This window comes from Brachionichthys hirsutus, chromosome 12 (genome assembly GCF_040956055.1).
Source record: "Brachionichthys hirsutus isolate HB-005 chromosome 12, CSIRO-AGI_Bhir_v1, whole genome shotgun sequence".
In the NCBI taxonomy this organism is placed as follows: domain Eukaryota; kingdom Metazoa; phylum Chordata; class Actinopteri; order Lophiiformes; family Brachionichthyidae; genus Brachionichthys; species Brachionichthys hirsutus.
The window spans coordinates 9,440,788-9,947,707 of record NC_090908.1 but is presented as its reverse complement, the minus strand read 5'-3'; the positions used below and the strand labels follow the sequence as shown (position 1 = coordinate 9,947,707).

The following is a 506,920-nucleotide window of genomic DNA, read 5'->3' as shown; positions in this document are numbered from 1 at the left end:
ATCAAGACAATCATAGAAAACAAAACGCCGGGTCTTGACAAGCGTATAATCTACTACTGGAGGAAGGAGGGTGACGGTTTGAAACACAGAAGAGGAAAAGATGGGCAAGCAAAACCGTAATGACCGAGGGGGGGGGGGGGCGCTCTACAGCAGCTACAAGCGCCATTTGCCATTGATGTCCTGCAACCATCGTCCCCGTGTTCCCCAGCTGGGGAGTCGATCCACAGGAATGAACCTTCAATTGGAATTAGCATCCAACAATGCGATGCGCCTCAAGTGTGAACGCAAACCCGATTAATTAAATCAATTCATGTGCATTGGTTAGAAATGTGCCGGACACCCTCGGCTGGGAGGCGGCCACGTCGCAGGCTGACGTTTCTGCTCTGAGCTCAGGTTGAGCGTGTCCATTAGGAAACAACAGATATGATATTATAGAGATACCATGAGTCTGCCTGAGCTGCACTTGTTTGCCTGCTTGTTGTCGTCTGCATGGGATAGATAAAGTTAGTGAGAAATAAGTTACTCATTTTACATTCGAAGTTTTAAGAAAGAAAAGAAGCAAAGAATGGTTGTTGTGGGTCTTTTAAATTGAAAGGGGGTTGATCAGTTAGAGAAACAATGTAAAAATGGTAATGCTAACATTAACATTAATGCTAACATACTGTGGGTGGCTCCTTTGCAACATGAGGGGGAATGCGTGACAAAAAAAAATGCCCACGTTTGGCCACCCGATCTAATTTATTTCCCCCCGTGACAAGAAAACTGCACGAGACGCAACAACTCTGAATGCCTCGCCGAACAGAAGACGAGGCTGCACAACATACGTTGCAGCCCTGGCACTGATTTCAAGTCGTGCTTTCTGTGAAGTACAGAATGACTAAGACCAAGCCCAACCTAATGCAGGAAACACACAGGTTCATGATGCTGGTTTTATTTAAAAAAAAAAAAAAACAATGCAAAGTGATTGTAGCTGCAACAAAAGCTGTTTCTTCCCACAAAAAAAAAACTGCATATTTAAAGGCCTTTTTTATTAATGCTACTCAAAGGACACAACACTCAATACCGGAGTTGCTCTGGTGTAAAAGTAATCAATCATCAGGCAACAGCCACTCCACTGATGACAGAGGACATATGACTGTCAGAGCATCATCAATCAAACCCCCTTTTGTCTTTTTGCGTTTTTGATGGTTGTCCTGAAAAGGTCATGGCTGAAGGGAAAGCGATGCACACACCAACACACACACTCACACACACACACACACAACAATTCCATTCATCTTTGCCACCATGCGCTCAAAACACTGGCCTCGTAATTCATGAAAGCTCTTATTACTGTCTGCGCTACTGTTCGCTGCCCACAGAATACAAATGAGTGGAAGGAAAATTATTATAAGAGCCACCGAGCAGCAGTCAGTGTCGCCAAATTAAGCATGTTACCCTCTGTGGTCTGTTTCTCTGTGCAAACAGAGCGTTCCTCCTCGTCGATATGAGGCGTGCAAAAGAGGAGTGAGCATTCATCATGAGAGCAAGTAGAAAATGAAGGCCATGTCTGAATATACTGCGTGCGTAGATCCAAGTAGCAGAAGTAGAAGCAAAGACATATTTACTGATCAGAAACTTTTGAACATTTCATAACATTTGTACACATTTTCTCTGCAGGGTTTCTCTTGGAGTCTCTCTCCTTTGTTTGCACTAAAAAGATGTGCTGCATCCAATGCTAGTCAGCTTGTCCTGAGGGGGGATCTCTGTGACCCGAGTGGCATAATCATAATCCCTCCTCCATAATGGGAGTTCATTTTATTTTTTTATTTTTTTTGGTAGCTATAATCCAAATCTTCCTTCAAGTAGATGTTTTACACACAGATTAAGGACGGGGGCTGGGTTTACTGATTACCGGTAAATTCATATTTTCTGAAGCGCTCTAATTCTACTAACAGAAGGACCATCTTCATTCACAAAATGTGAATTTGTCAGATTTGACTCACGTCAAAGCATTGTTGAATGACTTTTATCCTCCTCTCCTCATCGGCAGACTATTCAACTATTCAGGCATTCACCCCCCCCCCCCCCCCCCCCCCTCAGACAGGTAAAAGCTTCAACCGGATCACCTGCAGCCAGCGTCTCCCCAGAATTCCCTCCAGCATTTTATGTCATCAGATTCACTGTTTGAGAACCACACTGTCAATCATCCAGAAGAAAAGGGATCACAATCTAGTCTGGAATAAAGTGACAAAGCCCTGCTATGATGCTGCAGCAATAGACCATTCCAACGTGGATTTGAGCAGGCAATCCGTTTCTTAGCAGACAAGCGATCGCCGTGTGTCATTGTACCAAAAGCCAGCTCTTATTTAATAGAAGGCAGAGCAATAATTTGTGGTCCTTACAGTCAGTACAAAGCAACAACTGACACTGAACGTAGCTTAGCATAATGACAATAAAGAATCTTGAATCTTGAAAAGGAAGTCTCCTGAAAATGCCCCCCCCCCCCCCCCCCCCGCATTTCAAGACAAGCGGCGTTCAGTAATTGACGTGCTGCTGCTCCCTTTAACTTTGTGAAACCTGTTCGACAGGATGTCGTAAATTAGAATACAAGACATTGATATTGGTACACCTCGCTGATGTTTGCTGATTGGACATTTCATGTGTCTCTCACAGATCTACGCCTTTCCTTTATTTGGTCTCTTTCACTTGACAGTCTTTGTGATCGCCTGCTTTGTGGCCCTGTTTTCCAGAATTAGGGAATGGATTCTTGACTTTAAATGAAACAGTCTCTGGTACTAAGCATGTATGCCTCGGCAAAGCGGGCGACATGACGGGGTTCACATTCACAAGGTCATACTAGAGGACGGCGAGACGGACCGGGGAGCGTCACAAATGGAGCAGCACCAGAACAACTGACTGCAAAAGATGAGGAGCGAGTTTGAGAAGGGCAGTGAACCAACAAACTGTGCCGTCAGCGTCCCCGGGGCCAGCAGGGAGCAGTACGGGAGTTGACGTGGACCGCTGAGTCTCCGCCTTTTTTCTCCTTCCTCCTCTCCTCCCTTCTTTTTCACCCCTTTGTCTTTCTCTTCCATCCAGCCCCCCTGCTACACTCCACTGTTGAAATGGCTCCTCTCCTAAAGACAAACCCACGCAATGCTTGCACAAAAATCCTGCGTCCCCTGAGCTATGCCTTATTTACGGTTCGATTACGCCCGACCGCCCTCCAGGACAAAAGTCCTGCTCCGCCTCCTTTCCGCCTTGTGCCCAGATGTTGTGCAAATAATTAAGGGGGGCTGTTTTGCCCACTGGAGTCAGGACAACATCTGTGGCAAATGCTGCAAGAAAGCTGCAGCAGCATCTTCTCCGACGCCCGCGCGTCCTAATGCGGATGAGAGCTAACATGCATCAAGGACACAGAGATATTTAAACAAAACACGCACGAGCATTTTCCAAGAATGATTCACGTGAAAAAATACGACCCCCCCCCCTCCAGCGTGACTGTAAGTACATCCCTGTGCGACGCACAATTTAGGATCTGACGCCTCTGCATCCACTGTGCACACACCTCCACACAACAAGGTAATAAAGTGCGTGCCAATGATTGAATGGAACCCCTGGGAGGCACAACGCAGCGCTCCCACTTCCACAGAGGTGAGTAACAGGACTGCTTCATCTTCCAAAAAAAAAAAACCAGGACCCCGGCTGACGCATTCCGCTGGAGTCTGCAGCACTCTGCAGCCTGTGGAGAACTGCGAGGAGGCAACGCTCCTCTGTGGGATACGGCGCCTCCTTCGTACGGGCAGGTCAACGGAGCGATCGGAATTCAATTCTCATTCGGTGCAGGCAGAATGAGAGCGTCCCAGCAGGTCCGGGGATTTCGTGTACTGACTCATCTTTTTAAAGCCAGTGGGATAAAAATATGATTGCTGATATATAAAGGAGGTAGAGATGCAAGTTGGTGAATATCTGTCTTGAAAACAACTTAAATATAGACTGAATGTAGAGTCTTTGCCGCTGTAGCTGAGCTTCTGAGCGACTCACTGTGATTTATCATCTGCGGCATTTTCCACTCTCACTGCACAAACGGGCCATCAGTTTGGCGCCGAGACAGCGATATGGATGTGAACCTCGAAACAGCTAGTTATATAAATGTAACATTAATGATGATTTCTTCCCTCAAAGTGGCATGAGAACATTTTCGAAGTAACAGACCTTCACTGCAAATACTAATATCTTGCATCTGCAGAAACCATGAAAGAATCCTGTTGTCTTTAAATCTGATAATGAAAGTGGGACAAGCCACAGACTGGAATGAGCTTTGTGTTCAACAGGAAAAGAGAACAAGTTGCAACAACAGCCGCTCGCTGCACAAACACAACAAACACAACTGCATAAATTCCAAGAGGTGCACATTCCTGAACCTGAGGATGTCTTCTGCTGCGGCCCATGAGAGACGTAGACGCATAATCATCGTCATGTTTGAAGCCGCTTGAATTTTCCATAACTCTTATTTGTTCAAGCAACAGGAGAATATAACAAACACCTTCCAAAGAACACCTTCAATTCAGACGAGTGGATTAACAAATCTGTTTTTTTATGCTTTTCAGATGTCAGCGTATGGACGCATCCAAACAAACTAGAGCGCTAGTTCATTTTCTTTTGCACTGAAATGTATTTTCATTACTCAGGAAACTGATATCTGATTTCAAACTACGTATAAATAATTAACACAACTGGCCACCTTTCAGGCTTTAGTTTCATACTGCATTTCAAGGTGTTGAAGAAGATGTAAGCCTCACAACAACAAAAAAAACAACTGCTAATCAAAAGTTCAGCATCAAGCAGCGCGTATTTGAAAAGGATTCAGTTGAGATGCAAAGGCACATCCCGGCAGGCTGTTGTTTAATCAGTAATCACCACTGAGCGTTGCCTGGGGAGGGAAATTCGCAAGGTCTTGTTCATGTAGAAAAAGTCTTCACGGTTTACAAACACCTGACAAACTGGCAGACGGTTGTCTGTGATGACAACTGAATGGAAATAGGCGGGAAGAACTGTGTGCCAAATATGCTTTAGAGTCTATCGTAACATCATGAGTTGTCGATGTGATTAGTAAAATACAGACTGTCGTATTTTGTTGGGTAATTTGCATTTGAAGCGTGAATGACCTGAGACTTTAGGCATGGATTTGCAAAATGAAAACGTTTGAGTTGAGGACCACACCAGGGGGACGAAACATGTCTAATCTCACACACAGCGCCTTATTGAAGCATATCCAGAACCCCCCCTGTGTGTGTGTTTTGACAACTGTTTCTTAAGACACGTTAAGTGCCCCTGAGTCACTGCCACATTTTCTGTACAGCTCTTGATGAATTTCCCGGCGGTAGAACAAATCCTGACCTCGTTTACGCTGAACAAAAGGATCAAATTAAAATGTTCCCACTGAGTGAGCAGAGAACACCAATACCCCCCCCCCCCCATTGCGGGCCGGCGCCACCTGCTAGGCCCTGGACCATGTTCGGACCCACAGCATCTATACCGGGCTCTAAAGATCCATGGCCACCCTGTTCACTTGAGAACTAGTGTACATTAGCGCAGAGCTAAGGGGCAGTTATTAGCCTCAAACTAATTAATTTCTTTATTTTCTATATTAGCAGAGACTGTTACGTCCCGGAGGAAAACCTTTGATGATCGGGGTAACACTTGTCTGCAACCCTTCCACTGTGTCACAAATATCTAGTGTGAAGATCAATCCGGCGCAATTTACACCCCTCCAACTACCGTTACCCAAGAGACGGAGGGGATTACGTTGGCCTTCTTTTTAAAAGCCTTTTTTCCAATAATGCTTTTAGACTGGCAGCTCGGTGACTGTGCCCAAAGAGTTCACGGTTGTCCCAAGTAAAAAAGCCAGCCGTATCACCCAGGGCTCTGTGCAAAACCTCCAAAGGATCCGGAGGACGGGGGGAAGTAACGGAGGTTAATGAAATATGAATAGGACACGAGAGTGTTCCATTCGTTCATCCACGACCATCGCTTGTTCTTGGGCAGAAGCTTTCTAACTGCACCTCCTGTCGCGTGTCCTAGAGGCATAAGGAGACGCTTATGAAACAAGAGCAGTGATTTCACCGTTATTTTCCACGTGGGCTGCATCCGCTGTGAACGCACGCATCATGAGGCAAACCCGCGTTTGTCCTGGCGATACGTACGGTGAGCCGCCGATACGTACGGTGAGCCGCCGTGACGTGAACGCCCCCCCCCCCCCCCCATTTGTTTGGAGTATCTGTCCGTGTGCAGATGTTCACAAAGCCTGGCTTCTAGAGTGTCGGCGCTTAAAAGGGCAAACTGACAGTCCACTATAGCCACGCCCCCCCCCCCCCCCCAGGCGCTGCTGTGGCCTTTTCTCCAGGATGCTGCAGATCTACTGCAAAGTCATGTGACGAAAATGACAGGTACACAGATGATGTGGATGGGGGGGGCAGAAAGACCCTTTAAAATAGATACACTGCTCAGTTTTCTTTTCGAGGGCAGCCCGAACGCAACATCCGGTACTTCTCGGCTGGAACTTTACACGGTTGCGTTGTGTGATTATTTAACGTATACCTCTGCAAAGGTAGAAAAAAAAAAGAGCACGTTGATTTATCTTTCTTGTCACATGTCCCAGACGTTAACAGAATTTTTTTTTGGCAGAGTAGTTTTTGCTCAATTACGTAAAATGTGATTTAAAAAAAATGTCCTGAGTTTCAAATAAAAAAAAGCAAGTGGAGAAAGGTTTCCAAGATAAGTTCCACATAAATTCATCCATGAATTATAGCATAGCCCGCTGACAGACAAACCGACAAAACACAATGTATTTAAGGAGTTTTAGAACGGCCATCTCTGATTAAACATATCATTATTCATGACAGGCCTATCAGACATTTAGCCAATATGCTCCGCGGCGGATTCATGATTCATTCCAGGCGGCTCACGTTTTTAGATTTGTTTATTTCCATTTCCATTTTTGCATTTAACTATGCCTGGAAAGCTTATTATGCCCTGAGCTCAGAACAGAGGATGTTGTGTTAATAAAAAAAAAAAAAAAAGATATAAAAAGTTGTTTAAACATTCCAACAGTAATCAGAGATCGCTGCAGGACTGTTTTATCCATATTAGTTTTTTCCATGTCCACAATGCAACCACTAACAAGTCTGGGTTTCATCCTGCTGGCAGCCCTGTGGTCAAATATCAGCTTATTAGTTCAGGCTTCAAACCAGGAAAATAAAATAGCGATGCGGAAACCAAGGCTGCGCCTGTTCCCTTTTTAACGAACCATAGCCGAACCAACGTTTGTAAAGTAATTCAAACTTAAAAACACTCAGGGGGCACGTTCAAAAGTAAAAAATAAATACTACAAAAGGCCTTGAATAATTATTGTTTGACAGTCAATCACATTTTTCAGCGCTGCACCAGGTGAAGCAGTGACCCAATCTACAACGTAATCTTTAAATGTCATTTTACACACAATCTGTAGCCCGTGTGGCGTTTCTACCGATGAGCAGCTCCGGCTGTGAGCGCCGTCCTCGCCCTGCCCTTTGCGGCGGCGGCGACACACGCCTCTGTGGCGTGGAACCGCTATCGCATTCGTGCGCTGATGTTAACTCCATCTGACGTGTGCATTAGCCCTTCCTTCTGTTTTCAGTTCCAGTAGAGGTGAAAAGAGGCTGCTCAATTCCATGATCGCCTGATGGATGGTAGTCGCCGTCCTGACGTTCGTACCGCGGCCCCCCCTCCCCCACGATGGCACGGTGCGATGTGAAAGGTGGATAGACTATGCATTCGAAAGTGTTTCGCAATCTTAACATATACAGCATGAATAACAACCTGCAGCGCTACTGCTCCTGCTGCAATTTGGGTGACAGGCCTGATGGTGCGGAATTGATGCGGCTCTCCCCTCGGGGGAAGTGCAAATTATCTCAGTCATGCAAGCCGAGGTCACGCTGCTTTATTTACACAAAGCCCCCCCCCCCCCTGAAAACCCACGGCCTGTTGTCCTGCAGTAAATCTGTTCATCACAATTTGCTGCCCCCCCAAAAAAAAAAAATCATTCATTTGGGATTTTTAATGCCCAAGTTGTGAAAAGTCTAGAATGCTGGAAACCTCTTCTGTCTACTTTTGTATTTTCATGGCATATAATGGAGTGCAGACTGAATAGGAGGTCCGACCCAAATGACCCGCAAGGGCTTTTATTTTTTTTGACCGAAATGCAAAGCACGCTTGATCAAAACGAGGGCCACCCGACATCAGTTCTATTCTTTTACATCCTTCACCTTGACATTTTTCTCACCCTAATTCAGAATAAAAAAATGTGGAATAAAAAAAAAAGGCCAAAACGTAAGTGTCTTTTATACATTGTGTTCAGAGTATCACCCGCTTGGCGTCTTTGACACCGAACTGAGGCTCATAACTAGCAACAGCAGCCTTCAGCACACGCCGTCCGTTACAGTACGTTTCACACAGACCGATTGATTAAAGCCAGCCGCCCATGCAAAATGAAGTCAAAATCAATCTCACTTCTAATTTGAAAAAGGGTGGTGGGTTAGGGTCAGCGCCACGCTTTGCAGCTGCAGTGAAGCAGCAAGGTCATCGGTAGTCTCGTTGTTTTGGTGGCAAAGGTATGGAAGTGCACGGTGCACGGATTGCATTCACAACTCACACAAAAAGAAATAACAATCAAAGTGCAATGAAAGGAAAATTAATTTTCCTTCTTTTGTTATAGAAATATTAGGATACTTAACTAGTGGCTGAGAGACCAAATAATGGCCACTTTATCGACCGCCTACATCATGAATTCATGATGACAGAAGTATTTTCTCATCAACACCCAAGTGTGGCTCAATAAACAACTCATTAGATTTCGGTGGTTAAATTCACAGTTAATTTCAAGTCGAGGAAACAGACTTGCAACATAGATCGATGGCACCGATGTGATTCCAGATTCTAGGGCCTCGTTTTGGGGGGGAAGGCTTTGCGCTCTTTGCCGTCTCCCGTTTACAATTCATTCCAAAATTAGAAGAAAAAAGAAAAAGATTTTTTTGTGAGCTAAAAATACCTCAACCCTCAACGTGTGGTTTCAAATAAAGCGGAATCTTGCGAGTCCGGTGCCAACGCAGACCCTTTGGGACTCATCTGCTAAATGAAATGTTTCCATAGCGAGTCTGGAAGCTCGCTCGTTTCCAGAAGTCTGCTGATTGACACTCACCGCTCTCAGGAGTCGATGTTATTTTTCGGTGTCGACCGCATTCTTTCCCTTAATGATGATCCCAATGATAAACAACGTGTGTGTGTGTGTGTGTGTCCCAAAGACACACACACTTCAACAAAAGAATGTGTCCCGCCCTCAAAGCAACAATTTTGACATGAGAATCCATTAATAGCTAACGGCTGAAAATCAGACAGCGCTTGCTTCGCCTTCGCTTGTCTCACGCACCCGACACACGTTTTAGTTCTTATTGTTGCCTATGTGTGGGTGAAACATGTGAAACTGCAGCGTGGGGGGGGGGGGGCATCTTGCCGGAGGAAACGCTGGTACCACACAGTCTCTTTTACAAAGGCCCTCCAGCGACTGTCTAGCAGGCTCGGTGTGACAGCTGCTGCTCATCTCTGGCCGGCTCTGACCGCCAGCTGGCTGCTGCCGCTACACACCAACACGGTGGTCAGTCTGTCACGCTGTCAGAGCGTCGCTGCCGCCTTCACACACACACACACACACACGCACGTTGCTAACGCGTCCCTCGCAGTGGTCGTCCACAGGATGCCTTTCTTTATTTTCCATTTCTAACCAATAACGTTTCATATTTAATCCCAGTTTAGCGTTTTTGGGAAAACTTGGTACATTTGGACACCTGCTGCTGGTCTGATTATTAATCCCACCGATCAATGACTAATCACACTGTCAGGTTATCCAGGTTGCAGCTTCCGTCTCGGACACAGCGGCGACTCGTCTCCAGATTCTCCCAACCTGTTGCCCTCGCTGGTAGCTGATCTGACTTACAAGTCTGTATGCAACAAGCTTCTTCCTTTTTTTTTACAGGTTCAACAATCACCAAGTCTGGTCTGAATAAAGCCTGGGTTGAAAGATTCGGACGTGAAAGTGCTCTCTGGATCGTGCCTTTATCTGCCACGGCTGGCCTCTTTGTGCTCCAGGGTTAGCAGCAGCTATAAATCATTCTTTGGAGACAGACCGGGAAAAAAAACTACAATACCCTAATCCAAAAAAAGCCAAACATTAGCCAATAGCCTGCAAAGCACAAGTAAACTCACACAAACTCACCTTTGGGTCCCGGCTGATTCTCGTGCCTGACATTTAGCGATTATAATCTGGTAACTACTTTCCTATAAAAACTGTTTTCCAAGAGGAACCCCTCGTAGTTGTTTGTTAAAAAGAAAAAAGGGAGATCGGAAGACGAGCGTCACGCAGGACAGAATGCGTGACGCAACGCCAGGAAACGCAAGCTGCCGTTTGCTTCGATCGATACCTCAGTCAGAGAGAAGAAAACAGGATGCGGTTTGGGAAAAGCAGGAAAAAGGATGAATGGAGTAAGCAAAAAGCAGCGCACTGATAAGAGAGTCAAGAGAGGCCCTTCTTTTAGGCTCTCATTTGCCTGCAGCATCATTTTATCCACATTGCTGTTTCGTGAATTCTTCAAGATGACGCCTATAAATCGGGACGTTATACCGAACTAGCACCAAGATTTAGCCTGACCCATGTGTGTTTGTTTTTTCTGCAGCATTAAGACTCTCCTGCTCGGAGGGGGGGGGGGAGGAAACACGGCCACTCCAGACAAGTAGAGCAATTTCAATCGAACCCAACAAAGATACACAAATATTGTGCTTTTAAAAATGACTTGGCCGATCCGGCGGGCGCTCGGCTCTCGCCAAGGAAACCGTTCTGCCCTTATTTGGTACTCGGCAGGTTTTCGTTTTTGCCCTGAATGCACCGGGGGGGGAGGGGGGGGGGGGTTCTGACAGCACGGGTCCAAACACCAAATTAGATGCTGTAGCCACTAACCTACATGTTTCATCAACCATGTATTATGGGATATATTTATATCCAATGAAGATAAATACTTATAAGAGCATAAACGAGCTGCTCAGTCCACATGGAGTTGCCGTATTTGTGGCCTTATAGGAGCATTAAAGGAGAGCTCTGGGGGTGCGTCTCCTCTGCTCTGACCCCCCCCCCCCCCCCCCTCAGCAACGATTTAAAAGCATCAGGAAGCAGAGACGCTGGACGCTGCATGGTTCAGCATAGCCTGCGCCTCAATTCTGCTGCATGCTGCTTTCCTGAGATGGCAAAATGCAGCAATCGCACAGTGTCAGTTCGGCGTCCCCCCCCCCCCCCCCCGGAGTCTGGCCTAAGATGTTTTCTCCTCTTTAAAGTTGAAACCTCAGCAAGCGGCGCAGTGCTTCAGCAGTTTTATAAGGGTACGGTGGAGAGTAGTCAGCCCCCCACCTTATGTTCGATCAAATGCGAGTCCCATTGTTTTCATCGAGCACATCAAATGTTGTGCGCAAAAACGCAATTAGTCCACTTAAAGTCACAAGTGGATCCGTTTTTAATTCGCTCAATGCTTTTCATTTCCATTTTGTTTCATGGTTTTAATTACTTTCCAGATTTCTCTCAGAAATTATGAGCTTTTGTTTTTTCAAGTTGTTGACAGAAAAATCGTGAACTGCACACATTTGGTGATTTCCTGTCCCTGTGATGTAAATGTTTCTACGTGAAGCTCTAGAGACACTCTAGAAACGTGGACTCGCATTTCTTTCTTTGCTGCTAACGAGTCAAATACCGACGTCCCAGGAAAGGTTTACCGTTCCCTTTGTGCACGACTTCCTCCTGAAGACATTTATCCATTCAAGAAAAAACCCATCAAGTCTTTTTGTGCGATACCAGAAGGCCTCTCTCCTACGACGAGATTACCAGCTACATTTTAATATCTTAAAACATTTTTAATAGCAAATTCAGAACTAAACCGCCATCTTCGACAATCTCAGGCTGTAGCATTCCAGTGTCACAGCAGCTGCGGAGCCATCAAAGGGACTGACTTGATCTTTACATGTTGCAGCTTTTGCTGTCACCACGAGAACGCCGACACGTCGCTCGATTACTAAACTCATCACAGATCATATTTGGTGTGAGGCAAGAGCTGCACGGCGGGGGCCGAGGACAGTCACTTATCAAAATGCCTGTTCAACAAGCATTAACTTGCTTGTGAGGCTTCACTCTGTTAAGTGTTCCAAGTGTGTTTTTGTAGCTCCTGCTCAACAGGGTGAAAAATGTCATCTCAAACCTGCCGTCGTGTTTTCTTCAGAATCCCAAAAATAAAATGAATGATCAATAAAAGATCTGAAAGACCACTATAATAAAATCAACCATTTGTCTAATCAAACCAGCTGATTCACAGACAGTCTTCGTTTGGCGTTTAGTGGTTAACAAGGTCTCAAAAGAAGATTTTAAAGGAAAAGGAATCACGTGATAATAAATCATTCATTATCTCTCTGGCTTAATTCAATTGCAGTAAAGAGACAACGAGGAGTCTGAGCTGTTCAGGGGGGGGGGGGGTCCATCTGGGGGTGAAGCAATGTGCTGATTGTGAATAGTAATAAATCAGTTGTAACACTTCCAGGCTGGAATATAGTCCTGACTGCTGCAGCCCGACAACAAGTAGCAGCACTTCTTGCAGTGTGTTGATTGTAGCTTAGCCTTGGGTCCTGGGTCTGATCTGGGGGGGGGGGGGGCATGACAGCGCCGCATCGCATACCGGCGTAACGCTTCCGACGCGTTGCAGCGGCCGGCGGATGCGTCGACGTGACTGCCCCCCCCCCCCCCCCCGGTGTTGACTAAACACGATCCCGTCACATGCGCCGCTGACGGGGGGTAAAGCGGAGCAGGATGACAGCCATAAATCCCGCTGTCGTGCTTGCACACACACACAAGGGGGGGGGGGTGCACGTTCGGATTGACCAGATGATGGGATTCTGACCCGGTTCGTGCTCGGGAGGATTACCAGCCTGACATTACATAAACAACCAGCGAACCCAAAATCACGTTAGCTAACCGCCCCCCGGTTTGTTTCATCCTCCGGAGCCCCCCCCCCCCCCCCCCCCATCAGCGCCCACTCACGGTCCGTGTTGTTGAGGGGAAGTCGGGATGTCCAGATACGTTGAAATCTTCGCTTCCAACCGGAATTGTCTCGATTGTCCTCCGTTCCGTCGCCGTCGCTGGAGTCGGGCTGAGCGGCAGCTGGTTCTGCGCTGCGTGGACCGCAATGCACACAAGTCTCCCGTCGGCCCTCTTCCTCTCCTCGCATTGTGTCAGGCTCGGCAAGGATATGGTGCAGTATCGCCACCCAGCGGTAAGGTGGAGTCACAGCAGGGCCGTGTAATCAAATGAAAGAGGCTGAAATGTCATCTCCTCCATTGTGAGACTAGATTTAAAGTTTCATTATTCAACTAATGTCATAAAATTGAGCAGGGATGAGAACATGATGCTAGGAAGGTAAAATGTTTTTTTACTCAGAATATTCATATATGCCACGTCAGCTCTTCATCCTGTCTCTCTCTAATATCTGCTTGCAGCTGGAGTTCACACACCTAATCTCTATCAGCCCTTTTCACTCAGATTATCACTTAAATAAACCATTTTCAGAATCATGAAGTTGTCTCGTTGACACCTATATGACAAAACCAAACGAAATTCCAGGGAGATGAGGAAGAAGGTGATTGCAGTACATCAGTCTGGGAAGATTACGCAGCTATTTCTGGAGAAAAAATAAAAATAAAAGCAAGAGCGAGCCTTGCCAGACGTATTCGACATACTTCCAAAGATCTTCATGCCTCTCTTGTCTTGGTTAAGATCAGTGTTCTTGGCTCCACTGGTCAAAAGTGACGAGGAACAAACCACTGCTAAAGACAGATGACCACTAAGGCTTGTCTGAATTTTACCACAACACACCTGGGGGCACGGTTGGAGCCATAGTGACTTGTCCACTTTTCCGATATCTAAATTCAATGATAATTTAGCTATCGGATAACCTTTTTGCCTCCTTCCATAAATTGTAATTTAATATTTTATTTATTCTACTCTTGCTTTTATATTATTAAGTGAGATACACCCAAAATTAAAAAGAGGATACACAACATTTTCATTCCAGTGTGTAATTGATTTGATCTCATTTTCACATGTTTGAAAATCAGATTGATGTCATTCTAACCACTCCAGAAACACACTGTTAGCTGAATCTTACATCCCGTCCTGCACTGGTGTGCAGCAGGGTTCTGTGTGTGTGCCATTGTAAAGTAAATCAATGCTACAACTAGATAATAAAAAACAGTACCATAGGGAAAGGCTTTGCGTCACTTTTTGAGGCAACAATGTGTTATACCAGACACAAATACAAATCATGTTTGCTTTATATCATTGTATTTATTACTTACTAACCACACAGTTAAAGTAATAATATATATTGTACAAATGTGTTACCAAATTATTCAGGGGTGAAAAATTACAGATTATTTTGTGGCAATAAAAGTCAATCAATATAATTATCAACGAGATATCGACTGCAATAATACCAAAAATGTCAAACTGATCCAGAATCCAGGATCTCTTCTGAATCATCACCAACATTTTAATAATCTGTTCCTGGTAACATTCCCAACATTTTCAGAAAATGTCATCAAAATCTATCCAGAATGTTTTGAGTTATAATCTTGTTAACAGACCTCCGTCTCGGTGGAGGTTCCGATTGGTCAGATTGATGTACTTTCATTTGGCCAGCAGGGGCTGCTATTGGTCTGTTACTGAGCACAAATATGATGCAGAGGATAAACATCCTGATCCTCCTCTCCAGATTTAGATTTAGATTTTGTTTTAGTTTCCCAACAATTTCCTCTTTTAGACTCTTTCCAGTTAGTCTTGGAATGGCATTCTTAAACATAGCTGTAAAAATGCAGCCCTGTGATAAACTGAATGGATGATTTGGTTCATTCAGAATACAAACGGAACATGTACAACATTAAACATGCTAACATAGTTCATGCAGCAAATGATGCTATTGATGCATATTGATAAAAGGCATAAAATAGTCATCAACCTGTGAGATTATCTGAAACATTTTATAACATTTCTAGAAACTCTGATTTAGATGAGAGAAAATCCACCCCAAACATTCCTGAAAAAGGATGCTCCTTATTGTCAAACATTATTTCATCCTTCCATCCTCCGCTTTTGAGCAGGACAACAATCTCAAGATAGCTTTTCTTATGTCTGGCAACTTCAGGCCGTACACAAGAGGATTCAGAATGGGAGGAATCACCACAAATTCAAGTGAAAAAATGATAGCTAGAATTGGATTAAGCTGTTCTAGATCGATTCTGCTGAGAGCAACATCAAGAAAACCAGTGATGGAGTAAATGACAAAAGTAATAATGTGTGGCAGACAGCTTTGGATGACTTTGCCCTTAAACTCAGAGGAGCTTTTCCTACAAACTAAAATAATTTGTACATATGTATACAGGACATAAACCAGGGGCATAAAGACTGTGGTTATGGATACAAGCATACCAATAAGGTTATTAATGAAAGTGGAGATGCAAGACAATTTTACAACAGACCAGTTTGCACAGAACACCCTCGGTATTGCATTACCACACAATGGAAGAGTGGAGGCCAAATAAACAAGAATCCCAATAGTAAAAGCTGGATAGATAACGGCGAAGGTGACCAGCTGAGAGATTAGCTTGGATGTTATTTGGTTATAGTAATGCAAAGGCTTACATATAGCAACATACCGATCATAGGCCATAATTCCTAACAGGCTGAGCTCGTAGGATGCATAGGTGTAAATGACATAGATCTGAACAAAGCAAGCTGGTCGCGAGATCAAGTGAGTGTTGAACAGGAGATCCCTGAGGAACCTGAAGAAGAAGCCGCTGGAGCCGTACAGAGAGTTCACAGACAGACACAGGATGAAAATATACATCGGCTCATGTAAAGCTTTCTCTCGTGATATCACCACGATTATGACAAGATTAGCTGAGATAATAAAGGCAAACAGCAAAAGGGACAATAGAAACATCAGGTAACGATAGTGGCCTATGTTCACAAACATGGTGAGGTTAAAATAAGGATAAAAACTACCGTTTTCCATTACCACACACACCAGCAAAGCTACAGTCGATCAAATCCTACAGTCGCAATGCAGCTGCAACACCTCATCTGTTTGCATGAAACTGAGCAGCAGGAACTTTAAGAGCACTGAATCAGACAGAGAGCAACATTTTCCAAAGCAATAAATCATGCAAGAGATTTGAGAAAGACGCCTGCGTTCACAACAACCAATCAACAATCAGCAGCATCACCCTGTCAGTGTCAGTCACATCTACTGTGTGTCATCCCTCCACAGTGTTCCTCATGTTGTCGGTGAAGCCTCTTTAAGTTATCGAAAAAACAACTTCAGCGTCCCACCAGTGGGAATACATGATGAAACCAGACGCTTGGTGTCCAAGGACCCTGAAGACCCGACCGCGAGAAAAAAAGAGTTTGTGCTGAACATAATATTTATTGTTAACGTGCATTCTGCATTTGAGCACCCATTTCTGAAAGTGAAAAATGACCAAATACATTATACAAATCTAAATATGATGTAGATTTCCAAATCACGGAGGAACACAAAATCCAGCATCAGGGACAGAATAATGAGAGAATCGCTATTATATGATCAGAGAATGTTCATGGTGTCACGTGGCTCACTCCAGACGGGTTCCAGCTTGTCCACAGAACTGCCCCATGCTGTCTGTGGGGTAGATGCCTTTCCTGGGGTCACCCTGAGACCAGGCTGCGAGGGGAAGGAGAACATTTCATTTTTAAGCCTAAAAATGTCTTATATGTAGTCCGAGTGAAATGTGCTCCGACCCGTCAACTGGAAAGTTGACAACAAAGCCGTCGCTTCCAGGAAAGGTGGAATGTTTTTCACTGATAGCTGAAAGAGCAGCCTGATTTGCCATGACAATGTTTCCTTGTTAATACTTGTAAGTGCTAATACACATGACAAGGTATTCAGGAGCGGCCATGCCAAAAAAACAAGGAACAGAGGAAGACGCTAACCATCGCACAAAAAGTTGTACTTCTGGACATGCTAAAGGAAGGTGAAAGTTACGCGGCTGTAGGGCGCCATTACGAAATCAACGAGTCTTCGGTTCGTTACATAAAAAAGGAGGAAAATAACATAAGGACGACAGCAGCAATATGTTTTAACAAGGAAGCAAAAAGGGTTGTAACTGCCCGCAACAAGAACATCGTAAGGATGGAGTCTGCTTTAGCTTTGTGGATCAGTGACTGCAGGAAAAAGAACATTACGCTGGATACCAACATCATCCGCACAAAAGCTTTAAAGCGGTACAGCGGAGCGGCGCAAGGACGAAGAGGCGCGGTCGGAGGAACTGTGAAAAACGCGCGAGTCGCTATTAATCATTTCTCATGTGTTCAACCTCGTAGGTTGATCATTAAAATTATTTTTTTTATTTTTAAAAGCTATCATATTTACTGTACTGTATACTGTATTTTTATTTCTCCAACAAATGTTTAGTTCTGAAAACAGGTTTTGATCTTTGGTTTCATTCTATAATACTGAAACAATCTATTTAGATTAATGCCTGACTGTTAAACGTGTATAAAGTGTGTGGTGAGGGGTTTTACAGCCTTAAAACATATATGTACATGTATAATAATTGAAAAAAAAATAAAGATGACTACATTGCGGATTTCGCCTATTGCGGGCTATTTTTAGAACGTAACCCCCTCGGAAAATGAGGGACTACTGTAATAATAATGCGTTGGTTTTATATAGTGCTTTTCTGGACACTTTGCATTTAGTAGTAGCATACAATAGTTATTGTACATGACCAGTGTTATAATACACATTATAATATAGTCCTCAACATGCTTTTTCTCCCAGTGAAATTCTAGACTTCCCAATTGAGCTATTTAATGTCTAAATGTGCATAAATACAATATAATGACATCATATTTAACTTTAACTGAGCTTAATTTTCTCATTTTACAGTAACACAATGATTCTTAATGCTCCTTTACAGAATAGCTGCCCCGCTGACTAAATTGCTTCAGAGCAACATGTTCCAAAACTGGACCCATCTTGAAGCCCCAGTTTGAGAACATCAGAATCAGAATCAGAATCAGAATCAGAAGTAGTTTATTGCCATTGTCAATGAAGGTTCACAGACTAGGAATGTTTCTCGGTGAAGTCGTGCTACATGTAACAGTAATGACTAAGATACAAAAAATATACAAGTACAGACACATCACAAAATAGCAGCATCAGGAGTGGATACACAAATGTATATTAGCAGCAGTAAACTAGCGTAATCACGCAGTGCAAAGAGAACAGTGCACGTTATCAGTTATGAATGTTCAAGAGTCCGGGACAGAATTTTTAAGTGTTCATGAGTCTTACAGCCGAGGGTAAGAAGCTGGTCTTGTGTTGGGAGGTTCTGGTTCGGATGGATCGTAGCCTCCTGACCGAGGGGAGAGGGTCAAAGAGTCTGTGACCAGGGTGAGAAAGGTCGGCTGTGATCCGACCTGCACGCCTCCAAGTCCTGGAGACATCTGTCCAGACTCCTGTCATGACAGGAGTCTGTGTATGACAGAGGAAAGTGTGTGGCATCAGCAGCAGGTCAATGATTCTAGAAAGGTTTGGCGAGAGACGGATGCATAAATGTTTCTGCACATTATTTAACTCTGCCAAATCTGGAATTTTGCAACTATTTCCATAGTTACAGAAAACTACCGTAAACGTTCCAAACATTCCTGAAAAAGGATGCTCCTTATTGTCAAACATTATTTCATCCTTTCATCCTCCCTTTTTGAGCAGGACAACAATCTCAAGATAGCTTTTCTTATGTCTGGCAACTTCAGGCCGTACACAAGAGGATTCAGAATGGGAGGAATCACCACAAATTCAAGTGAAAAAATTATACTTACAATTGGGTTAAGCTGCTCCAGCTCGATTCTGCTTAGAGCAATATCAAGAAACACAGTGATGGAGTAAATGACAAAAGTAATAATGTGTGGCAGACAGCTTTGGATGACTTTGCCCTTGAACTCAGAGGAGCTTTTCCTACACACTAAAAAAATTTGTACATATGTATACAGGACATAAACCAGCGGTATAAAGACTGTGGTTATAGTTACAAGCATACCAATTAAGTTATTAATGAAAGTGGAGATGCAAGACAATTTTACAACAGACCAGTTAGCACAGAACACCCTCGGTATTGCATTACCACACAATGGAAGAGTGGAGGCCAAATAAACACAGATCGCAGCATTAAACGCTGGATAGATAACGGCGAAGGTGACCAGCTGAGAGATTAGCTTGGATGTTATTTGTTTATAGTAATATAAAGGCTTACATATAGCGACATACCGATCATAGGCCATAATTCCTAACAGGCTGAGCTCGTAGGATCCATAGGTGTAAATGACATAGATCTGAACAAAGCAAGCTGGTCGCGAGATCAAGTGAGTGTCAAACAGAAGATCCCTGAGGAACCTGAAGAAGAAGCCGCTGGAGCCGTACAGAGAGTTCACAGACAGACACAGGATGAAAATATACATCGGCTCATGTAAAGCTTTCTCTCGTGATATCACCACGATTATGACAAGATTAGCTGAGATAATAAAGGCAAACAGCAGAAGGGACAATAGAAACACTGGGTAGCGATAGTGGCCTATGTTCACAAACATGGTGAGGTTAAAATAAGGAGGATAAAAACTACCGTTTTCCATTTCCACACACACACCAGCAAAGATACAGTCGATCAAATCCTACAGTCGCAATGCAGCTGCAACACCTCATCTGTTTGCATGAAACTGAGCAGCAGGAACTTTAAGAGCACTGAATCAGACAGAGAGCAACATTTTCCAAAGCAATGAATCATGCAAGAGATTTGAGAAAGATGCCTGCGTTCACAACAACCAATCAACAATCAGCAGCATCACCCTGTTAGTGTCAGTCACATCTACTGTGTGTCATCCCTCCACAGTGTTCCTCATGTTGTCGGTGAAGCCTCTTTAAGTTATCGAAAAAACAACTTCAGCGTCCCACCAGTGGGAATACATGATGAAACCAGACGCTTGGCGCTGAGGACCCAACCGCGAGAAAAAAAGAGTTTGTGCTGAACATAATATTTATTGTTAACGTGCATTCTGCATTTGAGCACCCATTTCTGAAAGTGAAAAATGACCAAATACATTATACAAATCTAAATATGATGTAGATTTCCAAAAATTCCTCTTCTTTACATGTCCGCCAGCGCAAACACTGGCATGTCTTAATTTATAAGGGTATTCTTGAGATGAGCCCATCTTATTTATCTTCTCTTTTAATCAGGAATAATCGGGCCTACAGTCTCTGCTCGCAGGACTTTCTGTATTTTACTGTTTCCAGGGTCAGAACAGAAATGGGGGGAAATGCTTTTAGATTTGCTGCTCCAACTATATGGAACATTTTGCAGTCAGAGCTCAAACCCCAAATTTGGTATCTCTGAATGTGTTTAAGGCCATGATCAGTCCCATTGTATCCAGGTTTCAGGAGTGTAAATGTTCTATTTTAACTAATATTGTTAATTATTTTACATTTTATGTTTGTTTAATGTTGCTGTGTGTAAAAAAAACCACTGTTTTTTAATTTTGTATTTTATTTTGTGTACTGTCATCCTTGGCCAGGTCTCTGTTGTAAAAGAGATCTTGGATCTCAATGGGACAAACCTGATTAAATAAATAAAATAAAAATGTCTGATATGGCCATGAGGTTAACTGAATTTTTTCTCTGCATTTCATCATATTTAACTAGATATTTGGTCAGCTACAATAGCAAATCAGTGATTCTGTTGCAATGAAGAATTAACAGACGAGAAATAGAATAAAAATGGAAAGCCTTTATTTTCATTGTATTGTGGATATACAACGAGATGAGGAGTGCTGCTCCGTTTGGTGCTTAGGTACAGCATAAAATACAAATAATAGAAGAAGAAAACAACACAAATTGAAAGTGATAAACAGTGCATGCAGATAGATTGTCCAGTACTTTGCATTTAGTAGTAGCATACAATAGTTATTGTACATGACCAGTGTTATAATATACATAATAATATCGTCCTCAACATGCTTTTTCTCCCAGTGAAATTCTAAACTTCCCAAATGAGCTATTTAATGTCTAAATGTGCATAAATACAATATAATGACATCATATTTAACTTTAACTGAGTTTAATGTTCTTATTTTACAGTAACACAATGATTCTTTATGCTCCTTTCCAGAACAGCTGCCCTGCTGAATGAATTGCTTGAGAACATCTGTCCAGACTCCTGTCAAACCCGGGATGACAGGAGTCTGTGTATGACAGAGGAAAGTGTGTGGCATCAGCAGCAGGTCAATGATTCAGAGAAAGGTTTGGTGAGAGACGGATGCATAAATGTTTCTCCACATTCTTTAACTCCGCCGAATCTGGAATTTTGCAACTATTTCCATAGTTACAGAAAACTACCGTAAATGTTCCAAACATTCCTGAAAAAGGATGCTCCTTATTGTCAAACATTATTTTATCCTTTTATCCTCCCTTTTTGAGCAGGACAACAATCTCAAGATAGCTTTCCTTATGTCTGGCAACTTCAGGCCGTACACAAGAGGATTCAGAATGGGAGGAATCACCACAAATTCAAGTGAAAAAATAATAGCTAGAATTGGATTAAGCTGTTCCAGATCGATTCTGCTGAGAGCAACATCAAGAAACACAGTGATGGAGTAAATGACAAAAGTAATAATGTGTGGCAGACAGCTTTGGATGACTTTGCCCTTGAACTCAGAGGAGCTTTTCCTACAAACAAGAAAAATTTGTACATATGTATACAGGACATAAACCAGCGGTATAAAGATTGTGATTATAGTTGCAAGCATACCAATTAAGTTATTAATGAAAGTGGAGATGCAAGACAATTTTACAATAGACCAGTTTGCACAGAACACCCTCGGTATTGCATTACCACACAATGGAAGAGTGGAGGCCAAATAAACAAGAATCCCAATAGTAAAAACTGGAAAGATAACGGCGAAGGTGACCAGCTGAGAGATTAGCTTGGATGTTATTTGGTTATAGTAATATAAAGGCTTACATATGGCGACATACCGATCATAGGCCATAATTCCTAACAGGATTAGCTCGTAGGATGCATAGGTGTAAATGACATAGATCTGAACAAAGCAAGGTGCTCGCGAGATCAAGTGAGTGTTGAACAGGAGATCCCTGAGGAACCTGAAGAAGAAGCCGCTGGAGCCGTACAGGGAGTTCACAGACAGACACAGGATGAAAATATACATCGGCTCATGTAAAGCTTTCTCTCGTGATATCACCACGATTATGACAAGATTAGCTGAGATAATAAAGGCAAACAGCAAAAGGGACAATAGAAACATCAGGTAACGATAGTGGCCTATGTTCACAAACATGGTGAGGTTAAAATAAGGAGGATAAAAAGTACCGTTTTCCATTACCACACACACACCAGCAAAGCTACAGTTGATCAAATCCTACAGTCGCAATGCAGCTGCAACACCTCATCTGTTTGCATGAAACTGAGCAGCAGGAACTTTAAGAGCACTGAATCAGACGGAGAGCAACATTTTCCAAAGCAATAAATCATGTAAGAGATTTGAGAAAGACGCCTGCGTTCACAACAACCAATCAACAATCAGCAGCATCACCCTGTTAGTGTCAGTCACATCTACTGTGTGTCATCCCTCCACAGTGTTCCTCATGTTGTCGGTGAAGCCTCTTTAAGTTGTCGAAAAAACAGCTTCAGCGTCCCACCACTGGGAATACATGATGAAACCAGACGCTTGGCGCTGAGGACCCAACCGCGAGAAAAAAAGAGTTTGTGCTGAACATAATATTTATTAACGTGAATTCTGCATTTGAGCACCCATTTCTGAAAGTGAAAAATGACCAAATACATTATACACATCTAAATATGATGTGGATTTCCATAAATTCCTCTTCTTTACATGTGCGCCAGCTCAAACACTGCTATGTCTTAATTTATAAGGGTATTCTTGAGATGAGCCCATCTTTTTTTTTTTTTTTTTTTTCATTGTTCATTTTCTAACCGCTTATTCCGCTATCGGGTCGCGGGCCAAGCTGGAGCCAATCCCAGCAGTCAATGGGCGAGAGGCAGGGGACACCCTGGACAAGCCGCCAGTTCATCGCAGGGCAACACAGAGACAGACAACCAGCCACACACACACTCACACCTACGGGCAATTTAGTGCCACCAATCAGCCTAGGCTGCATGTTTTTGGTGTTGGGAGGAAGCCGGAGAACCCGGAGAGAACCCACGCAGACACAGGGAGAACATGCAAACTCCTCACAGAATGGCCACAAGCCGGAGACGAACCTGTGACCATCTCGCTGTGAGGCAACAGTGCTTACCACTGCGCCACCGAGCCGCCCCCATCTTATTTATCTTCTCTTTTAATCAGGAATAATCGGGCCTACAGTCTCTGCTCGCAGGACTTTCTGTATTTTACTGTTTCCAGGGTCAGAACAGAAATGGGGGAAAATGTCACGGCCTAGGGCAGGGTAGGACCCAAATGCGAGCCAGACAGAGCCGAGGGGGGGGGGGGGGCAGGGGCAGGGAAGGTCCAGGAGACAGGCGGGGTCGGTACACTGGGTGGTCAGGCAGGTCAGGCAGACAGATGCGGGGGGCAGGCGCAGAGACAGGTCCAAGGGGCAGGCGAGGGTCAGACACAGGGTGGTCAGGCAGGTCAGGCAGATGGAACACAAGGGTCAGGCAAAGAGGCAGGGTCCGGGAAACAGGCAGGGTCGGTGCACGGGAGGTCTGGAACAAGTGCTGGAGAGTAGGAAACATCACCGACAATCTGGCAGGGAGCAGGGGACTGAGCTGGGTTTCAGTAGTGTCCGGGCTGATTGCTGACGGGTTGCAGGTGCTGACAGAAACACAGGTGATGGGAGTGAAGTGATTGCAGGAGGACTGTGAGGTGAAGACGGGGAGAGATAGTGAGGGAATGGAACAGGCCCGCCTAGGGGCGTGACAGAAAATGCTTTTAGATTTGCTGCTCCAACAATATGGAACATTTTGCAGTCAGAGCTCAAACCCCCAAAGTTTGGTATTTCTGAATGTGTTTAAGGCCATGATCAGTCCCATTGTATCCAGGTTTCAGGAGTGTAAATGTTCTATTTTAACTAATATTGTTAATTATTTTACATTTTATGTTTGTTTAAAGTTGCTGTGTGTAAAAAAAACAACTGTTTTTTAATTTTGTATTTTATTTTGTGTACTGCCATCCTTGGCCAGGTCTCTGTTGTAAAAGAGATCTTGGATCTCAATGGGCCAAACCTGATTAAATAAATAAAATAAAAATGTCTGATATGGCCATGAGGTTAACTGAATTGTTCTCTGCATTTCATCATATTTAACTAGATATTTGGTCAGCTACAATAGCAAATCAGTGATTCTGTTGCAATGGAAAATTAACAGACTAGAAATAAAATAAAAATAGAAAGCCTTAATTTTCATTGTATTGTGGATATACAACGAGATGAGGAGTGCTGCTCCGTTTGGTGCTTAGGTACAGCATAAAATACAAATAATAGAAGAAAACAACACGAATTGAAAGTGATAAACAGTGCATGCAGATAGATTGTCCAGTACTTTGCATTTAGTAGTAGCATACAATAGTTATTGTACATGACCATTGTTATAATACACATTATAATATAGTCCTCAACATGCTTTTTCTCCCAGTGAAATTGTAGACTTCCCAATTGAGCTATTTAATGTCTAAATGTGCATAAATACAATATAATGACATCATATTTAACTTTAACTGAGCTTAATTTTCTCATTTTACAGTAACACAATGATTCTTAATGCTCCTTTACAGAACAGCTTCCCCGCTGAATGAATTGCTTGAGAACATCTGTCCAGACTCCTGTCAAACCCGGGATGACAGGAGTCTGTGTATGACAGAGGAAAGTGTGTGGCATCAGCAGCAGGTCAATGATTCAGAGAAAGGTTTGGTGAGAGACGGATGCATAAATGTTTCTCCACATTCTTTAACTCCGCCGAATCTGGAATTTTGCAACTATTTCCATAGTTACAGAAAACTACCGTAAATGTTCCAAACATTCCTGAAAAAGGATGCTCCTTATTGTCAAACATTATTTCATCCTTTTATCCTCCCTTTTTGAGCAGGACAACAATCTCAAGATAGCTTTCCTTATGTCTGGCAACTTCAGGCCGTACACAAGAGGATTCAGAATGGAAGGAATCACCACAAATTCAAGTGAAAAAATAATAGCTAGAATTGGATTAAGCTGTTCCAGATCGATTCTGCTGAGAGCAACATCAAGAAACACAGTGATGGAGTAAATGACAAAAGTAATAATGTGTGGCAGACAGCTTTGGATGACTTTGCCCTTGAACTCAGAGGAGCTTTTCCTACAAACAAGAAAAATTTGTACATATGTATACAGGACATAAACCAGCGGTATAAAGATTGTGATTATAGTTGCAAGCATACCAATTAAGTTATTAATGAAAGTGGAGATGCAAGACAATTTTACAATAGACCAGTTTGCACAGAACACCCTCGGTATTGCATTACCACACAATGGAAGAGTGGAGGCCAAATAAACAAGAATCCCAATAGTAAAAACTGGAAAGATAACGGCGAAGGTGACCAGCTGAGAGATTAGCTTGGATGTTATTTGGTTATAGTAATATAAAGGCTTACATATGGCGACATACCGATCATAGGCCATAATTCCTAACAGGATTAGCTCGTAGGATGCATAGGTGTAAATGACATAGATCTGAACAAAGCAAGGTGCTCGCGAGATCAAGTGAGTGTTGAACAGGAGATCCCTGAGGAACCTGAAGAAGAAGCCGCTGGAGCCGTACAGGGAGTTCACAGACAGACACAGGATGAAAATATACATCGGCTCATGTAAAGCTTTCTCTCGTGATATCACCACGATTATGACAAGATTAGCTGAGATAATAAAGGCAAACAGCAAAAGGGACAATAGAAACATCAGGTAACGATAGTGGCCTATGTTCACAAACATGGTGAGGTTAAAATAAGGAGGATAAAAAGTACCGTTTTCCATTACCACACACACACCAGCAAAGCTACAGTTGATCAAATCCTACAGTCGCAATGCAGCTGCAACACCTCATCTGTTTGCATGAAACTGAGCAGCAGGAACTTTAAGAGCACTGAATCAGACGGAGAGCAACATTTTCCAAAGCAATAAATCATGTAAGAGATTTGAGAAAGACGCCTGCGTTCACAACAACCAATCAACAATCAGCAGCATCACCCTGTTAGTGTCAGTCACATCTACTGTGTGTCATCCCTCCACAGTGTTCCTCATGTTGTCGGTGAAGCCTCTTTAAGTTGTCGAAAAAACAGCTTCAGCGTCCCACCACTGGGAATACATGATGAAACCAGACGCTTGGCGCTGAGGACCCAACCGCGAGAAAAAAAGAGTTTGTGCTGAACATAATATTTATTAACGTGAATTCTGCATTTGAGCACCCATTTCTGAAAGTGAAAAATGACCAAATACATTATACACATCTAAATATGATGTGGATTTCCATAAATTCCTCTTCTTTACATGTGCGCCAGCTCAAACACTGCTATGTCTTAATTTATAAGGGTATTCTTGAGATGAGCCCATCTTTTTTTTTTTTTTTTTTTTTCATTGTTCATTTTCTAACCGCTTATTCCGCTATCGGGTCGCGGGCCAAGCTGGAGCCAATCCCAGCAGTCAATGGGCGAGAGGCAGGGGACACCCTGGACAAGCCGCCAGTTCATCGCAGGGCAACACAGAGACAGACAACCAGCCACACACACACTCACACCTACGGGCAATTTAGTGCCACCAATCAGCCTAGGCTGCATGTTTTTGGTGTTGGGAGGAAGCCGGAGAACCCGGAGAGAACCCACGCAGACACAGGGAGAACATGCAAACTCCTCACAGAATGGCCACAAGCCGGAGACGAACCTGTGACCATCTCGCTGTGAGGCAACAGTGCTTACCACTGCGCCACCGAGCCGCCCCCATCTTATTTATCTTCTCTTTTAATCAGGAATAATCGGGCCTACAGTCTCTGCTCGCAGGACTTTCTGTATTTTACTGTTTCCAGGGTCAGAACAGAAATGGGGGAAAATGTCACGGCCTAGGGCAGGGTAGGACCCAAATGCGAGCCAGACAGAGCCGAGGGGGGGGGGGGGGGGCAGGGGCAGGGAAGGTCCAGGAGACAGGCGGGGTCGGTACACTGGGTGGTCAGGCAGGTCAGGCAGACAGATGCGGGGGGCAGGCGCAGAGACAGGTCCAAGGGGCAGGCGAGGGTCAGACACAGGGTGGTCAGGCAGGTCAGGCAGATGGAACACAAGGGTCAGGCAAAGAGGCAGGGTCCGGGAAACAGGCAGGGTCGGTGCACGGGAGGTCTGGAACAAGTGCTGGAGAGTAGGAAACATCACCGACAATCTGGCAGGGAGCAGGGGACTGAGCTGGGTTTCAGTAGTGTCCGGGCTGATTGCTGACGGGTTGCAGGTGCTGACAGAAACACAGGTGATGGGAGTGAAGTGATTGCAGGAGGACTGTGAGGTGAAGACGGGGAGAGATAGTGAGGGAATGGAACAGGCCCGCCTAGGGGCGTGACAGAAAATGCTTTTAGATTTGCTGCTCCAACAATATGGAACATTTTGCAGTCAGAGCTCAAACCCCCAAAGTTTGGTATTTCTGAATGTGTTTAAGGCCATGATCAGTCCCATTGTATCCAGGTTTCAGGAGTGTAAATGTTCTATTTTAACTAATATTGTTAATTATTTTACATTTTATGTTTGTTTAAAGTTGCTGTGTGTAAAAAAAACAACTGTTTTTTAATTTTGTATTTTATTTTGTGTACTGCCATCCTTGGCCAGGTCTCTGTTGTAAAAGAGATCTTGGATCTCAATGGGCCAAACCTGATTAAATAAATAAAATAAAAATGTCTGATATGGCCATGAGGTTAACTGAATTGTTCTCTGCATTTCATCATATTTAACTAGATATTTGGTCAGCTACAATAGCAAATCAGTGATTCTGTTGCAATGGAAAATTAACAGACTAGAAATAAAATAAAAATAGAAAGCCTTAATTTTCATTGTATTGTGGATATACAACGAGATGAGGAGTGCTGCTCCGTTTGGTGCTTAGGTACAGCATAAAATACAAATAATAGAAGAAAACAACACGAATTGAAAGTGATAAACAGTGCATGCAGATAGATTGTCCAGTACTTTGCATTTAGTAGTAGCATACAATAGTTATTGTACATGACCATTGTTATAATACACATTATAATATAGTCCTCAACATGCTTTTTCTCCCAGTGAAATTGTAGACTTCCCAATTGAGCTATTTAATGTCTAAATGTGCATAAATACAATATAATGACATCATATTTAACTTTAACTGAGCTTAATTTTCTCATTTTACAGTAACACAATGATTCTTAATGCTCCTTTACAGAACAGCTTCCCCGCTGAATGAATTGCTTGAGAACATCTGTCCAGACTCCTGTCAAACCCGGGATGACAGGAGTCTGTGTATGACAGAGGAAAGTGTGTGGCATCAGCAGCAGGTCAATGATTCAGAGAAAGGTTTGGTGAGAGACGGATGCATAAATGTTTCTCCACATTCTTTAACTCCGCCGAATCTGGAATTTTGCAACTATTTCCATAGATACAGAAAACTACTGTAAACGTTCCAAACATTCCTGAAAAAGGATGCTCCTTATTGTCAAACATTATTTCATCCTTTCATCCTCCCTTTTTGAGCAGGACAACAATCTCAAGATAGCTTTTCTTATGTCTGGCAACTTCAGGCCGTACACAAGAGGATTCAGAATGGGAGGAATCACCACAAATTCAAGTGAAAAAATGATACTTAGAATTGGGTTAAGCTGCTCCAGATCGATTCTGCTGAGAGCAACATCAAGAAACACAGTGATGGAGTAAACGACAAAAGTAATAATGTGTGGCAGACAGCTTTGGATGACTTTGCCCTTGAACTCAGAGGAGCTTTTCCTACAGATGAAAATAATTTGTACATATGTATACAGGACATAAACCAGGGGCATAAAGACTGTGGTTATGGATACAAGCATACCAATAAGGTTATTAATGAAAGTGGAGATGCAAGACAATTTTACAATAGACCAGTTAGCACAGAACACCCTCGGTATTGCATTACCACACAATGGAAGAGTGGAGGCCCAATAAACACAGATCCCGAGAGTAAAAACTGGAAAAACAACCGCGAAGGTGACCAGCTGAGAGATTAGCTTGGATGTTATTTGTTTATAGTAATGCAAAGGCTTACATATAGCGACATACCGATCATAGGCCATAATTCCTAACAGGATCAGCTCGTAGGATGCATAGGTGTAAATGACATAGGTCTGAACAAAACAAGCTGGTCGCGAGATCAAGTGAGTGTCGAACAGAAGATCCCTGAGGAACCTGAAGAAGAAGCCGCTGGAGCCGTACAGAGAGTTCACAGACAGACACAGGATGAAAATATACATCGGCTCATGTAAAGCTTTCTCTTGTGATATCACCACGATTATGACAAGATTAGCTGAGATAATAAAGGCAAACAGCAAAAGGGACAATAGAAACACTGGGTAGCCATAGTGGCCTATGTTCACAAACATGGTGAGGTTAAAATAAGGAGGATAAAAACTACCGTTTTCCATTACCACACACACACCAGCAAAGATACAGTCGATCAAATCCTACAGTCGCAATGCAGCTGCAACACCTCATCTGTTTGCATGAAACTGAGCAGCAGGAACTTTAAGAGCACTGAATCAGACGGAGAGCAACATTTTCCAAAGCAATGACTCATGCAAGAGATTTGAGAAAGACGCCTGCGTTCACAACAACCAATCAACAATCAGCAGCATCACCCTGTTAGTGTCAGTCACATCTACTGTGTGTCATCCCTCCACAGTGTTCCTCATGTTGTCGGTGAAGCCTCTTTAAGTTATCGAAAAAACAACTTTAGCGTCCCACCAGTGGGAATACATGATGAAACCAGACGCTTGGCGCTGAGGACCCAACCGCGAGAAAAAAAGAGTTTGTGCTGAACATAATATTTATTAACGTGAATTCTGCATTTGAGCACCCATTTCTGAAAGTGAAAAATGACCAAATACATTATACACATCTAAATATGATGTAGATTTCCATAAATTCCTCTTCTTTACATGTCCGCCAGCTCAAACACTGGTATGTCTTAATTTATAAGGGTATTCTTGAGATGAGCCCATCTTATTTATCTTCTCTTTTAATCAGGAATAATCGGGCCTACAGTCTCTGCTCGCAGGACTTTCTGTATTTTACTGTTTCCAGGGTCAGAACAGAAATGGGGGAAATGCTTTTAGATTTGCTGCTCCAACTATATGGAACATTTTGCAGTCAGAGCTCAAACCCCAAACTTTTGTATGTCTGAATGTGTTTAAGGCCATGATCAGTCCCATTGTATCCAGGTTTCAGGAGTGTAAATGTTCTATTTTAACTAATATTGTTAATTATTTTACATTTTATGTTTGTTTAATGTTGCTGTGTGTAAAAAAAACCACTGTTTTTTAATTTTGTATTTTATTTTGTGTACTGCCATCCTTGGCCAGGTCTCTGTTGTAAAAGAGATCTTGGATCTCAATGGGACAAACCTGATTAAATAAATAAAATAAAAATGTCTGATATGGCCATGAGGTTAACTGAATTTGTTCTCTGCATTTCATCATATTTAACTAGATATTTGGTCAGCTACAATAGCAAATCAGTGATTCTGTTGCAATGAAGAATTAACAGACGAGAAATAGAATAAAAATGGAAAGCCTTTATTTTCATTGTATTGTGGATATACAACGAGATGAGGAGTGCTGCTCCGTTTGGTGCTTAGGTACAGCATAAAATACAAATAATAGAAGAAGAAAACAACACAAATTGAAAGTGATAAACAGTGCATGCAGATAGATTGTCCAGTACTTTGCATTTAGTAGTAGCATACAATAGTTATTGTACATGACCAGTGTTATAATATACATAATAATATAGTCCTCAACATGCTTTTTCTCCAAGTGAAATTCTAGACTTCCCAATTGAGCTATTTAATGTCTAAATGTATATAAATACAATATAATGACATCATATTTAACTTTAACTGAGTTTAATGTTCTCATTTTACAGTAACACAATGATTCTTTATGCTCCTTTCCAGAACAGCTGCCCCGCTGAATGAATTGCTTGAGAACATCTGTCCAGACTCCTGTCAAACCCGGGATGACAGGAGTCTGTGTATGACAGAGGAAAGTGTGTGGCATCAGCAGCAGGTCAATGATTCTAGAAAGGTTTGGTGAGAGACGGATGCATAAATGTTTCTCCACATTCTTTAACTCTGACGAATCTGGAATTTTGCAACTATTTCCATAGTTACAGGAAACTACCGTAAACGTTCCAAACATTCCTGAAAAAGGATGCTCCTTATTGTCAAACATTATTTCATCCTTTCATCCTCCCTTTTTGAGCAGGACAACAATCTCAAGATAGCTTTCCTTATGTCTGGCAACTTCAGGCCGTACACAAGAGGATTCAGAATGGGAGGAATCACCACAAATTCAAGCGAAAAAATTATACTTAGAATTGGGTTAAGCTGTTCTAGATCGATTCTGCTTAGAGCAACATCAAGAAAACCAGTGATGCAGCAAACGACAAAAGTAATAATGTGTGGCAGACAGCTTTGGATGACTTTGCCCTTGAACTCAGAGGAGCTTTTCCTACAAATGAGAAAAATTTGTACATATGTATACAGGACATAAACCAGCGGCATAAAGACTGTGATTGTACATAAAAGCAAACCAATAAGATTATTAATGAAAGTGGAGATGCAAGACAATTTTACAATAGACCAGTTTGCACAGAACACCCTCGGTATTGCATTACCACACAATGGAAGAGTGGAGGCCAAATAAACAAGAATCCCGAGGATTAAAACTGGAAAAACAACCGCGAAGGTGACCAGCTGAGAGATTAGCTTGGATGTTATTTGTTTATAGTAATGCAAAGGCTTACATATAGCGACATACCGATCATAGGCCATAATTGCTAACAGGCTGAGCTCGTAGGATCCATAGGTGTAAATGACATAGATCTGAACAAAGCAAGCTGGTCGCGAGATCAAGTGAGTGTCGAACAGAAGATCCCTGAGAAACCTGAAGAAGAAGCCGCTGGAGCCGTACAGAGAGTTCACAGACAGACACAGGATGAAGATATACATCGGCTCATGTAAAGCTTTCTCTCGTGATATCACCACGATTATGACAAGATTAGCTGAGATAATAAAGGCAAAGAGCAAAAGGGACAATAGAAACACTGGGTAGCCATAGTGGCCTATGTTCACAAACATGGTGAGGTTAAAATAAGGAGGATAAAAACTACCGTTTTCCATTACCACACACACACACCAGCAAAGATACAGTCGATCAAATCCTACAGTCGCAATGCAGCTGCAACACCTCATCTGTTTGCATGAAACTGAGCAGCAGGAACTTTAAGAGCACTGAATCAGACGGAGAGCAACATTTTCCAAAGCAATAAATCATGCAAGAGATTTGAGAAAGACGCCTGCGTTCACAACAACCAATCAACAATCAGCAGCATCACCCTGTTAGTGTCAGTCACATCTACTGTGTGTCATCCCTCCACAGTGTTCCTCATGTTGTCGGTGAAGCCTCTTTAAGTTATCGAAAAAACAACTTCAGCGTCCCACCAGTGGGAATACATGATGAAACCAGACGCTTGGCGCTGAGGACCCAACCGCGAGAAAAAAAGAGTTTGTGCTGAACATAATATTTATTAACGTGAATTCTGCATTTGAGCACCCATTTCTGAAAGTGAAAAATGACCAAATACATTATACAAATCTAAATATGATGTAGATTTCCAAAAATTCCTCTTCTTTACATGTCCGCCAGCGCAAACACTGGCATGTCTTAATTTATAAGGGTATTCTTGAGATGAACCCATCTTATTTATCTTCTCTTTTAATCAGGAATAATCGGGCCTACAGTCTCTGCTCGCAGGACTTTCTGTATTTTACTGTTTCCAGGGTCAGAACAGAAATGGGGGAAATGCTTTTAGATTTGCTGCTCCAACTATATGGAACATTTTGCAGTCAGAGCTCAAACCCCAAACTTTTGTATGTCTGAATGTGTTTAAGGCCATGATCAGTCCCATTGTATCCAGGTTTCAGGAGTGTAAATGTTCTATTTTAACTAATATTGTTAATTATTTTACATTTTATGTTTGTTTAATGTTGCTGTGTGTAAAAAAAACCACTGTTTTTTAATTTTGTATTTTATTTTGTGTACTGCCATCCTTGGCCAGGTCTCTGTTGTAAAAGAGATCTTGGATCTCAATGGGACAAACCTGATTAAATAAATAAAATAAAAATGTCTGATATGGCCATGAGGTTAACTGAATTTGTTCTCTGCATTTCATCATATTTAACTAGATATTTGGTCAGCTACAATAGCAAATCAGTGATTCTGTTGCAATGAAGAATTAACAGACGAGAAATAGAATAAAAATGGAAAGCCTTTATTTTCATTGTATTGTGGATATACAACGAGATGAGGAGTGCTGCTCCGTTTGGTGCTTAGGTACAGCATAAAATACAAATAATAGAAGAAGAAAACAACACAAATTGAAAGTGATAAACAGTGCATGCAGATAGATTGTCCAGTACTTTGCATTTAGTAGTAGCATACAATAGTTATTGTACATGACCAGTGTTATAATATACATAATAATATAGTCCTCAACATGCTTTTTCTCCAAGTGAAATTCTAGACTTCCCAATTGAGCTATTTAATGTCTAAATGTATATAAATACAATATAATGACATCATATTTAACTTTAACTGAGTTTAATGTTCTCATTTTACAGTAACACAATGATTCTTTATGCTCCTTTCCAGAACAGCTGCCCCGCTGAATGAATTGCTTGAGAACATCTGTCCAGACTCCTGTCAAACCCGGGATGACAGGAGTCTGTGTATGACAGAGGAAAGTGTGTGGCATCAGCAGCAGGTCAATGATTCTAGAAAGGTTTGGTGAGAGACGGATGCATAAATGTTTCTCCACATTCTTTAACTCTGACGAATCTGGAATTTTGCAACTATTTCCATAGTTACAGGAAACTACCGTAAACGTTCCAAACATTCCTGAAAAAGGATGCTCCTTATTGTCAAACATTATTTCATCCTTTCATCCTCCCTTTTTGAGCAGGACAACAATCTCAAGATAGCTTTCCTTATGTCTGGCAACTTCAGGCCGTACACAAGAGGATTCAGAATGGGAGGAATCACCACAAATTCAAGCGAAAAAATTATACTTAGAATTGGGTTAAGCTGTTCTAGATCGATTCTGCTTAGAGCAACATCAAGAAAACCAGTGATGCAGCAAACGACAAAAGTAATAATGTGTGGCAGACAGCTTTGGATGACTTTGCCCTTGAACTCAGAGGAGCTTTTCCTACAAATGAGAAAAATTTGTACATATGTATACAGGACATAAACCAGCGGCATAAAGACTGTGATTGTACATAAAAGCAAACCAATAAGATTATTAATGAAAGTGGAGATGCAAGACAATTTTACAATAGACCAGTTTGCACAGAACACCCTCGGTATTGCATTACCACACAATGGAAGAGTGGAGGCCAAATAAACAAGAATCCCGAGGATTAAAACTGGAAAAACAACCGCGAAGGTGACCAGCTGAGAGATTAGCTTGGATGTTATTTGTTTATAGTAATGCAAAGGCTTACATATAGCGACATACCGATCATAGGCCATAATTGCTAACAGGCTGAGCTCGTAGGATCCATAGGTGTAAATGACATAGATCTGAACAAAGCAAGCTGGTCGCGAGATCAAGTGAGTGTCGAACAGAAGATCCCTGAGAAACCTGAAGAAGAAGCCGCTGGAGCCGTACAGAGAGTTCACAGACAGACACAGGATGAAGATATACATCGGCTCATGTAAAGCTTTCTCTCGTGATATCACCACGATTATGACAAGATTAGCTGAGATAATAAAGGCAAAGAGCAAAAGGGACAATAGAAACACTGGGTAGCCATAGTGGCCTATGTTCACAAACATGGTGAGGTTAAAATAAGGAGGATAAAAACTACCGTTTTCCATTACCACACACACACACCAGCAAAGATACAGTCGATCAAATCCTACAGTCGCAATGCAGCTGCAACACCTCATCTGTTTGCATGAAACTGAGCAGCAGGAACTTTAAGAGCACTGAATCAGACGGAGAGCAACATTTTCCAAAGCAATAAATCATGCAAGAGATTTGAGAAAGACGCCTGCGTTCACAACAACCAATCAACAATCAGCAGCATCACCCTGTTAGTGTCAGTCACATCTACTGTGTGTCATCCCTCCACAGTGTTCCTCATGTTGTCGGTGAAGCCTCTTTAAGTTATCGAAAAAACAACTTCAGCGTCCCACCAGTGGGAATACATGATGAAACCAGACGCTTGGCGCTGAGGACCCAACCGCGAGAAAAAAAGAGTTTGTGCTGAACATAATATTTATTAACGTGAATTCTGCATTTGAGCACCCATTTCTGAAAGTGAAAAATGACCAAATACATTATACAAATCTAAATATGATGTAGATTTCCAAAAATTCCTCTTCTTTACATGTCCGCCAGCGCAAACACTGGCATGTCTTAATTTATAAGGGTATTCTTGAGATGAACCCATCTTATTTATCTTCTCTTTTAATCAGGAATAATCGGGCCTACAGTCTCTGCTCGCAGGACTTTCTGTATTTTACTGTTTCCAGGGTCAGAACAGAATTGGGGGGAAATGCTTTTAGATTTTCTGCTCCAACTATATGGAACATTTTGCAGTCAGAGCTCAAACCCCAAAGTTTGGTATGTCTGAATGTGTTTAAGGCCATGATCAGTCCCATTGTATCCAGGTTTCAGGAGTGTAAATGTTCTATTTTAACTAATATTGTTAATTATTTTACATTTTATGTTTGTTTAATGTTGCTGTGTGTAAAAAAAACCACTGTTTTTTAATTTTGTATTTTATTTTGTGTACTGCCATCCTTGGCCAGGTCTCTGTTGTAAAAGAGATCTTGGATCTCAATGGGACAAACCTGATTAAATAAATAAAATAAAAATGTCTGATATGGCCATGAGGTTAACTGAATTTGTTCTCTGCATTTCATCATATTTAACTAGATATTTGGTCAGCTACAATAGCAAATCAGTGATTCTGTTGCAATGAAGAATTAACAGACGAGAAATAGAATAAAAATGGAAAGCCTTTATTTTCATTGTATTGTGGATATACAACGAGATGAGGAGTGCTGCTCCGTTTGGTGCTTAGGTACAGCATAAAATACAAATAATAGAAGAAGAAAACAACACAAATTGAAAGTGATAAACAGTGCATGCAGATATATTGTCCAGTACTTTGCATTTAGTAGTAGCATACAATAGTTATTGTACATGACCAGTGTTATAATATACATAATAATATAGTCCTCAACATGCTTTTTCTCCCAGTAAAATTCTAGACTTCCCAATTGAGCTATTTAATGTCTAAATGTGCATAAATACAATATAATGACACCATATTTAACTTTAACTGAGTTTAATGTTCTTATTTTACAGTAACACAATGATTCTTTATGCTCCTTTCCAGAACAGCTGCCCCGCTGAATGAATTGCTTGAGAACATCTGTCCAGACTCCTGTCAAACCCGGGATGACAGGAGTCTGTGTATGACAGAGGAAAGTGTGTGGCATCAGCAGCAGGTCAATGATTCAGAGAAAGGTTTGGTGAGAGACGGATGCATAAATGTTTCTCCACATTCTTTAACTCCGCCGAATCTGGAATTTTGCAACTATTTCCATAGTTACAGAAAACTACTGTAAACGTTCCAAACATTCCTGAAAAAGGATGCTCCTTATTGTCAAACATTATTTCATCCTTTCATCCTCCCTTTTTGAGCAGGACAACAATCTCAAGATAGCTTTTCTTATGTCTGGCAACTTCAGGCCGTACACAAGAGGATTCAGAATGGGAGGAATCACCACAAATTCAAGCGAAAAAATGATAGCGAGAATTGGGTTAAGCTGCTCCAGATTGATTCTGCTTAGAGCAATATCAAGAAACACAGTGATGGAGTAAATGACAAAAGTAATAATGTGTGGCAGACAGCTTTGGATGACTTTGCCCTTGAACTCAGAGGAGCTTTTCCTACAAACGAGAAAAATTTGTACATATGTATACAGGACATAAACCAGCGGTATAAAGACTGTGATTATAGTTGCAAGCATACCAATTAAGTTATTAATGAAAGTGGAGATGCAAGACAATTTTACAATAGACCAGTTAGCACAGAACACCCTCGGTATTGCATTACCACACAATGGAAGAGTGGAGGCCAAATAAACAAGAATCCCAACAGTAAAAGCTGGATAGATAACGGCGAAGGTGACCAGCTGAGAGATTAGCTTGGATGTTATTTGGTTATAGTAATATAAAGGCTTACATATAGCGACATACCGATCATAGGCCATAATTCCTAACAGGCTGAGCTCGTAGGATCCATAGGTGTAAATGACATAGATCTGAACAAAGCAAGCTGCTCGCGAGATCAAGTGAGTGTTGAACAGGAGATCCCTGAGGAACCTGAAGAAGAAGCCGCTGGAGCCGTACAGAGAGTTCACAGACAGACACAGGATGAAAATATACATCGGCTCATGTAAAGCTTTCTCTCGTGATATCACCACGATTATGACAAGATTAGCTGAGATAATAAAGGCAAAGAGCAAAAGGGACAATAGAAACACTGGGTAGCCATAGTGGCCTATGTTCACAAACATGGTGAGGTTAAAATAAGGAGGATAAAAACTACCGTTTTCCATTACCACACACACACCAGCAAAGATACAGTCGATCAAATCCTACAGTCGCAATGCAGCTGCAACACCTCATCTGTTTGCATGAAACTGAGCAGCAGGAACTTTAAGAGCACTGAATCAGACGGAGAGCAACATTTTCCAAAGCAATAAATCATGTAAGAGATTTGAGAAAGACGCCTGCGTTCACAACAACCAATCAACAATCAGCAGCATCACCCTGTTAGTGTCAGTCACATCTACTGTGTGTCATCCCTCCACAGTGTTCCTCATGTTGTCAGTTAAGCCTCTTTAAGTTATCGAAAAAACAGCTTCAGTGTCCCACCAGTGAGAATACATGATGAAACCAGACGCTTGGTGTCCAAGGACCCCGAAGACCCGACCGCGAGAAAAAAAGAGTTTGTGCTGAACATAATATTTATTGTTAACGTGCATTCTGCATTTGAACACCCATTTCTGAAAGTGAAAAATGACCAAATACATTATACACATCTAAATATGATGTGGATTTCCATAAATTCCTCTTCTTTACATGTGCGCCAGCTCAAACACTGCTATGTCTTAATTTATAAGGGTATTCTTGAGATGAGCCCATCTTATTTTTTTTATTTTTTTTTCATTGTTCATTTTCTAACCGCTTATTCCGCTATCGGGTCGCGGGCCAAGCTGGAGCCAATCCCAGCAGTCAATGGGCGAGAGGCAGGGGACACCCTGGACAAGCCGCCAGTTCATCGCAGGGCAACACAGAGACAGACAACCAGCCACACACACACTCACACCTACGGGCAATTTAGTGTCACCAATCGGCCTAGGCTGCATGTTTTTGGTGGTGGGAGGAAGCCGGAGAACCCGGAGAGAACCCACGCAGACACAGGGAGAACATGCAAACTCCTCACAGAATGGCCACAAGCCAGAGACGAACCTGTGACCATCTCGCTGTGAGGCAACAGTGCTTACCACTGCGCCACCGAGCCGCCCCCATCTTATTTATCTTCTCTTTTAATCAGGAATAATCGGGCCTACAGTCTCTGCTCGCAGGACTTTCTGTATTTTACTGTTTCCAGGGTCAGAACAGAAATGGGGGAAAATGTCACGGCCTAGGGCAGGGTAGGACCCAAATGCGAGCCAGACAGAGCCGAGGGGGGGGGGGCAGGGGCAGGGAAGGTCCAGGAGACAGGCGGGGTCGGTACACTGGATGGTCAGGCAGGTCAGGCAGACAGATGTGGGGGGCAGGCGCAGAGACAGGTCCAAGGGGCAGGCGAGGGTCAGACACAGGGTGGTCAGGCAGGTCAGGCAGATGGAACACAAGGGTCAGGCGAAGAGGCAGGGTCCGGGAAACAGGCAGGCTCGGTGCACGGGAGGTCTGGAACAAGTGCTGGAGAGTAGGAAACATCACCGACAATCTGGCAGGGAGCAGGGGACTGAGCTGGGTTTAAGTAGTGTCCGGGCTGATTGCTGACGGGTTGCAGGTGCTGACAGAAACACAGGTGATGGGAGTGAAGTGATTGCAGGAGGACTGTGAGGTGAAGACGGGGAGAGATAGTGAGGGAATGGAACAGGCCCGCCTAGGGGCGTGACAGAAAATGCTTTTAGATTTGCTGCTCCAACAATATGGAACATTTTGCAGTCAGAGCTCAAACCCCCAAAGTTTGGTATGTCTGAATGTGTTTAAGGCCATGATCAGTCCCATTGTATCCAGGTTTCAGGAGTGTAAATGTTCTATTTTAACTAATATTGTTAATTATTTTACATTTTATGTTTGTTTAAAGTTGCTGTGTGTAAAAAAAAAAACTGTTTTTTAATTTTGTATTTTATTTTGTGTACTGCCATCCTTGGCCAGGTCTCTGTTGTAAAAGAGATCTTGGATCTCAATGGGCCAAACCTGATTAAATAAATAAAATAAAAATGTCTGATATGGCCATGAGGTTAACTGAATTGTTCTCTGCATTTCATCATATTTAACTAGATATTTGGTCAGCTACAATAGCAAATCAGTGATTCTGTTGCAATGGAAAATTAACAGACTAGAAATAAAATAAAAATAGAAAGCCTTCATTTTCATTGTATTGTGGATATACAACGAGATGAGGAGTGCTGCTCCGTTTGGTGCTTAGGTACAGCATAAAATACAAATAATAGAAGAAAACAACACGAATTGAAAGTGATAAACAGTGCATGCAGATAGATTGTCCAGTACTTTGCATTTAGTAGTAGCATACAATAGTTATTGTACATGACCAGTGTTATAATATACATAATAATATCGTCCTCAACATGCTTTTTCTCCCAGTGAAATTCTAGACTTCCCAATTGAGCTATTTAATGTCTAAATGTGCATAAATACAATATAATGACATCATATTTAACTTTAACTGAGCTTAATTTTCTCATTTTACAGTAACACAATGATTCTTAATGCTCCTTTACAGAATAGCTGCCCCGCTGAATAAATTGCTTCAGAGCAACATGTTCCAAAACTGGACCCATCTTGAAGCCCCAGTTTGAGAACATCAGAATCAGAATCAGAATCAGAATCAGAAGTAGTTTATTGCCATTGTCAATGAGGGTTCACAGACTAGGAATGTTTCTCGGTGAAGTCGCGCTACATGTAACAGTAATGACTAAGATACATAAAATATACAAGTACAGACACATCACAAAATAGCAGCATCAGGAGTGGATACACAAATGTATATTAGCAGCAGTAAACTAGCGTAATCACGCAGTGCAAAGAGAACAGTGCACGTTATCAGTTATGAATGTTCAAGAGTCCGGGACAGAATTTTTAAGTGTTCATGAGTCTTACAGCCGAGGGGAAGAAGCTGGTCTTGTGGTGGGAGGTTCTGGTTCGGATGGACCGTAGCCTCCTGGCCGAGGGGAGAGGGTCAAAGAGTCTGTGACCAGGGTGAGAAAGGTCGGCTGTGATCCGACCTGCACGCCTCCGAGTCCTGGAGACATCTGTCCAGACTCCTGTCATGACAGGAGTCTGTGTATGACAGAGGAAAGTGTGTGGCATCAGCAACAGGTCAATGATTCTAGAAAGGTTTGGTGAGAGACGGATGCATAAATGTTTCTCCACATTCTTTAACTCTGACGAATCTGGAATTTTGCAACTATTTCCATAGTTACAGAAAACTACCGTAAACGTTCCAAACATTCCTGAAAAAGGATGCTCCTTATTGTCAAACATTATTTCATCCTTTCATCCTCCCTTTTTGAGCAGGACAACAATCTCAAGATAGCTTTTCTTATGTCTGGCAACTTCAGGCCGTACACAAGAGGATTCAGAATGGGAGGAATCACCACAAATTCAAGTGAAAAAATTATACTTAGAATTGGGTTAAGCTGTTCTAAATCGATTCTGCTGAGAGCAACATCAAGAAAACCAGTGATGGATTAAACAACAAAAGTAATAATGTGTGGCAGACAGCTTTGGATGACTTTGCCCTTGAACTCAGAGGAGCTTTTCCTACACACTAAAAAAATTTGTACATATGTATACAGGACATAAACCAGCGGTATAAAGACTGTGGTTATAGTTACAAGCATACCAATTAATTTATTAATGAAAGTGGAGATGCAAGACAATTTTACAACAGACCAGTTAGCACAGAACACCCTCGGTATTGCATTACCACACAATGGAAGAGTGGAGGCCAAATAAACACAGATCGCAGCATTAAACGCTGGATAGATAACGGCGAAGGTGACCAGCTGAGAGATTAGCTTGGATGTTATTTGGTTATAGTAATATAAAGGCTTACATATAGCGACATACCGATCATAGGCCATAATTCCTAACAGGCTGAGCTCGTAGGATCCATAGGTGTAAATGACATAGATCTGAACAAAGCAAGCTGGTCGCGAGATCAAGTGAGTGTCGAACAGGAGATCCCTGAGGAACCTGAAGAAGAAGCCGCTGGAGCCGTACAGAGAGTTCACAGACAGACACAGGATGAAAATATACATCGGCTCATGTAAAGCTTTCTCTCGTGATATCACCACGATTATGACAAGATTAGCTGAGATAATAAAGGCAAAGAGCAAAAGGGACAATAGAAACACTGGGTAGCCATAGTGGCCTATGTTCACAAACATGGTGAGGTTAAAATAAGGAGGATAAAAACTACCGTTTTCCATTACCACACACACACCAGCAAAGATACAGTCGATCAAATCCTACAGTCGCAATGCAGCTGCAACACCTCGTCTGTTTGCATGAAACTGAGCAGCAGGAACCTTAAGAGCACTGAATCAGACGGAGAGCAACATTTTCCAAAGCAATAAATCATGTAAGAGATTTGAGAAAGACGCCTGCGTTCACAACAACCAATCAACAATCAGCAGCATCACCCTGTTAGTGTCAGTCACATCTACTGTGTGTCATCCCTCCACAGTGTTCCTCATGTTGTCAGTTAAGCCTCTTTAAGTTATCGAAAAAACAGCTTCAGTGTCCCACCAGTGAGAATACATGATGAAACCAGACGCTTGGTGTCCAAGGACCCCGAAGACCCGACCGCGAGAAAAAAAGAGTTTGTGCTGAACATAATATTTATTGTTAACGTGCATTCTGCATTTGAACACCCATTTCTGAAAGTGAAAAATGACCAAATACATTATACACATCTAAATATGATGTGGATTTCCATAAATTCCTCTTCTTTACATGTGCGCCAGCTCAAACACTGCTATGTCTTAATTTATAAGGGTATTCTTGAGATGAGCCCATCTTATTTTTTTTATTTTTTTTTCATTGTTCATTTTCTAACCGCTTATTCCGCTATCGGGTCGCGGGCCAAGCTGGAGCCAATCCCAGCAGTCAATGGGCGAGAGGCAGGGGACACCCTGGACAAGCCGCCAGTTCATCGCAGGGCAACACAGAGACAGACAACCAGCCACACACACACTCACACCTACGGGCAATTTAGTGTCACCAATCGGCCTAGGCTGCATGTTTTTGGTGGTGGGAGGAAGCCGGAGAACCCGGAGAGAACCCACGCAGACACAGGGAGAACATGCAAACTCCTCACAGAATGGCCACAAGCCGGAGACGAACCTGTGACCATCTCGCTGTGAGGCAACAGTGCTTACCACTGCGCCACCGAGCCGCCCCCATCTTATTTATCTTCTCTTTTAATCAGGAATAATCGGGCCTACAGTCTCTGCTCGCAGGACTTTCTGTATTTTACTGTTTCCAGGGTCAGAACAGAAATGGGGGAAAATGTCACGGCCTAGGGCAGGGTAGGACCCAAATGCGAGCCAGACAGAGCCGAGGGGGGGGGGGCAGGGGCAGGGAAGGTCCAGGAGACAGGCGGGGTCGGTACACTGGATGGTCAGGCAGGTCAGGCAGACAGATGTGGGGGGCAGGCGCAGAGACAGGTCCAAGGGGCAGGCGAGGGTCAGACACAGGGTGGTCAGGCAGGTCAGGCAGATGGAACACAAGGGTCAGGCGAAGAGGCAGGGTCCGGGAAACAGGCAGGCTCGGTGCACGGGAGGTCTGGAACAAGTGCTGGAGAGTAGGAAACATCACCGACAATCTGGCAGGGAGCAGGGGACTGAGCTGGGTTTAAGTAGTGTCCGGGCTGATTGCTGACGGGTTGCAGGTGCTGACAGAAACACAGGTGATGGGAGTGAAGTGATTGCAGGAGGACTGTGAGGTGAAGACGGGGAGAGATAGTGAGGGAATGGAACAGGCCCGCCTAGGGGCGTGACAGAAAATGCTTTTAGATTTGCTGCTCCAACAATATGGAACATTTTGCAGTCAGAGCTCAAACCCCCAAAGTTTGGTATGTCTGAATGTGTTTAAGGCCATGATCAGTCCCATTGTATCCAGGTTTCAGGAGTGTAAATGTTCTATTTTAACTAATATTGTTAATTATTTTACATTTTATGTTTGTTTAAAGTTGCTGTGTGTAAAAAAAAAAACTGTTTTTTAATTTTGTATTTTATTTTGTGTACTGCCATCCTTGGCCAGGTCTCTGTTGTAAAAGAGATCTTGGATCTCAATGGGCCAAACCTGATTAAATAAATAAAATAAAAATGTCTGATATGGCCATGAGGTTAACTGAATTGTTCTCTGCATTTCATCATATTTAACTAGATATTTGGTCAGCTACAATAGCAAATCAGTGATTCTGTTGCAATGGAAAATTAACAGACTAGAAATAAAATAAAAATAGAAAGCCTTCATTTTCATTGTATTGTGGATATACAACGAGATGAGGAGTGCTGCTCCGTTTGGTGCTTAGGTACAGCATAAAATACAAATAATAGAAGAAAACAACACGAATTGAAAGTGATAAACAGTGCATGCAGATAGATTGTCCAGTACTTTGCATTTAGTAGTAGCATACAATAGTTATTGTACATGACCAGTGTTATAATATACATAATAATATCGTCCTCAACATGCTTTTTCTCCCAGTGAAATTCTAGACTTCCCAATTGAGCTATTTAATGTCTAAATGTGCATAAATACAATATAATGACATCATATTTAACTTTAACTGAGCTTAATTTTCTCATTTTACAGTAACACAATGATTCTTAATGCTCCTTTACAGAATAGCTGCCCCGCTGAATAAATTGCTTCAGAGCAACATGTTCCAAAACTGGACCCATCTTGAAGCCCCAGTTTGAGAACATCAGAATCAGAATCAGAATCAGAATCAGAAGTAGTTTATTGCCATTGTCAATGAGGGTTCACAGACTAGGAATGTTTCTCGGTGAAGTCGCGCTACATGTAACAGTAATGACTAAGATACAAAAAATATACAAGTACAGACACATCACAAAATAGCAGCATCAGGAGTGGATACACAAATGTATATTAGCAGCAGTAAACTAGCGTAATCACGCAGTGCAAAGAGAACAGTGCACGTTATCAGTTATGAATGTTCAAGAGTCCGGGACAGAATTTTTAAGTGTTCATGAGTCTTACAGCCGAGGGGAAGAAGCTGGTCTTGTGGTGGGAGGTTCTGGTTCGGATGGACCGTAGCCTCCTGGCCGAGGGGAGAGGGTCAAAGAGTCTGTGACCAGGGTGAGAAAGGTCGGCTGTGATCCGACCTGCACGCCTCCGAGTCCTGGAGACATCTGTCCAGACTCCTGTCATGACAGGAGTCTGTGTATGACAGAGGAAAGTGTGTGGCATCAGCAACAGGTCAATGATTCTAGAAAGGTTTGGTGAGAGACGGATGCATAAATGTTTCTCCACATTCTTTAACTCTGACGAATCTGGAATTTTGCAACTATTTCCATAGTTACAGAAAACTACCGTAAACGTTCCAAACATTCCTGAAAAAGGATGCTCCTTATTGTCAAACATTATTTCATCCTTTCATCCTCCCTTTTTGAGCAGGACAACAATCTCAAGATAGCTTTTCTTATGTCTGGCAACTTCAGGCCGTACACAAGAGGATTCAGAATGGGAGGAATCACCACAAATTCAAGTGAAAAAATTATACTTAGAATTGGGTTAAGCTGTTCTAAATCGATTCTGCTGAGAGCAACATCAAGAAAACCAGTGATGGATTAAACAACAAAAGTAATAATGTGTGGCAGACAGCTTTGGATGACTTTGCCCTTGAACTCAGAGGAGCTTTTCCTACACACTAAAAAAATTTGTACATATGTATACAGGACATAAACCAGCGGTATAAAGACTGTGGTTATAGTTACAAGCATACCAATTAATTTATTAATGAAAGTGGAGATGCAAGACAATTTTACAACAGACCAGTTAGCACAGAACACCCTCGGTATTGCATTACCACACAATGGAAGAGTGGAGGCCAAATAAACACAGATCGCAGCATTAAACGCTGGATAGATAACGGCGAAGGTGACCAGCTGAGAGATTAGCTTGGATGTTATTTGGTTATAGTAATATAAAGGCTTACATATAGCGACATACCGATCATAGGCCATAATTCCTAACAGGCTGAGCTCGTAGGATCCATAGGTGTAAATGACATAGATCTGAACAAAGCAAGCTGGTCGCGAGATCAAGTGAGTGTCGAACAGGAGATCCCTGAGGAACCTGAAGAAGAAGCCGCTGGAGCCGTACAGAGAGTTCACAGACAGACACAGGATGAAAATATACATCGGCTCATGTAAAGCTTTCTCTCGTGATATCACCACGATTATGACAAGATTAGCTGAGATAATAAAGGCAAACAGCAAAAGGGACAATAGAAACACTGGGTAGCCATAGTGGCCTATGTTCACAAACATGGTGAGGTTAAAATAAGGAGGATAAAAACTACCGTTTTCCATTACCACACACACACCAGCAAAGATACAGTCGATCAAATCCTACAGTCGCAATGCAGCTGCAACACCTCGTCTGTTTGCATGAAACTGAGCAGCAGGAACTTTAAGAGCACTGAATCAGACGGAGAGCAACATTTTCCAAAGCAATAAATCATGCAAGAGATTTGAGAAAGACGCCTGCGTTCACAACAACCAATCAACAATCAGCAGCATCACCCTGTTAGTGTCAGTCACATCTACTGTGTGTCATCCCTCCACAGTGTTCCTCATGTTGTCGGTTAAGCCTCTTTAAGTTATCGAAAAAATAGCTTCAGTGTCCCACCAGTGAGAATACATGATGAAACCAGACGCTTGGTGTCCAAGGACCCCGAAGACCCGACCGCGAGAAAAAAAGAGTTTGTGCTGAACATAATATTTATTGTTAACGTGCATTCTGCATTTGAACACACATTTCTGAAAGTGAAAAATGACCAAATACATTATACAAATCTAAACATGATGTAGATTTCCATAAATTCCTCTTCTTTACATGTCCGCCAGCTCAAACGCTGGTATGTCTTTGAACTATATGAATATTTTTTGTGCTGTTGTTCATTAAATTGATGGTGATTTATAGCGGGCAAGGGAGCTGTTCTTCTTTGTCCGGTAATCAGGTAGCATAGTTTGTGCACTCATACATAGCGGGCAAGGGAGTTGTTTCTTTCTGTCCGGTAATTGGGCAGCATAGTTTGTGCTCTCATATCGGGCAGGGGAGTTGTGTCTCTTTGTCTGGTTTCGGTGCCAGGCACCGAAACTGCTTATATGCCGAAACTGCTTAGATAAGTGAATATTGCAAGGCCGTGCGAAGCCTCTTGATAAACAACTTGTCCGTGGGGACGGGAGGGGCTGAGAAGGCCACTCAGTCCCCCCCTCACACCCGGCTTAAACAGAATAAAAGGAGGGGGGCGAGACACGTTTGGTAGAGTCTGCTGTGGGTCGCGTACGGACGCCCGGCTGGTATTGAAAGCTCGCTCTACCAAGGGTGTGGGCTCTCCATCCTATTGGCAAACGGTAAGAGTTGATTTAATTCTAGGAGCTCAATACACTGCTTAAGATTGCTGAACATTTTTGTTGGTTTAATAAAGAGTGCCATCTTGTTAACAACAGATCTGTCTTTGTGTGATTCATTTCTGAGTGCCCATCTCCAACGATCCTTATAAAAACTCGACGCCGGAGTTCGGTGTCGGAAATGTTTCAAAACAGTCTTAATTTATAAGGGTATTCTTGAGATGAGCCCATCTTATTTATCTTCTCTTTTAATCAGGAATAATCGGGCCTACAGTCTCTGCTCGCAGGACTTTCTGTATTTTACTGTTTCCAGGGTCAGAACAGAAATGGGGGGAAATGCTTTTAGATTTGCTGCTCCAACTATATGGAACATTTTGCAGTCAGAGCTCAAACCCCAAAGTTTGGTATTTCTGAATGTGTTTAAGGCCATGATCAGTCCCATTGTATCCAGGTTTCAGGAGTGTAAATGTTCTATTTTAACTAATATTGTTAATTATTTTACATTTTATGTTTGTTGAATGTTGCTGTGTGTAAAAAAAACCACTGTTTTTTAATTTTGTATTTTATTTTGTGTAAGTACTGCCATCCATCACCAGGTCTCTGTTGTAAAAGAGATCTTGGATCTCAATGGGACAAACCTGATTAAATAAATAAAATAAAAATGTCTGATATGGCCATGAGGTTAACTGAATTTGTTCTCTGCATTTCATCATATTTAACTAGATATTTGGTCAGCTACAATAGCAAATCAGTGATTCTGTTGCAATGAAGAATTAACAGACGAGAAATAGAATAAAAATGGAAAGCCTTTATTTTCATTGTATTGTGGATATACAACGAGATGAGGAGTGCTGCTCCGTTTGGTGCTTAGGTACAGCATAAAATACAAATAATAGAAGAAGAAAATAACACAAATTGAAAGTGATAAACAGTGCATGCAGATAGATTGTCCAGTACTTTGCATTTAGTAGTAGCATACAATAGTTATTGTACATGACCAGTGTTATAATATACATAATAATATCGTCCTCAACATGCTTTTTCTCCCAGTAAAATTCTAGACTTCCCAATTGAGCTATTTAATGTCTAAATGTGCATAAATACAATATAATGACATCATATTTAACTTTAACTGAGTTTAATGTTCTTATTTTACAGTAACACAATGATTCTTTATGCTCCTTTCCAGAACAGCTGCCCTGCTGAATGAATTGCTTGAGAACATCTGTCCAGACTCCTGTCAAACCCGGGATGACAGGAGTCTGTGTATGACAGAGGAAAGTGTGTGACATCAGCAGCAGGTCAATAATTCAGAGAAAGGTTTGGTGAGAGACGGATGCATAAATGTTTCTCCACATTCTTTAACTCCGCCGAATCTGGAATTTTGCAACTATTTCCATAGATACAGAAAACTACTGTAAACGTTCCAAACATTCCTGAAAAAGGATGCTCCTTATTGTCAAACATTATTTCATCCTTTCATCCTCCCTTTTTGAGCAGGACAACAATCTCAAGATAGCTTTTCTTATGTCTGGCAACTTCAGGCCGTACACAAGAGGATTCAGAATGGGAGGAATCACCACAAATTCAAGTGAAAAAATGATACTTAGAATTGGATTAAGCTGCTCCAGATTGATTCTGCTGAGAGCAACATCAAGAAACACAGTGATGGAGTAAACGACAAAAGTAATAATGTGTGGCAGACAGCTTTGGATGACTTTGCCCTTGAACTCAGAGGAGCTTTTCCTACAAACGAGAAATATTTGCACATATGTATACAGGACATAAACCAGCGGCATAAAGACTGTGATTATACATAAAAGCAAACCAATAAGATTATTAATGAAAGTGGAGATGCAAGACAATTTTACAATAGACCAGTTTGCACAGAACACCCTCGGTATTGCATTACCACACAATGGAAGAGTGGAGGCCAAATAAACACAGATCCCAATAGTAAAAACTGGAAAGATAACCGCGAAGGTGACCAGCTGAGAGATTAGCTTGGATGTTATTTGTTTATAGTAATGCAAAGGTTTACATATAGCGACATACCGATCATAGGCCATAATTGCTAACAGGCTGAGCTCGTAGGATCCATAGGTGTAAATGACATAGGTCTGAACAAAGCAAGCTGGTCGCGAGATCAAGTGAGTGTCAAACAGGAGATCCCTGAGGAACCTGAAGAAGAAGCCGCTGGAGCCGTACAGAGAGTTCACAGACAGACACAGGATGAAAATATACATCGGCTCATGTAAAGCTTTCTCTCGTGATATCACCACGATTATGACAAGATTAGCTGAGATAATAAAGGCAAACAGCAAAAGGGACAATAGAAACATCAGGTAACGATAGTGGCCTATGTTCACAAACATGGTGAGGTTAAAATAAGGAGGATAAAAACTACCGTTTTCCATTACCACACACACACCAGCAAAGCTACAGTCGATCAAATCCTACAGTCGCAATGCAGCTGCAACACCTCATCTGTTTGCATGAAACTGAGCAGCAGGAACTTTAAGAGCGCTGAATCAGACGGAGAGCAACATTTTCCAAAGCAATAAATCATGCAAGAGATTTGAGAAAGACGCCTGCGTTCACAACAACCAATCAACAATCAGCAGCATCACCCTGTTAGTGTCAGTCACATCTACTGTGTGTCATCCCTCCACAGTGTTCCTCATGTTGTCGGTGAAGCCTCTTTAAGTTATCGAAAAAACAACTTCAGCGTCCCACCAGTGGGAATACATGATGAAACCAGGCGCTTGGTGTCCAAGGACCCTGAAGACCCGACCGCAAGAAAAAAAGAGTTTGTGCTGAACATAATATTTATTGTTAACGTGCATTCTGCATTTGAGCACCCATTTCTGAAAGTGAAAAATGACCAAATACATTATACAAATCTAAATATGATGTAGATTTCCATAAATTCCTCTTCTTTATATGTCCGCCGGCTCAAACACTGCTATGTCTTAATTTATAAGGGTATTCTTGAGATGATCCCATCTTATTTATCTTCTCTTTTAATCAGGAATAATCGGGCCTACAGTCTCTGCTCGCAGGACTTTCTGCATTTTACTGTTTCCAGCGTCAGAACAGAAATGGGGGAAAATGTCACGGCCCTGGGCAGGGTAGGACCCAAATGCGAGGCAGACAGAGGGGGGGAGCAGGGGCAGGGAAGGTCCAGGAGACAGGCGGGGTCGGTACACTGGGTGGTCAGGCAGATCAGGCAGACAGATGCGGGGGGCAGGCGCAGAGACAGGTCCAAGGGGCAGGCGAGGGTCAGACACAGGGTGGTCAGGCAGGTAAGGCAGACGGAACACAAGGGTCAGGCGAAGAGGCAGGGTCCGGGAAACAGGCAGGGTCGGTGCACGGGAGGTCTGGAACAAGTGCTGGAGAGTAGGACGCATCACTGACAATCTGGCAGGGAGCAGGGGACTGAGCTGGGTTTCAGTAGTGTCCGGGCTGATTGCTGACGGGTTGCAGGTGCTGACAGAAACACAGGTGATGGGAGTGAAGTGATTGCAGGAGGACTGTGAGGTGAAGACAGGGAGAGATAGTGAGGGAATGGAACAGGCCCGCCTCGGGCGTGACAGAAAATGCTTTTAGATTAGCTGCTCCAACGATATGGAACATTTTGCAGTCAGAGCTCAAACCCCCAAAGTTTGGTATTTCTGAATGTGTTTAAGGCCATGATCAGTCCCATTGTATCCAGGTTTCAGGAGTGTAAATGTTCTATTTTAACTAATATTGTTAATTATTTTACATTTTATGTTTGTTTAAGGTTGCTGTGTGTAAAAAAAAAAACTGTTTTTTTATTTTGTATTTTATTTTGTGTACTGCCATCCTTGGCCAGGTCTCTGTTGTAAAAGAGATCTTGGATCTCAATGGGACAAACCTGATTAAATAAATAAAATAAAAATGTCTGATATGGCCATGAGGTTAACTGAATTTGTTCTCTGCATTTCATCATATTTAACAAGATATTTGGTCAGCTACAATAGCAAATCAGTGATTCTGTTGCAATGGAGAATTAACAGACGAGATATAGAAAATATAATAGAAATAGAAAGCCTTCATTTTCATTGTATTGTGGATATACAACGAGATGAGGAGTGCTGCTCCGTTTGGTGCTTGGGTACAGCACAAAATACAAATAATAGAAGAAAACAACACGAATTGAAAGTGATAAACAGTGCATGCAGATATATTGTCCAGAACTTTGCATTTAGTAGTAGCATACAATAGTTATTGTACATGACCAGTGTTATAATATATAATATAATATATAATATAATATCGTCCTCAACATGCTTTTTCTCCCAGTAAAATTCTAGACTTCCCAATTGAGCTATTTAATGTCTAAATGTATATAAATACAATATAATGACATCATATTTAACTTTAACTGAGTTTAATGTTCTTATTTTACAGTAACACAATGGTTCTTTATGCTCCTTTCCAGAACAGCTGCCCTGCTGAATGAATTGCTTGAGAACATCTGTCCAGACTCCTGTCAAACCTGTGATGACAGGAGTCTGTGTATGACAGAGGAAAGTGTGTGGCATCAGCAGCAGGTCAATGATTCTAGAAAGGTTTGGTGAGAGACGGATGCATAAATGTTTCTCCACATTCTTTGACTCTGACGAATCTGGAATTTTGCAACTATTTCCATAGTTACAGAAAACTACTGTAAACGTTCCAAACATTCCTGAAAAAGGATGCTCCTTATTGTCAAACATTATTTCATCCTTTCATCCTCCCTTTTTGAGCAGGACAACAATCTCAAGATAGCTTTTCTTATGTCTGGCAACTTCAGGCCGTACACAAGAGGATTCAAAATGGGAGGAATCACCACAAATTCAAGCGAAAAAATTATACTTAGAATTGGGTTAAGCTGCTCCAGATTGATTCTGCTTAGAGCAACATCAAGAAAACCAGTGATGCAGTAAACGACAAAAGTAATAATGTGTGGCAGACAGCTTTGGATGACTTTGCCCTTGAACTCAGAGGAGCTTTTCCTACAAACGAGAAAAATTTGTACATATGTATACAGGACATAAACCAGCGGCATAAAGACTGTGATTATAGTTGCAAGCATACCAATTAAGTTATTAATGAAAGTGGAGATGCAAGACAATTTTACAATAGACCAGTTTGCACAGAACACCCTCGGTATTGCATTACCACACAATGGAAGAGTGGAGGCCAAATAAACAAGAATCCCGAGAGTTAAAACTGGAAAAACAACCGCGAAGGTGACCAGCTGAGAGATTAGCTTGGATGTTATTTGGTTATAGTAATATAAAGGCTTACATATAGCGACATACCGATCATAGGCCATAATTGCTAACAGGCTGAGCTCGTAGGATCCATAGGTGTAAATGACATAGATCTGAACAAAGCAAGCTGGTCGCGAGATCAAGTGAGTGTCGAACAGGAGATCCCTGAGGAACCTGAAGAAGAAGCCGCTGGAGCCGTACAGAGAGTTCACAGACAGACACAGGATGAAAATATACATCGGCTCATGTAAAGCTTTCTCTCGTGATATCACCACGATTATGACAAGATTAGCTGAGATAATAAAGGCAAACAGCAAAAGGGACAATAGAAACACTGGGTAGCCATAGTGGCCTATGTTCACAAACATGGTGAGGTTAAAATAAGGAGGATAAAAAGTACCGTTTTCCATTACCACACACACACCAGCAAAGATACAGTCGATCAAATCCTACAGTCGCAATGCAGCTGCAACACCTCATCTGTTTGCATGAAACTGAGCAGCAGGAACTTTAAGAGCACTGAATCAGACGGAGAGCAACATTTTCCAAAGCAATAAATCATGCAAGAGATTTGAGAAAGACGCCTGCGTTCACAACAACCAATCAACAATCAGCAGCATCACCCTGTTAGTGTCAGTCACATCTACTGTGTGTCATCCCTCCACAGTGTTCCTCATGTTGTCGGTTAAGCCTCTTTAAGTTATCGAAAAAACAGCTTCAGTGTCCCACCAGTGAGAATACATGATGAAACCAGACGCTTGGTGTCCAAGGACCCCGAAGACCCGACCGCGAGAAAAAAAGAGTTTGTGCTGAACATAATATTTATTGTTAACGTGCATTCTGCATTTGAACACCCATTTCTGAAAGTGAAAAATGACCAAATACATTATACAAATCTAAACATGATGTAGATTTCCATAAATTCCTCTTCTTTACATGTCCGCCAGCTCAAACGCTGGTATGTCTTAATTTATAAGGGTATTCTTGAGATGAGCCCATCTTATTTATCTTCTCTTTTAATCAGGAATAATCGGGCCTACAGTCTCTGCTCGCAGGACTTTCTGTATTTTACTGTTTCCAGGGTCAGAACAGAAATGGGGGGAAATGCTTTTAGATTTGCTGCTCCAACTATATGGAACATTTTGCAGTCAGAGCTCAAACCCCAAAGTTTGGTATTTCTGAATGTGTTTAAGGCCATGATCAGTCCCATTGTATCCAGGTTTCAGGAGTGTAAATGTTCTATTTTAACTAATATTGTTAATTATTTTACATTTTATGTTTGTTTAATGTTGCTGTGTGTAAAAAAAACCCTGTTTTTTTAATTTTGTATTTTATTTTGTGTACTGCCATCCATCACCAGATCTCTGTTGTAAAAGAGATCTTGGATCTCAATGGGACAAACCTGATTAAATAAATAAAATAAAAATGTCTGATATGGCCATGAGGTTAACTGAATTTGTTCTCTGCATTTCATCATATTTAACTAGATATTTGGTCAGCTAAAATAGCAAATCAGTGATTCTGTTGCAATGGAAAATTAACAGACTAGAAATATAATAGAAATAGAAAGCCTTTATTTTAATTGTATTGTGGATATACAACGAGATGAGGAGTGCTGCTCCGTTTGGTGCTTAGGTACAGCATAAAATACAAATAATAGAAGAAAACAACATGAATTGAAAGTGATAAACAGTGCATGCAGATAGATTGTCCAGTACTTTGCATTTAGTAGTAGCATACAATAGTTATTGTACATGACCAGTGTTATAATATACATTATAATATCGTCCTCAACATGCTTTTTCTCCCAGTGAAATTGTAGACTTCCCAATTGAGCTATTTAATGTCTAAATGTGCATAAATACAATATAATGACATCATATTTAACTTTAACTGAGTTTAATGTTCTCATTTTACAGTAACACAATGGTTCTTTATGCTCCTTTCCAGAACAGCTGCCCTGCTGAATAAATTGCTTGAGAACATCTGTCCAGACTCCTGTCAAACCCGGGATGACGGGAGTCTGTGTATGACAGAGGAAAGTGTGTGGCAGCAGCAGCAGGTCAATGATTCTAGAAAGGTTTGGTGAGAGACGGATGCATAAATGTTTCTCCACATTCTTTAACTCCGCCGAATCTGGAATTTTGCAACTATTTCCATAGTTACAGAAAACTACCGTAAATGTTCCAAACATTCCTGAAAAAGGATGCTCCTTATTGTCAAACATTATTTCATCCTTTCATCCTCCCTTTTTGAGCAGGACAACAATCTCAAGATAGCTTTTCTTATGTCTGGCAACTTCAGGCCGTACACAAGAGGATTCAGAATGGGAGGAATCACCACAAATTCAAGCGAAAAAATTATACTTAGAATTGGGTTAAGCTGTTCTAGATCGATTCTGCTGAGAGCAACATCAAGAAAACAAGTGATGCAGTAAACGACAAAAGTAATAATGTGTGGCAGACAGCTTTGGATGACTTTGCCCTTGAACTCAGAGGAGCTTTTCCTACAAACGAGAAAAATTTGTACATATGTATACAGGACATAAACCAGGGGCATAAAGACTGTGATTATACATAAAAGCAAACCAATAAGATTATTAATGAAAGTGGAGATGCAAGACAATTTTACAATAGACCAGTTAGCACAGAACAGCCTCGGTATTGCATTACCACACAATGGAAGAGTGGAGGCCAAATAAACAAGAATCCCGAGAGTTAAAACTGGAAAAACAACCGCGAAGGTGACCAGCTGAGAGATTATCTTGGATGTTATTTGGTTATAGTAATATAAAGGCTTACATATAGCGACATACCGATCATAGGCCATAATTGCTAACAGGCTGAGCTCGTAGGATCCATAGGTGTAAATGACATAGATCTGAACAAAACAAGCTGCTCGCGAGATCAAGTGAGTGTCGAACAGGAGATCCCTGAGGAACCTGAAGAAGAAGCCGCTGGAGCCGTACAGAGAGTTCACAGACAGACACAGGATGAAAATATACATCGGCTCATGTAAAGCTTTCTCTCGTGATATCACCACGATTATGACAAGATTAGCTGAGATAATAAAGGCAAAGAGCAAAAGGGACAATAGAAACACTGGGTAGCCATAGTGGCCTATGTTCACAAACATGGTGAGGTTAAAATAAGGAGGATAAAAACTACCGTTTTCCATTACCACACACACACACCAGCAAAGCTACAGTCAATCAAATCCTACAGTCGCAATGCAGCTGCAACACCTCATCTGTTTGCATGAAACTGAGCAGCAGGAACTTTAAGAGCACTGAATCAGACGGAGAGAGCAACATTTTCCAAAGCAATAAATCATGCAAGAGATTTGCGAAAGACGCCTGCGTTCACAACAACCAATCAACAATCAGCAGCATCACCCTGTTAGTGTCAGTCACATCTACTGTGTGTCATCCCTCCACAGTGTTCCTCATGTTGTCGGTGAAGCCTCTTTAAGTTATCGAAAAAACAGCTTCAGTGTCCCACCAGTGAGAATACATGATGAAACCAGACGCTTGGTGTCCAAGGACCCCGAAGACCCGACCGCGAGAAAAAAAGAGTTTGTGCTGAACATAATATTTATTGTTAACGTGAATTCTGCATTTGAGCACCCATTTCTGAAAGTGAAAAATGACCAAATACATTATACAAATCTAAATATGATGTAGATTTCCATGAATTCCTCTTCTTTACATGTCCGCCAGCTCAAACACTGGTATGTCTTAATTTATAAGGGTATTCTTGAGATGAGCCCATCTTATTTATCTTCTCTTTTAATCAGGAATAATCGGGCCTACAGTCTCTGCTCGCAGGACTTTCTGTATTTTACTGTTTCCAGGGTCAGAACAGAAATGGGGGAAAAATGCTTTTAGATTAGCTGCTCCAACTATATGGAACATTTTGCAGTCAGAGCTCAAACCCCCAAAGTTTGGTATCTCTGAATGTGTTTAAGGCCATGATCAGTCCCATTGTATCCAGGTTTCAGGAGTGTAAATGTTCTATTTTAACTAATATTGTTAATTATTTTACATTTTATGTTTGTTTAATGTTGCTGTGTGTAAAAAAAAACCCTGTTTTTTTAATTTTGTATTTTATTTTGTGTACTGCCAACCATCACCAGATCTCTGTTGTAAAAGAGATCTTGGATCTCAATGGGACAAACCTGATTAAATAAATAAAATAAAAATGTCTGATATGGCCATGAGGTTAACTGAATTTGTTCTCTGCATTTCATCATATTTAACTAGATATTTGGTCAGCTACAATAGCAAATCAGTGATTCTGTTGCAATGGAGAATTAACAGACAAGATATAGAAAATATAATAGAAATAGAAAGCCTTTATTTTCATTGCAAAGTGGATATACAACGAGATTAGGAGTGCTGCTCCGTTTGGTGCTTAGGTACAGCATAAAATACAAATAATAGAAGAAAACAACACAAATTGAAAGTGATAAACAGTGCATGCAGATATATTGTCCAGTACTTTGCATTTAGTAGTAGCATACAATAGTTATTGTACATGACCAGTGTTATAATATACATAATAATATCGTCCTCAACATGCTTTTTCTCCAAGTGAAATTCTAGACTTCCCAATTGAGCTATTTAATGTCTAAATGTATATAAATACAATATAATGACATCATATTTAACTTTAACTGAGTTTAATGTTCTTATTTTACAGTAACACAATGATTCTTTATGCTCCTTTCCAGAACAGCTGCCCTGCTGAATGAATTGCTTGAGAACATCTGTCCAGACTCCTGTCAAACCCGGGATGACAGGAGTCTGTGTATGACAGAGGAAAGTGTGTGGCATCAGCAGCAGGTCAATGATTCAGAGAAAGGTTTGGTGAGAGACGGATGCATAAATGTTTCTCCACATTCTTTAACTCCGCCGAATCTGGAATTTTGCAACTATTTCCATAGTTACAGAAAACTACCGTAAATGTTCCAAACATTCCTGAAAAAGGATGCTCCTTATTGTCAAACATTATTTCATCCTTTCATCCTCCCTTTTTGAGCAGGACAACAATCTCAAGATAGCTTTTCTTATGTCTGGCAACTTCAGGCCGTACACAAGAGGATTCAGAATGGGAGGAATCACCACAAATTCAAGTGAAAAAATGATACTTAGAATTGGGTTAAGCTGCTCCAGATCGATTCTGCTTAGAGCAATATCAAGAAACACAGTGATGGAGTAAATGACAAAAGTAATAATGTGTGGCAGACAGCTTTGGATGACTTTGCCCTTGAACTCAGAGGAGCTTTTCCTACAGACGAAAATAATTTTTACATATGTATACAGGACATAAACCAGCGGCATAAAGACTGTGGTTGTAGTTACAAGCATACCAATTAAGTTATTAATGAAAGTGGAGATGCAAGACAATTTTACAATAGACCAGTTTGCACAGAACACCCTCGGTATTGCATTACCACACAATGGAAGAGTGGAGGCCAAATAAATACAGATCCCGAGAGTAAAAACTGGAAAGATAACCGCGAAGGTGACCAGCTGAGAGATTAGCTTGGATGTTATTTGGTTATAGTAATATAAAGGCTTACATATAGCGACATACCGATCATAGGCCATAATTCCTAACAGGCTGAGCTCGTAGGATGCATAGGTGTAAATGACATAGATCTGAACAAAGCAAGCTGGTCGCGAGATCAAGTGAGTGTCGAACAGGAGATCCCTGAGGAACCTGAAGAAGAAGCCGCTGGAGCCGTACAGAGAGTTCACAGACAGACACAGAATGAAAATATACATCGGCTCATGTAAAGCTTTCTCTCGTGATATCACCACGATTATGACAAGATTAGCTGAGATAATAAAGGCAAAGAGCAAAAGGGACAATAGAAACACTGGGTAGCCATAGTGGCCTATGTTCACAAACATGGTGAGGTTAAAATAAGGAGGATAAAAACTACCGTTTTCCATTACCACACACACACACCAGCAAAGATACAGTCGATCAAATCCTACAGTCGCAATGCAGCTGCAACACCTCATCTGTTTGCATGAAACTGAGCAGCAGGAACTTTAAGAGCACTGAATCAGACGGAGAGCAACATTTTCCAAAGCAATAAATAATGTAAGAGATTTGAGAAAGACGCCTGCGTTCACAACAACCAATCAACAATCAGCAGCATCACCCTGTTAGTGTCAGTCACATCTACTGTGTGTCATCCCTCCACAGTGTTCCTCATGTTGTCGGTGAAGCCTCTTTAAGTTATCGAAAAAACAACTTCAGCGTCCCACCAGTGGGAATACATGATGAAACCAGACGCTTGGTGTCCAAGGACCCTGAAGACCCGACCGCGAGAAAAAAAGAGTTTGTTCTGAGAATAATATTTATTGTTAACTTGCATTCTGCATTTGAGCACCCATTTCTGAAAGTGAAAAATGACCAAATACAGAATACATATCTGCTAAATATTATGTCTGATATGGCCATGAGGTTAACTGAATTTGTTCTCTTCATTTCATCATATTTAACTAGATATTTGGTCAGCTACAATAGCAAATCAGTGATTCTGCTGCAATGAAGAATATTACCTTTACCTTTGTTGTTGTAATTATAATATAGTCCTCAACATGCTTTTTCTCTCAGTGAAGTTCTAGACTCCCCAGTTGAGCTATTTTATGTGAACAAAAAACTACTGTAAATGTTCCAAACATTATGGAGTTGTGGGTGCGGGTCTGACTAGCCGGGCAGATAAGTGGGATTATTCAGCCTTGATTTAGAGCTATGCTCTGCAGAATGCAGAATTCAGATTATTTACCGTATTAAACACTTGAAGAACGTGTGAAACAAACTGGGATATGTGTACAATCCCACTCTGGGACTATTGCCTTCCGTACACTATGCAACAAACACACCTAAAACTAAATTCCTCTTCTATCATTGAGCTTAGGGCAGGGGTCGGGAACCTTTTTGGCTGTGAGAGCCATGAACACCACATATTTTTAAATGTAATTCGGTGAGAGCTATACAATTTGTTTAAAACATGTTTATGTAATAACACTTTTAAAGTACAATAAGTCTCTGAATTCTTTTTAATAACATTGTTTTGTTGTTGCTAACCAATGATGGACATTTCTTAACATTAATGTGACTTCTGGTGTTGCGTGGTTTTGCTGATGTCTTTGTGACTGTATACAAAGTGAAAAGTACAATACTCCTCGTTTTTCTTTTTTTTCTTTTTTCTTTCATTTATTTTCTCAAAGGGGTTTCTAAAATTAGCTAGCTGACAATGCGATTAAAAAGAAGGAAGTTTATTTCCTGATCTCACCACAGGCCGTCGTGCGGACCCTTTTGCACGTGCGCGCATCGACCGCTATTTTTGACAGCAAGATACAGCAACCACACTTGAACAGTGTCTCTGCCTCATCTGCGTTGCCTATAGGCGATTGATAGATAGATAGCTAGATAGACACAACGACATTTGCCACTTTCCCACTTAAATTACTGGTTTGACACTGGTTTTTCAACGCAGATCGACCCGCTATCAATCGCCATTTGTCCCCTTTCCCAGTGAGCAGAACGGCGTATAAGCCGGACTTCCTCTGATCGCTGCCTCATAGCAAACCGGCTTTCTAGTCACCGGTTCGCCTCCGCATGCGCAAAGGTGTGTAACAAAACAGGTTTTTTGTCTGTACATGTCTGTACGTGGGGTTAAACTTTGGAACAGTCTGGATACACACCACAAGCAATGTCAAGGTATTCATCAATTTAAGCTAGTATATAGACAGCTGGTTTACTCGCAATATTCAAACAGAGGGTCTTGAAAGTATTTATTGTTTCCATTACCATTGTTGGTATATGTTTGTTACCATTGCTGGTATTGTTTATTATTAATGTTGGCATGACTGTCTAAACTGTCATGTTACCTGTGGTAACACCATAATGAAAAAATAAAATAAAAATAATAATGAATAAAAAAAATATAATATATATATATATATATAATTTTGTAATTTTGCTAGTTTCATCCAATATTTTTTTGTATTTTTTGAAATCATACAGTGTATATAGTTGTTGTTAATATGATTTGGAGCTTGAAATTGAGGAGCTTACTACGTTTATGAGAAATGGGGGTGGGATTAAATAAGTTTTCTTCTTCCCACTCCCTTTCAGGCTGAATTGGCTTATTACTTATTGTTTAAATGTGGCTCGTGCGATGTGGCACGGGTTGTTTTGTTTTGTGTGCTTTTGTCATTGCCTGAAATAAATACATACCATACCATACCATACCATAATTAAAGATTTGTCTGCGAGCCAGATGCAACCATCAAAAGAGCCACATCTGGCTCCCAAGCCAGGTTCCTGACCCCTGGCGTAGGAGGTCCTTGATGTGAAAATTGTTTGGGTTAGGGTTAGTTGGACCTTGGTGATATAATACCTGAGCATCAGGCCATCCATTTTCAGTATTTGCTGACAGACAAAATAAAAAACTTCAACAGTTTTATTCCTCAAAAGAGTGTCAGAAGTAAATTTGCTGAGGCAAATTAAAGTCCAGTAGGTGCAGACACATTGATGTTTTAGGTTTGTAGTATTCAGGATAACTTTAACACAAGACAACAGTTGAAAGGTCTAGAATGTGGGTGCTTTTTATTTTTTGTAATTAATTCTAGTGTTGGACAAGGATAATTCATCAAATGACAGAAACGTGCTTAATCCAACTCCGGTTTTGGTTCAAATCGTGCGGCAGAGGAAAACAGAGTAACAGAGTGACATATAATTACATCATATAAATGATCTAACATATGATAACTTCGATGATGCGTTGAACATCACAACAAATTCACACTGATGATAAGATGTCTAATGAGATCCTATGGGATCACACTTATTGTTCAAAGGTTACTAATGCAGGATAATTAAGTTGAAAGTGGTCAACAGGTCATTAACTCCATTATCCCTAGAGGGCAATTAAACATGTGTTTGCTACTGTGGAGGGTTGTCCTTGGTGATCAAACCAATCAAAGATGTTTTTCACTTCAGTGAATGGTCAAGAGAATAAACAACACTTTGGCAGTCATGCAAGTGTAAGCAACAAAAGGGTTAGTTTGAATGGAAATTGATTACCTTTGATAATCATTCTTTATTCATGACTGGTTGCTGCACAGTTGTCAACTCAGCAGAGATTGTAGCTCCACCAACGGTATCGTAATAAAACCTGAACAACGTCTCAAAACAACAATGTTGTTGTGTGTAGCTCTCATTTTAAAGTTATAAATCTTCCTAATATCCAAACTGCTTTGTTACACGTAGATTATTTCCCTGTGTGTCCAGATATAAACCGATAAGCATCCTGACAGGGAGTGGGTAAAGGACAGCAAGCCGATGAGACTGCAGAGGGCTGCCATCAGCGTAGCAGGGATTCATCGAGAGTGCAGGAAGACAACAAAATATATAGAAGGTAAAATAAACGAGGAAAACAAAGGTCAACAACACCGGAAAGTAAAACGACGCACGAAGCGTTCAACGGAACATAAAGAGAAGACTGAAGGAACTAAATCATGACACATCGGTTGTTTGAGGGAAAAAAATCACGCCTCTCTCTACCAAAATTATCCTCCAGAACTCTATTCTCCAGTACCTGGATAAAAAGGTGTGCCTTATCCAAATACATGGAATGAACAGAATAATCTCTTAGAATATATGTGACCCATTCTTGTTTTTGGTGAACAAAATGACACTCACCGGCTGCCAGCTAGTTTCAGAACATTTTGACCAATATTTCAAGGCCCACAGAACGCTGTGGTGACTGTGTAACCAGCAAAACAAACAAAAGCCAGACGAGGCTCTCTTCTTCCATCAGAAAAAGAAGTTTGTTTCTACCTTCTTTCTGTCCTTTAGTTATCGGCAGTCAAGGTTCAAGGTTCAAGGTTACTTTATTTGTACCCGAAGGTAGATTTCTTTTGCTGTGAGGTAAAGTTAAAACATCCAATATCCATTTAAGACCAGCAAACATACATATACAATTTAAACAAACCGTTAAAAGTGCTCAAATAATATTTCATCAGCGCTAGTAAACCAAGATGTCATAATAAAATTAATTAGAAAAAAATGTTTGCAAACCACAATAAAAGAAGTTACAAACCAAGATTTAAGACTATGATTAAAATAAAACCCGATAAAAAGATGAAGGATTAAAATACAGACTAATGCTTATTCAGCAAACCCACCGCAGAAGAATCAATAAGTAAAGCCTCGATGCAGCTTACAAAGACGATTTAGCCTCGTATTTTCAGTCTGTTTTGAACTTTGCCATTTGGCATGTGTGACGTCTCTAAGGTTTCCTGAGTGAGTAAATAAGTGGGGACTAAGGCCAGCACACCTCCCTGTAGATGTGACTGAGGCTGTCTCCACTGTTCTGGTAATGAAATCTGGATTTAACAAAGTTTCAGCAGAGCCAAACTCGAATTGCCTCAACCAGGAACCTTGAGGAATCAAACCAGTGAGGTGCTGTCGCCGGCGTCACTAAGTCGACTTGAGCCATCTGGAAAAGACAGATCGTCAGCTCTTCCCTTTCTGCAGGCATCAAAAAGGCACAAAAAGGAAGAGCTGAAGGTATTTTGAATCTCCAGGCCTTTAGTTTAATCCACAGATTCAGGGCAACACACATTCTCCTACCTGTAGGTAATGTTTCGGGCCTCCTCCAGCTGACACTCGCTGATTCCCACTACTTCTCGGAAGTATGGTGGTGCCAGTAGACGGGCACAGCCAGTAGTCCCACATCCCACATCCACTACCAGTAGGTGTGGGTGTCCTTTCTGAGAATGTTATCACAAATGTAAAACTTGATTAGGTTAGGTTAAAATGTGCAGGGTGATCCATTATTATCAGCGGTTGAGGTTCTTCTGAATCTGCTATTGTTATTATAGCTGTTTGTTTGCATCACATTCAGGAATTAACAGACAGAAGATGTTTCTGTAAAGCCGGCATGAATTTAGTGCTGTATTATACAGTATTTATCAATGTGTAATTCATCCCTTTTAAAGCAAGTGCTTTTATAAGTTACCACTAGAGGGAAGCATTTGATCAATTAACGATGAACAAATAGAAGAGCTGGGATCATCAACAGGGACTGCCGGTCTTTAGATTTACTGATCCATGCTGTGAAATCATCATATTTCTACAACACTGACACTTTCTGAAATTATCCTGCAGAATATGAGAAACAAAAGCTTCAAATTATCAATACTATTTTTGACGTTTGGAGAATAGTTACACCTCCTGGAAGGTTTATTTCCACCCATACATGCAGCACAAAGCTGATCTGAACTAGGAAAAGAGTGTTACACATCCGCCAAGGCATGCATGCCACCTGAACTGCTTTGTTGATGAATCCTGTATTAATTCATCTGTTCATATGGATCTTCTCCAAAATCCCTGGCTCCTTCTTTGTGATCATGTTCCTAAGAATTCAAAGCCTAACCCTAACCCATTGATAAAAAAAGGGTCCAAATAGATAGAATATTGAAGAAAATTCCAGAATCCATCCTTCACTGAAAACTACTCATGTCATAGTAGAAAGTAAAGAGCAAATCATGGATCCCCCTCAGAATGTAATGCGTTCTTCCCTCCTACATAACCAACCCTTTGGAGGTTTCATGAGAATCTTTCTGGTAAATTCACCTGTGCCATTCTCCCAACAATTTTATGCAGGGATGAACAAAAACCTAATGATGATGGTCATTGTAATTATAACGAGTGAATTCTAGATGAAACTCTAAGAACAAAACCACTCATCTCAAAAGGAAATTGATGTATCTGCCATGAAGACACCAGATGTTTAGTAACTGCATGTGAACATTTTGCAAGTCACCAAAGGGCTGCAGACTTCAAAGTTGACAGCTAATTTAAGATTTCACGTTTCATGAGCAGTTTGCAAAGATAAACAGAATTCTGAAATACCTTAAGGTGCATCTCAGCTCTGCATTCCAGAATCGTTTGTTTTGCTTCCATCTCGGTTAAAGTGTTCCTGTTCCTGCAACTGTGGCAATCTAGACTTCAAAACATTCACAGGACACACTGTTAATACTGATAATAATGCAAATGATTCACATGATGCCCCATAAGGCAAACAAGCCACTTGAGGCTCTTTAACAAATGTAATCACCCATAATAAGAATCTGGAAAAGCCTGTCAGCTAAATTGACCAGGCAGTTAGTAGATACGTTTAGATAAGAGGAGACACGTCTTTAACTCTGAAACAGCTTCTGGATTCTTCAAGGATTGCCCTGACCTGACCTGGGTGAACCAGAATCTACAGAATCAACACAGTCGCTGGAATTTTACACATTTAAAAGAACTGAGCTTTTTATTTTTTTTTATTTTTTGGAGCTTGTTCATTAAGATTTTTTTCGGAGTACCACGGTACAAATTATTTTATTTTTTTTCACGAAATCAAATCTACTGTTCTGCGGAACTGTATGTCTGTCGGAATTTCTACTCGGACAACATTAACAGACGGCATTACCTGCGCTTCCGCTATACATGACACCGGAACGAAGTTCTGACAGCTGTTTCGCCGATCACTTCCTATGTGCAGATTTCCTCCGAGTCCCCGATAATAATTATTGTAGTTATTTCCAGTCCGACCGGTCTCCTGTGGTCTCTAGGTGGAGTCCCACGTGTCTTTGCAGGGAACAGAGGAGGGGGGGGGACACACCTGATTATGCTGTAGCACGGAGCGCTAGCTGTGATACAACAGGTAAAACAAACAAGCTAACACCGGTTAGCATAGATACTTTTGGCAGAGCTGGACAAAACTCATTAAGACTCGTAGCATGATGTCAGTCTAATTAAAAGCTTGCGCACTGTCTCGCTAGCAGTGATTAGCACTAATAGCGTGAAGTGTATTGTCTTAAAGTAAACCTATGAGGTGATAACTTATAACTGAAGACATTAGCAGTAATCCGTTTCACGTACTTTTAATAAAGCCCACGTTGGTTTTTGGGTGTCAACAATGTCCGTTTTTTGTCGAGTTACTCTACATATTGTTTGGCTAACACGGTGCAACTGTCATATCTTTTTTTTTTTTCTTTATTGCTAGTTGTAATACAGAGTATGTGCATATTTCCCTGGCTTCTGCTAATACTGCTTATGCTACATGGCCCTGTTCCCTTGACTAACATCCGTGTAGTTTTTGTCAGTGACTGACAGCTGAGGCAGGTGGGTGTTGAGTCAGGCTCATGGGCTCACTGATACCGGACACCTTCACCGTCTTCTCCACTGTCGGTGCTCAGATTGGACCCATAGAGAACTTCTCTTTTATCATGGGTAAAAGAGCTCAGCATACTAGTCAGAAATGAGTGCTGGGCTTTAGCAGACAAATATAAACAAACATATGTCTAAGAAGAGGCCGGGAATATCACCAGATTGGGTTGAACCAATACCAGTTTTTATTTGAACCTGTTGAAATCTTCTTATGACATTTCTGAGTATTTCTCTCAATCTAAATTCTGAAAAGACAACTTTTAAGACTCCTCATTTGGTCTCTTTGGCTCATGTGATCGTCAGGTGTTTGGGCAGCAGAGCAGCAGCACAAGACATGCTTACATTGACCAGTAAGCTGAAGAGAGGCGACGGTGGAAAGACGGGACGTGCCTCTGGAGCATCCGACTCCGCCCACAGGGTCTCGATCAGGGACCGCCTCCTAACCAAAGGTACGTGGGTCATGGTCCACTTTGTCTATTGGGTATTTGTACAGAAACAAAACAAACGAGGCAGCTAAATATTTGAAGACCGACTCTAGGCTAAGGAAAGTTGTTCGTCAACCACGCTTCTTTGCTTTCATATCCATACAGTTTTTGTATTTTTTTAGGATCGCCAAAGAAGTGATTCAATTCCAATTCACTTTATGACAGAAGTGAAGAGGAAAGACAACGCACATTCCTTCCAGCTAGTACGACAGAACTCCCATAAAACTGCTGCTCCGTGACCAATAAAGGAGAAACGCATCTACTGGATTACCCCTCCTCCTGACTCACCGACTCCAGAAACAACACTTCCCTTATGTCTCTCCACAAACAGGCGACACAGATATTGAGCGTATCGCTTGCTTCTCACGCCATGTGAGATCAGACGGCCTTCACTTGAGGATTAGACAGGAAAAATGACAAAAATGGAAATATATTGTGTACCAGCAGTAAAAAAAAAAATATGCTAGCCTGTCATGTTTGATTTGATTAGCTTTGTTTGATGTTGCACCTCCAGTAGCAGTCGTGATCTACGAGGTTTGTAGCTTTGGGCTGTTTGATGCTCTGGGCCATATTTAAGATGTTTGCGTGTGTTATTGTCGGCTCTGTGTGTATTTGTATGTGTGTTTGCCTGAAGCATCTATCTCTCTCTTCCCCGAGTTGTTATTCTTTTTTTTTTCTCCTTTCATAGAAGTTGCCGAACTTGAAGCCAATCTCCCTAGTAAGTATTCTTTACACATGCACAGATCTCAGTCACCGGTCAGTCACACGTTACACTGTTACTCTGTGGTAAAATTTGACTTTGTTTCGCCCACGCCTTTCTTCTGATCAAGATATCTGAAAGTGTAGCAAAAGTGAATTCAGTGCATTGCAAATGAACAAACTGCAAGTACTTGCAATTCATCTGATGTCTTCCTGAATCTTTAGTCTGAGCAGGAATTTATACCTTAAAATAAGTGTACCTTTAACTGCTGTCTGAAGGCCGGATTATAAGCTTATGAATGGGAGTGCAGTAGGGCCACAGTCCATCAGGACAATGGTGACACACCAGGTTTTTATCTCTGACAACCCATTCAAGTTGACTTCTCTTCTCCCAAAATAATGAACAAAATGAACCATTAGTGGAGCGCAAAGACAAGAAGGCAGTAGATTGCACTTTCGACTAGTAGTTTATGTGGGGTTGGTCATTTTCATGGAAGGAAAACACTACAGATATACTGTATAATACAGATGATGCATACTCTAGAACATGAACATATTCTTTAGGATGAAATAAATCATTCAGTTAGCCAGGCAGTTCATAAAATGAGAGATGATGTGGGCAATTTAGACATCCAAATGATTTCTTTTAGACTGATAAAGAATGTAGCTTCACTGTCCCGGTGAAAAACGGCTGCTATAACCAAGGTGGTGGGTGAGTTTACGGAAAGTCTAATGCCCCCCCCCCTCAAGTAATAATTTCTGGACTGACAAAAACAGGACAAAACAATATTGTTTCAGCGATGCTGGCCACGTCGGAATAAATGATCGAAGGGCTTGAGGGTGAAAAGTTTCAGAAGACAAATTATCCTTCAGATCGTAAAGCCCTTTACTTTACATGCAGCCCATGATGGAGTAGCTGCTCTGCTTGATTTTAAAACCAGACAAAGTGTTGCATTTGCTCTAGAGCTTCTTTTAAACACAGATATATTCAGTGAAGATTTATTGCGATGTCAGAGGTCTTGCACGCAGTACATGTCTTTGAACAATAGGGGGGGATCTGGTGCAACAAAGAGTCCCCGGGCATAAGTCCTGCTGTCAGTCAGATAGGCATGAATGTACCGCAGCCAGTTTTAGGAAACATTATACGTTAACTCAGTATAAAGCCAAGTAATAAAACCTCGTAAACGTTCATGCAGCTGTTTCTAATAACACTTCTCCATTTTGTTTGTTCTCAGGTACATGTAAAGCCAGTTTCGCAGATGAGGACAAGCTGCATCATTTTCAGCTGGCAGTGTCCCCCGGTAAGACAGAAAAAAGTCCCTCCCCATGTCGGTTTAATTATTCATTCACTGCTCTGATAATGGGATGCTGATAGAGATCGTCTTTGAAGCGCTTGCATGCTATGCACTTATTAAATCATTTTTCTTTCTCTTCTTTTGTTGCTTATCATTGTGGGTGGGGTCCACCAGTAATGTTCAGTTAAAGATGATAATTCAAATTTCAGGTATGATCAGTGTAAAGCCTGAATTGATTTCTTTCTTTTTGTGCTGCCATCCAATATGGAAGTAATCGATCATTGTGAGGAAGGAGCAGGTTGTGTTTCAATGGAATGTCATTGCCTTAAAGTGTTTCCTTTAAAAATATCTTGTTGGGTTTTCTCTTTATATGGATGCTATTTCAGTGCAGTTATTACCCCCCCCCCCCCCCCCCCAGGCATCACCTGCTTCCTCAGGACTGTTTCAAATTAAACGAAACGAAAGCAAACACACCAGTGTGGGATTACTTAAGTCTCTGGAGGCTCTCCTGTTACACACTTTCTCTTTGTTCTCAAGCTCAATGTCACCTTTATCATTCCGCTCATTTATAAAGTGTGGACGTCTGCGTTTAGCTGCTGCTTTAAGGTACGTGACACAGAACTGAGACACTGTCAGAAAGTGAAAACACGGCTTTGTGTTGTCGTTTGTGTGCGCAAAAGAAAGAGCGCGTTGAGGATAGTGACGCATGGTCACAGTATTTTCAAGCACTGTTTAGACACAAGTGGGGCTGCACAATATGAACACACTGTCAGCACACATAAAAACATTGGCATTGCAAATAATTTCCCAAAGACTTGCAGCTTTTTATTTATTCATCGTTCATTTTATGGTTTTCGGTTTCTTGCTTTATAATGGAATCCAGTTTGGCGGAAGGAAGTGTTGAAAGCTGCATGGGAACGTTGTCTTTTGCGTATTGCATTTGGAATGTAGGTAAATGCAGCCGAGGGAAGACGCTGCATCACTTTTCTTGTGCCACCTGTTTGCTCTCGTGCCTCCAGTTTACTGAAAAAACTTTGTTAGCAAAATCTGCAGAGAAAAGCAAAAGATCAGCGATTAGAGAAAAGGGTTGGTGTCATATTCTTATACGGCGATGAGGCGTAGAAGGTCAGCGTTAATTATTTAAACCCCTCTCTCCTGATGCACAGATCCCATTTCACTTCCTTTCACTTGCTCTTCTCTTCTAAACCTTTCTATCTGTATCGGTTTATTTCTCTGTTTTGCTCTCCCTTTGATCTGCTTGCTGTGCCCGATCCTCCTTTACTCTTAAGGCTATTTCAGCCCTTGTATTTTCAAGATACAGACCTAGAACTAATTGTTGTATTAATGACCAAATGAAAAAGTGATCTCGTAAAAGGCTGTGCGTTAATTTTTTTGTGTGTGTCTGTAGTCGTTTTGCACAATCATTGCCACGATTCAAAGTATGGTTTTATTTCTCTCTGAAACACGTGAGATCATATGAAGTTGGTATCTTATTTTTTTTTGTGTCCTCATCTTGAGGTGTCAAACTTCCTCTGAGAAATGTTAGATATTATCGACACAGAAGCTTTAATATGCGCTGCAGGGAAGGCAGTTGTGGTCTGGCAGGAAAATGAAAGTTGCAAAGAGAACTGGCCTCAGGATGCAGGTTGACCAGCGTCTCCTCTGTCCAAGCTGGTGTGCGGTATCATGATGACTTAGCATCTGGAGAATGTATAGCTCCAGGCTGCAGACCATCTCAGCTGGAGCTCAGAGTGATCAAGTCTTTTAGTTCTATTCATTTTAGACAACTTTGTGCTGTGACCCCAAATCCACGCCCCCCCCCCCAAGTCTTTGAGGAATGTGGAATGCAACAAGTCTGAATATATTCTCACATCATTGTTTGGATTATTATATGAAAAAAGTAAAAAATAATGATGTATTGTCTCTGGATCCACTGTGTACTTTTCGGTTGCCCTCATTTGCATACAGATAATTATTCTATTGTTGTTCGCATGTCGCTGCAGAAGCCTGCGATCGTTTAGTTTATTGAGCTGAACTCATTAAGTGTTTCATATTTTAGGGCTACCAAAGATTGTGTGTGTTTTTTATTTATTCATTTATTTTATTAGCTCTATGTCAGACAGGCAGTGATCTATTATTGATTAAGGGTGCTTTCACACCCACCTCGCTGGTCCAGACTTGTGGAGTTTTCATTTCCATCCAGACCAAAATGACAGGTGTGAAACCTCTCCTGATCAAATGCCAGGTTTTGTTAGGATGTCTTGGTTCAGATTAAATTTTACCATGGTTTGAATTGTTGTCTTTTTTGTGTACCGGTAATTCAAATTGCGGGACTTCCTGCACTTAAAACCATGTGGGGCACCGACTTACTGTAGGAACACCTGCTGTGACAGTACATGAAAGTTAGAGGTATGAGTGGGGTGCCAAAAAAAAACCCCACAAGGAAAGCATGCCCCACACTTTATCGGTAACGGCTGATTAAAATCTCAGACATAATTTAATCCAATCATTGACATTAGCTCGAGCACTTCCTGTTTAAATCTGTCTCTCAAAACGCACATCAGCCTGTCAGCCTCAGAAAGTTCAATCACCTCCTGGGATTCTGCTTCATCTGTCACAGAAGGGGGGAGGGGGGGGAGGGTTCAAACGGCTTTATCCAGGAGTGAGTGCTGATGAGGAAGTTTAAGGTTGTTGAATCCGTGTTTAAAACTTTCCAGCAGTTTTTCCAACCAGTTTTGCTTCGCATGCAATTCTCCCTTTTGGGATCCCGGCTGCTTCTCAAATTGCCTTCAGCAAGGAAAATGTGTGGGGCTCACCCCTTTGAAGATGGGCCTTGAGATTCTGAGGAGAGAATTTGGTTGGACAAGGTTGAGGCCAAGCTCCTCTATCGAAAACTAGGAGACAACAGGTAACGGGAAAGGTAAGAGAGCTCCTCTTAGGACCCCCATATTCCTTTTGTAACATTGAAAAGCTTTGTCCTCTGGTTCGGTATTAATAAGACGACTGTCTTTTTCCTTTGTGCCAGGCAGTAATTATCTGTAAATTCCATTTCTGCTCTGTACCTGCAGCTTATTCTTCCTTCCCACAGGGGAAATTACAATTAACATCATCAGCAGTCATCAAATTGTTGATCCAAAGACTCCAGTTATTTTAGTCAATGTGCTTTTGGATGACTTCTAATCAGTGATGTGTGTTGAGGTTTATGACTGTCGCTGGCATTACAGTCAGATTTGCAAATTTATGAGCCAAAGAGTGGCGTATTTGCCATTAAATTAGCAGCCTGACATTCAGAAGTGGTATGAAGAATTATATCGCCATTCTTTTGGCCACAAGGAGCGTTGCATTTCTAGTGATTTTGAGAGAGAGAGAGAGAGAGAGCATTAGCTATTGCATTCCTAGCTTAATCAATTGGCTGCTAAATAAATTACCAATTGTTGTGGAAAAAAAAAGTTATTTTCTGACTTGATGTTTGAAACGGCTCTTTAAGCTCCGTTGTTGGTGTTCCTTTATTACCGTAATTCTTAAGGTTAGATTCACTATCTTCCATGTTTGACTGCCATTTGGAGCAAAATTTGAGTCAACGAACTGCAGCTGCACACTTGATTTTGAAATTGATGAAATGAGCAACCACATGGGATGCGTGCCCTGCATCTGTAGCATACATGTAAGGATGTAGTAGTAGTTTTCCTAACACGTCAACAAACAACCGTGAATCTGAAACTGCTGTGTGCCGCTACGATCCTCCTACCTGTGCATTTTAGTTGTTTCTCGTTTAGGAAAATGAAACGGCGTATATTCAATTTCTAAATCTTAGTCTTTCTGTTTTTGTCAGCGTCCTTCATGCAAAGTAAAAACAAATTATTTTTGTGTGTGCGTGTTCCGTGACGGTAAAGATCCAGCGCACTGATGACGCTCTTCAATCACTTCTGACCTCTGACTGCAGTTGTTTGTCTCTCGATGTCGTCTTTCCGTCTATCAGTTTGTTGCCTTTTCTCTCTTTTGTCCGTCTCTCTTTTCTCTTTTGTGGTTCCTGATGCTGTAGCTCTTCCTTTGTTCCCTCCTCTTTCCTACTTGACATGTGTTCATGCTGTATCTCCACTTCACACATTGTCATTTATAATACTGGGGGGGCAGTTGGTGCATTCTAATTATATTGTATTGCTGACTTTGTTGCAGTGAATAGAATTTGGGTGGGATTTGGATAACCCTGTTTATGAATGCTATCTCAAATTGCTCAGTGTTTTGAGTACACAAAGAGGGAGTGTTAGAGAACTGCTGATTCATGCACAATTTGAATGGGTTTAAAAAAACAACAACCTTGAATTTCAAGTGCTCGTGACCCTGTGACAGAGAAGGATGGAAATTAATTAATTAATTTGTATTGCATTTTAATGTGAAGTCAGAATAATGTTTTTGCATGCACAGGTATTTGAATAGGATGCATTAAAATATACTACAGAAGTGCATTTATATCTACTGAGTTAGGTTGGGTACCAAACCATGAGGGACCCCCAACTGAATGGCCTTAGCATTTTGTGCCTGTGTACATTGGTTGCAGAGGTATTGTATTTTCAGGCCCCACAAAACGCCGCTGTTAGATGAATAACCGGCCATAGTACGAGTTTACAGTTTTAGGGTAACGCCACCGTTGTTTTAATCATCCTTTAGAGACCGACTCTCTTGAACCTGAACTTCCTGCATTTGACAGACAGCTCCTGCAGATTATTTCTTTTAGTCAGTTTTGACTAAGGTGGACTATTTCATTATATTTAACCAGTCTTCATTTCAATTAAACCATTGTGTTGGCATGGGTCCAACCAGCAGACGACTCTGACTGCAGGAAAAAAAACAAAAACAGAATTGCCTCTAAAATTCCACGTTGGAGTATTTTTGTTTCCATGGTAATGGAAATAGAAGTTTTTATGCTTCTCTCTGTGTTTTCTGGGCTGTCCTAAGGTGTTGTTGATGAAATGTTTCAGACATTATCTGCAAAAAGAAACAGATGCATCATTGAGGATCTTTATGTTCACATCATTTGCTTCTTTTAAAGGGTCGTTGAAACCGTCAAAGACATTTGGTGGTGAAGATCTGCTTATCTATTAACTGATCTATTTTGATCACTACTCTAAGTATCATACCTAAAGCATTGATACACAACAATGTTATGGCAGTGATAAATTATTTTTTATTTTTTTGCATATACCCCACTGCTAAAACCCTGTCGTCTGTTTTTCTTCTTCTGTTCACTTCCAGATGAGGGTTACTACCAAAGTGGAAGGTTTCAGTTTGAAATCGATGTCCCTGAAGCCTACAACATGGTGGTGAGTGGAGTGAATCTACAAGTGTGTGTGCACGTGTGTGTTGTTGACCATTAGTTAAAACAACAGCAGCAAACCCCTCCATGATGGATGATGATCCGTGCCTTAGTGTATGAAGCGGCCGGGCACCAGTTCATTTATTCAATTAACATGTATCTTCCGGTAGGTAATATCAAGGTGCCGCCCTCGAGTTTGGCAATAGATTCCTTATTTTCCTCCTGGCCTTTATGATTTGTTTGCTGCTTTGCGTGTTTTAGTTTTTCTTTTGTCTGAATTTAAACACACACACTGTTTCCTGCACGTCTGAGGCTGATTTATGATCCCTCGTACAGATTGATTCCTAACAAACATGCAACACTTCAAAGGTGATTGATTGATTGATTAAGATAATTGGATGTGGTGGCATTCGAGCAGAAAATTGCTCCTGCTATGGATGTAGAGGCAGAGCAGCATGACGAGACGCGAAGGGAAGTCCTATTAAATCACGATGGGCTGAAAACGCAGGTGCCAAAGCGAGCCAGGGGAGCGCTGCGCCTATAGCTAACTCTCATAGCAAGCATTTGTAAAATGCAGCACAGCATTAGCGTCTTCACATCAATTCATTTCACAAACATGCGAACAACCTGGTTTGAAGACTTTCCTGTGGTTTAAATGGGTTTCTATCCATCAGGGTCACAAAAATAGATTTAGTGCTTGCAGTCACACAGCAGTGCTCGGATCAGACGAGACCCAATAATGGTCCCATCTATAACACAATGGGTGGTTTGCAGCAGTGGGCTCTTTGCCATCAGCGCTGTGTTGGCGTGGGTTCTGCTCGGTGATCGCATCGGTCGTGACGCCCGCTCGATTTCCTTTTAGCCCACATAATGAAGGTGTCTTCAGTTTCTACAGAACAGGCGTTTTGTCACATCGCCCGTCTCAAGCAGACTGAAACATGAGGGCGAGCGGTTCAACACAATGCCCCCTGGGATAGCTTCGTATTGGCTCCCTCTCCTTGACCTCATTCCCTGAAACACAGCAGCACTCGCTCTCTCTTGCTCTCTCTCTCTCTCTCTCTCTCTCTCCCCTGTCACTGAACTCCAACCGAATCCCTATTGCCACTCTGCATTTAACCCTTCCCAGTGGGAGCACCGTGTGGTGTCCAGGGACCCACTCCAGATCTAAGCTATTGCCTTTGTCAAGGACCGGCGATTTAAGTTAGCATGTTTGGGGATAGTGGCGGAAACCGGAGCACCCAGAGGGAACCTAAGAACAGGGAAAGCGGTGAGATCAGTGTCTGCGGCGGTGCTCTTGGCTCACAGCTCGCCCTGTGTGACAGTAAAAACCTCATCAGTGACAAGCTGTATATACGGCTCTAAAGATTTGGTGTCATTGTTTATATGCATTTCTTCTCGCTGAAATAATTCATTCAGTCATTCAGGAAAAGTGTTTACATCTCATGCACAATCTGCCCTTATGGGGTAGAACCAAGTCTGGCTCATTATCAGGTTGATTTTGAACTTGATTGCGTCCAGGATCGCGTTGAGAAAGACGGTACGGTAGGACTGGGATGTGTTGAAGGGGAAAGCCTTGATTAGAGCAAGCAAGTGTGAGTATTAAAGCAGCAAGGCTCTGTGGAAGCTCAAATGAAGTGGGAATGTAGAAATGGAACCAAAGGAAGAGACATTTGTAGTGAATAGATATGTGTGTGGTTTACTTAGCGGCTCTTTGCCTCTCTGTCTTATTGCCACAGCTTCGGTGTAACTACTGTCAACAAATGACATAACTAAAGCTATTTCGGAGCGTGCGACCTTTCCCAGTCAAGAGGGAATATTCAGAACCCTGTCAAACCAGACACGTTTAAAGGGCTCAAAACGTGTGCAGACACAGGAATGGCTGTCGTTTTGATGTCTACTAACAACCCTAAATATACCATCTGGGAGCGCCGACCTTTATTGAAGGCTTGCGCTGTTTGTAAATGTAGTTTTTATGCTTCTCTCTGTGTTTTCTGGGCTGTCTGAAGGTGTTGTTGATGAAATGTTTCAGACATTATCTGCAAAAAGAAACAGATGCATCATTGAGGATCTTTATGTTCACATCATTTGCTTCTTTTAAAGGGTCGTTGAAACCGTCAAAGACATTTGGTCCTTGGTTTGTAGTGAAAAAGTAGTAATGATGCATTGTAATAAAAGCAGATTGTTTTTATACATTAATATATCATGCTGACATCAAACATTTGTTAAACGTTGGTCAAGGATGTTGCTTTCTACAGCAGCAAAATGCATATATTTTTATCCTATAAGAATCTCATACGAGTAAAGGTTGATTGGAACTTTTATATTGTACAATAATAAAATAATAATGTCTCTCCTTGTCTGCTCTTTATTGTTGTCTTATTGTTGTCTTATTGTTGTCTTCATGTTCAGCCTCCAAAGGTGAGATGTCTGACCAGAATATGGCATCCGAACATCACAGAAAACGGGGAGATCTGTTTGAGGTAATTCTATTTCCTTCATGTCTCATCATCCTTTATACAATCTGTTTCTGTCTTAAACTCAAATAGTCACATTCGATTCATTTTACCTTTTAGTTTTTCCTTCTATGAAATTGATGGAATAGAAAATGAAATTTATTTTATAAAATATGTTTCACAGCACGATGTCTTCGATAACATGAAAGTATTTGAGAATGACTACTTATTCCTTTTTTTTTTTAATGCAGTTTATTGCGGGAACACTCGATTGATGGTACAGGCTGGGCCCCCACCAGAACATTAAAGGTAAATCAATTCAATTTATTGAAGAGGATGTGGCTTTGTTCAGGAAGATTTGGCACTATTTTAAATGTTTCAGGCCCAGTTTTGGTTTTATTTTTTATTAAAGAGATAATTGCAGTATACCTTCATCTTTTTTAAGGGCTACATGGCATCTAGTTCTAGACATCTAGTGATCGTTTCACTGTGGGAGTAATAATTGCTTCGACAGTTCATAGCCTTAAACGCACAACATCAAGAAAAAAAACCTTGCAATACAGCACGGTCAAAAGTTAAGGACAAATTATGTGAAATATTGTATTCAGATGAGCTCAGAAAGGGGGAGAGAATATGTATGTATGTATCCATATGCATTCTGGCTGTTATTATTTTATTCTTATTATTCTCTCTGGTGAGTCTCTTGCCCCCCCCCCCCCCCCCCCCTTTGCATCACTGATCTTCCTCTGCTCGCCATCCAGAGTCACTGAAGTCACTGGTTTCCCACAGCATTGAGATTATAAATACATAATAGAACAGACCCATTAATACGTATATATCACCGTAAATATAGAGACGTCTGGTGAGGGATTAAGACATCAAGACTAGACTGCATGTTTTGATCTATAGCTAAACACGTAAAGTTTATAGTTCACTAATCCTTTTAATTTGTTTCTGTTTCTAGGATGTCGTCTGGGGATTGAACTCCTTGTTTACTGTAAGTTTATACTTGCTTTTACTATATTAACATACACACATGTTGTTAGAAACGATTCGATCCACCCTTGTGATGTTTTACTTTACTCTAAATAGTTTACACAAATGGCAGCAGGCCAGACTCGGGAACAGATCAACCGGGGCCATGATTGATCTCTTTACAGCATAATAAAATGATCGTTTTCATTTAGTGGATCACATTTCTCATTATGAGGAACACTGAGACATTGGGGTGACTAAAACTAAGAGCATTTTCTTACACGTTATGCTTGTGGAAATGCGTCCCAGCTGACCCTGCATGTGCCAATGATACCTGGTCTTCTACTGTGCAGTAATTTCATAACAGATTTGATTCGATAATTATGTTGGTTTGCGATCATTTAGAAAAAGTTAGACTCTGTATAGATTCATGCAAAGATTCATACAAACAATATTCACGTTTCCCGAGGTCCGCACTGCGTCTGTGACGATACTGGTGACGGTAATCTAGACGGATGCCCCGAATCTTACCTCTTAATCATGCATGGAACAACTTCTCAGGCCGTATCTTCATTATCTTTCTAATAACACTCATATCCTTGCATCCTATATTGTGCTCCTAATCTCTAAGGCAGCTGCATAATTAGGATGTTTTGTTGGTCGCAGTCGCACAATCCAGGGTGACACTTCAGACAGCAGATACTGCTGAAGTAGGAAATACTCCCCTCAGCTAGGACACAGAATTTGTCGGATAGTATTGAACCCTGAAACGTCGATGGAGATGACCCAGCATTCTGGATCCTCTAGCCCCACCATCAGTCACTTCTTTCCTCAATCTCATAAAATGCTGTTCTTGCCTTCCCCCCCCCCTGCGTCTTCTTTTTATATTCTCCTCTCTTCTCTTCCGCTCCAGGACCTTTTGAACTTTGACGACCCGTTAAATATCGACGCAGCAGAACATCATTTGAGAGACAAGGTGAGGCTTCCACGTCAGCGATGCGTTCAGAGCAATCTGGCTTTAATTTGTCTTTTATTATTACTCGTATGTGATTTCAAGTTTACATTTTTGACATTGGCGAAAATAACAAGAGCCAGACGGATTTTGAAAGTAGTCTCTTTTTATTCTTCATCTTAAGGAGTCCTTTTTTCAAACCCAGTGTCTCAAAACACACAAACAAGCACTGCCTACATACTTCCGTCTGGTAGATATGTGTGAGCAGTGAATTCACTGCATGTACTTTTACCTTTTTTTAATCATTAATAAGCTAACATGTTAATATTTGGACATTTGCTGCATGTCCTCTGTCATTCTTGTAGCTTGGTATAGCTTAAGTAACCCTTCCACCTTTGCTGAAGTGTCTTCATGCACAACAAGTGTGTGTGTGGGCAGGAAGGCATCTGGGCAGACAGGCAGAGCTGTCAGCCCAGATAAATCTTTTGGGATGATTTTGCAGCAGCCACGGATACCAGATGTATTTCTTTCTGCGAGACCATCATATTTCTTGACTTTTTGGGCTGGCGAGAGACTTTCTACAAATGACGATGACTATCTTTCAGTGTAAACAGCTTCTCTCTCTCTCTCTCTCATTTCCATGCAAACATCCCCGCCTCAGATGTGGTTATAATCTTCATAATCAGATTCAACCAGTAAACCACTGTTAATAGCCCGCATGGATGTATTTTGACAAGACGTTTAGCTGCTACATCAATAGTTATCTTTAAATGTTCTTTCAGTGACACTCTGTGCGCGCTGCTGGAATTATGTGATTTGCAACTGAGAGTACTTTAATGTGATAGAGTGGGCTGGAAGGGAAGTCCTTCTAAACGGAGAACAGCTGTGCTCTTATAGTCCAGAGCTGTGTGCATATGCATGAAACGGTCCGTTTTAGCAGGAGATTTAGTACTTGTAAGTCCAATCAACACCCGAAACCAGTGTGAGTGCCGATAATTATTGCATTTGCTCACAGCGTCATGCTTGCACTCAAGTTAGTAATAATGGTTTCTTAAATGCACAAGAAATTACCTGATGGGCTTTACGCCGGTCTTCCTCGTAGCAAAGCGACTATTCAATTAGCAAGAATGGATGTTGTTTATTCAAGATACACCCTGGCCAATTGATTTAAACGTAGATATTGTTCCCCATTTGCCCTCTCCCAATATATATATATATATATATATATATATATATATATTTGTCTTGTGCATTAACTCTCTTTCTCTTCACCAGTTGATCGGCCAGGGTTAAAACATTTCGAGAAACTGACGCTCTCATTGTTGCTCCTGCTGTAATTGCTTTTTCTGAATGAACAAATGCAGCTCTGCAGGGATCCTGCTGACCAGGGAAATAGCTGTTAGTTCGGCCGGAGTTGAGAAGAGGCTAAAAGCAATTTAAAGTAAAATATTTGACCGTTGGTACTTTGCACATGCCCTTTCCCAAGAAGCTTTTTTTTATTGCACCCAGCAGTGCATGATAACAAGTTCCATGCGACCCCATTTACTTTGGCTCTGTGTGTTTTCGTATGAGAGCGAGGGCGAAAATCATTTCTGGTATGCGGCCGGGGTTTATGTTTGTAGCGATGAGTCAGTAAATAGCCAGTTAAGAGATAGGAATATGAAGGCGTGAGTTACAACTCAGAAAGGTGTCTCCGTTCAGCTTTTGCGTCTCAGCCGACATCTTTGATTCTATACGGGGATTTGTCAGATGTCAGTAGACGTACCGCCTACGTACCGCCTACGTACCGCCCATCAGCGGCGGCACAACTTGAACCGTCATGCCGTTATTCTTGCCTTTCTTCCCCTATTCTTCCCTTTCTAAAAAGCTCACGGGCCCACATTCTGAAACTATTTCACTAGGAGCATCAATATATTTCGACTATGGCTTGAGATTATCATAACAAAAGGGACCTCACAATGTTTTTTTTTATTTTTCTGTGATATATTACAATATGACCCATCAAATAGTAAATGGCTCTATTTAGAAAGTGTGTTTGACACTTTTAAATGACTGGAGCTGCTAGTCAAGAGTTTCATCAGACCAATATTATACTGTCTCATTACTTAAAGGTGGGATGCTGTGTATAATATAAGCAGAAACAGAATGGGGGTGATTTGCAAAACATTAAAACCCAATATCTAATTGATATGAAGAGTGAGTTGATTTGTCTCCCAATAAGACTCCTCTTCCGAACCAATAAATCTCTGATTGTATTAAAAAAATAGGTAACTGTTCAAAGCCAAATAAATAGTTGTTATTTATGCTATTCTCTCCTGTTATTTAGATGACAAGCCTGAGATGGTAAAGGAAATGTTGGAGCTCGTCTCTACTCTATTATAGGATCAATCACAGACCTGGACAATCGGCTACACGATTAATCGGTTGCCCTTCAGCATTCGACGGCGGGCAGCATTGTCAAATAAAATAGTACCGTACTCCAGTAAATGAAAACACGTTAACGAAAACATTTACTGAACCTGAAACGTGACCTGGATCTAATTGATGCTGCTCTGTTCCGGCGCTGCTCAACGGCACTGCTGTGGTTCTCTTTAGTCACAGCAACAGGAATCCCAAAGTTATCCAACCATGCGTGACCCCCTCCCACAGCCTACTGTCATCGGCAGCAGAGTAGGTGGAGCAGGGTGTGTGTGTGTGTGTGTTGAAGCTTTTCAAGTGGAACTCCGATGGCTCTCTGAATACATTTGCTGGTTAAAGTGGTTGAAAGGAAGTATCCTCATGGGCAATTAAGAGAGAATGTGTGGGTGGGTGGGTGTGGGTGTGTATTTGTGCATCCATGATGGAATAGAGAGTGTTGCAGTCGCCGCATATGACAGTTAATTCTGAAATGCCTCACAAATTAAATTCCGCATTCTGTTTTTGGTAATCCTGATCTTCCTGTGACGGGTAATTTTAGGCGGCGTTGCAGACAGGCGGGCTGAATTCAGGGCGCGTGCTCTGATGTCGGGTTGTTTCAAAGCCTCGTCCCTCTGAAGGATGCCCTCCCATACTGAGGGCTTTCGGCTGATCTTTTTAAATAAAGAAATATGATGTTAGCTGTCTTTAATCATTTGACCGGAAAGGATCTGTTTTCATCATTTCATCTTCGTGTTTTTTTAATCAAACACATATCAAAATATCGGTGCCAGTGTGTCTGGGACATTCCGCTGCTGATGGTGTCCTGTAATTTGTTGTTGTCTACTACTAAGGCCGACTTAAAAAGGTTTATTGCTTTCAAACCTTCTTCAGGCTTCCCATTATCCTCTCGACACATGTATTGATTTCTAGTCATCAGTAAGACAGACGACCCGTCTTTCTTTGCTCCCTCTCCTGCTTCCTCAGGTGTCTCAAGTGATTTAGCCTTTTAATCAACAGTCGATCACGTGAAGCACACACACACACATACTCATCTGTCTTAGCTTTCTCCCCCGACCGGTGAATTCTGTGGCCTCTGCAGAGTCCCATTCTTCGGATCCTAAAATTCTTATTTGCTTATTATGAATATTTTATCTTGGTTTTCATTTTTGCAGTTTGTCACCTTTTAATTTGGGTTTAAAGGTCCCATATTATGAAAGACTCACCTTTCCCATGTTTCTACACTACTATTTTGGTGATTTTGGGTTCTTATCAACCCAAAAACAGCTAAATAAACCAGCCAATCAATCCTTCGTAGTTTGCGTAGGTCTGTAATCACCTCCTGAAAACACGTCTGGAAGAAATCTCTTCCTACATGTCATCATGAAAGGTGCATTCATTCAATCACAGCAAGCGGAATCAATTTATTCTTAATTATTGTAGGCGCAGCAGATTTTGCAGTGATGTCTGTCATCCAAGAGTAAAGCCCTTGAAGTTTTACACCAGTGTGTATTTATATGCCAGTACAGAATGGGCTTACTAAATTGTGGAGGGTGTACTGTTTAACTTTACAGTATATTGTTGTAAATTTACATTAGATCATTGTAAAGCGTAACTTGTAATGTTCCTGCTTTTGTTCTACAAATCATAATTCCTGTTTTTCTGTCCAACCGTGACTCTTTTTTACTTTTTTTTTTGTTTTCATTCCAGGAGGATTTTCGGAATAAGGTTCAAGATTACATCAAGCACTACGCTAGATGATGGAGGCACCGGCTCCCTACATCAGCCTGCGCCAACCAATCAACTAAACCGCTCTACCTTGCCTCTGCTTATTGTGGCCAATTATACCACATGTGTGAATCAACAGCTGAAGCTTGCCACGCCTTTCCTCCCGACAACGCAGCCATGCTCCCGCCCTGTTGTCGACCCGATGCAATAAACACCAATTGTAGGAATGAAATTTAAAAAAAAAAGGAATTTACGAGTTTGAAGAAGGGCTCGCATAAAAAAAAAAAAAAACTTGCTTTAATTATCCTAATCAATTGCGTGTTCCAATGACTGTACTGTCTGTTCATTGGTTCATTGTGGCGTTAATCACCGAATGGCACAGCCTCACCTTGTCTGCTGGAAAGCAGCGACGACGTCAGGGCGAGGGATCAGACGCGACTCTTCAGACGCAAAAAAAAATTAACGAAGCCACATTCTGCTGTTCTGAAATTTAGCCAATCGGGAGAGAACTTTCTCTTCTTACAAGTCGTCTGTTTTTCAGTGCCTGCCGTGTTTGTGTCGCTTAAGAGAAAATGCATGAGATCACAAGCGTACACGTGTAGACACACAGTGTCCCGTCTTGTAGTTAAAAAGGTGAGAACACACTTAGTCCCACAAGACAGCATGTGAATGACCACCTTGTCCGTCGTGTGGACACAGACACACGCACGAAACTCAGATACCGATGTTCTGTGTGTTTTCAGCTCCGGGTGGGGGGGCTAAAGTCTGCCCACTAAAACCACAGCCAAATGCAATGTACTGTACATGTGTCCCTGTTTGTCTCCTTTCTTTGTTTATATTTGCCTGTCTGCTACACACGCAACAACGTGTATCTTTTCCCATCGAGAATAGCAACTGTCTGCAGTTGCAATGTTATCAGAAAGTACAATGGCCGTGACACATTTTTGGTGAGGTTGCACTTCTGCTCAACGACTCCAAATGAAACAATGACCGTGAGTTTAAAGAACTGACGTGAGTTGAATGTTACATCCAGAATAAATAAATGTCAATGTCAGAAATGTAGCAAATGTAGCAAGGTCAAATGGGACGAAAATGTAATTGAATGTGCGCACGGAAAGGTGTGGCTGGAATCGATGCTTTTATGATGGCACAATAGAAGATTACAATGTGAAACCTTAATAAACCTTACAGGGAAGAAGCTCCTATCGGTCACCGTCAGAGTGGGTGAACGCTATGGGAGGTTAAACCATTCGTTTTCCCAGGAGAACAACAGGAAAATGAGAATGAAGCTTCAATTTACCTTTGGCTTGTGGACAGAGACACATCAAGGAATCATGAAGTTATATTTGTGAATGATGTGTAAGAACAAAAGGTCAATGTCGATGCTGGAAGCATTAAAAAAAAGGTCTTTGACCTGTCATGTCAGGATTCTCGTAAAAATGCAAGTTTTAAAATAACTGCGAGAGAGAAAGTTGTCCTTTTTGTTTGACAGTACGCTGTCAATTAGCAGGAGAATCCACAGATGGATGAAAGGCTCCATGCTCACGGCAGGGCTAAATGTAAACTTGGGTCAGTAGGGTACGTCCATCTGTGGTTTGTCGACTTTAGTCAGACTTCTTTTTCTTTCTTTTTTTAAATCTCTCAATTTTTCTTGCCAAGTGCCATTTTGTTAATCTCAGTTCAGCCCAAAGCAGTTCTGGTGGATAAATCCCACGGCAGGTTAAAGTAGATGTTTCGGTTTTACGCTGAGTCATTGTTCCATTTCAGTGTTGGCGTCCAGCAGTACAGAATAAAAGGCGTTCGTACGTTCCCTCTAATCCTGGTTCTATGGGGGGAATGTTCAAAGCTGACACTTTCGCGAAGGACAAAACAAAGTTGTCTCTTTGCCTTTCCTTCTCTCATATATATGGATTGTATGTTTTCACTGTTTGGATGTGTTTGGAGAACTTAATTGTCAGACATTCAGAAAGACACATGCAGCTAGCTAGCTTCAAAGCTTCCCAATGAGCCATCTAGCTAACAAGAAAATGGTTTTCACTCAGTGAGGGAGACTGTTTCTGTTTTTTGGTAATTAAATGTGCGTGGTACTTCAGGTGTGCAGTGTGGCAGCCCAGCGTCAAGTAGCTTGGTGCTACTGTTACCATGGTGACGCTGCAGTTGGTGTACTCTACTCTAGGTTTAGGAGGCAGAAGGCCAGGTGACGATGCTCATGTGTTGCACCGTGGGATACCCCCCCGGTGATTCGGGGCTGAAATGCATGGTCATTGTGTGTGGGTGTGTGTTTGTCACAGACGTGTTTGCGTGTTTGCTCAGCCCTATGTCGTGCCTATAGTTTTGAGTCGTACATCTGAACGTTATGATTGTTGTCATGACATCCAGCTTTTGTGTTCACACGTCTGCATGAGGCAAACGTATCTGTGATCTGCCGCCGGTGCATTTTACTAAGGATGTCAGGAGTTCTTGAAGACTGAATTTTTATGTGAGAGGTGTGTGTGTGTGTGTGCATGAAAGTTTTTAGTTGTTGAGTGTGTGTGTGAGCAGTTACAGGGTGATGTGTTAAAAATGATGCGGTGTGCTGGCATGCTCTGGTTCCCTCTCTTTTTGTTGTTCTGGCCCAGGATGCAGCGGCTCAAATGATTGTTTTACGAGTGGAAGTAAAATTAATTTCAGATGGCAGTGGCCTCTGCCAAAATGAAGATATTATGATGAATGGTCCATAGAAAGTCAATTTGAATGTTGGTGCTCAGTGTATTTTCCATCCTGATCTTAGTCCATTCAGACATTGAAGGCTAATTTTAAAGCCATCCTGTGTAATTACCAGGATGTAGTAGTTACCTCCAGGATATGGCAGTCCAATAATTAGCCTTGCCAATACTCAAATTTAGCGTCCTGTTGGATACCTTGTCATAAGTCTTTCAATTTGGCAGGTTAGCAGTGTGTTTTGCATGGGGGGTTTTCCCAGAATGCATTTGGGAAATATCTCCACTTGGCTCAACACAATCTCTTGGGCCAGGAGAGGAAGATTAACAACCAGTTCTTGAAATCCTCAAACTTTTCTTTCTCAGATTGTAATCCATTTTTAAAAATATATATATTAAAGAGAAATAAATAATAAATAAAACCAACGTGTCTTGTTTTGTTTGGCAACACCTTCATTGAACAAGTTGAGAGAATGGCATAAATTGGCATAAATTTATGAAACCAAGTGAGCTTCTTTACGACGCTTGCTTTGCCTGACTGAAGAGTGTCCTGCAGGGTCATGGAGGATGAAGGACATCGATCGCTGCGGGTTCAGATCCCCTGGGACATTCTCTGCATCACTGAACACGGTGGCGTTCATTTGACTCCAGCTAACCGCTGAACAGATTTTTTGTTGGAATACTTTTAATATTATTTAAACACAGATGTCCATTTGAGTATATGAAAATTGGAATCTTAACCTGTTAAGGTAGAGATATTTGGGTAAGACAATGTCCAAATTACTCCCGAGAGTGCAAATAGTAGCTCTATTAAATTAGAATTGAATATTTAAAATTAGCCAGTGATTATTCAAATTAAATTGGACAGATAATTTGCAGCATGTTGGAGTGATTCTGTTGGATTATTGACATTTTGATGGCCATGTATCTGAGGTAATGCCTTAAACGGCTTCTTTTTTTTTTTTACTAATGGAAAAAATATATTGTATTGTCATTTCTGTAAAATTCAGTCAGGGGTTACGTCCAGCCAAACACAAATAAAAATCCCGATTCTCCAGTTATGCTTGACTGAGTTGTACTGCACCAAATAAAGCGGTGAACAGCTTTCTGCGTAGGAGCCGGGCTGCAGCTTCAGGTCTCTGAGGACAGAGTACAACATGTCCTCGCCTACATCTGCAGCCCACTGGACCACATGTCACTTGTGCTGCTGGATACCGGAAATAACAGCGACACTCTCGTGGGTTCTTTCACTGACTTCTGGTAAGTATTTTTTATTTTATCATAGAAATAATGAACGGAAAGTTAGACAAACACACCATTTAAAAACACTCCTCGGCTGCCAGCCTGTGGTCTCATCTCTCTATGAAGAACTGAGCCCAGGTCCAGCACGCTGTAACACGAGGGCGGGAGAAAGCAGTTCAGTGCAAAACATCTGGGATCGTTAATACTGTTGTCCAAACTGGCCCACTGGCCTTCTCCTGTGTCTCATCTCCACATATTACCAGTGTTGAAACAAAACAAGCTGCAAATAGCCGATACCACTGGCCAAGCGGATGGCCTGTGCCAGATGTTGATGATGGGCACTGATGGAGCCCAGAGGTGAGGAAGGTGTGCAGATTAATACTCACACACCCAATGTTTCACTGCATCGAACAAGTGTCAGCCCATTCACACATCTGATGTGGCAACACACGTGCACACTCGCTTGTCAAGCGCACATCCCATCATTACCTGTGGTTTTGCAGGAAGCACATTCCATTCTGTGCACTCGCCCTCCGGCTATGCCATCTTACTGATGTCCTGTGTGCACGCTGGCATCCTTAGACGGGTAATGAGAAGGCTGGATGCTATAAATCATAACTAAAAAATAATTCTAAATAAAGCCCTCTTAAGCATGCTTTGATTAATTTGACCACTTTTCTACATCCATTAACAGCCTCGGGGAGGGGGGGAGGGGGGTGATAACATGGAGCAGCATATTCCCCGCATGTCCCTGCAGAGTTCCTGTTGACAGCAGGCCTGCCACATTAAGGAGGGCATTATTGGGTCTAAGTGAAGGGTCATTTGTCAAACAAATTGGCTGCAGACAACACTGCAGTAACATGGAGCTGGTTTTGATTGGATGATAATGTCATAAATCCATGTATCCCTTTACAACTGTCAGAAGAAGTCGCTGTAATAGGGCGCATGAAATGAACAGAACGCTAAGGTAACGTTACATCATATAGAGCAACATAGGACCATGAACGTTTACATCGATGATAGACAGATGGGCCCCTCCTCTTCATCAGTTGTTCAGCCAATCTGTTGTGGTGTTGAGCTGCTGCAAATCCTCATCCAGATAATTTTTGCTCCTATGGATTTCAGGATTAATTTGTCAATGACATTTCATGGAATAATTATGAGTGAGGTTTCCATGCAAATGCAGCCATGGGTTAAAAAAAAAAGAAATCAATTATTTTTGAACTCGTGGTGTTTCCAGTTGTTTTTATGTACAAATTGATAAAACATATTCGTGGTGCATTCGTTTCTACTCTTACACTAATTTTGGTTCTCCATGACATTCGCACCCAAAATGACGCAAAAAGCTTCATTTGGACTGCATTAGAACACACCTGCAGAGGAAAAATAGGTAATGCAAAATTACCAAAGTTATTTCCTTCTGCCCTTTGGGTGAGAGCAAGCTGTCCTGAGCCGTTTTAATGTATTCCTCCTTTCCCTCCTCCTCGTCTGTTTTTATAGCTGTAGGAAAAAATAAAAAATAAATTGCATCCATCGGTAGAACTGAACTCTGAGCTCCTTAAAGGTCTATTTTTGTCCGTAATGCCGTATATACAGTGCTTATTCTCATGCCTCTCTGTTTTCTTCTGCAACCCCTCAGCTTCCTCTTATCTGCCACACTGCCGGTTTCCAAGCTGTCCCTCATTTCTGCCACTTTTTTTTCCCCACACCTATTGCTCATAACTTTGGAGTTATAACCCATTTAGCGAAGCACCCAAGGCATAAAATGTAATAAAAACAGTGCCCAGGCCAGGAATCGCTGTGGTTATACCTCAGTTCACCTTACTGCCCTCATACGTTGAGGCAGCTGATGCCAGCTCCAGAATATGTTTAAGAATGAGGTCCTGTCGGTTAATGGTAGGGAGAACTCTGCAGGAGATTGCTTTGAAACTGATACAAATGAACACTTATTCCTCTTCAGTGATTAGTTCTTTTCTGACGCCAGACATTTACCCTGCACTTCCATGCACTCTCCGCTCTCTTAATTGCAGGCTTCGTCTGTCTTAAAAATGATGGCTTTCTGTCATTTGACAAGGAGACCATTATGTAAATGTCCTCTAGGGACAGAGTGCCAGCACCACTGGGTGAGTTGGCTATTATCTATGAGCACTTTACAGCAAAGTGCATATCTGAAACATTATTATGCACGCCCACAGCAGCATTAGACAGACAAAAAAAAAAGACATTGTTTGCATTGACTTGGCTCCTCATGGAATGAATCATAATGAAGTTGCTTCCCCCCGAGCTCGTTGTGTTTCGAGGAATTTGAAAAGGCAACATGCCAAATAATCCTTCACACACATAGAATACATAATAGATACTTGTTAAGAGCTCTGGGAAAGCAAATTTATACGAGGGAACCTGACCATAAGCAGTTTAATGCTTGAACGCTACCTGTTGGAGCATGAAGACCTCTGTGTTTATGGATTAATAAATCTGCGGTAATCTGTAATTATGCAGCCTCGACTGAGAAAACATTCCTGCAGACAACAGATATGATGCAAACATCATTGATTTAGCAGCGCACGGCTTAGGAGGCTGGTTCAAAACCACTGGTGGTGCTACTTCATCCATCTGTCAAAATGATGCCTTTATGGTACTCACACAAAGGAGAGCAGTATGTAAATGTTGTTTATGGCCTCATTCAGACCTGGCAGGATGCAAATTGTTCCAGAAATAATATAAAATAGAATGTTTCCATCATGCAAAGACAGTCTACACAAAACCAACATTTAAGCAACAAAGTGCATGAATAGAAACTGGAAGGATGTGTGTAAAATGAGTTGATAAAAATCTTTATTGACAATTAAATTCCTAAGAGTTACTTTTAGTGCCTCCAGATCACAGCAGCAGCTCATCTTACTGCAGTGAAAGCTGCAAAAACTATAAATGAAAGCTTTTACTTTGTCGACACGGTGAAGGTGACCTGCACAAACATTTTCTACTCTCTTTAAACGTTTCTATTAAATTAATTACAGCTACAACAGCTAAAATTACACCTTTCACATCCACAAAAGTAAGCAGAAAGAAATTCAACTGGGTGAATAAATCACACACACTAAACTGAAATAATAAAAAGTCAACATTTGGTTTGGATTAGATGTAAGAAAAAGATTACCCAGGACAACAGGAGGTTAACTCTTTTTTTCTTTTCTTCGCCCCAACGGTTCCAGACATGACCGTAAATAATGTTGTTTAATTAACTGGCAATCGCTGAGTGGTTCAATCAAAAATAAATTACTTCAAGATTCCACTATGTGATCATGTTACGCCTTTGCAGAGGTTTGAATTCCTCTCGCCCTCGTCGTCTGTGTATAAATAGCAGTTTATCCACACAGGTCACTGTGAGTATGTACAGCGTGTGTAATTTCCAATTAGCCGAGATGTGAAAGAGAAAGTGCTCTCCGTCAGCTTCTCTACTTGTCTCTCGGGTGTGTCTACATGTTCGCATGTACAAAGTCCCATATTTGTCCACAGGTTTTGGTTCATCCACCAGGAAGTGTTTCTATTTTCACTGTGTTTCCCTAAAAAAAAAAAGACAAGCCACATGCTCATCTCAGTCGTGTGAGACATTTTGTCATGCTGGGAGATTAGCTTGGCGAGCTGAAAACACTGATACCCTCGGTTTTTCCATGCGAGGCAGAGACAGAAACAATGACTACATCGGCGTAATTAAATAAAGCTCTGGTTCCACTCATTTTTAATTACATTCTTATTGCGTTGGATTGCTTTGTTGACACAATCTCTTAATTGTGAGGAGGAATCACGCTCCAGTACAACGCTGGGAAGGGGTTTCCTACTGGGAAGGTGATGGCAGTGCATCTGTCCACGCCCAACATGTGCTGCGTGCATCAAAGAGCATTGTGGGTAACAATCAGCCTTGCGCGTCCAGCAGCAGTTGCCGACTAAAGTTCTGACAGCTGTGTCGTTTTGACGTCACAAACACGAGATGGATTCACCGTATGCCCAGCAAAACAAGCCGGCGGGATCTCTCTTTGCTTCTTGGGCACGCTTTTCTTCCTCTCGCTGTTTTATTAAAGTCTGAAGCACCTGGTTGGATTCTGTAGTCGGATTCATCCTACATTAATGCCCCTAGGAGCACTTCCTCAGGCTTCAAACAGAGTTTAGCTGCTAATTAGCTTCAAAAGGCAGAGCAGTCTCAGATGGCGCCTTCCAAAATCCTCCCGCTGCGCTCGTGAACCTCGCTGAGGATCTTGCAATCAGTTTCAGTCAGCAATTTATGAATAATAAAGCCGGAAGGTTAAGATAAAGTTCATAGTGGATGCAGGTGAGCATGTGAAAGCAGGATGGTGGAGGATGTGCAGAGATTTCACATCTCACAAAAAAAATAGGAAAAGAATTCACTCAAGCAAATAAGACAGAGGCGCGAACCTAGAACATTTGTTATGTAGGACACACACACACATATATATATTTATTTAATTGTACCAACTGCTGAGAAACAGATCTGCCATCTTTACTCTATCAAATGCGCGAATTAAGCATTTATTCAACTTTTATTTCACGATCAACCCAACAGAATATTTTCCAGTTCATTAAAAAAAAATCCCTTTCTTCTTCTTCTATTGAAGAAAGAAAAAAGAAGAAGAAAATAAACATTTCTCTTTGTTTTCCAAGAGCTCTTGGCACATCGTACAAAGTAAGATCATGCTGCGGAAGTGTGGGTGTGTTTCGCTGACACGCGGGGTAAGGGTCAATGAATCTATAAAGGAAAGAGAACGTTCAAAAATATCAATGAGGAAACCGTTCACACAGCACACTGCCACACTTGGAAAAGACAAATCAATACACACCTATGGTCCGCGATACACAAGCTGTGCTTTAGGCTACGGCAACGTTCATCTGAGAAATAATCTGCTGCTTTGTTGTTTCTCTTTTGTTCAATTTGTGACTTTCTGTGTTCTTTTATTTCCATATTTCTGCAGACTTTCCTCACTTGCTTTTTTTTCCTCAGTATTATAATTGATCATGTGGAATCTAAATATTTACCAGCATGAATAGCAGAGGGAGGAAAAGGAGCGAGAGTTTTGGGTGAATTATCCGCTGCTTTTATGCTGGGCTTCATTGTCCTCGCTGTTTCCACCTGTTTCTGCTCAAATGAATTTTCGTTTCCTTGTTGATAGAACATGGAAGCTACAGAACACCGCGGCCCATTTAAATTAGGGCCACGACTCTTGTTTGACGTACGTCCGCTTTGTCTTTGGTCCTTGTCTCCTGCATGTCTTCTGGATTTTCCAGGTGTTTTGTGGAATGGAATAATTGCTTTGTATTCCATTCTCTCACCGAGTCTCGTAAAAGCCAGGAAGCGAAAATGAAACGGATCCTTTATTTTGTCACTAGATGTGTGAGTCCAGTGTTAAAATCAGGACTCTGGGGAAAACTAATTTAGTGTGCAATATTTTATTGTGTTAAAAGACAATCCACTGACATCCAGTATAATCTCATAAGATACCCATTGTATATATTTACAGTATATTAATGTATACACGTCTTCCCTCACAACGGGGAGAGTGCTTGTCCTCTGTGGCGAACAGGATTCTTGTCCCTCATTGCATTTCCTGCGTTGCTGTAACAAATACTAACTCATTCAAAGCTCTCCAAAAATAAGTTCTTATTTCTTGCATGTGTAGATAAATAGCACTGCGTTCCAACGTTTATTGATTCATTTATCATTTATCTTTTCTCCAGTCGCTACCTCGGCCCGTACCTCCGGCGATCCATGATATTGTGTTGGTGCGGCAGGAGATTTGGAGGTAAAAGGCTTTACAACGATGTGCAGTCGAGCACTGAAGTAGGATTGTGGTATTTGCTCTGGTAAAAACTTCCCAGAGCAAATGATAATATGATTCTAGTACTATTGAAGGCCCAAACACTCATGAGGGTTTCTCCGAGGCTTTAAAGTACCTCTTGTCTTGAGTCTCGCCACCTTTGCCCCTCGTTCACTACACAATCCCCTCACTGCGTTTGCTCCTCCACACCACCAGGGCCGTCATGAGGAGGGTAACCAGGATGGGCACTGCAATGAAGGGGCCCAGGATGCGGTTGGGCGGGTCCCTCAGGAGGCGTCCGGACAGCGAGCAGTCGTGGAAGTAGTGCTTGTGCACCCGGATGAAGAACTCATCCACCAGCCTGTTGGGCCAGAAGCACTCCATCTTCAACGCCACCAGGTACGTGCAGTTTGTCAGCTCGCCGTAGAGTCTAAATGTAGATGACAGAAAAGGAAGGATTAACACTGAAATCAAAAGAATCGCCTGATTGATTGGGCCCTTAATTACCCATTTAATTCTGGAGTGTTGAAAAAAAATTACATTGAAATATACAGGTTTTATTTTGACCCCCCCCCCCCTTTTTTTTTTTTAATCAATGATAAATAAATAGCTACTCGTTTGCATGAAACCTGTTGGAAGGATGGAGCATGTGCTGAAAAAGATTCAACTGTTGGTTTAAGGAGTAGGTTCAGATAAATCAATTGATCCATTGATTTCTTTATTCACGTCAAAATAGTCCATCAGACGCTTTAATGTGAGCCAATGAGCAACAATCTTAATTTTTAGTTAAACGCTTTAAAGTACAACTGAACGATTTTAAATGTCAATTGTTGAAAAACAAGCTTAATTCCTGTCCAATAAACACACACACACACACACACACACACACACACACACAATTGTTGTGAGGTAGAATGAGATGTGTAACTCAGGACTACCAGACTATCCAGATGGCTCTGGTACAAAACACTTGTCCTTCACCATTAGAGATCCTGTAGAAAAGAAGAGTGAGGAGGAGGTGCTTCACTGTGTATTGTTTGTACCGTGTGTAGGTGTGTGTGTGCGTGTGTGCGTGTGTTCTTCCTCCATGGTAATACAAGCCTAGGAGCTCACCAAACCATAATTAAGGTAATCATTAGGTCTAAGCAGTTAGAAAATGCAGCATACAATTCCTGTTTCTGGGATCACCCATTGGGTTTCCCATTTATAGATATGTTCACACATTTATAGATATATAATACAAATATATTTTCTGCGTATAGGTTTGAACTTCACTTTTATACAGTAACAGAGACGACACATACTGCATACTGACCCAGCCCCCTTTGTTTTCTACGAACTATTAATCCTCATATAATTCCGCTCGTTGTTTATTTAGATTTTCAAGGATATTCATGTCAATGTTTTGAGGCTGGCATGGATTAGTCATCAGGGCCTCTCTCTGCTGCCACATATTGGTATTCTAATTCTAAAATTCCCACAGCTTTTGATGATGCGTCCCGCTATGAAGTTCTTCTTGCAGATTTTTTGTTTTTTTAGATGGGAACAGCTCAAAGCCGCTTTGCTTGAGGCCAGCTCTGCAGAGCGGCATAGCGGCTTCTGCCTGCTTTTCTGCTTCGTCCTCAAAGTTGCACAAAACACAAGGAAAGCGATTCCTGGCCACGCTGCCGGTCTAACGGGAACAGAGGTTTGACGAGGAAAATTAGCATATGTATATTGCTTGTTTTCTCTGTGTCAATAAGAAATCACCATTTCATCCTATAGAAAGACAAACAGCGATTCTCACTCTCGTTTGCACCTACAGGAAGATTCAAAGCGTCACTTTGCCTCTACTGCACATTTTTTGGAGAACATGCATGAACTCAAGCAGAAAAGTCTTCAGGTGGATTTGAACCCAGGAGCTTCTTGTGGCGATCCAGGATGCCATATGTTCCACCTTTTTACGCTACTATTATTATTTTATATGAACTTTAGTTACAGTGAAATGCTAGTGTCGACTCTAAATTGTCTCAGTCCAAGCATTGAAGCAGAGGAGAAATACATCTGGCGTTATTTACATGAAGAAATGATGCAACTTCATGCAAAGGTTGTTATTTCAAACGCTGATGGAATTACGTACTCTGGCACCTCTTTAAAATCTCTTTGGATCAACTGATAATACACACATACGTACGTACGTAAATATATGTTCCCGTGAAAATCTACATAACCCACCTGTCATATCCTCTGCATGTGAAATTGCATGTATTTGGCATAAAATAAGATCAATGAAGCTAAAAGAAAGCTATACACACACATTTATACAGTATATACAATATGGAAATAAGTCTCTGCTTTGATGGAGATGATAAATAATACAGTCGTCATTTTCACATTAAAAAGTGTAGCACCTTGGAAATGCAGTAAAAAGTAAAAGCAGATGCAGAGCGAGAGAAAGGCCATTCCTAACTGACTATATTTATTTGTAGACGATGAGAGCGAGGCAGCTTTGTGAGACAGCGTCATGCTGCTCTCGGTAGTTTGATCAGACGACTGAAGAATAAATAAAACCTGGATGAAGAATAGATCAAATCAAGACAGAGAAAAGCTGCTCCTGTGACTTGAGAAAGGCCTCGACGCCGTTTGATTATTCCACTTCCAGACGTCCACAGAGCAGAGCGTGTTGGACTAATAATGCTGTCGTGTGTTTAAACTTTAATAAAAGGAACTCAACTCAACCGAGGCCACCGGTGGAACCAGTGCGTTTTCACAGTCTGGGGTGCTGGTGCAAAGACTCAGAACAAGGGACTCAATTAAAGCAGGAAAATAGCTGCCAGCAGTCACGTGTTCTCCGGGGACGGCAGCGTTCACTTCAAAAAGAATTGAACTGTGCAGAAAAAGAAGGGCGAGAGAAGGGATCTGATTTGTTTCTCCTTTTCGGAAGAAGACGAGGGGCGCGAATGTGGAAGGAGACGTGTTGAATGCCAGTTTGATTATCTCCAAAGCTCGATGGCTGCTTTCATCAACCGATAAAGCAAGAAATATTTTAACTGAGGGAAATATCAGCATCGCTTCATTCTGTCAAACGTGCAGCAATCCAGGCTATTCTGGATGCTATTTAGTCATCAGGGTAGTAAAAACATACAGAAACGGTTTGCAATCAGCAACTAATCAGCTGTTTAATCACAGAGGTCCACAGAAAGCGAACGCCGATGAGCTTTCCACGCTACTGAGCTCACTGGGGGGGGGGGGGTTTGGCCCTGGCTTTGCATGTTAACCCGATGAGAGCGCATCCACAAAAGGGGTTTTAAATTATTACAGACGGCTGACAGGCATGCATGACTGGCTATCCGGAAACCCCCCAGCAGTCGCACAGAAGAGCGAACGCTTGTAAACTACTAAGAAACGCAGCTATTTTTAAACGGAGACTTTCAGAGGAGTCTCAGAAAGCCTCCTCCGTCACTGTGTAACGGCGTTGTATGCTGCACAGAACCGGGAAGGACCCGGGTGGTGAAAATACCTCTAGACCGGAGAACCCGGAGAAACCCCACGCAGACACGGGGAGAACATGCACGCTCCGCACAGAACGGCTCCAAGTTGGATAGCTATCAATTACTGATACAAATCCACAATCACAATGAAGTCTTATATCTTACAGCAAAAAAAAGACTAAACCCAACTAATCAAAAACACCTTAAACACGTTTGCTGTGACAAAAGCACCACATATGGTCGCCATGACCATCGCGTGGCTCTTCCCATGTTTAAGTGGCATCGTCATTGAGAAGAATGGAGGAGTTGTGATGAAGGCTTCCCATAGACTACATGGAATTATAAGCAGATGGTTGGGGGGGGGAAAGCCTTTTTATGTCCCTCTCCTTGGAGATCTTGTGTCTGGTTTGTATATATGGCAAATGCTAATCCAAGAAGCCCCCCCGCCCCAGTGTTTATGAAATACACATAGTACTAGATGAGTTGTGTGTGTCGCTGTAAAGTCTTGGAGGTGCAGGCATTTCCGGCACTTCTTATTGCACATCAGCGTCTCCTGTTTTTTCATGGCGTGCTCAAAGCGTCACAGAAATATCAATATATTTGTTGATGCTATTCCTGTGTACGCTTGATCGTACTACATTCTGTGTGTATGTGATGCTACTTTCTGCTCAGCTGACATTCAAACAACAATCAAAAGGCTCAAAGGGTTAAACTGAATCTCTAGTTGAACTCCACAGGCTTCTTTAAACAGATTCACTGAGTTTTGAAATCTTTGGTTGCACAACAACGATGGCTAATGATGCGCTGCTGCTCTAATGATGCTCCTATTAGGGAGAACCACTATGATTGAGTTGTGATTTTTTTTTTTTTATATAATCACTGTGGTCACTGGATTAAAGCACACATTGGGTCCCCGTGGCTCGTTTCCCATTGTTATGGCTGCAGAGCCGGGAACTGAGACGTCCCCAGACGCTTAATGACCCATCGGCATGAAGCAATTAAACGCTTGCTTTCATTGTGCAGAGATGCTCCTGGCACCGAGTAATTGGGCGCGATGGCTGAATACCACATCCTTTATCAATCCATATTTTTCCTCTTCAGCAGTTCTTATGTCGACACTTTTTCAACCGCATTTCAGTTGATGTCAAATCCAAATAGTTGCACTATTGATGCATAAATCAGCACATATATGCTAATATTTGACTCTGGGATTTTGAGTCTTGCAGAACAGCAGTTTTCACCACAGCTGATGTAAACAAATGTATTCATTGCTGCTTTTTTTTTTTGCATTTGATGCGTGATATGTGATTATCTAATCTTCTGGCAGACAGGGATTTCCATACATTTACATAAAATACGAAGATTATTTGCATGCGCTTGGAAAGTTGGATGGGTCCAATGGAGAGGTGAAACCAGCTGAATCAGGTGATTAGAAACATCCAATCGCGTTCGTTTCAGCTATCCTGTTGGGCCCAGGATGGCCTGACGCCGCTCACCTCGCTCTGCAGATACCAACATCATGTGGTGATAAATTAAAATGTAAAGTTTGTCTGTCTATCAAAGGGGATCAACTCTTCCAGTGGAATTCTCATCGCTACTCTCATACATTGCGAGGTCCCCCCCTGAGAGTAAAAATAAAGTGAAAAAAAGCTTTTGCTATAAAAGGTCATTGCTCCAACCGAACGGACTGAATGTCACTGCCATGTCCAAATAAAGTGGCATGAGTGTGTTTGTTGATGATCCTTACCCTGGCAGGCTGTGTTGCAGTAATACTGTATAAATAGATCTCAGCAAATCATTAAAAATATATTTTTTATATATATATTATTATTAAGACATTTGAGGATACATTACAAACTAGAAAAGCCCTCAGAGAGCGCAGACCTCTGCCAAGCAGCTCATTCCCTTCCTAACGGGATTTAAACCATCAACATGGTGATCTGGATCATCACCAAAAGGTTCTAAATTGTTCTTGCTATCTTTATACACCAACCATGAAAAGTAAAGGGAACCGGACTTAAACTAATTTTTTAATCCGCTCCGTTGTTTCTCGGGTACACAGCGTGGTAATACACCCGGATAGGATAGTTCAGCATAGGGCCTTCATTGTTATTACTTATAGCTGCCAGGACGCCAAAAACCAGCTCTCTAATCAAGGGAGTATGTTACGGACTGGTGCGAGAGGACCCCAAGAAACAGAGGACGGAGACAGTACAAACGTGACTATAAGCTTTACTGGAATGTTCATCAGTCGAGTCACTATCCCGGAGCTGCGCACGGGTTACGGGGTGGCCGGAGCCCAATGAAAATATCTTGTTAAACAAAAAGACACAGCCAAAAGAACAAACCAAATAAGCAAGCTCAAAATACAAAACTCTGACAAAGGCAGATCCCAGGGATGAGGAGCGGCAGAAAGACGTTCTGCACGCAGGGACGCGATCCATGAAAAATAGTCCGACTGGGAACAGCGGGCGGAGCAGGGCTTATGAAGGCAGGTCGTAATCAGCCTCAGGTGTGTCCGGGATGAGAAGCAGAAAACAGGTGTGAGTCGTAGGCCAATCAGCCAGTGCAGCCACATGACCCTCACAGAGTAACTCTGAATACCTGTGGCTCCAGCCGTCGCTTACAGTGAGCACAAAGATAATATTTGCACACGCACAAAAGCGTATAGCCTTTGTTCTTCGCACTAACCGTCTCCCTCTGTTGTCTCTCAGCCGGCGTCTGATCAGCTTTTGGAAAGTGACCAAAATGTTGGATGACTGTACAGACCTCCATCCATGAATAAACAGCTCTACATGTCTCATGGCAACACACTCTCACACCGGATCAGCATGAATGAATGACGGTTGTTTGTGTGGCGACCATTGTGGAGTGTCACACATTATAATCACATTCAGGTGTTTACGTTCCTGCATTAAAACTAACAAACGGGACGAACGTGCTGATTCGGGGCATTATCACCGCTGCCGAGGCGGAGGCCATGTAATAAGTTCATTATGGGTTGTTTGCATCAGTGGGAATGTAAAACCGCTTTTCTGTTCACACTGGGATGTGGACTTTGTGTGGATGCACGTTCGTCCTACTCACTCAACTGTGTCCTCCCAGCTGCACCAATGTCTCTGGTCCAGTTCTTGCATGTCCAGTCTGAATTTGGCCAGGCAGAACTCCTCGATGGCTAATTCATAGTGGGGCCCACATCCCAGCGCAGACACGCAGTGAAACACTGCTTTGGAAAGAGAAATGTGAGTGAGAAAAACACAAATGGACACAAATTGCATTTAGTATGTGTCCTCTATGGCCTGGTTGGACTAAGAGTTGCTGTCTGCTCGATATATTAATACCTCACACGACCCCAAAACGTGACACACAGGAGGATGTAATGATTGGGAGCCGTGGGATGGATTCACGCGGCTAAAATGTTTCTAGGACTAGGACTGCGTGTCCTAATAAACGAGTCGGGTCAAATTATCTTAATGCAGGGGAGAAAGGAGAAGAAGGAATAAGAATGTGATGCTTCATGGAGGTAATGGAACAGAACATCCATTACCAGACCGAATCTGGTGGAAAGTCTATCAGCTGATGATTCATAGCCAATCTGAAGAAATAGTTTAACATCAGAAAAAAGGCTTTTGTTTGACCTTTTATCTTCAGACTGAACCTGTTTGTTGTTGTTTTTTTAACCTGTGCCCAAATGTCATGCTAAAATAAGATAATCTCTACTTCATTTCAAGAAAGCAGATGTTAATTTCTTAAGCAATGCTAGTTAGCGGCCACCGTTAAAAACTGTTGCAGAGTCGCGAACGTGTGAAAATGCTTCGTTTTACACAGTGAATGATCAGAAACCAATGACCAGGCTGAAAAAAGCACATCATCTTTATCAAGAAAACACTTAAAACACGTAAAATCATCCTATGTTGCCAAAATAAAAAACTTTCCAGTGGCATTACATTTCCTTTGTGAGTCAGTAATGCGCCCGCTTTGGACGTGGACCACTTTTATCTAGTCCTGGGGGCGCCTGTAACGATCACAGTGCCCTTCTCCTGGGTGGAGGAAGACATTAATTCACATTATTAGCCCACAGATATATTTGGACACCCGCTGAGACGCTGCGCTAAATGCAATGCTGAGCTGCATCAACTTGACTTGACCTGACTCGACCTGTTCATTAAGGCTGCTCTCCGTCAAAGTGTCTGATCATGTTACACACAAGAACCCTGTGATATTGAAGCTGATGGCATTCCAGTAAGTAAACAGCGTGCGACCTTTGACCTGGCACATGTTGCCTCTCTCCCTCTCTTTCTCCTCTGTGGGGATTTACCAGAATGCACTCCTCTCTCTCTCTCTCTCTCTCTCTCTCTCTGGAAGCCAGTTGAGCTGCTTCAGTGGACTGTGTGTCTTTTCCAAGTATGTTTACTCTGATCATCCATGTTGCATAAGACGCTAGACAAATGGAGAAAATGATTTGATCTCACAGCGAGTCTATGCGTGAGGTTTTTTCCATTTCTGTTTGATGACAGGAAGAAAAAACATGTCAGAAAAGAGATGGATTGGATGTTTCATTTGCAGCTTCCACACCGCCCTCTGGAACGACTTAGAAATGTAGACTCTTCTGTTCAAGAGAAAGCATCTGAAGTTAGGCTTGACAACATGGATCTGGAATAAACAAGAAGTAGCACAAGGCTCAAGCCGTGACTCGGGGATTTGTATAAGTGAGAAGAAATAGGTTACGATGGAACGCAGAGGAAAGATTCAGGTGCAACGTGCAGCGGGGAGAGGGCAGCGGACACGCCGCTGATGACGAGATTCAAGTCGGATGACGTGACGGTCTAAATATAGATGAGGCACATTTCACCTCAGTGGAATTTAATCTTTTTTGATTCCTCGCTACTGACTCACTTATGAAATGTAAATGCGGCAATGCAGTCTTAAAAGTGCTTTAAACATTTTTGAAAAAGGCCATTCCTCTGTGAACGATCTCAGCTCGACTTTGTTTTCGAAAGAGGACTTGGCCGACCACCATGATCCAAAGTTCTGTTTTCGTTTTCGGGCTCCTCTGGGCAAAAAATATGTTAATTACAGACACAGCTGGGTTTGCTGACAGATTAATTTATTCAAATCCATCAACAAATTACAGGAGGGATTAGAATCTGTGAAAGTGCTTCTCAGTGCTCCTCTGCAAGTAGCCCACGGTCACACGAAGCATCGGCTGGCAGCGTAAGGAAGCTCTTGGGAGAAAGATGCAAATTCTTCGTACTGTGCGTTGACGAAAATGCAGTACTGCATCGGACTAACATCTCAGTATCATCGCTTCGTTTCTTCTTCTTTTCTTGAAGGTGATTACTGAAAGATCACAATCAACATCTTCTGGTCATGTGATGCTGTGATTCTGCACGTGGCAGAGTATGCTTTCTGTCAAAGGCTACGACTAAAGGAACCACCATCCGTCTAAGGCGGTCAACATATTCTTACAGATAATTCATTGGAGAAGGGTATCGTTACATTTTGCCTTTTATCGGCTTTATTTTTGACCATTGCTGGACTCTCACCCGTAGCTAACGTCAAAACACCCACTCCCTTGAGATTTTAATACTTTTTATTAATGAATCATCTGATTTCATGCAGTACTAGAGGAGAATTTCCATTTCTCATCCCACTTTTCTCACAGGTTTCATGCTGAGACCTGGACATTTCCATTCCATGTCTATTTCATGTTACAGATTTTAGTTTCTCATCTTGGTCTTTCAGTCATTTATTCACTGAAACATTCAGTTTGGGCAACCTTTAAACACTTCTCTTGTTCTTCCCTCCTCCTTCTTTTTAGCAAGTGTACTGCACGTTTAAAAGCTTAATACCAATTCTGTTTGATGAGAAAATCAATATCCTGTCTTGCTTTATTCCATCTTTGCTTCAGGCCAAACCAAAGCTTCTCTGGGTTTTAAAAATAAGTAAACTTTTGATGTTGCAGCGCTGTGGGTCTTATACCTAAAGGGTTGATGTTGACAAAGAGACAAATCGAGAGACCCTGATAGACAGGGCAAACCCTCCCTTCTTTCATCTCTCTGCGTTGTACTGCTCTCAAATACTAATTTTGCCGTCTTATCAGCATTAAGTACACGAGTACATCCGAGCCTGGGAAAACGACAAGCAAATGTCATCATTAATCGCAAGAATAAGAAGAAGCCCGTAGAAAACAGGCACGATTAAGACCGTGAGAAGGAAAGAGTGAGGGAGCGTGTCCTGCCAGGGGTGTAGCCAGACTATGGAAGATCAGGGGACCCGGCCCCCTGCAGGAACTGCTTTGTTATAGAGGCAAGGTGCCCTTTGGTTAAAGCCGGACTTTCCTCTCCAGGCAAAGCCTCCCTGAGACACCAGACCCAGAACCCTGGTTGTGCTGCCTGTCCAAACCTCCATCTGCCATGAAATCACTTGTTTCACAGGGATGCTGCCTGACCTGCGACCCCCACGCCTCAGATGTAGAGGAGGAGGAGGAGGAGGTTTAGGTGGGATCCTTGTTCCAAGGTACAGATGGGAAAGGATGGCTTCCTCAAAGGAGGGAAAAGGTCACGCTTCACAAATCCTCTGGTGGAAAAGGGCTTCGAGGACCTTTAGATCCAACGGGCGTCGCCCCCTTCATCAGGCATTCAGCTGAGCCCTCCTCCCTGGTGTCGAGGAGATGGTTAGTGGACAGGTCGCCGATCCCTCCCAGGTCAACAAGCTCTCTCGTGATGGCAGGCTGCTTGCTGCTTCTATGAATAGGGCGAGCATCTGCTGTTTTGTAAGCTGAGACACGTTCCTTCATCCTCCCTAGGCCGTTTGAAGAGCAGGCTCTCGTGGAAGATGGGGGTTGATTGATGCCAGAGTTGCTGAAGTGCTATTTGTGATTAACCCGGCCCAGGATGCAACAGGAGGGCCATCTGATGAAGATGAACACAGTCAGGCCCCAAAGAATGATGAAGGAAAACCAGGGCAATCGGCATGGTGGTGTTTACCCGTTTGAGTCAGCCAGGAGAAGCGTTTTTGCACGTCACAATAATCCAGGAATATAGATTCAAAGAACATTGACACATGCAGAGATCTTTCTACAGCATGATAAAGACATGCATTTTTCTCCGAATCGTGCCCATGTGAAATACGATATTGCATTTCCTTATTTATATTCAACTGGAGTGCTACATTTCTGCACCTAGAGTCTCTATGTAGGAGATACTGAGCTGTAAGATAAGATAAAAGCTTGAAACGAGGAGAAAGAGGAAAATAAACCAATTTAAAACATTTTGATTTTATGGGTTTTGGTACAAATCAATGATGATATGAAAAACCAATTAACTTTAAAGACATCGGATGAGAGACACGAAAGGTACAGCGACACATCAGTTCTGGTCTGAGACATAGGAAACAGTCGGCATAGGAAGAGCATTTGTTCTTGAAGGGCCCTTATTTCTGCTGTTCTGCTGTTCTCCTGGATTGGGATGGATTCTACCCCCCAAAAAACTGCTTAATCCAAAATGTCACTGTAAAAGAAAGTAAATAAAAACATGACGTTTTGGTGCAATCTCGTTCAGAGACAGACAAACTGAGCCGGTCACTCGCCCCCCCACTTTGTGGAGGTCCCAAGCACACAAAAAAACTACAGATGCTTTTATACGAAGGTTAACTGAATAGAGTGAGGAGTGACTCATGCTGTGGCCTTCACGGTCACCCATTGAACACCTACACACATTCGCTCAGACATGTTCTGCCCACCAGAATAAAACATCAAATAAGGGAATATCTTTTTAGAGACCGGCGTTCATCTCTGCGTCAGAGCTCTGGAGACTTGTAGCATCAATGCTGTTAAGTACTGGCGGTTTTTCTTTGGCCCGGCGCCCCGCTGAGAAATCAGACGCGTTCTTTTTTTTTACAGCGTTCCTCATTACAAGCTTTCACATGTTCAGTAAGTGACATAAACTGGCGCAACAAAAGCAATGTTTTTGAAATGCTGAAAATAATTGACCTTTTAGCGCGTGTTTGAGAAGATCAACGTAATTTGCTGCTTCTGGAAATGCACCTACACCAAATAAAAATACTCTACAATGAGAGACACTGTGTAGAAGAACAAACCATTAACACTGGACAGCAAGAGGAAGCGAGGACAGACAGGCTCTGGAGCGCTGATCGATATGTGGGGATTAAAAGAGGATCTGTGTGGACGGATCCCAGTGAGCAGTGCGACTCCTCCGAGAGCTTTCCGTCCAAATAAACAGCAGCACCAAAAACGTTTGTCTTTGCTCTGCTTGTGAATCTGTCCCTGAGCACCGACACATTTTGAAATCTCGCAGTTCGGATGCTTGTAGTTCAGACGCGAGCCCAATGACACAACCCATCAGGATGGCTCTAGAGAGGCCATGCGCTGCAGGAACACAGCAATGATGAGCACACGGGCAGAGAAGCATGGATCCACAGATGGATTGCAGGGTTGATTAGAGATGAGAAGAGGGCTGTTGAAGAGAGGCTATATTTAGAGAGAGAGAGAGAGAGAGAGAGAGAGAAAAGGAGGATCGGGCTCCATCCTAAACACTCAGACACGCTGCTCGCATGGACAATCAAGAAATCACAGAAATCTATGAACTGGTGAACCCAGTTTAGATTTCATTAGCCTGAAATTAATTCGGGTTGTTGTCTACATCAGTTTGCTTTTCTTTCGGATTGGGTTTGTAGAGATTTTCCCAAAATACATAAATAAATAAACTGCATCATTCCACCTTCCATCTTTTCATTACCTCCGCCAAGGAGGTAATGTTTTTGCCAGCGTTTGCCCGCCCGTCCAACTTTTAGCAAGATAACGCGAAAAGTTCTGGACGGATCTGGATGAAATCTTCAGAAAATGTTGGGAATCTTACCAGGAATAGATGATCACATTGGGGTGATGATCCGGAACAGATTCTGGATTCTGGATCACTTTGAATTCTCTGTTAACGTTGCAGTCAATGAAGCTTCAAAATTTGTTCCTCGATAATCTCGGTTGATTATTGATCGATGTTTATGGAATTCGACACAGTCATGTAGGGCGGGGGGACCTCATCTGGATTGGATCCAGAATGAGGTCAAGTCAAAATATGACATTTTAATATTGAAGATCCCATTTACAGATTCAAAAATCAACTCCGATTCACTTTGACTTTTCATGGTTGTTGTGTAAAGATACCGAGAACAATTTAGAACCTTTTGGTGATGATCCAGATCACCATGTGGACGGTGTAATTCTATTTAGGAGGGGAATGAGCTGCTTGGCGGATGTCTGCGCTCGCTGAGGGCTTTTCTGGTTGTTGTTGTTTTTGTGTAATCCTGCTGACAAACCGAGGCGGGTGAGGAAATAACTCTCTCCGAGGTCATTGAGCTTTTGCATCCTTTGGGGTCATGCAGCATCCTCTGGGCCTCAGCAGCAGCAGTGATTGGGATTAAACCATCTGATGGAAACATCGACATGGATGTAAAAAAAAAAAAAAATTGAGGGGGGGCGGGGGGTGAATTCTGGAGGGCTGGATGTTCTCTGCAGCTGCCTGAACCAAACCACTCAACCTATTTACTCCAATGCTGCAGTGGCGGACTTATTTATTGGTAAACAGGATGAGTGGTTTAGGAGTCTGTGTCAGGAAATCAAAGCATATATAATATAATCCAGAGTCACAGCCTTTTTCTTTTTGCTAGCACAGAAGAGAGCAGCTCTGGTAAAAGCATCAACTCACAACTCACTTTAGATTAAGTCAAGTTTTGATTCTGATTCTCGCTCAAGTCGAAGGACGGCCGGCCAACGCCACAAAGACAAAGGGAGACAGCGCGGCGCTGCTGTCCCATTCAAGACATCAGACTGTAAGATGTGAGCGAGCGAGTTGTGGTGAAGCATGGGCCTGAATACAATGTCAAACTGAGTTCATCGCTCCAATAAAAGTCTGCGTTAACTCATTTGGAGACGGTCCAGCCCCCCTCTGTTATAAAACATCAGCTGAATGTAATCTAATCTGCACGCTTTCATCAAGTTGAAATTCACTCGATGGCACCTTCTCGTCGGATTCTCAGGGCGCTCATCAGAAAGCCGCAGACGGACGCAGCATCACTGCGTCAATCGATCCAGGGAAGGTTCGCTGCCAAGTCCCCTCAACACCGATCCAATGTATGCACTGAAATCCAATTAACCTGAGGGAACTTAATCCCAAACTAATGCCAAAAAATATATACAAATCTAACATCAAACACTGATAATAAAAAAAAAACGAGCAAAAATACAAGATATAAACACAGAAGCTGCCTCTTACTGGAGAAATTATCTGCACATGTGGCAAGAAATCTTTAAATAAGTTGTCCATCTTAAAAAATGAACAATCTGCAGTGCACGAGTTGCAAAATGTGTCCAGTTCAAGTTTTTTTGTTTTTTCCTTTTTATGTGTACCAGAGTGCCATAAATAGCTGCTCTTGTCTGATGATGCATTTATTATGCGATGTGTATGTGTGTGTGTGTGTGTGTGTGTGTGTTTCCACTTGGCCATTCAATTGTGTACTTATGAATACATTTATGCACTTGTACTCACAGTGCGTAACACTTATGTTAATGCTGAAAGTTTTTGGAAAGTGCAGCAGTTTGAGAGGACATTTCATGATCGCTTTAAACTTTTATGAGGGTATTTAAACACGTTTCACGTCAGGTCTTAAGGTTCATGAAAAACGCTGCTACGCCGCTGAGACCCGGAAACTCGGCGCCAACCGGGATCCCACGCGTTTAATAATGTATAATGTTAAATGGCATACAAAGTACAAGCTCCCATTACCTGGAACATGTCGATGGAGCCTCGGTCAGGGGAGGAAACACTTCATTACATAAACATCATAAACATTTAAGAGCTTTCGATTTGGGTTCACTCTGATGATTGTTTTTATCCGATCAAAATAGCATCATCAAGTGAAGCTACTGGAAACTGGATCTGTTCCAGAACCTCAGAATGAGTCGTTTATTCCCTTCTTTCCACATTTCACACACACGTATATCATTTCATGTTGTGGCTGTACAACATGATACTTCTCCTGAGGGTCGGGTCGGGTGTCTCGCCCAAGGTCGCTGCAAGGACGCGGGTCCGATTCGGTCTTCCCGTGACTGGATTTACACCTGTGTGGTGTGTGAGACCATGTGCATGAACTATATGCGAGTTATGTGTGAAAGTGGGGGTCTGTATATATATATATATATTGTGTGTGAGTGTGTGTGTGTGTGTGTGTGTGTGTGTGATCGTTGTGCACGCACAGTCCAGTGTGGAACAGCCATCAGCAATTATCCAGGCAACGTGAAGCCAGAGAATTTCAGCACCTTGGTAATCGTTGTGTCACACACACATACAAGTAGACACACACAGACACACACAGACACACATAGACACACAAAGACACACACACACACACATGCACACACGCACAATTCTCTAAGCGGAAGCAGTGCTTCCATGCTGCTCGTTAGCTGCTGAGGCGTGACAGTGAAAACTGGGTTACTGCTTTGCCAGTGAACACGGTCATGCACCACACAAGCATAAACACACACACACACACACACACGCACACAGACACGCACACCAGTTGCGACCAGCTATAAAACAGGTTATTATGCAGGGGGTATTCTCCTCTATTGCTAATTAGAGAGAGAGAGAGATGAGAGAAGAAGAAAGAAGTGTCCAGCTGCCCTTTAGATAATATTAATGTCCTACTGGACACACGGAGGCGAGACAAGGGTCCTCTAATCGTCTCTTAATTTCCACGTGTGTTTAACATTTCAGAGGAAGTGCTGCAGCTGTGAAAGTCCTGTGAAGGTGATGCTGCATCGCCGTCGCCTGGTTACGAGGCAGGACCGTCACGCATGTACGAGCCATAACATCAGGTGGTTGGAGAGCAGCGATATTTGTGTTAGACGGCAAAGATTAGACTCACAATATCAGGAGAGGTGTGGCGTGTCATAATAACACAGCATTAGACGAATTATTTGAAACCCATGGAGATAATCCTCCATAAGTGTCGTCCACGGTTTGCTCCTAAATGTTCTCCGTGACATCGCGTGGTACAAAGATGCTGAAGCTGTCGTTGCTGACACAATAGAGGAATTAAAGGTCACTCATTCAAACCCGTGACCCCGAACGATCCGTGAGCTGACAATGAATGCCAGCAGAAGTCCTTATCCCATAACAAGTCATTCATTATTTAAAACCGATTAACCTGCAGGACGGTTGACTGAGTCTGCCCTTTCCACCAATCCCCTGCACATAGAATCACACCCAAGAGCCGGCTCTCCACCTAAATGAGTTCAAGTACGAACACACGCTGCACCAAGCCAGTACTTTAAATCCTATGTCACCATAGTAAGATGGAGAACTGCATTTTTGCAAAGGTTCACCAGTAGAAAGCATTGCAATCTAACCCTGGCGTCCACAAGGTTTTCTTTTTTTGTCATCATTTCCCTTCCCATCGCTGTGAATGAACGATAGCAAATTTAATTTCAAAATGCAAACTTATTTTCACAATTCTCCCGATAACTGTATGCAAAGGTTATTCATCCAGCAGGTAATGAGACGAGTGTCCCCTGAAGGTATCCCTGATATTTACACCAATATTCCATATAGCATGCTTAAATGTCATAGTTAAAGCATTTGTGTACCAGATCTTCTAAGCTCTTGAAATCAGACTTATTTAAGATTTGATCCCAAATAAATATATCTCTAAATTTTGTAGCAAAAATGTAAAACTTTTTGTTTTTTATGTTTGTGTCAAGTTTTCTATTTGTCTATGCCCTGAGCTCTCTGCGTTTGCCTGCTTGCCATCCTCTTTTGTTTGTCGCATTCATGGTTGTCACGCCAGGTCGTGACACACATCTTGTGTTCCCGGCAGGCCGGGGGGGGGGGGGGCTCGAGCTCTGAACCAACAGTCATGTGAGGTCCAGCATCTGAAATCAGTAACTCCTCAGGTCATTCCTATAAATACCGATGCATCACTATTTCACCAGTCTGGTTAGAGAAATGTTTGAAGGAACCCCCTGTCAGGCAATTTGGCCTCTCTGATATAACTGTCTGTCATGAGCATATCGTGGGCTTGAATCACAACCACTTTGGCATGATGTCATCGTGTCCTCTCTGTCAAAACAGAAATGCCCCCCCCCCCCAAAGAAAAGAACAATCTTCAAAGGAGATTCCAGCCTGATGCACTGGTTGAGTGAAGCGCTGCGACAGGCTCGCCATGCCTCCGTTATGTAAGGTGAAACAGAGTGTGTGTGAGAGCAGCGGCCTGGATAAGTGGACTGTAAAAATCTGCTCTGTGGCTCTTAATCAGAAGGCCTGACGACTGGCTCTGGAAGAGGAGGAGAAGGAGGAGTCAATGCCTCCTGTAGCAGGTAAGATGTATGCATTATGGTTTGCTAGGGGAGTGTCTCACAAGAGACAGAGGGTGATGAGGAAGAGGAGGGTGGATGAAAATGTAAATGGAGCTTCAAAATGTGTTCCTCAATGTCTGGGTTGATTATGGACCGATGTTTATGGAATTTTACACAGTCATGTAGGGTGGTGACCTCTAGCTTACTACAGAATATCATCCGGATCGGATCCGGACAAACGGATTTGTTGCATCATCAAAAGCTGTGGATCTAGATCCAGAAGAATCCTCCATTAACTTTGTATGAATAACTTCTAAACTAATAATGGGATCAATGCGAATCCAGTTGCTAAAGGTTTGTTTTCAGGGTTAAGGAATCTAAAAATATAGATAAAATAAATGTAGGACAAAACGTTTTGTAAAACACAATATAGGGAGACTGAGGTGCTCGGTGGAGGCTTGTGCTCTGAGTGCTTTGGTTTTTAAACCCCAAGAACCACATGACTAGATCAGCACGTTCTCCAGTTACTCTATTTTATAGCTTTTTTGTGTTTTCTGCTCTTTTTTTTTATTTTAGCTGACCTCAGCACTCTCAGAATTCCTTTCAGATTCATTAAGCAACTATTTGCAACAAAAAAGCGAGTAGGCTGTGATCTTTCTAACGTTCTTCTGTAAAGCTCAGAGCGCAGGAGGAAGCAAACCTGAATGATTTTTGGAGAACGGAAGAATAATTACTGCAGGAAAGGTTTTTCAACATGCAAAATTATGAATTTCATCCAAAATGTAAACAATTCAGTATGAACTTTCTATTCAGGTTATAATAACTGAACCATGGGGATTATGAACACAAACAAATGGGGCGTTTGTTCATCTATGAAACACTGGAGAGGAGTTCGTGTCCTCCAGCATTACTGAAGATCTATTTCTAATTAGAGAGAATTAGGAAGAGAAACTGGAGCGCATTAGAACGGCCGACACCTGACGCCTGTCTGAACCCCATTCCTCTGTCTTTGCAACTCTAGACAGACACAAAACAGTTTGCCAATTATATCCTGGTCTTTCAGCTCATTAATGCCAAAATAAGAGGATGAAATAAGATCTTTGACGCGTAGTTGGAAATAATTCATTCCACTTGGGACCATAGGGGCCAATTGATTGGAGGCTGTCATCCGCTCAGCGAACTACACAGGCAGCTTTCTAAAGCTGAAAGCCATCAGCTCAGTGCATCAACATGACTCGAGGACATTTGCATTTTCAGTGTTGTTATTTTGCCATTGAACGTCTGTGATTGCATCCCCTTTTAGCAGCACTCAGTGAAAAAGCAGGGACAGAGAGCTGATGTAACGAGACAGATACCATATCAAATATCGGTTTTCTTCTCACACCCAAAAGTCAGTCAAAGAAGACTCACACAAACACATGTATGGAATGCAGTGTGTACACCAAGACAAAAATGTACAACCCCCTGTTGTTGTGTCAAATCTTTTGAAGCTAAATATAAATGAATGTTTAGTTCATCTCAGGTGAGATCAGGTGGAATTAAATGTTTGCCGTCCCACCTTTCTCTTTTTTCCTCTCATTCTGTGGGTTAGAACTTGGATTCGGAACCGGAGGGTGAACGATTCAAGTCCCGGACAAGTCCCCAGACAAAAATACAGAGTGGCTGGAGAGAGGCCAATCTATACCTCCAGAGCACTGCTGAGGTCCCCTTGAGCAAGGTACCAAACCTTGCTCCTGGTCCGCCGACCAATGGTAGCGCCTTCACCCTATGCTCACTCCATGTGCAATGACAATACAGGCTTTCTTCTTCTTTGCCCCCCCCCCCCTGCCCCTTCTTCTGATTTATGGAGCTTCTTTAAAACGTCCCTTTGAGTCCTTCACACCAGAAATACGTGCCGGTCCGTAGAAACAGCAAGGGACCGGTGCTTTCAATAAGATCCAAGCACTCAGAGTTAGCCAGATCAATTTTGTTGCCCTCTAAATCCTGCTCAGTGCCACCTTTATTACAACATGAGGTTCCCTCAGTGGGGAAATACATTCTGGTTCTCACACGCAAACTCCTTGCCTGGACTCAATGCCATCAAATCTCAGCTCAGCTTCAGCTCGGGATCATTTATTGGCCATTCTGAACATGAAGATCACAATGAGCGGTACGTAACGTACCGTAAGAAAAAGAAAATTAATATCTGGCAAGGCACAAGTAATTGTGATGACTTCAGCGTGTTTATTTTTCTAGTTTGGCGACAGTCTCTGGGACAGATGAGCGGGACAATTCATTTGGGATATAAAATCAAATCAGAGCAAAAGTTTCAAAATGCGTATTTCGGACGAGGACGTGCTGAAACAGTGACAAAGGTGTTGTTGTGATGAGTCATAACTCTGTGTCTGTAAACATTTAACACCCACATGAAGCCGCTGCAGCGTGAAACAAAAGGCAAAGGGAGCAGGAAGTTGGCCTGAAAAACCTTTGTGTGTAGCACCATCAATTTATTTTACAAGAGCAGCCATTTGAAATTACAATCATTTATCTAAGAATGAAAAAATAAAAAAAACAAAAAAAACAGAAGCTGTTAAATTTCCTGAACGTTGAATTTACCTGCATTCAAGTAATTTAAGATGGCTTTAAATGCAACCTGTTTGAGATTCGGCTAATTTTGCGAACGTTTCCCGGCAACTGGGAGCAACATGCTTACGAATATACTGTTACATACTTTCCCTATCAAGTGTGTGCACAGTGTGCCTTCATAACATTCATTCCGTGAACTGCAGATATTAAACGTCAAGGTGCCGTCTCAGCATTTCAAAGTGGATTTGATCTTTTGCTTAAAATTACCTAATTACTTTATAGCCACCAAAAAAAAAAACCAGATATGAGGACAACCTGAGGTAGGAGTATATTTTCTTTTTGCTAGCTGGATTCCACTGAGTGGGTTCGTTGTGACAGCGTTCCGTGGTGAGTGGGTGTCTTTTCATGGATTCTTGAGAATAAAAAAAAATCAGTTATTTGCAACTTAGATGCTTTCTCTACATTCCAGTCCTCTCTCAAGCAGGTTGTCCATCCATCCACACACACACACACACACACACACACACACACACACACACACACACACACATTGCTGTGAGCCTCATCCTTCTCTAGTTTGCATTTAGGAGTATAAATGTTGACAGCAAGCCGAGGCGTTTTAATACATGGATTCCTTCACACTTCACTTTGTCTGACGGTGAATTTCAACCTCCCAGTTGCACCACTATGGTCCAGTTCAATCAAGATTGCATCACACTTGATCACACAGGGTGACAGCTACAACTGATCCTGTGATAAATCTGATATATCACAGCAAACCCACAGATGTATGATTAATATATAGCGAGAAAATAACCCGTATATAAAAGCATTTATTATTAATGAATACAATTTTGACAAGTCATTTTAAAATCAAGTCATTGTTGAGTGCCATAAATACAGAACCCCTGAAAAAAAAAGACTTTTTAGATTCTTAAATAAAATGCACATTATTTGAAATACACGAAATGGTATCGTGTATTTCTGTTTTCTCTTTGGCTTTGGATATAAATGAAAGTCATGAAACACATTTTATGAAGCCTCCTAAAGTATGTTTACCTAAACTAGGTGCAAACAAAGATCCCAGGATAATGATATTTCCATCCGTTCCTCACATCGATGAGACTCACCTACAGCGAACCACAGGAGCGGCCGCTTCTGCAGGGCTGCGCCGGTCGCAGATCCCATCCTGTCGCTCTCAGAATGAGCCACTGACTGAAGTTTTGGAGGGACGTAAAGAGGAGGTTTTACTAACAGCAGCTCAGAATAACAAGTACCATTATAGGGGACATCTGGAAAAGAAATCCATTTTGACAGGACGTCCAGTTAGTCAAACACGACCAGCCTCTTCTGTCACTTTTTGTCCCCAAACTAAGCGCATTGCGAGGCGTCCTTGGTCGTGCGCTGCACGAAAGTCACTGATGCGTAAAGTAGCTGTCGTTCCAGGCAGCCGTCTATATAGGCGTGGGAAATGTGCGGAGCGCGCCCGCGTGGAGTGGAGCGCTCTGCGCTGCGCTGCAGGACGCACCGGCGTGGAACCGGCGTGGAACCCAAAGACAGTGATCACGGCGTAAGGGAGGGGACGCTGGGGCGATGTGGATGAGGGGGGAGGTTCGAGGCTCCTCCAAGCACTTTTTATTGGTTAGTCGCAGACAGAGTAGCCTCAGACAATAAGATTAATTAATCAAATTATCAATAATCATTAAAAAAACACGTTATTTTTATATAAGATCTGTCACTCGCCTATGACAGAGGTCACTGTTCTGCTCCTTCTATAGAGAACGAACTGCTCTAAAAATAATGTAAACGGTAAAAAAGCTTAACGGGGATCAGATGTGATCGTGGAAAGTAGTGCCAATTTATCTTTAGTGTGCATTTGAAGTCAGGTGCGGCGAGACGCAAAGCGCATTTACGCGCAGGTTGAGCGTTCGACGGCCTCGACGTTTGGGCGACGTCGCCATCTAGCGGTGATCTCAGGCGTGACAGCGCATTGTCACCACCGCCACTGTGATTGGTTCGGTTTGTTTGTTTTATACCTCAACTTTTCACGTTGTAAAATATTTCAAAGTGGAAAATTGAAATATTTTGAAGATTTCACTGCTTTTATATTTATTTATTTGTTTGTTTTTTTCGACTCTTGTTTACTGCAAGTGCAACGCAACAAGCCAAGTCAGTTTCTCTGTGCAGCACCGACAGCCTCTTTCCTCACACCCTTGATTAAAGTGAGGGAAAAACATTCCTTCAAAAGTATCTACCTGTTGGGTGTGAAAAGAAAGTTACTTAAATTCACAAAGGCCCTGCAAAGCGAGCGCAGCGGCAGTATTAACTCCTCCTCCACACTTCACATAATGGTTTGAATTGTCGACAATTGTCAAGATATCAAGCTACAAACAGTCTTGTGACATTTAAACCCTGTGGTTGACTGTCGAGCTGTCTCCTGGGCAACCAAGCGTAAACCAACAGCGGGAGGCATGCAGGAGAGAAGAAGGGAGTGGAGTTTCTGTTGAGAAGGGTCGTCATAAGTTTGGATCGGGCACATATGTGGATGAATTCATCTGGAGATGTGAAGACATGACATCGCTACTGTGAGTAAACAAGGATTTAGGTCCACGTGTCACTTGTTTGTGTTGAAACTGCTGAGAATCAAACAAAATGAGGAGCAACATTGGCAAATATTAAACATGCAAAACTTTTTCTTTCTATCTTATAAAACACTTTTATCAGTTCTTTATATTGTAGAGACTTCAGCTACCCTTTCTACTGTCCTGGTATTAAAGCAGAGACCTCAGAGAGTCCGGCTATTCATAGAAAGCCTCATCTATTTGCTTAATAATAATACTTTACAATGCTCAGCGGCTCTAATTTTAATAAATAGCTTCTGTGTGTGTGTTATCTCTGTGGGGAACGGCGAGATCACCAGGGGGTTCTTCCAGCGCTCACATCACAGTCGTGGTCACACAAATAACACAGACCGGGTGAGACGCTGAGCCGGGTTCATCGCTGGTCTATCAGTCGTGTTCTTTTGTTCCGTGTGTCTCCTCCTTAAAAAGGATCTGGATCAGAATTTCTTTTTTACTTCTGTCTGGCCACACTTTGATTAGATCTGACCGGGAAGCTGTGAGCTATGGAGAGAAGTGAGAGGAAAAGGAGCGTTGATGTGCTTGAGGAGGAGGAGGAGGAGGAGGAAGACCTGTTTGTGAGCCTTGGAGTACAGATGGAAAGCCAGGAGGAACTGTCTGATGAGGAAGATGAGGAGGAGGAGGAGGAGGAAGGATCCGCTCTTATCGTAGCCTGCCGCAAAGCTTTGACTGAGGTATGTGGGCAGGAGTTAGCCGTCCATTGTTTCGTGTCGCTCGTTGGCTTCTGTCACCTGGTTATTCACAGATCTGAGATCAGCCCATTGTTCCATGGAAAAGTCCAATAACTGCAAAGGTTGTACTTTTCCTACCAATAACAACAACATGAGGGATCCCCGTGAGTTTGCACTTTATCAGCCCCTGTATCCTCTCATGGGGTTGTGTTCAAAACAAGCACACATGACTTACTGGTAACACAGGAGACCCCCCCCCCCCCGTGGAGACAGGTTCTGATGCCACCATGTGTGGTTTTCTGCAGGAAGTCCGGCGCCTGTTGAGGGCTGGGGCCGATGTGACCACGATGTGCGGCCGCAGCCAGCAGACGGCGCTCCACGTATGTCCTCCGGAGCTCCGGGGGGAAGTGCTTGGATGGATGGCGAGGCCTGATCTGCCTCCCCAGGCTCAGCTGCTGCAGGCTGCCTGGCAGGGAGACCTGCGCACCTTACGCAGCTCGCTGGTAGGAACCACAGGGATGGACGAATAGATCGAAACAAGATGTTTGTTTGAACTGGTGAAGCACGCCTACCACCCAAAGTCAGTGGCGACAGAAATGAATGAATGAAATTACTAGCAAACAGGAATTCAGTTTCAGTAGATTCTGAAAATTATTTGAATAATATTTTGTTAAAAAAGAAAATCAGAAATAAATAACTGCTTTTAAAACAGACCTCTACTGAAAGTGTGGCTTAAGACTCCAGATGATGAAGACGAGCTGCTCGTGTACATTAATGATCAACGTTTCTCTGTGTAATGTGTGTTTTTTTTTTCTCTGCATGCATCGGCCTCAGGCAGCCGGGGTGGATGTGGATGTGGATGTTCCTAACAGTGACGGAATGACAGCCGTGATGCTCGCTGTTCGGGACATTGACCTGTTTGAAGGAATAGGGGCATCGTTGCCATGGCAACACAGACCTGTGGAGATGGTCAAGGAGCTGCTGGGAGTGTCGGCGTAAGAACACGCACACACACACGCATCATTAGTGTACAGTTTTCTCACAAGTCACGCTTCCAGCACCAACGACCCGTTGATTTATTGATTTTTGGTCCGGCAGGGATCTGCAGGTTCGCGACCTCTGTGGATGTTCTGCTCCTGACTACGTCGCTAACATCAGCAGCCCTCTGAAGGAGGAGATCCTTCGCATGATGGTTGAGGCGCTGAGCCACACGGGTACACGCTTCACCTGGAGAGAGGAAGCATCAGCTAGTGGGCTTTAAGCACTTCAGTTTGAGTTTCTGCAGCTCGTCTGAAACACCAACCGATGGCGTCTCTTCAAACCTTTCACACCAAGCTGTGGCTTTTCACGGCTTGGAATTGAAACCGAATGTTACAAATGTTACTATTTTGTAAAATAAAATAAAAAAAAATGTGAACTTAGTCTCTAGTTTTCATCTTTGAAGGCCTGATTAACTAACGGAGGCTCAACGTCGTCTGATTTTGTGCAGATGCTGCCTCCATGGTCCTTGACTATGAAGACTCACGCCAGGATTCGGACTCAGAGCTTGGCAAGTCAGATGTGGAGGAGGACCTGGAGAGTCTCTGCCCTGATTGGTGGACGCCTGCCTCCCCCTTAGAGACACCAACCCAGCAAGGGGAACCCCAAGTCTGCAGCCGAGTCAGGGTGAGAAGAGAAGAGTAGCATGGAATAACATGCTTTAAAATTTGTGTGTGTGTGTGAGAGAGAGCGAGAGAGAAGGGGGGGGGGCACCAACGCTGATGTCGGTGCTTCCGGTCTCCAGTCAGCCGCTGCTTTTTAATACTGACTCATTTAATAAATGAATGAATTCCTCACTTTTGTTCTTTTCCAGGAAGTGCTGGTGTCTCCACACCCTCCTCTCTCTGGCCACCATAAACGCTTCAGCTCAGGTAAGGACTCTGTCAAGGACAGAAGTGTGAAACTTCTGAAGTTGGACCGGAATATTCATAATCATATCAGGGAAAAGGGACGGCAAAGTGGAAAAACAATTTTAAAAAGGCCAGAATATTTGACTGTCAGCCTTTTATTGTGACGCAAAAGCATACTGGTCGTCTCACGAACAGAACCGTGCAGTCAAATCAAGTTCTGAAGGGAGTGCAGTGAGGGAGGTGTGACCGGGTGGGAGGGGTCTCAAACACAATACCACCTCTCAGCTGAGAACCTGCCTGCCCCGTCTTGAACCTCAGCCTCAACACTGTGTTTGACTCACAGCGAGGATCTTTGACAGACAGACAGAGAGAGAGAGAGAGAGAGTTACATGGTGAGAAAGCAGAGAGGAGCTACCTGGTGGGTAGGAGGTGGGGGGGGGGGAGCGACGTGGACCATTGATCTCAAAGAGAAGTGATATTTTCTGATTGGTGAGTATCAGCGTGTTGTATGTGAATCATGCAGGCCTATGGGTAAGGAGCAGTGTTGTGTTACGATGCGAAAATACACTAAACGTCAACCGATACAGGAGCTGAGCCGACTTCAGAACATTGTTCTTAAATATTTATGAACCTCTAACTTGTGAAACTGTTTAAACCCCCTCTAGAGGTAAGACAAAGACAATCATGTGTGTGTGTGTGTGTGTGTGGGTGTGTTTGGACCAGATAAGGGGATCCCCCACTGCTTCCATAACGCCATGGAAACGCTGAGTGACATCAGGAAAGCTCACCAGGATGCAGGGAGGAGAAGCAGGTGGGATGAGTGAAAACTCACAATACATAGCGCGCACACACACACACGCATACACGCACACACGCATGCACACACTACAACAAATAAAGTGTGTGTTGTCTGTAAACAAGAAATAATTGACATGCTGTTGTCACTAAGCTGGATGTATTATTTACACGTGCACCCCCCCCGCACCAAACAACACACAACACACTCTCCCCGGCCCAAACAACAACTGCCTCTTCCACACACACACACACACACACATCAGTGCAGAATGGCATCCTATCCGGTTGCAGCCCTGTCCTCTATGCAGACACCTGTCAGTGTGTCCAGAGCACAACCTGTTCTACCCAAACAGGAGAACCAGAAACGGGAGGGACGAATGAATCGGACCATTGTCTGTTACGTAGCGCGCTCCCTGCCGAACCCCGCTCCGGGGAGAATAAAGGCCTCGGAGCAGGTTTCTCCTTTCAAAGAGTCATCCTCTCCAGTAATAAAAAGAGATCTAGGAAAACGAGATTTTTTTGGCATTATGTCCACCCCAACACAAATTGAGAATAACAACAACGGTTAGGTTTAACTCTCGTAGCTCGAGTGAACAGAGGTGTCAATCAAGCTGCATCCAAAACCCAACTCACATTCCCTATCTGTCCAGTATCTGCCCTTTCTATCTGGACCATTACTCAAATCTAACGTGGACTATTCACATCCTGGACCCGTCACCAAGTTTAATGGAAATGTTATAGTTTTGGTGTAATTCAAGGATGAAAACATGACCTCAGTGACTAACTGTTGTTGTTTTTTTTTCGTAGCGATTTGTCTTTGCCGAGCCTTAGTGACAATGTCAGGCGCTGGAACCACGAGACCACGACTCCATCACCCGGTTTGTTGAGAGTCAGGACTTCCCGCATGCCGGTACCCTCCAGACAAAGGTAGACACAAAGGCTACCTGCTCCAAGGAAGTTGGTCTGCTGGCGGTCTACTTTTACGTCTCATTGAGCCTTGGCAGCAATTACAAGACAAATTTCCGAAACATTATGCAATAGAGCGGTTTTGAGCCGATGTCTACAAAACATTACATGACTGTTGGAAATTAAATATTGAAAAACTGACAGAAGAAACTGATTCCTCTTCCTGTCTTGACCTTGACGCTGCAGTCCATCATTGTTTCTTATCTAGTAAATGAACACCACTGCTATCTGACTGACCTGAACCAGGACGCCAAAGTTTAAAGGTTGACTAGTAGACTAGTTTAGTTACACTTTAACTGCATGCAAACAGATTTTACCTACTCCTCTGATTATGGTGGCTGGAGTGTGACACAAACAAAAAAAAGTCAACAGTTAAAAGTAATTATTAATCTGAAGCAATTATTGAGATTGCGTCTGATCAATGTTCAGACGACACATACATTTTATTTATTTCATTTTAGCCATGGGAGTCTTCGTCACTGCCCGTCTGTCTTCTTATATTATAACTTTTTCTATTCACACGACGGCGTCTTACTTTATTCATCCTTAACAGAACAAGAAGTGGGGTTGAGGCATCCTCCCCCGTCCGGCTGTCTGTGGGAGAGTCCGGCCAGCTCAGCCAATCAGCACCAAGCATCATGGAGCCCCTGCTGTGCTTCAACACTATGATCCAGGCCAGAGCGCACATCCAGACCCGTATGTAAATCTCACCTCTCACCTCAATGAATAGTAACCCTATATAATAGTTTTTAAATAAAGTCATGAAATGATTGTTGTTGTTTTCATTTTAAATATTTGGTCTCGTCCCATTTTTAGGATTGTCTTCTCAGGACACTATAAATGAACAAAAGGTATGTTTTCAACAAGCTTCTTATAATTTACCTTCAACCGGACCAAAAACGTACTGGACCCTTATTGTGCGATAGCACAACGTGACATCACATGACATCGTCACAGGCGGTATTTGCATTGATCTGCTTTTCCAGAGGCTCGCTGTTGATTGGATCACAGCCTTCTTGTGTCACCACACAGCCACATTTATTTTACAGTCTCAGGTGATGAGACTGAGTCAAATCTCATCAAAAGGCAAATAAAAAAACATAATAACTTGACCCCTTGTCTAGCTGCCAAGGACTTATTCTGCTTCTAAGTATATCACCTTGATAGTTAGTAGGCGAACGAGCCAGTGCCATTTAAAATACAGCTATCTATGGTACAGTAATAATCAATGCAGCTCTCAGAGAGGGAGTCTCATTAGCTAGTAGTTTATCCCCTGTCTCATTTTAAATCCAGATAGATAGATCTAGATCTCATGAGACATAGACACCAAATCACTGTCAGTCTCTTTATTCTCTGCACAGGGTCTCTTGCCAACTCCCAGAACCCCCAAGCTGCTGGCACCACTAGACAGCAGGCCCAGGCTAATTCAAACTCTGCCAGCACTAAAGCACCACGTCCCCCTGAAGCCTATAAGCCGGCGCCCCGTTTGCTCCAGGACCTGGGTGAAGCGGGAGAGGCTGTCCTGGGGCAGCCCGCATACTGGGACTCTAACCGCCAAGGGTGGCAGTGAGGAGAGCGTCTCCAGCAGCGGCCCGGAGGATGAGGCAGAGGAAGACGAGAGGGGTCTGTGTGAGCGAGCTTCAAGAGAAAGCCATCTTAAATGTGTCGGAGGGAAGTTGGTGCATCGTTCAAACTCCTCTGTAGATCTCACTGCAGGTGGGGAGACTAGCCAGCAGTGCGATGTTCAGTCGAGGATCAGTCATATTCCACCCAATGAGAGGTCAGAAAATAACTTGCATGGAAGTGATCGCCTCAGCAGTGGAGAAGCTACGAACTCTCACTGTGAAGGTAAAAGCATCAATACGAGCTACACAAAAGAGCCTGTTGACAGCCAGTCCGTTATAACATGCGATGATGCACGACACGGACCCACAACGAGTCCCGCCAAAGACAACGTGGGCCGCACGACAGGATCTGCCACAGAGATTAGCAGGAGGCTAACATTTGATATGAACGTTGCCCAGAGTGACATCACTGCATGCTCCGAATGGAATGACAGAAAGGACCTGCAGTGTATGAAGCAGACAAAAAGAATCGCAGCCGTTTCCAAGGTGGATGCCCCAGAGTTAAAGCGTGACACACAATATGAAGAGGAGAGAACTCCGTCATTGCCTTGGTCTGTAAACCCGCCACGTTTGTGCACGGATCCCAAGAGAAATGAGAGGACGCTGACAGCCTTACAGCTGCACAAGGGCAGAAGAGCAAACAGTCAGACTGCCCTGCAGTCCTTCAACATACTGGCACAGAAAGACCGGAAAATAAAGCGCAGCAAGTCCAAAAGCAATCTGAAGCACTCCACGCAAGTTAAAGACAAACCCAAGGAAAGCCCCGAGCTGATGATTCACGAAGAGGCAGCTACAAAATTAAAATCAAAGCTTAAATCTGGTAAAGGTGCTCATTGCGGAATGCGGACGCCATCGCCACGTAAGGTGATCAATCAGCAACAGAACAAAAGAGCAAATCCTGGGGAGTTGAGCAACAGCAGAGGACAACAGCAACCGTCAATGAAGGACACGAAGAGCACCCAACCTGGGACACCAAGGTCTAAATCTGCCGTGGACTTCATCACCTACAAAGACATGTTTCAGCAGATAAGAAGCGAGGATGACGGTCCAGCGATCTATGAGATGTTTGCCGGCCCGGTCTACGATGATCTCAGAGTTTCCAGCTCCTGCGAGAAAGTTAAGGACAGACAAGTGCAGTCTGCAAAGGTCAGCCGCAGGCCGGTGAGAAAGTCTCAGAGTAAGCTGAAGAGCGGTCCGGGAGAGAGAGCGCCAGGTTCAGCCAAGCCCAAACCCAAGCTTGTGTCGACCAGAGCGAAACCTCAGCTCTCAGCTGCATCGCGACCAACACAATACGAAATACCGGAGGTGCCGAAATCAAATGAACATACGGAGGTTGCAAACGCTGAAGTCTGTGCTGCTCGCATGTTGTCTACCATAAACGAGGCTCTTTCAGGATACGGGTCTGAGACGTCTAAATCTGAAGACAAAACATTAACTAAAGCGGCACCATCCATTCATGCTGAGGTTTACAATCATATGCATGAGAGTAATGAGAGTTTGATGGGAGAAAACCCGAAGCAGCCGCTTCCCGAGTCCACTTTACGTCAAAGTCCCCAAGAGCTGAAGGTCAACACCTGGACATCGTCTGGAGGCAGCAGCGACACTCTTATGGCGCCTGTTTACCGGAGGTTTCTGGAAGAGGTGGGAGACAGCCCTCTTACAGATGATCTGCTGCAATGTCTGGCCCAGGAGCTGTTCTCATTGGACGAAAGAGACACGTCCATCGGAAAGTTGGACGGAGGCAGAGAGGAGTCGAACAGGAGAGACGATCCGGCATCAGAAGGAAATGGATTTCCTGAGGTGAGGTGTTCTTATATTCTAGCCATGATTAGGAGCGCCTGAACATTTTCAAACAGTATATTAGTGACAAAATATTAGGGACTGTATGAAAATGAGTCGGGAAGGAGTCTGATGAAAAGGCCAGCGTCTTCATTTGGCTGAAGGTAGGTCAGTGTCTTTTGAAGAAAAATGGAGGGTGTTCTGTTTTTTAAAACCTGGAATTTTATTTTTATTTCAGTCTTATTTGTCAAGTTGTGGAAAGTAAATGTTTATTAGGTTGGGAAGGTTAAGGTTCAAATCACTCTCATTATTACTCAAGTAACTTTAAAACAGTCCCGTCAAAATAAAACAACAGCTTCAATTGTTATTCATAAAATCATGACTGTCATAAACTAATCGACCACTTTAATCCATGGGAATCACATAATCCTGATCCACTGAAACGTAACAGAACATTTAGATTTTCTTTTATAAAATACATTTATGCATTAATGTTTTACACTCTCAACCTTCGGCCTGTGTATTTTACCTTAGGCTAACTCAACAGACAGCCCTGCTCTGTTTGGCTCTGGACTGGCTGTAAACGACGCCATCACATGGACAAAGGGTGAAGTACTTGGAAGGGGCGCCTATGGAATAGTAAGTATGCTAATTTAGAAAAAAAGAAAAAGTTCAGTATGTCATTTAGCTTCATAATTGTTCTGGAGATCAGTGAACTGCTGATTTCAGCTCTCTCGAGGTTTATCTATTTATGCCATATTGAGTTGACATGATGTCGAACATCATATATATTGTGGTCTGCACCAGGTGTACTGTGGCCTGACCAGCCAGGGACAACTGATCGCCGTGAAGCAGGTGAGCCTGGACGCCTCCGACTTGGACACGGCGAAGAGGGAGTACGGCCGGCTGCAGGGCGAGGTGGACCTGCTTAAAACGCTGAGACACAGCAGCATCGTGGGCTTCCTCGGGACCTCACTTTATCAACACGTGGTTTCCATCTTCATGGAATACATCCCGGGAGGATCCATCGCTAGCGTCCTTCACAGGTTAGCTTCATTCACAACTTACCTGAGGGGGCTGAAATATTTTAGCGATGCCTTGTGACTACGGAATAAATCAAATAATTCTTTTTTTTAACGATATTCCCCATGACAACAGAAAAAAACACTGTTGGTTCCTGAAACGGGGTTCCTTTTCCTGCCCTCAGGTTTGGTCCCCTGCCGGAACGTGTCCTGGCCCTGTACACCTATCAGATCCTAGAAGGCGTGGCTTACCTTCACCTGAACGGGGTGATTCATCGGGACTTGAAAGGGAACAACGTCATGCTAATGCCAAATGGCATCATCAAGCTCATAGACTTTGGCTGCGCTCGTCGTCTCAGCTGCTTGAACGTCACTGCGAGCAGCAGTGGGGACCTGCTGAAGTCTGTCCATGGCACCCCTTACTGGATGGCACCAGAGGTGAGCAAAGAGTTCAACGAGAAAAGCACTCGGAGAGCGCAGCAGACCTCTGCCAAGCAGCTCATTCCCCTCCTGATTGGGTTTACACCGTCCACATGGCGATCTGGATCATCATCAAAAGGTTCTAAATTGTTCTCGGTATCTTTATACACCAACCGTGAAAAGTAAAAGTGAATCAGAGTTGAATCTGGAGTTTAATGTAATATTTTTTTCCTAACATCAGATTCAGAAGTCATTTTACATGATAGTGCATACCTCAGCCCTTTATGATTTTTCGTGGTTGAATTTTTTAAAAGCCTCCTTTATAAATAAATGGTAAACTCCAGATGTTTTTGTATGCAGACAGGCATCCGGATCGCGCTCAGAATTTAATGGGATCTAAATTAGACCACGACCCATCTTCAGATTTGTTTTCATCCACATCCATATGTAACGTTTTTAGTTATGTTGCTGACAGACAGACAATTATAGGTAGTTATAGTCGTCAGCCCTGTTAAGAATGAATGTATTTTAAGAAGCTCATCCATTTTTCCACTGCTCAGGTTATCAATGAGACAGGATATGGCAGGAAGTCGGATATATGGAGCGTGGGTTGCACAGTGTTTGAGATGGCCACAGGGAAACCACCGCTCGCACACATGGACAAGATGGCGGCCCTGTTCTACATCGGGGCTCAAAGGGGTTTGATGCCCTCTTTGCCGGATGTTTTCTCAGACAACGCCAAGGACTTTGTACAAACCTGCCTAACAAGGTCAGACCTGTCGATATGTCATTAGAGCAGATTCAAATGTATAGCAGGAAATACAATTATTCCACTTTTTGTGCTTGCGTTATTGGCAAAATATTTAGCAGCAATTTTAAATTCTTATTTTTTCGTACAGTTAACACAAAATATTACTTTTACTGACTGAAAAGCTGATTAATAGTATATTTGACCAATGCAGCAGAATAATTTTGTTCCATGCGTGGCTTTTTCTTTTTCTTGATGATCATTCCAGTAAATCCATGTTGTATTCTGGACCTGCCCATGATTTATTAGACCAACAAATTATCTTAATTTTAAACTTTTTTCTTTCTTCATTCAATTCCAGCAACCAGACCCAACGGCCATCTGCAGACAAGCTGCTGAGGCATTCTTTCATGCCTCAAAATAAGACTCCGGTAAAGAAAAAGAACTGCTGTCACCACACAGACGGGCTGTGTGAGTAAAAAATGAAGTTAAAAAAAATGGACCAATTCAATTAGCTGACTGTTAGCTATCCCTCCTAATGCACCAGTAGTTTGGGAGGGCATGGAACTTGTTCCAGACCCAACTGGAAGCTGAATTCTTTCAGTTCAAAAGGAATTTCAAAAGCAGCACTTGGCCGATGAGTCAGTTCTGTAAAAATGCGTAAAGCCAGAGGCCAGATTTTTGTTACTCATTTTGCATAATTTATATAGTAAATGTGCCAATCTTTAAATAAAAAAAAGAATTTAATGGAGTGTCTCTACATTGTGCCAGATTTGGAGTATTTCTAAAACAAATTCACATCAAAGCTTAAATACAATCACCGATGTGTCCATAAACTATTCGTTAACTTTGCTCAGCTGAGCTGAACCATCTGTGAAAGCGTAAGACAGACCACTTATAACATGTTTTATTTCCCTTCAGAATGTGTACAAACATTTACCCTCATTCAAATCTACAAATCTGTTTCTTGACCCCAAGGTTCTTCTAACATTATATTTTGCATAATAAATGAACCATCTTAGACAATGCAGCCTCAGAGGTAGCACGGGGTAGCGTCCTCCCTCGAGCCGGTCCCAAGCCCGGATAAATGCAGAGGGTCGCGGCAGGAATGGCGTAAAACTGCCAGAATTAAGCTTGAAATCGACGAGAAGGTTGATTTGCTGTGGCCACCCCTGACGGGACAAGCCGAAACAGGAAGGAGAAAATAACCAGCTTAGATCTTGCGTCAAGGTTGTGTCATCCTATAAAGTTTATTTGTAAAAGTGAAATAAAAATAAAGTAGCGCTTCTACCCATTTGTTCCACGTTCCCGGTTGTCAATCTTTGATCAGGTTAGAAACATTCATATTTCTATTGGGCACTTTGCACAAACTACATATTTGAGCCATCCCAGTGGAGAACAGAGGACACCAACACGATTCGAACAAGAGTTCAACGTAGGAAGCTAAATGCAAACCCAGTCCTGGAGGCACATGGCTGTAGAATTAGTCCAACTGGAAGATCACGTCTGAGAAACAAAGCCCACATTTCTTTAAGCGGGTCGGTTAAATACTTGCATGTATTGTGTTTTATGGGCTGAGATCTTAAGTTGTACACATTTCTTCAAAGTAAAATGGGTTACATGCAATTCAATAGCACGCTGCGACTGCTTATCTTTATTGAGGCACAACCTTTGGCATCGCGCGAAAGGTCAACTTGTAGGTCCAAAAATGAAAGCGTTTGGGAGTAATTGCATCGCTCGGCTGTGATGAGACGTCAGCTGGTAGTTTCCTGTGATGGAAAAAAGCACAGCGCAGCATCTGCGAGAAGGCCGTCATCCCGAATGCACCAATCATTCACTCGATGACCAATCCATTGATCCATAAAATACAAATCTTTATAGGTATATTATCTTGTCATACTTACAAGCAGCTCCAAACCTGAGTAGTCATGGTATAGCTTTTCTTTTTTTTTTTTTTAAACATACAAAAATGTATGTACATTTCTCTTCACTTTCTTGTATAAAGGAAGTACTTGTTCTCCTTTGAAATCCCTTTCATGATTGAAACATGCAAATCTTTCATATAGTACTGAAATATTAAAGAAATCAGGACGAGAAAATAATTGAGATGAAATTTTAGGTGTAAAATAATCCGCATCCTTAAACAGTAATAACTGAAATGCCAGCAAACATAACTTGGACTCATCTCCAGCTTGACTACCGGCTTCCACACAACCGCTGAAATGTGATGCAATTAAATGTATTGCTTAAAAAAAAAAAAAAAAAGAAATTTGGAGGAAAAAGAAAAGTGCAATTTCTACGCTTTTTTCCTAGAACTTAATACTTGTGTTTTTGCGGAGATCTGAAAAAAAAAAAACATCCTCGCCCAATGAAAACACGCACACACTCCCATCTTTGTACAATATTCAGAAGTCATTTCAGAAGAAAGAAGAACCAAGCAGCAATTCACTAACGAAAACAAAACCAAGCATCACAAGCCAGTTTCACAGTCTGAAAGTAGACTTTATCACTCTTGTCTTCGACATTGAGAAGTCCAACAATACTTTTTTTTTTTTTGCAAACAAGTTTTTCTGCCTTTCTGTAAAGGGATTTTTCATCACCTGACGACTTATTTACGGAGGGCACTTAGCTAGCATAGTCTTCAAAGTCTAATCTGTGAGAGGTTTGTTGCCATTTCCATGTGCTGGGGGGTGGGGGGGGCTCAGTGTCTTTGCTCTCCCACATCGTGTGGCGATTCGCTAGGAGGAGGGTACTGCTGAGGCGCCCGCAGCCCACCTGGGTGACAGGAGGGAAGGAGGAGAAATAAGAATAAGGAGGAGGAAGGGGGGGGGGGGGGGGGGGGGGGGTTAGCCATAGGGCTGCAAGCGAGAGGAGACACACTGCAGTACAGGAGAGGAGCGGGGAGGAAAAAGGGGGAGAGAAAAAGATGTAGTACCTGCAGCACCCGGGCCAACCTTGGAGATTTTGCTCACTTTGGAGCACGAAGCGGAGGGTGGGGGAGGAGGGTGGTGGTGGTGGTTGTGGCTCGCCTCGGGGTACACCCTCTTGCGTGACGAGGATGAAGGCAAAGCGGCGGATCCGGGAGGAGCGAGCGCAGTCCTTTCCATGGTGACCAGCCCCGGGGGCCCCCGCAGCAGGGCCCCCGAGCCCTCGCGCCCGTTCCCGCTGTGTGTTTGCGGAATGCCGTGACTGTGCTTGTGATGGCGATGCACGTTGTACTCCGCTCCGCGCTGCTGCTGCTGCTTCTCCTTGCTCGCCAGCGAGCCGGAATGTTTCGACTTGCTCTTGGCTGCCGCGCCTTCGTCCGATGAGCTGTGGCGATCCGACGATGACACTTTGATTTTCATCTTCAGCTCGTCTTTGTTCGATTGTCCGCTTTTGTCCGGCTGGGAGCTTCCGCCGGTCCCGGGAACAGCCAGGCGGAGTTTGGGCGCGCCTTTGTCTCGTTTGTCACCGTGATGCCGCCTATCTTGCCCTGAAGCCGAGGAAGAGGGGGTTTTAGATTTCACTGGGGAGGCCGTGACCTCCCCACCGCCACAAAGTTTTCTGTGTTCCACTTGGCTTGCGAAGGAGGGCAAATGGGTCGAGGAGGAAAACAACACATCTCCTCTCATTTCAATTTCCGGTACTCCTCCATGCTGCTCCCGACTAGATTTCGGGCCGGAAACGGACAGTTCAACAGCATGTTTCTCTCTATATTTGTCCAGAGTCAGCCTGGTTGCTGGGGTGGGCTGAGCCTGCGGAAGGTAGCCAGACGGCGGCGGCTGATGCTTGGCCCCCCCAGCCCCTTTTTGCTCCTGTTTGATAGGGCTGAAGTCTACAGTTTTGTCCGTCCTGTATGCTGGCGCGTGCTGAAGCGAAACAGTCTGCAAAGAAAGCGTGGGGTCTTGCTGAGGGGAGCTGAAGGGTTCCTGTTTTATACAGGCGGAAGGAAACCCTCCCAGGCCCTGGTTGCCCTGTGGCCACTCACTTTGGCTCGCTGGGTTGTAAGTGCTAGCCAAGCCGTCTAGAGACAGAGACGCCGAGAAGCTCGTGCCGGATTTGGAAAAACTTGGGTTGGAGGAGAGTCCAGGAAGCGACACATCTCCGCTTTGACCCGTGAGCATGGAAGGCCCAGGAAAGGAGTTGTCCATCGACTGGGAGTTCTCCGTCTTGGGCTTTTTGGCAGCTTGTGTTGCCTGAAGGATGCAGAGATTTGTGACGCTGGTTAGAGCTTGACCTCCTCTTTGGTAACACTATCTCTCTCACCACCACTAACAATATTATTAAAAGTCTGTACCATTAGTGCCTAACTTTATAGTTGAAAACAGTGGTGGTTGAGATGAAGCTCTTTTATTGAGACGTTCTATTCATGATAAATGCTGAGCTTTTAACTTGAAGGAAGGAACAGCAGCATGCATCTTACCCTCCAGTTACGGATCCTCTTCAGCCGGCTGGGCGTCTTCTCCAGAATCTGCAGAAACTCGTGGGTCAACTCTAAAAAAAAAAAAAAAAATAGCAGACACGAACACATCACCTTTGTAAACTAGGAAAATTATATGGTCTCTCTTTTCTTTTTTTTTTTTTTTTTTACAATTATTTAGAAAGAAACCCGATATTAAATCTCACCATCTAGTAGCTCGAGCGTAACAGAGTTGTCCACGTACTCCCACCAGTGTTTTCCATCGGTGGAAACTGGGATCTCCCAGTTGGACCATTTACAAGCCAGATGGATGCAAACACATGCGATCACTGTGGGCTTGTACTGGAGGCAAAATGTAGTGAGGTGCAGACTGTGTGGTGTGTGAGGGCGTGGCGGGGAGTATTTTACATATGTGAGTGAGTGGATAAAGGCCAGGCGTCCATCACGATCGTTTCCACATGTGGAGAAAGAAGAAAGGAAAAACACAAGCGGGAGCGCACAACGTTAATCCACTGATGTTTCATGACGTGAAGTCATAGCTAGAGGAAAAAGAACAAATTTAACATTGTCCTAATGATGGAACATTAAGAGTGAAGAACAAGCTTAGATCACGCTGTCGGAATGATAACAGCTCACACCAAATAGTCATTGTAAAAAAGGGTAATGCAGTAAAACTGACTAACGGCCACCATCCACACATTTACACTTGAAACGAAATCAAACTGCGAGCATGCATTTCAAATTCACCACTGAGAATTTGGTTTCCAATTAAAATTGGTTCACCTCCAGTTATTTGTCACGCAATGGAAATGCCAATGCAATCAAAGTGAATGAATAGTTTCACTAGTGTCACATTCACACTGAGACCATTTTCCTGATGTCACACTGCCGTTACAAGTCATATTAAACACAAGGAATCTGACCGGTTTGATATTGAACATGCAAGCTTACCTTGCCAGCTTGACATAACATTAAAGTGATCATTAAACAGGAATGTGTTCCTGTGAGAAAATGCCAGATTTATTGACTTTGGTAGTACTGCTGCAGCCTTTCATCACCATCATCATCATCATATTATTATTATTATTATTATTATAAGGTGTACAACATCAGGTAGGCCGAAGAAGATTTAAATAAAACATGTCACGCCACGACATTTTTGTCAATTGATACAAAAGCAAAATGGTCACCGGTCTCATTTCCCATGACTAAAGCCTGATAAACATGATTTACTTTGCCAATAATAACTTTGGCGTGAAAGAAAATGGGTTCTAATATCTAATGCACAGTATCCACTGTCCGATCAGTCAGCTTACTTTGTCAGATCCTTCATGTTTATATGACTTGTGTGGTTTGACTTTTCCCATCATGAACATGTCATCACAGCGAAACATCAGCTCTGTAATTTGTCTCAGCATGGCGCTCAATTAATCTAAGAATGTGTAATTTCTTCAAATTGCTGCATCGTAAAGACATTAAGGGAGGATGGTTACCTTGTACAGGCACAATGTCTGGAGTCTGCTCTGTGAGATTATGGAAAACTTAAAGATCCATCAGTCCCAGTTAACTTGGCTAATGAGAATATACTGAATCAAAGCTCAGATGGATTTTTACATTTAAAAGATCTTCTCTTATTAAAATCAATTTGCACATGTTTTGAGCTACAGAACAGTCATTAGCTAAATGTTTGCCTTCATTAGTGAAAAAATCTTTCAGTCAGCATCCAGACACTGTCAACAAATTACATAAAGTAATCCACAAAGGTTGAGTCAGGAGCAAAAGGATTCTGGTTTAAGGCTTGAAGCAGCTTCCAACCTTAAATAGAAGCCCAGATTGCTTCAGACTCAAACGTTGATAATAATCACAACCTAAAACTTTAATAAAAGTAGTCAAAGACAATTCTAATAACAGAGATAAATTATTTTCAACATTGCCCAGTAAAAACAAACCCTTTAAGGACCCGGTTTTACGACATTTTGACCTCAAAACTGCCAAAAATCATTTTGATCACTTTTTTTACACGACAAGCACATTTTGCAGGTCCTTAATGGGTTTGAAGTTTCCCCCCCCCCTCACATCCTTTACACGAGCCAAAAATGACAGAATGTCGAAAAGGCAGAAACTTTTAAAGACAAGCAAATATTGCAAAGGGTGAAAAATATTTGCAGAAATGATGCATTTCAATAAATGGATAAAGAAAAAGAGGAATCTGAATCTGTGGTACTTACCGGAAGGACGTCTACGAGAAATGTCTACATCTTTAGCTGCTATTCAGGCTACCAAAGTGTCATTCTTTTAGACTTATGCACTTTTTCGCAACCGAACAAACATGTGGGTTTCAAGTGCACCACTACACTTCGCATCTTGCATTCAACCCATCGGTGCCAACACATGGTCCCTTGTACAATACACCGCACTGCGACTGGGGCCGGTAACGCTACGAGCCACCCTGAGGAGTAGGCAAGCATCCCAACGACCACCAGCGCAAGTAGGGCCCGTTGGACACTGATAAGGTACCCTGCATTACAGGAAGCTACGGTGTGCAGTCAAAGTGCAACAAAGGAGGGGCAGGATAACAACCTGTTGGTAGCCATGAAATAGGAAGTCTGTGCCAGATCCTTGCTTGCTGTAAGAGACAGAAGAACAGGAATAGGGACACGATTAAGAGGTCTGAAAAGCTAAAGTTGCTTCATCATCAGGTCAGGAAATGGATTATCAAAGCACTAACCAAACCTCGGCCAAGCGTGAAAACATTTAGTGCCTTATCCTAATTGTACCGTACATCAATTTGGTTAAGTATGAACACTTTCTCTACATCTTGATCATGTATATTCATATCAATGACGCAGAAAGGTCTCCGACCTATCACCAGAACCTTTCTGACCACAGACCGAATTTCTTTCATTTCATTGAGCTGCTGCAGTTTCAAGATCCTGGCAATGTGCTTTCTGGCTCGCTTTAATGATTTCCACACACATTTAGATCAAACAGGGCCATTGCTTATTTATCTCTAACGGATTTGCTTCCAAAATGGCTGCTGTAAAAAAAAAAAAAAAAAAAGGGCTGTGATTATTTGTTTTAAATGCAACTGTGTACAAGTCAAGTTCATATAAGAACCTCCAAACAAACAGAAAAATTAAATGGACAATCCTCAAAGAGAACATTACGTCGGTCTTGGATTTAGGCCAAGGGTGTGTGTTGGGTTATATAACTCAAAAACTCATTCAAAATCGGCACGGTTTGTTCACCACCCCCTCCCCACCCACATTTGAGGTGGGACTAGGCACAAAGAGCAAAGAAGGAAGCCTCTACCTCGCACTAGCTGGGAACATTTCACCACATCAGTGTGTGGGTGATCAATAGTAATTTCAAAGCCTGGGAAAAAAATACATGACAGGTGAGTTCAACAGGCACACAGTTGAGAGGCGACATGTCACGCCACGAGGAAATGAACAGATTTAGCATTTACTATAAAAGCTATAAATTATATCTGTGTTTGAAAGGCGCGACTCTGCCGAGCCATTCCTATATTAACATCAGATATTCAATGCATGCAAATCAGCTGTGACCACTCATCTGTGGCGAGTGAGGGTGTAATGTGGGTAAAAATTGTGCCTATAAAATTTAGCAAAATAAAATTCAATGCAATTTGCTCTGATTCCCTTGACATTACCACGTTTCCCAAATAATGTTGGAAAATAAGGGACCGACATGTCACCTTTACAAGATTTATCAATACTTGCACAACATAAACAGATACACCAACGGGCTCAGTGTGATCAATAAATTCAACAGCGATCAGTAGCATTACTCCCTCAGTGATAATAAGCCAAATAGTGAAACTAAAAGTGCTACCTCTCCAGCCATCCATCCCAGTCACCACTACTTACCCAGGGCCTGCAGCACTATGGATTCAAGTATCACCAGCTCTTGAGCTTGCTGGAGGTATGCCTGAAGTTTGATAGACAGTCATTACAACACAATTGTAATGAGTCTATGAATCTACTTAGCCCCTAAGAACTGATTTCAAATGGCCATAAACTCCTCCTTAGCCTTGTTGGGTGCAACACTGGGCCTCGAGAGAAAAGATGACCTTTTGTATGGCGCGGGAATTTGCCACAACCGAGTGCACATTGGGAAACCATGACCCACCGAGAGAACCGGACAGAGAGATGCAGCAATGGAAAGAGAAACATGCAGTATGGACGCTCTCCTGAACTCACGTTGCTTTTTGTGTCTAAAGGCGGCTCTTGGGGGTTTAGGCAAGCCTGCGCAACCTTGATCACATGTTCGAGTTTTCGAGGTTGTTCTTCCACTTTCGCGGCCAAGAATAAGGTAGTTGGAGATAATATCTGCGTGAAATGAAAGGCATCCAAATACATAGGCAGATCAATTTAAGAGTCATTTCTGTAACCATGCACCAAATTTGCGTTACAGACAACGATACCGGTATACTCACATTTCGGTGGAACTTTGTGAAAGAGTGGTGCATATAAAATCTATGCATGTAAACAATGGCTGTATTGATTGTTAATTGTGAACTGGAAAGAGGAAGTCAAGGGAAAATAATACTGGGTAACTTGATAATAGAATAAACAAAATAAGGATATGTCATCACGTCATTCTACAACGTACACCAAGAAGTGGGTCAAAAGGAAAGTGTTCCTGACTAATCGAGTTATATTGGAACGAACTGATCAAATGTTTAAATTCCAAGTCGACAAGGAGCCAACAGCTGCAAGCTCACTAACGGCCTCCTCCGCCACCCCCCCACCCAGCTAACTCGTTAGCTCGACATTCTAGATTGTAGCACATAGATAGCAAGTTACGACGATAACAAGACTCCATAATGACAATTGTATAGTAGCATTTTGACCACAAATACCAAAAACTAAACAAATATGCAGCAAATAGTACTCCAGGAAACGATTTAAAACTAGCTAGGGCTAATGGCCCGCTGCATAGGCTAGCGCCATGTCCACTTGGTTGGTGAGCTTAAAGTTTGTTTACAAAGGATACACGTTAAGTCTTTGACCCATATCTTGGATCAGATTCGCCGCTTGTTGACGGTAGGAGAGTTCCCGGTCTGATTCTACTCCACATCGGTGGGACGGCGTGTTCTCGAGCTGCTCCCGGGTGAAATACCATTTCGACGAGGAACCCCGGCACGCCGCCATCACTCCACAAGGGTCGCTTGGGTATCCGGAAACCGGATGTGACGTTGTTGTTGCACAGGATATAATTCTTCTTCGATGGCGAAAAAACGTGCCACAAATGTCAAGCATGAATTTAAATTCGCGGACAGAAATATTTTCATTTTGCGGAATCATAATAAATGTCATTCTCGTTTATCATTTAAATGAATTTATTCAAAATTTACAGAATACATTTAATTCAGAACTGTGTACAGAATGTATTTAATTTTTTTTGGTATGTAAACAAAAACAAAGGAAGTGCCGAGCTCTTGTGCTTGTGACCTCTTCATTGTTCACTAGGAAATGTCCAAAGACACTGCAACCATATTTGGGTTGTAGCTTCATGGACTGGAATGAGAACATGTTCATATACAGTTTATGCAATATCTGTAAACCAGGGATTGATAAATAATTTCTAGGCAGAGATGAAAATTATGCATTCATTCATTCATTCATTCATTTACTGCTTTGTCCGTTACTGGGTCGTGCTGGAGCCGATCTCCGCCCTCAACACAGACACACACAGACACACACACACAAGTATCATCAGCATCATCATCATCATCATCATCATACACAGTTATCACTAATATAATCTGACAAAAAAAAGTAAAATTATTTTCAAGTGATCATGTACTATTCTTGTACATTAGCAATAACACTGTTCATTTACTTTCCTGTCAGGTTCTTTGTGTTTTTGAAAAATTAGCTCCATTAATGAGAGTAGAATACTTAATTACTTCATAATGTCCATTTGCTGTATCTGCTATACAAGGCAAGCTAATTCAGACTGTCAAGTATGAATCATCCTAGTATGAATACTTGCGTTAAGGCTCAGGATCCAGCAGGTACAGTTACAGTTACTCAAACTGTTCTCGTTTTAGGCCCAGAAATTGCAGTGCATTTCCAGCAAGTAATTTGTCCTACAAAACAAGGGTACACATCATATTAAACAATGGAACCAGTATACAGTGCTTTACAATACAGTCTTTTCATGGCCGCTCATATATTTTTTTTACTACCATCTATGTGGAATAGAGGCAATCTAAAACTGCGAGGAAGATATTGTTACCTTTAGTGTGTCATCAAATTCATCCATTGACTCAATCAGTGACCCTGGCTGCAGCTCCCCCAGTGGGAATGGATAATCCGTTCCCAGCATAACTTTATCCTGATGGAAGAAGATGCACACGTTCAATTTTTGCTCATAGCTGGCTGCTCTCCGCCAATATCTTCTCAATGATTGAGTCCTCAAGGACCACCGATGTGTGGGTGAATGTGTTTGTGCACGGCCTGTGAATACAAACTCACTTTTCCAATCACGTCAATGAGCAGCTTCAGGGAGACGGGATCGTGAACCAGGGAGTCCGTGTAAAGAGAACCGAGGTATTTCCGTGGACTTATCTTGTTGTCCACTGCACACAGGTCAGGGCGGACTTTATGGCCATGATCGATTCTACCAAGAGTGAATGGGAAAGAGCCACCTGCAACCAAATGAACACAAGCAACAGAGGTCAAACAACAACCACAGAGTGTATCCGTGCACATGTGATTGAGCTTGACGTAAAAAATATGTTGAGTCTACGAAGACTTTAGTGTACAGCGGAAACATGAAACTAAAAAGAAAAAGGGCTGTACCTCCATGAGCGAAGCAGAGTTTCAGTTTTGGAAATTTCTCAAAGACCCCTCCAAATATCATCGAGCAAATGGCCACGGCTGTCTCTGAGGGCATGCCTTTAAAATGGAATGAAAAAGCTTAGTGAGTCTTTTCAACTGCAAATGAAATGCATATGTTGTAGAACCCAGAGTGTGCATATTTCACTTGGCATTGACTGTGACGTGTCAAACATATATTAGTCGATCATGCTCTGTTTGGGGCAGTGACTGTATTTTCAAGAGAAGAGTGTATTTTCTTATTGATCAGACCAGAGAGGATATTCAGTGTCATCTGCTCTTATTTCATCTATTCTTGCTCACCCACCAACCATGTCAGCCAATACTTATCCATCCTCCCATCTGTCAGCATGTCCCACGGGTGGACAAATATGGAGCAGCCCAGCTCCTCGGCTGCCTGCATGGTTCGAGACACACCAGTAAAAATGGGTTACATTTACGGAAACCCGGTTAGAGAATGTGACCGAGTGATGCGCGACAGTATTTAATGCCTCACGGCGTAGAAGGGATGGAGCTCTGAGGCGTTCAGGTCCCAGCTGTTGACGTGTGAGCCAATCTGGACCCCGGGGAAGCCCAGTTCCTTAACGCAGCGGGTCATTTCCAACACAGCCAAGTCAGGGGCTTGCATTGGCAGAGTACCCAGTCCCACAAACCTCTTTGGGTGGCTACACACGGTCTGGGCAAGACTGTTATTAAGAAGGACACATAAATCCAGCGTGTCATGTGGTTTGGCCTGTAATTCAAAATAAGTTTCAATTAGATAAACAAACTCTAATTGTGGGACCCGAGTATACATTGTTTTTTATTGTTTTGATGCTCCTGCAGAAGAACAAGGACAGGAAAGAAGCATTTGCAGATAACACTGACAAATTAGCCGTATTTGCTTTTTTTTTTTTTTTTTTACGCCACAGCAGTAATTTGAAGCACATTGAAAGAAACACGCCTCCGACCTGAGGCGCTCAGCAAGCCCATATAATAGCTGAGTGGCTTTTGATCCAAGTTGGTCATATTTAGTTTCCACTTACCCAGTAACTGAACATCACAGGGACAGTGGAAAGAGCTTGAACTGTGACTCCTAAGAATCCAAAGCAGAGACACTCCATCTAGACACCGGCTTAATGAACGACTGCATTTGTTGCTGCCTTTCACACTCATACCGTGTTGATCCATGTCCCTTATACGTGCATTTGCGTCCCAGCAGTTTTCGTCAATCACTCGGAACAACTTCCCGTCCTTCATCAGCCGTGCTTGACCCTGAAACGTGATATCAAATCCATTAGTTTGGACAATTTTTTAAATAAATTTCTTGTTCTTGATCTCTGGTCAAATTCATCACTGTCAAATGGAGTAAATTTGATGTTTGCATTACAGAAAACGTTGAATCGCAGCCACATGATGGCAGCAGACGGCTGATTCATGGAAGACATGCCGTCGCTGTTATGATAGGTGTTTACGAGCTGTCTAACAGGTCCACTGCAGCAAACAGGAACAAGCTACTGCCGCAGCATATTTCTGTACATTGTGTTGGTGCTCCTGTGTCTGTAGTCTATGTGCACGTATCTGTAAGGGGGAGGGGGGGGGGGGGGGGGGGACACCCACCTTGCAGTGATGGTGTAGCTGGAGAAATCCATCATAGCCATACCTCTGAAATGCAAGCAAGAGAGTTCATGTTTTGATCATTAATAAAGCATCACATACTAATAAACACGCGATGCATCAGATTAGATATCTACTCGGGGGGTTTTCGGGGTTAAAGTCCCTGCGTTAGCGTTGGATTAATTTGGCATCTAATCATCAATACTTAAAATTATGATTATTTATTTATTAAATACTTGTTGAATTATCTCATATGTGTCATTTATGCGTGCCTTTACATATTCTAATCGAGAACAGGAGAGCACTGGACTGTACTTTCCGCCTCTCTTATCCGATACTGTTCAAACACGGTAAATCATTAGCTAAGTCCTGGTAAACAGGATAAACTCAAACAAAATCCAAGTCAACCGCTGATCAAAGTTTAATCCACAGAGAACAGATATTTAGTGAGTGTGAATCTCAAAAAACTAAAGCCCATACATTTTATTTGTAGATGATAACATAACAGTGTTTGATTTTTTTTTTGCTGCAGATACAACAGATGTTTTCAAAAACAAAAATCTGTACAACTGTACAGAAAATCAGTGTGAAGTTATTCACGTAGATCATCGATTAACCTTTCTCTCTCAGTACCAACCTGCTTCAAATTGGGCCACTCCTTTGGCAAAATATGACTGTGAATATCAATCTTCATCCTTGTATATAATCCCAGATTTACAGGTGTATTGCTTGATGGTTCTGTATGCAACAGGGTGCAAGTCCAGGAAGGTTTCGCTCCGCCCTCAGGCAGAATCCAATGCATGACAGGATGCCTGTCCACCCTGTTTTGTTGCTTTGTCTCAAAAGCAAACAGGAAGCAGTTTAATCTGTCTTGTGTGTTTAACTTTAAGGAATGATATGCTCCTGTGTTATCAAGAGAAGTCTCAGCTCAAAATCATATTATTTACCATAAATATTGAACTTGACCTTTTCTTTCTGCTTAGTCACTGCGATGACAATACTTACAATCTAATTTGTTAGTTAAAATATAACCGTGAGATTGTGAACCAGTGTTTCCATGCTATACTGCAGCTTAATTTAGTGGCTCTAAAACCTTTTCATTTGCCTCGTCAACAGCGAACTGGACCACAGAACCTGACTGAAAGTGCTTTGAGAGTTTCTGTTACAGAAAGCATAAACAACTATATACAAAAGATTGATCACATTAATTGTAAATTAATTTTCATTGCGCAAAATATTTACCTGTATGTGTTCCTGACAGTTTGTCTTTGGCGTGCAGCAGTTGACAATCACTGATAAGTTAGGCATCAAGTGTCTTTTTTCCATTTGTTCTGACTGGCCTGCTCAAAAGTAAATATTGTAGCGCCATCTGGTGGTTAATCGGTACAGCGCAGGCAGTGAACATATTGGAAGTGAAGACTGCAGGCAGGTTGTTCTTGAAAGGGATTTTCATTGGCTGTGATGTAGGTCGCTAAGGCAAAAATTGTTTAGCATCCAGAAATATGTAAAGTAATGATTCGATTAGATAAACAAGAACTGACATTGTATAATTGAATAATTGAAATAAATACCCACGTGGGGTTATTATATAATAACAAATTGCAAAACGTCTCTTTCTTGGTTTTTACGTTAAACAACAACAACATAACAGAACTAATGAAGTTCCCTTTTATTTATCCCTATGTGACCGATGTTATTGTTTCGGATTTTATCCTCTGATCTGAGAAAATGGGCAGACGCAGAGTGAGAAAGGGGAGGAGGAAACAAAATGCTTCCGCCGCCTGTCGGATCGGAAACAGACCGTCTCAATAGTTTATCAGACCGTCGCATCTCAGCTGCACTTTGGATCTTTGCACGGAGGCTGCAGAACTGCTGTTGGCTGCTCATCATCTTTTCTTATCGTCATCTCCTCTCTTTCTACCCCCCCTCCGGATGGCTGCTGCACTCAGCGAACCGGCGTGAATCTTTTTATTTTATTTTATTTGTATTTTATTTTGTATTTTTTTTTTGATCGTTTTTCCTGCTATTGAGCTTGAAGACAAATTAACAACAACAACAACAACAACAACAACAATGACAGACCCGACGACCCTGGAGTCCTACCCCGTCCCAGACCCCACTATACTGGATCCCTGCCCGGCCGCGGTGCGCAACGGCCAGTGCGCCCCGGATGGCTTCAGCCACAACCATCACCAGCAAGCCAAACACCCCGGCCAGGCTGAAGCGTTCACCACGGGCCAGGAGATGAAAATCACAGACAATGTGGAGGGAGAAGGTAACTTTATATACTCCTCTCATGTTTGGATCAATAAGTTATCAACGTGGATGTGGAGTGGCCAGTTTTTATTTTTTATATATATCCATTTGAGGATTTGCTCATGCGCATATATATTTTTTTGATCGTCCTATATCAGCAGGACTCGGAACAGATGAGACCAAAAGTTGAATTCAAAGGTTGAAAATGATTAACATGATTTTAATCCCCAAAACCATTCCTTCCTTCCTTCCTTCCTTCCTTCCGTCTTTCCTTCCTGTTTGCTTAAGATGCAGGTCACATGCATACCTAACAAACCTTTAAAAGTACAAGTACACGTGCACAGTTATTATTTCAGTATTCTGTTCATCATCCCATGTGCATAAAGCCAATTAATTAATGCCTTCCACGGTGCATAATAAGAGGGAATATTGTATTTATATACCTAAGTCTCTTGCTTGGTACAACGCTTTGGTTAAAAAGTAAGCAGCAACATTCCCATAAGATCCAACACACATCCGAGGAATAGTCCAGGTATGTGTTCATATTCATTGGCCTCATGAAGACCGCTTTTGTGAGACAATTTTCACACTGAAAATTGAATTAAAAAAGAAATGGTGCCGATACAGCGTTATGTGTCCTCAAAAGTCATTGATCCAGACACTGAAGACAAGCCACAGCAACCGCTGCAGTCGGATCGTGCTCATCCACCCCAGCGCTTCTATCCATCTGGGCTGTGACACCAAGCCGTTATTGCTTCAGTCCACACACCAATTCACATCTGTGTGCTTGCTAGTATATGAGGACATGTTGTTGCCTGATGGCCCTCGCAGCCTCGTAGCATGTGATCAAAGTGACTTAAACGTCGCTGTCTCGCTTCCCCATGACACGCCATCAACCACACACACACACACACACACACACAGTGGCTTCTTTCAGCCCAATAATCAGCCCTGTCACACCCCAAAAACATTATTCAGGAAGGCTTTGAGGAGCATGACAAAGAGCTGAAGATATTGATCTCCAAATTCCACAGATCTCAGTGCAGTTGATCAATAACAGACCGTGCAACTCGCTGCTGCCAGCAGCTTGGGTCCAGATAGCAGAGAAGAGCTTAGGAGGTCTAGTGAAGTCCCTGACATGACAGATCAGGTTGTTTGGTGGTCGATCAGGTGATCGATCAGGTGTCATGTCTGCTGAAAATTCAAGGCTTAAGAGTGGCGGGATGACTGATTGAGTTTGAGCAGGAAAAGCACACATAAAGCAACGTGACCCTCACGAAGAAAGAAGACAGAGAAGTTCATAGTTTTTGATGGCACTCTTATATTTTGAGCAAGATAATTGCTCTCTATGAGACAGACAGTCTCGGGTACATTTAAATGAGACAAGCTGTCCCTGAGCTCGGCTTCTCGCAACACATCTTTAATGAGGATGTTCTTATTTCACATTGTTTCATGTCCCTCAGAATAAATTCCCAATGAGCCGGTCCTCTCTCGGAACATGTGGAAGATTATCTGACATAAACAAGGCTTGAAAGGTGGATGAAAGACCCAGAAGCAGTTCAAAGGCTTTGGAAAGACTCCATGATGGGTCTGTAGTGGGTCGATTATAGCCGGTCCAACATGGACGATTCATCTGGCATAGCTTTACCTCTGACCTCTGATAAAATAGCCACCCTTCTAATATCATTTCCTGCCCTGCTGCACTCAAGTCGAAACAGGTCCCTTTCTCGTATCACCCACATCGTGACTAATGAGGGATGCTGCGTCTTGACTTCATCCAACGATTACATGCATCTTATTTCTGGAGAACGTCCCAGAAGCTCTTCGTATGTTCTGCCCTGTCTTGAGAATAACGGTCACCCCTGCGTGTCTCGCTGCAGGACTCCTGGAGAGCAGCATGCGCCTGAAGCCCCACGAGGCTCAGAGCTACAGGAAGAAGGCGCTGTGGGTCTCCTGGATCTCCATCGTGATCACGCTCATACTGTCCGTGGCAGCGTTCAGTGAGTAGTATACTCATTTATAGCTTCAGTATGTGCCAGCCAGCCTGGCAGTTTTTGTTGTTGTTTTTTTCTTCTCACTTCCGCATTGAGTCAGAGGAGATGTTGTCATCTTAAATCCTGTTCTAGTCATGACAACATGAAGCAAGTTTTTAAAAAAATGCCTCTTGTTTTGACACGTCATCGAAATGCTTTCAATCAGTACGCTTTCCGAAAGGGTTCAGAGCGAGGGGAAGAAAAGAAATGATGAATATTCAATCATCCATCGCTGCAATTTTTCAAATCACGCTTTTCAAATCTGCTTTAGATGTTTAAAGTATCCCAAAGTAACCATGAAAGACATATTTTTTTAATATGTGGATCTGCAGCAAAAGAGCAGAGTTTGATATCTTTAGTTTGCTTTTCTTTGAGGAAAGACTTGAATTTAGATGACAAGACAGCACATCGGGCAAAGCGAAGCGAACTCATCCCAAGGCTGCATTAAAGTTTTAGGTGGATTTCCAGACGGTGTTGATGGTGACTGAAGTAAAGCAATAAATTCCTCAGTGAATGCTGTATTATCAGAGGAAGGTTCATGTAGGTTGATGGAAGTTGCCCCATCGATGCTGGTGTTGATTTGCAAATGTCTTGCTTTCCTTAGACCCACCTTTATGTGTTAGCATTGGCTTGGCTTTGTTTGTAGCTTTGTAACTTTGCTGTGTAACACCCAACAGTTCATTCTGTGGGGTGTGTGTAGACCTTCACAGGTTTTACTTCCAAGAAGGTAAAAATCGTTGTTTTTATTGATGCATTTTTCTAATTACTCACTTTGACCAACAAGTTCAGTTATAAAAAAATAAGGAACATTTGAGTATGAACCCAAATATGAATACTGTAGTTTTGTTATTTAACAAGAGTGTAATCTGATGTCTGTGCAGCTGAATCTTACAACTTTAGGTCCGAAACTAAATAATTATTGCCTCCGCCACATATCAGACAACGTCTGTCTGTTTGCTAGCAGGATCCTAGTTTTTTTCTATTTCTAGTCTGCCTGGTGATGTTTTTTTAATAAACATCAGTCATCCCCCCCCCCCCCCCCCCCCCCCGATGTGAATAAATGCAGCTTCACGCATCACGCTTACTGTGATGTTTTGTTGCAGAGGAAGTTGAACATGCCCTCGTGTGAGTACGACACAGGATGTTGCCTTGTCATCCTGGCTAAGCATCTATAGTGTCTCAATCTATTCAGAACATTTGTCTTATGGATCCGTTGAGTGCTGGCAGAGCACAACCTTTTTGTAATAATGTAACACTGGATTCTCAGATGTGAAATTTGCCTGCTATTTATTTTTCTTTATCTTTATTTGTGAGTTCTTTCCATTTTCACAGCTTGCCCAGCAGATATAAAAAGAAATGGATGGAAACAAATGAACAAATTTAACAGACTCCAAACCAAACCATGTCATCATCGTAGGCCGGATTGATTATAAGATTTTTATTTATCACTTTTCTTTCGCATGCAGACTGCTCCCAGATCAGTCTTTAGAACACTGTTTGCTGTCAGAGCTCATCGGCTGTGAAACGACCTGCGTGAGGAAAAAAATCTCTGCGGGAGATTTATTTATTGTTATTTTAGAAAGCCTGTCTTTAGCTTTGTTCATTGTGCAGGTCTATTTTTATCGTCAGTACTTCAATGGTGATGCTGCTCTTGCGTCTTGCGTCTATTTTAATCCACTTGTTTTTCATTCTCATCTCGTCTTTAGGCCGCACATGCAGCTGCTTACAGTTCTTCATAGAAACAGAACAAGCAACGTGAACGCTGCTCTACATGTACTCTACAGAACTTATATATATAAACCTGCGAATGGCTTTCCTGTTGCTGATTGTGAAACCAGTGGAAACTTTTGTTTTGTGTTTCCACAGTTCAACAGAGATAAATTGTTTAAGCATGGAGACTTAACCCGAGAATGACTCATGAAAATATGACTCGCTCAAAGTGGAGGACGACAGCGTGACTGCAGAATGAGGGGAAGGTTGAGGGACGGGTGCAAGACTCCCCTCTGCCTGTCATAAGTGGCGTCTCTAGAGGACAGGTCGAGAGCATGTTTGTAAAGGAGAAGCAGGGTGCTGGAGGGGACATTTCGTTCTTTGTGAAAGTGAAAAGGGACTAGAGAGAGTGAGAGACAGATAGATAAGGGGGGGGGGGTGCAATGGAGCTCTGATAGGTGTGATTGTACTGGGGGGGGGGGATGAGTCCAGGCAGGCAGCGTTGGGGATTCAGCGGTCACAGCTCAACTTTAAAGAACGCCAGCCGCTTCCTCCCGTCTGTGCCCTACTTTCTGTCACGCTCTTACTTTCCCCCCTGCTATATATTTTATCTTTTATGTCCCATCAGCTTGTTCCCTTTCCCCTCTGCTTTCATTACCTTTCCCTTTTATGTGCTTTGTCATCAGATCTCTCCTTCTTCGCCAGCTTCATTTTTTTTTTCTCCATCGGTGGAACTAGATTCTGTATTTGCCATGCAGCTCAGTCTAAGCATGTTTAAATTCTATCAAGCCACCCACTGTGCCGGGACCACTTACAGTTTTTAATGCATTTTCTTCTGCTGAATGTGCTTCAATTAGGAGCAGTAAAAGTTGGAGTCCTCCTTGTTTCTGTCAGCGTTTCTATTTTTTGCTCTTTTTCCTTCTCTAAAGTCCGTCTGCCTTCAGCAGTGTGCTCTCATTTAGAAGGCATGAGAACTCAAGGCTGATCTTTCTGTTCTAGGGATTTCTGAATGACTCTATAATCATTCATGAGCAGCAGTCATTTTGTGCTGCCTGTTTATGTGTGGAAATCGTTGCAGCTTTATCAGACATAAGTACCTCAGAGAGTGAGCGTACAGTGATCGCCAACGTACGTAAGCTCACAGGGACGTGGATCTTGATCGCAAATTTCCAAATTGACATGAAGAATAAATACTTCTCTGAAACAGAATATTCCGCATTGATGGAAAAAATGAAAAGCTCTGCTTCTCTGGCAGCAGACAACTTATCTGTGCTTCTTTATCCGTTTGTTTTATCTATGGATCTGAGACAACAAATGTTTGTCTCAGGCCAATATTTTATGCCGCTAGTAATAGACACTTGGCATTTTTACATCTATTTTGTATGCTAAAAGCACTGCAGCAAACATATTTGTTTGGATTAAATATCATATCCCATGTACCAGTACTCGATTCCTGAAAAAAAAAACTTGTTTATGTGTATCCGCATTCTCTTCCAAACATTTTCTATCTTCATTTTTTTTTACCTTTCCCAACCCAAGGTACGCTCTCATTTGCAGGCACAATATAAACTCTGGGGTGTTTTCATGCAAAGCATTTGTGTTGTGCTCTCCAAGCAGCCACAGATGAAAGCTGATCTATATTCAGAGTCCGACTGAACGAATGATTTTTAGATTGCGTTACGGGCCTTTTCAGAGCAGGCTATGAGCGCTGCTCTGTGGACTAATGGGATGCCACACATTTAATCAGGAGCACTGCCAACAGCCATTTCATGTTTGAGTAAGAGATGGGAGGCTTGTGCTAGGAAGGCGGTAAAGAAGGGGGGGGAGCAGACGGGAGAAGGTAAGTGAGGTACAACGAGACGGAGATTCAGAACGTTGAGTGGAATGGAAGAAGTGGTGATGCGGACAGATCATAGAATTCATAAATTTGCATCTCAAACAACACAGCAGGACGGAATGAAAGAAACGACCGAGACCTTCCCAATCCGGTCCTTATTCTTTCCTGTTTGCTCACTCTCATTTATTCCTTCTCTGCAGTATAGCTCTAATTACTGCAGCTCTAACCCAGATACATAACGTGAAAGCTGAACGCCGTTATAAATAACTCATCACTTTATGAATATCTGTGAACCAACTTTTGCAGAGGAGGAGTGGAGTCAGTCTGGAACACACATAACATGTTCAGAACCTGCTGAGAGGAAAACTGGGAAGAATTCAAATTGTGTGCATTTGACTCTTCCAGCTCATGTGTGTGTGTGTGTGTGTGTGTGTGTGTGCGTGTGACCGAGAGGTCAGGAAGAGTTTCTGCTCTTCATCTCATGCTTTTCAAATGATGAATCACCGAAGGCAGCGAGCGCACCGTAGAGGTGTTGGCATTCAGCTGTATCGCGGTATCTGCAGGCTATTCATCAAATCTGGGAGAAACACATACGTCCCAATATCCCTCTTTCTCTCCCCCCCCTCCCTCTCTTGCTCCAGTTCTACCTCCTGCTGCCCTTTATTCTCCAAATCCCCCCCCACCCACCCACTTTTCCTCCTTTCTTCCACTCCACCCAAAATGTCCTCCTTTGCTGACATTTGCCAGCCTTCCGCTTCCTTCCCTCTCTCCCCCCCCGCCACCTTGCTCATAACGCCCAACCCCGCTCTGTCTGTCTCAGCGTTGAAAACACAATCATTTATTCATTTGTTTCCCCTTGCTTTTCTGTGTCATCTATTTTTACTGTTAAATACCCCGTTGCCAGCCGGGAGGAAGTGCAGTCCAGTGATTTCCTCACTGTTTTTTCTCCTTCCTCCCCGTAGGCTCATATTACGCCTTTTCTTTGTTTCTATTTTTACGCATCCAGATGTGTGTCAATTTGAGTGATTACCAGCTGATTATAATAATCAGATAAGACTTAATCTCCTCGTCCAAATGTCCATTATGTGCCGTTCCGCCTTGACGCCGCATTGCTCATTTCCTAAGATGTAACTGCACATGTGCAGCCGTGAGCCGAGGCTAAGGACTGATCCTCACTGCTGTCGCTCTGAGGTCTTTGTGCTTGCATAGTCTGTTATCCCAAGTGAATTACTATTTTCTGTACTCAAAGTACATCGATACTCATTCAAAGTTAAATGAAAGTTATGTGCATGTTCATCTGTGCTATGGTTATGAGCTGAACTACACCATAGGCACACGTCTGTCTCCCTGAACTGAGCAGTTTCGTGTTTCACATCCACTTTCACTCATTATTTTTCCAGTGTTTTGTGCTCCTTCACCAAGATAAGAGATTTATTTTTAGGAAAAAAGTCAAAGCAGTACGACTGTTGGGTTAGCAGTTGTCAGTGGATGGCAAATTGAGAATATCTGATGAATTGCTGATGTGAGATGACCTAATAACCTGCTGCTGGGAACTTGACCTGAATCAGCTCCTTACTGGTAACACTGAGGATCGATTATAATGCAGCACATGTCAGTGTTTAATGGTTACCCCTGTCATTCTAAATGGTTTTCATTCTTCGAGGGTCTCCAACAATAAGAGGCGGTGTAAAAACCGGTATGTTAATAGGTCTCATTCTTTGCCTTATCTAAGAATATAATGCTGTCTTTTACAGCCCATGGACTGACAGCATTCCCTCAGACAGTATTTGCTATTTCCTAGCAATTACATAATTAATGGCATTTGCAGAGCATCACTTGGTTGTATTTTACTGCTGTGCTGCACACAGACTGTCTCTACTCTTAGTGACTTGATTATAGACAGTCAGATGGTTAAAGTTCTGCATGCCTGCCAGTCTCTCAAACTAGATTTGATTTCCGGCGCAGGAAGACACCAGAGGACACCAGTCTGGTTTTCATTTCCAGAGACTGGATGCTAATTGAAATTCCAAAGCTATCACAGCTCCCCATCCTGGATCTCTTATGTCACCTGCTGGGGAAATTCCCCTGCTTTTGACTTAAGGTCAACTGGTTCTGTGAGCAGTGATGTCAAATCAGCCACTTTTAATCCAGACAAATGGATGAGCTTCCTCAGGTAGCCCCTTCTAGCCTCACTACCTTCTACTGCAGATGTGCTGGATGACATCTAGGCACCTCAACTTAACGTCGACTTGTTCCTCATATATAAATCCAGAAATGTCGTGCTGCGGTGACCAGAAATTCACCCACCATTAACTGCGCGAATTTCTGCAGAAGCACCACAGAGCTGCTTCCTCAACCCTCTGAAGCTCCTCTGAGAGCAGCAGCGAGGCCGTCAGCCATTCTCAGTTTCACACATTGCTCGCTCTCGCCTCCTCTCCTCCTAACACGAGCATACACATTTAGATGTGGCGTCCTCACACGCAGCAGATGACGTCGGCGAACAACGTCAACGCGTTTCTCCAAAACGAGCACAATCAGAAGTACTAAAGACTCTCCTGTCATGCATTTTATTAATGCATGACAGGCTTAACTGAATTCTTGATTTGCGTGCAGGAGAACACTGAGGGTGCATTAAGTGTTTGTACTTTGTACTCTTTTCGTAGGTCTGCATATGATATTGTTTATTAGCCTAAGGATGACGTCAGAGTTATAAATCAAAGTTGTAATCTTTCCCAGAACGCTCATTGTTCTTTCACTCTATTAGTTTTTATAGTGTACCTCCACATCCATTAATGGATCATGGCACAGCTCGGGCCGGTAATTAGGTAGATTTCTGTTTTTTTATTATTATCTGCTTCCGATAAAAAAAAAAATGGAATTAAATTCGGAGTGCAGGCAGACCTGTAACATAGCTCTGTGAGACCTGCATGCAGTATTTAGATAGCTACAGTACATTCATAGATGTAGTACCTGCGTTTCAAGCACTTCTTTGACTTTGAGGGTGAAATGTATATATATTTTTTATTTTACAAATGCAGCAGAACTTACCAAATTTCTTGATCTTTGACTTGAGTCCTCACCTTGTGTGTTCTATGCTCGAGGGGAACAGCTTTGGGAATGTCATTAAGTATTAATAGGAGATAAATTAATTTCACTGAACCAGACGAGTCAGACAGCACTGTGATTAACATGATGTGCAGCAGCCGCTGAGGGCTAAAGAATGTTACGTTATTAGATTTGAGTTTTTTGCTGATGGCTTTGGTATCAGATGCTGTTCCGGGGCATTGATCATGCTCTGTTTTGGTCATCACAGTAACGCCACATGAAATTGCCTTTATGTCTCCATCAACACACACACACCTCTCGCCCATCACCCCCTTCCTAGCTATCAGGCATGAACGGTGGAAATGGTTGGAGCTGAATAGATCACTGTCCTTTAACCGTTAACGGATTTCATGACAAAAAAAATAAATCATTTATTTCTGAATTAGTCGAGCTATTTTAGAGGACTCTTCTTGAATAATTAGCCTGTCTTGCGTTATACTCTATAGGGTTAGACCAAAGGCTGTGTAATGAGCAAACTGTGATCAATGGTGAACTGGTGTTTACAAGGAATCCATTACCATTGCCTGGGCTTCCTCGTACTGCAATTTGTTACCTGGGAGAAGATCGTATACTGGTGAGGTGGGCCTCAGGGAAAACGAACTGGGAAAGTCCATTTTTTCTCTTAGTGCATGGCTTGTTTTTATTGAACCCTACGCTGACAGGCTGATGACAGGAAGAGGAGGAGAAAGCAAGGCAAAGAAAGAAAGACGAACATGTGAGAAATGTAATATACAGGATTCTGATCCTATCACTGTCACCTCTTCCTCTTTCATTTCGGATAGACAGGAGGCAATAACAGAGTGCCGCCTTGTTTCCAGGCACAGGTTAAACTAGAGATATTATAACTGTTCGGTCTTGACATGTCTGTGTTCCCAGAGGACTAAGAAGACAATTTGCAGTTATGTCAGGACAACACACACACATTCTCAGGCACTTGAGACAGAAGGCTAATTAGCGCGCAATTTTCAGTCAACCTCTCTTGGATAGCTGATACTCAGCCTGTGATTGCCTGTCTCTGTGTGTGTGTGTGTGTGTGAGAGAGAGAGAGAGAGAGAGTCGGAGAAAGAAAAGTGTATTTTATATACTTGCAGAAGGTACGCTTCGACCTTCGACCCCAACTGTCCTGCTGCAAATCAATACTGCTGAGCTGCAGGGAGGTGAACTGAAGCAGCGAGGGAGTGCGTGAGCACAGAAGGGAGTTAATTTAACAAGATGGAGTTTAACATTTAGGGCCGCCAATCAAGGAATAAGATAGCGGTACAAGAGGAAGCAGGAGATAGCCCGAGGGGCAAAATGAATGGGATGGAAAGTAAAAAAACAGATGGTAGGCAGTGAAGGATGATTCGCAGTCGCGAAGTAGGATGAAGGACACAATAGGCGGAGAAAGTATGAGAGAGAGAGGATTACAAAAAGCAGGAGGAAGAAAGTGGTTGGAGGCCTGGAAGCGGGAGGCTTCGCAGCAGGATGAAGCCAGCGTGTGCTGCAGAGCTGAGCAGCAGGTCCTGAATTATTAAACGGAATAATTTGCAGATGAGGAAATGGCCACAGTCTCCTCGGATGTATCTGCTGAGGGGGCAAAGATCTTGTATGCATGTGGGGAGTACGGCAAGCGAGCATTTAAGACTTGCCTCAGACAGGTGATGTTTGCATGTAAACTGTGCTTTTTGCATAATAAACCCATTTAGAGCCACTAGTTAAGGAGGAAACGGCAAAATACAGCATTCAGACCCAAGTTGAGGCGAGGATATAATTATGACAAAAATAAGTTGGAAAAAGTCAAAGTCCATGCCGGTGGAAATGAGGAGCATTTCATCCAATTAAAAAAACCATCTGAATATTTTCTTATTTTTAAATATTGGCGATGAGCAGAGCTTCTTTCTGGGATTGGACTTCTCTAACCTCTGGGCTGTGTATCATCCAAGTTGCCTGTCTATTATTTCTACCAGCCCACTCCTAATATAGCTGGCTAGAAACTGAGAGCAATGAAATCAGAGTAGAAGTAGACAAGTGTCCAGAACAAAGTGTCAATCAAAAATGTGAAACACGTTCTTGCAAAAAGAGAACAGAATAAATTGCAGCATCTCGACTGCCACAACATGAAATATAGCAATCTGGTCAAAGTGATTGAGAGCTGTACATCTAAGTATCGGGGGGACTGATGGAAAGTAAGTGATAAAATGGGGGAAATAAAAAATGGGGGCAGGTGTGTTTTTTCCTTGATCATGTGAAAGGTTATCGGATATTTTCTCTTCTGCTAAAAGAAGATCGTAGCATCATTTCTCGGCAGGACGTTTTATTTTGGAGGTCTTGCGTCAGGATTTCAGACACTATTGTCCTCTCTCACTTTCTGCCTCCCGCTCCTCTCTCCCCCCTGTCCTCCTTTGGTGTCTCTGTCCTTGTCCCATCCTATCGCTGCAAACCCGATTCATGATGCTGAAAACACACCTACCACTCGATAGAGAGATTTAACTAACTGCTTTAGAAGCACATGACTTTTAGCTTCACAGATGAGTTACTTGTCGACTTAATTGGATGCCCAGAGATCAAACCTTACCATGAGGCCCCTTATTTTTCCTTTTTCAGTCTTTCTGTTGCCTTAATAATGTTTCTTCCTGTCTCTTTCTTCACCATCCTCCTCCTCATGCTCAGTCTCTCAAGGTATTGCTCTTCTCCTTGCGATGTAATTGACTTTCATATCCCTGACTTGAGCTCTTGCCTTTGAGAAATATAGAGGAGGACATAATTGCATTTCCGTGTGTACAGGCCCCAGTGATTTAACTCATTTGACGTGTTGTACAAAGTACAGCTAGGAGAAAACCACTGTCAAGATGTCTGAACTGTGACGCTAGTTTCAGTTTAAGACGCCATTCTGATCCAAAATCCTTCTCGGCACAACAGTTCCCGGATGCACGATTACTTATTTTGTTTGCAGATGCTGCTCTTTGACTTTGTAGGGCCGAATGTTATTTTGACCTTTTCCTTTGCTATGACTGTCGTCCCCAAAGACGGCCGTCCTTTCGACCTGTAACTCTGTTTGTTTAGAGCAGTGGTGGAAGACATATTCAGATTCTCTTCTGTTTCGCATCTTTAATTATTTTTTTTAAACTCTACGACATGAAGAGTTTATTCTGCATTCAAAACCCTACTTATATACATATTTGAGAATTAGCAGCATAAAGTACAAGTTCTCAGTGGTCCATGTCAGCTTTTTTATTATTATATTCATGTAATATGTCTGTATTGTTTTAATTGTTATTCAATGTCCGCATGGCCCATGGGAAGAAGCATCCCGTGGGCCTTGGATCAGTTGCATCCGCGCACAGTCTGAAGTCCGCAACCATCTGATAACCCAGTTTTGGATTCTTTAATTAATGATTTAAAAAAAGAAGAAGAAGAGAGAAAAAAGCAGTCACACTCACTTTGGCTTCGTTTCTGCTTTCCCAGATGGATTTGAGGGCTGGTAGAACTCCAGAATTTCAGCTCACCCGCTGTATGTGAGACTTAAAGAGGACATGTCAGTAAGAAAAAGAGGAAGACTATGGATCACCATGTCCAAGAGCAAGGGATTGTGTGGGTAGTCTTCTCAGATTGAATAGCACCATCTGTCCTGCATCAAAGGTCTGATGGGACTGCCCGGCGCCGCTCGCACTCGTTCCTCCTTTGCTCTTTCCGCATAATTGTTTTCTATCCTTCTGTAGCGCTTCTTTTGCATTGTCAGTGAAATGAAGCTGTGTTTTCTGGCATTAGCAAGTTGTGTGATGAGTGTAAGAGGAGGCAGAAAGTTATTTCCGACCTTAGTTAGTGACTGGGGAAATGAACTGTCACAAATGCCTGCCAGTACGGAGGAGTGAATGGCAACCGGTATGAATTAAAGATGAAGCATGGGGGGGGGGTAGGACTCAAAGATGTGATGACAGATACAGGGATAAGGAGTAAATAAAAGAAAGAAAGTGCCAAAGAAAAGAAAATCAGAATCCGAGAGAGAAGAGAGGCCAGAAGAATGAAGCGTGGAGAAAGAGGGGTAGAAGATAAAGGCTCGGCAGTTCAAACCAGCTTCCAGCATGGCCTCAAATCTCCTGTTACCATGGTGATTTAACAGCCGATACGCCGTCCCCTGAGCCCTCGTCCCGAAAAAAAGCAGGAAGAGAGTGCAACACAAGGACAAGGCCAAACAGGACAGGTGTGCCAAACAGGAACTGCATGACAATGAATGTTCCGTACCCTTCCTGAATGCACCTGAATGCACACTGAAGAAAAAGCTGCGCTAATTCCCAATTTTGGGATCTTAATTGACCTCAAACGTTTTACCCCGGGTCTGCAGCAATACAGATAGGATGAGCAACGATCAGTGAGCAGAGCAAATCATTCAGCCGCTAAAAAGTGCTAATCTTGCTGAGTATCATGGTTTTTGAAATTGTTGTTGATCTGGGGAATTTTCCCTAATAATAAATAAAATAAAAACCACCCCGATCATTACTAACTGCTTTCTGCTTTCTCTCCACAGCGGTGTCTTTCATGAGATCCAGCGCTTCAGCCTTTGGATTTGCCGTGAGTCGCTCCTTCATTTTCTCTATTTGCATTAATCAATTAGTCATAACTTTAGTCTCTGCGATTTATTAACGGTTCCTGCATTAATGGTCCATTTGTCTCCAGGGTAACAGCGCAGACGGTGACAGGGGCAAAAGTTGAATGGCAAAATGCTCTATGTTGCTTTTTTGAATATAACCACAGGGTCTCACCTGAATAAAACTTCTTATTACCTGGAGGAGGTGATTGGGAGTCTTAAAATGCAAAAAAAAAAGTCATAAGAGTGAAGTGAAAAGTGGAACATCCACACCTTAGGCCAGTGAAAATGTGATTAGCATAACGCAATTAAAATCTTCTGAATCATAATGAGCAAGTGTTATCTGTTCTTTAAGAACCGCGTTGTAATTAGCATTAGCTTTTTATTAAAGTAACAAGACAACAGTGGGTTAATACGCATCAACTGAAAGGGGATCAGAGCACAGCGGCTGATCATGAGATTCATTTCATCATCACTGGTGCAAAATGTTAACTGAATATGAAATGCGAATGACACAGACTTCAAGGCAAACATCTAACGCGTTCTCTCGCTCGGTGTCTGTTTCTGCCGGTAGTTTGAGGCCACGCTGGACGTCCTGTCATCGATCATCGTCCTCTGGCGATACAGCAACGCAGCAGCTGTGCACTCTGCCCACAGAGAGTACATGTGAGTGTGAGAACGCCACGCCGAGTTTGATTCCTGTCGGATCAATCTCGAATTGATGCGGTGGACGTGATGGAATTCGAGCTGCGCCGTTTCACCTACAGATCCTGCATTTCAATTTAGAGCTTCATCTGCTCTGTATTCACGATCAGTCCGGCAGGGGCTGATTCAACGCGTGCAAACATGAGTCCAGGGTGTGCAATAAAATGGTCACTGGGTGGAGGAATGATTACTCTGCAGACCAGGCTTCCATTCAGTCTCCCATTGTTTGCTGATATGTATTGATTGAGTGAGAGAATGGGAGTCAAACTTCAGAGGGACATACAGACACAGTAAAGAAAGCGTCGATCTTCTAGAATATCAGCGCATCATTTATGAGCCTTTTCATCCAGTCAGTGATTCGTCTGAAAAAAAAAGATGTTGCAAGAAGAAGTGAGACTGTAAATCAAGCACTGGGGAGCGATTAAATAACCATATTGTTTTGAATTGCTGCCTGAGCAAGGGATTGTGTATACGCCAGCGTAAATATCAGTCCCTCCCCAAAACCTTCCCCTCATTATGCTGGATATTTTGTCAGTAAACACCCCCCCCCCCCCCGCTGAGGAAGTCCGACAATTGTTTGCTCAACAGACCAATACACAACACCTCCAATAGGCTGCAGTCTTCTGACACCCGGTAAACACAATCAGGTTGTTTCTCAAAGGCATCGTGGTTATTTCCATGTGCTTTCACTTTAATCACGGAGCGTACATCAAGCACTTGACCAAGTGTCATGTGAGCGGCCCCATCATTAGCATGCAAAAACATTTAGTGCCATTTAAGTGGCGTGACGTATTTGTCCTCTTACCAGACATATTTTATTTCCGACGCCTCGGGATGCCCTGGATCTAATTCAAGCTCAGGAACGGGGGATTTTATTTTTGGACAGCTTTATTATTATTTCAAAGAGGCTTGCTAAACAGTTTAAGAGTGATTGATCCATTTACAGGGTAGAATACATTTCTTCTTCTTGTCACTCTGGTTACTCTCTGAATACATTTCTTGGGACAGATTTAGCCAAGAGTTCACAGTCTCCTAACGCTGTGCCTCCTTGTCTGTCTGTTTGCAGAGCATGCGTCGTCCTTGGGATTTTGTTCGTTCTCTCCTCCTTGTGCATCCTTGGAAAGGCCCTCCATAATCTGGCTACCAAGACCCCTCCAGAAGTGGTAAGAGATCCAGGCCTCAGCAAGCGTGTCTTCGTGATTAGCCTTAACATAAGAGGATGCGTTCTGTTTTACATTCGACTCATGGCTTTGCAAGGAGGTACGCAAGGAAGACGTTTATGGTTGTGTTTATCTTTTTATGTCTCTCTGCTGTGGCTCCTCTGATGTAAGAGATTACCCCCCCCCCCCCCCCCCCCCAACCTTTTTTCTGGTCAGTGCAGACATTAACAGACTCTCCTATCAGCTTTACCCATCAGCAACGCCCCTCACCACAAATCACGCCTTGCATCGTAGATGTTCCGGCTAGGAATCGGGTCTAAAAATAGCTTTTTGTTGCTGCCTGTTTACTTCTGAGCCCTCCTGTTTGCCTTGTAAATGATTTAACCTTCGCCGTCCATCTGTTTAGCAAATCCATGACAAAGAGGAAGGACAGATTGTTCAAATGTTTCAGCTGATCAGTAGAGCTTCGTCATATCAAAACATCTTCATATTTCACCTTCAATATCTCACTGAGAGAAAATAAAAGACTTGGAAATATTATTGCTGAGTCATGGTTATTTTTATTTGTTGGCATGCTGAATACAGTTTGAATATTGTACAAATTCTGATCGCAATCCTTCTCATCAGTTGTTCCAAGGTCTCAATCTTGTATTTTTCTGTTCACGTGACGATAAGGAGGAATGTGATAAAACATGAATTTTGATTTTATCTTCAAGCATTGAGTTGTGAAATCATGTTGAACAACCAAAGGGTGAGGAAAATGTGGAATGCTGATTTGCGTCATATCCTGGGTTGCTGGTGTCATGGCAGGCTAACTTTCCCTGCTTGTGTACTGGGTGGAGAGACATCAGTGCAACAAATACACTACATATCAAGTACATGATTCTGGAGACAAAGTTACAGGACCTCACTTTTACTAATTAGTCCTTAGATCTAGATCTCAGTGAGCTTTATCCAGGAATACCGTCTCTAACAGTCTAAATAAGGAATCGCCGGAATTGTCAAAGTATGAAAAGCATGATTTTAACATTTAGCTATTTAATTCCCGTTGGCTGCATTCATTTTTCTACCCTGGTATTGTCCACTCTGCTATATTCACTGGTTTTTGTTGGCAACATCTATTGAATCAAGGTGTCTGGTGAAAGAATAGATTCAGATCTTTGTCTCAAATGTCTCTGATCGTCAGGTGAACCCTTTCTTTTTCTCTGCTCATCTCTTTTTCACAGCTGTTGGGCCAATTAAATCCAATAGTGAGACACTCTGGGGTCAAGTTTTTTTTCTTTTTTTTTGCTGAGCCTGTTTGAAAACGCCAATCTCTTAAATCCCTTAGCGAGAGCATCTGAACGACCTTGGCTTGATGCACCAGTAGCCTGTGTATTATTAATGGTTCAGCTGACAGATGAGGTTGGACCTCTCAGAGTGTCCTTTACAGAGGCCTTGTGTTGCTTCATATATCGTTTCCTGTTTGTCATCAACAGATCGGACAGTCTCAGGCAAACAATCTGTTTTTTCTGCATTTGTTTAGGATGACTTCCTCTTCACTGTCTCCATACTGAGCGGGATCTTGTGTGGTCTGCTGGCCGTGGCCAAGTTCATGCTGGGGAGAGTGCTGACTAGCCGGGCGCTAATCACTGATGGTAGGTAATATAAAGAGCTTCCTTTCACAGAAGCAACCAGATTAAAGACAGAAGCTTTTGTTTTTTAGATTCAGTTTACTTTGAGATGTCACGTTTGTTAAATGGTCACTCACACTGAATGAACTATGAGGATACAACCTACTGATTGTTCATAGGCTTGCACGGAATTTCCATAGATGGAATTTCACAATATTACACGCCGACAGAACAATAGGATTACACAGCATTTTGTTTGATATTGACTATACTGATCACGTTAAGTCACATAAGAGACACTATACATTGTAGCTGATCCACAGAGGTTTCTGATAGGCTAGTGACCGGTGGTCCCTTTTTAATAGCCAGGTGTTAAAAAGAAGAACGCATGAAGAATTTCCTTTGTCCGGACCTGGGACAGACACAAGGAACACTGCCGAACCTCAGCGCTGTCCTGAATCGTTTTTTCTTAAATGTCTAAACTTTACAAACATTCTCTTCATTGATTACACACGTATGCATGGGGTAAAAGGACACTCTAACTGACTCATGCACATGTGATTAAAATGAATAGCACACGTGCACAAACGCTGCACACGGCTGTCCTCAGCTCTCAAAGCAGTCGTAGCATCTATCCAATATACCTGAGGTTACTGTTCTCAGAGCACGGCTTTATTTCCCACAGGACTATACACTTCCTGCAGGCCAGACATTAAGCGTCTGTGCTGGCTTTCACACAAGGAGAAATGTAATTATATGAAGGCAGCCCAGCTCAAATGCAGTACAAACTGTACATTTACTGCTTTGCAGTCTATTACATTTAATGTTTAAGAACTACGTGTGCCAGCCTAAAAAAGTTATTTTTGGAAATAAGCTCATTTACTTGCTTGACACGATTTCAATCTCATAAATTGCAACAGGAATCAATACTGCCATCTTATCATGGCAAACAGCCCGCATGCGGCTAGCTGTTTGCTAGTATCTATATCCCCCCCATACAGTTTTTCCCATATTACATCAATGACGCTCAATTTAGCTTTAGAGCTGTTGGTATTCAAATAGCCAAGTTAGCTTTTTCTTTGTGTGTGTGTATGTGTTAAGCTAAGCTAAACTAAGCGACCATTCAACAATATTTACGCATTCTTTCCTGGTTCATTATCTGGATTCAGGTTTAGTTACACACATGTAAATGCAATCAAAAAATTGATTTCTCGGTAAACGAACGTGGAATTCCCTTTACGTTTGTGTCTTTCCAGGGTTTAACTCTCTGGTCGGCGCGGTTTTGGGATTTTCCATTCTCATCTGTGCAGAAATCTTCAAGCATCATCCTAAAGTCTGGTTTTTGGATGCCACCATCGGAGTTATCATCGGATTCGTAATTTGGGCATATGGCTTCAAGTAAGAGCAACCACGAGCGGCAGCTTCCTGTTTGTTTTTTGTTGGACCTGTTGATTAGACATTCTCTAGTGAGAACTTCCTAATGTCTCCGCAGACTCCTGAAGGACATGGTACCCAGAGTGAGACAGACGAGGAACTACGAACGTTTTGAGTGAGATGTGTGCGTGATGACCATCCAGTCATGTTCGCACACATGACAGCACACCTAGTGGCCTCCTGCACTCTTCTGTCTTTCATGCGCTCCTCATTTCGTATACAAAGGTAGCATTATATAGACTCTATATCGGTTCATCAGGGTTACACAGCCTTTGAAGTATTGCCATTTGTCTCTGTCTCATTCAAAAGTGAACCGGAATAAAATTCATTCATTCATTCTCCACGCCCCTCATTCACACACTTTACATAGATACACTTACACATGTTGTGTAAACCGCACACAATGCATTCATAATCAGCACACACACACACATGAAGGCACACAAAGGCAGCGCCTTAGAGATATTTGAAGGAAAAGGACACGATAAGAGATCCTTCTGAGAGAGAGAAAACGCATCAGTTGAATTCATGCTCTTTACGTGGGACAATCGGTAAAATAGTTCAAAACCAGAAAAAGAAAAAGCATCTTCTCCTGATGTTGAAAAGCATCAGCAAACACATTGCAGATTTCGGAACTAAAAGCAAACAGCAGTAAAAAAGGACAGGAGATACTGAGTAATAATGTTTGTCATTCGGTGACGTTAAACCTAAGTGCACAAGACGTGTGACCAGTTTATGTCACACCGATATTCTACAGCACTGCACGTAATGTATCCAAGCACAAATGAGCAATATTTCCCTCATGCACTGTTGTGTGTTGCTGTTAGCGTAGGACAGTGCTTATTTTATCTAAGACAAGATTGGAGGGTGTTCAGGTTTTTTCTTTCTTTATATGGAATTATTTTATGTTACATATCTTTTTGTTTACAAGCACACATGCATAAGTTAGTTATTTACTGAAAAAGAACTCAGCTTTTTACTTGAAAAAATATTTAAAATCAGTGTTTGTTTTTGTTGAAATTCCTATTTAGGCTGAGATGAATAATTTATGTTAAAGAACTAACCTCATTGGGAAAGTTTCCCGTAACGTTTGCTCTAATCCTGCTAACTATTGTCATCTCTATGTACTGTTGCACTGAATACATTTGGGGTACTTTTGACTTTGATTAACAGTATTTTCTTCATATTTCATTTTTCATTCTTTGTTTCTTTCGCTTTGACTGCCAAGTTAATGTAGAAAGTCGTGTGCGACTCAAACCTTCAAGGAACCAAAGCACAACGATAAAGTGTGAAGATAATTTTAATTGCGCATAATTTGCAGAGACAGTGTTTTTCTACAGTGTTACATTATATTTACCCATCCGTCCAGAACGTTGTCATTGCTATCATCCATTACTGAATGTAAATACAAACTACACAGTCTGAAAATATGTTCATTGCACTGTTTAGGAGCAACGGTAATAAGTCACTAATATAATCATAATACTTTATGGCCAACATTATAGTCTTTTATTGAAGTAGATTGGATGATGTTAAAGTACGGGATGATTAATGTTTCACTGAGTTAAAATGTTTACTCTATAGTCCTTATATTGTCAGATTACATTTATATATATATATATATATATATATAGAACTGCATAATCTCAGAATGAATGTTGATCTGACTGTCAATGGTTTCCTTAGCCCTTAGAATTAGAATATGTATTACCAGTACTAGAGGAAATGATTGTCGTGAAATTGTTGTTTTACAGGCAACATTCACAATTTGCTTGGCCACCACTGCAAATTTTTTATTTTTTTATTTTTTATTTTAAGAGAGAAAATGTCAACATTTGAATTATGTGGATGTCCTCAGATTGGTCTAAATATAATTTGTACATTGTCATTCTTCTGGACTGGAGGAACAAACGCACCACAAAACAGGCAATGAGAATGGCTGGAATATCAATTCATAGATTGTCTTCAATTATGTGAAACTCTAAATATATTTGTGTCTTAAGCACAGATATTGACCGAGTTTGTACCATCCATGAACTTAATTCTGAAGTGTTGTCCATTAACTGTAAACTGCAGATACTGTTTTGCTGGCGATCCATAGTGCGTGTGTGCCCCCTAATGGCAGGCGTCTGTATGATTTAAGTCTTTTAATGAGTATTCAGCAGACCATAAGACGATAAAGCACAAATTAGTTCTGTTGTATACAGACGGCAGCTTCGTTGTAAAATGAAGGTGTGAACACATTTTCAACTCACCAACAGCACATTGATTCGTAACGTTCCCCCTATACTCTGGTGAATAGAAGACAATCTTAACTGTGTCTTCTACCTGTGAAGCACATCGTTTACACGCTTATAGCCACACATAAGGTAGAGATCAAATACATAATGACTCAGTCGTGGTAAGAGTTCACCAGCGCGGAGGAACTGAAGGTTATTTTCCTCCCGGCCATCGGTTTTATTGGCATGCTGCTTCTCTTGGGCACATTGATTCACAATTAAATTTTGATGGTTGATATTTGAAGGTGGAACAACAGTAGCTGGATACCAAAAAGAAATCTGTTAAATATAAATCAGAATTCACGTTTATGTATTGCTTAAATCTTTTTCTTTTTTTTCCACCTTCAAATTCCACATTGCCAAAAGTCTGCATGAGGTTTGTAAGGAAATGACCTCTAAACACATTTGTTCATTGGCTGGATGCTCTTTTTGAATTACATTCATATTTACATTTTAAACTTTGAAAGAGATCAGAAATGCTTATGATTGTGCAACTTTGAATTAACCGTGCCAAATCACTGACAAACCTGTCCCGCTGGTCAAAAGTCAAATGATGATGCTCAAAATTACAGTAAGAATACCAACAACTTCTAAGATGCTTTGCATAGGCTTGTAAAAAACTTTAATCTTCTGTGAAAATGTATGCATTGCTGACACACACACACGCACACACACACACACACACACTCACATGTAAAAAGATGCAACGCATCTTCCAATAAATCTGACAATGTAACAAATGATTATTGGTCTCTTCGTACAGTAATGGTACTACAATGGTATTACAGATGGTGTGACAAAAAAAATATTATGATGTATCTCTTTGTCAAATGCTTTTATTGGTTAATAAAGTTTTATCCTGCATCAGTAATAACACATGCTTTTGAGCTCAATCTGAAACTTTCGCAAGTCCAACTGGTCCTGGATAAAACTGTGGTGTCCAGAGTCAGACCATACGTTGTCACGTAACCCATATAAATGTGTTGTGCCACCTTTTTGTGTGCAGGATGTGTTTTTTTTTTTTTTTTACTTATACACATGCCTTGCATAAGGCTATTTGCTCCTTAATGTAGTCTCTGCAGGGGCAAATGCGAGTTAAGGACTCGTGAGATCTCACACAGCTGAACAGCAATGCGTCCGACTGGAAGAGGCAGTGCTGATCTTTGACGCTGTAGGCCGGAAGCACCAAGTAGTGGGCAGAAAGCTCTGATGTTTCACACTTTACGCCGTAACTGAAAAAAACGAACACAAAAAAGTTAGAACACTGAACCCGAACCCAAATCCCTCCTTCAGCTGCAACGATTGACAGTTCAAGCCCACGAGGTATTTGAAGGAGCGATGGTCCCCGTAGAGACAGGGGCCTTAGATTGGTTTCTCAATAACTTTGAACTTGAAAACAACATGGCTTTTATTAAAAAAGAAAAACTTTAAATGCAGTTCTTGCCAAATTGTACTGAATGTGCTCACTAATTGCAAGTTTCAAACATCACACACACACACACAGAAATACATAGAAATTAACTCTTTGAGTGCCATTCACGTCTAAAGACATTTTTTGAAGCCCTTTAACCTTTCATTTGGCAGGTTTTCCGTTTGCATAGTCACAGTAAACACAGTATATCCTGTGGGGCTTGGAAAATCTGGGAAAATACATGAAAACTGGGGCACTCAGCATATAGTTGCGTCGATAATGGCTGGCACTGGGTCAAATCTTACCTGGCAACCTGGCGAGCGTTGTTAAGATGTGAGAAGAAGGCAGGTTCACAGATTAACCCCTTATTCTGACAAGCCTGTTTACAGGACGTGTTGATCTCGGCCTTCACAACCTGAAGTGCTCTCAGGGGAGGCCAGCTGCGCGTGTTGTGGCAGAAGTCCTGAGAACAAAATGAGAAAACAAGATTCTTTGTCTCATTAAATATCTTCTTTTTTTTTACCAGACCCAAAACCCCTTTTCCTCTGACCTGTTTTTCGATTAGGATGTTGACCCTTTGGAGCATTCCTTCAGAGGTAAACTCGTAGGGCACGTAGGGTTCAATCTGAATAGTATATGTAAAAATTATAATTATGTATATGAAATGATGCAGTCTATATTCATGATAGATAGATAGATGTGATAGTACTTACAGTCTGAGTTAAGATAGCAGTAAGCGCTCTCTCCACCTCTGTTAAATTATGTATATCTACCGTCCATACATAGGGCTCTCCGATGGACTCGGCATAAGGATTCTGGGACGTCAACTGAAGAATAGATTTTCCAGTAAATGGAAATATTCAAGTCATGTGCAACTACTTGATATTTGAAATGTGCTTGAATCGATATTAACACTGTGACATCTCACCTCTCTGATGGTAGGCTTTCCCTTGAAGTACTGTGGAGGGCGAAACCTGGGGTTCAGGAAAGCACAGCCATTGGCTAAGGCTTCCAAAGGGGCGGGGCCTTCATATGGGAGTGATAATCCTACAAAAACCTGCAACAGACCACAGATTGAAAAAAAACATTACATGGAACTTTACACATGACTGATGTATGTTCCTCTGCCACTGAGCAATGAGTATTTTCTGCTCGCCCTTTGATATTGTTTTGTTTCCCTGGACAACCAGCATGTGCTCCTTTGGCGTTATCTTGTTTAGGATTTTTGTTTGTTTGTTTAGGCAGTGTTTTTCTGTTGAAACTATTTCAGGTACCTGGCCATCTATTATTATCTTTCGTTTTGTATATACAGTATTTTCGTTGTTTGATTTTTATTAAAATGAAAACTATTATTGAGTTTGCCTGCTCCGCATTCTTGGATCCAAATCCTTGCCCGGCTCATAACACCCCATTTACGAATTTATGAATTGTGATTTACTTTTACTTTTCATGGTTGGTGTATAAAGATACCAAGAACAACTTATAACCTTTTGATGATAATCCAGATCACTATATGGATCGTGTAAATCCAGTTTAGAGGTGGATGAGATGCTTGGTGGAGGTCTGCGCTCTCCGAGTGCTTGTCTGGTTGTTAACAGACCAGCATTAGCTGGTATGTTGACTCAATTAGCTAAGATAAGTTCTATGTGTGGCTGATTGTCTGTCTCTGTGTTGCCCTGTGATGAACTGGCGGCTTGTCCAGGGTGTACCCCGACCTCTCGCCCATTGACTGCTGAGATAGGCTCCAGCTTGGCCCGCGACCCGATAATGGACAAAGCGGTTGGAAAATGAATGATTGGATGAACATTGAAAATGAAGGGACTCAAACTTTTCAGATGCTCACCTTGCTCTGCCTTAACAGGTTATGCACTTCAGAGCCCTTGATGATTCCATGGTTTTTCACATATCTGGGAATGCGACCACTTCGGTCAACCGTCCCATGAATGTCCAAGTATTTATGGATGACGTTCAGATAAGCCTCTTTACCCTACATTGCAACGAGACAATAAACATCTCCTTTATTGAAGACGTATTTTACTGGGGTGTCAACAAACCCATAAATACTACAAAAAAACAAGAAGTCAGAAAATGTAGGAAATGATGAAAGAAAAACTTTTTTATCACAACATTTTTTTTTGCTGGCTAATCTGATTAATTGTTACCTTCCAAATAGTGGCCTTTTTTCCATATACAAGTGCCTGATTTGCCTTTCTGGTGGAACTTAGTGGTGACCCCACAGGGCTCTGCACAGTAAGGCCCAGGAATGTGTTGTCAGGCGTATGTGCTGCTCCCAATAAGGCATGCAGGGAATAAATGAACTCTTTAATTGTTAGATTAATATAGAAATTTCAGTTCTCAGATCTAGAACTATATGCCACAGATTAGATTAGTTTGTTGGGAAAGATAAAGAAGAACAAACGCACGGAACATGGTGTAGAACTGCATTGGGATCATGTTCAGGCTGCCATATGGACTCCTGAGGTTGTGCTTTCTGGCCCAAGCTGCGTGATTGAAGTCCGGCTCTGTGCCAAAACAGTCCAACACGCGCATCATACACCTGGTTGACACACAAAGATGCACAAATACACTCAAGAGTATATTTGGTGATTTCATTTTGACGCATCTTACGTTCCACTCCTTGCTCCCTGGCTGTGGCTACTGTGTACTCTCACTCTTACTTAACTGACAAGCATATTGACATCATATCATTCGAATCCATACTCACTGGTATCTGATCCAACTTGTTCCTAGTAATGGTTTAATCAGTCGAAGACCGATGATGTCTGTATATATCAGGCTCAACTCCACTGAAGGTAGAGATGGACACCCGTCTGTATTTGTCCTGACAAATCTAGACAGAGATGAATAGAAGCGTGGGTGCACAGGAGCAGAGTGGGAACGCATAGCATGCATGCAAAGTTAAACTGTGAAACTGTCTAAAGCACATGGTTGATTCATAAATACCTACTTCTGGAACTCAGATACGGAGGCTGAAAGGTGAACGTGGTGTCCCAGGATGTGAAGGGTGGAAATGAGGTCGCTCCACTGGACGAGTTCACCAAGTGGGCCCCCGCTGAAGGCCCCCTCTGCCATAAGAGTACGTGCTTCTTTTGTCATTGCCCCGGGATACACCAGAATCTTGGGGGTGGAAATATACTTTTAGATAGAAAGATAATGAAATGAATGTTTTTAACAATAGGACTAATGCATCCTATCAAAAGTCTTTTGGACATAATCAGGCAGAGGGATTATTTGCTTTCTACCACGTCACCACAAGTTAAAGTTAGTGAATGCTACATAAGCTATTGACTTAAAGGTCACCTCTATAATTGGAAGGGCACCTTCAAATGTAGGGAGTTTTACTATCTTTGCAAATGAGGGCACCAAAATATAAAAATCTGATTAAAAAAACCATAATGCTGTATGAAAAAAATATATATAAGCATAAAATGAGGTTTAAATTTCTTTTGCAGGTATTTGTTGCAGAATACTAGGGGTGCTCCTTTATCTCTGTGACTTAGAAATGATTTTCATCTGGTGAGAAAAATCAGCAGGATGATCATAGTAGCAGTGCAGACACAAGGAGAAGAGACAAATTACATGTTTCGCTGTCCTCTGTGTGAGAGTGTATTTGGCTGAAAATGAACGTCCGGCCTCGACCCAAGTATCTTCCATGCTGAGAATTCTTTGGTGAATCCATTTGAACGTCATTCTGCCTTCCATAGAGGGGTATAGCTTTGTCAAACTGTCCCGTATCACCGCATGCTCAGCCTTCACCTGAAAATCAACAAAGCACAAGGCATCTTTTACAGACGTGGCAAATCAGCAAACCTGGCAAGAGCGAATAAGAGCCCCGCCCTCTGTCAAAAGGTGTTTTATGGCCTTGCCCTCCTTGTGAACTAGTTAGCTTACACAAACTGACATCACATAGCATTACATGACATCGCCCCACTCACTCTCTTAGTGGATTCTTCAGCCATCATCATCCAATCTTCATCAACAGGTGAGTTCGTTCATATTTCTTAATTAACTTTTATTAATCTTGGTGATATTTGTGATTTTCATATTTATTAATTTTTGATTATCTTTCATTATGCATTATTTATTATTATTATTAGACTCAGCAGTCCGCACATGAAAGACACAGGACACTCCTTTGAGGACAGTCATGTCCAGGATTTATCCAGGGAAGACAGATGGTTTGAGAGAGTGAAAGAAGACATTTTGGTCAAACTGGAGAAACCATCCCTGAACAGAGGAGGAGGATAAAGACACCATCTATTATCCACTGGCAATGCAGTATGCAGTAAAGCCATAACCCCAAGCCTCACCTGGGTGCAGCTCATCAAAACAGCTCACCTGGGGAGGTGCGGGACAACACCTTAAGAATGGTAACACCTATACTGAGTCTTATTGTCTTTGTGTCTTTGTTTCAATCGTTTATGTTGTTTTTCTGCTCCAACAGGAGTATCTGGAGTCAGTTAAAACTGAAGAAGCCTCTTAGTCTTGGAACCTTTTTATAAGGAAAATAAAAGTGCTACATTTGTATTTTCATTGTAAGCATGTTGGGGGAAAAAATGGTACTGAGGTGCATGAAGCAATAGATAAACTGGCAGATAACAAAGCTGATGGTCCAGATAGAATCACTGCAGAGCACCTAAAGTATGCTAGCCCGAGGGTCTCTGTCCTGCTTGCCTTATGTTTTACAGGCTTATTGTCGCATGGGCTGCTGCCTGACTCCATGTTGCATGTTACGCTGGTGCCAGTGATTAAGGATAAGACAGGCAAGGTGGGGAGCCTGGATAACTACCGGCCGATTGCTCTTGCTAGTGTAATTTCTAAGGTTTTAGAAAAAATCTTATTGATTCGCTTAAGTCCTTTTCTTAACACCACTGACGATCAATTTGGGTTTAAAACCAAGCATGGTACTGACATGTGTATTTATGGTCTGAAAGAAGTGATTGACATGTATAAGGCTAAAGACTCCTCTGTACTGGTGGGCTTCATCGATGCCTCTAAGGCATTTGACCGTGTGAACCATCGGAAGCTGTTCCTGACGCTGAGGGAGAGAGGTGTGCCAAACGGTCTCGTTAGAATCCTGGCATATTGGTAGGCAAATCAGACCATGCAGGTTAGGTGGGGAGGTAATGTGGTCTCTCCTCCTTTTACTGTGGGGAACGGTGTCCCCCAGGGTGGGCTTCTTTCGCCGGTACTTTTTAACTTCTACATGCATGATCAATGCATGATCAATCACTTCATGTGTGCTGACGACCTGGCCATATTGTCACCGAGCAGTGCTGGCTTCCAGCAGCTCCTGGACATATGCACTGGCTATGGTATCAGGTTTGATGTTAAATATAATGCCAAGAAGAGTATTTCTTGGCATTATCATGGTCTGCAGAACCAGAGAGGATAAGGGTTTGGACTTCCCAAAATTTTATCTGTCAGGGCAAGTGCTGTCTGTCTGCAGCAGAACTAAATATCTGGGCCACATCATCAATGACCAGCTGGGAGATGATGATGACATCATCAATGACCAGCTGGGAGGTGATGATGACATGTATAGACAGCGGCGGATGCTGTATGCACAGGCAAACATGCTAAAGAAGAAATTTAGTTTTTGCTCTGAAGCGGTCAAAGTCACGCTATTCAGGGCCTTTTGTACGCCACTCTATACTGCCCCCTTGTGGATCAAGTACAAACAGGCCAGCATGCAGAAGTTGAGGGTAGCATACAATGACTGCATGCGGATACTTCTCAGGAAGCCAAGATGGTCCAGCGCCAGTGAAATGTTCTGTGGTGCCGGGGTTAACGCCCTTAATGCTCAGCTGAGGCACCTGTCATACAGGTTTATATGTCGGCTGCATGACTCAGGGAATGACATCATCAGAACACTGACTCAGCCATGCCTAAGTGCTGTGAAGTTTAACTCAGGTATTTGGTGTCACTGGTACCTGATGTTATTATAGGATTACTGTGTTTACTGTGTAAACGATGTAAATGTTGTAAATGTTATGTGTGCTTTTTAATTGGACCATTGTGTCTGCAATAAAGATTTTGATTGATTGATTGATTGATTGATTGATTGTAATGAAAGTTTATCAAGAATCAAGAATCAAGAAATGTTTATTGTCATTCAGACACTCTCATGCACGAACGAAAAACAGCACTCAGGTCCCAGCTCGAGGCACACAACAAACAGTCACCAAAAACAGACACACATTCATTCAACTTAAAACTAAATATATACACAACAGTGATTGGAGTGAACTGAGAAAAGACAATCCAGTCCTTTAAAATAACACACTATTTACATCAAATATATTTGTACTGTATTTGTTGTTCTTGCAGTACCTCTGTATTTTGTGCTGAAGCTGGGAGGATTTTCCGTCCTGGAAGAACAGGACACCAGGACTCTATCTTCACAAAACATAGACACAAAGAGAGCACTGTTAAACCTGAACAAGCACAAAAACATTTCCACTCCAGTAATTTCCTGTCTTTATTAAGACTAGGGAATTATTGTCTTTATTAAATTAAGGGAATTTCAGTTCCCTTTCATTCATCTCTCCACGAAGCTCTGCTGTTTACAGTAACGTTTACAGCACATCCATGTAAATAAAGACATCCAGGCATCAATGCTGTAATCATGTAATAGTTCCTCACAGATTTTTCTTTGCACTTTACACCCATAATAGCACTACAGTAGAATGCTGTTCAGATTTCATTGTGAATTTACATCCAGATTTGACAGTGGAAGTGAGAGGAGATCTTGGGTACCTCGCTGAGATAGATGAGGATGGAGCACATAGAGCCATTCACCCCATGGCGTTCATAGCATGGATCAGATCGCCAAATCTTCTTCATCCACTATATATATATATAAAAAAAAAATATTATTATTAATAATAATAATAATAATAGCAGTCAACAATATCCTGCTAAAATAATACAACTTACTTGAACCCCAGTAGATTCAATACACAAACAAATGGCGTAGCACCTAGTGGTTCTTACACTTTGGCACGGATTAATTAATTAATTGAAATACACCTTTACACACATATTAAATAATATATAGCCTTATTAACTTGTTAGTAATTTGTACATATTATTAAGTTATATTTTAATATAATGCAATTAGAATGTAGATGATATGAGCTGGTTGGTTAAAAATGAGTCGGTAGTCGAACACAACTGTATTATTACTTCATTAGATTTCCTGAATATTAGGACTCGTAGATTCGAAATGATTATAAAAGCTTATAAAAAACTTCTGTTTATCATTCATGTACTAATATGCAATAAAATCACGCAAATTGTGGGCTGTACACAAAAATCTCAAATAAAGTATTAAAATATCATTTTGAAGTGTACTGAATGGGCAAAAACTGTCATGGATGGTATGATATTGAGAACGATAAAACGAATGGAAAAGAAATACAGTACCTCAATTATCATGTTACAGTGTGGGAATCCATCCATTGGTGGCAGTGGGCAGTTTTCACCATCTCTCTTTTGAATATCTAAGAGACTTGTAGCAGCAGAACGATTTCTGGTTTGGGTTCTCACTGTTCCCGAACAAGGAGTGGAAGAAAACAGGTATACCTGTTAACTTCAACTTGATTTAAATGTATTGGAAACACTGGCTGAACAATGAGCTGATTCATAGTCATTCGAGTGTTAAAGGCCCAAAATTATCTTATTAACAGTTTCAGATACGGTTTCAGGTTTTTGTGTTTAGTATCATGGCGGTGTATTTTGCTTTTGCTTTCTGTGACTCGAGCCCATCTGACCTTGGTTTTCTTTTTTTTGCTGTGATTTTTGGTTTAGTCTTTGGACATCCAGCGCCCCCCCAACCCCCCCATTACCTTTGCTGAGTGTCTTGAGTTGTGTGTTATTAAAGACTTTTAACAGCTTTTTCTTGTCTGTCTCTGCATTCTAGGGTCCTCATTCCTGCTAGTTCCAGTACGGAACGTAACAGAATTATTTTATGCTTTTTTATTCAAGCTGTAACACCTAAAGTGTATTGTTGCATAATGACTAATTTGACGATGACTTTAATTTGATCTCGGAAACAAAAGAAGAGGTGTAAAGGAGTTAAAGCAAATACAGAGTTTTACAGTAAGGAAAATTAATTCTTAAAGATGGAAAGCTGTTGCTCTCAAAAGGCACCTTTTTTCACCACCGATCTTATGCCGTTGAAGGACTCAAATTCAGCTTCAAACTGAAACCAGAAAAAACAAGGAGTTTCACATTAAGACAACCTCTGGTTTTATGTGTATAAAGCAGACACAACATGAGTTTAACATATTTTAAATGCAGTTGTGCTTCTTCCATTAAATTGGTGAGCATTAATAATTCATTGTACTGCTAATAATCAGCTCAGGATCAGGTCAGCTGTGCACATTGATGATGACATGAAGTGAGGTGAACCAGTAAAGATACAGACCAAGATGAAGTAAGACAAAAACAAACTCCAGATGAAACTGATGGCCAGTAAGGAGTATAAAATCCTCTGCTGTGTGGTTCTCCTCATCATTCAGATTCTGGGTGGCCCTTATGTCCACTTGAAATGAAAATGAGGTTATTTATATTGCATTATAAGCAATGCTGCCTCTCATGTTTGTGTAATAATGATAAGGCATGGGAAAACAGATGCATTTGGCTCGGCGAGGAGAAATAGAATACAGATGTGACGTACAAGCACAACAAACACACAAAGCCATGATGTTGAATAGTTCAAACCCAGAAGACTGCTGATTACACACTTCATTTGGCATAAAACACAGATTCATCATTCATCACAGTTGCAATGGAAATTATTACACTTATCTCAGTCGCATTATCTTTCTGATTTATTGTAGCACAACGGCATTATTAGGAAGTTTCCACACAACTAACAGTGAAGAACAGCAAAGACTTACCAGTCTAATAGGACGCACGCACACAAGAGACTCAACAAGTATCTGATTCCAAACAGAGAAATTAATCACAGGCATGTGGGTTAGGCTGTTCTTCAAGTGCTATTAATAAAACAGGGTGAATAATTATTTGACGTGTCTTTACACAACCGCAGTCATTGCATTCAGGTTCCGACTTCCGCTTCAGAAAAAAAACAAAAAAAACAGTTCTTTACCTTCAACCAGAATACATGCGGTTACGGGTTTCCATACAAACAAGCATAAACTAGTTAAGTTCATAATATGCTTGATGTGAGCTGTCAATTCTTACATTCTCCCACTTGCGACAACTAACTTGACAAATCATAAAAACTCTTAAGACTAAATCCTCTTCATTAAATGACACAAATCATTGGCGAGCCCGAACATCAAGCCCTCTGCCATCTGGTTGATGCTGTTATCTCAGGTTTCTTTTGTTGTCGCGTAACAAAGGCAATGCACTTTGTCGTATGCAGGACGCCTCGTTCTCAGGTAAACACTGAGACTAACGTGTGCAAGAGAGGCTCATCCTGCGCTTATTTATGAGGAGGATGTAAACAGGGTGTATGTAAGAGGACAGCGACTGCAGGGAGACAGTTGAACTCTCTCCCCTGTGGTAATAACAGAGATACATTGAATTATAGGTGAGAACTGAAACGATGGGCCAGACGTGTTTGCACCTCCTGACGGTGATGACACTCGGCTGTCTGTCGTGTGACGGAGACAAGAGGAAGGTTGTTTCCTTCACTCCACGAAACCAGATGACCTTTAGAGGCTCGTTGTATGAGTTTGTGAGTCTCCAGCATACTTTCCTCGGTGCCCAGGCTTGGTGTGAGAAACGTGAAGGACACCTGGTATTTATTCCAGATGAAGAAACGCAATATTTCCTTCAAAAGCACTTGGACCCCCAAGTGGACGCGTGGATTGGAGCCGCATCCTCCAGCTCCACATATCTCCAAAGATTTCCAACTGATGAAGGTAATGTTTATTTTTGTGTATCATATAATGTAATATAAAATATATATATTTATCATCATCTATGGAAGAAGAAGCTTTTATTGTTATTTTACAATTTGTACAATGAAATTACAAGGTCAGAATGGAGAGTTAGTCCTGAGCGGGCGGCCGCTAAGGGCCAACCTAACCAATAATAACCCATGACCTTCTCGATGTGAGGTAACAGCACTAACCACTGTGCCACTGTGCCGCCCAAAGCTTCTCTCACGCAGATGCTGAATTTTGTGTTTGACTATTTGCTGTTTTATTTAGTCGAGTCCTTGTGTCATGTCTTGTGTTTATTTTTTTTCCTGTTTTCGTGTATCTTGTGTTGTTTCCCTCTCGATTCTCCCATCACTAATGAGTATCTGATGTCATCCATCTGGACCTGTCTGCTCCTCCCTGTGCTTTCACACAGGACATTTAGTCCCTATAGAATCTTTGCTCTGATCGGGGTATTCCATTTCCTGATAGAAATGTTGGACTTTGTTTCCTTGTTTTAGTCACCGCCGTTCTTTTGACTCAGTTGTCCGTTGGTTTTTGTAAATGAATTCACTGAGCTGGACTTGCTTGTCCATGCTCCTCTCATGTTGTCTGTAGATGGGTCACATATTTAAACTGATTGCATGCTGCATCTTATGTAACAAGCACGCCCTGCTGAGCTGGAAACAAAGTATTGAATACTCGAGCAAAATGGTTCCAGGCAATGGACTGCAGAGATCTGGTTGAATGATGTGTCTGTAAAACATAAGATAAATAATTACTACTTTATTACAACTAATTTTCATCAGATGTGTTTCTATAGTCCGTTTCAGTGAAAGAAGATGGATTCAAGGTGTTATATAACTGGAATAAACTCAACTCAAGAGTGGCAGGGTGATCAGATGAGAACAGTAGAGACATATTCTCTTAATGAGGTGAAGAGACAGAAGTATGGGACACTCCCTTAATGATCCTTACTACTGAAAAGAAACCCTGAAAATCTATAAAAAGTTTAATCTGAAGGAACTGGACTTTTTTTTTGTGAGTTCACCAAAACATTTAGCCGCTTCAGCTTCAACCGTCAAAGAAAACCATGACCCAGACAAAGGAGAATCCACAGCAACAACCCCCCCCCCCCAAAACAAATACACAGGAAATGTATTGACATTGTCAGGGACTTCAACTTGGATTGTGTAAATAAAAAATCAAAAACCCCTGATTATGCTTAAAAGTGATCTGTTCCATTCTCAGGTCCTCTTGTTTGGTTGGATGGTTCACATATCACATATTCCAGATGGGCGAGCAGCCCAGAGCCAGGAGCAGCTTGTGGACACATACAGCAAGACTCTGGCTTCCGATGGAAAGCCACAGCAAACTGCAATATCAAGCTAAATTTCATTTGTCAGTACGGTACGTAATCTACCTCAGACCTCAAAGTGAATTGCACTACGATTAATTATCACTATTTTTTGTTGTTGCTTTTGCATTTGTCGTAGAGTCTGCGAGATTTATTGTACGGGGAGGTCAACACACTACTCTGCGCTGTTATCCGGGTCAAGTTTTAATGATAGACAGCGGGTTCTACTGTCGATCTGCACCCGATCCACTGACGACACCCACTCAGCTTCAGTGTGGCTGGGTGGATGTCACAGAACCATTAGCAGGTAAAACACACTCAACATGTATTTTTTACATTTACAAAATTGACACAAATCAGCACCGCTTGTATTAAAGTTTGTTATCTTTAACAACACTTTATGCTTGAATTTTCTTTTATGTGATCTGATCTGCACAACAAGCCACTCAGAAACACTCTGACGTAGGTGCTGGGCACAAATGAGTGATATTTAATCCTTTTCTGCATGCAAGCGATTGCAGGAAATGGCAAAGTAAATATAATCTAACAAATTACAATGAACTCACAGTAAAAAAACAAAACCACGAGATAATATTATAAATCCTTTTTAGTGTAAATCCTTTTTAGTGTTTTAGTGCGTAAATATTGACCTTGCATTTAACTGTGGACAAAAGCCGATCATCCTTCCTTCAATTCATTTTTCATACTAGTTCATCTGGTTCAAGGCCTGCAGCTTTCATGTCCACTCGCTCTGTCTAAATGTTGAACAAACATAAAACTGATCTATAATACAACGACCGGCGTTGAAGAGTTTCTCTGATGAGCTTGCTGAGTACCTCTCTGCTGTTACACATTGTCTCTAAGCAGAGCGGCTATGAAATAGTCATTGATAAAACTTCCCATCGTGGGTGTCCTCAGCTGCTGAATATTTGTTTTCCCAGGTCACTGTCGGGGCCATCAGGTCTGTCAGGTCATCAAAGTCATGGACTCCTTTGGTGATCCCTGTCCTGAGCTGGGAAGTTACCTGTCTTTAGTCTACCACTGCAAAGATGGTAGGCCACTAATTACACAATCACATTGTTGCTGTTAGTTGATTAATATTGATAATACTATATTTTGACTCAATTATTCTATCAAGGGCCATCACACTTCCTTCTGAGGTCTGATTGATTTCCATGCCACCTTTTACAGAATCCACTATGTTACCCAGTTGAAGTCCATTTGGTTGCAGAACACAATCATATATTTCAACTCATCTCCCCCCCAGGACTCAAAATCTCAGTCAGCTCTGTGGCTGCCGTTTTTGATACTGTCTCCATCGCTGTGAAGTGGCTCTTACACATGACCCGAAGGAATGTTAGCTGCAAGCTGGACACTGGAGATGGCCATGTTATTGATTTTAACACTCCAGATGGGTAAGTATTAGCCATCCACAGATGATTGATTAGGTTTAAAATACCAATAAAAAAACGGGTAAATGTAGATTTAAATGTTTTTGACTATCATGGTGAAGATAATTCACACTTTTCTTTTGAATTTTCTTCCCCAAATTTTCTTCTTTTTTTACAGTAAAAAAAAAGTAACTGATTTGTCTTTCAAAAAAGTGGAATATGCAAATAACTGATAGTACTTTGTCCTTGTTTTTTATTTTTTTTTGTTTTCAGGTTAGAGAGCAGCATTGTGCACAAGTATAGTCACCCAGGTGAATTTATTGTGGCCGTCGACTGCACCAGCCACGGCATAAGAATTGCAACTTGGACAGTTATCACCATTCAAGAGCCTATCGACGCATTTGATGTTATCCTGTGTTTTGCCGGTGATCTGTTGTTTCCTGCAACAAGCTGCAAAGCCCTTTATGGAGAGCCGCTCCAAATTCAACTTGGACTGAATGCAGGTATTTGCTAAGAAGATCATTCATATAACACAATTTATCTTTACATTAATGAAAGCATAAAGTATTTAGTTTTAGTTTCCATTGCATCTGGATAAAGTATCCCTTGAAGTGGCACTGTTCAAAAGTATTGAGTAAATTTTCCTTTCTGCAGGAACAAATGTGTCCTACAGTATCCAGAGAGGTGAGATGTTGTTGTCTGGTTCATCGACTCTCAGAGGAAACGTCCCCCAGAACATCACAATCACTGCGGATGCTGTGAAGCAGCTTGGGCCCGGCTGCCACCAGCTGACCTTTAGTGCATCTAATATGGTCTCACCCCAAGTGTCTGCACACCTGCTGGTATTAATAATGGCATTTCATTTTAGAATCAGAGCAATATTTGTCATTGTATAACTTTATATCTCTAAACAACTCTAACTGCATTGTCAGTATGCTTCCATACAGGAAATAGATTTATGTCAGCACCATTTATGCAGAATGGAAGAAAGTAAAAAGGTGAAATGTGTGTTCTTGACCATTTTTTATTTTTGTATTTATGTTTGCAGATGTGCGTGTTGGAGAGAGTTGGGAGCCTTCAGGCATCTTTAATGACAGATTTGGAGGACTGTGCAGATTCTCCAGATATTACCCTTTCTGTTTCCCTTGAACAAGGATTGCCAGCTATACTCCTCTTCTCTTTTGTTGGCAACAATAGCTCACTCTCCGAGACCAGAGCAATGACAACACGGAAGGAAGCGTTTAGCATTGGGCATCGGATTCAGGGTACGGTGCCACGTATGAGTCAAAAATGTATCCTTTTCCTGGAACAGTTTCCTCTTCAGTATATTTATATGTCCCATGTTCCAGCTGTGTTCATATGCAGATTGTATTGCAGCTTTTTTCCACAAATTTATGTTTTGCAGGATCTACACAAGTAAAAATCAGAGCACGGAATGTCTTCTCAGAAAAGGAAGTGGACATCCTTCTTTCCTGTACCAGTGATTCAGCGGTAAATCCATCACCTCCAGCTTTTGTAATGATTGCCCCACCCCCGCCCCAATCAGCCAATGTGCAGCACAATATTTATAATCCCTTATTAAATGTTTATTTTTCAGAGAAAAAAGCATCTTAGAGTTGATCGATCTTTACGTAAAATCATCGCAAATCCATCAAGTTTGGTAGGTAAGAAAGAGAGGATCATTCTTTCAATAAACGAAGATTCCTCTCGGGAAGGACGATACAAATGGGAATGCAGTAAGAATTTTTCTAATTCACCAATCAATTATTCAATATTGTTTCTTTATATTGATTGTTTGAGCTATATATTAGATGGGAACAAAAATAACAATAATAATAATTACATATTTGATAAAGAATAAATAATAATGCCAATTGTTGCACAAGAAATTCCACATCCTGGGAGTGCAAAGTTGTGCTCCCATAATCCAGAAGACTATGGGCACGTTTAGGTAATATTTTGCCTGACAATTAACAGCTTAGTTGATCAATTACTTTAAATGATATTCTGGATTTTCCTTTTCTAAAATTACGGGACCAAGGGCAGTCACCCATGAAATTTGTTTTATGTATGTATTCTAACCAAAGCATGCTTTCAGACTACTTGGTAAATGTCAGGTTGATGCTGTCCAAAGTCATTCCCGTATCGGTGGTGTGTTTCTCAAATAAGGGCTCAGAAAACTTTAACAAAGAACACATTGTATTTCAGCCCAGTTTTATGATCTAAATAGAAACATGGAACATTTCCTATGATGTAATTGCATTACCTACATGAATCATACATAAGGTCAAAAATGTTGTGTAAGAACAAGAAAATGAATCCAAGTTCAGAACCTTGTGGACCTCAATTTTACCAGATTAAAATGCCAATGAAATGATGCATTTGGGACATGATAGTCAATGAAGTACCAATATTTGCATGAAAGGTTAAGAGACTAATTTTAAAACTGTGTACTTTCATTTTAATCAACTGTTTTGTATCACAATAAATCGTTTTTGTAGAAATATAATGGTTTTCATTGTTCTTTGGTCCACAGAAGGCCCATGTACATGTCAAAGAGATTCTGAGGGACCGACTTACACCATTACAGAAGACTGTCTTCCACAGCCATTTGAATTTAACAAGTATTATTTAAAAGTAACAGACAGCCATGACAGCGACAACAGGGATGATGGTGATGACAGCAATGAGCGCAATGAGCGCAATGTCCGCAATAACCGCGATGTCAGCAACGAGAGCAACGAGAGCAACGAGAGCAACGAGAGCAACAAAAGCAACGACAGCAAAGACAGCAAAGACAGCAATGAAAGCAAAGACAGCAAAGACAGCAAAGACAGCAAAGAAAGCAAAGAAAGCAAAGACAGCAAAGACAGCAAAGACAGCAAAGAAAGCAAAGACAGCAAAGACAGCAAAGACAGCAAAGACAGCAAAGACAGCAAAGACAGCAATGAAAGCAAAGACAGCAAAGAAATCAAAGACAGCAAAGAAAGCAAAGAAAGCAAAGACAGCAAAGACAGCAAAGACAGCAAAGAAATTAAAGACAGCAAAGACAGCAAAGACAGCAAAGACAGCAAAGACAGCAATGAAAGCAAAGACAGCAAAGAAATCAAAGACAGCAAAGAAAGCAAAGACAGCAAAGACAGCAAAGAAAGCAAAGACAGCAAAGACAGCAAAGACAGCAAAGACAGCAATGAAAGCAAAGACAGCAAAGAAATCAAAGACAGCAAAGAAAGCAAAGAAAGCAAAGACAGCAAAGACAGCAAAGACAGCAATGAAAGCAAAGACAGCAAAGACAGCAAAGAAATCAAAGACAGCAAAGACAGCAATGAAAGCAAAGACAGCAAAGACAGCAAAGACAGCAAAGACAGCAAAGAAAGCAATGAAAGCAAAGACAGCAAAGACAGCAAAGACAGCAAAGACAGCAAAGAAAGCAAAGACAGCAAAGAAAGCAAAGACAGCAAAGAAATCAAAGACAGCAAAGAAAGCAAAGAAAGCAAAGACAGCAAAGACAGCAAAGACAGCAAAGACAGCAAAGACAGCAATGAAATCAAAGACAGCAAAGACAGCAAAGAAAGCAAAGACAGCAAAGAAATCAAAGACAGCAAAGAAAGCAAAGACAGCAAAGACAGCAAAGACAGCAAAGAAAGCAAAGACAGCAAAGAAAGCAAAGACAGCAAAGAAAGCAAAGAAAGCAAAGACAGCAAAGAAAGCAAAGACAGCAAAGAAAGCAAAGACAGCAAAGAAATCAAAGACAGCAAAGAAAGCAAAGAAAGCAAAGACAGCAAAGACAGCAAAGACAGCAAAGAAAGCAAAGACAGCAAAGAAAGCAAAGACAGCAAAGAAATTAAAGACAGCAAAGACAGCAATGAAAACAAAGACAGCAAAGACAGCAAAGACAGCAATGAAAGCAAAGACAGCAAAGAAATCAAAGACAGCAAAGAAAGCAAAGAAAGCAAAGACAGCAAAGACAGCAAAGACAGCAAAGAAAGCAAAGACAGCAAAGACAGCAAAGACAGCAAAGACAGCAATGAAAGCAAAGACAGCAAAGAAAGCAAAGACAGCAAAGAAAGCAAAGAAAGCAAAGACAGCAAAGACAGCAAAGACAGCAATGAAAGCAAAGAGAGCAAAGACAGCAAAGAAATCAAAGACAGCAAAGACAGCAATGAAAGCAAAGACAGCAAAGACAGCAAAGACAGCAAAGACAGCAAAGAAAGCAATGAAAGCAAAGACAGCAAAGAAATCAAAGACAGCAAAGAAAGCAAAGACAGCAAAGACAGCAAAGAAAGCAAAGACAGTAAAGAAAGCAAAGACAGCAAAGAAATCAAAGACAGCAAAGAAAGCAAAGAAAGCAAAGACAGCAAAGACAGCAATGAGATCAAAGACAGCAAAGACAGCAAAGAAAGCAAAGACAGCAATGAAAACAAAGACAGCAATGAAAGCAATGAAATCAAAGACAGCAATGAAAGCAAAGACAGCAATGAAAACAAAGACAGCAATGAAAGCAATGAAATCAAAGACAGCAAAGACAGAGATGAAAACAGCAATGATGAGGATGAGAAAACCGAGTCCATCTGCATCACGTTTACACCAAAGTTATCAAACTTGGCAAAGTAATTGATGTTTTTGATGCACCATTATAATAATAAAGATCTTGGAAAGAGATGAACCGCCTCTATTACCAATGATGCTGCAACTGATGAAAATGAAACAGAACAAATGAAACTTCATGTAAAAGAAGCAATTAATTGGTCAATTTATCAGATCCAAAAGACCATTTGTATGTTAGACTATTGAATGACTTGCACATCTGTTTGGTTTAAACCTTTTTCAGCTGTATGTTAACCAAATTATTATTTGTTGTTTATTTTACCATAGACTAACTTGTATTGAAGGCTGCGATGTGAAAAGCAAGGCCGATGTAAAACTGAAATTTGAATGTCAAGAAGACATGTGTTCAAATATCGTGTGGTACATCGAACAAATAGATGAGAAAAAATGGAAAGTAAGTCTGGCAGATTAATTCTGAACAGTGTGGAATTCATAGCTCAAATACTGCTGAATTTTCAAATAACTAATCAGTCACTGATATCATGAATCTTCCTGGTTTTTTTTTTATAGGAAGAAACAAAGAGCTGCTACGAAGCTGCAGAGACAACGCCATTTGAAAAAGTGAAGAATGGTGGGAATGAACACACTGTGAGCCAACGTGTTCTCTCAGAGGCCAAAGATCAGGATGTCACCGTGGTGACGGTTTTTGGTACGTACAGCACACATTAGTCAAATCATTTTGAAGCTGGTCTGAGAATTTTTATCTTGCATTAGTCTCATTCCTGTATTCCAGAACATTTATTCATCTGTGACAATGATGCGCAAGGGTTAAAGATAACTGATGTATGTGCACTTAAGGATAATGTTTAAGTAATTTACGAAAATGAACTCCACACCATCACTTCACTCTGAAGGAATTATTAAATCTGTTATTTCACATTCAAAACGAACCATTTTTACAAACCATTTTTGTACTTTTCCGTTTCTACCAAAGGGCAGTCAACTATTCATTACATTTCATATACCATAAAGCCATCGCCACCAACAGCAGCAGCTTCGACCACCACCACCACTCCCACCGGTGCCACCACTGCCTCCGCTACCTCTGCGCCATCAACCACCGGCAGTTCGGACGGGCTCAAGTGCGCCGTATCGCCGCCGAGCGGAACAATCCTTGATGCTTTCAAAATCACTTGCGACACGGAAATTCCTTGTTCAGAATGCCAATATTGTTTGAAGACATTCGAGGGTGAGTCGTCGAGTCTTGCAAACTGATTTCTGTGATAATAGGACTGTGCTTCATCAAACTTGTGCTCTCCAGGTCAACATCTCCGTTGCAGCGACAACAAGGAAGTGAAGAGTGTCTTTCTTCCAGTTGGAGAAAAGAATTCTGACTACAGACTGATGATCAGAGCAACTGCAAAAAGCGGAAGCTTTGCAGCGAGCGCCACTTTAACTACACAGGTGTGTTGATGGAAACGGACAACGCTCTAAATTTATGTTGCCCTGCTATGAGAAAGCAACCTTTTCTTTTTCAGGTGTTGGATTCCGGAACAGGCTCCGGCTTTACAGTGGATGACCTGAAGGACGCTGTGGACAACGCTGTCGCTCAGTTAAAAGAAAGTGGTCTACTGTCACCAGAATCTGTGGCGCAGTTAATCAGTTCTGTGTCCAATGAATTGCATGATCAAACTGATGAATCCACACAGGTCAAAAGACAAAAGGTAACTGCAATCGCAGTTTCACATTTACAGTATATTAATCCAATATGCAATATTCGTGATTTTTAATTTTCTAAAAAAAAAAGTTACAACCCATAAGCATTGAAATCCTGCAATCAATGTTCATGACACGGATTTAATATGGATCTTTAACGCATTTACTTTGCGTCAATCTGCTATGTTGCCATCATCATTTCACTATTTTACAAAGAGGAAGGGACTTGAACACAGCTTTTTAAAACATAATGAGTACTGTAATTTAAAAAAAAATGACATCCACAGACATGAGATCGAATAAACAACAAACATTTGTCTCTTGTAGCTTTATGAGCAAATGTTGAGCATCATGGTCGCCACAGTCCAAGACGCCCCTGCTAAAACCCCAGATGAAGTACATGTGACAGCCAAGGCACTTTCTGCTTTGATCCCGAAGTGCGATGAACTCAGCACTGCTGCTAAGGTACAGTGCAGTGAAGCCCACATGCATTGAACAATGGCATTATAGAATAGATGAGTGTGTACAAATATATAAAGTTACTTTTAGGGTAGCTGCTTCACGTAAATGTGGCGTCCGTGGTTGTTTTAGCTCAGACTTAAAATTCCTGGATGTGTATTTGAAACAGCGTGTTGGAGGAGCGATATCAGTGTGTGTGTGTGTGTGTGTGTGTGTGTGTGTGACAATGAAGTAATGACAGATGGTTTTTAATTGGTGATGCCAACTTTCAGGAAGCGGCGTCATTATTGCTAGAAAGCCTGAGCTTCAGTCTTCTCCACATGGCAGTAAAGGATATTGCAGACATACACTCTGCAGCGAGCAGCATCGTGGAGGGAGCCAGCGTCACCCTGGATTGTCCGTTAAATGTGAGTATTTACTGTAACCCACTCAAGAGCATGCTTGCCATTTTTAAACCCAGGAAGATTTTCACCCCGCCTCCCATTTACTTCCAATTTGTACAGACGCCTCGTTCTTCAGCTGCATTTTCTTCAGAGCACACGGATCAAAGCGACCGTGCACGCCCTTGTCGTTAATGCCTTGTTTTTATCTTTGCAGAAAAACATCTCAGATGCCCTCCTTAATTCTTTGACGCTTGTGCAGAGCGCACTGTTAGCATTAAAAACTGTGAACGAGGAGCCAACGATCATCCGGGAAGCTCATATTAAATTGATGGTTCATAGGCAAGTTTGACTTCATCTTAAAAACCTTGATGCTATAATGATAAACGACAAGAAACATGGACTCAGTGTCCATAACATTAGTTTTTCAATCAATCACAGTGAAGCAGCCTGTTTTATATTCTGTAGTGGGCCTGGTAAAGAACATTAACATACTAAAAGCATCATTTAATTTGAACTAATGGACTAAAATGTATTTTCCCTCAGACTGACACCAGACACTTTGCACACCAAGCCTGTGAATATTCCCAACAGTTCCTGCGCCTCATTTTCTCTTCCAAAGCTACCGTCTGATATTCTTCCTTCAACCGAACCGGTCGATATACGAGTAAGTCTGCGCGTGTGTGTGTGTGTGTGTGTGTGTCTTATAAACACTGATCATCATTACTGAACTCGTCATGATGCAGCTAATAGTAAATGGACTGATGAAATGTGAGTTGAAACCCACAGTGTTTACATAGGATTGGGATTCATTTGAGATCCCCACCATCGAACGTGGCTGAGGTGCTGATGGGTTTCCCCACCTCAAACACATTTACAGATGCTGAGTTTGGATAAAAACCCTTTTTCCTGGAACGGGAGAGGGAACATCAGTGGTGTGATAGGAGCGCTGTCCCTCTCAAAAACAGACGGCTCAAATATCGCCGTGGAGAACTTAAATGAAGATATCGAGGTAAGTGCAGCATCTGGTCATGAGGTAATAGCTGTATACGTTTTATATTGTTATTATCACAAAGGTTAATTATTCTGTTGGAGCCAAGATCTTCAATATAGTTCAAGACTGTTTCATAGTTCATAATCTGCTGATGGTTGCTTTTATGTTTATGTAGCATTTTTCTGTTTGTGCTGAAGGGGCGCTATTGAGTGTGATAAAACAGGACAGAGTCCCACCTGCCACTAATCAGTTCTGAATAAGAGATGCAAATCTAAAATGATGCTTTTGCTTTTTCATTTCTTCACCCCACTTGTGTCTGCACCAATGTTCTGTCAGATAGTCCGGCCGAGAGCGCATTGAATGTTTGCTTAGCAGTTGTCTACTGAATGTTTTTTAATCCAATGTGGTTTGTTTATAGAATAATAAAATCTGAATCAACATATTCTACTATTATTCAGGACTGCAATTTGTATACAGAGCACTCTGCATGCTCTTTGTATAAATAGTTATCCAAGTGTTTTATTTAATTTATTTTAATTTATGTATGCATTAGTTTTTTTTTATTTGTTTTTTTTAATCTTATGTCTGTAAGCCAAATCTTGCATTTAGTTAAACTGGCCCGGCATTCCTCCTTGTCCACAGATTCTGTTGCCGAGGCCCGTCGACGAGGAGGTGAAAACCTCTGTGTTGGACCTGGGGAACTACAGCACAACAATCATAGACCTGGCTTCAGCAAACACCACGCTCGTGTTGAAGGTCCAGTCAGATGGTTTCAGTAATAATAATAATCTCCATCTTTTGCTCAGCTAGTGCATTTATCCTCTTACTTTCTCTCTTTCCTCATCATGGGTGGTGTTTGCTGCTGTTACTATGGCGATCACAGATGGTGCCTTCAACTGATCCCTTGCCGTTTAAACTGTTCCTTGGTTACACGGAGTACCCGACTGACACGAATCACGTTGCAGTGACTGAAATGCCTCATCCGGGGGCAACGCAAGGTAACAAAGGCCTCTGCCTCCCGGCGACTGTCGGCTGACTTGAGTTGATTGTGAGTTTGTGTCTTCTACAGAGGAGCGCTACACTTGGATCCTCGGACCTGAGAATTTTAATGGGAACAGCGGAGTGCACTATCTCGTAGTAAGGCCCATAGTCGGCCCGGGAATAAAATCCATCAACGCCAGTTTGACAATAACCTCCATCGCGGCCGCGTGTCAGTTTTGGGATGAATCAGTATCGGACTGGAGGAGTTACGGATGCAGGGTATGCCGAGCTAGTCATTCATTCTCCCAGTCCAACATGTTGCCATTACTTTATGGAGAGGGATGTTGTTGTCTTCCAAGGTTGGCATGAAGACATCACATTTAGCGACCCAGTGCCTCTGCAAGCACCTCACCTTCTTCGGGAGCTCTTTCTTTGTCACTCCCAACCTCGTGGATCCGTCACGCAGTGCCGAGCTGTTTGCGACGTTCACCGAGAACCCAGTGGTCGTCTGTTTCGTCGGGGCACTCTTCCTGGCCTACGTGTTGTCGCTCATTTGGGCACGGCGAAAAGACGTTCAAGATGCCACCAAGGTGAGCCGGTTTTCAGACACCTGAGTACAACTGAGGGAGAGGGAGGGTCACACCACAGGGGTTCCATCTTAAAAGGTGTGAGTTGGGTTGTGTGGTTGGGTTTGTCCGCAGGCGAAGGTGGCTATGCTTGAGGACAACGATCCCAACGATGAGTACCGCTACCTGCTTTGTGTCAGGACTGGCCGTCGACGAGGAGCCTCCACTTCCTCTCAGGTCAGTTAGAGATGTCATTAATAAAACAATGATTTAATTAATCGCGTCAATGACATTCATTAAGGCTTCTTGTATGAATTGCAATTAGTTTGTTTTTTTTGTTGATTGTTGTGCACGTGGAACACGGTTTTATTTCGCTTGTCATTTAATTCGTTTTTTTTGCCCTGTTGTAGGTGACGATCACGCTCCTGGGCGCAGACGGAAACAGTGAAGCGCATCACCTGACGGATCCAAAGAAACGCGAGTTTGAGAGAGGAGCCGTGGATCTGTTTCTGCTCACTGCGCCGTACTCGCTGGGAGACCTTCACGCTATCAGAGTGTGGCACAACAACTCGGGCCGCCATCCTGCCTGGTAGGCAAAACCGGATGTGAGCCTTGACCTCACAAAACAATGTTGCACATGCATTTTCAATTACTTGCCTAAGGTCCACCAGTGTAGTCCTTACACAACATCCTATAAAAGTTAAATATGTATATAAGTTTTTCTTTTCCCGATGCGCGTGTACATAAATTTGCTTGACTATTATTGACATTTTTCCAGGTATGTCGGCAATGTGACGGTGCAGGATTTACAGACGCGGCAGAAATGGCATTTTCTGTGCAACTCCTGGCTGGCCATCGACATGGGAGATTGTTCCCTCGATAAACTGTTTCCTGTTTCGACAGAGACGGATTTGAAGAGGTTCAGGTGAGACACAAACCATTGAGGTACTGAGCTGCAAGTTGTGCGCACATTAGCACGTAGCCGAAGCTGAAAGGCAGAATGTAAAATGAAGAGTAGATATTTTTTTAATTGTTAGAGCACCAAATACAATTGAAATATAAAGTTAAACTCAGAAATTAAGTCCAGCAGGCGCAATATAAATCAACTCTGCATAAAATATCCCAGCAAAAGAAAAAAAGAAGATGATCGGAGGTGAAGTCAGGCTGACACTTTGGTACCAATAAATCAATAAACACATCTAACGCATTAAAGTTTAAATGTGTTTTTCTAACATGCATTGTTACCTTGTTCTTTCAGAAATGTGTTTTTCACAAGGACATGTAAGGATTTCAGTGACGGACACCTCTGGTATTCAGTGATCAGTCGACCCCCCAGCAGCACCTTCACTTGTGTCCAGAGAGTTTCCTGCTGCTTTTCCCTGCTGCTCTGCACCATGCTGACCAGCATCATGTTTTATGGCATTCCAACAGACCCCTCTGAGCAGACCTTGGACCTGGGTACGCCATATATTTGCTAAAGCACTGAAAGGAAAGTGTATTGTTTATGAAATTATCTTTCTCTTTGCTTCCAGGTCACTTTGAGTTCACCCTGCAACAGTTTATAATTGGCGTTCAGAGTTCCCTCATCATGTTCCCCATCAATATCCTGATTGTTAGTATCTTCAGGAACACTCGCCGATGGGAGACCTCTTGTTGCAGGAAGAGGAAAAAAGAAAAAACGGAGCCTCTTGATCAGACCAGCGCTTCAGAGACTCCTGCGAAAAATGTGGACATCAATGTCACTTTGGAAACTGTCATAGAGGTACGTGCGTCATCCGTTTCTACTGCGGTAGTGACTGGTAGCTGAATGTTTGCTGCAAATCCTAGACAATGGGAGTCCATGTCATTGTTATACATTGCATGTAATGTTTGCACATGTTCTCTCTTAGGATATCACAAGAATTGCCCGTTCATTGTCAAACACCATGAAAAGCAACATAGCATTCACAGAGCCGGGGTTTGAGCCTGGACAGGAAGTCGATATCAACGCTGTTCTCTCTGCGGTGGATGATGTCATCAGAAAGGACAACAAAACCCAGTTCAAAAATCAGAGTATTCCTGTTCAGCCTCAGCTAACAGGTGAGTACCTGAAGATAAGGGATACTTACATTGACGTTACAGAGTATTTAAGTCTTTATTGAATAGAATACGTAACGATTGCTTCAAGTTACAGCGATGTAATGGACACTTTGTACATTTTCAGAGGGCAGTGAGAGCTTTGCCCCTGGTTCTACAGTCGAGGGCATTCAGATGAAGAGCAACAAAACCCAGTATCTGTACCGGCAGCTGTGTCAAATCGATAAAGAGTTGGGTCTGCTGGGACCGTCTGGCTTCCACAGCCCTCACAGCTACAGCCAGGCTGTACAGCAAGTCCAGGGCATGAAGGGCTTCCTGCAGGACCAGATCTCCACATCCAGCAGTGTCAAGCAGGATGCATATCCCCAGAAGAAGTACAAAAGTTACCCATTGTTTGCCCTTTGGATCTTTTATTTATTTTTTGTAGTAGTAGTAGTAATTGAGGGACTTTAATGTTGCCAGTGAATACTTTTATTGCATATTTCAAGCCTTTTGAAAACAGTTTTTCTGTGTTTTATAATATTGATGGAATCCAACATTTATAAGAAAAAGGAAGATAACTCTGTGAAATGTAAGTTGCCTTAAGTTAGCATACCGATGGGAGGCAGATGATAATAACTAGCCTTGTTCTGTTTTAAAAGCAGACATTCTAAAAATAAGGTATGCCAACATATTTAAATCAGCATTTATTATAAAGTATATTATCATTATTATCATTAGCATGCAAAGCAAAGTGTTTCACAAATGGCTGTGTTTTCAGGAGATGGTTTTCAATATGGAGTGAGTCTTACAAAACCATGAAAAAATAATGCCATGAATTCATCATGATTGAACGTGAAGTAAAAGATTTACAGCTGAAAGTAAATTAATCCCCTTGAATGAATGACACTGATTACTGCTTGAACAGACGATGAAATCATTCATCATCAGAGAGCTATAAATACTGCACTATTGTTTTCTCTGTAGTCTGAAGAAAAGGCTCTGCTGTCATGGCGGGCTTCCCTGGTGGTTCGTCTTTATCGGCTGGCTGCTCGTTGTTGCGACCAGCGTTGTCGCAGGATACTTCACAATGCTCTACGGATTGAAATTTGGGAAGAAGCGCTCCATTAGCTGGCTGATATCCATGATTGTCTCCTTTTTTCAGAGTCTCCTCATCATTCAGCCATTGAAGGTGAGTCTCTGCCCCCCCCCCCCCCCACCGCCTCATAGATTTCCTACACTTTACTTGTCTTCAGTCATCATTCTGCATGATACTTTTTTTTTTTTACAGGTCGTATTTCTTGCGGTCTTCTTTGCACTTGTAATAAAGAAAGTCGAAGAAGACGATTATCAAAATGTGGAATTTGTGGGAAACACCAGAAATACGGGTAAGAGATATGCGCTGCATGAATACTCTATCATCTAAATCTGAAATTTGGAACCTAACAAAGATAGCTCTTCTCCCATAGGCGATTCAAAGGAGCGGCAAACAGTCAGACGGGACAGCGGTATCTACAAGCCTCCTCCGCCTGCCGACATTGAGAGGATGAGAAGGAGGAGCATTCTGGAACAGAAGGCTTTTTCGCTTCTCGTGGAAATTTTGAGTAAGTAAAAAAAAAAAAAACAGCACAGTCATAGTTTCTCTAACAAGTCCTCGCCAGACTATTCCTATGTACTCCAGAATTGTTATTACTTATTGCGGAGCGATAAATATTGCAGCACCTGCAAACCGTTCTCCGGTGCAGTTAGTGTGTGTCATCTGGAGAACATCTGGCCGTTTGTTGCAGCCTACGTGGGGTTTATGTGGATGCTGCTGCTGGTGGCTTACGGCCAGAGAGACCCCAACGCTTTCTACCTGAACGAGCACATCCGGAACAGCTTCAGTGAAAACATCCAGGACAGCATGAGTCTTGGAGACGTGTTCACTTGGGCGAGAACATCTATGCTCAGTAACCTTTTTGGAGACTATACAGGTAAATATACATTTTAATTTCTGTAAAATATCCGTTTTTTGGACGCACACACACATACAGCATATACTAATGATCTTATATTTAAGAGAATTGTGAATCGTTTGTTGTTACTTTGACGGAAATGATTGCTTATTCCAAACATTAATATTGACACCCAACACAAGACAAGCTCATAGCTGGGAGAGTTATGTGCGTTATCTTTTCACGCAAACGTTTAATAAAGTGCTTTGCTCAGTGATTCAAAGTGAGTCAAAATAATTAGCTTTGTGTCAAAAAGCAATTTGCACATGAACCAGACTGTCCTCGGATTCTTTCCATTTGGTGACAGCATGACTGATGGCTTTTTATGTAAAACTTGCAATCGTTCCTTATAATTCGGATTAAAATCCAACAAGAATGAAAAAATAAATGTGTCAAAAACACGAGTCAACCTCCTGTGATTTGAAGCACAGAATGGTAGTTTTTTGCTGAATCATAAATTGAAGTTGTGTTTTAGGTTTTGTCACAGATGGAAACTCCAAACTGGTGGGTAATGCCCGTCTTCGTCAGCTGAGAGTGAAGACGAACTCGTGTGAGGTCGCTGGCCCCATGCTTCAGTTTGCACCAGACTGCCACGCTCCATATTCGTGGGACGTGGAGGACATGGGCTCCTACGACCCTGGTTGGAGTTTCTCTGTAAGGAATAACATTTCCAGGAGTGTTCCCAACCCATGGGCGTACCAGACGCAGGCGCAGCTCAGGGCTTACCCTCTGTGGGGCAAAGCGGTGCTGTACAGGGGGGGCGGCTTCGCCACGGAGCTCGGCCCAGACTTGCAAAACGCCAGCAGGTGCGTTCTTTAGCCGTCAGACATAAAGACGTCATTTTACTTCCTCGTTTTCATGGGTTGGTGTCAGTTAACAGATCCTTGTGTTCTTCGTCGACAGCACTCTGGAGTATCTGTTCAGGAACAGATGGCTGGACGTGTACACCAGGGTGATCTTTGTGGAGTTCACTGTTTATAATGCTAACGTCAACCTCTTCTGCATCGCCACGTTCATATTGGAAACCGCAGCCACGGGTAGGGCTGACAATTTGTAATAAAAAAAAAATTGCAAACATCATGGCACAATGAAAGCTTTGCTAAACATGCAAATTTATACGAACGCCTTTGCCAAAGACGATTTTGGAAACCATATGCAAAATGATTTTTTAGACCAAGCAGTGAAGATTGCGCTTAAACAGAATAATTCCGGTTTGCAGGAGCCTTTCAGTTCAGCAGTCGGCTGCACAGTGTCCGGCTTTACCATTCGCCTGGCGGTCTGCACATCTTCGTCGCGGCTGCTGAGATCATCTATTTACTTTTCATCCTCTACTACATGTTCCTTCAGGTACACATGAGCAAGAACCCTTTATTCCAGAACATAGCACTATTAAAGATTTATATGCATATGCATTGATTTGACATGGTGTCAACAGGTTTATACACAAATATATCTTCATTCTTATTACAGCTAAAATCCAATAAATATACGCAAAATCCAGTCAAGAAAAAAAGCCGCTAATGAGAGATTCGCCACCGTTTCATTTGTTATTGGTGGATTTTTCTAACGCAAGCTTCACTGTTTTTGACAATCCTCTCTTCACTGTACCTCAAAGGGTAAATTAATGAGGCAGCTGCGGTGGGCTTACTTCCGTGTTGTGTGGAACCTTTTTGAGCTGTCCATCATCCTGCTGAGTTGGAGCGCCGTGGCCGTGTTCACCAAGAGGACCCTGCTAGGCAGCCGTGATATGGCTTATTATCGCAACCACAAAGACCAGTGAGACAAACACGAGTTAACATGTTTGAGCCTTAGTGTGTGGGGCAGAGCGTGAACGGTGTTAAATTCAAGTTTATATCACGGGTTTGAAAGATTGAACTGGTGGATCCCAGAATGCAGAGACAGAGGCACGAATGGTGTTAAATTCATGTTTACAGAATAGCAGAATGCAGAAAACATGAACTTTGCCATACAAAGAGAACTAGCTGAGGTCCAAGATGACATAAAATACAGCAAAAATATAAATAAATATTAAAGGGTTTAAATGACAAACAATTCTAAATTGCAAATGAATGGCAGGTGTGTCTCCAGGTGCTCAGCCAACTCTCCCCATGGCCACGCCCACCCCGCAAGATGTGGAAAAACACAGGGTCAGAGAAGCAGAACCTGCTGCAGACCATGCCAGTTGTCTGTCTAGCGATAGCAGGCCATTTTCTACAGTTATCCGGGATGTAATATCTCAATTTATTGCCATGGGATCACAGTCTGCAGAGGATTAATCCTAAAAAGCAAATAGAATTCATGTCTTGCGTACCTTATTACAGCTGGTTTAATGTCCAACATACAAAGCGCTGAATGAGGGAGCACATTAATTATGCCCATATTGTGGTCACAGAAATCCTTAGTCTCTCGCATGCAGAACGCTAAGCGTGCTTGTGCTTTGTGGATCAGTGTATTTAAGTAGTGAACTTTCTACAGTAGAAAGTTCACTATTGTGTCACTATTGCGCTTCTTCCCTCATTTCCACTACAAAGTGAACGTGGGCGGACGGAAGAAGTAGTTAAAAACAATACAGGCGTATCAGGGGTTGGAAAAATCTCAGTTCCATCAGTCAGATAATATCAGCACACTCAGCACCACTTTCCGAGTCAGAGTGAGACTTCATCCCTCCATGCCTCTCCTCCTGTGTTTGATGCACTATTTCTCATATTTGTGATCTCTGCCGTGTGCCAAGATTTGCCAGTTTTTACGAGACGGCCGCAGCAGACTCGCAGCTCCAATATCTGATCGCCTTCTTAGTCCTGCTCGCCTCCGTCAAGCTGTGGCACCTGCTGCGACTGAATCCAAAGATGAACGTCATCTCTGCGACACTGCGGCGGGCCTGGATCGACATGTCTGGCTTCCTCGTCGTTATGGCGATCATGTTGTTGGCCTATTCCATTGTGGTGAGTGGCAGTCACTTTACAGAGACCTGTCAATTAGATCCTGTGCACAAAGTAGGTTCCGGGTTTGAGTCCCATCTGTGCGGAGTTTGCACGAGGCGTTGGAGGACGTCTTGTCTACAAAGAAATGGATGGGAAATTTATAGTGTGCATTTTAGATGAATAAATATGATGCTGAAAATGACCTGATTCCATTATTCATTGAATTATTTACCTTCTAGAGCAACGTGATTTATGGCTGGAAGATATCCTCTTATAAAACCTTAGCAGACGCTCTGGTGACCGTCGTCAGTTTGCAGATTGGCATCTTCGACTATGACGAGGTATTTGAGATCATCGCAACACAAAACCTTTTGACTCTGAGATGTATTTTCCCACAGAAGCACAAACGATGAAGTTGAAATGAGGATTTTTCTTCTGGTTCCAGGTTTTGAACTACAGCCCCATCATTGGTGGATTACTCTTTGGGTCCTGCATTGTCTTCATGGTATTTGTGGTGCTTAATCTACTCCTCTCAGTGATCCTTGTGGCCTTCAAACAGGAGCAAATACATCACAAGGTAACGCCACCCCTCTATTTACAGTTTACCTACAAAAAAAACACGTTCAGAAAGAGGCCTACTCGTGCCCCAGTACAACCTCCAAACCCCTGCTGCTGTGCCAAAGCTGAAATGTCTTCAAAATGTCCTAGAATTTCACATTCGCCCACTCATGATATTTAAATATGGCAGCCTTGTCAATCCAAAAACGGCAAATGGTTTGGGTTGGTTTATAAATCCCTGCAGAAGCGAGAAGATGTAGAGGTTATTGACCCCTGAGTCCTGAAGATAGTCAGCAGGTATATACAGTAGTGAAGTTAAGACATTAAAGATGACTGCATTGCAAAGCTTCTCTTTTAATTATGATAATTTTTTATTATACATTTAGAAGCTTGACATAAAAGTGGGCCTCGCCTTCATCTGCTATGTAATTTAATCGTCTGCTAGTTAGTAAGTAAATTATGTAGGTGACCACAGAAGGTTCTGTTAATAAGGTCATGAAAAAATATGAACTTTTAACATTAAAGCCCATTTGTGATGGTTGCTATGGTGACTTTGGTTGCAGGCTGATTTCTGCCCCTGCACAGACGCACCTGTTACACATTTCACCCAATCAGCACCTGCCTGAAAATCTTCTCTGTTTCCTCAGGATTTTCAGGCTCTCCCGTTCTATGTGTCGTCCCGTATTCCCTAGCTCTATCTTTAATTCCTGAGGAAACAAATCCAGCTGAAATCGGAGTACATTTTCATAAAAACAATAAATTGTTTTTGGACTCGTTCAGTAATGTCTCTCTTATCTCCACAAATGAGGTTCTGTTTTTGCTGCATTTAATCAAGACACTGTGGAATTAGTAATGGACAAACAGACTTTGTACATCTTTGGATCTATAGATCCAGAAAAATTCACCATTACTGAAGGTGTGCTTTTTGTGAAAAACGTCTAAATTAATAATGAGATCAAAGTGAATCCAGTTGCTAAAGGTTTGTTTTCATGGTTAAGGAATCTAAAAATATAGACAAAATAAATGTAGGGCCATTATTTTTGGTGTAAATCACAATATAGGCAGCCGTCTATAATAACGGCTTCAGAGAGGAAAAGTAGATACAGACTGATTCAAATCTTCACTGCATTTCTCCTCCCTCTCTTCCAGCCTTCAGACGAAGAGGAGAGTGTGGATTTGATGCTGGAGAAAATCTGCAGTCTTTTTGGGATGAGATATAAGAGCGCAGAAGGCGCTGTTGGTCCTGAAGAGAACCAGATGTAAATAATTTTCAGATATGTGACAACAAGCTTTAGATTTACATATAAACGTAAAGTAGAATATGTATATGGAGTGATTTAGGTTTGATGCATGCATTTAACATATAATTCATTTATTTAGTTCCGCACTTTAATTCTGTTTTATGACATTCTATGTTTGGTCAAATGAAGTGATTTTTTTTTTTCTGTCTCAGAGGTGGTGATTGATTTATCAGATTTCACATCTACAGCAGGGGAGTAAACATTGACTTGGCATCCGCAGAGGTCACAGTAAAACAAAATGGAAAAAGGAGCAAGCACAAAGCAGCTGTTCTTTGACAAATTCAACAGGAGAACAACAGAACCATTTACAACTCGGTCAAACAAAAACTCCAAATGATCCGATTTCAAGCTGCCCTCAGCTGCAGCTCTTCGTCTAATTGTGCTGAAGGCTGGCTGTATTGTTCTGGTAATCCCTTTATTAAAAAAAATAATATCATCCACTAACAAATAAAGGCTGAAACTGACTACTGACTTCTCATCTAGATACATTTCCTTCCAAAAGTATAGTGATAAACGAGGAAACACATTTTACCATGAAAAACAAACATTTATCAGCAGACAACTGGATCAGGATTGGAAATAATTTTGGAAAAAGGCATTTTGCACAAGAACAGAATGTACAATTAAAATAATCCTTTGAACTCCTTTCTTCTTTTTACGGCTCTTCTGAGGCTGAAAAGGCACGTGTACAATAAAGATCCTTTTTTGTGTGACAAGCACCGCATTTTATAAAACCACAAGAATGCATGCACAAATTATACACAGAACTCTAAAGCATGCAGCCTTTCACATTCCGCGCAACAGATAATGGTCAGGTAGAAGACATTTTTTTTCTTCTAGTTTTATCTTCGGTATTTCGTGGTATTTCTCATAACGAGACTTGCTGAGTGTTCCATCAATGCGTTTGGTTTTCTATGATAATGAGCTGTTCATATTAAATACATTCACCCTAACCTGCAGATCATTTTGATTTCTTACAATTGATATGCATGATTTGTATTTTTTTTTAGTGTTTTACCAAGTACAAATGTTTATCTGGCGACCATTGTCTAGCAAGTGATCGGTGAAGACTGACCCCTAGTGGTCATGTCCTGCAACAAGACCAACACAAAAGGGTTGAATTTGTGCCTCATTTCATTTTATATTTCTCTGTCGTTTAAGATACGATTTATTTATTTTTTTGCTGATTACAAGAATATATGTCAATTTTCTGATCAATTTAAAATTAGGTATGAGGAAACAAACCTTTACAGAGAAAACCAGTTACAATAATAGCCAATGTAGAATATTACATAGCTATTTCAAATAGGATTAAGATCCTATTTAAAATAGCTTGGTATATGTTTAAATAAAAATATTCACTTCCAGTTCATGTGAAAAAACGTTCCTAAAGGTGGAGACAATCTGTGGGACCGTATCGATATGGAATTAACACAAATCCCAAATAAAAAGATCAGTTTAAGAAAAAAATACACAATTGTTGAATGTGATTTTTATATTCCCCTGGACTCTAAGAATTCTATTAGCCTTCTCAACATACCAGAACACCATCTTATAACTCTCTATCCTCTGATCTCGTGCCAAATAGCTCTTCTTCCTGATTCCATTCCGACAGGAACACAAACAACAAATCAATAGTAGAGATGAAGTACCTACTCTGTGAACCTGCCTTAAATGTTGCTGCTGGTTTGTAATCAATGAGGCAGAACGTTGCACCCAATGGCCCTCGACAGTTTATAATTAATGGAGGTGATTTTCTGCTGAATGTGCAAATTGACACTCAAAACATGCGCACCCAAGTTCAAGGCTCTGATCACAGGCCATTGATTGAGCAGCTAGTACAGACATGGGCAAACCACGGCCCGCGGGCCGTATACGGCCCGTTATGCTTTTCAATACGGCCCGCCGAACTTGTCCAATGACCAAAAAATTCAAAATCATAACTTTCATTTTGTCCCTGCAATACCCGTGTTTGACCAGCAGATGGCGCACTGACGATCGATGGCTTGTAGCGTATTGCTCTGCTTTTAGTCCCGCCCCCCGTCACAAGACCCTGAAACAGCACCGCAGGAGCTGCAGCTGGAACTGATCGATCGTCAGTCCGACTCCGCCTCAAAGGATACTTATCATTTAAGTCTCTTAACCTGAATGACTTCTATGTCTCACTTAACGAAGCAACGCTTCCAAACCTCCGGAGGACGGCACAGAATATGCTGTTGTTTGGCTCGACCTCCGTGTGTGAGCAGACGTTCAGCGTCATGATCAATAAATCCCGTTCTTTGAATGAAGTGCGCATTTATGCACAGCAGTGGAACAACAATGAGTGCAGCAGAAATGATTGAGATTTAGTATTTCGTGTTTTGATATGTTTTGAATGTTGAAAGTGATCATCTTTTTTCAATAAATGTTGATTTATTTACGCCTTCAAGTGAAATTTATTAAAAACAGACGCAATCACCAGGTTTGACAGATCACAGTGTCATTGCTATTTTAATCTATTTACATTTCTCCTCACACTGTTGTGCTATTTTAATCTATTTACATTTCTCCTCACACCGTTGTGCCAAAATATGTGTAAATGCTGCATCTTGCATATTCATTGAGACAAACGTACTACCTGGATAAAGGCTATTTTGCACATTTGAAAGACGCAGTCCTTCGTACACACTGTTAGTAAATCGGGTTGTACATCTATCTGTGTGTGTTTACTGTGCTATGAGGTTTGCACACTACACGCAGCGCTTTAGTATGTCTGGGCCAAACACTCATCCAAAAGCTCCTGGCCCGGCCCCTCTGTCAAAATTTCAAACCCAATGTGGCCCGCACGTCAAAAAGTTTGCCCACCCCTGAGCTAGTATGTGCCCTGCAGTTTAACACCACGTCAAACAAAAGATAAAGCAGTCCGTTGTGTAAAGTCACAATACTTGCATTTCTTTATTGGAAAAATAAGCAACCCCTGCCTCGTCTAGCTCCTCAGTCAGACACAGCCAGTCAGAACAGAATAAACCCATCCAAAGACACACAATGCAACTGGTGACAATGCCAAGTTTACATTTTTAAAAAAAAAAATTTTTGTAATCTCAATTTAAAGTTTACAAGGGTCATGACAAACTGACAAGGTTTCCAGACATACATCAATACTTTGAGTCCATTTGAGGGGAGGAAGAAAAACAATCTTTTTTTTTATTCATTCATCAATTCAGGGTCAAATAATAAAAATATGAAATTTACTTTCAGGACTTGTACCAATTGTACAAAATGTAAACCGGTGTATTTCTAACAAGCTATCAAGAACAAAGCAAGAAAAAATTATTTAAAAATTAATTTTGAACCAGAAACTCAATAGTTTAATCAAGCTGCACGTGAAAGAACGGTGTGACCTTCGTCCTTTGAGATTTCAGATGTAAAATAGGAACACCTGCAGACTGGCTGGTTGTGTCCAACAGCCACACTCGCTGTTAATGTTTCCTGCCTCTGCAGTAATTTAAGATGGTGGAATCCATGTTTAGTGTTCAAGAAGACACTGCATGAACACATTTCAAATACCAGACTATTTCAAACAAACAAACAAACAAACATTGACAATTGGATGGCATAAATCCTTTGTATTGTGAGACTACATTTTCACATGAGCGTTGGTCCTTGTGCTTTTATTTGAGTTCACTCTGTTCCTTCATCTTGGTCCACAACACGAGTCTCTTCATATGGGGGAGGGTGGGGGGGGCTCTGAGAGTCCCAAAGGGAGAATAAAAGGGGGGGGGGGAAGCTTTTTGTACAAGTCTGGGACACGCTGAGGTAACAGATGGTAATAAATTATTAGTTTTTTTTTTTTTTGTACATTTTGCAAGAATCATATCAATAATACAAACTGGTATCAAACATACACGATGCAACATTCAATGTTTTTTTTTTAGCCCCCCGCCCCCCATCAGTCTGTTGTTTCATCGATCAGTAATCAGTATCGTAATGTTTTCTGTTATTCTCTATCAACTCTGTGGTCCCTTTATCAGTAGGTGAAGGTTACTACTGTGTTCCACTTCAGCTGAGGATGATTTTCCCCTTTCGTGCTCAACTGAATTTGTATGGCATTCGATAAAGTTTTATTTTTTAATATATATACACACGCACACACACCCTACTAATTTCAAAACATAATTTGAATGATTCAAACTAAAGCCATCAAATCACTGGTCCAATCATTACCATGGGAACAGGCATTTGCAGGCACACCGGGCTACAATATCATTTGATTTGACCACGCCTTTGTGTAAATAGGAAAGTTTGTATATTGTATTAAAAGTGCAAAAATGTATTCCTTCCAGAAACTGTATTCATCCAGACAAAAAAAGAAAGACTACTTTAGTGCGTTAACAGTACAAGCCATTTCATCGGTTATTAAAATGTACATTCCTTCCTACCCCCCCCCCATTAAAAACATTATATGTCTTGTTGCTCGAGTGTTGAGTGTGTGTTAGCTGAACACAACTTTAAAAAAAGGACAGAAACACACCGTCTCCTTTTAGCTGTACTGATATTTATCCTTTTACAATGTTGTAAAGAGGTCCGCTTTCTTTCCAGCACAACTACACTTACTGCCACCTCCCTCGTGTTGCTCAAAGTACCTCAAGGACCAGATTTTATTCCACTACGCAACAAAGTAAATGAATAAACTGATCTGCTATCAAAAGGAGAAATGTGTCATTTGGATTTAGTGTTGAACCATCCCTGTGTGACCCGCCGCCTTCTTCCGAGAAGCTAGAATATCACCCCCATTAACTTATGCAACGTCGTTCTGCCATAGTCCTGAATACAGCGGTGTAGCCCCAAGAAAAAAATAAAGTGACATCATATTATTTTGGTTCGTGGGCCAGTGCAAATCTGCTTCTTCGGCCCGTTTCTCACGCGGCCCTTGTCTATTCTGATTTGATAAGGACCTCATACTGACCTGCAAAACAGCATTCAATGTGCCACCCAAAACTAATTATTAATACACAACATAGTTGCCATTTCTTTCTTTTTTCAGATACAAAAACATGGAAAGAAACTTGAATTCGTTAAGACTACAGATGTGAAATAATATCGGGGCTATTGTTCATACAGCACTGATGAGGACTTCATTCGTGATGGCGCTGACAGCGACCTAAAATAAGCAGAACTGTTATCAAATATGTGATTTAAGTGATATAATGTTAAGAGAATGGGAAAATAATCCATTTATAAGAGTGTCTGTCTGTCGACATGTAAGAGTTGGGATAAACCCGACATTAAAGTGTCACCACACACACCAACCAATCTTACTTTCCTTCACAATTACAATACCTAAACACAAACTCGCGACCAACGAGGTTTCCCAAAAGGTCACCCAATATCACATTTGATTTTGCTTTCTACAATTCATCTTTCCCTCCATTCCAGACTTTACAACCAGAGCATCACATGAAAACAATCACTGCTCCGTCCCTCTGGCACGGTTTGTCTCCATATCTGAAGAGCACATCCGTGTTTTTGCATCCAGCTCGCAGGAGTACGTGGATTAGAAAGGCGACGTCCACCAGGCACCCCGTTTGACTCCCGTTTCCTTCTCCCCCGTCTCGGAAAGACGGACGACATTAACGAAGTGTCCAAAGTCTGACCTCTTGTGCCGTATTTGATGTTGAATTCTACAGGGAGACTCGATCGGAACCAGTCCAGCGTCCTTTCAGATCTTTGTTGAATCCAAAACGTAGGAATTTAAAGATCATTTAAATGGGTCACAAATCAATGACGGCCAATAGCATAGCATTCTTTCCAAGGCATTGTGAAGTGTTGAAGGCGCATGAGAAACACCCACCCCACCCCCCCCTCGCTTTTGTGCTCCAGTGGTCACCCACTGCTGGGAGTTCCTTTGGGGACATCCAACAGTATGTGGGTGTGTGTGTTGGTGTGCGTTTGCTAAAAAGCGAGATGAGGGGCATCACAATATGGCACAGTGGAACCGATGGGAACTCGTTGAACGTTCTGCTCTCCATTTCATCTTCTTTTTCTTCTTCTGGTTTCGCTCTGGGACCTGTTGTCTGCGAGTCCGGGAGAAAGATAGTCAGGATCCAGGATCATCCACATCTGTACAGTCAATACGATGCTTTGTATTTACAAAGACACGAGAGCTAAGTCAATCCAGCAGCAACGCCTACAAATCAAAATTATATAAGGAGCTCGACACGCGAGTCATTCTAGATCATTTAGACAAGTGTAAAAAAGAGTAAACGGCTTTGGTCTCAACTGAAAGCGAGAGAGAGAGAGACCACGAGAGGGCAGTGTTGATTCATGAATAAAATGTATTGAGAGAGAGAGAGAGAGAGCGACCACGAGAGGGCAGTGTTGATTCATGAATAAAATGTATTGAGAGAGAGAGAAAGAGAGAGAGAGGACTTCCTTTAAATCAGATACAGACTGGAAATGAAAGCTCCCAGTAAAGCATTACTATCCAGAGCTGATTACAGCCGTATCTGTGAGTACTGTCACATTTCCACTTGATCGTTGCAAGAGGAGGCCTTAAAACAGAATACGATGGCATACAAAACATGACCGCAGACAAAATTCTTCTGAAATTACATGTGTGTCAAGACAGGAAATAGTTTCTATATATACTTCCCCACTTCTTTCTAAAAAACAAAAAACAAAAAAAACACTTTTGCCGCCCTGAGATACGTCTGCAACACAAACGTTAACATTTTTTTCTACAAATGAGGGAACTCGGAGTTACCTTATAACACGAACCAGCTCGTGAAAGGCTTTGTCCACATTCATGGGCGGATCCTTGGCACTGGTTTCTATATAAGTGATCTGAAGACACAACAAGAGGCGTTAATGCGTGATCCTAGAATAGCGTCACACAAACAGAATAAGAAAAAAGGCCAGACGAATGCTTTAGCCTCAATCTGCAGAGACCAAACAGTAAACGCTCAGAGACGTCTCTCTCCCCTTGGCCTGAAAGTTGACCTACTCACATTGTGCTTTGCAGCCATCTCTTGGCCCTGGTCAGAGGTGACTTTTCTAAGATGGACTAAATCCACTTTGTTTGCCACCAACACCATGGGAAAGGCCTCCCTGAAAGCAGCACAGGCAATCTCAGTTAATCCGATACAAATGAGCCACGCATGCCCAGCCCATTTGCAGCGGTTTGAATGCATGTCTAAGAGTCTCGGAGTCTAGAGAGAGGCCTGCTGGGTTTACGTTACACTTACAATAACGCGTTGTCTTGGGAAGTGTCAGATTTCTGCAACACTTACATCTTGTTGAAAATGATCACACAGCGGAGAAGCGCTATAGAAATAAAATAACGCTCAGTTTCAGCTTTTATTTTAGTTCCATCTCAAGATCGGTTTTATTAGCGTCCCTCAGTCACACTCAGTAAAAGCGTTCTCTTGTCTCGCAACTAACATTCACAGCTGGTTTGAAATGTGGAAAGAGAATGGGTTCTTTTTTTGGGGGGGGGGGGGGCTTTGAAACCTGATGGATGTTCTTCAAAATACAAAATATACTCAAATGTTTTAATCATATTGTGTTTGGCAAACAGGGGCCGTGTTGGAACATTTGAACCAGATTAAACACAATCAGATTGCAAAAATGTATTTCATTCATCAGGATTGCAATTAGATTAAAGTTCAAGATTACTTTCAAATGTTCTATCAAATCTAAAAAAATAAGACAATATTTTTTTTATTTTTTTTTTAATGGATATGAAAAAGCTGAATCTATTCAACCGTACAGTATTACTTTATGGGCTCTGGATGTCTTTGGAAAACTGGCATCAGTAAACAGGGTTTACCCTTCGGTACTAGTTTAATAAAGCCATCCAGAAACAACATTAGAAAGCGTGGCTTCAGAATAAAAGCATGCCGGTACCAGACTGGCCCGCCTGCAGAACAGTCCTGTCCTACCAAAACCTACCTGTCTTTGACCCGCAGTATGAGTTGATGGAACCGGTCGACGTGTTCAAAGCTGGCCTTGTCTGTCACGGAGAAGACAATGAGGAAGCCGTCGCCCGTCCTCATGTACTGCTCCCGCATCGCGCTGAACTCCTCTTGGCCGGCTGTGTCCAGCACTGTGAAGACGTATGGATGTAAACATATTCATGAACGGGTGATGCCGCCCCCCCCCCCATTTTAAAAACATGCTCAAATACACATACTGTCCTACACATGGGCTGACTGTATTATATATTAAAGTACTATTACAGATTTGACACCACATTCCCTGTCATACATAGAGTACAGACCTTCATATATATATATATATGACAAATCACTCAGTTCAAGTTTTACTGAACCAACTGAGTCACCAAAACAATAATGGGGAACTTAACAAGCATGCCGAGATCTATAGAAGAAGCTTCTGACCTCAAGTAATGTTGCTTTATTTTCAAATCTGAATTTGTCACTGAAAGCGGATTGGTGCAATTTCGAAAAGATTGTGAATGGTTTCATTTGTCTCCAAACACGTGGTCCAAAAAAAGATTATATTCAACAACCTGTGACAATTTTATTATCCTGAAAAAGAAAAGAAGCAGTGATGACCCCTGTGATCCAATGATTTCCTGGGTACAGCACTGGAACAACTTTTAGACCCTGGATAAAGTCATTAGTCATCAATACTTCAAAAAGAAATCTGAAATTGCATTTCGACTGAAACAGATTTTTTTTTTATTGGTTTGCTAAAAAGGTTCGATATGCTTCCAACATCAATTTAATACTTTGATGAATGAAGCTTTGAGGTAAAACAAAACTTCCCCCCCACAATCTTAGTAGCGTCTAAAAAGCCAATATTATATTCCAGGGAAGGCTGTTCCGTATTTGTCACAGTGTAGGAAACAGCGACCGCCGGAAAGCAGGTAAAGGCTAAAAAAGGACATTTAACGAATATAAAAGTTCAGTCATTGCTCAAAGATGGACATGTTAAATGGGAAAATGGAAATCAAACTACGTCTTCTTGCGATGATTTCACCTCACATGCACAGACACTTCTACTCACCATCCAGAATTGCCCACTGTCCATCTATCTCCGTGTGTTTAAGGTACGAGTCCTCTATCGTGGGATCGTAGTCTGGCACAAAGATCTTTTGGAAAAACTGGATGGTGAGGGCGCTCTTCCCGACGCCACCATCCCCCACCACCACCAGCTTGTACGTTGGCAGGTTGTCACTTGGCACGGCGCTGGTCGCCATAAGTGCTTCGGCGGAGGTGGCGAAGGCGGGAAGTCGTCTAGTTGATGGCTGACGAGACGCAGCGGGTGGAGATGAGGAGCTGGGAGAGAGAGAGAGAGAGAAAAGAGGAACTGACATTAGATGGGGGAGCGGACAGAGAGGGAGAACAAGGGAGGCCTTTGGTGCACTGGAAAGCTCAATGGACGTACCACTGCTGACATAACAGCGAGGAAGACCACACATTAAAAAGACAACACATTGGGACATCAGCGGCGAAGGAGCACTCAAATTGCTCCAACTCCATTTCTCTACGATGCATTTGTGCCGACTGGGGGGCTGTGGGCCAGCGCCACACGTCTACCTCTCATTCATCACTTTCAAAATACAGCTGTAATGTGCATGCTCTCAGGCTCAAGTTAGCCACTAATAGCAAGTTGCATTTACCCCCCCACCCCCCCTTCCCCCTGCATTAGACGGTTAGCATCATCTTCAAAACGAGATCCTTGCAGTACGAAAGCGCTACAGTTTTCATGCGACGGCGCTCTAAAACGGCAAACGAATGACCTTGATTCAAATAAGTTATCTTTGTAATAAGTTAGCAACGGTGGAGTAATCAATCAAACCATAGTTTTTGATGCACACGTAAGCATGGGAGTTGCTGTGGTTGCGTTTGGAACAGTGACGATTCCCTTAAGTGTGATGCACGCACAGAGTTCTGCGTTTGAGAGTTCGCAGCGTCAGTTCTCTCAGAGGCAGTAGAAGCGCGGGTACTAATATATAACTGAATACGCAAGGCTGTATGGGTGACGCAACACATATTCCTGCCAATGACGTGGTGGCGGTACCACATCAAGATCTGCTGCGATGCATCAGCAATAACAGAGCGGAAGTGTCCTTGTGAAAATGCATGTGAACAATGTTGGATTTCAAAGACTTGAAGAATAAACCGCTACGTATGCACAACGTAATGCTATTTACGAGAAAACTCCAAAGCGTACTAAGATGCCGACATTTCATGTGGGTCCCGCTTAACATTAAGAGTTTCCTACTTAAAAAAAAAAACCCACAAAATGCTTTTATTATGAAGTTTTCATTGTTATTTTTGGATGATATTCAAGTCTGTTTGCAGATATAAAATTAAGTACTTGGCATGTAGGCACATACGCTACCTACTGTGCTGCCAGATAAATATTCTGCGTCCATTTAGCTTGCCTTTCCTCAATAAATTGTTGTGGAAACTGACTAAGCAGGTTTTAGTACGTAATTGGGAAAAATGTCAAAAATGCCCTTTGTGGTCCAAAGTGGAAAAAGAACGGCCCCGGGTCCAGACAGACATGCTAGAAATATAGACTCCTGAGCTCAGCTAATTGCCTTAGCAGTTATCCACAGCTGCCTAAGACTTGATTTAACTTGGCCCAATCAGGATGTAACGCTCAAACGGCCATTGATGCTATTTCTAGCCTCAATGCTCCAGATACAAAAACCTTTTGAAATGCAAGGACATGAGCGAAGAAGAAGTTTTACACCTAGCAAACACTGATGTAAAACATTATTTAAAAGAAAATGATCATCTAACAGTACCGACTCGTCAGAGAGAAACATGAAAAAACACTGATTCAAACAGCACTAAGGCAACACCCTCACCACCCAACCCCTCCACCCCTCCCTCCTCCATCCAGGAGGAAGCAGCTGTCAGCTGGCTACAGGCCATCCGTTCCTGCCCGGCACAATAGAAGGAAGGAAGATGTTTCCTTCCTTTCCAAAAACCAACCAGCCAATCAAGTCTGTCACATTGGGCAAAGAATTTCCAAACCAAATTCCTGATCTTCAGTTAGTTGGAGGTCATAAAGGTCACAAAGTAGATTTGTCTGCAACTGTATATTTTCACAAAAGCTTTGCCTGTATTAGATTTTTAGGGATTTGCAGAAAACCAAAAACACAAACCCAACTCGTTTTTTGGCGTCTGGTCACATCCTTGTATGGCGTGCCACCTCCCAGTCTACTGAGCAGAGTGACACATCTTACTAGGATGGCACTAAGCATTCTGCGAAACTAAATCAAAGCTCAGTCATGTGACCACCGTGGCTGGTTATAGTGGTTACAGACTGTTATATTTCACCAGACACTGCAAAGGGTCCATTGCTATACCTCTACCTTTCCAGTACATTTTCACACCACCCTCCTACCATTTACTTCTGACTTGTGGATGTATAGAGCCATCATAATAAAGGATATGGCACAGATATGGACTCATTCCCTCTCCTACATACACGCAACGAAAAGAAACTTTCAGGCATGACAGCTAGGAGCAGGCAAAACTGAGTTATCAAAATGAAATCAGTAAAATATCTATAGAACAGCAATGTATGTAAATCATTATTGAGGTTTGCCTCATTTGAAGAGCTAATTTATACATTTCTGGCTAATGAGGAAATAGAATTAGCATCTCCATCCAATTTGACAGCGAGAGAACAGAAGAAGAAAATAGAGCAATGGCATTCCTTCACCCTTTAACGACTCCCCTTGTGGTTCGGAGACTTTATATTTTGTCTTTGTCATGATTCCATAAAGCTTTTCTGGGCTTTTGAAAAGTGGACTGTTGCAGCCTTTGGAAAGGATGTTCCCTCCTCACATGGGAACAAAGCAGCAGCATGTCTTGCAGAGCAGGAATCAGAAGTATGTACTGTTTTTTTTTTTTTTTTTTAACGACCCTGACATTCTGGAGTAAGAGGGTTTAAACCTTATTGACAGGTACATCGCTGGTTCTCATCAAGAAGACACCTTGGGTAAAAGCAAAAATCTGCTTAGGAGCCATCCCCATCCAAGAGCAGCAATAAACAGAGTGAAAAAACCAGCATCACCTCTCTATCATCACCCAAGACACCGTGTGAGACTCCGTGCGAGTGCTCTGCAGAACTCCTGTGTGTAACTTTAGTTTTTTCTTCTAACATTAGTTTTGCCATGTTCGAGATGTTTCTGCAGATCAGACTAGATTAGGCGCACGGCTTGAAGAAAATAACAGGAAGCGACAGCGGACAAAAGTCCAAAACGATAGTGAGCAAATGTTATCTTGATTTCACACAGGTCGTGTGGAGCTCCGGACTAGTAGCTTAAGTAACGATGATTTAACTGTACCCAAGTTGGATTTGAACCTGCGACCTTCTGCAACAACAAGCAACAGCGCTACTGCGCTGCCTTTCATTAGATCAAGCTTTTACTGAATGTGACACGAGCAAATCAAAACAAAGTCTTGCATCCAAGTACGACAGGGTCACACACAGACAGCGTATCCTTTACCAACCTGTTTATGATGAGAAGTCTCATCTCGTGGACACAACACCTTCACAGATCGTTTTTAATCACTTTGCGGTCCTATTGAGATCACAAAAGTGCCCCAAAGAAGCATTCATTTCCTCACACTGGATGAAGCAATGGCGCCGTAATGACGCTCCAGTGTGTTTTCAAGCAGAAAGGCACAGCGCTCCGAGAGGAAAACGGGCGTGACGCGCAGAACTGCGATGTCCGTGTCTAACGTGACATTTCAAATACGCATCAGGCAAGGCTTTGTAAAAGGTTAAGTAACGGGGCAAAAACAATCCTTATCCTTCCCTGCTGCCATGCCGGAATCTGTCTCCCCAGTTTGCAGACATTTCCATTTGTATTTTCATTATTCTCGCGAGTAGCGGCTTACTGCTATTAGTTGCGTATATTACATGGCTTCCAAACATCAACACTTGAATTGTCTGACAACTAAACCGTCCCTGAATCTGCACGGAGGTTGGAAATATGCATTTTTATAATGCCGTGGGGCAAAAGATGAGGAAAAGGTTGCCTAGATTTCAAACTGCATCACAACTTGTTTTTGTTGGCTAATGTTGTAACAAAAATAGATGTTTTTTGGGATGTATTTATATGTTCATACTTGAAGTCACAGAGAACTTTAACCTGTTTAAAGCCTTTTTTTTTTACAGTGAGAGTTTCACCTGGGCCAGCCGCGTCGCCGTCTGTACACAAACTACAACATGTGAAGGTCTCATATCAATCCTCATTAGATAGTGCCCAGGTGGGGAAACTCACCACCCACCAGTCTCCCAGAGGGACTTGGTTTTCTTATATGCGATGGTTAAAGGAAACCGTGAAACTCCTTAAACATCACAATCAACACGATCAGTATCAGGGTTTATGGAATTCTGATGGAAGCATGAAAGAGGGGTTTGTACCCAGAACGGCCCAATCATCTGGTGATTTCACTTTGCTATTAATAAAGTGTGTGTGCGTGTGTGTGTGCGTGTGTGTGTGCGTAATGACTGGTGCTTCTGAGTGATCTCATCCTATGATTTGATCCATGAAGAATCTCTCTGTTCTTTGTGTCCAGCGGGTTGAATGTACACAATGTGTGCTATTGGTATATACAGACGTGTACATGTGTATATATATATACATACCGTACGAACACGCACACATTAGCAGGAGTGCCCCTGAATGACGGCTCTTTCGGTTTCCTCATCTTTCTCTTTTGAGTTTATAGCAAAAGGGGAATTTCCGCAAATGAAAAAGCAAAAAAACAACCCTAGTGGCTAACAGTGTGAGCTAATAAGAGCCAACGTTCCTGAGTCGTTCGATCTGGTGGCATTTAGCTAAGGCTACAGTGAACTTGTGCATTTACTGAGAGTTGTTTGGTTTTTACATGAACCGTGTACGTGCTACGGCTCCACTGTCCAGAAACACAGACGAGCGCGTCTCTGTCAACCGGGGGGGGGACGGGACGACGACTTACCGATGGGCGCTTTGCTGTCCGTGAACACAAAGAAAACGTCCTCCTCACACCGACATTTTCCTCCACATCGCTCTCTTTCTCGGCTTCAAGCCGCCGCCGCCCTTCAGCCGCAGACGGGAGGGTGCGAGTCTCCGCATCTGAGAAACAATACGTTGACTACTAGCTTGTCTTTGTATTGCAACAGCTGATGCTATAAATAGAAAAGCCCCAAAAGGGGGGTGAACGCTGTGTTTGTGAAAGTAGCAAAGCGTTCAATTCGGGTTCTCAGTTTGTTGGAACATGCGGGGTTAATAGCTGGAATAATATTTATGTTTTCTTTCTTCTTTTATACTGCAATTATTGAGTTACCTTTATTTAATTTGACGAAGTAATAAAAGTGATCCCCCTTTCAGTGAAATGGACTGTTCTATGCACGAGCAGACTTCTTTAAAGGGATAGTCCTTTCAAATTGGCTGTACCAAATTTAAAAGGAGTCATCTGGTTTAATTATATTAGATTAGCTTGGTGTATATATATGTGTGTGTGCGTGTGTGCGTGTGCGTGTGTGTGTGCGCGTGTGTGTGTGTTGAATTTTTATCTGGCAGGATACTTCACATATTCCAATTACTATGTTGATACAGCTTAAACAAAATATGAATCATATTGTAGTATTATTATGTATGATAATTGCATAGGAAATCAAGCAGTTTATTAAATAGTTCACTTTTTTTGGCCTATATATAAAAAATAAGATCATCAGGTTTTCACAAAAAACCCCAAAAGTTCACAGAATCATCTTAAAAATATCTCTCTCATCCTTTCAATATCTGTGTGATATAATTATTGCTTAAGTATTGTCTGATCATGAAACAACATCTTCACATTATACAATCCAGTTATGACTTAAGTAACACTTGAAAATGGGACAAAGTCTCATCATTGTATAATTCTGTGATATAATTATTATTTATTCGTTACATATGAAATCATTTTGTTACAAAATCAAATCTAAAACCTATCAGTTTAGTATCATGAAACCATAAAACTTTATGCCATTAGAACAATTTTGATGATTTATGATTATTTCTTACATATTGTATTGTATTGTATTGTAATCTAAATTTAATCTTCATTTTTAATTTCATTTGCTGAACCTGAACGACATCTTGTGACATTTCAAATGTGAAATACAACATAATATAAAAATCAATTACACAAAAGGACACACAGTATTAATAATTGTGCATACCGTAAATGCCTTCTTGGTGTTCAAGAATGAAGAGCATTGTCTCCTTGAGGTTAGTTGGATAACCAGACAGGCATCTGATCAAGAGAAAAGGAGCTGTGTATTCCGTAGATCTGTGCTTGGGGAAGAAGAAGAGCACCCGTGCACATTTATTTTTTTCACAGATTGTAAATAGATTATCTGTCTTCTGAGTAAATACTTTTCTTATTTAAAAAATATATTCAGTCACCGATTGATAGTTAATTTTAATACATACATACATTTTTGCATCTCTCATTTGTAAAATCTTTTGTGTCAACATTTGGATTACACTTCAAATAACAGGTGAAGTGCACAAAAAATACCACAACAATATAGGAGTAACTGTTTATCCGCAGTAATTAGGTTAAAGGTCAGGAGGCACAAATGTACACATTTGTACAAGTTCAGAATGTATTTGGAAATAAAGCAACATTCTTCTGACAGAGCATAACACTATCGTCACTGTAAAGACAAGGGTTGTATCAGATTACTTTGAAATATCGGAATAGGATTTGCATGTTTGTTTTTCTACTGAGTTATCTCAATGCTGTTTGATTAGCTTTGGATGACTTCAATAATCAAACACTGAAACATTTGCCTCACCCTAAGCATGCTTGCTTAAGCATGACACATTTAGTGTGTTCTTACAAGTGACATTCTGTTTCTCTTATCTCGTATATTTCCGTGTTTTGGTTTCTCCAATACGCCTAAAGCTTAACTGTGTTCTACCGAAGGCTGTATTGATTTCGGCTTTGGACAACTTGTAGGAAGCAATCAAAAGGTGGTGCATTGATTGACTGGGTTAATGATTTATTCATTCATTGAGAGATCACTCAGCAGGATTGGAAAGCAAGTTTTTCGGGATCTTGTGAAATGATTGCTTTGTTGTGGCTGTCACATGCTGCTTTATTTTGTCAGATGCTGCTGCTGATGTTTGGACGACCTGGTTGCATGGAAAGAGCCTTTTCTAATGATGACCCTGCAACCGTAGCCGCAGGAAAACAAATGTGCATGACCACAGTTACACTACGATGTGTATTTTAGCCTCAGTGAAATATTTTGGAGCACTTGTTCACCTTATGATGTTGTTGTTTTTTTCTTAACATACACAAAAAAGGCACTGCTTCCAGCAGGTTGAAATGCGTAATGCTTCCAGTCTATTGCAGGTGTTCACAACTTGTGAATATCATGGAATCTGATGCATGTGTTTTTCATTGAATTCGAATGCCGTTTTTTGGCAGGTGTAGCAGCCAAATCAAGTGTGAAACTTTATTGTAAAAGATAAATTTGGATTTTGAAGAGTATATAATTATAGGTGAATGAAAATTGCCTTGAAATGACTGATTCTCTTTTTTTTATTTTCACACATACACATGCACAGTGACATACACTTCTATCACATCTTGCCTGTTTCCATGGTGACAGTAGTGAGCTGCTTCTTTCCACTAGGATCAGAGCGCCCGTCTTGATCACATTGCATATGCACTTGCGCATGCATGAAGCATATACACTACAAAGGGAAGAATTTCCCAGCCTTACATAACATTCTGTAATGCAACGACGATATGATACTGTCCTATATATTGTAAGACGTCTCACTACATGTACATGGTCGAATAAATTACAAATGGTCCCACAGTTGTTACATAGACAACTATAAACATATAATTACTTTCTGATTAGTTTATTTTTGAAACTATTCTTATTCAAACTGTGCAGATTGACGCACGCTGTATGTTACATTGTGCATTATGTGGAAACACACTGAACCTAACAACATGTTTTTGTGCCTATCCCTAGCCATTGATTTACAATATCAGTGTAAACAGTAGTAAAAAGAAGTTTGCTCATTTATATCATCATTTATTGCATAAAAATGTATTTCATATGAAATATCTACCAGTAGTTAAAAGTCCCTTTTGGGAATTAATTAAATATTATAACATCTATTAGAAATTTCCTTGCGTCCGTTATGTTTCTAAAAGACAAAGGGGAAGTATTTGTGTCAAAAATAGAAATCGCAGGTATTTGGATTGTCGATGAAATACAATTTGAGCAGTATTGTTAGCACAGTGCATACTCTATGAAGAAAGCACTATCCACCCTTCGCTCTTAAATACACTTAAATTTCAGATTTTAGCAGCTTCCTCTGCTTTTGTCCAGAGCGCTAAAGAAAGGGAAAAGACCACATACATGTGTGACACTCAGAAAACAAAGCCTTGCTCCATGTTAGTCTGAGGTTCTATAAGGGCAGTAGTCTTTGTGGCCATACATTGTAGCATTAATAAAATCAGTGAACATGCAGTATTGGTTGATAAAGTGTAATTTCTATTACAACATGATGTTGGTGTGCTTTATGTTTTATTTTATTTTAAAATCCTTTGAGAGCTTACTTTATATACAGTAATAAAAAAAAGTTACAACAAAAATACAATACACATTTTTTGTGTGTGCTCTGTTTCTCCATGCAAAATCGCTAATTATATTATATTAAATTAGTAATAATTCCCCCCCATGATTTTACAGTCATAAAAACACTAAATTTGACTAAAAGATCGAGACGAGAGAATCTGGTGAAAGCTCTGCGCACAAGGGACAAGGTTGAAAACAACCCTCACATTATTTCATGTTGCTCATAATAGTAATATTAATTTAAACGCCGATAAACCTCGACGGTCTGGAATGAATAAAATCTACAAGACGAACGCCAAAATATCTAAATATGCCCCTCAGCCTAAATGACGTAAACTGCCGTAAAACAAGAAGTTACAAAGGACTGTCGTAAAATTGTAGACTGCTTTACGTCCGCTGGAGTTGTCCTTGTTAAACATGTGAGACAAAGATGTTTCCTCTCTTTTTTTAGTGCATTTTGTGTTCGCATTCGTGAAACTAAAGCTAATGTTTTAGTTAGCCTTTACTAGTTTAGCCAGTTAGCTAATGTGTAGCACCACACTGCCGGTGCAGCGCTTAAATGCGCTGTTGGTGCATATTGCTGTCGTGAAACGCCGAAGGTACCGGAATCGGAAAACTCCGTCCTCATTCGGTTTTATGCAAGGACTGAACTTTACCTGTCGTCTCGTGAGGCTCCCACTGAAATAACGTGCTTTCGTTTTAATTATTATTTCAATAGGAAAAGTTAGTGTTAGCCTTCCTTCCTCCCAGATGAAGCTACTCCTAACGTGACCTTTAGGTCTGTCATTAAACCATCGGCGTTCTGTTCTCCTCCTTTCCAGATGTCACTTCCTGAAATCTGCAGCACTCGATGGCCTCCCGCTTCCTCAAATTATCCGTGCTTCTTCGGAAGTATCGAACTCCCCTGCTAATTGCAAGCTGTGGTGGATTCTTTGCTGCCAACTTGCTCTACGATGCTTTCCCCGGCGCGATATTCCGTCCGGTCCATCAGGCCTGGTACCGAGGAGAACCGGCCAAGCTGCCTAAGGAGCTGGACGAGGTTTTCCTGCAGGTAGTACGAGTAACAAACGCACACATACTGTTCTCCTTAAGTACATTTGATAGCCAAGTATTGCACTGAAGTACCGATCAGCATTATATTTGAGCAATCGTGGCACCATTTGCATCAAAACGCTTCATACGGCGGTTTAATTAAGAAAAATAGCAAAGAGAAATATAACAGACTTTTTACACAATGATCAGAGAGAAGGAAAAAATATCTAATTTCAATGTTTGTTCAATTCTTGTCATTTCTAGGTGATGAAAGAATACGGCATCGGCTCATCTAAGAATTTCACGGCCTTCGCCTCGTACGGCTTCTGCCCGGTCGCCGCCGGCGTCCCCCGGCTTCCTGCGGGGGCTCAAATCGGTATCCCGATGAACTTCAACAGCACGGCCGACAACAAAAGCGCCATCATCAAACGCCAAGTCCTCATCGACGGCAAAGCGGTGGACTGGAGCAGCGATTCCGGCTCCGCTCTGAAGGAGTCGCTGGTGTTCTCCCACGATGCGCAGAGGTTCGCCATCGCTCGAGAAGTGGCCCGCGTGCAGTCCGGCGGGCCGGTTCTGACCGCTGCCGTCGGCCCGTTCTGTCTCGCCGGGACTTGGGCGTACGGCGCGGCGCTGAGGCGGGTGTTTCTGCGCCGCGCCGGGCCCGCGCTGTTTCGGGGGATGGCAAACGTTGCGGCGCTGGGGCTCGGCGCCGTGTCTTACCTCGTCGCCTCGGACGCCGTCGGCCAGTGGGTCGACCTCAGCTCAGACATGCGGGCGGCAGGATTATCTCTGGATTATGCCAAAGGAGGTGTAGAATTTTACGATAAGATTCTGGCCAGAAACAAGACACTGCGATCGCTGATGGGGCGGAAGGGAGCGGATGTTTTTACTCCCAGTGGGAATTTGTTTCCTGCAAACCTCATTCAGAAGAAGCACGCGCCATACACATCCAGGCGGGAAGAAATCCTCACTCTGCTGGGAAAACAGAGTTTGAAAAATGTCAGCACCTCCAAATAAACCTCCGAATTTTGTGCCCCTGCAGCATATTTTTATTCTTCTTGTTTTAATTACATTATCAATCTTGTCCACCACGTGGACTGAATTTAATATAGACGCAAGTAATTGATAGACCTGCTCTGGCATTTATCATAATTCTCCCAAAGTAGAGTACAGTGTCAGAGGTGCCAAGTGGAATTCAGAATCTATAATCCTTCTTTTCTCTTATGGGTGAGTAGAAGCAAAATAAAAAAAGCACGTTGCACCAAAATCTGGAAATCAAAGGTATGTATCCCTGTGAAAGACGCAACATTGCTTTCGTTAACTAAATGTATTTGCTGTATTATATACTGTATTGAAAATTAAGTTAATTATTTCAAATGTGTTTGTGGGAAAAATAGATTCAGTGAAAAAGCCTTCTCTGCATTTTTAGGTCTACACCATCATTTTCCAACTACAAAGAGGCTTTTTGGGTATAAATATCGACAACACTGGGCTTATTGTCTTGTTCTCACCGCCCGGCTTCATCTGCTTACTTCATTATATACCAGACAGTCTTACTGCACAATGTTCCGTTGTTGTTTGAATACAGGCGGTTTCATTCTGAGCCACTAGGGGTCAGTGCAGCCCACATTACCAACCTCACAACTGGTTGCTTGGTTTGATAGTATCTGTGAATGACAGGGCCACACACAGCTCTGAATGACCAGACTTGTGCTTGCAACAAAAGAGAAACAAAGAAAATGTATATTTATATCTTTCTGGCATTTATATTGTAGTATATTGTAAGTTTATCAATTCATTCGAATAAAGAAAATCCTTGTTTGTATGTGTTTGTGTTCCAGTATCGGACGCCATACAGTATGAATTCTCTGTTATTGCTGTTTCCATCAGTGCATATTCTTTGAAATAATAAGCAAAAAATAATACATTTCTATCCATTTAATGTACAGATGCAAAATTATCTTGCAAATGTCACTACACAACTTGATATAGTATATAGATGCGTGCATGAACTTTTCTTCCCAATATATATTATTAGTTAAAATGTATATGGCACATATTTCAGGTGTGGATTAATTTATGAAGTCACATTTTGCAGAATATGAGGAAAATGTTATGTGTAGTAATGTTAGATATTCAATGCCATATTTAGAAACATGAATCTGTTTTTGCAGCAGCATTTAATTAAACTTAATTTGGGAACGTTTGAATTATCCTCCTCATTTTATCGTATTTTTCCTCGCTCGACAATAAGCGACGCGCCTCCCGCCGCGTGACCACGCCCCCTCGCTCCTCCCACCGCGTGGCCCCGCCCATGCGCGCCCGGTTTGCGCCATTACGTCACTATGCTGATCGCCGCTGTGCTGCAAGGCAGACAGTCAAAGCAGATGCAGAGAGCGGACGGCAGCAGCGGCGACTTCATGCGGGCAGAGTCGAAGACGCGCTGTTTGCCTATTGTATGACTGGAAGTCCGAGTGTTTTCGTTTTTAATATTTTCTTTGGTCGCACTTCTTTATCTTTGCGCCTCCGCGGGAATATATCCTTCATCTCGCGTCCCGAAATGCCTGCTCGTCGCCGTGTCTAGCCAATGGTTACCGTGAGGGCTCCCGTCTTGTGGATTATCCGTCGTCGCCGAGCGAGTTACACGGTCGAGCCCGGAGGAGGCCCCGCTCTGCCGGATGGATGTGTGTGAAGCAACGCCGGGCTCCGAGTACTGATGAAGACGGTGTTGATGATGATGATGATGATGATGATGGTGATGTTTTGGTTTCATCGGCAGAGGGTGATTTGATCTTGGATGTTCGGGCTATATTGCCCCCCTCCCCCCGCACCCCCCCTCCACGCAAACCATTTCCTCTGACAGAAAACATATATTCCCTAAAACCTGGACGCCCCTGGAGCGGTTTATGACGGTAAGAAAGACACTCGTTCACGAGCCAGCTGACGTTAGCTGGCTAGCTTAGCTTAGCGCTGTCACTTTTATCCAAGTTGCTCCACAGCTAAAAGGGCTAATGTTGCCGACTGACATGAATACAACAGTCGCCCAAATGATAAATATATATATATATATTTTTTATCTCCGTTTATTGTGGTTAAAAGGAAGAAAAGCATGTTGTGCATATAAATGCATTTATTCCTCCATTGGTTGTGTAGCTCGCTTGCTAGCTAGCATTTTCTCAATCAATTCAATATCCCACAGCTGTGAAATGGCAGCTGAGCCGTTGGTTTGCGTGCAGAGGTTTATTGAACGGCTGCTACTTTGGTTAACCTTCCTCGAGTCGACGTTAATAATTTAGTTTTAATGGGTCTTTAATAGCTAATTCATTATGCAGCGAGCCCTTAATGACATAGTCCGGGTGACGTAAAGTGGAACCGGAGCAGCGTCGCTTGACTTCTGTTCCGGATGAAGAGGACGTAACCTTTGTCATAACTAATTGGCTTTAATTGGTTATTGTTCAATTATTTATCCTGTTTCGATGTAATTTTTTGTGTGACAGCTTCTTTTTATTTAATTTTTAAATTACGGAGTAACAACAACGTAAAATAAACATAACGATTATAGAGCTGGAAACCTTTACACCCGATCGATGTGCCTTTCTTTCTTTAATAATATGTAAACCTTCAACCCCCCCCCCCCCCACCTTTTTTATTTTTTTATTTATTTTTTTACACAATGCACTAATGTTCATGTCACATCCTAAATATGTCACGCCAGAGGTCCCCTTTATAGAGGAGCTCTCCCAATGGTCCCGTGCAGCGATCCACCTTTCATTTGTGAGTTAAACGACAGGAAGTGGCTGATCTGTGTGGCGTTGACAGATGTGATGGTTTGCCGTGAAGCGGCGTCCTCCTTTTCCCTTTTCGATGACGTAATCCTCCGCCGTCCGTGCCACATCTTTTTGGGTCCCGCGCTGCCTGCTGCTCGCCGGTCTGCTGCCGATGCCGAGCTCGTATGGCCGCTGCTCCGTCCGGTTTGTCTCGCCTCCGTGGTCCCTCCTCGGCCCGGTCTTGTTTATGAATCGTAGAATGGTTGGTTCTGAATGGGGGATGAACTTGTGAATGAAATCCAATGCCTGGTTAGGTCTTCTGAGGGATGTCCAGATCAGATGTTTCAATAGTATGGTTGTGTGCGCCCAGATATCCGTTAAGGGGAATTACCCAGAAGCACCCCCTCCAAAACCCCCGTGTTATTATTTCAATAGGAATAGTTCTGACAGAACGCATCCTGTTGATCCATATATTCATTTTCTTTGTCCGACCTGCATTCGGCTCACGGCGGTAGCGGGCTATTCCGGATGAGCGTCCTTCACACCAGCAACATTTTCCTGCTCATCCTTGGGGAGCCCAAGGTGTTCCCAGTCCAGACGAGATGTATAAATCCTTCGAGTTCTGGGTGGACCCCCCCCCCCCCCCCCCCCGCCACCACCACCACCACCCCGGGTCACTTACGAATTTCTTAGAACAATTTTATGAAGGAATCCATATGGATGAAAGTTTGGCATATGGGGGGGCTAATAAATATCTGTTTGTCACCTCATGCTTGCTGCTGTTCTTGATTAAATACATCTGAGTATTGCAATCTGAGGTTGATGGTTGCTGAAGTGTATATTGAGGGAATAGACTCTGCCATTTTGCACATTTTAGCTTTGATCGACATTTTTGGATGTTCATTTCCACTATATAATATATTAAAACGGTGACCGTGAGGATTCATTTCCAGTTTATTTTGAGTAAAGACGCTCGGTCATTCACGTTTCTCTCAGGGCACGGTTCTTGCGTACTTGGGCCAAGCTGAGTTTGTTTTCGGACATTTTGACACGCAGCCTGACACGCACTGTAAATTCACCAGTGGTGCCCTGAGTAGAATCCGGAAGTGAACTCTACATGTATTTATTTTTGCTCTGCCCCAACATGAAGTCTTGATTTTTAAGAAGGGATGAGTCCAGCTGGGGAAGATTAACTTGCCTGTGGCAATCATTCTAGTTTACTGGAGCAGTACACCTGAACCTGTCATTCCCACGGTGCACAGAGGTTGAAGGCACAGAATGCAGGGAATATGCTTTTGGATGGGGGGCCACAGGTGTGGCAGGGGTAATGGGGTTTACCTGCCCCTGACGACAAGGGCAAAGGAGATTTAATGAGAGCAGGTTGGGACTTTATGGAATAATCAGATCCGAATTCCTCAGATGTAATTGTAGAAATGCTGCGGAATAAATGTGTACTTTACCGTTACTGTTTTTATACCGCTCATGGTCTCAACATATGATTGAATCTGTCGACAACAATCAGGATGAACATTCTTTTCTGCCAATTGTCTCTGCTATTTCAAATGAATCAGTCTTGGATGTTCTAATGCATTTATCTGTGGTATATACTACATTACAGTTTGGGGAACTTGTTTAGCGTCGGTTGATGTCAAAGACAAATATCAGACTTTTATATTTATTGCACAATTCTATTGTTTTGATAAGAGGTTATTAAGCTACTGAGGAACCACATTGAATAATTCTCTTCTACTGCTAGCGCTACGTCTCTAATGATGTTTTCAAAGGGAGTAAGCTTTATTCATGAATGCTTGGAGGACCAGCAAGTTCATTCTCTATTTGAACATCTGTACCCCTCACCACCATTTAAAAATCATTCCGCCTTTACAGCAGTTCCCCAGAGGGATTGGCTGGTGCGTTTACACCAGAAGCTGTAAATGATGACAGCTTCAGAGTTAAACATTATTAGCCAACCCACGTGTCAAAGAAGTCAAAGGTCGACCATTGTTCCTGCCGGCTTGAAAGGATGATGTGTATACAGTCTAGGGTAGGCAAGGACCACAGCACATTATATATGTTGTGTAAGACGCCACTGTTTATCGGGGATTGTGCACACTGAATGTATGAGTCCATTGTACAGAGTTCCATTTCCTTTTTTTTCTTGGAGACTTCGCGGCATGTCGTGGTCACGCACCCTGAGATGAGGCTCCTTCCCTTCTCGATTCTCACCTCTTGACTTCGAGTCATCAGCTCTTCTTTTTCCTCGCTCTATCTTTGCCCGACACCTTTTATGTGTGTTTGGTGTTGACGTCGGAGAGGCACACCCTCAGCACGGGGCTCCGTGGCGCTGACGGCTAAGCATCGGTGTTAACTGACGGTGTTCGTAAGAAGACGGCCGGCTGGCTGCAGCAGGCGAGATACATTATCAGGCTTCAAAGACGCTGCCATTTACGTATCTTAATTTGGCCGTTGTCGCTGCCAAAATAGTTGTGAAATGTTTTTTTTATTAAAATTATAGTTCTATTTTCCAGATACAGAAACTCGTACCAAAAGAAACCCACTTGTGCATGTTCCAGACTTTTTACCGGACCCTGTTCTTATTTTAAACGAGACCCAGTTCTCTGACCTGTGCTGACTGTTGGTGACCGCCCTTTCATAGAACAGCCAGTTCGTGTTTAACCAAGAGGACCAGCTGCCTGGCCATTCTATAATAACACAATTGCAGTTGAGAAACGCAGTAAGCAGGACGCTAAAGACAGTTTGCCGTACACTGACCCCAACTGTTGCTAAATAATCTCTGATTTCACATCAGTTCTTTGTGCAGCTTGCTGTACTTCTGATGATTCTGAAATGTGAGGCAAATTGCCGTACCTTTTTAAACAATTGAGTTGAGCAATATTGAAAGGTTGGTGGAATATCGAAACACCCAATGACCATTACTAGATGTTAAACAGAACTTCACCTGAGGGGGAGTCAGCATGTTCACCCATTTTATTCAGGGCACTTCTTTCAACAGACCATCGATTGGAGTCATGTGACCTTCTTGCAATAACGCGATAAATGACTGAGTAAAAAAAATTAAGGAGCTCGGATTTGACTTAGTTTTGCTTGTTCCAGTTCATCTCAGATTAGAGCAAGAACACCTCATGCGTCCATCCATCCCCTGCTTGTCATCAACTCTTTTTCCAGCATTAGCATATCTGGATCATGCACAACTAATCAGATGAAGCTGCACATTATGCTAATCGTTTTCTCTTAGTAGGAAGTTGTAATGGATTAATTAGCTGAATCGTCATATTATCCATCCGGAGCGAGGCGCTACACACACCATGTGTGGTAGATCTTTCTCTGACATCTTCAGGCTCATATGTATCATTGCTACCAGCCCTGTTATGAGTCACCTATTTGCTCTAACCCAGGTTCAGTAAAATGCATGGCTGGATTATACCGGCAGATTAGAGTTTACAGGCTGCCGGACAGACTTGTCTGTTTTTGCAGGGTGGGATTAAGCCAGTGCAGCATGAAGGCATCACAGTATTAACATGATCGTTGAGAAGCGCTGGATATTGGATGGATAGCAGCAGAAGTGGCTGTTCCATTAATGGAGGAAGAGAGGAACAGGGTGGTGGGACAGGTGTGCAAAGATAGAGGGGTGAAAGGTGACTGACTGGCATCAATGAATGGTTGGAATAAGTGGAACAAAAGGATATTTTTACTCTTAAAAAAAAAAAAAATAGTCATGCATAGTAAATCCAAATATTAATGTGTTCATATTTTTATGGCAAGTTAATGTGCTTCGTTCCAAAAGCACTATTAGGGACAATTTAAATAAAAACATAATTATATTGTTAAATTAGTGTTTGCACTTCATTATTATGAAGAAATACGTGTTTTTTCCGCTTGTCTTTCCAAATGTTATCAGCTTGTTTGAAACCTGCTTCAGATTAGTTGCTGAATTCCGTGGCTATGTTTTTGCTTGGTGAGGCTCAGTTTAACCCAAAAATACTCATCAGCTCCTGGGCAGTTTGGGTCACCATCTGTCCTTGAGCAGCATTCTTTCATTCAAACACTCAGTTTGCTGTGATTTTCTCATAGCAGCTATCTGCTAATGTTAATGAGGATAACACTGAAACCAGTGTGCAATATTTGATTGATTTAGGCCCATTCCCAATTCCTCTTTCTAACCCTACACCTTGCTGTTGAGACAATCACAAGCAGTAGTTGTTAGTCATGATGTATTTTTTATATTTCAGCCCTGATTGTATGACATACATTTTTGCTGCTTTAGATATTAGTGGCAGCTGTGCATCTGTCAGCGGTACTTTACCACTCCCTGTGGCTTGAGTAAGTTGGCAAGCAGGTCAGAGAGTGGATATGATCATGTTTGACTTTACAGAGAGGCTGTTTGTTCAGTTTGGGCACAGGATTTATGGTTTATTTGAATTTCAGTGCAAACTAGAGATGTTAGAACTCTGCACGATGGCGGAGGCAACGCATGAGTGTCGGAGATTGGTTCAGCTAATCTATCTGAAATGAAACTGTCATTGAAGATCAGACCACAGCATGTTGTTATAGTAATAATCTCTGGATGATAAAAACATACCTGAAGAGGGGACTCCTCCAGCAAGCCCCGCCTCGATCTCCATTCTCCTCAGGTATGTGAGGACTCTTTGCCCAAGAGTTTATTCTCCAGCGCATGTTTTAACTTGTCCTCTCCTTTACTAGCTTCCTTCCCATTATTCCCCAAAAATGCGTAAACGCACACCAACGCTAACGCTAACACATCTGAAGGCTGATATTTTAATTATAGTCTTATCAGCAGTGTCAGAGCCTCGGGTTTGCCACTGAAACAGCTGCTTAAAGAGTCTGAATACTTCGGGGGGGGTCTAAAAAGACAGTTTGTAATTTCACGCCAAAATTGGAGGGTTTAAAACCAATCTCCTTGACAAAACAGTGGCATTCTGTGAATTATTGTTATTGAGGACCAGATACCTTTACTTTGGTTAACACTGAATTTCCTGTCCCCTTTTTCAGACCCACGGGCTTTTTTTATGCAACACAAACGTTCAGCCTACATTTTATCCGTTGCTTGTTTTACTTGGAGAAAAGTGGCGGATGTGCAATCGGATTCCATATCCAACTCAAACAAGCACATAACCAGCAGCCTAAAAACAGGACATTAGTCCCGCTGCTTTTATTTCTCTATCCCTTTTGCTCTAATTCCTTTTATCCTTCCCTGACTTCAATCCTATTCTGCACAATCGTTTTATTGATTTTGTCTTTGTTTTTTTTTTATTTTATTTCTGTCGGTCCATAATTTCCTCTGCATAATTAGCAGCCATCTGGCAAATGTAGAAAAAGGATGTGAAAACGTCAGCGTCCATGTGAGATGATTCAGTGAAGGAGCAACACGCATAAATATATCCGGTTACAAAGGCTGATGGGCATGCTTTTTTCAGAGGGTGTGTCCACCCACGTGAGCTTTGATCCACTCTGTGTGTGTGTGTGTGTGTGTGTGTTTTCTTTCGTTGACATCTCTCAACTCTAACTCACAGCCTGAGGATAGGAACAATCCTCTCCTCCAGCCGAATATTTTACCCATAATTTAGGTCTCTTTTTAGTCACGGCAAGACAGCACTGCTAGAATTTATAACATCCTGGTGAAATCAATTCATGAAGTGCACAGAGGTCTTGAGTTTATCCAGCGAGTACAACAAGGATTTGTTGCAGTTAAAAATTTGTTGCAATTTTTTTTGTGAGCTATTTCGGACTGATATGGCATGAATAAAAGTTTAGTTCTTTTAAACTCGGGTTTATTTCTGTTCATTTCCAGTATGTTTGAACGGAATTTCATTTTCCTCAATTTTATTATTAAAGAGTCGCTTGATTCTTTGAGTGTTTTATTCTTGTAACTTTCTGAGACCTTGTTCAGTATGTAGTAGCTGTCTGTCAAAGTATTGATTGATCATACATCTAGAGGTTTCTAATGGTGCAGCGCTGACTGCTTCCCTTAATAGTTTGTGTATTTTTTGGTGCATCCAGTCAGGATGTTTTATTTAAGTGTTCTATTTTGAGCCCCAGAAACCAGCGTTCATGTTGAAAGAGTTGTAGAAACAGTCTCGTGGACAGTTGGCCTATTTGTCATCGTTTCAGTCTATTATTCTATTTCACCGTTTCTGCTGGCTGGTTACAAACTGTAGCTGCTGGGCTTTTCGGTGGGCATTTGTGCTCTAGATGTTTCCGCGTGTCTCTCAGCCCTGGGTCTCTACACCAATACGCCGTAGGAAAAACAAATTGCAGTCCATGTGATTTTTGCACTGTCAGGTCCTGTGTATTTCTGTGTGTGTAAGTGCGCATGAGCTTATATACGGGATCCACGTGTGCAGACAGTTGTGTGCAACGGATATCCACACACGCCGAGAGAATCTGTGTGTGTGTGTTTGCCTCGTAGATGAGAATGAGAGGACGGAGAGAACATGAGGACAGGATTGTGCGTTGTGTGTGAGGAAGAAGCAGCCTTGCTGCTCTTTTCCTAGGCCAGGCAGCGGGGAGGGATAATAACAGAAGCTGTTACATTCTTGTGGTTTCTCTGATTTCAGCATGAGGCAGGGGGCTGGCTCTGGCTGACTCATGGCCGCCAGCGTGGAAGCTACCAGTAAGAACACGATACATGACATGCCTTGGACACCGTTATCGAAGGCATATTGTTCACATCACCGTGAGCCGAGCTGAGATGTTAACCTGGCTGCCGTTTAAGACTAAGCTAACGCTGCCGCTATGCGCAGAAGCAAAAATATTACTTTATGGTTTCTGACCTTTGTGTTAGTTCGATTTAATTTAATGCCAAAGACTTCAAACGCAGCTGAAACTCATAGAAATGTGTAACTTTAGTCAAGGCGTAAGCACATTTCATGGTCACGAGCTGCTATAATTTTGCAGGAGATCAGAGACTCGTGTTCACACTGCAGTTGGAAGTGACCCAATTCTGATTTTTCTTGAATCTGATCTTTTTTCTTTGACTGTTCACTTTCATCTTTTTCTGCTTCTTGTATCTGGAGTTGGACGCCAGTTCAGATTTGAAAAATTTAGATTTGTGGTTCTTGTTCCTGATGGTTCTTGATTATGGTTCTTTTGAAGAGAGATTTATCCCATTTGAGGGTTTCTGGCCTATAAATTACACAATGTTCAGCTTCCCCCCCCCAAAAAAAACCTAATCTCCCACATAGAATGGAGAGAGTTATCTTTTGTTCTATTAGCAATATCGGTCCTCATTAACACACGCACACACAGACAAAAAAAAAGCAGCACAATGTTCTGGCAGGCAAGTTTTACACTTTGGTAAGATGTAGCCTTTTATTGTCGTGCGGCAGTCTGTATCGACGTTGCACGGTTTTTATGAGAAAAGGCGGCCATATTGTCAGGGCTTTGACTCCGCACTGTGGAGTGCGGGTAATAGAAGTTCCGTAAAGCACCCTTTGCCGGTAGATTTGTACCAGCTGCTGAAGCTCCTTGACTCATTGAAGGATGTATTTGTGGTCCTGAAAGGAAATTAATCCAGACACAAATTTGTGTTGTTAACCTCCGGACATGCAGAAAAGCAACCAGCTGCTGTCTGAATATTTCTCACCTGCAGAAAACCTTATTTTTTTTATGTGGGACGCGTCGTGCAGGCTGTGAGGCGGTTGTCAGGTGGGACCACGCTTTTGTGCTTCGGCTCTGTTTACCGACCGCAGTGTGTTACGCCCACCTCCATCTCTTCATCTGAACGCTTTCATACAAGAAGTGGTACGGAGACATTCCCTAACACCTCTCCCACACACATGCTTCTTGTTATGTGAGCTATATAGCACATTCAAACAAGCTGTTTAATCATCAACTCCAATCACCTCTGCTACTTGGCACTGCTTGTCGTGCAACCGGGCCTGCGGCTATTGAACGTTGTTGGAATGAGGTTTGCAGCTAGTCCACTTAAGGATATTAAATATATTGATTTCGTATTTGGCTATTTTGCAGGTCTTGTGTCTTGAGCGTTATCCAGCACGACTGGGCCACATCCCCTGCGTGATGCCAAAATAGCACCTGATTGGAAGCAACATGTTGAATAAAAACAGAACAACTGCTACCTCACACGACGAAGCCGTAGGTTTTCTGAAAGAAGTCACAAGGGGACCGTCATTTATTTCAGAGACAACAATGTTGAAGTCATTCAGACTCAAAAAAAAAATGGTGGTGGTCACAAAATAGCTTGAAGGTAGAGATGTGGCAGAGTTAAACTTATTCAGAGCCTGCTAAATAATGCATGAAGCAGAATCTCTTTCATCAGCAATCTAGAGCAGACTCTCCAAGCGCACGTGTTTCATCCATGGACACGCAGGGCAAACGCACACACAAAATGGCCATACCAGGTACAACTCTGTAAAGACATGATGAACGTCTGTGCCGAAGGTGCTGGGGCTGGAGTAATCCATTATTATAGTAATGGCGTAATAGATCACTGTGTGGGCTCCACACCTAGTCTTGAATTGCCTGCAGGTTTCTGCATTTTGAAATGGCTGTTTTCCCCACCACTGTCAGACATCACTAGGGGGGGGGGGGGGGGGGGGGGGTGTAGTCTCTGTTTAGACCTGGAAAGTGCTTAGATGAATTGTGTTGTCCTATATAAATAAAACTGACTTGAAATTGACTTTAATGTCTAATACAGTGGAACCTCAGTTCTCAAACGTAATTTGTTCTGCAAAAAAACGAAACTATATTTCCCATGAGAAATAGATACTGCATTAATCCGATCCTACGCACAAGATACATGCCCGTTGGCAGGCCTACAGTTACATTAATATGTACCTACGTGCATCTAAACATCAGATAACACATAAAAGCCTCAGCTCGTGAGTGAGTTTGAATTCCGGAAATCAATTCGACTTCCGGGGCATTTAAATTCTATTTTGTGTGTTTGTTCGAGAACCGAGGTTCCACTGTATACTAAATGGACCAGAGATTAGGCTATTACGGTAATTGTATTGTGATGTAATATTTCCAAAACTAACCAACTTACTGTTTGTTTTGAAAAATAAATCCTGAGCTCTCTTGTGACCCTCGGAGGGACACATTTTGTTCTAAACTCGGTAGGCAGAAGGATGTGCAGTTTCATTGCATCGCCTCTGGAGGATTAGAGCGAGGATATGCAGCTTTTTCTCAGCACTCTTTCTCCTGGTTCCGGTCCGTCATTTTAAATGTCAACCCTGGTCTAATTCCATTTCTCAGCAGGCTTCTATTCTTGCTCTTTACTAAGAAAAACACCTTAAGCAGTGAGAGTGGACTCGGGGTAGCTAATGAGATTGGTTGAAATTTGATGACTTCTGATTGGTTTAGCGTTCACGTGTCATGGTCTACAGTAAAATGTGGGCATTATCTGGGATTGGGTAAATCACGCAGGGATCATGAAACCTCTCACATGCTGTTGGTCTTTTTTTTTCTATTAACCGTGTCTGATTTGTCACAGCGTACTAGAGAAAACAAGGATTTAAGTTTCTACCGTGTTCTGAATAATCATAAAAAAACAAACTGGATTAATTTGGACGAATTTCCTGGTATTCACATAATCCTAAATTAATCTACTCTGTGTTTATTGTACCAGGAGTTATTTGCATTTTTCTTGGGTAAATCTTGTCGATCTGTCTGCCTGACTGTACCTTGAACCCCACACCACTGGATTACCAGTCAGGCCAGCTTGTTATTTTAATGGCAGTCAGATTATTTCACTGTAAACCTGAATGATCCGTATCAAAGTACTTAACTACGTGTAAATCTGGTGTTATGGTTCGGAGCATTGCCGGTCCGGCACAAAACCTGCTTAACAAAATCCCCACGTTAATGTTTCGACTTTTCAAATCATGTAGTTGATTACTGTTTGTCTAATGGACAACTCAAGATTTAAAGCTGGATTGCCCGGGTGATAGTCGACCGACGGCCTCTACTTAAATCACTGTGCCGTTTCCCTGACTGAACTAATAGTTTCTTTCGGACCCTGCGCTCGGTTAAGCCCAGTCTCATCGATCTCTTTGAGTTAATACTAACCGTAATAACAGGCCTATTGTTTCCCTGCGTTACGTTTAAGAGGCTTTGCGGTCTGGAGGGAAGCCTCTCGCAGTGCGGTTTTGGCCCACAGGCCACCACTTGACCTGCAAGGTATGCCACAAGTAAACACACACTCGCATAATCTTCAACAGTTTTGATGCAAACCACTCAAGATCAGCTCAGCTTGCTCGCCTGCAGATGTGCATCGTTTTGTCTGTTTGGTGCGTGTCGGGTGCCTTTCGCGCTCTAATTAAAAGTGGCCGATTAGCTTGCATCATATTGATCCCATACACTGACACACACACACACACACACACACACACTTGCCGGAGACTGAGAAAGATTTATCGCAGTCACAGTAACACTGCATTGTATCTACACGTGCAGTACAAACAGAAGGGTGGCACGATGAATACCTCTTGATAATGTTCAGATTCTCTTGATGCCGTTTTGCAGTTTTCATTGTTAAAGTTGTGATGAAATAATGCGTTGAGGTTATTGCTTGGATTACAACACGACGTAATCTCCCCAATCTAAAGGGAGACATGCTGGAAATAACATTTCATTCAGAAGCGACTGGGTAAAGGTGTGTTGCTGCAATCCTCAGTCCTGTGGCTGAGCTAACCTAGCAGCAGGCGTGTGTGTGTGTGTGTGTGTGTGTGTGTGTGTGTGTGCACTTGGTGCAGAACACCTGGCCTCCCTGCTGGTGGGGCAGCAATGTGCAAGCTTGGGGAGGATGCGGGTGGAAATTTGCAGCTTGCTCACAACACAACCCCTGATGCCATTAAGAGGTGGCAGCGTCAGCAGGAAAGGAGAGAATCGGGTGAATGCGCTGCTTTAATCTGTGTCTCTGTGCTTCTCCACGGTCATTACTGTCGTATCTTCACATTATTGAGGCAAGGAGGGCCTCTCCACTCGCGTTCCCAAGCTGTTTGCGCTTAATTTGGTCGATAACTGCCTGTATATTTAAATAGACTTAGACACCAAGTCTTTTCCAAGTAATTCTTTAGTCATTCAGAAACTCCCTTCTGGTTTCCAGCTTGCTCTTTTTCCTAGAAACTGAAGTAGTGTAAAAGCCGTGCAGCGAATAAATCTGGCACATCTGCATGAATGCCGTGCTGCTGTTCTCCAGAGAGTCTCTCTCTGCACGTTTCTTGCATCATAGAATTATTGTCATTGAGAAATTATTTCTGCTGTAGATACATTCAAAACATCGCGTGAAGTCGGCCTCCGTGCATGCCCTGAGAGAAACGAGGCGTGTCTCCTTGCTGATTTGCATCATGAACTCAGAAGAGAAGCGATGGAAGAGAAAAAAAGTGTAACAAAGGGTCGCGGACCAGTCAGAATCAGATACTGGTTTATAAATTGAGATGTATTGGCACGCTCTGGGAGTTTGTTCTGTAATGGTCCTACATGTGCTGTAGGTCCATTTTACTGATAAAGCAGAGGGGTCCAAGTCCAACTCTTTTAGCTAAGGATGTCAAAGGCAAATGTGACAATGCTTTGTTATCAACAAGTTGCAACCCTCACAGGCAAACAAATTAAACCAGAGAGAGGGAATTGGGATTGAATTTAATCTTTTGACAGAGTAAATGGGTGTAAAATAATACATCTTTAATGTAAAGCCCCTCCTCTCTCCTTTGACTGTAGCAATCAGATTATAAGATACACTATATGGCTGACCCAAAAGGAGGTCGGAGGCCATTTGCTGCACACATTCCGTAAACTGCAACCCCCCCCCCCATCACACCTTCACACAGAAGAAACATTTGAAATGCTTTGCTCGAATCTGTCAATTGCGCTTGCGCACACACACACACACACACACACACACACTCCACTCTATCCACCGCTTCTGCTGACCTACATAAAATAAGTCGAATTGAATGGATCATGGGGATCGTTGTATGAGGAAGGTTGGCGGCGGAAGGTTGGTGGCGGAAAAGTGTACAGACACTCGAGTAAATCGTCAGGATTGGGCGAAGCTCATGAAGGACGGTTGTTGAGGGACAGGAAGGAAGAGGATGGATGACTCTGCTACTGCCCAGGCGAAGAACAGATTCTGGCCTTTCTAATTTAATACCAAGCATGCCTTTGTTTTTGAAAAAACAACAACTGTTAATCTGTCATTCCAAGCTTCCAGTCTGTTTTTGGTACACGTATTATTCCTAAATTCTTCAAGGAAGGAAAGAATATTTATAAAAGTAAAATATAAATGAAAATCCATAAAAAATAAAATAATCTATTACGAAAACTCACAGCAGTCACAAACGGTTTGCAAATGCACACACACACACGCACACACACACTCTGGCATACATCTGTAATTGACCACCTGTTTCTCAGTGGCCTAGTTTACGCATCCTGAAACACTGTGCAATGTACGAGTCCTTTGGGATTCCTAACTGCTAGCCTCTTATTTCAATTGTTCCTAAGCAACGCAGAGTGGCACAAAAAGAAATCTGGCATATAAATAGCTACGTGCGGGGCGAATGAGGTTCAACAGTCGCCGTGTCTCCACGCTGGGAAAGGACGTTGCGCGTTGTCACTTCTTTCCTTTTGAAGATTTGTATTGTGTCGATGCAATGAGAAAGAAACGGAGAATCGTATTACAGGAGTGCCCGGATAACACTGTTTACATGTTTACAGGAAGGCTGTTTATTCCTGCGTACCGGCAGGAAGGCTCCATGACCGTCTGTGTTTGTAATAAGCCAAGAGAGCCAGTGGAGCCCATCACTGAGGCAAACGTTAGGGTCAAGACACACACACACACACACACACACACGCGCCTGTTTGCAAGCTCTGCTGAATGCAGGAAGCAGTAATGGCGTGCTTCCTGACATCCGGAGGCTTGTCTCAGGGGAGCGTGGCCGGTTCGTACCGCTCGGCGGCGCAAAACTGAAGACACAGCTGAGCAGAAAGCGATAAGGGTATTGAGAAGAGGACGGGAATCGTTACAGTGAAGCTGGAAACGGTACGATAAAAACAAAACGCAGAGTACGGGTGAGAGGATGAAGTATAAAAATACCAGTGCTTTAAATATCGTTACTGTGTGATGATACGGAGAAATAAACCGCTTCGAGTTGCGTTCGGCTGGAGGACGAATGCACGAGGACAGGAAGAGATCACGGGAGAATAAACCAGCCTGTGTGTCAGAGCTCATCACCCGTGCAGCCGTCGCTCTTCCGTCGTGTGAGCTGTGATTGTGTCCCTCTGTTCCTCCCCCCCTTCCTTTCTTCTGCATGGCTTCACCTCGGCATTCCTCTCCGCTCGTCCCTTCGGTCTGTTCTCTCCATCTCATGGCGACGGCGCTTCAGCTGGGGGCAGAGTTCATGCCGCGCGTGGCTAATATGCATCTGGAGATGCGTCTCCCTGTGCTTGTGCCAAACTGCCTGGTTGCGTGTTTCAGTGTTGGCCGTTAGCCTCTGGATCCTATACTTCCTCTGATGTAGTTCACACCTCTGCTCCCAGTAGAAGGCACAGGTCGGAGCTTCCTCTAGTTTTCCCAGTATAAATCATTAATGTGTTTAGAATCGTTTCTTTGGATACCTCAGAGGCAAGTTAAATGTAGATTAGGCTGCATGTCTCATGGAAAATGCACTTAAAGGTTTCCTCTTTTTCCACTTGATACATGGGAATTTTTTTTTTGATTTTTAACATGACTTCAAAGAAACGTCTCTTGTTAGCTGTTCGGCGCCTAATTTAAGCAAGCGTGTTACGTATGTGTACTAGTGTTCACTGCTGCTGAAACTCAGATGTAAAGAAATATCTCAATCACTTTTACTAATAATTATTTGACATGTTATATCTGTGCCGTCGTTCCCTCATCCCTTGGTTAGAAACGTGTGGCTCGTCTTCTCGCTGACATTCTTTCCTCGCTATGGAGTCGGCCTTTGCGTCTTCACCCTACTTGCATAGGCTTGCCTTGTCTTGCCTTGCTTGAAGTGGCTGCCTTCTCCGAGCGGCTTATTGTTTTCTTAGCGAAGGCACTGAGCCTTTCCCTATAACCCATATCATCTATGTATGACACAAACGCCAATACAATGATCCGTTTTATTTTTCTGTCCCACTCTGTTTCACATCAGTTGGTCCTTTCACTGAAATATAAACGTATTTTCTTTGTGTCTTTTTCCTGGTTGCAGACCCTGGCAGGAGCGCGATGAGCGCGCGCTTCCGCTTGCCTGCTGGCAGATCCTACAATGTCAGGGCGACGGAGCTGGAGCGAGACAGGCAGCACACACAGGTTGTGTGCAACATTCTGCTGCTGGACAACACTGTCCAGGCATTCAAAGTCAGCGTAAGTGCCACTCTATCCGATCTGTGGCTGAACCTGAAACCACAAAAGAAAAGAAAAGCAAGTGGTAGAGGCCAAGATCGATGCGATAGTCATAATCAATACTCTACTGTGTTTGAGATCTCTTGGATGCTTTGCCTTCTCTTTCTGATCTTTGTTTTCTCGGGGAAGGAGGTAGACATTAGAAAAAGTATTAGGAAAATAGTAGAAATTGTTGTTGCCCTCCACAGAGGGCAGCTGAGAGAGAGGTCGGTCAAAGGAAGTTGTAGGTGTTAAAGTTATAACAGTCGATTCTGAGCACATGGACAGGAAGCACATCTTTATTTTAGCTTGTTTAGTATTGGTTTGTATTCTTTATGCATAGGTACTTTATAGAGCTGTAAACTGCTAATCGCTTCTTCTGTCCATTCATGTTAAGGTATTTACTCTATAGATATATTTATTTTCTGATTAGATGTATCCTGTGATAAAATGCATCACCAGGGAAATTAAAGATCAATACATGGATAACATTCCAATGTATAAATTGAAATTCAGAGTAATTCTAAAAATGCAATCCTTCAGATGGTGAAGCAGAGTCAAGGTCAAGAAGTCAAGTGGAAAAGTCCCCAATTTAGGATAAAGTCCCATTACCTTCAATTGTACAGTCCAGACGGCTGTGTTGTCCACCCTGTCTTCCCTCTGGCTCCCTGACCTGGAGCTGCGAGGGGCTTTGGAGATGATGATCATATCGCTGTTTGATGTTTTGGGATTGATGGGAGAGGCTTGGTGGATGTCAGGCAGAAGGTTTTGGATTTCATTCAGCCGATGTTGTTCCTGTACGATGTGAAGTGATCTGATCAATGAAAACTTCGGTAACGGTCAGAAGAGGAAAAATGATTGCATTTCACAATCTTCCTCCCTCAGATGCTCCATTACTGTAAATTTGAAACCAACTTGACGGGTGGGAATGGACGTGCGGGGGGGCTGGTCTCTGTGTCTGTTAATATTTGTGGACGTATTTATATAGAGTGCATTCTGGTGAACATAACGTGAGGTGTTTTTACCCAGAGGGTAAGATTCTATCAGTCTGTTTTGCTCCACAAGCATTCTGTCACTGAGATTATGTGTGAAGAAGAAAAAAAAGTGTTTGACCAGCACTAAGTAGTAACACATTGATGCCGTCTTCTTGCTCTCTCTTTATGTCTGCCTTTATGTCTCTCGCTGTCACCGTGAATTGTGACAACGCAAGCCATGAAATTCCCTTTGAGTCCTAAAATACAATTCAGTTAATAACATCTCCCACAAATCACGTCCTGCTGCCGTCTGTGACGCAAACTCGTAAAATGCACCGTACACAAGTACATGTCTACACATGACGTGTAGTAGGGAGATACACAGAAATGCACATTATGAGGGCGGAAATGATGCCGTTGTTCTCAGATGTAAGTACTTACTTTCACGCATCTATAAAGTATATTTAAGTCCACAGTGATTCAACCGGTAAACTTCATCCCGCATCTCCTTTCTCTATTTATATTCCTCTCTCTCCCTGCTTCCTGCACCGGACCCCCTCATTCCCCTCCCCCCCACATCGCCCCGACTTGGTCTCTGTCAATCCCTCCGTCAGTGTCATTGATCAGATCCCTACAGCGGCAGTAACTTCCTGGAGATGCGAGCCGTCCTCAGAGCAACAATACTCCTATTGATCCTCTCCCTGGCTGACTGGCCTTGATTCTAACGGAGAGAGAATCCAGAAGCGGACCCTTATCGTCATGGGAACCCTGGCGTTTGCAGCACGGACATGGGGGTGTGGAGGTGGAAAGGGACACGAGAACTTGCATTAATGATCTTTATAGATGGAAACACCACCGGCACAAAGCGGAGTACTGGCCTAAACGGAAAGCGTGATGGATGATGAGAAATCAAAACCTCAGCTTGCTCCCGACGCATCTCTCTGCAAGCAAAGTGACATGAAGGGTAACCGTGGCAACCACTACACGCCAGATAAACGTTCAGCCGCGTCCGAGAGTTATTGATAATGGAGCGACTCTTCTTATGAGCAAGTAAAGGCAATTAAATGGATCATGCAACATTTCTTTTTTTTTTTTAAATAAGTAATTATTCTGTCTTTTACTCATTTCAGAATCTGGTTAGGTCGTTATCGACATGTCAGGGATGACGGATTAGCTTTAATTTAGCTAAAGTACTCAACCAAAAAGGATCAAGACAAAGTGTTGTTGGCAAAGTATTCCTCAATGGTGACGGGTTTAACCAAAATTACATACGCCAGCGGTTCTGTATTTGTAGAATGTATTTAATTTTAATTACGTGTTTGTGTCAAAGCTGCAAAACATGACTCAGCATATTCGTGTTTGTGTGGCGGGGTGGGTGTGACGATGGGAGCATTTTGCCTTCTCGGGTCTTTGTCCTGAGATAGGGAGGTGTGTGTGTGTGTGTGTGTGTGTGTGTGTGTGTGTGTGTGTGTGTGTGTGGATGGAACATTTTAATTTCTCCATTAATACACGATTGATGACTGATCATATAAAAACCTTCGACTGGTGTTTAAACTGGGGCTGGCGCTGGTAGTTATCGCCTTATTAGATCAAAGCGTGCTCTTCCAACACGCTTGGTGTCCAGCAGGGCAGTGGGCCTGCGTCACAGCCGTCACACATGAAGTGAAGTGAGCTACCTTCCCGTTCAAATCTTCCTCCTCTCGCTTGCAGCCTCCAGATGTGACGTGGACACAAAGAGAAAAGCAGAAGTCGTCCCCTCTAAACGTCTTGTTGCTCTCTTCCTGTCTGGACAAGCTGCTGCCTCGCTCATTCCTGAATATCCATCATTCTTTATCGCACACACAGACGGCACGCTAGTCAGGAAGTAAATGCCCCCCCCCCCCCCCCCCCCTCCCATAATCTCGCTATAATAAACAGCGCTCTTCCCCTCCGTCCATCCGCTGTGCGTTTGATGCTCGGAGTCGTTTCTCCTGAACACCAGATAACCCTCAGGGTGGGAAGTTATCAGAGCAGTGCTCTGTCTTTCTCCCTCTTATGCTTCTTTCTCTTCTTTCTCTTCTTTCTCTCCTCTCTTCCTTCTCTTTCATCACACTCAGCAGTGCCTCTGGACTGATGAGCAACACAAAGAGTGTTTGTCTCACGCAACCACATCCTGAAACTCTCCTTTTCTCGTTCTCCTCGCTCTTTTCTTTCTTCCTCTCTTAATCAACTGCTTTATCTCTGCTTTAATCTTATCTTTGAGTCATGACTGATTATGTGAGCATATCATTATGAATTTACTGTGTGTGTGTGTGTGTCCTTGGAGAACAGTATAAAAAGTGCACAGAGGGCTCCCACATCAAGCATGAAAAGGCACCTCATGCAAAAAGGAAGTAGTGAACACACACACACACACACACACACAGTCTCTCAGATTTGACTCACACATAGCAAGGCTTCGACAGCAGGTTGCTTGTGCACACACACACTCATTCTCGCTCCCTTGCTCACACACACACACACACACACACACGGCTGGTGATCCAAGAGAGCAGCCAAGTCAACATTTCAACTCTCAGCTGCCATTGAGGCCGGCCGTCCCCCCCCCCCCCCCCCCCCCACACCCCACACACACACACACACACACACACACGCACATGTTGGCCTGTGAAAGTGTGTCATCGGGGTGAACAAGTGTGCAAGTGTGCGTTCGCTTGTGGAGCCGGTATGACACTCTCTCGTCGAGTCCCGATCAGGATCAGGTGTGCGTTTCTGCTCGTGGCCCCCTCCCGAAACACAGCGATATAAACCACGCGTTTAAGAACTTGTTTTAGTTTATTGATTACACGACGAGGATGCAATTAGGTTCCAATTTGCCCGTCCCTTTTATTGTGATTCTACTGCTTTCACAGTCGTGGGACTTAAAAACCGGTTTTAACCATCAATAATAGAAAGCAAGTACTCAATATTTGTACTTTTTAGAATGTAGACATTACTTATGCTACCTTTCTGTTGACAGTAAAGGATGATTATTATCACATAAACACTTTTGAGCCTGAAGCAGCAGCGAGCACTTCTGTTCAGACCTGTCTGAATGCAGCACCTTTGAATTAGAATTCTCTGTACATGTTAAAGCACATTCAGTCATCCTCTAAGAGCTGCGGCTCTTTAGAGGAAAGATGTTCATCTTTCCTTATGTTGTTGTCACTCCTGTCTTTGTGCTTTCTCTATCGTCAGACATTTGAATTCACTTTATTTCTTCTATATACTTACTTGTATTCTTGTGCGAGTTTGCTGGCGGCTGATTTGTAACTCCATCCAACTCCTGTTATCGTCTCTACGAACATCTTTTTGTAGCCTTTGGGTTTCCTCTTGAGAAATGATTGATCACGTCGACAGATTTGATCATCCAAAATGTTAAAATAGTTTACAGAGTTTAGTAAAGTGTTGATGTTACATCCTCCTTGTGGCTTTCCTCATGATGAGCCCTAGAGCTGCAAAGCAGCAGGGATTTGATTCAAAGATTATCTGTGCAGACAATGCCCTTCATTGAGAAACCCTGTCTGTGTGTTTCCTCTGTCTGCAGAAGTCTGACCATGGCCAGGTGCTGCTGGATGCTGCATTTAAGCACCTCGAGCTGACGGAGAGAGACTACTTCGGCCTGCACTTGGCAGATGACTCCCTAGATACGCCAGTCAGTATCAGTTTTAGACCTCCGTGAGTGAATGGGACAAGTTGTGTAGATACATTTCTAAAGGGTTCTTTAACTCTCTGTGATGTGTGTGTGTGTGAGTGGAATATTGATGTGTGTGTGTGTGTGTGTGTGTGTGTTATGGCGTTCTCTCAGGTGTAGCCGGTGGTGAATAATTCAGTTTGCGTGCATTCATTCGCTGGAAGCGTGATTGTGTCTCTAAGTGTCTCTCCATCAATATTTTACAGCGCTGGCTCGATCCCAACAAGCCCATCAGGAAACAGTTAAGAAGTAGGTGAAATCCACAAAGTCGCACGCCTTTACGAGCCAGTCCAGCTCGTTTTCAACGATCCACAGAAAGTCACAGTTCACTCAAATTTTAACCTCCGCCAGTTTCTTTGAAGCAGAAATCAGTCCGGCCTCTGTCGTGGTTACAAGTCCACGCCGACGGCGAAACCCTCCAGGCAACACGGAATGTGCTTTAATATGCAGAGCCCGCCTTAGACGATGATTAAACTTCATTTTAACGCTTTTCTTTTATTTATATTGACTGTTGAACAACTCAGAAATAGCCTTAAGTGAGGAAATCGGTCCTCTGTGAGCGCCGAGTGATCGATTAATGCACACCAGATTCAGATGGAGTTAGACTGGTGAGGCCGTAAATGTAAACTTGCTTATTTGACACTTTGAGACATTATTTTAACTTGTTTGTTTCACTAGAATAAAGAAATAGGTGGTAGCCAACGTGCGTAATGTCAGTCGGGCCTGGCCTTCCGATTAGATGGACAGATATACACAATACAATGATGGCTGATGCACAGCGTCAGATTGAAGTTTTTTCCTGTATATATTGAGCAAAGTTTAAATCGGATTTTCCCCGATAACTCTTTTCAGGAGGATCTCCCCATAACCTGAGCTTCAGAGTTAAATTCTTTGTGACCGACCCCAGTAAACTTCAGGAAGAATACACACGGTAAGACATATATTTTCTACAGGAGCTGTTTATTATGTTTTATTCACTTTGCACCGCACGTAGGTGCAAATGGGTTGCATAATAGCCCAGCCCTGTATGTATAGAATGCATTTCCCCTCTGCAGATGAAGCTAGGTAATTATATCGACGTTGGTTTCACTGAAGAATTCCCAGCAGGAAGGATTCACTCTGTTGTGGATGCAGGATCATTAAAGAAAATAAGAAACTAGTGCGTTTCGCATCCACGCGGTAATCTAGACTCCCACAGTCCTGCGAACATACGGCCGGTAACACGACGTTCTGCACGGACAACATGCAGAGGAGGCGTCTCAGCGCCGTATCGCCTTTTCTGCCCGGTGTTTATGCCAGCCTCAGCCTCGTTCTCGCTCTTTGAGCCTTATCAAAGCTTTTGTGTACCGCTTGCGACAGTGGAAAATGATCCTTAGATTTGATGCAATGTTGTGGTGTCGCTGTAGATTCATATCACCCGCTGCTTGGTTTGTCAGGCTGGGCTTGCAACGCAGGCGCCGTTGTCCACGGTGACGTGGGGTGGAACGATGCAGATAACATAGAATGTGTTCAGAAATATTTCCTTAAAGCATCTATGTGTTGCTAATTGTATTTTATCTTGCATTTGTGCGGTAGCAAATCCTCCTCTTGTGTACATTTCTGTAAATTTTGATTGTTTTTTTTTTCATTTTTAATGTTTGTAATGAACTAAAATTGCGTCGATGGCCTCGTGCGCATCGTGCATGAATTGTTTTACTTACCAGGCCACCAGAGGTATCATGCTGTGAATGGAGGGCATCGCTTGACTTCCTCACCCGACATCAAGTTATGCTCCATTTAAACCGAGGCAATGTTTTACCTGTTATCCTTGTAAATGTGCTGTCTTCCTCTAGGTACCAATACTTTCTTCAAATAAAGCAGGACATAGTGACTGGAAGGTGAGTGTCTGTTTTTTTTTTATTTTTCTGTCTGCTGTAATGTTTTTATTATTACATTTGACATGGCTGTCAAACGCAGCTTTCATTGTTTGCAGCATTAAAGCTTCCTAAAAAACGCCACCCATGTTGACATGTTTACCTGTATTACTGTTAGAAAACAGAATGTTTTGCTCTAACTAATGTCGTCTCCATCTCTCTGTGTGTGTGTGTGTGTGTGTGTGTGTTCCTCTGGCTTTCAGGTTGCCATGTCCACACAACACAGCCGCTCTGCTGGCATCCTATGCTGTTCAATGTAAGTAGAGCCCCCCCCAGACGCATCCACTACATAACGATGAAAAGACATTTCATTAGGCCTCTCTTCAGTGGGGACGCGCTGTTAAATGGAATGGCTGTGGTTGCTCTAGATGCATTTATAGCTGTTGCTCTGAAGCCATTAATATTTGATTAAACTGTCGTGGTGTTCGGTGTTATCCGTTTTGTTTTTACGTCCAGTATTTTAACAATAAAAAAACGATATATTTAGATGTTTCGACCCTGTATATTAGGTTAATGAAAAGTACATATTTTATTTGTAGTGCCCAATTTGAATTTAGTAGAGCAAGAAGTATCATCGTTGTCATAGAAAAGAAAAAGCCTCCCAGGCACAGTATTGAAGCTTCCTGTTAGTCCTATGTAGCGCTGTTCCACGCCACACCAACATTTTTCTGAACCGAATCTCTTCGGACCATTCAGTGCCAGCGGCCGTTCAAGCGCATCTACGGTTTTGATGCAACGTTAGTGTTAAACGTTGACCGGGCCCCTCGGCCATCAGGATAATGACTCCTGACAGGCTGGTCGGTCTGTCTCACTTGCTCTTTCTCTTGGTACTCATTGTTTTCAGGCAGCCTGTTTTGTTTCTTTCTTTTACCTCTATTAAGTCTTTCCTGCTTTTTTTTTCTTTCTGGAAATTACTTCCCCCTTCCTCTCTGCGCTCTCCCTCTTTCAGTCCTCCCTCTCGTTCTCTGTGATGTATTTTTTTTTGGGGGGGGGGGGATTTGCGCTTTCCCAGTATATAGGTCAGAGAAGAGATTTAGCCCAGACTACCAACATGACACTAATGCTTCTCTCCACACAGACGCTCTCTAGCTGGGGTCCATATTGTCACTTCCCTCAGTGCCAGCCCAGATTATGAAGATAAATGTTTGCTTTGGGGAAAAACGGCGTGAAGCGGCTGCTATGCTGCTAATTCGGTTAGCTTGCCCCCAATTGCCGGCGCTGATAACTCTAAATCCCACACTGACGCTCACATTCTCAGAACAACACAAATCCCAACCAGAGGACCTACATTGTACATCCTTGAATAAAATTTAGCAAGTTTTGAAAATATTTATCTGAAATAATAGGCATTGTAGTTTTTATTTTTGTTAATTTTAAAGCGATGCGGTAAGAACTGTAATGCCACTTTTCATATCTGCAAAAAACGTCTCCCCTGAACGGTTATTTTTCTTCATTTACACATTCATTACACAGTAATGAGGTGTTTTATTATTTGATTTTTTAAATTTGGTTAACATTGATCGTAAATAAAAGGAAAAGACTGCTCCATATGTCTAGATTACCCACAATGCACTGAAACCCATCACAAATGGTGAGTTGGAGAGTTCAATGCTTGGTTTGTGCTTTATTGGTCAGTACTGTCACTATAAGGATGGAGGTGTCAGCTAATCTTCAAGCTTCGTATGCCCGAGTGTTGACTGTTAAAGCAGTGACGGCAGCGTATAATAAAACCCACACTTGTACGGAATCTATTGCTCCCCTTGAGTTGCATGCACATCAATAAGGGGGTGAGCTTGAATTGATTTCCTGGTCAATATGCTTAGGCTACTGGCTAGCAGCTTAGTCTTGGGACAGCTTGAATGAATTAATGCCTTTGAGCGTTACTCTCCATCCAGCGAGCTCAAATGTTTGGGGATCCACCAAGCGCTCGGTCCGTCTGAGGGCTCTGAATGTATCCTGTGATTTGGGATATTTGTTTTGTTTATGTGCAAACGGTCCTTCCCTGTTCTGTAACTTCAAACTCTGTCATTATGAGCTATCTTACAGCCTCTGGCTGTCCATTGTATGAAATGCATTCATCAGATAAAGGGGAAATCTCTTGTCATTATTGATCTACACACGCCATTTAGTTTTGTTTAAGTGTTTGTCATATATTTTAGGTCAGCGTGGATCAAGGTGTTTCCACCCACTGTGGAATAGCTTCTCTGATAAATTACAAAATTATTTTAATAACTGGGTTGTGATGCAATTAGTAGTGCAATAAAGTGATCTTTTTGTATTATCATCAGTCAATAAGCTCTAATAGCACATCCTGTATAGCGATGATGCAGTTGTTTTAGTAATTGGCGGTTTACGGAGTGAAGATTGGTACATTTTTGTGTGACGCTGTGATTGTTCCTGTGCGTACCTCATAGGTGCGGCCATGAATGTGTAGCTAAACATAACATTAACCGGCACGTTTTATTAAATTCCATGATTGTATGAGAAGTCAATCCAGCACATTCCCGTGTCACAATAATTTCTCCGAGGCCATAATTATGAAGCATACCTGTACACGAGTGTCATTTTGCAGTATTTGTCTTTCCACCTGTCTGCTCTTAAATTATTGTTGGTGCACCGACACATCGATCTTTCTCTCTCTCTGCCTCTGTGCAGCTGAGTTGGGGGACTACAGTGAAATGGAGCATACAGCTGGATACCTGTCGGAATACTGCTTCGTCTCCAACCCCCCACAAGACTTTCACAAAGAGGTCTCCAAACATCACCAGCAGCACAGGTACAGTGATGGCTTTCAGATGTGTCGCATGAGTGTAAGTCATAATACCTCACTGTAAAAGCCACAAAAACAGGATTTTACTGTTGCAGTCGGTAGAAGTGGAGCTGGGTTCTCATCACGACTCGTTTTTATTTGAGGAACTAACAATTTTTTAACGTTACCGGGTAACGGTAATTAATTATTTATTTTTTTCTAAACCAACAGCTTTGAATACCAAAATCATAAAAGACGTGCTGAAATTATCGAAACGGCAAATGAAATATTTATCTAAATAGTCAAGTTGCTTTCACTGCTTGGTGTCATGCACCTTAAAGTTGTTTTTTTTATCGACTATCAAAGAATAAAGACAACTGGTGCTGCAACCTTGACATCAGGCTGCTCCACCTGTGCCGAGTCAAACATCTTTTAACAAGTGTGGATATTTTATTAAAGAGGTTTTGTTATTAGTCATTGGTATCAGCTGAAAAAATACATTAAGATGATTAATTTCATAGTTTCCCTGCTTGTATTGTTATCTTCTGTTTTTGTTTACTTTCCATTCCCACTTCCTTTCCATATTTCACTGTCTGCACTCCCAACACCATCATCATCATCATCATCATCATGATCTTTCTCTCTATCGCAGTGGTCTATCTCCCGCCCAGTCAGAGTTTAATTACCTGAGCACAGCACGCACGCTGGAGCTCTACGGGGTAGAGCTGCACTATGCAAGGGTAAGTAAGGTTTCCTTTTCTGGCGCCTTGGTAAAGACTGCTGCATGTACTCTTTGTATATCTCTACTGCTGTTTATCTGCTGCTTCCTAGTGTTTTTTCCCAGTAAACACCATGTGGTGGCACCATCTTCATTAAACATTCAGACTAAATCCTCATGCAATATCGTTGACAAAAGAAAATGTAGCCTAAAAGAATGGCTTCTACACTAATTGAATCAACTAGATGGTTCCCTGTGATGGGAAACTTGTGAAGTGAATATTTAGAGATTTTGGGGCCATTCTCGTGGTTCAAAATGAATAAGCGATACAGAACATGCTGCATGTGTTAATGTCTCTCTGCCAAACAGCATTCTGAATCATTTAAATGTTTTTCTTCACATTTCGCCAGATAAATCTTATAACAAAAAATATATCAATAAAAAAAATGGAGTGAAAATAGAGTGCTCGAAGTTATGAAACTTTAATCACAAGGTGAGTGCCGGGGCTACTGGATGTTAAAATGGTTAAATGTAGAAAAATAAAACCCTCTGAACTTGCTTCAGGCACAGGAGCATCGAGTCGAGGACCTTTGAGACGCCGTGTGAGATTTTTACTTTGATAAAGCCTTGCATTCAGGTACTTTAACTAAATCCTTGGCTCAATCCTTGAGTATCTGAAATAAGTCAGAATGCTTTCCTTGATTGATAAAAAAATAAAAAATGCAATTGTCCCAACTAGATTGATTGCAGTAACGTCTGCGGAAAGACAAAATTATCAATCACTTTCCTTCACTACCTGGCTAATACATATTTTTGTAAAACTAGGGAACTTTGACATAGGTCTTAAGAAACAAAAATCAAAAACGTTGTCAAGAGCCATGTCATCATTCAGATATATTTGTTTTTATATATTCAAGTAAAATAAATTGGTAATGATTATGTTGAGGCTGTTAAGTACATGTGGCTCATAAGTTTTGAAGGTTGTCTTGTTTTTAAATCAGAATTTCACAGATTTGTACTAAATCTGTTGGCTATATTTGTTAAGAAATGTGCAACAATGAAATCCTCTATGGTGACACAATGGCTTCTTTCATTCCCCGAATGGGGTCATGAGGATATTATGTCATGCTGAAGTGGTTTCCCTTCTAATTTAAGCATTTTCATGATTATTTATTAGAGGCGGGTGTATGAAAGTTTCATAAAAATCAATTATGTTGTCTCTGAAGCGGCACAAGATGAAAGCGCTGTCGTCAGGATCACATTGCAGATGCAGGATGTCTGCTGCTTACGGTATAACATTACACGGCTAAATGAAATCAATTGGGACAAAGTCTAAACCGCTTGAAAGGTGTGCTCTAATTTTCTGTTGAGGTTCATTGGTCCCTGACCTTTTCCCGTCGTGGCCATGTGTGTCTATTTGACTCTGCCCATGCACACTCCTTCACGCTCAATCTGTCCCCCCTCTCTTTAGGACCAGAGCAACACAGAGATTCTCATTGGGGTGATGTCTGCAGGTATTGTCGTTTACAAGAACAGGGTGCGGATCAACTATTTCCCATGGTGAGTGACACGTTGGTGTCGATTCACCAGCCACACGCAACAAAAAATCATCTTCACTTGAACCACCTCCAAGGTGGTAGGTGTGCAGCAAAATATTTATGCAACCTCACATAGTAAATGTTCCACCTTCTATTTGTTGTTGTTGTTGTGGGGGGGGGGTAGAAAAATACCAGGGACATACAATCTGCTGGTTCTCTTTATCCTCCGTGCACCTCTTTGTTTAATTCACTTATACTCGTAACTCTTAATGTCTCTTGCTCTTGTTCCCTTTCAATGATTCTTGGAAGTCTCCCGTACTCGGGAGGCTAAATGTCAATGGTTGCCAGGGGTTATGAGAGTAACGTCTCAAATCCCTGTAGCTCCTGAAGATGACTCGCTTGTCTCTGTGTTAGTGTCTATATGTGCATAGTTTGTAGAAAGTTTTGTCAATTTAAAGTCCCACCTTGTGTCATTTGGACTCCGACGGCAAAACGGTGACATTCGTAGTTCCTCGTTTTCTAGTTTAAGTGTTGTGGAATTAATGTAAATAAATGCAAATCCCTCCTAAGAGGAGAAGAAGCAGCCTTAAGCGTGCGTGCGTGCGTGCGTGCGTGCGTGCGTGCGTGCGTGCGTGTGTGTGTGTGTGTGTGTGTGCATATCCTGTCAGTGGAGCTAAATTTAAAGATCAACAGTGGTGTCCCCAGCAGCTGTCCAGTGCCGTGTGTGTGTGTGTGTGTGTGTGTAAGGAAGAGGAATAGTAATCAGCCTCTCTCCACATTAAACTCTTTTAATCTCTCTTCATCACCATCTCTTCCGTCGTTGCTCTATTTAACAAACGTCCACCGTTTCTACGTCTGATCTTGTCTCTTAATGGTGTTTTTACTTGTCATTTTTTCCCCCCCTTTTCATGGTTAAGTTACCCTTAAGTAAGGAGCAATAGAGAGAGGGAGAGCCATTTAGACTTTTGCCTCTTTCCTATTTCAGTCCACAGCAGCCCGACAAATGAACCACACTTGCCTAAGCATGTGTGTGCAAGTGTGTGTTTGTCCAAGCAAGTGTGTGTGTGTGTGTGAGTAAGTATGCAAAATATATTTAGCAGGGAGCGATGAGTCACAGCAGCCGAGCTCCAGGGAGGGATAATCTTACTCCGCTCCTCATCAGTAGAGCTCTTAGAGACGAGCGCGTGTGGTCGCCTGATTCAAGCATTAGTTTCTACCATTCCTCCCTCTTTAGACGCCTCACAAGAAAACAGATGTATTTGTGGCAAATCACGTGCATCACCGATCCACTCGAGTGCGGTCTCGCATGCTTTGCGGCTACGGAAAGAGGAACAGCGCAGAGGTCAAATGAACAGTTGGGATGTGACCACACTGGTCAGCTTGGAGGCGTTTCATTAAGACGTGCGCTTCCACTTCAAATATAGATTCCTTAAAGCGACATTTAGAACTGCTTCTGTAAGCCCCGACGTGTTGCATTGTCAATGCGTATTTTATTTTAAAGCTTTTTAGACTGACACTTTGGGTGTTCGGGCATGGCGAGGCAATGACGATAATGCTTTAGCCTGGTTCCAAACCTCTGGCTAAAGCTAGCGTTGTTCTCATTGGTGTGTAAAACCCTTTTCTTGATACATTATTAGTATATTTTGTTGAGCAACTGTATTTTTTTATTCTTATGTAATTATGTAAATTTGTCGAGGTATAATTTCATATTATTTTAAAGTAAAATAACATTTTGTTTCACATTTAAATGACATTTTCATGAGAAATGTTTCTAACAATTGTTTAGCTGTTCTGTATTGGGGGCATGCACAATGACAGATTCTTAGCATATAAAATAAAGCCTCTGTGTCTGAATGAAAGCAAAGGGCTCATTGACTGTTGCTTCTATTTTTCCTTTCCTGCCTCAAGGTTGAAAATAGTGAAAATATCGTTCAAGTGCAAACAGTTCTTCATCCAGCTAAGAAGAGAAGCGGTAGGTGCACACACACACACACACACACACACACGCACACATTAAGACCATTCACATCCTTGTTGACTTCACCGGTTCCTGTATCTGCATTTGTTGCAGAGAACATGTTTAAAACAACAGACATATAATCAATTCGATTTTTTTATTACCACCATAAGTCTGACAAAATAAGAGACCGATGGTTTTAAATCTTACTGTCAGTCTAATCGACCCTACTCTCCCCATCGTTACTACGTCAACACACCTTTGTTTATTTAGGATAGAGTGGCTGAATGTTAACCCGTGCTCCCCTAACTGGTGCCGTCTCCTCCCTGTGGACAGAATGAGACGCGGGAGACGCTGCTGGGTTTCAACATGGTGAACTATCGGGCTTGTAAAAACCTGTGGAAGGCCTGCGTGGAGCACCACACCTTCTTCAGGCTGGAGCGACCCATCCCACCACAAAAGAACTTCTTTGCTCACTACTTTACCCTCGGCTCAAAATTCAGATACTGGTGAGGACACGCACACACACACACACACCTGGAGCGAGCTCATCTGCATTAACTCTTGTCTGAGTCAATGATTTATTTATTTTTTCTGTTGTTGCTGTTATTTTGACTCAGAATTTTGAGAAACAAATGTCAACACACCTCTCTCACGCAGCGCCTATTAATTAGGAACAAAACTGCAGATTGGCATCGCCACTGAAAACACTTTTGTTTGTGTTTTTTGTCTGTCTCTAGCGGGAGGACAGAGGTGCAATCTGTGCAGTATGGAAAAGAGAAAGGCGTCAAGGACAGAGTGTTTGCCAGGTAGTCGACGCTTTTCCTGGTTGGATGAATCCGGCTATTAGAAGCCTCAAAAGGCAGATAAACCTCAGCTTTAATGTATTTGTATAATTCTTTTCAGTTTCTTTTCTTCATATGCACAGATCTCCCAGCAAGCCATTGGCCAGGAAGCTGCTTAGCGGGAGTGATTGGGAGTCGGTCAGCAGGAACAGCCTATCAGACGAGAGACTGGAGACCCAGAGCCTGCCCACCCGCTCACCGCCGGGGACACCGAATCAGTGAGTCAAAGCTTAAATGTGATCGGTGTCAAATGTTTCAAACGATTTCTGTTTCAACAGTAAATTAAATGTTTAATTCATTCACCTTTAAAAAGGCAAGAATATGGCTATAATATAGAGAACTATAGTGATTAAAGACAAGGGGAAAGAAAAAAATGCTCTTATAATATTTCATTTACTGCAGTCTGCTTTGTGTGATTTTAAAAAACGTCTCTTCTGAAAATATAATCTCTGTTTAGTGAGCAGTCAGGTTCAGTCAGTCGAGGTTAACAGCTTTTTAGCTGGCTTTTGTGGAGCAGTGATGGATTGTGTTCACAGGCGGTGCCTTTAGGAAGTGTTCCTGAACCGGTGCCTGCATGTCCGCTACAGAATCCTGTCCGTCTTTAACGCAGGAGTTGGTATTTTCGGTCCTTTAACGCTGCTTCCTCATGTGTTTGTCAGAAACTCTCTTTTTGTGCAAGATGGCACACGACTGCGCCCGTCGTCCGTCGGCCACCTGGTCCATCACGTGATCCACGCCTCACCCAGCTTGCCTGTGTTCTCCTCCAATCACAAGTCGGCTTCATCCACACAGGCCAACAGCATCAGCTTGGACTCCACACCGTAAGTGTCATCCATGAAATTCCGACCACCGGGGGGAGGGGCGGGGTTAGGCCTCTTCCCTTTGTTCCTGTATTCTCTGTGTTGTTTTTGATGGACCCTAACCCCGCCCTTCTTCACTGGGGCTCGTCTCCCTTTGCAAAGGCTGAGAAATTATTTTCAGTGTAAAAGGACTGCCTCGTAAATAAAGTCTGCTCTCCAAACCAGCCGCACTTCAATTTTGAAGTTTAAATATACTTATCAGTGCCACTCTGTCTGACTGTACTGCTGAGTCGACTGTTTTTTTTTTTTGGTTTTTTTAACGTCTGTGTGGCTTCTCCCGACAGTTCACACCCTCTCCCAGCGTCACTTAGCTGGCCCCATTGAAGTGATGAATCCTTTGAAAAACAGTCTGTAAAATGTGTTTATAGCGGGTAGCAGAGCGGCGAGGTGGTGCAACACGAATCATTCGCCATGCTGCAGTGCACAGCGTTGAGCCTCAGTCGAGCTAGCAGCATCCTAAAATATCTGATTGTGTTTGTTAAAATACATTTCAAAGGCTGTAGAGGAAAATGCTGCTTTGACTATTTAAGAAAATATATATACAAATAAATACAGTATAACACAATACTGTGTTTAAATATCCAGCTGGTGTGTTTTGCTCAAATTAAAACCGAGGATGCATAAATAGAAGACGCACACATGGGTTGTTAGCCTAAACTGGTTTGTGCTGGAGGGCCAGTGATTTAAGTGAGTGGGGGGGGAGGGGGGGTGCTTTGAAGATAGCGTGTGTTTTTTATATAACGCTGTAGGAGTGTGAGAGAGGGGAAGAATGGAGATAGAGGGAAGGAACATTTCTCAGTAGGAAATCACAATGGTTAAGTAACATCACAGCAGTAGTTACACTGCCTAGGAAGACACACACACACCAACAAACACATCCCAAATAGCTGACTCATCACTCTGTTCCAGAGCCAAGAAATGACATAATAACCTGATCTCTCATCCTCAGACAAAATGCACTTTATCCAATCTATCATTCCCCTCATCACCATAGTCTCACCTCGGGTAAAGTGATTATATCGGGTTGAATGATTCCTCTGAAATAACAAAACCTTTCAGATTTAGAGTTGGTATTTGGTCCATGACTTTCCCCAGGCCCATCCTCCATATTTTTCCAACGAATTTCCTCCAATAAAACCAAAATGAGTCTACATTTTCTCCCACAGGCCACGGTTAATAACGCCGTGCTAGTTCCACAAACTGTGGCACGTTTCCGTTTCCGCCTTTGTCTCTTAAAGGGTAGGTTGTCTTGATGTCCTCAACAGAGTAGAGGAGGAAACGGTGCAACTATAGGATGTACGTGCGAACAAAATTGCATGCATGTGATTTGTTATTTTGTCTGATTTTGTAGAACGTCTCTTAATTGATCTTCTGGTGATTTGCAGCCCCCTTTTTAGACACCGTCTCCTGGTGTATCTGTATGTGATTTGTCTTTTCGGTGTGAACATCTGCCTCTAGTTGTGTCCTCTGTCAGGCTTTTAAATGGAAAAAGATTAGATTAGTTCCAGTGTAGACGAGTTTGAAAGCTCCTTATCCCAAGGCCTCGGCTAAGTTGTGGCGAGCTGCAGAGATCCTTGCATATTCATTTCACTAGTCTGTGTGGCGTCGTGGTAACAGTAATTCTACGGGATTTGCTGTCTTGTCTCAATCCATCTGACATGCCCCCCCCCCCCCGTTCTAAAAGCCTGACCTGGCCTTGTATTTAAGACGCAAAGTGTCACCAGTAACAACAGCCGAAACAACTATAATGCTCTTTGACTGGTTCTAGAGTCCCTAAGGAGTGTCCGCACACAACTTCACACACGAACTGATGCAAGCATAGAGGGAAATTACTCTGTGGTACCCCCCGGAGACTACTGCTGCTGAAAGCCCGACCTGACTGTCTTGTTTCCTCATACACACCGTCTGTCTGGATGAAGGAGGGTCCATCTTGTATTGAGGTTAATGCATTCTGAGTTAACGGTGCTATCAAACACTTCCGTCTCCCGTTTTTCCTCCCTCCAATCTCCAAATAACAGGACAGTCTGAGACCCTTACTTATGATTTTTCCTTTATAAACTTTGTTTTCTCTCTCTCTTAAAGGTCAGGGTTTTATTCTTGTCATCAGTGTTGGTACTTCTTAAAAGGAACTCAGATGTATTTCATTATGTAAAGTTGAGATTACCACCGCCACAGAATTTATGTTTTTACCTGTGTTCTTTTGTTTGTCTGATTTCCTAGCTAAATTACACTGTTTTTTTTTTCTCACACTTTTTTCATTATTTCTTCTTTGCCTGCTTCAGATCTCCAGAGGGGGTTGACGGCCAACCTCCAGCTCTGCCCCCTAAACAACTAAGCAGGAAGACCTTGAGCCAGATTATTCAGGCCCACTCTCAGCAGAGTCTCCTGGAGAACCACCTCAATGAGATGTACGATGTTCCTGTCAATGCTGACAAGACCACGGTCAGTATGGCAACACACAGAACAGGACTGTGCACCCTCTGCGATGGCTTTGTGTTTAATAAAGGAGCTTGCAGCATTTAATAAAATAAATTATTTGTATCATATACATAGTTCCTTGCTGGGCCAATCATTTTGTGTGTGTATCTATAAAGCAATTGAACGTTTTTCCAGCGTTATTCGCGTTGATTTGGGTGTTTTTAGACGGTGGAACGGATTCAATTATTTTCAGTTATTTAATATGAAAAAAATGTATTTGGCATACGAACGAATTATACTCGAATGTCAAGGTCGTACTGTATAAGGATGTAAAGACGCTATATGATTGCTGATTCCAACGTCTCTTAGTCAGCCATGCACAAATTGTTATCCATCCAGCATCAAACAGATAGAAGCAACGTGGGGCTAAGGAGCAGTATTGGCCCCTAATTTACACTTAAATAATTTGCACTTGCACATAAAAGCATGTTACACTTGTTTTATTGTTTTTATTGTTTAGCCTGTTTTCTATTTTCTGCCCCCTACTGGCCAGAATCACATATTTACACTCTCAACCAACCAAACAACTTGAAGTTATACAAGCAAAATATAAATATTGTCTTGTACTGGGGCTTCCTGTGACCTGGGAAAGGATGGCATGCGAGAAATCGGTGCGTGAATTTCATGTCCCTTTCCCGTTTCAGCTAAATGGAGTCGTCCCTCATGATAACCTGGTCTTGATCAAGATGAGACCTGACGAACACGGGCGATTTGGTTTCAACGTAAAGGTAATACCTTGTTGTCGTTTTGACTGCACCACTCTTCCCTTAAAATAAGCAACGTTTGTGCGTGTTTTTGTTGTAGTTACTGAACTTGCATACGCCTGTCTCTGTGTCTAGGGTGGAGCGGACCAGAAGATGCCCATCATTGTGTCTAGAGTGGCTCCAGGAACATCAGTAAATCAGCATCTCCTATGTCCACCACTGATTTTTTGCAAACATATACATTTATATCATTCTCTGTTCTTCCTTCCCCCCCCCCCGTAGGCCGACCTATGCGTGCCTCGCCTTAATGAGGGTGACCAGGTGGTCTTAATTAATGGGCGGGACATCTCTGACCACACCCACGATCAGGTGGTCATGTTCATCAAGGCCAGCTGTGAGAGTCACTCCGGGGAGCTCGTCCTATTGGTCAGACCAAATGGTGAGTTCACATAGAAGAGGACAATCCCGATTTCCTCTCCAGTTAATACTTTGTAGCCTCAAGGTGATTTACTAACCCTTCACAATAAGAAATCCCTCAGCGACAGAATCTGTTGGCTCGTTTACATCCGTAGTCTAATCAAAAAGTAGAATTCGCTGCAAACAGGAAGTCACAAATGTAACAAGTCTGTCAGAACTTGGCCTTGCTGTGTTAGTATATTAATGGGATTAAAGATGGGTTTATGCATTTGATCCCCTCTTACATCAGAGTAGATTGCATCACTGTATTGACTGTCTGTAAATTTGGATTAAATTTAGTTGATTTTTTTCATTCATGCAAGTACGATATATATATAATCCTGTGATGAAGTTTGATGGTGGCATGTCCCCCCCCCCCCCCCCTTCATGGTGTACCTAAACATAAACGAACTCCTCCAGGCCCTCGGTGGACTTGGACAGCTGTGTGTACAAACTGTGACGTATCTTTTTACGCGTCCCCTGCAGCCATCTACGACGTGGTCGAGGAGAAGGCAGACTCGGAGCCCGATTTCCAATACATCCCTGAGAAGTCGCCTCAGGACCCCGGCCAGGTAGACCAGCATGCTTTGAGGGACTCCATGGTCACTCTGAAGGAAGGCCTGTGCAGTGGAGGCATACTGGCACAGTTTGATGTGAGTGGAAAAGAAGTTTAAAAACACACATCCGCTCATGCAGCGATGCACATGAACTTGATCATCACATAGTTCTTTACTCTACTTTCCATAGCTTCCTGACCTTTATCAAAATCACATAGCAATTTCCTGTTTAAGACGAGAACATCAAATACAAACATTGACATATAAACGCACAGAGACCCCACATTAAAGCGCTCATTCACACAAAAATGCTTTTAGTAATGCTGTTTAGGTATCCTCAAATATTTGAAACATTTGCATATTTACATACACAAAGAGGGCAAATAAATGTTTGACATTTGCTGGTGTTTATGTTTGACTTTAATATAAACTTGTTTTCGTTTTCCAACAGCAACTGTACAGGAAGAGGCCGGGGATGACCATGCTGTGTGCCAAATTACCTCAGAACGTTTCCAAAAATCGTTACAGAGACATCTCTCCTTGTACGTGACTGCGCACACACGCACACACACACACACACACACACACACACCTCTGTTTCTCTTGGCTTCTGTGTTGGAATATGTACCAACATTAACCTTTAGTTCCCTCCATCACACACACGCTGTCATTTCTGCTGCTTTTCCGTCCTGAAATCTTTTAATTGCTCTGCGTGTGTAAAGTTCTTCCCGTGTCTCTCTCCCTCTGCAGATGATGCCACACGGGTCATTCTGAAAAGCACAGATGACTACATCAATGCAAATTACATCAATGTGAGTTTCTTCTTCTCTTCTGCCTACATTAAAATGTCTGGGTTTATTTTCTTGGCACGTAGTGGGTGGTCTGTTTTGATGACCTGCAACACACATGTTGAATCTCCATTGCTCCATTAACCCTGTGAGTTAATGTTTTGCATGCTTTTGAGTCAAGCAGTTAAACTAAGAGTATCTTGTTTATTGATTATTTTTAGAGGGTTTGCTTTTTATTTTTATTTTATTGGTCTAGACACATGAAACGAGACTGGCTGCTATTAGTGACGTCTGTGATGTGTAAAGGGAGGTTATGACCGTATTGTAGCTACAGTAGCGAAACAGTGTTGGCAGCAGGTCAGAAAAACGGTAAAGGAAGGTAAAGTGTTTGAAGGACACGCCCCCTCATTTTCACCTCTTTTAGATTCACCGACACGCTTTCTCAAGATTGCAATGATTTGAATTCAACTTGGTGCAAAACCTCTCCTCAAACACTTAAGATGCTTGGTTTTATTTTTCGTGTCATCCAGAAATTTCGGTTTTGATTCTGAATTCATTGCATTTAATGTTAAGTTGGAACAAGACTCCGAAGTAACACCTACTTATTTAATCCTCATGAGATCGCACTCGGTTCTGAATTAAATGATCTGTAAGTCTCTCGGCACCCTGTCAAGATTCCTGGGACCATTTAGCACAAAACTCATCTCACTCAAATTGGATGAAGAGAAGCTGTAAAGTGATCCATGCGACCTCGTGTCTCCTTCCCTCTACCTGCAGATGGAGATCCCAGCCTCCAGCCTGATAAACCGCTACATAGCATGCCAGGGCCCGTTGCCCAATACCTGCCCGGACTTCTGGCAGATGACATGGGAGCAGGGCTCGTCGATGGTGGTCATGCTGACGACACAGGTCGAGAGGGGGAGGGTGCGTACAGCAGAAGCTTCATTTGGATGGACTGTAGCATGTAGCGAATAAATGCGTTTGGCATTACTGGTTGCAACAATAACTTGACGTTTGACAAAATGGCACTGAGAGTCCAATCCAGGTTCTGAATTCTTGGTGTCTCCGTAGGTGAAGTGTCACCAGTACTGGCCCAATCCAGACAGCAGCACCACTTACGGAGACTTCACAGTAACGTGCCACAACGAAGAGGGTAACCCGGCCTTCCTGGTCCGGGAGATGACTCTGCTGCACACGCAGGTGAACACGAATGGGCACGAAGATTGAAGCGACAGAGCAGAGTCGATAAAGAGGATGGGGAGGGTGAGGGAGGGAGGGAGGGAGGAAGAGGAAGTGTTCACTCAAAGAGAGGGACCTGAGAAGGGACTAGGACCCCAGAGAGGGTGTGTTTCCATGGTGACCAGTGTGGGCTGTTCTTTTTATGAAAGCCGCTCGCAGCACATATTGGGATTATCTACATATCTGGTAACCATGGCAACTCCCAACCAGCCCAGCCAGTCACATCGGTTGAATAGGAACAGCGAGTGGGACGGTGATGTTCAATAAAGTTTGTCAGATCGATGCATTGTGAGACTTGTTCATGTCACGGTGAACCCGGCGCATCCAAACCGAAGACTTAAGTGATGTCTGCTTAAATTCTTAAAGGGAATTCAGTCTATAAATTGTCAGAAGAATGAAAAACATCGATCCCAGTGTCCAAAGGGATGTCTTAAAATGTTGTCAGTCCAAAACTCAAATATATTTAGTTTGATATGACATAAAATACTCACATTTGTGAAGCTGGGAATAATAAAAAGTACATTTACCACATGCTGCGTTTCTGTATCTGTATTCAAGTCGATGACAAGTGTGAGAGGAGATAAAGTAAAACAAATCTTCAGTAAGCCGACTAATCGCTGCAGCTCGGATCATCAATCATGCTGATGGTCAAGCTGAAAATGGATTGAACATTAGCTTTGAATGGACGATCAGACATTCCTGCTACGATTCTCCCGCCGCCTGCGTCTCTTCCCGATTACTTCCCCGTCTTGTATCGTAACCTTTCAAATGTAATCTGGCCGTGGAAGGAGGCAATTAGCATTCGACTCTGCCTGTGATTGTTGCCATGGAGATAGGTGTGTTACCATGGTGATGCAGCGAGGCTATATTAAAAAGGAAGGGCTCAGAGTTGTCGGTTCTGCCATCAGGACTGTATTCCTGGGTACGCAGTTATCCAGTGAAGAGGAAATAATAAAATGGCTATTTACTTTTCCCAGTAGAAACGTCATCACATGTTTAAAGAAGAAGTACCGAAGCTTCCAGCCGTATCCAACAATAACGTCGAGCGTGAATTCCACCCTGAGAGGTGAAGCTGACATGTTTTCCCCTCTTTTCCGCTGGTGTTTGTGTTCAGAGTGAGCAGCAGAGAGAACTCACCCAGATCCAATACTTGGCTTGGCCAGACCACGGTGTTCCTGATGACTCCACTGACTTCCTGGACTTTGTGGCTCTCGTGAGGTCCAAACGGGCGGGGCAGGACCAGCCGATGGTGGTGCACTGCAGGTACAGTCGTTACTTCTGTGTGTGAATGGGGGGGGGGGGGGGGGGGTACTCCTGAACTCTCTCTCAATTATTGTTTTTATTTTCCTAGCGCCGGCATTGGCCGGACAGGCGTTCTCATCACCATGGAGACGGCGTTGTGTCTAATGGAGTGCGGCCAGCCCGTATATCCTCTTGATATCGTCAGGACCATGAGGGACCAGCGGGCCATGATGATCCAAACACCCGTATGTACAGATCAATGCCCCCCCCCCGCCACCTGGCTGAGACTGTAAACCTTCTGCTTAAATGTACCCCCCCTCCCCCCGATCTCTCCATCAGAGCCAGTACCGCTTCGTATGCGAGGCCATCCTGAAAGTCTATGAGGAGGACCTGGTCAAACCGCTCAAGATGGTCGTCTACCAGAAGAGGGAGAAACCGGACGAGGAGCTAGAGGAGAGGAAAGAGGCGACGGAGGAGGGGGAGGTGGCTGCAGAGGAGCTGCTGGAAGGGGGCCTGGATGAAGAATACGATGACGACGAGGAGGTAGAAGTGCTGGATGTGGGTGAAGTGACAGAAGAGGGGGAGGACGAGGAGGAGGAGGAGGAGGAGGAGGAGGAAGTGGAAGAGCCGAGCGTCGCGAGCGCCACCAGCGTGAACAGCGAGACCAGCGTTGAACCCTGATACAGAAGCCGCAGACCCTTGACTTTTGACGGGTCATCGGGGGTCACCGAAGGGGGGGGGGTGGCAGGTGGCCAGAGAAGAGAACAAAAAGCACTGTTGCACTTTATGCTGACATTAAATGGAAAAACAGACGGACGTGAAAATCATGGACAAGCTATAATAATGAAAAACAGAAATCAGCTGCGTTGACTCGGTGCCGTTGGAGGATGTAGTCAAAGAATGAAAAGATAAATGTATGTGAGAATAGCGTGGATGGGGAATTGCTGTAGTGCCATAAGTACGAAGGGGAAGGGCTGCCGCCCCCCCCCCCCAGAGGGTTGCCCTGTCCCCTTCGGAGCGAGTCTGCCAGACGGACCTGCCTTTTAGCTGATAAAGAGATACCTTATCTTCTGTTTCTCAGAGTATTTATTGTGTTTTAGTTTGTGTCAACCCTGTCCACTGAACAAAAAAATATGTATGAATCTAGAGCGTCACGCTTTCCTGACTAAATCTTAGGTAGTTAGGTACCGGTAGTAAGATTCCGCTTCCTCAAACTAATTTAGTTTCCTTTGTGGGGGGGGGGTGTTGTATTTGGGTTTTATCTTTCTTGGCTTGACAGACGAAAGCACTTTTGTTTCCGCACTTCTTGATCAATGCTGTGGCGATTTGCTTTCTTTATCTTCACAAAACAAACACGTTCTGAGGTGGCCGTTGTTTGGCGTGGTGGAATATAATACTGTAACTGGTTTACAATCCTCAGAGCACTTCTCTTTCGCTTCCGTCGTCTCTACGACGACAGGCCTCTAATGTAAAGTAAATAATGATCTGACGTTCAAATCAAACTCCTTGTGTTGTATAAATAATTCAGTGGATAGAAACTTGACTGAAGCCGTCGTGGCTGATGAAGCTAAAACACAAGGCTGGGGGGGGGGGTCAGTTCATTTCTATCTGCAAACTCATTTTCTTTTCCAATCGGCTTGATGGGTGAATCCGAGCTACAAGTGGCTTGCAGCTTGACAGAGTGGGGGCAGTGGGGGCTCCACGCATCCAGAAACGGAGGACAAAGCCCCCCCCCACTGTGTGTCTGAAGCGCTGCGGCTCTTCTTCCGGTAGATCGGTATCTTTTGTGCAGGACATCTTCAGGGAAAACGCTGATCCACTTTGCTACCCAAATGTGTTTTGCTTGCTTTGCACAGGTCAGGGTTTTTGTTTCTTTCTTTTAAAGAACCTGAAAAAACGAGTAGCAGTCGTAAGTAGTTCATTAACTCTCATGTGGTTGAAAGCTTCTATGACTTTTATGCAATCTCTGTCTGTTTCCACACGCCGAACTGTTTGCGGAGGTGACGGTGAACTGATCTCAACCTTTAGGATGTAAAAAAAGACTCCCTGCATAGAGATTATGTAAAAAGGAGGAAAGTAAGATCAAAGTGTTTGTTTTAAATGTTTCCACTGAATACGTTTTGGTTTTGTTTCAGGGTAGGGGGCGGGTCACTGGGGCACAGCTTTAATCCACAACATTTGATGGGTTTTTTTTAACCTGTCTGCCAGAAAACACAAATGAGCAGCAGAACATTTAACACTTATATCTTTCCCAACGGTACTTTACTTTAAGTCACATTTTTAAAACTGCGATGATGTGGAAATGATAGATCGGGGGGGGCTAATTAATGACGTGTATTTTTAACTAACAAAACACAGCGTCAAGTTGCTTGTTGGGTGTTTTCTTTTCCCATCTTGGTACAGTTTAAGCTGCCGCGGTTCTTCCTGTAGTGCCATGTAATGGAGTTGAGATGCATTTCTTATTGGCTGCTTCAGGACGTCGCTGTCGTTGCTCCTTCCATGGATTCTGCTGGAAAAAAACAAAACAAAAAAACCTGCTGTGAGTGAATACTCTCCTCTCTACCTGTTCCTCCTCCATTTCTAACAGTTTGTTAGCTGTCTGGTCTAAGCCTGCTTGTCCGTGAACTGGAATGGAAGGTTGTGCCGTAAATCCGACCTGTTTTGAAACACACATGCAGCCTTCTCGGAGAGAAAACATTTTCTTTGTCTGAATATTCCCAGACCATGCTTTCAGCTTTAAATCGCATTAATGGCACGTGGAGAGGTGGGATCAAAAAGGAGCACAGAGACGGACTTCCCCTTCACTTTTAATCTCCTATATTGTGGCACGCTCCCAAAATCAGACCAAATCTTTCTCTCAGGCAACATTAGTCACTTCAGTTTAGCCTACGCAACATCCACTGTCCATTCTTCTCATTGTTCTTCCCTCTCTTTTGGATCATTGTACATGGATCCCACTCGCTCTGCACGGCCTCAAGGCAAAAATCACATATCCCAGAAGAATACCATAATGTGAAGAGAAGCAACGTATCGAGCTAAAAGTCAACGCCTGCCAGTGAGCGATAAACTGGTTTTAAATTTCTCAATTGTTCAAAATGTATCATGAAAGCATGCATGGGCTTATCATTAAAGAGGAAAAAGGCTCAAATCAGACGTCACTGGATTCTTCTGAGTTGCTACATTCAGGATTATAGTCGAACTGAATTAAAATTACAGCGACTTAATCAAACATCGGCCTCTAGTAATGAGTTAAATACGATAAATCGGGGGCAACCAGAATTTCCATCTGCACAAAATGTCCAGCAGTGAGCTGTCTACGTTCAAAGTGTTCTGTTGACACATGATTGGTACCGTCTGCGTGTTTAGGGAACTGATCAAAGGTGGTTTGGAGACGTGGGGAGGGCTCAGGTTAGTTGTATTTTTGTAAAGATTGAACTGCTCTAGTTGGGTAGGGGAAAGGGCATCTCTTTGTAGAAGGCTCAACGGCAGGTAATGCTACTGAATAGAAAAGCTGGAGAAATGGGTTTCTCTGTTTTCATTTCTAACTTTTATTTTGTTTCAAATTATGACCAATAGGGAACCAGAAAAGAACTCCTAACTACACAGTGCCACTTGTTGATTTTGTGTAAATAAGACGAGACCATGTAAATACAATGTTGTATATGAAAAAAATCTTTAAAATAAAAGGGAAAATCATTTGTGAGCAGAAACCTTTTTTTTTTTTTTACTTATGGATGATTCTAATGTGACACAAATGGGGTTTATTTCAAGACTGCTATTTTGAAAATTGTTTTATTTGAAACGCAAACTATAACAGCGAGTGTATATATAATGAAACACAAATTAATGGCAAATGTTCTACCGTGTTATACCCTTGGTTAACTCCTACCTGTGTTATAAAAACCTTTTGTCCTCCGTTGCTTGTTTCTTTCTGGTATCATGGTTTTACGGTGCGTTAGACATGTCTATGAGCTTGATTAAATTAATTGAAGCTTGTCAGTCAAAGCATGGAGACATGGCTTCAGACTGCCTTGCTTTTCCACACTGTAAAAGTGATGTTGGGCAATTTTAGATGGAGCAGCGACTTGATGGGGAAGATGGCATGAGTGCTGTAGCCTTGCAAAAACAAATAAAAAATCACTTGTTTTAATTTTCAGGATTTGACCCTAGCTTGAATCAGCCGCATAAGGTAGCCAAATTAAGCTTGTTGTAATGCAGGACTCAGACTAATATGACGCTGGCGCAAATAAGTATTTCCATGAAATAAAATCCGTAATTGTAGGATTTCTCATGAAACAAACTGTTTACTATTATTATTATTACTTTATAAAATGACATGGACCAGACACAAATACACTCGGATCAATTATAACATTGACGTAAACTGTTTCAGTTGGAAGTTGTACTTTCTGAGGTGTATCATTACCTACTAGAGACCTTCAATAATTGAGAGAGCCCCATTCATTATACATACTTGGATTATTTACCACCGTATGGTTGGTTTGCTTCTTAAAGATTATACTGTTAGTGATATTACTAAACAAACCACCAGGGGGTGCTGCTGCCAAATAATGGATGGCAGTGTTTGTTCACATTCAGATCTAGAAAATAAATAAAATTAATAATGCAACACTGAAATATTATTAGATGTCCTTAAAAACAATTTTATGAATATAAGAAGTTTATGCAACTACAATTATGTGTTGGTATTTCGTGAATAGAAAGGAAACACAGAAAACATTAAGCTACGTCTGCTCCAAGGGGATGCGTTGTCGCTTTAAAAATGCTAATCGCGTTTTTGTAGGGATTTGTCGTGACGTCACATCCTGAGTAGCGCTTCGCCTCCTACTTTTTGTTGTGACCTAAGAGAGAAAATGATCACGCAAAGGTAGCGAGGTCGGGAAAAAGAACGGGAGAAAGAGAACAAATTACAAACAATGGGACTGTAAGAGGCTGCAATTTTATTGTCTACGATGCAAACGGACACGTTTTCACCGTGAACTCGCACGAAGAATTTCGTAAGTAGCCCTTTATCAGACCACCGTTTATCCACAAGTGGTTGCGGAGCAAGTGTATCCAGCCTCGGCGGTGAGGGCGGCGTTTGTTTTGTTGTGCGAGACGCGCTTGTGTGATCGGAGTTATTGGATGGGTTGGTTCCAAACAACCAAACGCGCATTAGCAGATATCTTAAAACAAGCGCTCACTTTTTGAGGCTGCTCACACTAATTTATTCAGGCCTGAAATGTGAGGTAATGTTTTACGACAACTTGATTTGTCTTTCGCCGATAACATTATTTCATCGAATTATTTTTGGCAATTTAAAGAAATTGTTTTTTAGCATCGTGTTCCAGCTGCCTTATAATGTCTGCCCCCCCCCCCCCCTTTCTAACTAGTAATATATATTTAAAAAAAATAAAATAATTAGCTCACTTTGTCAAATTTGAGAAGCTAACAGTCCGTGTGCTAGCTTAATCTAAAAAAAAATAAAACAATAATATCCTCACTAAAGAGGATAATGTTCCAGATTATTTTCAGATAGATCGAAGGCAACATTTTCAGGATTTTTATTCTTAGTTAATATCAAGTATTTCTTCTTGGTGGACACCTAGTTATCTATTACAGTACCTCATTTTACAACTACACATTCCAAAACAGGAATACACTCAACATCTCCTGTTCAGTGATATCAGTTAATACTGAGGGGTTTTAAACCTACAGTAAATGCATTGAATGAAACTATCATACTAATATCTACCCTACTTGCCCCCCCCCCAGGTATGGTACTGTGACCGTCCCTCTCCCTCATCATGCTAAGTTTCCTGCGCAGGACGCTGGGGCGACGCTCCATCCGGAAACATGCAGAGAAAACGCGCTTACGTGAAGCCCAGCGTGCCACGACGCACATCCCCGCCGCCGGGGACGCGAAGTCTGTCATCACCTGCCGTGTGTCTTTATTGGACGGGACGGACGTTAGCGTCGACTTACCGGTAAGAAGGCGTTTTAGAGAATTCCAGGCTGTGTGCTCTGTTGGCCGTGGAGGAGAGATTCGCTGCCGCTGTTATATGTTCAATAATGGCATTGAGGAAAACCCACAAAAAGTCCAGGAGACATTTCTGCGACTACACACCAAAGTGTCCTTGTCCAATCGTGACACTAGATTGGTCTTACGGATGCAAATAATTGTTTCTTCCTCTGGTGAGGTTGTGTTTTTGTTCTCGTTGTTTATAAGTGTGCGTTTGCCCTACACCCATAAATCATTAGTGAATGTTTATTGACAAAATAATTTGGAGATTTAAGATGGAAATGATCCAAGTACATATCAGTTGGATTATAATTATTATTCGTATAAGATTGACATTGCAGTGCGGGAGCGTTTAGCTTTTACCATCATGTACATCCTGGAGGAAAACCACCATTAGTGAAATATTGTTTCTTGAGTGTCTGTCAAGCTAATATCCCCTCTATGACTCTTAATTCTAGTTGTGGGTTTTCGTGATCAAGTAGTAATCCTGAGAAGGGAGGTCTCATGTGAAATTAAATGACGGGGAGGCGAGCGTTCTTGGCGGAGCTTCGCACTCTGAGTGATTGTTGCCAAATGTGTGTTAACAATTACCTGAAATGTTAACTTGCTTACATTAACGCTGGAACGGGAAGAGATAAACCGGTGATGTGTCTTTGTGAGTTGAGCGGTCCCTTTTAAGCCGTGCGTGCGTGCGTGTGTGTGTGTGTGTGCGTGTGTGTGTTGCTGATCACCTGTAAATCCATGATCCTCTCTGGAGAACATGCCTAATCACATGACACGTTGGCCTCACAGCTATGAGCAGAACATCCCTCTCCTTTTCATTCCCCACTCTCTCTTCTTCCTCATAAGTTCTGAAGTTCTGCTGTATATTCTAACGTGTGACACTTTTAGCTTTCTTTAGGTTACGACAGTAACGAGCTCGGCCCTCTCGACTCTCAGCATTCCAGAGATCTCCGTATCTCGTGCAACTCGGTGGTATCTTGAAATCTCGCCATCTGACTAGATGCGTCGTGGGGAAGAGGTGTTGAAGAGTCTTTTCATTAGTTAAAACTCTGAAAGCTTCTATTGAGATTATTTTGTACCTGTTTATTTTTTCTTTGTGATAATATGCTGCAGAAATAAAAAGGTGAAATTGAGACTATAGGTGAATGAATAACCACTCTTACAGTTGAGAGGGGAAACAGAGTGAGTCTTTGTTTCAGCCACACTTATCAATTGGTTAAACAGTCTCAGAGAAAAAGCTCAACTTGGCACAATGCTGCCTTTTGTTGGCAGTCTTCACATTTAAGGATAGCATGTGTTGTAAAAGCGTCCAGGAACTGCAGAGTAGGAACACTGTAGGAACACCGGTTTTTTTTAAAACACAATTTTGGCTTTCAATTAAAGAGATTCTTGGGCAATCCCTTGTGTAGATTGTTTTTCTTTTTAGACAAAGTGGCTGTAATTAAACACCAACAGTCTTATGCTGAAAAGGGCTCTTTCACATGTTTACTGGCCTTCCAACTGTGTGCGCCCCCAGTATGCAAGGCCACCCATGGTCCTCTTATAGGGATCTCTTCATCTTTCTTCCCTCACTCCCTACCCCACAGCCATCCACAAGGCCATCTCCTCCTCTCACTTCCTTCTCTCTCGCTGTAGTTTTGTTTAAAATGATCCAACAGATATCTTTTTTTTTTTAAATCCCCTTTTTTTTAACTTTGTCCATTCTATTTTTGCTGGTTACTGTTGCCGGGGAGTTTGTGTTTAAGCATAAATGCATTTTTGACAGTCGTGCAAAACATATTATTAAGGAAGAGTTGGGTTCTCCTAACAGAATCCACCTGACTGCATCCCTCTTGCAGTAAATCCCCTCAGAAACAATGGACTCTCTACCTCGTTTGCATTGTGACATAGCGTCTGGGAGACGGGGCTATAATACTCACAGAAAGACAGCAAGACCTGCAATCAGCAAAACAATACTGCAGGCAGTGTAACAAGTATTTGGGTGCCCCCCCCCCACAAACACACACAATGGGTCCATTGTGCTCTCTCCCGGGGTACTGTAGGGGTGCTGTATGCCTTGTCAACTATGCCAGCTAGCAAGGGGCCAACCCCCCCCCCCCCCCGAGCTACCCAAGCTGGCCCGTGGGGTGTTTCTCCTCTTAAGACAAGGTTACAAACTGCTGCAAATTGGCATGGCAACTGGAAATGTCCCATTTGATGATGCTCGATACGTTTGATAAGGCTATGAGCTCAGGTATAAAGGAAATGGGGGGGGGGGGGGGGGGGGAGTTCATGCATATTTGGAGACATTTTATAAAGAGTGTTTCAGAGCAGACCTGGGAAGTTGGGTTTTGTTCAGTCTTGGTGTGAGAAGCGTAATGCTTATGAGAAAACGGGGATGGATAGAAATTCTCTGAAGGTAAACATTGTATAAAGTTAGTCGTGCGCTCGATTCAAGTTTAGGTTAGGTTTGGTGTTATGAGCGCAGGAAACACTGCTGAGTACTTTTCTTATTCAACCACAGACAAGATGGAGCACAGCCTCTCTGCAGCTGCCATCTTGCCTTCGCACGCAGCGTCTTATTTTTGTTTCTATCGCGAATGGCTCACTGAGCTTAATCACATGATGCATTCAACCATCCCACTTCCTTCAACTCCATTCTGCGTCTTGGGCACTTCAAGTCCTGTGACTATGGCAACCCTTTGGCTGTGCCTCATGGTGGGGTTTGGAACGCACAGTTTGAGCAAGGCAGTAACTGGTACGGCTTAAGTGCATATTTCAAACATCTGTCAAAAGCGCTATTCCCGATTCATACGAGTGCAGTGAAGCCAGGCGAACTGAACCTTCAAAAGATGATTCTTGTTTTACCGTTTCATTTATGAGGGGAACGTGATCTTTTGGTCTTGTCAATCGCTATCGATCCTGCCTCTGCCCGTAGCGGAAAAATTAACCAATTAATAATAGATCTTCAAATGCATGAATAAATGAGTAAAATGATTTTTAAAAAATATATATTTGCAAATATTTTTGTTAAATCGGGTTTTATCCATTTTAATCCAGTTTCTTGAATTTAAAGATTTAGTGTGGGGGTTTTTTTTGTGTGTGTGTGAATTTGGGCATTTATAAATTATTTTAAGAGCCTTAAATTATAGCGAGAGTGAAGAAGCTTTCTCCGAATTAGGAATCCAAAAAATGGGGAAACATAGACATGATGCTTGTTAGTTTACAGCAAAGGTGTTTCCTTTGTGCCTCTTGGCAAGAACATGAATCTGTCAGAAAGCTTAATCCTGTGTTTGTTTGTTTGTGTTCCCTGGATCAGAAAAAAGCCAAAGGCGAGGAGTTGTTTGTCCAGATCATGTATCATCTGGACATCGTGGAGAAAGACTACTTCGGACTGCGCTTCATGGACTCGGCCCAAGTGCCGGTAAGAATTGATATACTCTCCACTGATCTCACACACACAACCGTCTCTTATTTTGAAGTATCATAGGGTGGGATACACGCATACCAGTATCTGATGTTGGTCCGATATTTGCCTTGTGTATTTGGGGGATCTCACACTTCACCTCCACGCCCATTAACGCTTTAATCCAGGTAGAAATATCAGCAGTTAGAATTATTAGGTAATGTATTGGCAAGAACTCAAATGTAAACACTCCTGTGCTTTGACACAAAGTAATATCGTGCGTTTCAAATTTTGCGATTGCTTAACGTGTTGTTTTTAGTTTTTTTTTTGAAGGCAGGGACTTTTCCCTTCCAGTGAATGGACCAAAGGGATTGATTATGGGTCTCTGAGACGAGCCGTTGTGAGTCATTGATCAACCGGTGACTCTGCCCTTTCCACCCGGTAGTCTGTGAAGGTCATGGGAGGAGAGCGAGCTGGTGGGAGGGAAGCTGCAACAGAGGAACAGGGTGGAATAGTAGCGTGGGGGTTCTAATAAGGAATGTGGGGGAGAGGAGACAAGAGAGAGCTGCGAGTTCTTGTGTTATCTCTTACTCGCACACGCACACACACACACACACACACCACTTCTCCTTGACATTTTTCATGCCTCACAGAGCCTGAACTTCCAAGGAGAGTAATAGTACTGAGCAGAACACTGTTGTGTGTGTGTGTGTGCGTGCGCTTCTGTCCTTCCAGCAGTCTGCTTTTCGTTAACTTCTCTGCCCATTTAGTTTGTGTTCAGTCATTCAGATGATCTTGACTTTTATTTCTTCTGCCAAACTTTGAACGTAGTTATCCTTTTTAACTTTTCTTTTGTTCCAGCATTGGCTTGATGTCACAAAAAGTATCAAAAAGCAAGTGAAAAGTGAGTCCTAACCCTCTTCTGTTTTATTTTTCTTTCAAGCGTGTTAGACATTAGACATCGTTTCCCTAAAGACCTCTCTGACACAGTTTTTGGTGTTTCAGTTGGCCCGCCGTACTGCCTTCACCTGAGAGTGAAGTTTTACTCCTCCGAACCCAACAACCTGCACGAGGAGCTCACCAGGTCAGCTGAGCCGCACACGTCGGCAGGGCTTCTGCTGTCGTTTATTTCATTTCATATCGCAAAGAAACTCCGTGTTGTGTCTTATCCTGGAATATCAGGTATGCAGTACAAGGTTGGGTGTAGTGTGTGTGTGAGCGCAGACATTAAAAGGAGGTGACAGCTGTATCTTTTTAAAACTAACACGTGTTCAGTTCCCAGGGGGGGTTACTTTACTTTACCTCAAGTACAACAGTTTTTTACCAAAAGCATTTTAGGGATGATGTCGGGTTTTCATGCTGCGGATTTGCTTTGGATTGTTATTTCTGCATTGCATTCCATAAAACGGACAAATGTAATCCTTGTTTTCACCCCCCCCCCCCCCCCCCCCCCCCACCCCAGATACCTATTTGTTTTACAGTTAAAGCAAGACATCCTCAGTGGCAAGTAAGTCAGTCCCTTCATATTAATATCTTTGCATGGACAATGTTAACAATTTAGAACCCGGCAGGCTTTCAGAGCTGAAGAACTTCTGTAAAAAGCAGATCTGACGGTGGATATTAAAATAAATAATCAGTAGTCAAGGGCTTGCTGCTGCAGGCGCCCTGAGAAAATGGTGGTAGAAGCTCTTAAAAACAGGCAAGCTTGTTGTAAATTGTGAAGAAATGGCTAAATCCCCTGAACAAGGATCTTAACTCCCAAAGAAAAGCATCCATCATTGGCCCAGCTTAACTTTTTACATGCCTCTAAAAAGCCTTGTTTTTGGCCCAGTCTCTGTAACCTAGCCTGTTATTTCACTCAGCTGTTGCTGCTCCTCCCTCCACACATGTTGTTTGCCGTGTATGCTACATGCTACAGTTAGAGGCTCGTAGGATTACATGGTGAACAGAATAGAATTATTGACAATAATCAGTAAGAGTGCTGGAAATAACTGCAAATGGGAAGAAACAAAGAGGCCTCTGTGACATGTGAGGAATTAATGGCCGTGTTTAAGATGAGTAATTTTCCCTTGACTAACTCGTATCTTTATTTTCAGACTAGAATGTCCCTTTGACACTGCAGTAGAGTTGGCAGCCTTCTCGCTACAGGGTAAGGACCCCAAGCAGATCGTCATTTGCTTTTTTTGTTCTTGTCCTGAGCACTGTAGAGGACCTGTGTAGCAAAATGATTTGGGAACGTGATTCACTCGAGGACTTTCAATCAGCGGGAGCTAATTCCTTTCTCTGAAAGCTACTTTTTGTTGGTCTGCGTGCTAAATCTGTTGTCAGACATTGCTCCCAGCCACGACACTCCCTTTGTCCTGGTGAACCCAGAAAGTAATGTCCCACATCTCAGTGGATTTACGAGGCACATAGATCCATCCCGTTATTGCAGTAACGCGACAAAACAAACGGATACTCTGTGATGTGGAAGTGATTAAAATAACATCAGAAACGGCATGTCAAACGTTTCAGTGCTCTACAAAATGTCAATGCACTTACTTTGGGTGCAGATTTGGTGACAGACTTTTTTTTCGATCTACCTGTTATTTAAATTACAAAATATATAAAGATCTATGTATTTATTGATACATTTATTTCTTAATGATCTTGAATTCAGTTGTAGGAACTTTCTGTTTTACCCATTTAACCATAAAGCAAAATGGAAAACACTTTTTGGGGATATTTAAATTCATGACATTTCTGTTACCACTGCACCTTCTCATCCTATGAGTTTCTTCTTCGTCTAGCTTTTGTTTTAAAGTAGTGACATCTGTGCGACTGCAGGAACATCTTACCTGATCCTTGACAGTATTTGCTCGTCTGAACATTAATTTCTGAAGTTGTACGTATGGCGGCTCCTTTGTAAAAGTGCATGGCCAAGAGCCAATACCTTTTTCAAACCACGCATATTTAGAATTCTCGTATTTAAATATGGAAGAGCTACATAATCGTTGCTTCGGAGAGATGATGTCATTAGAGACGTTTATGGAATGAGATTGCATGCACACACACACACACACAGTCACTCTGGGGTAAATGCCAGCTCATTAGTGCTCCATCCTCTTCAGAGGCCCCATAATCCAGCACCCCGTCTCTCCTCTCTTTCCCTCTGTGCAGTGTTTTCCTTCATCCCCCCCGCCCCCCCCTTTAAGAATTATATTATTGGTCTGCTGGGAAAGGGATGGAATTAGATTACCTTTTCTCTCCTCCATATCCTGAGGCTTTGCTTACAGCTGAACCTGCTAAACCGAAGTCCAAGTTTGTCTGCTCCAGCAAAAGACTGTGAATTAATCAGAAACTCTTTCTGTACCAGAGAATTGAGATTTATAAAAATCTTTTTTAATCTAGTTATTTATGCATTTTCACCCTGCTGGGATCTTCCTTCACTCTCATATTTTATCTTGACAAGATGTATGACCTCTTGTGTGGGATAAGCATCAGTTCTTAAGCTAATGCTACAAATGGCTATGTTTGTGTGTGTGCTTGTTTTTTCAGCCGAGTTGGGTGACTGTGACCCGTTAGACCACAGCATGGAACTGGTGACAGAGTTTCGCTTCATCCCCAACCAGACGGAGGACGTGGAGCTGGCGATATTCAATGCATGGAAGGCGTGCAGGTAAGCATAAATATCCAATCAAAAGAAAATCAATGTTCTCCAGTTTGTAGTCTGTGATGCGAGTGCTTGTGCTGGGACAGTTAGAGATGCAAACTCATAAATATATATATATTTAAATGTTTAATCATGTTTTTTTTTCTCTTCCTTTCCATCGTCTTCAGAGGTCAGACACCAGCCCAAGCTGAAATTAACTACCTGAATAAAGCCAAGTGGCTAGAAATGTATGGGGTGGATATGCACATGGTCAAGGTAACGATACTTGCTCTGTCCAACCAACATTTACTGTCTAACCGAGATCAAAAGTATCCCCTATGAATGTCAGAAAGGAGAATGAAGATGTATTTGAATCAAAGTACTGAATATGAAAAGATTTAAGACATTAACTCCTTGCATGCCACTTATTTTGTCTATTTTTTTTCTATCTTGTCCCCCCCCCCCCCCCCCCCCATGTGCCCTGCAGGCAAGAGATGGTAATGAATACAGTCTGGGTTTGACACCCACTGGAGTTCTGGTGTTTGAAGGAGAAACCAAAATCGGACTCTTTTTCTGGCATGTTAATTATTACTTATACTTTTTTGGAAGAACCTTTTAAATTGGATATAATCTGAATTTTGTTATTGTTTTTTTTTCAATGTTTGTAGGCCCAAGATCACGTGTCTGGATTTTAAGAAGAGTAAACTGACTCTGGTGGTTGTGGAGGATGATGAACAGGTGAGTGCAAACAGATACTCACCGTGTAGTGGAATAATAACAATGCAAAGCCGGGCACATTTTAAAAAGACACAATTATAAAGCGAAGAGGAGGATGGCAGCATGAAAAAGCTGAATAAGAGACGCCAAATATAAAAGGGCTGATGCAACAGTTCAGGAAGATGTGGACACCTAAAGAGCTGCTGCATATGTATTTATGTATTAGGTGTCACTCTTTGATGTTTACAATCTCAGGTAGAAGGTGCAAACCATTACTTTGGATTTACTGAAAATAAATTGGCACAAACAAAAAATATCCTCCTGAAAAACCCTTGTTTTAAAACCCCATTTATGTTGTGTAAATGCCCTCAGAACAATGTTTGTAGTAGTTGTTTTTTTTTTTTAGTATTATTATTATTTGTACTTCGTTTTGTTTGTTTTTCTGTGAATAAAGTAAAAAAAAAAAAAGAAAAACCCTTGTTTGAAGCCCAGAAAGAGGTCTGGTTCAAATCAAATTGGAAAAAAAAGGCTGGTATTGTACTACCCGGAGGCTACTGTATATGAGAGTCTGTTCGTGTCCATCCTAGAGGTCTTTGAGGAGGTTAATAAAGAAGCCTACCCCCCGCTGGTATTTCTGGTATGCACTGTTCTCCTACACACACACAAACACAACCTTATCCCCCTCCCAACTGTGTCCGAAACCGATAAATGCTGCATGTTTGTCCAGTCGCCACAGACAAACTCTGCATGCAAAGTTTCAGCTAGTGGACAGGTGGAATGTCGTGTTAAGAATTAACGATTTGGCTGAGCTTCGTTTGTGTATTTAATGTGCCTGTTGCCGTGGGTTTTGTGGGGGGGGGGGGAGGAAAAAGGAGCCAAATAGATCCAAGATTTGCTTTACAGTTTTACATCAGGATCAACTCTTGTTTTACATTATACATGCTATATGTCTAAATTTGAATTATTTAGATCAATATTCATTTAGATTATTTAGAAACCAGGACACACTTGGACATAAGAAACACCTGAAAAGCCACAAAAATAGGGAAACATGGCCAAAAAGCCAGGCTCACCGGAATGGCTCCATTGTAACTTTCAGTCAGCTGTGGTGCCAGGCAGACTTTCATCTCAGCCAGAACAAGAAATCAGATTAATGAGGCGGCACCTGCACACAGTGCAATACAGTCATTCATTCTTCACATTCTTGTCTGCTTCCACAAGCAAGAACGAACACACGAGCTTTGTTTCAGTGAAAATACATTTGGCCAGGACTGTATAAAGAACGTCTCAACCTGAGAACCTGTTCTAACCTTCCACCTTGCCCCCCCCCCCCCAGGGCAAAGAACAGGAGCACACCTTTGTCTTCAAGATGGACCACCCCAAAGCCTGCAAGCACCTCTGGAAGTGTGCTGTGGAGCACCATGCCTTCTTTAGGCTGAGAGGGCCGGTCCAGACCAACTCTGCAAGCTCTGGATTCATACGCATGGGATCACGCTTCAGATTCAGGTAACGGCCGGACTTACTGGGACGGAAGAGGAAGGAAGGAAGACAAATCGGCATGTGGGTTCTGGGTGGGGGCAAAACCGAGTTCATAGTATCCTCTGTACAAAACAACAGATTCCTTTGTGCAGCTCTCAGATGCTTACATTATTACAAGACAGGCTATGTGTGTGTGTGTGTGTGTGTGTGTGTGTGTGTGTGTGTGTACACATTGCAGCACCAAGCTAGGTCTCTGCAGTGTGTGTTCAAACATTAGCCAGTTGGATAAGCTTTAGCGGCAGTGTTGGTTTAACACAGAGGTTACAGGGTTTGTTAAATGGAAGGCTCTCACTGGAGGAATCTGGGGTTCAGCAGGGTTGTTGCTGCTCCTCTTGTTTTGGGGCAATGAGTTTTATCATGATATAGATTTGTCTTTTATTTATTTATATATATATATTTAACATTTTAGCCTGTTTTAATCGCTTTCATCGACCATCAGAATGTTGTGTTTGCATTTGTTTGTGTGACCAGTGGAAAGACGGAGTATCAGACCACCAAGGCCAGCAAAGCGAGGCGTTCCGCTTCCTTTGAGAGAAGACCCAGTCGACGTTACTCCAGAAGAACCATGCAGAACAGAGGTGAGGTGACACTCATCGGTTACGAGCGTGGCAACATACGGCCTTTTCACGCAACAGATGTACAAATGCAAGTCCACATATGCATAATATTTACTCACAATATGACTCGACGCTATTCTTGCCTGCAGACACTGAATTATCTCAACGGTAATGGACACGTAGAATCCGTACACGACTCTTACTCTGTGTTCTCTGTGTTTTTGCAGGACCGTTCAATAACCACGAGTGAGTCAACCGATGCTTACAGAATGTGATTGTTTCACTGAATGATTAAATAACTTTCATTGACATAGCAACAGTTCCCACATTCCATCGCTTTAAGCGCCGTGACCTGCACACGCTCTGTCTGGAAATATTTGTAAGCCTTGACTGTAACCTCGTCACAGAGGCAGACTTTTGTTATAGTGAAGGCATGATGGTCAGTGGTAGTTTAAATCTGTCATGGGACGGCCGATGAAAAACATTCCTGTGACTTTTCATCTGATTGGGTAGTTCTACTCTTTGACGGTGCAGATCCTTTTGACACAATAAAATGTTTTTAATGTTTAACACTGGGATTAACATGTAGTTTTACCATATTTAAGGGTGGGGGGACAAAATAAAAGAGCAGAAAGGAAAAAGTGTGGTGGAAGATTTCATGTCTGGTTAACATGTCGGACAAACTACCCAAGTCTACGTGTTTTATATTTTTTCAGCCTTCTTTCCTCGGGCAACGGAGTCAGCCCCGGCAAAGAAAACAAGGTGAGCCACAAAACCACTTTGTGTATGTAGACAGTCCGCAGAATCCAAAGGAGGGCAGAAACAAAGTGTTTGAAGTGAGATTAGACTCGATGCTTCTAGTAAGAATCAGCTCACAGGAATTTGTATGATGTCATACAGGTGGAAATAAGAAAGACTTAACCATACCACTTTAAATATTGTTGTTTTACTTGCTGGAATACCTTCCAATCTCATCTTCCTCTGTTCCTCAACCATCTCCACCCTCTCTATCCACCCCCCCCCCCCCCCTTCAGTTTGCTTTCAGTAGAGGCGCTTGGTCAGCCATGCCTGTGGTTAGCCCAGTCGCTGCTTCCACCTGTGGACCAATAGAAATTGAAGCCCTACCCAGAAGTCCTGGAGGAGAAAAGAGGAGGTTTGTACCTAGATAAAAAGGAGTTTGGAGCCCGATTCAAAGCCATTTTGTTTCTTTTAGTTTACAAAGAAGACATAAAATGACACTGAATTTTAATATGCCACTGGTCAGCTTGTTGTATTCAGAGATGATCAGGGCAAACAAGGGCAAGTTAGGAAATGTGTAGGGCGGGCTCTCTGATGCCTGTTGGGTACTAAAAGATGTCGGTGCATAGCGGCATAGGTTTCCCATTGACCCCGTCTTTCTGTGCTCATTGAAGGCAGAAAAGAAAGACGAGGGAAGCAAAGTATTTTGTGTGTCTTTTATTTGTGGCTATGCCCGTTACGTACTTGTCTGCTCATGTTTTTATACTTTCACACTGTTTTGTGAGTATGTACTCTTGATGTGTACGTTGATGTGTACGTTGATGTTTCAGCTTAGAGGGGGGGGTTGCCAGTGAATAAGGTGAAGCTTATTGCTGCGTGTGGCAGATTGTAATTCAATAAAGCTGGACTGCAGATAAGTTTGAAACTTATCTGTAAAGACTTATAGGCTATCATGATTTGATCCGCCTTTCATTACAAAACATATTTTAATACTCAACATTTTCTCAACCAGATTGCAATTTTCTAGAATTTGAGGGCTCTTTTTTTCTGCCATTTTCTTTCTGTATGTTTATATTCCCTGAAAAATCTGTTATCTCTTCTCCTTTTTGTGTGAAGTATGTTTCAATGAAAAAGCAAATGTACATCCAGTGTGGATAAACCTGTAATATTCCCCTGTGTTTCAGTATTAACATGTACTGAGTACAAATTGGTCTTGTCTGGAGGCAGGCCAGGTAGGTACAATCCAGCGCTGAATGTTCTCTCTCTGGTTTGGCCTTAACCAATCATTCGCTGTGCAATGGCAGAATCTCTGACCGTGGCTTGTTGGCAGGGTTTCCTTCGCAATGGATTCATCTCCTCTGATTTGCTGCCAAGCTACTTTCGATGAGCATGAACTTCTCAACCTAATCGGTGCAGAAGGATGGTTTGATGGTTTCTGGCGTCTGGCTTTCTATGATCTCGGCTTTGGGTCTGCGCTGGTCGGTGCACAGTAGTGTGTAGACATCTTTTACTTCATTTATTTTCATGCATTCTGATAACATAAACTCCGTAAACCGACTTTATCCGAGCTATTAGAATTTGTCAATCAGCATTAATCTATGGAGGAACAAAGATCATTCAGGTTTATCCTGTTTCTAGTAAAGTGTATTTCTAGTAAGAGGATTGACACTTGTGTTCAGCACAGCACATTCTTCTTCCTCCAGTGCCTTTTATATATTTAATTTTACTGGTACTGATAACAGCATTGAAGGTTATTGTGTGTTTTATCAGTACCACGTTACACAGAGGTGATCTGAGCTCTCGTTTATGCATCGACCCGTGTTAACGGTTCACATTTTGACCCGGAGGGTACGAGGAGAACGCTCCGAGTGAGGCCGTTCTGACACTAATACCTCTGAGTAATCCCTGATACGCTTCCCTTTCTCCTCCCACCAAACGTTCTTTAAACACAATGCTTCTGTTGATATGTGCATGGAGCCCTACATCCCTCACCAGCTCTCCTGACAGCTCCGAGCATGAGTCGTCTATCGTTTCTCCAGTGTTTCTAAACACGGATGAGATTCGATGCTGTACATGATTAAGCTTGATTCTTTCATTTTTGATTCCCCCGTATTTGAAGATGCTGCGTCTGTATCTTTTCCCTTTTCTCCGACCCTTGCCTCTCCTTCCTGGAAGCTTCAATCACTATTGAGTAGATTTATCATTAGTGAGTCGATAACTGCTAAAACCATTCCCATTGCCTTCAATTCATCACATTTTTATTGTCCATTGCTAAAAGGAGTGTGTGTGGAAAATGTAAAAGGTCAGTCAGAGTTCATTTGCTATCAGTCTACGCAAATATCTTACAGTAGGAAGTAGAACGTGAATGCTCCACTGTGTCTGACTATCCCAGCGGAGCTGTCATAATGAATGAGGGCTTCCAGCTGGAGCCCCCCCCCGCACTGAACGTAAAAACACGAGATTTGACATAAGCCTCAGACCTCACTCACCAGCAGTGTAGAGGAAAGTCACTGACAATCCACAGACATGCAGTCGACTGCACTGAACTCGCACGAGAGCCGATGGAAGACGCACGGTTCAGTATCTTGAGACTCACAGCCTTTACTTATCCTGGCTGTTTTATTTGCATCAGTTAAGATGTAGTTTAAAGATTCTCATGCGTTCAAGAATAAATTACACAAAGCTATATGTAATGAATTACACTAAAGTCCTACTTTAAAAATCTTGTCTAGAATCTTTTGGTGCGAGTTGCTTTAGATTAACTTTATTCTTTATTATCAGCACTACAAACAAAGATTACTTTCAGGCGAACACCTTTATATCCAGTTGCTGCAAATCTTTGCACCTCAGACAACAAAACAATCTTATGTGAATGATGAAATGATGGTTACCGGAAATAGAAAAAGATTGTTTTATTGCTTTCTTTCCTTCTTCCTGCATGCTTCTCTCCACACTATCTGTCCATTTTGTTATTAATAATTTCCCCCCCTTCAGTCTCACGTTTAGTTTATCTACACGCTCTCTCACTCCCCCTCCTCCCTCACCTGTTTGTCACCTTCCCCACCTCCACCTTGTTCTCTCCAGGTCTCCTCCTCCTCCCTCCATCCTCCCTCCTCATGCCTTGCCCAAGCTTCCCACCAGGAGATGGACAGACTGGGGGCGACTGACGTCGGTCTCGGCCTCTGCGTTGTCATGAACTGGACGCCACACTAATAAATGGGACTCGCCCAGCAGTGACTCGTCTGTACGAACCATCTGTTTGAGGTCGTGATTGTGCTACACGGATCGACACATTTGCTTTGAGCACATCGATTCTTTATTAACTGGAACCCCCCCACCCCCGTAGTGTCACGTATTTGATCTGGCAGCGCCCCTCAGAGAGAAGCTTTGTTTGGTTCTTCCTTCAGTGACCGTTCAGGAAGCTTCTTCTTTCCTATCTCATCTCCATTTCCTTCCATTTTGTCTCCCCTCATTCTTCCTGCCCTCTCACCATTTTCCTTTCTCTGTTCTTCGTCTCTTAACTTTGAGTGAAACTGGCTGCCAGCTTTGAGATGGTATCAATGCGAGTCTTCAGGAATGCACCTCCTTTCTCGGCCCTGCATGGAAACAATAAGCCCCACAGTTCCTGGGAGGTTTTATTAAGTCTTGTAATTCTACTGTCTTTTTTTTTTTTTTTTTCACGCATTGCTGTAATTAAGTTTGAATTCCATCAAATGATTTTATGTATTTAATCTGCCCTGCACATTTCATAGAATCTGCTGCTCTGTTTTATGTTTTTTTTCTCATTGTTGGTTGAAATGGTCAAACTATTTCTCATCTGTAGAGACTTGCCTCGGAGATTTGTTAGTTTAGTTTAAAACAAAAAAGCAAGGAAACGGAGTACTTCTGCTCTGGCAAAATCAGTTTCCCCAAATGTTCCAAATCTGGTCTGTGCTTCTTGTTTGTGAAGAAATGCTGGAGGATAGGTGTTTGTCCCTGCTTCCAGTGTTATGCTAGCCTGAACATTTATGGACTTATTAATCAGAAATTAAATTGATACCGACCGTCTCATTTAAGGTCACGCAAGAAAATCAAATAGTCTTGATTCTGTTCAAATGTTCAAAACGTAATCAGAATATAATGTTTGTTTTTGATCTGAATGAAGAGCACTGTAACTTTTTTTGTGAACACAACTGCACTGGCGTTGGGGATGTTTATTATATCTGACCCCAACCATCGAGGTAGTGACGAATGATGTGCAAAAGAAGGTATTAAAAGCTTTCCTGCACCTCAGACTACGCTGTGCAACTGTCTCACGCACAAGCTCAACCAATGAAGATGACTGCTTAGTAAAATGTTTACAACATGACAGATGAACGGATGTATATCTCTCTGAACTGTATGTCGACAATCACGAAACAAATAAAGAGATAATTACTTATTATACACAGATGTATGTTAATCAATAGCTTTTATGTAGCCTTGATGGTTGATGCTATCACACACTTTTCTTTTTTTTTGTTTCCCAGGTGAGGAACAGGCTTAAGATAAGACAGCGATGTTTGTTTGGAAAGACTGTATATGTGTATCTGCTGGCCTTCTCTGTCTTGTGCTTGTATTTCTCGCCCCACACAAGGTTTGAATAGATTTTCACCTTGTCCTTTATGGATCATCTATCATGTAGGGGTGTTTATATACATTTGGTGTGCGAGTCCTCAGGCAAAACGGTTTTCTTTGTCGAGTCTTTGTGTTTCTGTTGTGCTAAAGCTCCCTCTCTCCAGACACTGCAGAGTAATATATATGCTTCTCATGTTGCACTGTGTCTCCAGGCTAGAGTTATGTGAGGTAACTTCTAGGCTGCTGGAAGAAAATCCATGTTTCAAATGTTTTTGCTTCAGGTCATCTGGAATTCAGAGGATATTACACCGCATTACAAAGTTATTGCATTCTTGGAGATACTTTTAGAAAGATGTTTTTCCTTTCAGTGCTTCGTTCCTGTAATCTTGAATAACACACACTATCTGCTTTTATATTTTCTTGTGTTCCTCATAACAAAACATTTTAAAAATGTGGATACAACAGATCAATACTTTCCCAATCCTTGAAGCCTTTTTTTTAATGGAAAATTGTGGTAAAATGTCATCACAGGTCAGTTTTTGACTCGAGTCCATATTTTTTGGGGGAATAATCCAGGTGTGTTATCCTGAATTATTTTGTATTGTGTTAAAATTTTAAACAAAATAATTTCAACCCCTTGTCTTGATCTGCCAATCCCTTTTCTTTCTTCTAGTATGCACGTAGTTGCTGATCTGATGGAGACTTGCGTCGACGATGTCCTCGGTGCTCCTGTAGTTCCCACGGTGAAGGATACAGAAGAGGCGGGACCCAGCAGCGCCTCTGCCACCCCGAGTGTCAGTGGGGACGATCCTCTCGGCCTCAGTGGTGAGGCTACAGAAAATCAGTTTCAGTAATGATGAAAATTCATTTTTGACCAAACTCCGAAATAAGAAAAATATTTAAATCTGCGTATCTTATCTCGTCATGAGAGACTATTTCACCTCCCCCGCTGAAGCATTTTTGTAATATTCTAGAATCATCTAAACTGCGTTAAACCAGTCCCTGAACTGCTTAGATGGCCAATGTTCTAAATAGACATGTGTGTATTATGTAATAACTGAAACAGTAAAACGCCGATGAGTATGCGGACTTGAGTGTAGCATTTTGTCTCCTCAGAAGCAGCGGCCCGGCTGAAACAGCTGGCGTTGGACAGCACTCCTCTTCTTGCTACTCCAAGAAACAACATCAACGTCAACATGGCGCTGAACAATCAGGTTGCTCCTGTTGGAAATGTCTTCTTTCTTTCTTCTAGATGTGTTGAATCTGTTCCAATCAGCAGGCGCTCCTTACTTGACTGCAGTTATGTGTCTTTTGTCTGTTGGATGTTTGTGTCGCATCCCATCCTGCCCACGCAGGAGGATGTGGTGAAGCTCACAGAGAAGTTGGGTCTCAGCAACGCAGGCAGCAGCAGCAGCCCGGTTGTCACTCCACTGCGCGTCCCAGAGGATCTGAAGAGTAACATCCTGAAGGCAGAAGCTGAGGCTGCTGCCCTCAAGGTGAGGAAATTAAAAGTCACAACCACTGAGTAGAAATACAACTTTCATGTATTTTGAAAGGACTTCTCAGGAGTTCTAAATTTGACACCTCTTGAATGGAATATAAATTAAAGTCTGCATGAGCAGTGGCTTTAGGCGTCTGCCCTTCCCTGTCTCACTGGGACACAGCCATGCCGTGTTATTCTCAATCGCTGTCTGTTTATTCACTCCTCCTTCCATCGCCTTCTGCAGGGACCTTTGGAAGAACCTGTCATTATGGTTGGAGATAAAAACTGTAACTTGCAGGACTCGTCTGCCAGGTACAACCACACACTGTCATTCGTCATTATGTAGGAATAATAAAATAAAATCATCCTTAAACTAAAAGTTCATCACTGTCTTGCACCCGAGTCATTGGCTTAGGATATGAGGGGTGAATTAGTTTCACTACATAAATAGATAAACTGAAATATAAAATCTCTTTTATCTGCTTTGTTTTTTTAACGGGGAAGTCCTAATCAGATAGATTTGAACTTATCTCGTAAATCATTGTTTTTAAATAGTTCGTGCAAAAAAAAATCCACATTACAAGTAGAAATAACAAACACCAGAAACTGAAAGCGTTACTGTTTCCAGGTTAAAGGTGCGTACCGGGCGAATGGGCAGTAACTCGTCCCTGTCCGTTAGTCGTCCCGACGTCCAAGAGCCTTGGGATCTGCTCAATCCAGCATCACAGGGATTATCGGCAGGGACCAGGTTAGTCTGATCTCATTGTTCACACCTCGGCTGCTTGATGAAAACCAGGGAGAGAAGCTAGAATAAGGGACCAGGTGAGACTTAGGAGTCTTTGCAAATTTATTTTGATGAAGGGGGGTCTCGGTGTGTTAAGTCACACGACTCTTCTTCCGCCTGGATACTGCTGAATTCCTTATAAGACGTGTTTATAAGAGGATGACGTATACAAATACAGATATTTCCAGAGGCTTGGGCTATATTTCTGTCAATGTCCAAATTACAACTTGTGTACACTAAACAAGAAATCTGAAACGTTTCCCTTTGTTCATGTCTTTGTCTTGATCTGTTCATCAGCGCTGAGAAGCTATCTGAAGATTTAAACGCAAAGATAGCGTCTGAGTCCGCCAGCGAAGCCATCGCGCCAACGGTAACGTGGTTATCAATGGTTACCAACTTATTCTTGTGCTTTTTGTGTTACCATGTAAATAATAGTCACACATATACAGTGTTGAATGTTATTTTATAAATTACATGTAGAAAACAGCCGGAACGTAGGTTCCTGTAGGTTTCTTTGTGCGTGTGTTAAAGTGTGTGTGTGTGTGTGTGTGTGTGTGTGTGTGTGTGTGTGTGTGTGTGTGTGTGTGTGTGTCATTATGCAGGTGAAAGCAGAAGACGGTGACCTGCAGAACTCCGTCCCTCTTTCTGACAACCTGATCGATTTCACGGACCCAGCACCAGTGGTAAGTGTCCGTCTATCCGTGTGAACAACTTCTGAATGATGTTTGATGCATAATAATCTCTAATACTAACCCCTAGTGTATAAATGCAGTATTGCTACACTGTTGTTTCTGAATGAAAGTACTCTGTGATCTACGGAGGAAATCCTGCATCAGTGATCTGTGGACAAACATGGAGTTGTACCCTCAGTACCCTGTACCCTGTTTTCCAGCTACCACCAGTGCAGCAGCCCAAACCTGTCGTCACACCCCGCTGGATCATTCCTACGACGGCTGTGAGTGGGACGGCCTTTGGTTTCACTTCTCTCCTTGTTCACCTGTCCCACCTGGGTTTACAGTTAGTCTGAGGATTCTCAGGTGTATCTGATAATTAGGGATGGAAATGCTCCTTGAATCTGCACACAAATTCCCTCTTAAACTTCTATTACCTCCGCCGAGGAGGTTATGTTTTTTGCCTGCGTTGGTTTATCTGTCTTTTAGCGAGATAACTCAGAAAGTGTTGGGAATCTTAATGAGAACAGTTGATTACATTTTGGTGATCACTTTTTGGATCACTTTTAATAATATCTCTCTTCCGTAAGGGAGGTTCTGTTTTTGCTGGCCTTTACCAAGCCGCTGTGGAATTAGTAGTGGACAAACTGATTTGTTGCATCATCAAAAGCTCTGGATCTAGATCTGGAAGAATCCTCCATTACATTTTGTGAATAACTTCTAAACTAATAATGATATCAATGTGAAACCAACTTCAAAATGTTTGTTTTCATGCTTAAGGAATCAAAAAATATAGATTATTTTTGGTGTAAATGACAATATAGGGGAGACTGAGGTGATCGGAGGAGGTCTGCTGTCTGCATATTATTTAATTGAAGACAGTTAGCACCAATGAGTAGCATCGCTCCTCCTAACTCATTGTGTGCATAGCTTGCAATGGTAATAAAGGCTTTCTGATGGCTGCTAATAACTGTGGGACATAAGGCTCTCTAGAGACTGATCTCCCTTTTCCCTCACCCCCTCCTAATGCAGCCTCCTGGCGTCTTTACTAACGGCCTGCTCGACCTTGACCCTCATACTAAGGTCAACAGTCTCCTCCCTGCAGACGGGGCTTCAGCTCTCTCCCACCTCGCTCCCACCCGTAACACCACATCCAACAGGTAAGAGACCCCAGAGCGCCTCGAGCCTGTATTAAATGCAGGTTTGGTGACCCCTGCTGGTCGAGCAGGAAAGCGCCTCCTTCACCTTTTTAGTGCATGCCTGGCCTGAGTCGTTCCTTATCTCTGCTTGCTTTGACACATCGATAATATTATCATTCATATTAGCACACAGCAGTAGAAGATTTATTTCATTCATGACAAACATACTCCTAACCTTTCTGTCAACATGAAAGTGAACGGTTAGTTAAGGAGCCTCCATCTCTCCTGTGTCTTGCAGCACTGTGGATCAGCAGCCGGCCCCGGAGGTCGGAGCCAAACCAAAAGGTCTCCTGACCACTGAGCTCTGACGGAGAACCCGAGGAGCAGCCATCACAGCTGTAGTCTCTCCGACTGCTGTCCCAATGAGATGGGCCATTTGTGTCGAGCTGTGAGGGAAGTGAAACCAGGGAGGAAGCATCTTAATGACAAACAGATTGGAATTAGTCTCGTTTTTAACACTCACATTTAGGTCCGGTGTTAACATCTGCGGCTTTAATGTAATCCAGTCAACCAAACCTCAGGAGCATCCGTCTCCGTGGAGACCGTTAGGTCTGTGTGCTACACAGGTGAAGTCATGTGACGCTGAGGTCGGCTTCGTACAGTAAACTCATCACCGCTGACGGGTTGGGATGGTTTCATGGACTCGTGCTGTTTTCTCACTGGACCCCTGCAGCGCTGAGCTCTCCTGTGTCCTCCGGGGTGACGCAGCAGGTAGCGCTGAAGCTCACTGGAGCAGCGACTGAACAGAGACCTGGATTGAGGTGCTGTTCTGTCCTTGTTCCACGCTACAACATTATTACCTTCCCTTGATGAAGACTTCGTGCTAATAATGTCGGCAGCAACTGGATGAAAACTTCACTGGAATATCGTTGACACTGGACCTTGGAGGATTTATTTTTTGCAATAGATGGCAGTGGAGACGGTTTTTAATATCCTGCTCTTACATTTTGTCTTTTTTGACTTTTAATTTTACATTTGCAGGACTTTTAAATTAGATTTTTTTTTGGTGGCAGCATCCTAAGGGGATAAACGGCACTAAGAGTATTCAGTGTTTCCCTCACGCTGCCGATGGCTGTGAGTCAAAGATGATGACATCATGAGTTTTATTTGTGTCTCTAAAATGCTCTCGCTTGAACACACTGCCTCCTGAGGATCTTTTTATATATAATGACATGAATTTAAACTGAATTTGTGAAAATATGACGGCTAAAATCTAGAATTGTTGTTAATGTTTTCAGTGATTCCTGGATGTGATTCCCTGTGTTCTAGGATTACCTTACTGGATGATCTGAATTCCTTGTAGCTGAATTGTAGCCCCCCCCCCCCCCCCCCCCTTAAGGAAATGACTTGTATTCGAACAGTTCCCATTAAGAATGCTGGAGAGTTTCTACAACCTGTTAAATTCACATTTTTGTGCGTTTTGAAACTCAACAAATCCTCCTCTTCTGAGGTGATAATGAAGTAATCACTGTTTCATCTCCGTACCCCCCCCCCACACATCATCACTGGGACCCTCTTTCCACCCAAGCTTCTGTCGTGATGCCGGTTTTCATTCCGTGTGTCTTGAACAAGGGAATCTCACTGTTTTACACTGACTTCTTAGCAGCGATGATTATTTAAGATGCTGCTCAGTGTAATTGTTCAAAGATGACATGTTGTGTCTTAGGGTTCAGTTCAAAGGTACATTATTGTCAGTGTCGTGGCATCAGCTGGTGGAGATATGAAGTAGATTTATATACACAGTATTTTTGAACACAGTATTGTTACCACAGTCTAAGTTTTCAGAAATGATTTGTTTTCTAATTACAGAGATGAGAAACGTATTTCTGATCAGATTTTCTTTAAAAACACTGACCTGATGCTCAAATCTTATTTTGTATGAACTTGGACTATCTGATGATGACTCAGTAAAACTCTGCTTCAGTAGGAGTCCTTGGTTTGTCATTTATTTTCAGTGACATCCTACTTAGGGATGCACAACGTCATATAGAGCAGTTGCCAGCAATGAAAAACTTGTGCCGCTATAATCTATAAAAAGAATTATATGAAATGCATCCCTTCAAAAAAAATTAACAAATATTGACCACCAACTCATTTCCTTGGCAGGTTTACTGTTAACCATCTTTTATAAGTTCATTTCAGGTGAGTCGACCTCTCAACACTCTGAACCAGGCGGTTGTAATAATTACCTCGACGACTCGTCAAACTGTCACACAGATCTCATGACTTGCACAAATATTTCACCCACAGTTGCAATGAATAAATTAATCTGGACTTGCATTCCTTAAATGTTCAGGTGAAAAGCAAATCATGGCAGGAACATTCGATACTGATCACATACTGCAGGGAATTCAACAAAAAAGATGAGGTTTGCTAAGCAACATAAACAATGACACTGCACAAGTGATGAAAACTGTTTTCTGTTATTTGCGAGAGAAAGTATTTTCTGTTTAAGACTACGCAGTCCTTCTGATGCTTTATTCATAGGCACGCAGGCGAAAAGTATATGAATTGCATCCCTTTTATTAAAAAAAAACAAAATATTGACCAATATGTCAAGCAAGATATAACAGAAAGGAAAATCACTCAAGTCTGGTGAGACGATGAATAACTGGAGGCAACCTCTGCTCTCCCAGTGTCCCATTGGACTGCTCCATTGTCTCTCCCTTCTGGTCGGTGTCATGAAACCACGCCCACAAACGTGCACCTTAACGTCCTCGCAATTTGAACGCACATGCAGGAACTAAAGGCGCAGCGTAACGGGAGTGAACCACCGGCTTTTACAGCAGCCCTACTTGCAGCACAGAGAGGAGGCATGAAGGGGAGGGTGTGCTTTCCTACGCTGGGGCTGGTGGCCTGGCTGTGCTGTCTCAGCCTGGGGCCCGTTCAGGGTGCAAAGGTGCTGGTTCTGCCTGTGGACGGGAGCCACTGGCTCAGCATGAAGATCCTGGTTGAAGAGCTCAGCCACAGAGGACATGACGTTTTGGTGCTGGTGCCTGAAACCAGCATGTTGATGAAAGGCTCCGAAGGCTACAGGACTGAGATCTACCAAGTGCCGTTCCCTAAAGCTGAACTGGATAAAAATATGAAAGTATTGATGGATGGAGTGTTCCTCAAACCGCCAGAACTCACAGACATGTTTATCACCGTGGAGCGTTTGGTTAACTATACCACTCTGCAGGTGAAAGGTTGCGAGAGTTTGCTGAACAACCAGCCCGTGATGAGTCGACTGAGGGGAGAGGGCTTTGACGTTGTGCTTACAGACCCCTTCCTTCCCTGTGGCCCGGTTCTGGCTCATATGTTTTCTATCCCAGTTGTTAATTTCTTACGTGGCTTGTATTGTCGCTTGGATTTAAAAGCAAATCAGTGCCCAACTCCTCCTTCCTACGTCCCTGTTCATCACTCTGGCAATACAAACATCATGAACTTCCCACAGAGAGTCAAAAACATGGTTGTGGCTATTGCGGAGACCTACATGTGCAGAGCGCTCTATTTCCATTTTGATGATTTGGTCAGGAGGTATTTAGGAGACATCACAACGTACCAGGAGCTTCTCAGCCGTGGTGCTTTCTGGCTGCTTAGATATGACTTTGCCTTTGAGTGGCCCAGACCAGTCATGCCAAACACGGCTTTCATCGGGGGAATCAACTGTGCAAAGAAAGCTCCTCTTCCGGCGGTGAGTATTTACAGAATGTCTGCGTTAGTAAATGTATGGATGTGCTGAAAAGATGGAGAAGGAAAAAAAATCCCACATACATTTCTAGTACTTATTTTCAGAGAAACAAAGTGAAAATAATTAACTATCTTTAAGCATTTTTTTTTTTTTTTTTTTTTACTTATCTATGTTTTAGCTGGACACAATGGTCCTGTATGCTGAATTACATTATTTGCATGGGAATTGCAGCAATACAAGTTGAAATAAAGCAATTGTCAATCCATTTCTGCTTCTTTTCCAAACCTCCAGGACCTGGAGAAGTTTGTGGACGACTCGGGAGAGGACGGCTTCGTTGTCTTCACCCTGGGCTCGATGGTGCCCAAATTCCCTGAGATGATAGCTCAACAATTCTTTGATGCCTTTCAGCAAATACCTCAAAGGGTAATAATAACGTTATCAGATTAAAACATTGTCGAGTCTAAGATGCACCAGGTTTTGCAAATAACTTGATTATTTTTGATTGACTACAATTATTTATCTACATATAAAATGTAGAATGCAAGAGTTTCCACAAGCTTGGCAATCATTTACAGTTCCTGTGTCTATCAACAAGAGGACTATTTTAACGGTTGCTGGGAGCAACCCTCATTTAATTTGTAATCCATTGTATGTCAAACATGCGGAACGGTGGCCGTCTCCGGTTTCCTCCCAAAAACATGCAAATTAGGTGGATCGGTTACACCAAATTGTCCGTAGGTGTGAATGATTGTCTGCCTGTGTGTGGCCCTGCGATGAGCTGGCGGCGTGTCCAGGGTGTGCCCCGCCTCTCACCCGCAGACTGCTGGGATGGGCTGCAGCACGACCCCGTGACCCGATTACAGATAAAGCGGTTAAGAAAATCAATGAATGAATGTCAAACACTGAGAGGTTTGTGTTTCAGGTTGTGTGGAGATACACTGGAGTCCCACCAGAGCGTCCACCCAAGAACATCAGACTTATGACATGGTTACCTCAGAACGACCTCCTGGGTACGAGGCGCTGCTTATCGTCTCACTAACTGCACCGTGCAACAGTAACTGTAATCACGGCTTTCGCGTTTCCCAGCTCATCCCAAAGCCAAAGTCTTCATCACTCATGGAGGGAACCACGGCGTCTATGAGGGCATCTGTAACGCGGTACCCATGTTGATGCTCCCTCTGTTTGGGGACCAGGGGGACAACGTTCGGCGCATGGTGGTCCGTGGCGTCGCAGAGAAACTTGATATTCACGATGTGACGGCTGAAAAACTTCTGGCGTCACTAAATAAAATCATCCACAACAAAAGGTGAGACGAAAAATCATACGCCTATACTTGGCACAAATAATTCACGATTTCTGCTCCCCAGTTACAAAGAGAAGATGGTGGAGCTGTCTCGGACGCACCTGGACCGTCCCGTGGAGCCTTTGGACCTGGCTGTTTTCTGGGTGGAGTTTGTCATGAGGCACAAAGGAGCGGCGCACCTGAGAGTCGCTGCACACGAGTTGAACTGGATTCAGTACCATTCCCTGGATGTCATCGGCTTGCTGGTCGTCATTCTCTTCACTGTCGCGTGGCTGATATTCAAATGTTGTTTGTACTGTAAACCAAAATGTTTCAGAGAGGGCACCACAAAGAAAAAGGGAGAGTAAGTGTCAGGGATATTCTTCCTTCAGCGGTGAGACAGACTCGGATGAGATTAATAAAAAACAGCTTTTCTCTGACAGCTGTGAGATTCTTTTAACTCTTCTCAGGCCAACCGCTATAAGTTGTTTCTGGGCAAATAACACCGAGTTCTGATGATTATCTTTCTAAAATAAACCAATCGGAGATATGATACTAGGTATTTAGCAGTGACATGGTATGTCATATCTTCTAAATTGTAAAGAACGATTGGGGGAAAAAAAGGCGCTAACAGCCAAGTTCGGTGCCAAATTCAATACGAATGCTAATACAGTGATTATATGATACTGCCTGATTTAATTGCACTTGAATAATTATTTGAAATATGTCGATGTTATGTTCAATTCACAATTGATTGATTCTGAACCCTCCAGGGTTCAGTGGCGAGCCGGTACCAGAGATCTGGACCGTCGACGGACCGGACGCACGGTGTGGCCCGCTGTGGGTTCTGTCCTCAGAGACCTTCAGACCACCGGATTCACTTGAATCACACAGATTCAGATAAGACGCACAAATTACATGGAACTCACTCTCCTTTCCTCGGAGGAGAAATTGAAGAACTGAACTCTCGCTCTTTCATTCAACGAAAGGACGCTGGATTTGTACTTTTACTGTTATGAGGCAATAAAGCTGTCACTGTTTGACATATAAATGTCTTTTCTCTTGTTATTCTAATGAGCAGGGGTCCCCAAACTACGGTCATTAATTCGACATTTTGTTTCCTACAAATAATAATGGAGAATAAATTAATATTCTGAAGAAGAGTATTCTTACTTTTATTTGGGACAATTCTAATGATGATTACAGACGACCAGAATGTTAATGTTCCATGGACCTTTTTCCCTGGCCTGAAATATCAACTCATTACGAAGTTCTGTCAGAACTTTGTAATGAGTTGTTATTTCAGACCAGGGAAAAAGTTGGTAGCATTGTGGAGAGGGGGCAAAATGGCCCTGGTTTCGAATCCCACTACGGGAACGGGATGGAGCAGGGGCAGCAGGGTAGGCCTAGGGCAGGCCCGGGCGGAGTGGCGCGGACCAGTGGCCCAGTTCACCCCGCCCAGGTAAAGGCCCCTGCTACCCCTGCTACCCCCACTCCTACAGTTGGATGCGAACCCAGTTCCTTCGGCCGTAAGTCGGTAACCCTACGACTACGCCACCGTATAGGTGAGGAGACCCGAGGCGTTACCAAAGTTGTACTATGCTGTGTGTTATGTGGAGCGGACGTGTGTATAATGACAGGCAGCTGTATCTGAACCACATCATGAGTGATGCATTGAATTGTTGTGTCTCTCGAGAATGACTGAATTACAAAAAGTGTATGACCAAAGAATTCTGTACATAAATGATCACGTGTGATAACCACCTAGTACAGGCTACAATAATATCATTTCAGGAGTTTGTTTCATATTTTAATTACAGTTTCAACATCCTTTAAATCTTTACACACAGTCAATAAATATGAACTTGTTATAATCAATGCCTGTAAAGTCATAACATGTTGGGCCCGACGCTCCATGTGAAAATCAATATGAACGCGTTGTGACTGTCAGCAGTCCTTCACGATGACATTTCCAAAGTAAAAGCATCACAATCAGCCGTCTGAAGGTTTTGAAGCCAAAAAAAAAGCAGAAAAAAACTTTGATCAGATTTCACTCTGAGTCGAGATGAAGTAAAAGCTGCTGTTTTGATGCGTACGACATCTTTAAATGGTACCGTAACCCGCATGAAACATGGTTGCTAAAACCATACACCGTACATCATTTAGAGGTGCAGTTGTACATCCATGCCAGAAGGAGGCGCACGCGTCCTTCCGTGTTGCACTCACTAAATTAGTAAATGCCTGTGCACGTGTATAATTTATAACGCCTCACTCTTCCACCAACTCATTTCCATGGCGGATTTATCGTTAACTATCTTTTATAATTTCTTTTCGGTTGAGTGAATTTCCCCCAGTAACCTCTCAACTCTCTGATCCAGGCGGTTGTAATAATTACCTCGATGACTCGTCACGCAGGAGCTCATGACTTGCACAAACATTTCACCCACAGTTGCAATGAATATAAATTAATCTGGATTTGCCGTCCTTAAATGTTCTATGAGATGTAGCTGCGCTCCAGGTGAGAAAAATTCGGTACTGATCAGACACTGCAGGGAATCTGACAAGCAACACAAACAATGACACTGCACAAATGGTGAAAACTGTTTTCTTTTATTTGCGAAAGAAAGTATTTTCTGTTTAAGACTACGCAGTCCTTCTGATGCTTTATTCATAGGCACGCAGGCAAACTTATCTGCAACAGCGAGCTTCAAAGTAATTACTTTCACCCTAAGAGGTGATGAAATTAAACCAAAATATCTGAATCTCTTCACAAAAAGGTCCATTTCTTACACACCAGGATAAAAAAAAGTGATGCAGGGTTGGGGGAATGTTGCATGAGCCACCACTCGGAGGCCAGAAATATTGCACTCTGGTCACATGTTGAATAATGCAGCACATTTTCACGGAGAATCAAGGTCTTTATTTTGAAAAAAGAACTCATGAAGCTGGAAGATGTGAATGTTTTGTGACGACAAAAAAAAAAAGACCGCTTGTGCTGAATAATCTGGCTTTAAATGTACATTTATATCATCTCTCCATTCCTGAAAGTGCTCAACAACCTTTTTTCAATTGCAATTAAGTGCATATGATTCTGTTCACATAATGGGGGATGAAAGAATGTTCAGGTATAACCATTATTGAGGGTGGTAAAGAAAGCCTGTCACTTTGCTTAATGGTCACACATCAGTCATAGTGTAAACTTTTGAAGTTGAACCGTTTTCTGTCTGTGAAACCCGTCATCTGCAGAAAGAGGTGAGAAAATGTGACATTTTAATGGGACAGTTAAACTTCAAATGAAATCTTAGTTTAATAATAAAGCATAACTAATAGCATCTGAAAATCTGTTTCATTATGATCTTGCTAAGTGTAACTTTAACAAATAAAATTAAAAATACATCACTCACCTGGCTTGGATCTCTTGTGAAATATCTCTTCTCTATTACCTTAAGAGATCAGATGGTGATTTAGAGGTTAAAGTCTTTACAAACAGAACATTTACATGTGTTTAAAAGGATAACATTGCACCAAGAAGGTGAATATATCAATATGAAATGTAAGCGGTAGGTCAGAAATTTGGTGCAATGCAAGAATACAGAGTCCCACGTGAATTTAGGATTTCTGTAATAAGTACCCTTACACAAATTGTGTCATAAAATAGTTACTGTGAGCTGTTTGTAAAAAGCTTATACCTTTTATCTGTATTCAGAAAGACGATGACAAATGATTCGACAGAACTTGGCATCGCTCACCTTGTCAAAAAATCTGCTAAGCTTCACTGCGTTTGATGTGCCTGCAGCGAGGTACCTCGCGTTGGTGCAGTCCTGAAAGAAAAAACGTAAATGTGATAACACATTACGATACAATTGCTCAATCGATTCTGCGCTGCCAATGCCATGGCTTTAATGCCAGATGCAACGTTCCACTCATCCGTTGCAGACATCTAATCCCAGTTCTGTGACACTGGGTTCAGTTTAAACGGTTAATACTTCACCAGATGTTCGAAAGAGAGTTAAAGTCAGAATGAACAAGCTGCTTACCAGATTGATCTCCTCTGCATTGAAGTCTTCAGACAGGAAAGATGTGCGCGTGAGAACCTCGTTGCGTTTGGTCTCTGGGATCTGGTCAAACTTTGTGCCAATCAGAAGCAAAGGAACCGGGTTCTCAGCAAACTGCTCCCGATCATAGTCACTGCAGGAACGGGAAGAACGCGGTAAAGTTTTGTGAGGTCCACCGTGTCTTTCGTTTTACTCGTGTAAAAACAGACACACATTTGCTTACCCATTTGAGACAATGACTCCAGTTGGAGAAGAATCCTTATTTAAAGCTTCTAGTGACCAGCGGTATAGATTCTGAGAGGATTTCTTATTTGTCAAATCGTGCACCAGCATAATTCCTAAACAAAAAAAAAAAGAAAAGAAAAGGGGTAATAGCAGCCCAAATGATGTTAAAAATTAAATTGAATAATCTTTTACCATTAACTGAATTGTAGAAGACAGCTCTGGTGCTTTTGACACTGCTGGCACTGCCAACAGAGCCTCCTACATCCCATAATTCAATATAGTAAGCTTTCTCCTCTGGGGTTCCTTCCTTATAATCTTGGACCTGTAGATGGAAAAAGTGATTTTGAAAAATATGAATAACATCACACTCATTTATGTCTAGTACAATGCCAGATAAATTAGGATTAACATTGTATATAAATTATGATTAACATTGTATTTCATATAGGAGGAGGCTTTCATGTTGTTTATTTGATTTAGTAAATTAAAGAGCCATTAAATCTGCTTACCCGTACGTCAACAGAGCAACCAACGGTCCATGATGGATTTCCTAAGACCTGATTCTGACAGAGCAGATGAACCAAAGACGACTTCCCCACCCCTGCAGAAGAATAGATTGGTGGGTGGGACAAGGGACAATTGCAATGGGATCAATACAAACACACAAAAAACTTGTTAAAGTAACCCTTATACACGAGGAAATACATTTTATCTCGTCAATCATATTTCCCTTGATCGGGCAACATAACGATGACGTTGTTTACTTTTACATGCTAATACACACACACTATATAAACATACGTGTAAATTGGTTTCCAGTAAAACACATTCTGCGTATGACATCAGTAAATATCCTAAACGAGCTGCCGGTTATTATTCTTTCATTTGGCAAATATGTTTAAATTAAATAACCTATGCGTGCAGGCGTTGTTTATATGTTTAGAATCACTTGCTGTTCCACTTTTAAACGGAACAGTGAAGCTGACATCATTATAACAATAATAATTCGTCAAGTATAAATATCAACAGAGGCACTGCATCAGACTTAATCTCGAAGTAATGTAAATACAGATGACAAGGATCGCTAATCGGAACTCATTTGCGAACTCATAGCTTTACAAATCAGCTGTCAGTTTTATACAACAATTGATACGTGAAAATAGTATTTCATTTACCAGAATCTCCTAAAACTAGGACTTTAACTCTGTCCAGAGAAGCCATCTTTTGGTATCGACATTTCCGGTGTGAGATACCTATTTCGTGGCATTTAAGCGCAGCCTGGGGGCGGGACTTCCGGTGAGGTAATCGAACTGCCGCTAGGAGATGGCTGAAAGATCAGCTGCGTTGAAGACTTGGTTCTTTGTTTCGCTTGGGTTGGTTGGTTGTTTCGTCAAGAATAAAAATAAATAATAAATAAATAAATATTATGGAGTGGAATATAATTTTGGCCCTGGATGGATAGACAGTACAACACACAGTACTACAGCTAGTGAACCTGTAGGTGGTGCTATAGGCTTTGGTCAGAGGCATTGAATTAAATATAAATTACTTAATAGGAGTCTGCTATAAATTCTAAGAAAAGTTTAAGTCAAGTAGTCACAATATTGCTTTTTTTGTTTTGTTTTTTTCCAGCCACCTGTAATATAATTTTTATGGCAGTCACCGCTCCGGAAGTAAACAAGACGTTTTTATTTTTTTCTTGAAACAAAACGTAATATGGCATACGGATAAAGCTCGTCTAATCTGATTGGCTACTAAAAATATTCTATCAAACAGAGAAGCAACACCATTGGTCTACTTCCAAGTCGATCAAATGTACTTCGTTTCTATTGGCTATCGTCCCCTCGAACGCAACAATACGTTTATATTTTATTTCCGGTATTTAGTAGAACTTTTGAAGCGTGCCAGCTAACTGGATAGTTTGCGTATCGAAAGAAAAAAAATGTGTTTATCGAGTTTAGTTGTATTTGTTAGGAACATGTGTAGTCGGAAATGACCAAAGGAAGCAGTGGCTTCAGTTTACGGGTGGAATAACGTTTAAAGTATCGGGTAAGAGCTATTAAATGGCTAACGCAAACGATTTTCTTATTACTCAATCTTTGCCCGGTTAATCTCAAGTAATTTCGAGAAACTGTAAATAAATAAAGTGATTTATTGGTAAATGCAAAAGTTCTAAATGACTTGGCAAAACTGTATCCAGTATCCTTGACCATATTTAAACGGCAGCCGAGTAGCAGCGTGCTAAGCTAAGTTTCTACTATCCAAAACTCCTTTAAATGTCATTTCAGCATGCTGTGATATAAATAATCACCTAGTCCGTATGGGTTCATCAAAGCATCAGGGTTTGGACCATCTTAGCAATCCCACATTGGGAGGGTTCATATTATAACCCATCCTTCGACATCTTGAGCTCACACTTTCAGTGATTAAAGTTACCTGCATATTGATTTATGTGTGAATCCTGCCTCTAAATCTCCCATTTCTCTCCTCAGCTGAAGATGATCGAGCCAGAGCTACTAACCGAGGTCCCCGCGGCGCTGAAACGGCTTGCCAAGCAGATCGTGAGGGGCTTCTATGGCGTGGAACACGCTTTGGCCCTGGATGTGTTGATCCGGAATCCGTGCGTACGTGAGGAAGACATGCTGGAATTGCTCAAGTTCGACCGTAAACAGCTGCGCGCCGTTCTCAATACCATGAAGGCAGACAAGTTTGTCAAGTGCCGCATGAGAGTGGAGACGGCGCCTGACGGCAAGACGACGCGGCACAATTTCTACTTCATCAACTACAGGTGGATGTTTCTATTTTGATATGCACTCGAGGTTTGACGTTATAGGCGCAGGAGTGCACATAATATTGTCTGTTTATTAAAGGTACCGTTTGATGTAGCCCGGTTTTGATTCCTTCATGTTAGTGTTTTACATAATATCAAGACTTACTGCTGTTTTTTTTTTCCTCTTAGGGTACTAGTCAACGTGGTCAAGTATAAATTGGATCACATGCGACGACGCATCGAGACAGATGAACGAGACTCGACCAACCGTGCCTCCTTCAGGTGCCCGTTCTGCTTCTCCACCTTCACTGATCTAGAAGCCAACCAGCTCTTTGATCTCATGACAGGTAGGCATTTGGAAAATATACTACTTTGTGTACAGTTCTCTATCAAAAAATCATGGCGACGATTCGGCAACGGCAGCGGACTTTTCTCTTTCCAAGTGAGATATTAGCAAAAAGATGAATGTTTCTGCTGGCCTGTGTGATTTATATGCTGCAGAAACTTCCTCGTGAGATGTCCCATCTTTCTAATTCCATTGTACGTGTCTTTCGTTTCACTAGAAAGCACGGCCGCCCAGCGTGAAAGCTCGCCGTAGATGCAGTAACTCTGCATTCTGACAAAGGCACGCAAAAAGAAGGCCTTGAGGTCATATAATGGTCGTCTGATGGACGAGCTGCGTGTTTCGGGTCAGCTCACTTTAACCTCACTGGGACGGGAAGTAACACTAATGCTGCTTTTCCAGCTCATTCTGACCCGCGGATGAGAGGCTGAAGCTTTCGAGCGCATAATTGTTATACTTTTAGGACATACGTTGGCTTTACTCATTACTAACTTGGTATACACAGATTGGGAACCCTACAGCTTTTTGCTGTTTGTTTTTGTTTGCTGTGTCTGCTGTGATGAGTGGCGCTCTTTTTTTTCAGGTTGGTATTAGACTTGTCAGAACGCATATTAATATTAACATAGTAAAGGCGGAGCCCAACTGCAGCTTGTGAAAATAGCACCAACATGAACGTGTCTCTTGCCTTATTGTCGTACAGAATACGACGTCGTTCCATTCCCTTAGTTATAATTGAAGTAATCACGGGACCTCGGAAACTTCTAGAGCTTCTATAACGTTTGTTCCACTGAGCATTTTGTGCATCTTATTATTTATTCCAGTTATTTATTTAGTAATAGTATAGGCTTAAATTTGTACCGAGCTTTGAATGAGAAGGTTTCCTCTTCGTCGTCTTCATACCAGAACAGTGTACAGGTGCTGGTCATGTAATTAGAATATCATGGAAAAAGTTGATTTGTTTCAGTAATGCCTTTTCAAAAAGTGAAACTTGTGTACTATATTCATTCGTTAGAAACAGACCGATATATTTCAAATGTTTCTCCCTTTTCATTTTGATGATTGTAACTGACAACTCATGAAAATCCCAAACTCAGTATCTCAGAAAGTCACTTTTTGAATGGCACGACCGAAATAAATAGACTTTTTCACGATATTCTAATTTTTTGAGCAGAACCTGTATGTGCATCTCTCCAAGCACGCACTCTCTCTCACTCGAACAGACACAAAGCAGACATAGGGTCCGTGTAATGCTGGAACGGCTCCATTCCTGAAGCTGAAGTAAGCCAGAGTAGCAGATGGCTGACCATGTCCTGGTAGGACTGGTTAGGAGACGGTTCACAGAAGCTACCGGGTTCTGGCCAACATTTCTTCTCACTTAATACATTTAATAGAATGCCTGATGATGCCTGAAGTTCATTCTAGTCTGTCGTACTAGAATGAACACAATTACTAACTGCATTCATTTCCGCAGGAGGAGTTTTTAAAAAAAGGCAGTTTACAGCCCGGGCTAAAGGGAAGGGCACGTCCTGAGATGGCGGTACTTTAACTACAAGAACCACAAGTCTGACATTGTTGACTTGTTAACCCACAGGAACGTTCCGCTGTACGTTCTGCCAGACGGAGGTAGAGGAGGATGAGTCTGTCTGTCCAGACGCCAGGACGCAGGTGGCACGCTTCAACGAGCAGATCGAACCCATCTACGCGCTGCTTCGTGAAACCGAAGATGTTAACCTTTCCCATGACCTGTTGGAGCCGGAGCCTGGCGAGATTCCCGCCCTCAAACAGAGGTCAGTTTCTGACAGAAATGTTGTCTCCAGCATTCAGACTGCGTTGAATCTCAGCGACTAAAATGGCGATATGATTTGATTTTAAAACTGACCTGAAAACCAAGAATGTCTCTGTGGAGCAAGAATGGACAAAGATATTGGATTAACCTCATATCTGTTTGTACCACAAAGGAATTCTTATCCATTAACCCTCATTAATGATCCAATGTTTTAGCTTGAATCATTATATACTCTGAATTTTTGTTACCCATCTATTTATTTTTTTTGCCAGCTGTCGAGGGTCTTATTTGAATGTTTTTATTTTCTTTCCTCTAGCCGTGAACGTAACGCAGCGGCGAGTGGAAACGCGAGCGGCCCACACCGCGAGGCCTGGTCTAACACGGGCTCGTCCTACGCCAACATGTACACCCAGAACGTGGTGATCAGCATGGAGGAGCAGGAAGAACAGCAGAAACAGCGCGCTGACGGCAAGGCGTCCAAGGAGAGGCCCGTGTGGCTGACGCACAGCACGGTGAAGGGCGCTTACAGTGAGCCGGACATCCTCAAGAACCGTAAGGCCAAACGCCCTGCCCATCATGAGCTGACCAACGTTGCCATCATAATTCGTTTAGACTCAATACGTCCATGTTTCTCACAAATAATTGAAATATCCTTCATATATTTAAAGTCTTCTCAAAGAAGTTTGAGTTCAATGCTGAATCCAAACCGGCGCAGTTGTTTTTCTACTTCCAAGCAAATTCTCGTTTTTCTTTTCTTTTTTACAAAATCCTTGACTTGGAAGACATTCAACATTTAAATTCCTGCTAACTCTTTGATGATAATTGCACTGAAAGCAATTAGAAATGTTATTGATTTTTAACGCGTCGCTGAATGCGCTGTAATTTTCAGTAAACGGCGAGACGATAGTCATAGCAAGAAACATTGTGTTATAACACATGGTGTTACACAAAGTTGTGTATGTACGGGACTGAATTGACATAAAGACGAGCGGCAGGCAGAGGTATCGCTAGAGACCGAGATAACATGGAGCAACTTGCAGATATGTATATGTACACGATCGGGCCGAGCCACGCTCCCATTCAACGATGATTGTTTAATTTAAATAATAGTTTGTTTGTTTCATCAGATGGTAACAGCGTTTCTGGAGCCCAGGATGGAGCTGCTGGTCTTGGTCCGTCGGATGAAAACGAGGAAGTGATGCGCGCCCTGCTCATCCATGAGAAGAGGGCTGCAGCAGGCGGAGGTGGAGGTGGAGGTGGAGGTGGAATGGGCGCCGCCTCCGCCACCAGGGGGCTCGCCGCCACCGCCGCCAATGCCAGCGACTCCGACAGCGACACCAGCGAATCAGACGACGACTCTCCCGCAAATCCTCTGATTGCCGCCGCGGCTGCTCAACATCGGCGGACCAACGAGGAGGTGGACGAAGAGGACGACGACTTCGAAGAAGTCGGGGACGAGCCGATGGTCACGGTGGGGGGCCGGCCCTGCTCGTACCGAGAGGTCAGCCAGAAGCCAGAGCTGGTGGAGCAGATGTCTGCGCAGGAGAAGGAGGCCTACATTGAAATGGGACAAAACCTGTTCCAAGACATGTACTACTGATCAATCGAGATAAGACGAGTGTTTACTGTCCACCTGACGCCCCGGGTTAAGAACTATTGACAGTGTTGACTGAGCGACCTCACCTGCAGTATTCTCTCCTGAGTATTTTTTATCAGCCATTTGAATTTGCCAAGTTTCCTATTGGTTTCATTTTCACATCACGTGTGTGTTATTTTTGTTCTTATGGGACAAACATGCTTCAGTTTTAACGAGTGTGCGAGTGTATGTTCTCTGCTCCCGCTCTGTTTTCTTTGACTCGTGCTTGTAACCTGCACTGACCTGGTATTGGGGCTGTGAGCTCTTGGCTTTGAACGTAAGCGGCGTGTGACGCTGGAGAAGTGAAGATGCTGCTGCTTTTACTCTGCTGCCTCCACCATCCCCGGAAGTCAAGATGGGATTTAAGGTTCACCTTAAACTTGAGGAATGTGGTTTACAGAACAGCATTGGTTATTATTAACAACTTGTAATAAAAGAAAACCAATTCTTGTGGATAATATGAGTATTTATGATGAATGCACGCACAAACATTTGCTAATTAATATTTACTCCTTTGTATATATTTATATCAGGTTTTGCTATTTGTGTATCATAAAAATACTCGCTGGTGAGAGGGACGCCTGTCGAGTGACAAGCTAATGTAACACACTAAATTACAGTAGCTTGTTGCAGTTGACTAACAGTACAGTAGCATAAGCACAAATATTAAGGTTAGTTTTCTGACCATTAGTTTTTGTTGCAGCATCAGGTTTTTAGTTGTTTTGTTTTTTAACAGGAGAAAATGTTCATTTTCAGGTGTTGCAGCTGAAAACTCGTTGGAGGATGAATTTGAGCCCAGAATTATAGAAATACATGATCATCCTACGTTATTTATGCCAATTATACATTTACACAATTCATTGGAACGACTAGCTGTAATCAACTAACGTGTGTCCAAGTTATTAATGAAACTCAGAATCATCGCTGGCTCACAAAGAGATTTAAAATGTACCAGTATATTTAAAACAAACATCCCCTATTGAAATCTGAATTTGACTTGTTGCATCATTTGCCTTCAGCTTGTCAGAAGTACATATTCCCTTTGCTGTCAGCATCTGTACCTTACTGTGTACTTTCTTGAACACATGTACCTTTGGGTACGCAAGTAATACCTTCAAGATAATGTATACTTCAGGTCTGATTTGCAAGCTGCTTATCTGGGCTCCACAGGAGAAGGTCATTAGTGATGTGTCTGCACTCTGAGTGCTTTTTTACTTCCCTGGTGTTTTATTGAATGCTTACACTTCAGTTTTTATACATCAAGTGATGATTGTGCACCTGGAAGCCACTCCAGCGCTCGACCACAGACGGGCAGCTCCCATCGTGCCTGATGTTTGTGTTGAGCCAGAGACCGGTATGATCAGAAATGCATTAGGGATGACCGTCGTGCACATTTCGTCATGCGAACAGACAAAAGGGCATGCTGTGTATTCCTCTTGAGTTTTAATGGACAAATCATAAATCCACTTCCTCTCTCTTCACAGCTGAAATGTTAGTGGCCAGTAAACAAGCAAATACACATATTTATGGTTTACAGAAGTCTGCTGGTCTCTCCGCTCTGATAGCCCCACCAGAAACAGGAGGGTGAGCTCAGCTGCTACTGTCTCCGTAATCCAGCTGTGTCTGAGAGTGACGCGCGGAACAACAGCTGACTGGCTGTGTTTATTTACTTTCAAATAAACCCTTGTGATTTAATAGATTTTCTATGAACAGCACTGTATATCAGATCAGAATGTATGTTGCATATCATGCATCTGCAACTGGCTCAGGGAAACCACAAGGGCATGTGGGTAAAGGACTTAAGGCTAAAGCAGTGACATCGACCTGACATTTACAGGAAACAGGCCTTTAATAAAAATGTTAACGGAGCTCCCTGTCGTCAACCAGGTGATCTTCACAAATCTTTATTTTCTATTTATTTATTTATTTATTTATTTATTTATTTATTTATTTATTTATTTATTTATTTCGTCCACGTAAACAACCAAAAATGAAAAAACAATGCCAAATACATGTGCACACATATACATAAACATAAATACAAATATATACTATACACACATATGTAAAGACATATTCACACACACACACGCAGCACATGTAATATTAATTAACAATAACTCAAACAATAAATAATAACCATAATGCCCTAACTATGCAATTTACGTGAACGAAAGGGAGTAGGAAGAAGTAAATACTTATTTAACCCTACCCCTTCTAAACTTAAACATATACACTAAACTTAAATATACATTATTTACTAATAAAGATAGCAATTCACCCCATGTTTGGACTCACGAGCGATATTGTTAGGTACTGTCCCTGTATGTTTGCAAAATCATTTCTTTGTGCCTTCTTTTAAATAAAGTCAAACTCAACATATTTTTCATTTCATTACTCAGTCTATTCCACAGTCTTACTCCACAGACAGTAATACAAAAACCCTTCTTTGTTGTGCGTATTCTACGGACCTTTAGATTTGACATATTTCTAAAATTGTATCCCTGGTTTCTCTCATGGAACATGTTTTGTATATTGTGTGGTAATAAATAGTGTTTTGCCTTATATAAAACTTGAATTGTTTTGTGCTGTACTAAATCAAAAAATTTCAGACTTCGAGATAGCCAGAATAAATCATTAGTGTGTGCTTTATAATCAACATTATGAACGATACGTATAGCTCTTTTCTGCAAAATAAAAATTGGTTGGAGTGCAGTTTTGTATGTGTTTCCCCATATCTCCAAACAATAATGTAGATATGGCATGATTAGAGAGTTGTAAAGAATAAATAACGCTTCATGATCCAATACATGCCGAGCTTTAACAAGGACAAAAATACTGCGAGAGATTTTTGATTTAACATACTTAATGTGAGGTTTCCAGCAAATTTTGTTGTCGATTATTACTCCCAAAAATTTTGTTTCCTTTACTGTTTCAATGTTGACACCATCAATTTGTACCTGATTCTGTATATTATAATCTCCAAAAAACATAATTTTAGTTTTGCTCAAATTTATTGATAATTTATTTTTGTCGCACCATATTTTTATTTTACTTAATTCCGAAGTGATAACACTCAAAAGTTGCTGCAAATTCTCACCCGTACAAAAAATATTTGTGTCATCCGCAAACAAAATACATTTAACCAGTCTGGATACGTTGCATATGTCATTAATGTAAAGGAGAAATAGGCGCTTGTATGTAAATGTAATCTAGGGTTACATTTACATCCTTTATATTCCTAAATTTTAATGTGATGCTATCAGGGATAAAATATTAAGCAGTTTCCTCAACACTGTGAAATATAACATGAAATAATAATAATAAAAAAAGTCATATACCAGGTATATGTTGACCCATCACCTACTTTCAACCTGTTTATTGCCTGGGAGCGATGAGGGAAGACAGCATTTTTGATGAAAAAGTGCTCATTCGATGCACAGCTTCTATTAGCATATGTGGCCTCGAGGTTAGATTCATGTAGTGTCCATGAAATGGCTATTCCTTAATCTGAATGTCAGCCCTGCAGACATGTCATCATATCAAGTCTGCATTAATCCTAGGTTATTATAATGTAAAAGGTTGTTAGGTTAAAAGGTTGATATATATATGAGTCCCCATCCGATACTGCCTGTGAATTAATTCACACATCCGCTGGCAGTACAGCAACATATGCACTGAATAGATTGCGTGCTTCATTTTATTATTTTTTTATTTAATGTTTGGTAGAAATGGACTTTTGTTTTATGCATTAGTGCTCATGGATTATCTATCTATCCATCTAGCTGCAGTATCTCTCGCAGTTCTATGAAAAATGACTTTAATGTTACAGGACCTTTACTTTTTTATTGCTACATCATTCAATCATATAGCTGTATGGAACGTTAAGAGTTAAGACCCAGCACCTCTCTACTCAGCATTTGTTCCTGCATTCATAGTGTGGTCCTACCCCCCCCCCCCCCCCCCAATAATAACAATAATAAAGCATAAAATAAAACAAATCATACTATTTAATATTGTAATTTATTATCATGGTTTGATGCCTCCTTTATAAAAAACAAGGGGGGGGGGGGACCCTTGATTTAAACCATACCATCATCTGCCCCTCCAGGTGTTGCTCTTCCGTGACCTCCTTCACATTGTCTTAAAGTCAGATTTATCTCTGATCTGCAGCGTTTCTGCTCCATCAGTTGCTCTTTGACAACTTAAGCAGCTCTCCAACCTTTCAGTTGCCGCTCTCATCCCTGCAGCGGCTGCATCTTGTGTATAACTGACAATCATTGATTTTGGTCCTTCACCATAACCTCGTCGAATCTCGTTCAGTTTCTCTCGCTCTCCACTCCGCCTGATATTTCATTAAAAACATTTCTCGTGAAAGTGGAATCCAGCTGGATGTCGAGTCTGCTCCCCATCTGCTGTGTAGCGGTGGCTGATGTGTAGTTAAAGAATTGCTCCAGAGGGCCCAAGTTGAATTAAAAACAGGGGGGGGTTCATTCGATAGGAACACCTGTGGGTCGGCGCTCAAGTTTTATTTGACGATAATTTATATTTCTCTTTAGTAGATGGTGTACAGCATTTTTATTAAGGTATACTCTATCACATGTGACAAATACGAACAAATACGCACAGGGACTTTGACAAATTGATTTTTTACTTCAATGGCAGAAATATCAGGGTTGGCTGAGCACCATACTAAAACAGAGCAACTGGAACGTGAACTGAAAAACGGCAGATATAAAAAAATAAACTTATTTGGTGCATCAGAAAAATACATCATTCCTACATGTGACTATAGAACATCCTGTTCATCTTGTTGAAAGATGACACTAGTGGTCGGTACACCAGACCCAGTGTAACGGCTACCAAAAGAGATTTGTTTTTAAATCCACTGGCGGTATTGGCCAGATAAAAAGGTCAAACATTGCAGTGGATCTTGGAACTCGGTGATGACGCCTCTGGGGGTAACCCTACAAGCCCACACGCTCCTTTTAAGTCAGAGGATGGACACCTGTAGGGCACAGCCTCAAAAGGTCAGGATAAAAACAGGACCTGGCCTCATTAAAACATTCCCCGCCCATCAGAAGAGCGCAATTAAAAACCTTACCTCACGCAGTGCCATTGATCTGCTGAGGCAAGGCTGAGCGTGGGGAGATGGGCTGGGCTACCAAAGGTGAACAGATCTCTGCAGGGAATCCACCAAGCTGCAATGAATCAGGGGGCCTTCAAGATCAGGCATGGTGAGGGGGGCTGTTAGATTGTTGTTCTTGACATTTAAACATTCATACTACACTTTGCTTGTTTTTTTTTGTTTGGTTCCTGCATTAATGTTTATCGGTCATGACAGAAACGGACGTGTCTCAGAAAACAGGCACCCAACAAAAATATGGATGTGACTGGATTTATTTATCCTTTTAACGAGTGTCAGTGGCGTCTCACAAAGGCAGGTTGCCGTGACTGCTGCTTGATTTCATTAGGATTGATTGCTCCAAGGTGTCTATATCACTCTTCATCCTGGGAATCTCAGAGATTAACAACGCAGCGATCGACGCTGTTTGTCGTCCTACGCGTAATTATCTTTCGTCAACGACTTTAGAACCTAAACGCTCTGGAGAGGATACGATGACTCAATCCATCCAAGGACTCCTCTTTTATGGGGTGTTGGGAGGTACGGTTGGACAAGTGTTGCAATGTTGAGTTGCATGATACCTATGATGTAGGTATTCATACAGCACAAACATTAACTGCTGCCTTATTTATGGAAATTAAAATGTATAACTTGGAAACTATTGATGTACTTCAGTATTGCCAGAGGAACAAAACAAATAAACAAAAATAAACTGCATAACTTTATAACTACAATTCATTAGAATTATTCCTCTGTTCCTGCAGGCCGTTCTCTTCTGACCCCCCCCTGCAGCAGCAACCACAGCCAACATCTGCTTTTATTTAGAAGCTTTGACCTTTTGTGGGCGCAACCCACATCCATTTTACATAGAATGACCACGTTATTTATTCATGAGCGTCGCCACACCATCGTCGTCAGGCGTGGACAGAAACAAACTGGGCCTCTTTATATGTGATATTGTCATCAATCATGTCCGTCCTCTGCAGCTGTGTTACAGCAACACTTTCATGTTTTTATTTCCCTACAGAGGATAAGGTGTAAATGAACGCAACCTTCCTCATAGCAGATTTGCTATTTGATTTTCCACCTCTGCTCTTTTGATAAAACTTCAGCGTTTTAACTCAAATTTCTGTTCAACAGTCAATATTGCGTGCAAATCGATTTCATTTTTGCGCTTTTATTATCACGGGTGGTAACGATCATTCTGTATATACATATACAAATCTTACGGTCACGTAAGAGAAGGCAAAACACGCTTGAGAAATATGGCATGGACTTTGAGGGAAACACGAGTTGGAAAAGGAACATTCAATCATAATCTGGTGCCGGCGCGTCATCAGGGCAGGGTCTAAATTCAAAACAATTCAAGTGGCAGATGAATGTCAGGTGTGTCTCCAGGTTCAGTCAGCACTCCTGTGGCCACGCCCACACTGCAAGACATGGAAAAACAAGGTCAGAGAAGAAACACACCACATCTCTGAATGACAAAACTCAACAACAGAGAATGTAACAATTGGAAGACGGTGGAGGATAAAGTATCTCATTTGTCTTTCACTTTAATACTGTATTTCTTTTTCATTGTCTGGCTTCACACTTCCTCCAGAATCCCATGATTCTGCGGTGTTGATGCCACCCTCTAATTATTCTAGCTGTTGTCCAACAGAGGAACTGGTTTCTACGCCGCCAACATTCTTGGCAACATTTCCTGGCAAAACGAAACTTTCAGGCGCTTTTGGAAGTCTAACTAATTTGTCTTAAAGTGTGTTTCCATTAGATTTAAAGTCAAACTGTGCCAGACCACGACAACTTAACAAATTGAATCAATTCAAGTTACTGTCATTGATAAAGCTTTTCTCTCAATTTTAGGCATTATGAAAAGCAAGTATAGCATTCCCCTGCTGCTGTTTTGTAATATTCAGATGTCTTCATGACGGATTATCCTTTTCCAGTTCGGGGATTTCTGCCTAGTAAGATCGGCTCCAGTCATGGAACCCAAAATTAGTTGGTCCTGGAAATGCAAAATAGTTAAAGATGAAGTTTTCTCCTCAATTAATTTTCAGTTGTGATATCTTAAGGGTTTATCATGTCAGCAGCGGTCCATGCTGCCTTCCTCTAACCTCAAAATATGTCACATACTCGACTCATTGTCACGCACGTCTAAATTTATGATCCGGTAACTGATGTATTCTGTGCCTTTGAGATGTGATCAGTTGTTTAGTGTGGTGGTGGCGATACTGGATTAAGGTCACAGCTGCTAATTTGCTCCCCACTGATTGAGTTTACGGTGCTGTAGTCAAGGTCGCAACCGTAACATTCCAATATGTGCGCCGCAATATGCAATATTGGATGCAATAAATACTTCAACAAGAAAGGTGCGAAGATGAAGTTGCACGTTCATAACATCAAACCAGACTTCTGTTTTGCTGCATGAAAAAGACGGAAAGGTATAGTATCACGCTTCCGTTTCCATTTTACCTGCAGATTCCACGGTGAGATAAGGAAATTGCATTGATGTTCAGAATCACACAATAATCAATTCACCATGGATAGAAAAATAGTGGTTTAAAAATATATCAGTGTATGGGCCCTGACCAAATACAGGGTATACTACGTAGAATAATATTAGACAAAGCAGAATTTCACATCTTGTTTGCTATAAATGCTTGGTAAATGCAAACCAGTACGTAAAAGACAAGAATATGACATTTTCAGCCTTAATTTGGTTCTTTTCATGTCGTATTTTTTGCAGACGGCGCCTCCCTGCAGGATAAGACGAACGTAGTGGCGGCGCTGCTCTGGTGAAGGAGCCGAAGAAGGTCAGATCGGTGAGTCTTTGTCCTTTGCTTTCAAGCTATTTGACTAATGTTACCAGCGTTCCGTGTTAAGAGTAGATGGCATTTTTGGTTTTATTATTCATGACAATGATTTATAACTCTGTGTTTACATTCACATCTGCGCTGGAGGTGTTTTAAATAACTCAAAAACCACCAACATTGCTGCAAATAATGAGATTTAATAATGGATTTTGAAAATCCGTCAAACCATATCAGACGTAGATTCGCGTAGAAAGAACCATTTGTCAAATGAAAGTAGCATTATTGAACTATTGTCACCGAATTAGCTGCTAAAGGGGTCAATTATCCACAGCGGCCCTCTGGTTTGATGAGATTTTTGTAAAAACATTTCTATTTCCCTTGAGACAAAGTTCACGCCGATGCAGATTGCCATGTCGCGCACCCTTAGGATAAGATGACATTATCCATGACAACCATTGACGCTTTGTTCCTCTCTTCTCCATTCCATTTGAAAATGTCAATACATGTGATAATGGAATTTTAAACGGTAATTGCCTTTTCCAGAAAACTCAATCAAGTTTCTTCAAATGAACTGGGATCCTTTCTAACACACTTTATAAGAATGGTTTATTCCACAGCACCGGTGGCTTGATGTTTCTGCTTTCTTGCATGGCATTGACACGATTGAAGGTTTCAAACTGCAACTTTTACAAATGGCACCAATGACCTGCAGCTGATTTTTTTCATTCAGTTGTAATCGCCGGCGTTTGTTTGTCCGTCTGTTAGCACGATAACTCAAAAAGGTCTGGAATGATCTGGATGAAATGTTCAGGAAATTTTGGGAATGTTACCAGGATCAGGAATTTGACACAGTCATGTAGGGAGGGGACTTCTAGCTCACCACTGAATTTCATCTGGATCGGATCCAGAATGATGTTAGGAAAAAAATATAACATTTTAACCTTGAAGATCCCATTTATTGATCCAAATTAGTTTTTTAAATACACATCAACTCTGATTCACTTTTACTTTTCATGGTTGGTGTATAAAGATACCAAGAACAATTTATAACATTTGATGATGATCCAGATCACCATGCAGACGTGTAAATGTAATTATGAGGGGGATGAGCTGCTTGGCGGAGGTCTGTGTTCTCTCTCCTTTTTTCTTTCATTTGACGCTTCAATATTAATACATGAATATTTATGCTGCAAATAACACCAGACGTTCACTTGCTGTTTGCGCAGCAAATATTCGGATGCAGGCAGAAGAAGAAAACAAGAAAATGTCTTAGTTTTTTTTCCGTACACACTGAAGAGGAAATGCCATCAGGTCCAGAGGCTCACTGTGACTTCCACTATCTCGAGCACTAAAGGTTTTGGCTTGCTTGGGGAGGAGAGTAACCGTTCCACGCTGGATTTTTAGAAGAAGCATGCCGACTGCACCATGAAACATGTTATCAGATTGGACACAAGAAATAGATCTAACCTCCAAAGAAGGAAAGTGGTCATTATGCGTTTGTCTCCATCATCGATAACGCATCCTGAAAATCAGATGTACCTTTTCCAGCTCATTTATATGGAAATGCACGCTCCCCGTAGGATACGTCTCCCTCCCAGGCCCCCGACTTCCTCCACCAACTCGATTATCAGTGGTCCCACAGACAGGAATTAATTCTTAATTGGAAATTGATTAAGTAAGACAACTTTTTGTGGCTTTACTTTGCTTCTAAACTCTACTCCTGTGAGCTTTTATCAAATCACCCCACAGGTATTAATTGGAGCGAAGTGACTGAACAGATTGGTGGGTGGGTCCGCGTCAGAGTTAATCAGCTCAGTGGGGGTTTGCGGTGAGAAGAGTCCATGGAGTACATGCAGAGTACTATAAAAGTTAAGGCTGGAGTATATCAGAATGAGAATTAATATTCATTTCACTCACAAAGCACACATGTTGTGTATAATACAGAACAAACAAGCTGGACATTAATGTCTTTTTCACACGGACGTCCTCGTCTAATGAACCTTGCAGACATGAGCGCTCTCTCGCAGCAGGCTTCAATCAATGCGCTTTAAAATTATTTATTTGAAATGTCATAAAATTGTTCAGAATTGTTCCTGTCTTTTTCTTAATCTTTTAGGACGCCCCCATTTTCCCTTATTTTTTTGCTCATTTTTTTTTCTTTTCTTACTTTACAACATGTACAAACAGTGAGGTCTAGGCTTGTTTTTTTTTTCTTCTTTTGAGTCACCAGTGTTTTATTTAGTCTACGTATGTGTACAGTATTTGGTCTACGTATGTGCCTCTCTCAGTTGTGCTTGTTTCCTGTATTTGCTTCTTTTGTTTTCCATGTTCCTGCCTGCCTGCCTCCTCACCAGTTTGTTCTTAGTTTGTGAATTTTCCCTGAGGTTTGCTGTTTGATTCTACTTCTTATTGTTTGGGCTTCAGCTTTCTATTTTAACCCCCCCCCCCACCCTTTTTTCATTTCACTTGGCTGCTTTTGTTTTTTTGTGTCCTTTTGGAACTGCTGATTTCTAGAACACCATCCTAGTTTACTGTAGTTATGGAGTGGACTCGTTGCATGCTGCTAAAAACCCAAATCTCACAGAAAATGATGGACTTCTATTATCAGTGGTGACTGACTGCTATCATCTGAGACCGTCTGGTAAAAGGGAAAGAATGATTTTGCTGTGGACAGCTTTTTTCCTCAGGTGTATCATATCCACTTTACCTTTTTCTTTGTAGCAACAGTTGTTTGTGATCCAGAGAACTACATTTAAAATGCTCTGCATCTAAAATGGTCACGTATGAGTGTGGGGGAGGTTTAGTCCATCAGGAGACCACTTCAAAGCGCTGCATCAGAAGTGGACTTTCTTTATTTTAGGATCAATGAGAGTTGTGGCTTTGTGAGCTATTTATATTTAAATATGAAACCACCTTAATAATAATAATGTCTGTACTTGTATGTATAATTATTTTATAGATTTCTAATTTGTAATTGAAAGCGTATTGAGTTTATGGTTGTGATAAATTGTTATTCCCAAACTACTAAACTATGTGCGAATTTGACTTAAGCTCCATCTACACAGTATTAAAATGCTGCAATACAAGTTAAGGCATCAATAATTTAAAACCACAACCTGGGATTCAAATGTCAGCCTTGCCCCCCCATAAACAATTTAAAACATAGCACACCTGCTATCACCCCCAAAATAATTGACGCATCTTTTATTGCACAGATGGGTAAATTATTCATATTTTATTGTGCTGTTTAAAGCCGTTTTGTCTAAGTTTTTACGTTTTGAGCGATGGGCTCCCACATTACCTTCTAAAGAGCTATAAAACATATTTGTTTTTGTACCCCATCAGCTGTAAATAAACTGTGGTGCGTTCATGAACAGCTCTTGACAGTACTTACTGACACAGTCTATTTAAACTAATGTAAATGCTGAATCCTTAAGGGACAACGTATTTGGCATTGGATTTTGGTTTCTATGCGTAGTCGTCTCTTGTCTTGCTGTAGATAAAATTTACTTGTGACCTTTTCATTGTGACACAACTTGGTAATATGACAGAGCGAATACTCAGCTCAACACACGACACTCCCTGAACCTCCTGCGGCTGCGCTCTAACCAAAGCCCGTCTGCCACAGCTGTCCTGAGTCCATTCTTGCATTTCAAGTGGCTAAATGGACTGTAAACACTCGGAAGAGGACTTCTTAGCCAAGATATCCTTCATGTGGCTTTTCCCTGTCTGTGCCAGAAGCCTCAAAAAATGTGCTGTTGCTCCAGTGGCTGAATTGTCATTAGCGAGTAGCTGGCAGGTTCTGAGGTGCCTTTGTACTTCAGGACCCAAATAATTCAAGGCAGCCCCACTCTGTCATTTTCAATCACCCAACAACTAGGCATTAATCAATAGCATATTTATCACTGCAGTTCACCTAGGTGTGTGTGTGTGTGTGTGAGAGGCCAATAAATCCTTTTGCAGAGTCACATTGTGGGAACTCAACCTTCCTTTTGGGGACAAAATGGAAACTGCCATAAAGTGAATCATCAACTTTTAGGGAGATTTATAGTTAGAGAGCTGAGCACAAGTCAGCGGAATATCCTCTGTGTTGATGGAAACATGACTGTGTGCGATCACAAATGCCTCCTGTGCCATTTAGATGGACTTTCATCTGCTCTTGAAAAATAGTGCAGCGCAGCAAATCACGTCTGAGATGAAGCTGACTGAGCACACGGGGCCCTTCATGATGATGAGGTCGAATGTTGAACTATTATTCAGTTATGCTTTTCTTCCTTAAAATGCAGTGAGTTATCATTGTCACAACAGCCTTTAACATTTCCATGAATCGTTCTGATTCCATTCTTTTTGCAAGGGAAAGCATCAGAGGATCACAATCAAACAATGCAAATTGAAATAATTGCACGGTGTTTACATCGGTGGTTTGGGTTGTACGTTCACACAACACTAAATATGCTAAATATGCTCTTCAATGAAAGCCACAAATTATATCTGGCCCTTAATTAGCTTGCAGACTAATTACCACGTATCATCCAAAACACAGCTCTCTGTGGGTGCATGTTTGTACTGAACACCATTGCTTTTGAGGCCAACACAATCTCAGGCTCTATTTCTGCATTTCCGCCTGTTCACTGGAGGTGCTGCAGTGAACGCAGCACACAAACAGGAAACGTATACCACTTCTTTGTATGTCCTCGACACGTAATATTAAATTACAATGATAAAACGCCTTTGATAACTGGATGACACCAGCGAGGTAGAGGCTTTGCATGCCAGGCAACAAGCGAGCGTAGGGCTGGTGTACGTAAGCATCCTTAGCTTATTCCTGTCACCTTTAAGGAACAGCAACCTCCTAACGTAAGCGAGGACGTAGATTAATTGTGTTCGCTTGATATTCTCAACACCTATCTCCGTGGAACCTTTAAAGGACAATAACAGCGATTTTTCCATTTCTATTTCATTTTGTTTTATCTCCAGCTCATTTGGTCCCTTTCCAGATGCATCCTTTGCCTCTAACTGCCCAGCATGGATCTATCCATCAGCATTTAAAGCTGAGCTTAGAGGAATTCTTTAGTGAAAGTGAACGAAAAAGTACTCCAGTTTTTCCCTGTTTAAGCAGAAATAAATCCACCCTCCACTATAATTCCCATTTACATTGTCGTTTCCACTTTATGTGATTGGCATTCACCTAGTTTCCCAGTGGTGATCAAATTGGAGATCTTTTTGATTCATTGCATGTACAATCAAAAGCTTCTTACTATTAGCACTGATGGACTATATTTACCTTTAGGCGGGGGTCTGTCTGTCTATCTGGCTGTTAGCAACAGAACTCAAAAGGTTACAGACAGATCTTTCAGGGATGTTACCAGAAACATATAATTACATTTTGGTGATGATCCAGAAGAGATCCTGGCATCTGGATCACTTTGAATTTTGTTAATATCGCAGTCAATGGAGCTTCAAAATTTGTTCCTCAATATCCCGGTTGATTATTGACCAATGTCCATTGAATTTGACAGTCATGTGGGGTGGGGAGCTCTATGTTGCCACCAAATTTCATCTGGATTGGATCTGAATTGGGGATGCGTTTATTGATAATAAATCAGATTTACATTATTCCCTTCTCAACATCCATATTTGTGTTGGTTTTACGAGTTTGATTAATTGTGCATTATTGCTTTTTTGGGAAGTGAAGAAACTTTTTAGAGCTGCTTTTGCTGGAAATCTAACACTTATCAATGATTTACTAGTTAAACAATTGAACTTTGCAACAATTCAACTAATAAATGTGTGGTTATGATGAAATAAATGTGCAATAAGTGTTATCTAGCTAATTAATATAACCTTGTGAAATCTGATTCTGATTCTGAAATGAACACAAATCAATGTGTGGTAATAGTATATTTCCTGAGTGGGGTATGGTCAGAGACATAAAATACACTTTCATGGTTCAAGCCATTAATGTATGGTTAAGAAATACTCAACAAAAGTGTTCTAATTGTCTGAAACCATCATTATTAGTGGGACATTTGACAGCTGCATTAGGATCACTCTCTCAGTTGCTCGTCAACCGTCTCCTTGCTTGTGAAAATATGGAAACACTTTTTTTTCCTGTAAAAATGAAAAGCTTTTTTCTCATGCAGTCACTTGAAGTCAAAATTGTCCATTACTTTTCATTATATTTTATTATTTCAGAATTGCTGAGCACATTTATGTCAAATTCTATATTGTGTTGTGATGGAATCAAAAAACACACACTTTCAAAACTATTACCGGTAAGTAGTACAGTAGTTGCATTTATCCACCTCTATTTGGCGTTACTCCATAATTCTTACATTTTTTTCCATATTGCTCCCTCTTCTACCAAGATTCATAAAAATCCACGAGTAAACAAATGTTTAAAAGTCCCATCTCACAAGAGCATCAAGAGAAATTATATGTGCTTGTGTTTCCAGATGCACTGCTAAATTTGATTATTTCCTGCATGGTACTCCTGCAGCCAGTTTCACGCCAGTCCATCGAGTATTTAATGTGTAATCGACACAGACAGCTGTGTCCTGCCTTATCTTACAATCCTGAATATTCTCGGTTATTATTGGATCCACACCAGAATTTAATAAGTTCTCACTTGCTAAGCCCAACCCTTCTACCAACTCTCACCAAAATCCAACAGGCATTTTATGGGTAATAAATAAATAGAAACAGTAGGGGGAGGGGATAACATTTTTCAATGCTGAGGGAAAAAAAATCCTGGATCTGCCAGTTTATATATATCCATTTCAATTAATATTCCACTGCCACATGGCCAACCCTCAGTTTTTGGAAAATCGTTTTAGACTGTGCCTGTGGGCTTCAAGTATGCCTTGGCAGTGTGCGTAATTTACAAAGCTACTCTTTGATTTAAAAAACAATTATGTGAAGTGTCTCTATTACATCATTTATTTTAAAGAATAGGTAACATTTTCATTTTATTTTGGCTCTTCTCTCATTCATGTTGTTGGAAATGCCTGAATAAATATGCAGGTAAAAATGATAGCTACAAAAGGAGTTACCAAAAGCACAACAGAGCATTACTAAAGAACATGAACAATCCAAAGAGCAGTATGAAACATTTTCTCCATATGTTCATCATTTTAGTCTCTCTGTTTACCACGTTTTTCACAGCGCCACAATTTCATTTTTTATTTCATTTAAGGTGAGAACATTCCTCAATTGCCTTCCCCCCATGCTCTACCTTCCCTGATGTGTTGCTTTCGTCCAATCACAGGCGAGAGAGAGCGGGGAGGAGAGAGGGGGGGCGGAGCCGCGGCGGGTTATGATTTTCAGCACCGCGGACAGCTCTCGTCTCTTGTCTGCAGGGATCCACAGCTGGCGGTCCAAAAAGCGACTCCCATCGACCCGCAGATCAACCCGCAGATCACGCACCATCTTTCTCCTCCACCGCATTTCTTCTCCTCGATGCGTCTCCAGTCTACCCCCCCTCCTTCTCTTTCTGGTACTGGCAAAGTGTGTGTGTTTTTTCTTTTTTTTGGGGGGGGGGGGATTGCTCCAAGTTAATTTTCATCCGACCACTTCTGTCTGAAACGTCGTTGCTCGGCGTCCCCCGGTTATGTTGAGGTGTGGGGGGGCTTTCCTCCGATTCCCGGGAGCGGACGCTACTTTAGGATGCAGCAGGAGGATGAAGTGCTCTGAGACGAGCTAGGCGACCTGTATCTGCAATCAAAGGCTCAGACGCATTCATCTCTTAGTGGAAAACAGCCCGAGAGCAAGATGAGGGGCCGCGGTGACTTTTTAAACTGCACATAAGGTGTATTAAAAGAGCCCCTTTTGTTACTGCTGCAGGACGTGATATTTGATTTCTCGGGCCGCTTAAAAACGAGTTGGGATCCCGCATCCGAGAGGAGACCAGAACTCTCTTTAAAAGCACCATAAAGCAGAGCGGGTCTCCGTTTACCCTGAACCCAAAGCAGGCTTGAAAATGAAGAAGTTCCGGAAGGTGCTGGACGGCTTAACCACCTCCTCACCGGGAGGGACTGTCGGTTCTCCGTCGTGCGGCAGCGCGGCCGGGACCCCCACCGCGGCGCCAACTCCAAAGGACGTCGACATCCAAGAGACGCTGGTGTCGGAAAACTTTCAGCTGTGTAAGGTGGGTGCTTCTTGTTGTTGTTGTTGTTTCTGAAGCTCTACGCAAACTCAAAGGATGGAGGTCAAACTCGGAACCACAGAGTATCTGGATTTGGCATGAATGAAACGGAGCGCATCTGTATTTGGTGGTCGGATTTGTGTTGGGAGTTTAGCTCCTCGTTTCCAGTTCAGTGGAGAGTGGAGGTGAAACAACGGGGAAGCGTTTGACAACACATTATTGCAGTTGTTCCACCATTCATCCATTGTTCATCGACATAAAGCCCCCCACGGACACGCGTGTGCAGGGTGGTGCATGTGTGTGTGTGTGTGTGCGTGCGTGCGCTTCGGATAGACTCCAGCTCTCAGCATGCTGCACAGGCTGCAGTATAGCCTGCACACATGTGATATAAACAATCCCGAGAGAGTCGACGAATAGCAGCCTCTCCGTTGCATCAGCCAGCGGGCACGGATGGTGGAGAAGGGATGACATAACTGGTGTCCCTCCCTTGCAAAAAAAAAAAAAAAAAAAAAAAAAGGTGCCCAGCCAGCCAGCAAAGGGACCCTGCAGTACTGTCCTATAGCGGATGTGCTTTTCACAGAGAAAGAGGGACAATGAGGGAGGGATGTGAATGGAGGGTGGTGGAGATATTTATAGCAGCCTCTGCCAACCATTGCAGCCCTTCTTCGGATGCATTTTGGGGGCAGACTGCAGTGATTATTCCTCACACTTAAAGAAACTGGGTGAATTTTATATTAGCCAGTGAATAATTCATTGAGAACTCAAGGAAACCTGATTCTATATGGAGCTACTGTATATCGTCATTGGACAGAGTAGCACTGTTGGGGTGAGTGTTTTGCCCCCCCCCCCCCCCCCCCCCCCCTCACTTCTGTACAGAGGAGCTGGGGGAGGAGGAGAAGGGAGGTTGATTCACAAGCTGAAAAGGATGCTGCATAGCATCCCTTGGCAGGAGGGGCAGGAAGGCAGACGGGGCGGAGAACGAGCTGGAAAAGAACAGCATGACTGCTTGGTCCCATGCAGGAGGCTGCTCCTCCTTCATTGCGTGGTTGTTATTGAGCAACCTGAATCGACCGAGCCGCGCATGTAAGAGCCTCAAGTGCAAAAATATTCCCTCCATTTCCACCACCATTAACAAGGGATGAAAGGAAGGAGGAGTTTGTAGTTATATCAGCATTTGCACTGAGAGGTCATATGTGTGATATCTATTGCATCGTCCCTTTACCACGTTACATCTAAATAATGTGTAAAATCTCCAAGGTGCCCTTAAAACAAATGATCTACCCAGCTTTGACGAGCATGTCAAAAAACTACAAAATATTATCAGGAAGTTATTTAAAAAGTTAGTTTGCTTCTTTATGTGCATTATTATGCGCATTTATGGGCACACAAACAAGGATTTCACGCCGGTTGAAAGGACATTCATATAAAGATGAAAGATTAACGGGAATGCATTCTGAATATGAATCAAAACACACGTTGCTCCTGGTTTGATGTGAACGCAGCGGGGGGAAAACTCCATGGGAATCAGTGCAAGTTTGGATTCCTAGTTCGTTTCCTCCAAAGAGGAACATCACTTTCTGATACTTTCACATATTTTTATCTCTATCTGTGGGAGGCCTTGGCATCTTGGCTAACTTCTCAGAGTTAGTCATGACTTGTGTCCTCCCCGTGCAACGTGGGAAGATGCAATAGCTCATTTTTTGGTGGAATAACACAGTCATCGTAGCGATGGGTGGCAGACGAGCTGGAAAAAAAAGGTGAAATCTCACTCGGGGCGAGGGAGAGGACTAGAAGACACCCAGGTGGCCTCGTTGAATCCATCACTTCATTTTGGTTTAGGGCAAAATTAGTTCATTTTGCATTAGATGGAGCACGCACATGCGCACGCACACACACACACACACACACACACACAGAGAGAGAGAGAGAGCGGTTTGAAATCTGTAAGAAGGTATTTATGATCGGGATAAATCACTTTACTTTTAAACTTTACCACACTGTATTCTCCAACCCAGCATATGTCGATGTGTGTTAAAGAAGGAAAGACAGTTTATTGCTGTAGTTGCGGCACCACCTCTCATTTCAGAGCTGGTGTTATGATGTAATGGAGCCACAGAGCCAGACAGAAGGAAGGCAGGAGAGTAAACGCTGGTTGACGCCATTCTGACAGCTTTATGCATTTGCTGGGTTGAATTTCCCACAAAAGCTCACAGACAGCTTTCAGGCTTATGGAATTGACGCAGCACTTCTCCTTCAGGTTTTTTCTGGGAACTCGCCCAATTCTATAAATATGCCAAAAGCTTTTTTTCTATCAGAACTATCTGTGATGTGTTGGGTCGGCTTCAAACACAAAACTCTTCAAATGTTTACGTCACAAAAATAAATCAGATTAGGTGATCTTAAACAGACAGGCCCCAAACTCCAAAATCTCTTTATTGGGGACCAAAACTATTGACAATAAACTGTGTTCAGCTTTTTGAGTAAGCTTGAGTTAAAATATTGTGTTCACACTGCAACTGAAACTGACCCACATTTGATTCTCTTAAATCTGATCTTTTTGATTTCACTACTCATATACGTCTTTGCATGTGGCTCGTTTCTGACACCAGTGTGGATACATTTGTCACATTTGCTGCATCACTATTAATAAATTAGCATTGCATGTGTTAATTTCTTGCACTGATTTCCGTGGCAGCAGTAGTGTGGTGACAATCTGTCATCTTTTTAAGCTGAGAGCAAGAAGCCAAAAATAGGATTGATTGGAGCATCGTTCCACAAATCTATTGAATTAGCTTCCTGCTGTCCCCCCCCCCCCCCCCCCCCCTCCATATTTGTTCATCTATTGTGTCCATTAATCAATAAATATTTCAAATAAGCATATTTAGTGAGATAAAAGAAAAGTGAATCCTGATCCGACCGTTGACACCGTTGTCATCTCGGAAACAGAATTGGAAAATATGAAATTCAATGCGATTTGTGCTTTTCACACTATCCTAAAAAAACACGTTCTAATCAGATATGAGGTAAAATCTGATTTGGATCAGTTTGGCCTGCAGCGTGAAAGCAGCTCAAATAGAGTAACTGGAGATAGCGGAGGTTGGAGGAGCAGAACATTTACATTTAACAGCAGGTATGGAGGTGGAAACATTAACTGAAAGAAGACCAGGGGAAAATGTCAGACCTGCTCCAGCTAATTAAAGAGCCGAAAAATGTTGCATGCACAAGGGTGATGTTGTCCTGGAGTGAGTGGGCTGATTCACTGAAGGCCAAATTACAATGTTCTAGTGTTAGCTGAGGAGAAGCCCACAATGGGGGGCATGGTCATAAAAATGAATGAATGCGCAGAAGAAAATGTAGCACGGAGGAACAAATCTTGATTTGTGGTGCAACACATTGATGTCGGGATCGGGATTGGTGTAAGCAGCTTGGACTCTCTCCATTGCGGCTGTTACTAGCTACTGCTGATGGTGGTGCAATGACGCACGCCTCATTTCTCACTTCGCTCATATGCATGCAATGAATAAATAAATAGTAAATATTGTTGCTGACCAGGAGTTTCCCTTCATGCAAATGCTAAAATGGGCATATTTTTGCACCTATGTATCTAGAATAGCACTTCTGTAAGGAGGTAGATCCTAAAGTATGCATGACCTACTAAACACTGCAGCAGCCAAAGACCTTAGTCAGCAGCTGGATCCATGACTGGGAACTTTTAAGGTTATTCTGGAGGTAATATTGATTTCCTACAGCGAGGAGACAAAATAACACATAAATCTCACTCTTCAATTATGGCTACTGGCTTTTATTAGGTTCAGTTAAGAGTGATTTCCACTTCGGTTATTAGTTTCCTTCTTTTCAACGCAAGGGCCCTCCTGTGGTAAATGAGTAAATGAGGGGTGTATTTCAAACAGCTGCTGCCTATGCTGTCCCGTCGTGTCCTCATCAGAGCCTGCCTGGGGATCTGGCAGGTTATCAATAGCTTGCATGTGCTTCATGTGAAGGAGTGCTTTTAAGTTTAGGTTGGTGATTAGATTCAAGAAAGGGTTGATGATCTGGGTTTGATTTCATGCCGGTCACTGGCATTTCAGTCATTGAAAGTAAAACGTTGATGTAGATTTACAGTGAAATCTGAATTATTATTATTAATATTCTGCATTATTTAATATAAATTATAAAATAATACAGAGGGATACTATTCAGAAAACCCACACGACCCCTCTGGAACCTTGTCAGACTTAACTACGTAAATCAGACTCCTGACATAGAGGCCATATTTTCTGAAAATAACTGATGATGAATACTAACAGCATTGGTGATGGTGCGTAAACAAGTAAATGCCCCCCGACTCTACTGGAGGTGACAGCGAGGCACGATTAGTGCTGGCTGATGACACGTGGGCTCGGAGGCTACGTGACATCAAACACCGTACAGACTTATAGATTTTATGTGCAGCCTGGCTTTCTAAACTTTAAAGTGTGGCTTCAGAGTCCAGCTTCCAGGATGTTGTGAATTCAGCCAAACATCCTAGCCCTGTGTATATAAATACACGTTTCTGTATTCTGTATGCTTAAAGATGCCGTAATAAGTATTCCTGCATCAGCTCTATGATCTGTGGGTGGATCTTTACAGTGCGGTAATCAGATTAGTCCTTGAAATCAGACACTGGGAAAATTTGGCAGAAACCTGATTATGACCACATGAACTATTTGTCAGGCAAACATAACTAACATAAGTGGATAAATTGATGCGCTGCTCTAATGGTGGACTCTGATCTCTGCGGATGGAAAATGCTGTCTGAGCTCTATTTGGTTTTAAGGGTTTTTAATTTACTTAAGTATGAGGTTTGTCAAGATATTGGCCACTGGGACATCTTGAGTTCAGTTTCTAATCTCCTTTACTAATTTCTGTTTTTTCCTCAAAACATAATTATTGTACAAAGCAGCAACACAATCATGGCTCAAATGGTATTTTGGGATTTTTAAATGACTTTTCATTCTGCAAAGTAATTGATTGTGCTCATCATGACCAAATATCTGCAGCATTACCCACAACGAGCCTCGGCCCTGCTGTACTATTGATCAGGTGCACACACACACTTTGCTGATTTGTTTTCAGAACTCATGGTTGACGTTTAAACCTCCTGAGCGTCTCCTTCTCCTGGCAGCTTGATATATGGGCTTGTAAAGATGGCCTCACCTCACCAGAGACACATTGAGCCCTCAGTGGGTGTGATGATTCAGTGGGTTGACTTCCAGCTAGTCTCACATTACCATGCGTCAACTGACTGTCAAGAAGCCACAGTGTGGGATCAATTAAGGAGGAGTTGATGTCGAGCTTTAGGAGATAATGGTGGAAAAGCCAGAGAGGAGCATGTTCAGTAATCTGTATACAAGCGAGACAGGGGAGGATGGCAGTGTGTGTGTGTTTGTGTGTGTTTGTGTGTGTTTGTGTTTGCATCTGCCCCACTCACTTTTTGTAGACACTGTGTGAAAGAAATGTCAAAAACACATTACAGCAATATGAAACAAGCGTAGTCGCTGGCTGTTTGATACAAGTCATAAAATAAAAACAAAGGTACAGCTTTAGAGCTGACTGAAACAAAATTGGAATTATCAGAAGATGCTGTGCAAACATGGGCAATTATAAAGCATTGCATTCTGGATTATCTTTTCCTCTGCGCGATTAAGTTTGTGTGGGATTTCTTTAATGCTTAGTCCATTCTTCATGAAGACGACGGCCTTCCTGCCTTCATTACGCAAATAAAACGGAGTGAGATCTTTTTTTGAAAGACATTCATTTCACTTGGTTTTGCATTACCGCCCTCTCATGAAGTCTGTTTTCATTTTGCAGCGTTAGATCAGGCAATTCAGCTCTTATTTTGTACCACGGCTCCATGTATGAAAACAGATTCCAATCTAATTTACTTTGACAGGTTATTTTATATTGGTTCGAGTTACAATCATGGACCCTATAAACAACCGGTCTCGGAAACTTTCAATGTCCCCCGCACTTTTCTGAAAGCATTTTGATTTCACATTGCTTTCACATTCACTGCTTGTGTTTCCGTTGCTACACCTATTTGTAAGCCTGACTGACACTATTATGTTTATCCTGGCTGCTCATTAATTGGGAATAAATGCTTAAAGATGAGATAATAAGATATCTTGTGTTTATGAGTAAAACACATCAAGTGAAATAAAACAAACGTCACCTCAGACTGAACAATAGTTCCCTCAGGAAGGTCAGTCATGAGTTGTTGCTGCGATTTAGCCGAGAGTCATGTCAGGGCTGGCTATCTTTCACAACATACAGCAGGAATTTAAGCAAAGATAAATAGTGGTGTTATATTGACTGTTCTGCTTGAGGAAAAAAGAGAAAAAAATGGCTGTGACCTTTCCTCAGCTTCACCGTTACACCGTGCAGCACGATTGGGACTTTCTGCTCCTCTTGGTTAAAATCAAGTAACGTTCAATTGAGACAGGAAGGAAGAAAATGATCACACTCACATTTTCTTTAGTCAAGATATTTTTTATTACAATTTTCTCGCGTCTGCTACGCTCATCTGTTGTGTGGCGGAGAAACGTCTGTATCATGCACGGATGTTCGCACATGTAGTGCTCTTTAAAGTCCATTTTACTAAGCAAAAACAATGCAAACACAATATTTAAGCGCATGACTAAGACAGTTTAGTGAAAAGTGTGCATTACAGTACAAGTGAGCATTTTGTCCAGTAGTAGTTTTCAAGGCATGATACTGATGCCGTGACCGATTTGCTGACACGCCTGCGCTGGGCTCAAGGGTTAAACCACATATACAGTTCATCCACGCACAGCTGCTCTCTGGCACCAGGGCTGCATGAAAGCGTGACACGAATCCCCCGACATCCTATAACACCCACATACACACAAGCCAGAGACGATCCACTCGCCGTTACGCAACGGATAGGAATTATGTATATGTGTCTAAATGTTCAGCCCACTCGCTCATTTGAAGAGACACATGCTTCACACCGATCGTATTTGACCCTTAAAAGATTTATGTTAAATGCTGCTAGAGATGCTACATCTAGCTGAGCAGTATTTTCAGTTCCCACAAGGCAGTGCAATACTTGAAAACCAATAGCATTATGGTTACATAAACAAACACATAAAAATTATCTCTCTCTCTTTGTACATTAATGTAGCATGTGCATGAAGGAAAACCATAATAGTGCAGACTATATGATGAATAGAATTTCTTCATCATTTTGGCTTTCAGCATCATGAAGCATCACATCCTGGAAACCTTGCACCACGCAAAAAAAATAAAAACATGGAGAAGTTCGGAACTGTATTTTTATTATCCAAATATGTCACATTTTGCTACAACAAACCTTGCAATGCTTATCAAATGCTTTTGCTTTAATTTCAAACTTGGGTGCTATGCAGTCATTCCTGTGGTGGTTCCTGTGGTGGTTCAGTCAGAGAGGGTGGGAACCTTTCTGCCATCTGTCAAATTATTTTTAAGTACATACGTATTAATTTGAAGGTCATATTCTTCCATATTGGCTTTCACCACTTATTTCATCTGGCTGTAGAAAATTAAAGCTGTCTAAGCAGCATCATAAGACGTTAGTTTACGATTTATAATTTAGTACGGTAATACCGTATGTCTAATATGGTTGTCTCAAATGACTGCAATATTCAGTGTGTGAGGGTCATTTAAACACTTATCCTTCACATACAAGAAGTAACACACACCCAAAACAAATCTTCCATGAATATAAACACACATAGAAATATCCCCATTATAATCAAAGGAGCATTTTAGTGTATTTTAGCTCCGTGTTTTTCATTGTTCAGATTACAGTTTTAATGTTTTCTTAAATCTCTCAGCCCTCACAGGTTTTTTCTCTCTCCTGGTACTGTCCCTCTCCAGTATCAAATGTCTGACTGCAAAAGTTAACAAACGGCTTTTTATTGTTAACATAGAGCAGCTAATGACACCGATCAATTTTATGCCAATGCCAACAACATTCATAAGAATTCTGTGCAATAGAATAGATGAATACTGATAAAATATACATCAAAACCAGGGCTAAATGTATCACTAATGAATAGAAGCACACATTATAAGATAAAAAACAGTAATGTGCTTATACTGCTACATTCGTTTTAAAGTGCTGGCTGTGATCTTCTCCCAAAGTGTGCGTGCGTCTGAGTTCAAGTATCTACCAGCCTCAGGGTATTTTCTGTTTCTCAAGTGAGATGTCTGCACTTAAGACTCTGAAATCTCCTCTTTGAGGGAAGGAGTTTGAGGGTGTGGAGCAGGCAGGGTGAGAGGGATTGGCACCATCTATGCCGAGCATCTGATACATCATCAAACATGGTCGATGTACAATGCAGCAAAGCTTCTCATCGCAAAGTAGTGCAAATGATAAAAAAGTCAGGGGGTGGAATGGTGGAAGCAAGGTTAGTAGGGGCTGTTTATTAGTCTGACTGCATGGAGAACAAGTCTGTTCAGTATTCTGGTTGTTCTTGTCTGATGGTAGGAGGTCAAACAGGTAATGGGAGCACGATGGGTGCGATGATCTTCTGGGAATGGTGCAGGCAGCACCATTCCCGTGTGGATGCTACGGTTAGTTAACTTCATACAGTGGTAACCACCAGGTTAACAGTGTCACCTCACTGCACTGTCAGTAGCAATTAACACAGGGAGGCCGACCTAATGCCTAATTTATTTAACATATCGATAGCTGCACTTTATTTCATCAAGTGGTGAGGAAAATCAACTACAAATGATATTTACATTGCTTTGTCAGCTGTTTATGTAAACATTGAATTATTTTTTTTCGGCATGAGATGAGTTAAAACAAGGACAGTAATGGAATGTAGTAATCTGCAACAGGAACAGCTTTCAACTAACGACTAAAGGACTCTCATCCGAGCCCATGCAGTGATATCCATCACACAGCTACCTTGCCCCATCCTTGATTGTCTTTCATAGCAAATCATGATGCTATTTCTTGTTACCAATCAATCTGTTTACTTATGGAATGGGCCTATCACGTGTCTTTGGTTGTCCCTGTAACAAATAGCCAGAAAAATACGTGTATTTTTGTGTGTGTATCTCTTGTGTAAAAACTCTTGTTCACACACAGGAACCCCTTATCTCTTCCCCCACCCCTCCCCAGTTGTATTCTCTCCTACCCACATACACATTTGCCTCTTTTTATTCTATTTTAGGCTGCTCCGGACTTGATCAAAGGAATTTTTGAGCAACCTGAAAATATCAAACACGGATAGAGGAAGCCTTGTGTATCTTTGTTTGTCTGATGGGGGGGCTGACGGTGAAAAGTCTCCATAAATTTGAACTGATGTATTTGAATGTAATGCTCTACATTTCACTGCTCTCCGCTGTCTCTTATTTTGAAATTCCACCTTAAGGGACAGAACGTGATGTGATGTGTATGCACAAGGGCAGCATGCAACATGTTCATGCACTAATGTATGCAAGTGCAAGCATTGACAAACACATTCACTCATATGTTCGTTTCTTAGCCTCGCAAAGTGATTCTGGTTCTCTTGTTGTTGTTGTTGTTTGTCTGCCTGAGTCTATATTCCTATATACAATATATACAGTATATTGTATATAAAAGGAGGAGGCTCTGTTTGAAGGCCCAGCTGTAGGACTGCCACTCTGACGTTTGCAGAGAATGTTAAAAAAATTGTGAGATTCCCATTTCAACACCAGTAAAAGCATTCAGATGTGTGGCGATTCCAGCCAGGAGTCACGAATGTCAGTGAGACGGAAGGTAATTAGCAAATTGACATCAAAGTCAGCACATGTTGAGCACACCTGCAGTTACCGGTAATTAAAAAGATACATTTTGGTGGGCAAAGTCTCTCTATCCTCCTCAAATTGAAAATTGTCTCCTGTACTCGTAAAGGGCCGGCAGCGTGGCTTTGTTGCGCGTTGGAGTGGAGCGTTGTCTGAAGAAATAATGACCTCATTAGCTTAAGCCATCAGGGCTTTATAGCTTCCGATATTAAAACTTGCCACAATTAGTCTAAAAAGCATTGAAATTATGTTGAGATGAAAAAGCTATTACATAAGAAACATGCTGTCTCTACCTTTAGTCCTGTGAGTTTCATCATACACTCCATGTAGTATTCTTATGCTTATCTTTGGGTTCACGCTATTACTGTCGCGATGCATTATTTATCACGTCAGACCTCTTGCTCCAGCCTCACGTTGCAAGGGGCCTCTTATTCTCTATATCTGTCCGATGCATCTGCAGTGATTTTGTTGTTGTGCCAACAAAGGAATCCAAGCACCGCCCAAGCCGTACAGTCGACATGACGCATTAATCATGCATTCCAGCTAAAGAATATTTGCAGTGGTCCTGCAGCAATCATGAAAATTATGTAGCACGCAACACTATCAACCATATGCTCAAGTGATGTTATTTGGTATTTGGGTAAATATATCACTCTTTACTTAGATGTATTTATCTCTTTATGGGGAGGTTTTTGTTTACCTTGGATTTTGTTTTTGTTTTGGATCGTTTGTGACATGGAAACTATTTTTCATTCCTCTACAAGTTATTTAACACATTAATATGTATGTACTTAATCATGCTTTTTGCAGATCACAATTGTTTAATATTTTGGTCAACTCTAAATTATACTTATTCTTAAAAAAATAGTGTGATCATTAAAAGGTGCATTCGTGTGTGTGCTTATTGTTTAACAATCTACAGTGATCTGAAATGTTTTAGCTAATTTTAGCTTTCATGATTATGTTTTTTTTGACAAGCTTGCACAACTCAGAGAGCTTGTATTGTTGCAAATAGATGATAAAAATGTATCTTATTTTCAACATTATCCTTAAAAACATCCATGGCTGTTAGTATCTACTGATTTTGTGATGTTTACAAATGCAATAAAACATCAGTATGGATTTACATGTGTGGCTGATGGCAATCCGGCCAAAAAACTAATGTTCTATAAAGTTATGGTACATGCAAGCACAATCTATAATCTAAATTGTAATGTATTCTTTATTATTCTTTATTCTATTTCTCAATGGTTGTTTCTCCGTTTGCCATTTTGAGTCTGCTTGTTTCTCTAACTCAATTTAGTGTTTCTATTTTGGTCTTTACCTGACTTTACCTTCTTTCCCCTCTCTCTCTTGCCAACTCTGCTCTATTGAATTTCTCCATCAGCAGGAGGTTTTTTTTATCAAGATGCCCAAAATCCCACAACTTGGTTTTTAGATTTATCGACCACTTGAAGTTTAATCAGCAAGTTTGCACCACAATCATTGTATTCATAAGAGGAAAACGATGCTCTCTCTCTCTCTCTCTCTCTGCAAGAGTTCCTTTAGGATTTTCTAGAGGATTAAGTCCCCCCCCCCCCCCCCCCCAAGTTAGCATCAATATAATTGCCCCAAAAACAATTCAGCTAATATAATGCTTTGAAAAAAATGATAATCAGCATTGGCTCAAGAGATGCAGCCTGCTACCTGAACATTTTGTTCATCAGTCTCATGCTAATAAGAAAGCAGAGATAGACCGATAAATCAATCTTATCAAATGTATGTATTTGACAGCACTCATAAATCATTTTCGTGTACCTTCAGGCATCCGTTTGAGGAACAGCTACAGGTTAAGGAGGACGGATGCTCCAGCTATGGCAACAATTTTTTTTAAAGATCTTCTGATAAACCTTTTAAATCATTAAAGCTGACAGACAGGAACTGTAATAATATAGAGATAAATTTGACAAACGGATGTCATATTCCACTTTGCCGATCGATTATTGGAGATATAGTTGCTCATTGCACAATTTTCTGGCAGTGGCAGACATGTGCTGCATTCTATTTATAGAACCAGGGGTCTAGACCAGCTCTGCAGCTGGAGGGAGATGGTGGTGAGTGGCGTGAGGTGGTTTTGTTCTTTGGGCTGCGGGAGTGGGAGTGGGATGTTTGTGTGGGGTTATCTGATTGAATACCTCGCTTGTGTTTGTAAAGGTTGTCTATGGGTGGAGAGAAAACAACATTCTGGTGGAAGAAAAAAGGAGGGGGCTGCACGGAGAGGAGAGTTGATGTAATACAGCTTCTGGCAGTTATAACACAGGTCCTTTGCAGCAGATTAATTGTTGCTGAATGGCTGACTGCGTTTCTGAAGGTACATCTTGACTGTGTCAAAAACATTTTTCTTTCCTAATTTTGAAGGCTGTTTTTGATTTTAACATTTGCAATCAGTCTCATAATCAGACTTTCAAATATTGCTAAATGAATAAAACACTCCTAGGAAGTATTTCTATTTTAGAATATGAAAATACATTAATGTGTGTAGACAGATTCTAGGGACACATACTCTGGATGTATGCCCACCCTAACTGAAAAATGGCTCTGCTCTGAGATAAACCAGAGTAAATGTGTTTTTCATCCACTGCTCGACTGTCGTATGTATATATTGGGGGTGGGTCTCTTGTATCCCAGCAACAGTGCACCGGCGCTAGGCTAGGGAACCAAATGGGCCCTGGTGGCAAGACCTGGAGAACGGATGTGATGATTTGTGTGTGTGTTTTTTCCACGATGTGTGCGAATCATATATTCATTATTTCATGCATGAAGCTGATTACTGATTAAACTGATTAAGTGTTGAATGAAAAATATATTATTCCTTTGCTGATTTGACTTATGCTTATATCTTATAGACTTCTATGTGTGGAGATTGCATTAACAATGCATCCGTAGATATTGCATTGTCGTTTGCAACATTCGCGGTCATGTCAGGTTTTACACTGTCAGTTAAGAATATCAGCATAAGCCAATTATAGGCACAGTAGGGTGAGTCATTCCATCATTTTCAGTGGTGCTAATTAGACCTCTGCATAGCTTGTAGGTGAGTGTTGCTTTGTTGGGGACAGAGTTTATCCTTCTGAGAAGTCATTACTTCGGTCTGATAAGTCTAATGATGTTATTCTAATATATTACATAATTACAGTGCATAAAATAGTCATTTTTCATCATATACTTTGCCAGAGAAATTGCAGTATTATGTCAGTCAATGAGACAAATGCACGAAGTAAAGAACATTCCAAATCGCAGCAAATTACATGGCATGATTAGTCTTTTAAAAGGTATTTGACACTTCAGGGACATTGAGATGAAAGCCCTGAAGGTGGTGATGGTGGTGGTGGCTGATGGCGCTGCTTAGACTGTTAAAATAATAATGCCATTGAATTCTGTGAAGACACTACGGTGACTGGAAGTGGGATGGTAGACATAATAGTAGCATGAAAGAACTAGAGGTACAGAGATAATCACATTAGGAAAATGACAGCAACAGGATTCTAGACTAACATTGAAGGCATGTTACTGTACAGGAGTCACCAGCTAGTAAGTGCAGATTTATCTCAATAGACAGCAATGACTGGCTGGATGCTGTGAGAAATAAAGTGTTCCGTGTGAAGAAAAGTTGCTTTGCCAGAACTTGATTTTAGTAATATTTCTATTCAACTCCGGTGATGCCCATGTCCTCTATGCCCCTCCAAAACAGATAACTGAGGCACTGCGGGGAAATTAAACATGACGAATGGCACACAGCTGCATGTACCTCAGAGTGGGAGTATGTCGTTTTGCATAGTCAGTCCTTGGCATATGAATGTCGAGACCGCTTCGCTACACTTTACTTTCAATGCAGAAGCAACTCAAACATAAGTTACACTTTCTTTTTTCTAATTACACAGAGGGGAACTTGCCATGTTTTATTAATATAAGAATATTGACCTTGGAACGCTTTTATGTATTTGAATTTCAAACAGCTCTCGGTTCATTGAAATCTCATGCATTCACTGTGATCTGTATTCATAAATGTTAAAAGGATGTTCTAATAGAAATATTAGTGAGGCTATGTTTTAACAATATACTGCAAATATGAATTTATTCATTTATTCACAATATTTTTGTTATGTTTTATGCCAGTAAATAGACAATGCTTAAGTATTAAGAACTATTAACAATTAATAATATTATGAAAGTCACAATTTGGTTAGGTTGAGGCTCAAAAAGTACTTGTTAAAGTCGGGGAAATGATCAAGTTTCAAACAATAATCAGCCCATTACAAAAAAAAAATGTTTTCATGGCTAGGACAAAGTTTTTTTGTTGGTTAAACACCATAATTAAGCTATTCTTTCAATTATAAGACTAAACCATCGTAGGATTTAGAAATCTAAAATATTTCACAGGATTTAGCTTTTCTTTTTTAGAATTAGAGCTACATTTTTTTCAATAATTATTTTCTAATCTCTATGATCCTAATATGTTGTTCATGCTTAACTAAAATATTGCTTTGTGTCTTTCTTCACAGACGGTGCGTCATGGTTTCCCTTACCAGCCCACCGCTTTGGCGTTTGACCCCGTGCAAAAGATCCTGGCCATCGGCTCCAGATCTGGCGGTGTACGGATGTATCCTTTATCCCTCATCACGACATCTCCTTCCTTCCTCTTTCTGGAGACGCAGTACAGACCCACACATATATATAAATGCATAGTGTTATTTAGGTAATGTAAATACATTATGAAAAATACCACTGCAATGTTTTTGATCTCTGATCCTTTTTAAAGTAATCTATTACTAGAATAAATCTACTCCTACTTAAACTGGTTACATTGCTATCGTGTACTGTATCTCCAAGAAGTGGCTTCCACCCCCCCCCCCCCCCCCCCTGCCTTCATCCTCTAAATCTCATCCCTCGTTCACCCTTGTCATTTCATGTCGTTCGGTTGTCATGTTGCAAACTCAGAACTGTCCATCCAGTGGTCTACCCCCAGGGTGTCCCAGTCACAGAGATGAAAACGGACATGTGAGCGTGACCCAGGTAGGAGATTACACCCTCATAAATACCCACGTTTCCTTCAGGCAAGGCAGTTAACAATTATTGATACGGCAGCTGCACCGCTGGCCCCGCTGAGGTAATAGATGCACGGATCCTCTTGAAGAGAAACAGAGATGAGATAGTAATAGAAGGAGATGTGGCATTCTTTGACCATTTAAAGGGGGCAAAGAAATAGCGGAAGAGGAGGAGGAATGCCGAGGAGGGTAGAGGTGCGTGGCGTCATAGGGAATAGCTGATGAAAAGAGAAAGAAATGTGACCTGATTGCCTGATGAGTTTGGGCAGATTTAGATGTTTGAAATCCTGTATCTCTCCTTCACCCTTAATCCATCTCTTTTCTCTATATCGCCATAATGAATGAGGCTCGGCTGATATTTCACCAGGATGGAAGTCCTTGACTGACTTAGCTTCTGTATTGTCATGCTGCTCACACCTCTGCGCCTCTGTAGTCTCTCTCTCTCTCTCTCTCTCTCGCTCTCTCTCTCTCTTACATGCTCTCAAATACAAACACTTCTTTGTTTCGCTGTTTCTCATTCTGCTTCACCCCCCGTCACCCTCTGTCTAGAGGATGCTTTTTTTCCTCCCTCATTTCTTTTATTGAATTCACCCTTCGTCTGTCCTTCACAGCCTGTATGAATGTTTTATTCTTCTCGAGCCTTTGATTTTCTGTATCTCATCTACTGTCATGGTCCCGCTTTATTTTCTTCACCTGTTGTTTTTCGAATGCGTTTCGCCCTGTATGTTAATTTCTTTGTGTCCAGCGTTAGTCAGCTTGAGTGTCTTAGGTTCGGATTATAGTATTTCAGAAGTGCTACAATAGTGAGTCCTGCCTTTTGCTTTTGTTCTGCATCAGCAGTGCATCCGTGCTGCACACATATGATACTGTATTTCACCCAGTCTCTCCAATCCCTCCTTTGTTTATCTGCTGCGATTGACCTGATAGCATAGCTGCTGTCTTCTGTTATAACACACCATCACATTGTAGAATCTTTTTTATTTCGCTTCCCTTAAGAAGACTGTATTGATCTCCAGGGGCTAAAAGTTAAGTGTTCAAATGACGCTATTGATCTTGTGTAGACCTCCTCTTATGTAGGTCTATGTGGGTGGCTCCTTTCACAAGTTTGTGGTGTGTGTGTGTGTGCCTGAATATTTAAGTATGCATGTCATGTGCTGTTATATGTTGGTATACTTTTGAGAAACCTTTATTGTCATTTCACACTTGCAACCGAAAATATGCTTTGTTTTCTGATGGGGGCTTTTATACACGCACTATCCCGGCTATCTGCTCCATCTGAGCTACTCAGCAACTTATATCAGAAAGGGAACTGCATGTAGCTTCTCAGAGATAGGATCTGCCTTAATGGAGTCTATAGTGGAGCGAAACATGCTTTCCAATCAGACATCAGGATTACCAACTTTCTTTCATGATAGAATTTATGAATTTAATCCTCACTTTAAAGCTTCCAAACAAAATAGATTTTGGGGCTTTGAGTCGTGCTGTTGCCTCACAACAACAGGGTTCCAGGTTTGATTCCTTTCTGTGTGGAGTTGGAATGTTCTACCTGTGTCTGTGGGTTCTCTCCGGGTTCTCCGGCTTCCTCGCTCCTCCAAAGAAATGCAGTTTAGGTGAACTGTTCAAACAAAAAGTGTCCATAAGTGTGAGTGTTAGCATGAGTGGTTGTCTGTCTATGTGTGTGGCCCTGCAATGAGCTGGCATCTTATCCGCCTCTTACCTGTAGCCATCCTTGTATCAGCTCATAACCCACTACCTAAGTTGGATAAGCAGAAGATGACTGAATAAAAGCTTCTACTCAGAGAACATCAGATGATTTCAGATCATTCATCATCATCATCATCGTCATCATCGGTCTGTCGAGAAGTGTTTAGTGTCTAAAACGCTTTGCTGCAGCAATATAAATTTATATACATCCTCACCTTGGAGCACAAAAGATGCATAAGCAAAGTGACGTTTTCTACAATGTGTTTAAAAGTGATTTGTTTTGAAAAGCAATGTTATTGCCTGCGGGGTGTTTAAATGTCCCACATTTAATAGAAACCGCTTTGGCAATCACAGTAGCACAGGTGTTGCTACGGTGAAAGATGCACAGTGACAATGTCGGCAGGGTTGGTGCAGTGTGTTGGCAATGAGGCCGTCTGCAGTGGACTCCTCGAACACTCCTCTGTCTGCCTTGGATTCTCCTACTGAGATAAACTGAAATATGGTTTATTGACAGGAAATACTGCAGGGAAAGAGCATGACATGTGCATGCTCATGTAAGTCTGGTGTCAACCCTATATGGACAAACGTAAACGCGTTTATGTGCAGCACGCGTCTTTTATTGGCTTGTATTTTTAGGTGCAGCAAAAAGGGATGCAGCTTCAGGAAAGCATTCAGGTAATAGAATTGAAAATACAGCTTTCACTTCTCATAACAATCAATCAGGTCAGAGGGAGAAGAAAAAGGAGAAAGAGAAGTGGAAAAACTTGATGGAAGGGAGATGGCGCTCAGAAAGAGGGTGGGCATACATTTTGTTTAAAGCTGTCAAGGTGAATAGAATTCCAAGTAAAATATAAATAATCATAATTACTGAAATTGTATTACTTATTAAGAATAGATCTGTCCAACACTCTCACGTGTTATGTGCCAAAAACTGGGAGAACTGTAAATAGTTAACGAACACAGTTAACACTGAACTCAATATGTCTACATTAATGTTAATGCTTTGTGGCAGTGCCTTTATATTGGACGGCTTTAGCTGCAACTAGTGCATGTGAGCCGAAGAACATGGCTACTGAGTAGAAGTAATATTGGAACAGTATACTAAAACATGTTAAATGCCTTGATCCTGATTTGGAAGGCCGCTGGATGAGTTGTTCTGACTTAAACCTGACCCAAACTGATATTTTTTTTTTGTCCTCTATCAACTCAAGGAACATCCAAAATTGTTTCCACCACCATCGACAATGATAATAAGAAGAACAGACTGACTCGAAATACATTGCTTATCCTGTCGCTGAAGCCGCCCTGCTCACTGCAGGGCGAGAAGGAGACTGCAGCTTTAATTTTGGGGATACTTTCTTTCATCAGCAGCCTCATGTTTTAACTCAATGGCCAGCAGCAAGCCATTAGTAAATCTAATTTAGCCACAGGAGGTCACTTTGCAAACTCACAGCGACTATTATAGTCACACATCTTAAGGGACAGCTTTCGGGACCAGTCCAACAGTACCAGACAGTCATCCATTAAGCATTCAGGGTTGTCACACTGGGCCACTGGTGTTGCTGAACTCTGCAAACAGGTCTGAAAACACAATGATATTTTTTTTTTGCTTTGCTTTGACAGAGGGTGGACAGTGCCACAATCAGATGCTGTCCAGTCCAGATCAAGAGTAGTGGGTGTTTTGCACGCATCGATTTCTAGTTACATAATTCCTGTCACAGAAACTCTGCTCCCAAACTTGAGCTTATTAACACAACCAATGCCACAGATGTGAACACATGCACAGTTTATCCCATCGGGACAGGTACAGTCATGCCCAGTGACTCACTTGGTGTTGATCGAATTAGTCATAATAAGATTTGCAGCCCTCTATTTGTAAACCAGAGTAATGGCGATTTTTACTGGCGCCAAAGGTTAGAAGAGCTGCTCGGGTAGTGGGGCAGAGAGGGAATGAAGCAGAAAGATTAAACACTGACTGCACTCACTCCTTACTTTACCATTGCAGGGTGAGCGATGGTGAATTTAATGGTTCTGTCATCTACCCCTCCACCACTGTATGGACTGAGAAAAGTAATATGGATACAGCAGTTCAGGAACGGGTGACTCAAAAACTCAGATTAAAAATCAGCAGTTAATTGTTGATTAATATTTTTATTTTTATTTTTAACTCAGTCATTAATCATGTTATAAAGTAAAAAAAAGGGCTCTTCATCCTGTCTTTTTGTCCGTCCCTCTGTAAACGTGTCCCCTTCCCCTCTCTAGGTTCTCAGTTAATGCTACTCTTTATGGATTGGATGGACGTGTGGCTGTCTGATCATATTTTCCGTTTCTAGGATACATATCACATTATGAAAAAAGACAAAATATTTCACCGCAATGTTTCCTTCTTCCTCTGTTTCCCTTTTCCATGTGACTCAGGATATTTTTTTCTATTTTTATTTCGGATGTTCCCGTTTATATGGACAGAACAAAAACCCTCCCCCTTTCTCTCAGATGAATCCGTGGCCGTCTTGCGAGTATGCTGATGTGATTTCTCCAGTTCACTTCTCCTGGCCACAGCTCATCTCATGTACAATGTTGCACGCACGCACGCACGCATGCAAACACGCACACACAGACGTCTGCCTCATTTTTGAACACAATAATCTCCTTTTGTCCTTCTTTAGGTCATGTAGAGGCAGTAATTGAGTCTCTCTCTCCCTCTCTCTCTTTCTGTGTGCCAGACAGAAAGTAGCAGAAAGACAGAATGTACAATTCCAAGTTTCAATGCAGTAGAGCTCTGAACTCTTATTTAGAATCACACTTACTGTCAAAACAGTCATGATTGCTTTCATTTGTGATTTGTTTCACTTTAATTGCTCTAAAACCATCAGACCAATGTGTATTCACGATGCACCCATCCTTTCCCATTTGGCATGTAGTTCCTTTTCTAGTTCTTAACTTTCTCGAGCCTCCAGTATTACAAAGGACTTTCTGTTTTTGTGATGTATTGTGAAACCTTTGATTTTCTCTTAAGATGACTAATCCGTTGCCCTTGGCTGGTAGATACCCTCCTTGATGTGCCATTCATTTTTTAGTAGTTGTATTAAAAACAGTTTTGGAAAATAATGATGTCTTTTATTTCATCATTAGCCAATGAATGGCTGCCGGAGGTGAAGAGACCCTTTGTCTTTTATTGTGATGCAAATCAGGATGCTCAATGTGCATATATGTGTGGACGATGTCTTAATGTATGCATTTATGTTCCATACAACTTTGCAGTTGCAGACATTTAATTTCGTGCTAATCTGTCATATTGTCATTATTCTGACATATATATTTGGGGGATATTTGATGTAAGGTTTTGCTTTTAGACTAGTTTGCATGATGAATTCACTCGTAAAGTAATTATCCACACTCAAACAGTATAATGCTCTCAATAAACATGTTCATCTTCATCCTTAGCCGCTTTATCCTCCTGGTTTTCACTCTTTGCCCTCTTGTCCATCCAATTTTTAAGGAATGGAGAGCTGGGAAATAAAAGGTCAGCTACCTATTAATAGCAGCACTTGGGAAATGTCAATGGTAGCCATTTACAGTCCATTCATTGTGAAAAAATGGATACTGACAATATACTGCACAGTGTCAAAGTCACATTTTTCAATTTATCCCTGAAGTCAAGGAACATTTGCGGATAAGCTGCACTGACTTGTACCAATCATACAGAGTTTATAGTTCCAAAGACTTTACAGAATTCAGAATTACACCCAACTTTTGAACAGCTTGGGTATTTCAAATTTCATTTTATGAACAGAGCAAGTTATATTTAAACAGCACAACAGCTTTGCTCTGCTACTACTGAGGTGCATTACCCATGATGCAGTGCATGTCTACATGCACAAACGAACAGTCTACAGATGTACTAACATCACATGGACTGAAAATGTTATCAAAGCAGTCTGTCTGCCGTAAGCCTATGCTTATTTTTGACTTCCAAGCATTCTATCCTTCTGCCTCCTATCACAAGGTGACACCACCTGTAGAAAGATGAAAATGAACAGAACAAAAGGATGCACAGGTAAATATTATTTTTCTCTTCTAAATACAACAAAAAAACAAGGTGAAGCATAAACACCGTCTTCAAACTAGCTATTCCATGTGACAGTATTTCCCTCTCAGCTGATTAACAGCAGGTCCATTAACCAGCATATTGTCAACAATTGAATGTAATGTCAATCTGCAATTATGCACAGCAGATCTATCGGCTAGATTTCATCGACCAGCTCCAGACTGCTGCAGAATATCCTCACATCTGTGATTTGTCCTCATCATTCCACATAGAAGTAGGTTGAAGACTTGCAAATTAATACAAAAAATATATTTCCTTTTTATATTTCATTACTATATTTTCAGTCTCAATAATATTGCGTAAACACAGAAGACTTCACAAATCCAGGTTGGATGTTTATTTGTAACTGACTCTCCTCATTTAAACTTTTATTCAAATATTTATTATTGTATAATAATGTAAACCTCCATGTTAAAATAAGGCACACAATGTATTTTTAAATTACAGTGTATAAAGATGTATACATGTCAATGTCATTACATCAAAATATAATTTTAGACGTGCATTTACGAACTGCTTATATGTTAGTGCATTTATGTATTGGTTTTCCGAGACTTCGCTGCTGTGGCTTGGAACATTTTATTAGCAGGAAATGTGGAGCCGATTATTTTCAGCCAATCACAAGAATCCAGACTCAAGAGAGTGATTTAATGTGATTAATTGTGAAATAAAACATAAGAAATGAACAATAGAATGAAAGTAATGCAAATCAGCTGGTAGCATCTGGTAGTTGCCTTCCACAGGTCACCGGTATTGTTCTGCATGATTTAAAATGTTTGTGCTATGATTTAATGAGCCGAGGCCATCTGTCATCATAATACACAGCTCCAGTTATAAGTTTGAATGTGATGGTGCTAACTCATTAGCTCATTTACGAGTGAACTCATTGACAACAACGATTTTAATCATTGGCAAAGGGAGTTTCATGCATGTTTATCACTTTGAATTGACACCTGTGTGGCTGTGTGGCTGAATTAGGAGTCATCTGATTGGCTCCCAATTATTCTCTGTGAAAAGCAAGCAGTGAAGAATGAAAATATTGAACAGATCGTAAACTTGTGGAGCATTTTAAATATTAAAGATGTATGTTTGTGTGAAAATTATATTTTTATTCTCCTGGATTACATTTCTTTTTTTTTTTCAAATATGGATTTGAATGTTACATGTGACAGCTCCACATGCTGCATGCATTGCTTTAAATAAATGAATGTTGACAGCTAATGCCAGTATACCTTTAGAATTGAACCTACCCAGGAAGCCCTTATAAGATGCTATTTTTTTATGATGCCTCCAGCTAATGTGTAAATATCATGCAATTCCATCTTTGAAGTCAACAGTATTTATGTTGTGGTATTTAATCAAGTTTATTTGTATGATTTAATGTTTATGCTGTTTGACTTCTCTTCCCACCAGTCACAATATAATTATTTTTAATTACGGTTTGATTTTAGCGGGAATTAATCAAATGCTGCCAGGTTCTGACTGGATTGTTATCACAAACAGCAAAGAACGTGTAAATGAGAAAATCCCAGGGGGAACAGTGAAGTTGCAAGAAATAGACATAAAGAAGGTCGAGGACTTCAGGTACCTCGGGTCAACAGCGCAGTGATGGAGAGAATGTGGAAAGGAATTGAAGAAGGCAGGCTGGAACGGGTGGAGGAAAGTATCAGGTGTGTGATAGGAGAGTGTCAGCGAGGATGAAAGGAAAGGTCTACAAGACAGTGGTGAGGCCAGCCATGATGGACGGCTTAGAGACAGTGGCTCTGAGGAAAAGACAGGAGGCGGAGCTAGAAGTGGCGGAGATGAAGCTGCTGAGGTTCTCCTTGGGAGTGACCAGGTTGGATAGGATTAGGAATGAGACAATAAGAGGGACAATGAAGGTTAGACGCTTTGGAGATAAGGTCAGAGAGGCACTGTGATGCTTATAAAAACAACTGAAGATGATTCAGCGTATCTAAATGGCTGTAATAGGCATCAAGCCAATAATTGTCTTTGGATTGTTTGTGTAATTTATAGACAATACACCAAATCAGTGAGCAAGAGCACCTTCTGGGTTTAGTGGATTTTGCTCGGATGTAATGTATAACGAAGCCGCCAATGTTTATTGATTAGAGTCTCTGAAAAAGACATTCCATAAATTTGAATACATCAAATCACTGTGTTTCTATTTCCATATAAAATACGTGCCATGAAACAGAACAGAGGATAATTCCAAACCAATGCTGCAAATTCCTTACTATTAGCAAACACGTGTTTCTCACCTCATTTGACATGGGGGGGGGGGGGGGGGGGGGAGCATTAGAATCCAGTCTGATTTTGTGACGTTGTCATGGAGACATTAAGTCAACGTTTCACATGGACAAGCCCAGATGCGCTTGACCATCTGTTTCATTTGTCGCATAAAAATTAGTTATTGGGAACCAAACGCAGCAGCAATTGGTTTCAAGTCAAAGTAAATGTAATGTACAACATTGACCCAGACCTAAACGTCGATGGCTGAAGTGCATCGTTGTCAAAGTAAGATATCAAAAAATGGAAATCAAAACGGCAGATGATCCTTGAATTTATTTTCCAAGGAAATACCCTCTAACACATTGTGTTGCTTGTTACAGCCCAACTGGTAGAATCCCAAGATTAGTCTTTGGTGAGCAGAGAAGCAGTGCTGCGATTGTCATGGCAGTGCAACAAGGTGAAGCAGTGCACCATAGCACATCACATCTCATTAATTCATCCCGTCTATCATCAACAACAGACTCCAGCCAAAGGGCTTACTAGTGCCAGCTGCCTCCCTTGTTAATTTGATTCCTCACCTCATGGCAGGGGTGATCGAGCAGTCATCCGCTGAGCTTTCCTGCTTTTTTGTCTAGACATCTGCTTGTAAAGACAAAATGACTTTTACTGTTTTATTTGTATTTTATTGGTTAGGTCAAACCTGTGTGTGTGTTTTAATGATTTGACCTGCTGGACTATGGGTGTTAGAGTTGAGGAAGGTTTTTTCATCACCTTTGTAGGAGAAGGATAGATGAGAGGAGACAGAGATGAGCAACTCTACAGTAGAGGCCCTGTGTTGGGTGAGGTATTACAATATAAAAATGCAAAGCATGGCATTACAAATAAATGCATATTCTAAAATTGATTGGTGTGAAACGATCTGAGCGTAATGTATAAATAATTTTTCTAAAGCTGGGTTTGTGTGTGGTATTTTAGAAGATTTGTCAGGGATACGATTGCTGCAAAGTCTCTGAGAGAGAATTTGTCATCTGGAAAATTGCAGTGATTTCGAGTGGGGTGCCTCCCACACCTCAGTCATACCGGCCTGTTGGCCTTCACTCATACCTCTCCTACGCCTTTGTTCGATCAGATGATTCGAATAAAAGATATGTTAAAATAAAGAGATGGTCAAACAAAAAAATGCATTCGATTTGAATGGACGCATATGTCTATCTGTTATTGAACTGAACTTTTGTAGTGTGTGATGGGATTTGAATTGTGCATGTGCATGTGTGTGGGAGAGGGAGCTAGATACACAGACTAATTATTTTCTACCAAACCAAGCTGTGTCTTCTGTGACAAAATACAAAATATATTCTGACCACATTTTCATCATCATGGCTCCTAAATACACAACTTTACCCATCATCCATTATTTATTTTTTTTACATATTAGCATTGTTTGTTTTTTGTCATATTTTGTAACCAACCCACTTCCATGTTACAGAGGTTGTTCCCTCTGGATTACCTCTTACTCTCTGGAGCCAGTGACAACAGAATGGCATCGGTCATATTACAACAGCTGATGTTGTACGTGTCTGTATGTGATTATGTATACAGACATGCATGTTTTTTTTTTTTTAATCATTTTATTAAAAAATTCAATCTAAAACTCATCATATTTTTATACTAGTAATGTTACTTGGTAACATGCATTAATTGTGTAGAGAAGGAGAAGGACAGGATGGGAGAGAAATGAAGTGCATCATGGGAAGTCCATCAGCAATCTAATTCCATGGCAGCTGTAGCTAAGGGCTAGCCTAAACCGCTACTACAATGAAGCTCAAAGCCTATTTTTAAATGTTAGCGAGGGTATTTGCTTCCTGGACCGCGACTGGAGGAAGGTAAACACATGAGAGGAGCGTTCTGGATTTTTGGAGCCTGTGCTGAAGATCAAATGTGAGATGAATACTTAAATATGTAGCCTACTACTGTACTCCCGTTATTATCTGTGTACTTTGACTAAGGCATGCGCTGCCTTCTGAATAAGTGACACTCATGACATGAAGACAGACAATCTTTTATGGAAGCTCTTATATTCGAGCAGAGCGTAGATTTGCACACACACGTAGCGATAGCTTCTATTTCTCCATGCTCCCTTATCTCATGTTTGGGCTGATGGGCGGTTATTTCTGCCGCTCTTCTGGCCCCTGGAAGATGAAGATGAATGATAAAAAGGGCAGATCAGGGAGAAACATATTCCCAGCAAAAGATAAAATTATATTACGGTGTCAGGCTCTGAAAGAATAAGATGTAGAAATGAAACTTATAAGAGCAGAGTATAAAAAGGGGGCAAGTGTGTGAAACCGATGCGTTGGAGGGAAGATGAACTGTGTTTAAAGTGAGAGTGAATTCTTTCTAAATGGACATTTCTGTGGGCTGCTGTGTAGTTGACTGAAGACATTGAAGATGATGATTTTCTGTGCTCATAAAACGGGAAAACAAAGGTGCATGCAAATATTGCACACCTTTTAATCCATGATCCTCACATGGCTGTTGAAGATAGGAATGTCTGTTACAATTGTTGGGGTGACACCAATCAGGGGGCCTGAGGTTTCATGTGATCTTTAGTACCTGCGCAGCTCACTTGGAACCACAAAGGAGGTTATGCTAAAACAAATGGTACCAGATGCCAGGTAACTTTTACCTAATGGAAACACAAAAAGAGGACAAGTAGAGTTGAGTGGGTACCACAGAGTGAAAATATTGCTCATGATCAATTTAAACATGCAATGGCCATGCTTCTGCAAGGTTCTATCAGTCCATGCAATCCACTCCCATTTATTTCTGTCACTCCGTTTTTTAAATATTACCTGTTTTATTTTCTCGCTTCATTTCTCCACTTTATTCCTTACGCCTATTCCTTCCCTCTTATGTCTTGCCATCTCAATAGGATATTGGATATCTGGCTGTTTGGAACATTTCTGGATCCTAGGGTGAATGAGTCAATCGTCATTACAGCAGCACTCTAGTCTCTGGAGCAGTACCGCCCGCGACTTTACAGAGACTGTAACATACGACATTGTTAAAAGCTCAGAGTTGCTTTTGAGTTTTATGCTTAACCGTACGTTCGGATCCTGCCTGTGGGTGAGGAAAGAAAACAACAAGTGAGAGGTTGTAAGGGGTTGTTGTAGGCTGTTTTTGAAAGGATGTTTGCCTCCAAAGAGTGAGCATGCGATTTGAGGTAGGTGTGCATGTGTGAATGCGAGGGTGAATGCAGAGATGCCTGCAATGAGAGGAGGAGAGAAGGTTGATAGGAAGAGAGAGATATTGTTTTTTTGGCTGCATTGCAAACTTGGGCTGATTTATCTTCCCACATTGTGACTCATCATTTGTCAACCGTACAGTTTACAAAGTGGCTACTAAAAGACACAGGGAAAAGATATAAAGAGAAGGGGGGGGGGGTTAGGGAAAAGAGAGAGAGAAAGTGCAGCGAGCAAAAAGCCGAGATGATGATTTCAGATGAGGATGTAGAAATTAGGGCATTAACTTTGAGATGATCGTCACACCTTGGACGCGTCGCCAGCGCATCGTGGGGCCACACAGAGACACAACCATTCACGCACAATTTGGGGTAATCAATTAACTTAAATTGCATGTTTTAGGAAGTGGGAGGAAACCGGAGAACCCGGACAAAACCCACGCAGACATGGGGAGAACATACAAGCGCCTTCTTTCTGTGAGGCGTCAGCGCTACCCACTACACACTAAACTGTGTGCTGACTTGATAGCTGGTTTCAGGTATCTTAATCACAGTGTGTCTAAATATGTTCAACCAACATTAGCGCTTTAGTTTTGTACTGATTTCTGATTGGATGGCAGCAACATCAGACTACAGATTTTAAGTGCAGTTTGGTGAAGAAAGAGCTCCGACAGCTACCATTTTTGTCGATCCGGGAGCAGAGTGTTAGGATTCTACACATAGAATAGTGTAACCTTGTCAAACAAAACTGTTTGATGATGGCGTGTGTGTGTGTGTGTGTGTGTGTGGGTGTGTGTGGGTGTGTGGGAGGCCTGCAGTGTTTGTGTTTGGGCTGCCTTAAGCAGTCACCGTCGTGTGAGTAATAACGTGCCGTAAATATTTGGCAAAGATTGCACTTGTGTTTGGTGTGCAGACGCAGTCAGAGGTTAATGTTCAGTCGAAACAGCAAGGCCTGTTTGAATGTGAGCAGTCAAGGAGAAGCTCATTTCCTCCGTTAATCATGTTTTTCCACGAGTGACTGACATTCACACACTAAAACTATTATGAACTTCTCCGGTTCCACTCAGCATCTCACATCTGACTCTTAAAAGTGTTTGCAAAGCACCACTAGTGCACCAAAATAACTCCACGGCTGCTGCCTCATGATGGCATCTTATAAACAGATCATTTGCCTCATTCTGGCAGAGCTGTGCAGCTCATTTGTGCATGCAAAATGATCCTTCTGTCTCAATAAAATTGAGGGCCAAATGAAAAAAAACAAAAAGTGAATTTATGCACGCAGATAAAATCCGAGAACAGGATGGCCACTTGCGTGGCTGGAGGCGCACATGGCGACAACAACAAGCCATATACAGTTACAAATCAATTAGACCAAATGTGACTGTGTACGGCATTTTGAGATCAGGGAAAAGAAAACACATAGAAATAGCTTTTTTATAGTCTGAGGCGATGCTCAAACGACAATGGACAGGTGTGCAGAGAAGCAAAGATGGTTTACATACATAATTGCACAGATGAAAACAATATCTGACAAGCTCAGTAACTGTCTGAGGTCCTGCATCAGAGGACATGCATGACTAATAGCATGAGCTGTAGTGAGTGGCAGATACAGCTTTTCCACTGGCCCTGGAGCAGCACTGCAGTTATCGGTCCTGACAACCCGACAAGTGCATAGACAGATGCAGATGGGCTTTTCATATTTCATGATAATTACAAAATCATTTTTCATTTGCTTTCTACATTTCAATATATTTGTGTTCAGCAATAAGCAACGGCGGAAAGAAAAACTGGCTCCACGAAGGAAGTGTTAATTCCAAAGAGCGAGGCGACCTCTGTAATGTGGAAATGGGTTATTTTCAAACGATCCTATTTGAAGTAAAACACACTAATATGATAGAACCAATGGAGGAATTTGTTTGTGCCTTTGGAGGCAATGATGAAGAAAATATTTGCATTGTTAGACAGCGTCAGTCAGAAAACAATTTTGTTAAAGAACACTTTGCATATTCATAGAACAAAATCAATCAGTCAGAGCCAGTATTACTGCATATCTATATTTAGATCAGAGGTTTTTGGCTCTCACACAGCAGGTAGTGAAAAAAATAGATAAAAAAATACCTCAATAATTTCTTTAATTCTGTATTTACTGTTTGATAATAAATCGCAACCGCAAATTCTCTTTAAATATCAATTTACTACAAGTTCTGCCTTAGTATACATTCAAACACATGTAAACACATACTTATCTATCCACAAGCTAGAAACTCAATGCAAATAGGTTGCCTGGATGACTTGTCCCCGTATGTATGTCCCTGTGCCATTATTATTTGCTTCACATGTACTGTCAATCCAGGTTCTTCTTTCTCCAGAAAATATCCCTGCATAGTCAAAAAGGCATTAGGGAAAGCAAAGAGGGCAGGCTTAGCTGGGTTAGGAGTTGTAATGATGGTGCTGGCTTCTATAAAAAGCCTGCAGGCAGCTAAATCGATATCTCAAATTGTGCCTCGCCCCATAGAAAGTGATACAACATCTTGAGTTTCCAGAGGCTGCTGTGTATTTCCTGGGTGATTCAGTGTGACTCCTGAGTGAGAGTGCACTGCCCATTTAATTAGCCACTGGTATGACCCCCCCCACGAGTTGGTGGGGGCAGGAACATACGGGAAGATGGAAATACGTATTAAAGAGTAAAGAAGTAAATGTTTCCATAACTCACTCTTTCATCATTTATACGTCAACCGTAAAAGATCAATTATAGGCCAACACACTGTAACCCTGCAGCCGATTTCCGCTGTTCAGGCAGTTCAAGAACATTTACAGAGTGGAACAGTCACGACTGGAATCTGCTGTGGTGGATATTCTGCAGCTCTGTAAAATGTGATTTATTTACAGGAAGGCGAAGAAGCAGATCCATTCATACATTTAAAAACCAACTCGACGTACTGAAAAATCAATGAATCTTATATAAAATGCTACATCAATGATTCCTGTTTTGCTTTTTGTCTAATATGTTCATGGCTTGATTGTAAAGGCAGCTTCTGCATTCATTCCAGAGCAGTTGGCTTGGGAATAAGCAGCTACTTCTTTGGACAGAAAAAATTGTCATTGAGTTAAGAAACTATCAGACAGCGTCAAATGCCAATTTCTTATTTTAAAACAAGTGATTCCTGTCTCTTGATCAGCGAGGCCACCTTTAATTCAAGAAATCAGCCAATGATTCTGGTGTGGGAAGCTTTTTCGTAGAACTACTTTAATTAATTAATTAATTATCAATGAATTGTTTTCAAGTAGAAAAATGAATGAATGAATTTTTTAATGATTGTTCCTGAAACCAACCTAAATGGTGCAAGTATTGATTGTTTGCTAAGGAGACTAGCAGCTGATTTTAATATGTTTTACCAGCTACATCAGTGATGTTTATTTCTTGGTTGCAGTAAGTCCATTGTGATTCTTCATAAGCAGCTCAGTTTTTCTTTTCATAGACCTAGGAAAATTAAATTTCTCTGAATGTTTGCAAAGTGATTTATGGTGCCGAAATTAATTAATGTGTATCTCCAAATTGCTATCTATTATTTGCGATGATGAAACCCAAAATGAAATTTTCCCCTGGTAGGAACGATGGTTTATTGCGGGTTCACATCAAGAGCGGCAAACCATGTCTGGCCATCTGTGCCTTTTAGAGGAGCTGCTTTTTTAATCTGTCTTGTTGTTCTACTTAGTCAGTAATGCTGATAGAGGAAAGGGCAGAGATCACAGTTTGTATGTTCATTACTGCCAAAGTCTGTACAAAAGGCACAAGAAGAGCTGCACAGTAATTGTTGTCCTTTAAACAATGTTGTGGTAATGGCAGTTTTGCCAACAAGAAGCGTGTGTATGCACTTTCTGTTCAGAATAATTGTGTGTGTGTGTCTCCTTGGATTAATGGGTTTTTCGCTCTCTTTAACTGTGCGTGTCTCTTAAAAACCAAGTACAGTTTTTAAAAAAAAGAGAGCGACTACAGTCAGGATTAAAATCATGATGTGAAACAGCTTGATAATGTTTGATTTAGGCTGTTATATAAAGTCTGACTGTGTGGAAATGGTAAATTTATCTAAAGGCTTTCCATTCCATCAGCTGTGGTGTGCACATGACTCAGCTGCAAGAAAGGCTGCATATGACTATTAATAATACATTAGCCTTCTGAATCCTAATTGCTTGTTCTGTCCCTTATTTGGCATCTTCCCACTTAAAATAATCTGCTAATTAGAAGCCACTAATTATCTTTTCATGTTAGAATGGTGGCGCAAAACATTTTTTTAACTAATTTTGATACTAGACACCTACATTTTACTTTTCAATTCTATTGACACTCTACCACACACCAAGGAACATAGAAAAAATAGCTGCTTCTAAATACAAGGACTTTGTTCTGGAGGTTCATGTGCAGATAATTTAACTGCTTCACAGTTGTAAAGCTGGACTAGACACAGATGAAGACCATGTCAGTTATTCTTACATCTTAGATGTAAAAAGATCACTTTTTCTCCCATCAATTGTATCACTTTTTATTGTTGTTAGCCACAATGTTTAGTCATTTTTATTTCTCGAAGTGTTGATTTTCACACTTATGGAGAGAAAGGCTTGGGATCCGATTGCTTCTCTCACTGAATGCAATGAAGCATCAGTCTGATGCATCTGGAATTTGTTGACCTGTAAGACTGTCTCTATTACAGACGTGTTTCCCGCTTCTGGAGTTCCAATTTAACTCCTGAAAGCATGCTATGTGAAGGTTAATTACTCACTGAGCTCCTCATTAAAATGCAGCCAGCAGTGTACAAGTGACACTGCAATCTGCACGTCCATAATTGCTTATGCACAACAATCCTTTTTGAAGGCGGTGTAAAGCAGTAGCAAAAGCGTTACCACACAAATGGCATCTGAGGAATATTAAAATCCTGTTATATACATCCAAAAATTAGGTACCGTATTCATTTTGTAATCACAGCAACGACAACATCAATAATACGACTACTATTAATACTACTGCTAATAATAATGAGAGCAAAGGAGGATAAAATACAGGAACATTATTTATAGCGGTATGTGAACTTCTGTAGGCAGCAAATTGTAGTGTCTGTATTTAAATAGACTCGTAAATCATGATGATTAATTGATTACTAATCATTTATTTTGCTACTGAAGTCAACACAAATGTAGATCCCACTGTGGTGAGTGTTGTGTAGTCTGTTTCGCTCAATAATATCCAATGTAATAATTTATCATATACAATATAATTATTTTATTATCCCTACATTAATAGGTGTGCATGCTAATGTTGAAGCCTGGGCATCTGTGGCTTGCTCTACTATGACACCAAAATAGTTTGAATTACTCTCCTACATCCGGCTGCAACCTTCCAATCTGGATCAACTACAATAACTGCAAGAAGGGACTTACTGCCTGCTGTTTGGTTCAAAAACTGTATGAGCTGCAGTGCTAAATTAAAAAATGCTTGGTGAAATAGGGAGAAGCTTATGCCTCAGTGCTCAACCCAATCATCATATGAAAAAACGAATCCAAATATGCTAAACAGAGAGTATTTCTCAGCAAAAATTAGTTTCCATATTGCGCAAAAAGCTAAAACAAGATTAAAGGGCACCACAAAACCAAATGCATAGAAATCCTCGAAGGGTGAATCTAAAGCAAAAGGATTTCTGTTTAGGTTTTCAAACCCATTTCTTGATCCACCTATCAGAAAATATTACCCGTGAAGCACCGTTCAGATTAAAAAGAAAGACTCTTACAGCAGACAATAGTCATTAGTAAAGTAAATCAAAGTCATTTCTTAAATAAAGGGGCACAAAATATATGGTGTGATTCAATTCAACATTGTTGGAATCATTCTAGAGGATTATAATAATAAAAAATAAACCAACAATGTTAACCTATAAAAATCAACTGAATCATTATTGTGTACAGATTGTGGCATTTTGTCTCCATGAGTTGGTTCAGGTTGTAGGCAGATCGTAGATGCGCTTTGGCAGTTTAATCACAATGATGCGAGTCAAGCAGCCAATTACACGCACAGATATTTGAATTATGAGAGCCCGAGCAAAACAAATGCTTCCTCTCTGCTCGCATCACGTCAGCTGGGTGAAGAGGCATTTATTTAAAAGCTGCCTGCTCTACAGACTATTTTGACATTTCGCTCTCAACAGATCATATGTGAGCTGCCTCTATTAACAGCATCTATTGTTCATAAGAACGCATTTGCATATTGCTTAGGAAAACGCTGCTTTTAAAAGTAATTAGACATAAATGTATCAGCACCCTGGCAGTCAAAACAGAGCTAGTCGGATGCCTCATTCCATTCTGCCATGAATGTTGGTTTCACATCGTGACAGTTTCTAATTCGACCTAGTATGGTTTTAGACAAGAATTAAGTCAGCACAGCCACCTGCTGACAATCAAGGGCCATTTCAAGATTTATGACATTGCGGCGTAGCCGTCAGCCAACGCTGTAGGAAGAAACTACTGTAGAGTGCAAATGTACACAACTGTGCACCGCATGTAACACAAACAGCCAAAGCCTGTCGCACAAACTCCACATCTTCCTGAATCCCGCTCTGCTGTGAGGTGTTTACAATCAAGTCTAAATTACCCAGCTTTTTGTCCCCACCGCTTCGCTGGCATTATTAAACACACACACAAAATATTCATTATACACCGCCGTCGCAGTCACACACGCGCGCCTGCAAAGAGGGAAAGCGAAGCAGTAATGACGGCAGGATGAAATTAATTCATAGGAAAAAGAGCTCGTGAGTGTGGGTGAAGGAGGCAGAGAGACGATGAGAGGACGCCACGTCAATTACATTCAGATATCAGGTCTCAGCGAATTCAAATGAAAACCACTGTGGTGTGATTTTCAAAGAATTAAATGTGTTCAGTGGAGATGCAGCATAAAAATGAAAACCCAAAACAGCATATTAAAATCACTGTTTGGCGACAGCTAGTTTTCTGACGAGGTTATAGCCTGAAAATCTCAGATTGGGCCCATGTAAGTACAACTGAACGTAACAAGTAAGTGGCCTGCTGAGCTCAATTATCAACCCATAAAGCTAGATCTGAACAAAATTCATAAAAAATGAAACCAGCATTGATGGGAGAACTGCAATTTAAAGTCCCATCAGCTTTACCTGCACCCATCGGCTATGATTGTACCCAGAAGATGGCAAAATGGAAAATGGACTATGCTTCTAGAGTGCCTTTCTCGTCTGACTGCGCACTAAACTTTATAATACCAGCCAGCGTTCACCCATTCGGTGACAGAGGCTACCATGCAAGGTGACACCTGCTCATTAGAGGAGGTGATCGGCCACAGAATCATTTCTCCACAGCCTCTGGGAGCAGTCAGGGGCTCAGGACCTTGCCCAAGGACATTTTGGCATGTAGACTGCAGGGGGCTGGGAATGAAAACCCTGAGCTTCTGATAAGTGGATGATCGCTCTACCCCTGAGCTAAAGCTACCCCCAGTAATAGCTAGAAGTGTCGGACTCACACACTAAAGTGTTTAAATGTCAAATCGAATACAAAGCCAAAAGACATGCAACCCCCCCCCGTCCACAGTTGATTCCTGAACACCCACACATAAAAGTAATGTTTATCTGACCACATTTGCACAAAGGATCCACTGTGTTATCATTTATTAAGGTGAATGATGGGGGGGGAGGGGGGGGTTGTACTTGTGTAGCTGTTGCATGCAAATCAGCCTTTCTTTGGACGCAAAATAACAAGGATGAAAACATAGTAATCAGTCATAACAAAATAAGGGACATTTATTGCTATTACAATCACAGTAGTGACTTATAGTTATTGTGGCAGCTGCTCTTAACCGCAACCAAAACACACATTATCACAATTTAAAATGATGTCTTTTGTTTCCAGCTATTGTTGGAAAATTATCTAAACTGATTAAGACAGGCTGGTGGTGACAAAAAACTAAATGTGAACCAAACAGAGGTGAGAACAACCAGGGAGGTTGCATTTATCTCCTGTATCAGGAAGGGGTGGACAGGTGGCGTTCAGGTGCAGCTGTTGTGTTCTGAGTGTTTCCAGACTGCACATGGAAGCTGTTTATCATGATATGTGCTCTAATCCAGATATTCAATGAGGCAGAAGAGACTCTGAGAGCTAACACATTACACAACAAATATATAAGGTGCTTTCATGTCACACCTCCTCACTTGTACTTGAACATATGTGGATGTGGATAAATTAGTGCCACAGACTAAAATAATGAGATCAATCTGCATCAAATTCTCAGGTCAGGATCTACACGTAAGACAGACAGACAACCATTCACACTCAGTATTTTAGATTTTGGACCCTTTGAGTGATTTGATTATGATTTAATGTGAAAGATTTGAGTAAAACAACAGTAAAAATGTTTTTTTTTTCTTCCTGTAATTGGCTTTTGTTGTGGAGCTTGCAGTACTTGACTGTACGGAATAGTGGACAGATGAGCTTGGACATGTAACATTGTCGGGGGGGGGGGGGGTCTCCATCCCCTCACAATGTCAACATAGAAAGTAAGTCCACAGTCTTGTAAAATCTGGCCTATCCTCTCATTGTTTGTCTGCAGCTCTACTTCATAACAAAGTTATAACAAAAGTCAATATTCAATTATTGTGGCCGAGAATAGAGGATGCAATATGCTTCGCAGATTATAAAACTCTTTGGGGGGGTGAATTTGTTTGAGTTTCTTTGTGGAATGCGTTTTCTTAACTCGCACATATTTTATCCAATTCCCCTCAATTTGCTGTGACACCGAAATATTGTGCCAACCCAGCAGTTATTCATGACTGGAAAGGAAAGCGTAGGGTAATGTCGGAAGTAATTAACTTTAAGTTTAAGAACAATGACACGGGCCTGAACAAGCCTGCACAAAGCCTTCCCATCAGACATCATTTAGATGAGAGCATGCTAATGGTGATTTAGTATTGAGAGTGGCTGATTGGCCTTTGCTTGTTCAATCCACTTTGTTTACATAAATAATTTAGAAATTGGCAATTTTAGCCCACCGTGCAAAGATGTAATTGAAAGATGTTCTCCTCCCCCAATCTTTCCCACTTACTGGATGCCATTACAAAATTAAAATATCTGTCATTGTTTCCATCATAATATTTTTAACCAATTTAGGGAGCTTTGCGAAACTAAGCAGCGCTCACAGCCCCCTAAAAATGAATACATCTCCCTCCCTTTTTTTTTTTTTTTTTTTCAGTATAACACGCACAGGAAGTTATTAGCAGCAACATGCTACAGGGAATTAATCAGAGCTATGAGGCAAGCGTTTCGACTAACAAGAGCTGGTTGTTGATTAAATGTTAATGGATGCTGTAACTCATTGTCCTGTTGCTGAAGCTGTGAAGCACACAATCACCTCATATTAAGGAGTAATGATTCTTACTTTGTTGTAATCCAGTGGGATGCAGATAAAGGGAGACCGGAAGTGGTCTCACTTAAACAGTTCTTTTGTAAAGTTCACCACTGCATTTTTATTAACGCCCCCGAAACTTAAGCATATGTTTTTACAGCCGCTTTGCTGGATAAGTGTTGTATGTGTCACAATGGTCTATTTCACCTGCTTCATCCAAGGACCTGTGTGCATGCCAAATAACATGCATTTTCCTTTTGAATTCGTGAAATTTATTTGTTGTTGCGCCTCAATTTTGACTAGAAGCATCTCCACAAAGTCTAACACCGCAGGCGGGTCGAACAATTTCTATGAGGCGTGCTCTCCTGTCGGCTGGCAGCAACAGATGGAAACGCCTTCGTATCGGCTTTGTGTTGTGAGTGTGATGTGAATTTGAATAGGGTTTTGTAGAAAACCTTGCCTGTCAGTCAACAAATGATTTAGAGAGATGATTTTGGATGATAATTGAAGTTTGTTGCCAACCATTCCCTTTCAAATCAAGCCTTGAATGAATGCCCGTTCCTCCTCATTGAGTGCCTTAATACAGAAACGGCCATTGCATTTTAATGCGTCCCCCCAGGTTCTCTGGCCACTGTTCCATTTGCATAAAAAGAAGCAGAACAGAGAAAGACAGTAACGGATAATAAACAATATATATATGTATATTTGCAAAAAGCCAATTTACTGTTCTATTAGTTTTTTTTACCAGACCTGTGTTTTTTTTTTTTTAAGTTTGTGATTCAGGAACAATCACTCGATAGCTCAGTTGGCAGAGCATCAGACTTTTAATCTGAGGGTCCAGGGTTCAAGTCCCTGTTTGGGCGTTGGCCTTTTTACAGGTGGCAGTGGCTCAATGGTTCACTGGTTCAAGTCTTGGCCCAGACAAAAATACGGAGCGTAGACTGGTGATTGGCAAGGGGCCAGTCTACCTCCAGGGTCATCCCGAGAAAGCCCTTGAGCAAGGCACCGACCGACCCTAACTGCTCCGTGCACGCCGGTCATGGAGTGAAAATGTTTGCAACATACGGTATATGACAAAAAGGCTTGTATGCATTGCATTTAAGATGGAATGTATTTTTTGGATGCAATTTGCATTGCCTTTACCGTAAATACACAGAAAATATGTCACCATAAAAAAGTACCCCTTGCATATTGTCTATATTGGCACATTTTTACGAAAGGTTAAATACATTCTGAAACAAGACCAGTGAACATTTTTCAAGGGTTGAAAGCTGCATTTTGATCCGTAAGCTGTCTTTCCTCTTCAGCGTGCCTGAGATCAGCTGCCGGATTCAACAATCCACTCTATCAGAGCTATAGAGTCCATGGCTGCTGCTGTAGATGTGATAAGTCCGTCTAGCAGGACTCTGTGGATGTTTCATGCGCTGTTGGTTTCAGAGTACACTGAGATGCACTGAGATATGTTCATTCTGCATACCATCAATCCGTTTCTGATTGAGATTGCAACTGCAGCATGAGGCTCGTAACTGAATGCAGGTGGTATTGTGGCGAATCCGATGTTTATATGCGTTTTTTTATTCAGATGCTTTTCTAATTCTGCTGAGTGCCTAAATGTGATTTAGCAAACAAATTGGAGATATTTCACACATTTTAGTCTATTTGTTTTTTTCTTTGTAAGATGTTTTGATTCCATATATTTGAGGTGCAGCCCTCCTTTTTTCCTACTCTCTCCACACAGTTGCTCAGCAGCAGGTCATTAAGCATTCATTCCCTCCTATTAAAAGTGAATACACATTTTGTTCTTACTGAGAAATCACGGTGTCCTGGGCTCTTGGCAAGGTGTGGGAAGTCGGCGATGTCTAGTGAGGTGGACAGAAATCCCTGGAGGGATTTGGAGGGGAGGGGGGGGGGGGGGCACTGCTGCATTTCATATGCGCATGCAACCATAAAAGGCAGCATGAAAGCTTCCTATTTCATGAAATGATGAGAAGTTGAAGGTGACAGACAAGATCAAATCTTCCACGAATGTTGAGGTAAACGAAATGAGAATGAAACATTAGCATTTGTAGTAAAATAACAATCTCCAACTGCTGCTGCTGCTGCTGCTTCAACATTAGGATGCCGGTAATGCGATAGGACTAATATGTTGTTTATGGAAAGACTGAGCATGTGTGATTATGTTGTGAGGAAGACGTAGGTGAAAGTGCTGCATTCTAAACCGCCTATTGTTGCTTCATCACCGGATCCAACTGGTTATGTTTTCATGTGGTGTCATTTCCCCCTCCTGTCGATTTCCACCTGCTTGGTGGGATCTGAGTCCGTCTGATAACCATTCCTGGTTCTGAACAAAAGTACCGTATATTTACTAAATTCAATTATTTTTCATATACCTCCTGGGGGTGTCAGGAAAAAGCTAATACAGTAATCAAATAATAAAATCTATGTTCCCGTTTTGGCTTTAATCTACAGTATATCTTTACCTTTAAGTTAAGCTGGATAAAATGGACAAACTAGAAACCTCTTCAATCAGTGAAAATCGTAAAATACAATGGAGTCCAAAGCGGAATACTTACAGTGACCATTTTAAAAGTGATGGTTTGCATTCAACTGTTTGAAATCCTGGACCTGTTTTTTTAGAGACCTGTTTTTTTTTGAGAGAGAGAGACATCTGAGCGTTCGCTCTCATGAAGCGCTTGCAGGCTTCGCTCCTCACCTGACCTCGCAAGGAGTTCTGCTTTGAACTCGATTTGCCCGAGGGAGGAGGACGGGCACACTGAGGGTGTCAGCAGCCATGAAGCATCATCGTGTACTTTTTTTAAAATGCAGTCATCCTTGATGGGGCTACCTGGATTGACATTTCTCCACCTGCCTGCTTATACGAGGCCTGAGCACCAGTCAATAATTGCATTTTAGCTATTATTTCAGTGCCTGATTCTCATAGAATCTTTTCTTTTTTATATATCAGAAGAAAAGCTTCTGTGGTAGCTGTGAGTGTAACTGTAGCCTGGTTGCTGTTTTTCCTCCCTTTTCCACAACAATGTACTGTTTTGACCAGTATTGCCCTGATATGATTGTCGTACACTGCCTTGACTTTACGATGCAGACTGGGACGGCCCGGGGTGGACTGCTACTGTCAGCATGAGAGCGGAGCAGCGGTTCTTCAGCTGCAGTTCCTCATCAATGAGGTAAGCAGTCTTTTTATTATTTCATATGATTATTTTATACATTAAAGGTTTTTTCCTATCATTATTTAAAAGGTGTGTTCTAGAGTAGAACCCGAGTCACACAGGTCAGGAACACCGACTGTCTCTCTTCTTCATTCAGCAGTAATCTGAGCGCTCCCCCTGCGCTCGTCTTTTTTTTTTTTTCTTTCTTTGCCCACTCGACTTCTGTTAGAGCTCACTGGCTCCATCAGCCCACTTCTTTCCTCACTGGCCTACTTGTGATGTGTCTGATGCAAATGGGGGTGGACAGCCCTGAAGAGGTGGGGTGTGCGGGTGTTCATGAGGCAGGTATTGACTTTTAGAGTGCTGGGGTCTAAGTATGCGTGGAAATGCCAGATGTTTCTGCGGGAGCACTGATGGGCCAGCCACTTGGAAACTGTACTGAATTAAACTGAAAAAATAGGGAAGTTACATGACAAAATTAGTTTATGTTGAAGATTTTGTTAATACTATCTCAGCGATCAATTGGGGGTGGGGGGGGGGGGGTCCAAAAATACAGCAGTAAAAGTTCAATTATTTATCGACATGCTGTGGTGTCCGACTGGAGGACTCAAAAACAGGAGTCCAAAAACCAAGGCATTTATTTCAGAACAAGGCTCAGTGCACACAAAGTCAAAAACACAAGCAATGTGGTGCGGGAAGAATAAAGACCACAGCTCTCTCGGGATCAGCTCCTCTCAATTCCTCTGCCTGTCTTCCATCAAAGAAACGTAAAGTTGTATTTGTGTATCGCTACATGACATCACAGTCACCATGACATGTATTTGTCAGCTACAAATGCATCCACACGTCCTTGTGGGGGGTTTTGGTTACTCACCGATCCATAGCAACGTTATTAAAGATGACAGCAGTAGTATCATCCGGGTGAATGCTAGTTACCGTGACTGTTACGTAACTGCCTCTCAGAGTTCACGTTTGGACCACTAGTTGGACATTCTTGGCATGCAGCAGCTCACATATAGATGTGTGCATACACTCTCTCCACTCACACTGACACTCTTATATTAAGGAGCTTTCGGTGTCTGCTGCGGGGCTTCTCATTGGTTAACAGAGTGAATGATAGCGGCGCTGTATGTCAATGCCCTCTCTTGGATTCAGAGTGTGGGCTGTCAGCCGCACCGCTAATGGGTGACTTGCCTATTTAGACTCTTGACAATCAGTGTGTGTAATGCTTTATTCCAATTGGATGTATGAACTCATGATGAGCACATCAATCTTCCCTGCATCAGGTCACACAGTTCAAAACATGTAGGTAAGAATAATCTCATCCTGAGGAAGCGCTCTTTACGAGGACAATATATTGTTGTTGTTTTTAATGTTCAGGAGGGTTTGAAAAGGTTATTTAATGTGTTTGTTTGCCAATCATGAATGCATTACTGTACCTCACTCGTGTATTGCCTTTTTATACTTACGAATTGAAATGTAATGAAACCCTACAGATAGTTTTACTGTTGACAATTCACATACCGGTAAATATAAATATAAATAGTACACATAAACACAGTTGCAGGTAGTCCCTCGATGCAGGTTTTTATTTTAACCATGCTGGGCGCTGAACCGTCACCCAGATGCCTCGGCTGTGAGATAATCACTGTATAATGGGGCGGTGGTCTCGGATCTCACCCCATCTGTCTGGCATGATTTGATCATTAGCTGCTTCTTGAGGTGACAGAATCTGTCAGCATTGCAAAGAGTATTCAAAAATCATAATTTGACAGTTGCTCTGTGCATGCAAACCACCAGAACTGATCATGAATGACGCGGATCGATGCATAGGGTTGTTTTCTATTGTTCCTTATATAGGGCCATGGCTCAACAGAGTTCATCTGAGTTAGATTTATTTATTATGACCTGACTACCAGTTTTCCATCACACATTTCTTTTGTGTCTGTCTTGTCCTGTAAATGTTGACAGTTGCAATTTGAACTTTTTTGGACCCTTTTCCAATGTGGTTTATACTGCAAATGGCAAATAAACTGAACTGAATGAGGATTAGATGTGTGGCGTGAACTCCACAGTGATAGTAAGCAAACAATTTGCAACGACAAGTAAGCAAATGGGTTAATCTTGCATGGAATGTGTTATTCTGGAATAGATACAAGTTCAAATAGGATAATGAAATGAAGAAAAATAATAGGCCGATTAAATATACAAAGAAAAGACTCTTGTTATAAATAACACATATAAAACACATGCTCAGATTTACCTTTACACTATGATACAGTACCACCAGAAATGAGTTGGCTCCAAATTGCAAAACATTTCCTTCCCTGTGAATGTTTAATCAGATTTAAATTTCAAAAATTCTCAAATCATTTAATTTGAGGTTTTGGGGCAAAGTGAAAAAAAACCCCCAATCGTTCATCAAGCGTTCTAATTTCCTTAAATTACCATGTAATCATCAGCACACACCCCATCAGTCAGAGCTGACATGCCTGAGTAGCGTAATGTATTTATAGGTTTATAGGAGAGAGGAGGGTATCGAACAAAAGGGCAGAAAATGCTCAAATAATTAGACTGCTCATAAAAGCTTTCATTCCTGCTGAAATTATCTACTAAGATCAATTATTTATCATTAATGCAATGATGCAAGAATCACAGCAGAGAAAATCTAAATTTAGAAACAAGATGTTGGTGGGGGAATCAGTTAAACAGATTTGGAAAAGTCCTCAAAACATCCAATTTACACTAATTAGGGCTTTTTTTCCTGTGCAGAATGAAAGGTGTGTAAAGTACTAATTTGGAGATCTGAGTCCCATAAATAAGCTTGCAATCATAAAAAAAAATTGTTTTCTCCAGAATAAAGTCTGTACAGTGAAATGTTGTCATTTTCCTCTCATCCAGTCCATAGTTAATATTTCTGAAACATTGCAAGACTACCTAAATGCGGATTTTTCTCAACATTCTGTAAAAGTGAAACATTTGTTTGGTGCTTGTGTCGATCCATTTATTGAGAACAGACTAACTCGTCAATGTGTCTGCTGGTTTTGCGGGTTTGGAGTTCTTTCTGGTTAAATGCTCTGCCTGCATAGAACATCGAGGATGGCTGTTCATTGTTACGTATTTATTTTTATTGTGTTAATTTGTTAATTTCATGACTGCATTGCACATGACGAAGCTCTCTATCAGTCCCTCGACCCATCAGTAAAAATAGCCTCCATGTTAAATTATTCATTGATAACATTTCTTCAAGAACTACATTTATTTCCTTTGATTTAATTCTAACTCTCTCTGCTGCTGTGTCTGTTATTGTTCTATTTCTACATTCTAAACACAAATGTTTGAGCTCCATACATTTATTATAATGCGTCACAGTCAATTTAATGAAAAGGTACTTCACAAAAGAAATACCACTACAATGTGTTACTCATGTACTTCATATTAAATTTAAAACATTTGTTTAAATGTGGTATCTATGACGATCTATCGCTAATATTTCCCTTTCTGGCCTTTAGGGGGCGCTGGTTACAGCCTGTGCAGACGATACACTACATTTGTGGAATCTCCGTCAGAGGCGGCCGGCTGTCCTGCATTCACTTAAGTTCAACAGAGAAAGGTAAATATGGTTAGTTCCATTAAATAAAACCACATGCACGCGCACGCATAAACACACACACACACACACGCACACAAAAGTTGTACACTCAAGGTATTGCTCTAAATTCGTAAGAGGTTCATTCAATCTTTCTCCCCTGCTAAGGTTTGAATCTAAGTTCTAAACCCCTAATAATTTAAAAGTAGGAGAAGATGAAGAAATATAAATCTTCAATTTCTATCATTCTAACTATGATAATCTGGTCAGGAGACACGTCCCCTCCATCCAGGCACATCCTCGCTCCCTCTTCCTCTCCACTGTTTTGATCAGACCTGCACCGTTTCAGGCACAGTGGTGCTACCATTAAAACATTTGGTCATGCATAAATGCATCCAAAACAGTAGCATCCTCTGTAGGAAAAGAGCCAAACTGAAGTCTGTGTAAATCAAATGAGTCAGTGACCTGGCAGGACGAAAGAGGACGTGTCAATAACAAGTGAAGTGTCCAACCAAGCGTGCAGAGATTTAGGGTGTTTTCTCATAGAGTCCGTCATCTTTAGGAGAAATAAACTCACCAACGGAAAAGGTAATCGTTTCTATTTCTGGTCCAGTTTATCTCAGATGGATCTCAGTCCTCTCGCTGTTCACAACAAAATATCACTATGTCTGCAAATTCTACATGCCATATCTCCTGAAAACGTTTTTTGTCTGCAGTGCATTCCTGATGAAGCCTCTCACTTTCATTTGTACGGTAAATTGGAGTGAAACCTGTGCCTGCGGTTTCCTGGCAGTTGTCATCGAACACGTTCCTTTACTCTGACCCCGCATAAGGGTCCCTGATTTCAAAGGAGAGAGTTGCGTTTTCCTGCAACACAAATTGCAGTGGCAGCTACAGTATGTTCTCAATCAATGATCCAGGGGTAACCTGACCACTGCAGAATTAGGACTCGTAAGCCGTGGAGGGGAAAAGCCTGCTGAGTACTCAAATCAATTCATTTTTATTTTCCATAGCGCCAGATCATAACAGAAGGTTATCTCAAGGCACTTTACAGATCTAGCAGGGAAAGACCTGCGGGGAAAACCAGAACCCAATTTGTCTCCACAAGAGCAAGCACTTTGGAGAACTCATAGTGGGCGGCCATCTGTCTGGACAGGTTGGGTTGAGAAAGACAGTTAAAAAGACAAAGTGACAATGACAGAGAGGGACAGGCAAGGACAGGTAGGAGGAGTTAAAACAAAGAGAGGGATGAGAGAGTGATAGAGAGACAGAGAGAACAGGAGCAGATAAAAACATCATGTATTTACACTCCATCCAGCGAAGTACAACATGTAGGCTGCAAGTGCACGACTACATGCAAGCTCAACTGCAACTGATATGCCTTGAATATGCTGTGTAAAAAAAACATAGCAAGTTTTTGTCTGTAGGCACACAAACACACACACACACACACACATGCACAAAATGATTATTTAAGAATAGCATTTGCTATTAGAAAGAAAATTAAATAAAGATGAGTCTCACGCTAAATAAAAAACCTCTTATTTGTGGATGGCTCAATGTGTTTGCAATAAATGACAAAAGACAAGACATTACAAAAACAAATAGCTCCTTTTCCTTTATGCTAATAATTGTCACTTCCTTTGTTTAATCTATGCTTGGTGAAAATGTTCGTATAAGAACTAAGAGGGTTTTTCTATATTCAATTTCTGCTGCTTGCTGTCTTTTTGTAAAAATTCTTGGCACACCAACTGTAAATTTATTTCCACGTTATGCACCTGAGTCATGTGCAGGGACATTTATATAATGCTGCATTTCATGAGCCCGAGGCCATCAGGTTCCTGGAACGCACAACAGTAATATTTATTCTGCCATACTCATTGTGCATCTTATTTCCCTTATAGTTTCTTTCAGTTTGGTCCAAAAATGTCCATATTATAAAAGTCTTTGTCCTTAATCTTCCTTCATTTTTTTTTTTTTTTAGCCCAGTGTAAATTTGTTATGACCGTATGATGAAGAGAATTCACAAAGTCAATCAACATCTCGAATCTTGAATCTTGAATCTTTGTGGCTGAAGGACGGAATGGCATTAGGCGTAAAATTTTGCCAGAATTAAGCATGCAATCAACTAGAAGATTGATTTGCTGTGGCGACCCCTGACGGGACAAGCCAGAAGAAGAAGAAGACGAAGAAGAAGAAGATGATGAGGATCCAGATCACCATGCGGATGGTGTGAATCTAATTATGAGGGGAATGAGCTGCTCGGTGGAGGTCTGCGCTCTCTGACTCATTTTCGAGTGGTTGTTAGGATTAAAAGACTTAAGCTGAGTCACAGGTTCCATTTTCTCTCTGTTGACTATTTCCATTGCGAGAGCGGAGCAAGTCAGACAGAATAATCTCACTGGATAAAAAGCACACATATCACATAAACCTTGATTAGTGGCACTCAATGCACTGGCGCCTTAAAGGATAATAGGATGGATTAGTTTGTTAAATCCATGTAGTGTCTGCAGATGTTAAAGAAATGAATTTGGCGTCTGAAATGCAGTGGAGGGGTTAAAGTCATTAGCAGTCTGCGGAAGAACTGCAGATATTTTTCCTCATTAAAATTTCAAAGATATAAACTGATGATTTCTATAATCCAAAGACCCAACAGGCACTTTCAGGCAGTGATGGCTTCCTCTGTTGATTCCAGCCCAGACATGGTGCTTGCCATGACTTTTAAGTGAGTTTGACTGGTACATTTTAACATTTAATATTTATTATGACATCATTAATAATCAGAGGAATAATCTTTTATTTTATTTTTTATGAAGGTACGTCACTAGAAACCAGGAAAAATAAAGCTAAAAAGAAATAAAAGAAGCATCACATGCTAGTCAAAGTAAAAAGAATCAGTTCTATATCTTAGCAGCTGTGGTTCATGTGCCCACGCAGACATCCAGAAGTGAAGGTGAGGTGTAATGTGTATCAGCCGTGCTGAAAAACTTTAAGCCTTCCCACCTCTCTCGTGGTGCGATGCCGCAAGATACAGAACCAGCTGCTCTCAGCAGCAGAGCAGTGATTTATGTTCTAAAACAAGAAGAAAAGGGCCATTATGAGTCATCCATCAGTGGCGGGGCAGTGAGTTGTCATTTAGCTCTAACTCTTAACTGAAGCTCTGATAATTGGCACCCTAACACAACTTCGGGATCCAATTGGAGTAAAATTGGAGACAGTGGAAATGGTGGAAAGATGAGCTTTTGTGATAATCATCTGACAGCAGCTCATGGTTGCCACCTCTCCTGGATTCTTGCCGTTAGGCATTTCCTGTCTTCTTTTTCACATTAGAAAGTTTTATTGAAGCTAATCATAGCTAACATCTTTACTAATGGGCCTATATTGATGCTCCTGATGTGAACATGAAATATCTGCATCTTTAAGATCATGAATGTTCCTCAATCAGCGGTCTAACCCCAGGAGCCATATCCCAGCAAATCATTCTTTGTGTCATTTTTATGTTTGATAATTATAAATGTTGTGCAACTGTATTCTCCTTTGTCAATTGTTTTCTTTAAATAACTAGATGAATCACAAATATTTTTCTTTTAGATAAACCTAACTTCCACAAGCCAACTGTACCAACTACAAGTTTCACATAATGGCTTGGATTTTATCTTTTGTCGTGATGAGCCAGTTATCTTTTAATTAGGACACTGCCTTAAAAACTATGTACATTTGGTACACAATACATTTTATGATAGACAGATAACTATTAACTTTTTCTCTCTCCCTCTCTCTGCTGGCTATAAGGCCTTAAACATTTTTACTGAATTGACTACCATCTTGTTCTTATTCTATACCTGGCTAAAAAGCACTCGGCGAGCGCAAACCTCTGCCAAGCAGCTCATTTCCCTCATAACTGGATTTACACTATCCACATGGTGATCTGGATCATCATATATTGTTCTTGGTATCTTGGGATATAAATTCGACCAAGACCATCTTCCTGCTAACAAACACCGTCCACAACATAACATCCATGGGGAAGGTAAAAATCGTGCCACATGAAGAGTTGGAAGATTCTAATGGTATCCCCGCCTGGAACAGTTAATCTGTGAGGATGGGAATGGAACTATGATTGGAGACGATCTACCTGCTGAAGATCTGTTCATTCTGAATCTTTGTATGTCTGTTTACATACAAAGATTCAGAGCATTTAATTGGCTTTAGCATCTTGACCTTCATTGTGTTGAAGGTCAAAGCATCTTGCAATACAGGATTAATCTCAGTCATCAGTGATTCCCTGTGTAAGACAGTGAGTCCATTGATTTTAAGGGACTTTGTTTCACATTCTAAGTATGTCATTTTGTTCACACAGCTGCTACAGGCAGATCAGACCGTTTTCTGAAAGGTAGCTTTAAAGCCATGTATGTCCTTTACTCTCTAAACTTAAAATGGATATGTTCAAAAATGTCATCCGCATCTTTGGAGAGAAAAAGGCTTTTCATTTTGTGTCATGATTTGATCAATAATATCCGAGAAAACGCTACATCAGAGCCAGTGCAGAGAAACTCTTTTATATACTGCCAGCAAAATTCTTCCTGAAGCAGAGGTTTAATGTTCTAATGTTCTCATGCTCATTCTCTTTTTCTTTGTTCCTTGTTCCCCAGGATCACGTTTTGCCACCTTCCCTTTCAAAGCAAATGGCTGTATGTGGGGACGGAGCGTGGAAACACACACATCGTCAACATTGAGTCCTTCGTTTTATCTGGATATGTCATTATGTGGAACAAGGCCATTGAACTGTAAGTTGCTATTGCTGCAAACATAAATGCAAAAACATTGAATTTGAGGATGATGCTGCTGCTGGTTTGAACAACAGTGGGTAAATTGATTAGCAGCTTAATCAGTATGGTTTAAATATTAGTAGGTAACAAGATTCTATATCTTCGATGGAGCCCTAATGCATTTCAATATGGAGCTCTTATGATTTAAGCAGGCGGGATTTTCATGCTTCAAATATCAAATGTAAACACTAGATAAATCTTTCCAATGACTTAATAATATCTAACAAAACTTTACTCGCAAATGTTTCTCCCTTCTAGGAAACACAGTATTAGTGAAAAACGAAATGAGACGTGAAGATTAATGTTTTCCATAGTGCATTAGGAAACGACTATGATAAAATCACAGGGAGTATGGAATTCAAAGCAGTTATTTTTAGTTGCGGTGATTTTCGGCTCACGTTGGAGCCATAACCTCAAGCGTGACTCATTTGTTGACGTTGTACTTTTATTCGTTGTGCATGTTGACTTTGTATTTGACATAAGCTGCAGATTGACAGCGTCAAGTGTCATTCAATATGTGGCTGAGGCTCCGTTGAATTGTTCGCCCATTTGAGCTTCCTGGCTTCACCCACCTACGCCTGTTCTTCTGGTGTTAGCCTGACATGCCCCCCCCCCCCCCCCCCTCGGCTGCACCGTCAGTCAGTCACACTCACACCAAGCCATCTTGTTGCCTTGTGACAACCCAAACTAAAGTGTGCCGCTATGACACCGATGTGCGTGTGTGGGAGGGCTGCCAGTCAATCATGAAGTCTAGCAGGCTGTGGCCGTTGTGATTTTTGATTTGTTGATTCTCAACAGATTGTCAGTCAAGATTGAGGACTTTCCATTTTCTGTGGTGGGTTAATTTGCTTGGTGGTGGCTTAGCCTAATGGAGCGACAAACTGCAATGCAAACTATGCAACCGCTAGCTCAATAAATGCAGTATAATGAATTGTGAGGAGAGTAGTCTGTGTTGCCATTTAAAACGATGCCAACAGAGGGTGTCGGACCTGAGACGTCAGGCTTTGGTGATCTTCAACAGAGACGCGACGGCCCCATTAAGTTAAATTATATATAGGCAGTGCTGTTTCCGTGTGCCAAAAGAAACATGCCTTCCACCTGGAACCTGTAAGAGGTTACGTTATGATAGGCCACAGGAGGCAAACCTGCACTGAACATACGATACGCTTTTTTATTAATCTGCACAGTTTCAAAACATCATCATTGCAGATGGTTAGAAACCGAGTAGCAACAATGCTGTTCAGGCTAAGCTACGCACTCAATAGGCTTCTCAGCACTCCATATTGTGTTGTGATTAAAACATAAACTGTGGTGTATTCTGGGTTTATTTTATTTTTTTACCCTCAGCGCTCTCCACCTTTCATGATGAGATGAACTTAAAGTAATGGCTCTTCTCTTCAACACGCTATCGAGGTTCCGGGGAGGCTCGTAGTTTGGCTGGGGAGGTTTTTATCTAAACATGAATAGAGATGAGGAGAGACTTTTTGTTTTCCCTCCGGTGGAACATTCAGAGAACAACGGAGAGAACTCATCCACTCATTCCACTGTGTACAAACAACACAATGTGAGTCATGCACGTGTGTGTCTTCACACTTGTGCGTATATTTGTGTTTGCGGGGCATTGTGAGTCATTCGCAGATGAATTAATTTGATACAAATCCAAGTATTCTCTCTTGAACAGAATCTGTTATAGCAACAATTCAAGTGGAGCCAGTTGCACCCGAGCAGGAACGGCCGGGCTCTCATTGAAATTCAAATGGGATTGCAACACGTTTAATAAATAACTTAATCTTCAGGAGATTCATTCCAAAACCAGATTTAAAAAAAATGCAGGAAAACACAGTGCTAGAGGGCGACTCCAAGATGAGCGGAGTTGTGTTCATGTCTAGCACCGTGTCAGCGGCAATCAATATTAGCATAATTGGCTACTCTGCTGTTTAAGTTGCAAAATAAGCAGCGACCTCCCATGCCCACAAATATGGTATAATATGAATAAATAATATATGGAAAAAGAAGCAGCATCCAGAGGAGGAGGGACAATTGTAATATGTCTGCAAAATATCTATCCCGAGTATGAAACCTTTGTGGAAACCATAGTTCTGCTGATTTTCTAGAACAACAACCTTTTTGTACTCTAATTAAAGCTATTCTAAAAGAGAGCTAACTCAAAGCACTCATTACTTTATTTAAATATGTTTTGACCCACATCTGTTTGTCAGTTAGTTTGATTGGATCATACATAAACGTCCGGACTGAGAAAGAAATCCAGAAATTTTATCACGGTTCTTTATAAAGTGATGGATTGTGTTTTATTTTTCTATCATGGCTATAGCGGTTTTTATGCAAAACCAAAACAATATAAATAAATAAATACATTTAAATATATATATTTTAAACTATAGAACCAGTTTCCTTTGTACAATTTACTAATCTATCTGAACCAATGTGTTTTGGTAACGTGATCACATGATGTATCATCTCTTCAAATAAATGCTTCATGTACTTAATTGTACTTAAATGATTTAAACGAGCTTGTTGTATCTGCAGCTGCCCTGCCATAGGCCTTTGTGGTTATGAATAAAGATGAGATTAGCCTTCATTGATTTCAGGATTTCAGGAAAAAAATTCCTTGTTATTTACTGCTTTCTAATGGTGATGGGTTGCCATGGCTCCACTGGTCTCGCTGCATCTCTGCCGCTTATGTTTATAATTAACAGCCATTTAAATCTTTCCAAACAGTATGTTTGCAGCAAAAAAAATAATATTTCTTTATATACACACTTTACACTCATTTACATCTTTGTTCTCCCCTCTTAATTTAATACATAAAGCTTTTTTGTGTACTGTATTGCCATTTACTGCAAATTCTCCAGTATGTACACCTGTTGATTATCACAGTGGAGCCGATTCACTAATGAATTGGGGAAATATGGGGTGATTTCTACATCTATTGAGCCCCAAAAAGCTGATTTATTTAACCATTGATCTTTTCACTAATATAGTTTGGTACTTTACAAAACACAGGGACAACAATACCTTGAATTAAGACATTTGTTCAGTTGGTAGAGTAACAATACCATTACATAAATACTCTAATTAAGCTTGTAGTTCTAAAATCACCACACTTTACCAGCATAGCATTTGCAGTATGCACACTTCAGTGATTTGAAACAGGGCCAATATTGTGCCTCAAAAACACTGCAGATGCAGAAGTCTGCTATTTACCTTTAAGAAATGTGAAAGTCATGTGTTGTATAATTCATCTTCAGACATATTGCTGCACCTACAGGAACTTTGGCAAGCATCATTTTTCTTTGAACATCCTGCATCGCTTTGTACCCATTTCAAAGAGCGGCCTTGTGAGCTGAGATGAAAACGTTTATCAGGTGTCGAAAAGTCAGTCAGACGCTTACATACGACTGTATGTTTTTCTCTGCAGAATAAACGCTGCTGTGTGTGTTCACCCACAGGAAATAACCTTCTGCATTTCATAGCAAGCCTTCCTCCTTATTTATAGCCATCTCTAAACAAAATGCATAACTGCTTGGAACCTTTTCCTCTCAAACATCTTAATAACTTGTTTTCCTATTAAGAACTTAGGGACAGCCACAACAGCTGCATTTGTTAAAAGTGCATATGCACGTAATATCAGAAAGTGTATTTCAGCTTAGCACCTTATCTGTTCTGGATGGTTGGTGCAGCAAGATTAGCGTCTGGCATTCAACCATTATGACACTTCCTTGATTGGACAGGTGTTGTGCATTACGGATGGTGTGTTGATACCTTAGCTAATGCCTAATTTAACTGCTCAACAGAATTGTACTGGAGCTTGCTATAGTTTGTGTTGTTATCACCGTCTGGCAGGAGGCATAAGTAAATGGGTTCATCTTGGCTGTGAGTCATACATCCGCTATTTTAGATCCGATCGCATTTCAACCACGTTGCTAAAATGTCCTGATTGTAGACTGCTACGCTACAGCGAAGCTCACTGGTGGCCAAGCATGCCTTGTTGGGTTGTTTGGCTCTGGGACGCAGTGGGAAATGGTGATACAATGACTTTCACAGCTGCAAATTCTGGATGGGAGAACATTTCATTATTTAAGCATGAGATCCCTGCTTCTGCTTGTTTAATTTATGATGCTGGCCGAAAGCTGTGACTCTCTGAGGTCAGAATTGTGAAATACTTGTCCTTTGTGTTTATTATTTAAAAATCAAACTCTAGCCTATGCTCCAGTCTTGGTAATATAAGTATATCATGGCCGTGACCTAAGAGGATGGGCTAAGTATGACTTCGCATCGCATAAAACATTCAGGCAGCTGCTGGGTAGAGAGCTAAGCAGCTCTTAATGACGTCCGTGTGTGGCCTAATTTCTTAACGCGCCACAGTGACATTTCAAAAAAACGCACCGCGAAAAGTTTTCGACTCATTAGTGCCATGTTCTCTCTGAATGTAGATGTTTCACTGCGCTAATGTTTTTCACCTTTCTTCTTAATGTTCCTTCTTGTCACAGATCAACTAAAACTCATCCAGGACCTGTGGTTCATTTGAGTGACAGCCCAAAGGATGAAGGCAAGGTGCGTAAGCAGATCAAATATGAACTGTCAACACGCTATCCCTTTCCCACTTGCCTGCCTCAAATTAAATCCCTGCCTTGTTTTTTCCCTGACACAAGCCTTTTTTTTATATCTTCATTCTTTTTTTCCATCTTCCTCTGTGGCTCACAAAAAGAAAACCTCTCTGTACCGCATTCTTTTTGCTGTGATATTATTTATGCTCCTCCATCCCTTGGATTTTCACATGTATGTAAAAAGGGGAAGGGACAAGGTGTTTAACCTTGCAGTTATAGATGGATGAGCCTGTTGGGGGTCAAGCTTCAGTCAAATTGGAAGGAGTAGCAGGTGGATGTTCCTGTAAAGGAACTAGGGTCACTGGGGAGTTTACTGATTTCCCAGTGGCTTTTAGTGCTTTTCTGTGTGAAATCAGACTCAACAAGCTGGGAAGACGTAGAAATGTAGGACATGTTTACAGCGGATGTCACACAGTATTATCACCCACTGTAAGAAATGATGTTTTGTACAGAATTAAAAAAAAAAGAGAGTAAATCAATTCAATCATTTGTGCGTGTGTTTAAGCCACAAAATCCAATAATGACCCCACTGGTGCACATAATGGAGGTGCTTCTACTTGTTATTGGTAGGAATTCATTCAGAAACTGGACTGAAGATCCAATTTTAAAGTTTTTATAATGAGAAGAGAAATCTTAGACACCCTGCGTCCTACTATTAACAGTATTTAGTTTGTCTATTTTCTTTCCCAGGGATTTTACATTAACAAGGCAAACTACCTTCTACAAGCAACTTGCAGATACATTATGGAAGGACAGCACAGTTTCGGTTTTCTTTTCCGTAAATGTAGGTGTGCTACAAGCTCGGTGATTGAGTCAGTGTTCACGATACTATATCAGCAGCCTGACAATAGCTTGCCTAAACTGAAGACTAACGTTATTAATGTTAGCTTCAATTATGCTAATGAGAATTTGATTTTGTAGTGTTGTTAAATGCGCTTCGTATCAAATGGCTCTTTATCATGTAAATCATAAGACCTTGCAGATTTATTCATGCATGCCAACTTAGATCTGAATCAACATGACAAAAATGTATCGGGATACACTGCATTCATTTATGCATGCCAATGTATCTGCTACCAGGACACCCACGCGACCCAAGTCTTACCTTTTGTTATGTGTGCCTGTTTTTTTGTGACTGATAGTGTTACTAATATAAAGCTATACAGAAATGTGAAAACAGTTTCTAAAACTAGCATGAGGCATTCCTTTGCCTCTGGAACACTGGTTTCTTGTTGTTTGTCTCGTCGCACCGTTTTTCCTCTCAGCAGGGGAGCCGTTTCCTCCACTCTGTCTTTAAGGCTGTGCATCTTCAAGATAACTTCTCATATCCTCTGATCTTTGCTCAGTGTTGCTGCTCTCCCCACTTATCCTGTGTGGTCTCTTGTGTCTGTGTGTGTGTGTGTGTGCCTTTTTATTGTGTTTAAGGCAGCTTGTCTTCAGCGGCAGCTTCTAAGTGCATCACTACTGTGGGAAAGAAGCTATGTGCAGGAGTTTGTGTGTACGGTATATGAATGAAAGTGTTTTGCATGCTGTTGTGTACTTTAATGCACTTGTGCTTTGTAAATCAGTAAATCTATTGGCCTTTTGTTTAACTGTCACTATATGGGCAGTGTAGATGAAAACAGCCAATTATCAAATGCGATATGAATGAGAAAGCTGAAGGAATACAGAGGCTTGTTATTTTTTGTAGAGGGCCACAGGCAAAACAGCTCCCCACACAATACAGCAGAGTGTATAATTATGGAAATTGCAATGGTACTGTTGGTGCAGGCGGCGCTTATCATCTCATTTTAAGCAAATGAAAATACATTTAAAATGCCTTGTTTTGCATTTCTTTCCATTACAGCTGCTTGTAGGCTTCGAGAGCGGGACAATCGTACAGTGGGACCTGCGGGTCAAGAAGGCCGACTTTAGAATCTACTATGATGAGGTGAACTCCTCTTAACACTCCTCCTCAGGCTGCAAAAAAAGAAACGGGTCCTTTATTTCTCGTGATTTCCAACAAGGTTTTTTTTTTATTGTGTTTTTCTCGTGATGTCCACTTCCCTTCCATCCAGTTACAGCGTTTTGAATAAGAACCACTGTTTTTAGTGCTCAGCTCGTACCGGTGTTCCATACATCTAGTTCTCCAGCTGTGGTGTCAAGAAGGGAGAATCTGCCTTTTCCAATATTATCAATCCACATATCTTTATAGTTAATTGCTTTGCATATACATATTTTTATCATGTGATCATGTTGATCGCATTGATATTAGAGATATAATATATATTCGGACATGTCACCTGAGAAGATTGCAGTGCATGCAGTCACGCAGACAAACACACTCTCAAGCACACAGATGTCTTATTCAATCTATTTCCCCCCCTTGTGGTCTCAAACCCAATTTGATATTTTCGCCTTGTGGCACTGATCCTCCGCATTCGTTGTCTGAAGAGTCGCATCCTGCTCACATTCATTAATGTGGTTTTGTGTGCATTACAAGGCTTCTCCGGCTCACGTCTCTTCTGCTGACAACAAAAACAAGACAAGTTTCCTCTCTAAAAGACATGCAGGTTTTACTTTGCTTTTTTATGTTGTGGACATTTTCTTTTCTTTAAAGGGTTTGTGTCAAAAAAAAAAGCCTGTCGAGTAATAACCTTTATGAAATCGAGCATCAAGCCTTTCTTTATCGTCAAATGTCTAAGCTTTTTGGGCGATGCCCTTTCAGTCATGACACTATCACCAGCAATTAACCTGTTTCCAGGTCTTTTTTTCCCTCTATGCTTTACTTAGACATGTCCAAACTGGTTTAAAATGTTTGGCTGATTATTATTGTTTGACTGGCTGCCCCCCCCCCCCCCCCCCCACACACACACACACACACTTTTTTTGGGGAATCTTAACTGTAGTAGCTCATACATGAAGACTTCAGCAACCGACTTCCTTTCTCGAATTATGATTAATTATTTACCTTGAACAAGTAGTGGCACTTTGGGGCAAAATTAATCTAATTATTAATTACAGTGGAAATATTTCACCTTAAAATTTGCTTGATCTGTGTCTGATAACTAGCCAAATGGCATTTGAAGCAAGTTTAGTTTGTTTTTGTAGAGTCTCAAATCATAGAAAAATAATTTAACTTGAAAATGTATTGCTTAAAAGGGAACAGCAGATGTAAGACAGTAAAAGTACAAGTTAATTTATCACATGATGGATCGTGTTTTTTTGGGTTCAGGGATTGACCTTTTCTAGCTTTTGCATGTCACATGTTCCTGTGTTCGTCATGGGTGCAGGCCATCCATTCAGTCGGCTGGCACCATGAAGGGAAGCAGTTCATGTGCAGTCACTCAGACGGCAGCCTGACAATGTGGAACCTCAGAAACACCTGCAAGCCATTCCAGGTCACCTTCCCTCATGGTGAGATGAACATACACAATGTTCTCCTATTTTCTGGTGCTACTAGTCAACATTGAACAGTGCATGCTAGGAAAACTGAATCCTTAGTCTAACACAGCTGTTGAATAGAGCAGCATCGGATAAACCTTGATGTATTGATTGGAGAATAAATACATGGACGGAGCATCGAAGATTCATTTTTATTTGAGAATTATTAAGCAAAACTAATTTGATTGAAGGTCTTGCACTACACATGGAATGCGCTCTACCTGCATCTGCTCTACTCTGATGTGGTTTGAGAATTAACACGACATCCCAGCCCTACCAGAAATGTAGTGATGAATAATCCCCATGCAATAAACAGAGTTTACTTTACAAGAATACATAAAAAAAAACCTGCTGAGTGTATGGTCAGGGTAAAGGCCATAGAATATAAACACCCTAGATTGTTTGTTTGTAGGATATTTGGTTTTACACAGGGTGAAAGGAAAAGGAAGGAGGGAACTAGAAATGGAAAACTGAACTTTAATGTTAAATTAAAGAATAAATAAGTTGATGCATCCCGGCAGGATGGCGTGAGTCAATCATCACACAACCAGACCCAGTTTGCCTTGATGCTCAGCTTACTGGATGCTGCTGTCACTGACGCTCTTATTTGTTGCACTCAGATGTCAGAAGCTGTGAGTTATAGGAAAAATGTATGATCTCTGTCCACCTCATTCTGAAGCTGCAGAAGGAGCTCTCAAAATAGAAGGATTGTGCATTAGCCATATCAATACTCCAGCCTATAAGGCATCTATTTACCATACAAACGTGTAGGATATAGATGTTTTCATTCTAAATTAAATCATAAATCTGCATTGTACATGTTGTAAACACAATACATCTTAACTGAAAAGTTGATATTAATTCCAGAGTATATATTCCATATTGTCAGTAGGTGTTTATTTTTTAACATAATTAATTTGTTTTAAATCCATTTTTGGGAACTGATACATAATTATTGCATTAGATGTTGATTAATCCAATCAACAATTCACCAATACAATGATTTTTGTGCAACAGCATTACAGTAAATGGTTTGCAATATCAAAATCCTGCAATCTTTCCACCCACCAAACCATCATTAGCACTTTCTTATGTCTTTTGTTAACGTCTTTCAGAAGTTAATCAGCAAGATCATCAAAGAAAATGAAATCCAAAATGCCTTCCAGCTGTCATTATTGATATTTAAAAATAAAGTCCGCTCCAGTGTGCATATGACGGGTTTAATTGTCGCTCAGACGGGAACAACATTGTAATGGCTCACAAAATGTAACTTGCTTGATGAGGTGGTTAAAATAACTAGCTTCTCATTATGAAATGGTCTTGTACTTCTCTAATTCAGGAAAGATACAGAAGGATGGGAGAAAGGAATCATGTAAACCAATACTCAAGGTGGAGTACAAGACTTCGAGGAACAGGCGAGTGGTTTTAAATACCAGTGTTCTTAGTTTTTTGCGGTGATTATTCATATACCTATTGACCTTAATACATGCGTTGTGGCACACAGAACACACAATTAAAAATATTGACTGACAGTTTTGTTCATTCATTCATTATGCAGCTGGTCTGTTTTAACTAATAGTGCTAACACAGACCAAGTCATCCTGAAGCCTTGTGCCCCTTCCACTACAGTGAGCCCTTTATCATCTTTTCTGGGGGGCTTTCATATGATAAGGCCGGACGGCGGCACACGTTAACCATCATGCACGGCAAGGCCATTACTGTGCTAGAAATGGACTATCCCATTGTGGAGTTTATGGCTCTCTGCGATACGCCGTACAACAACGGTGAGTGCAACCGGTGTCACATTATTTCTTGAGAACAGAATATTTGTCCTAAAATCACTTTTCATGCTGTCTGTAATGTAAACACGGTTTAAACATCATCGTCTACAGTTTGACTTTGTGTCTTACAGAGGTCCAGGAGCCTTACGCAGTGGTGGTGCTTTTGGAGAAGGACTTAATTGTGGTGGATCTGACACAGAGCAAGTATGTTCTGCACATACATATTATGAGCTTCATGTGGATAGAAATATGAGAAAGTCAAGTTTCAAATATAAAATGAAAGGAACTATCCAGTGTCACTGGAACCTACACTTCCAGGAGAAATAGAGGCTTGGACGCTATCATTTAGTCACATTGCTCTCAGGGTGGAATTTATCGATTCCAGTTAAATGACCCTGTTATCAAATAATTGAAGGGACATTCATTGAAGGGAATGAAGATGAAGGCAAAAGGTGCTGATGTGGTTTTGATGGATTCACACCCAAGATCTGGGGATACATTTGAATAGTAAAACGATGCAAACGAGACCTACAGTGTGGCGGGTTTAAGACTGCTGGCCCAAGTAATTACGTGTCTTAATTAAAGCTCCTAGAACAAAATCAGTGATTAAGGTTAACGTGGTTTTAGCTTGTCGAGATTGTCTGTGTCGATATTGCCAGCTGATTATAGAGTTGTGTGTTACAATTGAACATTTTAAATAGAGAGTGTCCATTGGAACGCTAATGCAGAGCATGAATCCTCGTTGTCATTGTCTAGTTGACTGTTTGATGGATAATTAGAAGGTAATTTATACATTGTATGCAGTACCATACATGTAAATCCATACTGTTACATCAGTACATAGCAGTACCATTATCACCCTGCCTTAAGTCTTATTATATGTGCTAAAATAATTTGATCATTTTACAATAGTTATCACATGCATGTATTGTTCAGCTTCCCTGTCTTTGAGAACCCTTACCCCATGGACATCCATGAGTCTCCAGTTACCTGCACAGCCTACTTTGCAGAGTGTCCACCCGACATCATCCCTATCCTCTACTCTATAGGAGCTAAACACAAGAAGACCTGCTACAGCCTAAAGGTAGGATCAGGATATTATGAGGGAGGAATATCCTCCTTTCATCACCTTTTTTTATGAGTTTCACTCCTGCTTAGTAATTCACTGTATTTTTCTGGAAGTTGAACTTGAGAATTATAAAACTGCTCCCATGATGGTATGGTACTTGTTTTTACACTTGCTGTTTGGACTATATTTGTTGTTGAAGGAAATCATGCTTTGTCACTAACACGTGTGACATTTCAGTCATGCACACGTTCACATGCATTCTCAGAATAGCATTAAATCCTCAGAAAAAGAATAATGCTAATACGGTCTCTTTAATCATGTCAGGAGTGGCCAGTCAGCGGAGGAACGTGGACGTTAGGCTCCCATACATACCCGGAGATAATCATCACGGGGTAAGTCAGGAATATGACATTAATGTATGTTCAGCTGACACGTGGCCACATGAGTCCAAATGTTCTGGGACACCCATCAATATTGCAGTATTCATGTTCTCACTCAAACCTTGACCGCAGATGACTGTGACTTGTATTTTATCATTATACTGTGTAGGCCGGCCCAGCAGAGCGGAAGCTGCGGCTATACTGCGCTGCAAGGAGTTGATATAGATTTTATCCTGTTTCAAAACACACGCACTGATGTCAGCAGGAGTCTAGAAATATGATATGACCAGTATAGAGATATCTTTCTCAAATATTTTTACTTTCCCAGAAATCATTGGGACCAGTCAGCAAATAATATATTCATTTGTACACCCTACATTTTCCGTTATTTTCCAATCAATTATTTGAATTATTTAATTTGATTTAGCTTGCAGTGATAATAAAGAAAAACATATTTCTCTCTGTTTAGACATGCTGACGGGTCAATTAAGTTTTGGGACGCTTCTGCAAGTAAGTCCATTCTGTAACTTGTCAATTTGTTGAATTTGGGATTGGCATGCACAAAAAAATGCTTTTGAATGAATTCTATGAGTAACTCAAAGAAAATGTACACCGGTAGTCTTGTGACATCATGCTACACAACACATTAGACATGTAGTACTTTTAATATCACTTCGACAGGCAAAAAAACCCAACACATAAATGTGTAGTTTACACACAGCTTTGGCCAATGCATGATATTTATTTAGTTGTACTGCATCAGCATAACAGACTGTCTGAGTTCACACTAACAATGCCAGCCTAAAGTAACTCCACACTGTTTGTGCTGAAAATATATTCAACCTCAGTATGTTCAATAAATATTGTTTTATTCATACACACAAAAATATATTAAATGATTACTTTTTCTATTTTTCAAAAGGTTCTTTTCTTGTACCATCAGAATACTTTAATAATCCCAAGGGCAAATTCTGTCAGCAACAGTGCTCCATTCAACAAAATCAGAAATATGACAGGGCTTGTCTAATTTATTTTCTCAATTTCCTCAGTAATTTATTCTTTATTTCACCATCACATTATGTATTGAAGGGATCGAAGCAAAGAGGGTCTTATGAGAAATACCCATAAGGCACTATGATTTATGATTTTAGGCTCTAAAATGAGTATAAATGATTTTACTTGACCTGACATTTAAAATGACTCGAGCTAACATGAGTCCAGCCGTTTCTCTAATGTTAACTGTGTCGTGTGGTGCATGTCCCCAGGCATCTGAGCTGTTTGAATAATTGGAGATGAATTCTTAAGTCAGGAAACTGCTGTCTATGGGAGAATAGCGAGATAAAAATGCTTCTGCCAAAATAATCTAAATCAGAAGGTATTTTAAGTGCCTGTATCATGTGTAGTCCGAGTCTGATCTGTATAATCCAACAAGCATGGATTGCACACCTTCCTGAATCCACGAGTTTGACCATTTACAGTATATTTAGAAGTAAACATGCCTTTGATCAGTCACATTACAGATGTTGTACAAGCTCAAGACCTCCAAAGTGTTCGAGAAGCCGAAGCTAGCTGAGTTTGTGGAGGAAGATCCTTTCGCTGTCCAAATGGTCAGCTGGTGTCCCCGGAGTCGCATCTTCTGTGTGGTCGGCATCTCAGCTCACATCATCCTGTATCGCTTCAGTAAATATGATGCCAACACTCAGATTGTGGTGAGTGAGAGAAACATCTAAAAATAAAGGAGAAGAAGAAGCAGCGGGTGTGTTAGTGTCATCCAGTGTTGTCCTCACCGTCTGTCTTCTGCCTCTGCGTACATTTGCATCTGTTTCATCCTCAGTCACTCGAGGTGCGACTACAGTGTGAGTCAGAAGATGTCATCTCTCCATCCGAGAATGAAAACAATCCCTGCTTCACAGAGCTCGGCTCCCACTCGCCCCACATCCACCACCAGCACCAACAACCTCCAGTTAGCCCCGGTGGCGGGACGCCCGAGGGCAGCATCCCCTGCCTTAAGTAACATCCCCTCACATGAATCATAGAATAAAAACAAACAAGCAAAAAACACTTACAAAATGCACGAGTATCGACATATTGGTGGATTGAAACAAGTAGTCTGTGATGACGTTCCTGTTAGTGCTGTTTTAACCTGACTGAGTTTCTGAGTAAATCTGTTTCAGAGTCAAAGACCGAACATTTCGGGTCCCTCCCGGTTACCAGGCGGAGCTGGTCATCCAGCTCCTGTCATCGGATGGGGAACCCCCACAACAGATCACCAGCCTGGACATCAACTCTGCTTATGGCCTGTAAGTCTCCTGAAATATGACGGTCGATAAAGTCTATTTGTCCATCTATGTGGTGAATCATTGGTCAAACATCTAAATCCAAAAGTGATTTTAACTGATACAAAATGTGTGTGTGTGTGTCTTTTTTACACAGCTTTAACCCTGCTGTGAATCCACAAGTTGTTCCGACTTGTAGAAATAATAGGCAGCAGTTAAATACCTTCATGGCATATTTTAGTTTGGTTAGAATAATAATAATAATGTACTAGTTTTGCCATTATTTCCCTCAACCCCGCCCCCCTCCACACACTGGTGGTGGTGCCGCCGGCCGATGAGTCTGGTGAAGCTAGTGCACAAAACAGCAGCATGAAAAAAAACCCCGGAGGCATGAGGAATTCATATTTAAAGAAAGAGTAGCAGCGAGGTGTGCCGCTGTGCTGCTGGATAGAATTGACCGTCCGTTGAATCTAACTGATAAACTTAATTTCAGGATACTCTGCTGGACCCATGAATCTAACTTCGTCTCCTTGTCCTCTTTCTTCCATAGTTACATTCAATTATCGAGTAAAAGCAATACTTTGCTGCTGACTAGAGTAATGGTTGATGTCCTTTTATACATTAAAGTTTTCAAAGTTTAGAACTCGCCAAAGCGTGTCGCATTGCTGTTGAAGAAAAGCCGAAGGGCTTCTTCAGCCTCCAGGTGCTTCACTGCCATTTGTGTGTTTGCTGCAAATAGCTGTGTTCGCAGAAACCAATAAAATAAAATCTCTTTCTAAATCTCTTCAGGGGTAAAGGCAAGGCCGGCATTCCCTTTTTTGCTCCAAATTTACTCAGTATCACTGCAAAAATGGGTTTATTTAGTTTCATCCTTTTTTTTCTCCCTCCCTGCCTGAAAACACACACCGATGGGTAAACTCAAACAATGATTGCAACAGGATTCTATTACTTTCTACTTAATTATAAAGTATACTGTACTTGAGTTATGATTATTTGCACATGAATATTACATTTGTACATCATTGAAATAAATGACACCATATTAGAACACAGAAATGAACTCCAGGATCAAAACGCGGCGCAGAAAGACTGTGGAGGACATTCTTCTCCTCAGGCCTGCCAGTCGCCTATAACTTTGATTAAACCCTGATTCCAATTATTAATTTAACCTAATAAATTTTATAAAATAATAATTAATTACTTTCTGTAATTAATTTTATTTTTTTTATGTTCAAAAAAAGCATAAAGAAGAAAAAAACAATTGTGGATCCACCACTTTATTTTGGCTCTGACCTCGAATGGTTTCTTCCTTGGACCTTTATCCGGATTCTCTCCGCATTAGTTCAAGTGTAATCCTGCTAACAGACAAGCAAACAGACGGACACAAACAGGCTTCCAGGTGGAGGTAATAAATCACTGCCGCATTAACATCTTTACACATTATACATGCCACCACAAAGAAATAGAGCTGTCTCCTTTGGTCAACTGAAAGGTGCATTAATAGACCTCAGTGACGGCATAAGCTTCAAGCGGTTTTCCCTGTGACTACATGCAAATGAATGAATTGCAGCAATGCTGCTGTTTGCATTTGACTGATTGGATTCCTTTTGGGGCGTCGTGAGAGAGCGCGTTAAATCCTCAGAGCACGGGATTTTCTTCAGCGGCACCATTTTTCTGCGGCTTCTTAAGCCTTAAATTTGATCAGTGATCATTTGTTCGTGTCATTTTGATGAGATCGAAATGCTCGAGCTCTGCCTTGTTTGCAATGGATGACCGGGTAAGATGGGTTTTAGAGAATTTCCAAATCAGGAAGAACGCTGGAAATGTGCTGTTGTCACAGCAAACCAGCTGACCACGCATCAGCCTTGGAAACTGAGCCAGACGTCTGATGGATATGGGAAAAGAAGGCAGCTGCAAGTCTGAATGACATTAATATAGTTTGCTTATTTATTATAGCTTTATTCCCGGATTGCTAAATAGTTGATAGTTGAGCTACATTTTTATGGTGTTGCCTAAAGAAAGGCACACATCCATGGCCCATATCTCATTCAGTGTTTAATAGTACCTCATGTAACACCTTTCTGAGACTGAAATACATTTTCAATGTTGCATAACATAAAATAAAACGTATGTGTGTGTGCCTCTCTACTGTATTTGTTTTGTCCAGTTTGGCATTTGGGAACTGTAATGGCCTGGCGGTGGTGGACTATTTACAGAAAACCATCCTGTTATGTCTCTCGACACTGGATGTGTACGGAGCTGCTGACCCCTACCAGCGCCTCACCCGTTCTCCGCGCAGGAACAGACAGTCCACCTCAGGTACACCCCCCCCCCCCCCCCCTCTGAGATGCTGCTACACACATGCACGTATACTGAAACACAATAGTGTCGCCATGACGTCCGTTTTCTCTTCTCCTGTTCTCTACCTGTTCTTTCTTTTTCTTCTGTCGCTTCTTCGTCTCTTCTCCCAAAGATTAGACTGATCCCTTAAGAAAATGACCCGGCTTTCATGACAAGTTTAATCAGTGATGCATATAATGTGATATACTGTATTTGGGATAATTGATCAGTAGCAAGTCTTTAATAAGGTTGATGTCTTTTTATACATCTTTTGACATTTCGTACTCAATGACATAATACAAAATATTAATATTTAATTTTTATACTGAACAACACTTTGTGACGTAGTTAAACTTCACCTCCACCACCTGCAACATTCAAACCTATATGTGTCAAAAATAAACAATGCAAATAGATGACATCATTTTAAAGGATATTTTCAGTATATGATTCAACAGTTTTTAATTATTTTGTTTCAATGCAGGATATTACATTGCGTCACATTCTGCATTCATATAACATTATTTTTAAGGCGTAGTGGTAATTCTTTTTTACTTCATATATGAAAAATTGGATGCAGAATTTACAATATTCAGTTTTCTTTCCAGCTTTTCTCCATTTATTTTGCAATAACAACAATGAAAACCGCTATCGCAGCTTAAACCAAACATTCCAAAAGTTGTAGAACTCGCCCAAATCCAAAAGCAAATATCAAATTCAAAAATCAGTCTAATCTTACATTTTCTCTGTCTTTACTTTTTCTCACACAAGAACTAAAACAAAAAACCGTCCATCTGCAGTATGCTCCTCACGGATCTGCACTATGACATGAAGTGCATGTTACCAGAATGCGTGTCACTCCACGTTGGCATTACTATGCATGTTGTTTGATCGCTCTGTCTTTTCTTTTCTTAGTCCTGCCTGGTCTGTAGTCAAAAGCCACAGAGGTCTCGTTGTTTTTTTCCTGACCCTTGCCTCCCTTTTATATCCCACTGCTCTTGAATGATGATGGTTTAAGGACAACTCAGTCGCCTACTGTAAAGATACCCACCCCTCCAACTTTTCTTATTTCACCATCATATTTTTGAGCTCAGCAACTCCAAAATGTGTAATGTTTTAGCCATCTATCAGCAATTTAATGTACTTTCTTATTACATAACTCCCACAAGCATAATGGGAAATGCTGTACCTGCATTCAGGTCAGGTTACAAGCAAAGACGCGCTTTAGAACGAGCTCTTTTCATTTACCGTTGCATAAGTGCTTATATTGACTACATCAGCACTTATTGCTCCCAACTTCCTCTTTTGTGAAAGTCTGTTTTCTTTAAAATCAATTTGGAGACAGAGCGCGAAAAAAAACAGTGCCCTTTTCGTGCACCGCATGTGGTGGTGTGATCTGAAAGACTTAGTATGCTGGAACGAATTCAGTATTGAAGATGAAATACTGCGTGAAAGGCCTCGTCTCTTTTTTCACAATTCCAACAGCTTAGAGTGTTTTTTTCTGTCCTTCTCAGAACATTTTTAGCTGTTGTGTCACTACACATATTTGTATGTGTAAACTACATATAAATGTCAAAGGACAATTAGTGTATTCCTTCCAATAAATACATATTTATTACTTTAGATGTGTTTTACTTAGTTATGGTATCATGCATTGTTAATATGATTAGAACATGTTTGGACAGGAGGTCTATGACATTCTGTCCAACATGCAATAACAATTTATTGTATCTGATTATTTGATGCAAAAAAAAAAAAAACTATTTTTTCTTATGCTAAGATAAGTAATGTTATGTTGCTTGCTAACACAGCAGTTTATTTCTTGTACAAATATTCACATCCAGTGTTTCTGGGTTTGCAGCAGCAGCGATTATGTTTTTTTCTGTTCTTCCCTGACACTAACCCGGTTGCTGCTTGCACTCACTTTCTTTTCCTCTCTAAGCCTGTGTGTTCTTTTCTCCCCCCCCTCCACCCCACACCTTTTTCCTCCCCTCCCTTCTCTCTGTTCTAAATTTTTCTTCATTAATTTCTCCCTCCTTATTTTATGTTCATATTCTTTACCTCCTTACCTCATTTATTTCCATTCCTTTTGACTCACCACATGTATTTACTTCAATGTCACCTCCTGTCCTCTTTCATCTTTCTTTTCCTTGAATCTTGCATTTTTCGCTCTTTATTCCCTCCATCTTTTATATTATTCCCCTGTTCCCTCCCTCCCTCCCTCCTCCTCCACACTTATGGTGACTCTGTGGCTGCCGGTGTGGGCATGTGGGTCTGCCTGACAGAGTTTTGCATGCGTGGCCTATCTAACTTTTATTCAGATTCAAAGAAAAGGATCCGTACATCCTATCAGAGTAAGTCGAACCTTCCTTAAGGCTGGGGGACTTCTGTGTATTGGGGCTTGGGAGGTGGAACTGTGATTTCATTCCAACTGGGCTTTAGTTGGTAGGGATGGTTGCCATATGGATTAGCAGAGGGACATGCCAAAGATTGGAATTAAAATGTTTCGGCTCTTTTTTCATAAAAAAAACAACAACAAAAACTACCATATTCCACTGATGTCCCAAAGACACTCCTTTAAATCTGTTTAGTGAGATAAATACTAAATATTAAATGAATTAAAAAAAAAAAAATTTAAATAATGAATACATAGAAATCCAATTCTAGCCTGTGCTTGGTGCATGTATTCTGATCCTGATCAGTTTTGTGTTTGTTCCATTTTATATTTTCATTCATGTGATTTACACTGCAGAGACCACTGGCCATATTGAAAATGGGATCTAAACATGAAACTAAAGCTTTACATTATGTACATATTCAGTGCAGGTTTCAGTCACTCTGAATTCACAGGGAAAAGAAAACATCAAATGTCAAATATCAGAAACAATTGATACCTTTTATGGACATCAGGGTTGATTATGTAGCTTTATTAACGTTTTTATTTTTAAATTTAAATTGCTGCTAATCTACACTCCAAGTGATTGCATGGAGCTCTGCTTGGCTGACATTGTCAGAGTTTTGCTTCTGTTGAATCTGTACTAAAAGATAGTTAAAAATGTTCTGACGGCGCGTGCGTGTGTGTGTGTGTGCATGTGTGTGTGACTCTTTCTTCCTCTTGGTTGCCATGGTTTTCGTCAGGCCTTACTGAACTCTCTGATAACCAGCAGTCCATCGACATGGAGAGAAGCAAGTCACCCACCTCAGGTAACATGCCGACACTCACACACACGCTCGGTCGAGTACACTATTAGGGATTGATGCGGGGGAGCATAGCTATGCAGCCTGCGGACACCTCACCCATCACCAAAGCTGTTTCACTGTACGATGTTGCTTTATTCTGTGCAAAGATTTTTATGTTAACAGAAAAAGTACACCTTTAATTTGCTCTGCCTCTCTATTTATGTCAATCTAATAATGTTGTTGTCAGTCCAGATCACCTTCTTCTCTTTGATTTGGACTTTTGGTGTCGTGAGGTTAGCCCATGCTTAGACAGACAAGGTAGAATGTTTGTTTTATCATTCATATTAATTAAAGATGTCACTATGCATCAGCGATGAACTTGCTTTAAGTGAATATGTCAATAAATTGCTTTATAGAGGGGAACGAAGCATATCATGGAAATATTCTTAATGTGTGCAGATGATGCTATGTTCATTATAATGGTTCCTGGGTCTCTGTGTGATACAATAGAAAGATATTGTACGTTAGAAAGTCCACATTCTGCTGCCCTTCCCATGCAAAACCTATGAGATGTGTGAGAGGTGTCACAGAGGGATATGTTGCTTGCATTTACGCTCAATGCCAACATGTGCTTCCCCAATGTTTTTGAAATAACTAAGTTATGGAAACTTAAATGTGGGAATTTGAGGATAATATATAATATACGGTACTTTGTTGAGACTCAACATATCTCTTTTTGGACAAAACAGCAGAGTATACATTATACAGGTATTAAATTGTCTGCTGTGCTTCTTGCAAAAATAACATTGCAAAAAGGACATTGCTATTTCCCACTTTCCAGCTGGTGTGTAAAGACTTGTACCCCGTCCTTACAGGTTGTGATCCCCGCTTGGCTCCATGTTGCTCTGTTAGAACATGCTCAAACGGATCTCTTGGGCCCACGCCTGTGAATTGAATTCTAGCTACTCATCTCAGAAACTGTCCTTGAGAAATCCTCTTATAGGGACACGGCATCTGCCCTCCCAATAACATGATAATTACAGCAGGGGATGTTGTGTGAACTCTTCCTCAGTGTCGGGCATCTCTGGAGTCTGGGAAGAGGATGTCAGACTATAACCCGAGGCATTAGAGGATGCCCCCTGGACACCTCCCTGTGGAGGCGCTGTGGCGATGCCCAGCTCACAGAAGAGCTTGGGGCAGACCAAGAGCAAACTGGAGAGATAAATAATATCCCATGTGAAATGGGCATCCAGATAAACAACTGGTAAAAAGGACCTGAAAGTATAAAATATATGCTAACATTTATTTAGGGAAAATGTTTGAGCTCCAGAAAATAATTTGTCAAATTAGACTATATATAAAGCGATTCAATCTTAATATCCTTAATCCCGATAGTGCAACAATATTTATTTGTAGGTTCAACATGAAGCATCGTTTGCTAGGTAGTTGAGACAGTTTAAATCACCGCATCAACAGGAGGCCAGAGAGTGTGATTCAACAGACAGCGAGCCAGAAGTGAATCTGCAGCTTCCGAGAGCTTTAGTGGCCGAGCAGTGACAGATGGTAAACATGCATCATGGAACCAAGTACAATATTTTACCCCTTTTCTTTTCTCTCTTCCTTCATTGCCCTTCTTCCTACCTTTTCCTGCTTCTCGTTGTAATTTAAAAAAGCGTTTGTGTTTTATCCAATAATAAGGGAATGTCTGACGGGATTTGTCGGCAGCGATTACACTTACCGGTACATAATATACTTGGGGAAAAATTAGTTAGAGGCTTGCGAACCCAAATCTGGACTGCACGAGGCTTCTATTGGGACCTCAAAGCCTTTTGACATAGCATGATAAAATATGTTAAGCTTTCTGTCATAAATGGGATATTGAACCGGTACTGGACAGACATAGACACCTCAGGAGACCTGCCTGGGTCCCCGAATGATCATCTGCAGAAACTCAGTCTTGTCTTTAAGCCTCGTATGAAACGAAAGCCAGGACAAGAAGTGCCTGGCTGTTATGGTTGAATCTTTCAGCATTATGATGTGAATTCTAGGTCACGGACTTTATGCACCATTATATATCCACTTAGCTATTTGTGGAGATGGAAGAAAGGAAAGATTGTGGGGATTTGGATGAAAAACAAGATCAGGAGGCTAATTCACTTAAACATTTACTCTGAATAGGGAAGTAGGCAGATTGGTGGTTATATATATATTGAGTGGACTGAAGCTGCAATCATGATAGGAATGTTAACAATGGGTACCGGTAATGACAGCGTGACCTCAGTGAAAGAAATTGCCATCTTAATAAAATCTTCAACATTAATGCAAAAGCGAAATCAATTCTGTTTTAAACCGGTTTTGGCTGGAGACAAATGAGGGGGCACAGCTGTTCAGCTGGTTCGTTTCCTTGTGCTGGATATCAACTTCCAGCTTTGTCGATGGCCCGAGAGGCTGTTTGGTTGTGACGGCACGCCAGGTGTGCTGTGTCTGTTCGAGACCACGTCCAGTCCATGGACGGCTTAGTAAGGAATCCAGCCATCATTCTGGTTCATCATGCGTGTCAATAATTGGTGTCTCTCTATCCTCTCAACACCTTTCCCCTTCTATTCTTAATAATCTTTTTTCTTTTATTCTTTTTGTCATTAAGCCTGAAATTGGTTCTTCTCCTGTCTAAAAGCTACATCCGTCCTCATTTTTTCCATTCGCTTCTGATCTTCTATCCAAAGGTCTGTCGTTTTGACATTGTAACATTTTTTTTTCGCGGCGCATCATGCCATGCTGTTACTTTAGTCACATTTGCTTGACCAGGCCGAGTCATGAAATGCACTAACAAGCTGGGTTGCCCGTGATCTTTCTGACCCTGCAGGATATATTTAGCAGTATAAGCGCTTGTCGGGAGAAACGGAGGATGTGATGGCTGAAGCTTCGCTGTGTAATGCCACGATGCCTCCTGCTCAGCTTCTTATAGTTTGATAAAAGTTAAAATAGGCCTGCCAGTAAACTCTGCTAAGTCTACATACCAATGTTGCACAAGCACATTATCCTGTGGATTGTGGGTAAGGTTCGTAGAGGATTGGCGGTAACAAGTATATGTGGGATGTGTCACCCACTACCTTCCACACCTATCAGAATCCAAACCCAACAGCCCGTTTGTTTCCCACTGAAGCAGCTGTTGATGTACTGAGTTTAAATGGACTTCTGTGTCTATGAAAGAAGTAGTCAAAAAAATGAATTACCCTTTAGAGTTTCTGTGGTGGGAGATTCAAGGACGTTTTTAATAAACTCTATACACTTTTCAGCAGCGTCCTTGTCCTTGGTAAATTGGACCAGTCAGTCACTTTTCTGGAATCAGAGGGTTAGGTGTACTTAGCTGCACTCCTAATATCATTGTGTAGCTACTATGCCATGACAATAAAGGCTTTCTATTCTTTCTATTCTATTCTACTTTCAGTTTCTCTTAAGGTGACATTTCCCTTGAGATTTTTGTTTTGGTGTTGTTTGTTCATGTTGGCCAGATGTAGTACTAGTAGTAGTAGTAGTAGTAGCAGCAGCAGTGGTAGTATTTGACATAGTAATGTTAAAAATATTTCATTTGAAATGGAAAGAAAAGTTACTTTCTACTGACCCGTTTTGCTTTTTTTAACCTCTCAACTGTTTCCCTCCTTTTACCTGCAAATCTCTCTTCCCTCCAGTTCACTCATTGCTTAGTTTCTCCTCCGTTGCACTGACATGTCTGTGTCTGTTCTGTTGGATCTCTTATTCCAGTTCATTACCCAACCTCCCTTCACAATGACCCACGCGTCCTGCCAGAGCCTGTGGCCAGTCTGAGAGCCAGCCACTGCAGTCCAGTCTTTTACTTACTGGACAATGGTAAGAGGAGGGATGTCTCAAGGATCTCGGCCTCTCCGTGGACCTCAGCTTATGTGTATTCCAGTATAGCCATAATGAGACAACGGGATACTGGGTTATTTCTGGACGGGTGCTTGGTTTGATGTTGCACCTTGCATGCAAGATCTGCTTCCACACTGTGAGCAACATTTCAAGCGGTAAACACAGACACATTCATACCTTACAGAGCTATAAAAAAGAGGCAATGTATTCACGTAACTATCTTGAAAAGCCAGATTGAGGTAGATTTCATTTTTTTAAATACAGTGGAACCTCGGTTCTCGAACAACTCGGTTTTCGACAAAAAAACATTTTGTTTAAAATGTTTCGTTCCTTGTTTTGGGACGAATGGATCTTTATGGTAGGTGCAGAATGGATGATGCCATTTAAAACCTCACTATTTAATGTCAAATTTGATTTAAAGGACTGATAGTTCATTTGTTACCAAGTCTCACTGACTGACAAATTGATAGTCGATAAATAAAGGCATTCCAATTCGAATGAAAGGCAAGGAAATGATGCAAATTGGGAATATTTTTCTCTTAAAATCACAGCAGATAATTAAAAGTGCATATCTGATTTGCACCTAATTTATATGTTGTACACGCAGGATGCAATGACCAACCGACCACGTTGCTTGCAGTGTAAACAAGCTGACAGGGACTGTGTTTCTAGGTGTCGACTGTTTGTCACTGCTTTGTCAATGTGTTCCATGCTTTTGTGCTGGTGCTGCATTGTGTTTTCTGCCTCAGCTGCAGGGGGACATTGTGATGTTTGTTGTATGTGCCAGATCTGGGTTTGATCTCTGATCCTCCATCACTCGGCAGTGCTGCAAAGCAGGCAGGCTTGGGAAGAGGAAGGGACTGTATTCCAGCTGGGTACTTCTCCTCGTCACTTGTCAGTGCCTCTAGTGCTTCATTCTGTGTGACCTTAATCATTGTGTATCAGATGGAACACATCTTTGTGACTGATGAAATCATGCTATTTTTACCGCACTTAGAACTGTCTGTGCGTGTCTGTGTGTCTGTCTGACTATGTGCGAACCCACAGCCTCTAGTTTTCATCTCAGCTAACAATCATCACTGCCTCGCCTCTTAACTGACTGCATGGGGCCCACTGTGTGGCCAGCTGTGATGCTGATAGGCCTGATTCCAGCTTGCTTTGTGTGTTTATCAGTGTGTGGCCTGATCAAATCAAACGTTAGCCACATTTGTGACTTCAGCAATCTGTTGCTATAAATTTGTCAAATTAAAGGTCCCCATGCAAACCTTGTGGAAATTCTAAATATCTGTTTTACCATGCTAGTGATTTTAGGACTAGCATTGTCTGTCTTGGTTTGTTTGTTGGTCCACCACTTTGTTCTAGACTGATAAAAAGTTCTGCTTTGAAATTTGGTACAGACACCCATATTGCTTTCAGGATGAATTGTAATAATGTGTTCCCCTAATTAACTTGTGTTTATGGCTGATCATATTTGTATTCATATTCCTGTCAGCTGTAGTACCTTGTGTTTAGAATTTAAAAAAGAAAGAAAAGATCTTAGCATGCAAACAAGTAAATAAATGAGCATTACATGCTATCCATCACCATGTGAGCACCAGGTGCCACTTAACAGAGCTAGCATGGATGGAGATTATTTTTTCATTTTTTTGCCATAATCTGACATTGTATTTTCACGCTGGTAAAATATTTGTGAATTATATCTAACGTAATTCCAAGCAAATGCAACAGATAAGAGAAGTAGAGCAAAATGTTTCACCTCAACCAATCATATGATTATAATTTTCCCCCTAGATTTGCAAAGGAAATAATCATCATATTGATTAACATGTGGAGTACTGAGACCACAAATAGGGCTACATAGACTGTACATAAAAATGTGTTTTAATATTGCAGTGCAGCAATGAAAGCTACTCCTGCTGTTAATTACACATGAATTGCATTACTTATAATAATATGATGTCTCAAAGTGGTCATATTTAGACACAAAATAGCAAATTTCAAATATAACTGTGAAAAAATAAATGAAACAAGATAATGAAAGGCAATAAACGTAAGGTTTAATTGGATATTGTTCGTACTCGCATTCGACAACCCTTCTGGGCCTCAGATGAAGCTCGCCTTTTTATTGAGATTAAAACTCATTGTATGAAGTGTTAATGGAGCCACTGAGCCATTAAACCAGGCGCATGTAACTGCTTTGTTAACGGATCGTGTTCTTTGTCCTTAACCGCATATCTCGTATGATTGCTGAAGGATATGGATCATTGCCAAACACACACACACGGAAGACACCTTTTATCTAAGTTGAAACATTAATCTGAAAGGCTTTAAGTTTTCTTGGGAAAAATAGAAACTAATTATTTGATTGATAAATTCAATTAGTACACACTACAACGCCCACCTTCCTGCGCAGGACAGGACATATGTTTTTCCTCAAAATTAGATTTCATTCTGAGCTTCCTGTGTGGTCACGGAAAACGGCTTCACCAGTTCCACCAGCACACCCCCCTGTCCTCTGCTGTCTTTTATCATAATATATGGCAGAAAGATGGAAATATAAATCAGCATTTATTTCAACGGAACATTAATTCATTCCTCCGATAAAATCTTCCAACATGCGCAGTATGAACAATGGGAATTCATGGTCACAGGGTTCTCCTGGTGGTCATGAAATTTACTGGGCATCATTTAAACACCACCTTGTGTCCTCCACGTGTGAAGTAACCATTCAGCACAAAGAAACAATGGAATATTGCCTTCTTTCTGAGGGGGAAACTGGCTCATGACATCTCAAGTTTGACCTTTGCAGTTCTCTACTTACTGCAAAATGCTTGCAAAATGTTTTTTCGAGTTATTTTGAAGCCACTGTTGTCTGAGTGTGATATTGGTATTCACAGCCAAAAGTGGCACCCTGTTAACACGTGCTTCCATGTCAGACATCCCAGTTCAAAGATAATTACATTCTATTAGAACATTTTATCAAAGCAGAGATTTCTTGCAAACTGTTGCATTTCGGAAAATTTAAAAAATCTAATATTGACTCCTTACCTTGTTGCAGCAGCTGCTGGGAACACTGGCCTGAAACACAGTAGCATAAAGTCATTTTTTTTTCATTTTATTTGTTTCACTGTTTCACTTAAATTATTACCCTATTTTTTTATTTACGTATTTATTTTGCTTTCTTTTCTTTTATTTGAAGGGATTAACTGCCGCTTTGTTTCCTATTCTTTTGTTTCAGTAAAGGGACCTGGCAGAAAGTTAAGTCTGCCAACAGATCTTAAGACTGATCTTGGTACGGTAGGCGAAAGCCAGCAGTTTTCACTTGATTACCTTTGAATCATTTACGTTCTGCTCTCGTCATTCTTTTCTAGGCTTTTATGTTGCTTTAAAAGTTTTTATTCTCACCCAGACTTTCTTCTCAGTTTCCTTGTCGCTCTGCACTGTTCAACCAGCCTATGAGACTGGCCAGCTGAAGTGTTTGTTCATTTTACCCCTTAATGTTTTAATTTGATTTCCTCTACATTTTGCAAGTGTTTATAAAGGTGATTTGTAATTCATGCCCATATTTGAATTTGAGGTTTCCTATCACTTTATCATGATTGGACCATCTTCTGATGTTATGCAGTTCTTCCTCCATTGACGGTCTTGTTCTACAGTGATCGGATCATCACTGCTTCTCTCATTGCAACTTGGTCATTTCTCTCTTAAACTGTATTTTCTATATTTTGACTGGATCATCTGTATTTCAGATACTGAGCATTCCTTCCATGCATATATCTCTAACTGCTGTACATACGGTGTGCATCACAATCTCAGGTTTCACTTCGCTCTGCTTCTGCAGTGTCAACCATGCTGTCCTCTTTAAAAAACTTCTGCTTCCTCAACAACAAAAAATGCACCAATGTCTGTCACTTGCCTCATCTAATAACCTCTCTTTTTCTGACAGGTATATAAAAAAAAATACATCAACCCAAATATTTTGAAAACCTTAGATTTGGTTGTCTCGCCACACATGCCTCTCCCAAAGTGCCAGTCAGATTTTTATTTTTAGTAGAAGCAAAAGAAAACTTGTTAATACACCTTTTACCTTATTTGTAGCTTCAAGTTGAGCAACTTAACCGCTGTGGGTTAGACAGCAAAGGATTTGTTGGAACGGTCTGTTACATAGGTTATTGTTCCGTTGGTGTTTTTATGTGTGTTTATGTGCACTCTTATTGTTTAAGTGCAGCTGGGGGAGTGTGTTTGTGTGATGGTGTGAGGGTACAGTGCCATTTGTCCTGCTGTGCACCAGTTTCCTGCAGAAAATCTTGAGGCAAGTCATTGATTTTCATCATTTCGATGATGGGATCGCTTCACATGGCTCTAGTAGTCTAGTAGATATCAGTTGGCCCAGCATCACCTGTAGTTTTCAGAACCTGCCTCAGTCCGTCCTGCTGTGAAACTGGACTAGAGTTGCTGGCGGGCTGGGTGACACCCCAGAGGTTTTCATCTTCACTTTAAAGTTGAATATGCTATCGATCAACTCGCTGAACAGGGAATTAATAAAAATGTTCAGATATGTTTTTTTTTTTTTTTGTCCTGTTACGGTTTAGTTCACACAAATAAGCACTGAAAACAACAAAGCATCCAACAATGTCCCCAAAGGGAGGTTGCGTAAACGTCACCACCATCTGAAGCCGATTGTATAGCCCAATCAACCCGGCGCGCTCATTTGCATTGCAGTTTAAAGCAAATATATTTTTGTGTGTTCCTTTTCTATTCTTTCACTTGTGGCTTTTTGACATTGACCGTGATGCCGTCGAGCTTCTGGCTTGAAAAATAAATAAATGATTTCTATTGCAAGCGAGATTTTCAAAATGGAAAATAAAAGGTGGAGATGAAATGAGCTTGTTTTGTTTTCTCCATTTGAGTTTTAAATCATATTTCCTGGCACAGACTGGATGAAACCGCACTCACAATTTGCCTCTGCGTTTCATCTTTTTTCTGTCGTTCCGGCATCTCTTTCTCCTCCTTGCTCATAATTCAAACCTCTCTCCAGCACTTTGTCACTCACTCCTGCCTTCCTTTATTCCCTTGCTTCCATCTTTCTTAATGAAAAACACATTTTCAACATCAGCTTGCTCCTCTTATACTGCACAAATATCCGTCTTCATATGTCACATGATACTGCGTTTCACCATACATCTTGCAAAATCTAGTAAATAGGCTGAGGGAGTCAAAGCATTTCCTTGAATTAAACAGTACTGATGAATAAATAATTAAAATCTTTCCTTATTTCAAGATTCTGGATTTTACTCAGTTGTATTGCTCTTTGTGACATTTACTGACATGTGGAGATGGATATTGCAGTGTAACAGAATATATTTGAAAGATTTATTTCCCTCTTTGTGTTGTTTGCTAATGCTTTGCCGTTGTTACAGATCATGTCAATGGACATTGTACTAGTCCTACCTCCCAGCCATGCTCGGCGGGGAAGCCTCGTGTCCCGATGGGTCCAGAGGGGCCACGGCTTACCCGCAGAGGCCCTACCCGACCGCCCTTCCGCAAGGCCCAATCCGCTGCTTGCATGGAGATATCTTTGCCTGTGTCCCACACTGAAGGTGTGTGCTTGTCTTCCCAACTACCTTCCCTTAACCTCTTTACCCCCCCCCCCACTAAAGCGCATGCCATCCTCACACCCTGGGGTAAGTAAATTGAGGCCTGATACATAATAACACAAGGTAAGCAAATGCTAATGCACGATTGCGGCATCAGAATTGCTTATAGAGTTCAATATAAAAATTTCACTAACTGTATTCTAAGTCCTAAATCTAAGTCTTCTAAGTCTGGCTGTTTTCTAAGTCCCGCCCCACAAACGATTGTCCCTTCATAGGCCAGCAACGATCAGTCTGTCAATCTTTGGATTTCTCTGCTTGTTGGCGAATTATGAATTGTCATAGGGCAGTGGTTTTCCAGGACTTTGTCTTTTATAACACAGGATCAGAAGTGCTAGGAACTGATTAAGCTGCATTTTCGTCTGCCACATCATGAGCTAAATGTGTATGCATGCCTTGCTATCTTTCAACCAGCAGTTCGGTCGGTTATCAGGCTTTAAACATGTCAGCAAGAGACAGAATTGTCACCCAGTTTATGAATTTGTGTTGTGCAAGAGCAGGAATTTTGGCAGACAATCCATAGTAAATGGGAGATACGGGGCTTCGGGAGCAGTCAAATTTTAGTATACTGTACTACAAAACATATATATTCACTGCAAAAGGCAACTTTACATGCACTTCCTTTTTAGAGTTGCACATCATAGTGATCAACTAGTGTGGACACCTGAATGAGCATGATTACTACTAGACACATTATTAACATTGATGTTCACCCACTATGTTTTTAGCTATGTAACTGCACGTTGCATTAACATCACCTTACACTGCTTTAGGAGTACAGACTCTGCTTCTCTTGAATGCAAGAAGTTGCATTTGCATTGCTTCCCTTAGCACTGCCGAAGGGTTGGTGAAAGATTACTGTTCGGCCTGTATGTTTTATCATACTGCTCTTTACTCCTCTAGTTCTTTTCTTGATTGTTTTTTGCACAGTAAATCACAGAGTTTTTATCAGTCAATCAGGTTTTCTGCTTAGTTCAACATATATTCTCTTCTCCCAAACAGATTGTAGAGGTTTTTTAAAAACTAAGGAAATGGAGCAAACGCAACCTTTATGTGTGGCCGCTGCCTACCTTTCTATTATCCACAGACATTTGAGCAGAGGGGAATATTTTTGGTTATTCTTACTTTAATTTATGTTGTGTTTTGATTTAGCTTTTTAGAAGCACTCAGCAACCACTCGAGCACGATCCTTGCTTTTCATGAAAACATCTGCATTTTAGTTCACGCCTTTATAATTCATACCCTGACATAAACCTGCACCATCTAACAATAATTTACCCAGCAGTGTGTATGTATGTACTCACTTGTTTGTTTGTTTACTTCTTGTATATGACCATTTGTGTGTTTAAATACTGTAAGTTTCTGTGCGTCTGCTATGCCAACAGTGTTTTTATAACTACTATATTACAATATTATCACCTAGTAAACTGCTTTAGTCCCTATTTAACCATCTTCCTCTTTTTGCAATCTTAAATACATATTAATAGTATCGGCCCATCCTTGATGGTTTGACGGTTTTCATTTCGGGTTTTTTCTAGACTTGTTGACTCTGTTCGTAAACAAACTGCTGTCAAGAAAGGAAAGAAAATTGCCCTGATAGCAGCGTAATTTCGAGACATTTACGTCAGAAGTGATGGACAAAAAATGGCCTCCATTAGTACTGAACATGAATGTGTGTGCAAGTATTACACAATGTTGACTGTCAGTAGACATTCAAAATAACTTAAATGCACAGCATCGACTGACAGTGGCTTTGACAGCAATGGGATTACCACTCCTGGTGGTCTCTGATATATGAAAGGCTGTGTTGCAAAAAATAACAATATATTTTCATCAACATGTATTTGTTAGGATTACAGTTGGATTGGCAGATGATGGAAGACATTTACATTATAAAATCTGTTTGCCCTCCACACAAATAGCTTTTCTGATGCAGACGATTTTGTCTGTATGACTTAGTTGACTTGGCCAGATGTTTGTTGATGGGGTTATTTTTCTTCAACCTCTGTGCTCTTGTTGCACAATAGAGAAGTAGATTAATTTTTTTCTTTTCTGACAAAGTTTATGATTGGAAGAGTGATTCTCTGTGGCGCGAAGCAGAGAACCCTCTCGAATGCGTTTTTGAAATGCATTTGCACTACACCTGGTGGAATCACAGATATTATAGCAGGGAAAGGTCAGAAGCATAGAATCTTTTAATCCCAACAAATGCTGATGAATCACACAGTTAAAGATAATAAATGATTAAACCTCAGATATTCAACAGCAAATGCATGCCATTGGATAAATCTGCGCAGATCAACAAAATGTACGCTTGACGCACATGACATGGCATAATTTAATAGAAACCCCTCTTGTCGTGGCTGTCACAGCTTTTTGAGCACGTTGCAAAAAACATACTGTGGAGAATAATAGATATTGTAGGTTCTAATCTCCAACCAGCAGGACTTTAGAGCAACATTAAAGCTGGAACTCCTTGCTCCTGTCACCGGTGAACCGATTTGCACAGACGAGCCTTTTCATGAGTCAGATCCTTGTGTTTTGTGGTTCACTTTTCTCTTCACGGGGGTCACGTCTATCACTGTAGCACCTCAGTGGAAGTTGAATTACAATTAATTGCACACACTGAATGAGATGCAAGTGAAGGGGAAAAAAATCCTAAAGAAACAGAATAGTCTTAGGCAGGAGCTGCTTTATCGCCCTCCTGGGTTTATTATCTCGGAAACCATCCATCTGCTCTTCACCTTTGGCACTGCTGGTTATGAATTATACTGGATTGCCACAGTGAAGAGCCAGCAGGATCACTGGAATAATTAAAGGTCAACAAGCAGTGCGGGAGATGGTGCCGACGTTAATGAGGCCTGCCTACCAGGTGAGGATACAGAGGCGGGTAAATGGCACTGACTCAGTACACAGTAAACATACTCGTACCTCCCACCTCAGAGCAGCAATGCGCTTCAGTTGTACATTGTTAACAGAATGGTTTTCGCATTTGCAGATGTGTTCAGAAAATTGCCACTGATTTGTTTGAGCATAGGGGATTAAAAGACAGATTCAAAACAAATCCATTTTACAGAATTCTATGATATTAAGTAAAAGAGGTAATCCTAGATGCTAGTTTTTTTATTTTCTGCAGCATAGCAGATATTTAAGATACTCGGTAACTCCCTGGTCAGATACAGAGGTTTTCAAAAGACACACACACACACACATATACGTCCATATTGTACTGCAAGGTAAGAGCACAATGGCAAAGCGGCGAGCCTGTGGTCTGCTAAAATATGCCTCTGTTGGATCTCAGCAATGACAAACTAACTGATCGGAGTTTTAAAATGTTCCAATTTGAAGTTAAATATTTCCTAATTTCCAGTCAAGCACACTTTTAAATCCTTGAAAATCTTCCATGAGATCTAAACTGTCCACAAAGCATTGTGCGTAATCACTGGTATTACATAAACAGAGGAATATACGAGGTAGTCTCTAGGTGTGTGTCTGTCTGTCTCACACAGTGTGTGGTTGTGTATGTGCATGTTGCACTGTATAAACCTGGCACTTTGTCTGTCTACGCCGCTTCAGAGTCTGCATTCTCTTATCACTTTCCCAACACTGGGTTCTAGATCCCTTTAAGGTTCTATCGGGGGGTCCCTGTGTCCTGTCAGGGTACCACTGTGCCTTGCTTTCATGAGCCAGCACCCGACAGGTTCTGTCACACGGCGCAAACACACTTCAGTGACAGACAGCAAAAAACCGAGCTGCTGCCACCCAGACTCACAACGAAAGGCCAGCTTGTCTCTTTCACTGCCAGTGGCGTCGCATAGCCATGTAGTCATGATACCAGAATTTTGTCCAAAAGAATTGTGAGTAAACATATAAAAAAAAGGGGGGTTGGTGGGGGGACAACTAAGAACCAGCTTTTGTGCGGCAGTGTTTGCATGAGTTTTGCTTATAATTGATTCTCCTTGTATCTCTTCTGTAGAGGCTGTGTGACCTTGGATTCGCTCCAATGTTTTTTTTTCCACCTGCAGCCTTATAAAAAGCAAAAACAAATCGGGTTGTGTAACAGTGCTGTACAGTAGCCTTTTACCCACCTCAATAGATTGCATGTAGGGTGTTGTGTCAGAGTTATTCCTCACATTGTTGCTGCTTTATCCAACAGCATTTAGTCGTTGGTTTTGAGAAGCGTTTAGAGAAAGACAATGGTTGGTGTGGCCCAACAGTCTCGTTTTTACTCTCTTGTTCTGACTCGGTATGAACTTGAAGCAATCTCTGCTCCACTCAGTTGCATCTTTCTCTTTTTCTTTTTCCTGTCATTCTCTGGTACTGCTGTTTATCTGTCTACACGTTGTTGTTGTTGGGTTTTTTTTTGGGTTGTTTGTTTGTTTTGGGCTGGACGTCTGCCTTTTGTGTCTGTTCTTTTGGGGAATGTCGGGATTTGTAATATGGGATTCATGTTGTGGGGCACAAGTAGGTTATGCATCCAGGAGGGCTATGCTTCAGCAGTTACATGGAGTCACTATGTACTCCCACGATGAGCACCACACCAGCGCCCCCTACTGCTGGAGTGAAAGAGGTAAGGGGGGCTTTGGCCACAATCCCATCCAGTGATGTGCTGCTGATTATCTTCCGTCCTTCCATCCGTCAATATGTCAGTTCGTCCTGTAGCCCTGTTCCGTCTAAAACATGTCTAGAAGAGTTTGGTCTTGTCCCAATGAGTGGGAGTGGAGTGATGTCATTTCTATATACGTCTCTGTGGGCAGCGTGCATTCTAATGCAACGCATACTATGTATGCTCCATCCCCTAAAAATAGTGAATGGATTTTTTCCGGCAGATTTTGGCACCGCTTCAACACTTTACCTGAAATTACATAAAGTGAACATCTGTCAAAATGTTCCTCTTAGCTTGATGTGTAAGCCGGGCTTGGCACCCATCTACAGTTGATGTTACATAAAGCCTGCGCTCGATGTAGCCTAAGGCGGGGAATGCAGTGCCGCACATTGCCTGGTTCTGAATTATTCAGAAATGCAGCAATACAGAAATACTTTCATGATGGAGACTTTAAGTACACAGTGGAGGATCTGAATGGTTTGCACTTAGGGTTAAAGGAGTTTTGAATTTGGTGCACCTTGCCAGTGGGTGTATGTTTGTCTGTAAAGGCGCGTGTGTGCATGTGTATGTACTGTATGCGTGCAGTTGCGCAGTGCATTTGAATGTTTCTGCTGAAGTGTATTCTCTGTGAACAGACAGATTGTGTGTGTGTGTTTGTATGTGTGTATGTGTGTGTAGGTATGGTGTGAAAACACATTTCCGTCTAGTTGTCTCTTTGTAACGATCAATCACTTTGCTTCTCAGTGCAGCACATCTTTTCAGTAGCATTTTCCTGTTTGTTCCAGTTTTAATCTGCATACAAACCACATGTAGCCTTCATAAAATGCCTTCTGCTCTTCCCACCACTCTCCTTCTCCATGTTCTTTTCTGTAAACGTCTTCCTCTCTTACACCACCATCCCGTACTCCTTTCTTCCTCACATTGCTGTTCTTGTCCGTGACCCCTGAAACTCTACCTTCTGTTTGCTGTGTTTTTATTTCTCTTGCCACTGTTTCATGTCTCTCTCCTTTTGCATCGTTTCTGCTTCGTGCCGTTCTGTTTTGTGGGTGCTGCAATAGAGAGTCGGGAAAATTCCTTCAGCCGTTCGCGCAGCTCCAGCGTGTCCAGCATCGACCGCGACACCAAAGAGGCCATCACCACGCTGCATTTTGGAGAGTCGTATGGGCGAAAGGGCGACGCGGTGCCCACCCCGTGTCTGTGGGTGGGCACCAGCTTAGGTGTTGTCCTGCTCATGCCAATGTCCATTCCCACTGACCAGGAGGAGAGGATGGAGGAGCCTGTAACCATTGGTCCCAGCGGTAAGATCTAATAAGACTGGCTCCCATTAAAAGTCCTTCTAACCATAACTGTATGCACATTTACCAACATTTCCTCTCTGCTGAGGTTCGTTTTTAATTCCAAAATAAGAAAAGGAGGCCTGGAATAGGCTCAGAGAGAAAAATCAAAAATACATTCACCAAGAATGAGTTATAATTTTAGCCACATTTTAATTAATTTATGAATACTTTATATTTTATTTCATTTATTATTATTATTATCCATATTTTTGTTTCCTGGGTCAGACACATTTTTGTTGATTTATATACACAAATTAAATGCCGTACCGGTACTGCAATGCATGCTTTCTTCAAAGGAACATCAGGGAACATTCCACCCTGCTGCGAGCCGTGTGACTCAAGAGGTCACTTCATCATGTTTGATCTTTTCCAACATGCATCATTTCCCCCAAGGTCACCTGTATATACACTAAACCTGTACATAGAGGTAAACAATGCGGAAAGAGTGATGTAGTAAAAATATGGCCTCCCATGGCGATACTATTTTAGAGCATTTGGGAATTTCTTTACATTTTTTTTAACATACAACCAATTGTTATTTAGTCGTGACGTTGATCGTATACACCACATGCAAGGATTTCAGATGTAATTTGCGAAATGATCCACTTTGCTCAAATGCCAGTTGCTAACTTCTATTTATCATTCAGTGCTTGACAGGAAGTGTAATGTTACTTTAAAAAAGGGCCGCCTGCTGATGATGAAAAAGGTTTGCTATTTTTGTTGTGATTTAAAGTTTAGTATCACTGTGATATGAACAAGCAATTTACCAAATAATGATAAAGAGTGCACTCATTTGGACATCACTCATAATGTAGGAGCATTAGCTTTCATCGTGGTCGCACTAAACATCCACTTTCAGACGAGGAAGTGCCAAGCGGAGGCTTTTAAAATAAGAGCAGGTCATTTCAGATTTGAAAGCTCGGCTCTCCTCCCGTGTTGTTGACACTGAAAGGCTTCTAAAGCCTAATTTGTTTCAATGACATGGGAAATTTGTTGTCGCGGGGAATGCGTTTGTCATCTGTGTGATCTTGCATTTGACTTCCTTCGGAATTGTCAAGAGCAAGGATAGATTTTAAACCCCCCCCTTGTGTTTTCACTCTGACTAAACCAAACTGAGCCATTCAAATATGCATTAGTCGAAGCCCTGCTGTGTGAGGAGGTGGATCGCCGGCTCAGAGCAAAAACATCAATAAAAAAAATTCAAGGCCCTTCCAAGCAGCAGTTGTTCTCTTAAGACTGAATATGAGAGACGCACGGCATAGATTTAGTGCCGTGGAAATATTAGTGAACAGAAGTATTGAAGTAACAAGTATTGTGTTCTCAAAGTGCTCTTGCGGATTTTCAGCACATATTGGATTGTTCCTTTTCCAGTAAATGTTGTATTTGACAAAAAGTTCATTTAAGTCCATTCTTTGTGTAAATTTCTTAATAAAAAAAATATATAACTTTCAGGTTTTACAAGGCTCCTAACTCTAATATGTGAACATTTGTCAATGTTGCACCTCATTAGATTGTCTTCCCTTTTCACTCTGTTGGTTCCCAGGAACAGTCATGATGCTGAAAGGCTCAGTGTTGCATTTTGGCTTCTTGGACTGCATGGGAGCGCTGATTCAGAGCCCCTACGAAGTCTGGAGGGACCCCAACGCCCCCGAGGATCCTGACAGACCACGGAGGCGCAAGTTGGTCCACTTTTCACCATCATCCTCTCAGGACACCTGCAGCGAGGGACACCTAGCGGTGGCGTGCTCCGAGAGGCAGGCCAAAGTGTTTCTGATGCCCTCCCAGTCTTGCCTCTTTGTCCACAACATCACCGAGTCGTCCTTCGTACTGAGAGCCGATGTGGTATCTATGTGTAACAGTGTGTGCCTAGCCTGCTTCTGTGCCAACGGACACATCATGACCCTCAGGTATAGCCTCAAACATTTCGTGCTTCCTATCCGCGTGTAAACTGGGAACAGTTTGATCCAGTTATTATTAATCCATTTGAGCAACCAGGGACTAAACGGTCTCAGATTTGTAAATCTATTTGTTTCCTTTTAGTGACACATTAGTGCTCATATATTTATACATGGCATCTCTATGTATGCAATCTTATTTAAGCTGGTAATAGCTTTGTTGAACCAGTAAAAGCAGTTTTATGTCTTTTAACTATTCACACATTGTATAATAATTTATTACCAAACACAAAAAAATATTTCAATTAATCATCATGATTATTATATTTTGCATAGTGGATTTGCTCAAATCAGTCTCTAATCTAATGTTTGATTTATTTTTCAGGCTACAGATGTCCCCACACATCTAACTGTCTGTCTTTCATTCTCTCTGCTCACAGTTTGCCCAGTCTAAGACCAATGATAGATGTAAATTACCTGCCTCTGACGGACATGCGCATTGCAAGGACCTTTTGCTTCACCAACGGGGGGCAGGCGCTGTATCTTAGCTCCCCAACAGAGATCCAGAGGATTACATACAGCCAGGAAATGTGTGACAACCTGCAGGTCAGTACTGCACACCAGTGTTAATGTGCATTCTATGTCAGTTTTTTTTTTTTACAGTGTATGTATGTATAAATATATGAGTACCTGTATATATAACTATAGATGTTTTATTTTTCTTTATAGCCACTAGTCAATTTTCCCTTATGATAAAATATGTTGCAATAGTGCCACCTACAGGCAACAGTAGTTGCCCACTATGGTTCTGGTCACAATGGTCTTGAACTCAATCACAGTGCAACAGCTGTCAGTATATATTTATTATACAGATATAAGAATAGTCACTGTTTACCAAAGGTAATAAATGGGATATAAAGTGATGAAAACTTGCCATTTTGAACCAACACTAAATCAGTGAATCAGCTAAATTGGAATTACATAATGATAATGTAAAAAGAACTGTAGTGATTGTAACTTTTTGACATTTGCATTGATTGCAGGAGATGCTGGGAGAACTGTTTACACCAATAGAAACACCAGAAGCCCAGAACAGAGGCTTCCTAAAGGGCTTCTTTGGAGGAAATGCCAATACATTTGACAGAGAAGAGCTCTGTATGTTTTTATTTTTATCTTTTCCGTCCTTTTTATTTACAAGATGTTTGATTCTAGGTTTTATTGATTTTGGTAGCGTGCTATTGAACCAGAAGATGTGTCATTAAACGTTCAACTTTTGTGGCTGCTGTCCTTTTGGTTTCCCCATTTTTTATCGTATTGCTAACAGTTGGTGAGGCGGCAGCTGGGAAGGCATCCCGAAGTCTGGCCCAGCACATCCCAGGGCAGGCAGGGATGGAGGGCATGAAGGTGGCAGCGAGCGGAGCGGTGGGCGAGTTGGCCAGGGTCCGTGAGGCTTTGGATGAGAGAGGCCAAAGACTCGGCGAGCTGGAGGAACGGACAGCCTTAATGATGACGGGTGCAGAAACCTTCTCCAAACATGCTCACGAGGTGATTTATAAAGTTTAATAAAAAAAAAAACATTACTAGGTTTTTATTGTAATATGATGCTGAGGTTTAAAAATGCACCAGACTGCTAACTTGAAAGTAGAATTATTAAGAATGGGGTGCTATTCCAATTTTGCTGCATATGGGAACTCACAGCTTTTTATTTGACTGCTTCTCTTCACAGCTGATGCTTAAGTGTAAAGACAAGAAGTGGTACCAGTTCTAATAGCAGGACAGAGAGTGGAGGCTGCCCTTGGACTGCTGGAAAATGTATTCCTCGATGGGGATTTTCACCCTAAAAGTGAAAATGATTAAAGGAGAGACCCAAGACTGATTTTGTCTTTGTGGGTTCTGGATGGGCTGCTTGTACGGCACTGTCCCATTGTTGAATGGCGAGGATGGGCTACTTCCATTAGATATGTAGTGATAAAAGACAGTGAAGGCATTTTAAGGACAGAAAATGGAGTCGGTAATATTTGATGAGTTTGCGTGCGTGCGTGCGTGTGTGTGTGTGTGTGTGTGTGTGCGTGCGTGTGTGTGTGTGGTTGGGTTTTCGGGACCTCACTGTGTAGATACTCAAAAGTTAAGAACTCAACAAGAAATGCATGAAACAAAAATATCCAACTGCCATATTAAAAAGCAGCATGCTACTTTAACAGGAGATACAAAAATGAAAGGTTTTATGTAATGATGAAAGTCAACAGCAGAGACTATAAAATAATTTCTATTTTTTGAAATATTGATGAAAAATATAAATAAAAAGGGAAATATATACCTGCATTGCTATTACGCCAAAACTTGTGTTCCTTCCCCCTTTTTATTTACTTATTTATTTTTTTGTTTCATTTACTTTTTCCTTCAAAAATACTTACATATTACCTGCTATAATATAGATACACATATTTAGCTGTCTCTACACACACTTATAATAATTCTGAAACTATATCTTACCAATTGCTGCACAGTGCAAACACAAATCAGTAGTATTTACACTTGGCTCAGTGCAGTTTAATCGCCTTCATGTCACGTTTTGGCTGCTGCTACTTACAAAAGAACATTAAATGATGACACTCCCAACCTACAGTTGTGTGGAAACAGAGCGCAGATTGGTGTGAGGCATATGTAAAGGCTGGAAGAATTATATGTGAGTTCTGGACAGTGTGTATATCTATAGTAAGAACCCATATACTATTTATGTGCCATAAAAAAGGTGAGTGTATCCTCTCACTGTAAACTAACAAAGAGCTAATATGTGGTAGTAATCATTTGATCAGAACAGATGAGGCATTATACTTGGAGATGGACATCCAGGGCATTTATCAAAATTGAATATGTCCATTTAATTTATCAAAAAAATAAATATATATATTTATGAGGGTGTTTTTATTTTTTTTATTTTCATTTTTGGTTGAATCGGGTTCGCATTAGTCTTTAGCTGCCTTTGTCAGACGTATGAATTCAGTGAGCCGTTAGGTTTCATGTGTGCATTTGTGTGTGAGAGAGAAAAAGCGTTAAATAACTGGTCTCTTTCTCTACCAAAGCAATCAATAATGAATGGCACTCTCATCTCTCTCCACCTCAGTCTTTAGAAAGTTTGTATTCATGTTTTCAGCTAAGCAGTTTGTTCTTCATGATCACAAACAATACTCTAAAGGATTGTCACCTCCTTTGCAAGTACAAAGAGGAAACACACGTGATTAAGATGTTCAGGAGAAAGTAGTATTTATTTCCAGTGATGTTCAGATGTGAGTCAGTGAAGAAACTGTACACGTGTAAAACATTTGCAACAATTTCAACTGAAGGCAAATATGTTTTTTTTTGTTTGATATTGTTCTTGATGACTATGATATCCTTGTTGCAGTTCTATATATGATGGTGATAGCATCTCATCTGAAGATTTGTGTGCTAAAAACAACAAATGTTTCATGATACATGATTGTGTATCATATTGTGGTAGTGTTGTACATGTCAATGGGTAGCCACATGACACAGGCTGGAAGCATTAAACAAGGAGGATATTTTGTACTTGTGTATTTTGTCTGTATTTTGAATTGATCTGAATAACTAACAGGGGGTTACTGATATCCATCTTGTACACATAGGGCCTTTATGCACATGAGCTGCAACGTATAGGAAGCCTTGCGCCTTGATCATGTTAAAGTCACCCCCTCAAAAAAATATGCACAGCAACTCTGAACCTGAACAATGTCAACGACAGATGGACTAATCTCCCTGCTTCCTGTCAGGCTTCTAAGGTAAATCTTAGTTATACAGATCTTCAAACCCATTTTCGAACCAATATTGAATCACACGAAATCCTACAACTGTGCCTCAGTGGTTTCAGGAATTACACATAATTTAATTCATTGAGATGTCGTAAATGTAAAAACAGAAACAAATCCATTTCTCTCCTCTCTCTCTACCGTCAATGAGATTCGTGTTCAGTGCAGTTCTTTCAATGGCAAAGAAAACACTTAAAAATAAAAAAAGACATTTAAAAAAAAATCTAATTTATGCTGACAGGGTGTTTTTGTTAGTATGTTTTTGGTTTGTACCTTTTTGGTTTTTATATTACCTGTACAGATTAATTGTGGGAGCTGGTGAAATAAAAAAATATAAAAGATAAAGACATTTTTGGGATATTTTTCTCTGTATATGTTGTACCTGTTACTGCTGGTACTGTATCTGGTATTCTGGCTCTGTCTCAATCACTGGAACTCTGTAGTATGTCACACTGTAGTATCCTGAAAAAGCATCTCTTTGGTTTTCTCAATGATGGCAGCAAAGTTTGTCTTATTTAAATGGATTCTACCACTTTTTGTTCTTATTGATATTATACTAGTGTAATAGAAATTACTTGACAAAAAAAAAACTGAAAATATGTTGATGCAAAAGCAAACTGAAATAAACATTGATTGATGTAGACATTTGTAGGCTCTGTTTCATTTCCCCATAAACAGAATCAGCTGCTTTTTATTGTATGACATCAACCAATGATATTCAACTAAATATCCCATCAAGTAGAAATATTGTCTTTCAGAAAAATTAAATATAGATTACATATTATTTTTTTATTCACCGAGCTGTTCAAGTGCTAAAATATAGGCGCCATTTAGTTAATTGCAGTACAGAGTTTTACTCCGTATGAATTGAGTTTCAGTTCAGCAACCCATCCCATTCTGTCTCAGTATCATGCCCTGCATGCACGTGACTTCCTGGTTTCTGGCGTCATTTAATGAATTAGCCAATCGAATTTATACCACATGTACTAGCGACCAATCACATCGCTGCACGGCGCGGGCCTGTCCCGCCCCTGCTCATTCAGCAGATAGTTTACTCAACTATGCAGGGATTTTGGAGCTAGCTACTAGTAACTCTCGTATCAGTGTAGCCATAATATTTACATTATGAAATATTACAAACTTGTGTCACATTTTCGCCACTAACTGGTGTCTTTATAAATTTAAAAAAAACGATCCAACGTTTTACCTCATTTCAGATTCTGCTATAGCTGCTTTTACCATAGTTATTATATACGGTATTTTAATGGCAGGTTAGGAGGAGAGTGGACGCTGGACAGTTATGTACCTTCGACTACTGTGTTGGTTTGCGCTGCCCTGTCTGGCTCTGTTCGGACATGGAGTTCGGGCAGGCTCCGGAGTCAGTGCGGCAAAAACTTTAGTCTGGGGACCAGGACTGGAGGCAGACATTGTCCTACCAGCTCGCTTTTTCTACATACAGGCGGTGGACAGCTCTGGGAAGAAGTAAGTCACACTACCGAACTTGAAACGCGGTATCGACATGAATATGTTCATAAATATATATATAAAATGTGCAACGTAGTTCATCTCTTCACTCCGGCTGAAATTTTAAACGAGTCAATAACTTCCCAGGGGAGAAAGACAACCTCACAAAACCCTTTTGAACAAACCTTCCCACGGGACCCTGAAGGCATCACACCTAGTGACGTGTTGGTGTCGCTTTCACAGATCCCTATCTTGGCCTTCCATTCACGTCAACAGCTAGAAAGCACATTGTTGTTGACGCACGGACAGTAAAACTCTTATAATGTTGTAACATTTTTTTTACAGCAATGTAGAATACAATTTAAAATAAACTAATCCCCACCGTGTCCATGTTCTCTCCCTCACAGCTTGACCGCTTCACCTGGCGAGAAGACCTACGAGGTGAAGATTGAGTCTTCAGCGGAGCAGTTCACCAGGATCTGGATCCAGGTCCTGGATCGTCAGGATGGTTCCTTCCTCGTTCGCTACAGAATGTATGCCAGCTATGCGGACATTCACGTCCACGTTCTCCTCGACAACAAGCACGTTGCCGAGTCACCATTCATTCTCAAAGGTAGAACAGGATCAAAGCTTTTTTTCCTCCTCCACTAAATGATAGTGTTGACTCTTCATGGTTTTTCTGTCTTTTTCCTCTATAGGCCCAGTCTACCATGAAGGTTGCGACTGTCCCCAGCCGAGTGGTTCTGTATGGGAGGACCGCATGCGCTGTCCTCGGTCCTTCCCCCAGATAGACGGGGACTTGGCCCAGTATGTCAGCGTGGACCCGGATCGCAACGCGCGTGAGATCCCTCAGCGCTTTGGACAAAGGCAAAGCCTCTGCCACTACACCGTCAAAGACAACAAGGTGCGCCTGAAGAAGGACGAAATCAACATTAAATGTAAAAAAATAAAAATAAACATTATTATAAATAATAAACTTCACCATTTATCATAACCGAAGAATGTAAAGATAGAGCCTGCAGCTTCGGACACGCCTATAATTAAGGTCTAAGGCATGTTCTTTTAATAGTGAGAAGCTCTCCGTACCGATTCTAGTATTACCTGAGAACATCCAACATTGTGTAACGCTTTACAATCCCATTGTAATATATGCTATCTGTTTTGAGGCAGGTTGAATATTCACTTACAAAGATTGTTTTGAGTAAAAAGAGTTTCTCTGAAATTTAGTAGGTTGTAAATCAACGCAATTCAGCAACTTCCTTGTTTTTCTAAATCTGTATTTAACCATAAAAATAACTTCTATAATGTTCTTGAAGTTTATTCTGGGCTCTTAAAACACTTAAAACACTAAAACACTAGAATTTAGAATTTTTTCCGAACTCATTGTATGGTATAAACGCAGATTTTTGACAATTTGAGCCCTTTTCCTTGTCTTTAGGTCTTCGTTCAAACGTTTGGAGAGCATGTCGGTTTCAGAATCTTTATGGATTCCATCCTGCTCTCACTCAGCAGAAAGGTATTTGCTTTTTAAACTACCTACTTTTGTAATACTGAGACAATTCAGCCACTTTAATATAAAGTCTCACTTAATCTGAAGCCCTGAACGTTTTATTCATTAAATGCTCTTGGAAAAACGACGATGCATTTTTTTTAAAAACGTTTTAATGAATTATCAAACAAGAAGAGGCAACAGTGTTTCCTTTATATGATATTGCTTTCTGAATTTAAACCAGCCTGCTAATCTCCCTTCCTTCGATGCTGTCCAGGTGCGACTCCCAGATATGGAGTTTTTTGTCAACCTGGGTGACTGGCCGTTGGAGAAGAGAAAACCCACTGAGAGCATTCATCCCATCTTTTCCTGGTGTGGCTCTAACAATACCAGAGATATCGTCATGCCGACCTACGACCTGACCGAGTCTGTTCTCGAGACCATGGGGAGGTATGAAGCGAAGCTAGCTATTCGCATGCACGCCTGTTGAGGTTCTAATTACTGTCCTTTGTGATGCTGCATGATGACGGTAGCTCTGCGTAACTCGAACATATAAATGCATCCAATGAACAGAGTCAGTCTGGACATGACGTCAGTGCAGGCCAACACGGGGCCGCCGTGGGCAGAGAAGAACGCCACCGCCTTCTGGAGGGGCCGGGACAGCCGCCAGGAACGCTTGGAGCTGGTCAAGCTTTCGAGGGCTCACCCCGACGCGATAGACGCTGCCTTTACCAACTTCTTCTTCTTCAAGCATGACGAGAGTCTCTACGGGCCGCTGGTCAAGCATGTTTCCTTCTTTGACTTCTTCAAAGTAAGAATGGCGCGAGCTGCTGATTTAATCATGAAATGACTCCAGACTCCATTTTTCAACTTTGTTATGCAGATTTGCAGAATTTTTATTTTTTTATTTATTCTTTTTGAGATTAATAATATTTATAAAAGGCGCAGTGGCTGCAGCGTTTTGCCCAGACGCGTTGAGTGTACCCAAATATCTATTCTAGTGTTTGGCGGGTTAAGTAAAGGCCAGATAGTCTCCCCAAGAGATGATTCATTCCTTGGCTCCTCTTGTGTTTACTGTTGGTGTGTTTTTTATTCAACTTATCATTTCTCTCTCTCTTCCATGCCCAACACCAGTACAAATACCAAATAAACATTGATGGGACTGTGGCGGCGTATCGTCTGCCGTACCTGTTGGCGGGAGACAGCGTGGTCTTAAAGCAGGATTCGAGCTACTACGAACATTTCTACACGGAGCTCCGGCCGTGGGAGCACTACGTCCCAGTCAGAGCAGACCTCGGAGATCTGTTGGACAAGATTCAGTGGGCTCGTGACCACGATGAAGAGGTGATGATTGTAGACGGTTATTTGGTTCTGTTTAAGATTTAACATCAGTAACTTGTGAGTTCATTCTTCTCCTTCTGGTCGTTGTCGTGTTTCCTTTTTCTTCAGGTTAAAAAAATTGCACAGGCAGGCCAGCAGTTTGCCCGAAGTCATCTTATGGGAGACAGAATATTTTGCTACTATTATAAACTTTTCCAGGTAACATTTATGCTATTATAAAGAATTTATCAAACTCGAGACGCAACAAAAGGTTCTCGTGCCGCTATGGGAAAATGGTCACTGTGGAATCAGACGGTTCATTGAGTCTGTGATTCTGGATGATTCTAATCGGACATTACCAGAATTCTCTCTCTTTTTCTTGAAGGAATATGCCAAACTCCAGGTCACAGAGCCCAGGATTCGTGAAGGCATGGAGCTTGTGGAGCAGAGCAGTGATGATCTGTTTCCCTGTTTCTGCCACAGGACCAGGGTAAGATTCAAGAAGTTAAGTTTCCCTCACATCAGAGTGACTTTGTGTTGTTTTGTCTCAACCTTACACGAGTACGACAGTAAAGTCCAGAGTCCCACTGATGTCAGAAAACGCTGCTTGGTGTACTATTTGCACAAAGCAATTCCAATTATTTTACGCCTCACCCTAACTCCTGGTGATTATTCCATTTTACTTAACAGAATAACAGTAGTCAGAATAAACCTGCTATAGAGCAATCACAATATCTTCTAAGTGTGGTAAATACATTGGTGAGTTAAGCTTTCCAATTATATTATTCATTCTAGATTGAAATATTGATATTAATATTGAGATCTTGCGTTTTGGCCCCCTCTGGTGGATATGAAAGGTCACTGCATCTGGCTAAATAAAAGTGACCTGAACATTAAAATCACACTGATTATCTGAAGTCCTGTTAATCCAAACAGGTGTGTGCAATTCCACTTTCTGATTAGCCCTCAAGTCTTATGTCTTTGTGTCTATCAATCTCTACACACTTCATGCTACACATTATTCAGCTCTAACAGATACAAGAAGTGATAATAATCCAGAGTGAAGAAGATGTTTAAAGGTAGTTTATCTAGTAATAGAATCCGCAATATAAATGAAAATACAGAAATGACAGGTTTCATGCCAGTAGCTGAAGGCATTTTCTTTTTTTTAAACCATTTTCCATGAAACTACAAAGTTAATATTCCAGTTTCAGTGAATAAATTTAAAACTGAACCCACTGCAACCAGGAAGAGGTAGCAAAACCTTGTGACTTGTTTTCCCAAATATTTTCATCCTGTATCTTTTCTTTTCAGACAAAAGATGAACTGTGATTGGCCTGTTGTCCAGATAAAGAAAAAAAAACCTTCAACTAACATCAGGCATGGGCAAACTATGGCCCGTTTGGCTTTTTAATCCGGCCCGCCGAACTTGTCCAAATTATATCATAAAATTTAATTGTATTATAATTAAATCTTCATTCATTTGACCTTTTGCTACCTGTAAAAGGCCAAATCCTTTCCAGTAATGGCTTTTACATGTCATTTATATTAGTTCACACAAACACTCCATCCATCTGTTCCTGGCCCGACCCCTCTGTCAAATTTTAGAACCCATTGTGGCCCGCGAGTCAAAATGTTTGCCCACCCCTGACTAAGATGGATTTCCAAATAATTGGTCAGAGTTTGAATGAATTGTATGACTATGATGTGTTGTCTCATTTTTAATAAATATTTGTCTTATTTATGTTTGGAGTGTTGTTTTTTCTTCCTGTGTATCACACACATGTTCTCTCAAAAGAAAAAAAAATGACATGAAATGTACGCATATACATTTATGTTTTAAAGTCCTGTAGAACAGGGAGTTGTAGAGTTTTAGCATGATATGAAGTGTCTTCAACAGGACAAGAGTCGCAGAGTGAAGCTGAACGCTGCAATGAAAATGTAAAATACAGTACTTAAAACCGTTTCATTAAAAAATCACATTGATTATAGAGAAATCAATCCACAAAAAGAATCATAATAATTAGCTGCATTCCTATACAGATATGAAAAGTTGATAATTTTGTTGTAGAGTACTTCTAGCAGTGCCTCTACATTGTATCTCACATATTTTTACTTAAGTTAAATACACAACTTATGTAGTGGAGAATGTGTGCACAGTAGTATCAGTGCAGTACTTCTATTTACACAAGTATCCAATTTCTGTCTTCAGTACTTTTGTGCGCCGCCAAGTCGATACTAATTGCAATGACTCTCCCAGCCACTAGATGGCAGTCACTCACAGTGAAGTTCCATGTTTTTAGCAAAACATCTCATAATGGAAAAGACTAACGAGGTAAATATCAAACAGGAATAACTCGAGTTCGGACCTTTCAAATGATGCGAAACGATCCAAGTTATGGTAAATATAGGCTTGAGAGAGAGAGAGAGAGAGAGAGAGAGAGAGAGAGAGGGCTCCAGCCAGAGAGCTTAGAAAGCGCGTCGCATTTAAATGATCTCCTGAAACAAGCAGTGCTGTGAGAGATAGCTAGCTAGCTAGCTAGCTTTGTACACAAACTTGAACTGTTGCTATATTTGTTAGTTTCTCGCCTGACGTAATTACTTTTTAATACAAATAGACACACGTTTAACGGAAAGCCGGGCAGTCTTTATCGAATCAGATGTTCAGACACTGTATGATGAGAGTGTGACTTTCAGGAAACCGTGAGGATACCATTTGGGACAAGCTATCTGGATGCTACCTTGTGTTGCCCTCCATCGGTGGAAGATGTTCATACCGCCGTCATCCTCACACACGGGGCAGGTGGAGACAGGAACTTCAAACATCTCGTTTCTCTTTCACGCTCCTTGACTGCAAACGGCTCCATTTGTCTGCGATTCACATGCAAGTCTTTAAACTTGGGTTACAGGGTTAAGGCATACCGCGCTGTGTGGGTGAGCATTTACATTCATTCATTCATTCATTCAAAGAGTAGCTGTCAGATTGTATGAATGCAGTAGGATTATTATGAGACTTAATATGTTTGTGTGTGTGTGTGTGTCCCAGGACTACTTGAAATCACTAGAGAAGTTCACTTTAAAGCGCATCTTTGTTGGAGGTGAGCAGCAATGATCACACAAAGAAGATAATCAGTATAATTTTCAGTGTTGGTAAATGTCATTATGTGTTGACGAATGTGTATTACTTTAAAAACTGCATGAGTACATTATACAATACAGAGCATGATCTACGTGGTCTGTCTGTAGGCAGATCAATGGGATCTCGTGCGGCTGCGGCTTTAGCCAGACAGCTGCGTGTTGAATCCGAGGAGGCTGTGCAGGGCATCGTCTGCCTTTCTTTCCCCCTGCATTCCCCAGCTCAGACAAACAACCATCGACAACGGACCGAAGATCTCAGGGGGCTACCTGAACACATGCCTGTGCTGTTTGTGTCCGGCACTGAAGACCGCATGTGTGACAGGGTGAGGATGGTTCAGGATCTCATTTTAACATTGCCCAGAGACTTTTCTGATTGTTCAGATTTTAGTGACAAATTGGACTTTATAGTTTATGCTTTCACATGCTACGTTGATTTTATACTCTTATCTATGAACAATTTCTCGCCATATTAATTGTGCTATAGACTAATTCTGGTGCTGATTTTTTTCTTTCTGTTTTTGTTTAGGTTCTTTTTGATGGCACGGTGAAAGAAATGAAAGCTCAAGTCGAGGTTGTTTGGCTCAGAGGAGGTAGCCACGGACTAACTGTGAAGGGGAGGTCGGATGATTCGGTGTTGGATGAAGTGAATGCACAAATCATCACCTGGATGAATAAACAGGGAACTTAGATTGATATATTTGTTTAGTTGTTGTACTGTTTAATAAAGGGCATATATTTTTAAGAGTCATGTCTTTTTTTTTTTTTAGATCAGAAATCCTGAATGACAACATTTACATATTTGGAGCTCACCTCATCTAAAACTCCAAATCCAAGTACTCACACCTAATGTCGTTTATGAAATTTATTAATTTATTGACCATATATTGACTTTAAAAGAAATGAAAACACTTTAGAGACAGAATTATTTTTGTGTGTAAGTAGCAGGTTTCTGAATATCAATATCCGTCTGGATGGGACATTTCCAAAGATGCTGTCGTCATTTACTTAAACGTAGGTTATTTTCTTTTAAGTGTTTTAGTACTTTATTGATTAAATATCAATAATAATTTAACAATTACTTTTAGTTCATTAAAGCAAATGATAAACAATAGTTGAATACGGGATTTTGCTTCTCGATAAGACAGTCTTCTTCTCATTGGATGACGTCATCACTGCGCTGTACCTTTAACGCGACGCGAAACATTTGCATTTCCTCGAATCCAATTGGCTCCTCCACTTCCGCTTTTTTTTCTTTTTTTTTAGCCGGTTAATGGCAACATGGCGGAGCTCTGGAACAGAGTAAATATTGCTTTCCCCAGCGCCGTTTCTAGTGTTCGTATACACTTCAGCTCAACCACAGGTACAATCTGCGTAGTTTATATCTTCTTGCGTGACTTCTTGTGCTAAAGTCCGCTGTAAGACACTGTATATGCGCAGTTCTCTAACCACGTGGGAGTGTATTACTATCACTGCATGTGTGATGTTGTAATTTTGTCTTTCTGTTGCAGATGCAAAGGTTAAATCACTGTTGGTGGAAAACCAGAATGCGTTAAAGCTAATTCGGAGTGAGATTCTTGAAAGGGAGATACGGGTTCTGTACGAGCTGCTATACGTCCTAAATAACAGTTCCAGAGGAAACAAGACCTTTAAAGCCCTTAAACAGGTGAGGACATGTGGCGAAATAAATACATTTACTCGTGTGCTACATTTACATTCTAAGATATTGCATTTTCTTTGCATTTATACAAAAATAAGTATTGTGAAGGTCTAATTTCTAAATCAAAATAGTACGATCAGTACGTTAATCCGACACCATAAGTATTTACTGGGAATAAACGTGAATGTCACATAAGTAGAACTAATAAATCTTATGATTTAAGGTCAAGAGTGTGTTATTTGACCTTTTTTGTCTCTCTCAGGTTGAACAGTGCATTAACAGGCTGAAGATCATGAAGCTTGATGTTGCCCTCCAGGACCTGACAGAGCTGTGTCCTAACAAAATTCAAAGGTAGGCAGAGCGGTTATTTTCGGTTCAATGTGATCTACAGTCCTTAAAAAAATAAAACACTCCAAAAGCAGTGCAGCTTCGAGCTTTATGATTCATGTTGCATTTAACACAGTTAGTCGGCACTGATTTTCTACATGAGGCTGGGACATTACTGTTTCACTAGACGGCAAAAACAAACAAAGACACACAACGGCAAACGTTTTATTCATTGTCTTGATTTGATTGTTTCTGTCTGTGCTTAGAGTACTGAGCATCAAGACTGGTGAGGGGGACGTTCCCAGCCAACCCTTCCTGGAGTGGTTGTGTCTGAAGGTACTGGGAGGCGCCCAGCTGATGAGCTGCACACTGGATCGCTGCAGCAGAGCTTTCATGTATCCTTTTCAGATATGGCACTGTCTGACGCATATGAAAAAATTATATAATGTGTGACACAGCATTACATTTCACATCTCTGTTGTGAATGTATCAGATTAGAGAAGTTGCCTTGTTTTTGTTTTGCTTGTTTTCTTCGTGTGATGCATGCAACCTCAAATTTAGGATTTAAAAAGAAAAGCTGTAGCCTGAGCTCGGTTTAGCTTGCCACCAGATGTTTGTTTTCCTTAGAGACATTTGCCTCAGACTCTCAAAGAAGCACATGAAGTTGGAGGTGTTTATTATCCTTAATATTGTAATAACCAGCATGCTCAGTCGTCTATGGTGAGTTGCTCAACTGCTACATCTGTAACATGTAAGGATCAGAAGGAGCTGCAGAATGAAAATGTGCGTCTGAAATACCTTGGTTTTTGTTTGTTCAGCCTCCACAATATAAACGTACCTGTGTTTTTTGCTGCAGGGTGATTTTCCGCGGCATCCTGGTCAGCCTGTCCGTTCTGTATCAGTACCTCCTGGAGCTCCACAGAGAAGTCGCCGGCGCCAAGCCCATGCCTTTCCTCCCAGACTTCTCCCTGCCAGCAGATATTACTCAGGTCTTGGGTTATACTGATGCATTTTTAAGGTCCAGACTGTCGGCACAACTTTCCCATGGCAGGGAGAAGAAGCAGAGCAAGAAAACCTGTAAAGTCAAAAACATGGGGAAGACGAGACGGGTCAAAGAAGACTTGGGTGTTGCCATTGAAAGAGGTGTGGTACCTTTTTACTTCATTTCAGAGTCCTTAGTATACAAATACATTCACTGGAGACATGTACACACAGTGTATGACGGTTCAATTTATTTCACTTATTGGCTTTTGCAGCCACTTAAAGTTAACAAAAGAATAAATGTAACAATGATTTGCACAAAATCAGAATCCTTTAATAATTATAGGAAATTAAATTATATCAGCAACATGCCTTTTGTAAAGGAAAAAGTTTATGTTTCTCTCTACGCCACAAAGAATGAATCAAAGTACAACAACTTTGACATCATTGTGTTTTTTTCCTCCCCTCAGGTGGAGTTCTTAACACTGACCTGAAGCCGTTTCTCAGTGTTATCAAAGGCTGTACAAAGGTGAGTGTGTGTGCCACATTCCATTCCTGTATTACTGGCAAAACATTGAGTTGCTGAGTGTTGTCCGCTAATTATGTATTCTAATAATTACATCCTTTTGGTACCAAAGGAGAAGTACCGCCCACAGGCCATGCACAGAGCTGACAAGGAAAACGTGTTTGAGAAACAAGTGCAAGAGGCTGCAACTGTCACCGACTTGATGACGCCGCTCAAGGAAGCGATGGAATGGTGCAAATCCCAGAAGAAGAAAAAGGAGAAAGGCTTCCTCGCATTCGTGTATTTAAAGTGTCAAAGACTGAAAGGGCTCGAGGCAGCAGGTTACAAGTAAGACACTACAAAACACATACTCGTGTTATTTTGTTAGCAACAGCTGTGTATTCTATTGCCCTTAGTTAAGTTTGTGATGTTTAGTTTTTGGTGGCTGTTGCAATGCACCATAAAAATTCATCATGTGCAGAGTTGTTTCTGGCAAAATAACATTTTCGGAAGCACGGTTGCTGCTAATACTGAATTATTTTATTTGCCCTTATCTCCAGTGTCCAGAGGAAATTGGTGAGCTTAAAACGAGAAGTTCGCTGGGCTTTATCACCCCAAGGTCCTGCACCAAGAACGTGTCGGTCTGCTTCCAAGATGTGGAGAGAAGCTCACCAGAAAAAACATTTTCATTCTCTCGGAAGTCTGTTTAAGTCTTGGTGGGCAGTGCGAGCTGGTGTCAGCAAGAAGCAGACAAGGAGACAAAGGAAGAGGACTGGCTTCACAGCATCTCCAATATCAGGAGACGCGCAAAAGCACCGGACTGCATCCACAGCAGCATCTCAGACCGCTGATGACCACAGACGTGATGACATAGATGATATATTTGCTTCTGTAGGTTTGTGACGAGGAGAAAAGAACAAGAAAACATTTGCTTGCAGCAGATACTAGTACGTGAATTTTTTGAATACAAACATGGATGAAAATTGAAGGTATATATTTAAAGTGCTACCGAGTAGCAGTGAATTTCAGAGCATGTGGCATTTTGCTCCATCTAGTGGAGATAAGTGAATATACACTGGACTGATACACCCAGCAAATATCAACTGAATCCTTTGGCCTTGCATGAAAACACCAGCCATCACTCTTTTCTAAAATATAGAGGCTGTCAGTGCTTTTATGAGGCAGGAATACTTTGGCATTCTACTTGTAGTGCTTTGCTGGCAAAACTGGCACCATGTGAAATCCATATCCATCAGTCTGTAGTGACCATGAATGCTGTGGAGAGGAGGATATATGCTATATTCAGAGTTAAAGTATTGTGTTGTTTGTTTGCTGTTTGTGTTCTTTTTTTTTAATAGTTTCTCATTTTCTGCGAATCTGAACCAGATAGTCAACATTAACATTTTGTACTCACCTTCAGTGAGGAAGAAGAGGAGAATGAAGTCGTTGTATGGACACAACTAAGTGACTGGCAAATCCAACCTGGTTGCTGTATCTAAATTGGCACAGATCAAGGGGGAAACTCGCTAGACACCGTCAGTTAACCTTTTCCTGTGATTATCTTCATAAAGTACCGGTAATAAAAATTAAACATTGGTTGTACAGTAATCTTTACTCATTTATGTATATTTAGGTTTACATCACAAGAGACTCTATATCTGCTCTTTCTGCTTTGAGCAGGAAGAGCGTATTTCTGGAACACCACTTCTGTATTTAAATGAAGAGATGTATGTATCATGTAAATTTACATTCTGGTTGGGTTCAACCCTAGAATTGTATATATTTTTGTTGGAAGCAGTGGTTCTCCAGAGAATCTATGAATGCATGGCTTTTGGGCATGGCATAGCCTAAAACAGGAGAGAGAATATAAAGGTCTTCAATTCCATTATGCTGTGCTGCCAATTTACTTCCCAGCCGCCATAATATTAGCATCGAAGTGAAGTCTATTTCAGGTATCTGCATTTGTTTGGTGTGGCATGTAGGGATTCTCAGCATTTATACGTGGAAGTGTATTAAATCAATTGACTCCACAGAGACAACAAGGCTAATAAGAGCCACAGAGGCCTATGGAGTATCACGCTGTTGTGATCAGTTATTCAGCTCGGTCAGCAGTACAGTGGAGCAATGGGGCCATTAATAATGTGAGTAGAATAACACTGAAGTCCTCATTAAGGGCAGAGAGGGACACAGTATATAAAAGGTGAGACCACCTTACTTCAATCATACCCAATACAGGTGTCACATATTATAATTATATAAGAAAATATTAGTTTTTGGAAATGAATTAAAGAATAGGAGTGCACACCTTTATATATTTTTTCTTCTTGTTTTCGAATCTGCCGAGAGAGCGCAGTGACAGTTTTTTGTTCTACTCTATAAATATGACATTGACGAGTTCCATGTGTCCTGTTACAATTACTTCATTTAATTAATATTTATTCTTATTTGGGGATAGAGAGGGAACAACTGCACTGGACTGGAATGGTCTCTTTTTTGATTTTACATTACCTCTTCTGTTGATGTGTTATTATACAATTCAACTCTGATTCAATTTTACTTTTCACGGTTGGTTTATAAATATACCAAGAACAATTTAGAACCTCTTGATGATGACCCAGATCACCATGTGGATGGTGTAAATCCAATTATGAGGGGAATGAGCGACGCTGCTTGTGTGCTTTTCTAGTTAAATATGAACTCTAATTTGATTTCACTCCAATATATTAATTATATTTTATGTATTAGAATAGCAATGTCTTTGGATATTTAATATCCATGCCTGAAAACATAGTTGTGTCTTCTTTGACATCTCCCAGCTTTAATTTTAAGCCAGAACAAAATCTGTGTTGAATTTAATGTTATATCAATAAAATAATATCTGTGTAAATGACAGCGTACACTCATAAAAATAGTTAATAGTATTAATGTTTAATACTCATTATATTAATTGATAAAAATGTACACAGATGATTACAAATGTCAATTTCCTCTTCAAAATTATCGATGACGGGCCGAGCGGAATGAGACGCTGCGTGACGTAACATCCTGTCATCCCAATTCTACATCCGGAAGGCGGGGCTTTTGTTGTAGGAGCGGTTTATATTTAGAGAACCGATGCCTCGAAGTGCTACATTAATGCAGCCACCAAGATAACATCAGCCGAGGTCAGAATTACACATCCTGCTTTGGGTAAGGCTTTTAGACATTCCTCAATGAGTGGCGGTTTTGGTAAAATGGCCTTAAAGAAGTAACAAAGTACCGCACCTGCTATGGAAGGACGGGCAACCGAAAGACCGACCGAATGAGGCGACAGAAATAACATAAATGATAGTGAATAAACTCCCAGTTGGGTTTTCGGGATCTAGCGACACTTTGGGAATCCTCTTTGTTGTTGTTTCCGTGTCGTGTATTTCCATGTTTCGTGTTTCCGTCGTTGACATAATGGTAACTTTAAACGTCATGTTAATATCTGTGTTATTTGCAGAGCTAGCTACGCGTTTGGTGTTTTTGCGTTATTTCTGGACACTCCCTGTTTGTTTTTTTTATTCGACTTGCTTTTGACATTTTTGTACTCGATGAAGTAACGAAGTTCTTGCGTTACACTTGCGCAGGAACATCAGCCACCTCACCAAACTCCACCTTTTTATTAGCTTAATGTTGATGGCCAACTGCCGTCAAACATCAGCGTTAGCTTAAAAAACTTGCGTTAACGCAACAGTTAGGGGGGTTAGCAAAGGTTACTGTTTACTTTATTAGCTAGATATTACGACTACTTGTTGTATTGTACTTTTTATTTTACCCTTTTAAGTGGATCTTATGGAAAAGGTTTCCCCCCCCACAGGAGATGACACACCCAAGATGGCTCAGGGTTGCTTAAACTCACGATTGGTACACAATCACAACTGTCAGCAAATACAGTGTAGCAGTGTTTTTCCTACATCACAGTTTTTGCATGAATGAGTTGACTCGTTTCGGTGTAATCCGAGTACTACGACACTCGATTGTCTGTTTTTGTTCCTGTCTACTATATTAAGTTGTGTAGTTAACCCTCTTCTTCATTAAGGGCTCCGTCTGATCCGTAGACCCCTGCTCTGTGGCTTGTTTTGTTAGCTAAGAAAGTCAGTTGTGCCAAAATAAGAGCCTGTTTTATTATCACAGGTGCTGCATGGCCTGCATGTACTTACTGGCTGTTGAATAGTGACTGTTGTGTTTACTGATGCTCCGGTTTGCTGATGGGCGGAACGTTTCCAGCTCTCGGCATTCTTCTTTTTTGTGTTTGTTTTTAAGGTGTTGCTTGGGAGGTAACGGCTGTTCGATCTTCTTTATAGTATTAATAGTATTAATTCTTGTTTTGGTATTTGAGGAAATTATTTAAACTAGATTTACGCTCTAGTTTAAAGAGCGTAAATCATTCCAAAACATTGTTTTTGTACTTCATAATCTCCTTTCCCGAATCGACACATGATTGTGGTTTTAAGAGTTAGTGATTTGCTACATTTCCGATTTACCGCAGTTATTTATTCGGTATGTGCAGTGGAAGAATAGTTAATAGCTCTGTCAGGGCTTGTTGACTTCTATTTGTTTTTGCATACTTTAACCCCTCAGGCAATATAGTCTATAACAAAAACTAGAGTGTTGCTGACAACAGCACAAAAACCATAGCTTCAAGGTTCAAAGAAACCGTTTCATCCTTAAATTAGTTGTGCAATCAGTGGAAGATCACTTGTCATGTCATATTATGCAGCAGACCACAGTAGGGCTTGCTGTATGGTTGCAAATTGCACCAACTATGCTAAATTCTGAAGCTCATATCCCAAAGTCGGTGGATGGACTCGAGGCCCGGGGCAACAACGGCCGCCATGCAGCCTTGTTGACCAACGGGACGCTGCTGAAAATGTTATTGCTGTGTGTCGAAGACAGAGACGACAATGCAAAGGAAGTGGAGAAGGTCGATTTGCTGTGGCGACCCCTCACGGGACAGGCTGAAAGTGCAGTAGTAGTAGTTAGAAGTGTCAGTTATCTTTATTATTAAATTGTTTCAATATGGTTATCACAGTTTCCTAGAACCCAAAGTGACTGCTTCAAACCAGAACCAGCTTTTTTTTTGTTTGAACCTTAACATACGCAATAGATTCCAAAAGTATTTCAACATTTTGCTTTGACCGTTTGATCAGCCAATCACGGTTGTACACATGGGTTTTAATATGAGTTGAGGTCAATTCAGCAGATGTTTTAATGATCACGCCTGCAATGGACGTGCATTCCACCCTGTCGTAAACGTCTCATGATCACATTGCTGATTGCATCATAATCGGAGTGTGTTCAGGGAGAGGATTTCAAGAATTGTTTTAGCAGTCTTGGGCCCTACCGGTGTCCTAAACACTATTTAAATGTCATACGGATTTTTCGGATCTATCAATAGTTCATACGGTTTTTGAATGTTTCTTGTGTTTTTTTCCCCCCCCCGACAGTAGTATATTGCTAGTTTTTCAGAATGTTTGGGATAAGATGCCACCATAAGAAGTGAAAGCTCACCAGTGACTTTCAATGCGTGTTACATTACAGCCATTTAAAGTAAAAACAGAGTTGGAATGTGATTTATTTGGACCGAGTCAGTTCTGTGCTTGGTTTTAGATTCGTAGCAAATGACATTAATGATGGGGAAAGGCCTCGTGGGTATTCGTAGTTGAGATCTTCTGGATGTTTATCTCTGTAAGTTTATCCATGTTTTCACTAAAGCGCTCTGCTTCCTTCCTATTACTCTCTATGACACTGACAAGTATTTTCTGTAAAACATCATTTGGGCCTAACTTAGCTGGCTTCCATCAAAGAGATCCATCTACTGCTCCTAGTTTTTTCTAAATGCATTTATGATTACCGGTAAGTCCCTGAATGACCCGGCTTCACTGTGTGTAATAGCACCATAGTAAGAAAACTACCTTCTAACGATGTCAGCAGTTTAAGTGAAGGGACTGGCACACGACTGTTTCTGTTTGACTTGGGAAGTGAGTGGTTATGAAAAAGAAATAGTGACATGTCTGGCTGCAAGGATTTTTTTGTGCTAATTGCACTTTATTTTTGATCCTCAGCTCGGCTAAATCCAAAAAGGCTTTATCCAACATGTTGTAACAGTGTAATAACGTGTTTGCTATATATAAATACACTACTGCATTATGGTGTTTGTCTACGTGTTAAACTTGACGCGGTTAGTGAAGACTGCGTCGTACTGCCTGATGATACTTCCCATAATAAGAACCAGAGAAGATAAACAAAGTCTTTTTTAATATTTAAAAAAAAAAAAAAAAACATTCTGCTTGTCACTGAAGCGGGAAGGATTGGACCTCGGAGGATTTGGTTTTCTGCTGCTCGGGTTCATCAATGGCTCCTCTGTGCCCTCCCTTAGCCACGGGCTGTTAGTATGCATTGTGGGATGCTCTTTGGACATTTCATCTGGCTGCTGCGCATCTTTTTAGAAGAGCTGCTTATTTCTTTCTATCCACCAGTGCTCTGCTGTAACAAAATAGTCAGTTTTTCACATCACTCATGACTGAAATGACTCCTTCGGGTTATTGGTTTCTCAGCAATGCGTTCTAATTATGACTCGTCAGATAGGAAGACGCACCATATTTATTTTATTGCATTTTGAAGAACACTTTCTGTCTGGGAGTGGTAGACATTGATTGAGATGTGGCAAGAGTTTTAATTTATAGCCGGTGCGTTATTGAAAGAGTTGCGTGTTGCTGGCAAGCGATGGACAGAGGGAGGATCTGTTTAGATGGAAAACAAATGGTAGATGTAAGAAGGAAAATAAGTTGGCAAAGAAAAGGAATTTCACAATAATCTACCGTAATTGCTGAACTATTATGCGCACCTGTGAAAAAGCCGCACCCACTGAATTAAAAAATATATATATTTTGTACTAAAATAAGCCGCACATATTCGTAAGCCACAAGTGCAATCAGATCCGTAACTTCGGGATAAGGATTGGCTCTAGGGGCTGGGTCGGTCGGGCTGGGGTGCGAAGCGGGGCTGGGCTCGAGCCGCGGCTGGGGGAGCAGTCGCCCCGTCGCCCTCCCCTCTCCGCCCGTCGGAGGCTGCGCGGCGCGCGCGCCCGCCTGGCGGGGTGTCCCCGTCCCCCTTGCCCCCGTGCCCCTCATCCTCCGTCCGCGGGAGCGTGGTGCGGCAGGGGTGGGGACGCCCGGGAGGTCGAGGGGGTGGGTTCCTTCCCCGCTACGCGGCGCGTCCGACGCCGCGTAGCGGATGGCGGACAGGCGGCGGGGACCGGGTACGGCGGTCCGGCGGCGGCGACTCTGGACGAGCACCGGGCGCTTCTCGCGGATCTCCCCAGCTACGCGCAAGCGGGGCTTTCCCTCCGGGCGGGCGGGCGTTAATTTTGTAACGAAAATAAATAGGCTTTAACGAAACACGGCTCGTAACGAAAGTGGGAAAATATACGTAAATTTGCCGCGTCGTTGCATAAACCGCAAGGTTCAAAATATTGGAAAAAAGTAGCGGCTTGTACACCGGGAATTACGGTAGTTGAGTTTCGTAATTTCTTTCTTCCTTTCAATGACGTCACACCATCTGTTGTGTATTTACATAGCATCAGTGCAACAGTTTAAGCCATTCCTGTTCTCAACCACATGAAATATATATATATTTACACGTAAATGAGCTGCTCTGGTGATGACAGAAACGACCTGAGTGAGCTAATGTTTTTTTTTTTCATGTTTGTAATTAGGTGTTATGTAAGATGAAAAGAAAAGCCCCTGCTTTCTCCATCAGATGGGGGGGGGGGGGGGGAGTCACCTTTGTGTCCTCTGGGGTTAATAGAGTTCATCAGGTTCAAATGTGACTCAGACACTCATGATTTCACTTTGATGATAGTGGAATGTTATCGTTTTTACATGTAACCATCACTATGGTAACCCTTGTTGGCATCGCTGTGGCTCGGTTTGCTGCTATCCTCGTTTACGAGGATCCCCGAGTCTCGCCGAGCCTTTGACCATCCATGCCAGAGTGTTACGACGAGCAGGGAAAAGTGTGCTGAACGATCCTCCAAAGGGATGCTGAACACATTCCTGCAGTCCACAGTGTGCTGATGTCATCCATATTTCATCAACTGTCCAATCAGAGTGGTCTGTTAGACGACACTCCTCCTCCTCTTCCTCCTCCTCCTCAGCAAATCTCCACCTCCTGAAAAGAACGAGCAGATTTCACTTCCATATCTGGGCCAGTTGTTAATATTAATTCCCCTTTTATTATAGCCCTGCTTGCAATTTAATAGTGAACTGCAGTTGGCGGTATATGGTTAAAGCCCCTCCCCTATGGCACAAACTTCTCTTCAGTACTTTCTTGTGTCAAACATAGACAAAAGGTTGTGTATTATCTTTCCGTTTACTGACTGCTGTTTATGTATATATGGCTCTGGGATATGTGTGTCTGCAGAGAAGTGAATCATTCAGAAACTGACCCTCAGCTGAGTTTAGGCAGTTTTCCAAGTTGTGTGAATATGTATATGGTTATTGTTTCTGCCAGCGCTTTCACTGGCCTGGTTAATGCTAACAAAGACAGGAAGAGCACAAATCAGGTTCCGCTTCCTGTTCAGGGAAAGAGAAACCACGGTGCCACTTCCTCAGCATCCACAGCCATGACACCGTGGCTGGCGTAGCGACGTGGACGTCAACCTGACGCAAACCGCATGTTCCTCCTTTGCGTTCGGATAATGTCAGGATATGTAGGCGTTTATGTAAAAGCTGTTTCTGTTAAATGTTGCAGAGATTTATTCTCTCCCCGTGTTCATCCTCTTCTGCCTGGATGTCACATGTTCCCTAATGAAAGCCATAATGTAAAAACACGCAAAAAATGAAGCCGCCACATCATCGCATCGTCTTCCGTCGGAGAGAATGTTGCGGGTTAACTGTTTGTCCACGCTGGACTCACGGAATAATCTGAAGTGGGGTCGTTTAGTGCCGGGGAGGAGCAGAATTTGATCTGCTATGAACCAGTTTAGTGCTCCCCCCCCCCCCACAATTTGTCTGACATTGCACAAAGAGGGGGGAGAGTTCTTGCTTCACACAGATAGAGATAAAATGATAGGAGAGGAGGATAAATCATCATCATTTGAGGACATCAAGTTTGTTTCAAGACATTAGTTTGTATCAAGAGGCGATGGGCTTAGACTTGGGATGAACGATGCTGGCCGGATATAGTGCCAGTGGTCAAAGGTGAACGTTGAAAGGTGCACTGGCGACGCATTTGGGGTGTGCCCCACCGCTCGCCCGTAGCAAGCTGGGATAGGCTCCATCAAAGAGGTGTGAAGAGGCAGAAAGATTGTAATTTCCTTACTGAAGCTGAATGAAATGTGTGTATTTCAGACTTGCTGCTGTCTGTACTCGTTCAAGCAGATCAAAAGTCATTTCAAAGACTGCAAGTTGTGACACGACCAGCAGGCATTCACGGCGCTGTCGATTTGCACCAGTCGTGACAAAGGAGATGAGGATATTAAAGTCGGATGAAAACAAGTGGCTATAAGTTCCCATGTAGGGCAGGTAAATGACCAGTGAAGTCTTTTCTTTTGACTGAGGTTAACACATGAGGCCCTATATTTCCGAAATACTAACACGCAGTGGAAAATGGTCGCTTCATTAAATTTGATCAGCCGAAATGACTTTTGGATGACAAACTTGATAAAGTTCTCGGATTCATGAGTGGGCAATTTGGCACTTTAATGAGGAAGGCTTGCAGAGTTGTTGGATCGAAGCCGAGCGCCTTGGCACAGCAAGTTAGTTACCATCTGCCCCCCCCCCCCCACACTTGTATGGAGGTTATTTACTGTAGGCACTGATGCGCTCCCACTTTTGTCATTCACAGGTTGTGTCAGAGAGTCCCTGATCAGTTTACGAGTGGATGTGAGTGTGTGAAGGAGACGTAAAGAAAGATCCAGTAATGGCAACCAGTAAAGGTAAAAACCAGAGCTCTCTGGCGCTGCACAAGGTGATAATGGTGGGCAGTGGAGGCGTGGGGAAGTCGGCGCTCACCCTACAGTTCATGTATGACGAGGTAAGCAGACCGCTCGACCGTCGTCTCACTTCAAAGGATGCGGTGAAACCATCGATGCACGTATTTTGCTCCTTTTTGACAATTTAAATCATCAGTTTGTGGAGGACTACGAGCCCACCAAGGCAGACAGCTACAGGAAGAAGGTGGTCCTGGATGGGGAGGAAGTCCAGATCGACATTCTGGATACGGCTGGCCAGGAGGACTACGCCGCCATCAGGGACAACTACTTCCGCAGCGGCGAGGGCTTCCTGCTGGTCTTCTCCATCACAGAGCAGGAGTCCTTCAGCGCGACTGTGGAGTTCAGGTAGGCGATGTGTGTGTGTGTGTGTGTGTGTGTGTTGCACTTTCATTTTTCATTGTCCCATTTCACTGAACTGAATCAGAATCCAGGTAAGAAGGATAAGGTCTGCCTTCAGTAAACGTAAGCTAAGCTTTAATGCTTTCCTACAGTGAGCTACGCGATATTTGAAGCAGGAAGGTGTCACTGTTTGCCTCTTGGAAATCAGTGGTGTGAAAATAAAAACCTTATTGGGACATAAATGCAGGTTTTATTAGTATTATTCCATTACATACCCCTGTAGAATAATGCTACACTAGATTTAAAGCAGGGATATGAAAGGTTTTTTTTTTCATTTAGATTTGAATCCTAACTCCAGGATTTTTTTATTTTTATTATGGACACACCGTAACCTACGCTGGACGTGTCCTGCCAAATTGACAATTTACTGCCAACCTTTTTCCTCCGCTGCACTCTTATTTTAGTTTCACATTTTTTGCTGCTCACTCCCACTCAACCGCACACACACGACTTACTACCCTTTTCAGAAGCCGCTAATATGTTGTTAACAAACGGTGACTTTTACACGTTTTGCTAGTTCCCTTTCAGTGTTGCCCTTTCACTCGTCACTGTTGTAGAACACGTGACCCGTCTTTGACAAAAGGGAATTACCTTAAAGCAAATTATGAATTATCAACTGAAAAATGCCTTTTTAGAATCAGACTTAAAAATGTGGCATGCTTTTAAAAACGTCGGTTTTCAGGTGAAATTTACTCTATTCCATTCTATTTGGCGTGAACACCATTCATTGCGCTTGCAGGGAGCAGATCTTGCGGGTGAAGGCAGAGGAAGACAAGATCCCGCTCCTCCTCGTAGGAAACAAGTCGGACCTGGAGGAGCGCAGGAAGGTTTCCGTGGACGAAGCCAGAGGGAAGGCCGAGGAGTGGGGCGTCCAGTACGTGGAGACTTCTGCCAAAACCAGAGCCAACGTCGACAAGGTGCGTCCGCATAATACTCCTACTCATAAGTCCAAGCCCGACATATTTATTTTATTCATTTATCAGCTTTAAGATTGCTGACTGATTCCTTGTTTTACTCCTCCAGGTGTTCTTTGACCTGATGCGTGAAGTACGAGGCAAGAAAATGTCAGAAAACAAAGACAAAAATGGAAAAGGAAAGAACAAGAAGAACAAGAAGAGCTTCAGAGAAAGATGCTGTTTACTGTGAAACCTCTCCACGGACCCGACCAAACCTCAGTCCAGCTCTAACGTTGGGGAACCAAGCGGAACATCATTGCCATTGTCTTCAAATGAAATTTGACCATTTAAATTTCTGTATGTAGTTTAGTGTTTAGAACCTCAACCTTCATCGTCGGTGAGATTGGAGTTAGCGATTCGCTGAAAGACGACCACGCCTATGACAGGACTGCAGTGGAAGTCTGGTAACGACCCCGGCCGAACTGCCACTGCTCCAGACCTTCTCCGAGCTCGCTCGGTGATTATCCTGCCTTTGACTTTGGTTCTGTGTGTTTTACACCAGAAATGTTGACTTTTAGTCAGACAAACGCTCTTTATTTCTCTACTTGCTCTTAATCTTCAGCCTCATTGCTTGTTGGTCTGTTAGTCGGACCCCTTCGGCCTGTGTTCCATTTCAAACTGGAACTCTAACGCTGCCGTCTCTCATAATCGTAATCATTTCGGATGTCACCTCACGTCCCGTCTGTTGAAAAGGTTCCCCCCCTCAATCACTCACCTCTCCAGACGCTGACTTAAATCTTACATTTTGAATTTAGGGCATCCAATAATAATCTCATGTGACTTTCTGACCACTTAATAACCGGGCTTGTCGCTGAACAGGGTTATTTGATTCCATGTTTTCAGGCCTTGCATGACAACAACTAATCAGTCAAAGGTTGTTTTGCGGTTATTCTGCTGTTGCAAAATACAATCTTTTGACTGTTAATAAAAAAAAGCAAAAAGCCCCCCCCCCCCCCCCCCCCGTTCATGCTTACTCAGATCTCACTGAGCTTCTGTAGATATTTTAGCATTAGACACTTTGAGGCTGTGAAAAGAAGGTTGTTCTGTGGTTAATATAATTATTTTTATTTTTTTTACTGAACTAACAGTAACGGGAGTTTTTGTTCCAGGGGGGGTTGCCTTAAATCTATGTACCGTAATCTGGCCATTCCCATCCTGACCGCGTTGCAGGTTACTTCCTGTTTTACACAACTGTTAGTGTGCAGTCTGTTCTATGAAACAGGTGTTGACAATCCAGGAAGCCATCACACGTTTTTTGGTCCATGATGGCATCGTAATCAATAATATCTTACTCTTGAAAGTTCTGATGCTATTTTTTTTTTTATTTCATGGACTTTATAACATGCACTACATTTCAGTTCCTGAAGAATTGGGCTTCATGCAGAATGAAGTTACAGCAGATTGTGCCAACAGAATTACTAAAACAATTCTAACTGTTTTTGGGTGTACAGAATGCTAATTACAGTATGTATGTTATAACTGTGCGTGTGCATTTACAGTACCAGGAAATGTGTCAGTGCGAGTGAAGCTTTAAGGGTGTGCCAACTTCTTTACTGTTCAAACAAGTGCTACAATTTCAAAGATGTTTCTACCACTACATGAACCTTTATTTGTGACACGTCCTCCCCTTTTCATTTGTATCCTACAGCTGCGAGAGTGATTTTGTCTTTGCAGAGTGTTGCTGAATAAAAAAAAAAAATTCTTTGTAAAAACTGGTCATTATTTTGTCTTGGAAAAATATTTTGATTCCTAAATGCCTGGAATTTACAATACAGTACTCTATTTCATCTAACCAAATTTAAAACGGATTACGTTGAAATCTACTGCCCTCTGCTGGCTGGTGCAGGTAATGGACCTGCTCTGTCCATTGACTGGACGCAGTAACCTCAATATTGTGTTTTTCCTCTTTCCTTTGGGACATTCTTTATTCACGTAACCCTGCAGTTACTCTGCATCTATTGTTCCTCTGCCATCGACTAAAATGCCAAAGGTGTGTTTTTCTTGGCTGACAGCGATATACAGCACCGACACGGTTGCATTAATGTTATAGCTGGGTCTTAAATGGCAAGATGAATGTAAAATTGTCATTCAGATAGTCATTTCACAATTTGAAAACAGTGCCGTCTTCTTCAGCGGTAAAACAAATCTGCATCGCTTGGTTAATATTTCTATTTTGAGAATAATTACAAGAAGTCTCTTTGCTAGATGAAATAGCACTAACTTTTGTTATGGTTTCACATCCTTTTATAATTAAGCATGAGAGCACTGTTTGCCAAGAAGACTCAAATGTAACTTAATGTGTTGTTCTTTTCCTGTAGTATTTCCACAGGGACCTATTTCTCTCTCCCTTAGGAGTTTACACTGACTTTATTTGGCTTTATTCTAAATTCCTCTTTATTGCCTTAGGGAATGTTGAGCCGCTGTGATTTTTCTCTTGTACAGAATAATCTGGCAATGGAAAGTTAATCTTTTCCAGCAATATTGCAGCTTTAACTCCCCTTTCTTGTCGACGCTCTCATCTGCTTGATGTCTCCAAATCAATCCTTCATTTGTCGGCACTGCAGCAGCTCCCGGCTGTGCATCTTAACAGCATCAGAGATAAGCCTGCTACTTATCTTGCCTTTGGTGAGAACTGTTTATTTACAAGTATTGATCAAACGGGCCAATGGCAGGTGAATTCTTAATTTCAGCGCTCACCTTTAAAGTTAAAAGTGCAGGTGGGGGTGGGTTAGTTGTGTAGATTTAACCTAAATGGCAGCCACCGTTCCACATTTACTGCCTGCCTCACAAAAAAAATGCACTAATCCCTCCCCCACCTTGCATTGCAGGTGAAACCTACCAGGTCTCTAAACCCGTGGAAGCATTTCCAGAGAGAGGCTAAATGTGTCACAGCTCTGATAAGCACATTTACCTGTGTGACACTCACCTCTCTGGATTTCCACTCTTCCCCTGCTCTCCTAAGTAGCCAGATTAGGTGGTCTGCTAAACCCACAGGAAAACTCTTATTTAGAGAAATATGAAAGGGCAACGTGAGCCAGGCTAATGACCGATGCGGTGTCACCAGCTCACTCTCGGGTCTTTTATCATTCTGTGGTGAGGGACCCCGTCCTCTGAGTAACCCTCATTATATCAGAGCTAATGTTGGAGATGAGGATGATTAAGTGATAAACCACCATTCACTATGCAGCGAGAGAAACATACTCGGTGGAATTGTGCATCGACCTGAAAGATAAATGCAACGGACGGAGAATAACTCCTATTTTAGCGACTGTGCCACATTCTACTGTCTCCATGGTGTGGTCCTCATAGTAGCTAAGTTCTCCTTTTAACCATGGGATGGCAGTCTTGCCATTTTGTAGACCCAGTTTGCAGCTATTCCGCATCATCTGTGACCTCACCATAGTTTCCTAGTCCGAGCTTCATTCAGAGTTGCCCATCGGCCGTCTAGAAGACAGAAAGAATGACAGTGGAATAATTTATCAGCAGGTATTGAACGGTACGCTCCTGCAGAATCAAAGTTTTAAAATGATCTGTGCTTCATAATACGAGTTCAATCTTTACAAGAACAACAGATATTGTACCGATTTCAAGCAAGCAACACTTACTATGGCAGGTATATGTAGGTGCAGATGAAAATGTGTGTATATTTATAAATACATATATATGATTCAGTTTAAAAACATGACTTGCTACTTATACTTACTATCAATGGAGGATACTGATGATCAAAAATGAGCACCGGGGTAAAATGAACTGAAATCAAGGAGAGTTTACCTCACAGGTAAGTCGAGCAAAATGAAAAGAACTTTTATGTCCCGGCAACGGCAGTAAATAAGGACACGTTCATAAAAATGACTAATATACAAGCCGCGGGCAGATGTCTTCATAAAACGCCTCTGTGGGGTCACTTATCTACAGCTCATCTGTCACAACCCCACCTGAGTGCAGCTCTAAAGGATGATTCTACTTTCATTAACAAAGGATGAACCAGAGTTAAAATCTCACAGTGAGATCACGGTATTGCACCCAAACACCAGATTGGCACTCAGTCCTCGTACCAGTCTCAGGGGCGAAGCAATGCACTTACATGCTGGGGCGGCAGGGTGCAGAGGTCACGCTGCATTCATGGAGAAGCAGTTCTAAACCATGGTTAAGGTCAAAACTGTGCATTTGCACCTACATAAATCAGCGCTCCCTGTACTGCTCCACCATCGGTACGAATACCGACACTGCGGCTTGGGAGAAATGATGGTATATTTTGCACGAGGGGGAAAAAAATGACAAAAGAGAATTAAAATCTGAAAAGTAAAGCTTTAACAAAGAGATCCTGTGACGTAGAATGATGTAAACATCAGGTTCGGCCATATTATTCAGAAAAACTATCAACAACTTCACACAGTAGCACAAACTGTCCGAGGGAAAACGAGGCCTATTTAGAATTTTCCCTCTGGGATTAATAAAGTATTCTGATTCTGACTTTTAAAACCAGTCAGAGTGTCAGAGCAGGTACTGTACAAATGATCCATTACACCAACACCGTGTCATGTCCGCTCATCTCTCCCTGCTTATTAATTCTTTCTTGAACAATAAGAGAAACAATCAATCCATTCATTTTTAAATGATACAGATGATCTGCGTGATGTTTCCTGTAATTGTTTCATCACAGAGGCTTTTATTCATCTTAAATTTATGTCTTCCTTATTTTTTTTGCTCGCATTTCCTGTCTCCGTGGTGAAATATTACACTGAAATACAAAAATACTCCAGAGGTCCAGAATCCTCCGGCGTTCGGGTTCTCAAACTAGGTCAATTCCCACTAAAGGTCGCCAAATAAGTCTGAGGGGCTTTGACATGACTAATGGAGCAGATAAGATAAAATTCTCAATTTATAATTTATTAGGACACGGTCAATGAAAGGTTCCAAATCACTGAACCCGATGAGGGCTGACCTGACTGTCGAACCAAGCGTTCCCAGCTTATTATTTTTGATGTTTAATAATTAAAGGAATAACTAGATCTGAATCCACATGTGATCAAATTCCGATCGATGTCTGTGAATGTGGACAATAATGAGAGCCAGACTACAAACTGTGAAACAATGCTGTTGAGATCATAAATAAAGAGCCAGCTTCCACATAAACAAGCAGCAATTTTCATTGGCATGCAGATTTGATTTCAAGTTCGCACAAGAACGACACTGATCGCACACAAGTGATCCCCATCCCTCTGTTATCGCAGCCGCATGGGAGACACAAGCTCATTAGCAGGATCTAATGGAACTCCTCATTGTGGCTTAAAATAATGAAAGAACCCAACAGTAAAAATCCAATGTGAAAACCAACGGCGAGAATTAGAGTGTGCTAAGACTTTATTATGCGAGCTCTCACAGCTGCAGGTGATATTTGGAGTAAAGAATATTACACGTCTCCGCCTGTCCCGATAAGACCTGCGTTTGGACGAGCAATAACAACTCGACAGCTAAAACATGCCGCAAAGACGTGTCTGTACTTATAGCTCATCAAAAGTACTTCCCAATGATAAATGGAGCATTGTTAAAGGTGCAATGATTATTGTTTGTCAAACACAAACTAATTGCGGCTTCCTTCACTAATAGAGCAGCGGCGTGCCTTCAGTGTGACGACGCAGGCGATTGCTGAAAGAGGAATGAAACCCGAATAGCACAGATGTCTGTTTAGCTCGCTGTGAATCGGTTTCAAAGACGGTTTCAATAATGTCTTTATTGCATTTATGAAGCCTTTACCGGCTCTGAAGACTGTCTCTCAGTTCTCTACTGCAGCGCTGGATGGAACGCAGCATTATTTTTTTGTCCCTAGAGTTTCCAAATGTAGAATGGAAGCTAGATCCTTCCTCCTCATCTTCAAATCTTGGTCTGATGGGAAGACTGCCTGACATTTAACAGTAGGCTTAAAAACGTTTAGATAAATCATGTAATGAAGGGTGGAACTAGTCCTTAGCGTTGCTGCCGCTTGCTTTGACTTGCTCGGTGATTTCCCATGATACACTGGGCCTCTCTTTCCTCTCCCTCCTTGAAACATTTACGTCCCATTAATGCATGTAACTAGCTTGACTTCTTCCCTGGAGACATCCCGCAGGTGTGATCCTGTCACGGGATGCTCTTATTATTGCTAATCATTGACGTCACCGTTATTCATTTGCTATTTTTACAGTTCTGAATTGGCAGGCGGGGCAATAAGACTGGATGGTTTGGTGTATGTGTGGCCCAGAACATACACCAGCATTCATCTTCCAGCAGAACGTCGGTTGGCATTGAAGACAAAAGGGAGATGCTGTTTTGCACGGTCTCAGTATATATGTATATATATATATATATATATATATAAAATAGTTATTTTATGTTTTTCAACCCAGCTCATCAAGTCAGAGGATCGCCTACCTGGAGTCGAAGTCTGCTCCGAACATTCTGCCTGGGAAAAGTCGGTTGGCAGTTTTCCCCTCACTCACATGGAATTGTTCAACCTGCATGATGAAAAGCATGCGCTTCATGGTCGAGGCCATATGTGCTATAAAAAACAAAGCGAATCGACTTGACATTTTTAACTTTGGATAAAAGCATCTGCCAACATTTAACATAATCACACACCACATTGCTGTTGGTCAAATAATTTTCCTTCTCCAGTATTTAATATTTCATGTATGTTTCGAGAATAAAACGTGGCTTGGCTTGGAATTTTTGCTGCATATTTTGAAACGACCCCCCCCCTCCATCTTGCCATAATAAAAGCAGCAGTGAGAGTGCTACATATATTTTTAACAAACCACAAATCCCTTGCATTTAAATGAGCAGTTTTACACCTTGCGTGTTTCATCTTGGGCGTCATTTCTCTCAGCAGCTGGAGCTTCAAACAAACTGCAGCATAAACTAAAGAGCGTTTCAGCCACCCCTGCCTTCACGTTGCACTTATATTCAACACTGTGTGTGTTCCCGACCACACAATGAAAAATTATTTTCATTAAAGTAGAATAACTTTCTTTTCTTCTTTTTTTTTTTTTTTTTTTACATTTTTCAGCGCTGTCTTTGAGTTGAAACCAAACGTCTGTGAGTCATCACATCCTGAGTCACGAGTTATAGTGATCACCACACCAATTACAGATGTAAATCCACACAACCATTAAACTCCTTCAAAGACAGGAATCAGAACAGGTGCGAAGTTGTTTAATTGTTTTTGTAAATGTAGTTTTTAATCCCCCCCCCTCCCTTCCCTTTGCTTTATTTAACACTAACACGACATAAAAATGAAGTGAACGCTCTCCATGCATAATGCATTTGCAAGCAGATGTAAGGGAGGACAAACACTGCACTCCACATTAATATATCCCATCCTGTCCTATGAAAACATATTTATATGTTTACAATTCTCCTTTTTACTGTTACGCAATAAAAATCTCCAGATGTATTGGAGACACAAAGAGGTTCTATTAAAGACCTTTAAGACGATTAAACTTGTATTGAACGGGAAGACGCGGATCTAATAAACAGCTCGAGCTAGCTGTGGGTCACCCTGGCTTCACACAGTGATGGGTTTAAAGTAGATGTATAAGGTGCTTCCGGGCCTCACATTTATAGCGAATGATGGATGAGCAAGCACCTTCGGTTGATCTATTTACAGCGCAGGATGGCACAGGAAGCGGATGTCCATCGTCTGATAATCTCCAAGAGAGCTCGTATTCATGTTTTGAGCCATACTTTCACTGTTGCTGCAATGAGACTCGGCTTATGGATCATTTTTATTACATTTATTATTATCCGATAATTTTTTTTACAAATCTGTTTACCAAAGTGCTCAGGTAGGAGATGTGATGTCGAGGAGCCCCGTCGCTTACTTTCTGTGGATGTAATTGGCTATTTCACAGTAGCGTGACAGAAAACGTGTTCACAATTATATACTTGCGGCTCATTAGCGAGGAGCGTCAGAGAAACTGACAGTCGATACGAGCAGTGAAAGGTTAAAAGAGGCGGACGCTTCACTTTCAGTCTGATGCTGTTGCCCGCCACGAGGCACACGGGGCCGGAATGGCTGGTTCTTAAACTGCTTTGGGCTCGTCGGTGCAGCTAATGAGGCTTTGAGATTGCTTGCCTTGTTGGTTTTTAATGCGCCTCACTTAAAAAAAAAGAATTGTCACTGGGCTTAGAAGATGCTCCTGATGACAGCCCCTTTATGTTCACCAGTTTCATCGCAATGGATTCCTTTGACACACTGGGCTAGGTCAAAGTTGTGTTCTGTTTAATCAGTTTGGGTGATTTCCAGGTAGTCTGGGTCTTAGATCTTGATCGCTAAGTGGATTTGAGTGGACTCACAATGGGACTGTTTGAACTGTGAATTCCTGAAAAAGTAATTTTTAACTCAGACTGCTGTTAATTAGCGGGCGTCTGTTCAGGCCATCCAGGTCTTATTATCCTCATTTATTTGATTCACGTCTTGGAAGCAGTTGGTTTCTTTTGTGTTGCTTTCTTTTACAAATTATTTCCTGCCTGCTGGATATACGTAGGTTATTCGTGCATCGTGTTGCATCGCTTACAAAATTCGGACCCTTATGAATCTGTGAAAGCGAGCAATGAAACGGGACTTTCATGAATGAGTACCTGATAACCTCCAAAAAAAAAAAAAAAAAGGTACACATCAAATCATCTAGAAAAGGAAATGCAAACAAAACAAAAAACACTTCTTATATTATCACTGTGACTTTGCTGAGATTAATTTTATCCTCAACTAGAAATTGAAGAGCAACCAAAGTTGAGAGGAACATTTTTTTTTCCAACTCTCCAACTCCTCCACACAATCTCAATTAAGCATTTAAGGCTGTGAGAATAAACTGAAGGAGATGCTGATCACACCATCTGATGAATCCTGGCACTCTGCTCTCACCCCCCCTCCCAAGAGCCCATAACTCATGTCAAAGGTGGGAGGGTATAGTCTTGAAAGGAAGGAATCATTAGAGGAGATATAAAACTGAGAACAACAGCATGCAGACGGAGTTTCTGTTCTGAATATCTGCATGAGGTGCACGGGCAATAATTGCATCATAATCTGAAGTTCTGTGGGGGCCATTAAAGATGAATGAATTCAGTTCAAGCACACGTAGCTGTAGGGACGCATTGTTTCCAACCTCAACACAGCGGGCCTCCTCATGCCGTGGGCGAATTGCTGCAGCGTCTCTCTGACAGGTATGGCAAGTCATGCAACAAAATAGAAGCTCAAAGTCCTGCAAAAACATGTGCAAGTCAAAGTTGAGATGCAGCTCACTGCAGTTATGCTGCTCTTTGAGCTGATGTGTGAAATTACGAGGTGAAAAATCATCATCAGGTCGGGTTAATGTTGCGCTCCATCACGCTGCACTTGATCACTTCTGACATTGTGTTCTCTGACGGATTTAGAGGAAACACTTTGTGTTCGCCTGAGGTGTATACATTCTCTCGCCGGTAGAGCGCTACGCTGCCGACTTTGTCTACAGTGTTAATTTAATACGTCCACTGTTCCCAACTGAAATGTCCAACAATTACTATTATATACTACTATTTTAAATTTGCACTCTTGAAATCCATTATTTTATGTGGTCACCTGTCTCTTTAACACCCAGAAGAGATTCAAAGGCACTGTGAATAAAACAGTTCCTTGTCTGTGCAAATGTTTAGCTGTCTTAAACAATGTAGACTACAACTCCCATGATGCCCCACTACGTTCGACTTTTCTTTTCCCCCCATCTGTTTTGCTGCTGGATGGCCTTTTGCACACCTACGTGACAATCTCCCTGAGGTATTAGAGTGGACCAGAAGCAGAAGCAGCGTAGCATCAACATACTACATTACTACATACTACAAAATTACATGACGATTATGCAGTGGGTCATGTAATAAGAAAGATAAAGGAAACATTCATGTAACCCCCCCCCCCCCTCTTGCTAGATGAGGCGTTATCCATCCAGGTCTCACAGGACTCTGATCAAAGAATGGCCCCTGCTCCAGTTTGTATTGTAACGTCCAAAGTGATTTATCTTTTCTGTTGTAAGGCGCATCGGCTGCAGAGTGTTGCGGTGTACAAACAATACAAGTAAAGAGGTTAAGCCAAAGATGCAACAATGATAGCATTCTACCACAGACCACAGCGCCTTCCATGCGAACCCTCCAATGCAATCTTTACCCGCCACCTTTGTATTTGTATTCTCTTTGTGAAAATATGATACACTCGTCCTTGCATATGTCCAGTAAACATGTAAAACTGTATACCAGTTGCAAGCATTTAATCAATGCATCATCAAACATGACAGAATAAGAACTAGGGCATTCTGTCATTCTGATAAAACTAAAGTCCTCTCGAAATAAATTGCGTCTTATTGTTGACATTGCTAATTATAAATAAATAATACATAAAATAAATAAATATTTGATCGGTTGGTATGGATTGTTAAATTTGATTCAGATTTAATTAAAAACATGGGTAAACTGAGATTGCTATGAAATGCACCCACTCTCCCAGTGAAAAGAGTAAAATAACTTTCTTAAGCAGTACTGTACAGCTTGGAAAACAGGAGTTGCGACAAGGATAATTTACATAAATTGTGTTTAAAGATAAAAAAAATATATACCCCGTCTTGATACAAAACTGAAGGGCTGTAAATTAATCTGATTGCTGCTTGTTTTTTTCTGTTATTTTTCTGGGCTGTGACAATTCCACGCGAAGGTCTCTGTCACAAACCACTTTATATCGGCTTTGTAAATTAACCGTTTCTCTGAAGTGATAAGTGGTAAAAAAAAGTTACATTTTCTTGAATTTTATTTATTGACTCAAATATGCATAAATGTTTCTACTGGGTGACAAAAGAAAGTAACAGAAGTTTTCTACTTAAGATGCGCTAACAGATGTTGCAAATTTGCCTTCACAGATCAGAAAGTGCGTGTGAGATGGCTTTAACAGCACAAGGATCGCGTGCTTTAATTAAGTCGCTTTATGGCAGGGAGGAGATCTTCTCTAACCCTTGCACCATCTTTCCTCTGTGTGTTGTAAGACCTGGGATGTGACTTTCTCTTTGTCACAGTACGGCTGTGTTTTCTTTACTTTTAGTCGAGCTAGAGGCATGGCTTTAGGGATGATGATGTCAGTCTGCCAGTCCATCTGCTTGACTGCTGTTCTGCAGAGCAACATATTGCTTCAGAGTGAAATATCCCAGCAACTATTGAATCAAATGCTTTGATATTCTCCAGACATTTACGTCGCCTAAAGCTCGAGTCCTCGGGACTTTGGAATCTGTCTTTCCATCTCACATCAGCAAAAGTGAAAGACACTTTATTACAGCTCCTCTTTGAACATGATGTTAACTGAGCATGCTAGGCTTGGTGAACATTGATGTCTGTCAATTCAAAACTGACCAATCATTTTAATTTCATGAACTGAACAGTGAATTTCTGATACCCTTACTACCTTACTAGTTTCCTGAAGAATCCAGGAAGCTGTGCGCATCCAGGAAATACTGTCAACGTGGTCAGTTAGCAGTTAAGTTAGCATTAAAAGCACGTACTTGCTCACGTATTATCCTGAGTATTGGACAGATCACATCGTAAGTCAACTTTTACATATGACATACACACAATTTGTGAGTAATAGTGGTAAAAATCTTACAATCTAACTGCAAGGATGAAAGTAAATCAGAGTCTTTCCCCAAATGCCAAACATGTCCCTTTTAAAAAATGTCTTGCTTTTGGGAAAATGTGGTATTTTGCTGGAATTGTGCTACAGAGGACAGTTTTAGAAGTTCACACAACTGAATCAAGAACTAAAAATATGTAAGACCCCTTGGGGTAAAATATACATGCGATGGAAGAAAGGAAATTGAAAGCTACAATTAAGATAATATAATATATGATAATATATTTCACTGATGAAAGAAATATTACTAGAAACCACATTCTATCACGAATAAATTGACAAAGTACTCTTTGTTGAGGGAGATCAACTCTTCTGTTTCTCTTCTTTTCTCTTTAAAATGTCAAGAATAAACTCCTTCGCACCTTAAAGGTCACATATTATACCCCTTTCCCACAAGTTAACACAGTTTCCAGGCACATAATTAAGTAAATAAAATACACAGCATAAATAAATGAAGTTCCATCTTTCATCTTTTTCTTTTGAGGATCAGGATTATTTGCTGTGAAAGAGGGCAGAACTCCACAATTCTGAATACTAAAGGTAAATTATGGTAACTGTCATAAAGAGCCAGATTTAATTTAATAGAATGCATCTCTTTGTCTGGCTGCATTCCAGTTTTCACACCTTGTAGACCTACTTGTAGTTCTGCCAGGATCTGCATAATTTATTTTGTGGTATTCCACCACAAACCTAAAACCAGTGTTTTGGCCCAGCGACTGTTTTATTATTACATGTTACACGAGAGATCGTGAGTACAGATGCATTGGTGTGTTGGTTGCATTTTACTGCCGTAGCTTCTTGGGTACTGAATGCTATAATTTACCAGGTAGCATCCAGATTGCATTAGAGTACCTGGGCTAACAAAGTAGGAGGTGATGGGTGGACAGTACATACTTATAACTCAGGGGTGGGCAAACGTTTTGACTCGCGAGCCACAATGCGTTCTAAAAGTTGAGAGAGGAGCTGGGTCAGGAACAGATGAATGGAGTGTTTGTGTGAACTAATATAAATGACATGAAATGAAATGAAAAGGTAAAATTAATTAGGTTTAATTATGATATTATATCATAAAATTGTATTTAATGATATAATTTGGACAAGTTTTGCAGGCCGGATTAAAAAGCCTTTAGTTTGCCAATGCCTGTTATAGCTTGAAAGCCAAGTTCTAGCTGCAGCTGCAAATAGTGCTGCATTCAATTAGAGTTGAGCCTTCCATGACTGACCAAACGTTAAATGAGGCATCACCAATTGATTCAGATAACAGGAGTTTTTATTTCCTGTGTTGGATGATGTTAGCTGAGGATTTTCTTTATGTATAAAACTTGCAGTTATTGTACATAGTGTACAGGTCTCCTAAGAAATATTATGTTACGTAGTTCATATCTGCAGTACAATTCTGGAGTAAATTTAAATAAGTAGCCACTCACTGTTAAATTCAGCAAATCTCATTAGCTGAGAGAAAACATTCCTGCAACCTTTTGTATTGTTTGTATTAAAGTTTGTTTCTTGCTCTATGTTTCATTGCTATTGCAAGTCGTTACATACATTTCTTTTAGATGACGCAGCAGAATTTTAGCTTCTCAAACTACATAAAATAAAAATTAACAACGACCCTGAAATCATTACAAATCATTTCACATTTGATTGAAGAATTGCAGCAGGTCAGCATGACCTTGGAACAGTGGAGAATCCGCCTAGGTGTTTTATACAGGCAGCTATTTCAGTGATTTCAGCGAATTACACGATGGGTCCCTTGAGTCAAATTGGCATTTTAAAGCTCATTTTCATTTTTCAGAGTCTTAATGCAGGTACAGCCAAAGGTAAATCAGCCTTGTTAAAGTGAGACTGGAGAAGGCGGTCAAAGTCATGGAGCTCTTCTCATTTCAGCCATCACTCCGACTGCCGCACAATCTAAATGCCTTTCACGTGGAATTTGTTTATCCCCATGCCTTCAGCAAGTTCACAGCCTAATGAGCCTCGTGATGTAAGACAGAGGAACGAGAGACGAGGAAACGTATCATAATGACTGTTTGGGCAGTGAATGGTGAAGAAAATTAAAACTGCGACTAAGTGAGGTGACGAACAGCATCCATGCGCCGCGATATAACACTGCAAACAAATCACACTGTCCACAGAGGATTTACTCCTGCAGTAATTGTTGGAAATAATTGGCTAATTCTGTTGTTCCTCTTTGTTGTCTTTATTGAAATATGCTTCTATATAATGTACGAGGAATTTATATATTTATAACTGTAGTCTTTGCTGTCTAGGATTATTAGATTCACTTTCTTGTACTACAATACAAGATGGAATTAATTTGCTTTAGTAAAATTTTGCATACATTTTACGGATCACCAGTTTCACAATATCGTTACCTAACCCATGTGCTATTTGTTGCATCGTTCCCCTCATGTCAGCAAAGCAGCGCCACAATGGATACCACAACGTTCCGAAGCTGTGGTAGAGTGAAGGGTTAAAATAGAAACGGGATTACCTTAATCAGATTTTACTAAAAAAATATATATATATATTATTCAAATCAAAATTATTTTCACAATTACAACTAGAGTCAGCGTTGAATGCGTCTTTTGTAACTACCGCAGCCTCACGGACACCGACCGTCCAGACCAGGCTGTCTGTCATGGATATTCCACAAAGCAATTTAATCTGACTTTCTGTCTCCACCACGTAACACGAGAGAACGCCCACTTATGTATCAGTTCTAATACACCGTGTAGAAGTGGATACCGCACTTTCACAATTTCATGGAAATCCAATCATGATCGATGCAGTCATGCTAAAACGTGTCATTTTCTGTTGTCCCCAGCAGTTTAGCATCAGACACCTGAAATTGATCTATTTTATTTTCTAACAGATTGTCAAAGTACAACTAGCAATGACCAAAAACTGAACAGAAGGCTTTCTACGTATATAATGCACCTCAAAGAGGGGGCACTGCAGAGTCAAATGACAACCATCACCTGAAACCGACATACACTTTTTCTTCAACATAATATTTTGAGCATGAGGAAAAAGTGCTATCAAGCTGATGAGCAATGCCAAAGATCAAATAACAAATCTCAGCATTCTAGATTTCATATTGGGACATTCAAAGTAATGCGTTAGACCCAACATAGTTTTTACTGTGCCACTCTTTTTTAATTAATGCAACTTTAATCCAATATGCATTTGGGGTTTGAGAGTCCGTTTCTCTGCACCCCAATACCATTAAATATTCATCTCCACAGCTGAATAGAACTTTTCTCCACAAACACAGACATGGCTCAGTTTGTGGACCTCACGGCTAACTTCTGCCTCTATGAGTTGCCTGCAGTACGGAGGTGATATAGAGTCATCTCCAAGGACCGTAAGCACAAAATAAGGAACTCCTTATGTTGCTTGTGCTTTTCCTTGGCAGCACTCTCACGTCTCTCCCAAAGCGCTGAACAGAAGGAGGAGGATGAGGGAGAAAGTCTTTAACTTTGAAGGGGTTCTTTTTTTATATTTTGTTATGATGGATTGTGCAGACTGAGTGCCATGATGTGTGTCTCTGGGTGTGCTGCATTGTGACCAGTGGGGTCATTCATTGATTCCCAGCCATCTCTACTAAACCACTAATAAGACACTTGGCATTTTCCCTGGTCCTATATTACTCCCTTTGTGAGCTTCTCTACCTCTTTCAGTTATTGGAAAGGCTGGAAAAATGCGTGTGTTTCTATATCTGTGTTTCTCTGTTTTCATGCCCACATCCATTTGTGACTGTGCGTGATAGGATTAAGTCTGGACGACTAAGTGTGTGCTCATACACAGCTTTGTGTATGTGTACACATGGGCAAAGAAAGAATAATAGATCTCAGAAAGCCGGCTGGATTTTTTGCATCACATCTGGTAACCATGTTTCTGCTGTGGTGAGAACAGGACTCACATGAAAGTGTCACCTTGGAAGGCGTTAAAAGCTGGCAAACTCCAGGGTTTGATTCCCTTGGAAAGCCCAGAGTGACTTGGATGAGAATAACCAGCAAATACAGTTAGATGTCTAAGGATTAGGATTAGATGCAATGTTTATCAGCTTTGACAGATTCGAGCGAGAAGTTAGTGAAACCAAGTCAAATTGATATGGTAAAACCAATGGCACTATTTAGGCTAGTCATTCACAACCGTTGGAAATCAAAGATATGAATAAATTATGTAGGGCGTGTTTAATATATTCTGCAGTTGCTAAATTGCACTGCAATCGTCCCACTTCTGGATATTTGTCACGCAGCCCATTTAGTGAAACGGATTGTTCACTGTGTCATGCACCATTTCATTTTAGCCTCGGAAAAGTTGACTGCTGCAATTATCTGTGTTATTCACCAAACAACAAAAGGAACGATGTCAACGACTTGTCAACAGCAACAACCCGAATGAACACACAAAGACCCGTCCTTTTACATTAAGTCGAAGCAGCAGAGAGCAGAGAGGCTCCCTCTGCCAGTCACAGGAGCATGAAAAAGATATACAATAGCCCCGAGATAGATGTCTCAAGGCCAGCCAGTGTCCACCAGGATAATAAATTTATCCTAACAAAAATGATGACAAATAAAGGCCTTTAAATGTCTCTATTTTCTGCACACGCCACATCAGAAAGAATTGATGTCTCTCTGTTTGGTGCCACAAATTACCCCCGGAGAGAAAAACAGCTCACTGCCGACAGTTGAGTGTGGGGGGGGGATCCTGTCCCTCTGGAGAAGTTGCATTCAGACTGATAGATTGCTGCGGAACGCGGTGAACCTGACGGCACCCTCCGCCCAGAGGGCTTGGCGTCTTCCTTATTGGTGCATTGCAGACGCCTTGGGAGAGTGTCCCACACAGCTTATCTGTGCCCTTTCTCTGTTACAGAGGTCTCGCTGCCAACTCAATTACAGATGGGTTTTACACCCCAGCAACGTGTCTCATTGGTGCCCACACTCAGAGTATACAGTAAATCTGGAGGCAGTGTATTCAATTAACATATGTAGTATTTTCTATTCGATACATACGGAGTCAGAGATGGTATATCAGATTGCACACTGATGCTCGGTGCCCTTAAGCTGCCTACCTGTGAGTGCCTCGCCGTCCGAAAATCCCACCGGTCCTCTTGTGTGTTCTGCTGATTGGTTTAGTGCTGCTCCACGCTCCAGATGGGGATTCATTAACTGATAGCAGCAGAGATGGAGACATCATCAAGACATGAGTGTGGCGAGAGAGCAGCCAGATTGGAGAGAGTTTGTCTCCGGGGAATCGAGCTTGCCTTACCTCGCACATCTTTGGAGTGACAGGCTTTTCCCTTCCTCCTGTACTGAATAAAAACCACAATGATCATAAGAAGACAGATATTCAGATTAATCAAACAGCAGTAGGGGTTAATAGGGTTGCTGATCAATATCGCTGATTCACTTAAATAGCTCAGGGTTGAATGGCTGGATTTTTGACTCAGCTTATTGCTCACAATTTACTCCTGCTGGAGGCAAAATTCCAACAAGAATTGATAAAATGACATCATTATTCAAGCATTTGGCACTGTGATACATTAATAACCTTTAACCCTCACTTATGGGGAGTTCTGCTCTGAATAGGTACATTGGTTCCTTTTCTGAGAGCTCCAGCAGCTCTTTTTTTTTTTAAAACACAAGCCAAAATCTTTAAGGCCTCCTTTCGTTTACAGTAATTCAATTTGCCGCTTGAAGGTCTCTCATTGTCACTGAGAAAGAATATTGACTCAAGAGTTCTGCGTGGATTTCTGAATCGACATATTTTCCACTTATTTTTGATATCCAGCCCCAGTGAAGTGCCCCCCCCCCCCCCCCCCCGTGACTTTCAGGTGAGAATAGTCCAGTCATTCGGAAGTCTGTCTCTAAGAATCCTTTAAACCTGTCAGAGAATGCAATGTACTGCCAAGCTTCAGATAACTGCGAGTTTCCGGGAGGCCTTTTGTTCCCTGAAGTTTAAACGCCGACTACAGCTAAACGTGATTCGTCCAAAAATGCAAATGCTTTAGAAACGTTGACACCTTAATCTGTGTTTGTTCCTCGCTCATATATTTGTCTTGGATTTATTGATGACATATCCAGTCTGCACCATCCCCAGTCAAACTGTATTTTACGCCTTTGATCTTTGTGTGATTTATCTGGTAATTGGTGTGTCCCAGTTGGTCTCCTGGGACCATTACAGAGGATTACAGACGATTGATTACCTTTCCCCAACTGTAATACCTACGATCCTTCAGAATGTAATGCATTTAAATCAAGCTTTTCTTCCATGACAGACATGCTTTAAAACGCGAACGAGTAGATATATTTCCAATCTCTGAAGCTCCTCTTCTTTAATAGTTGCATCCTGCACTGTTCCACGAGGCAACTGATGTAGGAAACCGATACCAGTTTGAGAGAGATTCCTGAGAAGCCTTTATTAAGGTACCACAATCCATGCTTGCTCTATGAAAGGGGAGAGTTCAGTTCAGTTTGCACAATTTTGCGTTTCACGAGGCCTTGCGGGGGCTCCTGTGTTCCTCGGCTTTATGCATATTTAACACTTCTGTTGGCTGGAACAAGAGAAGGACATGCAACGAAAAGCTTTGAATGATAAGATTTTTTTTTTTTTTTAATCCCAGTACTAAGTCTTAATCTTTAATGAACAGTAAACCTTTAATCCTACCGTAATTATGACCATTGTACTTAAGATTTAATATATTATGCTTTTACAAGGGCAACCATGAGTATTTTGCAGGAAGACGGGTGCTCAGTGTCTTCGGAATTGCATTCATCTTTCAAATAACTTGAAGCAAAATGAGGCTGTAAAGGCAATGATCATGATAACGTCTCATAATGGCAACCATAAAAAGCCTGCACCAAATGAAAGGTCATTGTTAATAGCTCCAAGCAATATTTTATGTCACTCAAAGTGCTGTGCCTCAATGGTAAATCTCTCTAATAAGAACAGCTTGCATGGAAACTGCTGTGCTCTTTGACGGAGCTCTCAAATAATCAGACCAGCGAGCCCAGATTCTGCTGGGAGAGCTCTCGTTTCCCAGGGTGGCTGAAAGTCGCTCATAGCTGGGCTGTAGGTCTGTCTGTGTAATGACATCATACGTGGTTCATTTTTTTTGGATTCATTTTAAATGATTCGATAACTTGCATCCAGGAGTTATTAACCACAATTTATAACAGCGCTCTACACTTCAGTAGACGCCATCTTGAACACTGATGTACTGTGTATCATAGCTGCCCAAGTAACTGCTCCGTCACCAACGGCAGGACGACAGCAACACCCGGATAAAGGCGGATAAAGCGGACATGAAAATGAATGAATTGTTTTCAAATATTTGCGTACGTATAGGTTATTTAAACTGTACACATGTACGTACTCACTCATAACTCTCTTTCAGGCCAGCATCAGCGCTGATAGATTTCACTATCTCCCCCCCAGTCAGCGTTCATCTTCTGTGTTCTTCAAATACCCGACTTCCTGTTGCTATTAAATCCCCCTGGGTAAGTTGCACACATGTCACGCCCGCTACACAACCCCAGGGCACTCCGTTCAGACAGACTCATGCTTCGGCACCGTTGCTACCACCTGGGGCTTCACAGAGGTGGAACGAAATTGCATCCTGCTAACCCCGTCAGTGATTCAGACATAAGGGCGGAATAGAGGTGCAACAAATTCCATCTGAATGGGGCTGGTAAGCGGGTGGTGTTGCTCCAGATTACTTTACATGCATTAGATGGAGAACCAGATCTGTGGACTCAGTGGGTATCTGTGGAAACGACACGATAAATCGTGAACTGAAGCGAGTTCAGGTCTTTATATGGTATGATTCGTAGTGCCGGCTCTTTATTTTTTTTTTTTACTAAATATGCCTATGCATATTTATTTTTAAATTAAATTTCATTGGCAATTTATGATGTGTCTGCAATTTTGAATATGCAAAGTTTATTTTCCCTGTAGCTTACTTTTGGAGGTATAATTCCCCGAAAGAGCAAAGTAAGGCGGTTTCCTGATACATTTGGATAATGTCACTGTTGTGTTGTGATAGCTCGGTTTATTAATCTTTCAAACACACAGGCGAAAAAGCAAAGATGAAGATCACCGGTTTGATCCTGTTTTTTTTTTTTACACCAAATAATTGCATTTTAACTGATTCTCTATAAGAAATTAGCAATTGCTATTTTTTTCTACTGCTAGATTTATCTGAGGCAAATCTTGGGTTATCAATCATCATCTTGCCAAATTAAATCAGAGCGACTGGACAGCAACACCAATTATTTTCTTTTACCTGTTTGACTGTGGCTTCACAAAGGCGTTCCTCCTGTTTACCAGGATGCCAGTGAGTCTGCGGTTGTCAGTGAGAGTTACCGCCTGTCAGGCAGATGACAGCCCAGAAATGATGATAATGGATTCCAGTGACTTCCTGGGAATACTTTTTTTTTTAAATCAACCACAGAGTACACATGCTACTTTGGAAGAATTCAGATCTTTTTTCACAATCATCGCTGTTGCATATAATGGCGGTGTGTGACAGATTAAATGGGAGGTAGTGAGTTCTTGGGTCTGGCAGGAATGCTTCTAGAAAACAGCCAATTTTAGCTACCATTCATTACTGACAGCGTGCCATTAGAAGGCCAACTTTCCCCACTTTAGGAAACTTTCAAGTGTATTCTGCTATGGTACTTGCACGTGCACAGCCGGAGAAGTGAGATTTATGAACTAATAACTGTGTTATGAACAAATACAGTCAACTAACGCAAACCTAGCTCTAACCCGCAGATTGCTCAGAACATTTTAGCATCGTTCACTTATTGACCTTTGGAGTGATTCAACAAACAAACAGACCCCTTCTTGAAGGTAATCATTGGCTGAACATGGTGGACAATTTAGTAGCCAATGACCCAGATAAATTGTGTTTGTCAGACGATGATTGTGACTTGAGACCCTGTCAGTGTTTTAAAAAAAAAAGCATAATCAATTATCTCAGCTCCCCTATAACATTAGTAATCAATTACTAGAACAGTCAATTCATGAAATCATTTTTGCTCTTTAGAGTCTTTGAAAAGGTTTTGGGATCCATAGTGTCCTTTGATGACCTCTTACCTGGATCTCTGCAATGGCATGCAAACTGATGAGCATTTTTTTATGTTATTGCAACAGCCCACCAGCAAACACCTGGGGATTTAAAAGCAGCTCCACCAGGTCTCTGTGGAGGTCATTACTATCGGGATGAGCGTTGTGTCCTTACATCCTAAAGTGCATCCGTTGCGAGCGAGGAAAGATGTGCGAGCGGGTCGAGAGTGAGGAATGCGTCTGGAGAGCGTGCCAGGGAGAGAAGCCACCATAATTGGAGGCACACATAAAAGCATGGACAAGCATTGGGGACATGAAAAGAGTTACTGGGTTGACTGATGGCGCAATTAAAAAGAGTTTCTGAGATAGCAATGCTAGCTCACTCTCCAGTTGCGGAGCGGCGAAAACCCATCCGTTAACATGAACAGATGACGTGAACAGGAATCATGTCCCCACGCATCGTCAAGTGGGTCTTTCTCACGTAAAAGACATGATAGGTGTTTAGCTGTTGTAATTTAGTGACATCAGGCACTCGTGTGAGTTTTTTCTTGTGAGCTGCATTTGAGAAAATCCTTTAAAGTGAGTAATTCCAATACAACGAAATAAAGTTTACACTTTGGGTAAAGCTATCAAAGCAGCATTGTCGAGTGCTCGTTGGCCTATTTACCTTGGAGGAACAACAACGCTAAATATTTGATCATGCTTATGGTCTTCCAATTAAAATGCTCGCACCTAATCGAGTATTCGGACCGAAAAGCAGTCCCGTGTTCAAACAGCACAGTCGGAGAGCATTTCTTCAAAGCACACACATGGATCAGATCCAGTTAGTCCAAGTATCAAGGAACAAGATCGCTCAGTCCTGAAAGATGAATATGGCAAACTTAAACAACACAGAATTCTTATTGAACTGCTGTGCATACTTTGGAACTCTTTGTGACTCAATGGTTGCAGCACTGCTAACTTATTTCTGCAATTTGTTATTTTCCATAGAGAGAAAAATTGACCTTGTAAAGTCTTTTCTTACTGTGCCTGAACACTCAGTTGCTAAACACAAATCTGATATGAGACATGATTGACCTTATTCTCAAACTTAACATAGATGGGTTCCTTTTTTTTTTAATGTTATTTGCATGTTGAATAGCTAATGCGAAATACGCTTTGAAATATCCCTTAGAGTAATGAAGGATGCCGGCGCCGCTTCGTCTTTGTCACGTTTCAGTGTATCATTCCGGAGATAATCCTCCACCACTTCTATTAATTTGCATGTGATGATTGGTTTGCAGCGGTGAATCCGGCAGGTAATTGCCAGTAACCAACTCCGCTGAGAGGCACACACCTAAATAAATTGACAGCAAAGTCATCTTATGCTACTGAAGGTGAGTTTTCCACTTCACAGCATGAGAAGAGTTAATGGCACAATCCTATCTGCGCGAGTCAGACACAGATTTGCCGCCGAGGCCTTAATTGCATCTCTTGATAATCCCGTCACTTGTCGGTGACTCTGCTGCCGATGGTCCTTTTCAGAGGGATGATCATCAGGCTGATTGGGCGAAACAGTGCACACCTGTCTGCCTTCCACTTCAGCAGCAGGTTGATAAACATGCCTCATACAGGAGTTTTCATGTCAGAGTGGATCCAGTTAAACTACATTACTGAGAAACTGTTTAACGCATCTATAAACTGAATTATATGATTCCAGGCGTAATAATTCAAGACGTTTGTCCCAGAGTGAAATTTTATATTTGCCAAATTATTGTCAGAGTGAAAGGCGGCTATGAGATAGTGAGGCAGGTTATGAGATTTCACCTTTGTTTTTTGTTTTTAAAGCATCAATTCAAACCATTGTTCAGATTATTGTTCAATTCAATAACCTGGATCTGATAAGGAGGAAATTCGGTCAAAAAATAGAGGTCCCCACCCTAGACTGATTCAAATTCCATAAATATCGGTCAATATTCAACCGAGATATGGATGAACAAATCTTGAAGCTCTATTCACTGCAATGTTACCAAAAACTCTAAGTGATCCAGAATCCAGGATCTCTTCTGGATCATCCACAAAATGTAATCATCTGTTTCTGGTACATTTACCAACATTTCCTGAAAATGTCATCAAGATCCGTCTGAAACGTTTTGAGTTATCTTGATAAAAGACATAATGTCCTTGGCGGAGATAATAATAAATTATACAGTGAAAAATTTGATATTTACAGATGTTGAATATGAATGGAGACTGATTTTTACTATTTAGATAATTTATTTTAGAGGGAAATCCAGTCGTTTTAAAATGCAGTTTTAGCTGTAATCCCTCCTCTGACTGTTTAGATGCAACTCATTTGCAATGGCTAATGGGCTTTGGAGGAAACACAATCCTGCCTGGATTGTTTACTGGCAAAGTTCTGCTGAAATGTTCTTATGCCACAATAAAAACATCAATTTTGCCTGGGTTTTCAGTATTTCTCCGTTATGATGATTTCCTCCTAACTTAAGAAGTGCTTTAAGTTGTCCTGAGATTGCGATAACCATAAAAGCTCGTTAGTGGCCAGGAGTGGAGGCTAAAATTAGCCTAATTACTGATGCAGCACATTCAGAATGAACACTTTCCCAGGACAAAGAAACACTTTGAAGACACATTAAACAAGTGAAAATGTTAGGTTGATTTAAAAAAGAAAAGTCCAAACATAAATAAAAATGTATCAGCCAGCAGTTAATGCTCTATATGATTATAATTCATATAAAGTAGGGCTACGTTTAGATAAGCAAGCAGAGACCACATATGTAAAAGGAATTAGTGTGTTGAATGTATTCCTACCTTCACATCACCTGAATAACATTAAATTATTAATGTGGAATGAGGAGCAACGATTGTGTAGAAGGGTGAGGGTGATTTGTAGAAGCACTCTTATTATTTCAGGCAGCTGTGGCAGTTTATTCCAGCTCGGTGAAATCTCTACTATTTCGGTGCCTGAGGTCAAGCTAAATATTTGCTTTTTCTCCCCCCCCAATAAAATATTTATTTTAGAGAAATTTTATCCTGCAAATTTGATACACGTAAAAATAAAAATAAAAATCTACCCTCATTTTGAACTTTCCCAAGCTATTCTCCAAAGGAAACATCATTCTCTGTCATTTGAAAGAGAACCATTAATAAAGGTAAAGGCTCCCTGCCTAGATCTGCACAGACTCAGCTGTTGAAAGGATGCAAACCAAATGCTGGGGTTTCAGAATGACAGAGAAATAAAAATGCCAAAGGTAGCTATACAATATTGTGTTTCATACAATGGTTTGATATTTTTGGAAAATGCACTAACCACATCTGCTACCGTGCTGCAGGTAAAGGAAGACTCATATTCCCCACTGTGCGGTAACAATTGATCCAAAGGTAGCATAAATGGTGGACGCGCTGTAGCTTGGAGGTCTGGACAGTGAAACTTTGACCGCAGAGTATCTTAAACCTGCATTTGTTTTTGTTTTTATGTTAAGCTAAGAAAAAAAATCCTCCTGTCCCGAATGTGTGTATTTACATAATCAATACATAATAGATTTATTTAACATTTTCCTACCACTAACAATATGACAAAAAAATATTGTGTACTTAACATACAATATAATAACGATACTTCAGGGATTTTTATAGCATGCTATGTGTTTTTACTGACGTGTGTTTGTATGGTGCAATAATGTAAGCGCCACAAGCCATTCAATTAGAAACAATTCTTCAATAAAACATTTGAACTTGTTAATGAATTCAATCTCAGACTTGTTTTGTTTTGTGACTATTGATATTGTATATCGAAAGCATTCTTTATCTGCATATCAGTGCATATGGTCCAGTGAAGGGAACTCTTAATGCTTCGGCATACAAAAACAGTTAGCTCAATTTGAAGTTCCCAACTTTGTGGGAACAGTTTGGAGATGGCCCATTCCCGCTCCAACATGACTGCACACCAGGGCACAAAGCAAGGTCCGTAAAGACATGAAAGAGCAGGTTTGGTGATGAAGCACTTTGACTGGCCTGCACAGAGCCCCGACCTCAATGCAACAGAACACCTTTGAGATGAATTAGAGCGGAACTCCAAGCAAAACGTAATCGTCCAACATCACCGTCTGACCTCACAAATGCCCGTCGAGAAGAATGATCATACATTCCCATTAACTCACTCCTGAAGCCTTCCTAGAAGAGTTGAAGCTGTCATAGCAGGAAAGGGTCCACCAACATCATATTAAATGCCACTCAAGTTCACATGCGTGTGAAATAATTTTGGCAATGGAGTGCATCAAGTATGACAGAAGCAACATAATGCACTAAAAATACCACAATAATGTACAGAAAATCTCGTCTTGAATTAAAAAAAATAATATTCAAATTATACCCCCAGTGCTTAAGTTAATGTCGTTGCCAACGTGAGGAGCGGCTCCCACCGTCATCAACGAAGCACCTGATACAAACCTACACATTTCACCTCGGGTGGACCCAGCAGCCCACCTTCATCTAAAAGGACAAAGGACACTCATTTGAGGATGACAATGTTCACACTGTGGGCAGAGAAGACGGATGGTTTGAGATGGGAGTGAAAAAAGCCATCTGTCTCTACACAACCACCTCTCCCACGTACAATGCCGTCTCCACAATGCTCCCGAGAGATTCTCCCAGAGTTAAATCAAACGCGCAATAATGTAAGAGACTCATGATGCTGCATTAGATGAACAGACCACTTTTGCTTTCAACGACTGCAACAGATCTTTTGACTCAGTTGAAACTTTTTCAAGACATTAACTGAATTCCAGTTGTCCAATCAGATTATTCTCATTGTGACAAAAGATCTTTGAAGTCTTGGTATTTACACATTAAACATACAATACCAAGACAATATTTTGCCATGACCTTGCAGCTTCTTCTTAATGACCATTTCAAAGATTGTGGGTCAGAGTTCAGATGGCGCTGGGGCGTAGTGGGTAGAACTTTCACCTCACAGTAAGAAGGCAGGTATAGGTTCGAATCCTATTTGTGCGGAGTTTGTATGTTCTCCCCCTGTCCAATCGTCTTTCTCCAGGTTGTCCGGTTTTCTCCCACCTCCAAAAATTTGTACTTTAGATGAATTGGTTACACTAAATTGTCCGTAGTGTGTGTATGAATGGTTTTCTGTCTCTGTGTGGCCCTGCGATGTGCTGAATACACGTCCGAGGTGTATGTCGGCCATAGCAAGCTGGGATAGGCTGCAGCAACTCCTGTGTCCCGCAGAGTGGCAAAGCGGAAGACAATGGATGGATGGATGGGTCAGAGTTCATAGAAGAGTGGAAATAGGCAGATTTTGATATTGAAGTTGCATTTATTTAAACATCAGCTAATCTTTTATCTAGTTATTTGTTTTACGCTTTTCGATGACCTATTGTTTGGAATAAAGCGATCAATAGCTCTCTGTTGTCTGAAATTCATTAGTTATTAACTTAACCCCAGGCGCTTAAGTCAAACCACGACTGATTTCTATCCAAGTGAAAATTGGCACAAACCATTGACCCAATACGAAGCAGCAACGCATAAAATAGGGACATCATTTGAAGTAACTCAAAGGTAAGACTACTTAATTTACCCGATTTTGTGGCTGGCTGTAGTGAAGCTTCAATTAACTCTTATGTCAAATACAGCAGTGTGAGTTTCTGTCCTAACATCAAGTCTTCACCCATAGCATGTCATGTTAAGGACTGATGTTAGCCAGATGCTCCTCTACGTGTGTTTTACATTTTTGCACTGAGAAGCCTGTATCAGTGCCAGCATGTTATCAAAGCTAAATGTTCAATGAATGAAGACGGAACGGCATAGCGCAGAGGCTCTGCGCCAGTTCTTTTAGTCTCCTTCAACCCAATTGAACATCTGTGTTCTAACATCATCTTGGTCACATCCGGTTAAGCATAAATAAGAAAAGAAAAAAAACCCGGGCCATTAATTTGATGAAATAGGCAGCTAAAAACAGACTAAAACAGGACGACCGGAGACGCGATAATGGGAGTAGGAGGGGGGGGGGGGGGGTATGATACGAATGTCATATTTTCTGGTTTCCTTCTTAATCTCCAGTGGCAATCGTGTGTATTTTTAGGTGGCTGTGGTCTTCATTCTTGCCTCACATCTTCTCAACCAGGTTGTCACTCTTCATAAAGGAATCGTCAGCATGTCTCCTGAGAAGCCACTCATGCTGCTTGAGCGACACAATAAAATAAATAGTCAAAGCTGTGTGGCTTGACATTTCTGTGTTAATGGTTCATCTCATGCACAACTTCCGACTTTGAAGTGAAGTAAAAAGCAACGCTACAAATACGGATAACGACATAAACCGGCGGGAATGGGTGTTATTTAATGGCCGTTAATCATTGAAACAAACAAACAAACAAAAAAGTCTTATGTCTTAATCATCACACAATGTGCCGCATTTTGTTTTTCTGAAGCAATGTTTTAGCATCCGTCGGGGTTTATTGATGTCAAATCCTCTGAAGCCATTGTTGGCAACAAATCAAGCAATACTTTGAATATATTGAGTCCTAAAATATGTCTCAGTTGTGTCTGCTTCATGTATTTTAAGCCCAGTGCCTGGTGCAGTCATCATGCAATAAAAGAATATGAAAAACTGCATGAAAACACAGAGCATAAGTCTTGCAACATACGTCTACAGCCTGAAGATATGCAGTCGGACTCCAACACCTGTGAGAAATCCCTGGAACTTGTATAGAAAAAAATATGCTAAATGTTATCTTTGCTTGTAATTTTTCTGATATTGTTAATGGTCAGAAAAACGATGCACCTCCTCACACACACACACACACACACACACACATCTAACCACTTATCAATTTGGAGAAGGGGTGGCCTCTCCAGGTAAGGACAAAGTGAAAACAGTGGATCTTATTTTTTTTCTTTCTATTTCCTGCATGAGTGGGTCTGAGTGCAGGCTTTGGTCTGCTTTTGTCTCGTCACTCTGCTCTTTCTCTCATCTGTTCCCTGCCTTACGCTTGACATTTCTTCTCCATATAGCTCAGACTCCGTACGAAGCAGGCGGCGAAAAGACAAACACACAAGGGCAACAATGAGAAACAACTACCGGTATTAAGACAACCTGTGACGTTGAAATCCCAACCCCAAAAAAAAGGTGTTAATTGCCTCTACTCAGCAATCATTGCTTCACTTTATTTCCTCTCCTTGATAAGTCCCTGTGTTGGTTAATTAGGAAATGAGGGATCACGCGTTTGTCTGTTGAAAAAGAACGACTACAGAAAGACTTCAAGTTTCTTGATTACATACAGGCGTCTTTAAATAGAATAGGAAGTAAAATGTGGACTGCATCAGTACAGTAGTGATTAGCGGCATGTTACGTAAGAGTTGGTAAGTGAAGAGAAATATCTGTTTTGGAACTAATGGGAGAGTCTTCGTGAATTTTTAGTGTCAGCAAGAAAAGAAATTACAACAGACAGAGTCGAAAAGTGCGGATCGGATCATTTCAACACCCTCTAAATCATCCAAGCTGTGAAGTCAAACATTGGTGCCTCGAGATCGAGTCATTTGTAAGATAAATAAAGCTAGATGCCCTCCTGAACCAGACTGAGGAAGAGTAGCTGGGCATCTCCCTCTGTCATCTGTCAGAGGGCCGAAGCTCAGCCTAGGAACTATCAGGAAGATGATGCGTCTCTGGAGACAAACACGCCTGGGGAAAGAGGCAGCTCTTAATCATCTGAGACCCAGTTCTCTGGCATTTCTCGCATTGTTACGGGACACTCGCGTATGCACACGTACCACATCTCACCATAAGTGCTATTAGCATACTTGCAAATCCCTACAAAAATGCAATTTTGTGCTCTCATTTATTTTGGACTTCGAGACAATAGCATATTTAAACTGAGAGTGTTAGTTATTTCCTTTCAGAACTCTGCAGCAGTTGTTATTAGACAGCTTAATAGCTCTTCCGGCAAGGCAAAGGACTATGCGGCTAATTAGAGACATGGACTCAAACATGGCTCACCTCTTCAAATAGAGTCTGGCATGCTCGAGTGGAGAGTGACAGAGGGAATCCATCTCCAGTCGGCTTCTCCCCCCCCTTCCTCCAGGATTGCATGGAAGCAGCAGCGAGTCACTATCTCCAGCCTGCCTGCAGAGAGCAGCCTGGAGGAGGACGATCATTTGTTACCAGTCAGTCAAGGGGGTTCAGATCAAGGAGACAGAGGGGTGAGGTGGTATGACCTCAGGCAAATCTAGCAGACACCAACGGTGAGAGAAATTAGATGTGATGTTTAATCAATAAGGGAAATGCTTTTGAACTGTCTCTAAACACATTTAGATTGTGAACCTTTTGGTGTGCTTTATCTTTAATAAAAATGAAGGTGCTATATTTGCTTTTCTACAGTCACATGTTCTCGCCAAACACAATATTTTGTATGTGGTTCCTTGTTTTCTGCACTCTTGGCGCAAATATCATTAGTATCTGAGACAACGGGTATTAAGGACGTGCAGCTAAAGAAGCAAGAGTATGGGATCTTTTCTACAATGACATAGTCGGAATGTGAAGGGAATCTCTAATAAAGATATAATTGCTTTTCATCATTGCGGTGCAGAAATTGTGAATTTTGTCACGGAGACTTGGGCTTTTCCCTCGGTTGGCATGTGAGGAAGTGCTTCATGGATCATCCATGAAGGCTTTTCCTTGAAAGAAATGTTAACAATAAATTCAGTCTCGTACAATTAATGTGGGTGAACAAAATTGAATTAAATCTCTGTAGCCCCAATTAGCGCTGTGCAGCACAGATCTATTCTATACCGTCTGTGATATAATGAATAGCGTTCTCACCCACATACATCTCACAAACAAGTTTCCAATTGACACATCCAGGGTGTTTTCAACATTTCTTTGGATTTATTCTGAATCCAACATAATATTTGGCAATATCTTTATTGAGCTATACAATCACACGAGCTCCTCAGATTTGTGTCTTATTTTACATCTCATGGCCTATAGGGGGCAGTAAACCATCAAAAACAATGCTGGTGGTAAGAAGCAAGGATAGTTACAGGGCAACCAGTCTCTCCCTCTCTCTCTCACACTAAGGAAAATGATGAGCATGGGCCAGAAAAAAGAAAAAACAAATCTGTATTCATTGTCAGTTTAGGGACTCGGTTAATAAGGCTTGAGATGAAGCCTCACTCAAATACTAACCTGCTAGGCTAACAATCAATGAAGGGAACCGTCTACCCTTATTTTGCCTTGTTTGGATAAACAAGGGAAAGCAATAAAGACCCCAGACACAAGGTGGAAGGGCAATTAATATTCCTGTGCTGAGAAGTGGACTTGATTTTAGGCACAAGGACCTGCCTCTCTCATCCTCTCTCCTTCGCACGAGCCAGACAATTACCTATTTAGATTTCTCCCTGACAGCCTCTCTGCTGCGACTGAAGAAGAGCCTCTGTGTGTGAACGATAGTGAGCGAAAGAGGCAAGGGCAGTAATAAACTCCAGAGAAATGAAAACGCCATTGTTAAAGCCGTGTAAGAAAAGTCATCACTTTTTGTATGCGACTATCCATTTTGGAAATTCAACGCATGCAAGTGCTTTTAGAGGACGTTTGCTCGGCCAGTAAGAGATGGCTAACATGTTTACTTTGATGAGTGGGGAGGGAGCCAGACCGATGTCCTTTGGCTGCTTCATCTAAATCAGTGGTAAAGGAGGGGACATTTGTTTTTGGTAGAGAGTGCTATTTATCAGCGCTGATTGATATCCTGCATCACCGGACCGCCTCAGGCTGCACTCATCCGTCCGGCGCCAATCTACGAGCTCTGCCAGAAAAAAAAAAAAATCACACTGGAATCTGGCTGCTGTAATACTCCAGGCAAACTCCCGGGACTTTAAACTCATACTATTGAAATATATGTTTCATTCATGGAGGTCTAATGCATTAGCATACATTTAAGCATGCACATATTTGCAGTTTAACATAGTATATCGAATAATATATTTGTTAAAGGAGGCTTTAAAAGAGCCATTTTTGTACTTTGCGATTTAACCTGCGTGTGCCCTGCTCTCTTTTGTGGTTTGCTAGTTTGGCCATTTGTGTTCCTCTCCTTTTACTGTAGGGTCAAGAGTATCTCGAGTTTAGGGTGGATTGGGGGTGGAGAATTCTTGTTTTGTTTGGATTGGAAGGGTTGGTCCGTCTTCTATATATCTTTGATTTAAACGTTCTTTTTATTTTTCTAATGACACGTGTCACTTTAATAGAAAAGATACGCTGTCTATTCAACAGATTATAGTCATTGCAATGTGTCTTTATTTGCAAGGCATGTGCAGCGGTGCATCCAGCAGGAGAGCGTACAGTTGAAAAAGCAAGTTAAAGATGGTTCGAATGTAAGGCTACTGCTGTTTTTGATCAGGAGTTGTGAGACCGACAGTGTTGTATTAACACAGTTGCAGAGTTGGGCAGAGTTAGCTTGGAACAAAAACAAGTTTGCTTGTTGCATTGATTAGAGCTTAGGATAAGAAGGGATTACATTTCCAGAGGACTCCCGAATTGATTTTGGATTTCAATGTGTGTGTTGTTGTTGAACCTCTGATTCTCTTGATTCAAATTTTTTGTTGTTTTTGTGTTTCACAATTTGAAAAAAGAAAAGTTTTTAAAATATTTATTCCATGTTATCACATCTCATTGTCATAAATGATTTTGGCTGCATTAATCATGTAATGCGATCTTTTACTGTCTGAAAATTCACAAAGCGGTGGCACAAATGGTGTGTGCAGCCCACAGGATCCCACTGGTCATCGGTTTGTGGTTGTAATGCATAAATAAATCGAGCAATACAGAACAGTACTGTTGTCAAGAATAAGGTGAAAATAAGGTAAAGAAATAAAATAATTTAATATAGCTTGGCAGATCTTTATTCAACAAGGGTGGTGTTGAGGTCAGTGGCCCACATAGATTATGAGGATAATCCTCACTGCCCCTCGCACATCAACAGACAAAAACAAAAAGAGAAGCTTTGCATTGAAGAAATGCATAAGTGTGAATCGGGTAGACGGACACACATTATTAGAAACTCAATGCAATAATTTCAAACAAATTCATGTGCAACTCATTAAAAGTGAATTATTTTTGCTTTGTATTATCAGTATTGCCATTTAACAGGTATAATTAGATACTCAGAGAAGAAACATGGTGGAACCACTACAAACACTTTGGTCTATTATCTGTGTCTCTAGGAAATAAGATAATAGGATTAATCAACGTGAGCTGGAACAGCTCAAAGACAGCGTGTAACTGATTCATACTGTAAGGTATACATTTCCATTTGGGCATGGATGATTGGATGGATGATTCTCAGGAGCTACATGTATAAATAAGGCTTTAGAGAGTCAAAGCCAAATGGTGTGGTGTGTTTGGAGGTTATCGAGGCAACCTGGATGCAACGCGAGTTGTACCATAATGCTTTCATTGTTCCAAATCCAGGAACTCTGTACAAACCTGCTAGAAAAATAAAAATCCAGAATATATATATAAATATGTAAAGATGATACATGATGCAGCTTGAATTAATAATTACTCCAAGTGGGATGGTTTAATTTTATCATGCACAGATGGAAGCAGACAGAAATAATGACTAGAAGAGCTGATCATGAATATTAGAGATGGAGATATGAAATGCTTATATCATGGCTCAGGAGTATTTGAGTTTGTGAAATCTGATGTTATCAATGTGATAGTTTAATATGATGCACTTTGCTCGTCGCAAAGCGTGTGCCACCGTAGGATGAGGTGTGGATCGCTTTAATCCAAAGTGAAGAAAAATAGCACAATAAACTGATCATAATCCCACATTGATCAAACTATTAAACGGTGCATCATCATAACGGAAATGTAGCATTTGCTTTAGCCTCGATGATTTTATTTCTCAGAAAGAGGATGCACACAGCATTAATCCCTCGAAAGACCAAGTCAGGCATTTTTCAAGCAAAAAAATACAAATAAAAAAAGCAAATAATGAATAGGTAATTCTCTTTGCACTGCCTGTGTCCAAACACAAAACCAACGAAGCGATCCACGCACAGTGCTCGTATACCCATTACCGCCAGAGCATGTTGTTTCTTGGCCAAGATGGAGATTTTCAATAGCTTGCTTATTCACTGCGAGTCACCTTTGTCCTCATTATCGGCACTATTATTTTCAGATTTCCTGTTCAGGCAGTTGAAATCAGACTTCACTATCACTGTGTGGTACAGTAGTCACATTTTGCAATGTAGAGATATAATTTAGAGAAATATAAATTCACCTTACATTACATATTGAATAATTATATTTAATACTTTCTTTATTTTCTGACAAAAATAAATATTGATCAGTTTAAGTTATTTTTTTCTGTGAAACATGAGATCAGATTCAGGATCAGACATGTGACGGTCAGGTATTTACCACAGTAAAGACTCTGTGGTGCACTTCTTGTTCTTCTGTTGTTTTCCTTTGTGGTTTTGAGTTTTACTCATCAAAGCATTACAGAAAGGACCATCTGTGTGAACTGAGCTGAGTTAGTATCATTACCTTTGTGAGTGATCCGCCAGCTGACATGTCGTCTGTGATTGATGGACCTGTGTATATAAAAACAACATAGTTGCAGAGGTTACGACTGCTGCCGAAGAGGAAATTATTTTGCAAGTGTTTGTTTCTTATTAAAAAAAAAAAATATATATTATGAATGTATTTTGATTAATTTCTTTGTAGCGGAAGGGTAAGATGACATAAACCATTCATCACAATCCTTTTGTAATCTAATCATCATCAAGGATATTTTTTTGTTGTGTTGGGGTAGGATTTTAGCTTCATAGATAAGGCCTGCAATACTGGAACATAAATTGCACAATTACATCTCCAGAAAATCTACAGCGCCACACAATTGAGCATGACTGAAATCCAGGTCAAATAGTCTGACAAAAAAGTTTAAGAAAGTTTAAATTATTCATCTCTGTGGCCAGAAACTGATTAACTGTGTCTCATGTCATATTATTTATGCTTTCACATTAAGAAGAGCGTTGGAACTGTATTGTAATTTGCGTCGGTCCGATATTAACTGCCCTTCTGCCATAATAATTAATTCAAATAGCAAACTGTGTTTCCCAAAAAATATATTATTTTCTATCTAAAACTATAGTGGTTATCTGGCTTTTGGGAATGAGTCAGCCTGTCTAAATAAATGCACTATACACATTTTTGAGCATCGATGGCCATTTGGGTGAGGGATGCTGCCAAGCAAAAGCCACAACTGTAACCTCAAATCTCTAAATGTAACTTGCTCTTTTCTTTCTCATTGCCGGGAGCAAAAAATAATGACTAGATATGTAATGGAAGTATTGTCTCCATGTATTTATTATTTATTTTGCTTTAACCAGAGACCGGCATGTCATACAATCTCATGCAAAAAAAACCCACAAACACCAATGTTTGCCTCATTGCATGACTTTATGTCAAATATGTCATATGGAAATGTGATGCAAGTTGGCTGCACAACTGTAACAGATGATGGAAAGCTGGATTTATCCCACCAGGCCCTGTTGCCTACCTACAGGCAACAGAAATGTCCAGAGGATCCTGACTTGGCACATCACTCTATTAACACATTGATGCCCTTTACAAAGACTTACCAATGCGAGACTTGGTCTTCAGCTCTAGGATGAAGACAAAGTACAGGAAAAGGCTATGTGTGGAAAACAATCGAAGAATGAAACGGTCTCCAGTGCAACCCACATCGCAGCTTTATGTGAGCCCATTCAAGCACATCCTTCTCATTAATCTGCTGTGAGGTTAGGCATTATGTGTTCAACTTTAATTTGCCCAGTTTACATCCTGCAGCAAAATGCTCTGCTGCCAACTTCTTCTCCAACTGCAATGTTTGTGTGTACAGTGGGTAAACAGTGGTTCAAAAACAGTTTGAAATCCAAATAGGAAGCAGGATTTATTGTTTATTCTGTGTCACATATTTACATGCTATGTTTGTTGTGTTTATTTGTACGTGTGTATGTGTGTGTGTGTGTGTCTGTTTGCGCGTGTGGACATGGTTGTTAAAAGTTTGGGAATAACTGTTTTGGGGATTTTCATGCATAAAGCATATGTAAAAACCCAGCTCTATGATTTATAGTAATGTATTAGCCAGTTGATTTATTGATCAGAAATGGCTCTGTAAGATTAATTGCATACTATCAGTGAATACTAGTAGCAGTTCTATTACTTTTACACAGATACAAAGCTACGTTTCACACTTTGTCCATAACCTTCTAAGAAGTTGTGTCCCAGCTGTGTCGTCACCAATCAAAATTCAAGTCACTTGCTTCCTGTTAACGTGTTCCAATGAATCCTCCTGTAATTAAAAGACATCTGCAATAATTTTATTAAAAGCTTGTACGCTACTTAGTAACACACCTGCGTCACATTATATGTTGTGGATTACTCAAACTGAATGAACCCAACAAGCAACATCTGCCCAGTTTTATATAACAGGCTAATTGCTCCATTCAGCACCACGTTGTGTTAGTTTGTCGCACTATTCGTCAAAGTCAATGGGACACTAAAGGTCAGACGGGAGTGTCATTTCAGGTAATGGCACAACACCTACGGTTCTCCTCCGGCTGTCCTTGGTAGAACATCTGCGTATTTTGAATTAGTGTGGCCTGACTCCATATAACAGCAGCATGCTTAAAATAAAATTCGGAAGCAAATGTTGATTCATTCATTCGGATATGTCAAAGGACTTTCAAGGTCCATCACCCAGCTTTGTCATTATATTCTCATTTGGAATTTCGGTCAGCTGTCCTATACGCCTCAACTCAGTCCAACACTGATCATTTATTTGAGGAGAAAAGTAAATTACACTCCCAGACAAGATTTTAAATTTCTTTGAAAAGATTGCACTGAAAGACGACTCTTTTATTGCAAAGTTGATTAATTCAGACGATGTACTTTCCGTGAAATACCTTCCCTCACAGATCTTTGCAGTGTCGGCTTAAATTAGACTTTATGCATGACTTTGATGTTCTGATTTCTTTTATTATTTTTGCATGCTGTGCAACGCACCTCACATGAACTCTTGTTCTGAATGTATAAAACTGTTTTATTACTTGTTCCCTGGGAGAATAATTGCTCATACATATTTAATTTGTTTACCTATTTTGTTAGGCCATATTAAAAGTAAGCGCACTATGCATTAGTCGGCTTGAAGATGGATAGTTTGGTGCTTTAAAATGTACCAGTGTTGTAATTCCACAAACTCTTATCTCATAATCCTCATTATTATTACTCTAAACAAGTCAAGATCATCTGACAGGCAGTCCCCCAAAAAAACACTATATGAAATTAGTAATTTAAGGAAAACAAAAAATAGTGAATAATAAAATGTGAACTTTTGACACAGAACCAAAAAGCACAAACAGGAGTGGGAAATCCAAATCCATACTTACTGTCCAAAAGCAGAGCACGGCTGAACAGTGTCTGCAATGTAGGGGCTGATTGAGAGATGGGTTACAGGTGGCTGAGAAAACACAGGTGACGTGAATGAAGTTGATTGCAGGCAGGGATGTGAAGAAGGATCTGGAAAGACAGCAGATAGTGCGGGGAAAACACTGTGTACCGGTAACTGAAATAAAGGCAGGAGTCATGACAATTTTAAGCAGTTAGATTCTAGGTTATAGGGAAAGACTAAACAAGATGAAATTTCATCTCATTTTTCAAAAACTGTCATATAATTCTTGATTTAATATAAAAATAAATATTTTAATTAATTCTAATTAACCAATTAATTTATTTGTTTTTTTAATGCTGCTGCAGCAGCAAAATTATTTAATTCTGGTAAAATGTAATAAGAATGAATGGCCCTCTTAAAAAAAAAAAAAGCTGCTCGTGTGAGGATCAATAACGTTATTCAGTTGAAAATTGAATTGTAATTGGTTAATGCTCATGCAGCGGGAAATGCTATTGGTAGATGTGGCAACCTCTGGTGACAGGTTGCAAGAATACTGACAGACAGGATCGCGTTTTTATATTATTCTGAGCAGACGCTGCTGTAAAACAAACAGAAAGCGTGACGAACGAAATCAATAGATCAAAATCTCGCAGCAGTGACCTTGGTTCGTTGTCCTCGGGTTTTCAGTTGAAAAGTGTTCAGGGCAATGATGACACTAATACCTTATAAATGAAAGCATTTTCCTTATAAAAAATAAAAATAAAACATTAACCAACTAAACAAATTAATATGGTAATCTACTCCAAACTAAGATGTCATAAACTCCTAAATAGCATGAGGTTTTCCTTTCTTATTATTTTAATCAACACAATTTTTTCTTCTTCGGAAATATCCATGGATCTGAAATAAGAAAATCTGATACTGTCAGTAGCTCTCTGGGAGTTAATAGGATGGCATATTATTATGAAATGTTTTCACAGACCCTTTTCATTGGAAGATATTAAAAATGTTAGGTCCATTAAAGATAAATCCCTTTTAAAGAGAGGGAAAGCTAACTTGTTTGAACAGTTAGAAGTCTGGTCAATTTCTGGAAAATTATCTATCGATTTCGGGGAGAATGTGGTTCCTCTCAAAGCAGCATGGGGTGGGAACAATATTGACACTGCCTCACATCGCTGACGGAGAGGATCGTGACAGCAGGCATTATGCAGCAGCGGTGGATGTGTACTGATTGAGAGCAGAGACGGCTCTCAATCGCTTATCAGGCTGGGCTTCCTACCATCCTACCACCCATCCTTCCTACTTTAGAATGAGATTAATCCACTAGAATTTCTCCCAGTGAAGTTGTCGCTACACCTCTATTCTAATTGGGTGGGGTCCCAGTGATCATGGCTGGAGACGTTCAACTATAATAATGTCAGTATTTCTTTATTTTTTGAACTAAAATTCTTGCCATGCCTTAAGAATGACACTTTTTAAGATATATTGTGACTGTCAAAGGACATTGTGTCATTTGAGATACTGTATTTGTGAATAAGTCAACTGTAGCGGATGTTTAGAGCCATATTTTAAGAATTTACACACCATTTTTTTGAAAATAGTTATGTTGTCTTGTAAAATGCCATATATAAACCATTGTGCCTGCATCAGCTATCAAGGCGTGTTTTATACAAGCCAACAAACCATAAGAGGAGGATTTAAGGGATTAAGGGGTGATCCAAAAACACCTGAGGAAAATGCGTGCCAGATTTACCGAGGGTAGTTTATCTAGTGTATCAGTATTAAACTCCAAGGTCACCCGCAGGTTTTGTGTCTGTTCTTTTATTGCTTCAGAGTTTTCTGCATAACATCTCAAGGTCAATGTACCAGTGGAGGCTGCATTGTGTATCCTGACGGACAAAGAGAAGAATAATGTCTGTTAAACATTTAGGCAAAGATCATATAGACAAACTCAAATGTCCAGGGATATGATCACAGATAGTACAGGAGAATAACGCTGCCTCACTTTGATCACATCGATGGCGGTTCGTGCAGGGCAATGGAACAGGGCTAATGGAGTCGTCCGACACTCTGAAGGTACTGCAGCGTCAAGGATACGTAGAAATGATCCACAGCCTGCATACGTAGGTGTTAAACATCATTATTCTCACGGAGACGTTTTGCTAAAGCCGCCCTGTGCTGAAAATGAGAGCTAAATTATGACAAGATGTTTTGCCCTTCAATTGGAAAGAATCTTCTTATAAAACATGCTAGCAATATGTAAGCATCTTCAAAATGTTGTTAAATGTGATTGCAAAACCATCAAATGATGGCAAAATACATTGTGTTTTAGCACAACCCCAATCCTGTCTGCAATAATCAACAATGACCTGTATTAGTTTTAGCTCTGCCCTCAGCACTAATGCAAAATGTTGAACAAAAGACTGATGATAATACGACACAGAACATCCAGAGGCATCGCTGACTGTAGCAAATGGAATGTCTGGCTCTGTCCCAATTATCACACTTGGGGCCTGAGGACATTTTTTTTTCATGGTTTCCTACATGCGTTATGGATTTTTGGTAATTAACAACAGTCCTGACTGGTCCATTAAGACTGCAGGCACAGGGTGTGGAGGATTTTAGTAACACACAGTGTTAATGAGGTCAGCTTATTCTTCACACACAAACTCGGTGACTCATCACTTGAGACCTTCTTTTTTTTTTCATTACAAAACAATTGCAATCATGTAGGAACATCCAAAAAAAATTGCTGTGCTTGCGGTAAAAAAAAACAAACACCACTGTGTCTCACAGTTAGATACTTTTAAGACATTTGGTATACAAGAAAACAAAGTAGTTGTAACTGAGCCAACACTATACTTAGAAGGGATACTATATACCAAATGAATCCCACATCCCATGATTTTACACCGTGTCACCTTTTGCTTTAAATGAACCCACCCATATAATGGCCCCATGTAGACTCTATGGACTCGCCGTGATGTTGAGGCTACCTTTTGTTCAAATATGATATATTACCTTTCAGTTTTTGAATTCATCAGAGATTTGAGTTGATTGTTCTTCCTCTTCAGCCTTTTAAGTGAAGCGTTGATGGGCGGTGCTTCTGTCAGCCAGTTTTAAATGAAGCGATGACTCTTTGTTGTGGTCTGAATATCAATGGATTTAGGGTCAGGCAGCCCTTTCGTGTACAAAGTAGTAACAAACGTCAGTGCAGCCCTTCCTGGTGGAGTTCGACATTATACTCCCTGTGCGCCACCATCTCGGCTGTCTTTTACCTCCGTCACAATTCTTTGTGGTGTTGTAGCCACACGGTGAAACATCAGACCTGAAACCCCAAATATGTATTTCAGTTTTGATTTTTTTCTGCAGTTTCAGCCAGCATTTAGTCAAACCTGTCTTTGCATCCACTCTCCAAATCTTTCTCTTTCATCCTGCGTTAATGGCGTCTAATTAATTTCAGAAGCAGCTGAATTCATCACATCGACTGCGAACTATCACCCTGAATTTTTTTTTTACAAATATTTGCTTCAAGGTTGAGAAATGTATCAATATTGTCTTGAACATTTAATACCAAAGTTGATATTGTATTGCTTAGATCGGTTGGTTGGGCAACAGCGATGCATGGAGCTAGGCTAATTGGAAAGAAGATTTATGTCTCTGCTGTAGATGGGTTCTGCATTGGGCGGGCTAATTAATTGGTCAGACAAACACAAACAAGATATGTTTCACTGTACCAACTTCAGCTCCACATTTCTGCAGGGGCAAGCCGTCTTGGCTAAGTGCACCGTCAGCAGGGGGGAAACAGGACTGAACATCAGTTACAAGTTTAGGTGCAAGAACATGGCAACAAAGGATTAAGACTGCACGATTGAACTCAAACACCAAAACCATGACAATATGGATGTCAGACAGGCTCAAAGCAGAGGCCAGACATATAGGATAACAATCACAGAAGGGATACAGGCTAATAAAGATTCAGTGGAACAGAGACAACAGAGAATACACTGATAAAATGGATCAATTAGATACAAAATACAGAATACTCTGTAAGAAACATTGATGCTTTTGGTAATACAAATACATCTGACACATCTTTAATCACAAAAACAGATTGTTAACAGAGTCTAATGATTAAGCATATGCTTCACTGAATACTATGTGATGATCTCAGAGTACAGGACTTTGAAATAAAGAAAGATTTAAAAGGCCGCTCGAAAGGACAAACTCCACAGATTACCTTCTCTGTAATCTTAAACATGTATGCATCAGAAAATTAGAAAATAGCGACACATCCCTCACAACAGGACACAATTAAAATTACCATGTCAGACGCCTCGTGGGAAATGGGATATAAACGAAATTGAGATTGATGCGGTAAAACACCTTGACGCTGTAATCCGCTGCAGTGACAAAAACAACAGCAGATGGCTTAACGAGTCTGGTTCTGAAAATGGTCGTGTGAAGCAGTCATCAAGGACTGCTATTCTTCAGCGGGGACGAGAGGGGAGATTTCTGTCAGCAGGAGTATCCTGGCTAACTTTAGCCTCGAGGGCCAGGACGTTTACCGTTGCAGCGTTGCACCGTCGGGTTATCAGGATCTCCCTCTCAATGGCTGTTCTGATCCTGCTCTGAAGGCAGCACCATAATCATCCTGATTTGAACTCGTAATTATCAAAAATGTTTGACATTAAACTCAGCAGCGATGAGAAGGTTGAAGGACCAAACGTCCACAGAGACCAGGTTGCAGATTATATTTCTTCTCCTCATTAAGGGCTTTGATTGTTGGGAACACAGAATTAGAACCAAAATCAGCCTGTAGTCTGAGACATTTCATCGACACACCAATGCTGCAAAGCCTGCTGTTAAGCATTATTATGACCAGTTCAACTCACATCTAGTGCCTCGCTATTATTACATGTCGTTTATCCCCGGTCGTATTGTTTTTATGCTGATATGTTATGACTTGTTAGTGTTTTTATACATTTTTATTCCAGCACAGAAAATATTCAGGCGTACTTTGCACAAGGTTCTGTGTTATTGAATTTACAGGAATGAAAGTTATCCATCTTCACTTCCTGCGTTTGAGGCTCCGGGGCAAGAGCCGGATATATCGAGCGCTAGCTTTAGTGTACTGTTGAAGAAAGCTCACAGATAAAGCGCCATTATATTTATTAAACAATAAATACGAACCGCTACTATGCACCTGATACATTATTCAATATTTGCAGCTGTGTATGCTTAAACCTTTCGGCATAACTCATTGAAATCCAAGACATAAAAAGAAAAACAACATGTTTTTATTCATGTTTATGATCCCTTTATTCCAGCTAGCGCAACTCATTATATACAAATCTCTTTCTCACATATTCTCATTCTATTCTCCCGTTCTACATCCGGACATGGAGTGAGGAGAAATCCTTGTCTCTCCAACTCATCAGTTTCTGGGAAGCATGTGTGCAGTTTACTGCCAGCTCACTAAGGTGCATTGAGCGGTAACATTTGGAACTGTCCCACCAACTGGATCCCAATAAAGTAATGCTGTGCTCATCATATCTGTGTCTCGATGACGATGTGCTTGTCTGTGGCTGATTCCTTCCCTACATCAGGGGGCGGAGGTTCTACATCTGACTAATCACCATCGGCCCATCATGCCAGTAGCTTGGCTAGAAACACCTGGAGTGATGGTAGCATCCTGATTCACAGTGCGGTAATGAAATCCCACAGTTTTGTGCAAGACGTAATATCAGAGTTGTCTTATTTTGACCAGGTTGTTGTATTGTTTTTAGACATGATCAATCCTTCATTCTCTTCTCTCAGTGAACAGGTCAAAGGATACATTTCAGTTCCTGAAGCTAACCATAGAGAATTTATTTTTCCATCCTCCCTAATGGTGTTCCTAAAAGTGTAATATCCCCAGCGGCGGTCTCCAAATGGAAATGGATCCAGGCTTTTTGAATAACAAAGAATCTTTTTGCTAGAATTTTCACCATAAGTGACAGCCACCACTTCCTCTCCTCCTCCTCCTGTCCACAAAGAAATCTTAATCACTCTAATTATGTGCAATTAGACAATGAGACAATTAGACTTTAGGGATCTGAAATATTCATGCAGCACTTAACTTTGCCTTCCCTCTCCGACGCGATATAATTCACCGCAAAGTGGTTCCAGAGTCCGGACAAAGAGTGAATGGCAAAACAAGCCTGCAAGACTTTTACATTATTATAATAGAAGTAAAGGTTTTCACATGTTCTGCGTAATAATTAAATAACAAAGAGACAAGTTGTCGCTCCCTGATATCAGAACATACAAATACATCACTGGAAAATCCTCTCAGCAAAGATCCTCTTGATCATTGCTGAAAGTCCTCTCAGCAAAGATCAAATCACTATTCACAGATCTATGCTGGAGTGGCCATCTGACATTTTCCGGCTCAGTGAACTCCTCTCCAAAGTGACGCGCTTCTTCTCTAACACAGGCGGAAAATGGAGAGCTCCGTTAATGGTGCTGTCCTCATGTTGTAATACCGTCTGTTTCGTGGCGGTTTGTTAAGGGGTTTGCCATCAATTTTGAAGATCAAATCTTCATGCTCACTTTTGTCTTTTCATCCCTAAACTCTCAGATGGGGCGTCACTTCTGCACATATATTAACATGCTCAAGCATCTTGCCAAGGCCTGTTCCAGTACATGCTGCAATCAGAAGTTGTGAAAATCAACATTAGATAATTAAGTTTACATCACCTGCACAATGATTGATTTTAGGAAGAAGCTGCATTACATTATATATCAATTTATTTCCCTTTCCAGTTTTGAAAGCAATGCAAAGTTTCTTTGAAAAGTCACTCTCCTGATGCATAGTTCATGTTTGCAACAGTGTTTGAGGAATGCACTGTATTTGTTTGTATTCTATTATGATCTACTAAATGCTTATTCTCGTACCTGAAATAACTGGAGGTCAATTTTCTCCGCTTCTGTAATGAAACGAAAACAGCCAGATAATAAATTCTCTACATACATTCCTATAAACGCAATCTATCACCAGGATAGCAAAATAAATTAGGTTAGAGCGAGGTGTGAGATAAACAATGGCATCGATATTATGTGAATACTGCACAGATCGATGGGTCGTCCCACCTCATCCTTGCCCGGAAAAAACACTTGCACATCTAATTCATTTCAATTTAAATAGACTCCAGCCAAAAACGTTTTATTTATAGCTGTTGTGTCTCAAATATGTCCCTGCAGATGAGCAGACTCTCTCATGAGGAGAACACGGAATGAAGCCAGCATTGGAGCAGATGGATGTAGTTTACTGCAGAGGAAACCAGAGACAAAAATCACTCTTGAGAAGTGACAAAAGATTTCCCGAAGGTTTTTTATGTCATGATATGAGACAAGAATAGATGCGCCCAGGAAGTTGCTGCTTATAATCAGACCTGCCAAGCTCTCAAAGCAACACGCAGAGTTTGACACAAGCAGTAAAGGTCAGTAGAAATAGGCTGATTTATGTTTTTTATTAATCTGTCTTTTTATTTCCTTGTCCATTGAGGTTTACTGTAAAATCCCCGTGCCAACCCTCAATAGCCTCGTCTTTTATTACTTTCACCTAATTTTCATATAACTGATAATACAACACAAGGCGAAGTCAACAAGAGTTTAATTAAAATAAGTGATTTTTGTTTTTGTTTTTTCCCCTCTGGATTGTGTGTGGGATGTGAAAGGAGTAGGGGGACGAATGCTCATACGCGTTAATTGTACAGTCTCACTCCCCTGACAAGGAGAGGAATATTGCAAGTGGGAGCAATGGACTGTGTCATTTTAATGCCCAATTTTAGCTTGAGCTCAGACCTCCCACCAACCAAATCAATTGCATTTTTTTTTTTTTTTTTTACTGCTGGGCTTTTGTTGATGAGCTATGTCAGATAGATGAAGCTATAAGATTTAATCAGGAGCACATTGTTCATCTTTGACATCTAAAGACTTTTATAAGTCTACAGATAAAATCTGTTGGGTAAGGGCTTAAGGAAGACGTGGGAAATCGTCCTCTTATCTGCTTAATGTATACCCTCAGAACCAATTCTAAAATAATGCTTTTCTGACATTTTATATTTGATTGCGAGTTGTGCAGCAGATGACGCTTGTCGAAATTGCCCTTAAACAAAACACAACAACCATTTGTCAAGAGCAAATGTCTTGAGAAATTACTGATTTCCCAAGACATATGGTCCTCCCTTGTGCTGCTGAACCCCCCCCCCCCCCCCCCCCCCCATCATCCAGAAAACTACAGATTTCCTCATGTTTGCACTTTTACAGCAAAATATAAGAAAAAGGTCACGTCCAGTTTTGTAATCATAAGAGTTCCAAGTTGAACAAACTTGAAAGTCAATTTCAGCCGAGTTTTAATCATATTAATTAAAACCGTTTTTTATATAGGGTAATAAGCACATTGTTGGAATGCGATGTTTTAGGATTTACTATGAGTAAATGGTGACGTAGAAAGGAACAGATAGATAAATGAACACTAAATATACTCTAATACCCAGAAAAGTTCATAATACTGAGCAAATATTTTGTAATAATTGAGAAAACATAAAGAACTCATCCTTCAAATCAAGCTGTGTTTAGTTTGTTTTTTTTTTCCAATTTGCCACCCCTAGCTGTAGCATGGCAATGGCCACAGACCGTTTTCAGATGATTTAGTTCAGTTAATTGGAGCCAGACTGGGATCCATAACCTCCCAGCTTGTGATTAGCAGCAGACACAGCATCTCCCTTAGTTTTCTGGAATAATGTATAGGCTATTGTCAAGAAAAAAAACAAAAACTTTTCCATAAAAATCTATTTTCTTGCCAAAAACCAGCTTGTTCTTATGACTCACTATCACTGGTGTGTGTTCGTGTTGCAGTCGGTTTGATAGATGATTTTTCAAGCAAGCGCCATTTGACAGGCAACATGCTGCAGGGGAGGAATGCCTCAAAGGGACCTGGGGATGGATCCAAAGTTTGTGGTCACGACTTATAGTGTTCTAGTCTCGCTCCTTTATGACAGCAACCAATATTTTATGATAATAGTTCCTCCTAATTGCAGGTGGGTTTCAAAGCGGGCTGCACCCACTCTGCACTGCACATATTACTGAGCTCTGTGCTCTGGCCCCAGGGAACAAAAATAGGGTTTTAAGTGAAGTTCCATTCAATTAAATCTACGCGAACAAAAATATAATCCTACAACACATGCAGCTGAAAAACAATTCAGCAAATCACTTCCCTTGCATACCATTAGTGTAGCTTTCTGAAGGGCAGGGTAGCATTACTTACACATTTTACAGATTTGCTCTGACCTCAGTATTTAGCCCTTGGGTGCACTGTTTCTGTGAGTTCTAACTTCAATTACGTGTTCATAGATTGCGCAAACGCAACTGCTTCGACTCCTCAGAACCACCTTGAGGATATTAGAGTGTCTCCTGTGACATAGAAGTTTTATTATTGACTATTTGGGTGGGAAAGCAGGAACATGCGGCATATTTAACAGAAAGCACCATCTTTGAAGTGAACTACTTTGCAGGTTGGTTTATTACTGGGGTGGTCAGGGGGGTGTCAGACCTCATAGGCAAATATTTAAAAAAATATTGTATTTAACTTACACTATTATATCATACCCTTGAAAGTATTTTTTTCATACAAAGACAGTCATAACTGTATAATAAGATGATGATGAGAACAACAATACTGTACAATAAATCCACTTACCGGTAGATTATGAAACGAATGAGAGTTCCCTAAAATTAAAGACGATTGACTTTCTATAAATGGTTTAAAAGGGAAGATCGAGAGGATTCTTTTTAGTCCCATGATGTTGAACAATTTATCGAGAATATGTCAGGGCCACATCAAGATGAAAGGAGACAGACTACTGTTCTGAAAATCTCCCGAGAAGCTCGGCTGTTCAGTAAATGTGACAACGAGTACCATGACAACGGGCCTGTAGGAATGCAGGTCATTGTCGTCATACTGCTAAACCAACGCAGAGCTGATTCAGGATAGCAATACATCCAGGGTTAATTTTACTCCATGCAGTTTCTCAGACAGTGACTGCTGACAAAGCAACCAAAAACCAAATTCTCAGTCTACTAGCAGTAACTGGTAAAACCTTTGAAATGGTGCGCCTTGTCGACCCACTAAGACACATATAGGGCATATCATATGCCAAGATCAAATGTGTATATATTTGTCATGTTGCATTGTGGTAAAGTGGGTGTGGTCGTGATGGATGATGGAGTTTGATGTCAGTGACAGCTTGTACAGCATCGTTGTTAGAGAGAAATTAACGCAATGGATCACATGAGGTACATATGGGAAAAAAATTAACAGGACCATGTTAGAGCCAACGTCATTGTGAGCAGTGGATTGTAAGATCAGGTTTATTATTCAAACTAAATGTCTTACGTTTTCCATTTTAGCAGCCATGAGGTATCTAACCTTTTGAAACCGAAGCCTTTTAGAGATTCAATTCCATCCATTCCCCTTTGCTTTTTAAACTCGTCAACCCTGTATTGACAACACGTACTGCATACAAAATTATGTTAAATTATTTTTCATCTATACATGACATAAGATCTCTGCCAACATCGTGATGTGAAGTCCATTACACCCAACTGTGTACCTCAATTCTACTCCCTGTGCTGAGAAGAGATGAAAGAGACACTTTTAATCCTTGATGAAAACAATTGAAGCAATACCTGCTGCCCTTTGTTGGAAATCCAGGTCGACGCTGCTTTCTAGTGTCGCACTCAGCAGCTCATAGAGATGACCGATCATTGCGGCGTGCTTTAGTATTGAAGCAATGTTGCCTCTTCTGCCAAGAGCAGGCAATAATATTTGTCAGACTTGTTGATTGATTTCCCATTTTAATGCCACAGCTTCACGCCTTAATCTCAAGGTAACATTACGCGGTAAAGTGAAACCGTGGTCGAGAGCCAAGGCTGATGTATTATATTTGTACTTCATCTCAAGGCAAATCACCATTTGTGTCATTATATTACCGCATGTAATGGTTTTACTGACGAGCTGCACAAAGTCCTTCCAGCGAAGAGACGCAACATGATTTTTTGTGCACTAATGGTATTTCAATGAAAATAGCTGGAACTTTGACACCATAAACCTGCATTGAATTCCGCTAAATCAAGGGGTCTCAACACAAAGCGTTGTGAACAGAGCTAACAAAATGCCAATAAATAAACATCCCTTCAACCCTAACCCTCTTACAGCTGAACCTTATTCTCTCTCACACTTCCACTCTTTACGCTGCTTGCCTAAAATATCTAAAATGAGCTGACTATTGCTAGTTTAATGGCACCATGTTGCTCCGTAGAGAATATATGACATCATCAGAGTAGCATTGGATGATGGATCAAAGCGTTAGATGGCGCTCGCGGTACTTCAAGGCTAACAATACTGACTAATATTGATTATGAGATTATACACCTCACGTAGTGAAGGGACCGTTCAGCTCATACCTCAGATTAGTGCAGAATACAATTACCGAATGACTCTTTGAGTTCTATTCAGAAAACTTTACAAAGAATCTGAGATCATATCCACAAAACACAAGAAAAGAAAAAAAAGACACCCACAGAAACTCAGAGAGAGAAAAACACCAACGGCAACATGTGCAGCCTTGAAAATATAGATTTGAACACTTTCTTTCCTTTTTCCATTCATATTGTTCATTACGGTATACACTAAACTGCCACAATTATTTATATAATATTCCAATTAATTTTCCTCCTGAAGAAACGATTTTTGTTGCATTGTGTTTTGAGTCTTACAGAAGGCCTTATAACGTCGATGCCCAATGTGCACAAAATGAGTCACTTGAGCATTAGCACATAATGCTGTATACATCTGCCACCTACTGCTAAGCTGTTATTACGTCCCTCTTTTTTTGGCCTTTCTTTTGTTAAGATCCTTTTGTTGAGTCAGGCGTAGTCGTTTTTAATAGCATCATTCAATCAATAGAGAGATGCTTTTCACACCTGGTCTCTCATCCATCCCCAGTCAATGTTAAAAACGGTGAATTTCAGCCAGAGAGGGGAAAAAAACCCAAAGGTTTCTACGATAGGTCTCCACTTTCTGTTTTAAAATATTTTTTCACAGCTGTAAACATACTCTAGAAACATACTCTGAGCTAAAACTGAAAGGATTGTACGAAAAGCACATTTCTCAAGGTGAGAACATAGAACTACTTCTCACATTGTTGTGCAGGGCCACTGCATCTTTTCTGCATTGAGAAAGACTATTGTGCTGAAGACCACTGCTGACCTTCCACCTAACAGGGTTGTTTGCTGCAGTAGAATTGTGCAGCCTCATTTATAACACTGTGCAGCTTCCTTTCCAAAAAGTCATGACAAACCTCCACAAATGCAGTAACATGTTCACGTCTATAAATCTGTGCAGATGAGTGTAGTTTTCTTGGTCTGAATACATGCTTGTTGTGAATTGTCTACATATGTACTTTCCTGATTGTTCATTATTGATTTTTTATTCCTGTTCTATATGGGTGAATTCACACTTGTTCATGTGGGCTCATGCCACATGTTTCAGCATTCTCCATTTGTCCTTGTTCCATTTTCTGTCCAATGGACTCTTGCCTTTCCTTTTGAATTTAGTTTGTTGTGTTTCTTATTTGGATTTTCTGTTTGCCTTATCTGCAAAATATGTTTTGTTCTTTCTTTGTTGTTTGTGCTCACAGTTGGCCTGCAGGTCTTTTGAATTTAATTAAAGCATTGTACTGCCATTTCTTCATCTCTGTTTGGCGTATGCATTTTGGCCCTCATACACTGAATGCATTTGCTGAATCACATAATAACTAGGGATTTCAAATTATCTCGTTAATTGCAATTAATTAATTCCAGTTATATTTAGCGCATTAATCTAATTTATTAATCTCTAATTTTACTAGTTCTGTATTGCCTTTTTATAAATCCATTTATATGCGTTCGGCTTTTTGTGCTTGAGTTGTTGCGGGTGGAATAGTCAGTGACACCTTGAAGTATACATTCAGGGGTTCAATAGAAGCACCTCACACTGTCACACATAAGACAGTTGAACTTCACTGAAAATATTAGGCATTACACAATATATTTGACACACTGGAAAAAGAGTGTGGGTTGAACTGGTGATGTTATGGGAGAACCTTCAGACTGCTGACATCATCATGTAAAACCTGTCGACGGAAACAGATGCCGACAATAATGCTGTCACACAGTAGCTTGTACTTTGTCTTTTCTACTCAGTAATGGTACAGCAATTGTTTTGGACTTTTATCTGAACATGAATGGCAATATCATATACAATATATTTATCCACATTTTATCCAGTTTTATTTTTTGTGCATAGAAATTTTTATTATTAAATATGCATCCCTAAAAAAGTAAAAAGAAAAATGTATTTACGTGTATAAAATGCAATTTGGTTTTTAAAGCTGAAAATAATGACAAATGTACATGCATCATCCATTAATGGACAAAAATACATCCCACACATCTACCCTTGACAAATAATGTTTGTCTTCATGTTCAATAGATAAAAAAAAGAGCTATTTGTTATGCAAGTTGAATTATGATGAGCAGTGTGTACGTCCTGACGGACTTCGTCCCTGGTTTTCCTAATATACCACTCAACTAAAGTCTCAAAACAATATTTTCAATACAAATTTTAGTGAAGGAGAAGGAGAACGGAAGGAGCAGTGTTGATGTATTAGTGTTTTAGTGGGCGCCCCTTGAGTTAAACCGTAGAAGGACAGAGGAATAAATCTCACTTGATGTGACTGTGCCTCCAGTCTCAAATATAACTGTTTGTTTGGTCCCTGAGGTCAGGTCCTCTTGCCTGGAGCCACTTGCTGTACTTAATCTTCAGGCCTTTGGCTGAGCTAACACATGGGTAACCCCAGTCTACATTGGGGCATCTATTCCCCATACCGTTCAGAAAGACTTTGCTGGTCCAGGAGTGCATTTTACTGGTCAGCTGTGTGTCTTTCACATAGCTCACTGCCATTCACAGCAAACAATGACACATAATGTCACAAAAATAGCTTTAAAGGAAATATAAAGCAACAAACTAATAATAATAACTAATAAATGGTTACTAAATAAGATAAAATGTTATGAAACATTCAACCAGGATGGAAAAGGTGTATTTCTGATTATAAAAGTGCCTTTGGGTTAACAATGTGATAATGATAGTACATGATGAACTTGTTGATAATGGATCCACCTAATAGCTGGTCCCCACTGAATTTCTCTCAGGATGGCTGGGGCTCAACGTGTCAGCTTCATCTAATGAGCGAATGATTGGAGATATTATGTCCAAAATTATCTCAATCCATTCTCAAACTTTAAATTGGGTTGCTGCTTTTGAGTTTGGCGTTGTCTAAATATGAAAAAAAATATGTAAGAGAATGGTTAGTTCAAATGTATATTACCCAACGTCTTAGAAAAGTCTTCTGGCCAATTAAAAAATAACAGGATATTGCTGAAAAAAAGATAAAAAACAAGAAAGAAGTTTCCCTCATATAGTCTTTTCATTTCGGAATGAGAGGATTGTTTCGGGTTTCGGGTTACAATCCACACAGTAAGTATCGAAACAACAGCAGACCACTCAAATTTGCCCTCCCGCGACGCAGGAAGGAAACAACGTCACAGCCAATTGAGGTAATGTCTTTCCCACATTAAAATGTGAATCTTAGCTTTCAGATGGATGCACTTCATCTTTGCTACTGCTGGTTGTGGTTGTCTGATCTTGGCCCCTGCTGGGAGGGCAGTCCGTGGGCTCTGACACCTTCGTTCATCGCTTTTGATGCTGTATCGTATGTTGATGGAAGAATACAAATATGGTGCCCGACAACATTTTCTGTCGCTGTTCTCCCTGGTGTTACTCTGTAAACTGTCTGCAATGACAAACAAGCTGTAATGCAAGTTTGCAGTTGGGTTTTGTTTATGAAAACTGCAGCGTAACTATGTCCTGAATATTTAACCTTAACACACCTGTACTTGTTTAAAATGCAGAGCATCTGCCTCTGCATACAAATGTTCAATGATTTAGTATTTGCCTCTGCCTCCCACCTCTTCCAGCATGTCCCCATTGACTTGCAACAGAGCTTTCAATTCACCTATGCACAAGCGATGGTGATTATGATGGGGATTATACTTTGTAATACTTGCTGGATTACGTTTGCGTAAACTGCGCACTTAAAATGATTAATATCGAAAAAGCAATTTAAGGAGAACATGCTGGCCTGATTTTTAGCAGCCCTCTTCTTCACTCATACTCCAAGTAAGAAAGACTTGGGAGCTCTGTGGCAGAGACATTGTATTCATGAGGAACAAAGTTGTGCAGGGCTTGGACTCAGGGAACACATTTGTAACCACACACACTCTGAAAGAGCTCATGTCGAAAAACCAAAACTGAAAGTAACTTGTTAGTCAGACTTAAACATTAACATAATGTGGATGGTAATGCTGTGCCATCCTTTCCACTGTAATAGTTAGGTAAAGGCGCAAAGTCTGTAGGGTCTTATTATACCATAACCTCAAAGCAGGCGTCCACATGTCTGATTCCGATGACATTAAACATAATCCAATACCGAAATGATTGAAAATGTATTTGAATATTTCTTAAAATCTTACTGAAAGAATTTACTGCTTTAAACTTTCCACAAATGCTGCTTTTCCAGCATCTGTGGGGGCTGAGTGCCCGTTACCATAGCTTCAGGGTAGATTCGGCTTCAAGGTAGACAGTTTATCAAGATGAGTGACAAGTGCTGGGGTGGGAAGAGGCGAGAAAGCCTGAACAAATGATTCCATTCTCGCCTCAAGGTAAGACATTGCACAATTTAGTTTTAGACTTACAAGAGAAAGGCCATGCTAATGTTGTGAATGGGGCTGTTAGAATCAATTTATTTTGTCATTTGAAAAAACATGTATTGAATTATGAATCTCAACAGTCCTACTTTTTTAATGATTATTCATTAAGACATTCCAAAATGCAAAGCTGTCATAATAATAATAATAATAATACATATTCATAAGGTGTTGATTCATTGATGTTTGACAGCAGTGTTGATGAGCCATCCCTCTAATGGTCTAAGAACCACCAGCTACAGGGCAACAAGCAGATTTTGACCTGTACGATTTTCATTGGAACACAAAAGAATGACCATTCGAGGAACAAGTGTGGAGTAAATTCATTGTATTAGCGGAAGAAGGGGTCAAAGACCAATAATGTTTAGCTTCATGTAAATCGGGGTGAAATTTGCTTCGGCGCTCCATGCTGGTTCAGCAAGAGTCAGACAAAAAATAATAATAATGCAGTGGTTGGCAAGTCTTTACCAATGGACGAAAAAAGGTCTATAAAGAATAGGATCATTATTTCAGTTTCTAGGAAGAGAAGATCATTATTTCAGATTCTGGGAGTCCTCCTTTGTACAACACCTTCGCTTCAAGATAGCAGGTTCAAAGAGAAGCGCACCTCGGCACAAAGTCACAGATTCCAGGAGAAAGCGGTGGGTTTATTGTTTACACAATACTTGCTAATGAGCGATACTTCTGATGTTTACAAGCTTTGACATCCCACTTTAACAAGGTAGAAGTGATAGAGGTGGCGTTAAGGCATTTTTTACTTCAAGTGGGTCGACTGGTGATCCTTAACCCCAACAAACTAGCGGCAAATTATTACAGTACATAGGCAGACCTTTCAGCTCCACAGCTTTAAACTATACAAATATAAATATATAAAGTCTATATTGCAAGAAATGCGTGAGAGGAAACATTGCCATAAATGTCTTATGCCATCTATTTTGATTATGAATTGAGAATATTTAGGAGTATAGTATTATATTTAGTTGTGATTTAACATGTAGGCTATGACCCATGACCCACATGTCATCATTTGGGTCATGTTTTCACTTTTTAACTTTTGTTATTGGCTAGATGTGTGTGTATATAATGCATATAAATATATATAATTACAAAGAAGGCAGCCAGATCAACAAGGCCAAAAAAGGATGAGGATGAAGATGTCCTGAGGCAGTAATATCATGTAATACACTATCCGTCCTCTTGTCTAACTAGAGCCAAATATGTGGTCTGCACAATAGGACCTGTCCACTGGCCATACAGTTACGTCAGTTTAACTTGAAAGCAGGCGATGGCAAGAAAGATGCTGCCTGCTCTGGCTCCGCCTTGTTAGCCTCAGCTTTGGCTTTGCATTGCTGCCCATGTCCTCCCTCTGCTGGGTTGCTGATTTTTGGATCACATCAAGCAAGTAATCTCCACTGGGAGGAAAACACTCCGGAGTCATGTCCGGTAAAATGGTTGTTTGAGTACAAGATCGCGGTTCTGGGTAAAATCCTTAATTTTGGACATTTTGTGTGCTTAGAAGTCCAACAAGGTCCACTTAGCAAACAAAAACTCATGTTAAAGATACATGCTTTCTTTCTTTCTTTTTTTTACAAAGTCAGAAAGGCCTCATGGTCCCGATACAACCCTGGTGCAGAATGTATTTTGCCTGCAGGCTGCTAATTGGCAACCCTTGTTCCACACAATTTTTCTGGGCTGCAATCATCTGTGGATAGCACTGTGCGCACGCTTGATCATTGCATGTCCAGCAGTGCATGTATTCTTTTTGCAGAGTGCACCTCACATGACTCACCTAACCACTGGCATATCCAAGCTATTATCCAAATGGAAATGTAGCGAGATATAACAGGATGGCTTTCCAAGGCACTTCTTCCTGTAATTGGCGAGACAGGGCTTCAGCTGTGCCTGACAATAGAAGGCTGAGGGAGCAGAAGCTTTGTCAGTTTGGAGCAATGAACGGAAAACAAGAAAAAATTGGGAATAGCCTTGCAGTATGAGGGAGATAAGGCACGCAATAATCAGTCTGCATTTGCTTTCATTGTTCCTCTCATTAGAAAGCCTAACCCTAACTTATTTTGTAAGATAGACTATTCGTTTAAAGGCTTTTTCATCCAATAGATTTGGTTTGTCAGCACATCCGTCCAGAATCTGAAGCCTATTGTCGTTAAATTAAACTCAGCAGGAATATACAATGGTTGCTACAACTACCAATACATAAGCCGAGCCACCATACTCATCCATGGAAGGTTTTATTTCATGCATGATACAAGAAGCCCCTGTGGTGCTTAAGCACAGTGGTTCTACCTCAAGCAAATGTAACCTATTTTGGGAGTTGACTTTTTTTTTTGCTGATGGTAGCATTTGCTTGGCCGAGCTGGTGTTCAGGTTCAAAGGCCACCACATCTGTCTCTGTCTGGATTTGTCATGAATGGATTTTCTAGGTCTGTCCTCGGAAAACAAAATCAATTTAAAAAGCACAAATAGAATACATGCAACATCCAATATAAAGCCTAAACTTAGACGAAGCCAATTGGTACACAGAGTAGTGAAAGTTAGCACGGTCGTATGCAAGTGACTATTTACTTTGACTTTGGCAGGAAATATGTGCTTTTTAAATTTGTTGAAGGTAAGTAGAACTCTCAGAGCCCCCTTAAATTGCCGCTGTTTCTAAATTGACAATCAATTGAGTTAATGTAAATGCAGCCCATTGGACTTGTCCTTTATGAGTTCATGCACTCTCATTTAATTTTTTAAGTGATTGTTCCATGCTGAACGATGGCTTATACTAGTGTCAGAGGTGAAAACGAAATAATACCCTAACATTGAAATACTATACAGCCATCTAATTCTACATTTATATTAAAAAAACAATATAAACACAAACACCCAAAAAAACAACAACAACAGCAACTTTTATTTGGTTCTATCCCCAGACTGAAGGTATATTTAATAATTAATATAAGTAATTCTAGATACCTCGTGTGACTCACACATCAATGTAATTCAATTTTGGTGTTTAGCATCCATGACAAACAAACATGGAGTACATGAAGGATTAATGCTCATCATGTGAGATAAAAAGCTCAGAAGAATAGAAGAATAGTAAACTGTGGTCACGAAAAATATTATTATACTTGAAACAAACTCAATTTAAAACCAGAGATGTTGTGTATTCATTAATACTGTGCTAATCAATACATGTACTGACCAGCAAAAATAACATCCTCACAGGTTCACCTGACCTGATTCCAGCTCACTGATAAAAACTGAAAGGAGGCAGGGCGCAAGTACAATTTTGTTGTTTCCTCCGTTATTGATTTTGCAAAACATTTGCTCCGTTGACTGACACATACTTTCAGGCCGATATTTGACCAATCATCTAACAGAAAATGAAACACCAAAATTATTGAGTAGCTTTTCAGATTAAAACAAACAACAACCAGCAGAGGGATTTTGAATATAAGCCCGGAAGAGTAAATGAAGATGTGCCTTTCAGCAGAGTGATAACACAGTTGCATCAGCGTGTAGTCATGCCATGTTTATTTACATTTGCTGTAAGCTACAATGAATCAATCCCTGTTCTGCACCTCTGCCATTTCAGGACAGAAAGCCGTTGTGCTGCAGGTCTGGCTATGTTTCCTATCCGCTGATCTAGCATTGTGTAAAGCCTGCCCTGCGAGAATGATAAATTAAAGTGATATATGTGTGTCTCACCTGTACGGCTCAGGAGTCTCTGGGGTGAATAACTCTACTCTATGTGTGTGTGTGCTGAACCCATCTTCTCTCCTGGGGAGAGTTGCAGCACTGGGCTCAGTGGGGCCTCTAAGAAGACATTATTGCCCACCCGCCTTTCCCCATGGGCAGTATCTGCCTATATCTTTGGCAGTGAATGTTATTTATTGCTCCTGATATCTTATTGCATTCCCCTCTGCAGGTGTTGTTCTTTCCTTATTTTGGCCATTGCTCGTTTAACTACGAGGCGAATAATTAGCTTTCCTCAGTATTGATTGCAGTAATAGGGTATAACACGTAGTAGTGAAATTACAATGTTCTGGAATAACACTGCTTCAGAGTCGCTGTCAACACTGGGCCAAGTAATCGTTAAATCAGCAGGGCTGATTGATCCGTCTAAATGCCACAATTACAGTAAATAGTAATATTTTGTACAACAAACAATTTCCCTGTCTGGTCCACAATTACTCAATACATTTGACCATGAACATCTTCATCACAGGGGTCTGTCGTGCATAAAGAAGAGCACATCGTAAGCTATTAATCCCTTTGCATCACTCTTTGTTATTTGAAAAGGAAAAAAAGGGCTTATTGATGTCCACATTTAGACAGCTGGGATTTCTGCCCATAAAGAGGCTTTAAATCAGAGACTTGTTATTGAATCCCATTGATTTACTGTCATCATAATCTCACCTCAGCAGAGAGCTGAGCGCCTATTACAACACGTTTGGATTTGTTTGTTTACACAGAGATTAGACTTCTAAGTGCACAGATGACAAAGTTGAGGCTTAAACCTTACTTAAAGTATCACACGTACAATACCTGAAAGCTGCAGTCGTATAGTATGAAATGGAACCTCTGGTATTTTTCTACTGCTCCAGTGAACCCATTAGAAGCCTGTTCCGTACGAGGCTGCCTGGTCTGAATATTTGCACCTTTTAATGTTAAGAGCTTTTTCCATGTCCAAATGAAGTGTGTTAGTTTCAATAATCCTCTCTTCATTTATTACGTACATGACAATTTGTGTCTTTTTAATAAATAGGATTGTTTACAACATGATATTCTACCAGTTCCATAATAGAAAGTTTTTGACAAATTATGACGAATTAATGCGGCAATGGCTTTTTTTCATGCTTCATTGTATGTCAATATGTTTTATCTTAATTTTATTTTAATGCTACACATTTATATGATTATTTATTTAGTATTTTCTTCTTCTTGGAACATTATTGATTTCCTGAGCTTTCATGACAAATAAAGACAACCAAGAAAATAACTTGTGAATATAATAATATAACAAGAAGAAAGAACTAAGAAAAAGAACAGACTGCTAAAATGAATGGCCTCTCTTTACCTGCCCATAAACTCACATGGGACCCTCAGGATTTGCAAGCTGATTTTTTACATCTATTTTGCAAGTGGGGCAGCACGGTGGCGCAGTAAGCAGTGCTCTTGTCTCACAGCAAGAATGTTCTGGGTTTGATCTCTTTCTGTGCAGAGTTTGCAGTGAATCCTTCATGAGAGCAGACCTGTCCCCCGTGGATGAAAATCCCACAGTGCAGCTGGAGTATTCTATTCCTGTTTAAAGACCATTTACATGTCTTCTCTGTCATCAGCTCCAACGCCACACCCCTGCCCTTTTTCCACGGCGTCACATCATATCTTGGTCAACATCATAGGACACACAATTATCTCAATCGTCCTGACCTTTCTTTGATTCAGGTCTTGTCTAGAAGGGCGTGCAGGCGGAGGGGATGCGGGTACGTGTCCTGAATGCATGAAGACAGGACGCCTGCTCCATTACCCCTTCTGTCACTTTGTGTTTCAAATATCAAACTGATCGTGAGGCTCGTTTGGCTATGAGACATGTAGGATTTTGCACTCTGCAGGGATGAGCAAACAGAGCAGACAGATCTGCTATGCGTAGTTATCAGAGGTCTTGGGTCGTGTCAAAACATTGCCTCATCTAGTTACAAACTGCTGCTAGTTACCACCCTCATTCAGAGAAAGTTGTTTAGTCTTTAAACACCCACTGGACTGTATCAATACACAACATGCTTTCGATGCTATAAAGAAGACGGCACTTCACCACCCACCTTAAAAACCATGAACAATTTAATAGAACATTTGTAGAAAAATCGAATTATTGAAACGAAACAATGACTTATTATGGTTAATGTAATTTCTTCATTTAAACATTGCCAAGGGAAGATTTGCTGGATATGTTCTGTAAAAGATGACCATCCTTTAAAAATCAAATAGTTAAAGTGAATAAACTGAATATTTTATGAGCTCTGAACTTATTATGGACAGACAGACAGCTAAATCGCTGAACTTCGATTTTTATATCAGGGCAAAAAACAAACAAAGTGCCAAAATAACAAGCCATTCATTTAAAGCTGTAAGATCCATTAGAATTCTGTGTGAAAATAACTTCTAATCCTAAACCTCCATTGTCTCGTATCGAACCACAACGCCTCAATGATATATCACTCCCCACCCTCCTTGCAATTGTAACCTTAAATAAAAGAATCCACATATTTATTCACAACATTAATCTCTGCTGAAATCGCACCTGAAGCAACAGCTACACCCTAATAGGCATGGATTTAATGAGTGCTCAAGGTCACGTATGCGATTGGCTTAATTCTATGAATTAAATACATTTTCAAGCAAATCATAATATTTAAAAAACAAAATATATATTCTGCTGATGTTCTGCACAGGCGATGATGTTGAGCAGTGGATTTATTTGGTCCATGTGTTTTATTTGAGTCTTGGTTTTATTATCCACACTATTTGACAGCAGTCACCACCGGCTCGCTCAACTGGCGTATGTGTTACAAGCTACGATTCAGGCTTGCTACGATTGTTAGACTGAGCCTCAACAAAACTCCAAGAGATTGAAGAGCAGGAGGAAGACATGATGTGACAACAAGACATGGAGGAGGATGTGGGACACACAAATGCCTCCTTAACTTTGATCCGGAGTCGATACTTTGGTCTGCCAGTTAGTCTGCCGTGTCACCAGCCAGGAATAAAGACGAGCTGACGAGATGCTGTGAGTCTGCGTTCTGCCCTTGCATAAATTATTTTGACAGCAAATTCTTCAAAAGTTGCTGAAGTGATTCCAGGATAAAGCTCGGCTTCTCTGCACTTGAAAGAACAGGTTCAGTTTCAAAAGGAGGCAAAACCTCCCCGAAAGCTATCTCTGCTGAGAAGAACGTCACGGATATTTCTGCTGTGGGATGAAAGGAAACCAGTGGATCCAGACCCAGCAGGCCACCAGGCGTTAACCAGGCGAATCCTCCAAAATGCATGTCACCAAAGAGATTAATCGGCTTGGGTCTCTTCAGAGCATTGCTGATTGGCTCTTACAAACAGAGAAGCCTTTATCTAATTGGCTCAGGCGCCGCCTTGGGTAGAATGAACGCTTGAGACCTTTCAGCAGCCTCAAAGTCCAGCTGAACATCTGACAGTCCGGTCCATGTGTCTCTGTTGTCTCTTGAACGTCCTGGTGTGGTTGATTGTGTTTTTCACGTCTTTAAGGGTAAAACGACTGATGAACTGAATTTTCCTGTGATTGCATGTAATGCAACGGAGCTGTACAAGTTTTTGACAACATATTCGTTGATAATGTGCCCACAAAACATGTGGCCCCAGTCTGCAGATGGAATAAGCTTGTCAGTGCATTCCAGGCAGCTTTGACATGATAGCTCATGTCAAAATGAATCGACTTCCAAGACAAATCCTCACATGAAAAAGTTCGCATTTTAATCCCCACATGCCTTGGTTGCAAATTGGCCAGATATTTTGCAGCTATACTTGTCTGACTTGTCACGGGACTTCATGGGAGTGAAACAGACATTTCCATGTGCCTACCGTCTTCCTTCACAAGTGGATCTATGGGGATGCGGCAGGAATTGACCTCCACATTGTGAAAGTCACACTCTGAGATTGAAATGTCAGCCCTTACCATCAGAGCTCGACAATAACCATAATGAGGACTTTGTTACCACAGTCGTTAAATGTTCATCATCTGATGGAATATAATGGAATCTTCCCCATGGCATTATGAGGTGGGGGCAGTTCTGATGAGAGCTGCATGCAGAAATGGTTATTGGTGACGAAGACCCTGGATGAAAACCATCAGCTATTTGATGAAGACGGTGTTTTATGAGACATTGGGCCACATGTGAGTGGGTTCACCGTGAGGGCATCTGTTGCCGATCACAGAGCAAGCCATTTTTGCAGTTACATCACAGCAACTGAAATGATTTAAGCATCTCAATTACAAAGAACGTGCTGCGTAACAAAGCGATAAACAGATAAGTAATGCATTTAACAAAACAAGAAAACATTTATAAACTGCTTGTTAAGGGATGTTGCTACCATACAGTTTTTTTTTTCAAACAGACCACGTAGTTTAAAGTGAATGACAAAGATAATGGAAAAAAACAAACTGATGTGAAGTCATTGAGAGATCTATGGTGTCGATTCCAGTGACGAAAGCTTCACTTAAACTAAAGGTTTTATAACAGAGGATGTTTCGGACGAAGCTTGATACGAGATTGACATGCGGGAAACGTTCAAAACCTGATACCATCATTGATCAGAGACCAATATAGGACATAAATTAAACTTGAGTTCTGTTCAATAAAGTAGTTCGGCATGCTATTTGCTATTTTTAGAATGAGTAAAACAGATTATTCCTACGACTGTTACTACAGAATTGGGGAGAGGAACAGGCAGTACATTAAAATCAACACTTCTGACTAAATTTGTTACACCCCGGTATAGCATCAAATACTATTGCATATTCTTTAGGTGTGGCTGGAAGTTTATAGGTGTTTAAAAAATCTGAATATGACATAAACTGTCCATTACAATTAAAACGTTGAATTACGAGTCTAATCTGTTTCTCAACCCAATTAGGAAAGTATAATTATTTATTTTTATACAGTATGTCCCGATTATTCCACATCATATATTTATGGGAAGAAACTTCCTTGAAGTTTGTCTACATTGTAGTTGCAACCTAATATAAAATTCAAACCACCAAAACTAGAAAAAATAATGTCGGTAATAAAGTTCCACATGGAGATGGGTATTTTAAGAAAATGTTTGGCCCAGTTGATATTTAAAATTATTTTTAAGAGTAGTTAAATCTAAAACATTCAATCCACAATTTGCAGTCATGTATCATTACACTTTTTCTAATGTACCGGTAATGTGTTCTGTTCCTCCACAGAAAAAGCACACAATCAATATCCTTACAGGCTTAAACGCCCTTCACTCCATTTTACAAACACAGGATGTGATGTTATTACCCAAAGTGCACTGGACTCTGCACGGCAGGGGCATCCTCATCCCTGAGCCAAACTCGTATGCATACCGGAATGGGACTGGATGTTACAATCCTTTTTACCTTGATAAATGTGGGTAGGGATTATCGACATCACAGGGCTGGATAGAAGGGGCGAAGGGTTTCATTGGGGTCATCAGGTGGGCACCCTCCATCATAGGTGTTTCACTGGACAGGCCCACGACACTTCAAGAGGAATCAGCAGCAACACCTGGCGTCCCGGGTGTGCCCCCCTCTGTCTTACCCCCTTCTACACCCCCTGATGTTGTCTCTGTCATTTTGGAGCCCAGCAATTGTCTCTCCTCCTGATCCAGAGCCACTGGCTTGCTCGTTTAGCAGCACTGGACAGAGCTTTGATGACTTGACGTTGGCCCTGGCCCCGGATTCCCATGCCCCTGAGGAGACTAGTAGCAGTCCTGCCCACAAAGCATCCGCAGCCCACTTCTACAGGGAAGCTGGTTCAATAAGCTTCCGTGTCCCACATCTCTCTCCAAGAGAGCTTGCGCTTCTCAACATCTTCCCAACGCATCCATTGACCTTGCTTTCCTTGTGAGACAGCCTTTGCGCACCTTGCAGCCTGCTCCTCTCGGCGAACCTCCTCGACCACCAGCCCACGTCGCTGAGCTGGAGATGCCTTGCACCAGGATGGTTTTCTCTCCCCTAGGGCAATGCCTCCTCTTCCCATTTGCACGTGGCCGACAATGTCCCGGTGCGGCTGATTTAGCCTGGTACAGTTGGAGTCCACTTCCTCCCAGTTGCAATTGCAGGAGCGGTTTGAGCGACCCAGGGGTCTCGAGAATCTGTCAGCATCATCTCCAGCCTGACTTTGCTGTTCTTGTATTCCTCTGTAAGGCTGCATAGAGGAAGCTCCAGGATGCCTTTACCATACAGCAATAGGTTGGTAAGGCACCTGGGAAGCCCAAGCCATTTCCTGGCAAAGGAGCTGACGACCCTCTCCAGCTTCTCAACCTTCGAGCACGGTACCTCATATATGGTCAGAGGCCACATCAGCCGAGGTATGAGACCAAACTGAAGACACCAAAGCTTCAGGGAGCATGGTCCTGTCAATGCTCTGAAGACCGCTGGTGGCATCTCGTCTAAGCTGCTCCACTTGGACCGTATCCTTGAGGGTTGCATCGTACCAACGCCCGAGGCTCTTGATTGGCTTCTCTAACACAGTTGGTATAGGCTCCTCGCCGATGTTAAAGCGCTGGTCTGATAGCTTCCCTTTCACCACAGATAGGCTCCTGGACTTGCTCGGTTTAAACCTCGTCCGGGCCCATTCGATGTTCTCCTGCAACCTCCTCAGCAGCCGTCTCGTGCATGGAATGGTTGAAGTTAGAGTGGTCATATCATCCATGTATGCCCTAATGGGAGGGAGGCGCAGGCCTGTGTCTTAGCTGCTCTCCTCCCACCACCCATCGAGATGCACGGATGATGACTTCCATGGCCATGGTGAGGAAGAGCGGGGAAATGGCGCAAGTACATATTTAGATCCAAAATGGCGTCATCGTCATCTCGCTGTCCATTATAGAAGTTCAGATGCGTTCCCGTTTTATTGGAAGTCAAAAATCACAAGTTTTCAACAGTGTTTATTACAAACTATTTACATTTACAACAAATACAAACTCACATGCTCAAGAATATAAATTCAGCAGAATTTCAACGGTTTTTTCGCTTCCATATTAAAGAAAAAAATAGATAAAAATAAAGTATTCTTATTGTGAAATTTGTAAAAAGAAAAAAGCGTTGGCAGATCTTCTTTAATGATTCCCACGTTGATCTAATTTAAGGCTTCGCACCTGTGTGGGTTCTCATGTGCTGTGCCAAGTTACTACTAATTCTAAAATGTTTCCCGCATGTTTTACAATTATAAGGCTTCGCACCTGTGTGGGTTCTCATGTGAACTGCCAAGTTACCACTTTGTCTAAAATGTTGCCCACATGTTTTACAATAATAAGGCTTCTCACCTGTGTGGATTCTCATGTGGCATGCCAAGTCACTACTCAGTCTGAAATGTTTCCCACATGTTTTACAATAATAAGGCTTCTCACCTGTGTGGATTCTCATGTGGCATGCCAAGTCACTACTCCGTCTAAAATGTTTCCCACATGTTTCACAATTATAAGGCTTCTCACCTGTGTGGATTCTCATGTGAACTGCCAAGTTACCACTTTGTCTAAAATGTTTCCCACATGTTTCACAATAATAAGGCTTTTTACCTGTGTGGATTCTCATGTGGCGTGCCAAGTGACTACTCAGTCTGAAATATTTCCCACATGTTTTACAATAATAAGGCTTCTCACCTGTGTGGGTTCTCATGTGGACTTCCAAGTGACTACTCAGTCTAAAATATTTCCCACATGTTTTACAATAATAAGGCTTCTCACCTGTGTGGGTTCTCATGTGGACTTCCAAGTCACTACTCCGTCTAAAATGATTCCCACATGTTTCACAATAATAAGGCTTCTCACCTGTGTGGGTTCTCATGTGGACTTCCAAGTGACTACTCCGTCTAAAATGTTTCCCACATGTTTCACAATAATAAGGCTTCTCACCTGTGTGGGTTCTCATGTGGACTGCCAAGTCACTACTCTGTCTAAAATGTTTCCCACATGTTTCACAATAATAAGGCTTCTCACCTGTGTGGATTCTCATGTGGCATGCCAAGTGACTACTCTGTCTAAAATGTTTCCCACATGTTTTACAATAATAAGGCTTCTCACCTGTGTGGGTTCTCATGTGTTTTAGGCATTCACCATTTCTTCTGAAAGCTTTGCTACATACTGTGCAAACATATGGTCTCCTTTTTCCATCCTTTCTGCTGTGGGGTTGAAGTGTGGGATCACATTCAACATCCTCTTCAGCTGTTTCTCTTCTGTTATCATGGCTTCCAGATGCAGGACAGCTGTTAGAGAACAGAAGCTGGTCAATGTCTGCTGCTCCTACCACAGAGGTAATGACTGGCATGAGAACTCCAGACTCTTCCAACGCTGCATCTTCATCAGACTTCAGGAACAGAGTCTGATCTTTGCTGTTGTCTTTTTCTCCACAAGTAGGACTCAACAAGAAGGTTCCAGTCTCCTGCTTCAGTCCAAGCCGCTCTCTCTCCTGACTGGTGGGTATTTCTTCCTGCTCCTCCTTCACACGCGGAGGCTCTGGCTCCTCTTTGACAATACTGGAGTTCATATCCTCCTTCCAGAGCTGCTGATCAGCAGGAACCTCCTCCTCCTCCTCCTTACAGACATGTTGCTGTGGACAATCTGGAGGACAGATTGAAGGAATTGGACGCTGCTGTGATGAAGCGAGCATGCGAGAACAAACATACATACTTATTCTGTGTGATTTCATTCCGGGTCTCCAGGTCTCATCTCGCAGTCTTCGCTGATGATCGATCTTCACTGTTTTGTTCACACGTTTCTTTACAGGCAATCTTTGGTGGCTTTTTAAAAAGGCCTCCCGTTCAGCTGAAATACCTGCAGACGAAACAAATGATTTCCTGTTATCTTCTGCTACAGCTGATTGTACCGTTAATTTAAAATCAATAGAAATGGAGAATCGCCTCCCTTTATCCCTCTAGAAACTTCAATTATCAGTTCAAGAACAGGAATACCAACGCAAAAATAAATGGGAAAGCAGAAACATACATAAATGTACGCAATATAACCGGAAAATACGAAATACTAATGACATCACATAAACCACTGACATCATCACTGTCTTTTAAACCTATTTTATAAGTAATCGTCTTTTGTCTAAATATAATCTCAAAGCCTAAAAGTAGAATGTGTTCTTTAAAGTGCTCATGACACAAAATTGACATTTTTAAACATAATAGATAATAGAGAAATCTGACCCCAATGAAATATTTAAGTTACACGTGCTGTGACTACCCTCACGGGACAAGCCAAAAGCATTGTAGTAGTAGTAGTAGTAGTAGTAGTAGTAACAGCAGTACTGTGAGAAGGGCCTGAGCCGTTCTCCTGGTGACGTCACGGAATGGCGTTGTATGCCGACTGTTTAAAAACTTTATATTATCTCGTAAAGAAGTCTGTTCGAGTCATAAATGTACACAACCGCATACTTTGACAAGCTGCATTATGTCATGGTAAATTTACATATAGTTTGCTTCGTGTCATGAGCTCTTGAAAGGAGACATATTCTACCCTTTTTCCACAATTTAACGCAGTTCTGAGACACATATGAAATATCTGAGCCAGTCTTTGGTCAAAATAGCAAACAGATGCTGCAGGACAGCATCCCTCATTTCTGGATCAAACAAATGCTGCAGGACAGCATCCCTCATTTCTGGCTCAAACAAATGCTGCAGGACAGCGTCCCTCATTTCTGGCTCAAACAGATGCTGCAGGACAGCGTCCCTCATTTCTGTCTCAAACAGATGCTGCAGGACAGCGTCCCTCATTTCTGGCTCAAACAGATGCTGCAGGACAGCGTCCCTCATTTCTGGCTCAAACAGATGCTGCAGGACAGCGTCCCTCATTTCTGGCTCAAACAGATGCTGCAGGACAGCGTCCCTCATTTCTGGCTCAAACAGATGCTGCGGGACAGCGTCCCTCATTTCTGTCTCAAACAGATGCTGCCAGAAATGCTCTAAACCCGGAAGCAAAAGTACGTTCATAGCAAGCACGCGCGCAGCAGCTCTACCATGGTAACCATAAGGGACGTTTTTAGCACATTTAGCACATTTAAAACATTTTGGTCATTTTGTCGAGTAATGTCTTTATATTTTATCATGATCATGCTAATAGCGCTAGCGCGAAGCTAACGGCTAAGTGCAATGTCAAATTCAATATGAATGCTAACAGAGCAGTTATCCAGTTAAGCTAGCTACTGCAGTGACGCTGTGGTGACGCGGTGCAGCATTAAAGATGCATCACACGCAGTTAAAATATAGACATAAATATAAAATATCCCGGCCAAGATGTCCAACTTCCATAAACCGGTTCTTCAGTTTTGGAAAATTTCGTTAACGGATCGTTCGGGCCTACCTTCATCACAAACGCAGAACGAACTCGGACGTCGTGAATATCGAAGTAACGGAACATTAATTTCCCCAAGGACCCCTTAGCTGCCCAAGGTGCCTGATGTAAAAACACTAAATTCAGCACTGGACAGTTACGGTACAAAACACGCAATAATAATAATGAATTTACCACAATAACCTTTTGGTAATTTCAGAGAAATCGGTAAATCAATGTCAGCCATGATTCCAAAACGCTTTGGAATGTTTACAGTCATAAAATAAATGTGTGAATGGAGAAAACATTTTCAGCAAACCTGTTCTGCCCTTTGTAAGTTCAGCAACGTAGTATAATGAGAGTTTAGACTAGTGGTTGTTTCCGTGGGGTTGTTAGGGTAACAGGATAAGAAGAAAAAAAAAATCCCACTTAAACCTTATAGGCCAGGTTTAAGTGGGATATAAATGGATCCGATTGGCAGTCTCACATTTAACAAGATAACATCACTTCAGGCCTCACGTAGACAGCAGGGGCCATCTGGGATGTTGCCATAATCCAACATTTCTTACTTCAGGTCAAATGAGACTGAGAACGAGTTCACGTCTTATTCCTTTAAAAATAATTTATTACATCTTTTAATTCTAATGTTTGCTATGTTTATTGTGGAGTTGAGAGTTATGTTTATGGGTATTATAATGTCACTACAATTTTTTTATGACTATCAAATCCAGTTTCAACCCCTGCTCACTGGTAATAGTGCAAAATAAAAACCAACCTCATGAACATGCACACCACGTGCCTTGGGTGGGGGCAAGCTCTTAGTGGGTATAAGGTTATCTCGGATATCTTGAAATCCTGGGAGAGGCAGTATTGATCCACCACACTATTTCACACAAAGCTGTATATTCACCATTGAAAAATTGGCAAAAATAATGTCAATGCTTCTCATTTGAGTTGAACGCCAATTGCTTTACTTACACTATTCAGTCTCCCTTTGGGCCGCATCTTAAATGTCATAGTATGCAAAGAAGTGTTTCTGAATGCCTTGCTGTATGAATGGAGCTGAAAAGGCTGAACGGCCCATTCTTTATCGCTGGGAATGACCTCCACAACTGACACAGCACTGCTTTAACACAAAGATATAACCTTGACATTTCATTCGATATGCGACTTATAAAGGAATTAGTGACACAGACCTTTTAGCTGTGACATTAAGCAAAGTTAAGACAGTGGATCAGATAAAATTATAATATCAGAAATGAATAGATTAAAGCTCTAACACAGACTCCACTGCTCTTTATTCATCACACCATCACTAAAATTATGATTAATTGCGTGACTGGATGAATGTCCCACCCCCAAATAACTTTGGTGGTTCCAGTAGCACCATCAGAGGATCCAAATACTTTTTACAACATGTTTGTTCATGAAATTCTCATTATCCTTAGCTGTAATTTATGAATTTGAACACTAAGCAGGCTAATATGCTTAAACATAGCATCACATGATAAAGACTAATGACTAGATTTCCATGTTCTAATGTTCCGCTCTAAAAAAAATAAATGCATCTGATAAATACAGTCCCAGCAATAAAGTATAGTCAGCCTTTCTGAATCACGAACAACTGGTTAAGAAATAATTTATAATCCTTTCAGACCCATTCGTTTGGACAATGTCGGTCTGATAGTCTATCCTTTCAACAAAGACAGTGACAGACCTGTAATTTTTCAAGAATCTATCCGTGGTGCTGGAGAAAAACTGTATTCTGGCTGACCTTGAGAATCAGCAATGTAGTCGCAGCTTTCCAATGAACTAGCGCTAAGAATTATATTAACATCCGTTTGGGTCAAAGCGCACACCTAGGAGCATAAAGCTGCCTGTGATTTCCATGCATGAGATGCATTCAACTGAGATAAGCTGATAGAACATATAGAACGTGCCGGAACTAAGGTCAAATAGAACAAAGTGAAGTTCCGGCTCCACACCGCACAATGTTTGGGGATAATATGTTCTTGTTTCAAGCTCAGCGTGCTTTCTTATCAGAGATAATTGCCTATTTTTTTGTGATATAGTCAATCAATTTCAACCAAAAATATTCAATAACTTTGCCAGACTGGTAGTCACACATTGCGATATATATATATTATACTGAAGAAGATATATTCACTCATTCATTTTCCAACCGTTCTGTCCGTTATCGGCTCGCGGGCTAAGCTGGAGCCAATCTCAGCAGTCAATAAGCAAGAGGCGGGGTACACCCTGGACAAGCCGCCAGTTCATCGCAGGGCAACACACACACACACACACACCTACGGGCAATTTAGCATCACCAATCCACCTAAGCTGCATGTTCTGAAAAGCCTGATGCCTGTGGTTATAGCTGCCCTGAACAGTAGACCTCGCTGATCGGCCTGTCTGTTAATGTCTGTTACTGCTTTGTCTTTGTTTTTTCGATGTTGTGTCACATGTGGTTTATTATTATTATTGGTTGTTGTCTATGATGTGTAATGATGTTGTTGATGTTAAGTCAGTGAAGAAAAATTTCCCTACGGGGACCAATAAAATCTATCTACCGTATCTATCTTTTGGTGGTGGGAGGAAGCCGGAAAACCCGGAGAGAACCCACGCAGACACGGGGACGACATTCAAACTCCTCACAGAAAGACCACAAGTCGGATTCGACCAACCTCCTTACTGTGAGGCAGAAGATGATATATTTTTACCAATTTCGACACAAAGCATGACATTTATTCTGCCCTGAAAGAAATATCACTGAAATATTTGCATCCAAGCACTAATTTGCTAAAGGGCAACCATGTCATTCTGAGAATTCTTCATATTGATTTACATTCATATGCAGGATGTCAAAGGAGCTGGCACTGAGAGGGGAAACGGCGTACTAAAGTTTAACAAGCCCTTTCTGAGAAATATTTCTCCTTGAAACTTCATCTGCAAAAATAAAAGCTATTTTCAAGATGGCATATTAGATGGCACCAACGCAAGATATTATTGCTTTAAGGTGACATAATTCAGCATTGGCTGATCAAAAACTGGATGTGGGGTTGTGGCGCTGGTTGAGGCAACACGCTGCAGCAGTTTTCTGATTCTGAACCGATTTAAATTTTTTCTCAAATGGACCAATATTCAGAATGTTTTTCTGGTTTCTCAAGAAAACCAATGCTCGAGTATTGATGCCACTCTAGATACCGACAGACCCCAAATAAACAACATGCCATCCAAAATGTTCAGATAATTTCACTTTATGGTCTTGCCAACACAGATATTATTTTGGTGACCACATCCACGGCTACGCCTTTCAAGACCTTGCTGGAACATTTTAAGATTGCAGATTATATGCCATTATAAAGATATAAATTCTGAATCACTGACCCCAAATGAAATGATAATAAGAATCATGCAGGTGTTTGCTGTTGCAGTGTGTATATATATATATATACACATACATACATATATACAGTATTTTGAAAAGTGTGACCTCCATACCTGAGATACTAAAGTGAACCCGGGTTACGCTGCCAGTCAAATCAAGACACAATTTTGATATTTTATCTAGTTTTATGAAGCCAAATGGTTTTCCTCATTCCTTTACCGCCGGCTCATGACTGTTCATCAAAGATAAGTACAAGCAAATGGTGCTGCATTTCCAAAAAATCAAATGAGCAAGCATAATCCTATTTTAAGAAGCTCGGTTGTGGAGAGTTGGCTGCTGTCCATTCTAGCCCGAACTAAAGCCTGATGATGATGGCGCTCTATTGGACCCTGCAGATCTGGACAAGGAGAAGATGAAGAGGAGCTGAACAGCATTACACAGATGGTCTCACGGGCGATTCGGCGGGGGGACACAGTGAAGCTTCGCTGGAAGCATCAACATTGTTGTTGTAAACACAATAAGTGTGGCCAACACCAGAAGCAAGTATGGGATCATCGAAGGCACAGACTGAGTGAGAGAAAAAAAAGAAAGATTAACTGCACTTCAGGCAGAAGAAGGAAAAATATATGAAACTCGAGCCAATTAGTCTCAGACTGGCTGATGAGACGGTTTGATGGCCATTTATTATATTGTAAATATTGTGAATAAAGAAAGAGCATGAAGTGTTTAAGTTAGATAACTTTGCTCTTTGTAACAAAGATACAAATAATTAATCCCTCCAAAACACAGCTCTCTCAAACCCTTTCAGTTTTATTGCACCCAAGTTCACTAAGAGGTCAATAGTCTATGGATAGCTAGACAGCTAAAAGTTTGACTCCACCCGGGGCATTTCTGTGCGGTTTTCTCCCCGCCTCTGTGTGGGTTCTCTTCTGGTTCTCCGGTTTTCGCTCATCACCAAAAACATTCAACGGACAAGCCGTATGTGTGAATGCGGCCCTGCGACTCGTCCTGGGTGTACCATTCCTCTTTGAGTGGCTGATTGTCTCCACCTCTGGATAGTCTCCTCCTCCCTATTCCACCTGTTCATCCTGTCTGTTGATCCAATGGTAGGTTTTCACCACGTACCACCAGACTGCATTTTCCTGTCTGTGTCTGCATTTGGATCCTTTGAACTGAAATGTGACACTTCCCTTTCGCTCCTCTGCCCAAGTCTTATCATCCCCAGAGCCATAGTCCTCATTGGAACCCTGTCGTCACAGTGACACGGTCTGCAAAGGTGTGTTTCATCCCAGTCTCGTGTCCATCCAGCTTCACTCGAGGCGGGTAAGGAGCGCAAAAGTTGCTCTTTTAAAGCCAGAAAATATATGCCTCGATAAATGTAACATAACATAACCTCTTAATTATGTGTGTTATAGCTACATTTCTTATAATTTATACCATAATGCAATTCATTCATAATGAAAGGCTCCTACAGTAAAGTGAAATTCATCAAATAGCTGCACTCTTAAAACATACTGACAGCAGGACTGTAATGCAATAGCTAGAAGAAAGCATCTACCAGTTTAATTATGTCAGGCCCTGAAATATCTTATTGATCTTTTTTTTTTTTCCCCCTCAGCTCTCCAAATTACTCCCTTAATGTCCCGGCTCAAGAGCATCACAGAGATAATGCAGTAAATGGCTCCACATTTAAAGATAATACTTTTCTTTTCCTTAGGATGACAACTACACATGTACTCGTTGTACAGTTTATGATGCACACAATGCAAGGAAAACTTTTACTTGTTTCAAAGCGGGAACTATTTATTCATCCATTTATTAATTTCCTTAACCCCTTCATCCGAAATCTGGGTCGCTGGATCCCAGCAGTCTACAGGCGAGAGGCAGGGTACACCCTGAACAAGTCGCCAGTTCATAGTAAGGCCACACATAGACAATCATTCGTGCACACATAATTTTGTGTAACGAATTCACCTAAGCTACATGTTTTTGGCAGTGGGAGGACGCCAGAGAACCTGTGACCTTCTTCCTGTGAGGCAACAGTGCCACCCACTGCGCCACCGTGCTGCCCGGGTGACCATTTAATTTAAATGTGTCCCTCTTACTGAGGACGGTTCTGAATTCCAATGGAGGGAACATGGTCTCTGCGGTAATGACGGCGGGGATTTACATCTTCTTTGTCAGTCAGGAGCCGAATGTGGATCTATGGCATCGTGCCACGTATCGTCACGCAGATGTTTTGTCTTCATATTGGCTCATATACGTCCAAGTTCTGCATCAAAGAAGGCATTACTTTGTCTTGTTCATTGAAATGTTTGAGCCGCTTCTCCTGTTTTTGCAGCATGGGCATTGTTCCGTCTCCCGAGTCATTTATTAAACAGTGATGAAACAATGCTGACACTTAAGCTTGCCTTTGTCAGACGCTGGCTAAATGAATTAATTAGTAATCCATGCCACAGTGCCAGGAGGTTGCTGATTATATCATTCTAAGCCTTCATCCTGTGTAAATTGACTGAGATTGAGATCTAACAAGGGTTCGACCTGGACCCCTCCCTAAAATCCTGATGTGTGAAACATTGATCGGGGGGGTTTAGATAGAGGAGGCTATAGGACATGATGTCTATGGCTAGGTCACAGGCTCTATTAGCTCAATGGAGTTAATGCAGCAGTGGTCAGACCCTCACTGATCTTTTTTTATTTTTATCCATTACTGCTCAGCCCATAAAAGCACAGGTTTATGTGTTTCTTTACACTATTCCAAAACCTGCACTCTCCTCACACACATTTTTAAACATGCCCACCAGATGATATTTTAAAGATGTTCTCATGTTGATAAACTCCCCTGAAACAATATAGGCACAATTTGAATGATAAAGACTGTTCCAACTGTATAAGTACAGTTGAAGCATACCTCTTCAGAGGTACAGACAAAATAACCATTTAAATGAGGGACTAAATTAAAACAGCTTTTTAAATTGTCAGTAAATTATAGTGTACAAGGGTTAGGGTTAGGGTTGGAAAACACAAGCACAAAAATGCATATTATGAGTGACATGGCTGGTGACGTCCAACTTCAGTAATACATTGACATTCGAGCGCTTTGATATCCAAGCGTTCCAAGATACGAGAAATCCTGTGAGCAATATTTTTGCTTTAAGATGCGAGCATCAAGGACGCTTCCAGACACTGACGCCAAATGGCCAAGCGCTGCACGCGCTCTGAGCGCGCTTCACTCGTTCAGTAATTTCTGGCTGTATCTGTGCATCTTCTTAATAATGAGAATCCAAAAAAAGCAAGTGGTAAGGATGGCAGTAGGAAGAAAATAAATGCATGATGCCGATGGAGATGAAGAATGAAATTATCGATAAACATGGCCGTGGTGCAATAATGTTGACAAATAACTATTTAATTTTCAGCAAAACAAACTGTCCTTCGCCCCTGATGATTACCATTGCTCTCTATGTTTAACAGCTTTTCAGTCCAGTGTGCATCGACTGTCTACAACTTGCACTCTTGAAAATAAAGAGCTAAGTTTAGAAAAAAAAATGAACATAAATGTCACCTAAAATATAATTCCAGTCTAATAGTAGATATATTTCACTTTCAATCCAGATTGACTTGATTTCTCTGAATTAAATAAATTAAAGCGCTAAACATCTAAATGTTGACAGAAAAGGTGTTGATTGGTCAGATAATAGAGAGACTGGGAATAAGGCAGCTCAGAATTGTTTTACCTTCAAAGTGTTTTTTTCTTTTTTTAGCTTCAATCAAGGTTCAAGACTGTGAAAAAAATTACCCACACTCTTACAACTGAAATAATAAACAGAAAGAAAAATGCCATCCCTCTTCAGATAATAATCAAAAACTATTTTGTGGTAGAAATTGAAGTTTGATTAATTCTACCCAAGATGTGACTGAGGCTTTTGTTTGGCTTCAGTGAGCCTCTTGATTTAGTATGGCACCCTTACATAAGTGGCTCTGGGCCAAAGCCTCTGAAACCATATTTCAAAGGCTTTATTGACTGGCATTAATCATATGCTTCCCTCATTCATTACAAAGGCACACCTGAGTGATGAATCCCCAAAGAAAATCAAATGAATATCACTACTGTCATTATTTCTTCTTTGCCTGCCTCACTGAATGCGCTCATATGTTTTTTTTAGACTTCCTAAAACTTCCCATAGAGATAATTCAACTGATCTGGACCTGATTAAAGAGCCTGTCTGAAATGTCACAATATAATTTAAACAGTTTAACCTCTGAGGAGGCTCCACTGGTGATTATTCTGCCCCGTTTACTCTATTGTACTTGTTCACACAAGGGGGAATTTAGCTAACCATGGAAACAATGTTAGACCTTGTTCATTCAAAGTGATTACCTTACTTCAATGTAATGGGGGGGGGGGGGGGGGGGGGGTATAATTGCCACAGTGTTGCATAGAGCAAAACCTTCAAACATTCATCTTTTTAACAGCTTTGTCTGTTACCGGGTCGCAGGTCATGCTGGAGCCTATCCTGGCAGTCATAGGGCGAGAGGCGCGGTACACCCTGGACAAGCCGCCAATTCATTGCAGGGCCACACACAGACAGACACACTCACACCGATGGACAATTTGGTTAATTTGCGATCTTACTGCTCAGTAAAACATAAAACTTAATCCAGTGAGACTTCTCATAACAGAAGAAAAATATTTGGTATAATATATCACTATCCAAATCATTTGGGACATGTTGGCACACGGTGGTTAATATGCTTCAATTGATTTATTGTAAAACGTGCATTTTATAGTGTGTGTGCGTGTGTGTGTATGCATGTGTGTCCTTTCACCAGCTGCAAGGACTTCAGTTGCTCAAACTGGAGTAACCTGCCTCTCATTAACGTAAATAGAGTCTGTAATCTGCAGCTCATTCTCAATCACCTGTTGCTAATAAGGCTTCACTGCAGTGCCGGGCATAGAAACAGCACAGTGCTGTCCATCAGAAAGCCCAAGTAACAATTCACAGTCAACAATGTACAGTGTAACAGACATGGATAGATTTTTTTTTGTATCCAAATGTGAGTCCGGATTGCTCTAAAATTTTAATTGGATCCAAGTACGATCAATACACCTCCCTCCAGCAGTTTTTCCGTAATCCTGCTAACAGATAAACAAACAAACCGTCGAAATCATAACCTTGGCGGAGGAAATAAAATAAGTCATCAGAATTTGTTTCTCTCTCATCTCATCGATTCTTCATATCCTCCATTAGCCATAGAAAACCTTTTAATGCTACAATGACTCATGTTCATGGGGAGTTCCTGTCAAGGCACATTTGAGTCTAAGTTAATACAGGCCTTGATATTCTGCAGTTTTGCTGACCTCAGGTTTAAAGATGAATAGACTCCGGCTGAAATCATTTAAACACGACGCCTTGAGAGTCTATCCCAAGGCAGCCATTTGGCCAATTTTCAAAATGTCGAGAGGTGGTTTTTGGTTAATAAAAAAATTAAATTTAATTAACATACTTGAATATCTGATATCCACTGGTTTCATTTGTGAGTTGAAGGCTTTTTGTAAAAGTGACTATTAATTGTACTCATCAAAATAATCTAGTTGTATTACCATTTTAATATTTATTTTGGTTTAATATTAATTCAGGAAGTGAGGACATGAGTGGTTGGTGTCGAGGATGATGATGAAAAGGACAGGGCGAAGTGGAGAACGTTGATATGCTGCTGTTGCGACCCCTCATGGGACAAGCCAAAAGTACAGTAGTAGTAGTTTAATATTCATTTAAAGATATTGTATTATTTACTGCTGATATTGGATTAACTTCTTTATGCCTTGTAGCATGATCATAGCCTCTTCCTGTAAGGTTTACAATGGTCGATATTGTTGTAGAGAAGAGATTATATTCTTGTGACAGTCCGGTAAAAGCCCCCCAGACCAAACTGTGTAGGGTCTGTGCTCTCAGACATAGGAGGAACTATAACTTGTAACTCACCTGGTGTGGCCTGCACAGTCTGCAGGTGGGTGGGATAGCTGCAGAAAGGTTGGAGATGCATTCAAGTTATAGTAAGCATAAAAAGGACAATGGCAGTCTGGGATTTGGAGCTTTGAGAGTAGAAAGCTCACTGCAATGTGAGTTTCTGTGATGATGATTTCATCAAGAAAATCTAACTAAGGCTTAAAACAAATGTACAACAATAAATAATAATGCTTGAGTATTAAACACTGCTGTTATTGATGGTTGGACTGATTCAGTCATCTAAACTCATTAATCAGCAGACATTTCATTATTATATCAGCATTGGACGAATTGAGTAAAAACTTTCCCCATCTGATTCAGCCAGTTTAGCCATACTGTGTGAACAAGCTCCTTTTCATTCATTTAGGTGTTGTTATTGGCACATATGTTTCACAGTGATGCAACAAATGATGTAAATTTAAAGAGCATTCATTCAGTTATTGTGGTTCCCTCTCCTCATTTTTCCACTTTGTACTGCTGCAAATACATGAACCAAATAAAAGGATGCATGTTCAGAGACACGTAGACACCACTGATTGACATTGAAAGTAATGCAGTGCCAAAGTAAAAAGCAAATTAAATCAATAAGTAAAATTGTTGATTGCAGGTGTTTACAATATATATATATTATTAAAAAATATACCTTGTGTGATGCAGCTGGAAGCATTTGTGTGGTAATCAGAGCTTTGGTGGACATCTAGTAAATGAAGACAAAGGGCCTTGTTAAATTGCAATGCATGCTTGTCAAGATTAGCAGATGGAAAAGAGATTGTAAACATTTAGACTAAGGAGCAGAGTCACTTCTGGTAATTAACGGTAATCATCATCCCCTCGTGCAGAAAATAAATAAAAAATGCCTTTGCCAGAAAAATCATCTGCACAGTTGTGAACACAGTTCTACTGTACACAGTTATAGAACTTCCTCCAATCACATGAAAATAGCATCAGCAAGACAAATTAGCTGCAAAGAAACCTAAATTTTAGGAAAGTTTTAGATTAATGTATTATTATTGCACATGGTAAAAGTGGTAAATACACATACATCTAAAGGAACATAAAATTGATAGGACTATGTACAATGTATTAATATTTGACAGGCAACTCCACCATGCTATTTGAGGCCCGAAATCCCAGGATGGCAATTTCTGCCAACTGTGAAAATAGTAGCAATTACAAAAAAAAGAATCCAAAAGTTTTCTCTTCCAATATTATGACTCATAAATGGCAGGTTGGTCATTCACTCTCCACCATTGTTTATATGGTGCAAGCAATTAAGCCATTGTTGATGAAATGATGATGTTTCCATGGATATAACTGCAAAACTGCTCTGCCTCTGGACAATCTGAAATATCTGAAGATATGCAATCCCACTGAAATCTTTTTGATTTGTTCTTATAAACCAGAACAAATGTCAGTATTGTAGAATGAATGGATGCTTTCCCATCTAAGGGATCGTGACTAAAGAGAATTTCCATTTGCTGGCTGCATGTCACCATTAGATTTTAACACATGGTGGGCGATTGTAATTGTTATTCATATTTATCTGGCAGATCTATCTGTCTGACCTGTAGCTCATATTGAATCTTTTGTTTTGAAAGTATTTTATTAATGGCATCTTGATTTATTCAGCACATGCAAATGATAACATCTAGTGCAATAGCAAACAGTTCATTATTGATTAAGACATGACTTATTTATCGACAGCTGTTTGATGGCACTGCAAAAAATATGTATTAACTTCATTTATATTCTGTCAGTATGTTTTGACATGATCCTGTTGCACTAATGGAATTTGTGTTGTGGAAATGTACGCGATGACGGATTTTACATCCGAGCCATTATGATGCATGTACTCACACACCTCTCTCTGGGCTGATTGAGAAACATATACTGTATTTGTCCCAGTGGAACCAATCCAGCCCTGCAAATCTCCAAAATGTCACAGATGTAATGAGTATCAAATCAAGTCAAAGAGGATACTCGCTCATCAGTGATGGGCAAGGTGTCGTCAAGGGTAACTAAAAATCTCAAAAACCTGCAGCATCAAAATACACATTTTTCTTCCGGTAGAACGTGAGACACATCTGTAGTATGTATTGATTTAAGTATTCCTTCTGTCGCCAGGCTCTTGTAATTCTGCATTATTGTTGTTTTCAAAGTTCCAGTAACCTCCACAAATATTTCTAGATGGATTAGTGAACGATTCACAAACATGACATCATTCATTTATTAGCATCTCGGCATTTTATTTGTCTCCAGTTTTCATCATATCACTTTGTCCTTTAGTGCCTTCAGTTAAACAGGACCTAACAATTACACCTACCTCCCGTTAGCCACTGATGCTTGAAAGAAATGCAAAGTTAACATTTACTTATAGACAGGGCATGAGCTGCACTCGATACAACCAAGGCTCACATATAGAAACAAGACGACTGTTCCATCTCATATTTGCACCCAACTGAAACTAGGTTGGCCAATTAACATTTTTGTACTGTGGCGGGGAACAGGTTTATCTGGAAGAAAACCCATTCAAAGTCCCAACACAATATGAGAGACGAAAAATAAGATTTTATAAATACATATTACACATGGATAGGTTTCTGTTCTGCTTTTACCTTAAAGTCCAAAGACATGCGCAGATTAAGTTAGTTGGTTAGCAAGTTTGGCTAACTGGGAAACTGACTGCCGCATTTTACAGTGTGTAATGGGACCTCCCTGGGTGCTGATCCCCAGCTGTGATGTTAATGCACATGTCCCCTCACGGATGCAGGATGACAGCAGCAGGCAAATACTCGTGAAATTTTCAAATATCTTCAATTCCTTGGTGAAATCCTCCTCAAACACAAGTGTGTGTGTGTGTGTGTGTGTGTGTGTGTGTTTGATTGAGTATTATATAAAGTGGCGGTGTCAAAAAGTCCATGTGAGAAATTGAGGCAGGATTCCAGAGGTAATTCATATTAATTGCTGTCACAACAGGTAGAATGCCCTGAAGCTGATGTGGTAATGAGATTGGTCTGCTTCTATTTGATGTTTGATATTTGATCTGAATTTGTTGTGAAGCCTCACAGATGTGATGTCCAACAATGTTTCTACTAATAGTGTTTATAATTATTGCCACTATCTCAGTGGTTCCAGAAGCAATTGTTAACTGATCGTGTGACTGTGTGTGTTTATGAATGTGTGTGCGTGCCATTCATTCATCCATGGCACAATCTTGAAATTACCAAATATACATTTCCTTATTTCTACGGTTATCCTTATTCATTTATCCACATTCAACAAGCTATGGTCTACCCACATCCTCGCTAAAATGGAATTGAAAATAAGTGTAATTTTACAGTGGGCATCTCATAATTGATTTCTTCAAATATATATTTTTTCTACAATATCAGCAACATTTGATCTTAGACTCCATGTCAGTTCACTTACATTCAGCTCGGATGGAGGTCATGGTCCTTTCACTTCATCAACAACCTAGTTTTTCCAGAAGTGGTGTCATCTGTGTCCTTCTATAGTATGGAGGCATATCTCTCAAAGTACCACACATAAAAAAAAAACCACTATGGGGTGAGAGAAAATAGAAACAGAAAGAGGAATAGAAAACCTCGCTCAACATGAAGCTGGATTAACTAACCCTCTCTTTGTCCATTTAAGATTGAAGATTAAACTGATCGGCGGATTTCGGTGGAGAAGGGTCACTATTATCTGAAGGATGCATGAGCTAATGATGGCAAAATTCACACAAGTCTAGTCAGACAAAATAATTAAGTGATGACATTTCAGATCCAAAAGGTCAACTTCACTGTGATGATGTAATGTTCTATTAAAACATCTCACTGGCCCTTATTCAATGCCATAGCTCTAAAAAATATTAGCATAATATAACTCTGGATCCAGAAGAGCAGAGAGCTTTATTTATTATCAAAGAGTGACAGATCAAGTACACGCTGCATGATTTCAAATTTTTAGTTAGAGATTCCTGCAGTTTAAAAATCTACAATGTGAGGAGGAGGCCCGGGCCTCACCCTGCATGTTAGGAGGAGGAAGGTGAGGTTTTCCAGCATGGAAATTTAGGAGACAGACTTTGTTGGAGGTTTAACATCTCATCTACCGGTAGTCTGGAAATGTCAGGATCTTACCAGCTAGGAGGAGCTGGAAAAGGTTACTCATGCTGCATTGCAGCAAGCAAACTAAACACGTGGATATGGAATCAAAATAACCTTTCGAATGCTAAGCTATGCTCACCCAGAAAAAAAGAAAAAGCATGAAGTACAGTGATGACAGAAGTGAAAAAACATAGATTTTCCATTTTTAAAGTTTAGCCTCTGGTTGTCTGTAATCGCTGGAATGGAACACAGTTGCAGGCAGGTGTCTTGAATCATGTTTCTTGCCTGCCCTGCTTCAGCAGTTCACGTGTTTGCCCCTCACCACGGACAATAAATCAAAATCAAACCATTGAGTCTTACCTGAAAAAACCTGGCTTCAGCTTCTCGCTGTTGGTTGCAGCACATTGAAAAGGCTCAGGTGAGCTTTCAGGGCTGTATAGTGGCCCGTTGTCGTCTGGGTCGTAGTGCTGACCTGTACTCTCTCCTCTCCATCTTTGCACTATTCCATTTGCATTTATTAACATTTCATTTTTTTTTTCTGAAAAGAAAGTGCATTAATCAGTTTAATCACAGTCACACTAGGTAGTTTCTAAAAGAAACAACACAGAAACAAAAAGTAGAAAAGTGGAAAAAAATATTACTTAAGAAAATGTTAAAAAAAAGTAGCTCTGAAAGTGAGAATAAAAATAGTCTGAAATTAGCCATGAAAGGAAAATACAAACTACCGGTAGATACATTTAAAAGATAAAGTCCTGCAAGACACAAAAGGTCTAAGAGTTAAAGTGAAAACTCTCTTCCTGATCTTAACATTTCATTAGACACTGTCCAATTTTACAGTATTTACCCAGAAGGTATTGAACACCCAGTTTTAATTGACTCAAGAAAAAAAGTTTAAGAAAAAAAAGCTGACACAGATCTGGTTACACTTACATTATTGGTTTTAAACACATTTTTCATTTAAACACAGTTATAAATGGCAACATGAAAAATAAAAGGTCGAAGGTCATTAGACTGTGATGTAGAAGTCAATTTAAAAAGATGGTCCAAACAAGAATTGCAATTGACTTCAACAACTACAGAGGAATTAATGATTTCTTTCTTTCTTTCTTTCACCAGTCAGTAGGCTGTAAGTTTAAAAATCTCCTTTAAGCTTATCACCATGAAAATAAAGTCAGCATATGGGTAACTACACAGTGAAGCACCCAGAGCAAGACATTTTAACCCAGTGAGCTATAAAATGGAAATGTTCATATTTGCATTGACAGATCACAAAAGAGCTCAGAAAAAAAACCCAGAGTTTTACCTGTTTATTTAAGCCCATAGCTCCAGAGACAGATACGTGCATTGGGTTTTATGAATTTGAGGAGTCGTTGGTAGGAATGCCAATTTTGTCGAAATCTGTGGCTGCAGACCAAAAAAAAATTAACTTTCTGTGATCGTCACCTTTCATTCATCTCACAGCAGGAAGGGTCAGGCTCTGGCACTTCCTGTCATGCTGTGAGGCTCAAATAATACAGATACATCATGAAAAGGGCTAACGTATCATTTCCTCAACATCTGCTACCACAGCAGGTTTTTGCCTCCTGAAAGCTGGCAGCGCCTCATGCGACTGACATGATAGGACAATAATTGCTCCAGCCAGGAAGCGTTCCGACTTGCCAATTGTGAATATGGCACAGATACACTGGCTTCTGTTTCTGATCAGTTAGACACTTTCAATTTGCCATCCCACTTTTGGCCTTCTTGCAATGTTCCAGATCAGGAAAAACACAAATTTGGCAGTGGGGCAAGGGTAGATTAAAGCGAGCCCTGAGTTACTTTTGGAATGTGAACAATTGTCTTCCTGCTTGGATAAATATGCTTGCAGAATCGGGTGGACAACCACGTTCATTTGGCACACTCACAGTCTGTCCATATATATCCATTATGCTAAATCGTCCATGGAGATGGTCAGCCACTGGCTAATAGGTCAGATGTGTCCACTCTGTGAAGAATCATTCCAGCCAGGCATATCCGGCTGTAGAGGAACAAATAAGGTATACAGCTGCCCATTTGAGACTGACACTTTCATTTCCTTCCTCTATAGACTATATTGCTGAGCTCGGGAATGATCGTCGTGCTACATAACCCACTCTTCTCTTTTCTTCTCTCGGTGGCCTCTCTCTAAATTAGTGCATCTGGGAGGCAATCCACAGGGAGGGAGAGCATAAATAGAGAGGTGGAGACAGTGGCTATTTTGTAATGCACACCAAGGCTAATGGCTGCAGTTAAGATCTTAATGGGATTAAGTGAGTATCACCAGCCTTTCAGATCAATGCTGCCATATATAACATTTAAAATAACACATATAAATTGTAACAAGAAACGTAAGGTGTCCTGATTAAAGAGATGATAATAAACTTAGTTAACAACACAAAATTTGCTTCTGATTTTTGAACTATTTGGTGCTCAAGAAAACTCAAGTTCTGCTTTTGTCAATAACAAGTAATGAACTAATGTTAAACATCTCCTCTTATAAATAAAGACTTTTCCCTCAGAAACACATGTGTGGGTTTAAGCCTGCTCTGTAACAGCATTATTATGCATCTACAATATGCAGCAATTTATTCACTGACCTCTCATACTTGTTTCTGCCAATGTTACATAGGATGTATATTGATTTCTAATTGTTAACGCTGCTAAATGATTAATTTCTAACATCCCAGATGCACAAAAATTGAAATCAGCTGCCACAATACAATTGATTTTGGAAATGCCCCTCGCCATAGTGGCTCATTATATGCATTTAAATGAATTGTTACCCCATCCATTCCTTTTCTCCCACTTTGCGGGTCATGGGAGTTGCTGAAGCCTATCCCTGCTTGCTATGGGCGAGAGGTGGGGATACACCCCGAATGCATCCCCAGCGCATCACGGGACCACACGAAGATAGACAACCATTCACACACACAATCACAAACAATTTGGATTAATCAATTCACCTAAAATGCATGTTTTTGGAGGTGGGAGGAAACCGGAGAGCCTGGAGAAAACAATTATTCTGTTGTTTTGTCAAAAAATAGGAAGTATTGAAGAGTTTGTGTATGGATGACATTGTTTTTCTTGGAATGAGACTTATTATTCCTGTGAAGGAGTAATAATAGAGAAACATATATATTTACATCTGTATGTGTGTACAATATGTGTTATGCTTTGTGCATTCCCACTGTGAATCCTTTCCAATCATATTTTGTTGTTCGCCCCTATGAATGAAAAACTAAATTCCATACATGCTTTTATGAGTGCTTTCGTCAAAGAGCGTATGAGACAGTTTTTAGGAGACATTTATATACACATGCAAAAAATAATGACCCCAGTATTCCTTGTGCTGAAAAGCAAAATCGAGCACTGCTTGCAATCATTTTTCTTTTTTTTTTGCATGATAATTCTTTAGAGCTATTATATGAAATATGAGACATCTAAGAGGGTCCACAAACTCAGCTCTGACTACATCTATGCAAATGTGCCATTTTGTTGGCTGACTGAAATGTATCTGTTGTAACTGAAGATGGTGAGTACGTTTGGATTAGGCGTCCGTCTTTTTCTCATAATATTTGTTTTCTTTCTTCTCGGCTCCTCTTTCTTTTCTTTTGTTCTCCAAGAAGACACTTTGTATTCTGTTTTCAGCACAATGCCAGATGAGCCTAGCTGACATCGTGTCAGAATTAAGATCAAATGGGCAGTACCCAATCAGCATGTAGTCTTTAGCACTGCACATTGCTGTGATCAAGGAACGGCAACAAAATCATTGCAGCAACATAAAAGCTGCCAAAGAAAGAGTGGACCCTCCCACAGATTTATTGGCCACGTTTGCGGAAAGTGCAGCTTTCACCACGGGGATTACAATTCAGCCCCATTTCCCTCCTTTAATCCGGTCATTAGTCAGTGTGTTTGAGGACACAAAACATCCTCCACTCCGGGCCGTCTCTACTGCATGGAAAAACAAGCTGTTGGCCAAGACTGAAAATAATAAAGCAAACAGCAGTCGCGCTTCAGATGGTTTTTACAGGTGTTTTTTAGGAGAGCGCAGGCTTGGATGTAAAACTGTCTGTGACTTCCTAGTTTCTAAAGGGTCAACATGTCGACTTCATAATGCTACTGTGTCACACATGAGTTCATGTAAATATATATCTTAGTTGTTGAAACCTATTTTAAAATCAAACACTGACTATATTTTCACCTATGCAGCCTTGGAGGTTTTTGATTGTTGCTTGACATTGCAGTGGAGTGAAGAGAAAACATTCTGGTCTTGAATAATAGGTGTTTCCAAATTGTAGCATGACTCAATGTCATTCTATTCTTCACATCCTATTTCTTCACCTGCATACAAATCCGAGACAAGCCGCACGTTAGTTCAGATAAATGAATACGTTCTTGACAAAGTGTCTTTTACCATCTCAGGCTTCTCAGTACTTCATCAGCTTGAGGTGTGTGCCGAGCAGATGGCAGACAGCATGTATGGGTTCACGTGGGCGAGCCGTTTGCTGAATCACTGAGAACAGGGTGGATCGTGGTGGCGCAGAAGTCACGGCATGGGTGGGCGTAAGTTACGGACACATAACACATGTAAGTGCATATTATAGAAAGTAATGCACATAGATACCACAAGAAAATCCAGAGACTTGTTGCTGTGACATTCATCCGCTGCCATCTCCTCATTAAGCAGACAATGCTCAGCGTTGTTTCACCAGAATCTGAACGCAACTGCTGGACACTTAAAACATCCAAGTTCTCTCATGGTCAGGATCCTTCACGCAAAAAAATCCAAAACACGCAACCTTTAAAGAAATACAACATTCCACAGTACCGGTACCTAATCAACAACCAGATCAGCTGCGTACAAAGGACATCAGAGGGAGGAGGCGCATCCAAAACATGTCAGCCGGATGGATTAGCCTAAAGAAATAAGATGTGGATAGAAAAATGTGAGCAAAAAGAACGATGTTGGGTGCTGTGTATCACTGGCTAACAACCAAAATAAACAAATCAATTGCCAATAAGTGGCATCAGGACTTGATATTTCCACCATAACAGCGCATTAAATTACTGTTGGCACAAAGTAAGTTGCTTAAGAGAGTTATTAAAGTTATTAAAGTTCTAAATGAATAAATTGTGAACCCTTCAGAGTCCATTGGTATTGGATGTTGAATTTCAATATTTCAGGAATTCAAAGGAATGCAACTGAAATGGTCTAATCAGCCGAATTAGCTCAATTATAGGTAAACAGCGATAACCAAACTTCAGGAAATTTAGAAACCAGGAAACCAATCATGATCAGTTAACGATTTGAAATGTTCTGTCCTTACCAGGTCAAATGATTTCTCCATGTGGACTTTGGTGTCGTCTTCAATGAGGGCAGCTGCAGCAACCAAGAAAAATCTGGTTGTTGATCTGGACCATTCCAATAATCTGTCTCTACCTCTTATAAATCCGATAAGGTGTCATAAACAATCACACGTGATGTTAGACACCCTAATTTACCTTACAAATTAGTAAGTAAATAATGAGTTAGCATCAGCTATTATCCACAGTCCAACAGTGAAAACCTGAAGTCACCAATGAGGACATTGACATTAGACGCGTTAAGTGTGTTTCCATCACCTGACCGATGCTCGGTGTTTCCCTCAGTGTCTTATTGTCTTTTATATTGTCTGCATCCCTCAAACAGCACGCTCCATGCAGACGGCAGCATGAGTATGCTGGAGCTGTTCTATATAATGTGAATACGACTCCTGATGTTATTGATTCTGTCCGAGAGATGAGCCCTCTGGGTTTTTCTGATGTTTATGCAGGAGAATGGTGATGCTTGCTAAGTGGAGAAGAGACAATAAATCAATAGGCAAGGTGAGAGGAGGGGAGTGTGAGGCATCCTCCTAGTTCTGGACTAGTTTTCAAATTTCAGTTTTTCTCTTCTTTTAATGCACTTTAAGGGCCGAGTGAGTGGGCTATCGCAGGGTTCTATCGCTGCTGAGCTGGATGCCTTCATCACTTTGGAGTGAATTTCAAATTGCTATACACTCATCCCTATGCCCTACATAAATAGAAAACTTCTGCAGCCAATGTATGTTTTCCTTTACTGTAACTGGAATCCCAATAATAATTTTTCCATTTCTTTTACTGGTAGTTTCCTTTGTCTGAAAAATGAAGCCGCAATGAAGTCAAATTCTATGTAATCTTAAGAAATGTATTTTCTCACATTATTTCTCATTCCAAACACCTTATTAATGCATTTCTGTTTGATCACAAGGTTGAAGTGTTCCTTAATACACCACCCATTTCAATGCATGGCCCCATTTAGAATAAAATAGATATTGAAATTGGGCATGTTTGAGTTTTAAAACATTCATATATAATATGAGGGTGAAAAATTGCTTCCTCCCCAAAACAATATTATATGCGTGTAAAATACAGAAATTACTCAAATCATGTCTTTGTACGACTGCATAAAAGACAACATTGTAGCAATTTGGTTGAAAATAAACTGAATTCCAGTTATGTTAACATAAAAATGACTCAACCTACTGTGTTTGACATGTGTGGATCAGGTCAGAGAATGTCCAGACGGGCAGCCTAGTACATGCACAGTATAAAACACTACATATATTCACCACTTAATTTTCCTACTTGAATTTTTTTTTTTACTGAGGTTTCATACATTCTTTGGTATCTTGTGAATCCTTGATCCTGCATTAACATCCCTAATGTGGGAGAGGACACAGTAATTTTCAAGGTAAATTCCTTTTTCTTGCATTTGTATCTTGAAACGCCATGGTAGCCATGAGCCCTATACTCAAGCTCCAGATAAGGTGGCAGGTGTGTCTGTTTTTAAGCCTCCAAACAAGACAGTCACAGAATCCATCACAATTAAACCATTTTTTCTCTGTTTTTACGAGCATAGGTTGGTACCTTTTCCTATCAATGCATGATATTTTATTTCTAATTTTGTACCATGTATTTTCATCCTACCAGAAACACTCCAAATGGATGTGACCTTATATTGCCTGATCGCCTAATTACTCCCGGATCCCAGAGTGAACTTTACAGCAGAAAATCAGCAGAAATAAATCCACCGTTTAATTCAGCTGCAGTACACTGCATTTACTTATTTGATTTTGGTGAGAGCAAAGCCTTTCGTAGCAGTGAATTACTTCCTCTCAGCAAAGCTTAATTGTTCGATTAGGTACATCCAAACATCCTCAGCACATCTACTGCACAATTTATTTCCCCAGTGTCCACTAATGCTTTTAAGTTAACATCTACATGGACAAAATAAATATTCATTCATAAATCTAAAAATCTATAGGGATGTTTTTTGAAAAGTGTTAGTGTCTGCGATCGATGGAAAATGAGCTAATCCATCAGAATAAAATTTTTTCACAGCAGCTTTTGGAGAACACCTTAATCAAAATGCAGTGGGTGGGGTATGCCGGTACATCAAGCCAGGAGTACAGGCAGAGGGATAAAGGACAGGAGCGCTGCCTTCTGCCTTCTCTGGTTGCCATGACGAGGGAGGAGGTGAAGTGTGTAGAGACAGATACTGTAAGTAAAGGATGCTGAATTGGCATCTACTGATGCTGTGTCCTCACCGTCAGGTAATGAATGGTGTTGGCCTTCCTCCACACACTGGGAGGGCGATGATCTCCCATCAGCCACCACCTCCTGCTCAGCAGGGGAAAGACCTCACACTGACGATTGACCTGCCAGGTCAGTTACTAAGTGAAGCATAGGAATACAACACCTAGAACACATCGATCATTGTTTGAATGGGAAAATTATATTTAAGGCCATAATGTTTCATGTAGGATCAGGTGTGATTTATTCTGCTGTGGCCACAAGTACGGGACACAATGTGGAAATAAGCCCGCTTTATTCAATATTGATTTACAGTTTATATAAAAATTACTTACATTGAATACATTTCTTCAAAATACAAGCAGCCAAACGACATACAAATCAAATACAAAATTATAAAATTTCTTATATTTATCATCTTCCTCTTCTAAAGTAACAGATATGTTTTGTAACAACCTTTATTGTAACGGCGGTAAATCTCCTCCTTGTCGATAGCTTCAATCCATCAGTGGACATATGAGACCTACAAAAATATGGTATTCAGTATCTGTCTTTTCAGTGTACAGTACAGTATCTGGGACTCTGATTGGAAAACATTCAAAGCAGGCTTCAATCTCTTTCACAAAAAATAAAAGATAACTTCAGGTGGTATATTACTTTTCAAATGGGGCGGATGGAGCTTGACATCCATGAAAATGGAAAAGACATAAGACCTATGGAATTACATATCATGTGAGAAAAAGAGCAAATTGAGATAATGGCCATGACAGGAAATCCAGTCAGTAGATCCATCAGGTACAGAGTAGGGGGGGGGGGGGGGGAACAAAATCGTAAAAATATCAAACTTCACTGCTCAGTAGCAAAGCTCTGTTGCGTCTGTATGTCATGTGACATGTTAAAATAAAGAAAATTGCTTTATAAAAACCCACTTATCTCTTCTCTACGATAATTACATTTGTTCAGAAAAACTGAGCCAACCTGCGTGTACTACCTTCACAAAATAACAGTGTCTGTGTTCCCACTCCAACTAGA

The 506,920-nt window shown here is 41.4% G+C and overlaps 30 protein-coding genes and 3 pseudogenes across 30 annotated transcripts; 13 read left to right on the top strand and 20 right to left on the bottom strand.

The window, feature by feature from the left end:
- Positions 1 to 15,221: 15,221 nt before the first annotated feature.
- On the bottom strand, positions 15,222 to 16,169 carry LOC137902484 (olfactory receptor 10J4-like). Its single transcript, XM_068746570.1, has one exon. The coding sequence runs from the start codon at positions 16,167 to 16,169 to the stop codon at positions 15,222 to 15,224; it is 948 nt and encodes a 315-aa protein (XP_068602671.1).
- Positions 16,170 to 18,874: 2,705 nt separating this feature from the next.
- On the bottom strand, positions 18,875 to 19,825 carry LOC137902483 (olfactory receptor 10J4-like). The gene has a single exon (XM_068746569.1). The coding sequence runs from the start codon at positions 19,823 to 19,825 to the stop codon at positions 18,875 to 18,877; it is 951 nt and encodes a 316-aa protein (XP_068602670.1).
- Positions 19,826 to 21,634: 1,809 nt separating this feature from the next.
- LOC137902482 (olfactory receptor 4B13-like) lies at positions 21,635 to 22,585 on the bottom strand. Its single transcript, XM_068746568.1, has one exon. The coding sequence runs from the start codon at positions 22,583 to 22,585 to the stop codon at positions 21,635 to 21,637; it is 951 nt and encodes a 316-aa protein (XP_068602669.1).
- Positions 22,586 to 25,274: 2,689 nt separating this feature from the next.
- On the bottom strand, positions 25,275 to 26,225 carry LOC137902480 (olfactory receptor 4B13-like). Its single transcript, XM_068746567.1, has one exon. It carries the CDS (start codon positions 26,223 to 26,225, stop codon positions 25,275 to 25,277), a length of 951 nt encoding a protein of 316 aa, XP_068602668.1.
- Positions 26,226 to 28,917: 2,692 nt separating this feature from the next.
- LOC137902479 (olfactory receptor 10A6-like) lies at positions 28,918 to 29,804 on the bottom strand (annotated as a pseudogene).
- Positions 29,805 to 31,673: 1,869 nt separating this feature from the next.
- Positions 31,674 to 32,624, bottom strand: LOC137902478 (olfactory receptor 4B13-like). Its single transcript, XM_068746566.1, has one exon. The coding sequence runs from the start codon at positions 32,622 to 32,624 to the stop codon at positions 31,674 to 31,676; it is 951 nt and encodes a 316-aa protein (XP_068602667.1).
- Positions 32,625 to 34,431: 1,807 nt separating this feature from the next.
- LOC137902476 (olfactory receptor 4B13-like) lies at positions 34,432 to 35,382 on the bottom strand. The gene has a single exon (XM_068746564.1). It carries the CDS (start codon positions 35,380 to 35,382, stop codon positions 34,432 to 34,434), a length of 951 nt encoding a protein of 316 aa, XP_068602665.1.
- A 1,809-nt stretch (positions 35,383 to 37,191) lies between these two features.
- LOC137902475 (olfactory receptor 4B13-like) lies at positions 37,192 to 38,142 on the bottom strand. Its single transcript, XM_068746563.1, has one exon. It carries the CDS (start codon positions 38,140 to 38,142, stop codon positions 37,192 to 37,194), a length of 951 nt encoding a protein of 316 aa, XP_068602664.1.
- A 3,183-nt stretch (positions 38,143 to 41,325) lies between these two features.
- LOC137902474 (olfactory receptor 4B13-like) lies at positions 41,326 to 42,276 on the bottom strand (annotated as a pseudogene).
- Positions 42,277 to 45,459: 3,183 nt separating this feature from the next.
- On the bottom strand, positions 45,460 to 46,410 carry LOC137902473 (olfactory receptor 4B13-like; annotated as a pseudogene).
- A 2,510-nt stretch (positions 46,411 to 48,920) lies between these two features.
- Positions 48,921 to 49,871, bottom strand: LOC137902472 (olfactory receptor 10J4-like). The gene has a single exon (XM_068746560.1). The coding sequence runs from the start codon at positions 49,869 to 49,871 to the stop codon at positions 48,921 to 48,923; it is 951 nt and encodes a 316-aa protein (XP_068602661.1).
- Positions 49,872 to 52,195: 2,324 nt separating this feature from the next.
- LOC137902471 (olfactory receptor 4B13-like) lies at positions 52,196 to 53,146 on the bottom strand. Its single transcript, XM_068746559.1, has one exon. It carries the CDS (start codon positions 53,144 to 53,146, stop codon positions 52,196 to 52,198), a length of 951 nt encoding a protein of 316 aa, XP_068602660.1.
- Positions 53,147 to 54,962: 1,816 nt separating this feature from the next.
- On the bottom strand, positions 54,963 to 55,913 carry LOC137902469 (olfactory receptor 4B13-like). The gene has a single exon (XM_068746558.1). It carries the CDS (start codon positions 55,911 to 55,913, stop codon positions 54,963 to 54,965), a length of 951 nt encoding a protein of 316 aa, XP_068602659.1.
- A 1,831-nt stretch (positions 55,914 to 57,744) lies between these two features.
- LOC137902468 (olfactory receptor 56A4-like) lies at positions 57,745 to 58,695 on the bottom strand. Its single transcript, XM_068746557.1, has one exon. The coding sequence runs from the start codon at positions 58,693 to 58,695 to the stop codon at positions 57,745 to 57,747; it is 951 nt and encodes a 316-aa protein (XP_068602658.1).
- Positions 58,696 to 65,326: 6,631 nt separating this feature from the next.
- Positions 65,327 to 82,314, top strand: ube2f (ubiquitin-conjugating enzyme E2F (putative)). Its single transcript, XM_068746392.1, has 10 exons — positions 65,327 to 65,480; positions 66,290 to 66,435; positions 67,160 to 67,189; positions 68,406 to 68,471; positions 73,719 to 73,786; positions 76,189 to 76,259; positions 76,484 to 76,541; positions 77,197 to 77,229; positions 78,121 to 78,183; positions 82,264 to 82,314. Exons 2-10 carry the CDS (start codon positions 66,321 to 66,323, stop codon positions 82,312 to 82,314), a joined length of 555 nt encoding a protein of 184 aa, XP_068602493.1. The 5' UTR covers positions 65,327 to 65,480; positions 66,290 to 66,320.
- A 9,910-nt stretch (positions 82,315 to 92,224) lies between these two features.
- ramp1 (receptor activity modifying protein 1) lies at positions 92,225 to 99,947 on the bottom strand. Its single transcript, XM_068746556.1, has 3 exons — positions 99,935 to 99,947; positions 98,608 to 98,746; positions 92,225 to 92,480 (listed from the first exon to the last, which is right to left on the bottom strand). The coding sequence occupies exons 1-3, from the start codon at positions 99,945 to 99,947 to the stop codon at positions 92,225 to 92,227; spliced, it is 408 nt and encodes a 135-aa protein (XP_068602657.1).
- A 26,916-nt stretch (positions 99,948 to 126,863) lies between these two features.
- On the bottom strand, positions 126,864 to 133,599 carry ccnt2a (cyclin T2a). Its single transcript, XM_068746214.1, has 9 exons — positions 133,439 to 133,599; positions 132,879 to 132,960; positions 132,643 to 132,771; positions 132,310 to 132,370; positions 131,732 to 131,794; positions 131,000 to 131,045; positions 128,626 to 128,789; positions 128,423 to 128,493; positions 126,864 to 128,195 (listed from the first exon to the last, which is right to left on the bottom strand). Exons 1-9 carry the CDS (start codon positions 133,594 to 133,596, stop codon positions 126,864 to 126,866), a joined length of 2,106 nt encoding a protein of 701 aa, XP_068602315.1. The 5' UTR covers positions 133,597 to 133,599.
- Positions 133,600 to 134,474: 875 nt separating this feature from the next.
- acmsd (aminocarboxymuconate semialdehyde decarboxylase) lies at positions 134,475 to 137,578 on the bottom strand. The gene is made up of 10 exons (XM_068746677.1): positions 137,522 to 137,578; positions 136,888 to 136,932; positions 136,446 to 136,542; positions 136,314 to 136,363; positions 135,785 to 136,021; positions 135,592 to 135,685; positions 135,253 to 135,348; positions 134,926 to 135,098; positions 134,687 to 134,785; positions 134,475 to 134,537 (listed from the first exon to the last, which is right to left on the bottom strand). The coding sequence occupies exons 1-10, from the start codon at positions 137,576 to 137,578 to the stop codon at positions 134,475 to 134,477; spliced, it is 1,011 nt and encodes a 336-aa protein (XP_068602778.1).
- Positions 137,579 to 138,957: 1,379 nt separating this feature from the next.
- LOC137902557 (transmembrane protein 163a) lies at positions 138,958 to 157,523 on the top strand. Its single transcript, XM_068746645.1, has 8 exons — positions 138,958 to 139,159; positions 141,021 to 141,140; positions 152,330 to 152,373; positions 152,964 to 153,055; positions 154,161 to 154,257; positions 155,780 to 155,891; positions 157,124 to 157,265; positions 157,360 to 157,523. Exons 1-8 carry the CDS (start codon positions 138,958 to 138,960, stop codon positions 157,418 to 157,420), a joined length of 870 nt encoding a protein of 289 aa, XP_068602746.1. The 3' UTR covers positions 157,421 to 157,523.
- A 2,877-nt stretch (positions 157,524 to 160,400) lies between these two features.
- Positions 160,401 to 170,074, bottom strand: LOC137902466 (alpha-1,6-mannosylglycoprotein 6-beta-N-acetylglucosaminyltransferase A-like). The gene is made up of 17 exons (XM_068746555.1): positions 170,061 to 170,074; positions 169,919 to 169,922; positions 169,167 to 169,218; positions 168,441 to 168,562; positions 167,772 to 167,861; positions 167,346 to 167,411; positions 164,592 to 164,768; positions 163,960 to 164,129; positions 163,717 to 163,842; positions 163,415 to 163,548; positions 163,154 to 163,275; positions 162,835 to 162,978; positions 161,920 to 162,048; positions 161,705 to 161,818; positions 161,542 to 161,616; positions 161,297 to 161,454; positions 160,401 to 160,812 (listed from the first exon to the last, which is right to left on the bottom strand). The coding sequence occupies exons 1-17, from the start codon at positions 170,072 to 170,074 to the stop codon at positions 160,611 to 160,613; spliced, it is 1,899 nt and encodes a 632-aa protein (XP_068602656.1). The 3' UTR covers positions 160,401 to 160,610.
- A 3,176-nt stretch (positions 170,075 to 173,250) lies between these two features.
- LOC137902465 (polycystin-1-like protein 2) lies at positions 173,251 to 192,094 on the top strand. Its single transcript, XM_068746554.1, has 37 exons — positions 173,251 to 173,320; positions 173,536 to 173,683; positions 173,933 to 174,162; positions 174,314 to 174,501; positions 176,267 to 176,504; positions 178,552 to 178,661; positions 178,778 to 178,916; positions 179,240 to 179,349; positions 179,746 to 179,931; positions 180,251 to 180,388; positions 180,655 to 180,789; positions 180,980 to 181,104; positions 181,309 to 181,429; positions 181,643 to 181,774; positions 182,399 to 182,512; positions 182,640 to 182,754; positions 182,826 to 183,016; positions 183,097 to 183,327; positions 183,439 to 183,540; positions 183,714 to 183,892; positions 184,082 to 184,228; positions 184,562 to 184,761; positions 184,836 to 185,065; positions 185,193 to 185,382; positions 185,507 to 185,771; positions 186,358 to 186,550; positions 186,650 to 186,746; positions 186,828 to 186,962; positions 187,146 to 187,331; positions 187,828 to 188,158; positions 188,256 to 188,389; positions 188,572 to 188,699; positions 188,968 to 189,128; positions 190,084 to 190,294; positions 190,513 to 190,614; positions 190,719 to 190,850; positions 191,981 to 192,094. The coding sequence occupies exons 1-37, from the start codon at positions 173,251 to 173,253 to the stop codon at positions 192,092 to 192,094; spliced, it is 5,958 nt and encodes a 1,985-aa protein (XP_068602655.1).
- A 5,991-nt stretch (positions 192,095 to 198,085) lies between these two features.
- Positions 198,086 to 201,361, bottom strand: mrasa (muscle RAS oncogene homolog a). Its single transcript, XM_068746718.1, has 5 exons — positions 201,142 to 201,361; positions 200,062 to 200,215; positions 199,119 to 199,218; positions 198,875 to 198,954; positions 198,086 to 198,185 (listed from the first exon to the last, which is right to left on the bottom strand). Exons 1-5 carry the CDS (start codon positions 201,332 to 201,334, stop codon positions 198,086 to 198,088), a joined length of 627 nt encoding a protein of 208 aa, XP_068602819.1. The 5' UTR covers positions 201,335 to 201,361.
- Positions 201,362 to 210,598: 9,237 nt separating this feature from the next.
- Positions 210,599 to 211,797, top strand: tmem177 (transmembrane protein 177). The gene is made up of 2 exons (XM_068746553.1): positions 210,599 to 210,799; positions 211,045 to 211,797. The coding sequence occupies exons 1-2, from the start codon at positions 210,599 to 210,601 to the stop codon at positions 211,795 to 211,797; spliced, it is 954 nt and encodes a 317-aa protein (XP_068602654.1).
- Positions 211,798 to 226,292: 14,495 nt separating this feature from the next.
- On the top strand, positions 226,293 to 252,857 carry ptpn4a (protein tyrosine phosphatase non-receptor type 4a). Its single transcript, XM_068746082.1, has 27 exons — positions 226,293 to 226,311; positions 228,761 to 228,915; positions 233,473 to 233,580; positions 233,826 to 233,868; positions 234,472 to 234,550; positions 235,452 to 235,496; positions 235,736 to 235,788; positions 238,188 to 238,308; positions 238,934 to 239,021; positions 240,471 to 240,559; positions 242,446 to 242,509; positions 242,831 to 243,003; positions 243,235 to 243,303; positions 243,423 to 243,557; positions 243,999 to 244,160; positions 246,482 to 246,641; positions 247,322 to 247,405; positions 247,517 to 247,573; positions 247,664 to 247,820; positions 248,324 to 248,490; positions 248,846 to 248,936; positions 249,145 to 249,206; positions 249,960 to 250,106; positions 250,254 to 250,382; positions 251,536 to 251,684; positions 251,773 to 251,908; positions 252,003 to 252,857. The coding sequence occupies exons 1-27, from the start codon at positions 226,293 to 226,295 to the stop codon at positions 252,342 to 252,344; spliced, it is 3,084 nt and encodes a 1,027-aa protein (XP_068602183.1). The 3' UTR covers positions 252,345 to 252,857.
- Positions 252,858 to 257,470: 4,613 nt separating this feature from the next.
- epb41l5 (erythrocyte membrane protein band 4.1 like 5) lies at positions 257,471 to 277,296 on the top strand. The gene is made up of 25 exons (XM_068746691.1): positions 257,471 to 257,650; positions 260,987 to 261,091; positions 261,935 to 261,977; positions 262,079 to 262,157; positions 262,536 to 262,580; positions 263,170 to 263,222; positions 264,611 to 264,731; positions 264,893 to 264,980; positions 265,192 to 265,280; positions 265,373 to 265,442; positions 266,758 to 266,927; positions 267,432 to 267,538; positions 267,745 to 267,763; positions 268,234 to 268,279; positions 268,552 to 268,670; positions 273,525 to 273,676; positions 273,968 to 274,065; positions 274,207 to 274,347; positions 274,579 to 274,646; positions 274,963 to 275,082; positions 275,416 to 275,488; positions 275,721 to 275,801; positions 276,011 to 276,073; positions 276,822 to 276,949; positions 277,227 to 277,296. The coding sequence occupies exons 1-25, from the start codon at positions 257,471 to 257,473 to the stop codon at positions 277,294 to 277,296; spliced, it is 2,328 nt and encodes a 775-aa protein (XP_068602792.1).
- Positions 277,297 to 279,803: 2,507 nt separating this feature from the next.
- Positions 279,804 to 282,311, top strand: LOC137902602 (UDP-glucuronosyltransferase-like). The gene is made up of 5 exons (XM_068746692.1): positions 279,804 to 280,664; positions 280,953 to 281,084; positions 281,584 to 281,671; positions 281,748 to 281,967; positions 282,029 to 282,311. The coding sequence occupies exons 1-5, from the start codon at positions 279,804 to 279,806 to the stop codon at positions 282,309 to 282,311; spliced, it is 1,584 nt and encodes a 527-aa protein (XP_068602793.1).
- Positions 282,312 to 284,541: 2,230 nt separating this feature from the next.
- On the bottom strand, positions 284,542 to 287,455 carry rabl3 (RAB, member of RAS oncogene family-like 3). Its single transcript, XM_068746375.1, has 8 exons — positions 287,399 to 287,455; positions 286,733 to 286,824; positions 286,416 to 286,545; positions 286,222 to 286,336; positions 285,981 to 286,131; positions 285,693 to 285,764; positions 285,348 to 285,386; positions 284,542 to 285,183 (listed from the first exon to the last, which is right to left on the bottom strand). Exons 1-8 carry the CDS (start codon positions 287,442 to 287,444, stop codon positions 285,127 to 285,129), a joined length of 702 nt encoding a protein of 233 aa, XP_068602476.1. The 5' UTR covers positions 287,445 to 287,455; the 3' UTR covers positions 284,542 to 285,126.
- Positions 287,456 to 288,147: 692 nt separating this feature from the next.
- Positions 288,148 to 293,216, top strand: gtf2e1 (general transcription factor IIE, polypeptide 1, alpha). The gene is made up of 6 exons (XM_068746635.1): positions 288,148 to 288,272; positions 288,716 to 289,011; positions 289,183 to 289,340; positions 290,928 to 291,123; positions 291,439 to 291,674; positions 292,250 to 293,216. Exons 2-6 carry the CDS (start codon positions 288,722 to 288,724, stop codon positions 292,720 to 292,722), a joined length of 1,353 nt encoding a protein of 450 aa, XP_068602736.1. The 5' UTR covers positions 288,148 to 288,272; positions 288,716 to 288,721; the 3' UTR covers positions 292,723 to 293,216.
- Positions 293,217 to 308,677: 15,461 nt separating this feature from the next.
- On the top strand, positions 308,678 to 394,249 carry stxbp5l (syntaxin binding protein 5L). Its single transcript, XM_068746118.1, has 30 exons — positions 308,678 to 308,845; positions 323,203 to 323,300; positions 347,543 to 347,624; positions 351,119 to 351,219; positions 355,848 to 355,982; positions 360,536 to 360,599; positions 362,499 to 362,582; positions 363,925 to 364,048; positions 365,415 to 365,490; positions 365,705 to 365,859; positions 365,988 to 366,060; positions 366,793 to 366,940; positions 367,250 to 367,317; positions 367,775 to 367,815; positions 368,815 to 369,014; positions 369,140 to 369,315; positions 369,480 to 369,605; positions 371,749 to 371,900; positions 374,207 to 374,275; positions 375,060 to 375,125; positions 378,864 to 378,968; positions 382,228 to 382,281; positions 384,410 to 384,589; positions 389,112 to 389,213; positions 390,308 to 390,547; positions 392,130 to 392,493; positions 392,922 to 393,087; positions 393,525 to 393,636; positions 393,806 to 394,026; positions 394,208 to 394,249. Exons 1-30 carry the CDS (start codon positions 308,678 to 308,680, stop codon positions 394,247 to 394,249), a joined length of 3,792 nt encoding a protein of 1,263 aa, XP_068602219.1.
- Positions 394,250 to 397,605: 3,356 nt separating this feature from the next.
- Positions 397,606 to 402,275, top strand: poglut2 (protein O-glucosyltransferase 2). The gene is made up of 10 exons (XM_068746313.1): positions 397,606 to 397,787; positions 398,177 to 398,382; positions 398,468 to 398,673; positions 399,208 to 399,285; positions 399,536 to 399,708; positions 399,832 to 400,069; positions 400,393 to 400,602; positions 400,708 to 400,797; positions 400,964 to 401,068; positions 401,893 to 402,275. Exons 1-10 carry the CDS (start codon positions 397,606 to 397,608, stop codon positions 401,908 to 401,910), a joined length of 1,506 nt encoding a protein of 501 aa, XP_068602414.1. The 3' UTR covers positions 401,911 to 402,275.
- Positions 402,276 to 402,895: 620 nt separating this feature from the next.
- On the top strand, positions 402,896 to 404,437 carry tex30 (testis expressed 30). Its single transcript, XM_068746720.1, has 5 exons — positions 402,896 to 402,913; positions 403,276 to 403,512; positions 403,625 to 403,676; positions 403,825 to 404,039; positions 404,243 to 404,437. The coding sequence occupies exons 1-5, from the start codon at positions 402,896 to 402,898 to the stop codon at positions 404,402 to 404,404; spliced, it is 684 nt and encodes a 227-aa protein (XP_068602821.1). The 3' UTR covers positions 404,405 to 404,437.
- Positions 404,438 to 404,994: 557 nt separating this feature from the next.
- Positions 404,995 to 408,758, top strand: nepro (nucleolus and neural progenitor protein). The gene is made up of 9 exons (XM_068746697.1): positions 404,995 to 405,076; positions 405,225 to 405,379; positions 405,636 to 405,724; positions 405,967 to 406,095; positions 406,343 to 406,420; positions 406,557 to 406,843; positions 407,152 to 407,210; positions 407,320 to 407,534; positions 407,747 to 408,758. Exons 1-9 carry the CDS (start codon positions 404,995 to 404,997, stop codon positions 408,087 to 408,089), a joined length of 1,437 nt encoding a protein of 478 aa, XP_068602798.1. The 3' UTR covers positions 408,090 to 408,758.
- Positions 408,759 to 410,320: 1,562 nt separating this feature from the next.
- On the top strand, positions 410,321 to 420,249 carry ralba (v-ral simian leukemia viral oncogene homolog Ba (ras related)). The gene is made up of 5 exons (XM_068746524.1): positions 410,321 to 410,375; positions 417,060 to 417,248; positions 417,344 to 417,552; positions 418,346 to 418,523; positions 418,630 to 420,249. The coding sequence occupies exons 2-5, from the start codon at positions 417,135 to 417,137 to the stop codon at positions 418,750 to 418,752; spliced, it is 624 nt and encodes a 207-aa protein (XP_068602625.1). The 5' UTR covers positions 410,321 to 410,375; positions 417,060 to 417,134; the 3' UTR covers positions 418,753 to 420,249.
- The last annotated feature ends 86,671 nt before the right edge of the window (positions 420,250 to 506,920 follow it).

What these genes read in the sequence shown, in the direction of transcription:
- LOC137902484 (XM_068746570.1), bottom strand. Translation starts at nt 16,169, where the DNA reads ATGGAAAACGGTAGTTTTTATCCTTATTTTAACCTCACCATGTTTGTG.
- LOC137902483 (XM_068746569.1), bottom strand. Translation starts at nt 19,825, where the DNA reads ATGGAAAACGGTAGTTTTTATCCTCCTTATTTTAACCTCACCATGTTT.
- LOC137902482 (XM_068746568.1), bottom strand. Translation starts at nt 22,585, where the DNA reads ATGGAAAACGGTACTTTTTATCCTCCTTATTTTAACCTCACCATGTTT.
- LOC137902480 (XM_068746567.1), bottom strand. Translation starts at nt 26,225, where the DNA reads ATGGAAAACGGTACTTTTTATCCTCCTTATTTTAACCTCACCATGTTT.
- LOC137902478 (XM_068746566.1), bottom strand. Translation starts at nt 32,624, where the DNA reads ATGGAAAACGGTAGTTTTTATCCTCCTTATTTTAACCTCACCATGTTT.
- LOC137902476 (XM_068746564.1), bottom strand. Translation starts at nt 35,382, where the DNA reads ATGGAAAACGGTAGTTTTTATCCTCCTTATTTTAACCTCACCATGTTT.
- LOC137902475 (XM_068746563.1), bottom strand. Translation starts at nt 38,142, where the DNA reads ATGGAAAACGGTAGTTTTTATCCTCCTTATTTTAACCTCACCATGTTT.
- LOC137902472 (XM_068746560.1), bottom strand. Translation starts at nt 49,871, where the DNA reads ATGGAAAACGGTAGTTTTTATCCTCCTTATTTTAACCTCACCATGTTT.
- LOC137902471 (XM_068746559.1), bottom strand. Translation starts at nt 53,146, where the DNA reads ATGGAAAACGGTACTTTTTATCCTCCTTATTTTAACCTCACCATGTTT.
- LOC137902469 (XM_068746558.1), bottom strand. Translation starts at nt 55,913, where the DNA reads ATGGAAAACGGTAGTTTTTATCCTCCTTATTTTAACCTCACCATGTTT.
- LOC137902468 (XM_068746557.1), bottom strand. Translation starts at nt 58,695, where the DNA reads ATGGAAAACGGTAGTTTTTATCCTCCTTATTTTAACCTCACCATGTTT.
- ube2f (XM_068746392.1), top strand. Translation starts at nt 66,321, where the DNA reads ATGCTTACATTGACCAGTAAGCTGAAGAGAGGCGACGGTGGAAAGACG. An exon ending in CTGAAGCCTACAACATGGTG is followed by an intron (nt 73,787 to 76,188) that starts GTGAGTGGAGTG and finishes CTTCATGTTCAG; the next exon opens with CCTCCAAAGGTGAGATGTCT. An exon ending in AACGGGGAGATCTGTTTGAG is followed by an intron (nt 76,260 to 76,483) that starts GTAATTCTATTT and finishes TTTTTAATGCAG; the next exon opens with TTTATTGCGGGAACACTCGA.
- ramp1 (XM_068746556.1), bottom strand. An exon ending in AGCTGGGAGGACACAGTTGA is followed by an intron (nt 92,481 to 98,607) that starts GTGAGTAGGACG and finishes ATCTACATTTAG; the next exon opens with ACTCTACGGCGAGCTGACAA.
- ccnt2a (XM_068746214.1), bottom strand. Translation starts at nt 133,596, where the DNA reads ATGGCGGCGTGCCGGGGTTCCTCGTCGAAATGGTATTTCACCCGGGAG. An exon ending in ATGGGTCAAAGACTTAACGT is followed by an intron (nt 132,961 to 133,438) that starts GTATCCTTTGTA and finishes TCCTCTTTCCAG; the next exon opens with TTCACAATTAACAATCAATA. An exon ending in ATGTTCCCAGCTAGTGCGAG is followed by an intron (nt 131,046 to 131,731) that starts GTAGAGGCTTCC and finishes TGTCTCTTACAG; the next exon opens with CAAGCAAGGATCTGGCACAG.
- acmsd (XM_068746677.1), bottom strand. Translation starts at nt 137,578, where the DNA reads ATGAAGATTGATATTCACAGTCATATTTTGCCAAAGGAGTGGCCCAAT. An exon ending in AGTGGCCCAATTTGAAGCAG is followed by an intron (nt 136,933 to 137,521) that starts GTTGGTACTGAG and finishes CTTGCATTTCAG; the next exon opens with AGGTATGGCTATGATGGATT. An exon ending in CTGTGATGTTCAGTTACTGG is followed by an intron (nt 136,022 to 136,313) that starts GTAAGTGGAAAC and finishes TTTGAATTACAG; the next exon opens with GCCAAACCACATGACACGCT.
- LOC137902557 (XM_068746645.1), top strand. Translation starts at nt 138,958, where the DNA reads ATGACAGACCCGACGACCCTGGAGTCCTACCCCGTCCCAGACCCCACT. An exon ending in ACTGTCCGTGGCAGCGTTCA is followed by an intron (nt 141,141 to 152,329) that starts GTGAGTAGTATA and finishes TTCTCTCCACAG; the next exon opens with CGGTGTCTTTCATGAGATCC. An exon ending in CTTCAGCCTTTGGATTTGCC is followed by an intron (nt 152,374 to 152,963) that starts GTGAGTCGCTCC and finishes TTCTGCCGGTAG; the next exon opens with TTTGAGGCCACGCTGGACGT.
- LOC137902466 (XM_068746555.1), bottom strand. An exon ending in ACCTGTTAAGGCAGAGCAAG is followed by an intron (nt 162,049 to 162,834) that starts GTGAGCATCTGA and finishes GGTCTGTTGCAG; the next exon opens with GTTTTTGTAGGATTATCACT. An exon ending in AACGCTCGCCAGGTTGCCAG is followed by an intron (nt 160,813 to 161,296) that starts GTAAGATTTGAC and finishes CGTTTTTTTCAG; the next exon opens with TTACGGCGTAAAGTGTGAAA.
- LOC137902465 (XM_068746554.1), top strand. Translation starts at nt 173,251, where the DNA reads ATGGACTCCTTTGGTGATCCCTGTCCTGAGCTGGGAAGTTACCTGTCT. An exon ending in CCCTGGATTGTCCGTTAAAT is followed by an intron (nt 180,790 to 180,979) that starts GTGAGTATTTAC and finishes TTATCTTTGCAG; the next exon opens with AAAAACATCTCAGATGCCCT. An exon ending in CTTTGGAAACTGTCATAGAG is followed by an intron (nt 185,066 to 185,192) that starts GTACGTGCGTCA and finishes GTTCTCTCTTAG; the next exon opens with GATATCACAAGAATTGCCCG.
- mrasa (XM_068746718.1), bottom strand. Translation starts at nt 201,334, where the DNA reads ATGGCGACCAGCGCCGTGCCAAGTGACAACCTGCCAACGTACAAGCTG. An exon ending in ACAGTGGGCAATTCTGGATG is followed by an intron (nt 200,216 to 201,141) that starts GTGAGTAGAAGT and finishes ACGTCTTCACAG; the next exon opens with TGCTGGACACAGCCGGCCAA. An exon ending in ATACTGCGGGTCAAAGACAG is followed by an intron (nt 199,219 to 200,061) that starts GTAGGTTTTGGT and finishes TGCTGCTTTCAG; the next exon opens with GGAGGCCTTTCCCATGGTGT.
- tmem177 (XM_068746553.1), top strand. Translation starts at nt 210,599, where the DNA reads ATGGCCTCCCGCTTCCTCAAATTATCCGTGCTTCTTCGGAAGTATCGA. An exon ending in TGGACGAGGTTTTCCTGCAG is followed by an intron (nt 210,800 to 211,044) that starts GTAGTACGAGTA and finishes TGTCATTTCTAG; the next exon opens with GTGATGAAAGAATACGGCAT.
- ptpn4a (XM_068746082.1), top strand. An exon ending in TCCAGGCATTCAAAGTCAGC is followed by an intron (nt 228,916 to 233,472) that starts GTAAGTGCCACT and finishes CTCTGTCTGCAG; the next exon opens with AAGTCTGACCATGGCCAGGT. An exon ending in TGACTCTGCTGCACACGCAG is followed by an intron (nt 250,383 to 251,535) that starts GTGAACACGAAT and finishes GTTTGTGTTCAG; the next exon opens with AGTGAGCAGCAGAGAGAACT.
- epb41l5 (XM_068746691.1), top strand. Translation starts at nt 257,471, where the DNA reads ATGCTAAGTTTCCTGCGCAGGACGCTGGGGCGACGCTCCATCCGGAAA. An exon ending in TATCAAAAAGCAAGTGAAAA is followed by an intron (nt 261,978 to 262,078) that starts GTGAGTCCTAAC and finishes TTGGTGTTTCAG; the next exon opens with TTGGCCCGCCGTACTGCCTT. An exon ending in GGCAGCCTTCTCGCTACAGG is followed by an intron (nt 263,223 to 264,610) that starts GTAAGGACCCCA and finishes TTGTTTTTTCAG; the next exon opens with CCGAGTTGGGTGACTGTGAC.
- LOC137902602 (XM_068746692.1), top strand. Translation starts at nt 279,804, where the DNA reads ATGAAGGGGAGGGTGTGCTTTCCTACGCTGGGGCTGGTGGCCTGGCTG. An exon ending in AGAAAGCTCCTCTTCCGGCG is followed by an intron (nt 280,665 to 280,952) that starts GTGAGTATTTAC and finishes CCAAACCTCCAG; the next exon opens with GACCTGGAGAAGTTTGTGGA. An exon ending in AAAATCATCCACAACAAAAG is followed by an intron (nt 281,968 to 282,028) that starts GTGAGACGAAAA and finishes TCTGCTCCCCAG; the next exon opens with TTACAAAGAGAAGATGGTGG.
- rabl3 (XM_068746375.1), bottom strand. Translation starts at nt 287,444, where the DNA reads ATGGCTTCTCTGGACAGAGTTAAAGTCCTAGTTTTAGGAGATTCTG. An exon ending in GTTGCTCTGTTGACGTACGG is followed by an intron (nt 286,546 to 286,732) that starts GTAAGCAGATTT and finishes TTCCATCTACAG; the next exon opens with GTCCAAGATTATAAGGAAGG. An exon ending in TCACAAGAGATCCAAGCCAG is followed by an intron (nt 285,184 to 285,347) that starts GTGAGTGATGTA and finishes CTCTTTCTGCAG; the next exon opens with ATGACGGGTTTCACAGACAG.
- gtf2e1 (XM_068746635.1), top strand. Translation starts at nt 288,722, where the DNA reads ATGATCGAGCCAGAGCTACTAACCGAGGTCCCCGCGGCGCTGAAACGG. An exon ending in GCTCTTTGATCTCATGACAG is followed by an intron (nt 289,341 to 290,927) that starts GTAGGCATTTGG and finishes GTTAACCCACAG; the next exon opens with GAACGTTCCGCTGTACGTTC. An exon ending in GCCGGACATCCTCAAGAACC is followed by an intron (nt 291,675 to 292,249) that starts GTAAGGCCAAAC and finishes TTGTTTCATCAG; the next exon opens with ATGGTAACAGCGTTTCTGGA.
- stxbp5l (XM_068746118.1), top strand. Translation starts at nt 308,678, where the DNA reads ATGAAGAAGTTCCGGAAGGTGCTGGACGGCTTAACCACCTCCTCACCG. An exon ending in CCGGAGATAATCATCACGGG is followed by an intron (nt 367,318 to 367,774) that starts GTAAGTCAGGAA and finishes CTCTCTGTTTAG; the next exon opens with ACATGCTGACGGGTCAATTA. An exon ending in ATGCCAACACTCAGATTGTG is followed by an intron (nt 369,015 to 369,139) that starts GTGAGTGAGAGA and finishes TTTCATCCTCAG; the next exon opens with TCACTCGAGGTGCGACTACA.
- poglut2 (XM_068746313.1), top strand. Translation starts at nt 397,606, where the DNA reads ATGTACCTTCGACTACTGTGTTGGTTTGCGCTGCCCTGTCTGGCTCTG. An exon ending in CCTTCTTTGACTTCTTCAAA is followed by an intron (nt 400,070 to 400,392) that starts GTAAGAATGGCG and finishes GCCCAACACCAG; the next exon opens with TACAAATACCAAATAAACAT. An exon ending in CTCGTGACCACGATGAAGAG is followed by an intron (nt 400,603 to 400,707) that starts GTGATGATTGTA and finishes CTTTTTCTTCAG; the next exon opens with GTTAAAAAAATTGCACAGGC.
- tex30 (XM_068746720.1), top strand. An exon ending in AAAGCGCATCTTTGTTGGAG is followed by an intron (nt 403,677 to 403,824) that starts GTGAGCAGCAAT and finishes GTCTGTCTGTAG; the next exon opens with GCAGATCAATGGGATCTCGT. An exon ending in AAGACCGCATGTGTGACAGG is followed by an intron (nt 404,040 to 404,242) that starts GTGAGGATGGTT and finishes GTTTTTGTTTAG; the next exon opens with GTTCTTTTTGATGGCACGGT.
- nepro (XM_068746697.1), top strand. Translation starts at nt 404,995, where the DNA reads ATGGCGGAGCTCTGGAACAGAGTAAATATTGCTTTCCCCAGCGCCGTT. An exon ending in ACACTTCAGCTCAACCACAG is followed by an intron (nt 405,077 to 405,224) that starts GTACAATCTGCG and finishes TTTCTGTTGCAG; the next exon opens with ATGCAAAGGTTAAATCACTG. An exon ending in CGCTGCAGCAGAGCTTTCAT is followed by an intron (nt 406,096 to 406,342) that starts GTATCCTTTTCA and finishes CATTTGCCTCAG; the next exon opens with ACTCTCAAAGAAGCACATGA.
- ralba (XM_068746524.1), top strand. Translation starts at nt 417,135, where the DNA reads ATGGCAACCAGTAAAGGTAAAAACCAGAGCTCTCTGGCGCTGCACAAG. An exon ending in TACAGTTCATGTATGACGAG is followed by an intron (nt 417,249 to 417,343) that starts GTAAGCAGACCG and finishes TTAAATCATCAG; the next exon opens with TTTGTGGAGGACTACGAGCC. An exon ending in AGCGCGACTGTGGAGTTCAG is followed by an intron (nt 417,553 to 418,345) that starts GTAGGCGATGTG and finishes TTGCGCTTGCAG; the next exon opens with GGAGCAGATCTTGCGGGTGA.